This window comes from Camellia sinensis, chromosome 11, assembly GCF_055761805.1.
Source record: "Camellia sinensis isolate YWXY chromosome 11, ASM5576180v1, whole genome shotgun sequence".
NCBI classification, from domain to species: Eukaryota; Viridiplantae; Streptophyta; class Magnoliopsida; order Ericales; family Theaceae; genus Camellia; species Camellia sinensis.
This window is the reverse complement of record NC_138971.1, coordinates 36710817-37266516: the sequence shown is the minus strand read 5'-3', so window position 1 is coordinate 37266516 and position 555700 is coordinate 36710817. Positions and strand designations below refer to the sequence as shown.

Below are 555700 nucleotides of genomic sequence, written 5' to 3'. Positions count from 1 at the left end.
AAAGCCCTATGTCGGCAAAATAAGTGCAGATGTTGACTGGAAGGGCCGCAGCCTTGAACAGATTTACAAGCAGAAGTTCAAATAAGTGTAAACTATTTTTCAGTCTATTGAAAAAGACCACAGATTTCTTGTGGACAGAAGAATGCGTAGCCGCCTTAGTCGACTTGAAAAGATACCTGACCACAACTCCAGGTCTCTTAAATCCAGTACCTGGAGAGGAGCTATTCTTGTACTTGGCAGCTTCAGAGCATGCAGTGAGTGCAGTGATAATTAGAGAAGAGAAGGGAGAACAAAGGACAGTATACTATGTGAGTAAAACCCTAGCAGGCGCAGGGACCAGGTATTTATCCCTGGAGAAATTGACATTGGCCTTAATGATGGCCTCCAAGAAGTTGAACCATTATTTCCAAGCCCACAAGATTGTGGTATTGATTGAGCACCCCTTGAAGTCCCTGCTACAATAAGGAGATCTAACAGGCAGGGTGGCTAGATGGGCAGTGGTATTGGGCCAATACGATTTAGAGTTCAGACCCATAACAGCAATCAAAGGCCAGGTTCTGGCCGACTTCGTGGCCGAGTTCACACCAAGTGCCATCCCATGTCGGGCTCCGGTGAGCCGCGGCTTAGGATGTCCAGGGAAACAAGAAGAGACCCAGCTAGAAATGAAAAACCCCACAATAAATAAGAAGAAATAAGAAAAACTCAAGCCTTGCGATAGCTACATCGGCAACTCCTTCCACCTGTTTGTTGATGGGAGTTCAAACTGTCAGGGAGCGAGGGCAGGAGTGGTGTTGGTATCTCTAGATGGACGAATGTTAAAGCAGTCTATTCGTTTGGGGTTCAAAGCCTCAAACCATGAAGCAGAATATGAAGCACTGATCATAGGATTTAAATTGGCAGCATCAATGGAAGTCGACGAGGTGGTAATGTTTTGTGACTCCCAGCTCATTGTGAACCAGGCAATAGGTGAGTATGTATCCCGAGATGAAAGAATGATAGCGTCTGTCAAAGAGGTTGTTAGACTGTTAGCTTTATTTCAAGACTGTCGACTACAACAAGTTAGCTGAGATGACAACAGTCATGTCGATGCCTTGGCTAACTTGGCTAGTGCAATGTAATTAGGGGAGGCAAGAACAATAATGGTTGATTATTTGTCAGGTCCAAGTGTAGAACCACTGATCACAGAGTACGAAACAATGTGTGTGGAGATGGACCTAAGTTGGATAGATGCAATGGTAATGTTCCTTAGAGATGGGAAGCTGCCAAATGATCGCAAAGAAGCACACAAGACCAGACTGAAGTTGACTAGGTTTAGTTTGACAGCAGAAGGACATCTTTATAGAAGGTCTTTTACTGGTCCCCTTTTGAGATGTGTGCATCCCTTAGAAGTTGAAGACTTCTTGTATGAAATACATGAAGGAGTATGTGGAAGCTATACTAGGGCCAGATCACTTGCTTATAGGACCATTACTTAGGGGTACTGGTGGCCTTACATGCAGAAGGATACTGAAGTCTATGTCAGAATGTGTGAGAAGTGTTAAAGGTTCGTGCCTTTGATACATCAACCAGCAGCAGATTTGAACCCAGTGTCCAGCTCTTGGCCATTTGCCCAATGAGGCATGGATCTTGTGGGACAACTACCCCAAGCAACTGGACAAAGGAAGTTCCTGTTGGTAGCAACTGATTATTTCACAAAGTGGGTATAAGCTGAACCCCTTGCGAAGATTCGGGACACTGATGTGAAGAACTTCATATGGAAGAGCATCATCACTAGGTTTGGGATCGCAAGGGCAATAATAGCAGACAATGGTACACAATTTGACAGTAAGCTAATCAAAAGTTTTTGTGCAAAGTACAAAATCAGGAACTATTACTCCACTCCAAATTTTTCTCAGAGTAATGGTCAGACAGAAGCATCCAACAAGACTATCTTGGATGGGATCAAGAAGAGGCTCGAAGCAGCAAAAGGAAAATGGGTGGAAGAGTTTCCTAATCGAACTACGTCGAGAAGATCAACTGGGGAATTCCCATTTGCCTTGGCTTATGGCACAGAAGCAGTTATCCCACTGGAAGTTGGCATCCTAGGGAACAAAACCCAAGGAGTAAAGAATGGAACTAACGAGGCATTCCTAACCTGAGATCTAGATCTACTTGAAGAGAAAAGAGAGAGAGCAACAATTTGACTGGAGGCATACCGGCAACAACTTGCTAGGGCTTATAATAAAAAGGTCAACCCAAGAGAGTTCAAAGTTGGGGACCCGGTGCTAAGGAAAGTGGTCGGCAACAAGAAGGATCCTAAGGAGGGAAAGCTGGGCCCAAATTGGGAGGGGCCTTATAGAATCATCTCGATCGCCGGCAATGGGGCATATCAGCTTGAGGACAGTGAAGGCAAAGAGTTGCCAAGACCATAGAACACTTGCAACTTAAAGTTTTTCTATCATTAGACTTTTTTGTTTTTCGAAATTTATGTCATAATTTTCTTAGCCGAGGTAGTAATAAAATTTTAGCCTGATTTTTTAAGAATTTGAAATTTGTGTGATTGGATTGACTAATCCTATGGCGATGTTTCTAATTGAAACATAACGAATAACTTAGACTTATTATATGGCAGAGTTGAATTATACTTTCATATAATAGAGTTGAACTAAGTTGGCGATTTTCTAATTGAAACATGACGAATAACTCAGACTTATTATATGGCAGAGTTGAATTATACTTGCATATAATAGAGTTGAACTAAGTTGGCGATGTTTCTAATTGAAACATGACGAGTAACTTAGACTTATTATATGGAAGAGTTGAATTATACTTGCATATAATAGAGTTGAACTAAGTTGAATTGAAACTAGACTTGCCATGTCGGCAAAGTCAAGCTCAGAATGGAACTAAGTACATTAACAGAGAAACCCAGGTTTAACGCCTCGGATAGCCTTTGTTCAACAATGACTTAGGCAAAAGGCCACAAGTGCTTAATGTGAACATAAGTGAAACTTAGGTTCACATTAGGGGGCAAAGAGCTAGAGAATGATGAGTAAAAGTTTAAAGTGCTTGGGACTTGTTGAAATTTTACAGGAAAATTTACAAGTTGAAGTTAAGCCGAGGTAATATTGAAAGAAGTACCTGACATACGTACTTGCCGAGATGACTAGGTTGCCAAAACTTGGGAAGGATAGAAGACAGTAAGTGAGAGTTGAAGTGGCAAGTTTGAAGAAACAACACTTGTAAAAATATTTCAAAATATTTTTAAGTGTTAAGCCAAGGCCGAGATAAACAATCAGAAGATATATTTGAGGTACTTTACCCCGAGGAGATTGCACAGTTAAGATGCACTTTGAAGACATACAAAATTATTCTAAGCATGAAAGTGGTAAACATACATGAGAGAAAAAAAGGCATACAACACTTTGAAAGAGAAATCAGATTTGCATTCAAAAGGTAAACTTGTCCAAGCACAAAAAGGCACATCGGCCAGACTGAAATTAAAACATTGTTCAAAAAAAGTTGCAAAGACTACAGCGGAAACTATTACGAAGTAGAAATAAGGAAAAGCTTCTACGCAGACTATTCAACGTCATCGGCTGGCTGGGTTTCGAGCTCAGAAGACAACTGGGAGATCTTCTCAGCAGTCTTGTCAACCTCAATCTCGACATCAATCTCAAGAAGAGTTTGATCGAGGTTCTTCTCAGAGGTATGCACCTCGGACGTACTCTTCTTGGGGGAGGCACTTTTGGAGACCTCGTCCCTCATCCTAAGTCAAGTCTAGGACTTGCTCATTCAGAGTTGGGGACTTGGCCCCAGTAGCTACAACTCCACCAGACTTGTTGGCTTTGACATCCTCCTCTGTCTCAGCCTTATCCTCGGACTGGCTTAGAGTAGGGGGGAGTGGTAAAACAAGTCGGCTAGTATCGTACAGTGGCGAACCTTCAGGGACAACCAACTCCTTCAAGGTAGCCATCCAACCAAGGGTGTAACCCTTGTTGCATGCCTGCTGCACTTGCTTTTTGTACTCATCACGTACATCGTCTCCCCCTCGGCGTCGGCCTTTTTGTCGGCCGCCTTGATTTCGGCCTCTTTCGTAGCCAGTGCCGTTTGAAGCTCGATTTAGGCTTGGGCCTCTTTCTCTTTGGCCTCTTTTGCCTCGGCCTGAGCGACCTCGGCTACATTTTCTGCAGCTTCGGCGCGGTCCTCGACATTTTTTAGGGCCAGCTCAGTAACCATGGCCTAGTCAAGAAGGCCTCGGATACAGACCTCATCTTTGTTCAAAGAGGACAGTAACTTGGCTGCCTCCTTGGTTTTTTAGGTTAGTTCTTTTTTAAATTCATTGGTCTTGACTACAAGGGAGTGACCTTGCTGGATAGCCTGCAAGAGTGCAAAGGAAGTTAGTTAAATATGAAAACCAGAGTTAAAAGTTAAATAAAAAGTTACAAGTATTGAGACTTACCAAGACACAATGCTGCATCATCATCGCATAGTTTTTATACTCCGAGAGCTCGGCCATTTGATTGATGTCGGCTGGGAGAAGAACGATAATGGAGATGGCGGCTCCAACTTCCAAACTGTCGAGGGCACTATCCCTGGCAAGAAGAGGACGGTCTCTGACGTTGACAGACGGGGTCCTGGGAGTGTCGGCGCGAAACCCAGAAGGCTCAGAAAACCCACTGGACCTCAGCTTTTTTGGTTGGGGTTGGTCGGATGCCTCGGCTTCGATAGGCCTCTTCTCGGCCGACTTCTCTGCTTCGACCAATTTTTAGATTGGTATTGAGTCCTCTGACTCCACCTTAGTGGCGCTGGGCTTGGCCTTGGCCTTGGCCCTTTTAACCTTTTTTACCTTGGGTTTTGGCTGCGATTGGGAAGGACTGGAGGAGTGGACTGACACTATCCCTGGGCTGTCGGCTAAGAGGTCATTTGGAATGATCTTTGCGCGGCCCATTTCTTCAGCAGTGGCGGCAATAGTGACCTTGGTACCGAAGCGGATTACTAACAGTGCAATAGGTGGGTTTGTTGGATCATAAGCCAACGCCTCAGAGTATTGGCGTTTTCGGCTACGAGTTCTGCTGGTAGGAGCGAAAATGAGAGCTCGGCGTCGGCGTCGGCGTCGGCGTTGGCGCTGGGCTGGAGGAATCAGTTGGGGAGCAGACGTTGATGGCTGCTCTACTGGATCAGAAGTTGAGGCTTGGTCAGGCCATGATGATTAAGTAGCAGGGGGAGTTGTTGCTAAAGGTGGAGACTTACTCTTTCGAGGAACGTCGGGCAGCAGGCTCCGGTATATCGAGATGTTTTTGAGGAGGATGGGAGCCTTGCGAAGTTTGATTGGCAAGCCGAGAAGGTGAACCAAATCTTTTGCTCGGCGTGTAGTATTGTCGAAAGTCTTTTTCTGGCTGGGGAAGAGCTGCAAAAAAGAGATCATACATTAGAAATAGATTAACAGAGAGATGATTAAAAGTAGAGGGAGGGACTCTAGGGAGAGAAACTAATTCCTTACCCCTATCATCCCTAAAAACTTCACGGCGCAAAGGGAATAGGTAGAGTTCGTCATCTGGCGCGAACTCCCAATTGCCCGAGACAATCAGGTAGTCATCCGTCGTGCCTTTATTTGAGTCTGGAATATCATCTATCAGTTTGTATTGGGTAGATCTTGGCTTGAGGTAATATTTATAGCCAGTTTTGGTTTTAAGGCCACACATCATGCAGTAGTACTGGATATCAGACAGGGCGATCCTAGCGTTCTGCCGACGTTCGAGTTCGGCAATGCCGTTTATGATCCTAAAAGAGTTCATAGCTAATTGCATGGGGTTCAGTTTGTAATAGTGGAGGTCCTTCCTAAAGAGGATGTTGAGGGGGAATCTGACTCCTCTTTTAATAATGGAGACTACGGGAAAGGGCATGTAATCCTTCCGAAGCATGATTGAGTCATTCTCTCCAGCCATCTGGATTTGGACGTCGGTTGGAATGGAAAATTCCTGCTTAAAGTACTCTAGCTTAGAAGGGGTGTTAACTCTCCACCTGAACATACCCATTATCTCGGCCAAGGTAGGTCAAATTTCAGGTTTTTTGGCAAGAAGTTTGGAAAGTGGCAAATGATCTCGGCTAAATCCTAGAAAACACTGGAGTAGAGATTTCTGAGAATCTAAAGGGATTTCGGTTCAGTTTTTCCTGAGTATGTGATTTCTCTATCAAAACTGAAGCCTACATCTATATGGAAACACAAATCAATGGCAAGAATCTGGAAATAAGCAAGAAAGACAGAAAGATGAACATAATTTAGAACCAAAAAACGACAATCAAGACTCAAGTAAACAGAAAATCTAGAACACTAAGTAAAGCGTGTGCAAATGTGCAAAGGCCAAGAACAGTGGCAAAGTTGTTAAAAGTTTCAAATTTATGTACACTATGAATCACATACAATGTACAAAGAATAAAGGGGTATCCTGAACAGCATACAGCAACAAGATTCGTACAAATGGGCAACATAAACAGACATTCAAGAGGTATAATGACGAATTACGAAACAGAAAACAGATTCAAGAATTGATTCATGATCAAAGGAGAAACAAAGTACAACCATAAAAACAAATTCAACAGTAACGGAATAGGCATACAAGGAATATATACAGAGTAATGAAAGGCTGAAGACTAAAATCGAAAGAAATAAAGAACTTACCGGTTGGGGTCGAGATCGAGGACACCAATTTGAGTTTCGCCGGAATCAGACGATAACGACGGGTGAAGTAGGACAGTGAATGCTTTACTGGAGGAGCGAACGGAGTGATTGCAAAAGAGCTTCGAAGGTACGAAAATGGCGGTTTGAGAAATTTTCAGAGAGAAAGGCTCTAAGCAGAGAGAGAAATTGTTTTTGCAAAAATGAAGAGACGGAGAGAGAGAGAGAGAGAGAGAGAGAGAGACAAAAGTTTTGTTAAAATGCCAAAATGCAGCAAACCATAAATGGTATGCCTTGGACGACGTGTCTATCAAGCGGCGTGTGCAGAAGCGACGTGACCTGATGGCGCGTGTCAGGTACGAATCACTAAGAGAAAGACGCGTGGATGAAACAATTGAAAAAATTGTACGTGACAGTTCATGCGCAGATAGAACTCTTGGAGTTCTTGATTTAATGAAGCAAGAACCTCGGCTAGAGGAACGGTCCTGGTTAAGGAACTTGAAGAGCTCGGTTCTTAGTTCTTGACCGTTGATCAAGTGGACTGCAAAGTCTTGGTTCTATGAAGCCAACGAGTGATGATCTCGGTCGTGGAGAATAAAGTAAATCTTAGTCGACGTACTATGTGGACAAACGATTTAGGTTCCATCACCTCAGGATGCCGAGGTAATAGAACTTAGGGGGCAGTTGTAGGGACATATTTTGTGAATGACAACACGTGGCCAAGGTGACACCGAAGTGTCAGCCGAGGTGCCACGTGTCTTGGTCATGACGCCAAGGTGATCTCGGCTAGGCCGAGGTTATCTGTGGAGATACCGAAATCCGAGATGAGCGGATAAGGGACAGGAGTCCTAGAACTAGGGAGGACCTTAGCATGGATAAAGATAAAGCTCTTAGGGAGTTTATCTCTATCTGGTTGGGAGTCCAAGATGAGCATTAAGCTAGAGTCCATTGAAGCTAGGCTTCTACAGGGATCAGGGTAGTGCTGGCCATAAAAATAAGGCACCCTCGTGGGTCTAAAGGTACGCTTTTTGTATTCTGTCTAAGTGAGTTAAGCACTATTGGCTATTTTTGAGAAATAATTACTGACTTAATCGTCGAAGTGCCCCCAGGTGGACGAACCACCATCGGATTCTTATCTTTCGGTAGCAAGTTGTTCCGGCTTAATCTATTCTGCTCGTGCTCTCTTGCTGAGTTCCCCTGTTTGGTTGTGTGGTCGGAAATCAACACCCACAATTGGGTAACAAGCCAAGGATCAACATCTCTTCCCACTATTTCCTGATTTTGCTTAAGGTTAAGCTCTTAAACTCTCATTTCATAACATTTATGCTTATAATATTTTGTTTATGTTTACAAAAATTCTTAAAATGGAAACAATTTTAGGGTTTAAAAATTTAATGTTGTTTTCATGTCTCCGAAAATGGAAACAATTTTCAAATTTTACTGAATTATATGAAAAAGGCTATTGCCTTTAATGCAAATAGGCAACACAAAATTTTTGAAGGGTACTACTCATTTAAGATTCAATAAGTTCTTTAAATATCAACTTTGTTTTACCACAATTTTTCCAGCCCTATGCTCACTTGACATAAAACAGTATTTTCCAGACGTGTGCTCACTTGTACACTTAAAACAGTATTTTCCATCTTACTAGTTAAACCTAGTGCACACTGTGTGTATACATCTGGCTAGTCTGTGGTGTTAAGCTATTAAACTCCCATCTGGCAAAGTTTATGTTTACAAAAATTTTGAAAAGGGAAACAAAAACTTGTTTTGTATCTAATTTTTTATTTCTAAAACCTGGAAACAAATTTCAGAATTTATTAATCATCTTTCCTAATACTATATTTTGGTAGATGCATTAGAAGAAAAGATTCAGTAAGTTAATTAAAGATCAACTTTGTTTGATCACAGTTTCCTGGCCTTGTGCTTACTTGATATACTCAAAACAGTATCTCCATCATAGGAGGAAACATGTTGATTAGTTTTGAGGATGTTAGGTCATGACTTGACCCTGTGTGTGTGTACACCCGAGCTAGGCCAACTCAATTCGCAAAATTGGTGCGCAAGCCCAAACATGGGCTAAGCTCGGCAGAATTTTTCTAGTGGGCCAGGTCAACCTAGAGGAAAGATTCTTTGGGCCAAGCCTTGATAGGCTTGTGAGGTGGTCCATAGGTTAGGCCCAACAGTTTGAAATTAAAGCTTACTTTTTTTCCCCCTTTTCTATCCTTGTGGACCAAGATGGCAGACCAACGAGTCAGGCTACAACTACTAGGCCCAGTCCCAACCCAAGCCCTTTTCCAGCTTGCCCAGCCTAAGCAGGGTATGGGCCTAGTCCAGTGGTCAAATGATGAGTCTACAACACACTTTGATAGCATCTTAAAAGACACATACTTTTTCCATTTTTTTAATATGTTTTTCCACTTCTATTGCAACATGCTTATTATGCATTAAAATGAATATAGGCAGAACCAAAACAATGAAATTCAATTTGCATTTGCATTTGCATTTAAATCCTTATTCTTATTCTTGCCTGCTTTTGTTGCTTTCTTGGATTCATTTCCAATGATTTTTCTTTGAACTAATTCACCATAAAGTTATGGATAGATAGAGGAGAGAAAAAACTTCAACAAAAGATAAAATACAGGTTTAACTATAAATTGAACAAGGCATTGTTTACGAATTGGCATTGGATGAAGCCAAGCTAAGTGAATAGGCTTGGCTTGTATTGCCAAGTCATATATTGGAGAGGAAAACATGAAAAAATAGACAAAACCAAAGATGTAGAAGAACTGAACCAAAATAAGAAATATAATTTTGACATTTCAAATGCACAAAAAAAAAAAAAAAGGAAAAAGAATGAATGAAGAGCCAAAATATCATTGGTTTTCTACAATCCTTCCATTTTGTGGATGAATTTATTTGAATGGACCAAATACAAATTGGTTTGTTGATACGAATCATGTATTGCTTATTATTATTATTATTATTATTATTATTATTATTATTATTATTATTATTATTATTATTTGTTTGAATCGTGTATCATACAATTTTTTAATAGCTTTAAAAATAAGTAAAAAAATAAATATAGTTGTGGAAAAAAACAAATATTTTGTGAGAACGAAACACAAAATGTCATAACCCAAACCTGCCCCCTATAGGTTTGGCATCGTAACCAGCCAGTAATCCTGAGATTATCGAAGGCCTCTGATACAGATTAACAAAATAAGGAGCTAGCGGAAGCAAATATTAAAAATAAAATGTCCATAGAGATGTGCAAACGTATATGAGACTGAAAATTTCAAACTTATATTTACACATATATTATGACGTCATTCTAGCGTCATCACATTCACAGAAAGGACTTGCCTTATATATAAAGGGTACAAAAACTTGTTCAGACATAAACAAAAGAAAATGAAAGTTTTAAACTTAGTTCACAAATTTTGACCACTTGAAGCATTTTGAGAACCTCCTCGAGAGGAGCATAGGTTGGCTGACACAAAACATATCCAGGCAGCGGCTTAGGCCTGATCACGCGCCTGATCACCTACATACATAAATAATACAGTGAGCTGGAGTCCAGTGAATAACAACAGAGTAAAGGTTTTATGAATGATGTCCATAACAGATTCAGAAATCAGAGTTTATATCAGAAACAAATTCATATTCATATTCACAAATAGTCGTATGTGGTACATCAATTAGCGCTAACAGATCAGATTGGTCATAAAGAACCACGTGCAAATGACCCATGATCACATGAGACCTGTGCAAATGACCCATGATCACATGAGACGGTCATAAAAACATATATACAGAGCAGATACAGAGTAAATAAACGATTATGCATAACCAATTCCATAATTGGAACCCACGTGAAACCCTAGCACCAGGTAATAGATAACAGATATCGCATGATGCTAAGAATGCCACGAATACATTTTAGAAAAATGGGCAATCATTCATTTAATCACAAAATAGCATTTCAGAAAACAGATTATATCATATTATTTAGAAAATACTTATAGTCAGCATATCTTTACAGAGTTATTACTCACAGATAGCTTCAGAAGAGAATTAGACAAATCAAAAAGATCAACCGCTCTATGGCGCATGACTTACATAAACACGTGACAGATACACATTGAAACACAAGCTCGGTAATTACTTGATTTATTACATTTCATTCTTAGTGTGTTTCTAGTTCTTAACCTCATTGTTATGTCTTAATCATGGCTTATGAAATGTCTAGGATGCAATGAGGATGTCGAAATGTACTTTGAAAACACTTTACAAAATTTCTGAAACAGGACAATTCCCTCGAGTGCACTTTTGGTTGCTCAAGTGGATCCCTTAGTTTGCAAAACTTTTGGATGTTGTGTTTTTATGCTCGAGCCAACATCTTAGTCACTCGAGCCAAGATTGAGAAAAAATGGTGGTTGCTCGAGCGAAGCTTTTGTCACTCGAACCAAGTGCTTATGTCTGTAAAACTTCTGAGAGCTTGCAATGTTTGCTCGAGCGAACAGTGCGAATTCTAGAATTTCTAGATTTGCTCTCCAAGTTCAAAACACAATGCTAATGCATCAAAACATATTCTTTTGCGCTAAACTTAAGAAAACACTTGTAAACTCATAGAACTTCATGAATTGAAAGCCATTTTGCAAAATCAAACCACAAAAGAAAGTCAATTGTTCAAAACCAAACGTAAAACTTTATATATATAACATGCATGAATTGACATGGTTTTCTTCTCTTCCAAAACATGATCAATTGAGATGTTTAGCACAAAAACATATTGAATTCCTACAACAAAGTTAAGATAAGTATATACATGTGAGAATTCTTTAGAAATGACTTCAAAATGCCATGAAATATGCATGCATGTATGTATTTATTCTCAATTCTATCTTCTAAGCTCAATTCTCATTTTAAGACACTTAAACCTCTTGAATTCATACACTAATGTATTGAATACTAAGTTTAAGAGCATGATTCATACCTAGAGTTCCCAATTCTTTAAATTCTAGTAATTTCTTGCTTGATTCCTCCAATTCCCTTTCAATTGCCTAGCAATTTCCTCCTGTTCTCCTCTTTTGATCTCAATTTCTTCCTCTCCTTCTCACGTTTTTTAGTTCAAGTAGATGAAGAAGATGTGTGTATGTAAGTTGTGGAGGGATGAAAATTAACCCATGTGAGGTGGGCCCACCCAATACTTACATGGAAATAGAATTAAGGTAATAAAATAATACCTTGCAATGCAAATAGCCTAGTTGGTCTGACATACATGTATCAGATAAGTTTTAGGCCATACAAGTGACTTATTTGTATTGGACCAAATTGGTGGTTTAAGCTCATTGGACAAAATGAAAAGCAGGTTTGCCTATAAAAAGAGCTGTAGTCTTCATCTCCAATGAGGAGGTATGCCTAAATTATTCTATTTATTTATTCAGTTTGATTTAGATATACGCTATCTAACTTGATCATTAGAGTGCCCTCCGTCCGGCAACCACCGGTCGGGAGGTACTAACTGTTTATTCTTTTTATAGATTCGGAACGGTACGGCTCAATTCTTTGTTAATCTCTCGACTAATATATGAGGACAATTTATGCCTGCAAAATTGGCGCGTCTGTGAGAACAAAAGAGATTAATTAAGAAAATGACAAAACACCATTCTGAATTAATGGTTATAATCATTCATGGTTGCAAATATAATATATTTTCTTACTAACATATGATCTGCTTTTTCAAGCTTTAATAATAATAAATGAATATGTATACTTGAATAGTGGAAATATGGGCTTCATGTTTTGATCTGCTACATATATGAAGTTAAAAAAAATCTGTTTTGCACAAATACTAATATTTGTATGCCTTTCATAAATAGCTTTATGATTTGTTTGGCTCAAGAATAAAATATTGTGGTTAAACCAAGGCTGGGTATTCACTCTCTCTCTCTCTAGAAGTATTCTCAGCAAAGATAGGGCCATGAGTTATTATGTAAAAAAAAAAAAAAAAACCTAATAATTTGTGGTGATCGACTACATATGATGTATATATATATATATATATATATATATGTAGATATCCAAACAGTTTGATCTGGGGCCAACTTCAATTATCATGAATGGCTCATGATATTTTCTGAAGCTTCTAATTCTATTTCTCTATTATAATTTCATGAATTTATTGTTTATGTAAACTGTGGAACTCCATTAAAAATTTTGCATAATATAATTTAAAAATATCTTGGTACACCAACAGTTGAAAAAAGAGGTCGACCAAGCTCTTGGATAAGCTAAATACAAAGAAACGCTGACCAACTATTTCGACACGCCAAAAAATAAGAAAAGATGCCGATTAAGAGACTTCAGCAAGTCAAAAACCAAGGGGAATTGACAACCAATTGTTTTGACACGCCAAAAAATGATCAAGAGACTTCAGTAAGTCAAAAACCAAGAGGAATTGCCGACCAACTATTTCAACACGCTAAAAGATCAGAAGTTGTGACCATAGGGTTTCGGCAAGCGAAAAAGCCAAAGTAGAGATATCGATCAAGTAATTCGGCAAGCCAAAGTTGCTGACCAAGTATTGAAATCCAATTTATCGAATGTTGGTTGACGAAGTTCGAATAACCAGAACTCTCTAAAGAAAATTCAGGTCATGTTCACATCACATTACCTAACTTCCAACTCTATCTCTCTAGTTTATATTTTATTGAATCTATGAGCATGAACTTTGATATATATATATATATATATGTGTGTGTGTGTGTACGGGGTGAAATATCCTCTGTTTTCCGTACTCCTTGGTCGTCAAGCTTCTTGTGACGGCGTCTATCTCTGCAACACAAAAATGGTGAGCTGCCCGGCGGTGGTGTGCCGGAAAGACCCTCCGACGATCAAGTCAGACCACTAGCTAAAGAAGAAGGCTATCAGAGAGAGAGTTTTTGATAGGATGAATTCGTTTACCTCCAACGTCCCTCTTCCTCCATATTTCTAGGTTGGCCATGCAGCCTCAAGATTGTGCGCGCACTACCTCTGCTGTCCTTCCCTGGACAGGTGGCAGTGCTCGCCTCTCACCACCTTACGCGTGTAAAGGCTTAGTCCTCCCTCCAGTACACACAGAACTGCCCAACGGTATTGAGGCGTGTGTGGAGCGGATGTCCTCTCCTTCACGCCATTGGCCCAGGGGGCATACTTAACCGGAGTACCACGACCGGCCTGTCACTTGTGGAGAGTTGCTATTACATGCTCATAACCGAGCTATGTGTCGCCGACCTATAACTTGGAATCAGGCGAAAGCCTGCCCACCTCGGCTGAACTATCATTAGTCGGTTCATCATGACCATCCGGTTGTGAGGCATGCCGGCCTCCAACCGGTCTACCTTCAATCTTGGTCACACGAAGCCACTTTATATCGACTGACCGATCCAAGGTGCACCGGCCTTGATCGCGCCCACGGACTAGCTCGGGCTACCTTTTAGCCCGGTCAGCATCCGCTAACCCTAGCTCCATCCAACACGTTCAAGACGCAGCTCAGCTATGCCAGTTGGTGCCTGACCGGTCAATATTTCTGACCGTGCAAGGCAGGCCGCTAGCCATGTCAACAGAGATTAGCTCGGCGCTACGCGGTCCGTCACGTCTGACGTTATCTCAGCTTGGCCATACAGTCAGGTGCAAATCTCCCCTCTCAATTGCCCCTTAAACCCATCCGAGCTATCGTGATTGGGTTTACCTCTGTGACCGAGCTAATCGGTTGAATTGCGCCATTACCGAGCCGAGCATCATGGGGAAATATCTGGCGCCGAGCTATCCCGTTTGGCCGGCCATCGCGTCGATAGTCTTGTCAAGGGTCGTACAGCCGTACAGCCGTACTGACAGCCATGTTTCCAGTGCCAAGTGGCTTCACGCCATTGGGTCGTGCAGCCAGCTGTTCTGCACGCGCAGAATTCAAACGGCGACCAAGGGTCATTCGAACCCTTCACTCTCCATCTTCTTCCAGAGCTCCAAACCCCAGCCTCCCATCGCTCCAAGCTCCCAACCGTTGCTGCCCCTTGCTGTGTCTGCCATTCCTGACGTTGCAGTCGAGCTCTCGAGGCCTAACTCACTTCTCATTCATTTTCGGTAAGTCACACTACCCCTCCCTTGTATTTTCTGCTCCCGTTTTCCAGTTCTCCATGTTCTCTGCTTTTTTCTGCCACTGTGCTTCGTGTTCCCTGCCTGGGACCTTTAAGGTTCCTCCTTTTTAGTCCAATAGTGCCATACCTTAGGAAAACTGGAACTGGTGGAGTGGAGGGGGCTTTCGTGCCCCTGTTTCCCCTTAGTTTGAACGAATGAGCCTTGAGCATAGGATAAACGAGATGAACAGGATGAACACTATTCAAAATCGAGCTAAATGCTCATTTAAATCCATAGAGAGAGTTTAGATCGAGCAAAAATGGTTTGTAGATGCTCGCTGAGGCCGCAACCGAGCTAAATGCTTAATAAAATCGACAAACAGGTCTAACCGAGCTAAAACTTGCCTTGACTAAACCAAAGATAAAATCAGAGCCAAACCAGGAAGGCTAAATCAGCCGTGCCGTCCAGCCGAGATAGGGATAGACCGACCAAAAACCCAAAAACATTCACCGAGCTAAAAAATCCAGTGTGAGCCATGCAGTTTGTGCTGTGCTAACCCTTGAAATTCTTTCTTAATCAATGCAGAACAAACTAGGACCGACCAAGCCCTTCAGCGTTACCACTGGTGGAGCTCAAAGTCCGAGCAAATACACCAGCATTTTTGACCGGGATACACACTAAACCAAATAAAACCGAGATAATGGAGAAGTACCGATTTATGGTAAGCTCGCCTGGCGCGATGGCCAAATTTAGAAGGGAGTACAACGTTCCTGATGACGTCATTTTAGAATTCGCCAAAAAAGGAGACACACTATGGGGCGACTTAGACCAGTGCCCCTTTACGGTCGTTTCCATTGTTGAAGGAGGGCTTCGCTTCCCCGTGCAACCTTTGATCTGCGAATTTTTGAGGCAGACGAGGCTTTGCCCGACCCAAGTTTCAAATAACACATACAAAATAATAAACGGCGTCGCCGAGCTGAATCAGTGGCTCGGTTTAAATCTCGGTCTTGTAGAAATTTTCCACCAATATAGCCTAAGTAGAAATAAGAGTGGGCTTTGCTGGTACCTCAAAGTCAAGAAGGGCCGAGCAAAACTCATTGAAGGCAACCCAGACAAAGAAACTAACGACGACGACTTCCTCTGGGTGTCCGGTGCTTACGAGGACACCGAAGCGCCCATACCGGGCTGGTACATTAGGAAAGATTTTGGCAGTGCTGGTAAGTAGCCCGGCTGACCGCACTATCCTCTTTCTGTATTTCATTATTATAATTTTGCACCGGTCTAACACTTACCTCCTTTCTGCAGATAAGTACCTAGCAGCGGACTACCACCAGGCCAACCAAGAGGCCATCAGGGTCCTGCTTCGCCATCCAGCCGAGGAGAGGGAGGCATCAAAACTTCTCGGTTTCGAGCAAACCTACCATTACCAAGCGCCGCACAAGAGCAGAGTCACCGACTTCCTATGTGCGCCATCCCCTGAACCAGATCCCAACTTGCCACCAATCAGACTCGTCCCCCTTATAGCCGAGCAAGAAATGGCCAAGATAAGGGCGATCAAATCAATGATTACTGGAGAGGAAGGAGAGTCCCAACCTCCAGAGGCGACCGGGGGAACATCTTCCACCCCAGCCGGGCAAACAGAAGGAGCTGTGCTTGCTCTCGCCAGCGAACAACCGGCTGGCCGATCAAAGAAAAGGACGAGGAAGGAGATGACCGGGGAAAACCTCCTTGATGAAGATTCAACTGAGGTTGCCTCAACCGAACCAGGGGACCGGAGCGAGCAACCACTGGCCGGCAAATCCAAGGGCAAGGGCTCAGCCACCCCCCCGGTCTGGGTGCCCGAGTTCAAATACCAGGGCCGGGCAGTTTCTTCTGAGGACTCCGTCTGCGCGGACAAAGATTACTCGCTTGGTTTCAATTTGACCAAGGGGTTAATCTTGCTCGCCGATATGAAAAACATGACGAGCTTTCCGACCTCAAGGTCCTCCGCTCGGCGGCGAAATCCATAGTGCTGGTAAGTTCTCTATTTTTTTATGTCAAACTGTTTGCTCAGTTTTTGCGCGGTTTTTCGAGTACTAACGATCTCTCACTGGTTTTTAGGCCGCGCAAAAGAACTACTTGGCCCATGACCGGATGATCAAAGTGCGGCAGAGCCTGCCCGATGCCATCTCGGAGAACAAGGCCCAGAAAGGCGAGATAGCAAAACTCAAGGCCGCGCAAGAAGCAGTCGTGGCGGAGCGAGATACCTTTCTCCCAAAAGTTGACCGAGCTAGCGAGGAAAAACAACGAGCTGTGAAGTCGACGAAAGCTCGGTATCTCGCCGAGCTGCGGAAGCTGCGTGACGCCCATAAGGAAGAAAAGGATAAAGCGGTCGATGAGGCAGAGGACCGTGGATATAAGCAGGGGGAGAAAACCTATGAGCGCCAAGTCCAAGCGACCAAGGACATCTTTTTCCAGTGCGGCTGGAAGGCTGCCGTGGAAAAAGTTGGCCTTGGTCAGGATGCCGAAATGTTCGTGAACCCCCCTGCAGCATATATCCCGGTCTATATGCAGGCCTACGCCAATGCTACCCAAAACCGGCTCATTGCGGAGGCAAGGAAGGAGGCCGAGGAAGAAGCCGCCGCCGCGCAATAAGCCGAGCAAACTACTGCCGAAGTATCACAAGATGACGAAGTGGCTGATCGGGATGTTGCTGTGGGGAATGGAGCTAACGACGACGCCGAGGAAAACTTGCCCAAGCAGACAATTGTGATTGCTGAGCAGACGGTGCAGGCAGCCGGACAAACTGTCGATCTTGAAATGGATTGAAATTTCCTTTTTTTTTTTTTTTTGGGATGTAACCGGGCCAGGCCCCACCTTTGTACTGAATCTTCTTCAATCAATGAAACTTTTGAACCTTTTGTTCGTATATCGTCTATTTCTTTTCGGTTGGCTTGTGTATAAATGTCTCGATTTAAACGTTGATAATTCACAACTGGCAGGTCGGCTGAGCCGCGCAATATGCCAAGCTGAAATCATCCAGAATGTTTTCCAACATATCTGGCAGCTCAGCTCCTTGAAAATTTAAATGAACTGACATTGTAACTTGGCCGAGCAAAATCCGCTCGGTTTGAAATGTTTGCAGAATCATACATTTCCATTACATCAATGAGACCGAGCAAAAATCAGCTCACCTTATGAGTTGGTTAAGCTGCCAACATTTCCTTTCGGCCGAGCCAAGTCAGCTCGGCCTCTTATCGGTTGGACAAAACGCCAGCACCGAGAAATCCTGCCGAACAAAATCCGCTCATTTCCCATATTGGACAAGACACCAATATGCCGACTGGGCCGAGCAAAATCAGCTCGGCCCTTACATTGGGCAAAACACCAATGTTTCAGCTAGGTTGGTCATGACGCCAACATTTCGACCGGGCGAGGGAAACCAGCTCGGCCCTAGGCTAATGCGAACTTTTCCCTACGGAAACTTTTTGTGCGGTCTGTCTCCATTCCAGTGAGATGAAATCAGACCGGTCTCATTCAGGGCTGTCTCATTGCCCCTGGCATCCATGATTGCCTTGTGTCCTTGCGATTTCATTGTACAGAGATGTAATACCAAACAAGAGTGCTATTTTTATTATAAAAGCATTGCTATCTTTTACATCTAGTGCCAAGAGGCTAAGGGTCTGGAAAAGCTTAAACAACATAAGCAAATTACAATTCAAAAGTAAAAAACCTTAAGGTTGGCTGCATTCCATGGTCTGGGGACAGCCTTGCCATCCAAATCTTCCAGATGGTATGCCCCTTTGCCAGCTAGACCAATCACCTTGTATGGTCCTTCCCAATTCGCACCGAGCTTTCATTCGCCAGGGACCACCATGTTGCCAAGTACCTTTCTCAAAACCCAGTCTCCGACCTTGAATAGTCTGGGGTGCACCGCCTTGTTGTATTTCTTGGAGAGTTCTTGTTGATAAGCTGCGATGTGGATTAGTGCCCGCTCCCTTCTTTCCTCGGCAAGGTCTAATTCCAATGCCATGGCTTCATTATTCAGATCAGGCTGGAAACTTTCAGAGCGGATGGTTGGCATGCCAATTTCCAACGGGATGACTGCCTCCATGCCGTAGGCCAAAGCGAATGGTGTTTCCCTGGTCGACCTTCTTGGGGTAGTGCGGTATGCCCAAAGCACGTTGGGAAGTTCCTCAGCCCATTTCCCCTTGGCTTTTTCAAGCCGCTTCTTTAGCCCATCCAAGATGGTCTTGTTTGAGGCCTCTGCTTGACCGTTAGACTGAGGATAGGCCGGCGTCGAATTGTAGAACTCGATCTTCAACTCTTCGCAAAGTCCGCGAAAGAGCTTCCCATCGAATTGAGTGTTGTTATCTGAGACGAGGGCCCTGGGTATACCGAAGTGAGTAATGACGTTTTGCCAAACAAACTTCTTCACATCCTTTTCCTTTATGGTCGCCAGTGGCTCGGCCTCCACCCACTTGGTGAAGTAGTCGGTGGCGGCGATGAAGAACTTGCGATTGCCCGGCGCTGCTGGGAGTGGTCCAACAATATCCAATCCCCAAAGCGCGAACGGCCAAGGACTTGTGAGAGGGAGCAAATCTCTAGCCGGCTGGTGGATCTGGTGAGCGAACTTCTGACACTTCTCACACCTGCGAACATATTTCTGTGCGTCCGCCTGCATGCACGACCACCAGTAACCTTGGGAAATTGCTCGGTACACCAAGGACCTGCCTCCAGTATGGCTTCCACAGATGCCCTCATGTATTTCGTAGAGAAAAGTCTCCACTTTGGCGGGGTGGACACACTTCAAATACGGCCCGGTGAAGGACTTCTTATACAAGGCTCCAGATGGGGAGAGCCAAAACCGCTCTGACTTTGCTCAGATTTTGTGGGCTGCCTTCTTTTCTTCCGGTAGAACTCTGTCTTTTAAGAAGGCGATGATGGGATCCATCTAGGAAAGACCCAAGTCGGCGCAGAGCACCTCGGTTGCTTCCGGTTCCTCAATGCTTGGCCGGGGTAAAAACTCTATCATCAAGGGGTTAGGAAAAGCTGTCTGAGTGGAGGCGAGCCTAGCCAATTTGTCAGCCGAGTTGTTTTCTTCGCGGTTGATCTGTTCCACTCTTATCGCAGGGAATTTTTTGATTTCTTCTCGCACCAACGCTTGATACTTGGCCATTCTTTCATCCCTTGCCTCATACTCCCCTAATACCTGATTGACCACCAGCTTGGAGTCGCTAAAGACCATAAGGGCGGTGGCTTTCATTCTCAATGCGCTTCTCAAACCGGCGAGGAGGGCTTCATACTCTGCCTCGTTGTTGGACGCCGGGAATCCGAGCGTAATTGCTTGCTCAATAATCAGCCCATCTGGTGAGGTCAGCACAATTCCCAGCCCGGCCCCATGCCTGTTGGACGCTCCATCGACGAAGAGCTTCCACATCTCGCCAATGAATAGCTTCCAACAATCAGACGGGTTTTGGGAGCTTCTCAATTCAATATCTCTGGCTAGCTCGTTCTGGTCTTTTTTCTCGTCTCCATTGGGTTCATCTTCCAACAAGTTGTCAGACTTTGCTAGTTCGGTCAAACTTTGCCCTTTTCCCACGTGCGAGCCAACGCTCGTCTCCATTGCCAAAACCTTGGGTTGTGCTAAATCCGCACCAACCAAATCAATCGGGCAAACTGGATGCGTCCTAGGGGCAAATTCCGCCACAAAATCTGCAAGAGCTTGAGCTTTGACCGCGGTGCACGGGCGGAACCTGATGTCATACTGCCCCAATTCCACGGCCCACTTCAGAATCCTTCCGGTGAAGTCGGCCTTCTCAAAGAGCACCTTGAGAGGGAATTCGGTCAGCACAACTATTGTATGGGCATGAAAATAGTGTGCCAGCTTTCTCGACGCCATCATTAGGGCCAGCGCCAATTTCTCAAAGGGAAGATATCTTGTTTCGGCCAGGAGCAGGGTCTTGCTTACATAGAAGATTGGTAGGTGCTGGATGCCTTCAGCACGAATCAATACCGCGCTCACCGCGTGTTGAGAAACAGCCAAGTAGAGGTACAGCTCTTCGCCCGGCTGGGGCGTGACCAAAATTGGGGCTGAGGAGAGATACGCTTTTAAGTCCGCCAGTGCACGGTCGCACTCTTCATCCCAGAAGAACTTGGACTTCAGAGTTTTGAAGAAGGGCCTGCAACGATCCGAAGACCGGCTGATGAATCGGTTCAGCGCAGCTGCCATCTCGGCAAGATGTTGCACGTCCTTTGTAGAATTCGGGCGCTCCAGCTCTTGTATCGCTTTGATCTGGGATGGGTCGGCTTCAATCCCTCGGTTTGTAACCAGAAAACCCAGAAACTTTCCAGTGCCAACTCCGAAGGCGCATTTGGAGGCGTTCAGACGAAGCTTATGGTGCTTAAGTATGGCGAACATTTCTGCTAGGTCGGTGAGGTGTTCAGACTTCTCCTTACTCTTTACCACCATATCGTCGATGTAGGCCTCCATTGTTCGGCCCAAGAGAGGAGCGAACATTTTTGTAACCATCCGCTGAAAGGTTGCCCCGGCGTTCTTTAGTCCGAACGGCATGACTTTGTAACAATATAATCCTCTGGGGGTCGTGAACGATGTAATCTCTCTGTCCGGTTTATACATGGCTATCTGGTGGTAGCCGCGATAAGCGTCCAGGAAGCTAAACCTCTGATGGCCAGCGATCAAGTCCACCAGCTGGTCAATCCGAGGAAGGGGAAAGCTATCCTTAGGACAAGCCCGGTTGACAGTCTTGTAGTCAATGCAGACTCCCCACTTGCCATTTTTCTTGGGAACAACCACCGTGTTGGATATCCACCGAGGGTATTGCACTTCTTCTATAGCCCCGGCTTCCAACAAGTTCTTCACTTCTTCCGCCACCACTTCAGCATGGTGCAGGGCTGAACGGCGCGTCCTTTGAATGACTGGCCATGCGTTGGGGAAAACATTCAACTGATGACAGATGAAGCTCGGGTCGACGCCAGGCATGTCGTAAGGCGTCCAGGCAAAGGCCTCCAAATTGGAAACCAAGAAGTTGACATAATCTGCTTGCTCGGCACTAGACAAAGATGATCCCAAGAGGAAGAATTTAGTTGGATCATTTTCGTCAAAGCGCACTTCCACCAAATCTTCGACCGATTTTTCCTCGGCCTTCCTTCCCACGTCTTCAAGGACCTCTTTTTCCTCGGGCTCCTCGATCATTTGGACAAACCCTTTGGCTGCTCGGCTGCCATTTACCGCAATGAAGCATTGTTTTGCCATCACCTGGTCTCCCCAAACTTCCTCTATTTGCCCGCTCGACGCCGGAAAGCGCATGACTTGGTGGAAGGTCGAGGCAACCGCTTGCATGGCGTGCAGCCAGCCCCTACCTAAGATCAAGTTGTAGGTGGATGGAACTTTGAGCACCCAGAACTCCACTTGCTTTACTACTAAACCCGCTTTGACCGGCAAAATAATCTTTCCGATTGGCCACTCCGGCTGTGAGTTGAAGCCGACCAAAGGAGACGTCGCAAGGGCCAAGTCCTTGTTTTCTAACTTCATCTGTTTGAACGTGTCATAATACATGATTTCGACCGAACTCCCCTGGTCGATCAAGATTCTCTTCATATCAAAGTCGTTGACGCGAAGAGTGACTACTAAGGCATCATTGTGCGGCATCTGAACTCTTTCCAAGTCCTTGGTTGAGAATGAAAGGATGTCCCTTTCTTCGGTCTTTCCTTTCTTCACAGCGGGCTGAACAGAGAGCACTTCCCTCATGTGCTCGGCCTTCTTGATCATCCCCTTCAGCTCGCAAACCCTGGCCGGTTCAATGATTCTGTGGATGACGTTGATTACACCTTGCGGGGGCGCTTCTAGGGCGGCCATTCCGTTGGGCTCGGTTTGTCCAGTTGGCGCGGCCTTGATCCCCCCATCTATGTATTGGTCAAGATGCCCTGCCGCCACCAATTCCTCCAAGTGCTGCTTGAGCGGTAAGCAATCCTCTGTCCAGTGCCCTCGTTCTTCATGGAAGGTGCAGCGGTATTTTGGATTGAAGCCTCGCTGCGCACTTCCTAACTTGGCCGGCCAACGGACGAAAGGCTCGCCTCGGATCTCGCTCAAAATGCGGTAGATGGGAATTTTGAAGACCGTAGTAATTCCTGTCCGCGCCTTCAGTTTTCTCTTGGCATTTTCCGCGGCGTCGCGGGGTGCGTCAGTTCGGTCGTTTCTGCGACCCTTGTGTCGGTCATCGGGGTTTGATCTGCGGCGTTGATCTTTTGACCGGTTATCCTCCCGCCCGACTGAGTGAACTTTCCCAGCCACCTTTCTGTCCGCTACGACCGGATTACCCTTCTCGGTCGCAGAGGCAGCATCATCCTCCACGCGAATGTGCTCATTGATCCATTGTATTAGAGACTCCATGGTTGTAGGTTGATGCATCGTAAGTGAATCTCGCAGCCTATGGCCGACCGGAAGACCTCGCTTGTATTGAGTGATCGCTAGATTCGTAGGGCAGTCGAGGATCTCGTTGTATGTTTCCCAGTACTTTGCATTGTATGCCTTCAACGAACACCCAGACTCCATCTTGACGCCCAGGAGATGGTCGACCTCCTTCGGCGTTCGAGTGTTGGTCTTGAATCTGGTGACGAAGGCTTCTGCTAGCTGTTGCCACCCCTCTATACTCCCCTCCGGGAGCCTTTCAAACCACTTCAGACCCAGCTCTCCCAAGCTTGCTGGGAATATGAGACACATCAGAGCGTCGTTGCGCCGGTGGCCAGCCATCACCTGCCGATAATGACTCACGTGCATGTACGGATCCGTTTTGCCGTCGTACAAAGTGAACTTTGGCTGGTGGAATTCGGCGGGGAGTGGCGTACTCTCAATCTCTGGAGACAGCGGCGTGGCTGTAAGTCGCGCCAGCTCTTTGTCCTCCAACGCAGGGGCCATCACTTTGGGGGCTGGCATCGCCAGTTCCTCACTGTAACGCACTGGAGCGCTTAACCTCTGCAATGCCGGCACTCTTCGAGCTTCCCGATAGCGCGCCCTCTCTTCCAATACATCCCTCAAGTCCCTGAAACGTGTGGAGAAAGAGGATCCCGACGTCGGCGTCGGGCGTGAGGGGCGGTATGTGTTGTCGCGAGAGAGGGACCTGCCCTCCCCTTGGTTGGAGCCTCCAACCCCATAGTTCCTGGTGATGGAGAGAGAGTGGGTCCTCTCCTGGCGACGACTGCTCTAACGAGGGGACGGGGTGCTCTCACTGAGGTTGCCCTCTCCAGCAACACCCTTCCCTTTGATCTGGCGTTTCAGTAGCTCCATCTCCGCCGCCATCTTGCGAATGACGGCATCTTGGTCCTTGAGTTTGTGCTCCAGGTGCTGCGCATGGGACTCCCCTCGGCGTCTGCGGCCCCCAGGACTCTACGAGAGATCAGCACTCCTTCCGCGTTTGTCTTGCGCACTCCGCGAAGGAGTTTCTAGGCCTGCTATGGCTAGAATATTCAGAGGACCTTTTCTCAAGCGGACGTACTCAGGGGTGATGCCATCGACGACGGACAGTGGGGCTTCGCCGTTGTTGGCCATGGAAATGATCGAAGAAGCTCTGAGAACAAGGGTTGAGTATCAAAAAACTTCCCACAGACGACGCCAATTGTACGGGGGCGAAATATCCTCTGTTTTCCGTACTCCTTGGTCGTCAAGCTTCTTGCGACGGCGTCTATCTCTGCAACACAAAAATGGTGAGCTGCCCGGTAGTGGTGTGCCGAAAAGACCCTCCGACGATCAAGTCAGACCACTAGCTAAAGAAGAATGCTATAAGAGAGAGAGTTTTTGATAGGATGAATTCGCTTACCTCCAACGTCCCTCTTCCTCCATATTTCTAGGCTGGCCATGCAGCCTCAAGATTGTGCGCGCACTACCTCTACTGTCCTTCCCTAGACAGGTGGCAGTGCTCGCCTCTCACCACCTTACGCATGTAAAGGCTTAGTCCTCCCTCCAGTACACACAGAACTGCCCAACGGTATTGAGGCGTGCGTGGAGCGGATGTCCTCTCCTTCACGCCATTGGCCCAGGTGGCATACTTAACCGAAGTACCACGACCGGCCTGTCACTTGTGGAGAGTCGCTATTACATGCTCATAACCAAGCTATGTGTCACCGACCTATAACTTGGAATCAGGCGAAAGCCTGCCCACCTCGGCCGAACTATCATTGGTCGGTTCATCATGACCATTCGGTTGCGAGGCATGCCGACCTCCAACCGGTCTACCTTCAATCTTGGTCACACGAAGCCACTTTATATCAACTGACCGATCCAAGGTGCACCGGCCTTGATCGCACCCACGGACTAGCTCGGGCTACCTTTTAGGCCGGTCAACATCCGCTAACCCAAGCTCCGTCCAACACGTTCAAGACGCAGCTCAGCTATGCTAGTTGGTGCCTGACCGGTCAATATTTCCAACCGTGCAAGACAGGCCGCTGGCCATGTCAACAGAGATTAGCTCGGCGCTACGCGGTCTGTCACGTCTGACGTTATCTCAGCTTGGCTGTACAGTCAGGTGCAAATCTCCCCTCTCAATATGTATGCTTAGAACTGTGAACTTTATGAAAGTTTCTGCACTAGAGGAAGAAAAAGCACGTACTAGCTGCTATAGCATGAAGATTGATCGGTACCGAAGTGATTGCCAGCATTCAAACAAATAGCCAGATTGAGAGTTGCCGGACAAGTGTTCTCGACAAGACAAAGACCAAGAGGGCTTGCCAATCAAGTACTCAAAAGCCAAAAAGAAAGCGACAAGGAAGAACGAAGTGACCGAGTCCTATGGAAGCGACGAGCACCATTTTATGCTCACCGAACGATCATTTTGCCTAATAGAAATGATGTCGCCAAGTCGGCATAATTCCGCTAAAGACATTGGGACACATCCTTCGGCAAAACTACTCAAGTCCCTTGGCTTTACATAGCCATTTCATGGAATCTGGAATGATCAACCTTGCAATATATATATATATATATATATGTATATAAAACTGTCCAGCATATAAACGGGTATCATATAAAACTTCTATGAATTGATTTAGCTCTAAAAGTAGCTCTGGAACCGCATATTTTTTTACGAAAGTTGGGTTTATGCTCTTTCTCTCTAGAATAAGAATTTCTGAGCAAAACTATGTTTGGCAACCAAGTGGTTAATGCCACAAAGCTAACAACCCAGATCGGCAACTCAGCGACTCACACAATGTTGGTCGTTAGAGCCACAAGGCTGCTCAGTAGTGCTACAGCCTAGCTCGGTAGCTCTGCAACTCACACAACTGCTTCAAAATTTTGGTCGGCAAGAAATTTGACAAAAGTTATCCATCATGGTCCGAACGCAATGAAGTAATGAATATTATAGTCTGATTCACCATTTTCTGCCGACCAAGTGTTCTGAGATAAGAGTTCAGAGCTATTTTAGCTTTATGTAAGTTTGTCTATATGTGATAATTCAACCAGATGAAAAATGGTGAGGTTTTTCAGGGAACTCAATTCATTTTATTACATTTTAATATTTGTATACATAAAATTGTGAACCTTGTGAAAGTTTTTGCACGAGATAGCTTGAAAATGTCTTGGTACACTAATAACCCGAGTCAACTATCTCTTTCTCTCTCTAGATTATTGTTTAGCAGGTCCTCTAGCAAGAACAAAGCCGGTCACAGATAAGTGAAAGGCTGATAATATTGCTCGGCTTCAACCTTTTATTTATTAATTTAATTAATTTTTAATTTTTAATTTTTTAAATAGTTTTTTTGACAGAAGGAACAACTTCTTGTTTACAATCCATAAATGGGTCATTGGTTTCTCTCTCTAGAAAGTAGGTCCAAGAAAAGCAAATGGAGTTACTCAATAGTGAGACGCATGCCACTACATTTATCCAAAGAAAGAAATCACGGCCATGCCAAACAAATGTCGAAGATCGCCACCACTATAAGCATGGGAAAATGCCGCAATCTACACACTGCGGCTTGAAAGCAACTTGACAACTCCTTAGCAGCCTCCCTTGTCGACAAGATGAATTACCTTCCAAGTGTTTCGGCAAGCCGAAAACCAAGGCGACTACCGAACAAAGCTTTATACGCCCCGACGATCTAACTTCAGGGAGTGGTTAATTCAATGAAGAAGATGACATGATCAACATCATCGTTAATTCCGAAAAACTTCTGTAAAACAAATTTTGAACAAAGCTTTTGCTTGGACCAACCAACATGATGCATGCTGGATTTATACCATTTCCATGGAAGGAGCAACAACATATTCTCTCACTCAATAACACTGTCCATGCAAACCCAGTTGATTGCTTTGAGTATGCCATTCAGAGACTTAATAATTCTCTCTCAACTCTAAAGAATTGTTCGGCATTGGAGACCATGCACATGCATTCTGGCAACCAAAATGGCCTATGTCACTTCAATTGCTGGTCTTAATGGCTTGCCGAGCAATGATGCAGTAGCAGAAAATCCAACATTCACTGTAAGATTTAATAATACATGTAATCATAATAATAATGCGGAATTAAACTTTACAGGATCTTGAATTCAATACAACTCAAGAATAAAACGAATATACCTTTGTCAGCCATTGAATTAGAGAAGTTGAGAAAATACCCCTTAGAGTTGAACCTTTAATTTTGGCTACATTTCTTCTCTCTGTCTCTCTTAATTAAGATGACTATAAAACTTACAGTGATGGAAAAATACTCATGATATGAAAGGGGAGTCACCCATCCTTATATAGAGGAGAGAAGAGGGCCAGATAAACTCTATCAGAAGAATTCCTAATCCATCAAGGTTTCCTTCTTATCTTAGAAGAGTGATTATATTAAAATTCTATTTACTGAACTTGATCTCAAATATTGGCTTTATCTATTTGTGGAGTCTAAACAAATTAAAACATGTAGAAAATATGTAGGCTATTGGGCCACACTAGAAAAATAAATCTAACATTCTCCCACTTGGCCCATTAAGCCAATTATGATGCAATTATGAGTTTTTTCAAAAATATGCAACTTAAAAATTTTGACTCATTGGATTCCACACTAAAAACTTTGACATGTGATCACGAATTTTAAAAAATAGCCAATAAGTTCAGATATATTAGAAACTATAATACTGTGATTACTTCAGATCACCAATGTGAGTCATAGCGGTTATATAACATTTATGTCATATTTCCTTCTATGCACCACACCATTGATAACCTTCACCAACCCAGTCCTTTATTGGGATATATAATTATTTGCCTGAAAGGCCCCTGTAATTTGTCTTGTTAAGACAATTCCTGTTTATCAATATTCAAAATAATGTGTACACACACTTTTAGAAACAGGAAAAAAAGAAACAAAATTATTATTGCGCAAATAGTGTCAAAAAAAAAAAAAAAAGCACTCATGATTAACCATACACATCAAGGGTTGCTTAAAAGACCCATCCTGATAACATGCTCTTTGTATGTCTTTGGTGGCAATCCCTTTGTGAATGGATCAGCAATCATAAGAGAGGTGCTTAAGTTTTCAATTAACACTTGTTGTTTCTAGACTCTCTCTCTAACAACCAAGTACTTTACTTCCATGTGTTTGGAACCACTGGAGTACTTTCCATTCTTAGAGAAGAAAACTGCTGCGGTATTGTCACAATATATCTTCAGCGGCCTGGCAATTGAGTCAACAGCACCAAGTCCTGAGATGAAATTTCGCAACCATAAAGCATGATTTGTAGCCTCAAAGCATGCTACAAACTCAGCCTCCATAGTAGATGAAGCAATAGTGGACTGCTTCACACTCTTCCATGAAATTGCTCCACTAGCTAGTAGAAAAACAAAACCCGATGTAGATTTTCTACTATCAAGGCAACCAGCAAAATCTGAGTCTAAGTATCCAATAACTTCCAACTGTTCTGATCTCCTATAGGTGAGCATATAATCCTTTGTTCCCTGAAGATATCTCATAACTTTCTTTACTGCTTTCCAATGTTCTATTCCAGGATTACTTTGGAATCTTCCCAACATTCCAACTGCAAAACTAATATCTGGTCTGGTACATGTATGGGCATACATCAAGCTCTCTACAGCTGATGCATATGGAATGTCCTTCATTTGTTTTCTTTCCAAGTCATTCCTTGGACATTGTTTTTCACTTAATTTGTCACCCTTCATGATGGGTGCATCACCGACTGAACAAAACTACATATTGAATCTCTCCAAAACACGATCAATATATCCTTTTTGAGATAGTCCTAGCAATCCTCGAGATCGATCCCTAAAGATCTCTATGCCAATAACATAGTTTGCCTCACCCATATCGACCATTTTAAAGTTCTTGGAGAGATATTCCTTGGTTTCATGCAATAAGCCAAGGTCATTACTAGCTAACAAAATGTCATCCACATATAGCACCAACATAATGAACTTGCTCCCACTAACCTTCAGATATATGCACTGATCAACTGCATTTTCCTTAAATCCGAAAGAGGTAATGGTATCATTAAACCTTAAATACCATTGCCTAGAAGCTTGTTTAAGGCCATATATGGATTTTTTTAATTTGCAAGCTAAATGTTCTTTACGTTTCTTTGCAAATCCTTTGGGCTGCTCCATATAAATTTCTTCATCCAAATTCCCATTTAAAAAAGCAGTTTTCACATCCATTTGATGCAACTCTAAGTTATAATGGGCTATCAATGCTAGGATGATTCTAAGCGAGTCCTTCTTAGATACTGGAGAGAAGGTCTCTGTATAGTCTATGCCTTCTTTTTGAGTAAAACCTTTAGCAACAAGTCTGGCTTTAAATCGTTTGATATTGCCTTTTGCGTCACGCTTGGTCTTGAAGACCCATTTACACCCGACCTTTTTGCAGTTATTAGGCAATTTGACGAGATCCCAAACACTATTCTGTTCCATAGATTTTAACTCTTCATTTATAGCATTGACCCATTTAGAAGAATCATCACTATTCATGGCTTGTGAAAATGAGACTGAATCTTTGTTAATCCCAATATCAAAATCAGATTCTTGTAGATACACCATGTAATCATCTGGAATGGCAGGCTTTCTTTCCCTCTGAGATCTTCTCAGAACTGCCGGTTGTGGTGGTTCTACAATATTTTCAATGGTGGTATCTTCATGAAGTAGTGAAACATGAGGTGGTGAAGGATTTTCATCATGTTGTTCATTTTCCTCAGCCTGTGGAGTAGTCTGAGGAACAACAACTTTTCGATAAGGGTCAAATGTTGGCACATCTACCCTAATTTCCTCGAAATTCACCACTCGTGTTTTCTCACTCCCCTTGATTTCACCATTCTCTAGGAATCTAGCATTACTAGTCTCCACTATCCTCGTACTGTGATTAGGACAATAAAATTTATACCCTTTAGACTTGTCTGGATAACCAATGAAATATCCAGATATTGTTCTTGAGTCCAACTTTTTCTCTTGTGGGTTGAAGATTCTTACCTCTGCTGGACAACCCCAAATATGTAAGTGTCTCAAACTAGGTTTCCTACCAGTCCACAACTCAAAAGGAGTTGTTGGGACCGCCTTACTAGGAACCCTATTTAAGATATACATTGCAGTTTTTAAAGCTTCACCCCATATTGAAATAGGTACAATTGAGTAACTTAACATACTCCTAACCATATCTTTAAGTGTACGATTACGCCTTTCAGCAACTCCATTCTGCTGTGGCGTACCAGGCATTGTATATTGAGCACAAATGCCTTTCTTTTCTAAGAATTTGGCAAATGGGCCAGGATTTTGGCCTGACTCATCATATTTACCATAGTATTCACCACCCCTGTCTGATCTCACTATTTTAACCTTTCTATCTAATTGTCTCTCGACTTCAGTTATGTACACCTCAAGGATGTCAACAGCCTGAGACTTTTCATGAATTAGATACACATATCCATAACGTGAGAAGTCATCTATAAATGTGATAAAATATTTTTCACCACTAAGACATGGGATGTTGAGTGGCCCGCAAATATCTGTATGAATTATCTCAAGAAGCTCATTACTTCTTGTGGCACCTTTCTTGGTGTGTTTGGTTTGCTTTCCTTTAATGCAATCCACACATATCTGAAAATCAGTGAAGTCTAGGTTTTCCAAAATCCCATTCTTCACCAATTTTTCAATTCTATTTCTGGAGATATGCCCCAGCCGTCTATGCCACAAGATCGATGATTTTTCATTAATTAGACCACGTTTTAAACCAATATTCAAATGCAGAGTTACTAATGATTGTGCAAACTCATGATTTAAGGTAATTTTATATAAACCATCACATAAATTACCAGAACCAATCACTTTTGAATTAGACATTAAATTGAGTTTTCCACAATTAAATAAAACTGAATATCCAACACGATCCAATTTGGATAACGAAACTAAATTCCTAGAAATTGAAGGAACATAAAAAGTGTCTTCTAGATCCATCTGATGACCCGTCTCTAAGATCAGTCGATAGGTTCCTACAGCTACGACTTCAGCTTTGAGACGGTTTCCCATATAGACAAATCTTTCACTTTCCTTCAGTTTCCTGGTTGAGAGGTATCCCTGCATGTCATTTGTAATGTGGGTCGTGGCCCCAGAGTCAATCCACCACGTATTAGAAGGTACTTCAGCAAGATTTGATTCATAACAAATAAAAGAAAATTTCTTACCTTTCTTTTCGAACCAAGCCTTTCGCTTGCTGCAGTCTTTCTTCACATGTCCCTTCTTGCCACAAAAGTAGCACTTGACAGTGAAACCATTCTTAGCCTGATTTTCTTCCCCAGGTTCATTCTTTTTCTTTGGTGGATTTTTCTTTGATTTTACAAACTTACCCTTCTTTTTCTTTATAGCTCCATGAGTTACAGCCAATGCAGTTTGACGTCTTTCCTCCCTCAACCTCACTTCCACCTGAACACATATATTAGTCAGCTCATTCAAATTCCACTTATCTTTATTGGTGTTATAGTGAATTTTGAATGCGCTGTATTGTGATGGAAGTGAGTTGAGAATAAACTGCACGAGGAAAGTTTCATCAACTTGCATTCCTAAAGTTTTAAGCTTTGCAGCTTTGTCAGCCATATTGAGGATGTGATCCTGAACTCCTCGGTTGCCACCATATTTCATTGTTGTCAATTCAGCCATAATAGTGCCAGCAAGTGACTTGTCAGCAGATCTAAATCGATCTTCAACAACCTTTAAGTATTCCAATGCATTAACAGTTTGAGGTGAGGAGGTCTTGATGTTATTTGCAATGGTCATCTTCATGAACATCAAACTAAGTCTATTAGACTTTTTCTAGGATTCAGAAAGGGCAACTTGTTCTGCAATACTATATTCATTAATGTCTGCAGGTTTATCTTCAAGCAATGCCATATCGAGGTCCAACACACCCAGTGTAAACTGAACTTGTTCATACCATTCCGAAAAATTCGAGCCAATAAGTAGAGGGACGCTCGATGCAAGAGAGTGCAATGAGGTGGGAACTTTTACTGAAATAAGATAGAACAATATACATATTAAAGCTTTAAGAATTATGATGAACTATTGATATCACATAAGTTTTTCCTTTGGGCAAAACTTAGGTATATCTATTGTCCATTCGTCAAGAATCACTTATGTAGGTCTAAAGTAATTTATGCAATTTTTCAGCTAGTCATGTTACCTTTGGGTATTCAATTCTAATCTTTCAAATTACATAAGTTACATTATCCTACCCAGTTCATAATTATTTGAAAGTGACTCTCCTTTGGGCTAGTCTCAATCTCCTAATTATAACTGCAATTGAGAATATTATCGACCTTAATGTTACCTTTTTTAACAATTCTTTTATGTAGTTCTATATTCATAAGTTTTAAAAATCTAGGCCACTTTGGCAGCTACTAAATTAGTAAACCCTATGAATACGGAACTAACCAACAATATTCTCTATTCATTAATTTTGAGTTATTTAATTATCATTAATTCAATCAGAATTTTAATGAGATCACTATTTTTATGATTTCTAAAATTTCTTTTATGTGATTGCTATTACCAATATAATAATAATAACTCTGGATGAACAGGAATATTTATATATGTATTATAACAATCATGAATATCTAAAATAATGGTTAATAAGAATTACACCTAATATGAATTAACCACTTTAATATTTAATATTCAATGTCAAAAAATTATATCATGATATCAATTTTAAATCATGAAAATATATAAATATTTAACAATAATAGACAATAAGTGTGCATAATTAAACAAAGCAAAAACATAATCCTCTAATGTGATACAATCAAATAAATATATTTATTTAATAGTCCGAACGATTCAGCAAAATTTATGTACTTTATTATAACGGCAAGCAATACACTCAATTCAATAACATATTATGATGATTATAAAAAATATTATCACTAAAATTGATAATAAATCAAAACATGCATATGAACAGCATATAGAATTACATAAAAGTTTACACCTAACATATCACAAAACAAAGTGAGTGAGGGAGTCCATGATGTGCATACTTAGTTACGATTTAGAAATCAGGAATGAAATCTTCTTTTACACAACCTTTGACTTTTAACAACACAAAAAGAGTTTCTTTGATGCATAATGAATATGAAAGAGATTAGATGTACCATTCAGATATTGCCTAATAAATATGGCATGCAGCTTACAAGGTTGAACATACAGCGTATAACCAACACATGCTGAGAGTTCAAACCTTATGAACAAAAAATATGTTGTTATGAATAATTATAATTATAATATAATAACAATATTCATAAATATATTATTATTCCAAGGTGTATTGATTCACAAACTAAAGCTCTGATACCACATGTAAGATTTAATAATACATGTAACCATAATAATAATGCGGAATTAAACTTTACAGGATCATGAATTCAATACAACTCAAGAATAAAACGAATATACCTTTGTCAGCCATTGAATTAGAGAAGTTGAGAAAATACCCCTTAGAGTTGAACCTTTAATTTTGGCTCCCCTTCTCCTCTCTATCTCTCTTAATTAGGATGACTATAAAACTTAAAGTGATGGAAAAATACTCATGATATGAAAGGGGAGTCACCCATCCTTATATAGAGGAGAGAAGAGGGCCAGATAAACTCTATCAGAAGAATTCCTAATCCATCAAGGTTTCCTTCTTATCTTAGAAGAGTGATTATATTAAAATTCTATTTACTAAACTTGATCTCAAATATTGGCTTTATCTATTTGTGGAGTCCAAATAAATTAAAACATGTAGAAAATATGTAGGCTATTTGGCCACACTAGAAAAATAAATCTAACATTCACAGCATGCTATATATGAAGAAGAAGAAGAAGAAAGAAAGAACCAAATTTGGAGGTAATATTTAAAGTTGGTTTTCAGACAACTTTCGACATACCGAAACTATCCATTTCAAGGGAGAGCAAGAAGGCAAGGTGGCATAGCACGGAGTACAAAGTAAGATGAAGATATTGGCGAAAGAACGGAGTGAACCCGTTAAGAATTGAGAAAGTTATAGAATCTGAAAAATTGCTTGAAGCAAAGACGGAAAACTGGAAAAAATCTGGGTTGCCCGTTGGTTTTGATGAAGAAAAAGCTAGATTTTATCCAATGTTTCTCAGTCTTTGGTGCTATGGTGCATCCTAGTGCATTCAGGTTACTTGGGAGGTCCGATAACTTCAGGGATGACCACCCACGTTTTCCAATGTGTAGAATCCATTTTTGGGATCCGATTCTACAAATTCTGAGTCCCAGACAGTCATCAACAACCAACAAATTTGGAAGCATCAAGTATAAGATCAATAGTGAGATCGTATCCGATCAACATGAAATTTTAGCAGGATGATCATGGAGTTAGGACGGACTTATCTAACGGCCAAAATCATAAACCATAATTAAAAAACTAACCATCGCAAGCATGAGTTGCTCGAGAATACCGTCTAGCCACGACTTTGTTGATTTGACAGAATGTGGTCCATGCAACTTCATCACGAGAAGCTCAAAAGCTTTGTCGTAGGTGACCGTCTTCTACATGCCCCATCTCGGCAGAATGACTTGTAGATGAATGTGAAAATTACTTAACAAACTTTTTCAAATATAAGGATTGTTCAGAAATCCAGCAACTCGGTCGAATCTCATTCGAAGAGCCGAGCTAAGCATCAGTAATTGTGTAAGCCTTAGCCAAGCTAAGCATCAGAAATTGAGTAAGCCTTCGTCAAGCTAAGCATCGGAAAATGAGTAAGCCTTACTCTTATTAGGCATCAAAAATTAAATAAGTTCTAGTCTTACTAGGCATCAGAAATTGAATAAGCCTTAGCCGAGCTAAACATCAAAAATTGAGTAAGCCTTAGCCGAGCTAAGCATTGGAAAATGAGTAAGCCATAGTTTATTAGGCATCGGAAATTGAATGAGCCTTGGTCAAGCTAAGCATCAGAAAATTGAGTAAGTCCTAGTCTTACTAGGCATCAAAAAATGAATAAGCCCTAGTCTTACTAAGCATCAGAAATTGAGTAAGCCTTAGCCGAGCTAAGCATCGGAAAATGAGTAAGCCCTAGTCTTACTAGGTATCGCAGATTGAATAAGCCTTGGCCAAGCTAAGCATCAGAAAATTGAGTAAGCTCTAGTCTTACTAAGCATCGGAAATTGAATAAGCCTTGGCCAAGCTAAGCATCAGAAATTGAGAAAGTGTAGTCTTACTAAGCATCGGAAATTTAATAAGCCTTAGCCGAGTTAAGCATCAAAAATTGAGTAACTTTTAACCGAACTAAGCATTGGAAAATGAGTAAGCCCTGGTCCTACTAGGCATCAAACAATAAGATCATAACCAGGCTAAGCACATTGAGTAGTGTTATCAACACTAGGATTAAATGAGTGTGCTTGGTCTCATAGAAAGCCATCAACCCGTACAAAAATCAATCTTGTCGACACATTCCATGCTTTTACAATATCAAGGGTGATGGGAAACCAAACAGCACATCAAGGCCAACTGCCAAACAAAAGCGATCTTGCCAAAAGCAAGGAAAGGCCTACGAGGGTCTATTCTCTAAAGGTATAGTTCGACGACTAGGTCGTTAGCTTATCCTGCCTACGGCAAAAGAAAACCTATGAGGGTCAACTATTAAAGTTTACTTAAGGGTAACAGTTCGACGACTAGGTCATCATCTTATCTAATCAGGGGAAGGAAATATTTATGACGGTCTTAGCAACGTAATTGTCAAAAGTAGTAGATCGAAAAAACAAGAAAGATAACATATAGAAAATAAGTTACCATGTAAGAATGATTGCAAAATCGAAGTTATCACACGAAAAGATCGAAGGACACGTGAAAAATATTCACATTCTGCAAGATAAAGGCAAATAAAACTAGCTTATGACAAGTACAGAACAGAAAACTCCTTTGATTATAAAAGTAACAAAGGTACAAGAGTCTACCAGAGATAAGAAAAGTTTCCACTTCTTCTCACTTCGATCAACTGAAGCGAAAACTTGGGGGCAATTGTGGAAGGATAAAAATTAACCCATGTGAGGAGGGCCCATCCAATACCTACATGGAAATAAAATTACGGTAATAAAATAATACCTTGCAATGAATCTTGCCAAGTTGGTCTGACATACATGTATCAGACAAGTTTTGGGCCATACAAGTGGCTTATTGTCATTGGACCAAATTGGTGGTTTAATCTCATTGGATAAAATGAGTGGCAGGTTTGTCTATATAAAGAGATGTAATCTTCATCTCCGGGGAGGAGGTATGCCTAAACTATTCTATTTACTTATTCAGTTTGATTTAGATATGTGCTATCTAACTTGATCGTCGGAGTGCCCTTTAGCCGGCAATCGCCGATCGGGAGGAACTAACTATTTATTCTTTTTACAGATTCAGAACAGTACAACTCAATTCTTTGTTAATCTCTTGACTAACATATGGGTACAATTTTTGCCTCCACATAAGTATTTCTAGAATTGTCTTAGCTTATATAGGTGGAATTAGTGGGATTTAATTAAGTATAGTTTAAGTTGGTTAATCTAATTCAATTTATTCTAATTATTTGATTCTGAATCGAATTCAAATTAAACCTACCATAATAGTCCAAAAATTCTAAATCATGCGTTGACCTAGTCAATTTCGTGTTCGAATGCCGATAAGGCCTTCAATTCCTACGTAAAATGGAAATTCAAACATATACTCTTACTTCAGACAGATATAATCACAAATAACACATGTAACGCATAATTAACACATGATTTCATTCTAATTACTCATTAGGTGTTCTTAATCATGTTTTATTAGTTAATCATAAGTTGGGGTTGTCACACAAAACAATGTATAGTTTTTAACATTGCAAAATTAAGGTTCATTGAGTTAAACATATATGCACATATTAATACCTAATGCATATAAAACCTATAGCAGAGTTAAAATATATATAACAAAAGATATAGCACTTCAATACATTATTCTATCGTCAAAAGGAATTTATCCTCGAAATTGGTAAAGGAGTACTACTCATTTTTCCTAATATTATATTTTAGTAGATGCATTAGAAGAAAAGATTCACTAAGTTGTTTAAATATCAACTTTGTTTCACCACAGTTTCCCATCTATGTGCTCGTTTGATATACTCAAAACAATATTTCCATCATAGGAGGGAACTAGTTGATTAGTTCAGAAGATGGTAGGTCATGATTTGACACTCTGCCTACTGTACATTGTGTGTGTACAATCATGCCAGGTTGGCTCAACTCGCAAAATTGGTGCCCAAGCTTATAAGTAGGCTAACCTCGACAGGTTTTTTTCTAGTAGGACAGGCTAGCTAGAGCCAAAAATCTTAGGCCCAAGCCCTAAATGCCTAGCGGGTGGTCCATAGGCTAAGCCTAATAGTTTGAGACTTGGGATAATCTTTTTTTTTTCTTGTACTTTTTTCCTATTTTTTGCTCATGGATTGGGAGGCTGGCCGATTAACCATCTCTCAAGCGCCAACGGGCCAAGGTATAACACCTAGTCCTAGTCCCAACCCAAGTCATTTTTGGGCTTGTGCTACTATACACTTTGATATCATTTTTTGTAAACAACCTAACAATTTAACAAGAACTACAAACAACAAAAAACAAATCTGCCAAAAATCACATACGTCTACCATTTTTTCTGTTATGGATTTTCAACATCTTTCCAAAATACTTATTATGAATAAAATTAATATAGGGTAAAACCAAAACAATCAAATTCAAATTGCAATTGCATCCTCATTCTTATTCTCACCCATTTTTCTTGCTTTTTTGGATTCACTTCCTGTTTAAACTAATTCACCATAAAGTTATGGACAAATAGAGGAGAGCAAAAACTTCAACAAAAGATAAAATACAAATTCCACTATAGATTGAAGAAGGCATTATTTAACAATTGGCATTGGATGAGGCCAAGTTAACTGAATCGGCTTTGCTCATATTTCCAAGTCATACATTGGAGAGGAAAACATGAAATAGCAGAGAAAAATAAAAATGGATAAGAACTGAACCAAGATAAGAAATATAATTTTGACATTTCAATAGGAAAAAATGGAAAATGGATGATGGAGAGCCAAAATATTATGGGTTGTCTACAATCCTTCCATTTTCTAGAAGAATTTCTTTGAATGGGCCAAATATAGATTGGTATGTCCATACAAATCATGTTGTTTTTTTTTTTTTCAAAGCATGTATCATGTTATCATAAGATGTTTTTAATATCTTTAAAAAAACGTAGAAAAATAAACATAGTAATAAAAAAAATCAAATATTTTTTTGAGAACAAAACACTAAATAATGTATAATCCTTAAAACTGTTAAATTAATTTATTGAATTAAAGATATGCATATATCAATACTTAATGTATATAAAACCCATAACAAACATTAGAGCTCCAATAGAGCTCTAGTGAGTTGGTAAGTTAAAAGAAGATAAAAGGTACCAATAGAAAGTAATAATAATTACACATAGACTAGTGCCACATAATTAGAGCTCCTTTAGAGCTTTTACTTTAGAACTCTTATTTTAGAGAGCTACCAAACATTTCTGAATATATATAAAAATATATGTAGCACTTCAATGCATTATTACGTCCTCAAAACAAAATTATTTTCATTCTCAATAATTGTGTAATATGTGTCTTATATTGCTTTCACTCCCCATTTAAGTTTTAATATTTAATTTACAATTTTTAGGTTTTCTAGTAGTTTGAAAGTTTTAACCAGTGTAAGTTGGCAAAAATCAATAGCAAAATGGCTTTGATTAATTTATGTGCACCTCGATTAATTTTGGAGACCAATTCTATTGCCTGCTTACGAGGGCTCCCATTTAAAGTTAGAGTAAACGCCCTAAAAACAAATAAACAAAAATAAAAGAAAAAGTTATTCATGTATTGTATGCATCACATATATCATATCGTATTGAATATCGTAAGATACATTTAACTTTAGATACATATTAAAGATATGTATCGATTTATCTCTAAAATAGGGTCGCACTAGACTACACATCCTCAAAAAAGTGTGAACCATTCACAAGTTATGACATTTGTGATGTTAATTGTTACAAATGTTATAACTAAATCCTTTTCAATTATAACTAAAAAAAAAATGAGTCATAACCAAAAAAACCACATGAGTTATAATCAAATCACAATTAATATTATAATAGGTCATAATAAAATACCACAAACGTCATAATTGGAACATATAAAATAAGATGTGTATTATAAAATTTGTCTCAATAATATGAAACCATAAATTGTAAGATACAAATAACACTAGAAAGCAAGCATATATATATAGGAAAATTTTAATATACACACCCTTTAAAATGGTGTATTATATGTATTATTAATTATGTTATTTTTTTCTTTTATTATGACAATATTTTAATTATAACTACTGAGATTTTTAATTATGTTTATGTTATGTTTAGTTTAGAATTATTTTTTTTTAATTATAACTTAATATATATATATATATATATATAAACGTGTTCCCATAACAATAATAATAAATCAATGTAAAACTTTAATTTATTCACTTACATTCATAACTGAGGAGTCTGGCATTTCACAGGTTGATCTTCATCCAGCGGCTCAATCGAGGATGCTCGACCGACCAGAAGTCAGTGTTTGCATTCAACCCCATTTTGGCACAAATCCATACATCCCCTGTTTCTTCTCTCTGTTCTCATCTACTACCACTGGAATTAGGGTTTCCTTCTTATCCTACAAATTCAGAAACAAAGAAACAACAAAAAACCTCAAGGTTGATATGCCGAGTTTGAACTGCTGAACCATTTAATGCTGTTCATTTTTCTGATCTGTGTATTGTTGTGTATTTTTGGTGAGCATGGCTTCACTCATTTGCTTGATAATCTTGCCAATAATATTTAGTAAGTTGTTAAATTGTATACACTAACGTATTTTTGTGGACTTGAGCAGTTGTTTTTGCTGAATTCATTATTGTCTTGTATTGAAGATGCCTGTCTCTCTCCATATACTAATTTTAACTCTTCTGGTTTGTTTCAGTACAAGGAAAACCATCCAAGGCAGTTGTCGACTCATTGGCTTATTTGGGGTCTGATTCTTCATGCCTTAATTATTATTATTATTATTTTTTCATGTTCTTTGAGTTTATGGATTTGAATTGCTACTTTCTTGTTTCATCTGTTGAGTACATGGATTTTCTTATTTTTATTTTTTATTCAAGAAGCTGTTTGAATTGCTTGATTTTTTTTGTCACTTCAATAATTATGATGTTGGATTACTTTCTAACTTGTGACTACCACTTGGATTACTGCATGTGCTAAGTTTTGGATATTTAGTTTTCAATGTTGCAATAAAATTTGTCCATAGCTAATCCACAAAAGGTCGGATGACTTTGAGTTGATATCTTTGAGTTGATATGTTGTGACAAAATTTGTCCATTACCTTCTCTCTCTCGCAGATATCTTTGACGTGTTGATGTCCTTTACTTTTGGAACTAATGTAACCTTTATTTAGTTGCTAGTTGGTTGTTGAGCAAATGGGGGACTAATTCTTTGGGTGAAATGGCACATCTGTGGGATTTTGTTTCTTCAGTTTCTTTGTTATGAGGCTGCTTACCTTCTATGAATTCTTGCTATTTGTAGGTGGGAGCTATGCTAGGCAATGCTTTTCTTCATCAATTGCCACATGCTTTTGGTATGCAATGGGTCTGACGTCATTCTTTGGTACTTTAATGATGCTTAGTTTGTTTGTTTGTTTGTTTGTTTGTTTTTGTTTTTTTAATTAAATTTATTTATATTTTTTATTTATGTTTTATATGTACTGCTGCTACGTAAACTTCTATCTATCATTGCCACTAAAGAGCTTTGGCTATTCTTATTTCAGAAGAAAATTTTGAAATATGGTTTCAGTTGAAGTGTAAAAGTATGGAAAACTTAGATTAGGGTTAGAGAGAAAGAGAGAAGGAACAAGGAGAGGAAGATTTTTATTTAACATATGTTCTTAGGTTCTTAAAATAAACCTAAAACAAATAGCAAATATTTATATGAAATATAATATGACCATATGACCATAGTACCATCACTTAACACAAAAAATAACAGATGACTATGGGTGTGTTTGGTTTGGTTTTGGGAGATAAATTTTCAAAAAAAAAAAAATTGGGGAAATAGTTTAGAATTTTTTTTGATTTGTTTGGTTGTATATTTTGAAAATAGTTTTGGAGTATTGGAGTTTGGGATGATTGGATATTTTGTTGTAGTTGAGTAGATGTGTGTGAGAGAAAAAGTGATTGAGAAGGAGAGAGGAGAGATAAAAAGCGATTGATTGATGTGTAGAAGAGAGAGTAATTTTGGAAAAAAAATTTCCAAAATTACTAAACCAAACAAAATTTTAAAAAATTTTCTCCAAAATTTGTTTCTCAAAAACAAACCAAACAAGGCCTATATATTCTAACACTTCCCCTCAAGCTGGAACATAGAGATCGAACATGCCCAGCTTGGTAGATAGACGTTGAAATGAAGAGCGAGCAAGGGGTTTGGTGAGTATATCACCCAATTGATCATCAGAGTGTACAAACAGTTTCACAAGTTGCTTGCGCAACAACAAATTCCGAATAAAATGACAATCAACCTCAATATGCTTCGTGTGCTCATGAAACACGGGGTTATTAGCAATGAAAATAGCGGCTTGATTATCACAACACATAGTCATAGGAGCAGGAACATGAATACCAAAATCCTATAGAAGAAAACAAACCCATAACATCTTAAGGTGGTATGAGCCATGGCACGATACTCTGATACTTAGCCTCGGCATTTGAATGAGCAACAGCCAATTGTTTCTCGCTACGCCAAGTAACAAGATTACCCCCAACAAATGTGCAATATCCAGATGTAGAATGACGGTCAGTCTGACTACCAGCCCAGTCAGCATCACTAAAGGCAGTGACAGAGAAGGAAGGAGAGGAACGACAGAGCAAACCGCTATCTGGAGCTCATTTTAGGTAACACAAGATATGACAAACAACATCAAAATGGGATTGGCGAGGAGCATGCATAAACTGGCTAACAACACTCACAGTATAAGTAATATCTGGACGAGTGACAGTAAGATAACTTAACTTCCCAACCAAACGACAATACTGACCAATGTCAGGAAACAATGCTCTAGTCTCACCATTGAATTTAACCGAGGAGTCCATAGGAGTATTGCTAGGACGAGTGCCCAAGAGACCAGTCTCAGAAAGAAGATCAAGAATATACTTGCGTTGAGATAGAAATAGACCTCGAGATGAGGGAGCAATCTCAATCCCAAGAAAATACCAACGATGGCCCAAGTACTTATTCTGAAATTGCTTACCCAAATAAAGCTTCAAATCAACAATATCGGTGGAGTCACTGCCAGAAATGATGATGTTGTCCATATAGACAATGAGAACAATGACCCCAGTAGATGAGTTGTGAACAAAAATAGAGTGATCAAAAGTAGAACGACAAAACCTATATTTAAGCACAACAGTACTGAAGCAATCAAACCAAGCACGAAGAGACTGCTTGAGTCTCTACAAAGCCTTCCGTAGTCGACAAACCATATGTTCACTACTAGGAACAATATAGCTGGGGGGCTAATCCAAATAGACCTCCTCGTGCAAATCGCCATAAAGAAGGGCATTCTTTATATTAAGTTGATACAAAGGCCAAGACTGATTAACGACGACAGAAAGTAGAATCCAAATAGAATTAAGCCGAGCCACAACAAAGAAAGTCTCCAGATAATCAACACAATAGGTTTGAGTATAACCTTTGGGCACTAGGTGGGCTTTAACCCGCTCAACAGTACCATTAGGATAATACTTGAAAGTATAAATCCAACGACAACCAACAGTAGGTGTCCCAGAAGGAAGAGGTGTAAGTTCCCAAGTTTGATTTTGATGATGAACACTCATTTCCTCATCCATAGCATGTTTCCAGCTCGACATGGACAAAACTTCTTGATAAGAAGACGGAATACAAAGGCAAGACAAGCAATAAACAAAGGAGTGAAAACTAGAAGAAAAACGAGCATAAGAAACAAAATGAGCAATAGGATACTAAGTGCAAGTATGTTTACCTTGGCACAATGCAATAGATAAATCATCAGATGCCATTGGTAGAGGAGGGGCAGGAGCCTCTGACAAAGAAGATGAAGTAGCCGGGCCATAAGAAACAATGTGACGAGCTTGGGACCGTTGATAAACTTGTAGAGGAAATGGTGGAGAAGAATCTAAATTGATGGGGGAAGGGAGAGGACGGGAAGACAAAGGGCACCGGAAGAGTAGAAGTGGGAATAGATGACTCCCCCTTACGACAAGAGATAAGATCATTTGACAACCACTGACTAGAAGGGGAAAAAAAAAGATGACTCAAAAAAGGTAACATCGGCACTAACATAGGTCCGACGAGACTCTGGATGATAACACCGATAACCTTTCTGACTACGAGAATAACTTTAAAAAACACATTTGCGAGAACGGGGAGATTACTTATCCAGTCCTGAATCAAGGACATGGACAAAGGCCACACAACTAAAAACACGAGGAAGAGGAAACGGGGAACAAGTGGGGTATAACTAAGAGAATGGAGACCGGTTTTGTAAAACAACTGATGGAATGCGGTTAATAGGGGAACATGCAATAAGCACAACATCACCCCAAAATTGTCTGGGAACATGTATGTTGAACATCAAGGTCCGGGCAATATCTAACAAGTGATGGTGTTTTCGTTTAGCAACACTATTTTTCTAGGATGTATAAGCACAACTAGTTTGATGTATAATACCATGATCATCACAAAAAGTATTCACAACAGACTGCACATATTCTAAGGCATTATCAGATCGAAATATTTTAATACGTTTCCTAAGTTGAGTAAAAATTTCATTATAAAACTTAGAAATTATTTAAGGCAAGTTAAACCGTTGCCGTAGGAAAAAAAAAACCAAGTTATTCAAGAGTAATCATTCACAAAAACACAAAAACACAAAAAAAGGGGGGGGGGGTTAACAGTGGGAGTGCGAGAAGGACCCTATATGTTTGTATGGACTACATCAAAGGACACAAACACAGGACTAATGCTACGACTAGAAAAGGAACTACGGTGATGTTTGCCAAGCTGACATGCTTCACATTCAAGCTGAGACACATGATTTGAACTAGGTATAGCTAACTTAAGCTTGGCCAAGGATTGAGGACCCACATGAAATGCCATTGTAAGGGAGACATGGTAGCACTCAAAATAGCAGAAGTAGGAGAGCCATCAGTGTCTAGAAAATATAAGCCATCCTGCAAAACACATGAGGAGGGAGAAAAGGTTACAGAACAGTGAAGAACTTTAGTTAATTGACTAACAGAGCAAATTAAATGGAAATGAATTAACATAGAGAGTAGAGGGTAAGGAGAGAGATAGAGTGGGTTGAAGTGTACTCTAGCCACTGATAGGTCGGGAGGATCCATCAGCTAGTATAATATTTTGGGTAACCGGATGAAGAGTATGAAAAAGAGAGGAATTACCAGAGATATGAGAACTAGTGCCAGAGTCTAGAAGCCAAGGTTGGGATTGAGCCATACATGCAATGTTACTTGAACTAGCCAATGTAGCGGTAGAGGATGAAGGAAGAGTAGTGCAAAGAGAATTGACTAGCTCAATAAGCTCGCTAATCTGAGTGGTGAGTGCATCATGAGAATCAGCTGGGGAAGCACCAGGACCATAGGGAAAGGATGCAGATTGAGAGGATGGAATATCCATAACCTGGTTCAAAATGACCCAAGAAATCACAATGAGTACACTTTCGATCACCACGGGACACAGAGCTAGTACCACACCTACCACCACCACCATCACGATGAGAACCATGAGAATAATGACCACCACGAGAACCATGGGAACCAATATGGAATCCATGGTGACTAGAATTGCCATGAAAACTACCACAGTTAGTTCCACGGTCACCATTGCTCGAGATCAAGGCAGAAGATGAATGACTGAGAGGAACCAGATGTGGAAGAACTCTGTCCCAAAGAAGAGTGCAACAGCTGAGAATAGGCATTAGCACCCAAAAGTAAGGATGCCATCTTAAATTCCTCCAAATACTTCTTCTGTTGAGCCAAATCAGTAGTAAAAGGTCGGTGTTGCAATAATTGATCCCACAAGGTCTTAAGGCCATTGTACTATTCAAGAAGAGGACGGCCAGACTGTCGGGTAGCAAAGATCTGCTCATATAACTCATAAACACGAGAGACATTTATGTGATTGGAAAAAAAATCAGCAAGGGAGTCCCAAATCTCCTTAGAGGTGTCACAAAATTCCATTGTAGTGGCAACATGAGGTTCCAAAGTATGCCAAAGCCACCCCATAACAGATAAATCCTCACTCAACCAATCATCATAACCTGTAGCATCCTTAGCAGGTGGAAGTTCAGTAAGAAAATGCGACTTCTTGCCGCGCAAGAAAATCTTAATAGCATTAGCCCAAGCCAAATAATTCAAACCATTTAATTTCTTAGTGGTAATAGACATAGGCAACTCATCATCCTTAGCTATTGAAGATTTCACATCAGGTTTTGGCTCAGCCATGATAAGGAAAACAAAGACTAGCAGCAAACAGAAGATTCAAAGGGGGGAAAAATGCACAAGGGAAAGCAGCTCACAGGAATAGAGATTGGGAAAGAAATTACCCAATCACTAGCATCAGCAAGTAGCCAAAGATGAGCATAAATAAGCCAGAATGATCAAGCAATGCAGAACAGGGTTGCCGAACCAGGGAAAACACCAAAAACCATCAACAAATCAACCCAGCAGCAGCAGCGAACCAGGGAAACACAGAAAATTACCAGAAAATCAACCCAGCAGCAGCACTGAAGCAAAACAAAGTAAAAAAGAGCCTCCTAGGGCTATTTCGGATCCCAAGGAACGTATTTCAACAATCAAAAAATTTTGGGTAAGGAGTTTTAGCACATATCAGAATATTACCATCACGAACTCGAAAAAAACATTCAAAAATAGAAAACGCACACTAGAGGTTACCCAAAAGGCAATCCAAGAGGAGGGTGAATTATATTTCAAAATTAACAATTACCCAATAAAATTAAGAACTAGTACAACAAATAATTAACTGATGATAGATGGATGAATAACAGTTAATGATCAAGCACAATGATGAACTTAACAGTGAAGTAGCTATCTGTTAATGCAGTGAATGATTTTTGACTTAACAGATTATGATTTAGATAAATTAGTAATGGATTTAACTAAATCAGGTAAGTAAAGATATTTGTAGATTTAGCACAATAATAGCAAATACTATAACAGTTATAGCAGAGACAAAAATGTAAAGAAATTAGGGAAGAGGAGGCAAACAAATTTATAGTGGTTCAACTTCAACCAAGCCTACATCCACTCAAGCTTCACTTGAGATTTCCACTATCTTCTAGCTTTACAGGGGTGCTAGCAACCTCTTCACAAATAAAGCAATCCTCCATAGATTTTACACAGATTGTACCAGTCTTCAAAACCTTGCAAACCTTAGGTGATTCATAATCACTCTCAAGGAATCAAGAACACTGAGTGTACTACACTCTTACAAGATTGAAATGAAGGTGTTTTTGCTTTCAAAGAAAGCTACAAGGATAATCTCTCAAAGATAGATACGCAATATTGAAGCTCAGAAAAAATAGAAACTCTCAGAAGCAGATAATCATACAGCTTAAGCTTAGTTTATATGTTCTGAAGGAAAACGAAAACTCAGTTTAGGAATTCTTCAAAAACTCAGAGAGATGCAAAATATGTGATTGATGAAAGATGGAAAAATGTTTAGCACGTTGTATTTGTTGTTGTCTGTCTCTCTGCTGTGTCTGTGTTTTTGTATATAACAGAGATGGTGCTCTGTTATGTCTGACAGAGCCCATCCTCTTCTTCCCGTTGAAGAGATGGGATGGTGATGGGTTGGGAGGTTGTATAAATCATTGCTCAAATATTCCCTGACATCCATGTGTGTTTTGCCTGTTGAATGATGGGTCATTTGATACAAGAACATTTCTTTTCTCTTCTAAGCATTTGTCAGATTCAGTGAACATTGTACGTAGAGGACGTCCCTGGGAGGTCTTGAGTAAAACTTTGCACTTGGTGGTCGTCCACTTGGATGTCCCTCGAATGTCCCTGGTGAAGCTTTGCAATTGGTGGTCATCCACTCGATTGTCCACCCGGATGTCCCTTGGACCTTCCTTCAAGTCTCGGTCGAGAGGTATGATGACCGCGGTCGTTGAGCATACTCTCTGTGTGACGGCCGGAGCAAAGCTTGGTGGTCATCCACCCGGCCGTCCCTGCAGCTAGAATTCCTACTTTGCAGCTCTCTACTGCTGCTGCCTTGTGTTATACCTGTTTAATCTTCATCTTGACCTCCAAATAACATAATTAACGCAAAGAGAAGATATTTTATCAAATAATAAGTTTCCAATGATAATCTACTCTTCAAAATAAATCAAAACAAAGAATTAAAAATCATCAAAATATATTATTTCTAACACTAGATGATCCCAAAAAAAAATCCAGAAAAATCACCATTAACATTAGGAGAGAGAGATGACCTAGAGTGGCTAGACTCGTCCATGCAGACTATGATGTCATGCTGACGTCATCATACGGAAGATGACATCAGGCATCATCGTGACCTCAGTGGAATCTCAAGAGTCTAATGAACACTTGACAAAGTCGAATTGATGCTCTGATACCTTAGGGTTAGAGAGAAAGAAGGAGCAAGGAGAGGAAGATTTTTATTTAACAAATGTTCTTAGGTTCTTGAAATAAACCTAAAACAAACGAAAAATATTTATATGAAATATAATATGACCATAGTACCGGCACTTAAGTTAACACAAAAAATAACAGACGACTATATATTCTAACAGTTTCTATTGGGATAAGATGATTTCATTGATGAAGGAACCATGCTTTACCTCTTTTAGGAGTGGTGCTTTTGTTTTAACCCCTTCCCTAGTGTCAATTTTTGAGAGAGATGATTTACTTGGGGTTGGGGATAAACCTATTATACCTGATGAGAATCTTAAAGGCCATTACTCCTTATTTTTCAGAGTCTTGTCACTATGGTAGTATGTCATAAATTGAATGTTTATTGTTTGATCATGGGAGGGGGTTAAGTCTTCCAGGGGTAGGAAACTTAATGAAAATGTGAAATGATTGATTGAGTTAAAGAGGAATTCCCTTCTCCTCTTGATGAGGTGGGGGTGGGGGGTTAAGTCAGGTACTAGACATAAAGGGTTTGTCTTTGATAAAGTTAAGTGAAGAAGGTGAGAGGATGGATCAAAAGGGGATATGTGTTAGAAAAAGGGAGGGAATGGGAGGGGGAGAAATAGGAGTGGTAAGGGTAATTGTAGGAAGGGAATTCGGAATTGAGGAATTTGACTTCTTGAATTAATATGATGGTCCATCAAATGAGATCATAGGTAGAAGTGGTTCTAAAATGAAAATTATAAGTTGGAATGTGAGTGGAGAACTATCCAAGAAAAGTAGAAGGGTGGTAAAGGAGGTTTTGATTAGGAATAATATAGACATTGTAATTCTTCAAGAAATAGAAATAGAAAAATTCGATGGGAAGTTGATTAAGAGCATTTTTTTTTTTGGGGGGGGGGGGAGGTTAGGTATAGGCTATGAAGCACATACACCTCTTTGAGGGCTGCGTATCAGTGTCGGACACAGACACGTGTCGGACACGCGGTGGACACGTGTTCGACACATTGAAGAGTGTCCCTTTTTTTTTTTTTTTTTTTGCAGACAGACAAGTTAGGCACATGTCTGGACACGTTTGGGACACTGCGGGTCAAAAATATAATTTCTGAAACTTCAAGCGGGGGTCAATTTGTAAAAAAACAAAAATTAAAAATCAATTGCTAACCTAGTTTCAAACTAAGAGAAGAAAAGAGACTGAGAGAAAGGCTCGTCGGTGGTCGCTGGTGGCTCGTCGGTGGTCGGTCGTCATTGGTCTCTGCTTCTTGTTTGCTAGTCGTTGCTTTTGCTATTATTGAACGTATGTTGCTCGATTCCCTTCTTCTTTCGATCTTCTTTAATCATCTTCTTCTTCTTCTTCTTCTTCTTTGCTCTCCTCTCGGACTTTTCTTTTCTTTTATGCTGATTCTAACCCCTCTCTCGCTCTTCTATTTTATTTTTTATTTTTCTTCTTCAATTTTTTGTGGCTTTTCTCTTGGTCTGTTTGTCTTATTTATATATATATATATTTATATATATTTTGCTGATTAGTTTATAAGAACAATTTTTTTTTTAAATTTTAGTGATATGTATTTATTAATTTTATAATTTTATGACATATGATAAATAAATTTAATTATGTAGATTAAATGTATCCCTAGCGTGTCGTGTCGTGTCGCGTCCCCTATTGTATGAAAATTTGCATGTCCGTGTCCTGTCCCGTGTTTGTGTCCTTGCTTCATAGGGTATAGGAATTGGGCTTGCGGAAGATCTGCTTCCGGAGAGGACTTGATAATTTGGGATGAGATAGTGATTAGTGAATATGAAGTAGTTGTTGGGGAGTTTTTAGTGTCTAGTTGGTTTAGGATTTAGAATAATGATAATAGAGAGTGGTGGCGTACGGGAGTCTATGGATCCAATACCCAAAAGCTTAGAGGATCACTTTGGGAGTTGCCTGGTTTGTTTAGGCTGGTGTGTTGGTAGCGACTTTAATGTAATCAAAGCAATTTCTAGAATGCTAAAGGGGGATGAAGTCACTAGGACCATGAGGGACTTTGATGCATTTATGAGAGTATGAATTGGTTGATCCTCCATTGTCAAATGCTAGCTAGGTTCACTTGGTCAAACCTGTAGGCGAATTTTGTGCGTAATAGTCTGGATAGTTTTTTGTATTCTTTAGGTTGGGAAGAGAAATTCCTGAGTGTTAGACAAGAGGTGCTTCCTAGAGCAATGTTTGATCATTATGCAGGGGTCTTAGAAAGTCATTTATCAATTGGGGTCCCACTCCTTTTAGGTCTGAGAATATGTTAGAGCATCACTTGTTTAAGAAATGTTACCAGGAATGGTGGGAAAGTTGTAGACCTCACGAGAAGGGGAAGTTTCAAATTCATGAAAAACTAAAGTTTATTAAATAGTCGTTGAAAATTTGGAACAAAGGTTTTCGGAGACTTGAAAGAGACTACAAAGTAAAATTCTAATTAGGATCAATGAGTTGGATAGTCTTGAGATGAGTGGTGGTCTTGTTGAATCTCTTAGAAAGGAGAGAGAGGTTTTCAAAAGTAAATTTGAGAAGGTGGTCTTTAGGTGAAGAAATTTCTTTGTCTAAAAAATCTAAACCTTAATAAGTGGCTTGAGAAATGGGATAATTGTAACAACCCTCACCTTACTCTTGCCATACTCGCATACATTCTTGCATGGTCTTGCTTGTTATGTTAATTTGAAGGTTTTATCTTGCCTTGAATTGCTTGAGTTGCTTGCATGATTTTGTTCCTTGCTTAGTGTATGTGTGTGCGTAGCCGAGGTCATCTTGAGCTTAGTCCGCCTTTGACCCTTTGTACTTAGAACTATCTTGAGATCTTGTTCAACCCCATCTTCACCTCGGGCATTCATTGCCGAGATGTTTTGCACTTGAACCTTGTCCGCAGGCAGGTATGGCCTAGGCCGAGATGTGGCGCACCCCGGCCAAGGTGTGGCACAGCTTAGTCAAGTGTCGTCCTCCCTAGCCGATGTTTTTCTATCCCGTTGCTGGATCCTTGTTTTGAGCCGATGTCATCTCTTTGCCGACGTGTCTTACCCGAGCTTGCTGCATACGATTTGTCAGAGACTTGTCTTGTCTATCAATCACCTTTTTGGAGCTGAACCAACCCGATAACGCCACGTGTCAGAGCTGATTGTTAAGGCAGCCGGCAGACCTTGAACAAATCATTTTCTTGTCTCAATCTTTGTTTTGGAGAGAGAAGCTCTAGAGAAGAGTTCTTGAGTGAGAGTAGTCTTCCAAGCTTGATCTTCGTGGTTTGAACCGTTGGATCCGAGTTTTGAGGTTAGAATCTTGATCTCCTTTGGTTGTTCTTGCTGATCATCTAGCTGCATTGCATGATCGAATTTGTGTTGTATGTCATGCATCGTTTTGAAGTTGGTTTGGAAAGAGAAAATGGTTTTTCATGTGTTCTTGAAGAAAATCTCGTTTTGATCGAAACGTTTGGAACAAAAATCATGTTTTGTGTTTGTTCTTGCATGACTTTCTTGAATGGGTGCCCAGGTCCATATATTTTGAACTCTTGGCATGAAAACTCAGATTTTTGTAACAAGTTGTGAGCTTGCATCCATCTTTCAATAAGCATGTTCTTCATATTCTTCAAAGGAAAACCCAGGTTTTTCCTGACTTCGTTTAGCGGAACCTCGGCTTAGTCCTGGATGGTACCCAGTGTGTTTTCGAGAAACGGGAGCAGTGATTAAGCTCCCAGCTTGTTTTGTTTTGTCTTTGGCTTGGATCTGGCAGGAATGCCGAGATCATTTGCATGTATATATAGAGCTTGCTTTGAGAATGTGACTTGCCATGTGATTGTAGGTCCTTGATATTTGCTTTGAGTCTACACCTGAAGAACTAGGTGAGTGGTATTTCTAATAAAGCTATGTTACACTTGCTTTGATAAATCTTGTTTTGTTTGTTTTGACGTGGTATTTGCTAAGCATGAATAAATGGCCTTGTTTGATTGTTATCCTCGGAAAGTCCCTTGTGCTGGAGGACTCTAAACTTTTGCAGTACTAAGTATAAAAGGATACGGTCCTTGTTAAATCGGGCTACGGGCCTAAGTAACACAAGTCCCTTGTGCTGGAGGACTCTAAACTTTTGCAGTACTAAGTATAAAAGGATACGGTCCTTGTTAAATCGGGCTACGGGCCTAAGTAACACAAGTCCCTTGTGCTGGAGGACTCTAAACTTTTGCAGTACTAAGTATAAAAGGATACGGTCCTTGTTAAATCGGGCTACGGGCCTAAGTAACACAAGTCCCTTGTATTGGAGGACTTTAAACTTTCGCAATACTTTTGACCAAACGATTACGGATCGTACAGCCCTTGATACTTGAATGATGAATACGGTTCATCCCTTGCTTCGCCGATGTTATGATACTTGAATGATGAATACGGTTCATCCCTTGCTTCGCCGATGTTATGATACTTGAATGATGAATAAGGTTCATCCCTTGCTTCGCCGATGTTATGATACTTGAATGATGAATACGGTTCATCCCTTGCTTCGCCGATGTTATGATACTTGAATGATGAATACGGTTCATCCCTTGCTTCGCCGATGTTATGATACTTGAATGATGAATACGGTTCATCCCTTGCTTCGCCGATGTTATGATACTTGAATGATGAATACGGTTCATCCCTTGCTTCGCCAATGTTATGATACTTGATTGATGAATACGGTTCATCCTTTGTCTTGTTAAAGTTTGATGTGTTTCGTTGTGAAGGACCTCGGCTATATTCATGCTAAACCTTTATTTTTAGTACCATTCACTGAATTTTGTACTCACCCCTCTATATATATGTAGGTGATGAGCAGGACGGCGGCGACGCCTAGATCGTTTGGATGCTTGTTTTGGATTCGTGCTTATGTCGGCTTTACTTTTGTATTTACGTCGGCGATGTTCTGTTTTACATGTCGGCAAATCTTGAAAATCATGCTTCTTGACTTGTATTAGCTGTATTTTGTATATGTCGGCTCAAGAAGCCTTTTGATCAAGATGTAACATGTATTTTTACCTTGTTGTATTTAAGTTGTAAAGTTAATTGGAATGTTTGGCATTACTTTGATCTACGCACAGCTCTTATGGACCACTTGTATTTGATTTATTGCTTTCGCATTTGTGAGCCCCCTATATCCATACTCTGATTGTGTTAAGTTTTTGAAAAATTGGCCTTCGGTAATTACGGATTACTGGCCATCACGGCACCAAACTACTAGGGGCGGTTTGGGGTCGTGATAGAATGGTATCAGAGCACAAGTTCCTCGGTATACGTTATTCACACACTTTGAGTCCTGAAGAGCATAGGATTTCCCTTAGAAAGATGTTAGGGTTGCATCATGGTATTTGTTGTTTGAGTGAAGTGTGCATTGTCTTGATATGCTTATTTGTTATTGCCTATGTGGTTATTTGCTTAATTGTTTTAAAGTCATACCTTGCATACTCCTAGCGTCATGAGGAGAGGTAGACCACCGCTTGGCCGAGATCAACCCGAAGACAGAATGGACAGATTGGAAAGATTAGTTGAAGGTTTGGCCCGCGAGTTGAGGCAAACCAGACAGCAGTTCACGAGTGCTACGTCGACTCAGGCCGAGCAGACCAACGGCCGAAATGTAGTTCCACCCCCTCCAGTGCCGCAGGTTCCCCCGCAACCAGCCTTATATGGGGATGGCACGATAGCTTTGATCAGGGAGTTCAAGAAGATGAGACCAAGGTTCTCTGGGGGTATAGAGCCGATGAAGGCTGAGGCATGGGTTTTGGAGATGGAAAAGTTGTTCGAGATCTTCCCTAGCACCGACGCTCAGAAAGTGACGTTGGCAGCATTCACATTAGATGATGACGCCCGTAGGTGGTGGATGATGGTTAGAGGGAGCAATCCAGATTTGACCTGGACCCGATTCTTAGAGTTGTTCTACAAGAAACATTTTCCCCTAAGTGTTCGAAACCGCAAGGCTACCGAATTTCATACTCTGACGCAAGGCAACAGAACAGTGGCGGAATATGACCGCGCTTTTACTGAATTAGTGAGGTTTGTACCTCACATGACCAACGATGAATATATGAAGGCCAGGAAGTTCGAGTGTGGGCTTCGTGGACCGATTCAAGACCGGGTCAACTTGCTCGATATGCCGACTTATGCCGAAGTATTGGACAAAGCCATTCAGGCCGAAGCTAATTTGAACCGATACCAGAGCTCGGGAGAAAACCAGCGAAAGAGGCAGAACTATGACAATCGCCGAGGGCAGCTGGGCACCAAGAAGAGAACGAACATGGGCAGTACTAGTAACTTGAGGCAGGAAGGGAGTGCTAAACCGATGTGTTCGGATTGTGGGAAACAGCATTTCGGGATCTGTCGACGAACGTCTGGAGCCTGTTATGAATGTGGCGAGATGGGCCATTATGTGAGGGATTGCCCCAAAACGAAGGCTGATAACAATAAGAAAGGAGAGAATACCTCGGGTTCCGTTCAGAAGGGAAATGCTGGGAAAGGACAGATGAGACAGGGCAGAGTGTTTGCATTGATGCCAGGAGACACTCAGAATGCTGAGGCAGTGGTGTCAGGTATGTTACTAATTTGCTCTCAAGATGCCTATGCGTTGATTGACTCGGGTTCTACTCATTCGTTTATATCTACTAAGTTTGCCGAGAAAATTAATAGAGAACTAGAGCCCCTTGATTATGTGTTATCTGTGTCTACTCCATCTGGGAGATCTATGATTGTTGCATCCATTTACAGAGCATGTGTTCTTGTGATTGAGAATGTTGAATTGCTAGTAGATCTAATGCCTCTAGACCTAGCTCATTTTGATATTATACTGGGAATGGACTGGTTAGTTGCAAACGATGCGTCTATTAATTGTGTTTCGAAAAGTGTCACACTGAGACCCCCAAACCTAGCCGAGGTTATTTTCCAGGGTAAAGGGATAGTGCCCCCACCATACTTGATTTCGTCCATTAAGGCCTGTAAGTTAATTCAGAAGGGGTGTCGAGGTTACTTGTGTAGTATACTGAGTGATCAGAATGGAAATGTTAACTTAGCCGACATCCTGATTGTTAGTGATTTCCCCGACGTCTTTCCGGATGAATTGCCTGGCCACTTGACCGATAGAGAAATAGAGTTTACTGTCGATATTACATCGGGAACGCAGCCGATCTCCAAACCACCTTATAGAATGGCCCCTGCTGAACTTAGAGAATTGAAACTGCAATTGCAAGAGCTGTTAGATAAGGGATTTATTAGGCCGAGCACTTCACCCTGGGGAGCACCTGTTTTGTTTGTTAAGAAGAAGGATGGCACACTCCGTCTTTGTATTGACTATAGAGAACTCAATAAAGTCACCATTAAGAACAAGTACCCGTTACCTAGAATTGATGATTTGCTTGATCAGTTGCAAGGAGCACGAGTCTTTTCTAAGATCGACCTTCGGTCTGGTTACCATCAGCTTAAAGTTAAAGCCGAAGATGTTGAGAAGACTGCTTTTCGAACGAGATATGGCCACTACGAGTTTTTAGTAATGCCTTTTGGAGTGACCAATGCTCCTGCTGCATTCATGGATTTAATGAACCGAATCTTCAAACCATATTTAGATGAATTTGTAGTTGTTTTCATTGATGATATATTGATCTATTCCAAGAGTAATGTTGAACATGAAAACCATTTGAGACTCGCCTTACAGATTTTGAGAGAACGGAAATTGTATGCGAAGTTTAACAAGTGTGAGTTTTGGCTTTCTACCATCTCATTTTTGGGTCATGTGATTAATGAAGAGGGTATTTCAGTAGATCCTAGCAAAGTTGAAGCCGTAGTAAATTGGCCGAGGCCGACTAATGTGTCCGAGATTCGTAGTTTTCTGGGTTTGGCAGGTTATTACAGAAAGTTTGTGAAAGATTTCTCAAGGATTGCAATCCCATTGACGCAACTGACTAAGAAGGGAACACTGTATGAATGGACTAAAGATCGGGAGTCAGCCTTCCAGGAACTGAAGACGAGGTTAATCACAGCACCAGTACTTGTACTACCATCGGTAACGAAGAATTTCATGTCTATAGTGATGCATCGCATAAGGGTTTGGGTTGTGTATTAATGCAAAAGGGTATGGTTATAGCTTATGCATCTCGACAGTTGAAACCTCATGAGAAAAACTATCCTACCCATGACTTAGAATTGGCGGCCGTAGTATTTGCTTTAAAGATTTGGCGTCACTATTTGTATGGAGCTACTTGTTAGGTTTTTACAGATCATAAGAGCTTAAAGTATCTATTCACTCAGAAGGAATTGAATTTGAGACAGAGACGGTGGCTTGAGTTGTTGAAGGACTACGATATGCAGATTCAATATCACCCCGGGAAAGCTAACAGTGTAGCCGACGCTTTGAGCAGGAAGTCAGATGGAAATTTGGCGTGTTTAACCGTGATGTCGGTGGAGCCGACTATCGTTGATGAGGTAAAGACAAGACAGATGGAGGATAACTTCCTCAAGAAAATAGCTGAAGAGATTGACACAAGGCCGAGACCAGGGTATACCATCGAAAACCAAGTACTCAAGTTTGAAGGAAGGTTATGTGTGGCCGACATCCCAGAGCTGAAGAAAAAGATTTTGCAGGAAGCACATAGCTCTAAGTTTGCTGTCCATCCAGAGAACCCCAAAATGTATCAAGACGTGAAGCAGACCTTCTGGTGGCCAAATATGAAGAGAGAAATAGCCGAATTCGTGTCCCAGTGTTTACATTGTCAGCAAGTGAAAGCAGAACATCAAAGACCAGCAGGACTTCTTCAATCTTTGCCGATTCCTGAGTGGAAATGGGAGCACATCTCCATGGATTTTGTGATTGGTTTGCCGAAAACACCTAAGGGTATGGATTCAATTTGGGTTGTTGTGGATAGGTTAACTAAGTCAGCACACTTTCTACCCGTTAAGACTACCTTCAACGCCAATCAACTTGCCTTGCTATATGTGAATGAGATTGTCAGACTTCATGGAGTGCCGATGTCAATTGTTTCAGACCGAGATCCTAAATTTGTTTCTAGATTTTGGCAGAGTCTACAGAGGGCTTTTGGAGCTGAGCTGAGATTTAGTACAGCCTTTCATCCCCAGATAGATGGGCAGACTGAGAGGACAATTCAGACGCTTGAAGATATGCTTAGACTTTGTGTATTGGACTTCCAAGGAAGTTGGGGAACACATTTACCCTTAGTGGAATTCGCTTACAATAACAGTTATCAAGCTAGCATTGGCATGGCGCCGTATGAAGCCTTGTATGGAAGAAAATGTAGATCGCCGATATGTTGGACCGAAGTCGGAGATAGAGCTCTGCTTGGTCCCGAATTGATTCAAGTGACAACGGAGAAGATTAAACTTATCCAACAGAGGATTAAAACTGCCCAGAGCCGACAAAAGAGCTACGCCGATCGGAGAAGGAATGAGATTGAGTTCGAAGTTGGGAATCATGTGTTCCTGAAGGTCTCACCAATGAAAGGAGTTTCCATATTTTTAAGGAAAGGTAAGTTAGCACCTCGCTATATTGGGCCATTTGAAATTCTTGAGAGAATTAACCCCGTTGCCTACAGGCTTGCCTTACCGCCAGATTTGAGCCAAGTCCACAATGTGTTTCATGTTTCGATGTTGAGAAAATACATCCGAGATCCGCTGCATGTAATCGATCATTCCGAGATCACAGTTAATGAGGATCTGGGCTACGAGGAGAAGCCAATGAGGATTACTGACCGACAAGTGAGGCAATTGAGGAACAGATCGATACCGATGGTAAAGGTCGAATGGAAGGAGCATTATGGCACGGAAGCCACGTGGGAAAAAGAAGAGGATATGAGAATCCGTTATCCAAAGTTGTTCTGGGAACAAGGTAATTCAAGTTTGAGGACCAAACTTCTTTAAGGGGGGTAGGATGTAACAACCCTCACCTTACTCTTGCCATACTCGCATACATTCTTGCATGGTCTTGCTTGTTATGTTAATTTGAAGGTTTTATCTTGCCTTGAATTGCTTGAGTTGCTTGCATGATTTTGTTCCTTGCTTAGTGTATGTGTGTGCGTAGCCGAGGTCATCTTGAGCTTAGTCCGCCTTTGACCCTTTGTACTTAGAACTATCTTGAGATCTTGTTCAACCCCATCTTCACCTCGGGCATTCATTGCCGAGATGTTTTGCACTCGAACCTTGTCCACAGGCAGGTATGGCCTAGGCCGAGATGTGGCGCACCCCGGCCAAGGTGTGGCACAGCTTAGTCAAGTGTCGTCCTCCCTAGCCGATGTTTTTCTATCCCGTTGCTGGATCCTTGTTTTGAGCCGATGTCATCTCTTTGCCGACGTGTCTTACCCGAGCTTGCTGCATACGATTTGTCAGAGACTTGTCTTGTCTATCAATCACCTTTTTGGAGCTGAACCAACCCGATAACGCCACGTGTCCGAGCTGATTGTTAAGGCAGCCGGCAGACCTTGAACAAATCATTTTCTTGTCTCAATCTTTGTTTTGGAGAGAGAAGCTCTAGAGAAGAGTTCTTGAGTGAGAGTAGTCTTCCAAGCTTGATCTTCGTGGTTTGAACCGTTGGATCCGAGTTTTGAGGTTAGAATCTTGATCTCCTTTGGTTGTTCTTGCTGATCATCTAGCTGCATTGCATGATCGAATTTGTGTTGTATGTCATGCATCGTTTTGAAGTTGGTTTGGAAAGAGAAAATGGTTTTTCATGTGTTCTTGAAGAAAATCTCGTTTTGATCGAAAAGTTTGGAACAAAAATCATGTTTTGTGTTTGTTCTTGCATGACTTTCTTGAATGGGTGCCCAGGTCCATATATTTTGAACTCTTGGCATGAAAACTCAGATTTTTGTAACAAGTTGTGAGCTTGCATCCATCTTTCAATAAGCATGTTCTTCATATTCTTCAAAGGAAAACCCAGGTTTTTCCTGACTTCGTTTAGCGGAACCTCGGCTTAGTCCTGGATGGTACCTAGTGTGTTTTCGAGAAACGGGAGCAGTGATTAAGCTCCCAGCTTGTTTTGTTTTGTCTTTGGCTTGGATCTGGCAGGAATGCCGAGATCATTTGCATGTATATATAGAGCTTGCTTTGAGAATGTGACTTGCCATGTGATTGTAGGTCCTTGATATTTGCTTTGAGTCTACACCTGAAGAACTAGGTGAGTGGTATTTCTAATAAAGCTATGTTACACTTGCTTTGATAAATCTTGTTTTGTTTTTTTTGACGTGGTATTTGCTAAGCATGAATAAATGGCCTTGTTTGATTGTTATCCTCGGAAAGTCCCTTGTGCTGGAGGACTCTAAACGTTTGCAGTACTAAGTATAAAAGGATACGGTCCTTGTTAAATCGGGCTACGGGCCTAAGTAACATAAGTCCCTTGTGCTGGAGGACTCTAAACTTTTGCAGTACTAAGTATAAAAGGATACGGTCCTTGTTAAATCGGGCTACGGGCCTAAGTAACACAAGTCCCTTGTATTGGAGGACTTTAAACTTTCGCAATACTTTTGACCAAACGATTACGGATCGTACAGCCCTTGATACTTGAATGATGAATACGGTTCATCCCTTGCTTCGTCGATGTTATGATACTTGAATGATGAATACGGTTCATCCCTTGCTTCGCCGATGTTATGATACTTGAATGATGAATATGGTTCATCCCTTGCTTCGCCGATGTTATGATACTTGAATGATGAATACGGTTCATCCCTTGCTTCGCCGATGTTATGATACTTGAATGATGAATACGGTTCATCCCTTGCTTCGCCGATGTTATGATACTTGAATGATGAATACGGTTCATCCCTTGCTTCGCCGATGTTATGATACTTGAATGATGAATACGGTTCATCCCTTGCTTCGCCGATGTTATGATACTTGAATGATGAATACGGTTCATCCCTTGCTTCGCCGATGTTATGATACTTGATTGATGAATACGGTTCATCCTTTGTCTTGTTAAAGTTTGATGTGTTTCGTTGTGAAGGACCTCCGCTATATTCATGCAAAACCTTTATTTTTAGTACCATTCACTGAGTTTTGTACTCACCCCTCTATATATATGTAGGTGATGAGCAGGACGGCGGCGACGCCTAGATCGTTTGGATGCTTGTTTTGGATTCGTGCTTATGTCGGCTTTACTTTTGTATTTACGTCGGCGATGTTCTGTTTTACATGTCGGCAAATCTTGAAAATCATGCTTCTTGACTTGTATTAGCTGTATTTTGTATGTGTCGGCTCAAGAAGCCTTTTGATCAAGATGTAACATGTATTTTTACCTTGTTGTATTTAAGTTGTAAAGTTAATTGGAATGTTTGGCATTGCTTTGATCTACGCACAGCTCTTATGGACCACTTGTATTTGATTTATTGCTTCCACGTTTGTGAGCCCCCTATATCCATACTCTGATTGTGTTAAGTTTTTGAAAAATTGGCCTTCGGTAATTACGGATTACTGGCCATCACGGCACCAAACTACTAGGGGCGGTTTGGGGTCGTGACAATAATATTTTCAAATTATTTCTTAAGGTTACAAATGGAGATCAAATCATTAATGAGGTTTTTCCATTTATTCTAGATTGTATTCTTTTGAGGGAGGGGTGAGTAGGTTGAGATTAGAAGGGTTGGAATGGTCCCCCATTGATTCTGAGAAGGCTAGTTGGTTGAAAGGCTTCTTGATGGATTGGAAATAGGAAGGTGATTTTCAAGTGTAAAAAGGTATGGGTTCCTAGGGCTTAATGGCTTTCTTATGACCACTTTTTACGTTTGTTGGGATATTTTTAATTTTGATTTGTTGAAAGTTTTTAATGAATTTTTTGAGAAAGGAATTGTTGATACTTGCGCAAATGCTACATTTATATGTTTGATTCCAAATAAAGAGATTTCTTTAAGAATAGGTGACTTTTGACCTATCTGTTTAGTTACTTATTTGTATAAAAGTTCGGCAAAAGTGTTATCTATGTTGTTGAGATTTGGTTTTGGGGGATTTCATTTCTCTTCTCACGGTGCCTTTGTTAAGAGGTGTTAAATTTTAGATGTTATTTTGGTAGCTAATGAGGTGGTTGGGGAGTATAGATTACCTAATAAGCCCGAACACGTACACAAACACGGGACACATGATACGGTGATTTGAAAAAAATGGGGACACGGACACAAACACGGCGGAGACATGACAATAAAATATTTTTTCATATATTTTTGTTTCTTATGTAGATTAATATTACATCCACAAACAATCAAAACTAACAAAAACTAAAACTAATTTGATATTAAAAAAAAATCACTTTTATATTAACACTTATTGTTTATATCTTTTTTATGGATGATTTATTAAGTATTTAAATCTAAGCAAAAATGAATCAACATTCAACATCCATTAAATGCACTAAAGAATGAGGGGGGGGGGGGAACTATTTGGCGTGTCCCCTGAAAAAAAATAATTAAATGGTGTGTCCTTGCCATGTCGCCGTGTCCGATATGGGTATGGCACTTATTTTGAGCTGGCAGTGCTTCATAGTAGATTACAAACAAGGAGAGGGTTATCTGTAAGACTGATTTTGAAAAAGTATATGATCATGTGGATTGTTTTTTTTTAAATACTTTTTTGGATTTTGTCATGCAAAGGAAATGATTTGGTGAGAGATGAAGTGGATCAAGGGTTGTTTGTCCACTAGTAATTTTGTAGTAATATTAAATAGTAAAGCATGTGGTACTTTTTAAGACTACTAGGGGTCTGAGGCATAATTCTTTATCTCAATTTTTATTTACTGTAGAGAGTTGATGTTTTGGGGAGGTTGGTTATTGGTCTTAGGAGGTGGGTTTAATGGAGGGTTCTGTGATAGGTTGGGGTAGGATTTCAGTTTTCGCCTACAGTTCGCAGATGATACTATATTTTTCTCTTTTCAGATTTTCACCTACAGTTTGTAGCATTTTTTAATTGTTGGTGGTCATAATATGTTTTTCTATGATTATGTTATATTTCCAGGTGGTGAACACTCCCATTCACACGTTTATGATGTGGACCATGCTCATTCTCATGTTCATTTTGGACATGAACATTCATATCTTCTTAAACATGCACTTCCTTAAAAGATCTTTCTGTTGGTTTGTCCGTTTTGGGTAAGTTCAGAAACATGCAATGTGCATACGTTATTTGTTAATCTCAGTCACATGCTTTCTTGTTGTACAATATATATGTATGCATTATGCACATGCAACAATTATCTCTGTTTTATATATTCCTGTGATTTTGCCTCTAATAATGTATATAAAAAAAGTTACTTCTACTAATGTATAGAAAAAAGTTACTATCTGTCACATTTGAAAATTAATAATTCTGAATAATAAATAATTATTAATGGTTAGCAAAGTGACAAACATTATAAATGCACATTTATTGATAATCCAAATGTGTCACTGGAGTACATTGGACCACATGAATGGTTCAAAAGCCTTGAACACACTGTTGATGGTTAAAAGAGTACAATTTCATTGATTGAGGTAATCGTAGTCAATCTTTTGGAAGGAATATCACCTTAAGAATATGGAAAGGTTGACAGAGTAAATACACAAAGTGAAATTGAGAAAAAGTGGCCCTAGTTGATATACGGGACTCAAGAAAAGTGACACAGTCTGCATTACGGGGTAATGCTAGGGGACGAGGAAGACCAAACTAAACATGAGTTAATATAGTAAGTGTTAAGCATGCGTTTGTTTTATCATTAAGGGTAGTTTAGTCATTGTCAGCCTCTAGGGTTTTACTTAGTTTTCTTATATATATTTATCTTGTAATCTTTCATTCATTAATTCAATAATACCATGGTTTAGTTTAAACCTAGTTTTCATGGTATCAGAGCCAGGTTTCGATCCTGGGACACAAGTTAATAGCTTGTTGTTCAACTAAAATTATGGATCTTAATCAAATATGCAAACTAGGATTCATCTAGCCAATCCCAAGTAGTTGGTGACGATTTGTGTAGTTGAATTGTTTAATATATATTTTCAGTTTGTATGTTTCTTTAACCTTAAGGTAGTAATATACTTAGAAAGTGGCTGTGCGTAAACCACTTGTTGAAGTCGTCATGCATGAACCACTCGATGTTAAGGTGATTGCTTGTAAGCATCTTCTCAACTACTTGTCACTAATGTGGCTGTACTTGACACTTGTTTGTCATTAAATGATTGCATGTGAGGCAGTTGTCACTTGCTTGTTATTGAAAGGCTCTGTGTAGCCACTTTTCACGTACTTGTCATTGAGCCTGTTGGCTGTAAGTCACTTTAAACTAATTTCCAGTTGTAGCCTTCTCCTAAGAAGCACGGACACTTCTAAGAAGGTGACGTATATGTGTTGTGTCCGTGTCGGAGACCGACACTCTTTTGGACACTCTTAGGACACATGTCCGACACTTCTCAAAACGTGTCCTATTTTAATTTTTTTTTTAAAGACCCGGATACTCTTTGAGCACTTGGAGGACACATGTGTCAATCACATAAACACACATGTCTATCGATTAGACACATGCGAAACTAATTTTAAGTTTGAACAAAACAAGTTAAAATACAATAATAAAACAAAAGCCATATAAATTTATAGGAATTAGTGTCATATTGTGTTTTTTTATTATCTTTGAATAATATATTCATATATATAACATATAATAAATATATAAAATTATATATTTCATGCGTGTCCCCCACGTGTCGTGTCCTGCATTTTTTGAAAATTAACGTGTTGGCGTGTCCGTGTCCGTGCTTCGCGGGCCTTCTCTATCACCATCATAAGTGCAGTAAAAAGTTGAAGGATGACAATGACGATGATGACAAGATTCAGCAGCGGTCTCTCAATGAAAAGAATGAAAGTGTATCAGAAATGTCATGGGAAGGTTTTAGACAAAGGTTTTGAAAAGCAAAATCAGCCTGAATCTCTTTGGAAGGTAAGATGATTGTGATTTTTCCTGGCAGGTTATGATCAACTTTGAACTTGGTTGGTTTCTGGGCATTTCTTCATATGTGGACCTAGAATTATAGTCAGGCAGCTGCTGGGCAACACTAGAATTGTTGTTTTTTTTGAAAGAGTTGTCTCTAGCCACAAATGTATACAAACACATGCGACATATATCGATCTCTGATCTGTATCTGTTACATGCAAAAGAGATTGTTTCTTCTTCATTCAGAATAATTTTTCCACAGTTCCTAATATCCTTGTGATAGAATATTCTAATAGCATGAAATGAAATATGGTTTGTTGCTTTTCTTATTCTTAGTTTTAGTTTTCTGTTTGTTCAAGATCAAAAAGAATGATTCAGACCTCAATAAGTTACAAAGTTTTGTGGCAAAGAAAGTCAAAAACATAACACATTGGGAAACAAATATACATATCTAGTGGGATTGTTCCGCTAGTGCACAACAATTTCATATCAAATATGTTTTGCTGATTGAAATGTTATAACATTTGATGAAGTATCTTATTTCATGGAAACATAATCCATTGTCGAATCTTACCTTTCTGGTTTGAGGAACCTGAATGGGAACATGATGTCACATGGTTATGATGTGTTGGGTAATTCAAATAATGAGGGACGTTCTCTTTTGACCAGGATATAACAATGTATTGATATTATCAAAATGCAAACATTTGCCATTAGACTTGTGGACTTTTTACCCTTTCAAGTAGTCGGGAATGGTTAGGATTCCTTATATTTGAACAAATCTTTATCATGTAAATTGGCAGGGCATTCAAAATGCCCGCTAGCTTACTTGGTAAGAAAAGTGGTAATAATATCAAATGCTTGGATTCAAGGTTCCAATAAAGCTAGGACTGTCTTCACGCCCCATTGGTGCATGCCCCCTTTTATTTATTTGTTATTATTAAAATCATTACTGCAACTTGTTTGTTATTGAAACTTATGTTTGATCCTCACTTTTGCAGAGAAAAACTGGCAGTGGTGCTGGGAAAGATAACATTTCAGATGCTCCAAATGGCTCCACTCACCATAAAAAATCCGTGGTCGAAAAAGAACTTTCTCATTCTCCATCAAATCTTGTGTTTGGTTACCTAAACCTCTTCTCTGATGGTGTAGTATGTTTTTTTAATTTTTTTTATTTATATTATTATTTTTTAATTTAAATTTCAGTGGTAATGTTGTTTCTTTATTATTGGTGTTAACTGTCCATGAATATAATGGACACACACATGTTTCTATAGGGAATTTTTTTTCATTTTTAATTGATGTATTTGACTGAAAACTGAAGCATTTCAATGTGACGTGTAACATTTCAGCACAATTTTACCGGTGGGATGGCTTTGGGAAGTGCTTTCCTCCTTTATGGATCAGTTGGTGGGTAGTCAATAACTCTGTTTCTGCTTGCACATGAGCTTCCTCAAGAGGTTCGCTTCTTCCTCTTGTTCCTTCATTTTCTATGGAGATTTTGATAAAGAATAATGACTATTTAATTTTGTCATTATATTGATATCAATTTCAGTTAATAAGTTCTTTAGCTAGTTAATTCTAAAGATTCGGAATGGATCTTCATACAGTACATCATTGTATTTGCATATTATAAGTGTGTATATATCAGTAATTTTGTGTTGTCACTAAATTGTCTTCCCTGCTAAAATTCTTTTCACTCTTGGGCTGGTGCGAGGATGCAAGCATGCAAAGTGTCTTGTTTCCTATTAAAACATGTGAGTTGATGGGTTATTTTACTCCATAACTAACTGCATATATTCCACTACGCTTGATACTGACTCTTATGTATTGCAGCATCTTCTAAAATTATATACTATGGGTAGAAGTGCAAAATTAATTAGACTTATTAGATGAACGTTGTTTCTGGTTATTTTCTTACAATAAATACGATTGTTTACCCCTTGTCATTTTGGTCTCTGTAATTTCAATTAACTCGATTGTCTCTTAATTTTAAATTTTGTGTCAATTAAGTCCAATTGAAAACAATCGTTACAATTTTTTAGGGAAATTTCGCATGTGCCGCACACAACAAATTTCAGGGGCATAATGGTCCATTCAGCTGTCCCTCTCTCTACCCTCCACAATGATTGTTTCTTTCTCCCCAATAACCCAGCACAAACCATCCCCACCTTCCATCACTGCTGGCAATCACCACCATCTTCCACCCTCCCAAACCACCACTCCTGCCACCCAAACCCTCTTCCGCTGAAACCCCTCCACTGCCATTGCCACCAATTACCTCAGCTACCATCAACTACTCTGTCAACCATCACCAAAACCCCCTTTTTGCCACCCAAATCTTCTTCCACTAGCCTGAAACCCACCTCATCAACATCATCCAACAATCGCCTAGCAATAATAATAATAATAAAATAATTATTTAACAATCTCAACCCTCTCCACTGCCATCTCCATTAGTCACCATCAATAGCCATCCCAACCACCAGCAAAGTCCCCCTCTACTACCCCATTACTATGAAACACCTCATCTGCCAAATCACCCCCTTTCAACCACAGCAAACCCGCATTTCTGCAAACCACTCCATTTGTCAAATCAATTTTACCCTCCACAAATCAATGAAAAAGAAAAGAGGGAAGATAAAGTGAATGGGTCAGAGGAAGGGGGGAAAAAAGAGAGGAAGGAGATCGATTGAGATTGCCTTTGCCGTTGTCATTGAAGATCTTTGCCTCTCCTGGAAGGATAGATTGCTACCTTTCGTTGCCATTGTTGCACCGTGCTCCTCCTTTGTTGCATTCATCCTCAACACCCCTTCTCCATTGCTTAAAGCCCCCTTCCCCTTCGCCTTCCCTAACGCCCACCAACTGCCTCCTCTCTCGCTCTCTTTTTATATATATAATATTAGTTTTTCTCAAGTTAATTAAGTGTAACAGGTGATTCTAAATGCACCTCATTATACCCCTAAATGAAATTACCAAAAATCCTTAACCATACAACCATCTTCTACCTTGGCTAGCTGGTGGTGCTAGCAGCTTCGATAGCCACTCGAGCCCCCTCCCTTTCTGACTCCCCTCCCCACCCTCTCCAACTCCACCCTCCACCCCCTACTCGCTTCCCACACTCCATGCCCCCTTCCACCCACTCCGGCGATCGCCCCATCCCTTTTTCCTCACTTAGATACCGTTGTCGCCAGCCACTCCCACCCCAGAGCTCTCCCGTCCTTGCTTCCTTCCCCTTCATTTGAAATTGTAGAGCACCGTCACCAAAAAAAATGATGGTGGTTCAGACGGATACCACTAAACAAATAGTGGTGGTTAGGACACAGACCACCGAACCAAATTTATGGAGATCGCATCGGGCGGCGGCAGTCATGATGGCTGGTGGGGAAGGAAATTGAGAGGGGAGGTGGGGTTTAGTGGTGTAGTTTGATGGGTAAGGAAGCGAGCTAGCGTCGGGCTGCAGGGAGGGAAGGGGAGGCCGCTGCGGAAGGATGGGGAGATGTTGCCAGAGATGATGAGGCGGTGGTTGTGGAGGGGTTGGGATGGATGGGGGTAAAGTTGGTGTTAACTAGGGTGCTCAAAGAAAAAAACAAAATTTGAATTCAGGAATTAGGATGCTCAAGAAATGAGATGTCCAACCACAAATTTGAGGTGCATTTAGAGGCACCGAAGCGTAACTCACAAAGTTGGATGGGGTATGGGCGAATGGACTATTTGACCCTTGAAAACAAGATGTTTGTTGTTCACATGTGAAATTTTAGTGAAATTGTAATGGCCATTTTCAATTGGACTTCATTGACAAAAAACTTGAAAGTAAGGTGCAAAATCAAGCGAACTGAAATTATATGACCAAAATGACATACGGGGTAAAGTATAAGGACTATTGATGCAATTTTCCATTATTTTTATATATACATCAAAAGTCCAGAATGAATTGGACTTGGTACATGTGTGTAGTTCATGATCTTTACCCAGAAGGACATTCATAGTGTGATTAGCATGATAATAGACACTTCATATTATTAGTCCACATGTTAACATAATTTATCTTAAAGGAAATATTTGTTCTAAATTTTGTTGACATATTTTTGTTGTGCGTCATTAAGGATTTGCCATGTTGGCGTAGTTATATTTTTTCGTTATGAACACCACATTAGAATATAATCATACTTTGGGCAACACTAAATCTTGTATTTCATAAAATTTTCATTTTTTAATTATAAATGTAATTAAACTTTCCTTCGGTGCTATATCTTTTGTTAAACCCTCCTATGCAAATAGGTGATTTTGGAATCTTGGTAAGCTATGAAGCACCGAGACTGCAAAACAAGTGTTGTATCCATGTCGGACATATGGACATGTCGGGGTATGGGACACACCACATGGCGTGCTCCCTTATTTAATTAATTTATTTTCAAGGAACACGTTGAGGACAATTCGGCAACACACTAGGGACATGCCAATTTGTCTTTTTTTTTAATTTTATTTAGTACTTTTGATGAATGTTGAATGTTTATTATTTTTTTCTTAGATTTAAATACTTAATAGATCATCCATAAAAAAATATATAAACAAGTGTTAATTTAAAAGTACTTTTTAAGAAAATAAAAATAAAAATAGAATTAGAGTTAGTTTTTGTTAATATTGATTGTTTGTAGATGTAATATCAATCTAGATAGAATATATATATATATATATATATATATATATAAGCATATTTTATTGCCGTGTCCACGCCTTCTGTGTCTCCATTTTTTTGAACTCGTTTGTCCCATGCCCACATCCATGTCTGTGTTTACATTCGTATCCGTATTTGTGCTTCTTAGTTGGTAAGATCCAATTTTAGTGTCTCGAAAGCTCTCTTTTTCAATCTCCTCTCAGCACTGGTGGCACTAGCAAGAGCAACATTGGTTAGTACCGTTTTAGTATGGCAAGTTGAATTGTATTTATTTATTTATTTTTTAATACCAAAACAATTGAAGAATTAATACTCACGTTTTACTGTTATTATCGCACAGGCTTTAGTCATGGGCCAAGATCAAGGACAATCATCTTTGATTGAGGTAAAATATCTTCAAGAAATGATCCAAGCAAGCTCATCTTGACGTTGAGGGTATAATATGCATTAGCATTAGTAATAATCCCAATATGTTTTTGTTTTTATTTTTGTTTTTGTTTCCGAGATTGACAACAAGCAGGTTCATGTACATTGCAGTTGCTAAAGTGCTAACAGAAATGAACAATGGCAGCAGCTCAGCAATAAAAAGTACTGTACTCCAATTAACCTCACTGATATCTGGAATGGCCATCACACTTTGTATATCCCTTCTTGAATGAATATAAAGCACCTTATAATATGTGTTTAGTAATTTTTAAGATCAATGTAATCCAAATTGTATAGCATTACTCATTTGTAAATCAAGATCACAATGATGAAAATTTTGTTTTTAAATCGAGAGACCACAATATGCCACATCAAGTGGCGGAGGGACATTGGGGCCAAGGGTCACATGCCACCCCTGACTTTTCAAATTATTTTTATTTTTATTTTTTTTGTTTGTGGTAGGTCTTGCTCCTGCTTACAATTACACAGTGCCCTCCTTCCCCTCCCCCCCCCCCAAAAAAAAAAGAAAAAAAAGAAAGACACCACACTACACGCACGCATCACGTTTTTTTTTTTTTTTTGAATCTCAATCCCAACCAAGCAGTCACGCAATTTTTTTTTTTTGAGTGAGTGCACACAACTTCAATTACGGCTAGGGATGGCAATTCGAACCTGGCCTGACGGGAACCCGACTCCCCGTCCCTGATAAGAGTGGTTTTTTCCCGAAAAATACTCCCGACGGGTCGGGGATGGTATTCAAAAATAAATTTCCGGTGACATTCGGACTAGGGACGGTGATACATATTTCATCCCCGGCCCCGCCCCGGCCCCCTGCCCCGATTTATATTATATATATATATATATATATGTTGAACAGCTCCACTCTCTCTCTTCTCTTCTCTCACTCTCTCTTCTCTCTACACAAACGCAGTCGGCTCCTCAGGCCACCACCGCCTCCTCCTCCTCCAGGCCACTGCCGCCTCGTCCTCCGTCACCTCTCGCGGCCTCGTCCTCCGTCGACTCCTCCTCCGCCAGGCCTCGTCCTCCGTCGGCTCCTCCTCCATCGTTGCCTTTCGCCTCCTCCTCCTCCTCCTCCTCCTCCTCCCTCCGTCGTCGGCTCCTCCTCCTCCTCCCTCTGCCACGGCAGATCTGAGAAGATCCCGCCATGCCACCGCCAGATCTGTCTCTATTTATATATATATATATATATATATTTTTATGATGTTGCTGTTGATATTTTTGTTGATGAAAATGATGTTGTTTGATGATCGATGATGTTGTTGATGATGGTTTGTTATTGAGAGAGCTAAGCAGATCTGAGAAAATGATGTTGATGATCGATGATGTTACGGGGATTTTCCGGGGTCAGGGAAACCCGATCCCCGTTGGGGATGGAGTTGGGGGGGGGGGGTGAGGGGTTCCCCGTCGGGGATTGGGGCCGGGGACGGGGAAGTTTGTAGCTTCGGGGATTGGGGATGGGGAGGGTGATCCCCGGCCCCGCCCCACCCCATTGCCATTCCTAATTACGGCAAGGTTAAAACTGTAAAACCCTAAAAGTATATGAAATTCTTTATTTTTTTTTTATTTATTCCTTGTTAACTATCTTCATATTTTTTTGTCTCCCTCTGTTGCTTTGTAATTTATCAACTCGTGATTCACCAAATTAAAATCACACAACACAGATTTGGGATCATACTACAATCTTGGTATCTTCTCTTCATTGTTTACAGGTAATTTTATTTTTATTTTTAAATAAAAATTATGAGTATTAATTTATAGTTATTTATTAAGTTTTGATTTGTAAAATTTTTTTATTTGTTATTATTTATGTTAAAATAAGAGATTTTGACATGCTAAAATTATGAATCTTAATTGGTAGTGATTTATATTAAAATTAAGAATTTTGGTTTGTTGTTTGTGCTAAAATTAGGGATTTTATTTGTGTTAAAATTAAAAATGTTAATTTGCAGTGATTAATATTTAAATTAGGGATTTTGATTTGTTATAATTTGTGTTAAAATTAGAAATTTTGATTTGAAAAATCGTCGGGGATCAATTGTAAAAGTTTAAAATTAAAAACGTTTTGTAATGAATATTAATTTCTAATGTTCAATATTAACTCGAAAAATTATTATTATGTTATTGTTATTGATTGGAAAAGAAAAATTTTGATTTTATAATTAATAGGTGTCCCTCTATATTAAATTTTTGGCTCCGCCACTGGCCACATCACTTTATACAAAAAAATTTGTTCAATTTTTCTTTATGTATATCTCCACCACTCAAAACTATTAATGCATGGTGAATACGTGATGTATCATGCATGCAACCTATATGAAAAATAAAAGATATATTGTAAACTCAAATGCCACGTTCCTCCTAGTTGAAGTGGCTGGCCTCCCATACCAAACACGTAAATCTGCTTAAACCAGGTAAATTTAGAGCCACAAACTCTACCCCATTTTTATATTTTGACAGTAAACAAGACCGGATAATACTCCAACAATTTCCTCACAAATAGTAGTTATATATTTTTTGGGTGAATTCAGTAGTTATATATTACAAACAAGTACTCACAAACAGTTATATTACATAACAAGCACACTTAACTAGCAATTTCTAGCACAATCAAACAATCTCTAATTTGTACATTTTCTCTGATAGCACCTTTGAAAACACCAATTCTGTTTGATTCGAAACAAAGGAGGGAAGCCATAGCAATACAATCTTCATCCTGAAACATGTTGTCAAACTGGTTTTACATTTTAGGCCAAAGGATATACAAGTACTACCAAAAACAATGAAATTCTACTTGAGAAAATTAAAATTCACTATGAAGTTGCATTCCTCATTAATCTTCCTGTGTGAAATCTTAAAAGGAAAAAAAAGTTTAGAAAAGAAAAAGAAAATGAACATGACAACAAATACAAACATCACAATAGACATAACATTATAAGATGTTTCAATGCAGTAGCTCACAGCTTAGTCCAAAGTCTTCCACTAGTTAGATCAAGATCTTTGGCAAGTTGTTGCCCATGCGGAATACCTAATCAAGATGAGTAAGACACGAAAATAGAAAGAAACAAAATAGGAATTATAAAGTATACGTACACACAAGAACACAAGATTGAAAGTGGTTCATCCCAAAATCAAGCATACATCTCATTGCAATTGTGCAATGATTAGAAAAAATACAACCAATATACAGAGAACTATGTATTCATAGTTAGATCCACGGTCGAGTGGTAAATATTCAACATCCCCTCCCACTCTTTCTCGGTTTTTATCAAGGTTGAGCTCTTAAACTCCCATTTGGTAATGTTTATGTTTTAATCTTTTGTTTATGTTTTACAAGTATTTTGAAAACGAAAAACAAAAACTTGATTGGTGTCTTATTTTTGTTTTCCAAAAAATGAAAATAATTTTGAAAATTTACTAAATCATACGAGAAAAAAAAAAGAAAAAAAAGAAGAAGGTATTGTTCTTAATACAAATAGCCAACACAAAATTGATAAAGGGGTACTACTCATTTTTTCCGAATATTATATTTTAGCAGATGCATTAGAAGAAGAGGTTCAGTAAGTTGTTTAAACATCAACTTCGTTTGAGCACAGTTATCCCAACCCTATGCTCACTTGATATACTCAAATCAATATATCCATCATAGGAGGAAACTCGCTGATTAGTTCTGAAGATGGTAGGTCATGACCTGACAATTTGCATTGTGTGTACACTTAGGCAAGGCCGGCTCAACTCGTGAAATTGGTGCCCAAGTTCTTTTGTGGCTAAGCTCAGTAGGTTTTTTTCTAGTGGGCCACGCCATGCCAAACCAAAAATTTTAGGCCCAAGCCCTGACGAGCTAGCGAGGTGCCTAACCCTAACAATCCTTTTTTTTAAAAAAAAAAAACAAAAAACAAAAAACATTTTTCCTATTTTTTGCTTGTGGGTCGAGCCAGTGGGCTGATTGATCACCTCTCAAGGGCTAACTGGTCAGTCTACAACACCTAGACCTAGACCTAGTCCCAAGCTAAGCCCTTTTTGGGCTTTGCCAGCCTACCCAAGAATATGGACCTGGTCGGGTCACTAGTCGTCAAATGATAACCCTACGATACATTTCGATAGCATCTTAAAAACACAAACTTGTGTCTTTTCATATAGGTTTTTTAACATGTATACTTACTATGAATAAAAGGAATATAGGTAGAACCAAAACAGTGCAATTCAAATTGCAATTGCATCTTGGTAAGTAAAGAAACTGTTAGACACAAAGAAGAGGTAGGAGCAACATCTTTAGCTCTAGTTATATCATTGTATGAGAATTAAGAGGCCAACGAGGAGGTAAAATAGGAATAGTAAGACTAATACCAGGTGGAGAGAAAGAACAAGGAACAGAGGAAGAAGTAGGAGAGGAGACAAGACATGATCGTTGGCAAGAGAAGGACTAGGCTTAGGAGAAACAGAAATATGACTAGGAGAAGAAACGACAACATTATCTACTCCCTCCTTCAAATTCAAACTTAATAATGTGTGGCATGTTCCACAAATTTCATCTATTTTGCTTTATGTTCATCAACTCACATCTGATAATGCTTGCACCATTATATTTGTTGATAAATCATTTGTTATTTAGGACAAACACAACAACCAAGTTCTATGTAGAGGTCATCATCAGAATGGTCTCTATCAATTTCCTTCCCTCTCATTTTGATCACTGTTCAAAGGTTTTTTCTAGTATTAGTTCTCCAGTTGCTACTTGGCATAAGAGACTAGGGCATCCTTCTTTTTCAGATGTTTTTCATCATATAGCTAAAACTTGTGGTTTTTCCATTTCTCGTAAAGACTGTTCTTTTTGCAGTCATTGTTGTGTCTCAAAGAGTCACAAACATCCTTTTGTATTGACTAATACTAATTCCAATGTTCCTCTTGAGAGAGAGAGAGAGAGAGAACAAAAAGTTATAAGTTTGTTATAGAGGAGAGGATTGTGTACTGCTAAGCTACATCCTTATGATAGTTTTATAGGGTGTGTTATAGTTGTCATTGCAACTTTGCCTTCAGTAGCCTTAGCTGTGGTTATGGTTCCTGAGGTGATAGTATCTAGGAGACAGATGTGGGGACATAATTTTTGACATGTCCACGTGGCATGACCTTGGCCTAAAGTGCCACATGGCGGAATGTGATTGGCTGAGGTATTTGGTGAAAGACAAAAATCCTAGTGAATGAATGACTCCTAGGTTGGGTGTATTTAGGACTCTTTTGAGAGGTTAACCATAACCCAACTAGGAGAGATGAGTCATCTAGTATTATTCCTAAAAGGAATAAATGTTTGATTTGATCACTACTTTTAGGAGGACACCTTTATATAGGCACCCCCATCTGTGAGAGGTACGTGAGTTTATGTGTGTTAATTTGAGTTACCGTTAATTTGTCGAAATATCTTGAGATATTAGTTTACTGACTTTATCATCGGAGTGCCGTCACGGTTGATGAGCAACCGAGTTAGTTATTCTTCTAATTGTGCAAACGTGGATCTATATAGGCTGTGTGTTCTACAACTGTGTTCCCAGAATTCTAGGAGGAAGATCAAATATTGGTTGTGGTAAAATTTTAGCGCACACATACTCCATACACTTTATTTTTTGATAATTTTTTGAATTACTTCTCTATACTTATTAGACCACATGAATATTGTTACTCAATACATATATTTCACATATTCCAAAAAACTTTACAGAATTAAAAATGAAAATGAAAAAACATAAAATGCTATATGGTTAGTTAAATAAAAAAAATGAAAATGGAGTGAAAGAAACTATATTTTGTTCTGGTTAGGTTAAGAATATGAAAAAAAGTGAATTAGATAATAGTACAAAAATAACCATTTTTGTTTAATTAATTTAATTTTGTTTTCCCTATAATCATTATCCAAATGTAGCATAAATATTATTAAAAAATTTAATATCAATTTTTTAATGCAATTATCTTAAATATATGTAAATAAAATATATAACTTATACAGATAAGTTACAGTCACCTCCCTTGAGATTTCTGACAATTACACTGACCTCCCATTCTATTTCTAAAATTACACTGACTTTCCCTGTGATTAACGGCATTAATGGGAGGGTTAGTTTAGTAATTTTAACATTAGATTTATTGTTGTTAATAAACATTAAATGTGCGATTATTATTTTGGTTATACCTTACGTAGTGTTTGGTTATGAGTCATTTTTTTTATTTTATTTTAGTTATGACTAAAAAAAAATTAGTTATAATATTTTGTTGATAATTTTTTGAATTACTTCTCTATACTTATTAGACCACATGAATATTGTTACTCAATACATATATATCACATATTCCAAAAAACTTTACAGAATTAAAAATGAAAATGAAAAAAACATAAAATGCTATATGGTTAGTTAAATAAAAAAATGAAAATGGAGTGAAAGAAACTATATTTTGTTCTGGTTAGGTTAAGAATATGAAAAAAAGTGAATTAGATAATAGTACAAAAATAACCATTTTTGTTTAATTAATTTAATTTTGTTTTCCCTGTAATCATTATCCAAATGTAGCATAAATATTATTAAAAAATTTAATATCAATTTTTTAATGCAATTATCTTAAATATATGTAAATAAAATATATAACTTATACAGATAAGTTACAGTCACCTCCCTTGAGATTTCTGACAATTACACTGACCTCCCATTCTATTTCTAAAATTACACTGACTTTCCCTGTGATTAACGGCGTTAATGGGAGGGTTAGTTTAGTAATTTTAACATTAGAGATATTGTTGTTAATAAACATTAAATGTGCGATTATTATTTTGGTTATACCTTATGTAGTGTTTGGTTATGAGTCATTTTTTTTATTTTATTTTAGTTATGACTGAAAAAAAATTAGTTATAATATTTGTGGCAATCAACACCACAAATGTTATAACTTGTATATGTTACATATAAAATGGTGTGTATTTTAGAATAACCTATTGTTACGACAAAAGTGATGATGAAACAAATTAAAAAAAATTAATTATATAAATATAAGAGAAGTTATTTGGTAGTTTTTAATCAATACTTGACATCATACAGTTTAGTTGTCTTAAAAAAAATAAAAATAAAAAATAAAAAGAAGATAAAATTGATGAGTCTTACTAGCTTCTTCTTCTTCCTGTTTTTGTTTTTGTTTTTTTTTTTTGATGACATGAATCTTACTATCTAAATTAATAAAAATAAAATTGGGACACCATTTGTATTTATTTGAATAGTATTAAATAATATTTTTAAATACACACATGGGTTTGACTATAAATATATATATACTAGTTGAACCCCGCGGTTGCATTATCGTTGATAAAAATAATATAACAAGACAAATAGAGAATTTTTTTTCAAGAAAATCTCCAACACAAAATAACATTATTCCCCCCCCCCCCTACTCTATCAATCATGAACACATCTAATATGAAATTATGAACCAACAAACAATTTAAATCCTTACTGTCTTAAAATATAACTTCGTGGGTTAGCCAGTTCGAAGGGTTTTCGTTCTCTCTAGCACCAATGATAAAGCTAAAATTGAAAACAAATCCACCTCCGAGTTTTCCCCGTGAAGTTAATTGAAAAATAACATTAATAATTTGCATGGGTACAAATGATTTTATAAAAATGTGAATATCTTGACAAGTAGTTTGGGGGTGAGTATCTCAAAGAAAAAATAATAGGTGCACTGTTGTCCAAAAAACTAACAATGTATTCTCAATCACAAAAAAATAAAATAATAATAATAAAATTAAGTGTTTAAATCAATTTATTACTTAGGAGTAATATCGTAATAGTGGCTTAAATCCAAAGTATAAAGAACAATCATTTGTTAAACACTGAAAACACAAGATATACCACACATGCTTGCAACATGGGTCATGCATAAATTAATTCATCAAAATGTGTTGAGGCATCTCTAGGTATGAGACTAATTTTCTTTTAGGAAGTAGATTATCCTGAAACATAACATTGTTAAAATCTGTGTTACATGGACTCGGCAGTTGGAGGCGAAGTACTAGTGTCGACACGACACGGGTGCGGGAATGGGATCTGTGTCGGATTCGCCTCCTCTCTCTCGGACACGGCTAATCGAAAAGGAAGAAGAAGATTGAGAGACTTACATGGATGTGTTGGGTTGGAGATCTGGATTTGTTGGATCATAGCTTTATCGACGAGTAAATCTCGGCTACAATAACCACATCATCTAGAGTTAGAACCGAGAGAGAGAGTCATAATCACCAAGTAGGAAGGAGAAGAGAGCTTCGATCTGTGGTAGAGAGAGAGAGTCATAATCACCAAGTGGAAAGGAGAAGAGAGCTTCGATCTGTGAGAGAGTCATAATCACCAAGTGGGAAGGAGAAGGAGAAGAGAGAGCTTTGATCTGTGAGAGGGAGAGAGATCTGTGCATATTTCTTTTTTTTCTTTTTTTGAACTCTGCTATACGTATTTCAGAGAGAGGAAAGAGGAGAAAAAGGGTGAGAAGAGATAAATGATATACAGCTGGAGATCTGCTAGGTTTGGCTAATGGGCTACAGCCAAATAAATAAAATAAAAGATTGGGCCTTTTAGTGTTTTGTATTTGTCTTATTTCATCTGGGCCCAGATTGTTTTATTCTGGGTAATTTAATATTTTGGGCCTAAATAAAATAAGTTTGGGCCTATTTAATTTTTTAGTGTTTTGTATTTGGCCAACATCTTTATGAAAATAAAAATAACTTATTTTATTATATATAATATAATTTATTTTATATCTAAAATAATTTTTATTTGTTATTTATATTTTATTTGTTTTTTTTAACAGAATATGTTATTTATTCCTTATTTTTTTAACTCATCTTCATAAAATAAATATATTTTTTTTAAAAAAAAACTATTTAACGTATCCCCGTACCCGTATTCAAATTTGGATTCATATCCACGTATCCTCAATTTTTAATTTTGAAGTGTCCGACCCCTACCCGAGTCCGTGTAACATAGGTTAAAATGTGCAAGTTCACCATTTACACTTTTGAAATTTCTCATACTGGCTTTTATTGTCATAAAAAAATTGAGGTACGTCAAAATGTGAAAACCAAAGAGAATTTTTTTCACTCACCCTTGGACATAAACCACCAAGGCACTGCCATTTCATGCACCAGCAAGTGAAGTGATGTAATAATTCTTGTCCCACTGCTCCAAAATCCACTCCTGATGAAGAATTTAGAAATAATAGACTTAAAGAAGCAATGGATAATTTGATTAATGAATTTTTAGAACTCATGGTAAGGACTATAACACATACCTTGTGCAAGAAAACGGGTGAGAGTTCATGGACTTTGGATGTAAAACCTGTCCTTGCATCCATAATAACTACCCACAGATTTCCTAAAGAAGCTAGACAACTAATGTACAAACCATCTTCCTTTCCTTTCTTTGCATGTTGGTCGAGTCTCGAATACATTGCAACACATGTTTATTGACTCCTACTTGAGTATTCTTTCAGAAATAAATGACAATTCTAATCAAAGGTAGTTTAGCCTGGAAAATTAACCACACTTGCTGAGATAAAATTTCCAAGCCTATGAGAATCCATACATGACAAAGAAAGTACTACTTCAAATGGAGAGGAACATGGTTACCCATAATGACTCATGGTTTGATTATTAAAAGCTGCGTTAAATTCGTAAGAGATGAAGAAAATTTTCTATAGCAAAAAATTAAAGAAAAGAAATATGTTTTGCCAAGCTTTACCTCTATTTCATCGGTGACCTGGAACTACAGATTGAGATTGTGGGTGAGAGGTGTGGTTAGAGGTAGTCCGGGAAGATGGCGGGCACTTCAATGGCTTGGGATCACTGGAGGTGGAGAGGAGGAGGTCAAGGCAAGCTTGGAGAGGGAGAGGTTGGCAGTGATAGACCTTTGAATACTAATATAAAGTATGAGGGAGTGTTTTAGCATGAGACTTCGTTGTATTGTTGTTGTTGTGTCTTGCTGCATATACGATACGTTATATAGGCCGCAGGAGTATTGGAGCCCAAGCAAACTGTTGAACAGGTGGCTCGTTCTCCTCAACTCTGCCAGAAGTGATATAAGCCCTTCTGCCGTCTGTGGCTTGCCGGCAGGCGGAGAGCAATGTTTCGTGGCAGGCAGAAAGTAACGTTTCGTATATGCATCGGATGACATGAACATAAGGTCATTGTTGCCTCTTCTCCAAGCCTGGTCGAGATAGAGTTGTCTTAGCAAGAAGACAACTATCTCGATGATCCCATGACCTCAGCCGCCAGTCCAGTATCCTCTGATGATCCCGAGCAGAAGTGCCTGGGTCCTGCTCCCAACCCAGGCATCCAAGTAGATAAATGGGCCAGGGCCCACTTTAGTGTTTAAGAGAGCCAAGGGCTCGCTTCCAAGTGACCAAGTAGGAGAATGGGCCGCGGGCTTAGCTCAATGTTAAAGAGAGGGGCTCGCTTCTGAGCGATCAAGTAAGAGAATGGGCCGCAGGCCTATCTCAATGTTTAGGAGAGCCATTGTTTATCAATCTAAGTACAAGTGAGCCGAGGGCTGATTGTATTGTTGTTTGGCCTTGGAGCTAGGTATGAAGGACCATGGGCCCTGCGGGGCCATGGTGCTGCCTGTTGCAGGGCTCTTCATATCTAGATATATTTGGGCTTGTATATATGCTCCCGCTTAGGCCAAGCATATAGTTTTGGTTGCCTTGGCACATGACGCCCGTAGGGCTCGCCATGTAGTAAACATACGACATGCCCGACGTGGTGCCTTATTGGTCTGCCACGTGGGTGGGGTTTTGGTGATGTGGCACCTGTAGGGCTTGCCACGTATTGAGCTTGATACAAGTACCCACAATAATGTCCCCCTGTACAGATACTCTTATAGCTGATGAGAGTATTTGTACATGACTATGTTAAAAAGTTTTGAAAAATATTAACTCATGCAGACAAGTATTCAGATAAAGCCATCTAAAATTAAGCTTTTGATATAATGAGGGCATTTGGATTGCTCACGGAGAGTTTACATTTTAAATTTCATCCGGTGCGAGCCGGCTGGATAAAGATGTGGGCATGTTGGGCGATGGCTTGATTCCGGGGAATTTCCACTACTTCACAGGAGATTTTGGCTTCATTCCATAGGCACCAGATTCCGCCTCTCACCCTTTCCATACCGCTAGGAGGGGGGCCAATGGTCTTGGTGTTAGGAAAGCCCATGATTTGGCTCATGAACTGGGCCTCGCTTCCTTCTTTTTTTGTGTTTGTGATGATGATGAGGTAGAAGCGTCTACTCGAGTGTAGGTGCATGTAGTGTTGGAGGAAGTTGGGGCGAGCGACACCCTCAGTGTTGAAGAAGAGGATGTTAAGTGGAATGTTGAGTGGGATGTTTGGCTGGGCACTACGGAAAACGCTCTTTTCTCCTATGTCGAGATCTGCAAGGCTCTCTATGTCCCATCCAAGTCCCAAATCTTCATCTGGGTTTACCAATGGCGCTGACATGATGGAGATGTGGTGGTCTAAATCTCTCTCTGTCGGTCTTTGTGAGAGGATGTTGATATGGATCCTCTCGAAATGTGGGACTAAAACCTGATTTGCCTGGCAGGTGGATCCCTGGAGAGTGAGGTTGATTTCTTGGTTTAGCAAAAACCAAGTATGGGACATTGGTAATGTGTAAAGTTCTGGAATGGTTAGTGCCTTGTACCATCCTCTTATTTTACCCCGGAATTCTTCCGGCACCTCTACTACTGTATGAGCAGATATTGGGTGTTGGATCCAAGGGGATTCGAATAGTTGATCTTCGAATTGCCATGGAGGCATGGAGAGCATCTTTCGAAAAAACTCACACACAGGGCGGCGGTGAGTAGGAGTGGAGCTCGAAACTTTAGAGCTGGAGCTTGAAGCTCTATAGCTTGGGCCTCTTGGGTTTGGAGCCTTGTTCACCGGCCGCCAAACGGTGTTATCTCGGTGCCTCTGGCCGCCGGAAGCCATTTAGAGAGGATGGGTTGAAAGGAGAGTGTTAGCAATTAGATATGAATTTGCTCGCGTTTTTTTTTTTTTGTCTGTTGTTGTCCTGCATTTGTGCTCTCTTATAAAGACGGGGAAGAGGGGGTGAATTCATTGACTTTTGCAGCTTTTTGTTGGGAGAGAGCGATCTATGGAGACTCATTAATTGGACTATAGGTTTAGAGCAGACTACTAATAGTAGTTGATTTGGAGCTGCTTGGTAGCGTGCGATAGCTTGAGCGTTTTGTTTGAAAAGTCTAAGGTTGTTGCAGTCTGCTTTTAATATTTGTAACAGGCAAAGAGAATTTTTGATTGGTTTAAAGATTTTCCTTGGGAAGGTACATATGTATATAAAATCTTTTTTTATTTATTTATTTTATTATTATTTTTTTTTTGGAACTTCTCGCCCTACTTGAACGTTGCATTATTGCCACGTAAAAGATTGTGTATATTTTGGGTATAGCTTGAATTTGTTGGAACCATTCCCAAAAGTGAGCTTGTCGTTTTAGAAAGATATATATAGATATATATATATATACATTTTTATTTTTTTATTTTTTATTTATTATTATTATTATTATTATTATTATTATTATTATTATTATTATTATTATTATTTTTATTTTTTTGAATCAGGATCTCTGTTTGTTCCTTTTACCCATTGTACAGAAGGGTGTGTGATGGATTTGGTTACCCGTAGCTGGGTTTCTTATACCATTAAGGGAGGGGCTAGGAAAGTTTGTGTTTGGGTAGACTTTTCTGTTCTCTTTCTAAAAAACCTAGAATTCAACTTAGTGGGAAAGACTAGAGGATCCAGAATACAGTTGGGAGAGGAAGGTTGACAGCGACGAAGGAGGGAAAGGGTTGCCGCCGGCGAGCTCCAAAGTGAGACCCGACAGCGTCTGTGTGGTACGAAGGCATCATGGCTTTTCTCCCACCGTTGTTACGGGATCGAATGGTGAGGGGCTAGATTTTTGTGTAGTTGGTTGCAGGTTGGGGAACCAAACTTCGAAGTCGCGAAAGGGTAAAGGGACGAGTCGGGCAGGGAGATAGAGGAGGGAAAAAAAATGTTGTGTCGTGGATGGACTGCGAAGCAATTGGTTGGGCTATCGGAAGTTGAGTTCTAATGCTGCTAGGGCTGGATTCTGTTTGGGACTTGATTGAAGAACCTGTGTGTGAGCCATCGGCAGAAAAGGGGCTGGGTTCGATCTTGTGATTCGGTAAAGTTGGGTTTCTAAGGGAAATTGCTATGGGTGAATCCTGAGCAACGAACCAGGAAGGGGAAGAAGAAGATCCGCGAGCACTCGCGTAGCTCATCGCAATTGACGCTGCTGCGGGCTTGAGAGGTATGTGTATTTTTCAGTGGAATTTGATGTATGGTTTCATATATAGATTCATATATATATATAGTGTTGTTTTGTGGAAAAATAGGAGGCTTTTTGAAAAACAGAGGTGAGCCACGAAGTAAAAATATTGTTTTGTTATTTATTTATTTATTTATTTATTTTTGTATTTTTATTTATTTATTTATTTATTTAGCAAGAGGCAGATAAAAAAAAAGTTGTGTTTTGGAGAAATGGAGAGGTCTATAATAAAATGTTAATTAGGTAAAAAGAGAAAATGTTGGAAAGTAATTAACAACGAATAATGGAGAAGTGTATGCTGAATAAAAAAGAACTGTTAGAATAAATATCGGAGAGCTATTTGGCAAAATTTTAGTATTGTATTGCGAGTTATGGAGTTGTATTGTTTTATGATTTATAGGTTGTAAACAGAAAAGCTGAACCGAGGGAAGCTCTAAAAGAATTTGGAGAAATATAAAAATAAGGTAAATAAATGAAATAATGAAGGAGAGATTTAATTTAATTTAATTTTATTTAATTTTATTTTATTTTTTGTTTTTTATTTTTATTTTTTTAAATTGATGAGGTAATAGAGGACTGTAAATAAAAGGGAGCTATAAAGATGAAGCCCATGAAACAAATTCGGGAAGTATAAGAAAATGAGGCGAGGGAGGAAAAAAAGTAATTAAATAATTTTTTTAAAAAAAAAAAAAAAAAGAATTTCGTGAAAGAAAGATGAGGTGAGGGGGGATTTGGTTATGCGAGGGAAAGGGGCTATCCCAAAATATGGGTTTTGTTATGCGAGGGAGAGGCTATCTCAAAAATTTGATTTTTTTTTTTTTTTTTTTTTTTTTTTTTGGGGGATGGAAGAGGTATGCGAGGGGAAGGGGCTAACCAACATATGGGTTTGGTTATGCGAGGGAGAAGCTATCTCAAAAATTTGATTTTTTTTTTTTTTTTTTTTTGGATCGAAGAGTTATGCGAGGGAAAGGGGCTAACCAACATACGGGTTTGGTTATGCGAGGGAGAGAGGCTATCTCGAAAATTTGATTTTTTTTTTTTTTTTTTTTTTGGATGGAAGAGTTATGCGAGGGGAAGGGGCTAACCAACATATGGGTTTGGTTATGCGAAGGAGAGAGGCTATCTCAAAAATTTTATTTTATTATTATTATTTTTTTTGGATGGAAGAGTTATGCGAGGGGAAGGGGCTAACCAACATATGGGTTTGGTTATGCGAGGGAGAGAGGCTATCTCAAAATACGATTTTTTTTTTTTTTTTTTTTTTTTGTTTTTTTTTGGGATGGAAGAGGTATGCGAGGGGAAGGGGCTAACCAACATCTGGGTTTGTTATGCGAGGGAGAGAGGCTATCTCAAAAATTTGATTTTTTTTTTTTGGATGGAAGAGTTATGCGAGGGGAAGGGGATAACCAACATATGGGTTTGGTTATGCGAGGGAGAGAGGCTATCTCAAAATATGATTTATTTATTTATTTATTTATTTTTTGGTGGAAATAGTTAGAAAATTTGCAAGGGATAGAAACATATGTGGAAAGCGAGAGAAAGGGGAATTGGAACGAAAGTATACTTCATGCGAGGGATATAGGCCTAGCGAGGGGAAGATGGTTAACCCAAATTTTTTTTTTTTTGAAAATAAAATAATGAAGGAAAAGGGGGCTATCCCAAAATATGGGTTTTGCCTTAGCGAGGGAGAGAGGTATCTCAAAATGGGAGTTTCATTATGCGAGAGAAAGGAGTGATGCAAAATATGAGTTTTGTGATGCGAGGGGAGGGGATTATTTTCAAAATATGAGTTTTGTGTTTAACTCAATTTTTTTATTATTATTATTATTTTTTTTTTTTAAACAAAAGAATTTTTGGTGAAATAAAGAAAATTGAAGCGAGGGAGAAGTGGTGCGAGGGGAAGAGGCCGAACTTCTTTTTTTTTTTTTTTTTTTTTTTAAATGCACCTAAAAAATGAATGACATTTCGGATTTGTGAATCTTGTGTTGATGCAGGAAAGGCGAGCTTTTGTGATATGGCTAAAGTAAAAGGGGGAAGTGTTGTGTCCCATCGCAGCGCGCAACAATCACTAGTAGGTTCTTCTGGCATTTCCAAGTCAAAAGAGGGTAAATCCAAGAAGAATCTTTTTAAGGCCAAGAAGGACACGAATCCTCCAAACGTCCCTCCAGTGGAATATTGGTGTAGGGCACCTTTCTTTGGTGCCATGGATTTGTTTTGGGCGAGGGTGGATTTATTTGATGACAATGGCGGTGTCCCGACTGATTCGACTGATTTCCTTCTGGGTGGGGTTGAGCCAGAAAAAGGGGTTGAAGCTTTTGTTCCTCCAGAGTCTATCGTACGTTTTCATGTGGAGAGGGGCACTTATCCGTATTCTTTTCCAACTTTTGAGGATTATACGGGGCCTAAAGATGACTTTGATGTCTGGAGCGCAGCTATCTTTCGTCATCCCTCATATTGTAAGGTGCTTGCTGGAGCTAAGATTGCTACTGCTATTTCTCAGTGTATGCGAATTAGACGGGAGCCATCTTGGCTGGAGTTCGCATTGTCACGTTGGAGTTCAAGTTCTCATACTTTTATTGCACAGTGGGGCGAGACGACCCCTACTCTAGAGGATGTAGTTGTTTTGACGAGGTTAGAGCATCTTGGATCAGCGAACCCTAGCGCAGGAAGTTTGTCCCTTAGCCAGATGGCTATTGTTGGGAGATTGGAGGAGGCCGTGGCACCGGCAGGAAAGTTATTAAGTCGTTATCAAAATAAAGTGTTAGTAACATCTCGATCACGAAAACGCCCAAAAAACACTTTCGGGGGATGGCTTCAGTACTGGTTTCGAGATCTTAGCCATCAGGTGCAAGGAAATGCGGAGGATGGATTCATAGGTCCAGGGATGGAAGGGGACAGGTGGGGGAGTATTGAGCATTTGGCTGCTTTCATTACATATTGGTTGTCGCGGTATGTCTTGATGGGTAGACCCCAAGACGGTATTTGCCATGAGCTCTTTCCTCTTGCTGCCATTCTTGCTTCCGGCCGTCCGATTCCGTTGGCTCCTTTATTTCTGGGGGGCTGTATAGGAGGTTAGATATGTATCAGGAGGGTGTTGATCGTTCCAAAGGACGATACGATGTTACCAGCTTCCTCCCTACTACCTTTCTGCAGTTGTTTTTGTATGAGAGATTTCCTAGCTTGGCCCCTATGCCAAAGGTGTTTTCCATTGAAGAAAGTGAGCCGCGTTCTGCTAGGTGGGCTGAGGGATGTGTACAGGGGAGTTTGGCTAGCATTTTTGATTTTGAGGACAAGTTTGTTGCTCGTCCTTATGTTATGCCAGTTTGTGGAGTATCTTCCACCGTTGCCTACCGCCTAGATGATTGCGAGCTTGTTCTCGAGCCGGGTGTGTCTTATTTGGGGGATGCGGATTCAGCGATGGTTCTTAGCACCGTTTCTGGATATTTACCTTATTTTCTGGATGGCACATACGGTGTGGTGGCCTATCATCCTTTGAGGGTTGCTCGACAGTTTGGTTTGGACCAAGGGGTTCCTGAACATCTTCCTTCTCCTGCGCCTTCGGCCGCCGACTGTATGCAATTATATGTATACTCTTTTCTTTCAGAAGAATTAAGGCATCGGGGGCGAGTTGTGCTAGCAAGTAAGGGTAGAATTAGCGGAACCACCCCTAGTTGGAAGAAGTATTGGAGATGCAATCTTGCATTATTTCGGGCTTTTTTGAGTAGTGATCTTGATCCTGTCCATGTTGAGCTCATTCCGTCTGATGACCCTGAGTTATGTATGGCTCGCGGAGATCGGGGCTTGTCAGCTGCAGATAGGGGGGAACTCAGCCCATTGGCTCGTTTATCTAAGGTGACTATTGCTTTGGAACAATCCCAGATAGTTTCTCCTGACCGACCATCTAGTACCAAGCGTAAAAGGCCACCCCCTTCCTCCATTCTTGTTCTAGTGCCTGGGAGAGTACCTCCACAGATTAGAGGTATAGGTCCGCCTACTAAAACTAGGACTGCCCGCCAAGCGAGGGGTTGCTCGACTGACACCATTGATTCGTCACAGGTAAACTCATATCTTGTACTTTGGAATTATTTGTGAGTTTGTGGTGTTTCCAATACGTTTGTATTAAAATACTTGTGTTGTTTGCAGGGGTCGGCTGGCGCGTGTCAAATAAAATTGGCATGGCATAAAGTCTTGCCCATAGGTGCTGAGGACGATGTAGAAAATTCAGATGATGATGAAGAGGGTTCGGATCAGAGTCTTGAGGTTATGGGGGCAAGAGATGATGTTGAAGACGATGTTGGATGTGATATGGTTAGTGCTAGGCCTTCTTTGTTAGATACATCAAGTTCTAGGGATGCATTGGTTCCTTTGCGGGACAAGATTGGAGGTGGTGTCCCTATTGCTCGCTTGTTTGAAGGTGGTTGTAATTTTCCACATAGCGATGTGCTTAGCTCACGAATTGGAGGTGCCAGTACATCCGTGAGCTTGTCATGCGGCATAGGCTCTTCTGCGCCCATTTCTTTACATGCTTCTACGACCTCTGCGGGCCTAGAGAGTAATGTGCCCACCATTCCTTCGAGCTCCGAAGTTGGAATCAACTCGCCTATTGTTTCAGTTGGTGCAAACTTGGGTGGTGTGCTCGTACGTGAGTTGTTTGGCTTCATTCAGAAAGGTGCTAGTGATATTGGGGGTAGCCTTCAAAGACCATCACTGCCAGCTATTAATGGAGATTATTCCCTCATTCATGCTACTGATGGAGATTATTCTCCTATTCATCTTCCCCGTGACAGTGTGGTTCTTAAAGGGATCGATGGGAAGGAAAAGCTACTGGATCCAGCTGTGTTGTTTGCCGGGGTCAAAGCAGAGTTACTTCCTCGACTGCTCTTTGTTCTTCATTATAAACCGACCATTTTCATGCACTTGGGTAGCTCTTATCTCCGGACTTATTTTTTGGATGGTTTTGGAGAATTCCTTAAGGAGCTTTACAAGTTATCCCCAAAGACAGCTTCTTTTGATGAGGTGTTGGCCCAACGTGCTGTTTTGGGCGAATTTCGAGATGGCCGGATTAACAGATTGGAGGTGGGTTGGTTGGATGATTGGTTATCCCTTCTTGAATCCAAGGTCAGGAGGAGGATGATTGAGGCTGAGCTAGGCGAGGTAGACAAGGCTTTGGTTGTTGCTGTACGAGTGGAGGAGGAATGTAAGCTGTCTTTTGAACGAGCACAGAAAGCTTTGAATGAAGCAGAATTGGCGTCTTCTAACTTGAGAGAAAAGAAAGCGATTCTTGAAGCAAGATTGGCGGGTGAAGAAGAAGATCAAGCTCCCAGAGTCTTGACTTAGTTGGATCATATGATAACTTTATAGCATATGATAGCTTTATAGTCTTAAAACTTTCTTGTATGTTGGAGATTTGGGCCTCCCTCTTTCTTTTTTTTTTTTCTTTTTTTTTTTTTTTGTAATTGAAAATCTTCAACTACTTAATGGAGCTAACTTTCGAGTTAAAGCGTCATCTTTTATTATTTGTGATTATAGTTAGAATAAGTGTGAAAAAAGGACGATATTCATTGAAGAAGCCCAAATGATACATCTTGGTGTAGTACATCATACAGTAATGGGTAATTTCTAAGGATAGTAAGCCTTCAACCATTTCGCATTGATGGGGCGTAAGAGGGTTTGAGAATCAGGCTCAGAAATTCTGTAATAGCCATTTTCATTGACTTCCCTTACTACAAAAGGACCCTGCCACTTGGGTGTGAACTTGTGAGTTGATGTTCCCCTCATGACGTGAGGTGCAGCCCGCAACACTAAATCACCTTCTTGGAACTGTCTTGGACGTACCAGAGTATCATAAGCTTTAGCTATACGGCTCTGGTAAACTCTAAGATTAGTCTGTGCCTTGTCCCTTCTTTTATCAAGGACTTCCAGCTCTGACGGCCTGGAGTACGGGCTAGTTCCGCTTCGGAGGGCCATGCGAGCTGATGGTATGGCAATTTCCACTGGAAGGATGGCTTCCGTGCCATATACCAACTAAAATGGAGTCATTTGAGTTGGTCTTCTTTTGGATGTTCTGTATGCCCAGAGTGCCATTGGAAGCACATGTGCCCAGTCCCTTTGATAATCGTTGAGAGTCCTTGAAAGGATTCTAAGGAGTGTTTTGTTGGTTGCTTCAGCTTGTCCATTGCCCTGGGGGTAGTAAGGCGTTGATTTATGGTGTGTGATGTCGTAGGAGACTAAGAGTTTCCCCACTTGGCGGTTGACAAAAGGGGTCCCGTTATTTGACAGGATTACTCTAGGAATACCAAAACGACATATAATGAATTCTCGAATGAAATTGGAGATAGCGGCTCCTGTTGCCTTCTTCAGGGGGATGGCTTCTACCCACTTAGTGTAAGTCTCCGTGGCCGCTACGATCCATATGTGTCCCTTTGACGGTGGAGAGATGGGGCCAGTAAGATCCATAGCCCATGTATGGAAAGGCCATGGTGAGCTCGAACTATGCAGATCAGTGGCTGATGCGTGAATAAGGTTACCATGGACTTGACAAGGTTTGCAGCGTTTGGCATATATTTTGGCGTCCGCTTCCATGGTGGGCCAATAGTAACCTATATGCAAAAGATGTTGGAATAGCTTGGCTCCGCCTTGGTGCTCCGACCCATGAGCAAGTTCTAAAACTTTATGGATTTCTGCTCCCGATAAGTAGCGTAAAGGCTTCCCGTGAAAACCATGCCTGAAAAGTTGCCCTTCTTGCAAAAAGAATTTCGAGGCTCGCTTCTTGATTATTGCAGCTGCAGAGCGATCTGGCGGCAATGATGCTTCTTTGAGGTAATCTATATACACCTGACGCCAGTCGGAGGTGATTTCTGCGAAATTGTATTCAGCTTTTGGAGGGAATTCCTGGCATTTGGTGCATTTTCCCTGAAGGTCGTTTGCTTCTTTGGCCATGGTAGGCCAATAATATCCCTGTCGTTGTAGCCTCTTGTAGAGGCTCACGTCTCCTGTTCCGCAAGAACGATTGTGAACCCCTTCTAGCTTAGACTTGGCTTCGGCAAAGTCGATGCATCGTGCTAGCAGACCCCCAGGCCCTCTGTAGTAGAGGACTCCTTGGTAAATTGTGAAGTGTTTGATTTCGCACAAAGGTAGTTTACCTGAGGGGGCGCGGAGCTCATCGATGATTGGGGCTCTCCAGTCGGCGGGTTCTTTTTCAGGAAAAATAGTTGTTACCGAGCACGGCATGGAGCGCTTCAGTACTTCTATCTTAGTTGATTCTTCCGCAAATTCTACTTTAGAAGCCAAGGTAGCGAGGGCGTCTGGGTGTCGATTGTTGGAGCGAGGAGCGTGTTCTATCCTTACCATGTCGAATTTGTCTGTCAACCTTTGGACAATGGTTCTGTACGAGGCTAAAGGCGGCTCTTTGATAGCATAGTCTCCATTGGTCTGCTTGACCACCAAATTAGAGTCGCCTTTGATACATAGGAGACTTACTCCTAGGTCGAGTGCTGCCATAAGTCCTAATATCAAGGCTTCGTATTCTGCCTCGTTCTTAGAGCATTTAAAATCCAGTTTATATGACAAATTGACTTCGGTTTGATTTGGGGAAATAAGGACTATTCCAGCTCCTCCCCCTTTAGAGGTGGACGATCCATCGAAACTCAAACTCCATTCTCCTTCGGTGTTTACTTCAGCTGCTTGGAACTCATCACCTTGCAATTCGTCCGAAGGCGGTTCATGTTCTCCTCTAGGGAAGTGAGCTAAGAGGTCGGCAAGCGCTTGACTCTTGATGGCCTTGGAAGCTTTGCAAGTGATGTCATATTCTGCTAATGATAGGAGCCAGCGAGCTGGCCTGCCGGAGAGCGCTGGTCTAGTGAGGAGAAAACGGATAGGATCACTCCTGGTCATGAGATGGATGGGATAAGAAAGAAGGTAATGGCGGAGCTTTTTGGCTGCGAACACTAGGGCGAGACAGTGTCGTTCAATGGGGGAATATCGGACCTCAGCCCCTTGGATGACTCTACTTATGTAGTACACGGGCCGTTCAAGTCCATCAATTTCCTGGGCGAGCAGAGCGCCGACTGATTTCGGTGTGGAAGTGATGTAGAGGAGTAAGGGCCTCGCCGGCTGAGGAGGAGTCATGGAGAGAGGGGATGTTAAAGCTGATTTCACTCCTTCGAATGCTTGTTGGTGTTCCTCATTCCAAATGAACCTGACATCCTTCTTCAATAATGAATTGAAGGGTTGTGTTATTTCGGCCATAGCTGGGATAAACTGTCTCAAGTAGGATGCCCGACCAAGGAAGGTTCTCAACTCGTCTAGACTGGTTGGTCGTGGCATATTTTTGATGGCGGCGACCTTTGCTGGGTCGGGGTCTATCCCATGGCGATGAACAATACAGCCAAGGAACTTGCCGGCAGTGACTCCGAATGCGCACTTAAGCGGGTTCATTCTGAGTTTGTATTTCTTACAACGTTCAAAAACTCTTTGGAGGTCTTTGAGGTGACTAGTCTCCTCTTTGGATTTCACCACCAAATCATCAATGTAACATTCCAAGGACTTGTGCAACATATCATGAAAAATGGCTGTCATAGCTTTCTGGTATGTTGCTCCCGCATTTTTCAGCCCAAAAGGCATTACAGTATAGAAAAAGTTGCCTATAGGAGTGCGAAATGCTGTCTTTGGGGCATCCTCTGGAGCCATCTTGATCTGGTTGTAGCCGCTGAAGCCATCCATGAATGAGAACATATGATGACCCGCCGCTGAATCAATCAAGGTGTCTATGTTTTGGAATGGGAACTCATCTTTGGGGCAAGATTTGTTTAGATCTCTGAAATCGACGCACACTCGAATTTGACCATTCTTTTTGATAACTGGGACAATACTAGAAAGCCAGGTGGGATGTTGGATGGGTTTGATAAACCCTGCTCCAAGCAACTTCACCACTTCGTCCTTGATGTTGAGCTCCACCTCGGGCTTATAAAATCTTACTCCTTGCTTGACTGGGCGAGCCAGGGGGATGACGTTCAGACGGTGCATGGTAACATCTTTGTCTAATCCTGGCATTTCTTCATATGTCCATGCGAAAATGCCCGAATATTTTCTAATCAACTCGATAAGGGTCCCCCTCTGTTCTGCTGGGAGATCTTTGCAAATGAAGATGGGACGCCTGGGTTCTCCTTCAGAGGCTATGTTGATTTCTTCCAGTTCTTGTTTTTGGGGCCTAGGACTATCCTGTAAACACTCCGGAGCAGGTCGGACTTCTTGCAATCCATCTTGCTTGGCGGGGACTTGGTTAGGAGATGAAATGGCTGCCTTGAGGGGTTTAACTTTTGAGCCTTTGGCTCCATCCAAATGAGTTACCGCAGGACAATGGGATTTGTCAGAGCGTTTATCCGTTGCTGGGAAAGCCACAACTTTTTTTCTCTTTCTGCTCTTCTTGTCTCTACTTTTTTTCTTCTTTTCCATTGGCCAGCGTTGGGCCAGTGTAGACAAGGTGTAGCAACAGTGATCTTCTCCACTTAGTTCACGATGGATAATTGCTACGTCGTCTAGCTGGGGGTTGGCATTGGAAACATTTGCCAACTCCTCGCACCGCCATAAACGGTATATCACTCTACCATCTTTTGTTTGAATCCTGGTGACTCTAGGGAGCTTTCTTGAGGGCTCTGATTTGGTGAACGTCTTTCTACGAGGTGGTGATGAACCTTCTTCAGAGAAGTCATCCCAGTCAGGTACAGGAGTTCCTCGAAGTGGCAGGGGAGGTTCGTCTTCATCGACATGATTGTAAAATACTGCATCTGCCATGTGAGCTTCATCTACTCGAAAAGGCTTTTGAGAGCCAGCTACGGCTACTACTTCATTATTGTAGATTGCTTTGACACATTGATGGTAGGTGGACAGAATCACAGCATATCTGTGAAGCCAAGTTCTCCCTAGGAGAGCCTGATAGGTTGTCTCTGCTTCTATAACATGAAACTTAGTAGTAGAGCGAATTGGTCCCACTACTAAGTCTAACTGGACATGACCTATGGTTTTAATTTTTTGGCTTCCAAAACCGGTGATGGAGATGGGTTGTCTGACTAAGTGCTTTTGTGGGATCCCGGCCGCCTGGAAAGTAGAATAAGGCATCACATTGAGTGAAGCTCCTCCATCCATGAATCCTCTTTGAAACTCCATCCCATTGATGAATACTGGGACGTATAGGGGACGGTTATGTGGAAATGGTACTTGTTTGTCGGCCTCGGTAAAGGTTATTGCCAAGGAGTTATCCCGAAATACTTTTCTCACTGATCCGCTTACGCTCATGCACGTTTCACCATTCTGCTCTGCAAGTCTTAAAAAGGCCTTGGTGGCTTCAAAGCGTGTTGCTTCAGACAGGCCGAATTGGTTGAAGAACCATTTGAACTTTGTCGATTTCTTAAGTGCTATCACACGTCTAGTCTCAAAGTCCGGACAAGTGGGAGCTGGGAGTTCAGAGAGCTCACACACCATTGGCTCTTCCATCTCGTCATAATGCGAAAGCATCATGACCGTCTTGCCATTATCCTTATAGCGCGGGAGAGGATCTTTCAAGACATCTTCTGTTTGGCGAGGTAACTCCAAAGCGTCTTCAGACATCATCTTTCGAACTAAGGATCTGAGTGCCCAGCATTTCGTAGTAGGATGTTTAACAGAACGATGGTATATGCAATAGTCTGCCCGCGCTTGATCCTTTTTGTTAACAGGTTGCCTTGGCTCGGGAAGGTGAACTTTTCCATCTTCCACCCAGGCATTGAGGAGTGCCTGTGCCTCATTCACTGAGATAGGTAATGGTGGGGGAATTTGATTGAACTTTCTCTTTTTTGCCTGCGGGTCTTCTCTTCCCCAAGAGGAGCCCTTGGCTGCATACACAGCGTGGTTGCGTCGGTTAGGCCTCCATGAGGAAGGTTGAGGTGCTGTTGGTCGCCATGAGTGGGGTTGCGGTGCTGTCATTCGTGCCCCTGATCTTACTGTTTCACTTATGTTTCGGGCCGCAGCACATAAAACGGAAAAGTCCGGGAAGTGGTGGTTGACCAGCTGGAGTTTATAAGTCGTGATCATTCCTTCAATGCACAATGATACCAGTTGGTGTTCTTCCATTGGGTCTTGAATGTCTACTGCTTTTTCCCTGAAACGGCGGACGTAAACGAGGATGTCCTCCCCAAGTCGTTGTGTTTCCCTCATAAGATGAAGGGTGGTTAACCTCTCTTCAACATAGAAGAACTTGACGTAAAACTTTTTTACCAAGTCTTCCCATGAAGAAATAGAGCCAGCAGCGAGGTTAGCATACCACGAGAATGCTCGATCTGTGAGAGATTTGGAGAATTCTCTCATGCGGAGGTTTCGGTCTTCTCGGTGAGCTCCAAGGGCGTCAAGAAAGCGTGAAACATGCTCCCTGGCGTTCCCTTTTCGTCCGTCGAAGCGAATAAACTTGGGTACTGCATATCCCGCTGGATATGGAAGACTTGCGATGTGAATAGGGTAAGGAGGACGGAGATCCAATTCTGGGGAGGCAGGGATGTGACCTTTGTTTGTCTGAAGTAGGCTATGTATGTGCTCTTTTACGACCTCCAATATTAATGGCTGGGAAGGGTTCTGATTTGCCGGAAGAGCCGGAGAGCCAGTTGAAGCCACTGCGATGGGAGCTCCACTAATGGACCCAACTTGTGGTGGGGGTGTCTGGCTGGGAGCTAATGGAGGGAGCGGGGGGGCTGTTTGTCCTCCCGCTTGGGTTCGCGAGTCGTTTTGCGTAGTGAGGTTGGCTTCTGAGCCATTTTGGGGTAATGGCAGAACGCCATTTTGAGATGATGTGGGAGGGTTAGATGATGATGGAGCGTAGGTGCCCTTTGTAAGGCTAGCAGGGCGTCCATTAAGAGTCGTTGGTTCTGTTGAAGGGAGGTGACGCTCTCAGTCAATACACGTAGTTGATCTGTTATAACCGGTTGGGAGGATTGTTCTTCTGGAGAGCCGCCAGAGTTATGTTCCGAGGTCTCCGCCAGGGTCTCCCTACCGCCACCTTGGGATGTCGCTACTCTAGTTCCAGTGTTCTTTTTGGGTGCCATGCGAAGCGAGCACCACTCTTCCCCAGCAGAGTATAATGTGGGTGAGAGGTGTGGTTAGAGGTAGTCCGGGAAGATGGCGGGCACTTCAATGGCTTGGGATCACTGGAGGTGGAGAGGAGGAGGTCAAGGCAAGCTTGGAGAGGGAGAGGTTGGCAGTGATAAACCTTTGAATACTAATATAAAGTATGAGGGAGTGTTTTAGCATGAGACTTGGTTGTATTGTTGTTGTTGTGTCTCGCTGCATATACGATACGTTATATAGGCCGCAGGAGTATTAGAGCCCAAGCAAATTGTTGGACAGGTGGCTCGTTTTTCTCAACTCTGCCAGAAGTGATATAAGCCCTTCTGCCGTCTGTGGCTTGCCGGCAGGCGGAGAGCAACGTTTCGTGGCAGGCAGAAAGTAACGTTTCGTATATGCATTGGATGACATGAACGTAAGGTCATTGTTGCCTCTTCTCCAAGCCTGGTCGAGATAGAGTTGTCTTAGCAAGAAGACAACTATCTCGACGATCCCATGACCTCAGCCGCCAGTCCAGTATCCTCTGATGATCCCGAGCAGTAGTGCCTGGGTCCTGCTCCCAACCCAGGCATCCAAGTAGATAAATGGGCCAGGGCCCACTTTAGTGTTTAAGAGAGCCAAGGGCTCGCTTCCAAGTGACCAAGTAGGAGAATGGGCCGCGGGCTTAGCTCAATGTTAAAGAGAGGGGCTCGCTTCTAAGCGATCAAGTAAGAGAATGGGCCGCAGGCCTATCTCAATGTTTAGGAGAGCCATTGTTTATCAATCTAAGTACAAGTGAGCCGGGGGCTGATTGTATTGTTGTTTGGCCTTGGAGCTAGGTATGAAGGACCATGGGCCCTGCGGGGCCATGGTGCTGCCTGTTGCAGGGCTCTTCATATCTAGATATATTTGGGCTTGTATATACGCTCCCGCTTAGGCTAAGCATATAGTTTTGGTTGCCTTGGCACATGACGCCCGTAGGGCTCGCCATGTAGTAAACATACGACATGCCCGACGTGGTGCCTTATTGGTCTGCCACGTGGGTGGGGTTTTGGTGATGTGGCACCTGTAGGGCTTGCCACTTATTGAGCTTGATACAAGTACCCACAGAGATCGATCGAGTAGCAGGAGTACCTAATTGAACTTTTTTGCAAGTCTGCGCACCATCTTCCAAATCCACAAGTGAGCTCCCCTTTTTCTAACCCACCTATAATACATGGCATGTTTAACAACAAATATTTAGAAACAACAACACACAAACTGTAGACAATTGCTCAATTGACATAAATCTACAACCAACAACCTTCAAGGCTTCATCAAAATTCATATCGGTCAACATCTTGTCTTTTTCTTTTTTAAAAAGAGCAGGAACTGGTTTGTTTTTTGGTTCACAATTTTGTTAAATGTAGGGTGTGGTTAATATTATTGAATAGAAAATATTAAATATTTTGTGCATTTTGTGTTGCAGTTTTTTTTTAAAAAACAAATCATTGCAATTTTGCTATAGCGTATTATTTCTTGCAATGAAGCTCTGTTTGTAAATAGACAAAACAAAATAACTTCAAAGTTGGACTGTTAGAATAGTGTGAGTTTCATGTGGCAGCCATCAATTCCACATTATGAGAGAGAGAGAGAGAGAGGGAACTAATCACATTTAAAAGCAAATAGCACAAATTGATTCTCAATTCCCAATAATATTTGGGAATACACATTTAAAAACACATAATTTTAGCACAAAATCAACTCTAAAATCAACAGCAATTAGAAGACGTATTTTGTATTTGAGAATAAATCACATTAGTCGTGTTGTTCCTCCATGATATCTGTAACATTTATTAAAAACAGGTGTGTGTTGCAGCCATCAATTCCACATCATGAGAGAGAGAAAGAGAGAGAACGAGAGAGAGAGAGAGGGAACTAATCACATTTAAAAACAAATAGCACAAATTGATTCTGAATTCCCAATAATATTTGGGAATACACATTTAACAGCACATAATTTTAGCACAAAATCAACTCTAAAATCCCAAAAAAATCAACTCTAAAATCAACTCTAGATCAAATTAATTCATCCTCTACACGATTTGGTCTTAGATGAAACCTAATTTACTTCCGGAAGTTGCTTTTAGAATCCCAAAAAAATTTAATCCATTTACCCATAAAAACCTTACACGTTTTCAGTTTTTAATTGCATCTTCTTCACCCTTTGGGTTTTCAATTTTTTAATTCTATCATTAGAATGTTGGTTCTGTTTATAGGAAAATCAATGGAATTCTTTTTTTATGATTTAATCAATTTCTACAAATCTAGCCATAGATGGAGATGATTAATGAGAAATGATTTTGGTTGTCAACCCTTACCCACACAGTTTTGATTCTTGGGTACATGTTAAATAGATGCACACCAGATGTTTGTCAGTATGTCTCAATAAATAAAGAGTTTAACAACCTCAATTTGCCGAAACAGATTACATATTTGTTGTATGCATTTGACTTGGAACCTACCACAATTAATTGAACAAAAGTTAATCAAGAAAGCAAGAAACTTTCTCCAAAAAATATGGCAGGACAGCACCAGGGTCTGTGAAAACAAAACTGAAACATAAAAATATATATATATATATATCGGATTGTTAAGATTAATATAAAAAAAAAAACGAAAAAACAAACCCGATTTATGCTTGACAAAATGAGTACACCTCCAAAAAAAACTCCTCCAAACAAAAATAAGGCTTAATTTGGGAATTGGGCCAATGGTTGAATTCCAATTTTCTTTTAATCAATTAGTGTGTGTGTGATGATGTTACTATTGTTGTCGTTGGTAGTGCTGTTGTTTGGTCTATGGTTCACCATGTGTTTGACAAAATGTTGAAATGAAATTGGAATAGGCTCACTATTTATTTACTTAGTTGTTTGTTGTTATTCTTTATGTTTTGTTTTGTTAATCCCATGAGATCAAAACTGTGATTTCTTGCATTCTCTCTCCGTGTTATCCTATTCTCAGCTTTTTAATCATTTTGTTCGCATATAATCTTGAAAATTCATTTTCCTAATTGTCAACCTATCATGTGGACTTGCTTAGAGTTTCAGCTTTTTAGGTAATTTCCTTCTCCACTCATAATCAAGATGATTTTCACCAAAGAAATTGTTGTTGGTGCATTATCTATGATTTTCCTACAAATGATACAACACAAACATCTTGCCCAAGTGCTGGACTAATCTTAGGAGTCTTAGTACGCTACCTTGTGAACTTAAACCAAATAATCTAACATAATGATAATGATACAGATGAAATAAACAACCAGATATTCAAAAAGTATATGAGGTAAACGCCTAAGAGTCTAAGACAGACACAATTAGCCATATGGCAAGCACCATGTAGAACTCATAAAACTTTGGCTTTTACCAACCCATACCAAGAAAGATGAAACAAATTGGGATTTCTTAGAGAAGAAACCAAGGGAAAACAGAGAATAAAAAGATTCAGTCGCTAAAAAAAGACGAGAAGATATCAATGTACAAAACCAAATATTGCATGCAGAACCAAAAAAAAAATTGTCTATGGTTCCTTAATTTTTACTACATTACATGAAAGTTGTGTGCAAGTTCATAAAACAAAATCTCTTATGCTGTGTTTGGTTGGGGGATTTGGAAAGGAAAAGGAAAAGGAAAAAAGTGTGTGAAACTAGGTAAAATTTAGGCATGTTTTATTTATATTTCACTTATCTTTTCCATTTCCCTTTCCAAATCCCTTCTCAAATCCCCCACCCAAACACAGTATTAGAGTAACATTATTTTCAAGACCAACATAGAATTCACTAATGACATTCACACCATGTACTTGGGTGTCATAGAATTCATAGAATAACAATAACAACCCAACGAAGATTTCAGCAGGTGCACAAAGTTTGACATGCATTAGGATGCTTTTAATTCAAGTGGGAAAGCTTCTATTCACTATGTGGTCTTCAACTCTAAGAGTGAAAATTTTGTATTTCCATTGACAATAGCAACAGTCCATGGCTCGTTATCCCAAAATGTTTCTGTTTCAGTTTCTTTTCTTAGTACTTGATTTTTGAATTGTTTAAGTTGATCAAGAAATTAGTCAAATATTTAGAGCTTGACTGTACATCTAAGAAGTTTGAATAGTGTGCATGTTTGTTGTTTCCTTTTATATGTAGGACAAATTCGCATTCATCATTATGTGTAGGGAATGTTTATCCTTTATGAAGCACGGATACTTCAAATAGGGTGACGTATCCGTATCGGATACCGATACTCCTTGGATACTCGCGGATACGTATCGGATACTTATTAAAAGTATCGGATACTTCTTAATTATTTTTTCATTAATTTTGGAGTATCAGATACTTAATTTTGAAGTATCGGATACTCCAAGTCATGTTTACTTGTTTTATGAAATTAGAATTGTAACATTTCTTGCATAGTAATAAAATATAATATAATTGCAAGTATAAATATAATAATGTCTTTCTAATACTTTGTTAAGTTCTTCAATAAGAAGAGCATAGTGAGTTAAATAATAGAATTTATCAAATTGATGTATCCTAATTATTTCATGCATGTCCCTTATAACTACATAGAAAGTAAGAATTAACAAGAGAATATAACAATGCTAAAATTAAATATCAATAAATAAATAAGTAAGTAAACTTGAATACAATATTTTTCACTAGTGTCGAAGGAAAAAGTATAGGGACAAGTCGTGAATTGTTCTATTATTGTAATATAAATATATTAAACTTGATACTGAAATGAAATATTTGCAAAACCTATTAAAAATTTATAAAGTAAACAAGCTACTAGCTTAATTTAATACAAAATTCTTAAAAGATAATATTTTGTATTATAAAATTACATTGTGGTTTCTCAACGTTCTTTAAGTTATGTGTGACTCACTATTAACAATTTTAAAAAGTATATTTTTCACAAACGTATCCTAACCGTACCCGTATCCTATTTTTTAAGGTTTTGTCGTATCGTCATATCCGTATCTCGTATCCTAAATGGGCTATATTGATGCCTATGACACTTAGTATTCTTTGGCTGAATAAGAATTTATAATTCTATGCAGTGAAATGGGTACACTAAAGACACTCAATAAATTAATAATATAGCATGTACATGTAGTAATTTATAAGAAATAATGATGTTTGTGAGGCAGAAGTTTTTCTGAACACTGCATCTTACATGGTTTTAGTCACTCAATCAATCCTATTTACTTTATGTGCACCTGTAAAGAAACTAATTACAAATGTGGAATTACCAAAGTGCGAAGATTGAAAGGGAACTAATTACCAATGTAGGGTCCATGTTCTGTGGTTCACAACATGTATAATCAAATAGATAATATGATATAAAACACGATAGAAAATTTTTAAGGATAGAAAATTTTTAAGGTGAGGCACCACTTTCTATAGGAGTTCAATGTATTAACTTCCATGTCAAACAACTCCAACTCCAACTCAAGTGTAAAATAGTTTTGAGTTTTTAATATGTCTCTTGATTGGATTGGAATTTTCAACCTGGAAAATTGGATGGGTTTTCTTTTTTGTTCGGAGCATTCAGCAGCCGAATTCCTCAATGATTGAGACATATTAACAAACACATGCGGTGCGTACCAGGAAGAGGACCGACAGATACACAAAACAGTAACACCGTTTTAAATAGCAGCAATCACATTAGAAATGTACGAAATCACAGGTGTACGTACCAGGATTTGCAAGAGCAGAGCTTTGGATGCCAAATTTTCACAGCGTTACGGCACGAAGAGGACCGACAGTTATGCAAGAAGAGGACAACAAGCACTCCTTCGAGAAGATATTATATATATATACATATATCTCTTGTGAGAAAGCCCATCTTCGAAGGGGCAAATTTTGTTTTCTTCTTCCTTGTCGGTGAACCAAATTTTGTTTTGTTTGTTTCTGTGTGTGGCCCAGCCGAACAACACGTAGGCAACCCAAATCTGGACAAAACAAAGAAGCCCTAAGAAACAAAGAACCATAGACTTACAACAGAGGAGGCAGATGAACAAAACGTAACACCATGTGTTACACCACACTTAACTGCTTTTAATATGAATAATGCTTGGGACTCCCTTTTGGGGGTTACCCCTCACCCCCTTTTGTCACGTGGCAGGTGGTGATTGGAGGAGCAGGAAAAAAAAGAAAAAGAAAAAGAAAATGTAACCAATGAGAGAGAGAGGGGGTCAAAAGGGGTGGGAGGAAAAGGGGATGAATCATTGTTGTTTTAATATATGTTATATATATATATATATATAACATATATATATATATATATAATTTATTGCATTACATACATACAAGATCTTGTATTTTTCATTTGCCATTAATAATTCATATTAATTTGTTCGTCTAAAATTAATTGATTTATTTTATTTTTAATTTACAGATAATCACTTCAAATATTATACAAAATCAAACTAAAACCCCCTATGTGATAATCAAACAATTAATCACTAACTTTCGCAAAAAAAAGAAAAAAAAGTAAAACTAACAATCAACTTACGAAATGGGGAATTTGCAAATCAAAAATAAACCTCAAGGGAGGTCAATTTAATTTCTGGAAAAAATAGGAGAGCCCAATGTAATTGTCAAAAATCTCAAGGGAGGTGAGTGTAATTTACCCAGCTTATAATAGTTATTGTTTTTACTTATTTTTATAATAAAATTTTTATTTATGAACAATTAATTGAAAATACAAAATTCATAAATTTTTAAATAGATTACAAAATTAACCATTTAGGTAAAATTCTAAACACACATAATTTTCTAATACTAACTGTAAGTTGAATGGTTCAACAAGTCTAAGACCGGTCTAAGCAGTTCAATTCAGAGATATTAAAGTCAAATTAGAATTTTATCTATTTTTATCCACGATATAGACATTGGCTAACAAAATGATTTATATCAAAAAAATTCTTTATACGTTTAGACAATATTTGTAGATTTATATTTTTAATTATGTATAGACTAATTTCTCTTATATATATAATTAATTATAGCTAAAATATTTAAATCAATTAATTTTCAAACTAAAAGTAAAAAATGTTGGTTTATAGTGTTGGATAGGACAAAGAAAAGGTATTAAATGGAATACACTGCTGGAAATCAAGGTTTTAGAGGTGTTTGAAAAACGCCGCTATAAGTCCTAAAACGCCGTCAAATCTTTTTGTGACGTTTAGCACTAAACGTCGAAGATGCAGCCGTCGCTATAACTCTATGGCGCTTTAGAAACGTCACTATATTACTATAGGCGGCGTTAGTTCTACAAATTGTACCATGACGTCACCATGCTATTTAGCGACGTTTTTAAAACGCCACTACATCTCTTTTTCCCAACTATTTAGCGACGTTTTTAAAAACGCCGTGATAGCCCCTTTTTTTTAAAAAAAAATGTGCTAATGTTTTTTAAAAAATACCTATAATAAAACTAAAATAGTACTAATATAAAATAAAAACTCCCATTCATATAGTAAAATCTTATAAAATGATAGTCCACAATCATTGTGCAAAAACAAAACATTCACACAAATCAAACGGTGTATGTTACACAAAAATATTTCATATTTCTCACACTCTAGAAATCTTCATATGGTCATTGGAGAGTTACTGAGTTAAGAATAAGTCATCAATGCAAATAAACTCTCTATTTCAAATACAAGAACCAACAAAAAAAATTAAAAAATTAAAAAATGTCATAACAACTGATAGTAATATTAGTCCTTGGACTACCAGGTCACCAGCTAAAGTAGCAAACACCAGACTTTCTTGTCCATCAGCATTCTTCTTTAGATCTGCCAATCTGACGGCGCTAACAAAAGCAATCTTGCATACCACCACACATTCTGGATCAGGAGAACCACCAGGGACAAGCTGCATTACGCACAAAATGTTAGAATTGTAGAATACAAAATCAATAGGACTCAGCTTCTCAAACAAAATCAATAGGACACAGACACCATGCAAAAGAAATTTAGGGATTCAAACGACTATTTTGGCAAAAAATCATTACAAGATCTTGAACTTCCATCACAACATAAAAGCAGAATCATAGTACCTATGAATCTTGCTGAAATAAGAAGCTGGTTTGCTCCATCCCACTAATCTAGAGAACTGCAAGGAAATCAATATTTCAGCATGTATAGAAAACCGTTAGCAGTAATAAAACATATCGTACTAAATAATCCAACCCAACAGCATGTTTCTTGGCAGATTTAAATGCATAACCAAAACAAAAGTAAACCTTCTGTAGGCAGATTTGCATGCATATTGGTAGATTGAAAACCTATACTGGACCTAAGCCAGAAGCTGTTTGGATGTGTTCTTTAGCAGAAGGTTCATCCTGAGGTTTCATGGCCGGAAAGAGTAGAACTTCCTGTCCCCAAACCAAAAAACAAAACAATTGACACTTGAGTAAAAAAGCTCAGTCGAAAAAACTTTCTATTGTAGAATGTGAAACTTCCCACGTCCAGCCAAACACACCCAACCCCAACCCCAACCCCAACCCCAACCCCACCAAGCCAACACTACCAATAATTAAACAAATGAAAAATCACCAGCAAGGAAATCCAAAACCACAAACTGATAACACATGAACATTTCACACAAACCACACAAAGGTAAAACACAAACCTTGATGTTCTGCGAATCTGTCATCATCATTGTTAGTCGGTCAATACCCAGTCCCCAACCACCAGTTGGGGGCAAACCATACTCGAGAGCCGTGCAAAATGTTTCATCCAAAGCCATTGCTTCATCATCACCTGATTGTCGGTCCTGAAATTTAATCATACAAAAATCTTCAGTCAAGGCACCCCACACAACATGACTTTACATGCCACAATGATTCAATTCCTAATGATCATAATACCTTGAGTTGGTCAGCAAACCGTTGGCGTTGTACCACCGGATCATTCAACTCCGTGTATGCATTGCAAACCTACGTACAGAACATAGATGGCATGCAAGGAAAAAATATAAATATAAGTATATATATACATAATCCTTAGAAATCACTATTTTAAAAAAATAACAATAATAAAGAACTAAATAGAAATCCTTAGCTGGTATGACATACTTCACGCTTGTTAACAAATAATTCAAAACGTTCAGTCAAGCCTGGTTTTGACCTATGCCACTTTGCCAATGGACTCATAATCTCTGGATGGTTAATAATGAAAGTAGGGTTTACACATGTCTTCTCCAGAAAGTGCTCCACAAGCTGCATTCAGAAATCTAATCATTAATCATATATAACACAAAAATTTTGGTCTAATTTTAAGTTGCAACATCATCAGTCACAGAATCCATGCTATGTATTCCTATGATCGAAGTCAACTTAGATTTCATACTAATTTATTTCAATAGAGGACACAATATGAGTAGAAATGAAAAATAAATCAGCAAAACACTATACTACTTCTATACTGGCAGTGGCAGATGCATTTTGAAATGAAAGTGCTACTACAAATCGAAGTAAACATAGGAACAAACAAGACCTAAAAAATCACAAATATGCTGGCTAATTGAAAGAGAACAATGGCTGAGAAAGAAAAAATTATAGAAATATAAAAAAAAAACACACACACACACACACACCTTTAGAAGTTGTATCATTACACTTTGACTCAAAGGCCCCATGGTTGTTTCCTAATCAGCACTTTCAACCAATTATTTCCAATGCTCTCTTGCTCTTCCTTAATTTTCCTGACAGATTCCCTAACAGAGAAATGACAAAAGGTTACCTCAATTAGCTGCAGATGAGTATATCCCCCAAACTAGATGGTATTTCCTCGAGATTTTGACAATCTTCCAACGACAAGTGTTGAAGGCTTGGAAAGTGACTAAAGCAGGTGATCCATTGCTTGACATTGAGGCTCCTCAGTCTCAAGAATTTGAGTCGAGGAAACCCACCATCAGTTGTTGCCCATTGCGATCCCCAGGCAGCATTACATTCTAATTTGAGAAGCTCTAGGCTGGGTAACAGCATCCCAAGGACTGATATCTCCTCCCACTTGAGCCTTGTAGATTTCAAGGTTAGCCTTTTAATATTTGCAGGAAACTTGACCTCTCCGAGAGTACTTGGGTATCTGGGCAAAATATTGTTGTGTAGCTTCAAAGTCTCAAGGTGACTTAAAAATTGTAGATTAGGAAACATCAAATTCTCTGAATCTGATGACAACAGATGTCCACAAATTCCCAACTTCGTAAGATACGGAGTTCTTGCCAATAAATCCTGAATAGATCCACAAGGGTTGAAGTTTGCAATGGTTCGTAGGTTTTCTAATATAGAGGGTTGGCTGTGATCCACTACTGCTTCTTCAGAACATAATGACACATGATAGTTTGCTCTTCCCTAAGCATAAAGATGCCTCAACTTTGTAATCTTCCAAACATTACATGGAAAAATAAACTTGCACCATTGTGTAGAAATAATAGTAAGTGTTTCTAGGTTTGAGAGATTGGATATTGATGGCGGTAATTCACAGGAATATTTCAAATTAATTGTCAAATACCTCAAATTAACAAGTTGTGTTAATTCTCTTGGAAAGAAGGCATTGTTATAGCATATTTCCAACACTCTAAGAAGTTTGAAGGTCCAACAAATCAACGAGCACATATCACCAAACAGATTGTCGCCGCCACTAATTTTTTCCTGAAACTCATTTCTGAAGCACAACAATGATTGAACAACTGTTGGGGAATAAGGTTCTAAGAGCCAATCACCAAATCTTGGTGCGAAGTAAGAATGGATGCACAGGCGACGTTGGTTATTTGTTTCGTAATTACTTGAAGAAGAAGGAGAACCATCTTTATAATTGTGAATCCACCGCAGGAAATTGATTTCACTGGCTTTCTTCAAGCATAAATCACGCAACAAATCATGCATACGACATGCTTTAATTCGACCATCAAACCTTTTTTGAGCAACAATTACCAGACTTCTCTGAATTAGATCCATTAAGTAATCCTCTGCTACTTCCTCCAAGCTTTTCTGCCCAATTTTTTGTATAAACCCCTCAGCTATCCATAACCAAATTAACTCCTGCACCGGGATTTCTTGGTCTTCTTGAAATGCTCCTAAATAGAGAAAGCAAGGTTTCAAGTGACGAGGCAAGTGATTGTAACTCAGTGCTAGTGTGTCCAAGTACTGATTTGGACCACTAACAATGTATCAGCTTACACTTTGGGCAACTTGTTCCCACGACTCTTGTGCCTTGTTGTCCTTTGCAAGAAGTCCTGCCATTACAACAATTACAAGTGGAAGCCCTTCACATTTTTTCATTATTTGCTTCCCAATTTCAATCAGTACTGGAGGGCCACTTTCATTTTGAAACGCCTTCCATTGTAATAACTCCCAACTCTCTTCTTCTGTGAGAAAACGTAGACAATGAGGATGGCAATCAGGTGAGGCATGCATAGCCAACTCTTTGAGGCGACTAGTGAACATAACTCTACTTCCATTGTTGTCATTGGGGAAATACATTTTAAGATCGACCCAGACACCAATATCCCATAAATCATCAATGACAATGAGATATCTCTTGCCTTTTAATTGCTTGTACAACTTTTTGCCTAGCTTCTCATTGGTCATGTTTTCAATTTCATCGGTAAAGACGACATTAACAGAGCGTAAAATGTCCAACAACATATCTGTTTTTCTGGGTAATTGAGAAGCATAGGTCCATGCACGAATATGAAAGTAGTGTGTGATGTAAGGATCATTGTACAGTTTTGTGGCTAAAGTTGTCTTACCGAGTCCAGGCATCCCAACAATTGATATCATTTGTAGCTGCTTCTTCCCTCCAGCAAGTAGCTCTTTTATAGTCAACGCCTCATCATCAAAGCCCACTGTAATTTCTTCATTTACCATGGTTATGTTCTCTATCGACATTGACATTGACGAATGGACTCCATCATTGAAATCTTTATCATCTTGTAGGAGGAGTTGGATCTGATTTATCTGGTCATAAAACTGCAGCACTTTTGCCTCGATCGTCTTAATCTCTTCCATGATATTTATGCCAAATAAAATATCAAAAAAAACTGTCACCGTTGTTGTTGATGTCCCTCTGCCCTGGAAAATGAGCATCAAAAAAATGGATAAGTTGTCTTGTCTTGCAGATCACATAATAAATTTGCATCTGCAGGTTTTTAGCTTCATGGTTCCGCTCATGCTGCTGCTGCTGCTTCTCGTCCATATCCTTGAGAATGATTGCTAGGAATCTTGGCCTATTGTAAAAGGAGTCGATGTGATCAATCTGATCTGCGGTCCAACTGCACGCCTTACTGATCATTAGATGATTCAGTTTCTCCAAGACACAATAATTGTCACCCATCTCCCTCCCTAATCCCTCTCTCTGTTTCCATCTCTCTATCATTCTTTCTCTTTGTCTTTGTCTTTCTCTTTCTTTGGCTTCTTCTCTCGCATACTCATCCATTTTTTTGATCAGTTTCTCCAAGGCACAATTGTTTACTGCTTCCATAGCCCCGTTTCGGTGCTATCTCTCTCAAGTTTGTGTTCTGAAGATGGAGTTCGATCAGAAAAAACTTTGTGGCATCCAAAATGTTGACTCTGGCTAAAATTTAAACAAATTACATTTGCCCCCTCTAACAATTTGCTTAAATTGTAGCTGGCCTATTAGTTTGACAAAATATAACACCGGCTTCCACCGATGTCCTCAAAAGTCAACTCCGTTAACGAGAGTCATGAAATAACAAAAGAAAAATCTTGGTATCTTGTGAATGCATAAATCTTGGTATCGTGTGATCATTTTTGTCTTTTGGATTTGCATAATTTGTATGATTCTTCTACTTTATATTCGAAACTATCAACTATCTTGATATTGTTGAATTTTCCCTAGGCTCTCCACACAACATCTACATCGAGGTTGGTGATAATATACAATATATAATCTGAAAAAACTATAATTGCAAGAAGTTGCTATTGTATCTAGGATTGACTGGTTTTATAGCAACTTTGACCATGATAATTATTTATTTATTTTATTTTTATTTTTATGCTTAAAGATGGCAAATTGCCCATAGCAACACCCTACAAGAAATTTATGTTTCAATTAATACTAGAAAATCAATTGGTTAAAAAAAAAAAAAATTCCATGTAAATGTAATCACAATGATTCACCTTTCTCCTAGTATATTGTGTCATGATTCAAACTTGTCGAATTGCTCAAGCATTTGGAAGATTGTAATGTTTTGTGTTGGAAGAGGCTGGAGAGGCGGCATTCTCAATAAAGGAGTTTACGTGTGATCTTCTTGAGTGCTTGCGTGGTGCCTCTTACGCACTGCTCGAGCAGGAGGCGACTCTGTAGCCACCAGCACCAAAAGGTCTATTATCTTCCACAGGCTATAATAAAACCGCTCCTGTTGCATTTTCCCATCCTTTCATTTACAAGGTTAAAATATTGTAAGTTTTACATGGTTGGCTTTCATACTTGTTACCTAGCATAGACACTCCACAATGGGTGTTGTGTATGTGTTCGACAAAAATAGTAGAGCACTGACATGGTGGAACACATGTGTCTGCGTATCAATTTATAATCCTAGAAGAAATTATGCCTTCATAGATGCAAGCCTGGAGTTTCAAAATCCCAATACTTTGGCATAACTTAACTCAAGGTTAAGGTTTTTATTTAATTTTTTAAATGTGGGGTTTGGGGAGGAGAAATGGGGAAAATCTGTAATTCAACATGCCACATGTTTTGGCATTGTTTAACGGAATAAGTTGAGGGTTGCTTTCAGTAATATTTCGGTTGCTGAACACATTCAGATCAAAATTTGATGCTTCCAAATAATTTCTAGTTATGAAAGAACATGCTTTGAGGATAAGTTCTTTGGAAGTAGAAGACGATTCTTTGGATTGGAATCACTCGATCCTTAAAAGGCTTCCATTGATGCTTAAGAATCTTAAGTAACATAAAGGGATCGGAAGCAATGAATTTAAGTTTCAGCCTCCCCATGGTTCAAACTTTGTTGCTGCAACCATTGCCTTGTGTTTGACCTCCCATTTATGCTCCTAATGGAGATCACCATGATGATTTGAAAGATAAATTAGTTAAAATAGATATTGTAGATACAAAAACACACCAAAGCAACACCACGATCTTGATTTTGAAAACTAGGACGTTGGAGGATCAAAATCCAGATGAATTTTAAGCTTCCAAGAAGAATAAGGATGTTAACAAATTGCAAACTATCCCAACCATTGAAGTTTAGAGTTGCTTTTAGTAGCATTTCTGCTGCTAAACACATTCATTTTTGTTTCATTAGGTTCAAGGAGTCAAGGGTAGCTTCGTAATTTTCAGAATATTGGTTGTACCTCTGTTATATGGTCGTAATCTGGGTCATACTATTGTTTTCCATCTCATGAATGGTGAATATCCTAGTTAGTACGATACATAGAGTATATATGAATTGTGAGCATGCTTATATTTTCTTCTGTGAAATGCCAGTGCCTAAATATCTCGTGCGATATCTGTAAAATAACTTTAGTTATCATCTGATGGAAAATACTATTTATAATCCTACAAGGCAAGTCATTTTCATGATAAAATCCCGGATATAAAGTTTTATTTGTTTTCAAAACTCAAATGATTCTAATTATATGGGGGGTTTTGGTTGTTATATTTAGATATTTTGGTTTTTAACTTCCATTTTCAGAATATAGTTTAATATCTGGAAGTTGACGAGCAGAATTATATTGATGGGGCTTACTTTTGACTTACGGCGTTGGAGCTCTCATGGGGCCATGGTTTGCTTTGTCATGAATCATATGTTATTTGTGAATTAAGAATTTAAACATGATGCGTAGGATTGATTTACAAGGCTTTCTAAAATATCCCTTGCAGTTTTCTTGTCTATTAAAATGGTTACAGAAATGTTTATTCGTATTCATGATTAGCGGCCCTATTGAAGTATTATTGCATCTAAATGACTAACTATCGAAACAAAATTTTGATATCATGGGATCGTCAGAATATTTGCAGTGAAACAATGGATCAAGCTGGATTGAGAGCATAAACTTGTGTCTTTTGGACCTTTTTTTTTCCCTTTCTGTTCTCCAAAACTTGCACGAGCAATCTGTGTTATGAATGATTGAATTTCTGAATTGGTCTCTGCTAGTCTCAGCAGTGCTCTTTGCCAAAAGAAATAGATAAATAGATAAATAATAGAAAGTGTTGGCATCAGAAGTGCAATTTATTGTCTTATGGCCTATTTGGATGTCCATGGACTTGAAGGGCCCATTTCTTTTTCGCATATGGTCAGAATGTAGAAATTTATCTTCTTGAATAAGCCATTTGAGTCAATAGCAAGCATCTTTGAAATGTCGAATTTTGAAGTTGTCATGTCACCGGAACCAAACAATGATCTATTTTCCTTAATGGCTACATCTAAACTTCATAAATTTTTACATAAAAACTTACAAAATTAGTGAATGAAGGTTATTCAAATGCAAAAGGGCATTGAGACGGGCATTGAGACAACTGTTTAATGAATTATTGGATTTCAAATTTCATTGTATGGCTTCATAAATTTCATTGTACCAATGAGTGGTACCATATTATCGTAAGAATAGTAAAAAGTTGAAGGATGACAATGACGATCATGACAAGATTCAGCAGCGGTCTGTCAATGAAAATAATGATAGCATATCAGAAATGTCATCTCAAGAGAAGTTTTTGCACGAAGGGTCCAAAAAGCAAAGTCAGTCTGAATATCCTCTTTGGAAGGTAAGATGAGCTACAAAAGATAACGATTTGTTCTACATTTCCTGGCAAGTTAAGCTCAACTTTGAACTAGATTGGTTTTTGGGCATTTCTTCAAATGTGAACTTAGAATTTTGATCAGGTGGCAGCTAGGCTAGACTAGAATTTTCACAACAAAAAAAAAAAAAAAGAAAAAAAAGAAAAAAGAGTTGTCTCTAGACACATATGTGTACAAACACAAGAGAGATATGTAGATCTTAATTGCGTGAAATGAAATATGGAATGCTGCTTTTCCAGAACGTCGAACTCTGCAACTACAAAATGTTAAAATTAAATGACTAATTTGTAATAAATTTTTTGTTTTGGGTTAGTTTGTTAATAAGTTTTGTAAGTTGTCTACTTGACAACTTGCATACAATCTGCGAGGATCATGCAGATCGATAGAATATTTTGTTGCAACATGTGGGACACTTGGCTCATCCTCATTGGCTTAAGAAGTTGGCAGCCTTGCCGATATAAAGGCAAGAGCTCCTCACTTGTAAACACACCCGAAGCAAAGCAATACAAAGCATATGATCTCTCTCTATGCTCTCTCTAAATTTCTTTTTACTTCTCCGTTTTGAATTTTTGGGTCTCTCATTTTCTCTCTCTAGAATAATATTTGCCTTAATATCGAAACTTTTGATGGTTTTTACGATAGTTTAACCTGACATAAAAAAAGGAAAAAACTTCCATTTTGGCAACGATTTTGATTGCTGTCTCCAAAATTTTTTTTAGAGACGGTATTTGATGTCACGAAAAGTGTTATTAGTGACGGTCTGAAACATCGCCACAAAATTGGAATTAAATTAATATCGTATTTGCAATAATTTAAACCATCGCTAAGATTTGAACTAATATGTGTATGTGACAAGTTAACCCGTCACTAATAAAATGTAAAGAAATGATGATTACATTAATGACGATTTGTTATTGTCGCAATAAAATTATTTTCATAAATAAATATATATTTCATTACTTCATTCCCTATACAAATTACTAATATTTTCTAAAATAAAATATATCCACATCCACATTCACAATCACAAAAGCATACGAATAATAATATATATGTACCCTGTAACAATTGTCAACCAAACATTCTTTACAAAAAAACATAAAACATCCTCCAACAATACTAATAACTTTTGATAATTCAAGAACTTAAATTTTTGTATTTAAAACAAAACAAAAGTATCGACAACACAAATAAAAAAACATATATATTATAACTTGCTTTCACTACAAAAAAATTGCTTTTTTGCGACGGCAAAATGCCGTCTCAAAAGGTTTTTTGCGATGATAACTGGCCTTTTGCGACGACAAGTGGGGGGTCGCAACAAAAGAGGTTGCAAAAGGTTTTAGCGACGGTATAACACCGTCGCCTTTTTTTTGCGACGGCAAAAATGCCTTTTTGCGACGAAAAAATACTGTCGACATTAACGCGTGAAAATCTGAGTTTTTTTGAGACGGCACTGTGTTGTCGTCGTTAAAAGGGTTATTTGCGACGGCAAAAATACCGTCGCTAAAGGGTTATTCGAGATAGCACCTGATGCTGTCGATAAAGTACTATTGGCGACGGCAAATAACACCGTCGCTAAAGGTCTTCCTTTTCATCCAATTCCCCTATCTTTTGCTACAGCATTACTGCTGTCACAAAAAACCCTGGTTCTATTTTTCTTTTTGAGACTGTGTGTGGTGCCGTCTCAAAAAAAAAAAAAACTTATAATAAAATTATTAAAAATATAAAAATGACTTGTATTAAATGAAAAATAACTAAAAAAAAAATCGATAATTACATAATAGTATACAAAGTCCAGTATATAAATAAAAATTCATCCATAATTAAAATATTCTTCCATTCACAACAATACATCAGCAAAATAATCCCACTACATAATGTTGCATAATATATACATAATGTTGTTCACAAATCTAAATAACGTAAATCAAAAAAAAAAGTTTTCGTTATGATTCTTCCGTGGGTTACAAAAACAAAAGTTAGTAATAATCTTTACACGCCTGCATTCCACAAGAAACAAACTACTACTGCGAAAATATCTGAAAATAACAAAATAAAAATAATTAATGACAATATAATTGGGTCAATGCAGACAATAATGGAGAAGTTAGAGGGCGTTTTAATAGACCCAATAGAGACAATAATGGAGAAATTACATTTGATTTCACTTAGACCAGCGAGTACTGGATTCAGTATCAAGCAGTACATAGAAGGGTTGGTTTTCTCAAATAATTATTGTTAGGTTTTAGAATAATAAATGTCGATTTTGGCAAAAATAAGGGACACATAAATTCTCAGATCAGATAATGAGGAAGCATAAGCTCCAGCCAGAAGGGAACATCTGCATGCTGTTAAGGAATGTTTTTTAGCCCACTTGAGCTTCAAGGTGACCTGGATGTTTAATTGCATTTCCTTGTGTTTTCTCTGCTTTTTCCAAAAGAACACCTCATCCTAATTATAAGATATACTTTTTTGACTATTATCAAATCAATAATAAGATTAAGTGAAGAAAAATCGCAAAAATAGAAAGCATTTACCAGTTCTAGCTAAAGTTTGTCCTCGGTACGAAGCCCAAAACTGAAGTTCAAGGATATCACTGGGATTGTCAAAAAGTTCTGAGTCAATTGCATTTTCATCGCGGCCAATCCGAGCAAGAAAATTCTGCCACTCATCTGCAATGAAGAGCAATATCATTTTACCACATTAAGCAAAGAGTGTGAAGAGTAGAGTTCAGATTACACACATTAGTTTGAGGACCCTGAAAAGCCAGTAAATCATATAGGCAAGATTTACGGTACAAAAAATAATGTAGCAGTGCACAACGCAGAAAATACGCAAAATTTTCAAATAATCATAATAGCTAGCACCACATCCTAAGAAGCATGGACACGGATGCGGACACGGCGATTTCAAAAAAATAGGGGCACGGACACAGCGGAGACACGACAATAAAATATGTTTTCATATATTTTTATTTGCCATGTAGATTAATATTACATCCACAAACAATCGATATTAACAAAAACTAACTTTAATTCTTTTCTTTTTTTTTAAAAAAAAAAACGTTTTTAAATTAACACTTACAGTTTATATCTTTTTTAATGGATGGTCTATTATGTATTTAAATCTAAGAAAAATAATAATAAACATTCAACATTCATCAAAAGCACTAAATAAAATGGGGAAAAAGACAACTTGGCATATCCCTAATGTGTTCTCGAAGTGTCCCCAGTGTGTCCCCTAAAAATAAATTAATTAAATAAGGGGACACGCCATGTGGTGTGTCCCTAAAGTGTCTGTGTGTGCGACACGGATATTGCACTTGTTTTGAAGTGTCGGTGCTTCATAGACCACATCACACTAATAAAATGTTTTAAACCTTTGACTAGAGTTTATTATGTTTTTCTATGTGTGAGGAAATATATTAGTAGAGAAAATTTATTAAAAACAAAAAAAAACACGCAATCTTCTTTTTGATAACGTACCCAACATAAAAACATAACAATGGAAAAATAATAATATGAATCACCCATTCAAATCTTTCTTCCAATAACGATGCATATTAGTAATCCAAACCAGTTCAATTAACAATCACCATCAAAACTCTTAAGTGTACTACATATTGAAAAACCATGCCAAAACTTACTCTGGGCTCTGTAGGGAATTTATTCAAGCTAAAGGAAAGAAAACATCAACACATGCCAAGTTCAGGTTAAACATAAGCCTAACATGAGCCATCTCAATGCCGCAACCTCCCTCTCAAGAAAGAGAAAAAACATAGGACATGTTTGGTTGTATAGCGACCCCGGTCTTTTCCCATTTAATTATTGTATCCGGACTGTTCCGTAGATTCTGTCATTGTATAATGGTTGTTGTTGTTATTCCTTATTTTCTCATTTGGAATTATAGGATGTGTTGGGCAGGTTTGTTTCAGGTTGGTTTGGTTTAGAAACCAAGAGTTGCTGTCCAGGTTTTTGGTTCTTCGCTCGAGCGAGGAGTTGTTCGCTCGAGCGAGAGGTAGTGTTTGATTTGGACCTGTAGCTGTGCATTCTTGGCTCGAGCGAGCTTTTCTTCGCTCGAGCGAGTTAGTTCATCCTTCGCTCGAGCTATAGTTCCTTCGCTCGAGCGTGTGTCTGGGTTCAGACCTGAGGGTTTGAGTTCTTCGCTCGACCGAGCTTTCTTTCGCTCGAGCGAGCATTTGAGTTGTTGGCTCGAGCAAGGCTTCCTTGGCTCGAGCGTAGTTTCTCTGTGTCTGGTCGCTCGAGCGACCAAGTCTTCGCTCGAGCGAGCCTGTCCAGTTTATATACACAGCAGTGGGATTTGATCAGTCTTTTTCATTTTCTTTTGATTCCAAACCCTAGGTCCGACTTCTCTCTCTCCCTACTCACCTTCTTTCTTAGATTTGATCCACTTAGGGTGTGTTTCTACCCTAGATCCTTCATTAAAAAGATAGAGTGAGGCAAGGGCTACCATTTAATCTGAGCATTTGGCGATTTGGAGCACTTTGGTATTTGGGCACTCATCTCTTTCTTCACCTTTTGGGTTGTTTTCTTTGAGGTAGGGATTTCCTACTCCATTTTATAGGTTATGTTCTAAGTTTTGGTATTTTAATATGTTGGGAATACTTTGGTAAATTTTGGGAAAAACCTTAGTTGAATTATTGAATTGATTTGTATAAGTAATTCATGGAATTGGGAAAAGATGGTTAAATTCATGGAATTGGGGAATTCATTGATTAAATGGCATAATTGGATAATTTGAATCATTTGTCTATTGAATTGTGGACATAGTTATTTTCAGTTTAGAAATAACTGTTTTGGGCTATCGGTGGAGGATAGTCATGATTGTTGTAGACATTGCATGTGGATTAGGAATAACTGGAACTAATCACATTGGTTAAGTCATTAATTTTGACTGTGGCATTGATACAGAAAATACGTGTATTGATTGAGCATTGCATTTGCATACATTGTTTGTGTGTGGGAGGAGATAGGGGATGTACTCCACGGTTTAGGGGAAGATAGGGGATGGACCTCTAAACCGGATTTTGTTTGGGAGGAGATAGGGGATGGACTCCATTAGCATCACTTTTATGTGTGCTTATTTATATAGAAGTGTTTTATTGATACAGCACTAAAATGTGTATCAATCTGGAAGTATGAAGTGTTTGATTTGAGCTTGAGTCTCATTTGTTTGTTGATATTGGAAGGATGTGAATATGATATATGTGATTCACTGTTGTAAGTTTGGCCAGGTTCTGAGCCATGTTGATAAAATTGGAAAGTAAAACGTATCTTAGACAATAGTGTCATGAGACTGTAAAATAAAGTAATTGATTATCTTGGTTAACCATCTGTTGAATGCTATTGCTTTATTCATTGCTTATATGTGGTTTAGTATATTTCTACTGGGCTGTGGCTCACCCTTTATGGGAACATCATTTTCAGGTCCAGGTGATAAACTACCTCCAAGGAATTAGCTTGGGAGGGTTTGGCTTCTGGATTGAAGAAGACTACTTTTAGTTAACTGTCTTAAATTATTAGTACATGTAAACATTCAAGCCTAGGGCTTTTCTTGTATTGAGTTAGAACTCATATTTTTGTATCCAAGTGTTGGCTTGGGAAGATGTAAGCCTGTAGGGCATTTTATTCGATGATATTTGTAATGCTTTATTTTGTAATACTCTGATGAATGAATTAATAGATTGTCATCTTTAAATAATGAATGTCAATGATATATATAATGGGTTAATTTTGAGGGCGTTACAACTTGGTATCAGAGCGTACCGGGTTTGAATACTTTGGGTACGTGGGAAGTGATTAGTATCACATTGGGTTCGTCTCGTTTGATAGAGACTTAGTGTAATGTTATATGCTTATGTGATAACGTGTTTATGTGATTATGTGGGTATGGAATGTAGTTTCTAGGATGTTGATTGGACCCTTGAGTTTCTTGTAGTCTTGTTGGAAAGGCACTTGATCACTGCTGCTTCCAACCGGAACTATAGTAACGCATTGGGACTATCATTATCCGGGAATGAAATTCGTAGGTGCTTATGTGATTATGTGCTTACGTGGAATGAATTATTGTTGTCCATTGAATTAGGACGCGAGTGTTTAGCTTCGGCACATTTATTAATGTGCTAATGTCTTTGTTTCCTTTATTAGGATGTCAGGACAAGGACGAGGACGCGGTAGGCGTGGTAGGCCGGGTAGGCAGGAGGTGCCTGTGCCAGAGGAGATTCCGGCAGTTCAAGAGGGAATTGGCCAGGCCAATGTGGCCGAGCCAGTAGGCCAGCAGGCTATGGGCGCTCTAGCCCGAGAGATAGCAGGGGCATTCAGGGAGTCAGTGGGCATTCTTAGAGCTGAGAATCAAGCTCAGGCTGGTATTGCGGATGCAGGACCTTCCTTTCTGAAGAGGGAGTTTTTCCGGTCCAATCCGGATGAATTTGTGGGTGATCCTAAAGAGCCACTTAAGGCAGATGAATGGCTCGAACAGACAACGAAGACGTTTGAGATGCTTGGCATCGAAGACGAGGGGTTGAAAGTGACCTTGGCATCTTTCCAGTTGAAGGGGGATGCGGGTCAGTGGTGGAAGTTTACTAAGGGGCGTATAGGAGGTACGTGGGAGGCTTTTGTGAATGCATTCCAGGAGAAGTTTTTATCTCCGGCAGTCAGGGAGAAGCTGCGAGACCAGTTTTGTCAGCTTAAGCAGGCGAGTTCTTCAGTGGCCGAATTTGAGGCTGCATTTACTAGTTTGTCCAGGTTTGCACCTGAGTTGGTGGCGTCTGAGGAACGCCGTTGTATTGAGTTTGAGAAGAAGTTGAGGCGTGGCCTCAAGCTGAGAGTTGGGGGAACTATGATTCGGGATTATGGGCGTATGGTTGATGCTGCAGCCCATATGGAGATCATGATGCAGGAGGAGGAGGAAGGGCAGAAGGGCTCCAAGAGGAGTCAGGATAGTCAGAGTGATGGTAGGAGACAGAAGGGTTTTAATCCCCAGCAGTCTCAGGGTAGCTTTTCGAGATCGACTTTTCCTGTACCGAGTGCTAGTTCGGGGAAAGGCAGTCAGGGAGACATTACCTGTTTCAAGTGTGGCCAGCAGGGCCACAAGTCTCCAGTTTGTCCTCAAAGGGGAGGAGTTCAGAGAGCAGCATCTTCTTCGGCTCGATCTCAGAGCCAGAGTCAGGGTAGAGGTCAGCCACTCTCGTGTTATCAGTGTGGTCAGCCAGGGCACATGAAGAGGTATTGCCCACAGTTGGGTGGCACACCTGGTGCATCTGGTTTGAGGCCGATTCAGGGTCAGCAGCCAGCTCAGTCGGGTCAGGCCTCAAAGGCCAATCAGGGGGCTTCATCGTCTCAGTCGGTGCAGCAATGTTATGCTCCTAGGGTTGAGCAGGTTGATCAGAGGTCGTCTGGGCGCGTGTACGCTGTTACCGCGCAGGATCTTGTACCGACTCCATCAGTTGTGAGAGGTACCTTCTTGTTTTGCAACTCGGTTGCTAATGTTTTGATTGATACGGGTGCATCTCATTCCTTTGTGTCTGCTGCATTTGCATCTGTTTTGGAGTTGGAGTTAGCACAGTTAGCATCTCCTATATGTGTAGTATCACCTCTTGGGGGTGAATTGATTTTGAAACAAGGCGTTAGGGGTTGTGATATAGAGGTTGATTATCATAGAATCCCATTTTCCTTTGTAGTTATGCCTATGAGGGGTTTCGATGTTATTTTGGGTATGGACTGGTTATCGTCATACCAGGCAGTTATTGATTGCTACCGTCAGAGGGTCACTTGTTGTACTGTGAGCGGAGAGTATTTTCATTTTCTGGGGGACCGGGTTGGTGATGTGCTGCCACCGGGGTATGTTCCGCGAGGACGGAGTGAGCTTAGTGGTGTACTTGCTAACCTTTCGATTTATGAGGATGTTGAGACTCAGATTGAGTTGCCAAGGGTGGTTTGTGAGTACTCGGACGTCTTTCCCGAGGAACTTGTTGGTTTGCCACCGCATCGAGAGACTGAGTTCTCTATTGACCTGGTGCCCGGCACGGCGCCGATTTCTATGGCACCTTATCGTTTTGCCCCAGCCGAGTTAGTTAAGTTGAAGATCCAACTCCAGGAGTTACTAGACAAGGGTTTTATACGCCCTAGTGTTTCGCCGTGGGGAGCACCGGCCCTCTTTGTTAAAAAGAAAGATGGTGCTTTGAGACTTTGTATAGATTATCGGAAATTGAATCGGGCTACGGTTAAGAATAAGTATCCTATGCCTCGTATAGATGATCTGTTTGACCAGTTGAAGGGTTCCCGTTGTTTCTCTAAGATAGACTTGAGATCGGGTTACCACCAGTTGAGGGTCAGGGTAGAGGATATTCCGAAGACGACATTCCGTACGCGGTATGGCCATTATGAGTTTTTGGTGATGCCATTCGGGCTCACCAATGCACCGGCAGTTTTTATGGATTTGATGAACCGGATCTTCCGGGAATTCTTGGATCGGTTTGTAGTCGTTTTTGTAGACGACATCCTTATCTATTCGCCTTCTGAGGAGGAGCACGAGGCACACTTGAGGATGGTGCTTGAGTTACTTAGAGCCCATAGGCTGTATGCCAAGTTTGGGAAGTGTGAGTTCTGGCTGAGGGAAGTCAAATTCTTAGGCCATGTGGTATCCGGTGAAGAAGTGTCTGTTGATACATCCAAGGTAGAGGCAGTGCAGGATTGGGCACAGCCTAAGAGTGTATTTGAGATCCGCAGTTTTCTGGGATTAGCTGGGTATTACCGTCGGTTTGTGAAAGATTTCTCCAGGTTAGCATCACCGTTGACTAGACTGACTCGGAAGGGAGTCAAATTTGTATGGAGTGAGACTTGTGAAAAGTCGTTTCAGGAGTTGAAAGTCAGACTGACTACCGCTCCAGTATTGATTATTCCAGAGAGAGGGTTGGGTTATGCAGTCTATTGTGACGCCTCACGAGAGGGTCTGGGTTGTGTGTTAATGCAAGAAGGGAAAGTAGTTGCCTATGGCTCTCGTCAGTTGAAAATTCACGAGCAGAATTACCCTACACATGATCTAGAGTTAGCAGCTGTGATATTTGCCTTGAAGATTTGGAGGCATTATCTTTATGGTGAGAAATTCGAGGTGTTCTCGGATCATAAGAGTTTGAAGTATTTATTTACACAGAAAGACTTAAACTTGAGGCAGAGGAGGTGGATGGAGTTCATAGAGGATTATGACTTTGAGTTGCATTATCATCCGGGAAAGGCCAATGTGGTGGCCGATGCCCTTAGCAGGAAACCTGTTGGTGACATAGCTAGCATAGCCATCCGAGAGTGGGAGATGTTGGGTGCACTTGGAGAGTTTGATTTACTTATGGGCGAATCCGTTGAGGCTGCGGCCTTGTTTTCTGTTATTGCACAGCCTTCACTTGTGACTCGAGTGTTAGAGGCTCAGAGAGGTGACTTTGAGGTAGAATCTCTCCGTGAGAAGATTTCCGGTGGGAAGGTTGAGAAGGGTTTGATGGTATTTTCCGACCTGAGTGTGAGATACCGTGACCGTCTGTTTGTGCCGGAGTCTTGCCGAGAGGAGGTACTCCGAGAGTTTCATCATTCACGCCTTGCGGTGCATCCAGGAGGCACTAAGATGTATCGGGATTTGAGTCGCCAGTTTTGGTGGCGGGGTATGAAGAGAGATGTAGCAGCTTTCGTATCTAAGTGCCTTACTTGCCAGCAAGTGAAGGCCGAGCATCAGAGGCCAGCGGGTTTATTGCAACCCTTGCCTATTGCTGAGTGGAAGTGGGAACACGTCACTATGGACTTCGTTGTGGGTCTTCCGAGGACTCAGCGGGGTAGTGATGCTATTTGGGTGGTTGTAGATCGGTTGACTAAGTCGGCGCACTTTATTTCTATGCGTGTGAGAGATTCGGTAGATCATCTTGCCGACTTGTATATTCGGGACATAGTGAGATTGCACGGAGTCCCAGTGACGATCGTCTCAGATAGAGATCCTCGTTTTACTGCCAGGTCGTGGCAGAGTTTGCAGAGTGCCTTAGGCACTATGTTGACCTTTAGCACGGCTTATCATCCTCAGACTGATGGACAGTCCGAGCGTACTATTCAGATACTTGAGGATATGCTTCGGGGTTGTGTTCTTGACTTTAGTGGGTCGTGGGAGAGGCACTTACCGTTGGTGGAGTTTGCCTACAACAACAGTTTTCAGTCTAGTATCGGTATGGCACCATTTGAGGCCTTGTATGGCCGACCGTGTAGATCTCCTGTGTGTTGGGCCGAGGTGGGTGATGCACCTCTGTTGGGTCCAGAGTTGGTGAGGGAAACGACGGAGAAAGTTGAGCTTATCCGTAAAAGGCTTGTTACAGCACAGAGTCGTCAGAAATCGTACGCCGACCGTAGGAGGAGACCTTTGGTGTTTGAGGTGGGTGATCATGTCTTTCTGAAGATATCACCTAGACGGGGTTTGATGAGGTTTGGGAAGAGTGGGAAGTTGTCCCCTCGATTTATTGGTCCGTTTGAGATCCTTGAGAGGATTGGCGAGGCTGCTTATCGTTTAGCTTTGCCGCCGCAGTTGTCCGGAGTACATGACGTGTTTCATGTGAGTATGCTTCGGAAGTATGAGCCGGATCCATCACATGTGTTGGATTGGGCCGATTTAGTAGTTGATGAGGATGTTTCATATGAGGAGAGACCGATTCGAGTCTTGGATAGGCGGGATCAAGTTTTGCGAGGCAAGACCATCCCTTTGGTCAAAGTTTTGTGGAAACACCACGGAATGGAGGAAGCCACTTGGGAACGTGAATTGGAAGTCCGCGAGAAATATCCGGACATGTTTGTTGATTTGAAATCTTATAATTAGATTCTGTTATATTGTTGAACTTAAGAGCTTTACATATGTCTTAAGTTGTAAAACATTGAGTATGTTTTGGTAAATAGGTGTATCTTGAAACTTGTTTCATTATAGAAAGATTAGTGTAACATTGTATATGTTGATTACATTGTTGGATGTGGTATATATATCATGCAGTTGAATATGATATGGAAATTGTTAACATTGAAAGGAATAATGCATAACAGTGGTGCAGGTTGAAATATATGTTGTTTTATATATATTGTGGGATGCCTCTTGATAAAGAGATAAAGTGACCAGTATTGGGTCAAGTTGTTTATTATTGTTATATACTATCTTTGGGTATTGAGAAAAAAAAAAAAAAAAACCTGTTTTCAAATTTGTGCCTAATTTCGGGGACGAAATTCTTTGAAGGGGGGGAGGTTATAGCGACCCCGGTCTTTTCCCATTTAATTATTGTATCCGGACTGTTCCGTAGATTCTGTCATTGTATAATGGTTGTTGTTGTTATTCCTTATTTTCTCATTTGGAATTATAGGATGTGTTGGGCAGGTTTGTTTCAGGTTGGTTGGGTTTAGAAACCAAGAGTTGCTGTCCAGGTTTTTGGTTCTTCGCTCGAGCGAGGAGTTGTTCGCTCGAGCGAGAGGTAGTGTTTGATTTGGACCTGTAGCTGTGCATTCTTGGCTCGAGCGAGCTTTTCTTCGCTCGAGCGAGTTAGTTCATCCTTCGCTCGAGCTATAGTTCATTCGCTCGAGCGTGTGTCTGGGTTCAGACCTGAGGGTTTGAGTTCTTCGCTCGACCGAGCTTTCTTTCGCTCAAGCGAGCATTTGAGTTGTTGGCTCGAGCAAGGCTTCCTTGGCTCGAGCGTAGTTTCTCTGTGTCTGGTCGCTCGAGCGACCAAGTCTTCGCTCGAGCGAGCCTGTCCAGTTTATATACACAGCAGTGGGATTTGATCAGTCTTTTTCATTTTCTTTTGATTTCAAACCCTAGGTCCGACTTCTCTCTCTCCCTACTCACCTTCTTTCTTAGATTTGATCCACTTAGGGTGTGTTTCTACCCTAGATCCTTCATTAAAAAGATAGAGTGAGGCAAGGGCTACCATTTAATCTGAGCATTTGGCGATTTGGAGCACTTTGGTATTTGGGCACTCATCTCTTTCTTCACCTTTTGGGTTGTTTTCTTTGAGGTAGGGATTTCCTACTCCATTTTATAGGTTATGTTCTAAGTTTTGGTATTTTAATATGTTGGGAATACTTTGGTAAATTTTGGGAAAAACCTTAGTTGAATTATTGAATTGATTTGTATAAGTAATTCATGGAATTGGGAAAAGATGGTTAAATTCATGGAATTGGGGAATTCATTGATTAAATGGCATAATTGGATAATTTGAATCATTTGTCTATTGAATTGTGGACATAGTTATTTTCAGTTTAGAAATAACTGTTTTGGGCTATCGGTGGAGGATAGTCATGATTGTTGTAGACATTGCATGTGGATTAGGAATAACTGGAACTAATCACATTGGTTAAGTCATTAATTTTGACTGTGGCATTGATACAGAAAATACGTGTATTGATTGAGCATTGCATTTGCATACATTGTTTGTGTGTGGGAGGAGATAGGGGATGTACTCCACGGTTTAGGGGAAGATAGGGGATGGACCTCTAAATCGGATTTTGTTTGGGAGGAGATAGGGGATGGACTCCATTAGCATCACTTTTATGTGTGCTTATTTATATAGAAGTGTTTTATTGATACAGCACTAAAATGTGTATCAATCTGGAAGTATGAAGTGTTTGATTTGAGCTTGAGTCTCATTTGTTTGTTGATATTGGAAGGATGTGAATATGATATATGTGATTCACTGTTGTAAGTTTGGCCAGGTTCTGAGCCATGTTGATAAAATTGGAAAGTAAAACGTATCTTAGACAATAGTGTCATGAGACTGTAAAATAAAGTAATTGATTATCTTGGTTAACCATCTGTTGAATGCTATTGCTTTATTCATTGCTTATATGTGGTTTAGTATATTTCTACTGGGCTGTGGCTCACCCTTTATGGGAACATCATTTTCAGGTCCAGGTGATAAACTACCTCCAAGGAATTAGCTTGGGAGGGTTTGGCTTCTGGATTGAAGAAGACTACTTTTAGTTAACTGTCTTAAATTATTAGTACATGTAAACATTCAAGCCTAGGGCTTTTCTTGTATTGAGTTAGAACTCATATTTTTGTATCCAAGTGTTGGCTTGGGAAGATGTAAGCCTGTAGGGCATTTTATTCGATGATATTTGTAATGCTTTATTTTGTAATACTCTGATGAATGAATTAATAGATTGTCATCTTTAAATAATGAATGTCAATGATATATATAATGGGTTAATTTTGAGGGCGTTACAGGTTGTATTTCTATTTTTCATATTTCTGAAAACAAAAACAATGACAAGTTCAAAAACATCATTTTCTTTTTTGGATGAATTTTTTTGGTTTGAAAATTTGAGGAGAGAGAAATAGGATTATAGGAGCAATTCCAATGTCTAGTTAAAATTCAACGATGTATTGTTGAGAAGCTTCCAAAATATTTATATAAGAGAATTCCTTTTACCACGTAAAACAATCCACTCTAAATGCACCAAAAGGGACAAAACCCAAGTACATCCAATGTATGCAGGATGGAAGACCACCCCATACACTAACAACATCTACCAAAAACCAAAGTAGTACTAATATAAAAAATAAAATAAAAAATCAATAAAAACCATCAAAGCTGATCTATATATGAAAGTTGCACAACTCAGACTCAAGCCAATATTTGAGACAGATGGAAGTCTCTAAAAATAATTTCCGAGTGTAAGCCCAAGTGAAGGAATGTATTTATGCTTCTAACAGTCATCAACATAGATGCTAAGAATGACAAATAGATGATATGAACAAACATACTTCTCCCATTTGGTCACTAAAGTTCTACATGACAGAAAGCAGATACAACTTCCAACGAAGTGCAGTATAATTGAGTATACCTGGATATATCTTCTGGAGGTAAAATAAAATTGATATCCCATCTTCATTTTTCTTTAGAAGTTCATCCATGCTATACAGAACAGACTCAGAATAATATGGCGTGAACACACTACATAAAACAAAGAAATGGAAATAACAACAAACTTACTATCAAAGGGTGTTAAAAAAACAAAGCCAAAATAGTGCATCAAACAAAAGATATTACCTGAAGGACAACATCTCACGGACTGGTTTGGCAGGGGGCATATCCATGAAGAAGGAATTTGTGAAGAATTCCAACCTTCGCCTAGCCTCAAGATTCTTGGGAATATTTGCCGCTGAGTCTTTGATACTCAAAAAGGGAATACAATCATTTTACTTGTGCTCTCTGCAATTTTTTGAGAATTACTATACCTCAAAGTCAAAGTAATAAATGACTGAATGTGCATCAAGCATACCAATTCAGCATCTCGTGGCCAGTTTAAGTTGATAAATAGACGACCTTCATTCCTTGCTTTTGACAACATATTCCAAGTCTCATAGTGTTCTCTAACAAAAATGCATACATGGAAAGTTGTATAAAGAGAGCTGCAGAATAATTGCATAATATACTAGTGCAAGAAAGAGATTAGCCAGTTGAACCAACCTCATGTTGAGATTAAGGACATCAAGGCGCACGACATCATAGAGATCTTGAATAGCTTTGACTGCACCATTTTTCAGTTCTGGTGTTTCCACCTCTTTCTTTACAATAGAGATTGAGAATAGAGGATGAGGAACCTGTTGGGATCTGGGATCCCGCCCAAGACCTTATAGAAATCAAAACAAGCAGAAAAACACACCCACACACAAGGAGACACAATATTTTACGTGGTTCGGCCCAATGCCTACGTCCACGGGAGAGTAACCGGTTATCACTATACCAATGAGGAGATTACAGAAAGATTACAATAGAGGAGGAGCTCACACTCTCCTCACTCAGCCACTCACCCGTCTCCCTCGCTCACACCGAGGGAGACGGTCTCTCCGCCTCACATCTCTCACTCTCTTTGTTGTCTCACGGTTTGCTCACACTTTGCTCTCTCCTCTCAACCTCCATTTATAGGTGAGGGAGTAGGTGGGAGAGCCTTTGGGCAGCCTCCATTCTTGACTCTTCAAGATGGTTGGTGGCCGCCAAGGTGGACTTTGGTTGGTTGCCTTCCCATTGTTGCCAACCAAACTTGACTTGGATGATCACCACACATGGGTGAATTCAACAAATCACCCCCTCAACCCATGTGAGGTGATCCACTGCACACACTGCTGCTAATCTTGTCACGCCCAAATTCAACATAGTCTGCATCTCTTCACTGAGACGCTGCATCCCCTGAAGCTAGAGATAAAACACCAGAGATACAAGAGGAGGAGGGAATCCGACATCCTCAACTCAACTCACACCACTCTCTGATTTGGAGAGAGCCACTGCTCCTATCTCCCACAGATCTCTTCCATGCTTCCTGTCTCGGATGTCTATACCTGCTATCCTTGAACTTGCGCAACCAAAATATCCGACACCCCCTGATTGGATGTCCTGCACCCCCTGTTTGGATGCCCTTGACTATCATGCAACTCCTTGCATGATGAACACTGGAGCAACTAGAAAACTTCAGAGTTTGACACATCAACATCCTCAAGTTTCCTTGCTCGGAGCTTATTTCTGAACAACCAGCCTTTGCCCTTCTGCACTTCTGAACAACCTCCTGGCGTTTTCACATACGCTTGTTGTCTGTGCTGCAATCCCTGATGTTCGGTTCTGTCTCACTTGTCCGTACTGATGTTTGACAGTTAGCCCTTCTGTCAAGACAACTTCCACCGGTCTGTACAAGTTACCACTATGCAACTCCGTGCATAGTGCTCGCACCCATGGCTTCTGGTCTCCCTGCGTCAAGCTTGCTTGAGAGATCTGCATCAACTCTATCATCTGCTGCCATGGAACTAAAGAAACCACCATAGAGAAATAAGACTTGCCACTCCTTGGCACGCACTCTTGCGTTTTACCTGTCTCAATTTCTCTGTCTGGAAGTTCCTGTGAACTGTCAACAACCCGCTGCTGCACACTCTTCTCGCGCCTCTGTACGACACTCTAGCGTACCCTTGCACTGTTGCACGTCTGCAATTGTACATCTGCGCTTAGTATGCTCCTCTGCAACTATTGTTCTACATGTCCACATACCATTAGTACCTTCTCGTATACAGTAGCTCCAACAGCCACAGTATTTCCCTGAGCCTGTACTGGTTGCCAAATCATCTATCCGTCGATGAATGGTCTTCTCTTTTGATTGAACCAGATCCTCCGATCACCTCAACAACCAGGAAAGTTCCCAGGAAAGACTGGTGGGGTCACAACCGGTCCCACTTAAGAACCAGTCTCCTTAGACAGTGTCTTTTTGACAGAACTTTCCTAGACCTTTGATCTTGAGATAATCATGTCTGCAATCCTCTGATCGCCCCTGACCAATCCTGATCTCCCTCGATCTGCCATTTGATCAAGCCTGATCTCCTCTGGTCTTCAATGATCTATCTCAATCTGTATCTGGTTGTCCAATCGGGTCAGAATCTGTCCATTCTAACCTCTTCAGTGAATCCGCAGCGTTCCACAATATCCGGCAACCTTCCTTCGAGTATTGAAGATGGCAAACACCCATGTTTTGACAATCTTTCCAAACCGTTCAGAATTTCACTATTCTGACCTCGCGGTTGCGTCCGGAGCGGTCCGTTTAGCTAGGACCAACCTTCACTGCATTTCCAGGGACCTCACTGAAAACTATCCCCGAAAGCTGGGCCACACCACAATTTTCTGAAAATGTTGGGCCAAATTGCAATTTTCAGAAGTTCAGGGAATATTCCGTGTTCCAACAGAATATTCCGTCCACTGCCCCTGACGCCGTCTGCCACTTTAATCTGCCTTCTTTTTACGGAAACTCCATCTCCAAAATCTGACCGTACGGATGTGTCCGGAATACTCCAAATAGTCGGAAACCACTATTGGATCACCAAAAACGGACTCCAAATGGCTTCGATCTAGCCAAAACATTTTGTACGCCTCAGATCTGCGGCTGTACCTTCGCCGCGAAACACAGGATTCTTCCTCCTGCGGATGACGTGGCAGCTGACGTGGCTGCTGACGTGGCTGCTGACGTGGCACGCGCGTGCCATACACGCGCCTCCCCCCACTCGTCTTCTTCCTTCATCAGCGCGTGGGGCGCGTGCCTGCGACTGGGCCGACGCGCCGGCTGCCTTCACGGCGCGTGGAGGCGCGTGCCGAGACTGGGCCCCACGCGCCTTCTTCAGGAGGCGCGTGGGGGCGCGTGCCAACTCCTCTGGGTGTCTGCTTTATATGGTTGGACTCCTCTTCTCGAGCCCTTGCTCCTGGTATGCTCAAAATCGGATTTCGAGCAACTTGATTTCTGGGCAGTTTCGGACAACACGCTGTTTTTGTTCCGAAACGCCACCGACGAGGCTCTGATACCACTTGTTGGGATCTGGGATCCCGCCCAAGACCTTATAGAAATCAAAACAAGCAGAAAAACACACCCACACACAAGGAGACACAATATTTTACGTGGTTCGGCCCAATGCCTACGTCCACGGGAGAGTAACCGGTTATCACTATACCAATGAGGAGATTACAGAAAGATTACAATAGAGGAGGAGCTCACACTCTCCTCACTCAGCCACTCACCCGTCTCCCTCGCTCACACCGAGGGAGACGGTCTCTCCGCCTCACATCTCTCACTCTCTTTGTTGTCTCACGGTTTGCTCACACTTTGCTCTCTCCTCTCAACCTCCATTTATAGGTGAGGGAGTAGGTGGGAGAGCCTTTGGGCAGCCTCCATTCTTGACTCTTCAAGATGGTTGGTGGCCGCCAAGGTGGACTTTGGTTGGTTGCCTTCCCATTGTTGCCAACCAAACTTGACTTGGATGATCACCACACATGGGTGAATTCAACAGAACCTAAACAAATCTGATGTGTATGATCCCAAGCATGTCGAATCAAAAGACAGACACAATTGCCCATCCTTTGTTTGCAGCATGTCATTATGTTTGAGAGACTAATTTTAAAGAAAATTCACATTAATAAGACATTTCCAGATGCATATTTGACACGTACACATCCAATAATTGAAGCACACAGGCACAACAGCCTATGAGGTCTGTATGTGCTTACAAGTTAATCCATACACAATCCTAAGACTCAATATTTCCAATCGTTTGAGAATCAATTGTGAGAGCCACGAGGACATGAATAAACATGTTAGGAGCGTAGGTAATACGAGAGAACAGCCAAAGCTAAACAATGAATTATGATATCTAAACAGTTAAGCAACCACATATTAGAAAGCACACAGTCCAAAATGGATACATTGTCCATGTCCGACACATCGGATACCGACAAGCAGTGGACAAATGTCTACACGTCGGTATGCCATGTGGTGTGTCAATTATTTTAACTATTATTTTTTGCAAGTCATGTTGGGAACACTTCAAGGATACATGTGTCAAGTGACTAAAACACGCCTTACGACACCTTTGTGTTTTTTTGTATAATTTTATACAGTTGATTTGGGGTAAAATAAAATATATGAAAACAAAAGAAAAAAGTAGGGAAAAAAAGTATACACTCACATACACATTAATGCCACTTGTATCACTGTGCCCTAAATTTATATCCATATACATAGCAGATAAAATTTTACAAAAATATACCTTTTTCATGTGTCCCCACCATGTTTGTATCCTTCATTTTTTCCCCTTCAAAATTGCTTCCCCTGGTGTCAGTGTATGTGTTTCTTAGACCGCATATATTTGTTGGCCCCATTTGGAGAAACTTCTGGGGGTGCTTATGGTATTCCTTTTATTTTGGGAGTTTAGCCAGAGTGTTTGCCGCAACTTCTACTTACAACTTATGAGGCAAAAATGACTTAATTAATTTGATAAAAATAAGCTATGGGAAGCAGGAAGAGCATGGGAAGCAATTCCAAGTAAACGTGCTATAGCGTCACGGGTATCGAAATCCATGTGACCCAAAAATTGCTTTAACCATGAAATTTTCATGGCATAACGTGATGCTATCATCTAGATGAAAATGATCCATTAAAAAGGAAGACACAACTAGGAGATACAAACTAAACAAGAAAGCAAAAGAAATCCCTGAAATAACCTCTTGAAAATAAGTTCCAATTGTGATTAGTGCCTTGGAGGCATTTGAATGCAACTCAACAGAGCCTTCATATGCCATAGCATGTTCCAGTAGCAAACACATATTCTCCACTGAAGGCCAATACTCCAGAATTCTTTCTACTGTCCTGTATTGTTCTGCATCTGCCTCAAAGCATTTCAACAGAAATTTGATCATAGCCACATATGTTTTTGAAGGGAAAAGAAGCTTTGTCTCCCTCATTTCTGTGGCCTCTAGTAATGCTGGCTGCTGTTTAAGAATATAATCTAGCATATCTTCAAGTTTTGGGTATTTAAGATTGTTATAGTCACCAACAGCTCCCCTTTGACCTTCACCAGGAAATAAACCTTCAAGTGCCATTTCCCTACAAAATATCAGTCGGCAATCATGCACAAAACAATAAAACAATTTATAAGCATTGACCAAATTTAGGGTTCATCACTAATTAAATAAAAATTGAACTGTGTCAATTGCGATTTGAAGAAAAGAATGTCAATACTACTGACTTTATTTTATTACTGGGGTACTTAAACAGTATTATAAAAAAAACTAGTCAACATCACCATATATATATATATATGTAGACAGAGAGAGAGAGGGGAACAGAGAATAAAGTCTAACTCCTCATCTCTTGCATTGTAACAATTTTTGTTCTCTGTCGTTTCATTACTTGTTATCAAGGACAAGAATTAAACACACAAAACAAAACAAACACACAAACAAACAAACAAAAACTCCAGTCAAAAGTGGCCAGTTGACTCCTTTCTAGGTGCTATTCAGCACTGTCAATGGCATTTACACACAACCAATGTCAGTACCATTCAACAAATCACTTTAGCCATATGCTCTAGTGATGATTCAAATTTAATTAGTGCAAAGAATTATTGTACCAAGACCACCAGCAACATAAACGTAGATTATTCTGTCAATCTGACACATTGATAAAAAATGGAACTTTATGCTTCAGTTCTTTCTTTCTTTTTTTTTTTTTTGATAATTAAAGAGTAACCATTTTATTAGAAAAAGGGCATCAAGATGATGCTACAAATACAGCCACAACCAGCCCCACTCCAACCTACATTTAGACATGTAAAGAATCAATAAAATCCACAAAAGAAAATAAGTCCAAAACCACACTTCGTAAGACCCAACTATACAAAACCACCAGAAAAAAAAATCATCAAATGAAGCACGGAGACCTCTTTCCCTTGGAAAGTCCGCTGGTTATGCTCAAAATTTCTAACCCAAAATATAGAACAGAAAAATAAATATGGGTCAGTTACACTTTTCACCCTTATAGTTTGACTCAAAATTCACTTTCATCTCCATAGTTTTAATATGGAGATGAAATCAATTAGAATACAACAAAACCAACAGATTAAATCAATTAGAACTAACTGGTATCACCGATATCCATTATTTTCTAAATACACGTGATTTAGTATTATTTTACTCATAAAGATTTTCATTATGTAATTGACTAAGAACACACACTACATGCATAATATCACCTAATAGTCCATGACTATCGAAAAATTTAAAAAAAAAAAAAAAGTAAAAAATTAGTTTTCCTTATCAATTTCCGTCATATATAAAGATTCATGTTGGCTGAAATTAAAGCTAATTAGAACACATTTGAAGGTTGGATCTGTTTGGTCTGTGGCTTTTTGGCTCAAAAAATGACAAAAACGTTTAAAAATCAAAATGTCATGTTAGGTCCCTGTGTTGTCAAATCCGGAGACAAAATCTTGTGTTGATTCTAAACTATGTTTTTCTGTTTTTGTACTGTCCGCTCGAGCGGAGACTCTTGAGCTCGAGCGTAGATTAGCAGGTCACAGTAGTTTGACAGGGCAAGCACAGATACTGGTGGGTGTGATTTTACGCTCGAGCGAAAACTCCTACGCTCGAGCGCATCTCAGCTTATTCATATGCAGTTTTTGGTCAGTCCGCTCGAGCGGGCTGTTGTGAACTCGAGCGGAGATCGCGGATCCAGTTCTCTATTTAAAGCTGCTAAGGGTGTTTTTGTGAAGTATGTTTTCCTAGATCTGATCAAAACAAACTAGGGTTGTGTTTAAAGTCTTCTTGGGAGATTTTTGATCTTTTTCCTTGATGTTCTTAAGAGAGTTCTGAACTTATGCATTAAAATTCATACATCAAGGAGGTTGCTTCTTAAGTTTCAAGTGAGTTCTCTTCGGTGGATTCCGAAGATCAAAGCGTAGGATCCAAAAGGCGTTTGAGTCTACGCAGTCGTTAATTCGACGAGTGAAGTTGTGGTGTGGAATCAACTTCAGAATCAATTCCGTGACGAAGGTGTGGTGAAAAGAGTTACAGAAGATTCTGAGACAAATTGACTAGGGTTGGGTAATTTGTATGATTTATTTGTAATCTTGTCGTTCTTCAGTAGTGGATTGATAGTGGCGGTTCGCCCGTGGTTTTTGATTACAATTGAAGGTTCTTCAATTGTGGTTTTTTCCACGTAAAAAATCGTTTGTGTTGATTTATTGTTTATTCTCAAAAACAAACAAACTAAAATCACTCTCGTAAGTGTTTGATGATTTTAGGTTGAGTGTTTTGAATTTTTTGGGTTTTGGAATTAGTTAATCTTGATCTAATCACAAATCACGTAGGATTTTCAATTGGTATCAGAGCAGGTCACTCTTTTTTTATAAAACCTATAGGAGTGTGATCTTGTGTGATTAGTATCATGGATTCTATTCGTGAAGGTAACTCCACTCATAGACCCCCATTACTTGACGGTACAAACTATTCTTATTGGAAAGCTCGTATGAGAGCATTTTTAAAATCCATCGATGAGAAAGTTTGGCACTCCGTAATCTTTGGGTGGAGTGAACCTACAATCACCATTGATGGGATTGATATTCCTAAACCCCTTGATAAATGGGACACAATCGACTACCAGAATTCGAGTTGGAACAGCAAAGCTCTAAACTCCCTCTTCTGCTCTGTCACACCTGAAGAATTCCGTCGAATTTGCACGTGTGAAATAGCAAAAGAGGCGTGGGATATTCTTGAAACAATTCACGAAGGTACCACCTCTGTTAAAAGGGCAAAACTTCAACGTCTCACGTCCGCCTTTGAAACCCTTTTTATGCGCGACGATGAGACGTTCGATGAATTTTATGCAAAACTCAGTGATATCGTGAATTCCTGTTTCACTCTCGGTGAAAAAATCCCGGAAGCAAAAGTTGTTGGAAAAATTTTGAGGTCCCTTCCCGAGAGGTTCCAACCAAAGGTGACAGCCATTGAGGAGGCTCAGAATGTTGATACCCTCAAGCTCGATCAATTGGTTGGAAATTTGCAGACTTATGAAGCCCACCAAATTTCTAAAAAAAAGCAAAAAGAAAATATGGCTTTCACGAGTGCCCATGAGACTGCAAAACCTCCGGAGACTGAATTTGATTTAGAGTCTGAAATGACGGCTATGCTTACAAAACAGTTTAAAAAATTTTTGAAAAAGAAGCCGAATTTCAGAGCCCCTATTTCAAAAGATAAGAGTAGTGACAAACCCAAAACTGTTCCACCAAAATTTGCTCAAACTACTGAAAAAAAGATTGTAAGGGGACCAGGGGTCAAGTGTTATGAGTGTCAAGGGTTTGGTCACATTGCCCTTGAATGCCCTTCGAAAAAGAATCGAAAGAAAGTCTACACTGTAACTTGGGATGATGAAAGCGGGTCGGAGCAAGAACCCGAAGAACCTGAATCTGGAGAAGACGGGGATAGTGCTTTTATGGCTTTTTGGTCCACTTTCACTCAAACTCTTCCAAAGCCAGCGGAGTTAGCTCGTGGTCAGAACTTGCATCATGCTCCTACTTTTGATGGGAGTAACTACCTGTTTTGGAAAATCAGAATGAGGGCTTTTCTGAGAGCCTTTGATCCAGAAGGCTGGCAGGCCATTGAAGAAGATACAGAAAGTGTTGACAGTCCGAGCAATCTGAGAGCCCTTAGCACTATTCGTAGAGCAATTTCTGCTGAAGAACAGCAACGGGTTGTTCGTTGCACAAAGGCTAAAGAGGCATGGGAAATTTTGAGCCAATTCCATGAAAGAGGAAACTCACATTCACCACCATCCAGTGACTTTTCAGTCTTAGTTGCAAGATTGGAGGAGGCAAAGGAGAATGAAGAGCAAAAAGAGGATGATGAAACATCTGAGGATAATGAGGAGATCAATGGCGATGAACTACAACAAGCCTACGAAAAACTGTACGAGGAATCCTTGAATTTGTCCAAACTCAACGACAAACTCTCTCTCAAGCTCAAGACATGTGAGAGTGAGAATGTCAGGCTGAAAGGGGAACTTGTAGCAGCAAAGCAGAATATCGTCAAGATCTCGAGTGACAGGCAAGACTTATGTGGAAAATTACTATCCTCTGAAACTGAAAGGAATGAACTCCTGAAGGTGTATTCCACATATGAAGAAAAGCTTGAAAGTCTTGAGCTGTCACAAGCCAGATTGGAAGAGATAGTCTGTCAAAAGGATGAAGAGCTTCGGGTTGCTAGAGCTACTATTGCCATGTGGAACAAAGGTTCAAAATCTTTAGAAGACATCCTCGGGTCTCAACAAATGGGTTGCGACAAAAGCGGGTTAGGCTATGGTGCAATAGCACACAAGGGACAGGCCTCTACTTCATATGACAAGAAGACTCAAGCAAAGGGAAAATTGAAGGTAGACCAGGCTGATCTCTCTCTCCGTCTACCGAAAGCTGGTAAAATCAACAAAAAGGAGGTAAAACCGGTTTTTATTTGTCATCACTGTGGTAGGTATGGCCACATTCGTCCTTATTGTTTTGAACTGTTTGGTAAGGTGTCTCAAAAGGGTAGAAATTCTAATACTTTTTGGGTTAGGAGACAACCTTACATGTCTAGGCTGAACACCAAGTCTAAAAAGATTTGGATTAGAAAAGAGGATTTGACTTGTTTTGTTGCTCACACTGCTCTAAAAGCACGTGATTCGCACATGTGGTACCTTGATAGTGGGTGTTCTCGTCATATGTCCGGTAACAAATCCTACTTCACCTCCCTTGAAAAATATGAAGGAGGAATTGTTACCTTTGGAGATGGCGGCACTTCGAGAGTCATTGGTAAGGGCTCTATAAGTGTTGCTGGTCTTCCCAAGCTAGATAATGTTCTACTAGTTGATGGTCTGAAAGCAAATCTTTTAAGCATTAGTCAAATGTGTGATTCCCATCATGAAGTATTGTTTTCAAAAAATAAATGTGAAATTTTGGATAAAAAGGGAAATACTGTCTTACATGGGGTTCGCACATCTGATAACTGCTATGGGATTGTTACTACTAATGATCTCACTTGTCACTCTGCCATCATTAGTAACATTGACTTGTGGCATCAAAGATTAGGTCACATGAATTTCAATGACCTAACTAAGATAGCCAACAAAGAGCTTGTGAGGGGAATACCTAAACTAGGTAAGAATTTGAGCCATGTGTGTGGACCATGTCAGCTTGGTAAGCAAACCCGTGCTCCTCATAAAAAGGTGTACAGCTTTACAACCAAACGTCCTCTTGAATTAGTTCACATGGATTTAATGGGTCCTACTCGCACTGAAAGCATCGGAGGTAAAAGGTACATTTTTTTAACTGTTGATGATTTTACTCGATTTTCGTGGGTAAATTTTTTAAGGGAAAAATCTGATACGTTTGATGCTTTCCAGGCCTTAGTCCCTAAAATCCAAAATGAACAGGGTGTTTCCATTGGGCGTATCATAAGAATCTGAACCGATCATGGTCGTGAATTTGAAAATAGTTCGTTTTCGGATTTTTGTGATATGCATGGAATCAAGCATGAATTTTCTGCCCCTATTACTCCACAACAAAATGGAGTTGTTGAGAGGAAGAACAGGGTTGTTCAAGAAATGGCTAGGGTCATGCTCCTTAGTAAGAAACTTCCTCCTAAGTTTTGGGCTGAAGCCTTAAATACTGCTGTGTATGTCATAAATCGCGTATATTTAAGGCCCGGCACTTTACAAACTCCATATGAATTGTGGAAGGGTTTGAAACCTAATGTAAAATACTTCAAAACTTTTGGGAGTAAGTGTTACATTTTCAAAGATAGAGAGCCTTTGGGCAAATTTGACTCCCGAAGTGATGAAGGTATTTTTCTAGGGTATTCAACCACCAGTAGGGCATTTAGAGTCTATAACCTGCGAACTTCATCCTTAATGGAATCTATCAATGTGGTTATAGATGACACAGGTGCACCTACTCCAGCAACAAATGAGGATGATAATGATGAGTCGCCAATCTTGGATACGGAATCACAAAATCAAGGAAAAGGTGCGGACCCATCACAAGAAATGGTTACAGAACCATCTTCACAGGTAAGGTCAAGTCCAAAGAGTGCTCCAAGGGACATCACTCTTATTGCCCCTGTCACTGCGAGTCCTGAGCTTAAACCATCAGCTAGGGTGAAACTAAATCATCCAGCTCAACAGGTGATTGGAAGTGTCTCAGATCGAATGAAAACCCGAAGACAGATTCGGGATGAGGTATCACATATGTGTTATGTTTCTTTAATTGAACCTAAAAATTTTAAAGAGGCCTTGCTAGATGATAGTTGGGTCAATGCTATGCATGAAGAATTAGGTCAATTTGAACGTAACAAGGTTTGGACTCTAGTTCCCAGACCTAGAGACATGAATGTGATAGGTACCAAGTGGATCTTTAAAAATAAATCTGATGAGAATGGTACAATTGTTAGGAACAAAGCTAGGTTGGTTGCTCAAGGCTACACACAAGTAGAGGGTGTTGACTATGATGAGACGTTTGCCCCAGTTGCACGTCTCGAATCTATTCGTATTTTGCTTGGTGTTGCATGTTTTCTTGGCTTTAAATTGTTTCAAATGGATGTGAAAAGTGCCTTTTTGAATGGGTACTTGAGAGAAGAGGCATATGTTGAGCAACCAAAAGGGTTTGAGGACCCTAAATGTCCTAATCATGTCTACAAGTTAGACAAGGCTTTGTATGGGTTGAAACAAGCCCCTCGAGCTTGGTATGATAGACTTACTACATTTCTTCTTGACAATGATTTTCAAAGGGGTAGTGTGGATAAGACCTTGTTTGTGAAACATACTAAGTCTCATATTCTTGTTGCTCAGATTTATGTTGATGATATTGTGTTTGGATCCACTGCTGAACATCTTGTGAAATATTTTTCGGATTGTATGACACATGAGTTTGAGATGAGCATGATGGGAGAGTTGTCTTATTTTTTGGGTCTTCAGATTAAACAGTCTCCTTCAGGTATATTTGTGTCTCAGTCTAAGTATGCGAAAAATCTTGTGTCTAAGTTTGGTCTTGAGTCTTCCAAGCATGCACGCACTCCAATGAGCACCAGTCTTCACCTCTCCAAAGACTCCTCTGGTATTGATGTTGATCCTACCCTTTATAGGAGTATGATAGGGAGTCTTTTGTATCTCACAGCCAGTCGTCCTGATATTTCTTTCAGTGTCGGTGTTTGTGCTCGTTACCAAGCCAGTCCTAAAGAGTCTCACCTTCTTGCGGTAAAACGCATCATCAAGTATGTTAATGGGACTTTGGGGTATGGGGTTTGGTTTACCACTGACACTACAGCCGAAATTACTGGTTTTTCTGATGCCGACTGGGCAGGGTGTGCTGATGATAGGAAACGTACATCTGGGGGGTGTTTTTACCTTGGGAATAATCTGGTTTCTTGGCATAGTAAAAAGCAGAATGCCATCTCTCTTTCCACTGCTGAGGCTGAGTACATTGCTGCAGGGAGTTGCTGTGCTCAAATGTTGTGGATGAAGCAAATGCTTCATGATTATGGGATAGAACAGAACACTCTTACTCTTTTCTGTGATAACACAAGTGCCATAAACATTTCAAAAAATCCTGTCCAACACTCTCGCACCAAACACATTGACATTCGTCATCATTTTATTCGAGAGTTAGTGGAAGAGGGCCTTGTTGTTATTGAGCATATTCCCACTGAGCATCAAAAAGCTGATATTTTTACAAAACCCCTTGATCTTCTTCGGTTTGAGTTCCTTAGAAAGACCTTGGGTGTCATGCTCGATCACTAGAGTGTTACTTGTTTCTTGAGTAGGTGTAAATGTTTGTGCCTTATGAATGCTTGGATGTGATAATCTCATTATCATTGATATCTGTTTACTTGCATCCAATTTTTTTTTACCCTTCTCATGATGCTTACAAGATCTCATTGTTCATTGGTCATAGCTCATTTTGAATGCCCATGCTCATTAACCTCATGATCTCATTCTGTACACATCCTTGAGATTAATTGTTGCAGGGGTTTCCGCACATGTGATCAAAGTTCTCTATGGACCACTAACAGTGTTTCTTGTACTTTTACTGTGGAATTGACCGATACTAGTATATCATGGGTGATGTTGAGTCTCTTAACCATCTACCATCTGTTTTCACTTCCACAGTTTCTCCCTCAGTTCCTTGAAGTCCGGGCATTAGGAAACGGCTACCTCAGAGGCACCAACCAGGCCATCCTTTATGATTTCATTCTTCTCTGGTTTGGTTTCCATACTCTTGAGAGTGAAAGCCACCAGTGAGTGCCCACAAGAAAAAAAAAAAAAAAAGACTCTTTGACTGAGGGGGAGCCTCCGCTTTTACTCAACAAATACCCCGTGATTCCTAGTGGTTTGACTTTTCACTATATTGTTGAGTTACTCATGATGGAGGTCCAGCCATCCGATCACTATTAGGATTAACTCTAGCTCAGTGACCTCTCATGGATTGCACACACACACTTTTTCATATGAGCTCTCATATTGGATTTTGAGTTGTACATTCTCATGTAGCTTATGATCATTGATTATATTTTTTCTTCTATGCTCATGATTTCCAGTGTCGTTTTTTTTTAAAAAAAAAAAAAAAAAAAAAATAATGCAAGTTCACACGATTCATGAATTGTGGATTATTTCATCTTAGTATTCATTTGGCTCAGTCTGATCATCTATTTTTGTTTCAGGTCTCACCTCTTGATTTTGAGTATTGGGTTGTTTTTACAAAAAAAAAAAAAAAAAAAAAAAAAAAAAAAAAAAAACAAAACTTGTTTTTTTTTTTTTTTTGTTCCGCTCGAGCGGAATGTTTTACGCTCGAGCGTGTTTTTCACTCTTGCAGCAGTTTGTTCGTGTTTTGGCAGTTCTGAGAGATGGTTTTTTGAGCTCGAGCGGCCTTTTGCACGCTCGAGCGGGATTCTGCTTGCCGTTTTGTACGCTCGAGCGGTATTATGTACGCTCGAGCGTCCCTTTTTTCATACTTAACTCCCTCTCTCGACTCTTCGAGTTATTTTTTCTCTTCCTGGTTCTTTCTCTCGATCTAGGGTTGGTCGTGTGGCTGCATTGTGGTCGATTCTCCTCCCATTCATCATCCTTCCCACTGATTTGCTCTTTGGTAAGTTTTACCCTCTTTTATTTTCTCGTTTTTTTTGTTCTATTTGGTTCGATTGGTTGTTGGGTTTGTAGCTTTGTGGGGTGTTGTGTGTCGTGTCTGTGATTCTCTCTCTCACACACTTTTTCTTTGTCTGATTGTCTGTTATTTTTGTGTTTTTTTTTCTGTGCTGTGTCTGAGGTATTGGGCGTTATCTGTGTTCCTACTATAATGGGCTGTTGAGGTCTCCTTGCGTGGGTATCATTTTGGGCTTGGTTACATTGCTTTGATTTTCTCATGATTCATACTTATTCTGTGCACTTTCTCTCATATTTGGTGTATTAGTTATGAGTTCTTTAATACCATGCTTTCATGCCCTGTTTTTGTTATGCCCTGTTTTTAATTTGATTATTGCACTAATGTTTTGTTTTGGTTTGTTTTGGTGTGGGTTGGGTTTTGGGTTTGTTGATTTGTGGGGTGTCTTAGTGTCTTCTTCGGTATGTCTGCTCCTGCTCCAAAACGCCGAAAGGCCACCGTTTCTCGCCCTACCTATAACCCTGAGAGGTTTCAGTCGGCCTCTCAATCCAAGTCATTCCATAAATCTTTTGTGACTCGAACAGTTCATTTAGAACGTAATGTTCAACCCGATACATTTGAGTCCATCAAAATTCGTCCATTGTTCGACCCTCTAGGTGGTGACCATGTTTTATTATTTTCGGGGCGTCAGAATCTCGATTGGGTTCGAGAATTCTATTGTAATATGGAGGGTATTCGGGATTATGAGCCATCTTTCACCACTTGGGTTAGATCCAAATCCATTTCTGTCACCCCTGCTTTGATTCGCCAACTTCTACAGATTGAGCAAGTTTTTCCTCAATACTATCCATTTCCTGTACCTGATCGTCCTACTTGTGACTTTGATGATGTGTCTTTGGAACTTTGTGGGGTTGCCCGTCATTGGCCTAAAGGCGGTTTGATTAAACAGTTTGAACTTCTTCCGGAGTTCAGACTGCTTAATTTGATTGTCTGCGCCAACATCATTGTCACCACACACTCTTCCGAGGTCAAACAAGACCAAGGATTCATTTTGTCTTGTATTGCCAATCACCGTTGTATTGATCTCGCCTCTCTTATTATCACCAAGATGATCAGTGCTCATGGCCATACCAAGCTTGGCCTTCCTTACGGTTGCTTGATCAACCGACTTTTGTCTGACCTTGGGACTCCTATCCTCGATGATGATGAGTTTGCCTCTCCCTCTCGCCCTTTCACAAAGAAAACTGTCTCACAGAGTCGGGCTCATGTTAAGGGGGAGTCCTCTCGGGCTGATCCTTCTGCAGGTACCACTGCTGGCCTTGCTGAGGAGGCTGAATATGATGCTGCTGCCGCTGGGGGTGCGGAGGATCCTACTCCATCTGTTCCACCTAGCTCGTTTCCTGATCAGCTTCGGCATTTTGAGGCGGCTATGACCAGGCGGTTAGACTTTCTCGATGCGCGTTTTGATGCCTTTGATGGTCGTCTTGGTCAGCTGGAGCAGACTGCTGCACATACTACTTCGCAGCTAGATCACATCATTTCCTTACTGACGCTTCAGCCGCCCCCTCCTCCGTCTGGTGCTTGATTTGTTGCTTTCTTCATTCCCGGTCAAAAAGGGGGAGAGTTTGGTTCCTGATTCCTGCTGGATATTGATGACACATGGATATTGATGGTATATTTTGTTGATGGTACATGGATATAGTTGGTACATTTTGTTTTGTTGACACATGGATATTGATGGTATATTTTGTTGATGGTACATGGATATTGTTGGTACATTTTGTTTTGTTTTGTCTTTTGGTTATGACACATGGATATTTTGCTATTTTGTTCCGTTGGTTCTATTGAATGGATACATTTTGTTATATTCTTATATAGTTCCACAAGTTTTGGTTTTTCTGGTATGTTGCTAGTCTTTTCACAGGTGAATGGTGGATGATGAATTGGATTGATGGATTGATATATGGCAAGATTGGAAAGCTTGTTTGTTCATAGAGTTGTTTTGAGTGTTTTAGTATTGGTTTTTGAATTTTGTCTAGTGCTTGTGTTTAAGGACTTTTGTTTAGAATAGTTTTGTCCGGGAATTGACAAAGGGGGAGATTGTTAGGTCCCTGTGTTGTCAAATCCGGAGACAAAATCTTGTGTTGATTCTAAACTATGTTTTTCTGTTTTTGTACTGTCCGCTCGAGCGGAGACTCTTGAGCTCGAGCGTAGATTAGCAGGTCACAGTAGTTTGACAGGGCAAGCACAGATACTGGTGGGTGTGATTTTACGCTCGAGCGGAAACTCCTACGCTCGAGCGCATCTCAGCTTATTCATATGCAGTTTTTGGTCAGTCCGCTCGAGCGGGCTGTTGTGAGCTCGAGCGGAGATCGCGGATCCAGTTCTCTATTTAAAGCTGCTAAGGGTGTTTTTGTGAAGTATGTTTTCCTAGATCTGATCAAAACAAACTAGGGTTGTGTTTAAAGTCTTCTTGGGAGATTTTTGATCTTTTTCCTTGATGTTCTTAAGAGAGTTCTGAACTTATGCATTAAAATTCATACATCAAGGAGGTTGCTTCTTAAGTTTCAAGTGAGTTCTCTTCGGTGGATTCCGAAGATCAAAGCGTAGGATCCAAAAGGCGTTTGAGTCTACGCAGTCGTTAATTCGACGAGTGAAGTTGTGGTGTGGAATCAACTTCAGAATCAATTCCGTGACGAAGGTGTGGTGAAAAGAGTTACAGAAGATTCTAAGACAAATTGACTAGGGTTGGGTAATTTGTATGATTTATTTGTAATCTTGTCGTTCTTCAGTAGTGGATTGATAGTGGCGGTTCGCCCGTGGTTTTTGATTACAATTGAAGGTTCTTCAATTGTGGTTTTTTCCACGTAAAAAATCGTTTGTGTTGATTTATTGTTTATTCTCAAAAACAAACAAACTAAAATCACTCTCGTAAGTGTTTGATGATTTTAGGTTGAGTGTTTTGAATTTTTTGGGTTTTGGAATTAGTTAATCTTGATCTAATCACAAATCACGTAGGATTTTCATGTCATATTATGCATATTAATCATTTTTTTTTTCTCACAAATATATATTCAACTAAAAAAATATTCATAACTCATTAGTTTTTTTCACACCATAAAAAATCACCTAAAAAGTCAAGTTGCCAAACAGCGACCTAGTGAGTAAATTTGATCTATTTGTACAAGATGACACAGTCAGATCCTAGCTAGTGATCAATTTGTACAAGATGACACAGTCAGATCCTAGCTAGTATACCCATACAATCTTATATCCAGTGTTAGCATTTGAGGGAGACGAAACAAAAACTAACCAATGTCTTTCTATTGATGATGGTGTGATGAATACAACAAAACCAATAATGATGATGGAGTTGTAATTAGAGAGAGAGAGATAGAGGGCATACAGTTGTCACTCGCCGTCACCGTCGTCACTCGCTGTTGCTCGTCGTCGTCGTTGATGACCGTCGTCACTCGCTGCTCCCTCACTGCTAGCCGTCGTCGATCACCGTCGTTGAATTTTGGCTCAAGGGCTTTGGGGACTTTGCTTCAAAATGGTTTTGGGGATTTTGGTTTTAAAGATTTTAGGGATTTTGGGTTGGTTCAGAAAGGTTTGGGGATTTTGGGAAAACACATGACCGCGAATTGGCTAAAATGAGCGGGATAGAAAAAATTTCGTTACTTTTTTACGACGGCGTACTTAAACCGTCGTAAACGATAAATCCTAACAGTTAAAATGACGTTGTTTTAACAAGACTTTTGCGACGGTAAATGTTCCCGTCTCAAAAAAAAAAAAAAATTTGTGATGGTTCGTCAGGCATCGCAAATGTTTTATGTTTTTTTGTGATATATTCATTAGCGACGGGGTCACTACCGTCGCAAAAGACCATTTTTTGAGACGGTTTGAAAATGCCGTTGCAAAAAACCATTTTTTGAGACGGCTTGAAAATGTCGTTGCAAAAAATCATTTTTTGCGACAGTACCTATACCGTCGCAAAAAGTTCCGTGTTATTTGGGCTCTTTTCTTGTAGCGTTTAATATCAACAACAAACTCCAATAACGATTTGCAAAGATATCATCACATACTCAAAAGAGTTGAATCTGCAAAAAGAAACAAAAAAAAAAATAATCATTTACAATAATTAATTTCAAACTTACAAAAAATGTAAAACATTTTATATTTATTTCCAAAAAAAATAAATAAATAAGATTGTAAGCTCCAATATTGATATGTAAAGATATTATCATGTACTCAAAAGGGTTGCATCTGCAAAAAGAAACCAAAAAAAAAAAATTCATTTACAATAAAATTAATTTCAAGCTTACAGAAAATATAGAACATTTGATATTTATTTCAACAAATAAATAAATAAGATTGTAAGCTCCAATATCGATATACAAAGATATCATCACGTACTCAAAAAGGTTGCATCTGCAAAAGGAAACCAAAAAATAAAACATTTCCAATATGATTAATTTCAAGCTTACAGAAAATGTAAAACATTTGACATTTATTTCAATAAATAAATAAATAAATAAGATTGTAACATATACATGAATTGAGCGTCACACAATGTATCTTGCAACAGCTTCAACTATTCTTAGACCTCCGAATGATGTTTCCAAAAGAGCGTTCGGCTTTTTCGCTTTTAAGACAAAGACTCTGCAATATTCAGGGCCAATTGGAACTCCATCAATTTCACACAACGGATCGTTACTAATAAGAAGTCCCTCCGCCAATTGGACTATTGGTATACGTGAACTATCCAAGGAAACTTTAATTACATCCTACAATGATGATAATACTATTAAAATTAGGTAGTGATTGAACGCATTGCGCTATAATCTAACAATAATTGAATAAACACAAAAGATGAAAAGTAGAGTTTCTAAAGGACTTGTTTTCACAACCGGGAATTTGGCTCTAGATTTAAAACCGGAACCGGTTTTGAGTTCGTCTTTTCCTACAATTCATTTGTGCCTAGTTAGTCAAGTGTGTCAAGTTTCGTTGACATCCGATGTCGTTGAGCATTTTAGTGTCAACCGGTTTGCAAAAGAGTTTCAAAAGGACAAGTTTTCACAAACGGAAATTTGGCTCTAGATTCAAAACCGGGAATTGGTTTCGAGTTCCGTCTTTTCCTACAAGTCATTTGTGCCTAGTTAGTCATGTGTGTCAAGTTTCGTTAACATTCGACGCCATTTGAGCATTTTAATGTGTCAACCGGTTCGAAAAAGAGTTTTTAAAGGACAAATTTTCACAAACGGAAATCTGGCTCTAAATTCAAAACCGGGAATCGGTTTCGAGTTCCGTCTTTTCCTACAGGTCATTTGTGCCTAGTTAGTCAATTGTGTCAAGTTTCGTTGACATCCGATGCCATTTGAGCATTTTAGTGAGTCAATCGGTTCGAAAAAGAGTTTCTAAAGAATGAAGTTTTCGTAAATGGAAATTAGACTCTAGATTCAAAACCGGGAGAAGATTTTGAGTCTTGTCTTCTCCTACAAATCATTTGTGCCTAGTTCGGCGTATGTGTCAAATTTCGTTGACATCCGACGCTGTTTGTCCATTTTAGTGAGTCATCCGGTTTGGAAAAATAGTTTCTAAAGGACAAGTTTTCATAAACGGAAATTAGGCTCTATATTCAAAACCGGGAAACAATTTTGAGTCTCGTCTTCTCTTACAAGTCATTTGTACCTAGTTCGTCGTGTGTCAAGTTTCGTTGACATCTGACGCCGTTTGACCATTTTACTGAGTCAACAGATTCGAAAAAGAATTTCTAAAGAACAAGTTTTCACAAACAGAAATTAGGCTCTAGATTCAAAATCGGGAATCGCTTTCAAGTCCCCTTTTTTTTGTACAAATCATTTGTGACTAGTTAGTCTTGTCTGTCAAGTTTCGTTGACATCCGATGCCGTTTGACCATTTTAGTGAGTCAACCGACTCGGAAAAAGAATTTCGAAAGAACAAGTTTTCATAAACAGAGATTAGACTCTAGATTCAAAACCGAGAATCAGTTTCGAGTCCTGTTTTTTTCCTACAAGTCATTTGTACCTAGTTAGTCGTGTGTGCCAAGTTTCGTTAACATTCGACACCGTTTGACTATTTTAGTGAGTCAACTGTTTCGGAAAAAGAAAAAGTTAAGTTTTCACAAACGGCAAGTTTTGAAATTGTCTGAAAGTTTTACCTCATCATCTGCTGGTGATGTATGTGGGTTCTCATCGGCCTCATAATCCCTAGGTTCATAATGGCCACTCAATGCATCCGGTACTTATGATATTCATGGTATAATTTGTTAATCGTATTTATATTCAATGACAGAATTGTGATGAAATTGGAAATTTTTTTTTTCCAACTCACTGAAATTAGATATTTAATAAACATAATTTATATCAAAAAGTGCTATGAAGTTTGAATGGGAATTACTTTTTGTAGCAATAAAAAAGAGTATTCATGTTCTTATCTCTCAAAGAGGTCCCCATTCTAGGGATCAAAGCATCCCCCATGTAGGAAAAGCACTTACTAAAAGGATAGCTTCCCCACTTGGCTTTCAAGATAAGAAACTTAAAACTATTAAGAACGCAAAATTAAAATGCAGAAGAAATTACAAAAAATATATAATAATAAGTCTTAAATGTAAACGTTTTCATACTTACATATAATTTCACTCTTCCGTTATATTTTTTATGAATCATTATAAAATCTATTTTGTGTTTTTAACACTCAACACACTTATGACTACTCACCAAACCATCCATCTCTAATATTTGGGACATTGATGGATTTTGTCATCCATTCCCCTATCAAGTGGATGCGCGTCACACACATGGGTGCCATTGGCTTTTGTTACAAGAACATCTTTTTTTGTCAGTAGGGCTATAATAAACACCCTTTGCTAGAAGGGCCACACCAGTGTCCAATTTTTGGATGATAGACTAAATTTTGTTGTCTAGAGAGAGAGACAAATTAGAAATGGATTAAACTAACTGTTTAGAAAATTACAGAGCAAAATTGATGCAATTGAAATTATAGTTATCAAATTAAGAAGACAATTATAAAATTAATGATAATTATTTTGTTCAAACACACTAAAAGGTGAGAACAAAACACACATTGTGATTAGTTAAAACAGTATGATGCACTCTATTTAAAGTATGATAGACCCATATAAAATGAAAAACTCCACTATTTTAACCAATCATAGTCTATTCTATTCACATACATTATCAAGTGTAAACAAAATCGGACTCAAAATTAACTAGTATGAATGTAACCAATATGCCTCCCATTCTAGGGACTATTTACTAAGGCCTCACCATGTTCTGCCCAAGGATTATACCAAGGGTTGTAACTTGTACCCACCATCTCATGAATCAGACACCACATTTGTGTGACATTTTGTTTCAGGCGCCTGCTCGAGCAGAGAATTTCAAGTCTCAGAATCTCTCGAGTTTGCAGGTGGGTCGCTCGGGCACAGGAAGTTGCGCTTGAGCGGAGAATGTTGGCTCCCAGTTGTTTCACTGTGACTCTACAAAACTTCTGGGACTTGTCATTTTACGCTCGAGCGACGGATCTATCGCTTGTGCAAGCTTTCCGAGTTTGTCTTATGCTCGAGCATAAGAAGTTGCGCTCAAGCGGACTGCGCGAAATCAACAAATTAAAAAGGACATTCTAGATCATTTCTTTACCATTTTCTTTCCTATCTTCTTTCCTCTCTTCTCATTTTCGAAAACCCTAGATTCTCACTCTAAAATACCTTCCATTTCACTAAGATTTGTCCAAGATTACTTATCAAAAGGTGAAGAAGAGTTGTAGATATCACTTTTCTACCGATTGAAATTTAGAATTTGCGAATGATTCTCTCAGAAGCTTTGCTACCTTGCTTGATCATCGAGGTAGGGTTACTCTTAACCTAGTATTCGCTTGTTTTGAAGATGAAAAATCTAGAAATCCCCTAGATGTTGATTTGTGATTATGTATCAATTTTAAGCAGAATATAACAATCCCAATCAAACAATCAAACAAACAAGACAAAGAGACACAACGATTTTAACGTGGAAAAAACCACAATTAGACACCTCCAACTGTGATCAAAAAACCACGGGCAACAGCCACAAGACAATCCACTAAGAAGAATTAAAGGAATTACACAGGTATACTCTCAATTACCTAGCGAATCCACAACGCCTAATTGAACCAACCTTTAAGTGCCTCTTCCAACCCCATCTTCACCACGGAATTGTCTTTCTGATGAGCCACTCCGGATTCCACCAAAGCTTCAGGCTCGAATTCTTCAGAATCCACAACTGAAGAACAACTCTCTCTTTTGTAGAACAAAACACAACCTTTGATGTACTCTTTTTAAACCATGAGTTAAAGAACTCTTCTCAAAAAACATCAAAGAAAAACTCCCAAAGTATCCCCAGATATAAACCCTAGAACCCAAAAAGTAGATCTGGAGTAGTTCAATCCCTCACTTAGTTTTGGGAGAAAACCAAGTATTTATAGAGAACCAAAGCAATCCTAATTTCAGAAGAAAACCAACTCTTTAATCAAATCTGGAAATCTGGGATCGCGCGGTCCGTTCGAGCGTGGGTCTTCCCGCTCGAGCGGAGGCTTCAAATTCTGTGATTTCATACAGGCTCCACGCTCGAGCGTCGGTTTTGCCGCTCGAGCGGCGAATCACACCATCCAGTACTTTTTCAGGCATTGCAGAGATACTGTGAGCTCGCAAACCCCACTCGAGCGCCCGTTTCCCCGCTCGAGCGGACAGGCCAAAACTGGAAAACCTGGAAAAATATAACATGATCGAACAAGCAACTTTGAATGCATTTTTGCATTTTGCTTCGGGGGCGCTGCCCCTCGACCCCGCCGTGGCGCTGCACCGGACCCGCCAAGGGGCGCTGCCCCCTCGACCCCCGCGAGCTGACCGGGCAGCTCGATCCCCGTCATAATCAGCGAAGTGGCAATCTTTGGAGCTTTATCATCACAAACTTCTCTGAAAAGCACAATTCGGGTTGGATTCGCATCTAAACACTCATAGCCTCACTGACATAAAAGTGCGAAAATAAATACAACTGAAAGGAGTTTTGTCAAACGGGATTGCCAAGAAATAAAACCTAACAGAAGAGATATTTATGGTATTGTTGTAGATTATGACCTCATTTAATGATTTAATTGGAGTAAATTACTATTTCATCCCAATAAGTGTTTTACTCAACTTTTATTGTGAATTTCCTAAATTATTCTCACAAGTAGGCATATTAATGACAAGTAAACTCACACATGTGAAGAAGGGGAGAAAACCCCAAATTTGATTAAAACCCTAATTTCAAATCAAGTAGAGAATGGTATTTTTTTTTTTTTTTTTTTTGATAAATAAGTAGAGAATGGTATTTAGCTTGGGATTTTCTTAAAGGTGTGAAAAGTAAAGAGATGAAATACATGATGTTGTTGTGATGGGATTGTGGATTGGACATTGGTTGTTGTTGAATGCTATGTTGTGTATTAGCTCATGGAGTGTTGAATGCTTGTTGACTAAATGATGGTTGGTGAATTGGTGTTTGTTTTTGGCATGAGTCCTAGATAGGAGTCGGTTTTAAGGGTAAGTTGTGCTAGTACCCGCGTGGTGGAAAGTCAAGGTACCCTTTTGTCATGGGCTTATCGCCGGACAAAGGTGGGGAAAAATGGTTTTGGGTGTCCACTGGTCCTGCCGTATTGTAGTAAGTAAAAGTGGAAAAACATATGATTTTGAGTGCCCACGTCCTGCCGTATAATAGTCAGTAAATGTGGGGGTTGTTTTCAACTTAAAAATGTTTTTGGGTGCCCACGTCCTGTCGTATAATAGTCAGTAACTGCGTGGGACTGTTTTAAAGAAAATGATTTATGTTTTGACTCAGACTCTTGTAAAGGACTCATGGTGCTATCCTCTTTGTTTGATGGTGTTTAGATGCAATGTGGAGATGTGAATTATTTAACGATTGATTTGTTTGCCTATTTGACCTATCCATTACAAATGATTAAGTGTACTGTTTCTACAATAGTGCCATGAGCTTATTCAAATAATTAAATACTTGGTTAAATGTTTTCCTACTGGGCAATTGCTCAACCCTAATTAATTTTTCAGGAAATGACAACATTCCACCCCAGTGAGGATAAGAAGCAAACAAGTGCTCGTTTTGAGGAAAGTAGGCTGGAGAACATTCTGATTGCCTTGAATTGGGATTTTGTATAGGGACTTCTATATTTTTTTGTAGTTCTTATTTTGTATGCCCTTGAGGCTCATTTTGCTGTAAAATCATCTAATTTATTAAACTTGGGGATGAGATTACAAAGTTTTGAATATGTAAACCATAATGATTGTAAACTTTTGGATCTTAGTTCAATGAGAAAGATAACTGTTGATAGAAGGTTATGCTTGTTGTGATGTAAGCATGTATGTGGATTCAGGGTGTTACAATTTGAACATCAATTTGATGTTTCATGAAGACTATCAGTAGTTTTGGTTCATGAATCAAGTTTATCAAATTCATTTCATCATAATTCGTTCAATTCCTTTCATTCCACATAATGCTTCAACACCGTGTCGAGGATCATATAATGGCTTGTGCCTACCATTTCATGAATCTAGTGCTAAGGACTCCGATCCCTACTTTCCCAATAATCTCACATACCTATGTCTGAAGATATGACAAAAACTTGACTATATTCGTTTACAACCCTAATCACCCTTAAACATGTCATGTATAGCCTTTTGCACATGTTATAAACAAAAAATTACCAGACAATATTGGTTCATGAAAACTAATAATGATCTTCTATCATAAAATTACGTCCTCTCTATTCCTAATATATATTCAATCAAACAACGTGGAGAGAATCTAAAAATGCAAAAATTCCAAAACATGATATGCAACTCAAAAATGTATTGGAACATGGGACATGACTTTTGGAGGGATAGTATATATGTTGACAAACAATTTTAGTTATAGACTACCCATAGGATTTGATTATCCATGGGATTGAATGTTCTTACTTAGAAACATGTAATCATGCTTTGTTTATGGCTGCTCTAAAATGGGCCACCCATACCATGATGGCTGCACTATTCTATTTTCCTTATTCGTAAGAATGTAGACGAAATTTAGCATCAATACTTGGAATTTGATGCATCTTAAGAACTCTGCTTAATTTTTTATAATTTTGTTACCAACATAAAAACTAAACACATAAATAAAATAAAATACAAGTATGAACAAAAATTCTTAATGGGTCCACTTCTAAAAAATTTCTCCATCCATACTTTAGGTTCGTTTGGGAAGTGGGTTGGCTTTTTGACTTTTTTTGACTATTTTAGCCTTAGGCTAAAAAGCTTGGTTTGGGAAGGGCTTTAGGCTTTTTTGGCTTTTTTGTGAGAGAAAGAATGTAATGATTATAGATTGGATGTGATGTTTTGTCTTATTGGGCTAAAAAACCTATTTTGTTTTTTGTGGTTAAAAAAGCCAAAAAAGCCCCAACTTTTGCTTTCCAAACGAAGCCTATGTATCCGATTTCCTGATCAATTTATGTGATCTAGACTTATTACAAAATGTATTGTGATATCTCTCATGTTATAGGTTGATTGCCCTTAACCTGTTGCACAATGTCTACGATTAAAACTTCTAAAGTGGTTTTTTGTACTCAAAGTCACCAAGACAAAACATAGAATCAAATTTTTGGGGGTTTGTTGTTCTCAGAAACTGTTTTTAAAAAACCAAGTTAGAAAGAACCAGTTAGCATAACCAGTTTTTAGACCAGAACGTCTCTCTCTCTCTCCCCCTCTCTCTCTCTCTCTCTATATATATATATGATTGTCAACAATACTAAACTCATGTTCTCAAATATGTTAACGGTTTTCAGAAAACACATATTGAGAACTAATATCTGAAATCTATGCCAAAACTTCCCTATTACTTCTATTCACTTCATAAGTTTTCTCTATAATAATGCGCTATGGCAAGAGAATTTTTAAAAATATAGATAATTCATTTGTATATGTCTTAAACCTCAAGTGAATCTACTTGGAATCTGAACTTATTTGGTTTGGTTTTTCAAGTTTTGGTCTTTTATCTTTTACTCTTCTCTGCATTCGCCTCTATAGTTGTGGAATGCATGTATTATATGGGTCCTAAGGTTGTTAGTTCTTGATCTGATGTTCTCAAAATTTTCTTTCTTCAAATAGCTTGTGATTCGGTAAATGAATTACGTGTAGAACCATCTAAAATTGCGGGGAGTGGCAGCCCATCAAATTTGCAATGACTGCCCAAAGCATATAATGTTGCTTTCAATTCTTTGCCAACGATGCATATAAATTAACAAGAAGCACCACAGGAAGGTAGAAATATGCAAAACCAGCAAGTTTTTTCAGCTGATCTTGGTGGAAGAATGTTTTCAAAATCATGTCCTGAGACGTTTGTTTGAGACGAGTCAATGCGGTCATATGCAAATAAGGATCTGAGAAGATATTTTGCCCCACACTGGTCTGTCGAAGCTGTTAATGAGGCGTTAGAGGTCAGTTTGCTAATGACAAAATATTTTTTTATTGAGTTCATGGCCAAAGAAGAGCATTGTTTTATATCATAAAATAAATACTGTGTCGTGTTCTCATTTTTCCCTTCGTCATCTGAAAGCATTTATTTGTGCATCCAGAATCTAATGTATAAAGGGATCGGTATATAATAGATTACAGAGCAATAAATTACAGAAGGCAAAAGAAATTATAGAGCAACAAATTAAGATGGTTTGGTGTATAAATTACAGAGCAATATATTCAGGGTTACAGAGTAATACATTACACAGTATTTTTTGTAATATAATAGAGGTGATCGATAAAGCTTGTTCTGAGTTTTGTCTTTAGGGTTTGATCTAATCTATTTTTCTAGTTAAATCCAATGAAGAGGGTTTGTATCCAATGAAGGAAAAAAAAAGAGAAACAGAGGAGTGGACAGGCGAGGAGAGACATACCTGGATGTGGGAGGGAAGTCCCCGCCGTTGCTGCTGCTGCTGCTGCTACGAGCGACTTGACTAGGAGCGAGAGAGTGTTAGAGGTGAAGACGGACGAATAAACAAAAATAAATCATTTTGGGACGGATAAACAAAAGGCGTCTTAAAAAAAAAAAAATTATGGCGGGTAACAAACCGTCACGTATAATATTAGTTTTTGTCATGGTCTTAAATTTTTCATTGCAGAAAAATTAATTTCACAATCACTTTTCCTGCTGTGTTTTTTTATGCTTTTTGCAACGGTTTTCAAACCGTCCCAAAAAATTTCGTGTCTAAAGCCCCTTTTTTTAGTAGTGTTAATTATTTGAAATTCACTTTGCACCAAATACAAAAGCTTCTAATTTTGTATTTTAGTTTTCTATTTGTTAAAGATCATGAATAATGATTCAAAACTTGTGGGGGTGTTTGGGAACTTGATTTTTGGGTTTTTTTTCACTACAAGACAAATGTTTTACAAAACCAAAAAAAACAAATCCAAACAAAATATCACATCAAACCCCATAATCATTTCACTTTTTCTCTCACAAATATCACATCCAACCACAAAAAAATCCAACTATCTTCCCAAACACAAAAAAAAGTATTCTCCAATAATATCCTACAACTAAAAAAACTTACAAAAAAACTCACTTCCCAAACACCCACAAAGTAATGTGGCAAAGAAAATCAAGAACATAACACATTGAGAAACAAATGTAAATATCAGATGCGCTTGTCCCTTTTAAAAAATAAAAATTATTACTTCAACTTGTCTGTTATTAAAATTTATCTTTGATCCTTACTTTTGTAGAGAAACACTGGCAGTGGTGCTAGTGAAGATAACATTTTAGATGCTCGAAATGGCTCCACCGCTGACCATATAAATGTTGGAAAAATATGGTTTTTTGATGACTTTAATACAATATTGAAGTGGGTGCCAATCCTCAATTGAGGTGAAGTAAAATGGGTTTAGATTCTTTGTAGTGAGATCTTTACACCACAAAAATAATGACAAAAAACCATTAAGGTTTGAATAAGACATTGACTCATTAAGTTGGTCTCATGAAAGAGGGGTTGGAAAAGGTGCAAAAATCTCTATCCCACATTGATTATAGAGGAGAGCATTGATGGGTATTTAAAACCCATTTTTTGCATACCAAGTTGGTTATACAAAAAATGCCATATGCACACACACGCCACCTGCCCGCCCGCCCGAATCGGGCCGAGTCTGGGGATCTTGGGCTTAGGCTTGGGCTTGGGCTTGCTGGAACGGATTAAGTGTGGGGGTTGGGCTTGGCCCACCCATCTTAATCTTTTTGGGCCAAGCCAGATGTGTAGGCTGCAGGAATGTATACGTCGAATCTGGTTTAAGGACACTGTCTAGTGCAGACTTCGGTTTGCTTTCTTCTGCAAATTTATTGTTTATGAATTTTTGTTCTATCTATGTGTAATTTCCAACATGAAATTCAAATAGTTAAATATATGAATTTATTTGTTATATGTTATCACACATTTTATACAACAATAAAATCCTTGAACCAATTGGTGGGTGGTTTGTTCAAAAAAAAGTTGGTGGGTGATTGAGAACTCTATTTCTGCTCACGCATGATCTTCCTCGAGGTTCACTTTCTTGCTCTTGTTCCTTCATTTGCGGAGTAAGTGATGTTATCATGTATGCAACCTATATCAGAAATAAAGGATATATTGTCAAATCAAATGCTTTGTTCCTCTCAGTTGAAGTGGAAGGCCATACCAAACACCTTAATCTGCTAAAACCGTGTAAATTTGGAGTCACAAGCTCTACTCATATTTCATATTTTGACTATAAACAAGTCATAGAATACTCCAACAATTTGCTCACAAACAGTTAAATAACAAATAAGCACTCATAAACAGTTATATTACACAAACAAGCACACTAGCAAACAATTTCTAGCACAATAATTTGGCCAAGCACAATCAAACTCTCAATTTTTTAGCCTACTTTTGTGTATTGATACATTCTCCTTGATAGCACCTTTGAAAGCACCATTTTTGTTTGATTCATAACAAAGGATTGAAGCCAAAGCATGACAATCTTTATCCTAAAACATATTATCAAAGTGATTTTACATTTTTAGCCAAAGGATATACAAGTACACTACCAAAAACAATGAAATTAAACTTTTAAAAAAAAATACATTGAAGTAGCATTCCTCATTAATCTTCCAGTGTTAAACCTTTATTTAAAAAAAAGAAAAAAAAAAGAAAAAGAACGTGACAAAAAACATAAACAGCACAAAAGACACAACATTATTAGATGTTTCAATGCACTAGCTCATAGGTTAGTCCAAGGTGTTCCACTTGTTAGATCAAGATCTTTGGCTAGTTGTTGCCTATGCGGAATACCTAATCAGGATAGGAAAGACATGAAAATACAAAGGAACAAAATAGGAATTGTAAATCATATGTACACACAAGAACACAAGATTGAAGGTGGTTCATCCCAAAATTAGGCATATGTATGTCCACAGTCATTGCGGTTTGCAATGATTAGAAAAAAATACAACCAAGATACAAAGAAATAGTTCGATCTATGGTTGAGTGGTTAATATTCAATACTTATCAAGATCAACACTTCTCAACAAAGATTGGGTAACAAGCCAAGGATCAACATCTCCTCTCATTATTTCCTGGTTTTTCTTTTGGTTATGCTCTTAAACTCCGATTTGGTAATGTTTATCTTTATAATCTTTTGTTTATGTTTTACAAATATTTTGAAAATGGGAAACAAAAACTTGTTTAGTATCTCATTTTTGTTTCTGTAAAATGGAAATAATTTTGAAATTTTACTAAATTATACGAGAAAAAAATGTATTATTCTTAATACAAATAGCCAACACAAAATTGATAAAAGGGGTACTACTTATGAAGCACGTGTTAGGGAAAATATGTGATTCCCTACAAGTAAATCAATCAATGGGAATAAAAACTAATGCGGAAAAATTAAATCAAAGGCAACACAAGAATTTTTACGTTGTTTCCTTAATGTAAGGTACGTCCATGGGATCGAAATCCGATTCCACTATCAACCAAATAAATTCCAAACAATTACAAACGAGACACTAATGGTCTCACAAAACCACCCTTAGGTGAATTCCAAATAATCACAAATAAACAAGAGGAAAGACCTCACCAAATAGATGAACCAAAATCTTCAGAACCAGAGTTGAAGAAGACCCAAAATAACTTCACCAAATCAACTTCTTCAATGCCGAAGTTGTCAACCAAAACTTCAAACAGTGCTTAAGGAACAAAAGCCCACCGAACTTGAAAAACACTGCTATTAGTTCACCAATTCCGAAACTGTGTATGTTTTTCCAAAAACCACGCCACATATATATATATATAATTAAATCTTTGGTTTTGTAATCAAACCCTAGTTGTTTTTAAATTGGATTGGGTCTCCACAAATTAAATATAATATATAAAAATATATTATACCTAAACCAAACCAAATTAAAACTCTTTTACCAAAACCAATTGGGTCCCACACTCCAATAAGGAGGTATACCCAACAATTCTCCCCCTACCGACTTAGGTGGAGATATCAACCATACCCGCCAAAGTTTGACACTTTAAATGTTTGTCCCTCGACAAAGTCTTTGTCAACATATCTGAAATATTATCATCTGTGTGAATCTTTTCGAGTTGTAACAATTTCGAATCTAACACATCACGAATCCAATGGTATCTCACATCAATGTGTTTCGATCTCGAATGAAAAGTAGAATTTTTACTCAAGTGAATAGCACTTTGACTATCACAATAAAGCACATACTTTTCTTGCTTCAAACCCAACTCTTGCAAAAATTTCTTCAACCATAACTCTTCTTTGCAAGATTCCGTAATGGCAATAAATTCAGCTTCAGTAGTTGAGAGAGCAACACTTTTTTGTAATTTAGATTGCCATGCCACAGCTCCCCCTGCAAAAGTCATCAAATACCCCGAAGTAGATTTCCTAGAATCAACATCGCCGGCCATGTCAGAATCCGTGAACCCATCACGCATCGGCTTACCATCCCCAAAACACAAACACACCTTCGAAGTCCCTCGAAGATATCTTAGAATCCATTTTACCGCTGCCCAATGTTCTTTACCCGGATTAGAGAGAAACCGACTCACCACAACAACGGCGTGAGCAATATCCGGCCTTGTACAAACCATGGCGTACATCAAAGAACCAACTGCTGAAGCATAAGGAACTTTCAACATCTTTTCTTTGTCTTTCTCACTTGTAGGACATTGATTCGAACTAAGTTTGAAGTGACCCGCAAGTGGACAACCAACCGACTTTGCTTTATCCATGTTGAACCTCTCAAGAACTTTCTCAATGTAGCTTTCTTGAGACAACCAAATCAGCCCCTCTTTGCGATCATGAACAATTTTTATACCAAGTATTTGCTTTGCCGGTCCCAAATATTTCATAGCAAAAGACTTGCTCAACTCCAATTTCAACCTGTTTATCATGGTAAAATCTTGACCAACAATTAACATGTCATCAACATAAAGCAAAAGAATAATAAATTTACCATCCGGGAAATTTTTCACAAACACACAATGGTCCGAAGTGGTTTTAGAAAAACCATTATTCATCATGAAAGAGTCAAATTTTTTGTACCATTGCCGCGGGGCTTGCTTAAGACCATACAAACTTTTCTTCAATTTGCAAACAAATTTCTCTTTCCCTTTTTCCACAAAACCTTCCGGTTGCTCCATGTAAATTTCTTCTTCAAGGTCACCATGAAGAAATGCGGTCTTCATATCAAGTTGTTCAACTTCAAGGTTCATACTTGCAGCCATGCCAAGTACAACCCGAATAGAAGACATCTTTACAACTGGCGAGAAAATCTCATCAAAGTCAATACCTTTCTTTTGCCCAAAACCTTTCACAACAAGACGTGCCTTGTACCTCAGATTCTTGCCATCATTCTTCAATTTGAAAACTCACTTATTTTTCAGAATTTTCCTCCCTTTAGGCAACTTCACTAAATCATAAGTTTAGTTTTCAAGCAAGGAATTCATCTCCTCTTCCATAGCCTTTTTCCAATCACCTTTCTTTGCATGCTCAATTGCTTCTTGGTAGCTCTCAGGCTCCCCTTGATCGGAAATCAACACAAATTTATTGGGAGGATACTTTCTTGAAGGTTGTCGGTCCCTTGTAGATTTCCTCAACTCAAGCTATGGTGGCGGTTCTTGAGTTGGATGCTCTTCCTCAATTTCTGGCTCAACTTCATTAGGATTAGCATCATCCTCTGCATCTTCAATAGGTGGCTGCACATCTCCCCCGTTTTCATCATCAACTGAAGATGAAGGAGATGAATCCATGTCAATGAGATCACTAGTTTTTGGCTCCGGTTGATCACCTTTGCCAAAGTCTTCAATTGTTTGGTCTTCAAGAAACACAACATCACAGCTTCGAATGACTTTCTTGTCGACCGGATCCCACAATCTATACCCAAATTCATCACGCCCATAGCCAAGAAAAATACATTGCCTTGACTTACTATCAAGCTTGAACCTCTCATCCTTTGGAATGTGAACAAAAGCTCGGCAACCAAACACTCTCAAGTGCTCATAAGACACATCTTTACTGGTCCAAACTCTTTCTGGAACATCATAATTCAAAGGATAGGAAGGTGACAAATTGATCACGTCAACCGCTGTCTTCAATGCCTCACCCTAAAAGGATCTTGGCAGTTTAGCTTGTGAAAGAAAACACCTTGTTCTTTCCACAATGGTGCGGTTCATCCTCTCGGCAACTCCATTTTGTTGAAGAGCTTTCTTAACTGTCTTTTGATGCCGAATACCTTGGCTGCGACAATACTCATCAAATGGCCCAATGTATTCACCACCATTGTCTGATCGGATGCACTTCAATTTCTGCCCTGTTTCTCTTTCAACCATGGCCTGAAAATGCTTAAATACTTCTAGAACTTGATCTTTAGTTTTTAGTAGAAAAGCCCAAACTTTCCTTGAATAATCATCAATGAAAGTAACAAAATAAAGTGCACCACTATGTGTTCTAACTTTTAAAGGACCACAAACATCCGAATGAATCAACTTCAACACATTTTCTTTTCTAGAAGCAACATTTTTATGAAAAGAAACTCTATGTTGTTTACTCGCCAAACAATGAACACAAGTTTTGAGATGTGTACCTTTCAAACCGAGTAGACGGTCTTTCTTGAACAAAACTTGCAGCCCCTTTTCACTCATGTGGCCAAGCCGCTTGTGCCACAATTCGGTAGAAGTATCATCTTTAAGTGTATTGACAATACCTTTACAAATTTTTCCTTGCATCGAATAAAGTGTATGAGTCTTCTTGCACTTAGCCACCACCAAAGAACCCTTTGTGAGCTTCCATATTCCATCACCAAATTTGTTGTTGAAGCCTTCATCATCTAGCTTCCCAGTAGAGATCAAATTAAGGAGAATGTCGGGAACATGCCTCACATCTTTAAGCAACAACTTGCAGCCCAAATTTGTTTCCAAGCAAACATCACCCATGTCGATAATCTTGGACAAACCTTCATTACCCATTCGAACAGAACCATAATCTCCTTCGGTGTAGGTAGTGAAGAAATCAACTCGAGAAGTCACATGAAAAGAAGCACCGGAATCAATCACCCAATTGCTCTCTTGGCCCACAAAATTGATCCAATCATCTTCACAAACGACCATGAGATCACCATTGGTAGTAACTGCCGTTGTGTCTTCTTGCTTCTTGTCCACACTTTTGTCATGCCTTTTCTCCTTATTCTTGACCTTTTGGCATTCCCGCTTCTTGTGCCCTTTCTCATGGCACTAATGGCACTCAATGTCTTTCTTTGAAAAAGAACCATCTTTTGTTTTGTCACAGCTTTGATCACGACCATGAGGAGTCTTACTCCTCCCCCTGGTTTTGCTTCGGCCTCTCACAACGAATGCTTCCGAATGAGAGGAACCCGCTGATTTTCTTCTAGTTTCTTCATTCAACAAGCTACTAGTGACTTGGCCCATTGTGACAACTCCATCAGGTGCCGAATTACTGACGGTCACAACCAAAGTCTCCCAACTTTCGGGCAAAACTAAGTAGCATCAAAGCCTGCAACTCATCATCAAAAATAATTTTCATAGAAGCAAGTTGGTTAACAATACTCTTTATTTCATTCAGATGTTCCGGAATAGGGCTGCTCTCTTTATATTTTAAATTAATCAACTTACGAAACAGAAAGGCTTTATTCGTGGCTGATTTCCTATCATAAAGGCTCTCTAATTTTTTCCATAAATCATGTACTGAAGTTTCAGTAGCAACATGATGAAACACACTGTCATCAATCCATTGACGGATAACACCAACGGCTTTTCGATTAAGCCTATTACATTCATCATCTTTCATACCCTCGGGTTTGCCACTATCACCCTCAATGGGTCCATACAAATCTTTACAAAATAATAGGTCCTCCATTTTAGTTTTCCAAGTTACCCAATTACTTCCATTGAAGCTAGACATATGACCTACATTCCCCTCCATTGATTTACACAAATAAATAAACTCAAATAGACCGTAAGCTCTGATACCAGTTGTTAGGGAAAATATGTGATTCCCCACAAGTAAATCAATCAATGGGAATAAAAACTAATGCGGAAAAATTAAATCAAAGGCAACACAAGAATTTTTACGTGGGTCCCTCAATGTAAGGTACGTCCACGGGATCGAAATCCGATTCCACTATCAACCAAATAAGTTCCAAACGATTACAAACGAGACACTAATGGTCTCACAAAACCACCCTTAGGTGAATTCCAAATAATCACAAATAAACAAGAGGAAAGACCTCACCAAATAGATGAACCAAAATTTTCAGAACCAGAGTTGAAGAAGACCCAAAATAACTTCACCAAATCAACTTATTCAATGCTGAAGTTGTCAACCAAAACTTCAAACAGTGCTTAAGGAACAAAAGCCCACCGAACTTTAAAAACACTGCTATTAGTTCACCAATTCTGAAACTGTGTATGTTTTTCCAAAAACCATGCCACACATATATATATATATATATATAATTAAATCTTTGGTTTTGTAATCAAACCCTAGTTGTTTTTAAATTGGATCGGGTCTCCACAAATTAAATATAATATATAAAAGTATATTATACCTAAACCAAACCAAATTAAAACTCTTTTACCAAAACCAATTGGGTCCCACACTCCAATAAGGAGGTATACCCAACAGCACGGGTGCTGGTATAGATATGGGTACGAGTATGATTACGATACGGGTACGTTGATATGCTAAAAACTAAAAAAAGTAAGATACGGGTATGGCTAGGGTACGCCAAATATTTATTTATTTATTTATTTTTAAAATTTATAGTTAACATCCCACCTACAAGTCAAAGTTCAAAACAATAGCTGTAAAGAGAAATTACAAAACTCAAAATAAATCAATATTCAACAATACAAATACAATACTATACAAAAATAAGTGGAAGAGGGCAAAGTTACTCAATAACAAAGTAAAGAGTTGGTGGTTCCAATTTACTTAAATTTTTTGAAGATGATTAAAGAGAAATAAGGCTATAGATTTCCATCAAATTCCAATTTCTGAAAGAAAAAAAAAATCAACTGTTGTGGAGTACCTATTGAATACCCACCATGTATCCAACTTCCCCAGACTGTATACGGCGTACCCGGTACGTATACGGTGTACTTGGTAAGCGTGCAGTTGTACCGGTAAGCGTACCTGTACCCATACCCGGTAAGTATCCATGCTTCATAGGGTACTACTCATTTTTCCGAATATTATATTTTAGCAGATGCATTAGAAGAAGAGATTCAGTAAGTTGTTCAAACATCAACTTAATTTGAGCACAGTTATTCCAGCCCTCTGCTCACTTGTTATACTCAAATCAATATATCCATCATAAAAGGAAACTTACTAATTAGTTTTGAAGATGGTAGGTTATGACCTATCAATTTGCATTGCGTGTACACTCATGTAACGCCCTCAAAATTAACCCATTATATATCATTGACATGCATTATTTAAAGAAGACATTTTATTAATTCAGTCATCAGAGTACTACTAAATAATCGAATAAAATGCCCTACAGGCTTACATCTTTCCAAGCCAACACTTGGATACAAAAATACGAGTTCTAACTCAATACAAGAAAAGCCCTAGGCTTGAGTGTTTACATGTACTAACAAATAAAAGCAAACAACAGAAAAATAGTCTTCAGAATCCAAGTCCTTCCAAGCTAAGTCCTTGGAGGTAGCTTATCCCCTGAACCTGAAAATGATGTTCCCATAAAGGGTGAGCCACAGCCCAGTAGAAATATACTAAACCATATATAAGCAATGAATAAAGCAATAGCATTCAACAGATGGTTAACCAGGATAATCAATTACTTCATTTTACAGTCTCATGACACTATTGTCTAAGATACGTTTTACTTCCCAGTTTTATTAACATGGCTCAGAACCTGGCCAAACTTACAACAGTGAATTAAATATATCGTATTCACATCCTTCCAATATCAACAAACAAATGAGACTCAAGCTCAAATAAATCAAAACACTTCATACTTCCAGATTGATACACATTTTAGTGCTGTATCAATAAAACACTTCTATATAAATAAGCACACATAAAAGTGATGCTAATGGAGTCCATCCCCTATCTCCTCCCAAACAAAATCCGGTTTAGAGGTCCATCCCCTATCTTCCCCTAAACCGTGGAGTACATCCCTTATCTCCTCCCACACACAAAACAATGTATGCAAATGCAATGCTCAATCAATACACGTAATTTCTATCAATGCAATAGTCAAAATTTATGACTTAACCAATGTGATTAGTTTCAGTTAATCCTAATCCACATGCATTGTCTACAACAATCACAACTATCCTCCACCGATAGCCCAAAACAGTTATTTCTAAACTGAAAATAATTATGTCCACAATTCAATAGACAAATGATTTCAAATTATCCAATTACGCCATTTAATCAATGAATTCCCCAATTCCATGAATTTAACCATCTTTTCCCAATTCCATGAATTACTTATACAAATCAATTCAATAATTCAACTAGGGTTTTTCCCAAAATTTACCAAAGTATTCCCAACATATTAAAATACCAAAACTTAGAACATAACCTATAAATTGGAGTAGGAAATCCCTACCTCAGAGAAAACAACCCAAATGGTGAAGACAGAGATGAGTGCCCAAAGACCAAAATGCTCCAAATTGCCAAATGTTCAGATTAAATGAAAGCTCTTGACTCCCTCTATCTTTTTAATAAAGCAACTAGGGTTGAAACACTCTCTAAACAGATCAAACCTAAGAGAGAAGGTGAGTAGGGAGAGAGAGAGGTCGAACCTAGGGTTTGGAATCAAAAGAATATGAAAAAGACTGATCAAATCCCGCTGCTGTGTATTTAAACTGGACAGGCTCGCTCGAGCGAATACTTTGTCGCTCGAGCGACCAGACACAGAGAATCTACGCTCGAGCCAAGGAAGCCTTGCTCGAGCCAACAACCCAAAAGCTCGCTCGAGCGAAAGAAAGCTCGATCGAGCGAAGAACTCAAACCCTCAGGTCTGAAACCAGACTCACGCTCGAGCGAAGGAACTATTACTCGAGCGAAGAACAAACTAACTCGCTCGAGCGAAGAAAAGCTCGCTCGAGCCAAGAATGCAAAGCTTCAGGTCCAACCCAGACGCAAACTCTCGCTCGAGCTACCAAACCCCGGCTCGAGCGAAGAACCAAAACAACATCTCGCTCGAGCGACAAACTCCTCGCTCGAGCGAATAACCAAAATTCTGGACAACAACACTTGGTTTCTAAACCCAACCAACCTGAACAAACCTGCCCAACATATCCTATAATTCCAAATGAGAAAATAAGGAACAACAACAACAACAATTATACAATGACAGAATCTACGGAACAGACCAGATACAATAATCAAATGGGAAAAGACCGGGGTCGCTATAACCTCCCCCCCTTCAAAGAATTTCGTCCCCGAAATTAGGCACAAATTTGAAAACAGGTTTTTTTCTCAATACCCAAAGATAGTATATAACAATAATAAACAACTTGACCCAATACTGGTCACTTCATCTCTTTATCAAGAGGCATCCCACAATATATATAAAACAACATATATTTCAACCTGCACCACTATTATGCATTATTCCTTTCAATGTTAACAATTTCCATATCATATTCAATTGCATGATATATATAACACATCCAACAATGTAATCAACATATACAATGTTACACTAATCTTCTATAATGAAACAAGTTTCAAGATACACCCATTTACCAAAACATACTCAATGTTTTACAACTTAAGACATATGTAAAGCTCTTAAGTTCAACAATATAACAGAATCTAATTATAAGATTACAAATCAACAAACATGTCCGGATATTTCTCGCGGACTTCCAATTCACGTTCCCAAGTGGCTTCCTCCACTCCGTGGTGTTTCCACAGAACTTTGACCAAAGGGATGGTCTTGCCTCGCAAAACTTGATCCCGCCTATCCAAGACTCGAATCGGTCTCTCCTCATATGAAACATCCTCATCAACTACTAAATCGGTCCAATCCAACACATGTGATGGATCCGGTTCATACTTCTGAAGCATACTCACATGAAACACGTCATGTACTCCGGACAACTGCGGCGGCAAAGCTAAACGATAAGCAGCCTCGCCAATCCTCTCAAGGATCTCAAACGGACCAATGAATCGAGGGGACAACTTCCCACTCTTCCCAAACCTCATCAAACCCCGTCTAGGTGATATCTTCAGAAAGACATGATCACCCACCTCAAACACCAAAGGTCTCCTCCTACGGTCGGCATACGATTTCTGACGACTCTGTGCTGTAACAAGCCTCTTACGGATAAGCTCAACTTTCTCCGTCGTTTCCCTCACCAACTCTGGACCCAACAGAGGTGCATCACCCACCTCAGCCCAACACACAGGAGATCTACACGGTCGGCCATACAAGGCCTCAAATGGTGCCATACCGATACTAGACTGGAAACTGTTGTTGTAGGCAAACTCCACCAACGGCAAGTGCCTCTCCCACGACCCACTAAAGTCTAGAACACAACCCCGAAGCATATCCTCAAGTATCTGAATAGTACGCTCGGACTGTCCGTCAGTCTGAGGATGATAAGCCGTGCTAAAGGTCAACTTAGTGCCTAAGGCACTCTGCAAACTCTGCCACAACCTGGCAGTAAAACGAGGATCTCTATCTGAGACGATCGTCACTGGGACCCCGTGCAATCTCACTATGTCCCGAATATACAAGTCGGCAAGATGATCTACCGAATCACTCACGCGCATAGAAATAAAGTGCGCCGACTTAGTCAACCGGTCTACAACCACCCAAATAGCATCACTACCCCGCTGAGTCCTCGGAAGACCTACAACGAAGTCCATAGTGACATGCTCCCACTTCCACTCGGCAATAGGCAAGGGTTGCAATAAACCCGCTGGCCTCTGATGCTCGGCCTTCACTTGCTGGCAAGTAAGGCACTTAGATACGAAAGCTGCCACATCTCTCTTCATACCCCGCCACCAAAACTGGCGACCCAAATCCCGATACATCTTAGTGCCTCCCGGATGCACCGCAAGGCGTGAATGATGAAACTCTCGGAGTACCTCCTCTCGGAAAGACTCCGGCACAAACAGACGGTCTCGGTATCTCACACTCAGGTCGGAATACACCGTCAAACCCTTCTCAACCTTCCCACCGGAAATCTTCTCACGGAGAGATTCTACCTCAAAGTCACCTCTCTGAGCCTCTAACACTCGAATCACAAGTGAAGGCTGTGCAATAACAGAAAACAAGGCCGCAGCCTCAACGGATTCGCCCAGAAGTAAATCAAACTCCCCAAGTGCACCCAACATCTCCCATTCTCGGATGGCAATACTAGCTATGTCACCAACAGGTTTCCTACTAAGGGCATCGGCCACCACATTGGCCTTTCCCGGATGATAATGCAACTCAAAGTCATAATCCTCTATAAATTCCATCCACCTCCTCTGCCTCAAGTTCAAGTCTTTCTGTGTAAACAAATACTTCAGACTCTTATGATCCGAGAACACCTCGAACCTCTCACCATAAAGATAATGCCTCCAAATCTTCAAGGCAAATATCACAGCTGCTAACTCTAGATCATGCGTAGGGTAATTCTGCTCGTGAATTTTCAACTGACGTGAGCCATAGGCAACTACTTTCCCCTCTTGCATTAACACACAACCCAGACCCTCTCGTGAGGCGTCACAATAGACTGCATAACCCAACCCTCTCTCTGGAATAATCAATACTGGAGCGGTAGTCAGTCTAACTTTCAACTCCTGAAACGACTTTTCACAAGTCTCACTCCATACAAATTTGACTCCCTTCCGAGTCAGCCTAGTCAACGGTGATGCTAACCTGGAGAAATCTTTCACAAACCGACGGTAATACCCAGCTAATCCCAGAAAACTGCGGATCTCAAATACACTCTTAGGCTGTGCCCAATCCTGCACTGCCTCTACCTTGGATGTATCAACAGACACTCCTTCACCGGATACCACATGGCCTAAGAATTTGACTTCTCTCAGCCAGAACTCACACTTCCCAAACTTGGCATACAGCCTATGGGCTCTAAGTAACTCAAGCACCACCCTCAAGTGTGCCTCGTGCTCCTCCTCAGAAGGCGAATAGATAAGGATGTCGTCCACAAAAACGACTACAAACCGATCCAAGAATTTCCGGAAAATCCGGTTCATCAAGTCCATAAAGACTGCCGGTGCATTGGTGAGTCCGAATGGCATCACCAGAAACTCATAATGGCCATACCGCGTACGGAATGCCGTCTTCGAAATATCCTCTTCCCTGACCCTCAACTGGTGGTAACCCGATCTCAAGTCTATCTTAGAGAAACAACGGGAACCCTTCAACTGGTCAAACAGGTCATCTATACGGGGCATAGGGTACTTATTCTTGACCGTAGCCCGATTCAACTTCCGATAATCTATACAAAGTCTCAAAGCACCTCCTTTCTTTTTAACAAAGAGGGCCAGTGCTCCCCACGGCGAAACACTAGGACGTATAAAACCCTTGTCTAATAACTCCTGGAGCTGAATCTTCAACTCAACTAACTCGGCTGGGGCAAAACGATAAGGTGCCATAGAAATCGGTGCTGTGCCTGGCACTAGGTCAATGGAGAACTCAATCTCCCGATGCGGTGGCAAACCAACAAGATCCTCAGGAAAGACGTCCGAGTACTCACAAACCACCCTTGGCAACACAATCTGTGTCTCCTCATCCTCACTAATCGAAAGGTTAGCAAGTAAACTACTAAGCTCACTCCGTCTTCGTGGAACATACCCCGGTGGAAACACATCACCAACCCGGTCCCCCAGAAAATGAAAATACTCTCCGCTCAAGGTACAACAAGTGACCCTCTGGCGGTAGCAATCAATAACTGCCCGGTATGACGATAACCAGTCCATACCCAAAATAACATCGAAACCCCTCATAGGCATAACGACAAAGGAAAATGGGATTCTATGATAATCAACCTCTATATCACAACCCCTAACACCTTGTTTCAAAATCAATTCACCCCCAAGAGGTGACACTACACATATAGGAGATGCTAACTGTGCTAACTCCAATTCCAAAACAGATGCAAATGCAGCAGACACAAAGGAATGAGATGCACCCGTATCAATCAAAACATTAGCAACCGAGTTGCAAAACAAGAAGGTACCTCTCACAACTGATGGAGTCGGTACAAGATCCTGCGCGGTAACAGCGTACACGCGCCCAGACGACCTCTGATCAACCTGCTCACCCCTAGGAGCATAAGATTGCTGCACTGTCTGGGACGATGAAGCCCCCTGATTAGCCCTCGAGGCCTGACCCGACTGAGCTGGCTGCTGACCCTGAATCGGCCTCAAACCAGATGCACCAGGTGTGCCACCCAACTGTGGGCAATACCTCTTCATGTGCCCTGGCTGACCACACTGATAACACGAGAGTGGCTGACCTCTACCCTGACTCTTGTTCTGAGATCGAGCCGAAGATGATGCTGCTCTCTGCACTCCTCCCCTCTGAGGACAAACTGGAGACTTGTGGCCCAGCTGGCCACACTTGAAACAGGTAATGTCTCCCTGACTGCCTTTCCCCGAACTAGCACTCGATACAGGAAAAGTCGATCTAGAAAAGCTACCCTGAGACTGCTGGGGATTAAAACCCTTCTGTCTCCTACCATCACTCTGACTATCCTAACTCCTCTTGGAGCCCTTCTGCCCTTCCTCCTCCTCCTGCATCATGATCTCCATATGGGCTGCAGCATCAACCATACGCCCATAATCCCGAATCATAGTTCCCCCAACTCTCAGCTTGAGGCCACGCCTCAACTTCTTCTCAAACTCAATACAACGGCGTTCCTCAGACGCCACCAACTCAGGTGCAAACCTGGACAAACTAGTAAATGCAGCCTCAAACTCGGCCACTGAAGAACTCGCCTGCTTAAGCTGACAAAACTGGTCTCGCAGCTTCTTCCTGACTGCTGGAGATAAAAACTTCTCTTGGAATGCATTCACAAAAGCCTCCCACGTACCTCCTATACGCCCCTTAGTAAACTTCCACCACTGACCCGCATCCCCCTTCAACTGGAAAGATGCCAAGGTCACTTTCAACCCCTCGTCTTCGATGCCAAGCATCTCAAACGTCTTCGTTGTCTGTTCGAGCCATTCATCTGCCTTAAGTGGCTCTTTAGGATCACCCACAAATTCATCCGGATTAGACCGGAAGAACTCCCTCTTCAGAAAGGAAGGTCCTGCATCCGCAATAACAGCCTGAGCTTGATTCTCAGCTCTGAGAATGCCTACTGACTCCCTGAATGCCCCTGCTATCTCTCGGGCTAGAGCGCCCATAGCCTGCTGGCCTACTGGCTCGGCCACATTGGCCTGGCCAATTCCCTCTTGAACTGCCGGAATCTCTTCTGGCACAGGCAACTCCTGCCTACCCGGCCTACCACGCCTACCGCGTCCTCGTCCTCGTCCTGACATCCTAATAAAGGAAACAAAGACATTAGCACATTAATAAATGTGCCGAAGCTAAACACTCGCGTCCTAATACAATGGACAACAATAATTCATTCCACGTAAGCACATAATCACATAAGCACCTACGAATTTCATTCCCGGATAATGATAGTCCCAATGCGTTACTATAGTTCCGGTTGGAAGCAGCAGTGATCAAGTGCCTTTCCAACAAGACTACTAGAAACTCAAGGGTACAATCAACATCCTAGAAACTACATTCCATACCCACATAATCACATAAACATGTTATCACATAAGCATATAACATTACACTAAGTCTCTATCAAACGAGACGAACCCAATGTGATACTAATCACTTCCCACGTACCCAAAGTATTCAAACCCGGTACGCTCTGATACCAAGCTGTAACGCCCTCAAAATTAACCCATTATATATCATTGACATGCATTATTTAAAGAAGACATTTTATTAATTCATTCATCAGAGTACTACTAAATAATCGAATAAAATGCCCTACAGGCTTACATCTTTCCAAGCCAACACTTGGATACAAAAATACGAGTTCTAACTCAATACAAGAAAAGCCCTAGGCTTGAGTGTTTACATGTACTAACAAATAAAAGCAAACAACAGAAAAATAGTCTTCAGAATCCAAGTCCTTCCAAGCTAAGTCCTTGGAGGTAGCTTATCCCCTGAACCTGAAAATGATGTTCCCATAAAGGGTGAGCCACAGCCCAGTAGAAATATACTAAACCACATATAAGCAATGAATAAAGCAATAGCATTCAACAGATGGTTAACCAGGATAATCAATTACTTCATTTTACAGTCTCATGACACTATTGTCTAAGATACGTTTTACTTCCCAGTTTTATTAACATGGCTCAGAACCTGGCCAAACTTACAACAGTGAATTAAATATATCGTATTCACATCCTTCCAATATCAACAAACAAATGAGACTCAAGCTCAAATAAATCAAAACACTTCATACTTCCAGATTGATACACATTTTAGTGCTGTATCAATAAAACACTTCTATATAAATAAGCACACATAAAAGTGATGCTAATGGAGTCCATCCCCTATCTCCTCCCAAAAAAAATCCGGTTTAGAGGTCCATCCCCTATCTTCCCCTAAACCGTGGAGTACATCCCCTATCTCCTCCCACACACAAAACAATGTATGCAAATGCAATGCTCAATCAATACACGTAATTTCTATCAATGCAATAGTCAAAATTTATGACTTAACCAATGTGATTAGTTTCAAGTAATCCTAATCCACATGCATTGTCTACAACAATCACAACTATCCTCCACCGATAGCCCAAAACAGTTATTTCTAAACTGAAAATAACTATGTCCACAATTCAATAGACAAATGATTTCAAATTATCCAATTACGCCATTTAATCAATGAATTCCCCAATTCCATGAATTTAACCATCTTTTCCCAATTCCATGAATTACTTATACAAATCAATTCAATAATTCAACTAGGGTTTTTCCCAAAATTTACCAAAGTATTCCCAACATATTAAAATACCAAAACTTAGAACATAACCTATAAATTGGAGTAGGAAATCCCTACCTCAGAGAAAACAACCCAAATGGTGAGGACAGAGATGAGTGCCCAAAGACCAAAACGCTCCAAATTGCCAAATGTTCAGATTAAATGAAAGCTCTTGACTCCCTCTATCTTTTTAATAAAGCAACTAGGGTTGAAACACTCTCTAAACAGATCAAACCTAAGAGAGAAGGTGAGTAGGGAGAGAGAGAGGTCGAACCTAGGGTTTGGAATCAAAAGAATATGAAAAAGACTGATCAAATCCCGCTGCTGTGTATTTAAACTGGACAGGCTCGCTCGAGCGAATACTTTGTCGCTCGAGCGACCAGACACAGATAATCTACGCTCGAGCCAAGGAAGCCTTGCTCGAGCCAACAACCCAAAAGCTCGCTCGAGCGAAAGAAAGCTCGATCGAGCGAAGAACTCAAACCCTCAGGTCTGAAACCAGACTCACGCTCGAGTGAAGGAACTATTGCTCGAGCGAAGAACAAACTAACTCGCTCGAGCGAAGAAAAGCTCGCTCGAGCCAAGAATGCAAAGCTTCAGGTCCAACCCAGACGCAAACTCTCGCTCGAGCTACCAAACCCCGGCTCGAGCGAAGAACCAAAAACAACATCTCGCTCGAGCGACAAACTCCTCGCTCGAGCGAATAACCAAAATTCTGGACAACAACACTTGGTTTCTAAACCCAACCAACCTGAACAAACCTGCCCAACATATCCTATAATTCCAAATGAGAAAATAAGGAACAACAACAACAACAATTATACAATGACAGAATCTACGGAACAGACCGGATACAATAATCAAATGGGAAAAGACCGGGGTCGCTATAACTCAGGTCATGAATTCGCATATGATAATGCTTGCACCATTATATTTGATGATAAACCATTTCTTATTTAGGACAAACACAACAAACTAGTTCTATGTAGAGGTCATCATCAGAATGGTCTCTATCAGTTTCCTTCCCTCTCATATTGATCATCGTTCAAAAGCTTTTTCTATTTTACTAGTTCTCCAACTATTACTTGGCATAAGAGGCGGGCATACTTCTTCAAATGTTTTTCATCATATAGCTCATTATTGTGAAGGTTCATCTCTTGGGTTTTTATCTCTCATCTCATAACTCTTGAGGTAGGAATACTTTTACCTTTGTATATCTATATTTTGGTTTGAATATGTGTTAATTTCATGGTATAGATATGTGATTAGGAGGGGGCAATGATTTATATATCTATGGACATAAATGGTGATGGTGGGTTTGGCCTTGAGATTTATGGAAGGATTGATTAATTTTTAATGAAAACTAGTGAACACATCTTGAATTTAGGCAAATGAAAGAAGGAAATGAAAAGCCCTAATTGTCTTGTAAAACCCTAATTAATGTTCATGGGTCATGATTGGTCATAGAAGGGAAATCATGCATAATGTGAAATGTATTGAGATTCCTTGTTTTGGAATAAAATTTGAGTTTTGATGGCTTTGTTTATTGTATACTATGGTCTTACCCGCGAGGGGAAAATTGAGGTGCTCATTTGCCCGATCGTGTGAGGACAACAAATGTGGGAAATGTTTGACGTGTCCACGTGTGGAAGTTGGTTAAATAATGTGTATTTGATTATGAAAGTGGATAATTAAATGCTTTTGAGTAAGAGGTGTGATAACGTATATTTAAATCAAATGTTTATATATTTGGTTAAATGTATTCTTTACTGAACAATTGTTCATTCCTATCAAACAACATTTCAGGACTTTGCGAACTACAACCACATCAATAAAGAAGAAGCTGACCAACCCTTTTGTATTAAACTTAAAGATATTTTGAAATTATAATCTAATAGTCGAACTTTTATGTTGTTTTCTTTTGGGAAATTATGGGCCCTTTTGTTCTTTGATGGCCATATTTGAAACTTGTAAGCCCATGAGCCAATTGTTTTGTTTGCTCTAATTTAATGAACTGTGAACGATTAATATGTAATTTGTAACTCTAAAATAATAGTTTAATGTGAAAGAGAAACGTTGAGATTCATTGTGAATGTGAGTTTATTATTATACATACATCCTTACTGTGCTGGATAGTTTATAGTTTCAGATTTTGGAGTGTTATAAATTGGTATAAGAGCGAACCAGGTTTGAATACCTTGAGCTCATTGGAAGTGGCTAGCGCCATGTATAGCGATCCCGGATTTACCCTTGTTGTATAGTGATCCGGACATGTGTCCGTGGATGTTGGTAGTTGTTCATTATCTTGTTTACATCCTTTCTTACGTTGCATTTGAGTTATAGGATGTGTTGAGCGGGTTTGTTACAGGTTGGTTGAGTTTAGAAACCAAAACTAGTTGCCCAGATTTTTGGCCTGTACGCTCGAGCGGAGGTGTTGGCGCTCGAGCGTAGAATACATCCATCCAGTATCTTGTTGTGCAGTGTTGTGAGCTCGAGCGTAGGGTTGGGAGCTCGAGCGGAGGCCTGGTTCTGCAAAAGTGCTGGGCGAGTGCATTCTGCGCTCGAGCGGGAGGTTGGCCGCTCGAGCGGAAGTCTGTGAGTGGCCGCTCGAGCGGGGTGTTTTACGCTCGAGCGAAGACCTGGGTTAAAGTCCCGAAGTTGTGACTTTCCAAATCACTTTTTCACTTTCTCTTCTCTCTCTTACTTTTCCAAAATCACCATTGTTGAGCCTCTCACTCTAGATTCTACCTTCTCTCTAGGTTTTGATCTAGTAGGAGTGATTTACTCACCTTTGGCCTTTATAAAAAAGTTGTTGATCGTCGAGGGCTTCATTTTAATCTGAAAATCACGGGTTTTGGGGCACGTTGGGTTTTGTCGTCTTCTCCTTTGGGACTCCGAATTTGAGGTAGGGATATCCTACTCCTCTCTATGGGTTTTGTCTTTAAATTTTGGTATTTTGAGATGTTGGGCTTGGTTTGGTAATTTTGTGAAAGTTTGGGGCTTTTGTGCAATTATCCAAAAGTTGGGGTTTCATTCATAATAAACCTAGATGCATGTTTGGCATAGAAAAATGGAATGATTGTTGAATCATTGATGAAAATGGGACCTAAGGGTTGAAATAGTAATTATGGAAAATGGCCTAATTACATTGTTTAATTAATTGGGATAATTAATTGGTGAGAAATGAGGAAATGAAATGTTGATTGAATATCCATTTGTGCATTTATTTTCTGTTTTAGAAATAACTGCTTTGGGCTATCGGTGGAGGATAGTCGTGATTGTTGTAGACAATGTATGTTGATTAGGCAAACTGAAACTAATCAATGGAATGTGTTATGGAACTTGACAGTTGCTAGAATACATTAATTGTTTGTATTGTGTGATTGTATATAGAACCAATGTGTTTATATACGTTATGTGTAGAGGAGGAGATAGGGGATGTACTCCGCGGTTTAGGGGAAGATAGGGGATGGACCTCTAAACCGGATAGGTATTTGGAGGAGATAGGGGATGTACTCCGTAGACAGAGCTCATATGCTTGTCTAGAGAAGTGAAGATAGAGCTCATATGCTTATCTTTGTGAAGTGAAGTGTGGATACAGCTTGTATGCTTATCTGTGGATATTGTTGATATACATATCTGTTGTAGAGTGTGGATACAGCTTGTATGCTTATCTGTGGATATTGTTGATATACATATCTGTTGAGAATGTGGATATAGCTTTTATGCTTATCTGAATGTGAGATATAATTTTTATACATATCTGTGGAAATGATGATAGAGCTAGCATGCTTATCTGTTGAAAAAGGGAAAATGAAGAGTAATTGGGACTTGTAAGTCGTTGACATAAATATGTAATTTATGTGATTGTATCAGTGTTGACCAACTATCAATTGCTAATGTTTTAGTCATTGTCCATGGTTGGTTTAGTGTATTTCTTCTGGGCTGTGGCTCACCCTATATGGGAATATCATTTTCAGGTACAGGAAGCATGCCACCTCCAAGGACATAGCTGGGAGGCTAGTGGCGGGCATAGTTTTGTCGTTTTACTTTTGATGTATTATATGTAATTTCAAGCCAAGGGCTTAATGTGTAACGAGTTAGAACTCTTTGTTGTAACCAAGTGTTAACTTGGAAAGCTGTAAGCCCGTAGGGCATTTTGTTATGAGGTTAACATGTAATACTTATGTCTTGGAATTCTAATGAATGAAAGGAATGAGGTTAGTTTATATGTAGATGCGTGTCTTATCTGATGGGTTTAATGTTATTATTTTGAGGGCGTTACACCATGATAGGTTTGCCATGTTAGGAAAGGATGTTAATCGCTAAACATGATTATGTGTTTATGAGACTATATATGTATGGGGTCAAACTTCAAGGATACAACTTGCATTCATTAAAGTCCTCTTGGAAAAGCACTTGATCAATGCTTTTTTCACTTGGAAGTCTTTGAGCATTGTGAAACATGTTGATATCTTAGGTGGGTGACCCGTATGTGTTCCATGTGCTTATGTGGTTTACCTTATGTGAAATAGATGCATGAGTAGGGTTGAGACTATTTGGGTGTGATTCGTGGAATGATATGTGAGTACATGAATTGTGAGTTAATCCTACCTTATCTTTACTTTTATGTAGGATGTCTAGACGTGGTAGAGGCCATGGTAGGCCTTGCCGAGGTGGTCAAGGTATTCCGGCCCAACAAGACCTTCCTTCCCAAGAAGAAAGGGTAGGACAAAACAACGTGGCCACACCTCCAGCCCAGATGCAATGGGGGCACTAGCCCAAGAAATGGCTAGGGCTCTTAGAGAGTCCATGAATATATTGAGAGCGGAGCAAGCGGCTAGGACCGTAGAAGGAGAAACTAGAACTTCCTTCTTAAAGAAAGAATTTTTTTGTTCTAATCCTGCTGAGTTCACTGGCGGGTCAGATCCCATGAAGGGCGATGAGTGGCTAGAACAAATTATGAAATCCTTTGAAAAGTGAGAGAGAATATGACAACCCCACTTCGTAATTAGTTACTAATTAGTAATTAAGAATGCTAATTAAGTGTAAGGATTGAATTATGTGTTAATTGTGCATTTTGTATGTTATTTGTATTCCTATTTGTTTGTTGTAGGAATATCTGTCTGGAATTCTGTTTCAATATGGAAATTGAAAGCCTTATTGGCATCTGAATATGAAATTGACGAGGTTAACATATTATTTGAAATTTTTAGAATTTTATGATAAGTTTAATTAGAAATTGATTCGGAGCCAAATAATTAGAATAAATTAATTAGAGTCGATTAGAATTAACAAATCTAAGTTAGGTTAATTAGTCTAAGTTAAACAAGACTATAAATAGGTGTGTTGAACTTAAGAATTCATATTCCCTATCAACTTTGAACCTCAAAAACGTGTAGAAGAAGAGAGTAAGAGGGAGGGAGAGTAAGAGGGAGGGAGTTCAATTCAAGAAGAAAAGAGGAGATTGAAGAGAGAAATTAAGGAATTGACTCGGAAACTCAAGAAATTTGCTACATAGAGGTCAATTGAAGGCTTTAGGTAAGAATTCAACTCTTAAACTTTGCATTCAAGACATCAAATGTATGAATTCAAGAGGGTTAAATAAATTTCCATAAGAATTGAGCTGAGAGAATATAAATGAGGATCAATCCATACATGCATGCTTAATTCTTCATTCGAGAGTTGATTTTCATCAAATTCCTCACATGCATGAAGCTATGTTCACTAAGTTTTAAGAATTCAACATGATTTTGCACTTAACACCTCATTTGTTCATGTTTTGGAAGCCAAGAGCTGAATGTTCATGTTTTGGAAGCCAAGAGCTGAAATCATTACATGCATGTGTTTGATACAAAGTTTAAAGCTTGGTTTTGAAGAATGAAAAAGAGTTTGAGCTTTGATTTTTAGAATTGATCATGAATTCATGTTTTTGAAAGAGCCTTTAAGTATTTTCCCAAGTTTTGGCTCAAATGCACAAGTTTAAAGCTTGGAAGTTGTGTTTTGAACTTGAAATTCAAATCTGAAAATTCCAAAGTTTAGGAGCGACCAAACCATCGCTCAAGCGCACTTCGCAAGCTCTCAAAAGTTTTGCAGACATATGTAGTTAGCTCAAACGACCAAGTGTTTGCTCGGGCAAACTTACTGACCAAAAAGTTGGCTTAAGCCTAGATTCATAGCATCCAGCACTTTTGCAGACTTTACAGACTGCTCGATCGACCAAAGCTTCGCTCTAGCGAACTGCCCTGTTTTTTGAAATTTTGCAAAGTATTTCTCAGTGCATACACACATCCTTATTCCATCTTAAGAATTCTTAAGCCATGGTTTAGACCGCAATAATGAGGAAATGAATTAGAAACATACTAAGAAAGAATTGAATCAAGTTAAGCACTGTTTAGAATATATGTTTTAATCTATATCTGTTATGTGTTTGTTAAGCAACCACATCTAGTAGTTTTGCAAGCGGGGTAGGATCGCTCGAGCGAATTAGTGGTCGCTCTAGCAAACTTGCAGAGCTCCCAGTATCTTGTTTTGCAGACAAAAATACTAAGAAGCCTCATTCACCGCTTGAGCGATGAAAAGACCGCTTGAGTGATTTGTAGAGGTCAACAATTTAAAAAAGGCACTTTCTAGAACATTTCTTCACCTTTTTCTTTCTATCTTTTTTCTCCTCTCTCTCTCTCTCTCTAAAAACCCTAGGTTTGTTAACCCAAATATCTTTCATTTCTCTAAGATCTAAGCCCAAATCACTTGCAAGAAAAGGAGTACACATAAAGATCTTGTTCTTCACCCTAGGTTTCTTAACCCAAATATCTCTCATTTCTTTAAGATCTAAGCCCAAATCACTTCCAAAAAGAAGAGTACACATAAAGATCTTGTTCTTCTACTAATTGGATCTTGGTTTTGAAAAAGGATTCTCCTAAAAGTCTTGATTTCTTGCTCTGTTCTTAAGGTAGGGTTACTTTTATCTATTTGTTTTGAAGGTGATTATATGGTATTGTTGTGACTTTAAAGTTTGATTTGATGATTGAGCTAGATTAAACTTTGTATTTAACAAAAAGGGACACTTTATTCAACTTTTATCAAAATTTCACCTAATTTTACATGAAACATGAACATTGATGTTGAGAATCCATATATATATGAAGATGAGGAGAAAACGCCAAATTTGTTATAACCTTAATTTTGAATTTGAGTAGAGAATAACATTTGGTTGGAAATCCCCTTAAAATCTTGGAATTTTGTGAATAATCAAGGTGTGGACTATATGGTTGTTGTTGTTGAATTGAAATTGTGACTTGGAAGTTGGTATCTCTTGAACATTATTTTCTTCATTTATTTCATACAATGTTGAATTCTTGTTTGCTTGGAAGAAAGCTTAACTGAGAGGTGAAGAGAGTATGAACTTGGGTTAGGAGTCAGTTTTGTGAATATGGTGTTGTGTCAGTACTCATGTGGGGAGTTAAGGTACCCAATTGCCCTATCTTGAGCTTATCGTCGGACGAATGTGGGAAAATATTTTTGGGTTTCCACTAGTCCTACTGTATAATAGTCGGTAAAAGTGAAAAAAATGGATGTTTTTGGGTGTCCACTGGTCCTGCCGTATAATAGTCGGTAAAAGTGAAAAGGATGATTTTGGGTGCCTACGCCCTCTCGTATAATAGTTGGTAAATGTGGGGAAAGTTTCAATTGGATATGACAAGTATATGTGGTTTGGAATATTATAAGGGACTCACGATATATTTCTCTTTCCGTTATTGAAAATGTGCTTTGTTCGTTACTTATTTATTTTCTCAAAAATACTAAATTTTATTGTTGTTTTAGTTGTAATGGTGCCATGTGGTTGTTTAAATGATTAGATACTTTGTTAAATGTATCTCTATTGGGCAAATAACTCAACCTTAACTTTTTAGGAACCAGTGACGTGCCTCCACCGAAATGACTTGGAGCTTGCACTTTTGTTTTATTGGGAAACTATAGTTCAAGGACATCAAATTTTAGAAGCTTAGAACCTTGGTGTCAAAAATTGTAAACCTATTTTGTGTACAAGGCAATGCCTTGAAACTTTCTCTTTTGTTTAGTATGCTATCAAGGCTATCTTTGTTGTGTTACTTTCTAACTTGTTGAACTTGGTCATGGATTTGAATTGTAATGGAATTGTAGAAGTTGGAATTGTAATCCTATATCTTGGTTCTATGAGAAAGAAGATTCTATGGTATTTGGCTATGCTTGGTTGTTGTATATTTATTTGAAATATTTCAGGGCGTTACATATAGTTTGTCCGATTTGTCTCTAGAGTTATTTGTGAGTAACGACTTTGTAAAGATATGTTTGATTATAAATATTTTTTGAATTATATGATATACTCTGTTTTTGAAATGATATTTGTGAATAAATGAATGATTGTCCATTTTCTGAAATGTAATCGTGGCATCTTTCGCATCTGCATCTGTTATCTACTATCTACTACCTAGTACTAGGGATCTTTGTGGGTTCCAATTATGGAAATTTCTATTAAACCTATATGGTTATCTATTACGATTATGCATAATCATCTGCTCTGTATATGGGTCGTAAATGACCATTTGCTCTGTATATGTGTCATAAATGATCATTTGCTATGTTAGCTAATGGATGTACCACGTATGACTGAATGCAAATATGAACATGTATCTGAATCTGATATAATCTGAATTCTAATTTCTGAATCTCTTATGGGGCATCATTCATTAAAAACCTTTACTCTGTTGTTATTCACTAGGCTCCAGTTCACTATTAATATTATGTATGTAAGTGATTAGGCTCATAACCAAGCTTAAGACTACCAGTCTGGGATCTATTTTTGTCAGCCAACCCATGTGCCTCACGTGGAGGTTCCGAAATTGTGATGTGAACAAGTTTTGTGATCAAGATCCAAGTTTTATTTTCCATCCCTCGCGTGTAGATATCAAGCTTCTAGTATTTTCACTGTAGTTCTGCAAAAATTCTAAGACCTTGCGTTTATCGCTCGAACAGTGGATAATTCGCTTGAGTGGTCTGCTTGTATTGTGCGCATCGCTTGAGCGATGAAAAGTTTGCTCGAGCAGTCTGTTCAGGACAACTATTTTAAAATTCGATCTAAACACTTTTTTGGCTCACTTTTTAACACTCCTCTCTCTAAACCCCACTTCTGAAAACCCTAGCTCCTAAACAGTATATTTCATCTATTTTTAGTTAGAATCCATCCTTGCTCCTTCATCAAAGTTGTTTATCTCACCTAAGGCTACATTTTGAACCGATTAGATCTCGTTATTGTGAAGGTTCATTCTTGGGTTTTTATCTCTCCTCTCATAACTCTTGAGGTAGGAATACATTTACCCTTGTATATCTATATTTTGGTTTGAATATGTGTTAATTACATGGTATAGATATGTGATTGGGAGGGGACGATGATATATATATATATATATATATATGGACATAAATGGTGACGGTGGGTTTAGCCTTAAGATTTATGGAAGAATTGATTAATTTTTAATGAAAACTAGTGAGCACATCATGAATTTAGGCAAATGAAAGAAGGAAATGAAAAGCCCTAATTGTCTTGTAAAAACCCTAATTAATGTTCGTGGGTCTTGATTGGTCATAGAAGGAAAATCATTGGTAATATGAAATGTATTGAGGTTTCTTGTTTTGGAATAAAATTTTAGTTTTGATGGCTTGTTTATTGTATACTATGGTCTTACTCGCGCGGGAAAAATTGTGGTGCCCACTTGCCCGGCCATGTGATGACGAAAAATGTGGGGATGTTTAAGGTGTCCACTTGCCCAATCATGTGAGGACGATAAATGTGGAAAGTTAAGGTGCCCACTGGCCATCCGTGTGAGGACGGAGAAATGTGGAAGTTAGTTAAATAATGTGTATTGGATAATTAAATGCTTTTGAGTAAGAGGTGTGATAATATATATTTAAATCAAATGTTTATATATTTGGTTAAATGTATTCTCAACTGGGCAATTGCTTATTCCTATCTAACAACATTTTAGGACTTAGCGAATCGCAACCACATCAATGAAGAAGAAGCCGATCAACCCTTTCATATTAAACTTAAAGATATTCTGAAATTGTAAAATAATAGTAGAACTTTTATGTTGTTTTCTTTTGGGAAAATTATGGGCCCTTTTGTTTTTTGATGGCCACATTTGAAACCTGTAAGCCCATGAGGCAATTGTTTTGTTTTCTCTAACTTATTGAATTGTGAATGGTTAATATGTAATTTGTAATTTTGAAATTATAGTTTAATATGAAAGAGAAAAGTTGGGATTCGTTGTAAATGTGAGTTTATTATATATATATATATATATATATCCTTGTTGTGTTGGATAGTTTATAGTTTCAAATTTGGGGGCATTACATTTTCCGGATTGCCTTATGAATCAGTATATGATTATTTGGAATAGGTAGATTCGGGGACATATTTATCTGAAAGTGGATGTAAATTTTTGAAAAAATATCTGATGGAACAAGATCTAAAAGGATGGGATGAGATGTTTGAAGAATATGATGAAGACTATGATCTTAGTGATATCATGGGTGATGAGAAGGTATGGAATCTAGACAATGCAATGGATTGACAAAACCATAGGCTGAAGATTACACTTTCATTTGATTACACCACCAGGTGTCTCTTGTTCATAAGTAAATCAGTATGTGGCCACACCACTTGCTTGTTTGTCTTTTGTTTGTATTCTAATAACAATAAAATATAATATGTAAAATATTTTATGTTTATAGTTTTAGGTTGAAATCCAGACTTTGAAGTCTACAAGGTGCCTATATAAAGGCCTTGAGGGAGAGCAAAAGGGGATAAAGATTATTTAGTATACTTGAGACTAAGAAAGAAGTCTGGTTTTTAGGCCTTCTTAGAGCAAACAATACTTTAGCAATCTAACAATCTGCAGAAATTCATTTCTTTGTAAATTTTTGTTCAATAAATAAAAAAGTTTTTATTTTCATAAAAAGTGTGTTACTATTGTATGTCAAATTATTGATATTAGGTCTCCTACTTAATCAAAGAAGTAATTTCTAAACTGACTGTCTGAGGTACGAAACGAAATAGATCTATGCTGAGTCTGATCTAAGGAAGGAAAGGTTGAAGTTGGTCACCTCTGTAAACTGGAAACTTGCCAATGTCAGAGCCCTATGCCAACTACGTTTAGGTAACGATCATAATCCTTAGATACTGTTCTTATTTTGGAAACATAATAGGCCTAAAATCAAAACATCTTAAAATTACAAGTAATAAGTTTTTCCTTTTTATGAGTATTTATCATCATTTCTATATCCAAGATCTGTTAGTAGATCGTAATCAAGTACTAGTATTAATCGCAAACTGTCAACAATATCGTACTTTTTTACAAAATCTACTAATACTGGTGCTACGAAAGATATAGAATTTACTAGAAAAAGTGTTGATAAAATAAAATCGCATATTATCAAGAATAATTAGGGTTAGGATTAGTATCCTTAAAAATAAATAAATAATTAAAAATATAATAATAATAATAATTTAATAATTATTTTCTATATCATCGCTACATCATCAATCCAATTTGAATCACTAAAAGTTCGAGCTACTAAGCAACACCCATAAATAAGCACAACAATTAAAAAATAAATTAAAATGCAACTCGTAAAACATTGAGATATGCCAAATAGGTATGTAACAAAAATTCCAATTACACAAAACAAATTACTTGAACCAATAAGTGTAGCAAATCTTCACAAACATCATCAATATCAATTTCATAAAACTCACAAACCAATAATAATAATAAGAATAAGAAAATTTTAATATACACCTCTCTTAAAAAGGATGTACTACATGCACCATTAGTTATATGGGTGAATTACACTAACGGTTTCTATAGTCTGGGGCTTGTGTTACTTTAGTCCCTGACTTTTCAATTGTGACACATTTGACCTTGAATTTTGAATCTTGTTCCAAATAAGGACATTGAAGATACCATGGCTTAATTTCAAGGGTAAAATTGTCAATTTGATAAAATATAAACTAATTTGACAAAAATAAATGTCAAAAAAATATTTTTGAATTTTTAAAAATTATTTCTACTTACTAAAGATAAAATTATGTAAAATTGATAAATATTCTAGACATTTATTTATTTTACCAAATTAATTTTGGTTTGGATGATAATCATGTAATGCGTGGTTGTTTTTATTTTCAATAAATTTGTTTCTTTTTTTTCCAAAAGTAAAATATGGCAACAATTTTGATATCATTATTAAACCAATCCATTAAATCAAAAAATCCAAAACTAAAAATATTTTATATATTAAATATATCGATTATACATTAAAATCCTATCACCCATTACATGATCATCATCCAAACACATAATAAAAATTAATTTGGTAAAATAAATAAATAAATAAATGTCTAAAAGATTTATCAATTTTATATAAGTTTATCTTTAATAGGTAGAAACAATTTTTAATATTTTAAAAATATTTTTTTGACATTTATTTTGTCAAATTAGTGTATATTTTATCAAATTGATGATTTTGCCCTTGAAATTAAGTAATGATATCTTCAATTGTCTTTATTTGGAACAAGATTCAAAATTCAGGATCAAATGCGTCGCAATTGAAAAATTATGGACCAAAGTGACACGAGACTCAAATTATAAGGACTATTAGTGTAATTCGTCCTAATTATATTATTTTCTTTTTTAGATATAATATTATTTTAATCATGACTAATGAGATTTTTAATTATGTCTTATGTTCTATTTAGTTATAAATTTTGTTTTTTTACTTATGACACAAAAAATATGAAATTAGTGTATTTCCATAATAATAATAATAATAAATCAATGTCAATTTAATAAAACTTAAACTTATTCACTTACATTGGGTAAATTACACTTTGCCCCCCCTAAAGTTTCATATATTTCTCACTTTGGCCCCTTTTTTTTCCCACTTTGGTCCTTTATGTTTGCAATCTTTCCCACTTTGGCCTTTTTTGTTTGCAATCCTTCCATTTTGGCCCTTTAAGTTTAATTTTTCTCACTTTGGCCTTTCATATTTGTAATCCTTCCTACTTTAGCCCTTCATGTTTGCAATCATTCCTACTTACTTCTAGACTAACTTCCATCCAAAAAACTAACAGAATTTGTCACATCACCAACATATTAGCTCCACGTGTAAAACAAAATATTCACTAAAGATGCAAAAAAATGAAAAATAGAAAATAAAAAATTAATTTTTTTAGTCTTTAGTGAACTTTTTTTTCAAATTTATTCATAAACATTAAATATTCACTAAAGATGCAAAAAAATAAAAAATAGAAAACAAAAAATTAATTTTTTTTAGTCTTTAGTGAACTTTTTTTCAAATTTATTCATAAACATTATTACATTATATAAAAACAAATTTAACTAAAAAAAGGAAAAAAAATGATAATAAACTTTTTATTTCAAAATTGATAATACAGGTGTTGAGTCAGTATATTTTCATTTTTTCCTCTTTATTAAATTTTTTTCTTTTTTTAGTTAAATTTTTATTTATTTTTGTAGGTGCATCTAATCCAGATGCATCTATAATGTAATAATGTTTATGAATAAATTTGAAAAAAAAAGTTCATTAAAGACTAAAAAAAATTTCAAATTTCAATTTTTTTTCTATTTTTTATTTTTTGCATCTTTAGTGAATTTTTTACATCACATATGGAGCTGATGTGTTGGTAATGTGGCAGATTCTGTTAGTTTTTTTTTATGAAAGTTAGTGTTGGGGTAAAGAAGGAAGGATTGCAAATATGAAAGACCAAAGTGAAAAAAATTAAATTTAAAGGGCCAAAATGGAAAATAGGTAAAACGGTAGGGAGGCAAAGCCTAATTTAAGCGTAATTTACCCCATTTACATTCATAACTGAGGAGTCTGGCTTTGGGCATTTGACGGGTTGATCTTCATCCGGCGGCTCAATCGGATGCTCAACCGGCCAGAAATCAGTGTTGCATTCAACCCCATTTTGGCACAAATCCATACTTCCCCTGTTTTTTGTCTCTCTGCTCTCATCTACTACCACTAAAATTAGGGTTTCCTTCTCATCCTACCAATTCAGAAACAAAGAAACAACAAAAAACCCCTACCTAAGAACACAATTTTTTTGTGGTATTATTTGCACAAAGTGGCTGTCCTCAAGTTTGAACCGACAACCTCAAGATTGATATGCTGAGTTTGAACTGCTGAACCATTTAGGGTTGTTCATTTTGCTGAAATTAACTGGACAAATTCCAATTGATCTGTGTATTGTTGAGTAGATCTCAAAACAAGGTTACGTTTCTTTGTTTGATTGTTTTTAATACATTTCATTTTTGGTGAGCATGGCTTCCCTCATTTGCTTGATAATCTTGAGCAGTTGTTTTTGTTGAATTCATTATTGTCTTTTATTGAAGATGCCTGTCTCTCTCCATATACCAATTTTAACTTTTTTGGTTTGTTTCAGTACAAGGAAAACCATCCAAGGCAGTTCTCGACTCATTGGCTTTATTTGGGGTCTGATTCTTCCTGCCTTTTTTATTATTATTATTTTTTTTCATGTTCTTTGAGTTTATGAATTTGAATTGCTACTTTCTTCTATGTTTTTGGCTGTTACATCTGTTGAGTACATGGATTTTTATTTTATTTTATTCAAGAAGCTGTTTGAATTGCTTGATTTTTTTGTCGCTTCAATAATTATGATGATGGATTACTTTCTAATTTGTGACTACTACTTGGATTACTGCATGTGCTAAGCTTTGGATATTTAGTATTCAATGTTGCAATAAAATTTGTCCATAGCTAATCCACAAAAGGTTGGATGACTTTGAGTTGATATGTTGCAATAAAATTTGTTCATAACTTTCTCTCTCTCTCTCTTAGATATCTTTGAGTTGTTGATGTTCCTTAGTTTTCGAACTAATGTAATCTTTATTTAGTTACTAGTTGGTTGTTTAGCAAATGGGGGACTAATTCTTTGGGTGAAATGGCACATCTGTGGGATTTTGTTTCTTCAGTTTCTTTGTTATGAGGCTGCTTACGTTCTATGAATTTTTGCTATTTGCAGGCGGGAGCTATGCTAGGCGATGCTTTTCTTCATCAATTGCCACATGCTCTTGGTATGCAACGGGCCTGATGTCATTCTTTGGTAATTTAATGATGCTTAGCTTGTTTGTTTTTGTTTTTTTAATTAAATTTATTTATATTTTTTATTTACGTTTTATATGTACTACTGCTTCTTTGTCACGCCCCACTTTTTATTACTCGAAGTATTACCAATTTCATTTACTTAATTCCATTTCAGAGATAACATGCGGAAATAAATAACATTGCTCTCATTCGTATGCAAGTAAATACAACATGAGAACACTAAATAAATTGCCCTTGGGCTTACATCATTAAAATTCAAGAAGAAGGGTATAACCCTTTTACATAAATGGCATTTCGCCAACACAAAAGAGGCCCCGTGGCCAACAAATAAGAAGATCCAAAACCTTGTAGAACATCCTGGCAATCACCTGAAAAAGATTCAACAACGTGGGATGAACATATAGTCCAGTAGGGATCTCAACATGATCTCCAACAATAACAACTTACAGATAGCTATGATCATGAATGTTCATTCTCATACTAGAATAGTAATGTGGCAGTTTATACAAAATATACATAAGTATGAACTTTTCTTGAAAACAGCCATTTCATTCGACGCTATAAGCGGTTCACCTTTTTTCCTTTCCTTTTTATTACCCATTTTCCCAAACTTTCATGACTATAACAATTTTAGAAAAACAATTTCACCAAGCCCATTACTCTTCCCCCATTTTCCGTACTTACAACAAAATGACCTTTTTTTAAAACATGTTCACAAATACCCCATTTTCCTTCACACTTTCCAAAATCTCAAAATGGCATTTTGGTTTGTTCCCAATACATTCATATCAATACATGCATGCCTTAAATAAAAGGGAAATAACAAATCATCAACATGTATATAATCCACAAATGAGGCAGCTCGGCCTTTCAAAACTGTAACCACCGCAACCCATAACATACTTAGATACACTGACGATAACAATTAAAACTCTGCTTTACCGGCTATATGCACAGTAAGCTAAGGGTATGCCAAAGCGATAAGCGAGATAATAACTCATTTTAAACATTTCATACCTCATAATAGATACAGACAAAAAACACTTCCATACTTCACAAATAATACACATTTTGGTGTTGTATCAATATCAAACAAAAACACTTCTATACTTCACAAATGATACACATTGTAGTGCTGTATCAATGTCAAATAGTTTTCGGTTTAGAGGTCCATCCCCTATCTTCCCCTAAACCGTGGAGTACATCCCCTATCTCCTCCCACACAAAACAATGTATATAAACAATTATCATATACAAATTCCTCAATACAACAAAGCATCAATAACAAGTGTAATACATACACATAAACTATTCAATAATGTTTAACCAACACAAGTGTAACGCATACATCACAATTCAACACACCAATGTCATCCTCCACCGATGACCAAGGACAAAACCTCTAGATGCATGTATTCAGTACACCTAATAAAAGAGACTCAACTCTCAAGCAAACCTTAAACCCAACAACGACACTAGTACGATAGGTAAGGATAAAACCCCCAAATATGTGTATTCGACACTCATGATACAATAGTTTAATTCTCAAATTTACTCTCCGAGACTCACATAGAGTTAACATTTCATTTACCATTTTCAAGATCAACTACATAATTTTCTTAAGTCAACATGTTCCATCACTTATTCCAAAAACACTTTTCCCTTTTCACAAAACCAATTACATTTTCTTCATTTTACAAAATCAATTCCATGGATAATAAGCCATAACCCAACTTGATTCAATACGTTCATTTCAAAATAACCCCAATACCATAATTAATCCCTTAACTGTTAACACCTTCTACACAACTCATATTAACAATAGAAATTTACCAACATTGTTCAACCGTAAATCCTTTTTATTTTACCAAATCAAAATATAATTTAGTGCTTTCTCTTCTTTCAACAATAACATGCTAATTTTATTCTCTGATTAGTCCAAACCACAGTCAGTGATAACAAAACCATTCTCAAACAACCAACCCTAGGTTTCCCTCATGATTTTCAAACAAATCCAACACGGATATGATTTTCATGCAATACAAAATTACCACATGTCTATCTATAGATGGAGTATTGAAAAAGAACAAAGAAATCCCTACCTCAAATGGAGAAGATGAAGGCCAAAAACCAAAGTGCTCCAAATCGCCAAACTTTTAGATTAAAATGAAGCCCTCAACCCACTCTACCTTTCTTACAAAGGACTTAGTCTAGATTTACACTAGAGGGAGATGAAAACCTAGAGAGAAGGTGTGTAGAGAGAGAGAAGATGGTTCTAGGGTTTTGAAATCAAAAGGGAGATGAACAAGTGATATTGAAAGATTGTTATTAAAGCCCATTAATTGGAAAATGAAAGGACAAGTTAGAATTAAATGAACACTAACTAGCATTAAATGAACACTAACTAGAATTAAATGAACACAAGTTACAAATATGAATGGACAAGTTTGAATATGAATGGACCACTAATAAGGGTAGTAACTGAACTACTAATAAGGATATTGAATGAACAAGTTTGTAACCACTAATAGGGATATTAAATGAACCATTATGAAAATTTAATGGACACTAACCCTTGGTTTCCAAACACAACCAACGTGTTTTAAACCTACCCAACATGACCCAAGACTCATATACAAAGAGTAAAGAATGGAAACTAGAAAAAGACAACAACACATCCACGGAACCGAGTCTGAAATACCATTAAACAATGAAGGGAAAACTGGGATCGCTATATTCTTGAACTTCTATCTATCATTGCCACACTAAACAGCTTTGGCTATTATTATTTCAGAAGAAAATTTTGAAATGTGGTTTTAGTTGAAGTGTAAAAGTATGAAAAACTTAGATTAGGGTTAGAGAGAAAGAAAGAAGGAACAAGGAGAGGAAGATTTTTATTTAATGTACGTTCTTAGGTTATTAAAATAAACCTAAAACAAACAACAAATATTTATATGAAATATAATATGACCATATGACCATAGTACCCTCACTTAACACACAAAATAACAGATGACTATATATTCTAACACTTTCCCCCAAGCTGGAATGCAGAGATCGAACATGCCCAGTTTGGTAGATAGACGTTGAAACGACGAGTGAGCAAGGTGTTTGGTGAGTATATCACCTAATTATAGTGTACAAACGGTGTCACAAGTTGCTGCGCAACAACAAATTCCGAATAAAATGACAATCAATCTCAATATGCTTCGTGTGCTCATGAAACACGGGGTTATTAGCAATGAAAATAGCAGCTTGATTATCACAACACATGGTCATTGGAGTAGGAACACGAATACCAAAATCCTGCAGAAGACAACAAAAACCCATAACATCTTAAGGCGGTATGAGCCATGGCATGATACTCAATCTCAGCACTTGAATGAGCAACAACCAATTGTTTCTCGCTACGCCAAGCAACAAGATTATCCTCAACAAATGTGCAATATCTAGATGTAGAATGATGGTCAACTACTGGCCTAATCAGCATCACTAAAGGCAATGACAGACAAGGAAGATGAGGAATGGTAGAGTAGACCGCGATCTGGAGCTCATTTTAGGTAATGCAAGATATGACAAACAACATCAAAATGGGGTTGGCGAGGAGCATGCATAAACTGGCTAACAACGCTCACAGTATAAGTAGTATATGGACGATTGACAACAAGATAAATTAACTTTCCAACTAAACAACGATACTGACCAATGTCAAGAAACAATGCCATAGTCTCACCATTGAGTTTAACCGAGGAGTCCATAGGAGTATCGCTAGGATGAGTGCCCAAGAGACTAGTCTCAGAAAGAAAATCAAGAACATACTTGCATTGAGAAAGAAATAGATCCTGAGATGAGCGAGCAATCTCAATCCCAAGAAAATATCGATGATGGCCCATGTCCTTATTATGAAATTGCTTACCCAAATAAAGCTTCAAATCAGCAATACCAGTGGAGTCACTGCCAGAAATGATGTCTTCCACATAGACATTGAGAACAATGACCCCAATAGATGAGTTATGAACAAAAATAGAGTGATCGGAAGTAGAACGACAAAACCCATATGTAAGCACAACAGTACTGAAGCGATCAAATCAAGCATGAAGAGACTGCTTGAGTCTATACAAAGCCTTCCATAGTTGACAAACCATATTCACTACCAGAAACAATATAGCCAGGGGTCTGATCCATATAGACCTCCTCGTGTAAATCGCCATGAAGAAAGGCATTCTTTATACTAAGTTGATATAAAGGCCAACACTAATTGACAACACAACAGAAAGTAGAATCCGAATAGAATTAAGCCGAGCCACAACAAAGAAAGTCTCTAGATAATCAACATAATAGGTTTGAGTATAACCTTTGGGCACTAGACAGGCTTTGAGCCACTGAACAGTACCATTAGGATGACACTTGAAAGTATAAATCCAACGACAACCAATAATAGGTTTCCCAGAAGGAAGACGTATAAGTTCCCAAGTCTGATTTTGATGAAGAGCACTCATTTACTTATCCATAGCATGTTTCCAGCCTGACATGGACAAAGCCTGTTGATAAGAAGACAGAATAGAAAGGCAAGATAAGCAACAAACAAAGGAGTGAAAACTAGGAGAAAGACGAGTATAAGAAACAAAATGAGCAATAGGATGTTAAGTGCAAGTACGTTTACCTCGGCGCAATGCAATAGGTAAATCATTAGATGCCATAGGTAGAGGAGGGGCAGGAGCCTCTGACAAAGATGAAGTAGTTGGGCCATAAGAAACAATGCGATGAGCTTGGGACCGCTGATAAACTTGTAGAGGAGATGGTGGAGAAGAATCTAAATTGATGGAAGGGGAGGGAGAGGATGGGGAGACAAAGGGCACCGAAAGAGTAGCAGTGGGAAAAGATGACTCCCCCTCACGACAAGAGATAAGATCATCTGACAATCGCTGACCAGAAAAGGGAAAAAAAAGAGGACTCAAAAACAGTAACATCGGCACTAACAAAGGACCAACGAGACTCAGGATGATAACACTAATAACCTTTTTGAGTACGAGAATAACTTAAAAAAACACATTGCGAGCACGGGGAGATAACTTATCCAGTCCCGAATCAAGGACATGGACAAAGGCCATACAACTAAAAACACGAGGAAGAGGAAACGGGGAACAAGTGGGGTATAATTGAGAGAATGGAGACCGATTTTGTAAAATAGCTGATAGCCTGCAGTTAATAAGGGAACATGTAGTAAGCACAGCATCACCCCAAAATTGTTTGGGAACATGCATGTTGAACATCAATGTCCGGGCAATATCTAACAAGTGGCGGTGTTTTCACTTAGCGACACAATTTTGCTAGGATGTATGAGCACAACTAGTTTGATGTATAATACCATGATCATCACCAAAAGTATTCACAACAGACTACACATATTCTAAGGTATTATCAGACCGAAATATTTTAATACGTTTCCTAAGCTAAGTAAAACTTTCATTATAAAACTTAGAAATTATTTGAGGCAAGTTAAACCGTTGCTGTAGTAAAAAAAATCAAGTCATTCAAGCGTAATCATTTAGAAAAATAACAAAATAAAAAAATCGGTTTACAGTGGGAGTGCGAGAAGGACACTATATGTCTGTATGGACTACATCAAAGGACGCAAACACACGACTGATACTACGACTAGAAAAGGAACTGCGGTGATGTTTTCCAAGCTGACATGCTTCACATTCAAGCTGATACATATGACTTAAACTAGGAATAGCTTACTTAAGCTTGGCCAAGGATGGATGACCCAAACAAAAATGCCATTGTAAGGGAGACACGGTAGCACTCAAAATAGCAGAAGTAGGAGGAGGAGAGCCATTAGTGTCTAGAAAATATAAGCCATCCTTCTCATGCCCCGAACCAATCATCTTCTTGGTCTAGAGGTCCTGCAAAACACGAGGAGGGAGAAAAGGTTACAGAGCAGTGAAGAACTTTAGTTAATTGACTAACATAGAGCAAATTAAATGGGAAAGAGTTAACATAGAGACTAGAGGGTAAGGAGAGAGATGGAGTGGGCTGAAGTGTACCCTAGCCACTGATAGGTCGGGAGGATCGATTAGCTAGTATAATATTATGGGTAACCAGATAAAGAGTATGAAAAAGAGAGAAATTACCAGAGATATGAGAACTAGCTCCTCAGTCTAGAAACTAAGGTTGGGATTGAGCTATACATGCAGTATTACCTGAACTAGCCAATGTAGCCGTAGAGGATGAAGGAAGAGTAGTATAAAGAGAATTGACTAGCTCAATAAGCTCGCTAATTTGAGTGGTGAGTGCATCATCAGAATCAGCTGGGGCAGCACTAGGACTAGAAGGAAAGGATGTCGATTGAGAGGATGGAACATCCATATCTTGATTCACATGATCAGGTTTACCATACTTCTGCCAACACCAGGGTTCAGAATGACCCAAGGAAACACAATGAGTACACTTTTGATCACCACGGGATGAGGAGCCAGTATCACGCCCACCACCACCACCACCACTACGAGAACTAGTATGGGATCCACGGTGACTAGAATTACCACGGTTAGTCTCACGGTCACCACTGCTCGAGATCAAGGCAAAAGAGGACAATGATTGAGAGGAACCAGATGTGGAAGAACTCTGTCCCAAAGAAGAGCGCAATAGCTGAGAATAGGCATTAGCACCCAAAAATAAGGATGCCATCATAAATTCTTCCCAATATTTCTTCCGTTGAGCCAAATCATTAGTAAAAGGTCGGTGTTGCAATAATTGATCCCATAAGGTCTGAAGGCCATTGTAACATTCAGGAAGAGGACGGTTAGATTGTCGGGGTAGCAAAGATCTGCTCATATAACTCATAAACACGAGTGACGTTACTTTGATTGGAAAAAGAATCAGCAAGGGAGTCCCAAATGTCCTTAGAGGTGTCACAGAATTCCATTGTAGTAGCAACATACCAGGTGGAAGTTCAGTTCAAAAACGCGACTTCTTCCTACGCAAGAAAATCTTAACAACATGAGCCCAAGCCAAATAATTTAGACCATTTAATTTCTTAATAGACTTAGGTAACTCATCATCCTTAGCTACTGAAGATTTCACATCAGGTTTTGGCTCGGCCATGATAAGGAAAACAAAGACCAGCAGCAAACAGAAGACTCAAAGGGGGGTAAAAAAAATGCACAAGGGAAAGCAACCCACAGGAACAGAGTTTGGGAAAGAAATTACCCAATCACTAGAATCAGCAAGCAGCCAAAGATGAGCATCAATCAGCCAGAATGATCAAAGCAGGCAGAAGAGGGTTGCCGAACCAGGGAAAACACCAATAACCATCAACAAATCAACCGAGCAGCAGCAGTGAACCAGGAAAACACACAAAAATACCAGAAAATCAACCAAACAGCAGCACCGAAGCAAAAAAAAGTCAAAAAGAGCCTCCTAGGGCTATTTCGGATCCCAAGGAACGTATTTCAATAATCAAAAATTTTTGGGTAAAGAGCCTTGGCACATATCAGAATATTACCACCAAGAACTCCAAAAAAACATTCAAAAATAGAAAACGCACACTAGATGTTACCCAAAAGGCAATCCAAGAGAGGGGTGAATTAGATTTCTATAAATAAAAATTAACAATTACCCAATAAAATTAACAACTAGTACAACAAATAATTAACTGATGATAGATGAATGAATAACAGTTAATGATCAAGCACAATGATGAAGTTAATAGTGAAGTAGTTAACAGTTAATGCAGTGAATGATTTTTGACTTAAGAGATTATGATTTAGATAAATTAGCAATGGATTTAACTAAATTAGGTAAGTAAAGATATTTGTAGATTTAGCACAATAATAGCAAATATTATAACAGTTATAGTAGAGACAAAGATGTAAAGAGATTAGGGAAGATGATGCAAACAAATTTATAGTGGTTCAGCTTCAACGAAGCCTACATCCACTCAAGCTTCACTTAAGATTTTTCACTATCTTCTAGCTTCACAGGGGTGCTAGCATCCTCTTCACAAATGGAGCAATCCTCCACAGATTTTACACAGACTGTACCAGTCTTCAAAACTTTACAAACCTTAGGTGATTCACAATCACTCTCAAGGAATCAAGAACACTGAGTGTACTACACTCTTACAAGATTGAAATGAAGGTGCTTTTGCTTTCAAAGAAAGCTACAAGGATAATCTCTCAAAGATAGATACGCAATATTGAAGCTTAGAAAAAATAGAAACTCTCAGAAGTAGATAAGCATACAGCTTAAGTTTAGTGTATGTGTTCTGAAAGAAAATGAAAACTTAGTTTAGGAATTCTTCAGAAACTCAAAGAGATGGAGAATATGTGATTGATGAAAGATGGAAAAATGTTTAGCACGTTGTATATGTTGTTGTCTGTCTCTTTGTTGTGTCTGTGTCTGTGTATATAATAGAGATAGTGCTCTGTTATGTCTGACAAAGCCCATCATCTTCTTCGCATTGAAGAGATGGGATGGTGATGGGTCGAGAGGTTGTAAAAACCATTGCTTAGATATTCCCTGACATCCATGTATGTTTTGCCCGTCGAATGATGGGTCATTTGATGCAAAAACATTTCTTTTCACTTCTCAACATTTGTTAGATTCAATGCGCATTGCACAGAGAGGACGCCCCTGGGATGTCCTTAGTGAAACTTTGATCTTGGTGGTCGTCCACCCGGACGTCTCTGGTGAAGCTTTGCACTTGGCCGTCATCCACCCCGTCGTTGTAGACGCGCCCGCGTGGGCCCCGTGCTACAGTTCGGACTCGATTTGTGTCACGGTTCTTAATTTGAACCAAAGAGTCCAAATCTGGCAAATCGTTTTGAGAAATAGATTTTTTGAAAAAGTAGTGCCAAACATGGACTGCTTTGCCAGATACAGAGTCGCCACCTAAATATTTTTAAAATGGGGAAATTTAGGAAACCCTGACTCGGTGCCGAAGGCCACATGTCCGTCATCACCGGAGTTGTCTCGGCTCGGGAGCTTGGGTACGATCGGGGAAGGTCAGCTATGAGCACCCCCTTTCGCCCGGTCCGAAGACCGGCCTCTACTAACCGTGATATCCGTTTTTGAAAACTTTATGTGTTCTTAAACCAATTGTTAGCCTAGAATTACTATGTTATGCACGCAGCAAACAAGTATAGACTAGATTGCCTAATTTGGAAATAAACATTGCATATCCGTTCGGTTCGAAAATGCTTTGGAATTTGCTACTCGCAAGTAGGCTAAAATACGGATTTCAACGAGTTTTTCCAACTCAAGCAATCCGGCCTTCACCCACGGGCATTCAAAACAGTTTAACACATAAGCATCTAGCCACATGTTAAGCATGCTGTTATGGCAACATTCACACTCATGCGATACGCTAAAGCAGAAATACTTACATAGTACTCCGTGCCAAAACAAAGAACTTGTTAGCAAATATGCATGATCCAAGTCCATGTGAAGTGCCTAATGCATCGCATACAAAATGTTGCTAGAATAGGCTCGGCTATCCTAAACATGTCATGTGAAAATGCACAATTATCACATATTCAATTTGGAATTGAAGTACTGATGCAATTAGCATGATGTTCCGAGCCTAATGCATGTCAACAAATGCATGAATGCACGCATGCATAGCATAAGGTATGCTAAATTAGACGTGCCCTATTACTAGCCATCAAAGCAGGTAAATAAAAGGGAAGAAAGACGTGAGGTTGGAAGACATACACACACTCACGCACACTTATTACAGATTTGCCCTCGCTCGGAGGGACCAAATAAATATTACAAATTAATTAACTACACAAGCTAATTAATATTACAAATTAACTAATTAACAAATTAACTAATTAATTAAAGCAGAAAAATGCCTCGGGAAGCGTGCCACCATGCGCAAGCTGCCTCTGTTTTCCTTCCTTCCCTCATCTGGAGGCTGTCAAAGCCTCAGGACTGCATCCTTGGACAGAGGGGATCATCACCGGCTGAATGAAACTTCCACCGGCAGTGTAGTATGGCCATCGGCACAAATTAGGGCCTGTCGGCAGAGAAAATTGTGCCGGTCGGCACATTACACTGCCGGTCGGCAGAATATTCCTGCAGAACCTGCAACTCACAGCAACAGAGGGCAAACAAGGCATGGCAGCACAATTCAAGGTATGTATGCATCAACCATGTCTCTTATCATTGTGATGACTCAAAGGGACATGTGCCTCGGTTCTCGGACCACCAATCACGCATTTCCATGCATGATGGCCCAAGGAACCAAGTATGCAACTTTGGTTTCAAATGCATGCAAACCAATCAAACAAATTAGGCCCAATTCCTATCACCAATTCAAGGAACAAGGCATGCATGCAAAATGCAATGCAACCTAGGCATACAAGCTAGGAATGCGACATGACATGGCAATGCACTTATGCAATCATGCAAGCATACATAGGGCAATGCAAATGGATGGCAAGATGGACGTAAACATGAATTAGGCAACTCTAAAAAGGCCTAAAACAGTGGCCATTAATGCCCAAAATGGATGCTAAGCACACATGCGCACACACACATGTTAAGACCCAACACTTAGGCACAAAGCAAGAAACATTCAAGCACACTTGAAAGAGACATTCATGGACTAAAAGCATGCAACATAAACTCTGAAAGTCATGCTAATACATGGTGCCAAACCAAGCAACAAATCAAGCTAAACATGCAACAAATAGTCTAAGTGTTCAAAGCAAATCCAAGGAGCATTGAAATACACTTACAAGACTAAACATGGTATGAGCTTATCAACCAAAAACAGAATTTTGGGGCATCAATACAAGGCCTAAGGACCACTTAGATGGCATCTAAATGACCCAAAAACAAAGGCATGCATAGACACCAAAACATGGAGCATTGCTACACAAGCTTCCAAAGCATTAAAGAGGCATGCAAGGCAATCAAACAAGCATGGAAATGGGACTGAAATAACATGTGGAGGGACCCCAAATCACCAATTCGATGCAAAGATGTCATGTTACACATGCACATACTCAAGGCTAACAAGCCCAAATACAAAGGAGCTATATCAAGCATGCCAAAATCGACCCAAACACTTATGGACAGAGCTAAAACATGGCAAGATATGCACAAAATCTTCACAAGACTAAGCCTAAAACATGCTCCAACAAAGGCTAACAACCTAAGGCACATTAAGGCATAAACAAGGCATTACATGGCAACTATGCTAAGCATGCATGGAGTTCCAAAACCAACTTGAAATCATGTTATATCATGGATATATAAGCATGAAAAACAAACCAAACATGCTCAACACACACTCAAGCATAGGCTTCTTTAAGAGGCCAAAATGTGCCCTTTTCAAGGACAACAAGGAGAGGGGGTGGCCCTCTCCTTCTTGGGACTTCAAAGCATCATCTTCACCACTGAAATCCCTCAAGAGTTCAGTGGTGAAGAGACCTCAACACCAAAATCCCGGAGCTAGCACAAAATGGCTCAAAATGAGGCCTTTTGAGGCCTAAGGGTGGTCAACAACCCTCAAACAACAAAACACTCTTAATAAACAATAAAGAGGGATTAAAAATAGAACTTTTTTATGTTATACAATAATCACAAAAACAGCTCTAAGACTAGTAGAAAATCAATGCAAAAAAGGGGAAAAAAAGGACTAGTTTCTCACCCTTGATGCCTTCTTCAACAAAGATGCTCCAATGGCCTCCTTGAGCTTGAATCCAAGACAAAAACTCCAAAACACACTCTTTAGAACCTCAGCTCCTAGAGGAAGGTGAAACACTAGGTGTTTGTGTGCAATAATGAGGCACAAAACACCTAGTGTGCAAAATGAGAAGGAAAGAGAGATAGGTGAGTGTATCTAACCCTAACCCTAGAAAACCAGAGCTCTCCTCTGTCTTTTCTCTCTCAAAAATGTCTAAAGCCCTCCTCCTTTGCCTTAGAGAGAGCTCTCTCTATATGCCTCTTGTAAAGCTTACAAGACAAGCTTTGCAAGAGGGAGATCCCTCCATACACGTGTATGGAGGGGAGCAAAAGTTATACAGCTGTCCAAAAATATCTGCAAAAGCAGATGAACAGCAATCGGCCGGCAAAAAATGCCATCTTGGCCAAACAAAGTGCCGACCGGCACAAAAAAGTGCTGACCGGCAACAAATAGTGCCGACCGGCAAACTAAATTGCCGATGGCAGCAAAAACCAGCCGGTGGCATCTAGCCACTGCCGGTGAAGGGTGGGGATGGTCTACAAGCCCCACTCTGCCTCTCAAAGGCAAGATGCAAGTGTTTGGTGCAAAACCAGACACTAAACGGTCGAGTTCGGGGATCCTGAGGCGGGGCGCGCGAGCCGAGACCTCCGGGAACTCCAAACGAACACAAACATGGATAATCACCGAGTGTTCAAACGGTGACGTCCAAGTCTTGAGGACGATCAAAAATGGGGTGTCTACAGTCGTCCACCTGGATGTCTCTCGGACGTTTCGTCAAGTCCCGGTCGAGAGGTATGATGGCCGCGGTCGTCGAGCATACTCTCTGGAACAGTCGGAGCAAAGCTTGGTGGTCATCCACCCGGACATCCCTGCAGCTAGAATTCCTACTTTGCAGTTCTCTGCTACTGCTGCCTTGTGTTATACCTGTTTAATTTTCATTTTGACCTCCAAATAACATAATTAATGCAAAGAGAAGATACTTTATCAAATAATAAGTTTCCAGTGATAATCTACTCTTGAAAATAAATCAAAACAAAGAATTAAAAATCATCAAAATATATTATTTCGAACATTAGATGATCCAAAAGAATTCCAAAAAAATCACCATTAACGTCAGGGGAGAGAGAGAGAGAGAGAGAGAGAGAGAGAGGACCTAGAGTGGCTCGACTTGTCCGTACAGACTATGACGTCATGCTGACGTCATCGTACAGAAGGTGATGTCAGATGTCGTCACCTCAGCGGAATCTCAGGAGTCTGATGAACACTTGACAAAGTCGAATCAATGCTCTAATACCAAGTTGAAGTGTAGAAGTATGGAAAACTTAGATTAGGGTTAGAGAGAAAGAGAGAAGGAACAAGGAGAGGAAAATTTTTATTTAATGAATGTTCTTAGGTTCTTAAAATAAACCTAAAACAAACAGAAAATATTTGTATGAAATATAATATGACCATATGACCATAGTACCCTCACTTAAGTTAACACAAAAAATAACATATGACTATATATTCTAACAGTTTCTACTGGGATAAGTTTGATTTCATTGATGAAGGAACCATGCTTTCCTTCTTTTAGGAGTGGTGCTTTTGTTTTAAACCCTTGCCTAGTGTCAATTTCTGAGAGAGATGATTTACTTGGGGTTGGAGATAAACCTATTATACGTGGTGAGAATCTTAAAGGCCCTTACTCCTTGTTTTTCCGAGTCTTGTCACTATGGTAGTATGTCGTAAATTGAATGTTTATGCCTGATCATGGGAGGGGGTTAAGTCTTCCAGGGGTAGGAAACTTAATGAAAATGTGAAATGGTTGATTGAGTTAAAGAGGAATACACATTCTCTTGATGAAGTGGGACCGGGGGTGGGTTGTTAAGCCAGGGACTAGACATAAAGGGTTTGTCTTTGATCAAGTTAAGTGAAGAAGGTGAGAGGATGGATCAAGAGGGGATATGTGTTAGAAAGTGAGGCAGGGGGGGGGAGAGAGAGAGAGAGGTAAGGGTAATTGTAGGAAGGGAATTAGGAATTGAGGAATTTGACTTTTTGAATTAATATGATGGTCCAGAAAATGAGATCATGGGTAGAAGTGGTTCTAAAATGAAGATTATAAGTTGGAATGTGAGTGGAGAACTATCCAAGAAAAGCGTAAGTGTGGTAAAGGAGGTTTTGATTAGGAATAATATAGACACTGTAATTCTTCAAGAAATAGAAATAGAAAAATTCGATAGGAAGTTGATTAAGAGCATTTGGGGGGTTAGGTAAGCACGGACACCTCTCCGAGGGCCGCTTATCAGTGTCGGACACAGATACGCGTCAGACACGCAGTGGACAATTGTCTGGCACGTTGAAGAGAGTGTCCCTCTTTTCTTTTCTTTTCTTTTTTTTTTTTGATTTTTTTTGCAGATAGACACGTAAGGGACATGTTTGGGACACCGCGAGGTTAGAAATAAAATTCTTGAATCTTCAAGTGGGGGTCAATTTGTAAAAAACAAAAATTAAAAATCAATTGCTAACCTAGTTTCCAACTAAGAGAAGAGAAGAGACTGAGAGAAAGGCTCGTCGTTGGTCATTGGTGGCTCGTTAGTGGTCGATCGTCGCTGGTCAGTGCTCGCTGGTCTCTGCTTGCCGTTTGCTAGTCGTTGCTTTCACTGTTATCAAAGGTATGTTGCTCGATTCTCTTCTTCTTCTTCTTCTTTCCATTTTCTTCGATCTTCTTCTTCTTCATTCGATCTTCTTTGATCTTCTTCGTCTTCTTTGCTCTCTCTCTATCACTCTCTTTCTTCTGTTCTGTCCTTTCCTCTCTTTGACTTTTCTTTTCTTTTATGCTGATTCTAACCCCTCTCTCTCTCTTCTATTTTATTTTTTATTTTTCTTCTTCAATTTTTTTTTTTCTCTCAGTCAGTCTTATTTATATATATATATATATATATATATATTTTGCTGATTAGTTTTTAAGAACAATTTTTTTTTCATAATATGTATTTATTAATTTTAAAATTTTATGACATATAATAAATAAATTTAATTATGTATATTAAATGTGTTCCCAGCGTGTCGTGTCCCCTATTTTTTTTGAAAATTTGCGTGTTCGAGTGTCCATGTCGTGTCCCGTGTCCGTGTCCATGTCCATGCTTCACAGGGTATAAGAATTGGGTTTGTGGAAGATCTGCCTCGGGAGAGGACTTGATAATTTGGGATGAGAGAGTGATTAGTGAATATGAAGTAGTTGTTGGGGAGTTTTTAGTGTCTAGTTGGTTTAGGATTTAGGAATAATGATAATAGAGAGTGGTGGCGTACGGGAGTCTATGGATCCAATACCCCAAAGCTTAGGGGATCATTTTGGGAGTTGCCTAGTTTGTTTAGGCTTTGGTCTCCAAATTGGTGTGTTGGTAGCAACTTTAATGTAATCAAAGTAATTTCCAGAACGCTAAAGGGGGATGAAGTCACTAGGAGTACGAGGGGCTTTGATGCATTTATGAGAGTACGAATTGGTTGATCCTCTATTGTCAAATGCTAGGTTCACTTGGTCAAACCCGTGGGCGAATTTTGTGCATAATAGTCGGGATAGATTTTTGTATTCTTTAGGTTGGGAAGAGAGATTCCTGAATGTTAGAAAAGAGGTGCTTCCTAGAGCAATGTTTGATCATTATCCACGGGTCTTAGAAAGTCATTTATCAATTGGGGTCCCACTCCTTTTAGGTCTGAGAATATGTTAGAGCATCACTTGTTTAAGAAATGTTACTAGGAATGTTGGAAAAGTTGTAGACCTCACAAGAAGGGGAAGTTTCAAATTCATGAAGAAACTAAAGTTTATTAAATAGTTGTTGAAAATTTGGATCAAAGGTTTTCGGAGACTTGAAAGAGACTACAAAGTAAAATTCTAATTAGGATCAATGAGTTGGATAGTCTTGAGATGAGTGGTGGTCTTGTTGAATCTCTTAGAAAGGAGAGAGATGTTTTCAAAAGTAAATTTGAGAAGGTGGTCTTTAGGTGAAGAAATTTCTTTGTCTAAAAAATGTAAAGCTTAATAAGTGGCTTGAGGAATGGGATAATAATTTCAAATTATTTCCTAAGGTTGCAAATGGAGATCAAATCATTAATGGGGTTTTTCCGTGTATTCCAGATTGTATTCTTTTGAGGGAGGGGTGAGTAGGTTGAGATTCGAAGGGTTGGAATGGTCCCCCATTGATTCTGAGAAGGTTAGTTGGTTGAAAGGCTTCTTGATGGATTGGAAATAGGAAGGTGATTTTCAAGTGTAAAAAGGTATGGGTCCCTAGGGCTTAATGGCTTTCTTATGACCACTTTTTACATTTGTTGGGATATTGTTAATTTTGATTAATTTGTTGAAAGTTTTTAATGACTTTTTTGAGAAAGGAATTGTTGATACTTGCGCAAATGCTACATTTATATGTTTGATTCCAAATAAAGAGATTTTTTTTAAGAACATGTGACTTTTGACATATCTGTTTAGTTACTTATTTGTATAAAAGTTTGGCAAAAGTGTTATCTATGTCGTTGAGATTTGGTTTTGGGGGATTTCATTTCTCTTCTCAAGGTGCCTTCATTGAGGGGTGTTTAATTTTAGATGTTATTTTATTTATCAAAAATAAAATAATTTTAGATGTTATTTTGGTAGCTAATGAGGTGGTTGAGGAGTATAGATTACCTAAGAAGCACAAACACGTACATAGACACGGGACACATGATACGGTGATTTTAAACAAATGGGGATATAGACATGAACACGGCGGGGACACGACAATAAAATATTTTTTCATATATTTTTGTTTTTTATGTAGGTTAATATTACATCCACAAACAATCAAAACTAACAAAAACTAAAACTAAGTTTATATTAAAAATTAAAAAAAAAATGAATTTATATTGACACTTATTGTTTATATCTTTTTTATGGATGATTTATTTAGTATTTAAATCTAAGCAAAAATGAATAAACATCCAATATCCAACATCCATTAAATGCACTAAAGAAAGAGAGGGGGGGGGGAACTATTTGGCGTGTCCCTTGAAAAAAAAAAATCGTGTGTCCTTGCCATTTCGCCATGTCCCCATATCCAACATGGGTATGGCACTTATTTTGAACTGTCGGTGCTTCATAGCAGATTACAAACAAGGAGGGTTATCTTTAAGACTGATTTTGAAAAAGCATGTGGATTGTATTTTTTTTGGATTTTTGTTTTTGGATTTTGTCATGCAAAAGAAATGATTTGGTGAGAGATGGAGGAAGTGGATCAAGGGTTGTTTGTCCTCTAGTAGAAAGTTGATGTTTTGAGGAGGTTGGTTGATTGATCTTAGGAGGTGGGTTTAATGGAGGGTTTTGTGATAGGTTGGGGTAGGATTTCAGTTTTTTACCTACAGTTTGCAGATGATACTATATTTTTCTCTTTTTAGATTTTCACCTACGGTTTGTAGCATTTTTTAATTGTTGGTGGTCATAATATGTTTTTCTATGATTATGTTATATTTCCAGGTGGTGAACACTCCCATTCACATGATCATGATGTGGACCATGCTCATTCTCATGTTCATTTTGGACAAGAGCATTCACATCCCCTTAAACATGCACTTCCATAAAAGATCTTTCTGTTGGTTTGTCCGTTTTGGGTAAGTTGAGAAACATGCAACGTGCATATGTTATTTCTTAATCTCAGTCACATGCTTTCTTGTTTTGGAATATGTATGTATGCATTATGCACATTCAACAATTATCTTTGTTTTATATATTCCTGTAATTTTACCTCAAATAATGTATAGAAAAAAAGTTACCTCTAATAATGTATAGAAAAAAGTTACTTTCTATCTATCACATTTGAAAATTAATAATTCTGAATAATAAATAATTATTAATGGTTAGCATAGTGATAAACAAATTATAAATGCACATTTATTGATAATCCAAATGTGTCACTGAAGTACATTGGATCACATGAATGTTTCAAGGCTTGAACACACTGTTGCTGGTTAAAAGAGTACAATTTCATTGATTGAGGTAATGGTAGTCATTCTTTTGGAAGGAATATCACCTTAAGAATATGAAAGGGTTGACAGAGTAAATACACAAAGTGAAATTGAGAAAAAGTGGCCCTAGTTGATATACGGGACTCAAGAAAAGTGACACAGTCTGTATTACGGGTAATGCTAGGGGACGAGGAAGACCAAACTAAACATGATTTAAGATAGTAAGTGTTAAGCATGCATTTGTTTTATCGTTAAGGGTAGTTCAGTCATTGTTAGCCTCTAGGGTTTTACTTAGTTTTCTTATATATATTTCTCTTGTAATCGTTCATTAATTAATTCAATAATACCATGGTTTAGTTTAAACCTAGTTTTCATGGTTTCAGATCCCGGTTTCGATCTTGGGACACAAGTTAATAGCTTGTTGTTCAACTAAAATTATGGATCCTAATCAAATATGCAAACTAGGATTCATCTAGCCAACGCCAAGTAGTTGGTAAAGATTTGTTTAGTTGACTCAAAAAATATAAAATTAGTGTGTTTTCATAATAATAATAATAAAAAAATCAATGTCAATTTAATAAAACTTTAATTTATTCACTTAGGGCATGTTTGATTGACAGTATTAGAGTGTGGGATTGTGATTATTAATCCGTGGACCTAATAATTCTTTATTTGTTTTGAAATTTTATTTCAAGATTATTAATCTAATAGATAATTAATCCAACAAATTTGTAGGATTATTAATAATGGGATAGCGGTGGGATTATATATTCTGAGTTGGAAAAAAAATAAAAAAACTCTTTTATTTTTATATATTTTCTTATCCAATACAAATTAAATAATAGATAAAAAGATAATTTATTCTACTAATCTAATTAAATAATGAATACACACTAATTTAATGAAATTATTAATACTTAGGCCTTACATTCATAACTGAGGAGTCTGGCATTGGGCATTTGACATGTTGATCTTCAGCCGGCTGCTCAATCAGATTCTCAACCGTCCAGAAGTCAGTGTTGCATTCAACCCCATTTTGGCACAAATTCATACATCCCTTGTTTCTTGTCTCTCTGCTCTCATCTACTACCACTGAAATTAGGGTTTCCTTCTTATCCTACAAATTCAGAAACAAAGAAATTACAAAAAAACCCCTACCCAAGAACATAATTTTTTTTTGGCATTATTTGCACAAAGTGGCTGTCCTCAAGTTTGAACCGACAACCTCAAGGTTGATATGACGAGTTTGAACTGCTGAACCATTTAATGTCGTTCATTTTGCTGAAATTAACTAGACGAATTCCAATTGAAATGTATATTGTTGAGTAGATCTCAAAACAAGGTTATGTTTCTTTGTTTGATTGTTTTTAATACATTTCATTTTAGGTGAGCATGGCTTCCTTCATTTGTTTAGCTGTATACACTAACGTATTTTTGTGGACTTGAGCAGTTGTTTTTGCTGAATTCATTATTGTCTTGTATTGAAGATGCCTATCTCTCTCCATATACTAATTTTAACTTTTCTGGTTTGTTTCAGTACAAGGAAAACCATCCAAGGCAGTTGTCGACTCATTGGCTTTATTTGGGGTCTGATTTTTCCTGCCTTTTTTATTATTGTTTTTTTTCATGTTCTTTGAGTTTATGGATTTGAATTGCTACTTTCTTCTATGTTTTTGGCCGTTACATCTGTTGAGTACGTGGATTTTATTTTAAAATTTTTTGTTCGAGAAGATGTTTGAATTGCTTGATTTTTTTGTCACTTCAATAATTATGATGATGGATTACTTTCTAAATTGTGACTGCTACTTGGATTACTGCATGTGCTAAGCTTTGGATATTTAGTACTCAATGTTGCAATAAAATTTGTCCATTGCTAATCCACAAAGGGTTGCATGACTTTGAGTTGATATCTTTGAGTTGATATGTTGCAATAAAATTTGTCCATTACCTTCTCTCTCTCTCTCAGATATCTTTGAGTTATTGATGTCTGTAGACACCCCATTTTTGACCGACCTTAAGACTCAGACGCCACCGATTGAGCGCTCGGTGATGATGCATATTGTGCTCGTTCTGAGGTTTCAGAGTCTCGGCTGCGAGCCTTGCCTCCGGACTTCGGGGCTCTTTTGTGCTTTGCCTCGGTTTGCGAACCAGGTCCTGTTTTCTCTGTTTTCTCTTCCCGAAGGGAGGGAGGGGTCTCATAGACCATCTCTCAGTGGCCGTAGGCCATTTTTCCCGTTTGGAGCCCAGTTTTTGATTTTCGAAGCCATCGGCCGTGTGCCTCGGTTCGGGACCGCTTAACTACCTCCGTTTGCTCCGATTTTTGGCACACACCTTGTTTCCTCTCCCTATAGGGACACTATGGCCCGAGAGACAACCTTCGTGGTCGCACACCACTTTCGGTGCCTAACAGCCTGTTTTCGGGGCCCTAGACTGCGCGTTTTGGCCCCCGAACCTTCGTTTTGCATCCGTCTTGGTCCATTTTTGGTAAGGACCCTATTTTCATTGCTAGGGAGGTGGTAGTATGGTGGGAGGCCACCTTTTCCCCTTGGAAACCAGCTTTCTCTTTTTCTCTCTCCTCCAGCCGATTTTTCTGACAGAAAGCTGGTTTTTCTCAATTTTGAGCCACAATTTCTTGTTTTTCATACCACCATTGTGTTGTGCTCATCTAGGAGGCCACCTTTCTGGGGTGGCCGGCCAGCATTTCTCCTTGAACCTTTTGTCCCTTGGTCGGCCGACTAGGGGGAGTGGCCGGCCGACCACCTTAACTGGTCGGCCTGCTTCTTGCTTTTTGGTCTCTTTGAGTGTAAGCCAGCTGTGCCAGCTGGAAGCCTCAGAAGTGATCCTCCATACACGTGTATGGAGGATCTTTGAGCTTGGTTTGAAGCTTCTTAAGAAGCTTTAGAGCCTCTCCTCTATAAATGAGGGGCTGAGCTTCCATTGCAAGGGTTGAATCCTTTGGTTAAGGCATACATACACCCTCCTCCATAACTCTCCATTCCAAGCATCAAAACCCCATTATTCTTGGCCATTTTACACTACACCTCATAGCCTACCACCTCCACCATCCATTCAAGCATCTTGGAGGTCATTTGCAGAGCTTGAGGAGTCACATTCTTGGTCCAGAAGTTATTGAGGGGCGGCTCTACAAGGATAAGCCCCTATTTCCCCCATTTTTGCATTATTTTGCTCCATAGTTTAGCCTTATTTGCAAGCATTTTTGGACTTCAACATAAGCTAAAAAAAGTTTTCTTTTGAGCTTACAAACATGTTTTTTTAAGGTCACTTTTTTGTTTGGGGTCATTCTCCCCCTTGCATGCTTTATTTCCTTATGTTTAGGGCCATGCATTAGAGCATTTGCATTGGCCTTGGTTTGGCCTCTTAGCCATTGAAATCCAATGGATTTTCAGTGGCTTAGATGTGTTTTTGAGCCCTAAAATCAGAAAGGGGTGACCTTCTCACCCCTTGTCCTCTTTACTAGCATTGTTGGCCTTCCAAAGGGGCTCCATCTTGCATGTTGTGAAGTCATATTTCAGGCCCTATTTTGTGAGTTTTAAGGTCTGCCTTGACTCTATCCGGAGCCCCTTTGGCCATATTTTATGTCTATGATGCATGTGTAGAACAATCCCACTCAAGGCCTTTCAAAGGGTCTTTCATTTGCATGCTTCCTAGGTTGATTTCAGGGCCTTTTTGGTGAGTTTTAGGGCTGTCATAACCTATTTCCAGAGGTGGTTTTGCCATCATTGATGCATGTTTCGTACTCTTTAAATGCGTTTGAGCGTCAGGCTTGTATGCGTTGTTTTCGAACCATTGAATGAGCTCCATTTCGTTGCATTCCAAGCCATCATTTTAGGCCATTTCCCCACTACTTCAAACCTGTGTAGGGTCTGTTTGGGGTTGGTTTTGCCTTTGGTGCATTGCTTTGGGTACCACTAGTGTAACGCACTTCACTAGTGCCGGTACCCGGGCCCCCTAACTTGCATTGTGTGGCATATTTGCATGATTCGGGACCACTTTGCATGTTGTTTCAGAGCTGTATCATGTGCTATTCTATGCCATATTGCATCCCTTGCCATGCTTTGCTAGAGTTGCACTTTGTGCCTTAGATTCGGTCCCTTGCATTGGGCACTTTGCATGTTGTTTCAGAGCTGTATCATGTGCTATTCTATGCCATATTGCATCCCTTGCCATGCTTTGCTAGAGTTGCACTTTGTGCCTTAGATTCGGTCCCTTGCATTGGGCATGTTTACATGAGTGTTCTTGTTTTCTTTTCATCATTGTATGGCCACTGATGTGAGTGTGGCTGAGGTCCACTCATGTTGGTGTAAGTCCATCGTGCATTGTGTATGTCATTTCATAGCATTGTGTATGCTAGGTTGCATTTTAGAGCATTGCGTATGCCATGTTAAATCACATGCATTGTGTATGCCATATTAGTCCATAGCATTGCGTATGCTAGGTTACATGTTAGTCGCATTGTGTATGCCATTTCATTTGCATTGCATTTGTGATAGGAGTTAGCCCAAACGCGGGAAATGAGGCTCGTTTCGTACTCAAAGTGATGAGACGTGTCTCAATTCCCAGTTGCCGACACTCCGGATTATACATGATGGAGTCTAGGCCTTGTCGTGTTCATTTGTGCATTCATTCCATATCAAGTCGTGCAATTCAGTCCCTTGGCCATCATGCATCGAGATGCGTGATTGGTGGCCCGAGGATCGAGGGCTACGCTCCTTAGAGCTTACGCAAGGACGGGGAGTGTGGTCGTGCACACATTTGTTGAAAATACCTTGCCATGTCTCTCTCTTGCTTTGTGTTGCAGAAAACCAGGATCCAGGAGCAGAAAGTGGTCGGCCGACCAGGTTTTCTAGCAGACCGACCACCTTTTTTCTGTATCCACCACAAAGGGTGGTCGGCAGGTGTTTCCCAAGCCAATAGCTGGTCGGCAGTCCTCCCAGGGTGGAGTTTCAACCTTCTGGAGCCTTGTGCAACTTTCGGAAATCAATTGCAAACAGAGGCGAGACAAGGCATCGCGATGGAATTTCCCGACGAGGCGACTCAAGCATGCATGCATTCATCGTCACCCAAAATAGAGCCGAGGCAGTCACATTCATGTAGTTTACATTGCTTACTTAGTTAGTTTGTTAATTAGTTAATGTTGTGTAATAATTAGCTGTAGCTGTTATTTATTCGGACTGTTTTATTTATTCGGACCCTCCGAGCGAGGGCACAACTGTAATAAGTGTGTGTGCGTGTGATATATGTCTTCTAACCCCACGTCTTTCTCCCTTTTATTTACCAGCTTATGATGGTTAGATTAGGGCATGTTTCAATTAGCATATTTATGTTTGCATGTTTGCATCATTCATCTGTTTTGCAGGCATCGGGCTCGATGCATCATACTAATTGCATTTGTATCTCAATTCCAAGTTGAATACTTGTTAGCTGTAGCATTTCACATGTCATTTTAGAATAGCCGAGCCTATTGTAGTTGCATTTTTGCATGTGTTGTATTAGGCATTTCTGTATAGTTAGGATCATGCATGGATTTCTAACATAGCTTCTGTTTTGGCTTGGAGTACTCGATAAGTACTTATGCTTTAGCATCCTTGCATGCGTGTGAGTGACTGCTATGATAGCATGCTTGCCATGAGGCTAGCTGCTTATGTGATATAACTGCCTGAATGCCTGTGGGTGAAGGTTAGATTATCTGAATTGGAATAATGCATTGATTGTGAGTTTTAAGCCCACTAGATAGTGGCAAAATCATATTTTCTAAGCCCACCTGAGGGTGGCAAATCCACATTTTAGCCTCCTTGCGAGTAGCAAACCGTTTTCAAAACAAACATGAGATATTTCGTTCCAATTCAGGCGATCTAGTCTATACTTGTATGCTGTGCGCATCACATAGTAAATCTAGGCTAATAACCGGAATAAGAACGCATAATGTTTTCAAAACTAGATATCATAGTTAGTAGAGGCCGATCTTTGATCGGGCTAGCGGGGGTGCTCACGAAGTGACCTTTCCCAATCGTACCCAAGTTCTCGAGCCGAGGCAACTTTGGTGATGACGGACACGTGGCCTTAGGCAACGAGTCAGGGTTTCCTAAATTTTCCAAAATAAAATATTTAGGTGGCAACTCTGTATCTAGCAAAGCAGTCCATGTTTGGCATTTCTTTCAAAAAAATCTGTTTTCAAAAAACAATTTGCCGGATCTGGACTCTTTGATGATTCATTGGTCTTGCATTGCACTCTGCGAGATTAGATACAGGACCGTGACATTTGAGTCCTGAACTGTAATAAGCCCATATGAACAAAACGGGGGGGTTTCCCTCCCGGGACGTTCGGGGACGTCTACAGTTTCTGGCGACTCTGCTGGGGAGTTTGGAGAATTTGACTCGAACTCATGATATCTGGTTTTGACTACACTTACGTGTTTCTTTACATTGCATTTGCATTGCATTTGCATTGGTGCGCCTAGGACACCGTGTTTGCCGTATGCTATTCCTGAATGGTTTGCGGAGGCTCGCTTCGAGAAGCATGCCATAAGGCTGACCGATTATGGGCTCTGCCACGACGGGAACACAAACCCCGATTTTACCGGGGCACCCTTTTTTTGACCATTCAACCTAGTGTATATCGGAATCCATCGTGACTTCCAAACTAGGACAGGTTACTTACCCGATCATAGGTTGTTTGAAACCGCTGTGTGTGTAGTGAAACCCTAGCTCCTGACAAAATAGGACAGGGGAACCCTACCCCAACATATGGGTGTTTTGGCTCTCACTTGCTTGTTATGTGCTTTTAGAGTGCGTCCCTACAGGAATGCATGTAACAGTTTGCAAGTCTGGGTATCAAGCCTGCGGGCATCAGTATTTGGAAATCAGTTTTACCTGAGGGTATCAGTTTACAGGCAGACTTTTGGGTAGAATTTGGTAGAGAGCACGGTCATTCAGCTACGCTCATATCTGTTTTGGTGAAATCAAGTTGAGATGCTGCATGTTTTCTCTTTTACTAGGGTAGTCTTGGAAACGTAGCTTCAGAAGGCTCCAATATCCCCCGAGGTTCATCAGACTTGTGCTGATAGACTTTGTCAGGTCAGAGATTCAGTTCAAGGAAAATCAGTGTTCCTTTGCCAGAGGAAGGGTAAAAAGGCCAGTCAGGTACAGATCATCAGTGCAACAGTCTTCGGATCAGCAATCATTATCCATCTCACCTGTGCACAGTTGGGTTGAGATATCTATTTTTACAGAGATAGATACACCGACAGTTCAGATAAATCAGGGCAGTATGTCAGGGGGTAATATGTCAGGGATGGAAGAGATGGTGCGTCAGCTCCAGGAGAGCATGAAAGCCATGCAGGAGGACGCTGTTCGTCAAGCAGAATTTGCCAAACAGTAGGCCGTTGTCATGGCTCAACAGGTAGAGTTAATTACCCGGCTACAGCAACAAACCGAAGCATCTGCTTCGCACCAAGTCCCTCCCCCACCAGGAGTTCCAGCACCCGAGGAGGCACCAAATGTCCAGGGAGATACGGACATTCCGACAGGACCGGCTCCGCCACCAATCCTACCCCAATTATCCAAAACACCCACCAACCTGCCGGATTCTCCTTTTGAGTCCGAGGTGGACCCCATAGCATTGAAGGTGAGCAAGCTTGAAAAACTGTTCAAGAAATCTCAAGGCGTCAAGTCCATCCCGGACATTGAGGATGGGTATACCGATGCAGTCGTGACGCTGCCAGACCGCTTTAAAATGCCACATATTGACCACTTTGACGGGTCCGGGGATCCCATGGTGCACTTACGGCTGTTTTCAGACATATTAAGGCCGATGGGCCTCACCAAACTACAGAAACTTTCTTTATTCGGCCGGACCCTGTCCGGTGTGGCAACCATCTGGTACACAAAGCTGGAAGACGATGTTAAGAGGAATTGGGATGAGATGGCCGAGGCTTTTTCACTCAGTACTCCAATAATACGCAGATCGAGGTCACAACCCGTGATCTTGAGACAACAAGGCAAGAGCGTAAGGAGAGTTTTTCTGATTTCGTAGCCCGCTGGAGGGCCAAGGCCTCAATGATGACCCTTAGGCCCACTGACAAAGATCAAATTCAGATGGTTGTGCGCAACCTCCAACCTAAGCTCATGTAGAAAATGATCGTTCTCCCCTTCCCCACCTTTCCAGATTTACATGAGATGGGAGTACAGATCGAGGACGCTATGAAGCAGGGCCTTCTTGACCAGGAGAAAGAACAGCCCAGGAGGGCGTTTTCCCGCAGCTCGAATGCGACCACCAATGGTGACACAGCTGCAAGAACTTCTGAAGTGGGCATGGTCACCACCACCGCATCAAAAATAGCTACCCCATTCACCGGTGTGTCCGGAAGTAGCTCACAGAAAACCAAATATCCACCTCGAGTCAAGAGGGTTTTTACCCCACTTTATATGCCTTTGTCAAAGGCTCTAGAGGCCCTACTCCGGAAGGGATATCTGAAACCATTGGAACAACGGCCTCTACCTGATCCTATCCCTCCAAAGCATAACCAGACTAAGTACTGCGCCTACCATCAATAAACCGGTCATGACACTGACAGTTGCTTTCGTCTGCGCCATGATGTACAGGATCTGTTTGACAACAAGGTCATCGCCGCTGGATCAGTGAACTTGAGGGATAGTGCGAATATGTGATCAGGGGATGAACCACCTGCTGGCGGCACTTAGTGTATTCCAGATGTGGCGTGTGGCACGCACTGTTTTGAGCATTTGCGAATGCTGGTTTTTGTAGCTTCTGACTTGGGTGTTGAGTCAGTTCTGTGGTTTTGTTTTGAGTCTATCTCTTTATTTTGAGTCAGTCTTTTTGATTAAGGGTCTGTCTTATTGTATCGAGTCAGTCCTGTTGTACAGAAGTCGGGTGATTCCGGGGGTGTTACTTCAGATATCACTATTTTGTTTTGTGTTTGTCCTTTTGTTTTCTTTTAAGTCTGTTTCTGCCGGGGAGCCAGTTGTGCCAATAGATCTGAATGAAACAGCAGTGATTTTCACACCCTTGTGTTTGCTTCTGCTTTGCGCCAGTTGTGCCAAAAAATTTGAATGAAACGGCAGTACTTTTTGCCTGCTCTTCTGTGCCTTGAAATCATTGTATTGACCTAAGTTTTTCAAAACTTTTTTAACACTGTGGTGATGAAAACGAAGAGGAAGGAATTCCTCGGGATTTGCAGAACTTTGACCAATTGAGAGAGAGAGGCGTGCTAAGCCTTTAATTATTGAGATCATGCTTGTTAATGTGAGTACTGAGAAGGATCCTGGCTTGATCGAGATTGGTCCCACATTGTCTTCAACGCGAGTGACTAGTCGCTTTCTTAAAAGATTTCAAAAAAATGTTTTGTACAGTCTTGCGAAGACCTGTGTGGAATCGTTCTTGAAATTGTGCAGCCTAGGATCGCTCTCAGCCTCGAAACTTGATCCCTTGCTTTCAAACCTTGAACTCGGACTCAGAATGTTCAACGGTGAACCACAATGTGAAGCCTGTGTGGCCAGATTCGAAGCAGCCCTCGAACTAGAGGCAGGGAAGTCAGATCAAGAAGATCAAATGTCATCAATAAAAGCTTGTGAAGCTAGATCAGAAGCAACCTTTGAACTAGGGGCAAAAATGTCAGATGTGCTCGAAGAGTCAAAAAAATTGGGATGTTTCTCAAGCTAATGAAGATTGGCAAGAATGCCAAATCCCAGAAGGAAGGAAAAAAGAAAGTATTGCTGAAGGATAACTGAGTTCCTATCCACAACACTAGGGGCAAATTCACCCCCCAGATGGACGTCTACATCATCAGCGAACAACGGCCACTCTCTTGGATTCAGATGACTTCGAGATCTCAAAGTCGAGAGCTTCGTTTTAATCTGAGAGTTTGTAGTTTCGGAGCACTTTGGTTTTGGGTCATCATCTCCGTCTTCTCCATTCGGGTTATTTTCTTTGAGGTAGGGATTTCCTACTCCACCTTATAAGTTTTGTTCTAAGTTTTGGTATTTTGATATGTTGGGGGTACTTTGGTAATTTTGGGAAAAACCCTAGTTGTATTAATAAATTAATTTGTATAATTAATTTAAGGAAATTGGGGAATTTGGTTAAATTCATGAAATTGAGGAATTCATCGATTAAACGGTGTAGTTGGATAATTTAAATCACTCGCCTATTGAATTGTTAATATATTTATTTCCAGCATAGAAATAACTGTTTTGGGCTATCGGTGGAGGATAGTCGTGTTTGTTGTAGACATTGCATGTGGATTAGGGAAAATTGAAACTAACCAATTTGTTTAAGTCATAAATTTAGACAATTGAATTAATACAGAAAATACATGTATTGATTGAGCATTGCATATGCATATTGTTTGGGAGGAGATAGGGGATGTACTCCACAGTTTAGGGGAAGATAGGGGATGGACCTCTAAACCGGATTTTGTTTGGGAGGAGATAAGGGATGGACTCCATTAGCATCACTATTATGTGTGCTTATTATATTGAAGTGTTTTTTTTACATGTTATTGATACAGCACTAAAATGTGTATCAAACGGGAAGTATGAAGTGTTTTGATATGAGCCTGAGTCTCATCTGTGTTATTGATATTGGAAGAAATGTGAATATGATATATAGTTCACTGATGTAAGTTTGGCTAGGTTCTGAGCCTTATTGATAATAATGGGAATTGAAACATGTCATAGACGTTAGTGTCATGAGACTGTATTAAGTTATAATTGATTATCTTGGTTAACCATCTATTGAATGCTATAGCTTTATTCAATGCTTATATTTGGTTTAGTATTTTTCTACTGGGCTGTGGCTCACCCTTTATGGGAACATCATTTTCAGGTTCAGGTGATAAGCTACCTCCAAGGACTTAGCTTGGGAGGATTTGGCTTTTGGATTTGAAGAAGACTATCTTTAGTTAATTGTTTCTATTTGTTAGTACATGTAAACATTCAAGCCTAGGGCTTTACTTGTATTGAGTTAGAACTCATATTTTTGTGTCCAAGTGTTGGCTTGGAAAGATGTTAGCCCGTAGGGCATTTAATTTGATGTTACATGTAATGCTTTTATTTAGTAATACTCTGATGAATGAATTAATAAATTGTTTTCTTTAAATAATGCATGTCAATGATATATATACAATGGGTTTATTTTGAGGGCGTGACACAAACCTTAAGTGATTCACAATCACACTCAAGGAATCAAGAACACTGAGTATACTACACTCTTACAAGATTGAAATGAAGGTATTTTTTCTTTCAAAGAAAGCTACAAGGAAAATCTCTCAAATATAGATACACAATATTGAAGCTCAGAAAAAATTGAAACTCTTAGAAGTAGATAAGCATACAGCTTAAGCTTAGTGTATAGTTTTGAAGGAAAATGAAAACTCAGTTTAGGAATTCTTCAAAAACTCAGAGAGATGGAGAATATGTGATTGATGAAAGATGGAAAAATGTTTAGCACGTTGTATCTATTGTTGTCTGTCTCTCTGTTGTGTTTGTGTCTTTGTATATAACATAGATGGTACTCTATTATGTCTGATAGAGGCCATCCTCTTCTTCCTGTTAAAGAGATGGGATGGTGATGGGTTGGGAGGTTGTATAAATCATTGCTTAGATATTCCCTGACATCCATGTGTTTTTTGCTTGTTGAATGATGGGTCATTTGATGCAAAAACATTTCGGCTGCGTTTGGTAAGGCTTTGGAAAATTAATTCCACCAATTGGTTTGAGTGTAGCCTTTGGTTAGCGTTTTCCAAAATTGATTCCACACACACTTTTGAGAACACATCTACTTTGTCGTCCGACAGTTTGATAGGAAGAGGTTTTTTTTTTTTTTTTTTTGCACTAGTTATTTTTATATTATAAAAAAAATATTTTTGAATTTTTTTTTAAAATTTTTTATGAGCTTTGAATAGAATTTTGGGTTGTGTGTTTGGTTATGCGTTGTAAATTTTTGTATCAAATATCATATGTCACATCACTCAATTCAAACTCAATTTAAAACTCTTTTCCAAATTCATAACCAAACAAATTTTCTACACTCAAATCATAATTCCATAAGTCACAAACTTAAAATACAACTCTTTTCTCAAATCATAATTCCAAAAACTCTACCAAACACTACCTTATTTTCTCTTCTTAGCATTTGTCAGATTCAGTGAGCATTCCACAGACAGGATGTCCTTGGGAGGTCCTGAGTGAAACTTTGCTCTTGGTGGTCGTCCACCTGGATGTCCCTAGGACGTCCCTGGTGAAGCTTTGCACTTGGTGGTCATCCACCTGGATGTCCCTGGGACGTCCCGTCAAGTCCCGGTCGAGAGGTATGATGATCGCGGTCATCGGGCATATTGTCTGTGTGACAACCGGAGCAAAGCTTGGTGATCATCCACCCGAACGTCCCTCGGACGTCCCTGCAATTAGAATTCCTGCTTTGCTGCTGCTGCTTGCTGTTGCCTTGTATTATAACTGTTTAATCTTCATTTTGACCTCCAAATAACATAATTAACACAAAGAGAAGATATTTTATCAAATAATAAGTTTCCAATGATAATCTACTCTTCAAAATAAATCAATAGAAAGAATTAAAAATCATCAAAACATATTATTTCTGACACTAGATCATCATAAAAAATTTCAAAAAAATCACCATTAACATCAGGAGAGAGAGAGACGACCTAGAGTGGCTCGACTCATCTGTACAGACTGTGACGTGACGCTGATGTCATTGTACAGAAGATGACGTTAGACGTCGTCGCCACCTCAACGGAATCTCAAGAGTCTGATGAACACTTGACAAAGTCGAATCGATGCCCTGATACCAAGTTGAAGTGTAAAAGTATGGAAAACTTAGATTAGGGTTGGAGAGAGAGAGAGAAGGAATAAAGAGAGGAGGATTTTTATTTAATGTTTGTTCTTAGGTTCTTAAGATAAACCTAGAACAAACAACAAATATTTATATGAAATATAATGACTATATGACCATAGTACCCTCACTTAAGTTAACACAAAAAAAAAAAAACAGATGACAATATATTCTAACATTGATGAAGGAACTATGCTTTCCCCATTTTAACCCCTTGCCCAGTGTCAATTTCTGAGAGAGATGATTTACTTGGGGTTGGGGATAAACCTGGTGAGAATCTTAAAGGCCATTACTCCTTGTTTTTCAGAGTCTTGACACTCTGGTAGTATGTCGTAAATTGAAAGTTTTAGAAGGTAAATTGTCTGACTATGGGAGGGGGTTAAGCCTTCCAGGGGTAGGAAACTTAATGAAAATGTGAAATGGTTGATTGAGTTAAAGAGGAATACATCTTCTCCTGTTGATGAGGTGGGGTTGGGGGTTAAGTCAGGTACCAGACATAAAGGGTTTGTCTTTGATAAAGTTAAGTGAAGAAGGTGAGAGGATGGATCAAAAGGGGATATGTATTAGAAGGGGGGGGGGAGGGGAAGAAATAGGAGAGGTAAGGGTAATTGTAGGAAGGGAATTAGGAATTGAGGAATTTGACTTCTTGAATTAATATGATGGTCTAGCAAATGAGATCATGGGTAGAAGTGGTTCTAAAATGAAGATTGTAACTTGGAATGCGAGTGGAGAACTATCCGAGAAAAGTAGAAGTGTGGTAAAGGAGGTTTTGATTAGGAATAATATAGACATTTTAATTCTTCAAGAAAGAGAAATAGCAAACTTTGATGGGAAGTTGATTAAGAGGATTTGGTGGGGTTAGGTATAGGCTATGAAGCACGGACACCTCTTCGAGGGCCACGTATTAGTGTTAGACACGCGTCGGACACACGGTGGACACGTGTCTGACACGGTGAAGAGAGTGTCCCTTTTTTTTTTTTGATTTTTGTGCAGACAGATACGTAAGGGACACGTCTGGACACGTTTGGGAGACCGCGGGGTCAGAAATATAATTTTTGAAACTTCAAGTGGGGGTCAATTTGTAAAAACAAAAAATTAAAAATCAATTGCTGACCTAGTTTCGAACTGAGAGGAGAAGAAATTGAGAGAAAGGTTCGTTGGTGGTCGCTTGTGGCTTGTTGGCGGTCAGTCATTGCTAGTTAATGCTCGCTGGTCTCTGCTTGCTGTTCACTAGTCATTGCTTTCGCTGTTATCGAAGGCATGTTGCTCAATTCTCTTCTTCTTCATTCGATCTTCTTTGATCTTCTTTTTCTTTGCTCTCTCTCTCTCTCTCTCTTCTATTTTATTTTTTTATTTGTCTTCATTTTTTTTTATGGCTTTTCTCTCAGTCAGTCTATCTGTCTTGTATATATATATATATATATATATTGCTGATTTGTTTATAAGAGCAATTTTTTGTTTTAATTTTAATAATATGTATTTATTAATTTTATAATTTTATGACATATAATAAATAAATTTAATTATATATATTAAACGTGTCTTCAGCGTGTTGTGTCCCTTATTTTTTGAAAATTTACGTGTCCACGTGTCTGTGTCCGTACTTCATAAGGTATAGGAATTGGGCTTGTGGAAGATCTGCTTCAGGAGAGAGGACTTGATAATTTGGGATGAGAGAGTGATTAGTGAATATGACGTAGTTGTTGGGGAGTTTTTAGTGTCTACTTGGTTTAGGATTTAGTAATAATGATAATAGAGAGTGGTGGCTTACGGGAGTCTATGGATCCAATAGCCCAAAGCTTAGGGGATCATTTTGGGAGTTGCTTGGCTTGTTTGGGCTTTGGTCTCCAAATTGGTGTATTGGTAGCGACTTCAATGTAATCAAAGTAATTTCCAGAACGCTAAAGGGGGATGACGTCACTAGGAGCATAAGGGACTTTGATGCATTTAGGAGAGTATGAATTGGTTGATCCTCCATTGTCAAATGCTAGGTTAACTTGGTCAAACCAGTAGGCGAATTTTGTGCGTAATAGTCAGGATAGATTTTTGTATTCTTTAGGCTGGGAAGAGAGATTCCTGAGCGTTAGACAAGAGGTTCTTCCTAGAGCAATGTTTGATCATATTATCCAAGGGTCTTAGAAAGTCATCAATTGGGGTCCCACTCCTTTTAGGTCTGAAAATATGTTAGTGCATCACTTGTTTAAGAAATGTTACCAGGAATGGTGGGAAAGTTGTAGACCTCATGAGAAGGGGAAGTTTCAAATTCATGAAGAAACTAAAGTTTATTAAATAGTTGTTGAAAATTTGGAATGAAGGTTTTCGGAGACTTGAAAGAGACTACAAAGTAAAATTGTAATTTGGATCAATGAGTTGGATAGTCTTGAGATTAGTGGTAGCCTTGTTGAATCTCTTAGAAAGGAGAGAAAGGTTTTCAAAAGTAAATTTGAGAAGGTGGTCTTTAGGTGAAGAAATTTCTCTGTCTAAAAAATCTAAAGCTTAATAAGTGGCTTGAGGAATGGGATAATAATTTCCAATTATTTCCTAAGGTTGCAAATGGAGATCAAATCATTAATGAGGTTTTTCCGTTTATTCTAGATTGTAATCTTTTGAGGGAGGGGTGAGTAGGTTGAGATTAGAAGGGTTGAAATGGTCCCCCATTGATTCTGAGAAGGCTAGTTGGTTGAAAGGCTTCTTGATGGATTGGAAATAGGAAGGTGATTTTCAAGTTTAAAAAGGTCTGGGTCCCTAAGGCTTAATGGCTTTCTTATGACCATTATTTCCATTTGATGGGATATTGTTAATTTTGATTTGTTGAAAGTTTTTAATGAATTTTTTGAGAAAGGAATTGTTGATGAAGCTTGAGTAATCAGCTTAGGGTTTGATAGAATATCATCCCCTATTTATAAATGAAGATTAGGGTTTACAGGATGAGACAATTACAAGTCGAGCCCTAAGGGCATAGAATAATTACAAACCAAAAAAGCTCAGATAATAATATAATATGCTAACACTCCCCCTCAAGCTGGTGCGAAGATATCTCTCATGCCCAGCTTGCCTAATATGTCATGAAATGATTTATTCCCAACTCCCTTGGTGAGAATGTCAGCAAGTTGTTCACTAGACTGGACAAAATGAGTACAAATGGTACCACTAGTGACTTTCTCCTTAATGAAGTGGCGATCAATCTTAACATGTTTTGTCCTGTCACGTTGAACTGGATTGTGAGCGATGTTGATGGCGGCCTTATTATCACAGTATAGCCGCATGGAGTCCGTCTGATCAATACCTAGATCACTCAACAATAACTTGATCCATAAAATTTCACACACACCTTGTGCTATAGCTCTAAACTCAGCTTCTGCACTTGACCTAGCAACCACATTCTGTTTCTTACTCCTCCAAGTAACTAGGTTGCCTCTAACAAAGGTGCAATACCCTGAAGTCGATCTCCTATCAGTTACTGATCTAGCCCAGTTAGCATCTGTATAGGCTTCCACACGAAGATGATCATACTTTGAAAAATAAAGACCATTATCAGGAACAGACTTCAAGTACCTCAAGATTCTCATGACAGCCTCAAAGTGAATCTGATGAGGAGCATGCATAAAGTGACAAACCACACTGACGGCAACAACAATATCAGGACGGGAGTGAGATAGGTAAATGAGCTTACCCACTAATCGTTGATAGCTCCCCCTATCAACAGCTTCTCCTCCTTCATAATCCCCCAATTTCTGATTGGGTTCCAATGGAGTGGCACATGCCTTGCAGCCAAGCATCCCAATTTCCTTCAAAAGGTCAAGCACATATTTTCTCTATGAGATAAATATCTCATCCTTAGAGCGAGCAACTTCATTTCTCAGAAAATACTTCAAGCTTCCCAAGTCTTTGATTTCAAACTCATTAGCTAAATATTTCATCAACAGAGGTATTTCCCCACTATCATTGACTGTAAGAACTATGTCATCTACATAAACAAGAAGTGCTGTAGTCTTACCACGTGAGGAATGTTTCACAAACAAGGTGTGATCTGCCTGACTCTGTTTGAAGCCATATCTAAACATAGCCTGAGTGAATCTCTCAAACCAAGCCCTTGGAGACTGTTTGAGACCATATAATGACTTCTGAAGCTTGCTTACTTTGCCTTCTGTCTAATGATCCTCAAAACTAGGAGGAATGTCCATATATACCTCTTCTTTGAGGTCACCATGGAGAAAGGCATTCTTGACATCAAATTGATAAAGCGGCCAATCTAGATTAGCTGCTAGAGAGAGAAGTACTCTGACTGAATTCATCTTAGCCACGGGTGCGAAGGTCTCTTGATAATCAGTGTCATATGTCTGAGTAAACCCTTTTGCCACAAGTCTTGCCTTGTAATGCTCAATAGACCTATCTGCTTTGTGTTTCACAGTATATACCCATCTACATCCCACAAGTCGTTTGCCCGTAGGTAACTCAATCAATTCCCAAGTGCCATTCTTCTTAAGTGCTTTCATTTCCTCAATCATGGCTAGTTTCCACTCAGAGGTAGCAAGAGCATCCTGAAAATGGTTAGGAATGCTAACAGAGGAAATATTGGACACAAACGCTCTATATGAGGATGACAAATGAGAGTAGGACACAAACTGTGAGATAGGATGTTGAGTACAAGATCTCACATCATTCCTCTTGGCAATAGGAACATCAAGATCAATGGACTCAAGAGATTCAAAGTTACCTAGACTCTCATCAAAAGCAGGAGATGGCAGTGGAGGAGCAGAAGTGGTCCCTTGTATCCAGTTAACTTGTTGTCTGTCTATGTCCCGGACAAAAACATGCCCGTCCTTATCCTTGGTGACATTGGGTTCTATAGTCCCAGTAGAAGAGGGTGGTGCAAGAACAACTGGTTCTACCATAGGAAGCACAGTAGAAGAGGGTGGTGCAAGAATAGCTGGGTCCACCATAGGAAGCACATGACTCACTTCACACCAAGGCTCCCCTGGAAATGAGGACGGGGACACCGGAGAGGACAAGAAATAGGACTGGGACTCAAAGAAAGTAACATCCATGGACACAAACCACTTACGAGAAGAAGGGTGGTAACATTTATACCCCTTTTGAGTAGGAGAGTAACCAAGGAAAACACACTTGATGGAGCGAGGGTCCAACTTACCATGAGAAGGAGAGTGATTATGAACAAAACAGACACAACCAAAAATTTTGAGCAGAATAGAAAACAAGGACTGAGAACCGAGGAGGACGTGAAGAGGAGCTTGTTTTTGCAAGACCTGGGTAGGGAGACGATTAATAAGATGGGCAGCGGTGAGAACAGCGTCGCCCCAATAGGGCCGAGGCACACTCATAGAAAAACACATGCACCGAGCCATGTTAAGAAGATGCCGATTCTTGCGTTCCGCCACCCATTTTGTTGAGGGGTATTGGTGCAAAAGGTCTAATGGATAATGCCATGAGAAGAGAAATATTGTCCTAATCCAGAATCTATATATTTCCCGCCATTATCAGAATGAAATAGTTTGACAGTGGCCCCAAACTGAGTATAAATCATCTTATGAAAATTGCGAAACACAGAGAAAACCTCGCTCTTATCTTTCATGAGATACACCTAAGTAGCACGAGAACAATCATCAATAAATGTAACAAACCAACGATGACCTTTCACAGACATAATACGAGAGGGACCCCAAACATCAGAATGTATTAATGAAAAAGGAATTAAACTTTTATTCAAACTGGGAGCAAAAGAAGCTCTGTGTTGTTTTCCAAGTTGACAAGACTCACAAAGAAAGTCAGACACATGATGATTTGCGAAACCAGATGGAAATAAATGCTTAAGTAAATAAAAGGAAGAATGCCCAAGATGCCAATGCCACAACCATAAATCAGCGGGGGTAGTAGAAGACGTGGTGGAAGAATAAGCAAGTTTTTCCGGTTGATCCAGGAAGTGGAGACCATTTTCTGCACTACCACTGCCAATCGTCCTCCTTGTGACAAGGTCCTAAAAAAGACAATGATCAGAGAAAAACGTCATACTACAATTCAAATCCTGGATAAGACGACTCAAGGATAACAGATTAGCAGAAAAATTGGGAACATGGAGAACAGAAGATAGATGTATGGTAGAAGTGACTTGGACTAAACCTTTTCCAGAAATGGAAGAAACAGTAACATCTGCAATCCTAACTTTGTCCTAACCTGAAGAGGGCTTATAGACAGAGAAAAGATCAGAGGAGCCAGACATATGATCGGAGGCACCGGAATCAATAATCCAAGGCAAAGACTTTTGACACAGGAAAACACAAAGAGAAGAGGCTAAGTTACCTGAGCAGGCAAAGGACGAGGAGGCTGTACTAAGAGCAGTAGAAGACCGGCGGTTCAACAATTGGCACAAAGCATCCTCCAGCTCAGTATCAGAAGCTTGGCCAACAGAAGCAGAATTAGAATCAAGTGTATCAACGGCACTAGAATGATGAGCCCGGAAATAGGAACCATGTCCTCTAGACTAGCCTGACCGACCTCCTCGAGGACCAGACCGATCACCTCGACCCCCGGATAGAGTCCCATGAAGCTTCCAACACGTCTCACTAGTATGCCACGACTTCTTGCAATAATCACAGAATATAGACTCCTTAGCAGCAGACGGAGGGATGGGAGTCAGGCTGAGGCCATCTCGAGGAGTAGACAGTAATGCTGAGCGGTCAGTAAAGACAGGGGACATCATAGCAGACCGGCGACTCTCCTCATTCTGTACATAGGCAAATGCCTCCTGAAGTGAAGGAAGAGTGTCCATACCCAAAACTCGACCCCTAACTGGATCATACTCCACATTTAGGCCTGCCATAAATTTAAAGACCCGTTCTCGTGCGATGAACTTCTTGTACCCGACAGAATCAACAGGGAAAACGGGCTTATAGTCTTCCAGGTGGTCAAGGCATTTCCAGCTGTTGGTGAGGCAGTGAAATACTGAAGAACAGTCTGCTCCCCCTGAAGTGATCTCTCGATAGAGCGGCGCAACTCAAATGCCTGTGAGAAATTCTCTTTGCGGGAATAGGTGGTAGCCATAGCATCCCAAACATCCTGGGCAGTCTCCATGGACAAGTAGCCCTCACCAATTTCAGGAACCATAGAATGAATAAGCCAACCCATAATCAAAGAGTTGGAAATCTCCCATTGGTCATAACCCGAGTCAGTGGTACTAGGTGCCTGTATCCTGCCATCAACATACCCCATCTTCCCTCGGCTCTTCAAAAATATAGTCAAACTTTGAGGCCATGCTAGGTAGTTCTGACCATTAAATAGAGAGGTGGTGATTTTCAAACTATGGTTGGGGTTCTCAATCATGGTAGTAGGTATAATGAGACTCTCGCTCCTCGGTGTCTGAGAAGTAGGGGACACACTGGTGAAATCTGCCATGGATACGATATTACTGAACCCTCAACAAAACTAGTGGCAATCACAAACCCAGAAGGTGGTGGTGAAAGAATAGGCACAATGACCACTATAAAGGCATAACAAAATTAAGAAACCATAAAGTTTTCTTCCCTTTTCTTTTTTTTTTTTGAGTAATTATTTATTTATTTATATATGTATTGGTGTGGATACAGGCATATAGGTTATTTATTTATACATGTCTATACACGACATATATACCAAACAGAGATGAGGTATGTTGTATACCAGAGATGAGAGTATACCAGACGAACGAAGATGAAGGAGATCGATGATGTGAGGAAGACGAGCTGAGGAGATCGACTGAGGAAGGCGGCTGACAAGATCGACTGACGAGCTAACGAACAAAGATGAAGGAGATCGACTGAGGAAGGCGGCTGAGTGACGATCGACTGAGAGACGGCTGAGTGACGATCGACAGAGGAAGGCGACTGAATGACGACGGCGACTGAGTGATGAAGACGAAGCAAAGATCGACGAGCTGAAGATCAACGCAGCAGATGATCCACCCAGGTAAGCTTCGAACCCTAGACTATCGTTGGTGTAGAGGTCTACCAACGAGGGTGAGCCGAAACCGTAGAGGTTCTGCTCTGATACCATGAAGCTTGAGTAATCAGCTTAGGGTTTGATAAAATATCATCCCGTATTTATAAATGAAGTTTAGGGTTTACAGGATGAGACAATTACAAGTCGAGCCCTAAGGGCATAGAAAAATTGCAAACCAAAAAAGCTCAGATAATAATATAATATGCTAACAGTTGATACTTGCGCAAATGCTACATTTGTATGTTTGATTACAAATAAAGAGATTTCTTTGAGAATAGTTGACTTTTGACCTATCTATTTAGTTACTTATTTGTATAAAAGTTTGGCAAAAGTGTCATCTATGTCGTTGAGATTTGGTTTTAGGGGATTTCATTTCTCTTCTCAAGGTGCCTTTGTTGAGGGGTGTTAAATTTTAGATGTTGTTTTGGTAGCTAATGAGGTGGTTGAGGAGTATAGATTACCTAAAGAGTACGAACACGGACACAGACACGGGACACATGATACGATGATTTCAGAAAAATGGAGACAGAGACACGAACACGACGGGGACAGGACAAATAAAATGTTTTTTCATATATTTTTGTTTCTTATGTAGGTTAATATTACATCCACAAACAATCAAAACTAACAAAACTAAAACTAATTTGATATTAAAAAAAAAATTTAAAAAAATTCACTTTTTATTAACACTTATTTTTTATATTTTTTTTTATAGATGATTTATTAAGTATTTAAATCTAAGAAAAAATGAATAAACATTCAACATCCAACATCTATTAAGTGCACTAAACAAAGAGGGGGGAAAAACTAGGGAAAATTACCAAGAAGTCTTTTTTGAAAAACGTGTAGTCTATTTAGTCCCATAACCTTTTGTTTATACCCAAAAGTCCTATAACGTTATTCTTCTTCTCTGCCTCTCTTTTTCTCTGCCTCTTTTGCTCTTTGTGATTTCCAGCGATCATTGACGGGTAACCATATCTTGCTTCTTTTCTTTCTCTTTCCAATATATAGTCACCGGCAACTGACGACTACCATTGATTGGGATTCACCGGCAACCACCAACTGTCGACTCCTTACTTCACCCTTACCGACGGTAAAGAAGATATGCTTCCGACGAATAAGATGAGTAGATCTACTTAGATCTAATGTAGATCAACATCAGATTTGGCTAAATCTAAACAAAAAATAGTTGCCGGAGTATAATCCTCTCTCTATATCCGTCTTTCTCCTTTGATCTCTTATTTTTTTCTACATTTTATCTGCTATACACTTCCCTTTTTCTACTCTAATGGAGAAAATTTTCAAGTTCTGAACAAGTTGTTTTCGAGTTTTAGTTACAGGTGGCGAAAATTGTAAAATTTTGCAGTTTCAAATTTTTTTGGTGCTGGAATGAATCATGGTTTCAATTTTTTTTGATGCTAGAATGAATTATGGTATAAAACTGTAAAATTTTGCAGTTTAATAACATTTTTTAGAACTATAAAATTTTACAGTTTCATAACATGTTTTTCAGTTTGATTAATAAAGATAAATGCTTAATAGATTTTTGCTTTGAAACTGTAACATTTTACAGTTTCAAAACTTACTTTTCAGGTTGATCAATATTGGAGATTATTTGCTTATACTTTACAAAAATTGAAAAATGGCATATTTTTTTCCCCATTACTATTTTTTGTCGTTCTATTTTTTTTCTTTTAGTTTATCAATATTTAGCACATTTTTTCATTTTTTTCACTCTAATTTCTCCATTTATTTTATTTTATTTTTTTTCCCGGCAATATTCTAGACATTCCGGTGAGTCTCCAATGATGTTCTTAGCGTCCAGTGAACATTCTGAACATTCCGGTGACTTCCATTAACGTTCTTAACACTCCGATGAACTTCTGGCGATACTCCGGCCACTTCTCGGCGATACTCTGGTGACTTTCTGGTGATGTTGAACATTCCGATGAGTCTCCGGTGACCGTTTGATAGAAGTCGGACAATAGTAGGATGTAACAGTATCTGTAAATTTAAAAAAAAAAAAAAAAAAAAAGAATTTTTTGGTAATAATTAAAAATATATAGGAGTAATTGGTGCAAGTGTTTTGTTTGAGGATTAGATGGGTCTTGAACTTTGTATATGAGACTTATTGGTAAGTTCCCCAAAAAATTATTTGGTGTGTCCCCTGAAAAAAATTAATTAAATGGTGTGTCCTTGTTGTGTCGACATGTCCGACATGGGTATGGTACTTATTTTGAACTGTCGATGCTTCATAGCAGATTATAAACAAGAAGAGGGTTACCTTTAAGACTGATTTTGACAAAGTATATGATCCTGTGGATATTTTTTTTTTTAATTTTTTTTTTGGATTTTGTCATGCAAAAGAAATGATTTGATGAGAGATGGAGGAAATGGATCAAGGGTTGTTTGTCCACTAGTAATTTTGTAGTAATATTAAATAGTAGAGCATGTGATACTTTTTAAGACTACTAGGGGTCTGAGGCATAATTCTTCTTTATCTCTATTTTTATTTACTGTAGAGAGTTGATGTTTTGGGGAGGTTGGTTGATTGGTCTTAGGAGGTGGGTTTAATGGAGGGTTTTGTGATAGGTTGGGGTAGGATTTCAGTTTTTTACCTACAGTTTGCAGATGATACTATATTTTTCTCTTTTCAGATTTTCACCTACGGTTTTGTAGCATTTTTTAATTGTTGGTGGTCATAATATGTTTTTCTATGATTATGTTATATTTCCAGGTGGTGAACACTCCCATTCACACGATCATGATGTGGACCATGCTCATTCTCATGTTCATTTTGGACATGAGCATTCACATCCTCTTAAACATGCACTTCCTTAAAAGATCTTTTTGTTGGTTTGTCCGTTTTGGGTAAGTTGAGAAACATCCAATGTGCATATGTTATTTCTTAATCTCAGTCACATGCTTTCTTGTTTTGTAATATATATGTATGCATTATGCACATTCAACAATTATCTCTGTTTTATATATTCCTGTAATTTTACCTCTAATAATGTATAGAAAAAAGTTACTTTCTATCTGTCGCATTTGAAAATTAATAATTCTGAATAATAAATAATTATTAATGGTTAGCATAGTGATAAACAAATTATAAATGCACATTTATTGATAATCCAAATGTGTCACTGGAGTACATTGGATCACATGAATGTTTCAAGGCTTGAACACACTGTTGCTGGTTAAAAGAGTACAATTTCGTTGATTGAGGTAAGGTAGTCATTCTTTTGGAAGGAATATCACCTTAAGAATATGAAAGGGTTGACAGAGTAAATACACAAAGTGAAATTGAGAAAAAGTGGCCCTAGTTGATATACGGGACTCAAGAAAAGTGACACAGTTTGCATTACGGATAATGCTATGGGACGAGGAAGACCATACTAAACATGAGTTAAGATAGTAAGTGTTAAGCATGCGTTTGTTTTATCGTTAAGGGTAGTTCAATCATTGTTAGCCTCTAGGGTTTTACTTAGTTTTCTAATATATTTTTCTCTTGTAATCTTTCATTAATTAATTCAATAATACCATGGTTTAGTTTAAACCTAGTTTTCATGGTTTCAGAGCCCGGTTTCAATCCTGGGACACAAGTTAATAGCTTGTTTTTCAACTAAAATTATGGATCTTAATCAAATATGCAAACTAGGATTCATCTAGCCAACCCCAAGTAGTTGGTGAAGATTTGTGCAGTTGAATTGATTTAATATATATTTTCAGTTTGTATGTTTCTTTAACCTTAAGGTAGTAATACACTCAGAAATCAAATATGCAAATTAGGATTCATCTAGCCAACCCCAAGTAGTTGGTGAAGATTTGTGTAGTTGAATTGATTTAAGATATATATTTTCAGTTTGTATGTTTCTTTAACCTTAAGGTAGTAATATACTTAGAAAGTGGTTGTGCATAAACCACTTGTTGAAGTCATTGTGCATGAAGCACTTGATGTCAAGGTGATTGCTTGTAAGCATCTTCTCAACTACTTGTCTCTAAAGTGGCTGTACTTGTCACTTGTTTGTCATTAAATGATTGCATGTAAGGCAGTTGTCACTTGCTTGTTATTGAGAGGCTCTGTGTAGCCACTTTTCACGTACTTGTCATTGAGCATGTTGGCTGTAAGCCAATTTTAAACTAATTTCCAGTTGTAGCCTTCTCCTAAGAAGCACGGACACTTTTAAGAAGGTGACGTATCTGTGTTGTGTCCGTGTCGAACACTGACACTCTTTTGGACACTGTTAAGTCACGTATCTGACACTCTTCAAAACTTGTCCTATTTTTAAAATTTTTTTAAAGATCCGGACACTCTTTGAACACTTGGAGGACACACGTGTCAATTACTTAAATACACATATCTATTGATTAGACACATGTGAAACTAATTTTAAGTTTGAGCAAAACAACTTAAGATATAATAATAAAACAAAAACCATATAAATTTATAGGAATTAGTGTCATATTGGGTTTTTTTTTATTATCTTTGAATGATATATTCATATATAGAACATATAGTAAATATATAAAATCATGTATTTCATGCATGTTCCCCACGTGTCGTGTTCTGCATTTTTTGAAAATTAACGTGTCGGCGTGTCCGTGTCCGTGCTTCTTAGGCCTTCTCTATCATCATCATAAGAACAGTAAAAAGTTGAAGGATGACAATGACGATGATGACAAGATTCAGCAGCAGTCTCTCAATGAAAAGAATGAAAGTGTATCAGAAATGTCATCTCAAGGGAAGGTTTAGACAAAGGGTCTGAAAAGAAAAATCAGCCTGAATCTCTTCGGAAGGTAAGATGATTGTGATTTTTCCTGGCAGGTTATGATCAACTTTGAACTAGGTTGGTTTCGGGGCATTTCTTCATATGTGGACCTAGAATTATAGTCAGGCAGCAGCTGGGCTAGACTAGAATTGTTGTTGTTTTTTTGGAAAGAGTTGTCTCTAGCCATAAATGTATACAAACAAATGCGACATATATCGATCTCTGATCTGTATCTTTTACATGCAAAAGAGATTGTTTCTTATTCATTCAGAAAAATTTTTCAACAGTTCCTAATATCCTTGCGATAGAATATTCTAATAGCATGAAATGAAATATGGTTTGTTGCTTTTCTTATTCTTAATTTTAGTTTTCTATTTGTTCAAGATCAAAAATAATGATTCAGACCTCGATAAGTTACAAAGTTTTGTGGCAAAGAAAATCAAAAACATAACACATTGAGAAACAAATGTATATATCTAGTGGGATTGTTCTGCTAGTGCACAACAATTTCATATCTAATATGTTTTGTTGACTGAAATGCTATAACATTTGATGAAGTATCTTATTTCATGGAAACATGATCCATTATCGAATCTTACCTTTTTGGTTTGAGGAACCTGAATGGGAACATGATGTCATATCGTTCTGATGTGTTGGGTAATTCAAATCACGAGGGTGGTTCTCTTTTGACCAGGATATAACAATGTATCAATATTATCAAAATGCAAACATTTTCCATTAGACTTGTGGATTTTTTACCCTTTCAAGTATTCGGGAATAGTTGGGATTCCTTATATTCGAACAAAGCTTTATCATGAAAATTGGCAGGGCCTTCAAAATGCCCACTAGCTTACTTGGTAAGAAAAGTGGTAATAATATCAAATGCTTGGATTCAAGGTTCCAATAAAGCTAGGACTGTCTTCACACCCCATTGGCGCATGCCCTCTTTTATTTATTTATTATTATTAAAATCATTACTGCAACTTGTTTGTTATTGAAACTTACGTTTGATCCTCACTTTTGCAGAGGAAAACTAGCTGTGGTGCTGGAAAAGATAACATTTCAGATGCTCCAAATGGCTCCACTCACCATATAAAATCCGTGGTTGAAAAAGAACTTTCTCATTCTCCATCAAATCTTGTGTTTGGTTACCTTAACCTCTTCTCCGATGGTGTAGTATGTTTTTTTAATTTTTTTATTTATATTATTATTTTTTTAATTTAAATTTCAATGGTAATGTTGTTTCTTTATGATTGGTGTTACTGTCCATGAATATAGATTTAATGGACACACACATGCAAGGGTTTTACAATGCTATAGGGATTTTTTTTCGTTTTTAATTGATGTATTTGACTGAAAACTGAAGCATTTCAATGTGACGTGTAACATTTCAGCACAATTTTACTGATGGGATGGCTTTGGGAAGTGCTTTCCTCCTTTATGGATCAGTTGGTGGGTAGTCAAGAACTCTGTTTCTGCTTGCACATGAGCTTCCTCAAGAGGTTTTTTTCTTCCTCTTGTTCCTTCATTTTCTATGGAAATTTTACTAAAGAATAATGACTATTTAATTTTTTTTCATTATATTGATATCTATTTCAAATAATAAGTTCTTTAGCTAGTTAATTCTGAAGATTCGGAATGGATCTTCATGCAGTACATCGTTGTATTTGCATATTATAAGTGCATATATATCGGTAATTTTGTGTTGTCACTAGATTGTCTTCCCTGCTAAAATTTTTTCCCTCTTGTCCTGGCTTAAGGATGCAAGCATGCAAAGTGTCTTGTTTCCTATAAAAAAATGTGAGTTGATGGGTTATTTTACTCAATAACTAACTGCATATATTCTACTAGGCTTGATATTGACTCTTATGTATCGCAGCATCTTCTATAATTATATACTATGGGTAGAAGTGCAAAATTAATTAGACTTATTAGATGAACGTTGTTTTTGGTTCTTTTCTTATGTTAAATATGATTGTTTACCCTTGGTTATTTTGGTCTTTGTAATTTCAATTAACTCGATTTTGTCCCTTAATTTTAAATATTGTGTCAATTAAGTCCAATTAAAAACAATCGTTACAATTTTTTATGAAAATTTTGCATGTGCCGCACACGACCAATTTTCAGGGACATAATGGTCCATTCAGCTATCTCTCTCTCTACCCTCCACAATGATTGTTTCTTTCTTCCCAATAACCCAGCACAAACCATCCCCACCTTCCATCGTCAACACCGGCTATCTACACCATGCACAGGCAATCACCACCATCTTCCACCCTGCCAAACCACCACTTCTGCCATCCAAACCCTCTTTCGCTGAAACACCTCCACTGCCATTGCCACCAACTACCATCAGCTACAATCAATCACTCTGTCAACCATCACCAAAACCCCCTTTTTGCCACCCAAACCTTCTTCACCAGCCTGAAACCCACCTCATCAACATCATCCAACAATGGCCTAGCAATAATAATAATAATAAAATAATCATTTAACAATCTCAACCCTCTCCACTGCCATCTCCATTAGTCACCATCAACAACCTTCCCAACCACCAGCAAAGTCCCCCTCTACTACCCCATTACTGTGAAACACCTCATCTGCCAAATCACCCCCTTTCAACCACAGCAAACCCACCTTTCTGCAAACCACTCCGTTTGTCAATTCAATTTTACTCTCCACCGCAAATCAATGAAAAAGAAAAGAGGGAAGATAAAGTGAATGGTTCAGAGGAAAAGAGGGGGGGGGGGAGGAGAGGAAGGAGATCGACTGAGATTTCCTTTGCCATTGTCATTGAAGACCTTTGCCTCTGCTAGAAGGATAGATTGCTACCTCTTCGTTGCCATTGTTGCGCCATGCTCCTCCTTTGTTGCATTCATCCTTAACACCCCTTCTCCATTGCTTAAAGCCCCCTTCCCCTTCGCCTTCCCTAACGCCCACCAACTGCGTCCTCTCTCACTCTCTTTTTATATATATAATATTAGTTTTGCTCAAGTTAATTAAGTGTAACAATGCACGTCATTATACCTAAATGAAATTACTAAAAATCCTTAAACCATACAACCATCTTTTACCCTGGCTAGCTGGTGCCACTACCAACTCCGATAGCCACCTGAGCCCCCTCCCTTTCCAGCTCCCCTCCCCACCCTCTCCAACTCCACCTACCACCCCCCAGTTGCTCCCCATGCTCCATGCCCCCTCTCCACCCCACTCGGCGATCGCCCCATCCCTTTTTCCTCACCTAGATGCCGTTGCCGCCAGCCACAACCACCCCAGAGCTCTTCCCTATCCTTGCTTCCTTTCCATTCATTTGAAATTGTAGAGCACCGTCACCAAAATTTTTTTGGTGGTTTAGACATATACCACTAAACAAATAGTGGTGGTTAGGACAGACCACCGAACCAAATTTATGGAGATTGCATCTGGCGGCGGTGGTCATAATGGCTGGTGGGGAAGGAAATTGAGAAGGGAGGTGGGGTTTAGGGGTATAGTTTGACGGGTAAGGAAGGGAGCTAGTATCGGGCTGCAGGGAGGGAAGGGGAGGCCGCTGCACAATGTGGGGAGGGACAGGGAGATGTTGCCGGAGATGATGGGGCGGTGGTGGTGGTGGTGTGGAGGGGTTGGGATGGATAGGGGTAAAGTTCGTGTTAACTAGGGTGCTCAAAGAAAAAGAACAAAATTTGAATTCAAGAATTAGGATGCTCAAAGAAATGAGATGTCCAACCACAAATTTTAGGTGCATTTAGAGGCACCTCACAAAGTCGGATGGGGTATGGGCGAATAGACTATTTTACCCTTGAAAACATGATGTGTGTTGTTCACATGTGAAATTTCAGTGAAATTGTACGGGCCATTTTCAATTGGACTTAACTGACAAAAAACTTGAAAGTAAGGTACAAAATCAAGCGAATTGAAATTACATGACCAAAATGACACAAGGGGTAAAGTATAAGGACTATTGGTGCAATTTTCCATTATTTTTATGTATACATCAAAAGTGCAAAATGAATTGGACTTGGTACACGTGTGTAGTTCATGATCTTTACCCAGAAGGACATTCATAGTGTGATTAGCATGATATTAGACACTTCATATTATTAGTCCACATGTTAACATAATTTATCTTAAAGGAAATATTTTATCTAAATTTTGTTGACATATTTTTGTTGTGCGTCATTAAGGATTTGCCATGTTGGCGTAGTTATATTTTGTCGTTATGAACGCCACATTAGAATATAATCGTACTTTGGGCAACACTAAATCTTGTATTTCATCCTTAAAAACTTTTCATTTTTTAATTATAAATGTAATCAAACTTTCCTTTAGTGCTATATCTTTTGTTAAACCCTCCTGTGCAAATAGGTGATTTAGGAATCTTGGTAAGCTATGAAGCACCAACACCGCAAAACAAGTGCCGTATCCGTGTCGAACACACGGACATGTCGGGGTATGGGACATACCACATGGCGTGTTCCCTTAATAAATTTATTTCAGAGGACACGCTGAGGACACTTTGGAAACACATAAGGGACATGTCAATTTGTCTTTTTTCCCATTTTATTTAGTGTTTTTTATGAATGTTGAATATTTATTATTTTTTTCTTAGATTTAAATACTTAATAGATCATCCATAAAAAAAGATATAAACTGTAAGTGTTAATTTAAAAGTACTTTTAAAAAAAATAAAAATAAAAATAAAATTAGAGTTAGTTTTTGTTAATATTGATTATTTGTGGATGTAATATAAATCTAGATAGAAAATATCTATATATATATATGAAAACAAATTTTATTTTCGTGTCCCTGCCTTCCGTGTTCTCATTTTTTTTAACTCATTTTGTCCCATGTCCGCATCCATGTCTGTGTCTGTATTTGTATCCGTATTTGTGCTTCTTAGTTGGTAAGATCCGGTTTCAGTGTCTCGGAAGCTCTCTTTTTCAATTTCTTGTCAGCATTGGTGGCACTAGCAAGAACAACATTGTCTAGTATCGTTTCAGTATGGCAAGTTGAATCATATTTTGTTTATTTTATTTTTTAATTCCAAAATAATTGAAGAATTAATAATCATGTTTTACTACTATTGTCGCACAGGCTTTTGTCATGGGCCAAGATCAAGGACAATCATCTTTGATTGAGGTAAAAAAATCTTCAAGAAATGATCTGAGCAAGCTCATTTTGACGTGGAGGGAATCATATGCATTAGTAATAATCCCAATATGTTTCTGTTGTTTTTATTTTTGTTTTTGTTTCTAGGGATTCACGACAGGGGGGTTCGTGTACATTACAGTTGCCAAAGTGCTAGCAGAAATGAATAACGGCAATAGCTTAGCAATAAAAAGTACTGTACTCCAATTAACCTCACTGATATCTGGAATGGCCGTCACACTTTATATATCCCATGTTGAATGAATATAAAGAACCTTCTAATATGTGTTTAGTAGTTTTTAAGATCAATGTAATCCAAGTTGTATAACATTATTCATTTGTAAATCAAGATCACAATGATGAAAATTCTGTTTTTAAATCAAGAGACCACAATATGCCACATCACTTTATACAAAAAAATTGTACGATTTTTCTTCTGTATATCTCCACCACTCAAAACTATTAATGCATGGTGAATAAGTGATGTATCATGCATGCAACCTCTATGAAAAATAAAAGATATATTGTTAACTCAAATGCTCTGTTCCTCCCAGTTGAAGTGGCTGGCCGGCCATACCAAACACCTAAATCTGCTTAAACCAGGTAAATTTAGAGTCACAAACTCTACTCCATTTGTATATTTTGACAGTAAACAAGACAGAATAATACTCCAACAATTTCCTCACAAACAGTAGTTATGTATTTTTTTGGGTGAATTCAGTAGTTATATATTACATAACAGCACTCAAAAATAGTTATATTACATAACAAGCACACTTAACTAACAATTTCTAGCACAATCAAACACTCAGTCTCTAATTGGTACATTTTCTCTAGCAATTTCTGGCACAATCAAACATTCAATCTCTATTTGGTACATTTTCTCTGATAGCACCTTTGGAAACACCAGTTCTGTTTGATTTAGAACAAGGGAGGGAAGCCATAGCAAGACAATCTTCATCCTGAAACATGTTATCAAACTGGTTTTACATTTTCAGCCAAAGGATATACAAGTACTACCAAAAACAATGAAATTCCACTTGAAGAAATTAAAATTCACTGCGAAGTTGCATTCCTCATTAATCTTCCTGTGTGAAATCTTAAAAGAAAAAAAAAAGGTTCAGAAAAGAAAAAGAAAAAGAACATGACAAAAAATAGAAACATCACAATAGACGTAGCATTATAAGATGTTTCAATGCAGTAGCTCACAGGTTAGTCCAAAGTTTTCCACTAGTTAGATCAAGATCTTTGGCATGTTGTTGCCCATGCGGAATACCTAATTAGGATGAGTGAGACGCAAAAATAGAAAGGAACAAAATAGGAATTATAAATTATACGTACACACAAGAACACAAGATTGAAAGTGGTTCATCCCAAAATTAGGCATATGTCCATAGTCATTGCCGTTGTGCAATGATTAGAAAAAATACAACCAATATACAGAGAACTATGTATCAATAGTTGGATCTACGGTCGAGTGGTAAATATTCAATACTTATCCGATGAACACTTCTCAACAAAGATTGGGTAACAAGCCAAGGATCAACATACCCTCCCACTCTTTCTCAGTTTTTCTCAAGGTCGAGCTCTTAAACTCCCATTTGGTAATGTTTATGTTTTAAAAATATTTTGAAAAAGGGAAACAAAAACTTGTTTGGTGTCTCATTTTTGTTTCCAAAAAATGGAAATAATTTTGAAATTTTACTAAATTATAGGAGAAAATAAAAAAGGTATTGTTCTTAATACAAATAGCCAACACAAAATTGATAATGGGGTACTACTCATTTTTTTCCGAATATTATATTTTAGCAAATGCATTAGAAGAAGAGATTCAATAAGTTGTTTAAACATCAACTTCGTTTGAGCACAGTTATCCCAGCCCTATGCTCACTTGATATACTCAAATCAGTATATCCATCATAGGAGGAAAATTACTGATTAGTTCTGAAGATGGTAGGTCATTTCTTGACAATTTGCATTGTGTACACTCAGGCAAGGCTAGCTCAACTCGTGAAATTGGTGCCCAAGCTCTTTTGTGGCTAAGCTCAACAGGTTTTTTTCTAGTGGGCCACACCATGCCAAAGCCAAAAATTTTAGGCCCAAGCCCTAAAGAGCTAGTGAGGTGCCTAACCCTAACAATCTTTTTTTTTTTAAAAAAAATAAAAAAAAATTTCCTAGTCGAGCCAATGGGTTGATTGATCACCTCTCAAGGGCTAACTAGTTAATCTACAACACCTAGACCTAGACCTGGTCCCAAGCCAAGCCCTTTTTGGGCTTTGCCAGCCTACCCAACAATATGGACCTGGCCGCGTCATTGATCAAATGATGACCCTATGGTACATTTCGATAGCATCTTAAAAATTCAAACTTCTGTTTTTTCTTATATGTTTTTTAACATGTATCAAAACATACTTATTCTGAATAAAAGGAATACAGGTAGAACCAAAACAGTGCAATTCAAATTGCAATTGCATCTTGGGAAGTAAAGAAGCTGTTAGACACAAAGAAGAGGTAGGAGCAACTTCTTTAGCTCTAGTTATATCATTGTATGAGAATTAAGAGGCAAAGGAGGAGGTAAAATAGGAATAGTAAGACTGATACCAGGTGGAGAGAAAGAAAAAGGAACAGAGGAAGAAGAGGACATGATTGTTAGCAAGAGGACTAGGATTAGGAGAAGCAGAAACATGACTAGGAGAAGAAACAACAATATTATCTACTCCCTCCTTCAAATTCAAACTTAATAATGTGTGGCATGCTCCACAAATGACATCTATTTTGCTTTATGTTCATCAACTCACATCAGATAATGCTTGCACCATTACATTTGTTTATAAATCATTTGTTATTTAGGACAAACCCATCAACCAAGGTCTATGTAGTGGTCATCATCAGAATGGTCTCTATCAGTTTCCTTCCCTCTCATTTTGATCATTGTTTAAAGGTTTTTTCCTAGTATTAGATCTCCAGCTGCCACTTGGCGTAAGAGACTAGGGCATTCTTCTTCAGGTGTTTTTCATCATATAGCTAAAACTTGTGGTTTTTCCATTTTTCATAAAGACTGTTCTTCTTTCTGCAGTCATTGTTGTGTCTCAAAGAGTCACAAACATCCTTTTGTATTGACTAATACTAATTCCAATGTTCCTCTTGCTTTAATTCACGCTGATACCATGAAGAAAATAGGGAGAGAGAGAGAGAGAGAGAGAGAGAACAAAAAGATATTTTCTATTATTTCATTATGAACTCAACTACACATAGAAGTCTTTGATCAATGTATACATGGAAACAAAACAAAGTATCTCTAGATTAGTTCTAGATTCTAAGTAAGTTTGTTATAGAGGAGAGGATTGTGTACTGCTATCCTACATCCTTATAATAGTTTTATAGGTGTGTTATAGTTGTCATTGCAGCTTTGTCTTCAATAGCCTTAGTTGTGGTTATGGTTCTTGAGGTGATAGTATCTAGGAGCCAGGTGTGGGGACATAATTTTTGACATGTCCATATGGCATGGCCTTGGCCTGAAGTGCCACATGGCGGAATGTGATTGGATGAGGTATGAAAATGATCTATGTCTAGGCTGAGGTATTTGGTGAAACACAAAAATCCTAGTGAATGAATGACTCCTAGGTTGGGTGTATTTAGGACTCTTTTGAGAGGTTAACCGTAACCCAACTAGAAGAGATGAATCATCTAGTATTATTTCTTTAAGGAATAAGTGTTTGACTTGATCACTACTTCTAGGAGGAGGACACCTTTATACAGGCACCCCCATGTGTGAGAGGTACGTGAGTTTATGTGTGTTAATTTGAGTTACCGTTAATTTGTCGAAATATCTTGGGATATTAATTTACTGACTTTATCATCGGAGTGCCCTCTCGGTTAACAAGTAATCAAGTGAGTTATTCTTCTAATTGTGTAGACGTGGATCTATATAGGCTGCGTGTTCTACAACTGTGTTCCCAGAATTCTAGGAGGAAGATCAGATATTGGCTGTGTCGTAAAATTTTAGCACACATATACTCCATACACTTTATTTTTTGATAATTTTTTGAATTACTTTTTTGTACTTACTAGACCACATGAATATTGTTACTCGATACATATATGTCACATATTCCAAAAAATTTACAAAAATTAAAAATGAAAATGAAATATGAAAAAACATAAAATGCTATATGCTTAGTTAAATTAAAAAATGAAAATGGAGTGAAAGAAACTATATTTTGTTCTGGTTAGGTTAAGAATATGAAAAAAATGAATTAGATAATAGTACAAAAATAACCATTTAGTTTAATTAATTTAATTTTGTTTTCCTTGTAATCATTATCCAAATGTAGCATAAATATTATTAAAAAATTTAATATCAATTGTTTTACGTAATTATCTTAAATATACGTAAATAAAATATATAACTTATAAGGATAAATTATAGTCACCTCCATTGAGGTTCTTGACAATTACACTGATCTCTCCTTTTTCAAAAATTACACAGACTTTCCCTGTGATTAACAATGTTAATGGGAGGGTTAGTTTAGTAATTTTAACATTAGAGATATTTTTGTTAATAAACATTAAACGTACGATTATTATTTTGATTATACCTTATGTTGTGTTTGGTTATGAGTCTTTTTTTTTTTTTTGTTATGACTGAAAAAAAATTAGTTATAATATTTGCGGTAATCAACACCACATATAGCGACCCCGGTCTTTTCCCACTTGATTATTGTATCCGGACTTAGGTTCCGTAGATTCTGTCATTGTATAATTGTTGTTGTTGTTCCTTATTTTCTCATTTGGAATTATAGGATGTGTTGAGAAGGTTTGTTTCAGGTTGGTTGGCTTTAGAAACCAAGTGTTGCTGTCCAGGTTTTTGGTTCTTCGCTCGAGCGAGGAGTTGTTCGCTCGAGCGAATGGTTGCGTTTGATTTGGACCTGTAGCTGTTCATTCTTGGCTCGAGCGAGATTTTCTTCGCTCGAGCGAGTGAGTTCGTCCTTCGCTCGAGCAATAGTTCCTTCGCTCGAGCGTGTGTCTTGTTGCAGACCTGAGGGTTTGAGTTCTTCGCTCGATCGAGCTTTCTTTCGCTCGAGCGAGCTTTTGAGTTGTTGGCTCGAGCAAGGCTTCCTTGGCTCGAGCGTAGTTTCTCTGTGTCTGGTAGCTCGAGCGACCAAGTCTTCGCTCGAGCGAGCCTGTCCAGTTTATATACCCAGCAGCGGGTTTTGATCAGTCTTTTCTTATTTCTTTTGATTCCAAACCCTAGGTCCGACCTCTCTCTCTCCTTACTCACCTTCTCTCTTAGATTTGATCCACTTAGGGAGTGTTTCTACCCTAGATCCTTCATTAAAAAGATAGAGTGAGGCAAGGGCTTCCATTTAATCTGAGCATTTGGCGATTTGGAGCACTTTGGTATTTGGGCACTCATCTCTTTCTTCACCATTTGAGTTGTTTTCTTTGAGGTAGGGATTTCCTACTCCATTTTATAGGTTTTGTTCTAAGCTTTGGTAATTTGATATGTTGGGGATACTTTGGTAAATTTTGGGAAAAACCCTAGTTGTGTTATTGAATTAATTTGTATAAGTAATTCATGGAATTGGGAAACGATGGTTAAATTCATGGAATTGGGGAATTCATTGATTAAATAGCGTAATTGGGTAATTGGAATCATTTGTCTATTTAATTGTTGATATAGTTATTTTCAGTTTAGAAATAACTGTTTTGGGCTATCGGTGGAGGATAGTCGTGATTGTTGTAGACTTTGCATGTAGATTAGGAATAACTGAAACTAATCATATTGGTTAAGTCATTAATTTTGACTATGGCATTGATACAGAAAATATGTGTATTGATTGAGCATTGCATTTGCATACATTGTTTTGTGTGTGGGAGGAGATAGGGGATGTACTCCACGGTTTAGGGGAAGATAGGGGATGGACCTCTAAACCGGATTTTGTTTGGGAGGAGATAGGGGATGGACTCCATTAGCATCACTTTTGTGTATGCTTATTTATATAGAAGTGTTTTATTGATACAGCACTAAAATGTGTATCAATCTGGAAGTATGAAGTGTTTGATTTGAGCTTGAGTCTCATTTGTTGTTGATATTGGAAGAATGTGAATATGATATATGTGATTCACTGTTGTAAGTTTGGCCAGGTTCTGAGCCATGTTGATAAAATTGGAAAGTAAAACGTATCTTTGACAATAGTGTCATGAGACTGTAAAATGAAGTAATTGATTATTTTGGTTGACCATCTGTTGAATGCTATTGCTTTATTCATTGCTTATATGTGGTTTAGTATATTTCTACTGGGCTGTGGCTCACCCTTTATGGGAACATCATTTTCAGGTTCAGGTGATAAACTACCTCCAAGGACTTAGCTTGGGAGGGTTTGGCTTCTGGATTGAAGAAGACTACCTTTAGTTAATAGTTGTTATTTATTAGTACATGTAAACATTCAAGCCTAGGGCTTTTCTTGTATTGAGATTAGAACTTATATTTTTGAATCCAAGTGTTGGCTTGGAAAGATGTAAGCCTGTAGGGCATTTTATTCGATGTTACATGTAATGCTTTATTTAGTAATACTCTGATGAATGAATTAATAAATTGTCTTCTTTAAATAATGCATGTCAATGATATATAATGGGCTAATTTTGAGGGCGTTACAACTTGGTATCAGAGCGTACCGGGTTTGAATACTTTGGGTACGTGGGAAGTGATTAGTATCACATTGGGTTCGTCTCGTTTGATAGAGACTTAGTGTAATGTTATATGCTTATGTGATAACATGTTTATGTGATTATGTGGGTATGGAATGTAGTTTCTAGGATGTTGATTGGACCCTTGAGTTTCTAGTAGTCTTGTTGGAAAGGCACTTGATCACTGCTGTTTCCAACCGGAACTATAGTAACGCATTGGGACTATCATTATCCGGGAATAAAATTCGTAGGTGCTTATGTGATTATGTGCTTACGTGGAATGAATTATTGTTGTCCATTGCATTAGGACGCGAGTGTTTAGTTTCGGCACATTTATTAATGTGCTAATGTCTTTGTTTCCTTTATTAGGATGTCAGGACGAGGACGAGGTCGCGGTAGGCGTGGTAGGCCGGGTAGGCAGGAGGTGCCTGTGCCAGAAGAGATTCCGGCAGTTCAAGAGGGAATTGGCCAGGCCAATGTGGCCGAGCCAGTAGGCCAGCAGGCTATGGGCGCTCTAGCCCGAGAGATAGCAGGGGCATTCAGGGAGTCGGTAGGCATTCTCAGAGCTGAGAATCAAGCTCAGGTTGTTGCTGCTGATGCAGGACCTTCCTTTCTGAAGAGGGAGTTCTTCCGGTCTAATCCGGATGAATTTGTGGGTGATCCTAAAGAGCCGCTTAAGGCAGATGAATGGCTCGAACAGACAACGAAGACGTTTGTGATGCTTGGCATCGAAGACGAGGGGTTGAGAGTGACCTTGGCATCTTTCCAGTTGAAGGGGGATGCAGGTCAGTGGTGGAAGTTTACTAAGGGGCGTATAGGAGGTACGTGGGAGGCTTTTGTGAATGCTTTCCAGGAGAAGTTCTTATCTTCAGCAGTCAGGGAGAAGCTGCGAGACCAGTTTTGTCAGCTTAAGCAGGCGAGTTCTTCAGTGGCCGAATTTGAGGCTGCATTCACTAGTTTGTCCAGGTTTGCACCTGAGTTGGTGGCGTCTGAGGAACGCCGTTGTATTGAGTTTGAGAAGAAGTTGAGGCGTGGCCTCAAGCTGAGAGTTGGGGGAACTATGATTCGGGATTATGGGCGTATGGTTGATGCTGCAGCCCACATGGAAATCATGATGCAGGAGGAGGAGGAAGGGCAGAAGGGCTCCAAGAGGAGTCAGGATAGTCAGAATGATGGTAGGAGACAGAAGGGTTTTAATCCCCAGCAGTCTCAGGGTAGCTTTTCTAGATCGACTTTTCCTGTACCGAGTGCTAGTTCGGGGAAAGGCAGTCAAGGAGATATTACCTGTTTCAAGTGTGGCCAGCTGGGCCACAAGTCTCCAGTTTGTCCTTAGAGGGGAGGAGTTCAGAGAGCAGCATCTTCTTCGGCTCGATCTCAGAGCCAGAGTCAGGGTAGAGGTCAGCCACTCTCGTGTTATCAGTGTGGTCAGCCAGGGCATATGAAGAGGTATTGCCCGCAGTTGGGTGGCACATCTGGTGCATCTGGTTTGAGGCCGATTCAGGGTCAGCAGCCAGCTCAGTCGGGTCAGGCCTCGAGGGCCAATCAGGGGGGGCTTCATCGTCTCAGTCGGTGCAGCAATCTTATGCTCCTAGGGTTGAGCAAGTTGATCAGAGGTCGTCTGGGCGTGTGTATGCTGTTACTGCGCAGGATCTTGTGCCAGCACCATCAGTTGTGAGAGGTACCTTTTTGTTTTGCAACTCGGTTGCTAATGTTTTGATTGATACGGGTGCATCTCATTCCTTTGTGTCTGCTGCATTTGCATCTGTTTTGGAGTTGGAGTTAGCACAGTTAGCATCTCCTATTTGTGTAGTGTCACCTCTTGGGGGTGAATTGATTTTGAAACAAGGCGTTAGGGGTTGTGATATAGAGGTTGATTATCATAGAATCCCATTTTCCTTTGAAGTTATGCCTATGAGGGGTTTCGATGTTATTTTAGGTATGGACTGGTTATCGTCATACCGGGCAGTTATTGATTGCTACCGCCAGAGGGTCACTTGTTGTACTGTGAGCGGAGAGTATTTTCATTTTCTGGGGGACCGGGTTGGTGATGTGTTGCCACCGGGGTATGTTCCACGAGGACGGAGTGAGCTTAGTGGTCTACTTGCTAACCTTTCGATTAGTGAGGATGTTGAGACTCAGATTGTGTTGCCAAGGGTGGTTTGTGAGTACTCGGACGTCTTTCCCGAGGATCTTGTTGGGTTGCCACCGCATCGAGAGATTGAGTTCTCTATTGACCTGGTGCCCGGCACGGCGCCGATTTCTATGGCACCTTATCGTTTTGCCCCAGCCGAGTTAGTTGAGTTGAAGATTCAGCTCCAGGAGTTGCTAGACAAGGGTTTTATTCGTCCTAGTGTTTCGCCGTGGGGAGCACCAGCCCTCTTTGTTAAAAAGAAAGGTGGTGCTTTGAGACTGTGTATAGATTATCGAAAATTGAATCGGGCTACGGTTAAGAATAAGTACCCTATGCCTCGTATAGATGATCTGTTTGACCAGTTGAAGGGTTCCCGTTGTTTTTCTAAGATAGACTTGAGATCAGGTTACCACCAGTTGAAGGGTTCCCGTTGTTTTTCTAAGATAGACTTGAGATCAGGTTACCACCAGTTGAGGGTCAGAGAGGAGGATATTCCGAAGACGGCATTCCGTACGTGGTATGGCCACTATGAGTTTCTGGTGATGCCATTTGGGCTCACCAATGCACCGGCAGTTTTTATGGATTTGATGAACCGGATATTCCGGGAATTTTTAGATCGTTTTGTAGTCGTATTTGTGGACGACATCCTTATCTATTCACCTTCTGAGGAGAAGCACAAGGAACACTTGAGAGTGGTGCTTGAGTTACTTAGAGTCCATAAGCTTTATGCTAAGTTTGGGAAGTGTGAGTTCTGGCTGGAAGAGGTCAAGTTCTTAGGCCATGTAGTGTCTGGTGAAGGAGTGTCTGTTGATACATCCAAGACTGAGGCAGTGCAAGATTGGGCACAGCCTAAGAGTGTGTTTGAGATCCGCAGTTTTCTGGGGTTAGCTGGGTATTACCGTCGGTTTGTGAAAGATTTCTCTAGGTTAGCATCACCGTTGACTAGACTGACTCGGAAGGGAGTCAAATTTGTATGGAGTGAGACTTGTGAAAAGTCATTCCAGGAGTTGAAAGTTAGACTGACCACCGCTCCAGTATTGATTATTCCAGAGAGAGGGTTGGGTTTTGCAGTCTATTGTGATGCCTCACAAGAGGGTCTGGGTTGTGTGTTAATGCAAGAGGGGAAAGTAGTTGCCTATGGCTCACGTCAGTTGAAAATTCACGAGCAGAATTACCCTACACATGATCTAGAGTTAGCAGCTGTGATATTTGCCTTGAAGATTTGGAGGCATTATCTTTATGGTGAGAGGTTCGAGGTGTTCTCAGATCATAAGAGTTTAAAATATTTGTTTACACAGAAAGACTTGAACTTGAGACAGAGGAGGTGGATGGAGTTTATAGAGGATTATGACTTTGAATTGCATTATCATCCGGGAAAGGCCAATGTGGTGGCCGATGCCCTTAGCAGGAAACCTGTTGGTGACATAGCTAGTATAGCCATCCGAGAATGGGAGATGTTGGGTGCACTTGGGGAGTTCGATTTACTTATGGGCGAATTCGTTGAGGCTGCGGCCTTGTTTTCTGTTGTTGTTCAGCCTACACTTGTGACTCAAGTGTTAGAGGCTCAGAGAGGTGACCTTGAGGTAGAATCTCTCCGTGAGAAGATTTCCGGTGGAAAGGTTGAGAAAGGTTTGACGGTGTATCCCGACCTCAGTGTGAGATACCGAGACCGTCTGTTTGTGCCGGAGTCTTGCCGAGAGGAAGTACTCCGAGAGTTCCACCATTCACGCCTTGCGGTGCATCCGGGAGGCACTAAGATGTATCGGGATTTGGGTCGCCAGTTCTGGTGGCGGGGTATGAAGAGAGATGTGGCAGCTTTCGTATCTAAGTGCCTTACTTGCCAGCAAGTGAAGGCCGAGCATCAGAGGCCAGCGGGTTTGTTGCAACCCTTGCCTATTGCCGAGTGGAAGTGGGAGCATGTCACTATGGACTTCGTTGTAGGTCTTCCGAGGACTCAGCGGGGTAGTGATGCTATTTGGGTGGTTGTAGACCGGTTGACTAAGTCGGCGCACTTTATTCCTATGCGTGTGAGAGATACGGTGGATTATCTTGCCGACTTGTATATTCAAGACATAGTGAGATTGCACGGGGTCCCAGTGACGATCGTCTCAGATAGAGATCCTCATTTTACGGCCAGGTTGTGGCAGAGTTTGCAGAGTGCCTTAGGCACTAAGTTGACCTTTAGCACGGCTTATCATCCTCAGACTGACGGACAGTCCGAGCGTACTATTCAGATACTTGAGGATATGCTTCGGGGTTGTGTTCTAGACTTTAGTGGATCGTGGGAGAGGCACTTGCCGTTGGTAGAGTTTGCCTACAACAACAGTTTCCAGTCTAGTATCGGTATGGCACCATTTGAGGCCTTGTATGGCCGACCGTGTAGATCTCCTGTTTGTTGGGCTGAGGTGGGTGATGCACCTCTGTTGGGTCCGGAGTTGGTGAGGGAAACGACGGAGAAAGTTGAGCTTATCCGTAAAAGGCTTGTTACAGCACAGAGTCGTCAGAAATCTTATGCCGACCGTAGGAGGAGACCCTTGGTGTTTGCGGTGGGTGATCATGTCTTTCTGAAGATATCACCTAGACGGCGTTTGATGAGGTTTGGGAAGAGTGGGAAGTTGTCCCCTCGGTTCATTGGTCCGTTTGAGATCCTTGAGAGGATTGGCGAGGCTGCTTATCGTTTAGCTTTGCCGCCGTAGTTGTTCGGAGTACATGATGTGTTTCATGTGAGTATGCTTCGGAAGTATGAGCCGGATCCATCACATGTGTTGGATTGGACCGATTTAGTGGTTGATGAGGATGTCTCGTATGAGGAGAGACCGGTTCGGGTATTGGATAGGCGGGATCAAGTTTTGCGAGGCAAGACCATCCCTTTGGTAAAAGTTTTGTGGAAACATCATGGAGTGGAGGAAGCCACTTGGGAGCGTAAATTGGAAGTCCGCGAAAAATACCCGGACATGTTTATTCATTTGTAATCTTATATTTAGATTTTGTAATATTGTTGAACTTAAGAGCTTTACATATGTCTTAAGTTGTAAAACGTTGACTATGTTTTGGTAAAGGGGTGTATCTTGAAACTTGCTTCATTATAGAAGTTTAGTATGGCATTGCATATGTCGATTACATTGCTGAGTGTGTTATATATATCATGTAATTAAATATGATATGGGGATTGTTAACATTGAAAGAAATAATGCATTTGTATACAGGTTGAGATATATGTTGTGTTATATATTTAATATGAGATGCCTCTTGATAAAGGGATGAAATGACCAGTTTTGGGTCAAGATGTTTACTAATGCGTTGTAAACAAAAATTTGTTTTCAAAAACTTATGCTTAATTTCGGGGACGAAATTCTTTGAAGGGGGGGAGGTTATAGCGACCCCGGTCTTTTCCCACTTGATTATTGTATCCGGACTTAGGTTCCGTAGATTCTGTCATTGTATAATTGTTGTTGTTGTTCCTTATTTTCTCATTTGGAATTATAGGATGTGTTGAGAAGGTTTGTTTCAGGTTGGTTGGCTTTAGAAACCAAGTGTTGCTGTCCAGGTTTTTGGTTCTTCGCTCGAGCGAGGAGTTGTTCGCTCGAGCGAATGGTTGCGTTTGATTTGGACCTGTAGCTGTTCATTCTTGGCTCGAGCGAGATTTTCTTCGCTCGAGCGAGTGAGTTCGTCCTTCGCTCGAGCAATAGTTCCTTCGCTTGAGCGTGTGTCTTGTTGCAGACCTGAGGGTTTGAGTTCTTCGCTCGATCGAGCTTTCTTTCGCTCGAGCGAGCTTTTGAGTTGTTGGCTCGAGCAAGGCTTCCTTGGCTCGAGCGTAGTTTCTCTGTGTCTGGTAGCTCGAGCGACCAAGTCTTCGCTCGAGCGAGCCTGTCCAGTTTATATACCCAGCAGCGGGTTTTGATCAGTCTTTTCTTATTTCTTTTGATTCCAAACCCTAGGTCCGACCTCTCTCTCTCCTTACTCACCTTCTCTCTTAGATTTGATCCACTTAGGGAGTGTTTCTACCCTAGATCCTTCATTAAAAAGATAGAGTGAGGCAAGGGCTTCCATTTAATCTGAGCATTTGGCGATTTGGAGCACTTTGGTATTTGGGCACTCATCTCTTTCTTCACCATTTGAGTTGTTTTCTTTGAGGTAGGGATTTCCTACTCCATTTTATAGGTTTTGTTCTAAGCTTTGGTAATTTGATATGTTGGGGATACTTTGGTAAATTTTGGGAAAAACCCTAGTTGTGTTATTGAATTAATTTGTATAAGTAATTCATGGAATTGGGAAACGATGGTTAAATTCATGGAATTGGGGAATTCATTGATTAAATAGCGTAATTGGGTAATTGGAATCATTTGTCTATTTAATTGTTGATATAGTTATTTTCAGTTTAGAAATAACTGTTTTGGGCTATCGGTGGAGGATAGTCGTGATTGTTGTAGACTTTGCATGTGGATTAGGAATAACTGAAACTAATCATATTGGTTAAGTCATTAATTTTGACTATGGCATTGATACAGAAAATATGTGTATTGATTGAGCATTGCATTTGCATACATTGTTTTGTGTGTGGGAGGAGATAGGGGATGTACTCCACGGTTTAGGGGAAGATAGGGGATGGACCTCTAAACCGGATTTTGTTTGGGAGGAGATAGGGGATGGACTCCATTAGCATCACTTTTGTGTATGCTTATTTATATAGAAGTGTTTTATTGATACAGCACTAAAATGTGTATCAATCTGGAAGTATGAAGTGTTTGATTTGAGCTTGAGTCTCATTTGTTATTGATATTGGAAGAATGTGAATATGATATATGTGATTCACTGTTGTAAGTTTGGCCAGGTTCTGAGCCATGTTGATAAAATTGGAAAGTAAAACGTATCTTTGACAATAGTGTCATGAGACTGTAAAATGAAGTAATTGATTATTTTGGTTGACCATCTGTTGAATGCTATTGCTTTATTCATTGCTTATATGTGGTTTAGTATATTTCTACTGGGCTGTGGCTCACCCTTTATGGGAACATCATTTTCAGGTTCAGGTGATAAACTACCTCCAAGGACTTAGCTTGGGAGGGTTTGGCTTCTGGATTGAAGAAGACTACCTTTAGTTAATAGTTGTTATTTATTAGTACATGTAAACATTCAAGCCTAGGGCTTTTCTTGTATTGAGATTAGAACTTATATTTTTGAATCCAAGTGTTGGCTTGGAAAGATGTAAGCCTGTAGGGCATTTTATTCGATGTTACATGTAATGCTTTATTTAGTAATACTCTGATGAATGAATTAATAAATTGTCTTCTTTAAATAATGCATGTCAATGATATATAATGGGCTAATTTTGAGGGCGTTACACCACAAATATTATAACTTGCACATGTTACATAAAAAATGGTATGTATTTTAGAATAACCTATTGTTACGACAAAAGTGACGATGAAACAAATTAAAAAATTAATTATATAAATATAAGAGAAGTTATTTGGTAGTTTTTAATTAATACTTGACATTATACAGGTTAGTTGTCTTAAAAAAAAGAAGATAAAATTGATGAGTCTTACTATCTTCTTCTTCATTTATTTATTTATTTTGATGACATGAGTCTTACTATCTAAATTAATAAAAATAAAATTGGGACACCACTTGTATTTATTTGAATAGTATTAAATAATATTTTTAAATACTCACATGGTTTAACTATATATATATATAATTTATTGCATTACATACATACAAGTTCTTGTATTTTTCATTTGGCTTCAATAATTCATATTAATTTGTTTGCCTAAAAAATAATTAATTGATTTATTTTATTTTTAATTTATAGATAATCACTTCAAATGTTATAGAAAATAAAACTAAAACCCCCCATGTGATAATCTAACAATTAATCACTGACTTTCACAAAAAAAAAAAAAAAAAAAATAGGGAACAATTAGTCAAACTAACAGTCAACTAACGGAAAGGGGGAATCTGCAAATCAAAAATAAACCTCAAGGGAGGTCAGTGTAATTTTTGGAAAAAATAGGAGAGGCCAATGTAATTGTCAAAAACCTTAAGGGAGGTGAGTGTAATTTACCCAGCTTATAATAGTTATTGTTTTCACTTATTTTTCAAATAAAATTTTTATTTATGAACAATTAATTGGAAATAGAAAATTCAAAATTTTTTAAGTAGATTACAAAATTACCATTTACGTAAATTCTAAATTCACGTAATTTTCTAATACCAACTATAAGTTGAATGGTTCAACAAGCCTAAGATCGGTCTAAGCAGTTCAATTCAAAGATATTAAGGTCAAATTAGAATTTTTATCTATTTTTATCCATGATACAAACATTGGCTAACAAAATAATTTATATATATATAAAATAAAAAAAAAAAGATCTCTATACGTTTAGACAATATTTATAGATTTATATTTTTAATTATGTTTAGATTGATTTCTCTTATATATATAATTAATTATAGCTAGAATATTTAAATTAATTAATTTTCAAACTAAAAAGTAAAAAATGTTGGTTTATAGTGTTGGATAGGACAAAGAAAAGGTATTAAATGGAATTGGATCAAGAAAAGTTGGTACAAATGTTGTAATATTCAGTTTGTGAATAACTAAACTTGCGTCTGACCTTAGGTTTATATTTTAAGAGAATTATGTATCAGTGAGGCAAATTAAAATTTTTTGCACTATATATTCATATCGTTTGGATGAAAGTCTGACACATAAAAGACTTGCATCAAACACAAGAAATAACTTGCACCAAACATAAAACATACTTGACCCTAATGAAAATGACATTTTTTTTTTATCCATTTTCTAATCGATTTGATATTTTTCCTCATTTTTTAATAGTTGACCTAATTTTAATGTTGCACCACATGTCTAACCATTCCATGTTTTTATAATCACATGAAATATAATCCATTCGATGAGATTATTTACAACGGGTTAGTTTAGTTAATGAGGATAAAAATCATAGAATATGGTCGGTATAGATTCTAACAAAGTTCACTTATGCTGTGTTTGGTTGGGGGATTTGGGGAGGTATTTGGAAAGGGAAAGGGAAAAGGTGTGTGAAACTAGGTGAAATGTATGTACATTTTATTCACATTTCACCTAACTTTCCCTTTTCCTTTCCAAATCCCTCCTCAAATCCTCCAACCAAACACAACGTTAGAGGTTGATTGTAGGATTGAAAATTGTAATAGTAATTGGGGGAAGGGGAATAAAAAAGTGTGTATAGGATGGGAACTAAAACACAAGTTGAAAGTGGTTAACAAGAGGAGTGAAATGATTTAGAGGTGGAGCTTGATGCGGGTTAGAGAAGACTTCATTTTGGATGGCTTGGCAAAAGGGGTTAATGCTTACTCTTTCTATAAAATAAAAAAATTATTTTATTCTCCAATTTATTTTCGATTTTAACAAATTTTAAATGAATTTTATTATGTAATTGTAAATTAAAAATTTTAGTTGTTAGAAAATCTAATATGAAAGTACATATTATTTATCTTGTATGCTAAATGTAATTTTTATAATTCATTCAATGTTTTTGCTCTAAAATATTACTAATCCATGTAATGATATATATATATATATATATATCTATCTATTAGTTAATACTTAAAATAAAATATTAATAACAACACAATTGAAACACGACTTTAGTCAATTTAAACGAAAACAACTCATTCACATAATTTTTACTATTTTTTCCTTTCAAATTTTAAAATTATTACTTTAATTTTTAAGATAAAATTTTAATTATTTATTTAAGACCGTGCATAGAGTTTTATGTCAGTTTATATATACACAATTTACTTTTATTTTATGTAGAGTCGAATCCAAAATGAGAAGAAAAAATTAAACATAAATATAAAAAAGAACATACCTTTAGAAGTTGTATCATTACACTGACTAAACGTTCCACAGTTGTTCCCTAATCAGCACTTTCAACCAATTATTTCCAATGCTCTCTTGCTCTTCCTTAATTTTCCTGACAGATTCATCAACAGTGGAACAACAATAGTTTACCTCAATCAGCTGCAGAGAAAGTATATCCCCCAAACTAGATGGTATTTCCTTGAGATCTCGACACCATTCCAATGATAAGTGTTGAAGGCTCGGAAAGTGACTAGAGCAGGTGATCCATTGCCGAACATTGAGGCCCTTCATTTTCAAGAATTTGAGTTGAGGAAACCGACCATCAGTTGTTGCCCATTGCAATCCGAAGACAGCATTATCTTCTAATTTGAGAAGCTCAAGGCTGGGTAACAGCATCCCAAGGACTGATATCTCCTCCCACTCTAGCATTGTGGATTTCAAGGTTAGCCTTTTAATATTTGCAGGAAACTTGACCTCTCCGAGAGGAATTGGGTGTCTGGGAAAAAAATCGATGTCTAGCTTCAAAGTCTCAAGGTGTCTTAAAAATTCTAGATTAGGAAACATCAAATTCCCCGAATTTGACACCCGAGATTCAAAAATTCCCAACTTTGTAAGATAAGGAGTTCCTGCCAATAAATACTGAATAGATCCGCAAAGGTTGAAGTTTGTGATGGTTCGTAGGTTTTCTAATATAGAGGGATGGTTGTGATCCATTACTGCTTCTTCAGAACATAAAGACACATCATATTTTGCTCCTCCTTTAGCATAAAGATGCCTCAACTTTGGAATCTTCCAAACATTACATGGCAAAATAACCTTCATCCATTGTGTAGAAATAATAACAAGTGTTTCTAGGTTTGAGAGATTGGATATCGACGGCGGTAATTCACAGGAATATTTCAAATTAATTGACAAATACCTCAAATTAACAAGTTGGATTAATTCTTTTGAAAAGAAGGCACTGATGTAACACGTGTCCAACACTCTAAGAAGTTTGAAGGTCCGACAAATAAACGAGCACAGATCACCAAAAGGTTTGCCGGCATAACTAAATTTTTTGTCAAACTCATTTTTGAAGCACAATAATGATTGAACTGCTGGGGAATAAGACCTGGGAACATGATAAAATTCTAGTAAGGAGTAAGGATGGCCGCACAGGCGGGGTTGGTTATGTATTTTGTAATTACTTGAAGAAGAAGGAGAAGTGTCTTTATCATTGTGAATCCACTGCAGGAAATTAATTTCCCTGGCTTTCTTCAAGCATAAATCATGCAACAAATCATGCATACGACATGCTTTAATTCGACCATCAAACCTTCGTTGAGCAACAATTACCAGACTTCTTTGAATTAGATCCATTAAGTAATCCTCTACTACTTCCTCCAAGCTTCTCTGCCCAATTTTTTGTATAAACCCCTCAGCTACCCACAGACAAATTAACTTCTGCACCGGGATTTTTTGGTCTTCTGGAAATGCTCCTAAATAGAGAAAGCATGGTTTCAAGTGGCGAGGCAAGTGATTGTAACTCAATGCTAGTGTGTCCAAGTACTCGTTTGGATCACTAACAATGTATGAGCTTACACTTCGGACAACTTGTTTCCACGACGTTTGTGTCTTGTTCTTTGCAAGAAGTCCTGCTATTACAACAATTGCAAGTGGAAGGCCTTTACATTTTTTCATTATTTGCTTCCCAATTAAAATCAGTTCTAGAGGGCAACTTCCATTTTGAAACAACTTCCGTTGTAATAACTCCCAACTCTCTTCTTCAGTGAGAAAACGCAGACAATGAGGATGGCAATCAAGTGACGCATGCATAGACAACTCTTTGAGGCGACTAGTGAACATAACTCTACTTCCATTATTGTCATTGGGGAAATACATTTTAAGATTGACCCAGGCACCAATATCCCATAAATCATCAATGACAATGAGATATCTCTTGCCTTTTAATTGCTTGTACAACTTTTCGCCTAGCTTCTCATTGGTCATGTTTTTAATTTCATCAGTAAAGACGACATTAACAGAACGTAAAATGTCCAACAACATATCTGTTATTCTGGGTAATTGAGAAGCATAGGTCCATCCACGAATATGAAAGTAGTGTGTGATGTAAGGATCATTGTACAGTTTTGTGGCTAAAGTTGTCTTACCGAGGCCAGGCATCCCAACAATTGATATCATTTGTAGCTGCTTCTTCCCTCCAGCAAGTAGCTCTTTTATGGTCAACGCCTCATCATCAAAGCCCACTGTAATTTCTTCCTCTACCATGGTTCTGTTCTCCATTGACGTTGATACTGACGAATGGACTCCATCATTGAAATCTTGTAGGAGTTGAATCTGATTTATCTGGTCATAAAACTGCGCCACTTTTGCCTCGATCGGCTTAATCTCTTCCATGATACCAATTAAACTATCAAAAAAATTGTCACCGTCGTTGTTGCTGTCCCTCTTCCCTGGAACTTCAACATCAAAAGAATGGATGGGTTGTATTGTCTTGCAGATCACATTATAAATTTGCGTCGGCAGGATTTTAGCTTCGTGGTTCAGCTCATGCTGCTGCTGCTTCTCTTCCAAATCCTTGAGAATGATTGCTAGGAATCTTAGCCGATGGTAAAAAGAGTCGATATGATCTATCTGATCTGCGGTCAAATTGCACGCCATACTGATCATTAGATGATTCAATTTCTCCAAGACCCAATAATAATTTTCACCATTCTTTCTCCCGAATCTCTCTCTCTGTTTCCATCTCTCTATCTTTCTTTCTCTTTCTCTTTCTCTTCCTCTTCCTCTTTCTGTTTTTCTGACTTCCTCTCTCACATACTCATCCATTTTTTGATCAGCAAATAGTCAATTGTTTACTGCTTCCATAGCCCCATTTCGGTGGTCTGCTATCTCTCTCAAGTTGTGTTCGGAAGACGGAGTTCAATCACAGAAAAGACTTTGCGGCATCCAAAATGTTGACTCCAGCTAAACTTTAAACAAATTACATTTACCTCCCCTAACAATTTGCTTAAATTGCAGCTGGCCTACTAGTTTGACAAAATATAACACTGGCTTCCACCGCTGTCCTCAAAAGTTAACTCCGTTAACGAGAGGGGAGCTTCTATATACACACACCCTTTCCTCTCTATACAAATCCTTCTCAATACATACACTAAAAAAATAAATCCTAATATATTTGACTCACTACACACACCTATCATTCCACATATACCCCTAAATGTAAATCATACACACACCCGTGACAGACCCCTCTCACACACACACCCATCTGAGAACCCCTCTCACACACACACCCATCTCTCACACTCTCCACCGTTCCTCCCCAAAAGCTTCATCCATCCATTTGTGTCATTGAAGTATTGGCATTGAAGGGCATTGAAGAGCATTGAAATTTTCACATTTTAGGTTAGTTTACACAGATTAGAATCTTCTCATTCCTATTTTATTTGTAATGTAGGGTTAATTTTTACCATTTTCGAAATTTTCAGTCCACCCAAATGTAAGTGATTGCCGTGTTTCATTCGGAACTGGTTATTCGAAATTTTTGTTTTTGTTCGGCATTAGAGTTCCAAAATTTCTGCTTTTATTCGGCACTATAGTTCCGAAAATATTTACTTGGTTTGGCTTTCAAGTGCCGAAAATAATTTTTTTTTTTAGTTTTCAACTTCCGAATAGTAGCTATAATTTCGGACAACAACTTCCGAACAGAACAGGTATTTTCGGACAACAACTTCCCAACAGAATAGGTGTTTTCGGACAACAACTTCCGAACACAATTTTTTTTTTTTTCCCTTCTAACACTTAATTAGAACACTTAATTATAACACTCACTACACACACTCTCATTAATTTTACACACACTCTCATTATAATTTAAAACACTTATTATTTACACGCACACTTATAATTTAAAACACTCTCATTAATTTTTCACACACTATGTTTATTTACACACACACTCATTACACACACTTAGTATTTTTTGCAGATAATATGGATTCTGAATATCAACAACGTGTCCCACCTACTGCTTCAAATAGACGACGTCTTGAATTGGATGTAGACCATCAACGGGGACGAGGGCGTGGGCGAGGACGAGGTCAAGGTCGTGGTCGAGGTCGTGATCCAGTTTCGGTAGAATATGATATTCCCAGTGCCAGTTAAAGTGGGAGTCGAAGCCAAAGACGAGTTGAAGGTTATGATATGCCTGACATTGCTGTAGAGGATACCTCTTTACCTGATTCTCCTCCTGTCCAGGAAGAGTACCTTACTCATGCTTTTCCAGGTGGACCGACTGATCCGTCAATACTGCGGAGTTTCAATAGTCATGTGGCTGCAGCTATTTGGCACGGGGAGGTAAACATTCCTCAGTAAAACTGAAATTCATTTGTATATGAGTTTTTTTTTTTTTTTGTGTGTTGTATCGTAGTTTGTAATGAGATATCATTTGTGTTGTAGGAACGAGGGCCCCTAAAGTGTCATAATCACTCTTCCAAGATCCTTGCATGGTCATGGTGGTTAGTAGAGAACAACACCAGATTCAAAGCCATTATTAAGCAGTCTGGACTGTCACAGTTAGCTCGTTGCACTTATCGGTTCGTCAACAAGCTTCTAGTCTCATGTTTTGTTGAGAGATGGCAACCTGAGACGAACACATTTCACATGACAGTTGGTGAGATGACCTTGACCCTGGATGATGTTGGCACTATTCTTGGCCTTCCCATTGTAGGCAAATCAGTCAACATACCAGATGTGACAGATCATCATGGAGTTACATTACTCGTTTATGGCTTGGGGATTACTGAACGTGCAACACATGAAGAGATTTCTTATGCTGGTGGCAATTCAGTCAGGCTTGAATGGTTGCGAAGTCAGTTTGCTGGTGTCACAGATTCAGGCCCCGAGGAGGCTATACAGTGCGCTGCAAGAGCTTATTTATTGTTTCTGTTGGGATGTACACTCTTCAGTGACAAGAGTGGCGGTAGGGTTCCCGTTGTTTACCTCGGCTTGTTGATGGATTTGGGATCCATACATACTTATGCCTGGGGTGCTGCTGCATTAGCATTTTTATATCGACAGTTGGGGTTTGCTAGCCGGTCTGGGGTTAAGCAGATGGGTGGTTATATGACTCTTTTGGAGGCGTGGATTTATGAGCACTTCCGAGCATTCCGACCTCATCAGAACATAGGCTACAATGAAGACATGCCACACATGTACCATTGGGCATCTAGGAGAGAGGCCGGTTCCTCCATTGACCATTTGAAATCTTTTCGAGCCGAGCTTGACAGTTTAGTAGCTACTGATGTAAGTTTACTCATCCTGCGATAATTTTAAGACTTCCATTTATCTTACCCTTTAGGTACTTTAATGCAAAAACACTTTACGTTTACAGGTTATTTGGGATCCATACTACAGCTGCAGAGACCGGCATCCATGTAACCCGGTTACGTTCTACCATGGATGCTTAAAGTGCTTAGACGTTGTCGAACCCTATCATCCAGATAGAGTTTTGAGGCAGTTTAGCAGGGTGCAAACCATCCCAGATGCACCGCTAGCTCCCAGTCGTGGTGCACGAGACAACATATCTGCACGATATACCGTCATGTACAGATACTTGGATAGGATGTGGGAGGCTTGGGATAATCACGTGTTGTCTGCGCAACGGAGGAGCACGCCAGTTCGCCAGCCTTGGCAATGTGTATCGGGTTACATAGATTGGTATAAGAATATCACGCACCTATATGTCGAGCACACTAATGAATCGCGTGTCCATGACCATCAGGATTTCAGCGAACATGCGGATGTAATCTATTATCCTCTCTGATGCATATGTAACTTACTTTTTTTTTTCTGATATGTTCCCTAAAATGTGATATTCTTTTCAAATGCAGCGTATTGCACATACACTGCAGATTTCACATCCTATTATTGACGCTGGTTATCAGGAGGGGATTCGCCATCCTTATCAACTTTACCAGGCTATCGAGAGTATGACACATGTTCTTGAAGGTCAGCACATTGACGAAGCTGGACCTAGTTCTGCTGGAGGTCGCTTTCCATCCTTGACATTGACATACAGTCGAAGGCCTAGACGTAGGCATACAGCTGATTCGTGACATGTTATGTTGTTACATGTTATTTTGTTAGTTGATGAATATTGTTTGGTGTTTTCTGTAAGATGACATTGTTGTAATGGTAACAGTGGTTAATATTTTCTTATTAGAATGGAATGACAACAATAGTATTGTAATGACATTTTATTATTAGAATGGAATGGTAACAATGGTCGTTGATTTTGTAAATGATATTTTCTTATTACAATGGAATGGTAACAATGGTCGATAACATTCAATCCACATTGCAAAACGTAACACATCAATATCAAAAACACATCCATTAATTTCTTCCATAATTGTAACATTGTCAAATGCATACATGTGTCATGCGACATCAACAACATCAAAAGTCTCTCGAGTAGCTACATTATCATGAATAATGTTCTTGAAATGTTGAATGCGACGCACATATGCATCATCCCAGTCCACAGCGCAAGGGTTACGGTATTTTCTCCAATTAGTGGCAATAGGAGGAACTGGATGGCCTGGCTGCAACAAAACCTGCACCAAATATCAATTGACTTAGTGGTCATACCTCATAACTTCTTGTACATGCATAAACGCAATTGATAAGTTTCTGTTATACCTGGACGAAATGATTTTCGTTGACAAACCCAATGGCAATCTCACGTCTATCAAGTTGAGGTACTGGCACGGTTCTAAGAGGTAAAAAGGTGAGACATTGCTGTAAAGACAAGTGGTATAACACAAGATTGTAGCACGATGCAACAAGATGCCCCATGTCTGGCACAGTCATCCAATGTGAGTATCCAAGACTGTCTTCAAAGTATGACAATATGCTTGTCAATTCTTCAAACCTTTCATAGGACCCATAAAGTGTAATGTATTCCTCTTTGTGTGTGTGCAGCTCACCCAATAGGTCACGCCTAACCTGAGCCCAATCATCTTCTGTATGACCAATTGAAGCAGCTATAGCCCTGAAACCACAATTCCCATCTGCAGCTACATCCTTGACAAACTTAATGTATGGTTTTAACCTAGTAGGGACAACATCAACATATGCACCAGGTTTCACTGTTCTAGTAATGTATGCCTTCCCTTTCGGGTTCACCTTCTCCTTTCCCTTAACAGGTCGCTTCTTCTTGGTTTGCAGAGTAGAAGCTAATGTAGTGATTTGAGTGTCCCTAGGTGAGAAGGAATCATGTCCAGATTGCACTAACTCAAATGCACACGGGTCACGACGGGTAGAAACATTGATCTTCTTATGATCCCGAGGACGTGTTTTGGGCTTCACCTCCGGCTCAACAAGAAAAGTGCTTTCCGGATATACAATCTCTTTCAACTTCTTCAAAAGCTCCAATCGCATGGTTCTATCACTTTCATTAAACTTGTTGACAAACAACTCTACTTCTGCATGACAAGTCACCTCTGTTTCCTCTTCTTTCTTGCATATGGAGATATGAAGTTGCCTCCACTGTGAGTGTATGGTAGCAAGTGGTATAGGACGATCTTGTCTGATGTAGTCAGCAATCTCATGGGCGCAAGGTAAACCATGAGTGTGGCGAAGGACGCATCCACAAGCTTCAATATCAATACCAATGGAATTGGCTCTCTTACTCTCGACAAGCAAATACTCCAATGCAGAGATAGACACATTCCCCCGTAGCTCCCTGAATTGAGAAGGTTTAAATTGATGTTGCACAACAGTTAGACTTTTCTCAAATGAAGCCTTGATATCAGTGTGTTGCAACTCAAGCAGACTGTGTATTTTCTCAAATGATGCCTGAAATGAGACTTGACATGAACCCAATTGTCTTTTAAGTTTTGCATGTGCACTCTCAGCCCTGTTCAATTCAATGTAAGTCAAGTTAAAATCAAGTACATGGCACTTATTAATAACATATTGAAGAAAAGTAATCTTACCGGTTCGTTGTAACATTGCCACAATGCATACACGTGTCTGTCCATGCCGCCACAAATTTGTCCTTGTAAGGAACCAACCAAGTATCCATGACATATTTGACTGCATTAGGATAACTACTGAATTCCTTAAGTAATGATTTAAGACGCTCCTCGTATTGAATTTCAGAAAATGAATACACTACAAAGTTCCACTCATGGTTGAACTTCTCCCATTTTTACTGTGTCTCAAACATTTTCTTGCATTTGGTCAACACATTCTTACTGATATGCCAACGACATAATAAATGTCTGGCACTCGGGAATATCTTTTGTATGACATTCATCAAGGCTAGCTCTCTGTCAGTAACAATAACTGTTGGCACAACAAACCCATCCATGACATCACGTAATGTGGCTAACACCCACGTATAGTTATCGACCCTCTCATACTGTAAGTATGCAAAAGCTACAGAGAATGTCATTTCAGTTGATGTCACTCCCACAATTTCAAGAAGAGGAAGCCGATATCTGTTGGTTTTATATGTGCAATCCATAATTAATATACGTGGGAAAGACCGAAATAAGTCCAAACTGGTAGGATGTGCCCAAAACAAGTCTGTCACAGTCATCGTGGACTCTTCAGACCGATGGCGCTCAATGTAATTATACTTGGCCAATTCACCCAATAAGTGTTGCATCTGTGATCTTCCAGCTCTCTGTACCACCCTGTTTCGATGGCGTACATTGTAAATGGCTTTAAGTGTGCTTACATTGAGGGCATCTCGTTGTTTCAAGGTTACTAGGATTTCTTTTGGCCGAACCATGCTCTTTGACATATCCATTAACAATGCTTTCTCATCATTTGATAGCCTCTCCGCATATGAATGTCCCTCGAGGTGCTCCGCAGGTGGATGATTATGCAATCCGCATATTACGGTCAATGTCCATTCATCATATGTGGTAAACCTGTGAGCCCTCATATCAAAAGGACAACCACACTTCTTCATACCGGTTATTCTTGATGTATTGTTGCCATCATGTTTTAACTTCTTTGTTGCTCTATATTGGCCACTCCTCTCACAAGCAAGATACATCCTGGGTCTTTTTTTCCCTCCACCATAGTCTGATGTTTTGATTACAATGACCAAACCATTTCTCTTTCCAACTTCACGTACCCAGTTAAGCAATTCATCCTTACTTTTGAATACCTACAAAGTTAAATAAATATTATCAAACATTTACATTTGGTGAGCAATTCGAAACATAATCGTTATAATTTTGTAGACTGAACCTGTTCAGTTGTGAATTGAGTGGTGTAATCTAACACAAAATTCGCGCAAACCTGACTTCCTTGAGTTGACACATATTCCTGCATGTTTTGTATAACATTACAAATTTTTAATGGCATTATAAAGATTAATTTGCAATTTGAAACTGTAAATTTGGTATGCAGTTTGCAAATTTGGAATATAAAACGGAAAAAAAAAAAATTACATCATTCGGAAGTAGTTGTTCGAATTTTTTTTCAAATTTTGGAAGTTGAATGTTGTATAAGTTAACTTTGTTCGGACAACTTCTGAATTTGAACACATTTTTCGAACAACAACTTCCGAAATTTATCACTTTGTTCGGACATCAACTTCCGAAAATACATAATTATTTTGGTAGTTCATTTCCGAACAAAATAACAAAATTCGGCTCTGGTTATCCGAACGACGCTGCGAAAAAAAATAAAATTAAACTCACATTTCCTTCGCTCTACTTCATATGAATACTTATTTGCTGATTTTCAGAAGGCAAATCCTCCATCACAATGATGTTTTCCCTACAGAAATGCCAAAGCCCTTTGTAAAAAATGAAAACCCTACAGAAATGCCAAAGCCATTTTCAAAGAAGCATGCCAAACCAGTGGCTTACACACACGATGCAACAATGTGAACTCTGAGGTGTGCATTGAGATGTTTTCAATTAACAATGGTGTCTAAAATGATAATTTCACTTAGGAATAAAATTGTAATAAAACTAAATATCATTAAATGTGTGTATTGAGGGGATTAGGTGTATGTATATAGAAGCTCCCTAACGAGAGTCATGAAATAACAAAATTACTTTTACCCCATCACACTTCCACACTTCATCTCCCTATCTTTATGCACCACCACTTTTACAACTATCACTGCTCTTCACTTCATCTCATCTTATCTCATCTCATTTCTATTGGTACCCCTCTTCCCAGTGTTACCAGAGATCCAACTGAAAAAAAGTAAACAAAAAAATCAAGAAAATACCAAGAATCAACAGCTTGGTTGCGGTGGTAGAAATTGGTTGCGACAATTCAATAAAGTCCTATTTGATTATCATAATTAATGTATTTTTTTTATTTTAAAATATTAATTTTTTATTTTATTTTTTATTGTCTTAAAATATTGGTCTCCGTTCAAAAATTAAGAAATAAAATAATATGAATTTACTATTTTGTCTTTCTTTCAAATTCATCAATAACACAAAAACTACAATTATGACAATTAATATTGTTAAAAAAAATATACTATCAAAGAGTAATTTTGGAAAATTAATATTTTTAAAATGTAGTAATTGCACTATAAAAAAAGGTTAGATTTCCCAGAAATGGGCTATTAGGGGTTGTTTGGGATGACTTAAATAAGTGTATTTTTTGTCTTTTTACGAAAAGATGTGTAGAAAAGTAGAGAGGTAATGTGATGAAAAAAAGATAAAAAGATAGATTATTTGGGACTTTCCAAACTTGGCCTTATTTTGAAACGGAGTGAGAAAAGATTAAAAATTCATGTTATTTGTGTAACATTAGTCATTCCGTTAGATTAGTGAGATAAATAATTATTTTTTGGCTACTTTATTTTGTTGTAGATATGAAAATATATAATTTCTTTGTATATTAGTTGTAGGATTAGGAATGTTTAATGGTAAAATCTTAACCTAATAATCTTAAGGTTATGAGTTCAAAGTCACGGGACAATCGATTTGTGTACTATGCCAAATGTTAGGTGTATATTTAATATTTTTTTTTTCTAAACACACATTAATGTACTAATTGGGTTTTTATATATATATGTATATATATATTAGTTGGAGGATTAAAAAATTTGTAAATTTTGTTGAATAGAAAATCAATCAAAATAACAAAAATTGCAATCAAATAATAGAATGCGAGTCCCGTGAATTAATAATGTAAAAGACAGTCAAAAATATTTTACTTTCTAAATCCCTGAGCAACAAGTACTCCTTCCATGAAGGTCATACTATTATTTTTTCTTTTTTTTCTAAACAATTTTGCCCCTATGTATATATATCTCACAAGAAAAAAGATTGGGAGCTCCAAAATAAGAGCTCTAATTGGTGTGTAGGTTCCATATGATGTGATGTTTTGGCCTTTTTTTTTTTTTTTTTTCTTTTTGATTTTTCACACCATTAATATTCTTTTAGAGCTCCCAAATTATAGGAATGTATCATTTATGTATTTCACAGGGTGTGAGAGAACGCAACAATATATACTATAACACCTTAAATATTTAATTAATTTTTATCTCCCGTTAGTATCAATTAATTATGATTAGAGAAAATATATATTGAATATACTTAAAATGTAATTTATTTAAGTTAAGGGTCATTATGATTGTATTTTATTTTTTTAAAAGAGACAGATTATGACACAGGGAGTGTTTGGCAAGAAAAATTTTAGCCTCTTTTAGGCTAAAATTTACAAAAAGATAAAATAAATTAAAATAGTTAATAAGATAAAATGTCACATCAAATCTATAATTATTTCACTTTTTCTCTCGTAAACATCACATCCAACTATAAAAAAATCTAATTATCTTCCCAAACATAAAAATTTTAACCTATTAAAATAACCAAAACTTAATATAACCTACTAAAATAATAACTTCCCAAACACCCTTATAATTAATTTAGTATTCGGACCATAAAGTAATTAATTATTTGTTTGGATAAACTTTGCCTTTAGTTGGATAAACTTTGCCTAGTGATAAGAATGAGGACATTAAGGGGTGGCAAATAAAAGCCACGTCTTGAGTGAATCACCTATATAAATAGGCGAATTCCCAAGGTTGAAGTGACTAAAGAGAAAGGAGTCAGCATAGTGAAAGAGGCATAGAAAAGGGAGAGTAAAATTGAGAACAATCCCGCTACAGAATCCGAATTTCCCATAGCTCGACTGTCTTGAATTTTAAAATAACGCCGTTTTGGAATTTTTTTTTTTTTTCATTTTTTCTTCTTTTTCCTCTCCCTGCCTTCTTCCTTCCCTTCTCTTCTTCCGACTCAACACAGCATCATCATAGAAGTGAAGAAAGAAGAAAGAAGAATAAAAAATCATCAACACAGCAAACCCAGCACCATCAACAGAAGAGAGAAGAGAAGAAATCAAACCCAGCACCATCAACACAGCATCAATAGCATCAATAACCAACAAATCATCACCATCATCATCACAATTTTTATTTTTTTCCCCCTCATCTTCAGATTTAGATCCAGTAGAAAAAAAAAATAAAAAAATCAACATCTTCATCAACATCTTCATCAACACAGCCAACAGCCAACAAAATTTCCCCCCCCCTTTCATTTTCAGCTCCATATCTAGAAAAAAAACAAAAAAAAATAGAGTGGCGAGTGGTGATCGCTATCACCGTCGAAGCCATCACCGTCTTTTCCCTTTCTTCTCTCTTCCTCTTCTCTCCTCTCTCTCTTTCCCGCCTCTCTTCCCCTGTATTCACAAGCAAAAACAGAAAGTAAGAAAAACAAAGAAAAGAAAAAAACACATAAAACCCAAAACGACGTGGTTTTGAGTTTCGAGCTTATTCGAGCCAATAAAATTTCGGCCCCCAAACATTTTTGAACTGATAATTTCAATCATATACTTCAATACGTCCAATCAAACTGGTCCTAACGGGTGTTTGAGAACACTAAAAAAAAAAAAAAAAAAATCACATTTTTTCAATTCTTTTATCTTGAGTGATTTTTTCTAAAAATTATGCTAATTTTTACTTTTTCGATCCATCTTGAGTAGATGACTTTAAAAAGTAATTTTTTTAAAAAAAAATTTAAAAAAAAAATAAAAAGCCAAAAGGGTTCAATATTTTTTGCTTATTTTTATTTTTTCTGAATTTTTGAAATTTTTTTAGAATTTATTAATTTTATGATTTGGCTCATCAAGTTAAATTTAGAAGTTTAAAATTATTTGAATTTTTTAATTTTATGATTTGTCTCATCAAGTTAAATTTAAAAGTTTAAAATTATTTGAAAATTTAAAAATTAAAATTTATTGAAGACGAAAATAAAGAAAAAAAAATTACCAAATAAATAATAGTTCTGCTAAGTAGTTCGAATGATTTCTAGCCCGAATGGTTCGAGGTATCAAAATAACGTCGTTTTGGCACTTTTTTTTTTTTTTTCTTCCTCCGGTTTGTCTCATAAAATCAGCCGGCCGAACAAAAAAAACAACCAGCCCGCATTACTCTTTTTTCTCATTTTTACCCACAAAAAGTATAGAAAGAAGAAGATCTATGAAATATGCAAACAACTGGGTCTGTCTAGGCAACAACAAGAAGCAGCCATGGTAGTAAGACGAACAACAATGGTGAAAAAAATTCCCAACTAGGATATGGGATTTGGGTCCTTGGTGCTGAATTAAACAAAAAATACAAAAAACAATAAGGATTCAAATCAGAACATGACATTGATGAATGAAAATTGAACTTTTAATTGAGATTGAGAAAGAGAGATGTAGAACTTGTTTTTCTATGGATCATGATCATGATACATACATAGAACTCAACAAATAAAAAAATAAAAAATTGCACTGAGCTCTAACCATTTACCCAACAAACAACCCAAACAGATCACATATTGAAGCACCTAATTGAAGAGAAAAGTTAAGAGCTTGGTTTTTTCAATATGAGATTTCCCACTGAAAAAATTAAGGAAAAGATGACCAATTGGAGCAACCAAACAAAACAAACTCATCATAAACATCACAAACCTATCATTATCATCATCATTGTGATTTGATCAAATTCACAGCAAGTCAAGCCCCAGAAGCACAACCCATAACCATACATATGGACACTCATCATTCCACTCTGTAAAATATCCAATCCATGGTTCCCTTGATGCTTGACACCAGAGCTCTTTCAATCATTTTCAACACTCGGGTTGAGTCATACAACAAAGTGATAAAAAGAAATAGAGGTTTCATTGAACTCTTGGACTCAGAGAGGGGGAACAGATGTATATATATAAATACAGATCTGTGTATACACAGGTGGCGCCCGTGGGTGGAGGGGTTTGCGACCGACGGTGATTGAGGCGCCGGTGGTTTGTGACGGTGATTCCGGATCTCTCTCTGTAGGAACCCACATTTTATGTTCTCATCATGTTCATGAGCATCTGTGTGATTATGATTCGTTAAGGTTGCATGTGTGTGTTGTGATTTGTTTCGCTTGAGTTAATGTGATCCATGCCTTGTTTTGAAGCCTTGCGATTTGTCTAAGTGTAGTATGCTTGTCTTGTTCCTTCCTTGATGTGAAACTTAGGTCACGCCTTGCCTGAGTTATACTAGCCGATGTTATTCCAAGCCGAGGTCATCCTTAGTCTAGTAGTAGTATCTTGGAACCCCTTGTCGACCTCCGTCCTTGCCTTGACCACATTAGCCGAGATGTTACCTTGCACCCAAGTGATCTCGTCCTGGAGTGGTATGACCTAGGCCGAGGTGTGGCGCATCTAGGCCAAGATGTGGCACAGCTTAGTCAAGTGTTGTCCTTCCTAGCCGAGGTCATTGTCACTTTAGTTGCCGAAGTCCTTTGCTAGCCGATGTCATTCCTTTGCCGGAGTGCCATTCCGTGTAGCGTGTTAGATACGCCCTGTTGTCAGCCGATGTCATTGCCTCGTCAGAGAGCCCATACCGCTTTGCTTGTTGAACACCCTTTCCACCATGCCTTGTCTGGTTTGTCAGCCACCTTTTCAGGTAGAACCCAACCAGTCGCCGCCACGTGTCTCAGCAGAGGGTTAACCCCAGAACCGGGTATAGAAAACTATCATTTGGTGTCATAACCTTGTCTTGTAGAGAGAGAAGCTCTAGGAAGGAGAAAGAGTTTTAGAGTGAGGAAGTAGATCCTCAAGCTTGATTCCTAGAGATCCGACCGTTAGATCCGCGTTCTAAGGTTAGATTCTTGATCTACTCATGATGTTCTTTATGTTTATGTTATTGCATTGCATGATTGAAAATGATTTGTAAGCCATGCATCGTTTTGAAGCTCGATTTTAGAAAGAGAAAATGACATTCATGTGTTCTTCAAGAAAAGTCTTGTTTTGATCCGAAAGCTTGCATAAAGAATCATGTTTTTGTGTTTGTTTCCGCAAGAATTCCAAGTACGGGTACCCAGGTCCATGTTTTCAAACTCATAGCACGAAAACCCCAGATTTTGATGACAAATTATGATTGAACATCCATATTTTTCATATTTTCACACTCATGTTCTTCACGTTCATCAGCAGAGGGATACCCAGAGTTTCCCGACCTCTTTTCCTTGCATGAGGCCCTTGGGAACACACCTCGGCGAGGAGGTGTGGAACCTCGGCCTAGACCTGGTTGGTGCCCAGCATGTTTTCCGAAACCATTTGTGTACATACGAAACTTGTTGAAGGTGCATTCAATAGGCTTTGCCCTGTGTTTGTAGGACTTGGGCTTGTCTCGACCCCGACGTGTGAAGAAACTATGTGAGTGGTATTTTTAATAAAGCTATGTTACACTTGTTTTCATAAATCTCGTCTTGCCTTGTTTTGAAAAGTACTTGATTTAGCATGAATGACTATCCCTACTTGCTTATTAAACGCTATCTTGTTTTGATGACATGTCTTGAAAGTCCTTAGCTGCAGGGGACTATAATGCAACTGCACTCTTGTCTTGAAAGTCCTTAGCTGCAGGGGACTATAATGCAACTGCACTCTTGTCTTGAAAGTCCTTAGCTGCAGGGGACTATAATGCAACTGCACTCTTGTCTTGAAAGTCCTTAGCTGCAGGGGACTATAATGCAACTGCACTCTTGTCTTGAAAATCCTTAGCTGCAGGGGACTATAATGCAACTGCACTCTTGTCTTGATATGTCATCGCACTTGTAATATGTAGATGTAATAACATCCAAGAACTTGACAGGCCGGCAATGAACTTGATTTCCCTCTTGATTGTAAAGTATGCTATGTATTGTTTGAAAGAAATCTTGGATATCAATCATGCAAAACCTTTATTTCTAATATCATTCACTGAGTATCCAAGCTCACCCTCTCTATATATATGTAGGTGACGAACAAGAAGGCATTGAGGCCTAGACGCGATGCCGATGTGTTTTTGGGTGCATTGCCGACATGTTTTGGATTATCATTTTGTACCGTCTTGAAGATCATGCTTCTCGGCTTGTTTTCATTTGTACTTGTATACGTCGGCTTGAGAAGCCTTTTGGTCAAGATGTGTTTTGTATCTCATTTCCCTATTGTATTTAAGTTGTAAGACTTTGTAAGGATGTATGTCATTTCATTGGACTTAAGCACGGCTCTCATGGACTATTTAGATTCTGTATATGTATATATATTGCTTCCGCACTCGTAAGCCCCATATTTTATACTCTGATTGTGTGTGATTTTGTAAGTCGGCTTTCGGTAATCTCGGATTACTGGCCATCGCGGCACCCAAACTACTAGGGGCGGTTTGGGGGCGTGACAGAATGGTATCAGAGCACAAGATCCTTATAGTACGTTATTCACACACTTTGAGTCCTGAAAAGCATAGGATGTCCCTTAGAAGAATGTTAGGATTGCATCATGTTGCTTGCTACTTGAAAAGGTGTGCATCGTCTTGGCATGAACAATTTGTTACATCAACATGATCATACTCTCTTGCATACACGTTCACCTGTTCTTTTGTTCTAAGTGTCACATCCTCCACACCCAGCGCCATGAGGAGAGGTAGACCTCCAGTTGGCCGAGATCATTCCGAGGATAGGTTGGAGAGACTGGAAAGGTTAGTCGAAGGCTTGGTTCGTGAACTGAGACAACCGAGGCCACAGGATACTGGTACCACCTCTACCCAGGCCGAGCAGACCAATGGCCGATATGCAGCTCCGCCTCCACCTCCTCCAGTGCCACAAGTGCCTTTACAACAGGCTTTGTATGGGAACGACACGATAACCCTGATCAGAGAGTTCAAGAAAATGAAACCGCCAAGATTCCAGGGGGGCATAGAACCAATGAAAGTCGAGGTGTGGGTTTTAGAAATGGAGAAGCTGTTTCAAAATTTTCCCCAGTACAGACGCTCAGAAGGTATCTCTGGCAGCGTTCACGTTAGACGACGACGCCCGCAGGTGGTGGATGATGGTTCGAGAAAGTAATCCGGGTTTGACTTGGGCCAGATTCCTGGAGTTATTCTACAACAAACATTTTCCCCTTAGCGTCCGAGAACGAAAGACCACGGAGTTCCAGAACCTGACACAGGGGAACAAGACCGTGGCAAAGTATGATCGTGCCTTTACCGAATTAGCGAGATATGCGCCCCATATGGTTGACGACGAATACCGAAAAGCGAGAAATTTCGAAAGTGGGTTACGTGGACCGATACAAGACAGGGTCAACATGCTCAATATGCCGACATACGCTGGAGTACTGGACAAGGCCATCCTGGCTGAAGCTAATTTAAACCGATACCAGGGTTCAAGTGAGGGTCAGAGGAAGAGACAGAATTATGATAATCGCCGAGTTCCGTTCAATGCCAAGAAGAGAATGAGCACAGACAGTTCCAGCAACTCAAATCAGGAAGGTAATGCCAAGCCGATGTGCACGAGTTGTGGAAAGCTACATTTCGGGGTTTGTCGTTGGGCAACAGGAGCTTGCTATGAGTGTGGCGAGATAGGTCATCGCGTGAAGGACTGCCCGAAAACAAGGACCGATGATGGGAAGAGGAATGGAAGCACCTCGGGCTCTGCACAGAAGAATAACATCGGGGGAGTACAGGCGAGACAGGGCCGAGTTTTCGCATTGGTGCCAGGAGACGCCCAGAATGCTGAAGCAGTGGTATCAGGTACCATTTCAATTTGTTCTCAAGATGCATACGTATTGATTGATTCGGGTTCTACGCATTCATTTGTATCCACCTTATTCGCCGAGAAGTTGGATAGGGAATTAGAACCCCTTGATTATGTATTATCTGTGTCTATTCCATCTGGGAGAAACATGATTGTTGCATCCATTTATAGGGCGTGTGTTGTTATGATTGAGGGTGTAGAGTTGTTAGTCGATTTGATGCCTTTGAACATGACCCATTTCGATGTCATATTGGGGATGGATTGGTTAGTAGCGAATCACGCATCCATTAATTGTGTTACTAAGAGCGTCACGCTGAAGACCCCAGATCTAGCCGAGGTCATTTTCCAGGGTAAAGGAGTAGTACCCCCACCTTACTTAATTTCATCCATGAAGGCCTACAAGTTGATCCAAAAAGGATGTAAGGGTTATTTATGCAGTATACTAAGTGATTTGAATGGAAATGTTGAGTTAGCCGACATACCCGTTGTTGAGGAATTTCCCGATGTCTTTCCGAGTGAGTTGCCTGGCCGCCTTGTTGATAGGGAAATAGAGTTTACCGTGGACATCCTGTCAGGAACACAACCCATCTCCAAAACACCCTACAGAATGGCCCCAGCCGAACTTAGAGAACTGAAATCGCAGTTACAAGAATTGTTGGACAAAGGATTTGTTAGGCCGAGCACTTCACCGTGGGGAGCACCCGTGTTATTTGTTAAGAAAAAGGATGGCACGCTTCGTCTATGCCTTGACTACAGAGAACTTAATAAGGTGACCATCAAGAACAAGTACCCATTGCCTAGAATTGACGATTTGCTTGATCAACTACGAGGAGCACGAGTCTTTTCCAAGATTGACCTTAGGTCAGGCTACCACCAGTTGAAGGTTAAAGCCGAGGACATCGAGAAAACTGCTTTTCGGACAAGATATGGCCACTACGAATTTTTGGTAATGCCCTTCGGAGTAACCAATGCCCCAGCAGCATTTATGGACTTGATGAACAGAGTCTTTAAGCCGTACCTAGATGAGTTTGTCATTATTTTTATCGACGACATATTGATCTATTCCGGGAGTGCGAGCGAGCACGAGAATCATCTGAGACTTGCCCTACAGACCTTGAGAGATAAGAAGTTGTACGCCAAGTTAAGTAAATGCGAATTTTGGCTTTCCAGCATTTCATTTCTAGGACATGTGATTAATGAGGGCGGTATATCCGTTGACCCCAGTAAGATTGAAGCCATTGTGAATTGGCCGACGCCGACCAACGTGTCCGAGGTTCGTAGTTTTCTGGGTTTGGCAGGTTATTACAGAAAGTTTGTGAAGGATTTCTCGAGGATTGCAGTGCCATTGACACAACTAACCAAGAAGGGAGCAGCTTATGAATGGGCCAATGAAAGAGAATCGGCTTTTCAGGAGCTGAAGACGAGGTTGGTCACAGCACCAGTTCTGGTACTACCATCGGCTAATGAGGAATTTCAGATTTACAGTGATGCTTCACATAAAGGTTTGGGTTGCGTGTTAATGCAAGAAGGTAAAGTCATAGCGTATGCGTCTCGTCAGTTGAAGCCCAATGAAAAGAATTATCCCACCCATGATCTGGAGCTAGCTGCCGTGGTTTTTGCTTTGAAGATATGGCGCCATTACTTGTATGGAACATCTTGCCAAGTTTTCACCGACCACAAGAGTCTGAAGTACCTGTTCACTTAGAAAGAGTTAAATATGAGGCAGAGAAGATGGCTCGAGCTACTGAAGGATTATGACATACAGATTCAGTATCACCCAGGTAAGGCAAATTCCGTAGCTGACGCATTGAGCAGGAAGTTAGTTGGAAGTTTGGCGTGCCTGACAGCGATTTCGGTGGAACCGACCATCATTGAGGAAGTGAAGACCAGACAGAGGGAGGATAAATTCCTCAAGAAGGTAATTGATGAATTCGTCACCAAGCCGAGGCCGGGATACACTATAGAGAATCAAGTGCTTAAGTTTGAAGGAAGATTGTGCGTGGCCGACGTACCGGAGTTGAAAAGGAAGATTTTGCAAGAGGCCCATAGTTCCAAGTTTGCCATTCATCCAGGGAGCACCAAGATGTATCAGGACGTAAAGCGGACCTTTTGGTGGCCAAACATGAAAAGAGAGATAGCCGAGTTCGTATTTCAGTGTCTGTGTTGTCAACAAGTGAAGGCAGAACACCAGAGACCGGCAGGACTTCTTCAACCCTTGTCAATTCCTGAGTGGAAATGGGAGCACATCTCCATGGATTTCGTAGTGGGTTTGCCGAGGACGCAGAGAGGTATGGATTCCATTTGGGTTATAGTCGACAGGTTTACTAAGTCAGCTCACTTTCTGCCTGTCAAGACTACATTCAATGCCGACCGACTTGCCGAATTGTACATGAATGAGATCGTTAGGCTTCATGGTGTGCCGATGTCCATTGTGTCAGACCGAGATCCGAAGTTCGTTTCTAGATTTTGGCAGAGTCTACAAGGAGCCTTGGGAACAGAGTTGAGATTTAGCACAGCCTTTCACCCCCAGACCGACGGACAGACAGAAAGGACGATTCAGACACTCGAAGACATGCTCAGACTGTGCGTGTTGGATTTCCGGGGAAGTTGGGAATCGCATTTGCCATTAGTAGAGTTCGCGTACAACAACAGTTACCAAGCCAGCATTGGCATGGCGCCGTATGAAGCTTTGTATGGAAGGGAGTGCAGATCGCCGATATGTTGGACTGAAGTAGGAGACAAAGCTCTAATTGGCGCCGAGTTGGTTCAGGTGACAACTGAAAAGATCAAACTCATTCAACAGAGGATTAAAACTGCACAGAGTCGACAGAAGTGTTATGCTGACCAAAGAAGGAGGGAGTTAGAATTTGAAGTTGGGGATCATGTGTTTTTGAAGGTCTCGCCGACGACAGGAGTTTCGAGATTTGGGAAGAAGGGTAAACTTGCACCCCGATATATTGGGCCGTTAGAAATTCTTGAGAGAGTTAACACCGTGGCTTACAGACTCGCTTTGCCGCCAGATTTGAGCCAAGTCCACAGTGTGTTCCATGTCTCAATGCTGAGAAAATACATCCGAGACCCACTGCATGCAATAGATTACTCCGGAGTTGTAGTTAATGAGGACTTGGGCTACGAAGAGAAGCCGATGAGAATTATCGGCAGACAAGTGAGGCAGTTGAGAAACAAGTCGATATCAATGGTGAAAATCGAATGGGAGAAGCATTATGGCGAGGAGGCCACATGGGAAAAGGAAGAGGAGATGAAATTCCGTTACCCGGAGTTATTCGTAGGGCAAGGTAACTTAAGTTTGGGGACCAAACTTCCTTAAGGAGGGTAGACTGTAGGAACCCACATTTTATGTTCTCATCATGTTCATGAGCATCTGTGTGATTATGATTCGTTAAGGTTGCATGTGTGTGTTGTGATTTGTTTCGCTTGAGTTAATGTGATCCATGCCTTGTTTTGAAGCCTTGCGATTTGTCTAAGTGTAGTATGCTTGTCTTGTTCCTTCCTTGATGTGAAACTTAGGTCACGCCTTGCCTGAGTTATACTAGCCGATGTTATTCCAAGCCGAGGTCATCCTTAGTCTAGTAGTAGTATCTTGGAACCCCTTGTCGACCTCCGTCCTTGCCTTGACCACATTAGCCGAGATGTTACCTTGCACCCAAGTGATCTCGTCCTGGAGTGGTATGACCTAGGCCGAGGTGTGGCGCATCTAGGCCAAGATGTGGCACAGCTTAGTCAAGTGTTGTCCTTCCTAGCCGAGGTCATTGTCACTTTAGTTGCCGAAGTCCTTTGCTAGCCGATGTCATTCCTTTGCCGGAGTGCCATTCCGTGTAGCGTGTTAGATACGCCCTGTTGTCAGCCGATGTCATTGCCTCGTCAGAGAGCCCATACCGCTTTGCTTGTTGAACACCCTTTCCACCATGCCTTGTCTGGTTTGTCAGCCACCTTTTCAGGTAGAACCCAACCAGTCGCCGCCACGTGTCTCAGCAGAGGGTTAACCCCAGAACCGGGTATAGAAAACTATCATTTGGTGTCATAACCTTGTCTTGTAGAGAGAGAAGCTCTAGGAAGGAGAAAGAGTTTTAGAGTGAGGAAGTAGATCCTCAAGCTTGATTCCTAGAGATCCGACCGTTAGATCCGCGTTCTAAGGTTAGATTCTTGATCTACTCATGATGTTCTTTATGTTTATGTTATTGCATTGCATGATTGAAAATGATTTGTAAGCCATGCATCGTTTTGAAGCTCGATTTTAGAAAGAGAAAATGACATTCATGTGTTCTTCAAGAAAAGTCTTGTTTTGATCCGAAAGCTTGCATAAAGAATCATGTTTTTGTGTTTGTTTCCGCAAGAATTCCAAGTACGGGTACCCAGGTCCATGTTTTCAAACTCATAGCACGAAAACCCCAGATTTTGATGACAAATTATGATTGAACATCCATATTTTTCATATTTTCACACTCATGTTCTTCACGTTCATCAGCAGAGGGATACCCAGAGTTTCCCGACCTCTTTTCCTTGCATGAGGCCCTTGGGAACACACCTCGGCGAGGAGGTGTGGAACCTCGGCCTAGACCTGGTTGGTGCCCAGCATGTTTTCCGAAACCATTTGTGTACATACGAAACTTGTTGAAGGTGCATTCAATAGGCTTTGCCCTGTGTTTGTAGGACTTGGGCTTGTCTCGACCCCGACGTGTGAAGAAACTATGTGAGTGGTATTTTTAATAAAGCTATGTTACACTTGTTTTCATAAATCTCGTCTTGCCTTGTTTTGAAAAGTACTTGATTTAGCATGAATGACTATCCCTACTTGCTTATTAAACGCTATCTTGTTTTGATGACATGTCTTGAAAGTCCTTAGCTGCAGGGGACTATAATGCAACTGCACTCTTGTCTTGAAAGTCCTTAGCTGCAGGGGACTATAATGCAACTGCACTCTTGTCTTGAAAGTCCTTAGCTGCAGGGGACTATAATGCAACTGCACTCTTGTCTTGAAAGTCCTTAGCTGCAGGGGACTATAATGCAACTGCACTCTTGTCTTGATATGTCATCGCACTTGTAATATGTAGATGTAATAACATCCAAGAACTTGACAGGCCGGCAATGAACTTGATTTCCCTCTTGATTGTAAAGTATGCTATGTATTGTTTGAAAGAAATCTTGGATATCAATCATGCAAAACCTTTATTTCTAATATCATTCACTGAGTATCCAAGCTCACCCTCTCTATATATATGTAGGTGACGAACAAGAAGGCATTGAGGCCTAGACGCGATGCCGATGTGTTTTTGGGTGCATTGCCGACATGTTTTGGATTATCATTTTGTACCGTCTTGAAGATCATGCTTCTCGGCTTGTTTTCATTTGTACTTGTATACGTCGGCTTGAGAAGCCTTTTGGTCAAGATGTGTTTTGTATCTCATTTCCCTATTGTATTTAAGTTGTAAGACTTTGTAAGGATGTATGTCATTTCATTGGACTTAAGCACGGCTCTCATGGACTATTTAGATTCTGTATATGTATATATATTGCTTCCGCACTCGTAAGCCCCATATTTTATACTCTGATTGTGTGTGATTTTGTAAGTCGGCTTTCGGTAATCTCGGATTACTGGCCATCGCGGCACCCAAACTACTAGGGGCGGTTTGGGGGCGTGACAGAATGGTATCAGAGCACAAGATCCTTATAGTACGTTATTCACACACTTTGAGTCCTGAAAAGCATAGGATGTCCCTTAGAAGAATGTTAGGATTGCATCATGTTGCTTGCTACTTGAAAAGGTGTGCATCGTCTTGGCATGAACAATTTGTTACATCAACATGATCATACTCTCTTGCATACACGTTCACCTGTTCTTTTGTTCTAAGTGTCACATCCTCCACACCCAGCGCCATGAGGAGAGGTAGACCTCCAGTTGGCCGAGATCATTCCGAGGATAGGTTGGAGAGACTGGAAAGGTTAGTCGAAGGCTTGGTTCGTGAACTGAGACAACCGAGGCCACAGGATACTGGTACCACCTCTACCCAGGCCGAGCAGACCAATGGCCGATATGCAGCTCCGCCTCCACCTCCTCCAGTGCCACAAGTGCCTTTACAACAGGCTTTGTATGGGAACGACACGATAACCCTGATCAGAGAGTTCAAGAAAATGAAACCGCCAAGATTCCAGGGGGGCATAGAACCAATGAAAGTCGAGGTGTGGGTTTTAGAAATGGAGAAGCTGTTTCAAAATTTTCCCCAGTACAGACGCTCAGAAGGTATCTCTGGCAGCGTTCACGTTAGACGACGACGCCCGCAGGTGGTGGATGATGGTTCTAGAAAGTAATCCGGGTTTGACTTGGGCCAGATTCCTGGAGTTATTCTACAACAAACATTTTCCCCTTAGCGTCCGAGAACGAAAGACCACGGAGTTCCAGAACCTGACACAGGGGAACAAGACCGTGGCAAAGTATGATCGTGCCTTTACCGAATTAGCGAGATATGCGCCCCATATGGTTGACGACGAATACCGAAAAGCGAGAAATTTCGAAAGTGGGTTACGTGGACCGATACAAGACAGGGTCAACATGCTCAATATGCCGACATACGCTGGAGTACTGGACAAGGCCATCCTGGCTGAAGCTAATTTAAACCGATACCAGGGTTCAAGTGAGGGTCAGAGGAAGAGACAGAATTATGATAATCGCCGAGTTCCGTTCAATGCCAAGAAGAGAATGAGCACAGACAGTTCCAGCAACTCAAATCAGGAAGGTAATGCCAAGCCGATGTGCACGAGTTGTGGAAAGCTACATTTCGGGGTTTGTCGTTGGGCAACAGGAGCTTGCTATGAGTGTGGCGAGATAGGTCATCGCGTGAAGGACTGCCCGAAAACAAGGACCGATGATGGGAAGAGGAATGGAAGCACCTCGGGCTCTGCACAGAAGAATAACATCGGGGGAGTACAGGCGAGACAGGGCCGAGTTTTCGCATTGGTGCCAGGAGACGCCCAGAATGCTGAAGCAGTGGTATCAGGTACCATTTCAATTTGTTCTCAAGATGCATACGTATTGATTGATTCGGGTTCTACGCATTCATTTGTATCCACCTTATTCGCCGAGAAGTTGGATAGGGAATTAGAACCCCTTGATTATGTATTATCTGTGTCTATTCCATCTGGGAGAAACATGATTGTTGCATCCATTTATAGGGCGTGTGTTGTTATGATTGAGGGTGTAGAGTTGTTAGTCGATTTGATGCCTTTGAACATGACCCATTTCGATGTCATATTGGGGATGGATTGGTTAGTAGCGAATCACGCATCCATTAATTGTGTTACTAAGAGCGTCACGCTGAAGACCCCAGATCTAGCCGAGGTCATTTTCCAGGGTAAAGGAGTAGTACCCCCACCTTACTTAATTTCATCCATGAAGGCCTACAAGTTGATCCAAAAAGGATGTAAGGGTTATTTATGCAGTATACTAAGTGATTTGAATGGAAATGTTGAGTTAGCCGACATACCCGTTGTTGAGGAATTTCCCGATGTCTTTCCGAGTGAGTTGCCTGGCCGCCTTGTTGATAGGGAAATAGAGTTTACCGTGGACATCCTGTCAGGAACACAACCCATCTCCAAAACACCCTACAGAATGGCCCCAGCCGAACTTAGAGAACTGAAATCGCAGTTACAAGAATTGTTGGACAAAGGATTTGTTAGGCCGAGCACTTCACCGTGGGGAGCACCCGTGTTATTTGTTAAGAAAAAGGATGGCACGCTTCGTCTATGCCTTGACTACAGAGAACTTAATAAGGTGACCATCAAGAACAAGTACCCATTGCCTAGAATTGACGATTTGCTTGATCAACTACGAGGAGCACGAGTCTTTTCCAAGATTGACCTTAGGTCAGGCTACCACCAGTTGAAGGTTAAAGCCGAGGACATCGAGAAAACTGCTTTTCGAACAAGATATGGCCACTACGAATTTTTGGTAATGCCCTTCGGAGTAACCAATGCCCCAGCAGCATTTATGGACTTGATGAACAGAGTCTTTAAGCCGTACCTAGATGAGTTTGTCATTATTTTTATCGACGACATATTGATCTATTCCGGGAGTGCGAGCGAGCACGAGAATCATCTGAGACTTGCCCTACAGACCTTGAGAGATAAGAAGTTGTACGCCAAGTTAAGTAAATGCGAATTTTGGCTTTCCAGCATTTCATTTCTAGGACATGTGATTAATGAGGGCGGTATATCCGTTGACCCCAGTAAGATTGAAGCCATTGTGAATTGGCCGACGCCGACCAACGTGTCCGAGGTTCGTAGTTTTCTGGGTTTGGCAGGTTATTACAGAAAGTTTGTGAAGGATTTCTCGAGGATTGCAGTGCCATTGACACAACTAACCAAGAAGGGAGCAACTTATGAATGGGCCAATGAAAGAGAATCGGCTTTTCAGGAGCTGAAGACGAGGTTGGTCACAGCACCAGTTCTGGTACTACCATCGGCTAATGAGGAATTTCAGATTTACAGTGATGCTTCACATAAAGGTTTGGGTTGCGTGTTAATGCAAGAAGGTAAAGTCATAGCGTATGCGTCTCGTCAGTTGAAGCCCAATGAAAAGAATTATCCCACCCATGATCTGGAGCTAGCTGCCGTGGTTTTTGCTTTGAAGATATGGCGCCATTACTTGTATGGAACATCTTGCCAAGTTTTCACCGACCACAAGAGTCTGAAGTACCTGTTCACTTAGAAAGAGTTAAATATGAGGCAGAGAAGATGGCTCGAGCTACTGAAGGATTATGACATACAGATTCAGTATCACCCAGGTAAGGCAAATTCCGTAGCTGACGCATTGAGCAGGAAGTTAGTTGGAAGTTTGGCGTGCCTGACAGCGATTTCGGTGGAACCGACCATCATTGAGGAAGTGAAGACCAGACAGAGGGAGGATAAATTCCTCAAGAAGGTAATTGATGAATTCGTCACCAAGCCGAGGCCGGGATACACTATAGAGAATCAAGTGCTTAAGTTTGAAGGAAGATTGTGCGTGGCCGACGTACCGGAGTTGAAAAGGAAGATTTTGCAAGAGGCCCATAGTTCCAAGTTTGCCATTCATCCAGGGAGCACCAAGATGTATCAGGACGTAAAGCGGACCTTTTGGTGGCCAAACATGAAAAGAGAGATAGCCGAGTTCGTATTTCAGTGTCTGTGTTGTCAACAAGTGAAGGCAGAACACCAGAGACCGGCAGGACTTCTTCAACCCTTGTCAATTCCTGAGTGGAAATGGGAGCACATCTCCATGGATTTCGTAGTGGGTTTGCCGAGGACGCAGAGAGGTATGGATTCCATTTGGGTTATAGTCGACAGGTTTACTAAGTCAGCTCACTTTCTGCCTGTCAAGACTACATTCAATGCCGACCGACTTGCCGAATTGTACATGAATGAGATCGTTAGGCTTCATGGTGTGCCGATGTCCATTGTGTCAGACCGAGATCCGAAGTTCGTTTCTAGATTTTGGCAGAGTCTACAAGGAGCCTTGGGAACAGAGTTGAGATTTAGCACAGCCTTTCACCCCCAGACCGACGGACAGACAGAAAGGACGATTCAGACACTCGAAGACATGCTCAGACTGTGCGTGTTGGATTTCCGGGGAAGTTGGGAATCGCATTTGCCATTAGTAGAGTTCGCGTACAACAACAGTTACCAAGCCAGCATTGGCATGGCGCCGTATGAAGCTTTGTATGGAAGGGAGTGCAGATCGCCGATATGTTGGACTGAAGTAGGAGACAAAGCTCTAATTGGCGCCGAGTTGGTTCAGGTGACAACTGAAAAGATCAAACTCATTCAACAGAGGATTAAAACTGCACAGAGTCGACAGAAGTGTTATGCTGACCAAAGAAGGAGGGAGTTAGAATTTGAAGTTGGGGATCATGTGTTTTTGAAGGTCTCGCCGACGACAGGAGTTTCGAGATTTGGGAAGAAGGGTAAACTTGCACCCCGATATATTGGGCCGTTAGAAATTCTTGAGAGAGTTAACACCGTGGCTTACAGACTCGCTTTGCCGCCAGATTTGAGCCAAGTCCACAGTGTGTTCCATGTCTCAATGCTGAGAAAATACATCCGAGACCCACTGCATGCAATAGATTACTCCGGAGTTGTAGTTAATGAGGACTTGGGCTACGAAGAGAAGCCGATGAGAATTATCGGCAGACAAGTGAGGCAGTTGAGAAACAAGTCGATATCAATGGTGAAAATCGAATGGGAGAAGCATTATGGCGAGGAGGCCACATGGGAAAAGGAAGAGGAGATGAAATTCCGTTACCCGGAGTTATTCGTAGGGCAAGGTAACTTAAGTTTGGGGACCAAACTTCCTTAAGGAGGGTAGACTGTAGGAACCCACATTTTATGTTCTCATCATGTTCATGAGCATCTGTGTGATTATGATTCGTTAAGGTTGCATGTGTGTGTTGTGATTTGTTTCGCTTGAGTTAATGTGATCCATGCCTTGTTTTGAAGCCTTGCGATTTGTCTAAGTGTAGTATGCTTGTCTTGTTCCTTCCTTGATGTGAAACTTAGGTCACGCCTTGCCTGAGTTATACTAGCCGATGTTATTCCAAGCCGAGGTCATCCTTAGTCTAGTAGTAGTATCTTGGAACCCCTTGTCGACCTCCGTCCTTGCCTTGACCACATTAGCCGAGATGTTACCTTTCACCCAAGTGATCTCGTCCTGGAGTGGTATGACCTAGGCCGAGGTGTGGCGCATCTAGGCCAAGATGTGGCACAGCTTAGTCAAGTGTTGTCCTTCCTAGCCGAGGTCATTGTCACTTTAGTTGCCGAAGTCCTTTGCTAGCCGATGTCATTCCTTTGCCGGAGTGCCATTCCGTGTAGCGTGTTAGATACGCCCTGTTGTCAGCCGATGTCATTGCCTCGTCAGAGAGCCCATACCGCTTTGCTTGTTGAACACCCTTTCCACCATGCCTTGTCTGGTTTGTCAGCCACCTTTTCAGGTAGAACCCAACCAGTCGCCGCCACGTGTCTCAGCAGAGGGTTAACCCCAGAACCGGGTATAGAAAACTATCATTTGGTGTCATAACCTTGTCTTGTAGAGAGAGAAGCTCTAGGAAGGAGAAAGAGTTTTAGAGTGAGGAAGTAGATCCTCAAGCTTGATTCCTAGAGATCCGACCGTTAGATCCGCGTTCTAAGGTTAGATTCTTGATCTACTCATGATGTTCTTTATGTTTATGTTATTGCATTGCATGATTGAAAATGATTTGTAAGCCATGCATCGTTTTGAAGCTCGATTTTAGAAAGAGAAAATGACATTCATGTGTTCTTCAAGAAAAGTCTTGTTTTGATCCGAAAGCTTGCATAAAGAATCATGTTTTTGTGTTTGTTTCCGCAAGAATTCCAAGTACGGGTACCCAGGTCCATGTTTTCAAACTCATAGCACGAAAACCCCAGATTTTGATGACAAATTATGATTGAACATCCATATTTTTCATATTTTCACACTCATGTTCTTCACGTTCATCAGCAGAGGGATACCCAGAGTTTCCCGACCTCTTTTCCTTGCATGAGGCCCTTGGGAACACACCTCGGCGAGGAGGTGTGGAACCTCGGCCTAGACCTGGTTGGTGCCCAGCATGTTTTCCGAAACCATTTGTGTACATACGAAACTTGTTGAAGGTGCATTCAATAGGCTTTGCCCTGTGTTTGTAGGACTTGGGCTTGTCTCGACCCCGACGTGTGAAGAAACTATGTGAGTGGTATTTTTAATAAAGCTATGTTACACTTGTTTTCATAAATCTCGTCTTGCCTTGTTTTGAAAAGTACTTGATTTAGCATGAATGACTATCCCTACTTGCTTATTAAACGCTATCTTGTTTTGATGACATGTCTTGAAAGTCCTTAGCTGCAGGGGACTATAATGCAACTGCACTCTTGTCTTGAAAGTCCTTAGCTGCAAGGGACTATAATGCAACTGCACTCTTGTCTTGAAAGTCCTTAGCTGCAGGGGACTATAATGCAACTGCACTCTTGTCTTGAAAGTCCTTAGCTGCAGGGGACTATAATGCAACTGCACTCTTGTCTTGAAAGTCCTTAGCTGCAGGGGACTATAATGCAACTGCACTCTTGTCTTGATATGTCATCGCACTTGTAATATGTAGATGTAATAACATCCAAGAACTTGACAGGCCGGCAATGAACTTGATTTCCCTCTTGATTGTAAAGTATGCTATGTATTGTTTGAAAGAAATCTTGGATATCAATCATGCAAAACCTTTATTTCTAATATCATTCACTGAGTATCCAAGCTCACCCTCTCTATATATATGTAGGTGACGAACAAGAAGGCATTGAGGCCTAGACGCGATGCCGATGTGTTTTTGGGTGCATTGCCGACATGTTTTGGATTATCATTTTGTACCGTCTTGAAGATCATGCTTCTCGGCTTGTTTTCATTTGTACTTGTATACGTCGGCTTGAGAAGCCTTTTGGTCAAGATGTGTTTTGTATCTCATTTCCCTATTGTATTTAAGTTGTAAGACTTTGTAAGGATGTATGTCATTTCATTGGACTTAAGCACGGCTCTCATGGACTATTTAGATTCTGTATATGTATATATATTGCTTCCGCACTCGTAAGCCCCATATTTTATACTCTGATTGTGTGTGATTTTGTAAGTCGGCTTTCGGTAATCTCGGATTACTGGCCATTGCGGCACCCAAACTACTAGGGGCGGTTTGGGGGCGTGACACTCTCTGTCTCTGTTCCCCCTCTATCTTCTCTCTTTCTTCTCTTTTCCTCTTTCTTCTATTCCACCCCTCCACCCACCGGCGTCGCGACCCTCCTCTGTCTTCTCCTTCTCTTCTTCTCTCTTCCTTCTTCTTTTGTCTCCTTCTGCTGTTTGTTTCGTGGAGAGTACAGACAGACGGGGAAGAAAAAAAAGAAAAAATCCAAAACAACGTTGCTTTGATTTGAATAGTCGAGCTATTGAGGCCAACGTATTTCAAGTTACAAAGCATTATTCAATAAATAAATCCTAAACACTAACACGCAAAAAAAAAAAAAAAAAAAAGAAGAAAAATATTAGATAGCTAGGTGGGAATCTATAGAAGGTATCTATAGAAGGTAGGCGACAAAGAATTTTGGTGAGAGCAAGTAGCAGCACTCTAACCTTTGACATACACCTAATTTTGGATCGTATCTGTATTTGGTGCTACTTTTGTTTGAAGTCTATAAAATCGACAGTGCTACGGGCCTCGACAAATGGAGGCTCGAATGCCTCGAATTGTTGTTGTTGTTTTTTTTTTTTTTTTTTTTTTTTTTTTTTGGAAAGGTGATTATGTGTAGGGGTGTATCAAAAAATTAGTCATTTCGTACCAATTCAGCCTGTGTGGTTTAATAAGGTGAGTAAGTTGGAATGGACTGATTGGGTAATAAAATTGACTGATCAGTTAGGCTGCTGATTAAAATTTGTTAATTCTATTTAGTAGAGACTCGTACAAAATTATATAGAATTAACAAATTAACAAATTTTAACCAGCAACTTAATTGATCAGTCAATTTTATCACCCAACCAGTTCAATTCAACTCACTCACCTTATCAAACCACATAAGCTGAGTTGGTACGGAATGACTAATTTTTTGACACATTCCTATACATAACTAGAAAAAAAAAAAAAAACAACCAACACAACCCTACAAATAAAAAATAAATAAATAAATACAATTCGAGACATTCGAGCCTGGATTGTCAGGGCCTCAATTATTTTTCAAAATCAAAATAAGTTTAAAAAAAAAATATTTTGACTATTGAAAAGTTGGGCAAGGATTTCTTAATACAAAAAGCTGCTGATCCAATGCATTGTGCAGAGCAGTGTTTTTTTACACAAAATGAACAGCTATGATTGAGGATGAATGTATATTGGACAAACTATTTGATATAATTCCTGTTTATAATTTTTGACAGAAAAATGCTTTAAATAACACAAAGAAAAACTAATTATTGGGATGCTAGGATAGAGATACTTTTAACTTTTGCTATTTTGTTATTAACTTTTAATTTGTAAGAAGGTACACCAAATAGTAGGGGTGTAACTTAGGCGGGCTCAACCTGAGCAACCCGAATCTAGTCCGAATTTTTTTAGGGCTTGAACAAGATATTTTCAAATTCGGTACGAGTTTGGGCAAAAATTTGAAAGCCTGAATTAAATTTGGACGGGCTTGGGTAAAGACAACAAACAACCCAAGCAACCCGAAACCCGAATTATACATATATAGATATATAAAAATATTACATATATATATATATATATATATAAATTATTAACCATTACATGATATTAAAGTAATTTAGATTATTAAATCATATTGAATATATATTATATATACAAATAATATGAAATCTTACTTTTTTTTTATAATTTTATTCACTCATAAATTGTAAAAAACTACTATAGCGACATCTTTCTTACATATTATAAATTATTTGTTTTGTTGGTATTAATGATTTTCTATATATATAAAAAAAATGTAAAGAGAGTCAAATTTTAATAATTTAATAATGTAGCTGCAAAAAAAAAAAAAAAAAAAATACAATTCGGGCAATTCGGGTTTAACTCGAGTCGGGCTTAAGCAGGCAACCTCGGGTTACAATTCTGACTTGGGCGGACCTGGGCAGATCTCAGCACAACTTGGGTTGGGCTTGGACAACCTCTCAACCCGACTGAACCCGCTTGAATTGCACCTCTACCAAATAGGGGCCTTTAACCTATTTGGGTTTCTTTTTTTTTTTTTTTTTTTGAATTCAAAATAAAAAAATTAGGTTGTTTTGAAAATTAATTCCCCAAATGAGTCAAAACGTATAAATACATTTTTTGATAAAAAAAATAATAATTTATTTAGAAAGTGTATTTTGTAAATACATTTTCTTAATCAGAAAGCGTATTTACAAAATACGTTTTCAACATTAATTTCTTTAAATCATTAAAAAAACTAAAATAATAATTTTTTTTTAAATAAAAAGCTGAAAGCATATTTTATAAACAAGTTTTCATAATTATTTTTGAAAACTCATCATAATTTTTAAAATAATTAATAAAAAAATTGAATTCATAATTTTTTTTTTTTGAAAAACGAAAATCTAAAACACACGTTTTTTAAAACAAAGATTCATAAATACATTTTATATTTTAAATAAAAAATTTGTGTTGAAAACGACGGTAATAAAATGATAAAAGTGTTTTGTGAACAGAAAAATGCTTTGGAGCACTAATTAGTGCTCCCACTAATTAGGTGGCAGTGGGTCCCGCCATTAATGATGTGATGTTTTGGTCTTGGAGTTATATTTTTTGTTTTTTTTTTTTACTTTTTTAATGCATTAGTGCTATTAGTGGTGATGTTTTTAGTGGGATAAATCATTGTTGTTGTAAACATGTTTTTAATATAAAAAACTTGTATTTTTTTTTAAATGCAAAGCGTTAAAAAAAATTTATGTTGAAAACGTGTTTTTAATATAAAAAAAATTATGTTGAAAGAGAGATGAACAACGGCAAGTGAGAGCCCGGGACAAAAAAAAAAAAGTGTATAATAGTAATAATATGCAACGCCGAAAAAGAGAAGAAGAAGAAGAAAAAGAATGAACGCGTGTTTTTAATAGAAATGAAAAAACTTATGTACAAAGAAAACAAGCTTTTTATTTTTTTTAAAAAAATTATATTGATTTGTATGCCGTAAATAAATAAATAAATATTTACACGATAAACTTTCATTAATTATTTAAAAATAATAAAAGCATATTTATGAAATATGTTTTCTGTTTCGACTACTTTCTATTAATTGTTTAAAAAATATGATAAAAATGTATTTACAAAAATACAACAATATTAAATATTTAAAAATTAAATAAAAGTGTATTTAAGAAATGTGTTTTCTCTTTCAACACGTGTTATTATTTATTTTTTAAAAAATTATGATGTTTTTTCTATTAATTATTTAAAAAAATGTAAAATACTTTTTTAGTTTCAATAGTCTTTCAATTGATTATTTTTTTTAAAAAAAAAAAACTATGCTGAAATATGTTTTCAAATATTATGTGATTTTTTCTATTTTCAAAAAAAAAAAAAATTATGATTTTAGTTTTTTTATTAATTATTTAAATAAAAAAATATGATGAAAATATGTTTTCAGAAATTATTATTTAAACGTATTTACAAAATACGTTTTCAGATTTTTATTTAAAAAATTATGATATCAATCGTTTTATTAATTATTTTTCTTAAGAAAATTATGTTGAAAACATATTTTGTAAATACGCTTTTTGATTGAGAAAACATATTTACAAAATACGCTTTGTAAATGAATTTTTTTTTTTTCAATAGAAAAAGTACTTTTTACAAAATATGTTATGACCTATTTTGAGAATTAATTTTCAAAGAAAACTAGTTTTTTAATTTTGAATTAAAAAAAAAAAAAAAACCCAAATAGGTTAAAGTCCCCACCAAACAGGCCCATAGTTTCAGTAAGCTCAATTTCTTTTTGGGTAAACTCTCAAATTGGTTATGTGGGATTTTAAGAACAATTACTTAATAATTCTACATTATCACTTTTGCAAGTTGAGGTAGTGCTCTTGAACAAATAAGACATTAATAATGGGATGAGTGGAGTTGACCTGACCCAATTTAGTCAGTTGGAAGTGAGTTAAGTTCCCCATCATTCTTTTCTGGTTTCGATAGTTGGAAGTACTATGGTCAGTATAGCATATTTAGGGCATTATAAGTAAAGTACTGTTAAAACCTATCACTACCACCTACTACCTACTCCACCTACTACACACCTACCACTACCACCTACTACCACCTACTCCACCTACTCCACACCTACCACTACTACCTACTACCACCTACTACACACCTACCTACTCTACTCTTCTATATATAGGAATCATTGTAAACATATTCAATATTACAATCAATAATACATCAATTTTAACATGGTATCAGAGCAAGGTTAAGAAGCTAGTAATTCTGCTTCACCGGCGGGCGGCAGCCTCGCCTTGGCCGCTCGCCGGACCTCTACACATGCCTTCACACCAAGTTCAACCAACCTCCATGGCTCTTCTAGCTCGAAACTCACATCGAATAGCCCTAGTCGCATCACAGAGATCAGCAACGATCCACACAACCCTCCCATCACTGGCTCCGCCATCGCCGTCGCCGTCGCAGCCCACGCCCTCTCGTGATCTCGATCCAAGACTTCAACCTAGGGACAATAGCATTCTTGCAAAGTACAGCTGTTCCGGCACCAGAAAGAGCAAGTAAGCCTACAGCAAAAACAAAAAAAAAAACAAAAAAAACAGCATGGAACCAGTGAAATCGGGACTGTGTCAAGTTCCCCACTTTAGAAATGACACCAGCAGGAACAGCTGCTGAAGGCTGCAGAGTTTGAGTTGAAACTTGTGGCTGAACATTTGACAAAGGCTTCATTTGGCCATCTTGATTAGTACCAGCAGGCTGCACACTTGAAACATTCGGGGGTGGATCAGGCACACGCCGGAAAGCTTCATCTATCTCCTTCTTTGTGAGGCCCTTCTTCTCAAGAAATGATCGCCTGTAGATGACTGGGGATCCCCTCACTTTTGGGTGTGAAAGGAACTTTACAGCATTTTGCACTTGTTCCTCTCGCATTGGTTCTGAGTTCACAAACACAGATGTGGAAGAAATACCTCTCCTAGCCGTTGATTCTTCTAAAATCAATGATCAGTCTTCATCAACCACCCTCCATTTACCCATTGCTCTCTCTATCCTATCACTTGTTTTGTTTTCTATGTGCCTCTGTTTTTTTTAGAGAGAGAGAGGAGCCTAGGAATGTCTAGAGAGAGAAGAGAGCTGGGTTTGGTGTTGCTGCCATGGTGGTCTACCGTGTTTGCATTCCTCCGTTGTCTCTCCCAATCCTTGTGCGTGTCTCTTCTCCACCCACTCTCACCTCCTATATTCACTTTACTTTTTCCACCACCCACAAAACATTATCATCACATTCTTTATTGCATTATGCTGTCTCCACTACTTTTGGTATTGCTGAGACCCATCCTCTACTCCACTATTTTTTTACATTTTCAGTGATAATCATCTACTCCATTATTCACCCAAAAAAAAAAAAAACAAAAAAAAAAAACACAAAAAAAAAAAAACAAAATCTACTCCACTCACCTTTGAATTTTCATTCTCACGACCTGCACGTGGGCCTGTCCCGCATGTACCCCCCACCTTTCTTTTACAACATCCATCTTCCCCACATTATTTCCTTTGTCTTTCCACATCATTTCCTTTTGCTGGGCATTACCCCCCCCTTTATTTTGATGCATAGTTTATTCATTGACAAAAAAAAAAAAAAAAAAAACAAACCTTCACCATTCACAACCACCTTGTTTTATTCATATTGGGGATCAACCCCGATCACACTTTTACAGCAAAAAAAAAAAAAAAAAAAAAACAACCAAACAAACAAAACCCAAACAACCACATCCACAGGCGGAATTTTTTCTTCTCTACTCTGCTGCCGGTCTCTTCTTCTTGCCTCCGTCCTGGACGGCCCTTGACGGTGTTGCCTTCGTGTTTCCCACGCCGCCGAGCACGTTCACTCCCCTCTGCTCCTCCACTGCAGCATATGGCGGACCTCCAAATCGGAACATCACGGTGGCCTTCCGCTTCAGTTCCTTATTTTCCGCTTTTAGCACACATATCTCTGCTCGCGCATCCTTATACATGCGTTGGAGCAGAGCCAGTTGGGCGTTTAACTGTTGCACCTCATTTGTCCTACTCTGAAGATGGTGCGACAAGTTTGTGACCGCAGTCATGGTCTCCACGTATGACTTCAATGTATACTGATTGGCCTCAACATCCGATTGCACTGCCATTCTTTGCTCCACAGACCACATCGGAAAGTTCAACGGAGCAAAACCAGAGGCGCTTGGTTGAGGTTCCAGGGCAACCGCACTAGTTATCTCTCTTGTGGACTCATTAAGGTCTGGAGAGAGCGTGAGCAGACCACGGGAAGAAGAGGCCATTTTCTAGGCAACAGAGTGTTACAGAGTATCTCTCTCAGAAAACGAAGAGTTTTTCAGAGGTTTTTAGCAGGTTTTTGTCTCAGCCTCTGCCTCAGCCTCAGCCTCAGCCTCCGTCTTGGTTAAATAGCCAAGGCAGACACGCACATCGTGCGCCGCTCGGCGCTAGACGACAACATGGGCACGCCAGCCAAGGTAGTCACGCGCATCGCCATAATGTCTGGCACACCTTTTTATGGATTGGGCACGCCTTTTGACAGATTTGGCACGCCTTTTGAGGGTGCGTCTTTTCCAACGGTCTGGCATGACCCCCTAAACTGTCCCGACATTGATTCTGGTTAGCTTTTCCAACGGTCCGGCATGACCCCCTAAACTGTCCCGACATTGATTCCGATTAGCTTTTCCAACGGTCCGGCATGACCCCATAAACTGTCCCGACATTGATTCCGGTTAGCTTCTACATCGGTCCAGTGTGACCTCGTCAACTGTCCAGACATTATCTTCAACAACGGTCTGACACGACCATACAATGTCTCCTATCCTATTTTATTTTATTTATCAGTTTATTTTCCTGTTTTGTTACTCTTTTCAAACTCAAGTTGATTTGTGTCTCTCCTCCTTGAGTTTGCGGGGGGCTGTTAAAACCTACCACTACCACCTACTACCTACTCCACCTACTACACACCTACCACTACCACCTACTACCACCTACTCCACCTACTACACACCTACCACTACTACCTACTACCACCTACTACACACCTACCTACTCTACTCTTCTATATATAGGAATCATTGTAAACATATTCAATACTACAATCAATAATACATCAATTTTAACAAGTACAATGGTTCTAGTCATTGCTTTGAGAAAATTGGAGAACTCTATAAAGATTTTTCTTCTCTGTCTTAGATTTTTTTTTTAATTTATTTATCTATTCACTAGTGCATTTAAGGTATAATACATGCTAAAATGTCGTCTTCTAAACAAAGTTGCTAGGGAGACAAGGAAAGAATGAATGGGCATTCTCCTTATTAGGACAAATTTTGTTTTTGACTGTCACGTTAATTAACACAACCATTCTCTTTATTTGGGCTTAAAACCAACTGTAAAAAGCAAAACATTAAGCATGGCACATTTGAGTTATTTTCTAGCTGAACATATAGTCATTGCAGAGTGAAATGTTGAAAAAAGATTCATGTAATTAACCTTACTTGATTGACGCAAAAGATTTAGTTTAGTTTGATTTGATTTGGTATAGTTATTTTTAGTTGAAGCACTTTTGTTTTTACCTCCCCATCAAACCTGATTACACAAGAAGAAATATCAACCATGTCAAAATTTCATACCCCTCTAGTGTAGCCCAGTGAAAAAAGAAGAGAGCGAGAGAGAGTCAAATGAACAATCATAAGATATAACCATAAAGTTAATATAAGTGAGCTATTGTTGAATTTGGCTCATTTTTGGTTTGTGTCCGTGTACTTAGGCGCAAGTTTGGTCCACTCGGCACTCCCAGAGTGTGCTTGGCCACACGTGCATCGAGGCATAGTTTGCTTCCTTGGAAAAATTTTGGACGCATAAAACAAAGTATTTTACTTGGTGTGGGTAACTAGAGTCCTATTCTTTGTATGTTTGAGTTTGGAATTTGTTGGAAGGGTTGAGTTTCTCTCATGTTGAGATCTCAACATGAGAGAATTTGAGGGGCTCATAGTCTTTACGACTAATGTCGTTTTGATAATTTGTACTTTTTTTTCATAGAGCTCTCAATGTATATTATCTTTGAAAAACATTAGGTCAATCCAATAATAGTAACATTTTCATTTTATTGCATTTGCCTTTTAAAAAAATGAATGGTCTATTTCAAAAATATATTTATTGTCTATTTTTTCAGAGACAAATGCGATAAAATAAAAAAGTCGCGGTTATTGGATTGAACTAATTTTTTTCTTAGATAATATACATTAAGGGTCCTATAAAATAAACGGTTTGAATCATTGAAACGGGATCCATGATGGGCCCTATAGATCCCTCAAGTTCTCTCATGTTGAGATTTCAACACGAGAGAAGCCCAACCCATGTTAGAAAACTTATTTGACTTGGATTGTACTTCCCAAAAGTTCTGCTTTGGTGTTTCCTAATTAGTTTTAGATTAGATTAGAAGAAAATCTATTTTGTTTTGGATTAGCTTTAGGAAGAGGATTATTTTGTATATAAAAATGTTGAGACTTTCACGTCTTTAGTTTGACTTTTCAATTCTTTGGGAGCCCCTATGGGGGGTTTTGTTGGTAGGCCTTTGGGTCTTTGGTTTGGCCTTTGGTCCCCTGGTGGTTCTCTTTGATGGATCTGTATTCGTTGGTTTTGGAAGATTTTCGTGAATCTTTGCTTGGCATTCTACTTCATATCGGGGGTGTTTGTTTGGGCTTTTTTAAGCCAACTTATAATTTCTAGCTTTTGAAAAGCTATTTTAGATTGTTTGGTTAAACTTATTTCAAACATCATCTGATTCTAACGACTTATTTTAACTTAAAAAAGCTAATTCTGAGAAGTTGTTCACCCCTTGCTTCTAATTATCAACTTCTGCTGTGGATATGTTAATTTACGGTTGTACTTCTAGATTTTTTTTTTATTTTTTATTTTAAAAAAAAGAAAGAAAAAGACCCAAATGGATTGTAGATTATTATTATTATTTTTTATGAGAAATGTAGACCAGTAATGAATAACAAAAAATAAAAATTAATTGAAAAAGCTACTTCATAGCTTATTTAACAAACACTACTCAGCAACTTAAATCTATAATCCAACAGCTTCACCAAACGGGGCCATCTTGGTGCAGCTTTGGCATTCTCGAGGCCTCTTGCAGTCTTGTTTTGACGGTATTCCACAGATTCTTAGAGACTTCTTCGAAATCTTGATTTGGTGAGATCTTATCTCTCATTCTTTGTGAGTTAGAGAGTTTGGGTTTTGTTTTTGTCTCTCATTCTTCTTTACTTGGGATCTATGGTTAAGTTTAACTAGATCTATTGGTGTCTCCTTGTGAGACTTGTTCTTGATGTCTCTTGGGTGGAACTTTGTTTATGCGAGACTTCAGTAGATATAATTTTGGATTTGGTGAGAGAACTTGGATTTAAGTGGTGAGTATTGTGAGAGATTTCTTTGTCACCATTGTAGCTCTTCAGAGCATTGTTCTTTATCAATAGTGGATTATTCCTTTTGCTTCTGGATGCATAAATCTTGGTATCATGTGATCGTTTATGTCTCTTGGATTTGCATAATTTATATGATTCTTCTACTCCATATTCGAAACTATCAACTATCTTGATATTATTGAATTTTCCCTGGCTCTCCACCCAACATCTACAATATGAATCTGAAAAAACTAACATAACCACAAGAAGTTTCTATTGTATCTAGGATTGACTAGTTTTATTGAAACTTTGACCATGACAATTATTTATTTATTTTATTTTTATTTTTATGCTTCAAGGTGGCAAATTGCCCATAACAACGCCCTACAAGAAATTTATGTTTCAATCAATACTAGAAAATCAATTGGTTAAAAAACAAATTCCATGTAAATGTAATCACAATGATTCACCTTTTGCTTGGTATATCGGGTCATAATTCAAACTTGTCGAATTGCTCAAGCATTTGGAAGATTGTAATGTTTTGTGTTAGAAGAGGTTGGAGAGGCGGCATTCTCAATAAAGGAGTTTAGGTGTGATCTCTTTGAGTGCTTGTGTGGTGCCTCTTACACACTGCTCGAGCAAGAGGCGACTCCATAGCCACTACTGCTAAAAGGTCTATTATCTTCCATAGGCTATCACAAAACCACTCTTCTTGCATTTTCCCATCCTTTCATTTACGAGGTTAAAATATTGTATGTTTTACAAGGTTGGCTTTCATATTTGTTACCTAGCATAGACACTCCAAAACAGGTGTTGCGTATGTGTTCAACACAAATAGTAGAACATTGACATGGTGGGACACGTGTTCGCGTATCAATTTATAATCCTAGAAGGAATTATGCCTTCATAGATGCAAGGCCGGAGTTCCAAAATCACAATACTTCGGCATAACTTAACTCAAGGTTAAGGTTATTTTATTTATTTATTGAAATGTGAGGGTGAATTATACAAAGCATGGGAGGGGAAAATGGGGAAAATCTGAAATTTAATAGACTACATGTTTTGGCATTGTCTAACAAAAGAAGTTGAGGGTCGCTTTTAGTCATATTTATGTTACTGAACACATTTAGATTAAAATTTGATGCTTCCAAATAATTTCAAGTTATGAAAGAACATGCTTTGAGGATAAGTTCTTTGGAAGTAGAAGACCATTCTTAGGAGTGGAATCGCTCGGATTCTTAAAAGGCTTCCATTGATACTTAAGAATCTTAAATAACATAAAGGGATTGGAAGCAATAAATTTAAGTTTCGGCCTCCATGGCTCAAACTCAATTATTGCAACCATTGCCTCATGTTTGACCTCCCATTTATGCTCCTAATAGAGGTCACCATGATGATTTGAATGACACATTATTGCAGATACAAAAACACAACAAAGCAACACAATGATCTTGATGAAACTAGGACATTAGAGGATCAAAATGCAGATGAATTTTATACTTCTAACAAGAATAAAATTTTAACAAATTGCAAACTGTCCCAACCATTGATTTTGTGATTCCAAATGGATTTGATGGTTGATGGAAAAGCATGGCTCCTTTGTCTAGTGAAGTTTAGGGTTTCTTTTAGTCTCATTTCTGCAGTTGAACACATTCCTTTATGTTTTATTAGGTTCAAGGGGTCAAGGGTTGGCTTGGTAATTTTCAGAATTACTTGATACTGGTTCTAGCTTTGTTCTATGGTCGTAATATGGGTCATACTATTGTTTTCAGTCTCATGAATGGGGTATATCCTAGTTAGTATGGTACATAGAGTCCATATATGAATTGTGAGCATGCTTGTATTTTCTTCTATAAAATGTAGTGCCTAATTATCCCATGTGGTATTTGTAAAATAACTTATAGTTTGCATTTGATGAAAATACTATTCATAATCCTAGGAGGCAAGTTATTTTCCTGATTAAATCCCCGATGTCAAGTTTTATTTGTTTTCGAAACTCAAATGATTCTAATTATATGGGGTTTGGGTGGTTAAATATAGCTATTTTGGTTTTTAACTTCCATTTTCAAAATATAGTTTATTATATTGAAGAGGCTTAGTTTTGATGTATGATATGTTAGAGATCTCATGGGACCATGGGTTGCTTTGTCATGAATCATATGTTATTTAATGAATCATAGATGATCTCATTCACCAATAAATAGACATTGTTTTCTAGCTTTACCGCCATAAACAATCACGGTAAAATGAAACATATAGCAAATCCAATACTTGCTCATTTGTTTTTAGAATGTATGAGACTCTGATGTGGTTCAAGAATAAGCAATCTTCTGAGATTACGAATTTTGAACATGATGTGCATTATTGATTTACTGGTTCTCAATGTTTTCTGAAAGATGAATATCTCTTGCAGTTTTCATGTTTATAAAAATGGTGATTGAAATGTATACTCGCATTCATGATTGGGGGCCCTAAATGCCTAAATATTTAAACATAATTTTGATATCATGTGATTGTTAGAATATTTGCAGTGAAACAATGGATCAAGTTGGATTTTTTGTTTTGATTGACAAAAAAACTTTATTGATAATCACCAAAGGAACATAACATAACAAAGGCCAACAACAATAAAGGAAAGGGAAGTGGAGGACGCTTCAAAGCTAAATCCTTCCATCCTAACTAGGTTGGCATAGAAAAAAGAGCCCAACCATTTGCGTACACAACCCAAAACAAAAATGGTTTGAGAGGACAACCAAAGGCGAGAAACAAAACAAACAGAACAGAGAAAGGCAAAAACAAATTCAAGACAACAAAAAAAAGCACAATAGCAACAATAGAGCCACCATTGCTACATCAAGAAAAACAGTATTGGAAAACCCAAAACACATCAAACTAGGTGGCAACACAAAAGCTTCAAAACCAAGCAGAAGCAGAGCATCTCGCAGCACCCATCAACCAATCTTCATTGAAATCTCCATACTCCACGGCCAGCTATTTGATTTGCGCACAGGTCGAACATAAGTAGTACTCCAAAATGATAGCTGCATCCAATCCAAAAACCAACAATATCATAGCAAAATCAACATCAATCAAAGAAAATCTGTTCTCAAGCAACACCTCTGATCTGTTTAAAATTGTGAACAGAATCATTAAGAGGCATATACTTCTGTCTTTTGGGCCCTTATTCCCCTTTTGTTCTCCTAAACTTGCACAAGCAATCTGTATTATGAATGATTGAATTTCTGAATTGGTCTATGCTAATCTCAGCAGCGGTTTTTGCCAAAAGAATAGATAGACAATAGTGGTTGTCTCCTAACCCATGAAGTATTAGAATTTCTACCTTTTTTGGGAGACTCTACCAAATAACTCAAAACAATAAGGGCGAATGTGGCCATACCTACCACAATGATGACAAATAAAAACAGGTTTTACCTCCATTTCTTTGGTCTTACCATCTTTAGGTTGATGAAGAGGCTTGTCATCTTGTTGAATCTTCAGCTTTCCCTTGGTTTGAGTTGTAGGAGCCTTTCTTTTTTGCTATGTTGCATCACCATAGCCTATCTCACTTTTGTCACCGCCCATTTGTTGAGACCCAATGATGTCTTCAAGTGTCTTTGATCCTTTGTTCCACATATCAATTGTGGCTCTAGCATTTTTGAGTTCTTTCTCTTTCTGACTGAGCAGCTCTTCCAAGGCAACTTGAGACATCTCGAGAGATTCAATTTTCTCTTCATATGTGGCATAGATTTTTAGAAGTTCATTCCTCTTGGTCTCACAAGTTAGAAGCTTTGCACAGAGAGCTTGTCTATCATTTGAAATCTTGATGACATCCTTTTCAACTGCAGAAATCTCCTCCTTTAAGTTGACATTCTCACATTCACATGCTTTGAGTTTGATAGTGAGTTTGTTATTCAACTTGGATAAGTTTAGAGATTCGCTGTATAGCTTTTCATACGCTTGTTGAAGTTCTTCACCATCTATCTCATCATTATCCTCTAAGGTTTCATCATCTTCTTTTTGTTCTTCTTTCTCCTCGAGAGCATCCAGTCAAGCAACTAAGGCACTGATGTGGGTATCATTGGATAGCTGTGAAGTTGACTTTGTTCTTTCATGAAATTGCATAAGAACAACTGATGCATCTTTGGCCTTCTTGCTATGAGAGATCCGATCTTGTTCTCCTTCAGAGAGTGCTTCTCGGATGGTGTCCAAGACTCTTTCATTGCTCTCCATGTCAGCCCTTTCAACATCACTCCATTCCTCAGTCGGCTTGGCAATCTTTTGATTGGTGTCTAGATCGATCACAAACGGTGCCTTAACATTCTCCTCAATTGTGTGCCAATCTTCAAGATCCCAAGCTTTGAGATAAACTCTCATTCGGCATTTGTAGCACAGATAATTACTCCCATCAAAGGTAGTAGCACGATACAGATTAGGCCCACGAGCAAACTCAACCAGCTTGAGAGTTGATAGAGTGAAGCTAGAGTAGAATGCCATATAGGTACTATCTCCGTCTTCACCAGATTTGGTTTCCTCAGCTTCTTGCTCTGTCCCGCTTTCGTCATCCCAAGTCACTATGTAGACTTTCTTCCGGTTGTTTTTTAAAAGACATTCGAGAGCAATATGCCCAAACCCTTGGCATTCATAACACTTGACTCCTTGTCCTCTCATAGTCTTCTTTTTAGTCTTCAGAGCAACTTTGGGTTGAACAACTTTGGGTTTATCAACCCCCTTATCTTTAGAGCTAGAGTCCTTGAAATTAGGCTTCTTTTTCTTTAATTTTTTTTAAAAAAAAATTGTTTAGTAAACATAGCCGTCATTTCGAACTCTAGATCAGTTTCTATCTCGAGGTTCTTAGCAGTCTTATGAGCACTAGTAAACGCCACACTATCTTTTTGTTTTTTCTTCGAAATCAAATGGGCTTCATAAGTCTGTAGGTTTCCAAACAACTGATCAAGCTTGAGGTTCTCAACATCCTGAGCCTCCTCTATCACTGTCACTTTTGATTGGAACCTATCGAGTAAGGATCTCAATATTTTTCCAACCACTTTAGATTCAGGGATTTTTTCACCAAGTATGAAACAAGAATTCATGATGTCACTAAGTTTAGCATAAAAATCATCAAACGTCTCATCCTCGCACATAAAAAGGGTTTCAAAATAGGAGGTGAGACGTTGAAGTTTTGACCTTTTAACAGTAGTAGTACCCTTGTGAATAGTTTCAAGAATGTCCCAAGCCTCTTTTGCTACCTCACACGTACAAATACGACGAAACTCTTCAGGTGTGACGGAGCAAAAAAGAGAATTGAATGCTTTACTATTCCAACTCGAATTCTGATAATCAATTGTATCCCATTTATCAATTGGTTTGGGAATATCAACAAAATTGATGGTAACCATAGGTTCACTCCACCCATAGATAACAGAGTGCCAAACTTTCTCATCAATTGATTTTAAAAATGCCCTCATACGAGCTGTCCAATAAGAATAGTTTGTCCCATCAAGTAAAGGAGGTCTATGGGTCGAGTTACCTTCACGAATCGAATCCATTAACACGAATCACACTAAATCACACTCCTATAGTTTTTTATTTTGTTTTAAAAATGAGTGACTTGTTCTAATACCAATTGAAAAACCTAAATGATTCGTGATTCGAAACAGATTTAATTACAACAATCCCTAAACAAACAAAATTAACAATCTAAATCATCTAGCACGTACGAAAGTGATTTAGATTGTTACTTCACAATTAATAAATTGACATAAACGATTTTTTATGTGGAAAAAACCATAGTTGGAGCACCTCTAATTGTGATAAAAAAACCACGGGTGAAATGCCACTAATCAATCCACTATGAAGAATGAAAATACACAAGATTACCAAACAATTTACCTAACACTCTGTAAAATTGTCTTCAACAACTTGTGCCTCTTTAACCAACGCCTTCGTCACGAAATTGATTAGTCTAATGTTGAATCCATAACATCCACGACAACGAGCCGCTTCAAACTCCTTCAAAGCCTTCATGGTCAAATCTTCGGAATCCACTGAACAAGAACTCTTTGATATAAATGATCAACCAACCCTTTGATGTAAACAATTTTGATCATGAGACAAACTCAGCAAGACATCAAAGAAAATAAGCAAAAAACCTCCAGAGAGAAATCATAGCCTTCAAGAATATGCTCTGGAAGATCTAACCCTAAATTCTGCCCTTCGCGCAGCTTTATAGAGAACAGGGCTACGAAGACTGCTCGAGCCATAGAATGGTCGCTCAAGCGGTGTGCTTCATATGCGCGAACTCCACTAGTCACTTCGCTTGAGCCACCAATAAGTTCGCTTGAGTGAACATTGAAACATGTCAAAACTTTTGCAAGCTGACTCAATTTCTGGGAGATAGAATTCTTCGCTCGAGCAACCAGTCCATTGCTCAAGCGGTCCAAGAAAAAACTAAACACTGATTACAAATAGAGAAAGTGTTTGTTCGTGGAATTGACAACATAAAAGACCAAACAATCAGAAAAAATTACAACCAAGATACATAGATAGCCACCCAGCAATTACATATACTTCATTGGATTTGCAGTTGAATGGTTCATATTCAATAGTTATCAGGATCAACACTTCCCAACAAGGATTGGGTAGCAAGCCGAGGATCAACATCCCCTCCTCCATTTTCGTGATTTTTCTTAACGTCAAGTTCTTAAACTCCCATTTGGTAATATTTACGTTTATAATTTTTTTTTATGTTTACAAAAATTTAAAAAACAAAAAGGGGAAACCGGTTTGATGTTTAATTTTTTTCTCCAAAAAATGGAGATTACTAAATTTTGATTTTTGTTTTGTTTTGTTTTGTTTTGTTTTGTTTTTGTAAATATTTTTGGAATGTGTGATATAAAAGTATTAAATAACAATATCCATGTGGATTAATACATACAGAACATTTGTGATATTTGGCAATGACCTATTGTGGTGTTGGTTATGATTTGGTTATACATATTGTGGTGTTAGTTATGACTCGTTATAACGTTGGCTATGACATTATTTTGGTTAAGATCCAAAAGATCTTTGGCTATACCTTATGACTCATTTTTTATTTATTTAAATTATGACTGAAACGGATTCATTTATGATATTTACAGTAATTAACCCTCATAACTTACATATAGTACACATCCTGCATCGTAGCATAACCCGTCTACAAATCATACTATGCAAATATATACATATATATATATATATATATATATATTATAATAAAGTAGAATGGTTTTTGAAAATGTCTCTTTTATATTTAGTTAGAATGGTTGAGATCAATCCATCTATAAGATTAACGGTTGGATTTGCTTGACCAAAAATAAACTTCTTGCCCATAGAAACTTCAACACTTTCCTAGCATATCCATGTCTTTTTTTTCCTATTCTTTTTCTCTATTTTTTCTTCCTAACCATTTGCAATTCACTCACCATCTCTTTCCTTCTCTCTCTCTCTCTTTTTTTTTTTTTTTTGTAGAAAAAGGTAGGATTCCCTGTTTGTGTAAATTTGAATGAGTTGACTATAATAATTGATTGCCCTATATTTGTTTTTATGTTGTATTTTTACTCCTAATGGAAATTGCTTATTTTTCTCCTAGAATGTGTTCATGAGTTTGTAAATTTCTGACTATTTTCTTGTTGGACCTTCAGCTTTCGTGCACTTTTTCATTTTGCATAGTGGTGATGGTGTGGGAACCCATTCCTATCCCTTCCCTACCATCACATAAACCCTTGACTCCCTTGCCATTGTTCGTAGCTTGGCCAAAAGCAGAAGTGATAGTGGATGAGAGAGTTCTTATATATATATATATATATAATATTGTTTTTAACTCTTTTCTTTTCTATTATTTTTTAAGCCTTTTGTTTAATTTTTTTTCCTAATTATTTTTTTTTCATTTTAGCATGGCGATGATGGTTGTAGATTTAACAAGTGGATTCGATGACTATGGCAATGGGATATCTATGTTATTGACTAAGCGTTAGTTTGACTATATACTTTTTAAAATAAGTTTTGAGTTCTCCTCTCTACCATTTTTTTGTTAGACCATTTGTTTTTTTTTTTTTTTTTTTTTTTTGAGCTCAATTCAAGAATTAAGGTGAGGTTATTTTTTTTAATCAGTCCTAAAACTCAGTTTTGATCATTTGGTTGTGTACAATATTTTTTAACTCATCTAAATTAAATTGCGATTACATATAAATTGGGAATGAAATAGGAAGAGATAGGTCAATTGTACGAGAGTAATTGATTTTAAGTGGTGTCAAATTATGTTATGAGTGCCTTCAGACATAAGTAATTCGCTAGTATATATAAGAAGAAGAAGTTGTTATATAGGGTTATTCTCTAATTAATGGAAAAAATTTGAATGGTATTCCCAAATTGATCATTAAAATTATAAAAATGAAAATGAAAATAGATGAGAACCAATAATGTGATGACACATATATTTTTACATTATAAAAATTCATAAATTTGAGAAAAATAGATTGAGGTTTTCGTCAACAAGGACTTCAAAACATGTTTATGTATATAATAGTATAGACATATATATATAGATATAGAATTCCTCATATATATAGGGAAATTCTATAATGTACAACCCTTTTTGGGATGTGCACCATATACCCAGTTAGACATTTATGATTTTTGGGTATGACTCATTGTATTGCAGGTTATGACTCATTGTAATGTTAGTTATGACTTAGTTATAACTTCTCATGGTTTTATTTTGGTTATGACAGGAGAAGTCTTTGGTTATGCCTTAAGTGGTGTTTGGTTATAACCCTTAATTATGACTTGTTGACTCATTGTTATGACTTATTATGATTATGATTTTAGTTATGACAGAAAAGGTTTTTGGTTAGGATTTACGTGGTGTTTGCTTTATAACCCATTTTATTTATTTTTAATTATGACTAGAAAATGATTTAGTTGCGACACGTGTGATATCAACACCACAAATATCATAATTTACATATGTGCACACCCTAAAAAAGGGTCTCTATTATAGCATGACCCATATAAGATAGAGAAAAGAATATGATAAAGAAAAGAAAAGATTAACATAAATATAAAAAGAGTAATGTTAGGCTTCATGAAAAGTTTCATGAAGATTTTCCACCCTCGGATATGTGATTGCATAACACATAATAAAATATCACAAACTAATCTAAGGATGGAGGATTTTCATGAAGCTTTTCATGGTATTCTAGCCTTCATACCATGAAAAATTTCATGAAAATTCTCTGTCATTGAATATGTGATTGCATAACACAATCTAACATAGAGAAAAGAATATGATAGAGAAAAGAAAAGATTAAACATAAATATAAAAAAAACATACCTTTTGAAGTTGTATCATTACACTTTGACTAAAAGGTCACACCATGCGTTCCTAATCAACATTTTTAGCAAACAATGCTCTCGTACTCTTTTTTAATAATGATTAAGGTAGCCTTTTGTCGTCCCTCTATCGTGGAATCTGCTGAGAAAATTAAAGAAGAGCAAGAGAGCAATGGAAACAATTGGCTGGAAGTGCTGATTAGGAATGTTTCGAGTGATGCAGCAATATTAAAAAGGACCCAGATGCGACGTTGGAAGTGCTTCTGGTGGTGTCATTTTTAATTTTCCTATGTCACTCAAAGCATTCCTAATTAGCACTTCCAGCCAATTGTTTCCATTGCTCTCTTGCTCTTCTTTAATTTTCCTAGCAAATTCCACGATAGAGAGACGACAAAAAGCTACCTTAATCATTTGTAGAGTGAGTATATCCCCCAAACTAGATGGTATTTCCTTGAGATTGTCACATGATTCCAATAATAAGTGATGAGGACTTGGAAAGTGACTGGAGCAGGTGATCCATCGCCCAACATTGAGGTACTTCAGTTTTAAGAATTTGAGTTGAGGAAAACCCATCAGTTGTTGCCCATTGCGGTCCCCAGCAAGCCTCACTTTCTAATTTGAGAAGCTCAAGGTTGGGTAATAGTATCCCAAGGATTGTTATCTCTTTCCACATTGTACTTGTATTTCTGAAGGTTAGCCTCTTGACATTTGCAGGAAACTTAACCCCTCAGAAAGTGGTTGGTTGACTGCAAAAATTGTTGTATAGCTTCAAAGTCTCAAGGTGTCTTAGAAAGTCTAGATTAGGAAACATCCAATGCCCTAAATATGATATCATAGGCCCATAAAACCCTAGCTTTGTTAGATAAGGAGTCCTTGCCAATAAATCCTGAATAGCTCCACAAGGATTTAAGTTTGTAATGGTTCGTAAGTTTTCTAATATAGAGGGATAGCTATGATCCATTGCTGAACTTAAAGACACATAATATTTCTCTCCTTTAGTATAAAGATGCCTCAACTTCGGAATCTTCCACACATTACGTGACAGAGTAACCTCAGACACAGATGCAAAAAGAATAAGGGTTTCTAGGTTTGAGAGATTGGATATTGACAGCGGTAATTGAACTGAACCCCTCACCGTAACTGCCAAATACCTCAAATTAACAAGTTCTATTAATTTTCTTGAAAATAAGCCATAGACACACCATAAGTCCAATACTCTAAGAAGTTTGAAGGTCTCACAAATAAATAGCAAACCATTTAACACATTGTTCGAATATTTAGACCCATCTGAAGCATTAAAGAAGAAGATTGACTGAACAAGTACATGGGAATAAGAGCCAAAGAAAACATGGTCAAATTCTTCAAAGTCATAATTGATGCAAAGGTGACATTGAATATTTGTTCTGTAATCGCATGAAGAAGGATAAACGACTTTATTATTGTGAGTCTACTGTAGGAAATTAGTTTCCCTCGCGTTCTTCAAGCATATATCACACAAAAGATCATGCATACGACATGCTTTAATTCGACCATCAAACCTTTTTTTGAGCAACAATTACCAGATTTCTCTGAATTAGATCCATTAAGTAATCCTTTGCTACTTCCTCCAAGCTTATCTGCCCAATTTTTTGTATAAACCCCTCAACTATTCATAACCAGATTAATCTCTACACCAAGATTTTTTGATCTTCTGGAAATACTCCTAAATAAAGGAAGCATGGTTTCAAGTGACAAGGCAAGTGATTGTAACTAAGTGCTAGTGTGTCCAAGCACTGGTTTGGATCACTAACAATGTACGAGCTAACACTTTGGGAAACTTGTTTCCACGACTCTTCTGTCTTCTTGTTTGCAAGAAGTCCCGCTAGTATGACAATTGCAAGTGGAAGCCCTTCACATTTTTTCATTATTTGCTTCCCAAATCCAATTAGTTCTGCAGGGCAACTTCCATTCTGAAACACATTTCGTTAGAAAATGCTGACAATGAGGGTGGCAATTAGGTGACGCATGCATAGCCACCGCTTTGAGTTGACTAGTGAACATAACTCTATTTCCATTGTTTTCATTAGGTAAATGCATTTTAAGATCAAACCAGGCACTAATATCCCATATATCATCAATGACGATGAGATATCTCTTTCCCTTTAATTTCTTGTACAATTTTCACCTAACTCTTTATTGCTCATGTTTTTAACTTCCTCGGTAAGGACATTACCAAAATGCAAAATGTCCAGTAACATTTCTCTTTTTCTGGGTACTTGAGAAACATAAGTCCATGCACGAATATGAAAGTGGTGTGTGATATAAGAATCAGTGTACAGTTTTGTGGCTAAAGTTGTCTTATCGAGTCCAAGCATCCCAACAATTGGTATAATGTCTAGCTGCTTCTTCCCTCCAGCAAGTCGCTTTTTTATAGTCAATGCCTCCTCGTCAAAGCCCACCATAATTTCTTCCTCTACCATGGTTCTTGTGTGGGTGATTTTCTGACCACATTGCCAACTTAGTACTCAATTGGAGAACACCGGCAGAATAGATTAAGCCCGAACGACCTATAACAGAAAGAAGAGTTTTCGGTGGTAGCTCATCCACCCGGGGTCACTCCGACGATCAAGTCAGTACTCAATATCTCTCAAAGATAACCAATAGTGCTTAACTCATTAGACAGAATATCAAAAGCACCAAAGACATACCTTAGACCCATGGGGGTGCCACCCTTTTATAGCCAACATAATCCTAGTCCCAATAGGAGCCTAGCTCTAATGGACTTAGGATTACTGCTCATCTTGGACTCCCAGTAGGATTAGGATAAACTCTCTAAGAGTCTTATCTTTACCCAAACTAAAGTCTTCTCCCATTCTAGGACTCTTGTCCCTTATCTGCTTATCTCGGATTTCGACAGCTTCACAGATAACCTCAGCTTAGCCGAGATCATCTCGGCATCATGACCATGACACGTGGCACCTCGACTGGCACTCCGGTGACACCTCGGCCACGTGTCGTCATTCAAAAATTATGTCCCCACAGTTCTATTCCCCATAAATAGGCGGTCTCCATCAGAAGACTTTCCAGCTTCTAGGACTTGGATCTGATATATCTTGTCATAAAACTGCATCACTTCTGCCTTGATGAGCCTAATCTGTTCCATGATATCACTGAGATTGAAGCAAAAACCAATTTTATTATCGTTGTTGCTCTCCCTCAGCCTTAGAAAGTTAGCAAGAGCAGGGTGGATGATTTCTCCTATCTCATAGGCCACGCCACTAATTTTTATCGCCAGGTTTTCAGCTTCGCTGTTCTCATGGTGCTTCTCCTCCACATCCCTGAGAATGGCTCCAATGAATCTTAGCTGATTGTAAAGAGACTGAATTTGATACCTCTCATTTACAATCAAATTGTCCTTAAAGTTAATTAGTTGCTCCAGTTTCTTCAAGACAGAATCCATAGCAGTTCCATCCATCACTCTTCTCTCCCACACATACGCACACAGTTTCTTTACAGCTTTTCGAGCCCAATTTCGGTGTTACTATCTCAATTTTTGTGGTCTAAAAAAGGATTAGATATTGGGGACTTGAATCAGAAAGACTTGTAGAAGCCCAAGTTGAATTTGTCCACAGGCTGTCGGAGAGACATGAATCTCAAACATCAAGAACCAGGTATTGGGCATTAAGAAGAAAACAAAAGTAATGAAAGAAACAAATGGTTTCTAAGGAAGAGATGGTAAGTTTTTTGAGATGACAAAAGGCCAACAAATTGGGATTTTTGCAGGAAAACTTATAGCGATCCCGGATTTACCCTTGTTGTATAGTGATCCGGACATGTGTCCGTGGATGTTGGTAGTTGTTTATTATCTTGTTTGCATCCTTTCTTACTTTGTATTTGAGTTATAGGATGTGTTGAGCGGGTTTGTTACAGGTTGGTTGAGTTTAGAAACCAAAACTAGTTGCCCAGATTTTTGGCCTGTACGCTCGAGCGGAGGTGTTGGCGCTCGAGCGTAGATTACACCCATTCAGTATTTTCCTGTGCAGCGTTGTACGCTCGAGCGTGGTATTGGCCGCTCGAGCGGGGTTGTCTGAGTGCCGCTCGAGCGTAGGGTTGGGAGCTCGAGCAGAGGCCTGGTTCTGCAAAAGTGCTGGGTGAGTGCATTCTGCGCTCGAGCAGGAGGTTGGCCGCTCGAGCGGAAGTCTGTGAGTGGCCGCTCGAGCAGGGTGTTTTACGCTCGAGCGGAGACCTGGGTTAAAGTCCCGAATTTGTGACTCTTTAAATCACTTTTTCACTTTCTCTTCTCTCTCTTACTTTTCCAAAATCACCATTGTTGAGCCTCTCACTCTAGACTCTACCTTCTCTCTAGGTTTTGATCTAGTAGGAGTGATTTACTCACCTTTGGCCTTTACAAAAAAGTTGTTGATCGTCGAGGGCTTCATTTTAATCTGAAAATCTCAGGTTTTGGAGCACGTTGGGTTTTGTCGTCTTCTCCTTTGGGACTCCGAATTTGAGGTAGGGATAACCTACTCCTCTCTAATGGTTTTGTCTTTAAATTTTGGTATTTTGAGATGTTGGGCTTGGTTTGGTAATTTTGTGAAAGTTTGGGGCTTTTGTGTAATTTTACAAAAGTTGGGGTTTTAATTCATAATAAACCTAGATGCATGTTTGGCATAGAAAATGGAATGATTGTTGAATCATTGATGAAAATGGGACCTAAGGGTTGAAATGGTAATTATGGAAAATGGCCTAATTACATTGTTTAATTAATTGGGATAATTAATTGGTGAGAAATGAGGAAATGAAATGTTGATTGAATATCCATTTGTGCATTTATTTTCTGTTTTAGAAATAACTGCTTTGGGCTATCGGTGGAGGATAGTCGAGATTGTTGTAGACAATGCATGATGATTAGGTAAACGGAAACTAATCAATGGAATGTGTCATGGAACTTGACGGTTGATAGAATACATTAATTGTGTGTATTGTGTGATTGTATATAGAACCAATGTGTTTATATACGTTATGTGTAGAGGAGGAGATAGGGGATGTACTCCGCGGTTTAGGGGAAGATAGGGGATGTACCTCTAAACCGGATAGGTATTGGGAGGAGATAGGGGATGAACTCCGTAGACAGAGCTCATATGCTTGTCTAGAGAAGTGAAGATAGAGCTCATATGCTTATCTTTGTGAAGTGTGGATACAGCTTGTATGCTTATCTGTGGATATTGTTGATATACATATCTGTTGTAGAGTGTGGATACAGCTTGTATGCTTATCTGTGGATATTGTTGATATACATATCTGTTGAGAATGTGGATATAGCTTTTATGCTTATCTGAATGTGAGATATAGTTTTTATACATATCTGTGGAAATGATGATAGAGCTAGCATGCTTATCTGTTGAAAAAGGGAAAATGAAAAGTAATTGGGACTTGTAAGTCGTTGACATAAATATGTAATTTATGTGATTGTATCAGTGTTGACCAACTATCAATTGCTAATGTTTTAGTCATTGTCCATGGTTGGTTTAGTGTATTTCTACTGGGCTGTGGCTCACCGTATATGGGAATATCATTTTCAGGTACAGGAAGCATGCCACCTCCAAGGACATAGCTTGGGAGGCTAGAGGCGGACATAGTGTAGTTGTTTTACTTTTGATGTATTACATGTAACTTCAAGCCAAGGGCTTAATGTGTAAACGAGTTAGTACTCTTTTGTTGAAACCAAGTGTTAACTTGGAAAGCTGTAAGCCCGTAGGGCATTTTGTTTTGATGTTAACATGTAATACTTATGTAATGAAACTCAATGAAATAAAGGAATGTGGTTAGTTTATATGTAAATGCTTGTATTATCTGATGGGTTTAATGTTATTATTTTGAGGGCGTTACAACTTGGTATCAGAGCGTACCGGGTTCGAATACTTTGGGTACGTGGGAAGTGATTAGGATCACAATGGGTTTGTCTCGCTTGATAGAGACGTAGATGTAGTACCATATGCTATGTGTTTATTTGATAACATGCTTATGTGACTATGTGGGTATGGGATTTAATTTCTAGGATGTTGATTGGATCCTTGAGTTTCTGGGAGTCTTGTTGGAAAAGCACTTGATCAACGCTGTTTCTAACCGGAACTCTAGTAACGCCTCGGGACTATCATTATCCGGAAATGAAGTTCGTAAGTGCTTATGTGTTTATGTGCTTATGTGGAGTGAATTACAGTTGTCCATGCATTAGGACGTGAGTGTTTAGTTTCGGCACACTTATGAATGTGCTAACGTTCTGTGTTGCCTTTATTAGGATGTCAGGACGAGGAAGAGGTGCTAGGCGTGGTAGACCTGCGAGGCAGGAAGTACCGTTACAGGGTGAGATTCCGGCAGTGCAGGGGGGAGTTGGGCAGGCCAATGTGGCCGAGCCAGTAGGTCAGCAGGCTATGGGTGCCTTGGCCAGAGAGATAGCAGGAGCTTTGGGTATTCTTAGAGCTGGGAATCAGGCAGCTGAGACAGGGCCTTCCTTCTTGAAGAGGGAGTTCTTCCGGTGTAATCCGGACGAGTTTATCGGGGATCCTAAAGAGCCGCTTAAGGCAGATGAATGGCTCGAACAGACAACGAAGACGTTTGAGATGCTTGGCATCGAGGACGGAGCATTGAAAGTGACCTTGGCATCCTTCCAACTGAAGGGAGATGCGGGTCAATGGTGGAAGTACGAGAAAGCTCGTGTTGGTGGTACTTGGGAGGCGTTTGTGAATGCTTTTCAGGAGAGGTTTTTATCAGCAGCAGCTAGGGAAAAGCTGAGGGATCAGTTTAGCCGGCTTAATCAGCAGGGCTTGTCAGTGGCCGAGTTTGAGGCTACTTTTACCAGTCTGTCTAGGTTTGCACCTGAACTGGTGGCGTCTGAGGAACGCCGTTGCTATGAGTTTGAGCGGAAGTTGAGGCGGGGCCTCAAGTTGAGAATTGGTGGGTCTTATATTCGAGAGTATAGACACCTAGTGGACGCTGCAGCTCATATGGAGCTTATGATGCAGGAGGAGGATGAGGGCCAGAGAGGCTCCAAGAGGAGCCAGGATAGTCAGGGTGATGGCAGGAGGCAGAGGGGTTCTAACCCTCAGCAGTCGCAGGGTGGTGTTGCTAGATCGACCTTCCCAGTGCCGAGTGCAGGCTCCGGGAGAGGTGGTCAGGGGGATTTCACCTGTTACAAGTGTGGCCAGCTGGGTCACAAGGTATCTGTTTGCCCGCAGAAGGGTGGGGGTCAGAAAGCTGCTTCTTCTTCAGCTAGACCGCAGAGTCAGAGTTTGGGCAGGGGGCAGCTCTTGACTTGTTATCAGTGTGGACAACCTGGGCACATGAAGAGGTTTTGCCCACAGTTGAGTGCCACTTCGGGAGCGTCTGGTTCTAGGCAGACGCAGGGTTTTCAGCCAGCTCAGTCTGTGCAGGCCTCGAGGGCCAATCTGGGAGCTTCGTCATCCCAGTCTGTGCAGCAGTCTTTTGCTCCGAGAGGTGAGCAGGTAGACCAGGGGCCTACGGGGCGCGTGTATGCTGTTACCGCGCAGGATTTAGTACCGGCTCCATCAGTAGTGAGAGGTACTTTTCTGTTTTGCAACTCAGTTGCTAATGTGTTGATAGACACGGGTGCATCTCATTCTTTTGTATCTGCTGCATTTGCATCTGTTTTGGAATTGGAGTTAGCACAGTTAGCATCTCCTATTTGTGTGGTATCGCCTTTGGGTGGTGAGTTGATTCTGAAACAGGGTGTTAGAGGATGTGATATAGAGGTCGCCGACTATAGGCTTCCTTTTCCGTTTGTTGTCATGCCCATGAAGGGTTTTGATGTTATTTTGGGTATGGACTGGTTATCGTCATACCGGGCTGTTATTGATTGCTACCGCCAGAGGGTTACATTGTGTACCTTGAGCGGGGAGTGGTTCCATTTCTTGGGAGACCGGGTTGGTAGTGTTTTGCCACCGGGGTATGATTCGCGAGGGCGAAGTGAACTTAGTAGTCTACTTGCTAGCTTTGAGAGTGGTGAGAGTGGTGAGACCCAGCATGTATTGCCGAGGGTGGTTTGTGAGTATTCGGATGTCTTTCCCGAAGATCTTGTTAGTTTGCCACCTCACCGAGAGATAGAGTTCTCTATTGATTTAGTGCCTGGTACGGCGCCGATTTCTATGGCACCTTACCGTTTTGCTCCAGCAGAGTTGGTTGAGTTGAAAGTTCAGCTCCAGGAATTGCTAGATAAGGGCTTTGTTCGCCCTAGTGTTTCACCGTGGGGAGCACCGGCCCTCTTTGTTAAAAAGAAAGATGGTGCCTTGAGATTGTGTATAGACTACCGGAAGTTGAATCGGGCTATGGTTAAAAATAAGTACCCTATGCCCCGTATAGATGATTTGTTTGACCAGTTGAAGGGTTCCTGTTGTTTCTCTAAGATAGACTTGAGATCGGGTTACCATCAGTTGAGGGTCAGGGAGGAAGATATTCCTAAGACGGCATTCCGTACGCGGTATGGCCATTATGAGTTTTTGGTGATGCCATTCGGACTTACCAATGCACCGGCAGTCTTTATGGACTTGATGAACCGGATTTTCCGGGAGTTTTTAGACCGATTTGTGGTTGTTTTCGTGGACGATATCCTTATCTATTCGTCTTCTGAGGAGGAGCACGAGGCACACTTGAGAGTGGTGCTTGAGTTACTTAGAGCCCATAGGCTGTATGCCAAGTTTGGGAAGTGTGAGTTCTGGCTGAGGGAAGTCAAATTCTTAGGCCACGTGGTATCCGGGGAAGGGGTGTCTGTTGATACATCCAAGGTTGAGGCAGTGCAAGATTGGGCACAGCCTAAAAGTGTGTTTGAGATCCGCAGTTTTCTGGGATTGGCTGGGTATTACCGTCGGTTTGTGAAAGATTTCTCCAGGTTAGCGTCACCGTTGACTAGACTGACTCGGAAGGGAGTCAAGTTTGTGTGGAGTGAGACTTGTGAAAAGTCGTTCCAAGAGCTGAAAGTTAGATTGACCACCGCTCCGGTATTGATTATTCCGGAGAGAGGGTTGGGTTATGCGGTTTATTGTGATGCCTCACGAGAGGGTTTGGGTTGTGTGTTGATGCAAGAGGGGAAAGTGGTAGCTTATGGCTCACGTCAGTTGAAAATACACGAGAAGAATTACCCTACTCACGACCTAGAGTTAGCAGCAGTGATCTTTGCCTTGAAAGTCTGGAGGCACTACCTTTATGGTGAGAAGTTCGAGGTATTCTCGGATCATAAGAGTTTGAAGTATCTGTTTACACAGAGAGACTTGAATTTGAGGCAGAGGAGATGGATGGAGTTCATCGAGGATTATGATTTTGAGTTGCATTATCATCCGGGAAAGGCCAATGTTGTGGCCGATGCCCTTAGTAGGAAAACCATTAGTGATGTAGCTTGTATAGCCATCCGGGAATGGGAGATGTTGGGAGCACTAGGCGAGTTTGATTTGCTATTGGGCGAATCTGTCGAGGCTGCGGCCTTGTTTTCTGTTGTTGCGCAGCCTACACTTGTGATTAGAGTGTTAGAGGCACAGAGAGGTGACCTTGAGGTAGAATCCCTCCGAGAGAAGATCTCCAGTGGGAAAGTTGAGAAGGGTTTGACGGTGTATCCCGACCTGAGTGTGAGATACCGAGACCGTTTGTTTGTACCGGAGGCTTGCCGAGAGGAGGTACTCCGAGAGTTTCACCATTCGCGCCTTGCGGTGCATCCGGGAGGTACTAAGATGTATCAGGATTTGGGTCGTCAGTTTTGGTGGCGGGGTATGAAAAGAGATGTGGCTGTTTTCGTATCGAAGTGCCTTACTTGCCAGCAAGTGAAGGCCGAGCATTAGAGGCCAGCGGGTTTGTTGCAACCCTTGCCTATTGCCGAGTGGAAGTGGGAGCATGTCACTATGGACTTCGTTGTAGGTCTTCCGAGGACTCAGCGGGGTAGTGATGCTATTTGGGTGGTTGTAGACCGGTTGACTAAGTCGGCGCACTTTATTCCTATGCGCGTGAGAGATTCGGTAGATCATCTTGCCGATTTGTATATTCGGGATGTAGTGAGATTGCACGGGGTCCCAGTGACGATCGTCTCAGATAGAGATCCTCGTTTTACTGCTAGGTTGTGGCAGAGTTTGCAGAGTGCACTGGGCACTGAGTTGACCTTTAGTACGGCTTATCATCCTCAAACTGATGGACAGTCCGAGCGTACTATTCAGATCCTCGAGGATATGCTTCGGGGTTGTGTCCTGGACTTCAGTGGGACGTGGGAGAGGCACTTGCCATTGGTAGAGTTTGCCTACAACAATAGTTTTCAGTCTAGCATCGGTATGGCACCGTTTGAGGCCTTGTATGGCCGACCGTGTAGGTCTCCAGTTTGTTGGGCCGAGGTGGGTGATGCACCTTTGTTGGGTCCGGAGTTGGTTAGGGAGACGACGGAGAAAGTTGAGCTTATCCGTAGGAGGCTTGTTACAGCCCAGAGTCGACAAAAGAGTTATGCCGACCGTAGGAGGAGGCCTTTGGCGTTTGAGGTAGGTGATCATGTCTTTCTGAAAATATCACCTAGGCGAGGCCTGATGAGGTTTGGGAAGAGTGGGAAGTTATCCCCTCGGTTTATTGGTCCTTTTGAGATCCTTGAGAAGATAGGCGAGGTTGCTTATCGGTTAGCCTTACCGCCGCAGTTGTCCGGAGTGCATGACGTGTTTCATGTGAGTATGCTTCGGAAGTATGAGCCAGATCCATCACATGTGCTGGATTGGAGCGATTTAGAGGTAGATGAGGATGCCTCGTATGAGGAGAGACCGGTTCGGGTCTTGGATAGGCGGGATCAGGTCCTGCGTGGTAAGACCATTCCTTTGGTGAAAGTCGTGTGGAAACATCACGGAGTGGAGGAAGCCACTTGGGAACGTGAGTTGGAAGTCCGTGAGAAATATCCGGACTTGTTTGTTGATGTGTGATCTTGTATTTAAATTTTACATTATGTTGAACTTAAGAGCTTTTATATATGTCTTAAGTTGTAAAACATTGAGAATGTTTTGATTATTGGAAGCATGTTTTGGAACTTGCCTCATATGGTAGTTGGATGTAACACTATATATGTTGAATATATTGTTGACATTGGAAAGTTAGTGCATAATGTTGGTGCATGTTAATAATACATATGTTGTTTACATATTGTGATATGTCTCTTGTTAAAGGGATGGGATGACCGGTAATGGGTCGAATTGTTGAATGTTAAAATGTAACATTGTTTAAAATGGAGGAAAACTTGTTTTTGAAAACTTGTGTTTAATTTCGGGGACGAAATTCTTTAAGGGGGGGAGGTTATAGCGATCCCGGATTTACCCTTGTTGTATAGTGATCCGGACATGTGTCCGTGGATGTTGGTAGTTGTTTATTATCTTGTTTGCATCCTTTCTTACTTTGTATTTGAGTTATAGGATGTGTTGAGCGGGTTTGTTACAGGTTGGTTGAGTTTAGAAACCAAAACTAGTTGCCCAGATTTTTGGCCTGTACGCTCGAGCGGAGGTGTTGGCGCTCGAGCGTAGATTACACCCATTCAGTATTTTCCTGTGCAGCGTTGTACGCTCGAGCGTGGTATTGGCCGCTCGAGCGGGGTTGTCTGAGTGCCGCTCGAGCGTAGGGTTGGGAGCTCGAGCAGAGGCCTGGTTCTGCAAAAGTGCTGGGCGAGTGCATTCTGCGCTCGAGCGGGAGGTTGGCCGCTCGAGCGGAAGTCTGTGAGTGGCCGCTCGAGCGGGGTGTTTTACGCTCGAGCGGAGACCTGGGTTAAAGTCCTGAATTTGTGACTCTTTAAATCACTTTTTCACTTTCTCTTCTCTCTCTTACTTTTCCAAAATCACCATTGTTGAGCCTCTCACTCTAGACTCTACCTTCTCTCTAGGTTTTGATCTAGTAGGAGTGATTTACTCACCTTTGGCCTTTACAAAAAAGTTGTTGATCGTCGAGGGCTTCATTTTAATCTGAAAATCTCGGGTTTTGGAGCACGTTGGGTTTTGTCGTCTTCTCCTTTGGGACTCCGAATTTGAGGTAGGGATAACCTACTCCTCTCTATGGGTTTTGTCTTTAAATTTTGGTATTTTGAGATGTTGGGCTTGGTTTGGTAATTTTGTGAAAGTTTGGGGCTTTTGTGTAATTTTACAAAAGTTGGGGTTTTAATTCATAATAAACCTAGATGCATGTTTGGCATAGAAAATGGAATGATTGTTGAATCATTGATGAAAATGGGACAGAGCTCATATGCTTGTCTAGAGAAGTGAAGATAGAGCTCATATGCTTATCTTTGTGAAGTGTGGATACAGCTTGTATGCTTATCTGTGGATATTGTTGATATACATATCTGTTGTAGAGTGTGGATATAGCTTGTATGCTTATCTGTGGATATTGTTGATATACATATCTGTTGAGAATGTGGATATAGCTTTTAGGCTTATCTGAATGTGAGATATAGTTTTTATACATATCTGTGGAAATGATGATAGAGCTAGCATGCTTATCTGTTGAAAAAGGGAAAATGAAAAGTAATTGGGACTTGTAAGTCGTTGACATAAATATGTAATTTATGTGATTGTATCAGTGTTGACCAACTATCAATTGCTAATGTTTTAGTCATTGTCCATGGTTGGTTTAGTGTATTTCTACTGGGCTGTGGCTCACCCTATATGGGAATATCATTTTCAGGTACAGGAAGCATGCCACCTCCAAGGACATAGCTTGGGAGGCTAGAGGCGGACATAGTGTAGTTGTTTTACTTTTGATGTATTACATGTAACTTCAAGCCAAGGGCTTAATGTGTAAACGAGTTAGTACTCTTTTGTTGAAACCAAGTGTTAACTTGGAAAGCTGTAAGCCCGTAGGGCATTTTGTTTTGATGTTAACATGTAATACTTATGTAATGAAACTCAATGAAATAAAGGAATGTGGTTAGTTTATATGTAAATGCTTGTATTATCTGATGGGTTTAATGTTATTATTTTGAGGGCGTTACAAAACTGGTGATGACCAGAAAATCTTGAAATAGGTTTGGATCCAAAATCAAACAATGAAAGCAGAATTGCAAGGCCAAAAGTAAAGAGGAAACAAAAGCAAAGAGCTATGCTACCACCCAATTTCTATCAGTGTCACGCCCCACTTTTTATTACTCGGAGTCATTACCAAATTCTTTAACTTAATTCAATTTCAGAGATAACATGCGGAAATAAACTCATACATTCAATCCGTAGAAGTGATTAACAATACTCTCATTCGTATGCAAAGTAAATATTACATGAACTAACTTAATAAATTGCCCTTGGGCTTACATCATTAAAAGTACAAGAAGAAGGGTGTAACCCTTTACAATAATGGCATTTCGCCAACATAACTGAGGCCCCGTGGCCAACAAATAAGAAGATCCAAATCTTGTAGCACACCCTGCTAAACACCTGAAAAAAAGATTCAACAACGTGGGATGAACATATAGTCCAGTAGGGAACTCAACATGCTCCTTAACAATAACAACATTACAGATAGCTATGATCATGAACACCCATTCTCATACTAGAATAATAATGTGACAGTTTATACAAAATATATATATGAATATATATATGAACTTTTCTTGAAAACAATCATTTAATTCACCGCTATAAGCGATTTATCCTTCCTTTTTCCTTTCATTAACCCCCGTTCCCAATATTTTATAACATTAACAACTACTTAGAAAAATAGATTCACTAAGCCCATTACTCTTCCATTTGCCACACATACAACAGATGTGCCTTTTCAAAACATATTTGGCATTTCAATGCAATTCCAATTATATCATAACTATCCATGCACACCTCTATAAAAAAGATAACAACTCAACTACATACATAAAATCAATCAATGAGTCAACTCGTCCCTCCAACACTGTAACAGATACAATCCACAATGTTTCCAGATACACTGAAACAATAACAAAACAACACTGCACTATTAGCTATATGCGTAGTAAGCCAAAGATACACTTCTCACCACAATCTACCAGTTTACCAGGCGCTAGCTGGAAGGGTATGGTACCTTAGATTATCAGCGCGTCAGTTCTCCAGGCGCTAGCTGGAAGGGTATGATACCTCTGATTATAAGCGCAGAGTATATATATATGAACACATAGGTGTGTGGAGTCCATCCCCTATCTTCTCACACACACTGGAGTACAACCCCTCTCTTCTCCCCAACCAGTATACAAATATAATGTAATTCAGCATTTCATCACACACGATGTTCAATCAACAATGGTGTAATACATACACAACAATTCAACGCAACCGTATCATCCTCCACCGATGACCAAAACAAAATCTCTAGATGCATGCATATTGTACATCTATTAACAGACCCAACTAACATGAGATTACAAAACTCAACAACAACATGAACAAGGTAGTTAAAGCTATACCCCACACAAGTGTGTTCAACACTCAAGATACAACATTCCAATTTTCTTATACTTGTTTCAAAATACCTTTCCCATTTCACAAAATGAATTCCACTTCCTTTGTTTTCACAAAATCATTCCCATGGACAAAAGCCATACCTCATTTAAATTCACTACATTCTTTTCAAAGCCATTTCAAACTAATTATGCAAATTAAGTCATAAACAATAAATTAGGGTCTTTCCTTCCTCTTTCTCAATATTGACCAAAAAGGCCCAATTAACATCAACAAACAACAATAACCACAATTAAGACTCAAAATACCTAAGTATTTGCCCAAAGATCAAAACCCCTCAATTAATTTATTAAATCAAATAAGAAAATTTAGGGTTTCCTCTCCTTTCAACAACCACATGCTAATTAACACTCCAATTAGCCCAAACCACAACTAATGATAATAAACCCAAATTCAACAACCAACCCAAGGTTCAGTTCCATGATTTTCACAAATCCGACATGATACAATTTTTATGCAATACAAAAACTACCACATGTCTATCTATGGATGAAGTATTGAAAAGAAACAAGGAGAATCCCTACCTCAAAGGAGAACTCAAAAAGAGATGATGACCCGAAATCCAAGTGCTCCAAATCCACTATTTTTCAAATTAGAACGAAGCCTAAGCCGCCCTCTATCTTTCTTACAAAGAACTTAAGATGGATTCACACTAGAAGTAGTTGAAAACCTAGAGAGAAGATGAGTTTAGAGAGAGAGAAGTCGGACCTAGGGTTTGGAAACTAGAAGAGGATGAAAAACTGATCAAAAACCCGCTGCTGGCTATATAAACTGGACAGGCTCGCTCGAGCGAAGACTTGGTCGCTCGAGCGACCAGACACAGGAAAGCCTCGCTCGAGCGAAGAAACGCTCGCTCGAGCTAAGAAACACTGCTCTCAGGTCTATACTAGACGCAAACGCTCGCTCGAGCTAAGAAACCCTGGCCCGAGCCACCAGACACAAAACTCAACCCTCGCTCGAGCGACCAAACTCTCGCTCGAGCGACCAATCCAAATTCTGGACAGTAACACCTGGTTTCCAAACCCAACCAATCAAAAACAAACCTGCCCAACACATCCGATGACTCAAAAGAGAAAATAAAGGATGACAACCACAATTATACATTGAGAGAATCCAGGGAACCTAAGTTCGGATACAACAACCAAAAGGAAAAAGACCGGGGTCGCTATAATCAGCATAAAAAGTAAAAAATAAAATATAATATAAATATAAATAAGCATATTATCATGTATCTATATTGAGCTAAAAAAATAGTAATATCAGCATAAAAATAAAAAATAAAATAAAATATAAATATAAATAAGCATATTATCATGTATCTATATTGAGCTAAAAAAATAGTAATGGTAAAATAATCTATTTACTATTGTGAGATCTTTTAAATTGTGCTCGATGTTTCTTCGTGTCATTAAATACATCTATGATAGAATTGGCACTAATTTCTTGAGCAAGGTCTTTCTCAATGAAGGTGATCAAATAACTTGATAGGAAATCATCCTCTATCCTATTACGCAATCTAGTCTTCACAATTTTCATAATGGAAAACGAGTGTTCTATTGTAGTTATTAAAATTGGTAAAGTCAACACAAGGCGAATAAATCTATTGATACTGAGTACTAACTTTCCTATTTTCACTAATGCTAGACACAACTCCGAAATTATTGACAAATTTTGGAACTCAAATATGTTTATGAACATCAAGCTTATAGTTTTGACCCTCATATTTCATAGATATAAAGAATGGCTACTTATTTTTAAAAAACCTAGGAGGCAAATTTGTATAATTTAAAAATAAATAATAGAAATAGTAGTATAACAAGAGATTTTTTCGAAATTGTAACGGGCAATTGGCCCCCTTGCCCCCCTAGGTCCATCCCTGAGTTTGGTGGTTTCTTTGTAGTTATTGGTTAGGCTAAGTGTGATTTCTTTGGGTTGATTGTTGGATTTATAGATATATAATTGTGTAATTTAGGCCTCGTTTGGGAATAGGCTTTTTTAGTAATTTTTTGGCTTTTTGGCTAAAACGTGATGTAAAAAAAACTAGTATGTTTGGAATGACTTTAGGCTTTTTACGAAAACATGTGCAAAAAGTAGAGAGAAAAATGAATCTTTAACTTTTTGGTATGAGTTGTTGGCTTTTTAGTTTTTTTAAGTAACTTTTTGACTTTTTGGCTAAAAAAGCCACTTGCCAAACGAGGCCTTAATATAATTATTTTTATATTTATAATTAATCTCACATTGATTGGGTAAAAAAAAATACAAAGGCTGGACATGTCTGAAGCTTTTCAATCATCAAAACCATTTATTTTGTAGGTTTGTTTATATCATTTATGAGAAAAATTAAATCGATCTAATAATTGTAATTTTTATTTTATTTTATCACTTCATATTTTTAAAAATAAATTAAATAAAATAAAAATAATACAATTATCAAATTCACCTCACTTTTTTTATACATGTCATAGTGACCATGAGCCCAAACAATTGTCTCAAGTTGAAATTTGTACTTGTGAAATCTTATCCTAATTAAAATACTCGGTGGGTGTTTGGGGTTAGCTTGTTTTAGTGCTTTTTTTTTTTTTTTTTTGGTTTTTTTGAATTTTGTTTTAAAAATCTTTTGTGAACTTTTTATAAAAATAAAAATTAAAAAAAAAATTACACTTTGAGCTCTACTTGATACGACAAACAGAAACAACTAAAAAAAATTGACTATTTTTTGACCATTTTTGTTTGAGAAAATTGTTGAAAAATCCAATTTAGTAGTTATCTAAGGCATTAAGTTCAGTGGATATTTTTTTGGAAATTTTTTTTTAAGGTCCCTAATAATAGTAATTTAGAGGATAAAGGACACCAAAAAAAAGAGTGATGCATCAGGTCCCTAAATAACATGATGCGCATTTTTAATTATTTTGGTGGACCAAAATACCCTTCACAAAATCAACACAGAAACGAAAGTGATTCTGACAACTGAGTTCCATTCCAAGCATCCAACCATCTTCACGAACAAGAGAACAACAGAACTAGGGTTTCAATATCATCTTCACCATCGACATTATAGCTTCATTATCTTCTGCAAAAATCATTCGCATTCCTTCCTCACAAATTTCTTTGACCCCGTTTTCACTGTTGATTGTCATCTCAGTTCATCTTTGTCACGTCGCATCTTCGTCTCAGGGCATATCAGCTCGTCATTAAAGTTTCATCCTAACTCTGGTAAGTTTTTCTACAATACAACTAGATTTTCTCTGGAAACACAGTTAATTGCATTTTATATTAACCTTCCATAAATTAGGGTTTCAATTTCGTAATAAAAAGCTACATGAATTTGAAAAAAGTTATTTCTGTGTGTTTTGAACTTATTCTTGAACATGTTTGTGTGATTTTATCTATAAATTTCTCTGGCATTTGAATTTCTCTGGTTTTTGCTTGATATATGTTTCTTCTTTCAATTTTCTCTGGCATGTTTATTTTGAAAAAAGCTATTTCTCAGTGTTTTCATCTTATTCTTGAACATGTTTCTGTGATTTTGTCTATAAATTTCTCTGCTCTATAAATTTCTCTGTAATATGTATTTTTAATTGGAATATCTATCTTTCTCTGGAATGTCTATTACTCTCTTGTCTCTGTCTAAGTTTCTCTAGTATTTATAATTTTCTCTGACCACATTACTTTCCTCCCTTGTGTGTCTCTATCATGTTTAATTTTCTCTGGTTGTGTATGTAAATTTCTCTGGCATTTTAATATTATGGACTGGAATGTATGCTTCTGCTTTGAATTTTCTCTGGCACATTTATTTTGAAAAAAAGTTATTTCTCTGTGTTTTGATCTTATTCTTGAACATGTTTCTGTGATTTTGTCTATAAATTTCTCTGTTTTGTGAATTTCTCTAGAATGTGTATTTTTCTCTGGAATGTCTATTACTCTCTTGTCTGTGTCTAAGTTTCTCTGGCATTTATAATTTTCTTTGGCCACATCACTTTTCTCCCTTGTGTGTCTTTATCATGTTTAATTTTCTCTGGTTGTGTATGTAAATTTCTCTGTCATTTTAATATTGTGGACTTGAAATTTTCTCTGGAATAGAAATTTTCTCAAGAATGTGTAATTTTCTCCGGAATGTGTAATTTTCTCTAGTATGTTTATTTTGTTCAATTCTTGGTTTCAATGTGGTATTATTTTCAGTGGCATGTTTACGTTACATTGTTTATTTTATCTTGCTAATTGTGGAATGGAAATTTTCTTTGGCTTGCCATGTTTACTTTTCTCTGTCATTCATTTTCTGTGCTTGCTAGATATATGTTTCTTTTTTCAATTTTCTCTGGCTATATTTTACTTCTATATGTAATTTTAACAATTATTGAAAATTTCTCTGCCATGTTTATGATGCTTTGTTGATTTTCTCTGGCAATGGAAATTTTCTGTGGCTAGATGTATTCCACAGGAAAACAATTAGTACTCTAACATTTAATTTTTAGTGTTTGATTTTGTATGACATTTATAATTTTCCCTAGCCACCTTAGTTTTCTCCCTTATGTGTAATTTTCTCTGACATGTCCAATTTTCTCTGTCATGTTCAATTTTCTTTGGGATTTAATGTTAACATCTTTATGTTTCCATGATTGTCTAGAAATGGCAAAACGTAAAAGCAGCAAAACACTAGAAACACCAAGCAAAAAACAAAAATTGTCACAGTCTTCTTATGATCTAAGATAAAAAACTAACAGCAAAACACCAAAAACACCAAGCAAGAAACAGAAACTCTCTCAGTCTTCTTATGATTTAAGATAAAAAACCAGCAGCAAAACACCACAAACTCCTTGCCAAAACACACAAGTCCAAGGTGATGAAGCAACTAGCATCAAGATGAGTACCCCAACTTCAAAAGACTCAAGCTCAAGGGGCAAAAAACCTGTTAAAACTCCAAAGAAAGAGAGCTCACTACAGCATTCAATACCGACCCAACCTCTCATCTGTTGTCTCTTTTTTTCAAACACTTAAATTCAATTCAAACCAACTTGTAGAGCTTCAAAAGACCCCATTCTGTTATTTGATCCAAGCTCTAACCACTGGAAGGATGGATCCAAGGAAATCTAGGAAATCTGATGATGATGTAGTTGCAATAATCCAATGTTACGATGAAAAAACAAAAGCATTCACAGTTGGTAAAAAGAACTTGACCTTTACAACCAATGACATGACCTTGATTTTTGGTTTGCAAGGAGGTAAAGGAGCCATGTCATTAAGATACTCTAAAAAGCCAAAATCTACATTCCTAAGGAGAAGATTCCAAAAGGACACAAGGCTCACTGGTCTTGTTCTTAAAAATGCCTTGGTCAAAGCAATGAAAGGAAAGCAACCAACTGACTTCAAAGATGTAGCAATCATCGTTACATTGTATTTGTGTCTCACCCTATTTTTTGCAACAAGTGGGAATTCAATAGGATGGGTTTTTATAAAGTATGTGGAACCTCTTGAATCAATGAAACAGTATGATTGGCCAGAAGTAATCACATCAACATTGATTGATTCTATCATAGCATTTCACAAAACTCCAGAAAAAGTTACGGGGTGTGTCATTGCATTGCTGGTAAGTATAATAGCCATTCAAATTTGCAAATATCATACTTACAAATTTGTGTGTTTAGAAAAATTTAATTACTTTAATTTTCATCACAGTATTGGCTATGTGAACATGCAAATATCATTGACTCGGAAGACAGTAACACAACTGACTTCCCATGATGTGCAAAGTGGAACCTGCAAAACTTGACCAAACAGCTGCAGAAGACACCAGTCCACTCTCTTGCACCTCGACAGGTTAGATTTCTATTGCTACTGAAATCTCAGTGAAATTCCAAAATTTCTCTGACCACTTGTTTGTTTCCCTCCTTGTGCCTTGATTGATTGAGATCAATTTTCTCTGAACTATCAATTTATGTTTCTTCTTTGATTACCACTGGTTTATTTCTGGCATTATAATCAATTTTCTTTGCAATCCAAATTTCTCTGACCACAATTGTAACACATTAACTTATATGCCCTGATTGATTTTCTCTGATATCTGAATTATGTTGGTTGTTTCATAATTTTCTTTGGCCCTTAAAATTGTTTCTCCTTGTGTGTAATTTTCTCTGGACCATAACTTATGTGCCTTGCTTATTTGATTAACACTCTTTATTTCTTCCCTTGTAATGATTTTTCTATTGAATCCAAATTTCTCTAACACAAGTATAGTAACATTAACTTATATGCCCTGATTGATTTTCTCTAAAATCTAAACTATGTTTCTTGTTTCATAATTTTCTCTGTCTCATAAATTATCTCCTTGTCTGTAATTTTCTCTGGCTCATACAATTTTCTCCGAAGTTTGTTTCGCATTAGTATCATTTAGATGAATTTTAGCTGCCTTATTTGAATTTTTTCTCTCAATGAATTTTGTAACATTTCTCTAATAAAAGAGCCTCTTGTTATAGATAGATAACAAGGAGCTAGTTAAAAACCCATCAGAGGAGTTTTGTCTTGGTCAAAAGAAGAAGAAAGAATCAAAAAAGGCAATTGTCAAATTCAAGGAGACATTAGAAGATTCATCTGAAGAAGGAGAAGCCAACATAGAAGAACAAGAAGCCAGAATGGACAAGAAGATCAAGCAAGCAGTGGAGAAGTTGAAGCCAGAGAAGAAAGTGAAGAAATAGAAGTAGAAGACAAAGAAGAAAATGAATAGAAAGAAGAAGACAATGAAGAAGAATATGAAGGCACTCAATCTGAAGAGCAAGAAGAAAACAATGAGGAAAGTGATGAAGAAGAACATAATGAGTCGATGGACCAACATCATGATAGCATTTGTGGCTCAACAATGCATCAGCCTCAAGAATCTGAGGAACCAAAGGATGCTCAAATTGCTGATCTACATCAAAGACTAAAGGCACTTTCTAAATCCAAAATAGAAGAAGAAAGAAATTGGAATGAATTACTTGCAGAAAAGGAGATTGCAATAAGGACCTTGACATCACATAACTCAGAACTTCAAGAAAGAGACAGCACAAACCAAATGCAACTAAGGATGTTGGAGGTTCAAAAAGAAGATGATACAAAAACAATTCAATAGTTGAGGTATTTAATTTCAGAGCTTGAAACTGAAAATGTTAGATTGCATGAACAAATTCAAGAACTATCCGTCCAACTAGCAACACAACCTTACCGAACACCAACACAAGTTCAACCACAAGGTCAGTGAAAATCTTGAGCCACAAAAGTTATGTCCTTGTGTCAACATAACTCAGAGAAATTTCTATTTATTTTATTTTTCTCTGTCAACGATAATTTTCTCTGGAAGTTAAATTTCTTTGAACACATTAGTTTCTGCTGCTTATTTTTATTGATTTCTACTGCTCATTTGATTTTCTTTCTCTATTTTCTTATTCAATTTTTGGGGCTTGTTTGATTTTCACTGTGTATAGTTGGAATGCAAGTGGAACAACAACCAACAACCCAACAAGAACAAATGGCACACAAAGAACAACCAAAACAATAGACAAAAGTCTATGGTAATTGGAAAATATTGAATCAAATAAATTTACATATTGAAATATCCTCTGTTACTTCAGAGAAATTTCACTTTTATTGATATTTTCACCGTCTACAATAAAAAAAGATCCGACATCAATGATAAAAAATATAAAGGCAAAAGAAAAGAAAGAAAATTAGCACGATCCAAATTTTCAATATCCCAAAGTTGCGAAAGTGCCTAGAGGTTCAAAACAGGCAGCAAAGCAAACCGAGCAAACCACGAAAGACAAAGAAGTACTTGATGCTGATGCATACATCTTGCCTTAACCAATAAGCATAAAAAAATCTTGGATTTTTCCACAAACTCTACCGGTTTCAAGATTGATAAAAGATCATGTAAAAGACATCTTGCAGCACATATCAAATGTGTCTCGAATTGAGTAAGACAACAAATAAAATAGAAGATAACAAACAACAATTTACTAACTTATATTGCATTAACAACTATTAAATCGCTTCTTTGTCATCTTGTAGGGCTTTAATCTGGACAAGTGAGTTGAATCTCATTACCTTCGAAGACATTAGAAACCTAATAAAGCAAAAAGAAATTGCCAACAATGTAAGTCTTTCATCAAAATTTTTCTACAATGTTCCATCAGCCTTTATAAACCAATATTACAATTATAAATGATATTTTTCAGGTCATTGATGGCTATGGAAAGATCCTTTTTACTGACTAAAGGAGAGAAAGACAACAACCAACTTTATTTTTTTTTCACATCCATGAGCTTAGTATGTTACTACTCTTTTATTTGATTTTCTCTAGAATTTACTTACTACTTTCTCTTGTTAAGATATTTCTTGAAGCCAGTTGTGTCACTAGTCTAATTTTCTTTGGCTAGTTGTGTGCATTTGAAATTTGTCTGTGTGTATATTTCTTAAATTCCTATCATTTCTACTTTCTCATAACATAACAATTTTTTGATTTTCTCTGACCACAGAATTTCATCAAGATGATGGAAAATCAAACTTTCCGAGTCTCATTATTTGACAAGCATATTGAAACAGCATGGATGAACTACAGATTCCTCCATTTCCCAATAAATACTGGGGGTAATGAGAAGTCAATAGATGGAAATCACTAGACCTTGCTTGTCCTGGACAAACAAGATAATTTATGGAGGTTCTACAACTCCCTAAGGCCAAGGAGGGATGATGCACAAGACAAATATCTCAAAGATGCAAAACAATTGGTAACGAGTGCAAATTTCTCTGATCCATCATAATGTTTATGTGATGATAATTTTCATAGAATCCCATTGATTTGTCTGTAAATTTCTCTGTTATTTAAAAATTAATTTTTTGCAGCAAGATTAAGTGGAGAATTTTTTGAAAGCTTGCCTTGAAAGAGAGGCACAATCACAACCCTCTTTCAAATTGATAAACTCACAAAACACAAATTACGACTTTGAGTATGTCAACAATGCACCACAACAAGACAGTGATTCGTAAGTTTCATACAACATCTATAAATAAGATAATCTGATTTGAATGTTTCTTAAAACTAACTATACCTATAATTTGTATGCAGTCTGGATTGTGGCCTCTTTGTATGCTGTATAATGAGACAATATAGCAAGCATGAACCTATCAGCTCGAAACTGTCCACACAAGACATAAGGTTGATGAGGGTAGAAATCATAGAGAGATTTGTGACCGAAGTTGGCCGGTCATGGACAGAACCTATTCAAATACCTCCAGAAGAAGAACCAAAAGTGTAATAGTGAAACTAGTGAAAGGAAGACAATGTACACAATATAATTAGGATTAACCATTCAATTTGTTTTCTCATAAATTGAAGGAATGATGATGCTTGACATGTATGTATATATCCTTTTTTGACTAATGTAAATTTCATACCTATCAATGGTTAAATATATATATATTTTTATTGTGATTGTCAATACAATCCACACAGAGAAAATTGTTCGTAGAAATTTCTCTGGTATGATGTTACCAAAAATTCGCAGAGAAATTTAACTCGTATTGTCCCAAGGGGATGCCTATATGATCATGTAATCTGTAATGCTTTGTGTTGGTACAAAACAATCATCAAATTCAAAAAATACAAAGCGCACAATAATTTTCTCTGCTGTTGGCAAATTTCACTGGATGAATTTAAAGCTTCAAAACACAATGCCCAGATAATTTTCTCTGCTAGTGGAAAATTTTTCTGGATGAAATTGACTGGTATTATACACAGACTGCCCATAGTATGTTTCAACAAACACAATGCACACTGTAATTTTCAATTCTATTGGCAAATTTCTCTAGATGAATTGGACCTCACAAAACACAATGCACATTTCAACAAACGCAATGCCCATAATAAATTTCTCTTCTATTGGCAAACTTCTACGGATGACTTTGACTAGTATGAAGTCACCAGAAATTCACAGAAAAATTTAACTCGTATCGTGCCAAAGAGGGTGCCTATGTGATCATGCAATCTGTAATGCACTTTGTTAGTACAAAACAATTATCAAATTCAAAAAACACAATGCACACAGTATTTTTCTCTACTATTGGAAAATTTCTCTAGATGAATTTGAAACTTCAAAACACAATGCACAGAGAATTTTCTCTGCCATAGGCAAATTTCTCTAGATGAATTTGACTGGCATTACAAACCCATTGCCTATAGTGTGTATCAACAAACACAATGCACACTTTCACTGCTATTAGAAAATTTCTCTGGATGAATTTGATTGGTATTATTATATACAATGTCTAAAAAATAAATTTCACAAAACAAAATACACAACGTAATCATCAAATATATTATTCAATCAATAAAATGTATTATCCTCAACTATTTAACAAAGGTTCCTTGCATGTCCTCTTATTATGGCGACTAATACTCTCACAACGACTACACTTAATTACCCTTTTAAACTCTCCAGTAGAAGCAATTATGTTCTTCTTTAGTCTCCCAGCTAGTCTCTTACTCAATGGAGGTAAAATCATAGCATCATCAATGCTACACACAGGTTTTTCAACAGTTGGAACTGGGCCAATCAAAAACGAGTATGCTTGACGATACATAACAGCATGAAAAAATGGTTCAACAAATGAATTCAAATTCTTTCCACTCCTAAAAATTGCAGCAACAACATGTTGACATGGATACCCATTTATTTCCCATTTTCGACATGAACAAGTTCTCAACCGAAGATCAACCATAACCGAAGGAAAACAATACACTTCAAAGACATTATCAGATGATAAACTCACATTCCATGTCCTCCCATCCAAGAAAGACTTCTCCAATACATTATCCATACGAGGACAGAGAACTTTATTCCATTTACAAGAGAGCAGCCTCCTATCAGACCTCATATTCATGATTTGCAACTGTATCATGTCCACCAAATTTGTTATTGGCAAGTGCCGAGCTTCTCGTATCCATGAATTGAATGACTCAGTAACATTTGAATACATTTCACCATAACGTTTCCCCTCAAAATATGCATCACTCTAATTTTCATATGGTAAACTTCTTAAGAAAACACTCACAACGTCTCCTCCCTCACTTTTTAATTCATTTAACTTGAAATGAAATTATGCCTTTGTTGGCGCATATGCAGATTCTGAAAACTTGGACACAATCGTCTCCCTAACAAAATTTGTGTTTCCACATGAAAACTTATCCCTCAAATTTCTCTTTAGATGTTCAAGACAAAATCCATGAAAGCAGTTAGGGAAAAACCTAGCAATTCCTTTCACAATACCGCAATGCTGATCTGATATGAAACTTATCACCCTCTTTGATCCCAATACTTCACATAAATGTTCAAGGAACCAACACCAATTGTCTTTATTCTTAGTATCAACAACAGCAAAAGCTATAGGAAAAAAATCTACAAAACAAATAGGAGCAAGCATATTAGATATACACATGCAGAGAAAATTAGAACAATAAACAGCCAGAGAAATTTGACACTGCCAACATCCAGAGAAAATTCACACAATGGCAACCTCTAGAAAAAATTCACTTAGTGCCCAACTCCAGAGAAAATTCACACATTGGCAACATCTAGAGAAAATTCACTTAGTGACCAACTACAGATAAAATTCACACAATCAGAATATCCAGAGAAAATTCACTTAGTGACCAACTATAGATAAAATTCACATAATCAGAATATCCAGAGAAAATTCACTTTGTGACCAACTACAGTTAAAATTCACACATTGGCAACATCCAGACAAAATTCACTTATTGACAATATTCAAAGAAAATTCACTTAGTGACCAACTACAGATAAAATTTGCACAATGACAACATCCAGAGAAAATTCACACACTGACCAAAATCCAGAGAAAATTCTCACAGTGGCCACAACCAGATAAAATCCACATAGTGCCCAAAACCAGAGAAAATTCAAAGTGTCAGAGAAAAATCACATTCACTCAATTCCTACATGTATAGAAAATTCACATACTTAGATAAAATTAGATATATTTACAATTACCTTCATTCTTATATTTCCTGTCGCAGCAAGCATAACTCCTTTGTATCGTCCTTTCAAAAATGTTCCATCAAGAAAAAACAATGACTGACAACATTTGAAACCAGCAATGCATGCATGAAAAGCCACAAACACTCTTTTGAAATGCTTGTTATCTTCAAAATCTAACTCAAAACGACTACCTGGATTGTTCTTCAATGCCTCATCAAAATACCACCGTAATTGATCGAATGACAAACAAGAATCCCCATATGTACTACATTTTGCTTTTTCAACCCCCAACTAACCACAGTTATAACTGATTGAGACCCCATACTTGTCTTTCGTTTCTTTCACAACATCCATTGGACGAGTTAAAGGTTTTGCGCTTACCTCTTCAAGTATCAGCTCAGAAACTAAGCTGGAAGTCATCCTAGCATGTTTACTAGTACGAACCACCACACCACACATATGTTCATTGTTCAAAGTTCTTATGTAAAAGATCCCATTTGTTTTTTCAACTGAAGCATGTACATGCCACATACATCCCCTTGATTCCTTATATACACATTCTGCCGTAACCCTCAACCTGTCATTTTTAACATATGTAAACTGAAAACCAACCTCAATAGCATATTTGTATAAAAAAGTACGGAACTCAACCACACCACCCTCAAACTTTTGTCCAACACTCGTAATATTATTTCGCCAACCAGCTGACAATAACACATTTTCTTGATGAGAACAAAACTTAGAGAGTGAATTCCTTTCAATATCCACCAGCCTATCACATTCACCATCCACAACATATACCCAATTAGACCCCACTTCATCCTCTTCATCAGAAGTACTACACCTAGTAACTGAAACATCAACTATATCAACACCACGTGCACAAACAACCCTCAACATATTCAGAAAATCAATATTATTTTGAATCATACAATTAGGATGGCCCATAATAGAATATGAAATACACATAGTCTCAGGTTTTAAATTCTCCCATGTTTTACACAAAATGCCAACCAAATCCTCAAAATTCAATTCGCATGAAACATTAATGACAATAGTATCATTCCCATATTTGCACAGCAACAACACTGCACTGTCCATCTAAACTGAAAGAAAAAACAAGAAAAATAATTTGTTCAACATAAAAACACTTCACAAGAACAACATAAAAGTCCAGAGAAATTTGAAAAATTATAATTTTCTCAGGATTATAATAACAAGCTTATAATTTTCTCTGGACTCAAATAAAAGTCTATAGACAATTACAAACTTATATTCACCTTCAAGATAACAAAAACAAAATCACAGAAACTTAATGAATCCAGAGAGAATCACAGAGAAATTTACTGCTAACTATTAAACACAATCATAGAAAAAAAATCACACAGAATATCTGTTATGAAATTATAGGCTTCTCTGTGATTTTCACTGAACTACAAGCTAACAATTTTCTATGTGTCATTCTGCAATATTGCACTCATAGAAAAATCCAGAGAAATTTACAAACTTATATACACCTTCAAGATAACAAAAAACACTGCATTGTCCATCTAAACTGAAAGAAAAAACACAAAAAAAAAAAAAAAACTTTTGCTCAGAGAAACAAAAACTTATATTCACTTTCTACAAACATATAATTTTCTCTGAACTACAAACTGAAAGTGAGTAACAAACTTATAATTTTCTCTAAACTACAAATAAAAGTCTAGAGAAATTTATGAACTTACATTCACTTTCTCAGATTCTATCTGCATTAGAAACTTCTAATAATATATCCATATGAACTTATAATTTTCTCTGTGATTTTCGTTGGATTATAATAACAAACTTACAATTTTCTCTAGACTATACCAACAAAAGTGTAGAGAATGAAATTTCTCTGGTTCGAAAAAAGATAGAACAAAACTTATCATTGATCAGCATGTTGATGAAAAATAGAGCACGAAAAATGAAATCTAAACATCAAAATCAACTACACTTTCAACACTCTTTGAAATTGATCAAAAAACAGAGAATGAAAAATTAATTCCAAAAATAAAAATCAACTCTATCAAGCTGGCCTCTCTCTAAACAAAAATTCAAAACAAAAATCAAAATCCATGTGAAATCTCCATCGAAAACATACCTGATTCAACTCCACTGAAAAACCTACGCGATCAAAACACTGTAACACCTATACAATCGTAGCAATCTTTCTCGTCAACTCCACTGAAATCTCCGACGAAATCTCCACCACGAAGTCAGTTTCCAAAATCTCCACCGTGAAGTCAACAATAGAATATTCGAACAATTTTCTCGTCAACACCACTGCGATATCTGACGAAATCTCCAGTCTGTTTCCAAAATCTCCACCGTGAAGTCAACAATATAATATTCAAACAAATTTATGTTATAAAAGAAGGGTAAATTAGGTACTTTATAACCTAAAATAAACTTGAGGGACCTTAGCCATCAAAATATATTATTTTGGACCTCTCCTCCTATCAAAAGTAGAGGAGGGATCTTAGACCAATTTTCCCTATTTTTTTTTTGTTGGTGAGAGGTCCACCATTTGTGAAATAATTTGGTGAGAAGTCCATTTATCAAGTGTGCTACTATTAGCACCCCTTCAATTATTTTGGACCCCTCATTTTTTAGCCTTTTTTTTAAATTTTTTTTATTACAATAATAACCCCAAATGAAATTACTAAAAAAGATATCAATAATTTTGGGACACCCCGTCTCATAATTAAGTTCACACACCCACTAAATCATGAGTTAGGGTTTATAAGAGTACCCACCTCCATCACCACCCATCCATCTTTTCCAAATCCCACCTTCAAAACCTATCTACCCTTAAAACTTTAAAAACCCTTTGGGGGCAATATTTCGGTGGTAACGGTGACAACCATTTGATTACCTACACTTCTCCGACAATGACAATGAATAGAAGTTTTTCCGTCAACCACAACTTCATGTGACGAAAGGAATACAACAACGAAAGTTCAAAGGAGATTCATAACTTTGATGGTGTTCTTAGCTTAAATGAGATTATCCTTACAAGGATAAGTTTTTTGAAAAAAATGACAAAAATATAAAAAAAACTATTCGTCATTTTTTTGGGACTAAACTCCCGAACATATGGCCGAAATTCGGAAACACAGGTCCGAACATTGCTTATTTATTCAAGAATAAATAACCTAATATTTATTTTCTCAGGTTATAAACAAGTATATGGAGATGAAGCAGTAATCACCCTTGTGAATTTTGTTAGGGTTTTTGAGAGAGAGGCTTTTTGGGGTGTGGTGGTGTGCATTCAATTGAACGGGTGAAATGTTTTCGTAAGGATAATTTTGGTATTATTTGAGGGGAAAAAAGAAATTTTAAAGGTTTTAGAATTTATAAATAAGGGTCCAAAAAAATAGAGGGTCCAAAATAATTGATGGGGTGCTAATAGCAGCACTCTTTATTATTTTGTAAGACGTTTTGTTTCTAATTTTACCCCTTAATCTAACTGTTTAATTTTTCTAACTATCTATTTAAATATTTATTTGTTTAATTTTTTTGACTATCTGTTCAGTTTTTTTTTGTTCAATTTTTTTTTTTGGGCTATTTGTTCAATTTTTCTTATCTATTGAAATAATATTTTCTTATTTGTTAAAATAAGAATTCATTTTTCTTATCTATTAAACCTATTTGTTAAAATAAGAATTTTTATCTGTTAAAATTTTAAGAATTCATTTTTAAGATAAGAATTTCTTAAAAATTTTAATGGATTTGACAATTTTTAACAGATAAGTTTAAATTGTTAATAGATAAAAAATAGGTTTAAGAATTCATTCTTATCCGTTACAATTTTTAACGAATAGGTTTAAACAAATCTATTAGCCTATCCAAAGAATTCATTTTTCTTATTTGTTAAACAATTTTACTCTTAAACAATTTTTCAACAGATAAGTTTAACATATTTGAAACAATTCCACTCTAAAACAAATCTGTTAAGAATTCTTATCCATTTTACAAATTTGTTTCATCATCAACATCATTCATCATCTTCATCAACAACAGCAATCAAAAACTACAAATAATAATAATAATAATAATAATAATAATAATAATAATAGAGAGAGAGAGGACGAATTTGCTTATTTGTTCAAAAAAAAAAAAAAAAAACTCAGATTGGGGATCTTCCAGCAAGTTATGTTGATTCACTACACACACACACACATACATATATATATACCTAAATATAGACCTGTTTGAGGATATTATCATCAAAACCTTAGATCAACTCAGATCCAGGCTTTTATCTTGCAGATATCTCGTCGTGATTGGCACGATCTGGACAATAGTGGTGGTTTTGAGTTGATCTATTTTTGATTTTGCCTTAGCATTTTTTAAGCTTTAAATTTTCAAGATCTCAGGAGAGAGAGAGAGAGGGAGAGAGAGAGAGAGAGATAGAGAGAGAGATAAAAAATAAATGGATTTGAGCCATGGTTTTTGCCTCTGACAGATCTGTCGGTGGCAAAGCATAAATGCGGAGGAAGAGGAGGTCGATGCTGAAGAAAGAAGGCAGAGACGATAGATCTGAGGGAACCAAAAGGATGAAGAGAAAAAGAGAGGCAGAGGTGGTCAGTCGACGAGATGACAGTGGTGGTGGTGGTGGTTAGTCAGTGGCAACGACAACGACAAAAGTGAAGAGAGAGAGAGAGAGAGAGAGAGAGAGAGAGAGAGAGAGAGGTGTCTGGGCTCCCAAACTGTGGTTACAAAATATACATATATACAGAGGGCTATTTGGGTCATTTCGTTTGAGTATGTCTTTATGGACCAATTATTTTAGAATGTAAACTTTTGACCAAACAAAATTTAAATTTAAATTTATATTTATAGACCAACTGTCCTTCTTTATTTAGTATTTTTTTTAAAAATTATTATTGTTTAGAGTTATTTGTACGAGATTGACATAAAAAGTAAATATATATATATATGTATATAATTTTGAAAAACAATACCAAATATTAAAATAAAATAAAAATCTAGCTACTATATATCAGACAACTCAGGTCATCCATGCTATCATATCTCATGATGTTAGGATTCGTTGAGTATATTATCCATATAAAAAATAAAATTAATCAAACAAGTATAACCCCATGATCAAGATGAGTAGTAACCCTAAAAATTATTAAAATCATGCTAACCGTTTTTTTTTAAACATAAACATGGTTTTGTTGTGGATAACAGATGTTTAATTAATTTGAATTTTTTTCATAGATAATTTACTCAACGAACCCAACACTATCATTAAAATAAATTCAAGACATGCCTTTATGGACGCACAACATGGTGCTATGCCTATAAGGAATAGCACTAACCTCATTATTGTCTTTAGAAAACTAGTTGGTATCTTATAGCATATTATTGAAAGGCAGCTGGTTATCTCTAATTCACAAATTGGATTGAATATACTATTCGTGCTTGTGTGGTTCATCACGGACCTCATGTCAATGATTTGAATTATTTATTTTTTAGAGAATAACATGTATATTATTCATGAAAAAAATCAAATCGATTCGATAACCATAGTCATGTTATTTTATTACATTTATCTCTCAAAAAATAAATAGTCCAGTTTTCAAATAATAGTTGTCATTTATTTTTGTACAAATAAATGCCATAAGCTAATATAGCTGTAAGCATGGAAAATTTGTGTCAATTACAAATTGGCCGTACTTTTTTTTTGTTTCCAAAGATAACAAAGTCTTTATTAGGTGGGGCACTTACCAATAAGTCTCATACACAAAGTTCAAAGTCCATCTAATCCCAAAACAAAAGTCACCGGAGTATCACTGGAAGTTCGTCGGAGTGTTTTGAGCATTGCCGGAAGTTCGCCGCAGTGTTTTGAACGTCACTGGAAAATGTCAAGAACATCATCGTAGACTCACCGGAATATTCAGAATATTGCCAAAAAAAAAAGAATAAATGGAGAAATTATAGTTAAAAAAACATAACAACAACAAACAACTAAGCAAATAATCTGTAATATTGATCAAACTGAAAAGTAAGCTTTGAAACTGTAAAATGTTACAGTTTCAAAACATTATTCTATTAAGCTGGAAAACATGTTATGAAACTGCAAAATTTTGCAGTTCTAAAGCATGATTCATTTCAGTACCAAAAAAGATGAAACTGTAAAATTTTACAGTTTTCACCGCCTGCAACTAAAACTTAAAAACAACTTATTTAGAACTTGAAATTTTTCTCTATTAAAATAGAAAAATAGACGTGTGTAATAGAGAAAGGTGGAAAAATTGAGAAATCGAAGGAAAGAATAGATATGGAATAAATATTGTACTCCGGCAATTATTTTTGGTTTAGATCTAATCGGATCTTATGTATATATACTCAGATCTAGATCTACATTAGATCTGAGTAGATCTACTCATTTTCTTCGCCGTCGGTGAGGATGAAGTAACGAGTTGATATCGGTGGTTAGTGGTTGCCAGTGAACTCCAATCAATGGTGGTCGTCGGTCATCGGTGACTATATATTAGAAAGAGAAAGAGAATAAGGAAGGTGTGATCACCGGTCGTCGGATATGACAAAGAGAAGGAGAGGAAAATGCAAAAAAAAGAGAGAGGAAAACGTAAAGAATGAGGGAAAACGCAAAGAATGAGAGAGAGAGAGAGAGAGAGAGAGAGAGAGAGGAAAACGTGTATGACTTTTGTGTCTACTCAAAAAGTTGTTGGATTAAATAGTGTACACATATTTCAAACAGGACCTACGGGTAATTTTCCATTATTAGATAGCAAATCAAACACCAAAACCATTACCTATTAAAGGGAACATAAACCACACAGGGGGGCTGCCTCCCAAGTACAACATCCAACCCCAGAACAAGCAAACCGAGCTAAGGCATTTGCACTTCATTTGCGCTTCATTTGCCTCCATCGCACAAAGCACACCTAGCACTTCCCCAGCAAAACCAAATCTCGAACCACCATCACAATTTCTTGGTGCACCTCAATTTTACCATTAACCATATCAACCACCATCTGCGAGTCACCTTCCACAACAACTGTTGATAAGCTAAATTCGCAGGCCAATCACATAGTATCCTGAGCAGCCATAGCTTCTGCCAATAATGTCGAACCCACGTGTGTAGATGAAATCCTACTATTGACCGTTCAAGGGTATAAATCAGAAAGAATTTTTTTTTATGGAATTTGAAAATGTTGGATTCATTTCCTTTTCTCATTTTGTTCACTCTTGTTCTTCATTTAAAAGAATAAAAATAAATAAATAAATACTATGCCACAGCGCCAATTATATCTCTAAAGAATGATACGAAAATCAAAACATGCAAGGTAGAAAAGATTGTGTAAATTCCAATATTAATTTCTGATATGTAAACAAATGCATATATATAAATGAGGAGTAATTTTGATTTATTATCATAGTTTCCTTCAGGGCTGGCTCTGGCCTAAGGCGAATAAGGCTTGTGCCTTAGGCCCCATATTTTTGGCCCGAAAAAAGGGCCTCCAAATTTAATAAATTGTTATAGGCCCAACCTTTTTTTTTGTTTTGTTTTAGGATCAATTTAAAGGGCCCAAAATGTTTTATTGGGCCCATGTTTGGTTTAGTCCATATTTATGTGGTTTGGCCCATATTTATTAAAATGAAAATATATAAAAAACAAAAAAAACAAACAAATAAAGTGTTTGGGCCCAACCCAAACCATACATACAATACACGACATTGTTCACTTAATATATGAAAGTAAATTTTAATTTATAATTTTAATAATTATATGTGCAAGTATACTTAAATAAAAAATTTGTGAATACTTATCATTTTAATCATAAATTTTTTATTAAAAAAAATATATTAGAGGGGCCCCATTTTCATAGTCTGCCTTAGGCCCCTCAAATCTCAAGGTCGGCCCTGGTTTCCTTTTGCATATACATAAGCAATCTATGTTACAACATTTTTGTGTTCTATTCTAGTTTCCCTAAACACACTTCTACACCATATTGTGCAATGGAAGGTGAGAGAACAATAAAGTAACAAATTTGAAGACAAATAATGCTATGTGTACCAATTGGTATATCAATTATTATACTAACAGATGATGTAGTACAACTTTAGAGACTTTGAGTCTTTGTAATTTGTATAATGGGTGAGGTTGTAGTTTTAAAATGATAATGTCATAACTATGTTGGTATACTAATTAATATACCAATTGATGCATGTATCACCACCATTTGAAGACCACTAAAAAAATTCCTGTCTGATTCCAATTTTCTAAAAAAATAGTTTTTTATTTTTCGTGTTTTTTTTTGTTTTTAGTGGAATTTTTTAATAACCAAAATTTTTAATTTTTAAATACACTTAATATAAATTAATTATAAAGTATAACATTTGTGAACAAATCTTTAAAAAATTCACTAAATACCAAAAATTAATATATATATATATGAAAATTCAGTGCATTTTCATATTATTGTTTATTTATTGATTTTTTAAATATTTTTTTTCTAATATTTACTTTTTAAGTACGTCTATGTTAGGAGCATCTGAAAAGTAAAAAAAAATCTTAAAATATTAAAAAAATTCACTAAAAAAAAACCTCAATTTTCAAAAAATTGAATTGAGAAACTTGGAACCAAACAATGAAGTTCACGTGGGCACATGTTCATTGTTAAGCATGATCCACATTTGAAAATTAGATTTTACTCACCATAAACAGTGTGACATTGCAACTAACGTTTACCAAATTTGAAATTACACTACAAGAATCTACACTTTTAACAACCACTTTTTGCGACCAATATAAAAGTTGGTAGCTAAAGTTACCTTTTGGTGACCAAATATTAATTAGACGCGAATGATCATTATTTTTGGTGACCAAATATGAGTTGGTCGCAGAAGGTCATATTTTGGCAACTATAAAATGAGTTGGTCGCAGAACGTGGTATGCTTTTGGCGACAAACTACAAATTTGGTCGCGGAAGGTCACATTTTGGCGACCAAAAAATAAGTTGGTCGCGGAAGATCAAAAATAAGTTGGTTGTGGAATTGGCGACCAAAATTTTAGTCGCCAAAAACTTTTTTTCCACGACCAAAAATATTTTAGTTGTCGTATATTGAGTTTTGGCTACTAAAACAATTTAGTCGCCGAATGGAAAATAATTTTTTTTTTCTTTGGTGACCAAAAATTTGGTTGCCAAAAACTTATTTTCAGCAACCAAAGAAAAATTAGTCGCCAAATTAGTACTTTTAGCGACTAATGTTTTAGTCGTCGTTGATTGAGATTTGGCGACTAAAAAAGTTTGTCGGCGAAGGTACCTTTTCTGCGACTAATCTGGTCTTTTGGCCGCCAAAAGTTTGGAAGAGAAATTTGAAACGTGGAGGCGGGAATTGAATTTTTTTTGCGACAAAAAAATTTGGTCGCCGATTATAAAACGACGTCGTTTTGTACCAGGAAAACAGAAAAAAAAAACAAAAAAAAACCTTAATCTCCCCTCTATCTCTAGCTCGCTCTCTATATCTCTCTGTGTTGGTCCGCCTCTCCCTCTCACTACAACAAAACTAACTATTTACGATATCATGTTTACGGCATGCATTAAATGCATGTCGTAGTTAGTACATTCTACGACATTTTTTTTTTTTACAAGCTGTTAATGTTTTGTCAATAACAGCATACATACTATGTAAGTCGTTAATTCATATATTTATGGCATGCAAAAGTATGCTGTAAAAAATGTATGCTTTTGCGACTTACAAAAATATGTCGTAAAATATTTGCATTGAAGACGACATATATTTCATGTTGTAAAATATTATAATTTTACACGACATGCTAATAAATGTCGTGAAAATTTGTACAAAAAAAAAATGCAATCTATTTTTTGATGACATGCAAAAGTATGCCATAAAAAATTTATATTTTCACGGCATACAAAAATATGCTATAAAATATTTTCACTTAAGACAACATACATTTCATGTCGTAAAATATTAATTTTTTTTTGAATTTAGTGATTTTTTTAAAAGATGAAAAAATATTTTCCTTCTAAGTATATTTAAATTATTTGAATCTAAAAAGTAAAAAAAATTATTTAAAAACTTACGCCACTATAGCGACCCCGGTCTTTTCCCATTTGATTATTGTATCCGGACTGTTCCGTAGATTCTGTCATTGTATAATGGTTGTTGTTGTTGTTCCTTATTTTCTCTTTTGGAATTATAGGATGTGTTGGGCAGGTTTGTTCAGGTTGGTTGGGTTTAGAAACCAAGTGTTGCTGTCCAGAATTTTGGTTATTTGCTCGAGCGAGGAGTTTGTCGCTCGAGCGAGATGTTGTTTTGGTTCTTCGCTCGAGCTGGGGTTTGGTAGCTCGAGCGAGAGTTTGCGTCTGGGTTGGACCTGTAGCTTTGCATTCTTGGCTCGAGCGAGCTTTTCTTCGCTCGAGCGAGTTAGTTTGTTCTTCGCTCGAGCAATAGTTCCTTCGCTCGAGCGTGAGTCTGGTTTCAGACCTGAGGGTTTGAGTTCTTCGCTCGATCGAGCTTTCTTTCGCTCGAGCGAGCTTTTGGGTTGTTGGCTCGAGCAAGGCTTCCTTGGCTCGAGCGTAGATTCTCTGTGTCTGGTCGCTCGAGCGACCAAGTCTTCGCTCGAGCGAGCCTGTCCAGTTTAAATACACAGCAACGGGATTTGATCAGTCTTTTTCATATTCTTTTGATTCCAAACCCTAGGTTCGACCTCTCTCTCTTCCTACTCACCTTCTCTCTTAGGTTTGATCTGTTTAGAGAGTGTTTCAACCCTAGTTGCTTTATTAAAAAGATAGAGGGAGTCGAGAGCTTTCATTTAATCTGAACATTTGGCAATTTGGAGCATTTTGGTCTTTGGGCACTCATCTCTGTCTTCACCATTTGGGTTGTTTTCTCTGAGGTAGGGATTTCCTACTCCAATTTATAGGTTACGTTCTAAGTTTTGGTATTTTAATATGTTGGGAATACTTTGGTAAATTTTGGGAAAAACCCTAGTTGAATTATTGAATTGATTTGTATAAGTAATTCATGGAATTGGGAAAAGATGGTTAAATTCATGGAATTGGGGAATTCATTGATTAAATGGCATAATTGGATAATTTGTATCATTTGTCTATTGAATTGTGGACATAGTTATTTTCAGTTTAGAAATAACTGTTTTGGGCTATCGGTGGAGGATAGTCGTGATTGTTGTAGACATTGCATGTGGATTAGGATTAACTGAAACTAATCACATTGGTTAAGTCATAAATTTTGACTATTGCATTGATAGAGAATATGTGTATTGATTGAGCATTGCATTTGCATACATTGTTTTGTGTGTGGGAGGAGATAGGGGATGTACTCCACGGTTTAGGGGAAGATAGGGGATGGACCTCTAAACCGGATTTTGTTTGGGAGGAGATAGGGGATGGACTCCATTAGCATCACTTTTATGTGTGCTTATTTATATAGAAGTGTTTTATTGATACAGCACTAAAATGTGTATCAATCTGGAAGTATGAAGTGTTTTGATTTATTTGAGCTTGAGTCTCATTTGTTTGTTGATATTGGAAGGATGTGAATACGATATATGTAATTCACTGTTGTAAGTTTGGCCAGGTTCTGAGCCATGTTGATAAAACTGGGAAGTAAAACGTATCTTAGACAATAGTGTCATGAGACTGTAAAATGAAGTAATTGATTATCCTGGTTAACCATCTGTTGAATGCTATTGCTTTATTCGTTACTTATATGTGGCTTAGTATATTTCTACTGGGCTGTGGCTCACCCTTTATGGGAACATCATTTTCAGGTTCAGGGGATAAGCTACCTCCAAGGACTTAGCTTGGAAGGACTTGGATTCTGAAGACTATTTTTCTGTTGTTTGCTTTTATTTGTTAGTATATGTAAACACTCAAGCCTAGGGCTTTTCTTGTATTGAGTTAGAACTCGTATTTTTTTGTATCCAAGTGTTGGCTTGGAAAGATGTAAGCCTGTAGGGCATTTTATTCGATTATTTAGTAATACTCTGATGAATGAATTAATAAAATGTCTTCTTTAAATAATGCATGTCAATGATATATAATGGGTTAATTTTTAGGGCGTTACAACTTGGTATCAAAGCGTACCGGGTTTGAATACTTTGGGTACGTGGGAAGTGATTAGTATCACATTGGGTTCGTCTCGTTTGATAGAGACTTAGTGTAATGTTATATGCTTACGTGATAACATGTTTATGTGATTATGTGAGTATGGAATGTAGTTTCTTGGATGTTGATTGGACCCTTGAGTTTCTAGTAGTCTTGTTGGAAAGGCACTTGATCACTGCTGCTTCCAACCGGAACTATAGTAACGCATTGGGACTATCATTATCCAGGAATGAAATTCGTAGGTGCTTATGTGATTATGTGCTTACGTGGAATGAATTATTGTTGTCCATTGTATTAGGACGCGAGTGTTTAGCTTCGGCACATTTATTAATGTGCTAATGTCTTTGTTTCCTTTATTAGGATGTCAGGACGAGGACGAGGACGCGGTAGGCATGGTAGGCCGGGTAGGCAGGAGTTGCCTGTGCCAGAAGAGATTCCGGCAGTTCAAGAGGGAATTGGCCAGGCCAATGTGGCCGAGCCAGTAGGCCAGCAGGCTATGGGCGCTCTAGCCCGAGAGATAGCAGGGGCATTCAGGGAGTCAGTAGGCATTCTCAGAGCTGAGAATCAAGCTCAGGCTGTTATTGCGGATGCAGGACCTTCCTTTCTGAAGAGGGAGTTCTTCCGGTCTAATCCGGATGAATTTGTGGGTGATCCTAAAGAGCCACTTAAGGCAGATGAATGGCTCGAACAGACAACGAAGACGTTTGAGATGCTTGGCATCGAAGACGAGGGGTTGAAAGTGACCTTGGCATCTTTCCAGTTGAAGGGGGATGCGGGTCAGTGGTGGAAGTTTACTAAGGGGCGTATAGGAGGTACGTGGGAGGCTTTTGTGAATGCTTTCCAGGAGAAGTTTTTATCTCCGGCAGTCAGGGAGAAACTGCGAGACCAGTTTTGTCAGCTTAAGCAGGCGAGTTCTTCAGTGGCCGAGTTTGAGGCTGCGTTTACTAGTTTGTCCAGGTTTGCACCTGAGTTGGTGGCGTCTGAGGAACGCCGTTGTATTGAGTTTGAGAAGAAGTTGAGGCGTGGCCTCAAGCTCAGAGTTGGGGGAACTATGATTCGGGATTATGGGCGTATGGTTGATGCTGCAGTCCATATGGAGATCATGATGCAGGAGGAGGAGGAAGGGCAGAAGGGCTCCAAGAGGAGTCAGGATAGTCAGAGTGATGGTAGGAGATAGAAGGGTTTTAATCCCCAGCAGTCTCAGGGTAGCTTTTCGAGATCGACTTTTCCTGTACCGAGTGCTAGTTCGGGAAAAGGCAGTCAGGGAGACATTACCTGTTTCAAGTGTGGCCAGCTGGGCCACAAGTCTCCAGTTTGTCCTCAGAGGGGAGGAGTGCAGAGAGCAGCATCATCTTCGGCTCGATCTCAGAGCCAGAGTCAGGGTAGAGGTCAGCCACTCTCGTGTTATCAGTGTGGTCAGCCAGGGCACATGAAGAGGTATTGCCCACAGTTGGGTGGCACACCTGGTGCATCTGGTTTGAGGCCGATTCAGGGTCAGCAGCCAGCTCAGTCGGGTCAGGCCTCGAGGGCTAATCAGGGGGCTTCATCGTCCCAGACAGTGCAGCAATCTTATGCTCCTAGGGGTGAGCAGGTTGATCAGAGGTCGTCTGGGCGCGTGTACGCTGTTACCGCGCAGGATCTTGTACCGACTCCATCAGTTGTGAGAGGTACCTTCTTATTTTGCAACTCGGTTGCTAATGTTTTGATTGATACGGGTGCATCTCATTCCTTTGTGTCTGCTGCATTTGCATCTGTTTTGGAATTGGAGTTAGCACAGTTAGCATCTCCTATATGTGTAGTGTCACCTCTTGGGGGTGAATTGATTTTGAAACAAGGTGTTAGGGGTTGTGATATAGAGGTTGATTATCATAGAATCCCATTTTCCTTTGTCGTTATGCCTATGAGGGGTTTCGATGTTATTTTGGGTATGGACTGGTTATCGTCATACCGGGCAGTTATTGATTGCTACCGCCAGAGGGTCACTTGTTGTACCTTGAGCGGAGAGTATTTTCATTTTCTGGGGGACCGGGTTGGTGATGTGTTGCCACCGGGGTATGTTCCACGAGGACCGAGTGAGCTTAGTAGTTTACTTGCTAACCTTTCGATTAGTGAGGATGAGGAGACACTGATTGTGTTGCCAAGGGTGGTTTGTGAGTACTCGGACGTCTTTCCTAAGGATCTTGTTGGTTTGCCACCGCATCGGGAGATTGAGTTCTCCATTGACCTAGTGCCAGGCACAGCACCGATTTCTATGGCACCTTATCGTTTTGCCCCAGCCGAGTTAGTTGACTTGAAGATCCAGCTCCAGGAGTTATTAGACAAGGGTTTTATACGTCCTAGTGTTTCGCCGGGGGGAGCACCGGCCCTCTTTGTTAAAAAGAAATGAGGTGCTTTGAGACTTTGTATAGATTACCGGAAGTTGAATCGGGCTACGGTCAAGAATAAGTACCCTATGCCCCGTATAGATGACCTATTTGACCAGTTGAAGGGTTCCCATTGTTTCTCTAAGATAGACTTGAGATCGGGTTACCACCAATTGAGGGTCAGGGAAGAGGATATTTCGAAGACGGCATTCCGTACGCGGTATGGCCATTATGAGTTTCTGGTGATGCCATTCGGACTCACCAATGCACCGGCAGTCTTTATGGACTTGATGAACCGGATTTTCCGGGAATTCTTGGATCGGTTTGTAGTCGTTTTTGTGGACGACATCCTTATCTATTCGCCTTCTGAGGAGGAGCACGAGGCACACTTGAGGGTGGTGCTTGAGTTACTTAGAGCCCATAGGCTGTATGCCAAGTTTGGGAAGTGTGAGTTCTGGCTGAGAGAAGTCAAATTCTTAGGCCATGTGGTATCCGGTGAAGGAGTGTCTGTTGATACATCCAAGGTAGAGGCAGTGCAGGATTGGGCACAACCTAAGAGTGTATTTGAGATCCGCAGTTTTCTGGGATTAGCTGGGTATTACCGTCGGTTTGTGAAAGATTTCTCCAGGTTAGCATCACCGTTGACTAGGCTGACTCGGAAGGGAGTCAAATTTGTATGGAGTGAGACTTGTGAAAAGTCGTTTCAGGAGTTGAAAGTTAGACTGACTACCGCTCCAGTATTGATTATTCCAGAGAGAGGGTTGGGTTATGCAGTCTATTGTGACGCCTCACGAGAGGGTCTGGGTTGTGTGTTAATGCAAGAGGGGAAAGTAGTTGCCTATGGCTCACGTTAGTTGAAAATTCACGAGCAGAATTACCCTACGCATGATCTAGAGTTAGCAGCTGTGATATTTGCCTTGAAGATTTGGAGGCATTATCTTTATGGTGAGAGGTTCGAGGTGTTCTCGGATCATAAGAGTCTGAAGTATTTGTTTACACAGAAAGACTTGAATTTGAGGCAGAGGAGGTGGATGGAATTTATAGAGGATTATGACTTTGAGTTGCATTATCATCCGGGAAAGGCCAATGTGGTGGCCGATGCCCTTAGCAGGAAACCTGTTGGTGACATAGCTAGTATTGCCATCCGAGAATGGGAGATGTTGGGTGCACTTGGGGAGTTTGATTTACTTCTGGGCGAATCCGTTGAGGCTGCGGCCTTGTTTTCTGTTATTGCACAGCCTTCACTTGTGATTCGAGTGTTAGAGGCTCAGAGAGGTGACTTTGAGGTAGAATCTCTCCGTGAGAAGATTTCCGGTGGGAAGGTTGAGAAGGGTTTGACGGTATATTCCGACCTGAGTGTGAGATACCGAGACCGTCTGTTTGTGCCGGAGTCTTGCCGAGAGGAGGTACTCCGAGAGTTTCATCATTCACGCCTTGCGGTGCATCCGGGAGGCACTAAGATGTATCGGGATTTGGGTCGCCAGTTTTGGTGGCGGGGTATGAAGAGAGATGTGGCAGCTTTCGTATCTAAGTGCCTTACTTGCCAGCGAGTGAAGGCCGAGCATCAGAGGCCAGCGGGTTTGTTGCAACCCTTGCCTATTGCCGAGTGGAAGTGGGAGCATGTCACTATGGACTTCGTTGTAGGTCTTCCGAGGACTCAGCGGGGTAGTGATGCTATTTGGGTGGTTATAGACCGGTTGACTAAGTCAGCGCACTTTATTTCTATGCGCGTGAGAGATTCGGTAGATCATCTTGCCGACTTGTATATTCGGGACATAGTGAGATTGCACGGGGTCCCAGTGACGATCGTCTCAGATAGAGATCCTCGTTTTACTGCCAGGTTGTGGCAGAGTTTGCAGAGTGCCTTAGGCACTAAGTTGACCTTTAGCACGGCTTATCATCCTCAGACTGACGGACAGTCCGAGCGTACTATTCAGATACTTGAGGATATGCTTCGGGGTTGTGTTCTAGACTTTAGTGGGTCGTGGGAGAGGCACTTGCCGTTGGTGGAGTTTGCCTACAACAACAGTTTCCCGTCTAGTATCGGTATGGCACCATTTAAGGCCTTGTATGGCCGACCGTGTAGATCTCCTGTGTGTTGGGCCGAGGTGGGTGATGCACCTCTGTTGGGTCCAGAGTTGGTGAGGGAAACGACGGAGAAAGTTGAGCTTATCCGTAAGAGGCTTGTTACAGCACAGAGTCGTCAGAAATCGTATGCCGACCGTAGGAGGAGACCTTTGGTGTTTGAGGTGGGTGATCATGTCTTTCTGAAGATATCACCTAGACGGGGTTTGATGAGGTTTGGGAAGAGTGGGAAGTTGTCCCCTCGGTTCATTGGTCCGTTTGAGATCCTTGAGAGGATTGGCGAGGCTGCTTATCGTTTAGCTTTGCCGCCGCAGTTGTCCGGAGTACATGACGTGTTTCATGTGAGTATGCTTCGGAAGTATGAGCCGGATCCATCACATGTGTTGGATTGGACCGATTTAGTAGTTGATGAGGATGTCTCGTATGAGGAGAGACCGATTCGAGTCTTGGATAGGCGGGATCAAGTTTTGCGAGGCAAGACCATCCCTTTGGTCAAAGTTTTGTGGAAACACCACGGAGTGGAGGAAGCCACTTGGGAACGTGAATTGGAAGTTCGCGAGAAATATCCGGACATGTTTGTTGATTTGTAATCTTATAATTAGATTCTGTTATATTATTGAACATAAGAGCTTTACATATGTCTTAAGTTGTAAAACATTGAGTATGTTTTGGTAAATGGGTGTATCTTGAAACTTGTTTCATTATAGAAGATTAGTGTAACATTGTATATGTTGGTTACATTGTTGGATGTGTTATATATATCATGCAATTGAATATGATATGGAAATTGTTAACATTGAAAGGAATAATGCATAATAGTGGTGCAGGTATGTTGTTTTATATATATTGTGGGATGCCTCTTGATAAAGAGATGAAGTGACCATTATTGGGTCAAGTTGTTTATTATTGTTATATACTATCTTTGGGTATTGAGAAAAACCTGTTTTCAAATTTGTGCCTAATTTCGGGGACGAAATTCTTTGAAGGGGGGAGGTTATAGCGACCCCGGTCTTTTCGCATTTGATTATTGTATCCGGACTGTTCCATAGATTCTGTCATCGTATAATGGTTGTTGTTGTTGTTCCTTATTTTCTCTTTTGGAATTATAGGATGTGTTGGGCAGGTTTGTTCAGGTTGGTTGGGTTTAGAAACCAAGTGTTGCTGTCCAGAATTTTGGTTATTCGCTCCAGCGAGGAGTTTGTCGCTCGGGCGAGATGTTGTTTTGGTTCTTCGCTCGAGCCGGGGTTTGGTAGCTCGAGCGAGAGTTTGCGTCTGGGTTGGACCTGTAGCTTTGCATTCTTAGCTCGAGCGAGCTTTTCTTCGCTCGAGCGAGTTAGTTTGTTCTTCGCTCGAGCAATAGTTCCTTCGCTCGAGCGTGAGTCTGGTTTCAGACCTGAGGGTTTGAGTTCTTCGCTCGATCGAGCTTTCTTTCGCTCGAGCGAGCTTTTGGGTTGTTGGCTCGAGCAAGGCTTCCTTGGCTCGAGCGTAGATTCTCTGTGTCTGGTCGCTCGAGCGACCAAGTCTTCGCTCGAGCGAGCCTGTCCAGTTTAAATACACAGCAACGGGATTTGATCAGTCTTTTTCATATTCTTTTGATTCCAAACCCTAGGTTCGACTTCTCTCTCTCCCTACTCACCTTCTCTCTTAGGTTTGATCTGTTTAGAGAGTGTTTCAACCCTAGTTGCTTTATTAAAAAGATAGAGGGAGTCGAGAGCTTTCATTTAATCTGAACATTTGGCAATTTGGAGCATTTTGGTCTTTGGGCACTCATCTCTGTCTTCACCATTTGGGTTGTTTTCTCTGAGGTAGGGATTTCCTACTCCAATTTATAGGTTACGTTCTAAGTTTTGGTATTTTAATATGTTGGGAATACTTTGGTAAATTTTGGGAAAAACCCTAGTTGAATTATTGAATTGATTTGTATAAGTAATTCATGGAATTGGGAAAAGATGGTTAAATTCATGGAATTGGGGAATTCATTGATTAAATGGCATAATTGGATAATTTGTATCATTTGTCTATTGAATTGTGGACATAGTTATTTTCAGTTTAGAAATAACTGTTTTGGGCTATCGGTGGAGGATAGTCGTGATTGTTGTAGACATTGCATGTGGATTAGGATTAACTGAAACTAATCACATTGGTTAAGTCATAAATTTTGACTATTGCATTGATAGAGAATATGTGTATTGATTGAGCATTGCATTTGCATACATTGTTTTGTGTGTGGGAGGAGATAGGGGATGTACTCCACGGTTTAGGGGAAGATAGGGGATGGACCTCTAAACCGGATTTTGTTTGGGAGGAGATAGGGGATGGACTCCATTAGCATCACTTTTATGTGTGCTTATTTATATAGAAGTGTTTTATTGATACAACACTAAAATGTGTATCAATCTGGAAGTATGAAGTGTTTTGATTTATTTGAGCTTGAGTCTCATTTGTTTGTTGATATTGGAAGGATGTGAATACGATATATGTAATTCACTGTTGTAAGTTTGGCCAGGTTCTGAGCCATGTTGATAAAACTGGGAAGGAAAACGTATCTTAGACAATAGTGTCATGAGACTATAAAATGAAGTAATTGATTATCCTGGTTAACCATCTGTTGAATGCTATTGCTTTATTCGTTACTTATATGTGGTTTAGTATATTTCTACTGGGCTGTGGCTCACCCTTTATGGGAACATCATTTTCAGGTTCAGGGGATAAGCTACCTCCAAGGACTTAGCTTGGAAGGACTTGGATTCTGAAGACTATTTTTCTGTTGTTTGCTTTTATTTGTTAGTATATGTAAACACTCAAGCCTAGGGCTTTTCTTGTATTGAGTTAGAACTCGTATTTTTTTGTATCCAAGTGTTGGCTTGGAAAGATGTAAGTCTGTAGGGCATTTTATTCGATTATTTAGTAATACTCTGATGAATGAATTAATAAAATGTCTTCTTTAAATAATGCATGTCAATGATATATAATGGGTTAATTTTTAGGGCGTTACAGCCACACTCCCTCTCATTCTAGATCCATACCTGTTTTTGTCCCAAACAGTCTCATTCTCTAGAGAACTTATATTTTAATTATAAATAATAATAATAAAATTATAAACGTTCTTAAATATTTATAAATTTCTAGTAGATATGACAAATTTTTATTTTTGTTTTTTTCCAATAAACTAGATATTCTAGTTATAATCTAGATTTTTTTAATACAAAAATAATTTCTAAACTTATACTGAGATCTTTTTTTTTTTAAAAAAAAATTTCTACTCTAATTTTATTTATTTATTAATATTGTTAAAATTACACATTCTGCATTCCAGATTTTTTTTATTAATATTGTCATTTGTTTTTTTTAACAGATTTATTAGCAATCTGTTTTAAAATAACACTTTTTTTTGTTAACAGATTTATTAGCAATTTGTAAGCTCACACATTTTCAGTTTCTCCTCTCTGATCTCACTTTGAAATAGGTGCGAAATAGGGGTGAGCAGCGGATATACCGATCCACCCAAACTGACCGAACCGAACCGATCCGCCGCATTTTGGACAGATGCGTGATGACGAGCGGACCGTTGCGGATTGATTTTCTCCAATCCGCCAATCTAGTGGACGGATGGCAGATTTGAGATTCCTTTGGCCGCAACCGAACCGCCAAACTGCGAACACGCCTAGTAATTTATAAGGCTTTGTGTTTTCAATTTGTTTAAATATTCTATTTGCATTTTCAATTAAAAAAGAGTTTAAATATTCTGTTGAAAATAAGTTTTCAACTTGAATATCTTTTTTGAATTGAAAAAAATAAACGTATTATTTATCTATAATTTTTGGTTTTTAAATCTATCTCTAAAAATAATAAATAGAAAATATAATATATGCTAGTTGGTTTTTGTTTTCAAAAACAGATATAGATGTAATAATACAGAGACATACAATCTCTACTACTGCTCTGTTCATGGTTTTGGTGGTTTGAATTATTTTTATATTTTAAGAACCATAGATTGTAATACTTTATGTGGATGAGGCATGAAGTGATTGTGATATTCTAAAGTTTCAAACTTTCCTTCTTTGGATGAGGCATGCAGTGATTATAATATTTTTTCAAGTCATTAACTATAATACTTTTTTTTTTTTTGAAGAAGAAGAAGTGCACAAGTTGAATTATGTTGAAAATTTATAGAATTTTAAACCGCAAAACTGCCAATCTGCTCAATCCACATCCGCCGGATTGGTGGACGGATGCGGATTGATTTTCTCCAATCCGCCAATCTGGCGGACGGATGGTAGATTGGAGGCTCCGTGGCCGCAACCGACCCGCGCCCACCCCTAGTGCGAAACAAGTAAACAAACAACACCAAACCACTCCCTCGCTCTCTCTCTCTCTCTCTCTCTCTCTCGTCTTTGCATTCGATTCGAACCCTAGGCACATTGAATCAATCATTCGGAGTCTCTGTCGGATCTTCAACCAATGGCATCTTGATTTGGTAATCAATATCGTGCTCTTTATTTCTTTCTTGATTTTTCACATGTTTGGTTGTTGAGAAATAATCATTCGGAGTCTCTCTTGGATCTTCAGTCAATGGCGTCTTTATTTCTTTCTATATCATGTTTGATTTGTCATGATTTGAGATAATCTGAGTGTGCGCTTATGAGTTTTTATCATCGCTTTGAATCAGAGAGATGCTAGGGAAATTTGAATTCGAGCTCTCATTCGCCAAATTCGCTCAAGACTTTGTGTTCTGTTCGCTCTTGCTTGCATTGCATTGCTTCGCTCCCCTCCGCCGGCGATTTTGAAGCTCTGTCGCCTAATGCCATAATTCTCAATGTCGAAGTAATCACTCTCTCTCTGTTGCTCTCTTCTTCTTTTTTTGTTTCTGAAATGAAATGTTATGCTCTATGTGTTTGGTTATTGTAAATTTGTAATGAATTCTTCAATATCTAATCTCTCTGGGTCTCTCTCATCTCAAGGTATGATGTGAGGAGGATGTGTAGTGAGCGTGAAGAGAATTTTGGAAAGCCAAGTCAGTAGGATATATAAATATATATTGTCATCCTTCTTGTTCTTCATATTTTCTAATTTCTCTATTTGGTTTCCTGCAAAATTTTCCCTATATTTATAAAAGGGGAAATCAGTGTTCAGTGTAAATTTAGAAAGAAAAAATAAAATTACATAATAATGGTAAATTTTACATCCTTCGGGGTTAAATTAGTTGACGCTTTAGGGTTTTTATGCTTTTGAAACCAAATAAATGGTGCCTGCTTTCTTCATTTTAATTTACTTGCCTTTCCATATCATATAAAAAAAAAAATTGATGTGATGACTATGTTTCGACACCTATTTGAATTTCTTTTGTATTGACAAATATATTAATCTATTCAGATATGGATAAACTCTCTGTAGTTAACTGTAGATTGCATCTTTTGAATACTTGGTTGTGATTTATGGAAGAACCTTTTTTTTTCCTTTTAGATAAAATCTGGAGGTCACTAGTGTATTATATTTTTTTGACAGCCACAAGTGTTGTGTGCCAGTGTCAATCTTGAAACAAAAATGTGTTTTCATTTGTTTTGAAAATTAGTTTTCATTCCCTTTCTTCCCTACTACTATTGCTCACCACCTACTATCGGCCACCCATGTTTCCTTGTTTTTGTGTTTATACATTTTGAAAATGTGTGCGAAACATGTCTTTTATTTTTATTTTTTTTACAAATAAATTTTATTTATTTATTTTATAATAATAATAATAAAAAAGAAACTAACATAAGAATTTAAGTGCATGCTTTTTTCCCCCAAATATATTTAGTAAATAATGTATAGAATTTTTTTTTTCTTTTTTAGATTGGGTATAGAATTTAAATGCATAGAATAAGTAGCAATAAACTTTGATTGAAATCATATCACTATTCTGATTTAAGTTAGTGTTCATTTTGGTTTGTGAAAAATCTAGAAATCCCCCATAGATATTGATTTGTGATTATGTTACAATTTTAAGTAGTATATAACAATCCCAATCAAACAATCAAGACAAATCAACACAATGATTTTAACGTGGAAAAACCACAATTGGACACCTCCAACTGTGATTAAAAAAACCACGGGCAACAGCCACCAAACAATCCACTAAGAAGATTTAAAGGAATTACACAGGTATACTCTCAATTACCTAGCGAATCCACGCCTAATTGAACCAACCTTTATGTGCCTCTTCCAACCCCGTCTTCACCTCGGAATTGTCTTTACAATGAGCCACTCCACAATCTACCAAAGCTTCAGGCCCGAATTCTTCAGAATCCACCGAAGAACAACTCTCTCTCTCTTGTGTATAACAAACAAAACCTTTGATGTACTCTTTTTAAACCATGAGTTGAATACTCAATAAAACATCAAAGAAAACTAACAAAATATCCCCAGATATAAACCTTAAGAACCAAAAAGAAGATCTGGAGGAATTCAATAGTTTTGGGAGAAAACCAACTATTTATAGAAAATCCAAAAGTAATCCTAATTTTGGAAGAAATCCAATTACTTATAGAAATCCAAAAGTAATCCTAGTTTTGGAAGAAAATCAACTTCTTAAAGAAATCCTTGTCAAACGGGATTGTCAATAATAAAACCTAACAATCTCCCCCTTTGGCAATGCCGTGACAAAACACACCTAACAAATAAAATCCTAAACACCCCAACCCATTACAGCCAGCAAAAGCCAACTTCTTTCTCAAGGTCATGATCTGCAAAACAGTTATTAGTGCCACAATCTCCAAAACAACTATTAGTCCCACAAAAGTATATGAAAAAGCAATAGACATATGACACAATTATCTTGAAACATGAGATGGAAAACATGAATAGATGAAAACTAAGACTCATGAAAAATAACTCTCAAACAACAAAACCAAGATCATAAACCACACAAGCAATGATATGACGACGTAAAAATCAGGGGTATGCAAAAAGGAAATAATTTGCAAATAGTGCAAAGAAACATGCAAAACAACTATCGCCAATTTCCCTTACCAAACAAATCAAAGTGTTCATGCTAACAAACTCTTGCAATGAAAAACCAAACTCCCCCTCACTAAAAACAAAAAACAAGAAGAAAAACGACAAAAATAATATGGTGGAGCAAGCAAGGAATTCCAGATTTGTACCTTAAAAACACACAAGATTATCCAAGAAGCACCATTACAAGAAAACACAATGTGCACAGTCTGTAGAAGATTCCTCATGAAAGAAAATGATGCATTATGTGAAAAGCATAGATCCCATGATAAAAGTGTGTGTGTGACTCTTGGAGTTCGACAAACACTAGATTCAATCCTAGTAGTGATATGAAAGCTGGACCTCCGACAAGAGAATCTTAAGCACGACAAAGGAAAGTCAAACCACTAGAAATCAAGGGGTATTTGGTGAGTGTAAAGGCGAAGGCTCCCCCTCAATCAATGAATCTTTTCTTTTATTTTTTTCTTTCTTTTGCACATTTTTTTCTTTCTTTTGCATATTTTGTCTTTTTCTTTTTCTTTTGCACAATCATTGGTGGCTGACACGCTCAAGAGTATGGAAACCGAACCAGAAAAGCATGGATATAATAAGGATGGCCTGGTTGGTAACTCTGAGGTGGCCTTTTCCTTATGGCTAAACTGCAAAGAATTAAGGGGAAAGCCATGGAGATGCAAAAAGATGGTAGGTGGTTAAGAGACTCAGCATCACCCATGATATGCTAGTATAGGTCAATTCCTCTAGAAAAGCAAAAGATACAATGCTAGAAGTCCATAAAAAAAATAATAATCACTAAGGCGAATGACTCCAAAATTTGCTAATCCAAGAGTGTGTACAGAATGAAACGTACTAATCAAAAAACACACACACTCCAAAACGAGTAATGACCACAGAAAGCACACATATATTAACAAGTAATGGATATTCTCATCAAATCCAATATGCACCAAGGACCACTCAAAAATTTCAAGCTTGCAAAACCATACTAAGAAAATCTTTTTGGGATTTTTTTTTTTCAAAAATAAAGCAAGACAAAAAAAATGAACAAGCACACATTTTTTTTTTTCATTAAAAACAACACACAAAAACCCAAAAGCTAAAACAAATAAACAAATTAACACAAGTCAAGTTTTCTCACCCAAACTGCTTTAGTACGAACAAAGTTGTGAGAATTGCAGTTCTTGGGTGGTGTCTTGACGTTGTGGTTCCTTTCCCCTGCAATAGGAACCCGTCTCGACATGGTTTCCAACTTCCTATTCCTAGGTCTAGGCAAATACACTCTCCCATGCAACTTATAACAATAAGGGCGAATATGACCATGCATACCACAATGATGACAAATAAAAATAGGGTCTACCTTCTTTTCTTTTACCTTACCAACTCTAGGAAGTTTGAGAAGTCCATCCTTTTGTTGAATTTTTTGTTCTGCCTTTCCTTGAGTTCTTGTATCATGAGATGTTGAAGCACTCTGTTTTTGCTCTTTCTTACCACCAAAGCCAATGCCACTCTTGCCACAACTCATTTGTTGAGACCCAATGATATCCTCCAAAGTCTTTGATCCTTTGTTCTAAAGACCAATGGTAGCCATAGCACACTTGAGCTCTTCCTCTTTCTTGATCATTAGTTCTTCCAAAGCAACTTGTGACATTTCGAGAGATTCAATCTTTTCTTCATACATGGCATGGGTTTACAATAGCTCATTCCTCTCTATCTCACAAGTCAACAGTTTTGCACAAAGAACTTGTCGATCATCAGCTACCTTGATGGCATTAATCCTAGCCTCGGAAATCTCCTCCTTAAGTTTGACATTCTCACTTTCACATGCTTTGAGTTTCTTTGTGAGTTTGTCATTCAATTTGAATAAGTTAAGAGATTCCTTATACAACTTTTCATAAGCTTGCTCAAGCTCTTCATGATCACTCTCCGAGGATTCATTATCAGTGATATTCTCAACTGACATCTTCGGAGAATCTGTTTGTCCTTCAGTTTCGGAAGCCGCCATGAAAACAAGGAATTGTTTATGTCCCTCTTCGCCTTGATCTTCATTGTCACTTTCATCATTATCAAATTCAGATTCATCATCCCAAGTGATGGCGAGGGCTTTCTTCTTCCTCAAACGAGTAGGGCATTCTGAAGCAAAGTGGCCAAATCCTTGCCATTCATAGCATTGGTGTCTTTCAGAGTTCCCTTGTATCTTTCTTTTCTCCTTCTTGGCTATAGAATTAATTTTGAGTTTATCTTTGCCTTTAGATTTATGAGTATGAGTAGATTCCAAAAGATTAGGATTCTTTTTCAAAAAAGATTTTTTAAATTGTTTAACAAAAGCAGCCGTAATCTTGGAATCTATATCACACTCCTCATCAGAATCCTCTCTAACTTAATGAGCACTACTAAAAGCAATATCTTTTTGTTTCTTTTTGAAATTCCTGTGTGCCTCATAAGTTTGAAGATTTCCAACCAACTGATCTAGCTTGAGGTTGTCAACATATTGAGCCTCCTCAATAGCTGTAACTTTTGGTTGGAACCGATCGGGCAAGGATCTCAAAATTTTTCCCACAACTTTGGATTCTGGAATTTTTTCACCTAAATTGAAGCTGGAATTTACAATGTCACTCAACTTCGCATAAAATTCATCAAAGGTCTCACTATCTTTCATTGAAAGGTTTTCGAAACTAGACGTGAGCCTTTAAAGTTTTGAGCGTTTAACAGAAGGAGTTTCCTCATGAATAGTTTGTAAGATATCCCAAGCCTCTTTTGCGACTTCACAATTACAAATACGACTAAATTCTTCAGGTGTGACAGCGCAAAAGAGAGAATTGATGGCTTTACTATTCCAGCTACTATTTTGGTAATCAATTGTGTCCCACTTATCAATTGGTTTGGGGATTGTAACTCCATCAACGGTAATTATTGGTTCGGTCCACCCATTCATGACAGATTGCCAAACTTTTTCATCAATAGATTTTAAAAACGATCTCATCTGAGCTTTCTAAAAAGAATAATTGGATCCGTCAAGTAGGGGTGGTCAAACCATAGAATTTTCCTCACGAATTGAATCCATTATCACAAATCAAACAAGATCTCGTTCTAAAAGAATATTTTTTTAAAAAAAATAGAACGACCCGCTCTGATACCAATTGAAAAATCTAGAAATCCCCCCTAGATATTGATTTGTGATTATGTTACAATTTTAAGTAGTATATAACAATCCCAATCAAACAATCAAGACAAATCAACACAACGATTTTAACGCGGAAGAACCACAATTGGACATCTCCAACTGTGACTAAAAAAACCACGGGCAACAGCCACAAAACAATCCACTAAGAAGATTTAAAGGAATTACACAGGTATACTCTCAATTACCTAGCGAATCCACGCCTAATTGAACCAACCTCTATGTGCCTCTTCCAACCCCGTCTTCACCTCGGAATTGTCTTTACGATGAGCCACTCCAGAATCTACCGAAGCTTCAGGCTCGAATTCTTCAGAATCCACCGAAGAACAACCCTCTCTCTCTTGTGTATAACAAACAAAACCTTTGATGTACTCTCTTTAAACCATGAGTTGAATACTCAATAAAACATCAAAGAAAACTAACAAAATATCCCCAGATATAAACCTTAAGAACCAAAAAGAAGATCTGGAGGAATTCAATAGTTTTGGGAGAAAACCAACTATTTATAGAAAATCCAAAAGTAATCCTAATTTTGGAAGAAATCCAATTACTTATAGAAATCCAAAAGTAATCCTAGTTTTGGAAGAAAATCAACTTCTTAAAGAAATCCTTGTCAAACGGGATTGCCAATAATAAAACCTAACAGTTTGAAATGGCAATTGTTTTCTTGAACTGTTTGAAATGGCAATTTGTGACCAGCTTTGCAACGATGCTAGAGTTCCTTGGTCTGAATACCACTACTATGATCCAAAAACAGTTGGTTTGGATTTTGATGGGATGATATCTGATATAAAGGTATTTTTGACACCATCATTTATTTCTTTCAATTGGTAACATAAAACTTGAATTAGTTCTCCAATTATTTAATCGTTTAATGCTATCATGTATTAAGAACATTCTTACATGGATAATTAGTACTTCTCAAGTCCACCGCATCTTTCTTCTTGAAGAGGTCGCCATCAACATGTCAATGCTTGTAGAATTAATTGATTTTGTATGGGCTGACAAATTTCTTGCTTTTTTTTTCTTTTCATAAAAATTGTAACTACTTTTCAACTTCACGAATCAGAGTGCATCATCTCTTTTTGGTGCTCATACCTCTGAAATTGTGATCTCTTTACGTTCCTTAAATGTAATGTTGTATTGTGGGAAAATATATATAAGCAATTTGTTTATCTTTCCAGTAAACTAGATAACTAGATTTCATTCTTTTATGGTTCCACGATCTATATATTTGGTAGGGTGTTTTGCTCCTTAGTTGTTTCGTAGCTGCTCATATATGCTCAGGCTACTCAGGCTATATTCTTGTTGGTCTGCTCTACTCAGCTGTGGACTGCTGTGTGTCAAGTTCTATTTTGCTGGTCTGCCTTAGTCAAGTGTTTGTGAACTCAGGATTGAGTGGTATGTTAAAGAGGAAAAGCCAGATTCTATAGAATTGACTGAGTTGGTGAAGGCATGCTAGTGTGTGTAGTTAAGAGTTAATTTAGTTGGTGCTTCTGCTGTGAAGGTATGCTACTGTTGTGAGAGGATGGGCTGTTATGCAATGCTGCTGTTTTTGCTCTGCTTTGTTTTTCAGTGTTGCTTCAGATTCTGCTACTTTGGCTCAGGCTCTATTCTTCTGCTGCAATCTGTCAGTTTGCTTTGCTTTGGTTTGTTTCAGGCTTTATTTTGTTGGTCTGGTCTACTCAACTGTGGACTGCTATGTGTTAAATTATTTTTTGCAATGCTACTGGTCTGTTCTGTTTTGTTTCTTAGTGTCAATTTGCAATGCTGGTGAAGGCAGACTAGTGTGTGTATGCTGCTACTATTGAGAGTTAATTTAGTTGGTGAAGATGATCAAATGAATGGCAAATCAGTTGAAGTGCTTTGGGAACTGCAGCGCGACATCTCTTCTCATACTCAATTATTATAATAATTATTGTAATTTAGTTGGTTACATATTTTCATCTTTATTTTAAATGGAATTCAATTGTTGTTTGATGATTTAGTGAAGTTACAAGAAAGGAAATTTGTTAAATATTGTTCCTAAGCTTTTTCTTTTTTAAATGTTATTGTTCCTTAATTGTTGTTGGGTTGAATGAATTTTGTTCAATATTGGATTGAATGTTTATAAACAAAAATTGATTGTTCTCAAAACAAAAAAAAAAAAGAAAGAGATTTGGCGACTAAAAAATTGGTCAGCAAATTCTACACTTTTGTGACTAAAATCATTGGTCGGCAATTCCTTACCTTTTGGCGACTAGTCTGTTTGGTCGAGGAATGTGACAATTGGCGACTAAGATATTTGGTCGGGAAAATATCACTTTTCGCGACCAAAGTGTTTTACCGACAAAATGGATTAGTCGCAGTAATGATATATTTAGCGACAAAAAATTTAGTCGGCAAATCCAACTTTTCCCGACCAACAAAAATTTTGGTCGCGAACTACTTTTGCCAACCCTCAATTGGCGACCAAAGTAACGACCAAAAAAATCGCAGATAGCTTTCGCCGACTAAAAATGGGCTTTTAGCGACCAATTTTTTGGCCGGCAAATGTGTTATTTCTTGGCCGGCAAAGGTTTACACAATTAACAAACAAAAAAAAAAATTAACATTTAATTTTCACAATAAATTGACAATGCGCAACCCGTGTTAATAAATCCACATTTTATAAAACCACATAGTTTTTAACCACCATGTACAATGCAACATTGCAACAAATGTAGATTTGTTGGAAAAATACACAGCAACATGTCCAAAAAAATCACTTTCACAATGTCAATTAACAAGGAGTTGGCTCCTCACTAGTCCGTTATTGGACTAGAGGATACCGTTAGACCATTTGGGGCTTTAATCCGGGCTCATCTCGATAATCCAACCCATTGAATGTGTGGAGCCCATTGAGTACATCATCCCTACAAAAAATCACGGTGATCGGATATCGATAACCACTTGATCAGATCACATTTCTATCATAATTTATTTTGAAAATTATGCATGTCATTGACGAAAATGTAATCTAATGAAATGTCCATCAATATCTGATCAATGTGATTTTTTATTGAAAAAATGTACTTGACAAACTTTACAGATTGAATAATTTGAATTATCGAGATGGACCCAGATCAAAGCCCACAACAACTGAACAGCACTCTCCAATTTGATAACCGACTAGAGAAGGGTTAATTCCAATTAACAATGACTACACATGCACATCACTATCTCCAAAACATAGTCCTCATTTCCAAAAAAACAAAACTCAAACGCTGCACAATTTATAAATCCACGCCATCAATCTCGCATTTCCATATTCGGCGAAATCAGTGATCATGGATATTCAAATTTATTAGGAGTAGATTCTGATATGGGGATCTTTTTGTTTGGGAATAGTTTGATATGTGGGATTATTCAAACATTCCATCTAGGAGTGCAAAAACTCCTTAGTAAGTAATGTTTTGAAAACTGGAGATCGACCGGTTTGACCGGTTGCATTGCCGACTGGTCCATGGTCCGGTCCGGATATACCCTCTAACCCAGTCCCTCTTGAAAACCGATCATTTTAAGCAAAACCGGTGGGAACCGCGGTTAAACCGCTAAACCGGTCGACCCAGTCTGGGTTGAAGCGAACTAGACCGATTTGCTATATTTGGTCCAATATTGAAAAAGTTGATACTGAAGGGACTTGAACAACAACACCTCAAGCTCCAAATAACATGAATTTCTACTCTACCACCATAGTTCCTTGTTAATATGTAGGAAATGTATAATATTATTTGTATTCAAATCAATTTCCCTCAAACACATGTATAATTAATAATTTACAAATAATATTAATATAAAAAAATATATAAATATATATGTTTGATGAATATATATATATATTAAATTATACAAATATTTTTAATGAATGTATTTTATTTATTTTTAAATCATAAAAATGTTTATAAAATAATTATGACCTCATGGTTCAATTCCGGTTCAACTCGACGGTTGAACCAGTGATTCATCCACGCGATCTCTTTTTCGGTCCATTCACCGGTCCGGTTAAAATAAAAGCCTTAATCACACATGGGTTAGAACCTAGGTCCATTTAACTTGTTATATTAAATTGGTAACTTTGGACAGAAACCGCTTCTCATGCTCTACCTACACATTTGTCCTAAGTGTCATGACCCAAACCCATCCCTATAGGTTTAGCATCATAACCGGCCAGTAATCCTTGGATTACAGAAGGCCTCAGAACTAATTAGCAAAATTGAGGGGCTAGTGGAAACAAATACATAAATATAATTGTCCAATGAGCTGTGCTGACTTATATGAAACAGAATATTTAAAACTTTATATATGTGTTCAATAGTCATTCATACATTATACCCACACACATTAAAGTATCTCAAGTACAGCCAACAAAACAAACAAGTTTCATATACGGAAACAACCGGAACTTTAACACATGAGACACTTCGGGAACCTCCACGTGAGGCACAATGGTTGGCTGACAACAGAACACAGATCCAGACAAAAGCCTTCAGGCTCGATCTCCAGAATGCCCACCTATACATATATATACACACAGTGAGCTAAGGCCCAGTGAATAACATCAATGCAAAGAGGTTAGTGAACGAAATCCGAACATGTCATAAGCATAAAACAGATCATAGCATCAACATTCTTGTATCTGAACATAATAATGGTACATCCCATAGAACACATCACATATCGTCTTCCGACTAGAGTAATCGGTTCCGGATACCGATTAAACACATATCACCACAATGAAATGGCTAACGAGATCTCGTAATCACATGTATGTCATGGACCCGCATTTACATGCCATCCCCCATAACTTGGGACTATCTATGGATGCCATAATAGATTCCAAACATAGGACATTTGTTCACGTAAACAATATCATTTCAGAAATTATAACTTATTGCATAACAGTTGAAACATAGTTCATATCAACATATCTTTACAGAGATGTTACTCACAATGGTTCTCGCAAATGGTCAATCAATCCCCAGACGTTGACCTACAAGCAGAAAAGTACATAACACCAACATATCTTATCATTACGCATTCGTGTGGCCATCACGGCTTAGCTTTCATTACATTGGTTCTCATTCTTTCTTATCACAATGCTTAAACACACACAAACACACTTGCAATTTCTTAACTTAGTACATACCTTTCTTAGTGTGTTTCTATACCAAAACCTCATCACTATGGCTTAATTAAGGCTTAGGAATGCCTAAGATGCAATGAGGATGCCATAACGTGAATTGAAACACTTAGTCAAATTTTTGAAAACAGGGTCCCTGCTCGAGCGTAGCTTTCCTCACTCGAGCGGACATGCAAAATGTGAGTGGTCGCTCGAGCTCGGCTTCCTTCGCTCGAGCGATCTGCAAAGATATGAAACTTCTGGGAGCTTGCATTTCACGCTCGAGTGGACTTATGGTCGCGCGAGCGGAAGTGCGCGCACTCAGAGTGGTCCCTCGAGCGTGAACTCCTACGCTCGAGCGTAGATGCAAATTCTGAAATTTTCAAATTTGATCACCAACCTCAAAACTTGAATTCAACTCTTCAAAACACATCTCTTGGGCCCCAAAACTTGAGATAACATAGTAAACTTGTAAAATATGAAGAATTAAGGATCATTTCATAAAATCATGGCCCAAGAGTTTGCCAAAAGTTCACAATTCATCTTGAAATTCAAGAAGCAAAACATGCATGTGAAATCTTTCAAACTCTTTTCTTTAAAACTCATGAAACTAGCAAATTGAGCTCATAAGCTCCATGCATGTAAGAAATTCCTTCTCAAAACATGAATTCAAGTGATTAACATGGTAATTCTAACATGCATGTACCAAATAACTTATGGTAACAACTTAGATGCTCAAATTAACTCAACATGACAAAACTCTTCTTGTTTATGCATGCATGTAAAAATTATGAGCAAATTCTTCATCTCCTAGACTAACTCATGTGGAATACATGTAAATGATCACAACAATTCCATGAATTCATCTTTACAACACATAACTTCTTGAATTAATAGTCAAAAGCTTACCTAGAGTCTTGAATTACTCTTGTTCTAGCACAATCTTGATGAGTTCAAGCCAAAGCCCTCAATTTCTACACTTCCTCTCTCTAAAAGTGAACTCACTCTCTCTAGAATGAAATCTCAGATTTTTCCACTCACTAGGAGTAATTGAGCTCAAGAATGAGCTTAAGAGCTCATATATATGGCTATGATGCCATAATACATTAATTAGAACATTGGTCCATCCAAACACAACTTAATTAATCGTTTTGAGTCAATTTTTTAATAAAACTTGCCAAATGATTCTAAAAATTCCACATAACATATTGATGTAATCAATTATGGTTTCGGATGCCGATAAGGCTTTCAATGCTCATATTAAAGCAGAATTCCAGACAGATATTTTTGCAAGTAACAGATAAAAAGCCAAAGATCATGCAAAATACATAATAAACCCATAATTTATTTTATCCACTTAATTAACATCCTTGATTATGAATTAGTAGCTAATTGTGGATCGGGGTTGTTACACTAAGTTTCTCTTTTACTTCTGTTACACCTATCCGCAGCTCTTTGCCCTTCTACTCACTTTCTTCTTTCAATTCCTTGTTAATGGCTTTTTCTTCCAAAATGCCAGTTGTCGAGCGTGTGAGCTCATCTGTGGCTTTGAGGAGAATCATTAACGAAGAATGTGACAAATACAAGGCCGGTGAACGGTGTGCTATCAATGGGCGCATTTTTATTCCCTGACACCATGCTCAAGGGAAGTTTCTTCTTGGTCCCATTTTCAGAGAAGCTCCCACCCAACTCCATGCTTTGTATCCGCGCTTAGAGAATCAATGCCTCCTTTATGAGGGTGGCCTTGATTGGGGAAGCTGGAAGATGAACCGTCCCCATCGCTGTTGGCCCACATTGAGACTGGAATGGGAGCAATGGTACGACCAAGTTGTTCTTGCCAGGATGTTGGACCTCCAAGAACTTTGTCTCCTCGACGCCCTTCGACTAGCCAGGTTTTCTATTCCTGAAGACCCTTTTCTCATACCTGCTGCTCTTTGTTTTTGGAACCCAGCTTTCAATTTCTTCCAATTTCGGTGTGGCATGATGACCCCCACTATCCTTGACATGTGCCATCTTCTAGGGTTATCACCTGCTAGTACTCCATTCAGTCCTGATTATCCTGATCTTAATATTCCTTTCTCTATTCCCCTTCTGACTTCTTCCTTTAGTAATTTTGTGAAGTTTGAGAATAAAGAGGAAGGTCCTGTGACCGATCGGGAGTTCTTTTATTTTATCTTATATTGGCTCTGTAAATTTTTATTCTATGCCTCCTCACAAAGGATTATGCCTGAATTTGCCCCTTTTGCTAAGGCTCTCGCTTCGGCTAAGAAGATATCCTTAGTTCTTTATATACTGGGTCATGTATATAGAGCTTGCTCTCAGTTTTGTAAGAAATCTCTCGATGCTAACCAAGGAGGACCATTCTGGGTGTTGCAACTCTGGCCTTTTGCTTACTTCACTGACTTACATGCCAAGTGCTTAAGATTCTTGGTGCAAGGCCCTACCACTTATAGAATGAAGTATGCCAGAGTTTCACTCTACCCTTCTAGCTTTGCTTATTACCTTACTTTCTTCGATCAATTTCTAGCTTCTCCCCCTTTCACATTCTTCTGCCCCTTGGCGGCTAACACAGGGCCAACATGGCTGAGGACTTTCCTGGCAAACATCACCTACTTCAACCCTATAAACAGGGATATGTGGGCCTTGATTTTGATTCCAATGGAGCTCTACATTGGTACCTTGAACTTTCGTGCTTATAAGTGCATTGCTGAACCCTATTGTCGTGCCTAATATGCTAGGCAATTTGGGCTTACTTAAGGAATTTTTGTCCCTCTCTGTAGCCAAACTAACACCAATCTTGCAACCAGAGAGCTGAAGGTGCCAAGAACCAGGCTGGATAAGGCAACTTCCAAGTTGATACATGACTTGGTTGAATTTAAGTTCACTTCTTTCATCCCATACAGCACTGCATTGAGGAGGTACCAGAATTGGTGGATAGCTAATATGGAGGTGCTCCTGCCTATCTCTCCTCGGGATCTATTGGTAGGGCTAGATGTGCCCTTTCAAGCTAAGTCCAAAGAGATTGGGACCACTACTATTGCCTTCACTGTCCCTGTCATTCCAACTCTTACTCCTGCTGTCTCTGTGTCTGCTTCTGCTGCCTCACCTCCTCCTCTAAGAGTCACCAAGGCTACTTCGAAGAAAGGTATGCATTTCTATTTTCCCTTTCTCTTTCTTTTATGATGCTTTGCTTATTTACTTATAGCTTCTATTCTTGGTGCAGGAGTTCCATAGGAAGACTCCCTTTAGAAAGCTCAAGCTTTGAGCATTCTTAAGGGCAAACAACAACAACAGAGGAAAAGGAAATTCTTGTTTGATTCTGAAGAAGAGGTACCTGAAACTCCTGCAGAAGAGGAGGAAGCAGCAAAGGAAAAAGAAACTCCACTTAAGAGAAGAAAGAAAATGACAATTTCTCCTTCTGATTTTTCCCAGGACCCTACTCATAAGGTAGCTGCCAGGGCAGTGGAGCAAGAGAATTCCAAAGAAATTATTGTTTTCCAGAGATCTGAGAAAAGGAGGCAGCAACAAATGCAAAGAGAAGAGGCTGCTGTTGCTGAAGCAATACAAAAGGAGGTTGCAAGGAAGAAACAAACTACTGAGCTCTATGCCCTTTGCAGCTCTTTAATCACCATTTTAACCTCTGAAGCTGGTAATTTTTTCTTAATTCCTTTTGATCCCCTTCCAGGACTTAACAAAAAGTTAACATTTTCTTTCTATTTTTTGCTATGCAGTAGCAGTCATTTCCCCTTTGACATTGGCTTCTTTAGCCTCAAAAGGAACAAGGAAGGCTCATACTGAAGAGCCAATGAGTATAGAGCCCATTCAGATGATGCTTCCACTTCCCAGTTCTATACTCTACATGCCTTCTTTTTTGACGCAAAGCATCCCACCTTCTTTATGCCCAGGCTTAACTCCATATCTACCCAATCTATCTTTCATCTTTTCTTATCTTACTCCTCCTATAGTCCTAGCTGCCCCTTTATTACCTGAGAGAATCCCATATGTCACTTCATCTTTAGTGGTAACTGGTCCTTGCAAGAAAGACACTAGCAGCTCACCCATCCCTTCTTTACCATCCAGCTCCAGTCCCTCTTCTCTGGACTTGTTGGTGGCTAGGACCATTGATACTACTAGGGAAACTTCCACTCCTTCTCCTATCCTTATGCTTCCATCTCCTCCTTCATCCGGTGACCTCTCTGTATTGCTAATGTCAGAGGAAGAGGTAGACATTTTTGAGGCTCAGCTAGCCAGCTTATTTGACATATCTTCACCAGTTTGAATGTTAAGCAGTGAGATTGAGCCATTGATCCTTGTTGACTCCCTTTTGGAGATTGTTAAGAGCTCTTCCATTGGCACTGAAGCTTCCTTGCCTCGGGTGGACTTAGACACTTGCTTGGAGCTGATGCGATCATTCTCAAGGATTCCATTTGAAGCCTTACAGAAGCCTATCATTAAAAATGGTTTCCTCAAATGCTGCAAAGTTTTTAAGCAATACGACATGGCCTTCTCAAGCCACTTAACCCAGGTAGCAGCCACCATAGATTTTTATATCAATATCTACCATATGGTCAAGGCTGCAGAAGAGAAATTATAGAAGGACAAGGAGTTTGTCTCCCATATACATGTTGAAGCGTTCGAATTGAAGGGACAACATTCCTATGCCTCTCAGTTTCGAACCCAACTCTCGGAGAAGAAAACCCGACTAGAAGAAGAGCTAGCAGCAGTCAATCTAGCCTTGGATTAGAATGCCCAAAAGCTACAAATTACTAACCAGGGACTGGCTGACAGAAGGCAAGACATGGCTACAGCCATTTAGTTGTTCCCATCCCTTAGGAGTAAAGAATTAATTGTAAGGGAACAACTGAAACATTGTACTGATTTTTGGGCTAACTTGTGGCTAAATGTACTTAGTTCGTTATGAAATAAAATCCTTATTTATTATTTGAGTGTTTCATACTCTTTCATTTACTCTTACTTAGCATTTCTCACACTTCTTGTGTTTTCCACACAGTTAGAAAATAAGGCTTCAAGTATCTGCCATTAATTTTCTTGGGATGCACATAACTGTAGACGTCCCCGAACGTCCCGGGAGGAAAATCCCCCCCCCCCCCGGTTTTGTTCATTGGGCTCACTACAGTTCAGGACTTAAAGTCACGGTCCTGTATCTAATCTCGCAAAGTGCAATGCAAGACCGATGAATCATCAAAGAGTCCAAATCTGGCAAATCGTTTTTGAAAACAGATTTTTTGAAAGAAGTGTCAAACATGGATTGCTTTGCCAGATACAGAGTTGCCACCTAAATATTTTATTTTGGGAAATTTAGGAAACCCTGACTCATTGCCTAAGGCCACGTGTCCGTCATCACCAAAGTTGCCTAGGCTCGGGAACTTGGGTACGATTGGGGAAGGTTTCGTGAGCACCCCCGCTCGCCCGATCAAAGATCAGCCTCTACTAACCATGATATCTAGTTTTGAAAACATTATGCATTCTTATTCCGATTATTAGCCGAGATTTACTATGTGATGCGCACAACATATAAGTATAGACTGGATTGCCTGAATTGGAACAACACATCTCATGTTTGTCTTGAAAATGGTTTGCTACTCGCAAGTAGGCTTAAAATGCAGATTTTGCCACCCTCGGGTGGGCTTAGAAAACATGATGATTTACTACTCTCAAGTGGGCTTAAAACTCACAGCCAATGTATTATTCCAATTCAAATAACCCAACGTTCACCCACAGGCATTTAGGCAGGTATATCACATAAGCAAATAACCTCATGGTAAGCATGCTATCATGGCAGTTACTCATACGCATGCAAGGATGCTAAAGCATAAAACTTACTGAGTACTCCAAGCCAAAAAAGAAAATAGTTAGTAATCACATGCATGATCTTAGTTCATGTTAAGATGGCTAATGCAACATATGCAAAATGCAACTATAGTAGGCTCGGCTATTCTAAGGATGGCATGTGAAATGCTACAACTAACAAGTATTCAACTCGGAATTGAAATACAATGCAATTAGTATGATGCACCGAGCCCGGTGTATGCAATACAGATGAATGATGCAAACATGCAAGCATAAGTATGCTAATTGAAACATGCCCTAATCTAACCATCATAAGCGGGTAAATAAAAGGGAGAAAGACGTGGGGTTGGAAGACATACATCGCACGCACGCACACTTATTACAATTGTGCCCTTGCTCGGAGGGTTCGAATAAATAATACAAGCCGCCTAATTAACTAGCTAACAAGCTACTTAATTATTACAAAACGCTATGAATAACTAGTTACAACTAATTATTACACAACTTAATTAAGTAACAAATTAATTATTACAAATAACAAATGCTAACTAACTAGTAAACAGTAAAAGAGAATTGTTCCAGCTCTGTTTGAAGAAGAGGAGGGTATGCATGCTCGCTTCGGTTCCTTGCCTCGAAACGCCTTCCGGTTGCTCTTTAGAGGCTCTGTTTGCAGGGTGTCTTCCAGTGTTTGTTGCTGCAACTTACCAAAACACTGCTGGGGAACTCACCAGTGGCCTGCCGGCCATGAAAGGAGAGATGCCGGCCAACAACAGGGCACTGCCGGCCAAGGGTGTGACACTGCCGGCCATCAGTGGTGCACTGCCGGCTACTGGTGTGCTGTGACACCAAACTGCAACAAAGCACAAAATAGAGGAATGGGAGGGTCTCCCAAGGGTACATACGCACTATGCCACCCCAAATCACCTCAAAACATAAAGGGAGAGGCCTAGTCGGATCCACGACCATCAATCACGCATCCCGATGCATGATGGCCAACGATCCAACTTGTGCAAATCAATATGAAAATGAATGCACAAATAAAGCAAGTAAAGCCTAGAACTCTATCATGGATCATCAAGAGCTTCGGCGACCGAGAATTGAGACACGTTCCATCACTCAGAGTATGAAACGCCCCTCGTTCCTTGTGTTCGGATTAACACTTAATCCAAACAATGCAACGCGTAAGGATGGCAAACATGCAATGTGAATAACCTAACAAGGCTAATGACATGCAACAAGCACATAGGCATGATGTGAGGTGACAACCTTGAACAACATGGCAAAATGCAACATGGATATGCAAACATGCAAGGCACGCAAAGGTGGACAAGTATGCAACAACATACAAGATGAAACAAGCATGCGACAACTTGGTAAGATGGGCTTACACCAAAGATGGACAGCTCTCAAATAGGTCCAAATCAGTAGCCATAAGTGATGAATTGATGGCATGAAAAGCATGAAATGGCAAGGCAAACATGTATGCCAAGTAGCTCAAGCATTAAGGAACAAAGAGGACAACTCTTAAGCACACTTAAGGAGCAACAAACACGGATGTATGACAATGAGGTAAGCTCTGAAATTTCATGTAAAGTGATGCCAAATCAAATCAACCATGCAAGCATAGCATGTCATGATGCTCAAAGCTCAAGGTAAGCAAAGGGACTTAAGCCACGGCCATACAAGGCAAGCCCCAAGGGGCTGAGGGGACCTAAAATAGTCCTAGGGTAGGTCCAAACAAGACCAAAACTAAGCTCAAAGCTAGCCAGCAAAGGCTAGAACACAAAGCCAAAAACATGGAGCATGCAAGGCTTTAAAGAGGCAATGCACTACACCTATTGAAACCAAACATGGAAGGACTTGGGCGACATAAAACAGAGTTACATCATGGTATAATAGGACCCAAAATGCACTGAAATGATGAGCCAAAGGCTTAGGCTTAATGGCATGCACAAAAGCTCATTCTTGAGGCATAAAGAACAAGCTCTATAAAGCATTCAAGGCATGTCAAATGCAAGTGTATGACAACATTTCATGGACCGAAATAGCATATGGAATGAGGGCAAAGCATGCAAACATCACATGTATGGCATGGTAGGGGCCTCAAAACCCAAGACTAGCCTAAGCATTTACACTATAGCTATACAAAGCACGAGTGATATGGCCATGGCAGCCCAAAAAAGTCCTAGAACACTTCAAAATAAGCATACAATCAAGTTTGAGTAAAGCCAAAATATGCTAGTATGTTGAGTCAAAACATCATGCACAAATGGCTAGTAAACAAGATTTGTTCTACACCTATATGGAGCATGCAAAGGATGATCAAACCAACTATGGATAGGGTCATAACATGCCAAATGATGAGCAAATATATGCTGAAATGTAAACCAAACAAGCTAAAATGACATGGCATGGCATGAATCATATGAAGCTAGTTTAGGAGATTTACACTACAAGTGCATCATGCAAGCATGGAGTAACAAAACCAACCCAAAATAGGTTCATGGCATGGTAAAACATCACCAAAAACCCACTGAAATGGACTCAACACAAGCTAAGCACACATGCTACTTTGATGAGCTATAGATGGAGTTACACTACACATACTATATGCATGCAAAATATGACCAAACCAGCCATGGACAGGGCCAAGGCAGGTCCTAAAAGTCACAAAAATAGGCCTGAACCAAGCCTCAAAAATACATAGAAGGATGGTCCTTTGGAAGGCCAAAAATGCAAGCAAAGAGGAACCAAAAGAGAGGGGGCCACCCCCTCTGATTAAGGACCTCAAAACCATACCTTCACCACTGAAAATCTGCTGGATTTCAGTGGTAGGAAGGCCAAACCAAGGCTAGCTCGGAGGTTCCAAGATATGGCTTAAAACAAAGCCAAACAAAGCATGCAAGAGGGCTACACACCCCTAACAGCAAAATGACCTTAAACAAACTTAAAAAGGACTTAAATAAAAGACTTTTTTCAGTTATAAGAAAATCCTAAATCAATATGCAAAGAGGGCTAAAGCAAGGTGCAAGAAAGTGCAAAAATGGGGAAAATACTTACCCTTGAAGACCCTCTTCGAAACCAGCAACTTCAGGGGGTAGAAACTCACTTTCAGACCTCAAGAAGACCTCCCAAGAAGCTTTGTCCAGTGGTGGTGGTGTATCTCTATGTGTTGTAGTGTAAAAGTGCAAGGAAATCCAATTTCTAAGCACAAGACACAAACAATATAGAGAGAAAGAGAGGTTTTTTCTTCCAAAGTTGAAGAACCCCTGGTAAAGAGGGAGGTCTCTTGCTTATATAGAGGAATGCAAAGCCAAAGCTTCTTCAAGAAGCTTTACAAGGGCTTCATCCCTCCATACACGTGTATGGAGGGGAGCAAACAAAAAACCAGCTGGCTCAAAAGATCTGGAGGAAAACAAGCTGAGACAGGGGGGGTGCCGACCATCATCAATGGCCGGCAGTGGCTCGCTGATGGCCGGCAGGGAATCACCAATGGCCAGTAGGAACAAGGCAATGGTCGGCAGTTCCATGCCATGGCCGGCAGTGCGCCAAGAAGGTCACTTTGAAAAGACCTAGTCAAGGTCCAAAAAAAAGGCAGAAAGGATACAGGGTCCGGGAAGCTCGAACCGGTGACGTTCCGCCGCGATAGTCGAGTACTTAGTGAGCAATCGAACTAGTTGTTAGGTGTACCTGCAAGCACAACCAAATCTCGAGGACGGTCAAAAATGGGGTGTCTACAGTTGCCCCTCTTTGACAGAACTCGACAGTCACAAAGTGACGAGAGTGAGTGTTAAAGCCCAGACACGACCCATTTTTGACAAGGTCGAAGACTCAGACAATCAATCAAAATAGGCATGCAGAGATGTGCCCGAAGGTTGGGGCATAACGCAAATGGTATGCAAGATGCAATAGCATGACTTATAGTTATGCCAAGAATGCTGTAATGAAGCAAATCATGCAACAATTTTAAGCATGTGAACAACAGTCCTACATATTTCGACAGGAAGGATGTAAGAAAATTATGCAAGTCTTACCACGTTTCACGCGGAGTGCATATAATACCTGTGCGGCTCGTCTGGTCGTGCCAGCTTCAAATGAACCGTACAATATTGCGCCTGAAAGAGAAACAAAACTTAACCGGTACAATTTTGTTAGAAGTGTGCATAAAAATGCAATGGAAAGTGCGTGACAACGCAACTGAGGAGATGCATGACAATGCGGGTGGAAGGGGGTTCATAATAATGCGACGCAGGTGCGTGCATAACAATGCGATTCAAAACAAGCATAACAATGCGGGAGGTTGCCTAAACACATGTAAGTAAAGCATACGTGAAAACGCATGCAATGTGTAAGCAAGCAAGGTATGAACACATGTAAGTAAAGCATGCGGGATTAACGTAGGCAATGTGTATGGCAGGAATGAACACATGTAAGTAAAGTATGCAGTAACGCATACAATGTGTAAACTCCTGTGAGATGCATAAACACATGTAAGTAAAGCATACGTGGAAACGCATGCAATGTGTAAGCAAGCAAGGTATGAACACATGTAAGTAAAGCACACGTCGAAATGTATACAATGTGTAACCACCTAAGAATACATATACATATGTAAGTAAAGTATGCAGTAACGCATACAATGTGTAACCTCCTGTGAGATGCATAAACACATGTAAGTAAAGCATACGTGGAAACGCATGCAATGTGTAAGCAAGCAAGGTATGAACACATGAAAGTAAAGCACATGTTGAAACGTATACAATGTGTAACCATCTAAGAATACATATACACATGTAAGTAAACCATGCAGTAACACAAGCAATGCGTATGGCAGGAATGAACAAATGTAAGTAAAGTATGCAGTAACGCATACAATGTGTAACCTCCTGTGAGATGCATAAACACATGTAAGTAAAGCATACGTGGAAACGTATGCAATGTCTAAGCAAGCAAGGTATGAACACATGAAAGTAAAGCACACGTTGAAACGTATACAACGTGTAACCACCTAAGAATACATATACACATGTAAGTAAAGCATACAGTAACACAAGCAATGTGTATGGCAGGAATGAACACATGTAAGTAAAGCATGCAGTAATGCATACAATGTGTAACCTCCTGTGAGATGCATAAACACATGTAAGTAAAGCATACGTGGAAACGCATGCAATGTGTAAGCAAGCAAGGTATGAACACATGTAAGTAAAGCACACGTCGAAACATATACAATTTGTAACCATCTAAGAATACATATACACATGTAAGTAAAGCATGCAGTAACACAAGCAATGTGTATGGCAGGAATGAACACATGTAAGTAAATTATGCAGTAACGCATACAATGTGTAACCTTCTGTGAGATGCATAAACACATGTAAGTAAAGCATACGTGGAAATGCATGCAATGTGTAAGCAAGCAAGGTATGAACACATGTAAGTAAAGCACACGTCGAAACGTATACAATGTGTAACCATCGAAGAATACATATACACATGTAAGTAAAGCATGCAGTAATGCAAGCAATGTGTATGGCAGGAATAAACACAAATAAGTAAAGTAGGCAGTAACGCATACAATGTGTAACCTCCTGTGAGATGCATAAACACATGTAAGTAAAGCATACGTGGAAACGCATGCAATGTGTAACCAAGTAAGGTATGAACACATGTTAGTAAAGCAGTCGAAACGTATACAATGTGTAACCACCTAAGAATACATATACACATGTAAGTAAAGCATGCAGTAACACAAGCAATGTGTATGGCAGGAATGAACACATGTAAGTAAAGTATGCAGTAACGCATACAATGTGTAACCTCCTGTGAGATGCATAAACACATGTAAGTAAAGCATACGTGGAAACGCGTGCAATGTGTAAACAAGCAAGGTATGAACACATGTAAGTAAAGCACACGTCAAAACGTATACAATGTGTAGCCACCTAAGAATACATATACACAATAAATGCAACAATTTAAGCAAGCGAATAAAAACCAAACTACATTACATGCAGAAAGGATATAAAAAGATTATGCAATCTTAGCGAGTATGTGCGATAGATACACAAAAGTGGACGAGGTGTGATAGATACACAAAGTGAGTAAGCATGTGCGATACACACACAAAGCGAGTGTAGTGATAGATACACTAAAGTGAACATGTGATGGATACACAAGGCGTGCGTGTGATGGATACACAAAGCGAACGTGTGATGGATACACAAAGTAAACGTGTGATGGATACACAAAGCGAGCATGTGCTAGATACACTAAGTAAACGTGTGATGGATACACAAAAGGTGAACATGAAGTGTAATAGATACACTTAGTGAATAAGTATGATAGATACACAAAAGGTGAACACAAAGTGTGATAGATGCACTTAGTGAAAAAGTATGATAGATACATAAAAGGTGAACACAAAGTGTGATAAATGCACTAAGTAAACAAGTGTGATGGATACACAAAAGGTGAACACAAAGTGTGATAGATGCAGTAAGTGAACAAGTATGATAGATATACTAAAGGTGAACACAAAGTGTGAAAGATGCACTATGTGAACCAATGTGATGGATACACTAAGGGTGAACACAAAGTGTGATAGATGCACTATGTGAACCAGTGTGATGGATACACTAAAGGTGAACACAAAGTGCGATAGATTCACTATGTGAACAGAGTATGATAGATGTACTAAAAATGAACACGAAGTGTGATAGATGAACTTAGTGAACAAGTATGATTGATATACTAAATGTGAACACGAAGTGTGATAGATGCACTTAGTGAACAAGTATGATGGATATACTAAAGGTAAACACGAAGTGTGATAGATACACATAGTGAACAAGTATGATAGATATACTAAAGGTGAACACGAAGTGTGATAGATGCACTAAGTGAACAGGTATGATGGATATACTAAGGGTGAACACGAAGTGTGATAGATGCACTAAGTGAACAGGTGTGATGGATACACAAAAGATAATGACGTGGATATGTGCATGATAGATACGCAAAATGAGGATGTGTGTGATAGATACAGAAAATGAGAATATGTGTGATAGATACACAAAATGAGAATGTGTGTGATAGATATAGAAAATAAGAATGTGTGATTGATACACTAAGTGAAGAGAGTGTGATTGATACACTAAGTGAATGATTTTAAACGAAACTTCTTTGAATGAACCGTACATACAATATCGTGCATGAATGAGAAAGAAACTTGATAGGTACAATGCAATACAATGCATGATGTTTAAGGAATGCAATAAACAAGCATAGCGGTGCTTTAGAAAGCACCTCATGGCGTGAGTGGCGATGAACCGCTCTACTCTGATAGGGATCTCCCCTCATGCTCTTTGAACACTTACCTTTCTTACAGTACAAAGGCTCTGAAATACTGACAAGGGTTCTTCACGTAGAACACTTTGGATACTGCCTTTCTTCTTGATCATATTCACAACTTTCCCTATTCTCCAATGGGGTGACAGACTAGGTTGGTTCAGTATCCAAGATTGAGGTGGATACACATGCTATCTCAACCTATGGGGCTTCCATACAGATTTCAAGTCGGGGATACATCCCTGGGTATTTAAACCAGACTTTAGTTCCGGAAATCCCGAACCTTTACGTTCTAGGCATCAGCCATTCGAACTTTAGTTTCCACCGTCGCAGTTAGTCTCCTAGGAACTCATTGCAAACACGACCAAGATGTCCCTGGCAGGGAATGGTACTCAGGGAGAGCACTTTTGATCGCCATTCCGGCTTGAAGCAGACTTGATCTTGAGCTTGAGGTAGAGGCACACTCATACTTCGGAGCATTGGCAAGACCTGAAGAGGTACACACAGAATGTAGTCTCGGAACTTACTGAAGTTGAAACAAACTCAGATACCAGACATTTTCCCTCTTTTCTTTTGCTTTGTAGTCTGGAACCCATATAGCTTCAAATAGGTCTTGGTTGTACTGTTCTGACATGACCTGGGTTGAACCCTACGGTTTTATGAAAGAACGAATCTTGTTTTGTACAGATGTGGAGAACGGCACGGCACCGGAGCGCAAAACGATTTTATTTTTGTAATTGAGAGATAAGTTCTTGACCGGGGTATTGAGCCTACGATTGAACACAATGCACTACGACTCAACAACGGAAAACAAAAGGTAAACAACCTAAACACATCGAGTAACACTCGAAATGACTCCAAACAAGAATCAAGATAAAACAAAAAGACACGACGGCGCTCAAACGTGCACAGGGAGCCTGTTTTTCTGGGTATTGTTTCCCACCTTTTCTCATTTGTGATTCTCACATCACTCGGCCTTCAAGCTCAGTTTTTCTCTCAAAACCCTTTCCTTGCTTTTCCTCTCAGCGCACATCTCTCTATTCGTTAATCTCTCATTTTTCATCCCTCCCCAGGGTGGTTGATGGATAAACAAAAAGTTGTGGGCTCTTGCCCCTAGCACTCAACTAGATTCTTCTTTTTCTGCACGCAGTTAGTGAATTCCTCCCACAGAGGGGTTGCGCTGCAACTAAGCGTGTAGCAAATCTGCAGTTGACATCGGCTGTCGATGCTCTGTTGGGGAGTTTGGACGTGGTTAGATCTGTCCAGATGAGGGAGTGGGATATCTTGATCCATTCCAGTTCGTGTTTCGCACTTGGCTTGATATCTCGTTGCTTGGAGGATGAGAGAGCTTTCGGCTCCTCTGTTGACAGTTTCAGCTGTGCCCTTTTTTGGCAGGGAGAGTGCCCTTCTTGGCAAGTATGGTGCCCTTTCTGGCAAATGCATTGGCAACGGGGAAAAGACAGGAAGCCTGACTCAATTGTGCCCCTAGTTCATCATTTTGACCAATTTTTTTTGTTTTGGTTTTCTACTAAAACAATTTTGACCGACATGAGGGTTAGATTAACATGCTTGTTCGATTTTTTGATTTGAAATCATGCAAGTTAGGTTATGAGCACTGAAAATTGTCCTTTTTGATTCCAAGAAACAGTCCAGTTTTGGAAAATGGAATACTTTTCGAGAAAAATAGTCAACCTCAGTAAAAATTCTCAAAAATTATTTTTGCAAATGGCCAATGCTCAACGAGCACGGAACCTACCCTTGAGATGCACAACCTCGGATCTGAAGACAAATTGCCCTTTGTCTGAAGGACATTGCATGGCAACGGAAAGTTGCCCCTTGTTTGAATGGCACCGCAGCGCGCTGTATGGCAACGGAAAGTTGCCCCTTGTTTGAATAGCACCGCAGCACACTGTAACCAGTTTTCAAGGTGACGATCACAACCGAACTCTCGGATACAGAGAAGGCAAAGATGATCAAAACCACTACATGGACACAGTCGAATTTGAAGTGTTTTACGGCTGGACTTCGGAATGAAGTTGCATACGTATCCCAAAGATGGGAATCAAGCCTTACGTAGTTCGGGGTTAAGGTACACTCGGGTATTAACCTCTTCTTTTGCGCTCTAACTTTTGCCAAGGTCACCCTTTCTGGGTTTTCAACCTTGCGAGCTTTGTTCTTCTTTTCTTTTCATTTCTTTTCTTCTCTTTTCCTTTTTCATCTTTTTTCTTGCTCTAACTTTTGCCTGGGTCGCCCTTCCGGGTTTTCGGCCCAGCGAGCCTCTCAAGGGTAAAAGTGTAGCTTTGTCCATGTCAAATAGTTTTGAGATCTTGAAGTCATCTGAATCCAGGAGAATGGCTGATGTTCACTGATGATGTAGGAGTCCATCCAATGGGGGCTGAATTTGCCCGTAGTGTTGTGGATAGGAACTCAGTTGTCTTTCAGCACAAACTTTCTTCTTTCCTCCCTTCTGGGATTTGACATTCTTGCCAGTCTTCATTGATTTGCAGATTGATCCATCTTCGGCTCTTCGAGCACGTCTGATATTTTTTGGCCCTAGTTCGAGGGGTGCTTGTGATCTAGCTTTGCAAGCTTCTTTTGACAACATCTGACCTTCTTGATCTGACTTCCATGCCTCTTGTTCGAGGGCTGCTTCAAATCTGGCCACATGGGCTTCCTTTGATGGTTGACCATTGAACACTCTGAATTTAAGTCCAAGGTTTGAAAATGAGGGCTTGAGTCTCGAGGCTAAGAGCGATCCTAGGCTGCACAATCTCAAGAGCGATTCCACACAAGTCTTCGCAGGATGGCGCAAAACATTTTTTGAAATCTTTTAAGAAAGCAACCAATCGCTCGCGCTGAAGACAATGTAGAACTAATCTGGATCAAGCCAGGATCCTTCTTAGTATTCACATTAACAAACATGATCTCATTCATTAAGGGCTTAGCATGCCTCTCTTTCTCTCAATTGATCAAATTTTTACAAATCCCGAGGAATTCCTCCCTCTTCGTTTTCATCATAGTGTTCGAAAAACTTAGGTCAATGCAATGACTTCAAGGCACAGAAAAAGCAGGTGAAAAGCATTGTCGTTCCATTCAAACTTCTGTCACAACTGGCGCAAGGCAAAAGCAAACACAAGAGTGTGAAAATTACTGCTGTTTTATTCAAATTTGTTGGCATAACTGGCTCAAAGGTAGCAATAAGTACAAAACATGACAGCCACAGCTGTTTCATTCCGATTTCCCGGTTGTAACTGGCTCCACGGCAGAAACAGACTCAAAAGAAAGCAAAAAGACAAACACAAAACAAAATAGTGATGCCTAAGGTAACACCCCTAGAATCACCTGACTCTAACACAACAAGACTGACTCGATACAACAAGACAGACCCAAAACAAAAAGACTGACTCAAAACAAAGAGACAGACTCAAAATAACACAACAAAACTGACCTAAATACCCAAGTCAGAAACTAGTATTCGCAAATGCTCAAAACAATGCGTGCCATACGCCACATCTGGAGTAAATCGAGCGCCACCCGCAGCTGGTTCATCCCCCGATCACATCACATTATCCCCCACAAGTTCACTGATCAAGTGCTGATAGACTTTGCAGGACCTGGTGCGGCAATGACCCCGTTGTCAAACAGATCTTGTACATCATGGCGCAGACGAAAGCAACTGTCAGTGTCATGACCGGTTTGTTGATGGTAGGCACAGTATTTAGTTTGGTCATGCTTTGCAGGGATAAGATCGGGTAGGGGCCATTGTTCCAACGGTTTCAAATGTCCTTTCCGGAGTAAGACCTCTAGAGCCTTTGACAAAGGCATATGAAGTGGGGTGAAAACCCTCTTGACTCGAGGTGGATATTTGATTTTTTGTGAGCTACTTCCAGATGCACCGATGAATGGGGTAGCTGTTTTTGATGCGGTGGTGGTAACCATGCCCACTTCAGAAGATCTTGCAGCTGCATCACCACTGGTGATCGCATTCGAACTGCGGGAAAACGCCCTCCTGGGCCGCTCTTTCTTCTGGTCAAGAAGGCCCTGCTTCATAGCATCCTCGATCTGTACTCCCATCTCATGTAAATCTGAAAAGGTGGGGAATGGGAGAACAATCATTTTTTGCATAAGCTTGGGCGGGAGATTGCGCACAATCATCCGAATTTGATCTTTTTTAGTGGGGCTAGTGGTCATCATTGAGGCCTTGGCCCTCCACCAGGTTACGAAGTCAGAAAAACTCTCCTTAGGCTCCTGCCTAGTTGTCTCGAGATCACGGGTTGTGACCTCGATCTGCGTATTATAGGAGTACTGCGTGACAAAAGCCTTAGCCATCTCATCCCAATTCCTCTTAACATCGTCTTCCAGTTTTGCGTACCAGATAGCGGCCACACCCGACAGGGTCCGGCCGAATAATGAAAGCTTCTGCGGTCTAGTGAGGTCCATTGGCCATAGTATATCTGAGAACAATGGAAGATGCACCATGGGATCACCAGATCCGTCAAAGCGATCGATTTGTGGCATTTTGAACCTATCTGGCAGCGTCACAACCACGTCAGTACCCGTCCTCAATGTTTGGGATGGCCTTTACCCCTTGGGATTTCTTGAACAACTTCTCAAGCTTGCTCAATTTCAACGCTGTAGGGCCAACCTCGAATTCGAAGGGAGAGTCCGGTAGGTTGATAGGTGTTTTGGACAGCTGGGGTAAGATTGGGGGCGGAGCCGGCCCTATCGGAATGTCCGTACCCTCCTGGACATTTGGTGTTTCCCTGGGTGTCTGAACCCCTGGTGGTGGAGGAGCTTGATGTGAAGCAGATGCTCCGTTTTGCTGTTGCAACCTGGTGATTAGTTCGGCCTGCTGGGCCATGATCGCAGCCTGCTGCTTGGCAAATTCTTCTCGGCGAACAGCGTCCTCCTGCATGGCTTTCATGCTCTCCTAGAGCTGACGCACCATGTCTTTCATCCTTGACATATTGCCCCCTGACATACTGCCCTGATTTATCTGAACTACCGGTGTATCTATCTCTGTAAAAATAGATATCTCAACCCAACTGCGCACAGGTGAGATGACTGCTGATCCGAAGACTGTTGCACTGATGATCTGTGCCTGACTGGCCTTTTTACTCTGCCTCTGGCAAAGGAACACCGATTTCACTTGAACTGAAACTCTGACCTGTCAAAGTCTATCAGCACAAGTCTGATGAACCTTGGGGATATTGGAGCCTTCTGAAGCTACGGTTCCAAGACTGCCCTAGCAAAAGAGAAAACGTGCAGCATCTCAGCCTGATTTCACCAAAACAGATATGAGCAGCCGAATAACTGTGCTCTCTACTGAATTCTGTCCAAGATTCTGCCTGTAAACTGATACCCTCAGGTAAAATTGATTCCCAAATACTGATGCCCGCAGGCCTGATACCCAGACTTGTAAACTGTTACATGCATTCCTGTAGGGACACACCCTAAAAGCACATAGCAAGCAAATGAGAGCCAAAACACCCCTATGTTGGGGTAGGGTTTCCCTGTCCTATTTTGTCAGGAGCTAGGGTTTCACTACGCACGCAGCGGTTTCAAACAACCTATAATCGGGTAAGCAACCTGTCCTAGCTTTGGAGTGGTCACTATGGATTCCGAATATGCACTAGGTCGAATGGTCAAAAAGGGCACCCCGGTGAAAGCCGGGGTTTGTGTTCCCGTCGTGGCAAAGCCCGCAACCGGTCAGCCTTGTGGCACGCTTCGCAAAACGAGCCTCTGGCAAACCGTTCAGGAATAGCATACGGCAAACATGGTGTCCTAGGCGCACCAATGCAAATGCAATGCAAAGAAACACATAAGTGTGATTAAAACAAGATATCATGCGTTCGAGTCAAGCTCTCCAAATCCCCAGCAGAGTCGCCAGAAACTGTAGACGTCCCCGAACGTCCCGGGAGTGAAATCCCTCCCCCCCCCCCCCCCCCGGTTTTGTTCATTGGGCTCACTACAGTTCAGGACTCAAAGTCACGGCCCTATATCTAATCTCGCAGAGTGCAATGCAAGATTGATGAATCATCAAAGAGTCCAAATCCGGCAAATCATTTTTGAAAACAGATTTTTTGAAAGAAGTGCCAAACATGGACTGCTTTGCCAGATACAGAGTCGCCACCTAAATATTTTATTTTGGGAAATTTAGGAAACCTTGACTCGTTGCCTAAGGCCACGTGTTCGTCATCACTAAAGTTGTCTCGGCTCGGGAGCTTGGGTACGATTGGGGAAGGTCACTTCGTGAGCACCCCCGCTCGCTCGATTAAAGATCGGCCTCTACTAACCATGATATCTAGTTTTGAAAACATTATGCATTCTTATTCCGGTTATTAGCCTAGATTTACTATGTGATGCGCACAGCATATAAGTGTAGACTGGATTGCCTGAATTGGAACAACACATCTCATGTTTGTCTTGAAAATGGTTTGCTACTCGCAAGTAGGCTTAAAATGCAGATTTTGCCACCCTCGGGTGGGCTTAGAAAACAAGATGATTTGCTACTCTCAAGTGGGCTTAAAACTCACAGCCAATGTATTATTCCAATTCAAATAACCCAACCTTCACCCACAGGCATTCAATAAGGTATATCACATAAGCAAATAACCTCATGGTAAGCATGCTATCATGGCAATCACTCACACGCATGTAAGGATGCTAAAGCATAAAACCTACCGAGTACTCCGAGCCAAAATAGAAACTAGTTAGTAATCACATGCATGATCCTAGTTCATGTTAAGATGGCTAATGCAACACATGCAAAATGCAACTATAGTAGGCTCGGCTATTCTAAGGATGGCATGTGAAATGCTACAACTAACAAGTATTCAACTCGGAATTGAAATACAGTGCAGTTAGTATGATGCGCCGAGCCCGGTGCATGCAATACAGATGAATGATGCAAACATGCAAGCATAAGTATGCTAATTGAAACATGCCCTAATCTAACCATCATAAGCGGGTAAATAAAAGGAAGAAAGACGTGGGGTTGGAAGACATACATCGCACGCACGCATACTTATTACAATTGTGCCCTCGCTCTGAGGGTCTGAATAAATAATACAAGCCGCCTAATTAACTAGCTAACAAGCTACTTAATTGTTACAAAACCCTATGAATAACTAGTTATAACTAATTATTACACAACTTAATTAATTAACAAATTAATTATTACAAATAACAAATGCTAACTACCTAGTAAGCAGTAAAAGAGAATTGCTCCAGCTCTGTTTGAAGAAGAGGAGGGTATGCATGCTCGCTTCGGTTCTTTGCCTCGAAACGCTTTCCGGTTGCTCTTTAGAGGCTTTGTTTGCAGGGTGTCTTCCAGTGTTTGTTGCTGCAACTTACCAAAACACTGCTGGGGAATTCACCAGTGGCCTGTCGGCCATGAAAGGAGAGATGCCGGCCAACAATAGGGCACTGCCGGCTAAGGGTGTGACACTGCTGGCCATCAGTGGTGCACTGTCGGCCACTGGTGTGCTGTGACACCAAACTGCAACAAAGCACAAAATAGAGGAATGGGAGGGTCTCCCAAGGGAATATACGCACTATGCCACCCCAAATCACCTCAAAACATCAAGGGAGAGGCCTAGTCGGATCCACGACCATCAATCACGCATCCCGATGCATGATGGCTAAAGATCCAACTTGTGCAAATCAATATGAAAATGAATGCACAAATAAAGCAAGTAAAGCCTAGAACTCTATCATGAATCATCAAGAGCTTCGGCGACCGAGAATTGAGACACGTTCCATCACTCAGAGTATGAAACGCCCCTCGTTCCTCGTGTTCGGATTAACACTTAATCCAAACAATGCAACGCGTAAGGATGGCAAACATGCAATGTGAATAACCTAACAAGGCTAATGACATGCAACAAGCACATAGGAATGATGTGAGGTGACAACCTTGAACAACATGGCAAAATGCAACATGGATATGCAAACATGCAAGGCACACAAAGGTGGACAAGTATGCAACAACATACAAGATGAAACAAGCATGCGACAACTTGGTAAGATGGGCTTACACCAAAGATGGAAGGCTCTCAAATAGGTCCAAATCAGTAGCCATAAGTGATGAATTGATGGCATGAAAAGCATGAAATGGCAAGGCAAACATGTATGCCAAGTGGCTCAAGTATTAAGGCACAAAGAGGACAACTCTTAAGCACACTTAAGGAGCAACAAACACGGATGTATGACAATGAGGTAAGCTCTGAAATTTCAAGTAAAGTGATGCCAAATCAAATCAACCATGCAAGCATAGCATGTCATGATGCTCAAAGCTCAAGGTAAGCAAAGGGACTTAAGCCACGGCCATACAAGGCAAGCCCCAAGGGGCCGAGGGGACCTAAAATAGTCCTAGGGTAGGTCCAAACAAGACCAAAACTAAGCTCAAAGCTACCCAACAAAGGCTAGAACATAAAGCCAAAAACATGGAGCATGCAAGGCTTTAAAGAGGCAATGCACTACACCTATTGAAACCAAACATGGCATGACTTGGGTGACATAAAATAGAGTTACACCATGGTATAATAGGACCCAAAATGCACTGAAATGATGAGCCAAAGGCTTAGGCTTAATGGCATGCACAAAAGCTCATTCTTGAGGCATAAAGCGCAAGTTCTATGAAGCATTCAAGGCATGTCAAATGCAAGTGTATGACAACATTTCATGGACCGAAATAGCATATGGAATGAGGGCAAAGCATGCAAACATCACATGTATGGCATGGTAGGGGCCTCAAAACCCAAGACTAGCCTAAGCATTTACACTATAGCTATACAAAGCACGAGTGATATGGCCATGGCAGCCCAGAAAAGTCCTAGAACACTTCAAAATAAGCATACAATCAAGTTTGAGTAAAGCCAAAATATGCTAGTATGTTGAGTCAAAACATCACGCACAAATGGCTAGTAAACAAGATTTGTTCTACACCTATATGGAGGATGCAAAGGATGATCAAACCAACAATGGATAGGGTCATAACATGCCAAATGATGACCAAATATATGCTGAAATGTAAACCAAACAAGCTAAAATGACATGGTATGGCATGGATCATATGAAGCTAGTTTAGGAGATTTACACTACAAGTGCAGCATGCAAGCATGGAGTAACAAAATCAACCCAAAACAGGTTCATGGCATGGTAAAAAATCACCAAAAACCCACTGAAATGGACTCAACACAAGCTAAGCACACATGCTACTTTGATGAGCTATGGATGGAGTTACACTACACATACTACATGCATGCAAAATATGACCAAATCAGCCATGGTCAGGGCCGAGGAAGGTCCTAAAAGTCACAACAATAGGCCTGAACCAAGCCTCAAAAATACATAGAAGGATGGTCCTTTGGAAGGCCAAAAATGCAAGCAAAGAGGAACCAAACGAGAGGGGGCCACCCCCTCTGATTAAGGACCTCAAAACCACACCTATACCACTGAAAATCCGCTGGATTTCAGTGGTAGGAAGGCCACACCAAGGCTAGCTCGGTGGTTCCAAGATATGGCTTAAAACAAAGCCAAACAAAGCATGCAAGAGGGCTACACACCCCTAACAGCAAAATAACCTTAAACAAACTTAAAAAGGACTTATATACAAGACTTTTTTCAGTTATAAGCAAAGCCTAAATCAATATGCAAAGAGGGCTAAAGCAAGGTGCAAGAAAGTGCAAAAATGGGGAAAATACTTACCCTTGAAGACCCTCTTCGAAACCAGCAACTTCAGGGGGTAGAAACTCACTTTCAGACCTCAAGAAGACCTCCCAAGAAGCTTTGTCCAGTGGTGGTGGTGTATCTCTATGTGTTGTAGTGTAAAAGTGCAAGGAAATCCAACTTCTAAGCACAAGACACAAACAACATAGAGAGAAAGATAGGTTTTTTCTTCCAAAGTTGCAGAACCCCTGGCAAAGAGGGAGGTCTCTTGCTTATATAGAGGAATGCAAAGCCAAAGCTTCTTCAAGAAGCTTTACAAGGGCTTCATCCCTCCATACACGTGCATGGAGGGGAGCAAACAAAAAACCAGCTGGCTCAAAAGATCTGGAGGAAAACTAGCTGAGACAGGGGGGCGCCGACCATCATCAATGGCCGGCAGTGGCTCACTGATGGCCGGAAAGGCACCACCAATGGCCGGCAGGAACAAGGCAATGGCCGGCAGTGCACCAAGAAGGTCACTTTAAAAGGACCTAGTCAAGGTCCGAAAAAAAGGCAGAAAGGATACAGGGTTTGGGAAGCTCAAATCGGTGACGTTCCGCCGCGACAGTTGAGTACTCAGCAAGCAATCGAACTAGTTGTTGGGTGTACCTGCAAGCACAACCAAGTCTCGAGGACGGTCAAAAATGGGGTGTCTACAATAACCATTTAAATTTCTCAGATGGTAGGCTCCCCTAGGCAAGACTCTACGAACTTGATATGGCCCTTCCCAATTAGGTAATCATTTGCCAAATTTATGGTTCTTAATGCCTACTGGAAGTATTGTCTTCCATACCAAGTCACCTTCATCAAAGCTAATGTGCTTGACTTTTTTATTATAACTCTTGGCTGCCTTCTTCTTTTGGAAGAGGATACTATTTAATGTCAAAATTCTAGCTTCATCTACATTCTCTAATTCCAAGAACATGCTTTGATGATATTGCTCAGTACTTAACTGGCCTTGGCATTTTACCCTTAAGGACTTAATGTTAATCTTTGCAGGCAGTACTGCATCATCATGCCTATATACTAAGGCATAAGGACTGATCCTTGTACTTGATCTTGGAGAAGTCTTGTAAGCCCACAATACATCTAACAACAAGTTGTGCCAATTCCTAGGATTATCATCCATAACCCTTTGTATTCCTTTTTTCAAGGACTTGTTAGATGATTTTGCGTACCATTTGCTTGTGCATAATAGGGGGTGGAATTGATAAGACTAATTCCAAATTCTACTGCAAAAGACTTCACCACTTTCCATCAAACACAGTCCCATTATCTACAGCTATGGTCTAAGACATGCCAAACCTATGGATTAATTCTCTGATAAATCCAATAACCTCAATCTGATCCACAGCCTTATAAGGCTTAGCTTCAACCTATTTAGTAAAGTAATCTGTGGCCACTAGAATGAAACAGTGATGCTTCGAAAAGGTGGATATATGTTTCCTATCATATCCATTGCCCATCCTCCAAATGGCCATGGCTTCACTATCGCATGCAAATTAGCTATTGGCACATGTCTTATCATGCCATGCTTTTGGCATGCTTGACATCCTTTTGCATACTCTATGTAATCCTTTAGGATGGTTGGCCAATAGTAAGAATGCCTTCGAAGTAACCATCTCATCTTCATACCAGGCTGATGGGCACCACAAATACTTTCATGCACCTCAGCCATAGCAGTCAGTGCTTCTTTTGCCCTTAAACATTCCAACAACAATCCATCTGCTTCCTTTTCGTAAAGAGCATTGTCATACACTATATAATGCATGGACTGTAATTAATCTTTCTATTGGCCTTAGAAGAAGGGCCAGTTAAATATTGAATAATTGGATGTCTCCAATCATGCTCTTCTAAATTACTCTGGTTAACTTCTACCATGATTCCCCTTTTAACCAAAAGTGGTATTAACTTCTGATATGTTGCTTGACTTATGCCCACTTGGGTGTCACCATTTCTTCTGAAATTCGAGGCCTTCTGGGCTACATCATTGGCCTTGTGATTCATGAATTTTGGGATATAAGTCACATTGGCTATCTGAAAATGAGGAAGCAAATGCAATGTAGCAACATAATATGGCAATATGCTTGCAGTTTGACATTTGAAAATTCTCTTTACTTGGTTGATTACTAATTGAGAATCCCCAAATATATTAACTACATGAGCCCGTAATCTAATAAGTATCTCAAGTCCCATTATTAAAGCTTCATACTCAGCTTGGTTATTGGAACAAGAAGTTTCATAAACTTTGAAACCAGTGTGGTTTTTACCCCCTGTGGTGATTTAATTACAACACCAATTCCAACTCAACCATTGGCTTTTGATCCATCGAACCACATTTGTCATGGTTCAATGTTGACCATACCAAGGTCTATTATCTCTAGGCTTTTTGTTTGACATGGATGATCTGCCAAAAAGTTAGCCAAAACATGTCCTTTTACTGCCTTTAAGGGATATATTCTAGATGGAACTCTGATAGAGCTAATATCCATTTGCTAATTCTTCCTCTTAGCATAGGTCTAGATAACATGTATTTAACCAAGTATGTGGTTGCAATTACCAAGACAATAGTAGACAAAATATAATATCTTAATTTCATTGTTGCAAAGTATAATGCTAGGCATATCTTTTCTACAGCTGAGTATTTACATTCACAAGAATTTAAAAACTTACTAAGGTAATAAACTGTTTGTTCCTTGCCTTGTTCATTGTCCTGAGCCAGAAAAACTCCTAATGAATTGTCTGCTGCAGTAATGTATAACTTCAAGGGTTTATTCCTCCTTGGTGGCATCAACATTGGAGGCTTGGCCAAGTAGGCTTTGATTCCTTCAAAAGCAGCTTGATGCTCAGCTGTCCATACAAACTCTGCTTCATTTTTTAGCTTTAACAAAGAAGAAAATACTTTAGTTTTCCGTGCAGTATTAGCAATAAATCTTCGAAGGAAATTGACCTGGCGAAGGAATTTTTGTAATTCTTTCTTACTTGATGGAGGTTTGGCCTTAATGATGGCTTTGGCTTTATTCTGATCAATCTGTATTCCCTTCTTGTGCACTACATACCCCAAAAAGTTTCCAACCGATACACTAAAAGCACATTTGAGAGGATTAAGCTTCAACTTGAACTTTTTCATTCTTTTGAAAGCTACTGTCAAGTGAACTAGGTGTTCCTCCATAGACTGGGACTTTACAACAATATTATCATGAAAGATAGTGTTCATTGCTCTTTGATACGTTGCTCTAGTATTCTTTGAACCAAATGGCATTTTAACCCATTCGAAGGTGCCAATATTCCCAAGACACCTAAATGCTGTCTTGTGGACATCCTTCTCTACAATGCAAATCTGGTTGTAACCAGAATGCCCATCCATCATAGACAAAATCCTGTGCCATGCTGAATTGTCCACCAATAGATCCACTATAGGCATGGGGTATTCATCTTTTGGAGTTGCCAAATTCAGATTTCTAAAATCAATACATACCCTCATCTTGCTATTCTTTTTAACCACAGGCACAATATTAGACAACCATTCAATATACCTGCCTGTTCTAATGAAGCCTGCCTTAAGGAGCCTAAGAATCTCCTCTTTCACTTTTTGAACCACTTCAGGGCTCATTCGTCTTAGTTTATGCTTGTGTGGCTTGAAATTAGGCTTCATGGGGAGCCTATATTCCACTAATGACCTATCCAGTCCAGGTAGTTCATTATAAGACCACGCGAAAAAATCCTTATATTGCTTTAGGACTACCAACAATTGGTTCCTATCACTGGGACTTAGCTAAGCATTGATGTAGGTAGGCTATCGTGAAGAACCTTCTCATACGTTGACTTCTTTCAAAGGGTCTTGTATTTGAGCACTTACTAATGCTTCCCCTTTGACTTCTTCTATCTTTGAAGCAGTTTCTTCATTTTGTTCTGCTTTCACCTCCTCTGGTTCAACATCTTTGCCTTCTTCCTCATAAACAAAATTTGTCTATAAGGCTTATTCTTCCTATATTTTCTGGACTTTTGTATCAATGTCTAATGCATAGTACTTATCAAGGGCCAAAGGCCTGGCCTTTTTTTGTTCCTGATTACAGCTAATCACCATGGCTTCCCTCTTGTTCCTGCATCCTCTGGCCTATTGACTTTACGTCCAATGCTGAAAACTTGATTAAGGCCAAGGGTCTGGCTTCTTGGTCTTGATCTTCTTGCCTACAACCAGGTATCATTGTCATCTTTGGTGACAAACTCTTCATCAACACTCTCCTGCACCAAGTGCTTCAAGTGTGCTACTTTCTCATCAGTTGTCACTTCAGCTGTTCCATCAGGCTTCCTCAGCACACTAAGCAATACAACCCCTTTAGTGTAGAGTTTGGCCTCAACAAAATCATCACAAGCAATAAAAGGCTGCGGATCTACATTGATTTCCTCTGTTTCCCCATTGCATAGAGCTATCATCATCTTCTGATGTGAAGAGGAAGGCACACACTTGTTGGTGTGTATCCAATCCCTGCCAAGCAAAGCATTATACTTGGCATTACTGTCTATAACATAGAATGCTATCATGCAATCTCTGGTTCCCACACTCAGGTTGATGGGCAAAATGCCCTGAGCCATTTGCTTATCCCCAACAAAACCAGCAATGGTTATGCTGGTTGGGATCAACCTAGGGTTTCTCTTCCCCAACTTCGTCAATGAGGACCTTGGAAGCAAGTTTACTGATGCACTATTGTCCACTAACACCCTATTCATTTGCATTTCATTGAAGTAAGCCTTGATGTACATGGGCTTAACATGTTGGGTCATAGATATTATGGGGTACTCGAAGGGGTATGAGAGGTTGATGCTCACCTCCTTACTTTCTTCATCAGTTTTCATTGGCATGGCCACTTCTGACTCATCCTGAACCATGCTATCCTGTGAATCTTCACTAGAAACTGGAATGGGGTCATCTTCCTGGCCTTCTCAGTCAGCCTGGAGCTCCAATGGTAGCACATATACCATATTCACTCGTACTAGAGGGAATGAGCCAAACTGAACTACTAGCTGTACTTGTTCCCCTTCCAAAGTAACTTTTTTCGTTGTTTCAGAAGCATCTTCCATGCTGCATTCTGGTACCTCTATGCTAATAGATTCCTTCGAAGTAGCCTGTTGGTGATCTATTCCTATTGGCTTATCAACCAGAAAGGTCTGTTTAAACATGAAGGCCTCAAACATTTCATCTTCAGCCAATGTTCCCTCTTGGCCTAACTCAATCCCTTCATCCATCACTTTCCATTAAGGCCTTCTCGAGGCCTACTAAACTGGATTTTTGTTTGGCTCTCAGTTCAGTATGAACTTTAGCCAATTGCTCCATGTTGGCACTCCTCTTGACCTTAGAAATAGGCTTCGAACCTATCCCTTCGTCTGTCTGGTCTTTTTCTTGTGCCATGGAAATGCTCTCTCCACTCTCTTTTAGATCCCTCTGATACTAGGTGTATCTTTATTGGATCTTCCTCCTTTGAGACTTGGAAATCATAGGAACCACCTCTGGCTCCCTTGTTTTGGGGTTCTTTAATAATACCCAATTGTTTGGAGCCACCAAAGGAGGTTTGATCATTCTTCCCTGGTCTCTAAAAACCTTTCTTTGGGTAGGCATTTCCTTATGTTTATTCTGCATGACAAACCAATTTGGAACGCCTGGGACCCATGAACCCACTGGTCTGGCTGTTGGATCTGTTGTCCCATTCTTTGAAGCAATCTTCAAAGCAGTCCTTGGGCGCTAATCATCAATCTTGGTCCCATGCCTTGCACTGAATCCATGCTTCCTTTCAAGCTGGTTGTCTACCTGTAATAATTGGGTGGCCTTGTTTCATACAGAGGCCTCTTACCCTTTGATTGTATCCTGGTGTCTGGTGGACCAACCAAAGATAAATGCTGGCTAGGGCCAGTTGGATATGGCCTTCTGTTATAAGTGCTAGCTGATTTTCAATCCTTCTGTACATCTTTATAATACTGCTTCCCATCAACTGGGAGCCCCTTCAGCCATTTGTGACTCATCCTGCATCTAGGACATATCCTTTGCACAATAGCTACCTCAAGGGAGTCATCATCCAGTATCTCTTCACTAGAGCCATCCCTTTGGCCTGTAGAGTTTTGTCCACTTGCTGGTGAACTTTTGGAGTCCTTTTTGAAGGCAGCCTGGCTAGCCACATGCATTTCCACAGTGGCTTCCTTCAATTCTTTCAAGGATAAGTTTTGGAAATCTGGCATGCCAACATTGGCTGTAGCCTCCCCAATCTCTGGAAACAGGTTGGTGTCAATTCCCATAGCTTTCTTAGTCTTGGTTGGAAACTTCAACCTTCCTTTCCGAATCAGTTCTTGGATCCTGTCTCGAAAAACAATATAGTTTTTAGTTGAATGAGATCAACAATTATGCCATTTACAGTACAGTTTTTCTTTAAGTTCTTCAGGGGTAGGGATCTCAACTCCCTTTGGTAACTTTAGAAAATTTTCTACAAGCAAATGATAAAAAATGGCATCTGCTTTTATTCAATCAAAAGAATACTTCCTATGAAGGTCTTTCTTTTTAAACTGCTGGTCCATTATACCGTCTTTCTGAATTAATGCTTCACAGGTCATAGGTTCTTTTCCTACGATCTCTACTGCATCAATTTCATAGTTAGGGTCCCTCTAATAGGTCTTATATGATGCGTTACTTCGATCTTGTTCCTTATCAAGTAAAGTTTCATATCTAGACACCTTATAGGTTAATTCTACTAAGTCTCAAAATTCAGTTGAATCAAAGTTCTTTCGAAGCCCTAACTCTAACTCATTTTGAGCTAATCTCACAAATTCAGGATTGGGTAGTATGACCCTACATTTGTTTCGTGCCATTTTAAATCTGGCAATAAATCGAGTAGCCTTCTCATCAGACCTTTGGCTCAATTTTGCCATGGAAACCTCAAGTTATGTTTGGAAAAATTAGGCATGAAAAACCTCCTCCATTTGTTGCCAAGTTTGGATAGAGCCAAGTGTAAGGTTTATATACCATACGGAGGTTGTTCCAGTTAAAGAGTTTGGATCAGTTTCATGTAGTCATTATTAGTGAACTCACCACACTGGCATGTAAACCTAGCAATGTGTTCCATCATTGACTCGGTTTCATTCCCATAAAAGAGGGCAAAATTTGGATTTCTAAACCCCTCTTGGATACTCATGTACCCTATCTACTCACTATGGGTAAGGTTTTTTGTACACTGGTGTCTGGACCCTCGAGCCATAGGTCCATACATTTCTCTAACTATATCAACAATTTGGTCCCTTGGAACCATATTTTGTGCTAGTTGAACCATCACTAGAGGAACAAACATAGGGTTTGGAGCAACTCCATGCGGTTAAGGGTCTCTTGGTCTATATATAGGTGCATTCAAGGTTGGTTGCCATTGTTGTACTGGTTACTGTTGGAGGTATAGCTGACCTCTTGGAATCTATCCTGGGAAAGGCCCTACGAAAGGTGCTGCAGGAGGAGGAACATGTGTTGTTTCTCTTCCAACCGTAGGAAATCCTTCCAACCCCCTAGGTGCAATTTCAAACATAGGAGGCATGGCTTCGAACATAGGATTTGGAAACATCCTCATACCATTCCCTTGTGCTGGTCCAGATCTACCAATTTTTATGGTTTCGTTGGTGGGGAATGGTACATTTTGGTTTGCTAGTGGTCTCAAAGGAGCTTCGTACCATGACTGAGGCACATGTGACATTCTCTCATGGTTTTGATTACTAGTCTGACCATTAGTTTGTCCATTATTTTGCATAGTCTGTTTGTCTCGAGCCAATCTATGTTGAAGAGAATTCTTGTTCTCTTCAGCCTGTCTTACAACAGTTGGTCGATGAGAGTTCATTCGATCCAAAAAGCATGTTGTCCATCTTTCCATTGCATACATTAGTTGTTGTTCCATAACATCTACGAAACCTCCCCATGGATTTATTAGTTGGGTAGAAGGGATAGTTGAAGGTCCAGTTTCATGGCCCTGTCTAGTATGTTGGACATGCGTTGTATATTTTGAAGTGCTGGTCTGTTCGACAATTTGCGGAGGATCTAGTGGAATAGGTGCATCCATTACATTATCCTCTAGGTTAGGTATTTCTACCTCTCTTTCCACACCCTCTTCCAAGCGTTCATTTTCTCTTCTTGCTCTACGTCTAGCCATTTTTAAAGTCCCACTGGGCGTGCCAAAAATATATGTTGGCTTTTTTGGCTTTCAAGGTTAATAGTGTAAATTTAAGCGTAGCAGCAAGGATCAATCAGTTCTTACAGAATTTTAATTGTCAAACCAATTATCAGACGATTGTGTTGAAGTTCTTTCAGCCTCAATGAAGATGACTTTCACTGGTGGCTTGTTTTAGGAAAAATTTATAAGAAATAACAAGTACAGAACAATTCAAAAACTGAATTTCATTAAGTAAATAGGAACTTACAATGAAATGACCCAGCCTTGAGAAGGTTTACAAAAACAACTACTTGAAACTACTCCTAGGAAATGAAGTGCAGAACAAGAATTAAAGTGTTGAAAATGTAAAGAACTTGAAATGTAAAAACTAGAAGGAAATAAGAAATAAATAAACTGGTTTCTGGATCTGAGTCTAGGTCCTGCATTCTGGGGTTTTCTCCTCTATTTATACTTCCTAAAGTTAACCGTCGAAATGGGCTTCCAACCGTCGAAGTGTACTTCCACGATTTCTAGTCATGGCTTTGCATAATCAGCTTCCACTATGTTGTTCCTTCAGTTAGGCTTCCCTCCTGAATTCAAATTTGAATTTGTGAGTAAACCGTTAGGCCACGTCATCTTGCACCTTCTAGCTATTTCAATGCTATGTAGATTCATTATTACCAATATGAACTGCCACATGCCTGTTTTTAACTGGAGACCTGTATTAACTCTTCAAATTTAAAAAAATATACGACAATCATAATACAAGCATTTATTAGCATTATATTTTCTCCCCCTTTGTAACAAATTCTTTGTAAAAAATTCATATGTAAATTATAGCGATCTCAGGTTTACCCTTGTTGTACAGTGATCCGGACATGTGTCCGTGGATGTTGGTAGTTGTTTATTTCCTAGTTTGCATCCTCTTTACTTTGTATTTTGAGTTATGGGATGTGTTGGGCAGGTTTGTTACAGGTTTGTTGTGCTTGGGAGCCTAGTGTTGCTGCCCAGATTTTTGGTCCTTCGCTCGAGCGAGGAGTTTGTCGCTCGAGCGAGAGTAGTGTTGCCCCGGTTCTGGACCTGAGAGTTGTAGTTTCTGGCTCGAGCGAGCTTTTCGTGGCTCGAGCGGTCTGGGTTTTTCTTCGCTCGATCGAGAACTTCTTGGCTCGAGCGAGAGTTTTCTGTGTCTGGTCGCTCGAGCGACCAATCCTTCGCTCGAGCGAGGGTGTTTTATATCAGCGGACAGCAGCGTCTAAAACATCACTTTTTCATTTCTTTTCTTTGAGCAAACCCTTAATCCGACACTCTCTCTCTCTAAACTTGCACTCTCTCTAAGATTTGATCTCCCTAGGGTGTGAATCTAGCCTAGGGCCTTTGTTAAAAAGATAGAGGGCGTTGAGAGCTTCGACTTAATCTGAAAAAGTTTGGATTTGGAGCAAGTTGATCTTGGAGTCTTCATCTCCTTTTGGGCTAAAACTTCAAGGTAGGGATAACCTACTCCTCTCTATGGGTTTTGTCTTTGAATTTTGGTATTTTGAGATGTTGGGCTTGGTTTGGTAATTTTGTGAAAGTTTGGGGCTTTTGTGTAATTTTACAAAAGTTGGGGTTTTATTCATAATAAACCTAGATGCATGTTTAGCATGAAAAAAAATGGAATGATTGCTGAATCATTGAAGAAAATGGGACCTAAGGGTTGAAATGGTAATTATGGAAAATGGTCTAATTGCATTGTTTAATTAATTGGGATAATTAATTGATGAGAAATGAGGAAATGAAATGTTGATTGAATATCCATTTGTGCATTTATTTTCTGTTTTAGAAATAACTGCTTTGGGCTATCGGTGGAGGATAGTCGTGATTGTTGTAGACAATGTATGTTGATTAGGCAAACTGAAACTAATCAATGGAATGTGTTATGGAACTTGACAGTTGCTAGAATACATTAATTGTTTGTATTGTGTGATTGTATATAGAACCAATGTGTTTATATACGTTATGTGTAGAGGAGGAGATAGGGGATGTACTCCGCGGTTTAGGGAAAGATAGGGGATGGACCTCTAAACCGGATAGGTATTTGGAGGAGATAGGGGATGTACTCCGTAGACAGAGCTCATATGCTTGTCTAGAGAAGTGAAGATAGAGCTCATATGCTTATCTTTGTGAAGTGAAGTGTGGATACAGCTTGTATGCTTATCTGTGGATATTGTTGTATACATATCTGTTGTAGAGTGTGGATACAGCTTGTATGCTTATCTGTGGATATTGTTGGTATACATATCTGTTGTAGAGTGTGGATACGGCTTGTATGCTTATCTGTGGATATTGTTGATATACATATCTGTTGAGAATGTGGATATAGCTTTTATGCTTATCTGAATGTGAGATATAGTTTTTATACATATCTGTGGAAATGATGATAGAGCTAGCATGCTTATCTGTTGAAAAAGGGAAAATGAAAAGAAATTGGGACTTGTAAGTCGTTGACATAAATATGTAATTTATGTGATTGAATCAGTGTTGACCAACTATCAATTGCTAATGTTTTAGTCATTGTCCATGGTTGGTTTAGTGTATTTCTACTGGGCTGTGGCTCACCCTATATGGGAATATCATTTTCAGGTGCAGGAAGCATGCCACCTCCAAGGACATAGCTGGGAGGCTAGTGGCGGACATAGTTTTGTCGTTTTACTGTTGATGTATTACATGTAATTTCAAGCCAAGGGCTTAATGTGTAAACGAGTTAGAACTCTTTGTTGTAACCAAGTGTTAACTTGGAAAGCTGTAAGCCCGTAGGGCATTTTGTTATGAGGTTAACATGTAATACTTATGTAATGGAACTCTAATAAATGAAAGAATGTGGTTAGTTTATATGTAAATGTATGACTTATTAGATGGGTTTATTGTTGTTATTTTGAGGGCGTTACAACTTGGTATCAGAGCGTACCGGGTTTGAATACTTTGGGTACGTGGGAAGTGATTAGGATCACAATGGGTTTGTCTCGCTTGGTAGAGACTTAGATGTAGTACCATATGCTATGTGCTTATTTGATGACATGCTTATGTGACTATGTGGGTATGGGATTTAATTTCTAGGATGTTGATTGGATCCTTGAGTTTCTGGGAGTCTTGTTGGAAAGGCACTTGATCAATGCTATTTCTAACCGGAACTCTAGTAACGCCTTGGGACTATCATTATCCGGAAATGAAATTCGTAAGTGCTTATGTGTTTATGTGCTTATGTGGAGTGAATTACAGTTGTCCATGCATTAGGACGTGAGTGATTAGTTTCGGCACACCTATGAATCTGCTAACATTCTGTGTTACCTTTATTAGGATGTCAGGACGAGGAAGAGGTGCTAGGCGTGGTAGACCTGTGAGGCAGGAAGTACCGTTACAGGGTGAGATTCCGGCAGTGCAGGAGGGAGTTGGGCAGGCCAATGTGGTCGAGCCAGTGGGTCAGCAGGCTATGGGTGCCTTGGCCAGAGAGATAGCAGGAGCTTTGGGTATTCTTAGAGCTGGGAATCAGGCAGCTGAGACAGGGCCTTCCTTCTTGAAGAGGGAGTTCTTTCGGTGTAATCCGGACGAGTTTATCGGGGATCCTAAAGAGCCGCTTAAGGCAGATGAATGGCTCGAACAGACAACGAAGACGTTTGAGATGCTTGGCATCGAGGACGGAGCACTGAAAGTGACCTTGGCATCCTTCCAGCTGAAGGGAGATGCGGGTCAATGGTGGAAGTACGAGAAAGCTCGTGTTGGTGGTACTTGGGAGGCGTTTATAAATGCTTTTCAGGAGAGGTTTTTGTCTGCAGTAGCAAGGGAGAAGCTGAGAGATCAGTTTAGTCGGCTTAATCAGCAGGGCTTGTCAGTGGCCGAGTTTGAGGCTACTTTTACCAGTCTGTCTAGGTTTGCACCTGAACTGGTGGCGTCTGAGGAACGCCGATGCTATGAGTTTGAGCGGAAGTTGAGGCGGGGCCTCAAGTTGAGAATTGGTGGGTCTTATATTCGAGAGTATAGACACCTAGTGGACGCTGCAGCTCATATGGAGCTTATGATGCAGGAGGAGGATGAGGGTCAGAGAGGCTCCAAGAGGAGCCAGGATAGTCAGAGTGATGGCAGGAGGCAGAGGGGTTCTAACCCTCAGCAGTCTCAGGGTGCAGTCTCTAGATCGACCTTTCCAGTGCCTAGTGTAGGCTCGGGGAGAGGCAGTCAGGGAGAATTCACTTGTTACAAGTGTGGCCAGCTGGGTCACAAGGTTTCTGTTTGCCCGCAGAAGGGTGGGGGTCAGAAAGCTGCTTCTTCTTCAGCTAGACCGCCGAGTCAGAGTTTGGGCAGGGGGCAGCTCTTGATTTGTTATCAGTGTGGACAACCTGGGCACATGAAGAGGTTTTGCCCACAGTTGAGTGCCACTTCGGGAGCGTCTGGTTCTAGGCAGACGCAGGGTTTTCAGCCAGCTCAGTCTGTGCAGGCCTCGAGGGCCAATCCGGGAGCTTCGTTATCCCAGTCTGTGCAGCAGTCTTTTGCTCCGAGAGGTGAGCAGGTAGACCAGGGGCCTACGGGGCGCGTGTATGCTGTTACCGCGCAGGATTTAGTACCGGCTCCATCAGTAGTGAGAGGTACTTTTCTGTTTTGCAACTCAGTTGCTAGTGTGTTGATAGACACGGGTGCATCTCATTCTTTTGTATCTGCTGCATTTGCATCTGTTTTGGAATTGGAGTTAGCACAGTTAGCATCTCCTATTTGTGTGGTATCGCCTTTAGGTGGTGAGTTGATCCTGAAACAGGGTGTTAGAGGATGTGATATTGAGGTCGCCGATTATAGGCTTCCTTTTCCGTTTGTTGTCATGCCCATGAAGGGTTTTGATGTTATTTTGGGTATGGACTGGTTATCGTCATACCGGGCTGTTATTGATTGCTACCGCCAGAGGGTTACATTGTGTACCTTGAGTGGGGAGTGGTTCCATTTCTTGGGGGACCGGGTTGGTAGTGTTTTGCCACCGGGGTATGACTCGCGAGGGCGAAGTGAGCTTAGTAGTCTACTTGTCAGCTTTGAGAGTGGTGAGAGTGGTGAGACCCAGGCTGTGTTACCGAGGGTGGTTTGTGAGTATTCGGATGTCTTTCCCGAAGATCTTGTTAGTTTGCCACCTCACCGAGAGATAGAGTTCTCTATTGATTTAGTGCCCGGCACGGCGCCGATTTCTATGGCACCTTACCGTTTTGCTCCAGCAGAGTTGGTTGAGTTGAAAGTTCAGCTCCAGGAATTGCTCGATAAGGGCTTTGTTCGCCCTAGTGTTTCACCGTGGGGAGCACCGGCCCTCTTTGTTAAAAAGAAAGATGGTGCCTTGAGATTGTGTATAGACTACCGGAAGTTGAATCGGGCTACGGTTAAGAATAAGTATCCTATGCCCCGTATAGATGATTTGTTTGACCAGTTGAAGGGTTCCCGTTGTTTCTCTAAGATAGACTTGAGATCGGGTTACCACCAGTTGAGGGTCAGGGATGAGGATATTCCGAAAACGGCATTCCGTACGCGGTATGGCCATTATGAGTTTCTGGTGATGCCATTTGGGCTTATCAATGCACCGGCAGTCTTTATGGACTTGATGAACCGGGTTTTCCGGGAGTTCTTAGATCGATTTGTGGTTGTCTTTGTGGATGACATCCTTATCTATTCGTCTTCTGAGGAGGAGCACGAGGCACACTTGAGAGTGGTGCTTGAGTTACTTAGAGCCCATAGGCTGTATGCCAAGTTTGGGAAGTGTGAGTTCTGGCTGGGGGAAGTCAAATTCTTAGGCCACGTGGTATCCGGGGAAGGAGTGTCTGTTGATACATCCAAGGTTGAGGCAGTGCAAGATTGGGCACAGCCTAAGAGTGTATTTGAGATCCGCAGTTTTCTGGGATTAGCTGGGTATTACCGTCGGTTTGTGAAAGATTTCTCCAGGTTAGCGTCACCGTTGACTAGACTGACTCGGAAGGGAGTCAAGTTTGTGTGGAGTGAGACTTGTGAAAAGTCGTTCCAAGAGCTGAAAGTTAGATTGACCACCGCTCCGGTATTGATTATTCCGGAGAGAGGGTTGGGTTATGCGGTTTATTGTGATGCCTCACGAGAGGGTTTGGGCTGTGTGTTGATGCAAGAGGGGAAAGTGGTAGCTTATGGCTCACGTCAGTTGAAAATACACGAGAAAAATTACCCTACACACGACCTAGAGTTAGCAGCTGTGATCTTTGCCTTGAAAATCTGGAGGCACTACCTTTATGGTGAGAAGTTCGAGGTATTCTCGGATCATAAGAGTTTGAAGTATCTGTTTACACAGAGAGACTTGAATCTGAGGCAGAGGAGATGGATGGAGTTCATCGAGGATTATGATTTTGAGTTACATTATCATCCGGGAAAGGCCAATGTTGTGGCCGATGCCCTTAGTAGGAAGACCATTAGTGATGTAGCTTGTATGGCCATCCGGGAATGGGAGATGTTGGGAGCACTGGGCGAGTTTGATTTGCTACTGGGCGAATCTGTCGAGGCTGTGGCCTTGTTTTCTGTTGTTGCGCAGCCTACACTTATGATTAGAGTGTTAGAGGCACAGAGAGGTGACCTTGAGGTAGAATCCCTCCGAGAGAAGATCTCCAGTGGGAAAGTTGAGAAGGGTTTGACGGTGTATCCCGACCTGAGTGTGAGATACCGAGACCGTTTGTTTGTACCGGAGGCTTGCCGAGAGGAGGTACTCCGAGAGTTTCACCATTCGCGCCTTGCGGTGCATCCGGGAGGTACTAAGATGTATCAAGATTTGGGTCGCCAGTTTTGGTGGCGGGGTATGAAAAAGAGATGTGGCTGTTTTCGTATCGAAATGCCTTACTTGCCAGCAAGTGAAGGCCGAGCATCAGAGGCCAGCGGGTTTGTTGCAACCCTTGCCTATTGCCGAGTGGAAGTGGGAGCATGTCACTATGGACTTCGTTGTAGGTCTTCCGAGGACTCAGCGGGGTAGTGATGCTATTTGGGTGGTTGTAGACCGGTTGACTAAGTCGGCGCACTTTATTCCTATGCGCGTGAGAGATTCAGTAGATCATCTTGCCGACTTGTATATTCGGGACGTAGTGAGATTGCACGGGGTCCCAGTGACGATTGTCTCAGATAGAGATCCTCGTTTTACTGCTAGGTTGTGGCAGAGTTTGCAGAGTGCACTGGGCACTAAGTTGACCTTTAGTACGGCTTATCATCCTCAGACTGACGGGCAGTCCGAGCGTACTATTCAGATCCTCGAGGATATGCTTCGGGGTTGTGTCCTGGACTTCAGTGGGACGTGGGAGAGGCACTTGCCATTGGTAGAGTTTGCCTACAACAATAGTTTTCAGTCTAGCATCGGTATGGCACCGTTTGAGGCCTTGTATGGCCGACCGTGTAGGTCTCCAGTTTGTTGGGCCGAGGTGGGTGATGCACCTTTGTTGGGTCCGGAGTTGGTTAGGGAGACGACGGAGAAAGTTGAGCTTATCCGTAGGAGGCTTGTTACAGCCCAGAGTCGACAAAAGAGTTATGCCGACCGTAGGAGGAGGCCTTTGGCGTTTGAGGTAGGTGACCATGTCTTTCTGAAAATATCACCTAGGCGAGGCCTGATGAGGTTTGGGAAGAGTGGGAAGTTATCCCCTCGGTTTATTGGTCCTTTTGAGATCCTTGAGAGGATTTGTGAGGTTGCTTATCGATTAGCCTTACCACCGCAGTTGTCCGGAGTGCATGACGTGTTTCATGTGAGTATGCTTCGGAAGTATGAGCCAGATCCATCACATGTGTTGGATTGGACTGATTTAGAGGTAGATGAGGATGCCTCGTATGAGGAGAGACCGGTTCGGGTCTTGGATAGGCGGGATCAGGTCTTGCGTGGCAAGACCATTCCTTTGGTGAAAGTCTTGTGGAAACATCACGGAGTGGAGGAAGCCACTTGGGAACGTGAGTTAGAAGTCCGAGAGAAATATCCGGACTTGTTTGTTGATATGTAATCTTGTATTTAAAACTTTACATTTTGTTGAACTTAAGAGCTTTTATATATATGTCTTAAGTTGTGAAACATTGAAAATGTTTTGGTTATTGGAAGTATGTTTTGGAACTTGCCTCATATGGAAGTTGAATGTAACATTATATGTGTTAAGTATATTGTTGACATTGGAAAGTTAGTGCATAATGTTAGTGCATGTTAATAATACATATGTTTGTGTTATGTCTCTTGTTTAAGGGATGGGATGACCAGTAATGGGTCGAATTGTTGAATGTTAAATTGTAACATTGTTTAAAATGGAGGAAAATCTGTTTTTGAAAACTTGTGCTTAATTTCGGGGCCGAAATTCTTTAAGGGGGGGAGGTTATAGCGATCTCAGGTTTACCCTTGTTGTACAGTGATCCGGACATGTGTCCGTGGATGTTGGTAGTTGTTTATTTCCTAGTTTGCATCCTCTTTACTTTGTATTTTGAGTTATGGGATGTGTTGGGCAGGTTTGTTACAGGTTTGTTGTGCTTGGGAGCCTAGTGTTGCTGCCCAGATTTTTGGTCCTTCGCTCGAGCGAGGAGTTTGTCGCTCGAGCGAGAGTAGTGTTGCCCCGGTTCTGGACCTGAGAGTTGTAGTTTCTGGCTCGAGCGAGCTTTTCGTGGCTCGAGCGGTCTGGGTTTTTCTTCGCTCGATCGAGAACTTCTTGGCTCGAGCGAGAGTTTTCTGTGTCTGGTCGCTCGAGCGACCAATCCTTCGCTCGAGCGAGGGTGTTTTATATCAGCGGACAGCAGCGTCTAAAACATCACTTTTTCATTTCTTTTCTTTGAGCAAACCCTTAATCCGACACTCTCTCTCTCTAAACTTGCACTCTCTCTAAGATTTGATCTCCCTAGGGTGTGAATCTAGCCTAGGGCCTTTGTTAAAAAGATAGAGGGCGTTGAGAGCTTCGACTTAATCTGAAAAAGTTTGGATTTGGAGCAAGTTGATCTTGGAGTCTTCATCTCCTTTTGGGCTAAAACTTCAAGGTAGGGATAACCTACTCCTCTCTATGGGTTTTGTCTTTGAATTTTGGTATTTTGAGATGTTGGGCTTGGTTTGGTAATTTTGTGAAAGTTTGGGGCTTTTGTGTAATTTTACAAAAGTTGGGGTTTTATTCATAATAAACCTAGATGCATGTTTAGCATGAAAAAAAATGGAATGATTGCTGAATCATTGAAGAAAATGGGACCTAAGGGTTGAAATGGTAATTATGGAAAATGGTCTAATTGCATTGTTTAATTAATTGGGATAATTAATTGATGAGAAATGAGGAAATGAAATGTTGATTGAATATCCATTTGTGCATTTATTTTCTGTTTTAGAAATAACTGCTTTGGGCTAGCGGTGGAGGATAGTCGTGATTGTTGTAGACAATGTATGTTGATTAGGCAAACTGAAACTAATCAATGGAATGTGTTATGGAACTTGACAGTTGCTAGAATACATTAATTGTTTGTATTGTGTGATTGTATATAGAACCAATGTGTTTATATACGTTATGTGTAGAGGAGGAGATAGGGGATGTACTCCGCGGTTTAGGGGAAGATAGGGGATGGACCTCTAAACCGGATAGGTATTTGGAGGAGATAGGGGATGTACTCCGTAGACAGAGCTCATATGCTTGTCTAGAGAAGTGAAGATAGAGCTCATATGCTTATCTTTGTGAAGTGAAGTGTGGATACAGCTTGTATGCTTATCTGTGGATATTGTTGTATACATATCTGTTGTAGAGTGTGGATACAGCTTGTATGCTTATCTGTGGATATTGTTGGTATACATATCTGTTGTAGAGTGTGGATACGGCTTGTATGCTTATCTGTGGATATTGTTGATATACATATCTGTTGAGAATGTGGATATAGCTTTTATGCTTATCTGAATGTGAGATATAGTTTTTATACATATCTGTGGAAATGATGATAGAGCTAGCATGCTTATCTGTTGAAAAATGGAAAATGAAAAGAAATTGGGACTTGTAAGTCGTTGACATAAATATGTAATTTATGTGATTGAATCAGTGTTGACCAACTATCAATTGCTAATGTTTTAGTCATTGTCCATGGTTGGTTTAGTGTATTTCTACTGGGCTGTGGCTCACCCTATATGGGAATATCATTTTCAGGTGCAGGAAGCATGCCACCTCCAAGGACATAGCTGGGAGGCTAGTGGCGGACATAGTTTTGTCGTTTTACTGTTGATGTATTACATGTAATTTCAAGCCAAGGGCTTAATGTGTAAACGAGTTAGAACTCTTTGTTGTAACCAAGTGTTAACTTGGAAAGCTGTAAGCCCGTAGGGCATTTTGTTATGAGGTTAACATGTAATACTTATGTAATGGAACTCTAATAAATGAAAGAATGTGGTTAGTTTATATGTAAATGTATGTCTTATTAGATGGGTTTATTGTTGTTATTTTGAGGGCGTTACATAAATCATATTTCTTCTCCCCTTTGATATCATCAAAATTAATATACGAATTATTTTTTCAATTCCTAAAATAAAAATCATATAAACACGTTTGATCAATTTTTCAGAGATATAACAAATAATTTGATTTGACAACAAAATATAATAATTTTTTTATTTTATTTTTCCTATGATCATGTTCCTATGAAATGTGACAACACAAGTACCATTAACCTTTCTAAAAATCCTATTCAACACTTATGCACTAAACACATTAAAATAATGCATCATTTTCTAAGAGATCATGTACTCAAAGGTGACATTGAACTCGAATTTGTGCTTACACATCATTAATTCGCTGACATATTTATCAAAACTCTCAATGAAGAACAATTTTATTATATTATAATTGAACTTGGTATGATGAGTACTCCTATGTGATATTTATACTATCTTGAAAATTTGCTATATCTTGAAAATTTTGAAAATTTGATTGTATACTTCTTGTCAAATGCGTGACTTGATATGATTACATCTTTTAAAATGCATTTTCCATGATGACTTGTATTATGATTGGATATTTTCTTAAAGTAACAATAGAAATAGAGTAGTAGTAATCTTAATGAAAAATAAACTACAACATTTTTATGGGATCATTTTCTTTATAAATTCTCTCTCTCTCTCTCTCTCTCTCTCTCTCTCTCTCTCTCTGTGTCGCCCACTCTAGCTTCCTCTCATTCTCTGACACCACCTCCATCACCACCACCATCCACCAAAATCCATCTCTGATTCACACAAATCCACACAAAATTCATTACTGATCTTCACCATCATTTTCGATTCTCACCATCATCGCAGATCTACACCATCATCACCAATCTTCATCGTCGTCATTGATCCTCAGATCCACCAGCATCGTTTCCCTATCAAAATGCTAAATTTGTTTTTGCAATGTGTAATTTTCTTTTATGGGTATATTTGCTACAAACTCTTTTTTCTTTTATACCAACTACTTCTACCTAGTATGAAGAAATTGGTTTTATTTGTCCTATCTTATTCTTGTTGTTGTTGTTGTTGTTGTTGTTCTTCTTCTTCTTCTTCTTCTTCTTCTTCTTCTTCTTCTTTTTTATACTAACTAGCAAGTTGTTATTTTAAATAGATCACCTCCTCTTTTAATCGTTGATTCTGTTGGATTCTTATTTGTAGTTATCAAGCTATATTGGAAACCACAGTCATTGCTTGAGTACTAAGTGCCATAGGTTTATTAATAGTCTTTGTACCATTACGATTAACAAATACACTAGGACTCTTAGTTACTAAGAACACTTGAAGGATTCATATCTCTGTGCATTATCTATGTCACTTTTTATATACACCATAGATACAATAATCGATGCATATCCACTCAAATATTTTGTTAGTCAACATCTTCAGCGCCACTGCATCATTTTTTTACTGCCGACAATGACAAATCTCGATGATGATCATGGAAAAATAAGAATTTTTTTTTTGTCAAATCAGATTATTTGCTATATCACTGAAAAATTGATCAAATGTGTTTATATGATTTTTGTTTTGGAAACTGAAAATCTTCATTCTCTATAAATAATTTGTATATCAATTTTGATGATGTCAAAGGGGGAGAAGAAATATGATTTATATAGGAATTTTTTACAAAGAATTTGTTGCAAAAGGGGAAAAAATATGATATACATAAATGCATGTGTTACGATTGTTGTATGTTTTAATGTTGCATTTATTAATGTGAAATTTTGAGTCAAATTCATGCATATATTGCCATCATCAAAAAGGGGGAGATTGTTAATTATGTTGTTTGATTTTGATGATATCTAAAATACATTAGATATATTATGATTTTATATGATACACACTTCATATTATTTAACACAAAAATATTATCTGATGTGCTATATGCTTGTATATATATGAAGCATTCCAATTTGAATATTATTTAAATAGATTTTACTATGCATCATCTTTTATTTTAATAGAAAGATTACTATGCAAATAATATTTAAATAGATTTCAATGTTCATCTTTCAAATAGATTTGAAAATAATATCTAAAAGTTCACTAGCACCTGCGAAACTAGCGGTGTATTACTATTTGAAGAATAGTGGAGAAATTTCAGAGGAGAATACTTGGAGAGTGGATGGAGGCTTGGGGTTAAGCCAAACTAGTAGAAATCACTGAGTTTTCTTTCTCTTCCCTTTACTCATTCATTACTTTATTTTATATTGTTGAGTATTTTTATTTATTTTTTATTTGGGTTAAATTTTAATTTAACAATTTATTTAGAAACCTAATTCACTCCGTCTCATGGGTTGCCTTCTGGGTAACATGATTGGTTCATAAGACATGAAAATGAGATTTATTGTTGTTTGCATTTTTTTTTTCTCCATTCATATGACTCATGTACTATTGATAACGAATGAACTAACTGTTATGTGAATTAAAACTTTAAGAAAAATTGTGTAATTATGTCCAGGGCCAACTTAAGCCTTCACAAGGCCTATAGCGATTTTGGTCTAGACCCGATCCATGGATGTTTTGGATCCGGGTTTCATTGTCTCAAATAGTTGTTCTTGTCTGGTTTCACTTTTTCCACATTGAGTTTAGTTGTTGGAGTGTTTTGGTTGTGTTTGGAAGAGGTTGGTAGCTTGTTGGTCCAAATAGTTGTTGCCCAGATTTTTACTTCTTTGCTTGAGCGTCACTTCTTGCGCTCGAGCAGTAAGTGTAAACTCTCAGTACTTTTACAGGCCTGTAGAGACACTGGGAGTTGGCATTCTTCGCTCGAGCGACACTTCTTGCGCTCGAGTGGTTTTGGCTCGAGCAGCCATTTGTTGAGTTCGAGCGGTGGTCTTCTGTTTACAAAACTTCTAGGAGTTTGTATTCTTCGCTCGAGCATTAATTACTATGCTCAAGCGGTCCCATGTTTTGTGTCTAGACTGTCACTCGAGTGATCTGTGCATATATCTGTTCGTAGAGGGCCATTTTTGAGTCACTTTCTCATGTCTCTCTCTTTCTAAACATCCTAAGAACCCTAGATCTACACTCCCTCTCTCTAAAAATCTACTTCTTTCCACAAATACACCTAGATTAGTTGAGTTCTTCACTTGTGTCACTTTGTTTAAAAGGTAGAGCATGCCGTGGGCTTCCTTTTGATCCGAACAAAGTTGTGTTTGAGCATTGTTGAAGTTTCTTCACTCTTTCTCTCATCTTCTAAGCTTGAGGCAGGGATTCTTCGCACCTTCTATGAGTTTTAACTTAGTTATTTGCGATTTCTAAACAATATTGTGATATTAGGGATTTTTGAAACAAACCTAGGGTTTTGGGTTAAAGATCAAAAGAGGGGCTTTTACAATGGATCCTTCGAAAAGTTTGTGACGTTGGAAATAAAGTTGAGTTGTGATGAAATGATTGATCACGATACTTGGGATTGATTTTGGAAGAAAATGAGATTTTGCCCTAAATGCCTCTAATGTGGATTTTAGGCAAATTAAGGAATTGGTATTGGGAATATGAAATTGGATTGGTTTTTGATGAGGATGGTGAAGTTGGATATGTATTATCACTCATATCTTGAAAATTTAAAAAATGTATCTTTAATGAGATTTAAATATCTGTTTAGAAATATCTGTTTTGGGCTATCAATAGAGGATAGCTACGATTGTTGTAGAAATTGCATGAGAATTAGGGGAATTGAAACTATTTTCTCATTCATTTGCATTGAGCATTATCTCACATTTATACATTAAAAATGTTTATCGTTTTGAGAAAAATTGGTGAATCTAGGAAACATATATTGTCTCGTTGAAATAAGTTAGCCTGAGTATCCATGGTGAAAGTCCTAAAAACTGTGCGTATATGGGTGCCGATCCCGCGGATCAAATATCCGTAAGACGGCAATAGTAGTACTTGTATAGACTACGTTTTCATAGGTGCCGGTTCACAGTTTCTTGTGGATAAAATTTCCGTGAAAGGTTGTATTGCTTTGTGATTCCCAGAGTGTGATTCACTGTCCTATCTTTCTATTGTGAAGGAAATGATTTATGATATTATCATGGCATTGCATAGTTTTGGAAAGAGATATAAAATGTTTTGGTACAAGCATTGCATATGCATTCACCTTATATATTTGTTAAGATTCATATACTGTGTTGGATTATTTTTTCTAGGCTTTGCCTCACCCAATGTGGGAAAACATTTCAGGTGTTGATGATATGCCTCCGCAAAGGCAATAGCTTGAGAGGATTTGGAGCAAGAGCTTCATTTTGCATATTTGTTATATTTATTTTGTACAAGCCAAGGGCTTTAACTATATTGGATCTAAATCCACTTTTGTTGTAACCACGTATTGACTTGGAGAGAGCTGTAAAGCCCTTATGACATTTCTTATCTGTTTAACTTCTATTCTATTTCCTTATTTTGCAACATATACTATAGATTCATGGCCAAACTTGTGAATGTATAACCGCATATGTTTCTCTTTTGTAAACTCAATTGGACTTAATGGAAGATAATTACTTTATCATTGTTGTCACTTATTGATATGGTGGTTGGGTTATTGTATTTATCTTGGAGCGTCACAAGGCCTAAAGCAAAATTTTATTGTGAGACTTTTTATAGGGGCATTTATTCATAAATCTCTCTTTACATACTTATGTTCCACTTAATACAAATTATTTTCTTATGTTCTAATAAGTCATGTGCATGACATAGTTATCAAAATACCTTTGATAATAATATTCACATTAATAGTGTGAATGTTACGTGATGTGAATATTTACACTGCTAGTATTAACATTCACACTGTAAAATATGAATGTTCACATTACTAAGTTCCTAAGTGTTCAAAAAATAACTTAAATATGAGAATTGGGATTTGGTAGATCAAATGTCCAAATAATAGGACTAACTGGAATATAAGAATATGTTATGGACTAATTTGGATACAAATACTTTAAAAAAAAAAATCCTAATAAATCCCCCTTTTTATATTTTATACTTAAATGTAAATAATATTTATTATTTTTAGTAAATTATCATGTAAAATTCATATCTCATCGATTCTCATGGCTAAAATTTTAGAGTTATTTAAAATATTTAGCCATGAAAAAAAAAAAAAAAAATTAAAAGTGCCAAAAGTTATCAAATAAATGAAATTTATAAATTCAAAGGGAAGACTAAGAAAGGTTTGTAGAGCCTATTTCAAATTGATAGGATCCTCTTTTAAAGTGAGCTTTTTAAAATGGTGAAGTATCAATAAATCCCAAAATGTGATCTTGTGAACAGTTTAGTCTTTCCTTTTTTCTTATAAACCCAAACGTCCCATTAAAGTGGAAATTACATAAAAGGGTAGTCGCTTACATGTTTGGGTTTTATTTTTTTGGGATAAAAATGATTTTCTCAAAAGGTAAAATTACAGATTTGGACAGTTGAAACTATAGAAATTTTGGATTTTCCCTCATTCTAGAAAAAATCCCACATTACGAACAAAAACCTAACACTCTAATGTAGCACTCCAATAACGTAACACTTCAATCTAACACACTAAAAAACTCATTGGCGTACTTTTTCCAAACGTAACAACGTAACATTTTAAAAAAATTATTTGGTATATTTTTCCCAAACATAACTCTCCAATGTAAAATATATATATATATATATATATAATTCCTATTATACTTTTCCCAAACATAACACTTCAATCAGTGTAATCCCAAACGTAACACTCCAATGTAACACACAAAAACAGTTAAAAAAACTCCTTAGTGTACCTTTTTTTTTTCAAATGTAACACTCACAGTTTGAAATTATATATTTGTTCAAAACTTACTAAGGAATACTTGTACTCCTTTTGGAATAGTTTGAAAAATCTCACATTTTTTTTAGTGTTATATTGGAGTGTTATGTATAGGAAAAGTACACTAAGGAGGTGTTTTTTTTTTCTTTTTTTTTTTTTTTTACATTGGTGCGTTACATTTGAGAAAAGTATATTAAATAATTTTTTTTTTGTTACATTAAAGTGTTACACCAAGGAAGTGTTATGTTTAGAAAAAGTACACTAATGAGTTGTTTTGTGTGTTACATTAGAATGTTATACTAAGGATTTTTTGTGTGTTACATTAGAGTGTTATATTAAGGATTTTTGTAGAGCATTATATTAGAGTGTTACATTTAGAAAAAATACATCAAGAAGTTTTTTTATATGTTACATTAGAGTGTTACACTAAGGAGTTTTTGTGTGTTATATTAGAGTGTTATATTAAGAAGTTTTGTTGTGTGTTATATTAGAGTGTTACGTTTGAAAAAAATACACTAAGGAATTTTTTGTGTGTTACATTAAAGTGTTATAATAAGAAATTTTTTTGTATTACTTTAGAGTGTTACACTAAGGAGTTTTTTTGGAATTTTATATTGGAGTGTTATGTTTGAGAAAACTGTAGTAAGGAGTTTTTTTTTTTTTTTTTTGTGTGTGTTGCAGTAGTGTTACGTTTGAATGAAAATTAATGTCAATGTTACAATAGGGATGAACACCACAAAGAGGAACGAAAACCACACCAATAACACCACAAACGGGGTAACATCATCCACCTATAAATCACTCCACTAAATCCCCACAAAAAAAAATATATATATATAAACGTAAAACCTACCTTACCTACGCACACCCAACATTAGGAAAAAATTCAAACAAAATCCCCACAAAGGTAAACAAGTAAATTTTCAAGCCTCAAAACAAGGAAATACAACATACTTAAAATAAGAAGAACTAATTGGTTTGAAAGAAAACTTCTAGAACTAAATGGAATAACTTTTCTCCAAATGGGATTTATGAATAATTTTTCCTAAATTACATATTATAAACTTTTTAAAATTTATGAAACCATTTCCGATGTGAACCTTTATTTATTATTAAAAAAAAAGAAGAAGGTGTGCATATGACAAATATAGCCCAAACTGGTGGACTTTTTAGCAAAATTTTAAACTTTGAATTATGCTCATGAGATTATATCTTTTATTTCTTTTTTATTGTGTTGGTTTTATGAAATCATCAGAGTGGACCTTCTAAAAAATAATTAAATTGTATTGTGACATCCAATTATATATGAAAATTTTGGAGCCTTTCTTGCAAATGAGGCATAAAGCCATTCTTCTTTAGGCTTTAACCGACCTTGATTATGCCCAAAGCGTGACATTTACTGGTGGCAATGCTGACCTAAACCCATTAGTCCACCCGTAATTTATGATTTCGAAAACCCGCCTACTTATGCGGGTTAAAACGGGTTGTCAATGGGTGGCAAAAATAATTCATAAACCTACAGAGCCCAAGACTCTAACTCAGCCAATCTCTTAGTAGGAGTGTAAAAATGGCCCCCAGCCTTGGGGTGGGCCCAGCCCGATTAGGCCTGGTTAAGCTCAGTCCGGGACCCTAGGCCTGAGCCTGAGCTGTCATTCTGAAGCCCAGCCCATCGGCCCATTCAAAACCTGGCCCTAGGCCTAGCCCGCTCGACGCCCAATTTCATTTTTTGTGGAAGAAAATAAAATTTTGGTGAAAAAATAGAAAAAAAAAATTAAAAAAATGTTCAAGCTTTGCCCAAGCCCGGCCCAAATTCGAGCTTAGGCCCACCAGCTCACCCCGACGGCCCGAATACCTCCTGGGCCTGTGCCTTGGCCTAATTTTTTGGCCCGTGAGTTGGGCCGGGCAGGCTCGAATTTTGGGAGGAACCCACGAGGTTCGACATGAGCCGACTCGAGCCCAGGTCCAAGTCGATCAAGCCGAGCTGGACTAGGCCAAATGTACAGCCCAATCTCTCGAGTGTGAATGAAGCACAAACCACTCCACCACTACAGCGATCCCAGTTTTGCCCTCATTGTTTATCGTATTCCAGACTCGGTTCCGTGGATGTTTGTTGTTGTCTGTATCGTATTCCTGTCTTTTAACTCCTTGTATTTGAGTTTTGGGTTGTGTTGGGCAGGTTTGAAATAGGTTGGTTGTGCTTAGGAACAAAAAGTTAATGCCTAGATTTTGGCCTTCACACTCGAGCAGGGCTTTTGATGCTCAATTTGGTCCTTTTGTATTCGCTCCTCCGCTCGAGCAGGCAGTTTGACGCTCGAGCGGGATTATTCAACCTTCAGACTTTTCATGCAGGTCATCAGACGCTCGAGCGTCCACTTTCACGCTCGAGCGAGGACCTTTGTCTGTAGAACTTCTGGAAGTGTGCATTCGACGCTCGAGCGGCGCTATTGACGCTCGAGCGGGAGTCTGTGTCTGATGCTTGAGCGGGGAGTTCCACGCTCGAGCGGACTGTGTTTTATATCAGTCCGAGTTGTAGCATTTTGAATCACTTTTTCGGGCCATTCTCTCTCTCTTGCTTTCCAAAACCCTATTTTGAGATCTCCTCTCTCTAGAATTCTCTCTCTCTACATTTTGATCTTGGTTTAGTGAGACCCAACCCTTGTGCCTTCATTAAAGTGTTAGAACTTTGCAAGACCTCCCTTTTGATCCGAAAAGTTATGGGTTTGGAGCACTTTCGAGTTTGTTCATCATCTCCTTTGGATCTCTTCATTTGAGGTATGGATAACTACTCATATTTATGGTCTTTGACATAAACATGTAGTCTTTTTGATTTAATGTTGAAGTTGGGAATTTTGGGTGTTAGGGTTTCAAAGTTTGAAATGTGTAAAGAGGGGTTTTCGTTCCCTTGAGCTATACATGTGTATTTGGGTCTTAAAATGAGGTTATTGATGTTTATTGATGATATTTGGACCCTTGGGTCAATATTGAGAAAAGGGAGAAAATGCCTTTGTTGGGTTAAATCGGGTCATTGAAGTGATTAATGAAATTAATTATGGAAATGTGAAATTGGTTTGGAAATAATGAAATTGGGCAATTATGGGATGGAATGGTGGAGTTGGATTGATAAATCACTCACCTTTGAAATTGTAAATAATTTATCTGTTTGATAATTTATTATATGTTTAGAAATAACTGCTTTGGGCTATCGGTGGAGGATAGTCTTGATTGTTGTGACACTGCAAGATGATTAGGTGAATTAAAACTAATCAATTGAGTATGTCATTGATTATGACGGATGGAATAACACATTGAATATGTGCTTTGCTTGATCATTGTATATGATAAGTGTTTAAATACATTGTATATGTATGTTGTTTGGGAGGAGATAGGGGGTGTACTCCATGGTTTGGGAGGAGATAGGGGATGCACTCTTAAACCTGTTTTGGAGGAGATAGGAGATGGACTCCATTGATAACTAAGTTGGTTGGAGTGTCCAGGGTGAAAGTCCCAAAATCTTGATTACGTTTGCATAACGTAGATGAATGAAAGTAATGAAGTGTTAATGATATGAGTTGTAGTCTCATTTGAAATTAGAGTATTGAAATGTTAATGATATGAGTTGTAGTCTCATTATAAATTGTCTGGATGAATAGAGGACCATATCTATGAAGTGATTTGGATAATGAAACGGAAATGGATTGATATTGATATATCTGTGATTATGGATTGGATAAGAAAGGGATGTACGTTTTTTTATATGAGTTAAACATTTATCAAATACTAATGTTTTAGTTATTGCTCATATTATGTTTAGCATATCCCTACTGGGCGTTGGCTCACCCTATATGGGACATCATTTTCAGGTTCTGGTGTTATGCCACCTCCAAGAACGTAGCTTGGAAGGTCTTGGGAGTTGAAGACACTTTTGATTATTTTTGTTGTTCTCTTTTGGTATTACCTGTAAATTCAAGCCAAGGGCTTAATGTGTATTTGAGTTAGTACTCTCTTTTGTGACCAAGTGTTGGCTTGGAAAGTTGTAAGCCCGTAAGGCATTTATTTTTGTTGTCAACATGTAATATTTTTGTAATGAATACTCTGATAAATAGAAATGTGCTTTATTTTCTCATGTCAAGAATGTTGGGTTTATATGTATTATTTTGAGGGCGTTACAACCACCTGCTGCTTGCACCAATATTTAAGCATATTTAATATTTGTCATAAACTCTAAAAACATGTTTGGTTTGGTTTTTAAATTTTTTTTCTTTTAAAAAACTATAAATTAATTTGGCTCATTTTTATATAATTTTATCTTTTTTTGAATGACATAAATAATTTCAAAAACATTTTTTCAATAAATTTTTTTATCAAATTAATTTTTATTTTTAAAAATTATATTCAAAAAATAATTTTAAAAAATAAGCCAAACGTGGCCAATGTTTCACCTTTCTCCCTCTCCTTATTTTTATGTGTTTGGGTTGCATTTTTATTGATGTTTTTTTCTTTTACTTTTTCTTCCTTTTAAATTTTAAGACTTGAAGGAAAAAAAAGTTTTTGTTGGTGATTTTTATAGCGATCCCGGGTTTACCCTTGTTGTACAGTGATCCGGACATGTGTCCGTGGATGTTGGTAGTTGATTATTATCTTGTTTACATCCCTTTTTACTTCGTAATTGAGTTATAGGATGTGTTGGGCGGGTTTGTTTCAGGTTGGTTGAGTTTAGAAACCAAAACTAGTTGCCCAGATTTTGGCCTGTACGCACGAGCGGGGGTTTTGGCGCTCGAGCGGAGAATACACCCATCCAGTATTTTCCTGTGCAGTGTTGTACGCTCGAGCGTGGTATTGGCCGCTCGAGCGGGGTTGTGTGAGTTCCGCTCGAGCGGGGAGTTGAAAGCTCGAGCGGAGGCCTGGTTCTGTATAAGTGCTGGGAGAGTGCATCCGACGCTCGAGCGGAAGTTTGGCCGCTCGAGCGGGAGTCTGTGAGTGGCGCTCGAGCGGGGTGTTTTACGCTCGAGCGGGAGACTGGGTTTAAGTCCCGAAATTGTGACTTTTCAAATCACTTTTTACTTTCTCTTCTCTCTCTTACTTTTCCAAAATCACCATTGTTGAGCCTCTCACTCAAGACTCTACCTTCTCTCTAGGTTTTGATCTAGTATGAGTGATTTGCTCACCTTTGGCCTTTACAAAAAAGTTGTTGATCGTCAAGGGCTTCTTTTTAATCTGAAAATTTCGGGATTTGGAGTACGTTGGTGTAACGCCCTCAAAATTAGCCCATTATATATCATTGACATGCATTATTTAAAGAAGACAATTTATTAATTCATTCATCAGAGTATTACTAAATAAAGCATTACATGTAACATCGAATAAAATGCCCTACAGGCTTACATCTTTCCAAGCCAACACTTGGATTCAAAAATATAAGTTCTAATCTCAATACAAGAAAAGCCCTAGGCTTGAATGTTTACATGTACTAATAAATAACAACTATTAACTAAAGGTAGTCTTCTTCAATCCAGAAGCCAAACCCTCCCAAGCTAAGTCCTTGGAGGTAGTTTATCACCTGAACCTGAAAATGATGTTCCCATAAAGGGTGAGCCACAGCCCAGTAGAAATATACTAAACCACATATAAGCAATGAATAAAGCAATAGCATTCAACAGATGGTCAACCAAAATAATCAATTACTTCATTTTACAGTCTCATGACACTATTGCCAAAGATACGTTTTACTTTCCAATTTTATCAACATGGCTCAGAACCTGGCCAAACTTACAACAGTGAATCACATATATCATATTCACATTCTTCCAATATCAACAACAAATGAGACTCAAGCTCAAATCAAACACTTCATACTTCCAGATTGATACACATTTTAGTGTTGTATCAATAAAACACTTCTATATAAATAAGCATACACAAAAGTGATGCTAATGGAGTCCATCCCCTATCTCCTCCCAAACAAAATCCGGTTTAGAGGTCCATCCCCTATCTTCCCCTAAATCGTGGAGTACATCCCCTATCTCCTCCCACACACAAAACAATGTATGCAAATGCAATGCTCAATCAATACACATATTTTCTGTATCAATGCCATAGTCAAAATTAATGACTTAACCAATATGATTAGTTTCAGTTATTCCTAATCCACATGCAAAGTCTACAACAATCACGACTATCCTCCACCGATAGCCCAAAACAGTTATTTCTAAACTGAAAATAACTATATCAACAATTAAATAGATAAATGATTCCAATTACCCAATTACGCTATTTAATCAATGAATTCCCCAATTCCATGAATTTAACCATCTTTTCCCAATTCCATGAATTACTTATACAAATTAATTCAATAACACAACTAGGGTTTTTCCCAAAATTTACCAAAGTATCCCCAACATATCAAATTACCAAAGCTTAGAACAAAACCTATAAAATGGAGTAGGAAATCCCTACCTCAAAGAAAACAACTCAAATGGTGAAGAAAGAGATGAGTGCCCAAATACCAAAGTGCTCCAAATCGCCAAATGCTCAGATTAAATGGAAGCCCTTTCCTCACTCTATCTTTTTAATGAAGGATCTAGGGTAGAAACACTCCCTAAGTGGATCAAATCTAAGAGAGAAGGTGAGTAAGGAGAGAGAGAGGTCGGACCTAGGGTTTGGAATCAAAAGAAATAAGAAAAGACTGATCAAAACCCGCTGCTGGGTATATAAACTGGACAGGCTCGCTCGAGCGAAGACTTGGTCGCTCGAGCTACCAGACACAGAGAAACTACGCTCGAGCCAAGGAAGCCTTGCTCGAGCCAACAACTCAAAAGCTCGCTCGAGTGAAAGAAAGCTCGATCGAGCGAAGAACTCAAACCCTCAGGTCTGCAACAAGACACACGCTCGAGTGAAGGAACTATTGCTCGAGCGAAGGACGAACTCACTCGCTCGAGCGAAGAAAATCTCGCTCGAGCCAAGAATGAACAGCTACAAGTCCAAATCAAACGCAACCATTCGCTCGAGCGAACAACTCCTCGCTCGAGCGAAGAACCAAAAACCTGGACAGCAACACTTGGTTTCTAAAGCCAACCAACCTGAAACAAACCTTCTCAACACATCCTATAATTCCAAATGAGAAAATAAGGAACAACAACAACAATTATACAATGACAGAATCTACGGAACCTAAGTCCGGATACAATAATCAAGTGGGAAAAGACCGGGGTCGCTATAACCTTCCCCCCTTCAAAGAATTTCGTCCCCGAAATTAAGCATAAGTTTTTGAAAACAAATTTTTGTTTACAACGCATTAGTAAACATCTTGACCCAAAACTGGTCATTTCATCCCTTTATCAAGAGGCATCTCATATTAAATATATAACACAACATATATCTCAACCTGTATACAAATGCATTATTCCTTTCAATGTTAACAATCCCCATATCATATTTAATTACATGATATATATAACACACTCAGCAATGTAATCGACATATGCAATGCCATACTAAACTTCTATAATGAAGCAAGTTTCAAGATACACCCCTTTACCAAAACATAGTCAACGTTTTACAACTTAAGACATATGTAAAGTGTAGGAACCCACACTTTATGTCCTCATCATGTTCATGAGCATCGGTATGATTATGACTTGTTTAGCTTGCATGTGTATGTTGTGATTTGTTTCGCTTGAGCTAATGCGATCCATGTCTTGATTTGAAGCCTTGTGATTTGTCTAAGTGTAGTATGCTTGTCTTGTTCCTCCCTTGATGTGAAACCTAGGTTACGCCTTGCCTGAGTTATGCTAGCCGATGTTATTCCAAGCCGAGGTCATCCTTAGTCTAGTAGTAGTATCTTGGAACCCCTTGTTGACCTCCGTTCTTGCCTTGACCACATTAGCCGAGATGTTACCTTGCACCCAAGTGATCTCGTCCTGGAAGTGGTATGACCTAGGCCGAGGTGTGGCGCATCTAGGCCAAGATGTGGCACAGCTTAGTCAAGTGTTGTCCTTCCTAGCCGAGGTCATTGTCACCTTAGTTGCCGAAGTCTTTTGTTAGCCGATGTCACCCCTTGCCGGAGTGCCATTCCGTGTAGCTTGTTAGATACGCCTTGTTGCTAGCCGATGTCATAGCCTGTCAGAGAGCCCATACCGCTTTGCTTGTTGAACATCCTTCCACCATGCTTTGTCTGGCCTGTCAGCCGCCTTTTTAGGATGAACCCAACCAGTCGCCGCCACGTGTCTCAGCAGAGGGTTAACCCCAGAACCGGGTATAGAAAACTATCATTTTAGTATCATAAACTTGCCTTGTAGAGAGAGAAGCTCTAGGAGGAAGAAGGAGTTTTAGAGTGAGGAAGTAGATCTTCGAGCTTGATTCCTAGAGATCGGACCGTTGGATCCGTGTTCTAAGGTTAGATTCTTGATCTGCTCACGATGTTCTCTATATTCATGTTGTTGCATTGCATGATCGAATATGATTTGTAAGCCATGCATCGTTTTGAAGCTCGATTTTAGAAAGAGAAAATGACATTCATGTGTTCTTCAAGAAAGTCTTGTTTTGATCCGAAGGCTTGCATAAAGAATCATGATTTTGTGTTTATTTCCGCAAGGATTCCAAGTATGGGTACCCAGGTCCATGTTTTCAAACTCATAGCACGAAAATCCCAGATTTGTGATGACAGATTATGATCAAACATTCGTATTTTTCATGTTTTCACACTCATGTTCTTCATGTTCATCAGCAGAGGGAAACCCAGAGTTTCCCGACCTCTTTTCCTTGCATGTGGCCCTCGGGGACACACCTCGGCGAGGAGGTGTGGAACCTCGGCCTAGACCTAGTTAGTGCCCAGCATGCTTTTCCGAGATCATTTGCATACATGAGAGACTTGTTTGAAAGTGCATTCAATAGGCTTTGCCCTGTGTTTGTAGGACTTGGGCTTGTCTCAACCCCGACGTGTGAAGAAACTATGTGAGTGGTATTTCTAATAAAGCTATGTTACACTTGTTTTGATAAATCTTGTTTTGCCTTGTCTTGAAAAGTATTTGATTTAGCATGAATGACTATCCCTAATTGCATATCAAGCACTATCTCGTTTTGATGACTTGTCTTGACAGTCCTTAGTGCTAGAGGACTATAAACTTTCGCAGCACAGCTTGTCTTGAAAGTCCTTAGTTGCAGGGGACTATAATGCAACTGCACTCTTGTCTTGGGAATGTCATCACCCTCTTGTATTAAGTAGATGTAATAACATCCAAAGAACTTGAAAGGCCGGCAATGAACTTGATTTCCCTCTTGATTGTAAAGTATGCTATGTATTGTTTTGAAAGAAATCTTGGGTATCAATCATGCAAAACCTTTATTTCTAATATCATTCACTGAGTATCCAAGCTCACCCTCTCTATATATATGTAGGTGATGAACAAGAAGGCATTGAGGCCTAGACGTGATGCCGATGTATTTTGGGTGCATTGCCGACATGTTTTGGAATAGCATTTTTGTACCATCTTGAAGATCATGCTTCTCGGCTTATTTTTTATTTGTACTTGTATATGTCGGCTTGAGAAGCCTTTTGGTCAAGATGTGTTTTGTATTTCATTTCCTTCTTGTATGTAAGTTGCGAGACTTTATAAAGATGTATGTCATTTCGGTGGACTTATGCACTGCTCTCATGGACTATTTAGATTCTGTATGTATATGTATTGCTTCCGCACTTGTAAGCCCCATATTTTATACTCTGATTGTGTGTGATTCTTGTAAGTCGGCCTTCGGTAATCTCGGATTACTGGCCATCACGGCACCAAACTACTAGGGGCGGTTTGGGGGCGTGACAGAATGGTATCAGAGCCAAGTTCCCTATAGTACGTTAATCACACACCTTGAGTCCTGAAGAGCATAGGATTCCCCTTAGAATAATGTTAGGATTGCATCATATTGCTTGCTACTTGACTACGTGTGCATCATCTCGGCATGAACATTTTATTACATCAGCGTGATCATACTCTCTTGCATACATGTTCCTTTGTTCATTTTGTTTAAGTGTCACATCCTGCATACCCCAGCATCATGAGGAGAGGTAGACCTCCAGCTGGCCGAGATCGTTCCGAAGATAGGTTGGAGAGACTGGAAAGGTTAGTCGAAGGCTTAGTCCGTGAGCTGAGACAGCCGAGGCCACAGGATACTGGTACCACCTCTACCCAGGCCGAGCAGACCAATGGCCGATATGCAGCTCCGCCTCCACCTCCTCCAGTACCACAAGTGCCTCCGCAGCAAGCTTTGTATGGGAACGACACGATAACCCTGATCAGAGAGTTCAAGAAAATGAAACCGCCGAGATTTCAAGGAGGTATAGAACCAATGAAAGCCGAGGCGTGGGTTTTAGAAATGGAGAAGCTGTTTGAAATTTTCCCCAGTACAGACGCTCAGAAGGTATCTCTGGCAGCGTTCACGTTGGACGACGACGCCCGCAGGTGGTGGATGATGGTTCGAGAAAGTAATCCGGGTTTGACTTGGACCAGATTCCTGGAGTTATTCTACAACAAACATTTTCCCCTTAGCGTCCGAGACTAAAAGACCACGGAGTTCCAGAATCTGACACAGGGGAACAAGACAGTGGCAGAGTATGATCGTGCCTTTACCGAATTGGCGAGGTACGCGCCTCACATGGTTGATGACGACTACCGGAAGGCGAGAAAGTTTGAAAGTGGGTTGCGTGGACCGATACAAGACCGGGTCAACATGCTCAATATGCCGACATACGCTGGAGTACTAGACAAGGCTATCTTAGCTGAAGCTAACTTGAACCGGTACCAGAGTTCGAGTGAGGGCCAGAGGAAGAGACAGAATTATGACAATCGCCGAGTTTCGTTCAATGCCAAGAAGAAGGTGAATGTGGACAGTTCCAGTAACTCAAATCAGGATGGGAATGCTAAGCCGTTGTGTACGAGTTGTGGGAAGCTACATTTTGGGGTCTGCCGTTGGGCGACAGGGGCTTGCTATGAGTGTGGCGAGATAGGCCATCGCGTGAAGGACTGCCCGAAAGCAAGGACTGACAATGGAAAGAGGAATGGAAGCACCTCGGGCTCTGCACAGAAGAATAACATCGGGGGAGTACAGGCGAGGCAGGGCAGAGTTTTTGCATTAGTACCAGGAGACGCCCAGAATGCCGAGGCGGTAGTGTCAGGTACCCTCTCAATTTGTTCTCGAGATGCATACGTATTGATTGATTCGGGTTCTACGCATTCATTTGTGTCCACTATATTCGCCGAGAAGTTGGATAGAGAATTAGAACCCCTTGATTATGTATTATCTGTGTCTACTCCATCTGGGAGAAATATGATTGTTGCATCCATTTATAGGGCGTGTGTTGTCATGATTGAGGCTGTAGAGTTGTTAGTCGATTTGATGCCTTTGGGCATGACTCATTTCGATGTTATATTGGGAATGGATTGGTTAGTGGCAAATCATGCATCCATTAATTGTGTTACTAAGAGCGTCACATTGAAGACCCCAAGTCAAGCTGAGGTCATTTTCCAAGGTAAAGGTGTAGTATCCCCACCTTACTTAATCTCATCCATGAAGGCTTACAAGTTGATCCAAAAAGGATGTAAGGGTTATTTATGCAGTATACTAAGTGATTTGAATGGAAATGTTGAGTTAGCCGACATACCCGTTGTTGAGGAATTCCCCGACGTCTTTCCGAATGAGTTGCCTGGCCACCTTGTTGATAGGGAAATAGAGTTTACCGTGGACATCATGTCAGGAACACAACCCATCTCCAAAACACCCTACAGAATGGCCCCAGCCGAACTTAGAGAACTGAAATCGCAATTACAAGAATTGTTGGACAAAGGATTTGTTAGGCCGAGCACTTCACCGTGGGGAGCACCCGTTCTGTTTGTTAAGAAAAAGGATGGCACACTTCGTCTTTGCATTGACTACAGGGAACTTAATAAGGTGACCATTAAGAACAAGTACCCATTGCCTAGAATCGATGATTTACTTGATCAACTACGAGGAGCACGAGTCTTTTCCAAGATTGACCTTAGGTCGGGCTACCACCAGTTGAAGGTTAAAGCCGAGGACATTGAGAAAACTGCTTTTCGGACAAGATATGGCCACTACGAATTTTTGGTAATGCCCTTCGGAGTAACCAATGCCCCAGCAGCATTCATGGACTTGATGAACAGAGTCTTTAAGCCGTACCTAGATGAGTTTGTCATTATTTTTATCGACGACATATTGATCTATTCCGGGAGTGCGAGCGAGCACGAGAATCATCTGAGACTTGCCCTGCAGACCTTGAGAGATAAGAAGTTGTACGCCAAGTTAAGTAAATGCGAGTTTTGGCTTTCCAGCATTTCATTTCTAGGACATGTGATTAATGAAGACGGTATATCAGTTGACCCCAGTAAGATTGAAGCCATTGTGAATTGGCCAACGCCGACCAACGTGTCCGAGGTTCGTAGTTTTCTGGGCTTGGCAGGTTATTACAGAAAGTTTGTGAAGGATTTCTCGAGGATTGCAGTGCCATTCACACAACTAACTAAGAAGGGAACAGCTTATGAATGGACCAATGAAAGAGAATCGGCCTTCCAGGAACTGAAGACGAGGTTAGTCACAGCACCAGTTCTAGTACTACCATCAGCTAATGAGGAATTTCAGATTTACAGTGATGCTTCACATAAAGGTTTGGGTTGCGTGTTAATGCAAGAAGGTAAAGTCATAGTGTACGCGTCTCGTCAGTTGAAGCCCAATGAAAAGAATTATCCTACCCATGATTTGGAGCTAGCTGCCGTGGTTTTTGCCTTGAAGATATGGCGTCATTACCTGTATGGAACATCTTGCCAAGTTTTCACCGACCACAAGAGTCTGAAGTACTTGTTCACCCAGAAGGAGCTAAATATGAGACAGAGAAGATGGCTCGAGCTACTGAAGGATTATGACATACAGATTCAGTATCACCCAGGTAAGGCAAATTCCGTAGCCGACGCATTGAGCAGGAAGTTAGTTGGAAGTATGGCGTGCCTGACAGCGGTTTCGGTGGAACCAACCATTATTGAGGAAGTGAAGACCAGACAGAGGGAGGATAAATTCCTCAACAAGGTAATTGATGAATTCGTCACCAAGCCGAGGCCGGGATACACTATGGAGGATCAAGTGCTTAAGTTTGAAGGAAGATTGTGCGTGGCCGACGTACCAGAGTTAAAAAGGAAGATTTTGCAAGAGGCTCATAGTTCCAAGTTTGCCATTCATCCAGGGAGCACCAAGATGTATCAGGACGTAAAGCGGACCTTTTGGTGGCCAAACATGAAAAGAGAAATAGCCGAGTTTGTATTTCAGTGTCTGTGTTGTCAGCAAGTGAAGGCAGAACACCAGAGACCAGCAGGACTCCTTCAACCCTTGTCAATTCCTGAGTGGAAATGGGAGCACATCTCCATGGATTTCGTAGTGGGTTTACCAAGGACGCAAGGAGGTATGGATTCCATTTGGGTTATAGTCGACAGGTTTACTAAGTCAGCTCACTTTTTACCAGTCAAGACTACATTCAATGCCAACCGACTTGCCGAATTGTACATGAATGAGATCGTTAGGCTTCATGGTGTGCCGATGTCCATTGTGTCAGACCGAGACCCGAAGTTCGTTTCTAGATTTTGGCAGAGTCTACAAGGAGCCTTGGGAACAGAGTTGAGATTTAGCACAGCCTTTCACCCCCAGACCGACGGACAGACAGAAAGAACGATTCAGACCCTCGAAGACATGCTCAGACTGTGCGTGTTGGATTTCCAGGGAAGTTGGGAATCGCATTTGCCATTAGTAGAGTTCGCATACAACAACAGTTATCAAGCCAGCATAGGCATGGCGCCGTATGAAGCTTTGTATGGAAGGGAGTGCAGATCGCCGATATGTTGGACTGAAGTAGGAGACAAAGCTCTAATTGGCCCTGAGTTGGTTCAGATGACAACTGAAAAGATCAAACTCATTCAGCAGAGGATTAAAACTACACAGAGTCGACAGAAGTGTTATGCCGACCAAAGAAGGAGGGAGTTAGAATTCGAAATTGGGGATCATGTGTTTTTGAAGGTCTCGCCGATGACAGGAGTTTCGAGATTTGGGAAGAATGGTAAACTTGCACCCCGATATATTGGGCCGTTTGAAATTCTTGAGAAAGTTAACACCGTTGCTTACAAACTCGCTTTGCCGCCAGATTTGAGCCAAGTCCACAGTGTGTTCCATGTTTCAATGCTGAGAAAATATATCCGAGACCCACTGCATGTAATAGATTACTCCGGGGTTGTTGTTAATGAAGACTTGGGCTACGAAGAGAAGCCGATGAGAATTATCGACAGACAAGTGAGGCAGTTGAGAAACAAGTCGATATCAATGGTGAAAATCGAATGGGAGAAGCATTATGGCGAGGAGGCCACATGGGAAAAAGAAGAGGAGATGAAAATCCGTTACCCGGAGTTATTCGTAGGACAAGGTAACTTAAGTTTGGGGACCAAACTTCTTTAAGGAGGGTAGACTGTAGGAACCCACACTTTATGTCCTCATCATGTTCATGAGCATCGGTATGATTATGACTTGTTTAGCTTGCATGTGTATGTTGTGATTTGTTTCGCTTGAGCTAATGCGATCCATGTCTTGATTTGAAGCCTTGTGATTTGTCTAAGTGTAGTATGCTTGTCTTGTTCCTCCCTTGATGTGAAACCTAGGTTACGCCTTGCCTGAGTTATGCTAGCCGATGTTATTCCAAGCCGAGGTCATCCTTAGTCTAGTAGTAGTATCTTGGAACCCCTTGTTGACCTCCGTTCTTGCCTTGACCACATTAGCCGAGATGTTACCTTGCACCCAAGTGATCTCGTCCTGGAAGTGGTATGACCTAGGCCGAGGTGTGGCGCATCTAGGCCAAGATGTGGCACAGCTTAGTCAAGTGTTGTCCTTCCTAGCCGAGGTCATTGTCACCTTAGTTGCCGAAGTCTTTTGTTAGCCGATGTCACCCCTTGCCGGAGTGCCATTCCGTGTAGCTTGTTAGATACGCCTTGTCGCTAGCCGATGTCATAGCCTGTCAGAGAGCCCATACCGCTTTGCTTGTTGAACATCCTTCCACCATGCTTTGTCTGGCCTGTCAGCCGCCTTTTCAGGATGAACCCAACCAGCTGCCGCCACGTGTCTCAGCAGAGGGTTAACCCCAGAACCGGGTATAGAAAACTATCATTTTAGTATCATAAACTTGCCTTGTAGAGAGAGAAGCTCTAGGAGGAAGAAGGAGTTTTAGAGTGAGGAAGTGGATCTTCGAGCTTGATTCCTAGAGATCCGACCGTTGGATCCGTGTTCTAAGGTTAGATTCTTGATCTGCTCACGATGTTCTCTATATTCATGTTGTTGCATTGCATGATCGAATATGATTTGTAAGCCATGCATCGTTTTGAAGCTCGATTTTAGAAAGAGAAAATGACATTCATGTGTTCTTCAAGAAAGTCTTGTTTTGATCCGAAGGCTTGCATAAAGAATCATGATTTTGTGTTTATTTCCGCAAGGATTCCAAGTATGGGTACCCAGGTCCATGTTTTCAAACTCATAGCACGAAAATCCCAGATTTGTGATGACAGATTATGATCAAACATTCGTATTTTTCATGTTTTCACACTCATGTTCTTCATGTTCATCAGCAGAGGGAAACCCAGAGTTTCCCGACCTCTTTTCCTTGCATGTGGCCCTCGGGGACACACCTCGGCGAGGAGGTGTGGAACCTCGGCCTAGACCTGGTTAGTGCCCAGCATGCTTTTCCGAGATCATTTGCATACATGAGAGACTTGTTTGAAAGTGCATTCAATAGGCTTTGCCCTGTGTTTGTAGGACTTGGGCTTGTCTCAACCCCGACGTGTGAAGAAACTATGTGAGTGGTATTTCTAATAAAGCTATGTTACACTTGTTTTGATAAATCTTGTTTTGCCTTGTCTTGAAAAGTATTTGATTTAGCATGAATGACTATCCCTAATTGCATATCAAGCACTATCTCGTTTTGATGACTTGTCTTGACAGTCCTTAGTGCTAGAGGACTATAAACTTTCGCAGCACAGCTTGTCTTGAAAGTCCTTAGTTGCAGGGGACTATAATGCAACTGCACTCTTGTCTTGGGAATGTCATCACCCTCTTGTATTAAGTAGATGTAATAACATCTAAAGAACTTGAAAGGCCGGCAATGAACTTGATTTCCCTCTTGATTGTAAAGTATGCTATGTATTGTTTTGAAAGAAATCTTGGGTATCAATCATGCAAAACCTTTATTTCTAATATCATTCACTGAGTATCCAAGCTAACCCTCTCTATATATATGTAGGTGATGAACAAGAAGGCATTGAGGCCTAGACGTGATGCCGATGTATTTTGGGTGCATTGCCGACATGTTTTGGAATAGCATTTTTGTACCATCTTGAAGATCATGCTTCTCGGCTTATTTTTCATTTGTACTTGTATATGTCGGCTTGAGAAGCCTTTTGGTCAAGATGTGTTTTGTATTTCATTTCCTTCTTGTATGTAAGTTGTGAGACTTTATAAAGATGTATGTCATTTCGGTGGACTTATGCACTGCTCTCATGGACTATTTAGATTCTGTATGTATATGTATTGCTTCCGCACTTGTAAGCCCCATATTTTATACTCTGATTGTGTGTGATTCTTGTAAGTCGGCCTTCGGTAATCTCGGATTACTGGCCATCACGGCACCAAACTACTAGGGGCGGTTTGGGGGCGTGACATAAAGCTCTTAAGTTCAACAATATTACAAAATCTAAATATAAGATTACAAATGAATAAACATGTCCGGGTATTTTTCGCGGACTTCCAATTCACGCTCCCAAGTGGCTTCCTCCACTCCATGATGTTTCCACAAAACTTTTACCAAAGGGATGGTCTTGCCTCGCAAAACTTGATCCCGCCTATCCAATACCCGAACCGGTCTCTCCTCATACGAGACATCCTCATCAACCACTAAATCGGTCCAATCCAACACATGTGATGGATCCGGCTCATACTTCCGAAGCATACTCACATGAAACACATCATGTACTCCGGACAACTGCGGCGGCAAAGCTAAACGATAAGCAGCCTCGCCAATCCTCTCAAGGATCTCAAACGGACCAATGAACCGAGGGGACAACTTCCCACTCTTCCCAAACCTCATCAAACCCCATCTAGGTGATATCTTCAGAAAGACATGATCACCCACCGCAAACACCAAGGGTCTCCTCCTACGGTCGGCATAAGATTTCTGACGACTCTGTGCTGTAACAAGCCTCTTACGGATAAGCTCAACTTTCTCCATCGTTTCCCTCACCAACTCCGGACCCAACAGAGGTGCATCACCCACCTCAGCCCAACAAACAGGAGATCTACACGGTCGGCCATACAAGGCCTCAAATGGTGCCATACCGATACTAGACTGGAAACTGTTGTTGTAGGCAAACTCTACCAACGGCAAGTGCCTCTCCCACGATCCACTAAAGTCTAGAACACAACCCCGAAGCATATCCTCAAGTATCTGAATAGTACGCTCGGACTGTCCGTCAGTCTGAGGATGATAAGCCGTGCTAAAGGTCAACTTAGTGCCTAAGGCACTCTGCAAACTCTGCCACAACCTGGCCGTAAAACGAGGATCTCTATCTGAGACGATCGTCACTGGGACCCCGTGCAATCTCACTATGTCTCGAATATACAAGTCGGCAAGATAATCCACCGTATCTCTCACACGCATAGGAATAAAGTGCGCCGACTTAGTCAACCGGTCTACAACCACCCAAATAGCATCACTACCCCGCTGAGTCCTCGGAAGACCTACAACGAAGTCCATAGTGACATGCTCCCACTTCCACTCGGCAATAGGCAAGGGTTGCAACAAACCCGCTGGCCTCTGATGCTCGGCCTTCACTTGCTGGCAAGTAAGGCACTTAGATACGAAAGCTGCCACATCTCTCTTCATACCCCGCCACCAGAACTGGCGACCCAAATCCCGATACATCTTAGTGCCTCCCGGATGAACCGCAAGGCGTGAATGGTGGAACTCTCGGAGTACTTCCTCTCGGCAAGACTCCGGCACAAACAGACGGTCTCGGTATCTCACACTGAGGTCGGGATACACCGTCAAACCTTTCTCAACCTTTCCACCGGAAATCTTCTCACGGAGAGATTCTACCTCAAGGTCACCTCTCTGAGCCTCTAACACTTGAGTCACAAGTGTAGGCTGAACAACAACAGAAAACAAGGCCGCAGCCTCAACGGACTCCCCAAGTGCACCCAACATCTCCCATTCTCGGATGGCTATACTAGCTATGTCACCAACAGGTTTCCTGCTAAGGGCATCGGCCACCACATTGGCCTTTCCCGGATGATAATGCAATTCAAAGTCATAATCCTCTATAAACTCCATCCACCTCCTCTGTCTCAAGTTCAAGTCTTTCTGTGTAAACAAATATTTTAAACTCTTATGATCTGAGAACACCTCGAACCTCTCACCATAAAGACAATGCCTCCAAATCTTCAAGGCAAATATCACAGCTGCTAACTCTAGATCATGTGTAGGGTAATTCTGCTCGTGAATTTTCAACTGACGTGAGCCATAGGCAACTACTTTCCCCTCTTGCATTAACACACAACCCAGACCCTCTCGTGAGGCATCACAATAGACTGCAAAACCCAACCCTCTCTCTGGAATAATCAATACTGGAGCGGTGGTCAGTCTAACTTTCAACTCCTGGAATGACTTTTCACAAGTCTCACTCCATACAAATTTGACTCCCTTCCGAGTCAGTCTAGTCAACGGTGATGCTAACCTAGAGAAATCTTTCACAAACCGACGGTAACACCCAGCTAACCCCAGAAAACTGCGGATCTCAAACACACTCTTAGGCTGTGCCCAATCTTGCACTGCCTCAGTCTTGGATGTATCAACAGACACTCCTTCACCAGACACTACATGGCCTAAGAACTTGACCTCTTCCAGCCAGAACTCACACTTCCCAAACTTAGCATAAAGCTTATGGACTCTAAGTAACTCAAGCACCACTCTCAAGTGTTCCTTGTGCTTCTCCTCAGAAGGTGAATAGATAAGGATGTCGTCCACAAATACGACTACAAAACGATCTAAAAATTCCCGGAATATCCGGTTCATCAAATCCATAAAAACTGCCGGTGCATTGGTGAGCCCAAATGGCATCACCAGAAACTCATAGTGGCCATACCGCATACGGAATGCCGTCTTCGGAATATCCTCCTCTCTGACCCTCAACTGGTGGTAACCTGATCTCAAGTCTATCTTAGAAAAACAACGGGAACCCTTCAACTGGTCAAACAGATCATCTATACGAGGCATAGGGTACTTATTCTTAACCGTAGCCCGATTCAATTTTCGATAATCTATACACAGTCTCAAAGCACCACCTTTCTTTTTAACAAAGAGGGCTGGTGCTCCCCACGGCGAAACACTAGGACGAATAAAACCCTTGTCTAGCAACTCCTGAAGCTGAATCTTCAACTCAATTAACTCGGCTGGGGCAAAACGATAAGGTGCCAAAGAAATCGGTGCCGTGCCGGGCACCGGGTCAATAGAGAACTCAATCTCTCGATGCGGTGGCAACCCAACAAGATCCTCGGGAAAGACGTCCGAGTACTCACAAACCACCCTTGGCAACACAATCTGAGTCTCAACATCCTCACTAATCGAAAGGTTAGCAAGTAGACCACTAAGCTCACTCCGTCCTCGTGGAACATACCCCGATGGCAACACATCACCAACCCGGTCCCCCAGAAAATGAAAATACTCTCCGCTCACAGTACAACAAGTGACCCTCTGGCGGTAGCAATCAATAACTGCCCGGTATGACGATAACCAGTCCATACCTAAAATAACATCGAAACCCCTCATAGGCATAACTACAAAGGAAAATGGGATTCTATGATAATCAACCTCTATATCACAACCCCTAACGCCTTGTTTCAAAATCAATTCACCCCCAAGAGGTGACACTACACAAATAGGAGATGCTAACTGTGCTAACTCCAACTCCAAAACAGATGCAAATGCAGCAGACACAAAGGAATGAGATGCACCCGTATCAATCAAAACATTAGCAACCGAGTTGCAAAACAAAAAGGTACCTCTCACAACTGATGGTGCTGGCACAAGATCCTGCGCAGTAACAGCATACACACGCCCAGACGACCTCTGATCAACTTGCTCAACCCTAGGAGCATAAGATTGCTGCACCGACTGAGACGATGAAGCCCCCCCCCCTGATTGGCCCTCGAGGCCTGACCCGACTGAGCTGGCTGCTGACCCTGAATCGGCCTCAAACCAGATGCACCAGATATGCCACCCAACTGCGGGCAATACCTCTTCATATGCCCTGGCTGACCACACTGATAACACGAGAGTGGCTGACCTCTACCCTGACTCTGGCTCTGAGATCGAGCCGAAGAAGATGCGGCTCTCTGAACTCCTCCCCTCTGAGGACAAACTGGAGACTTGTGGCCCAGCTGGCCACACTTGAAACAGGTAATATCTCCCTGACTGCCTTTCCCCGAACTAGCACTCGGTACAGGAAAAGTCGATCTAGAAAAGCTACCCTGAGACTGCTGGGGATTAAAACCCTTCTGTCTCCTACCATCATTCTGACTATCCTGACTCCTCTTGGAGCCCTTCTGCCCTTCTTCCTCCTCCTGCATCATGATTTCCATGTGGCTGCAGCATCAACCATACGCCCATAATCCCGAATCATAGTTCCCCCAACTCTCAGCTTGAGGCCACGCCTCAACTTCTTCTCAAACTCAATACAACGGCGTTCCTCAGACGCCACCAACTCAGGTGCAAACCTGGACAAACTAGTGAATGCAGCCTCAAATTCGGCCACTGAAGAACTCGCCTGCTTAAGCTGACAAAACTGGTCTCCCAGCTTCTCCCTGACTGCTGAAGATAAGAACTTCTCTTGGAAAGCATTCACAAAAGCCTCCCACGTACCTCCTATACGCCCCTTAGTAAACTTCCACCACTGACCTGCATCCCCCTTCAACTGGAAAGATGCCAAGGTCACTCTCAACCCCTCGTCTTCGATGCCAAGCATCTCAAACGTGTTCGTTGTCTGTTCGAGCCATTCATCTGCCTTAAGCGGCTCTTTAGGATCACCCACAAATTCATCCGGATTAGACTGGAAGAACTCCCTCTTCAGAAAGGAAGGTCCTGCATCAGCAGCAACAACCTGAGCTTGATTCTCAGCTCTGAGAATGCCTACCGACTCCCTGAATGCCCCTGCTATCTCTCGGGCTAGAGCGCCCATAGCCTGCTGGCCTACTGGCTCGGCCACATTGGCCTGGCCAATTCCCTCTTGAACTGCCGGAATCTCTTCTGGCACAGGCACCTCCTGCCTACCCAGCCTACCACGCCTACCGCGACCTCGTCCTCGTCCTGACATCCTAATAAAGGAAACAAAGACATTAGCACATTAATAAATGTGCCGAAACTAAACACTCGCGTCCTAATGCAATGGACAACAATAATTCATTCCACGTAAGCACATAATCACATAAGCACCTACGAATTTCATTCCCGGATAATGATAGTCCCAATGCGTTACTATAGTTCCGGTTGGAAACAGCAGTGATCAAGTGCCTTTCCAACAAGACTACTAGAAACTCAAGGGTCCAATCAACATCCTAGAAACTACATTCCATACCCACATAATCACATAAACATGTTATCACATAAGCATATAACATTACACTAAGTCTCTATCAAACGAGACGAACCCAATGTGATACTAATCACTTCCCACGTACCCAAAGTATTCAAACCCGGTACGCTCTGATACCAAGTTGTAACGCCCTCAAAATTAGCCCATTATATATCATTGACATGCATTATTTAAAGAAGACAATTTATTAATTCATTCATCAGAGTATTACTAAATAAAGCATTACATGTAACATCGAATAAAATGCCCTACAGGCTTACATCTTTCCAAGCCAACACTTGGATTCAAAAATATAAGTTCTAATCTCAATACAAGAAAAGCCCTAGGCTTGAATGTTTACATGTACTAATAAATAACAACTATTAACTAAAGGTAGTCTTCTTCAATCTAGAAGCCAAACCCTCCCAAGCTAAGTCCTTGGAGGTAGTTTATCACCTGAACCTGAAAATGATGTTCCCATAAAGGGTGAGCCACAGCCCAGTAGAAATATACTAAACCACATATAAGCAATGAATAAAGCAATAGCATTCAACAGATGGTCAACCAAAATAATCAATTACTTCATTTTACAGTCTCATGACACTATTGCCAAAGATACGTTTTACTTTCCAATTTTATCAACATGGCTCAGAACCTGGCCAAACTTACAACAGTGAATCACATATATCATATTCACATTCTTCCAATATCAACAACAAATGAGACTCAAGCTCAAATCAAACACTTCATACTTCCAGATTGATACACATTTTAGTGCTGTATCAATAAAACACTTCTATATAAATAAGCATACACAAAAGTGATGCTAATGAAGTCCATTCCCTATCTCCTCCCAAACAAAATCCGATTTAGAGGTCCATCCCCTATCTTCCCCTAAACCGTGGAGTACATCCCCTATCTCCTCCCACACACAAAACAATGTATGCAAATGCAATGCTCAATCAATACACATATTTTCTGTATCAATGCCATAGTCAAAATTAATGACTTAACCAATATGATTAGTTTCATTTATTCCTCATCCACATGCAAAGTCTACAACAATCACGACTATCCTCCACCGATAGCCCAAAACAGTTATTTCTAAACTGAAAATAACTATATCAACAATTAAATAGACAAATGATTCCAATTACCCAATTACGCTATTTAATCAATGAATTCCCCAATTCCATGAATTTAACCATCGTTTCCCAATTCCATGAATTACTTATACAAATTAATTCAATAACACAACTATGGTTTTTCCCAAAATTTACCAAAGTATCCCCAACATATCAAATTACCAAAGCTTAGAACAAAACCTATAAAATGGAGTAGGAAATCCCTACCTCAAAGAAAACAACTCAAATGGTGAAGAAAGAGATGAGTGCCCAAATACCAAAGTGCTCCAAATCGCCAAATGCTCAGATTAAATGGAAGCCATTGCCTCACTCTATCTTTTTAATGAAGGATCTAGGGTAGAAACACTCCCTAAGTGGATCAAATCTAAGAGAGAAGGTGAGTAAGGAGAGAGAGAGGTCGGACCTAGGGTTTGGAATCAAAAGAAATAAGAAAAGACTGATCAAAACCCGCTGCTGGGTATATAAACTGGACAGGCTCGCTCGAGCGAAGACTTGGTCGCTCGAGCTACCAGACACAGAGAAACTACGCTCGAGCCAAGGAAGCCTTTCTCGAGCCAACAACTCAAAAGCTCGCTCGAGCGAAAGAAAGCTCGATCGAGCGAAGAACTCAAACCCTTAGGTCTGCAACAAGACACACGCTCGAGCGAAGGAACTATTGCTCGAGCGAAGGACAAACTCACTCGCTCGAGCAAAGAAAATCTCGCTCGAGCCAAGAATGAACAGCTACAGGTCCAAATCAAACGCAACCATTCGCTCGAGCGAACAACTCCTCGCTCGAGCGAAGAACCAAAAACCTGGACAGCAACACTTGGTTTCTAAAGCCAACCAACCTGAAACAAACCTTCTCAACACATCCTATAATTCCAAATGAGAAAATAAGGAACAACAACAACAATTATACAATGACAGAATCTACGGAACCTAAGTCCGGATACAATAATCAAGTGGGAAAAGACTAGGGTCGCTATAGTTGGGTTTTGTCTTCTTCTCCCTTGGAGCTCCGAATTTGAGGTAGGGATATCCTACTCCTCTCTATGGATTTTGTCTTTAAATTTTAGTATTTTGAGATGTTGGGTTTGGTTGGGTAATTTCGTGAAAGTTTGGGGCTTTTGTGTAATTTTACTAAAGTTGGGGTTTTATTTATAATAAACCTAAATGCATGTTTGGCATAGAGAAATGGAATAAATGTTGAATCATTGATGAAAATGGGACCTAAGGGTTGTAATGTTAATTATGAGAATTAACCTAATTACATTGTTTGATTAATTGGGATAATTAATTGTGAGAAATGAGGAAATGAAATGTTGATTGAATATCCATTGTGCATTTATTTTCTGTCTAGAAATAATTGCTTTGGGCTATCGATGGAGGATAGTCGTGATTGTTGTAGACAATGCATGATGATTAGGCAAACGGAAACTAATCAATGGATTGTGTCATGGAATTTGACGGGTGATAGAATACATTAATTATATGTATTGAATGATTGTATATAGAACCAATGTGTTTGTATACGTTATGTGTAGAGGAGGAGATGGGGGATGTACTCCGCGGTTTAGGGGAAGATAGGGGATGCACCTCTAAACCGGATAGTGTTGGGAGAAGATAGGGGATGAACTCCATAGATACAGCTCATATGCTTGTCTAGAGAAGTGAAGATAGAGCTCATATGCTTATCTTTGTGAAGTGTGGATATAGCTTCTATGCTTATCTGTGTATATGGGATATTGTTGTTATACATATCTGTTGAGAATGTGGATACAGCTTATATGCTTATTTGTGAATGTGGGATATAGTTTTTATACTTATCTGTTGAAATGATGATAGAGCTAATATGCTTGTCTGTTGAAAAAGGGAAAATGAAAGGTAACTTGGACTCATAAGTCGTATGACACAAATATGTGATTTATGTGAATGTATCAGTGTTGGCCATCTATCAATTGCTAATATTTTAGTCATTGTTCATGGTTGGTTTAGTGTATTTCTACTGGGCTGTGGCTCACCCTATATGGGAATATCATTTTCAGGTGCAGGTAGCATGCCACCTCCAAGGACATAGCTTGGGAGGCTAGAGGCGGACATACTTTTGTCGTTTTACTTTTTGATGTATTACATGTAAATTCAAGGCAAGGGCTTAACGTGTATGAGTTAGTACTCTTTTGTTGTAACCAAGTGTTAACTTGGAAAGCTGTAAGCCCATAGGGCATTTGCTTTTGTTGTTAACATGTAATACTTCTTGTAATCAAACTCTGGTAAATGAAAGAATGTAGAACTTTTACTTATCAATGCATGTCTTATTCGATGGGTTTAATGTTATTATTTTGAGGGCGTTACAATTTTTTTTTCTTTTGGAATGTGTGTGTGTGTGTGTGTTTTTTTTCCCATTAAATCCAAATTTTCTACTCAACCTTGGATAAATATGGGTGATGTCGACTTGGATAAGATTCGGTTTTTTCTTTTTTCTTTTTTTTTCAAGAATTATACTAACGTCCCCGTAGTTTGAGACTTATGTCATTTTAGTCCCTAACATTTCAATTGTAATATATTTGACTCTGAATTTTGAATCTTGTTTCAAAGTAAAGACAATTGCATACACCGTTTCTTTTTTCAAACAGAAAATGCTCCATTTCAAAGGCAAAGTCGTCAATTTAATAAAATATAAATTAGTTTGACAAAAATAAATGTCAAAAAGTTATTTTTGAATTTAAAAAAATTATTTTTACCCACAAAGGATAAAATTACATAAAAATGATAAATCTTTTATATTTTTATTTTTTTATTTTTTTTTCAAATTAATTTTTAATATATGTTTAGATGATGATCATGTAATGAATGGTTGCTCTTGTTGATATTTTTTTTTTATGGTTATCATGTAATAGATAGTTGTTTTTGTTGTTAACAAATATTTTTGAATGATTATCATCTATGGATGGTTATTAGACTTTTGTGTAATCGATATGTTTAATATATGGAATGCTTTTAGTTTTAATTTTTTTGATTTAATGGATGGTATCAAAGTTGTCACCAAGTTTGACTTTTAAAAAAAAAAATAGAAACTAATTTAACAAAAAAAAATATTTCTACCCTCCCAAAAGATAGAATTATATAAAAATGATATGTTTTTTAATTTTTTTCATCAATTTAATTTTTAGTTTCTTAGAATTTTTTTTTTCTAAAAATAGATTTTGAAAACAAACCAAACAAAACTTTATAACTAAGAAAGTGTCATTATTATTTATTATAAAAAAAAAAGGCATTATATTTCAAACAACATACAAGTTAACCAACACAAAATAAGTTGTATGATGACTTTGCCTTTGAAATGGATCATTTTCAAAGGAAACATCTTCAAATGTCTTTATTTTGAACAAAATACAAAATTCAAAATTCATGGTCAAATGTATCACAATTGAAAAGTTAGGAATTAAAATAATACAAGTCCCAAGTTACAGGGACTGTCAGTGTAAATTATTATTATTTTTTTTGGGCATATGCATAAACTTATGCAATTCTGTAATTAAAAACTGCCACCACCACTGCCACTCATCCACCACCACCATTACCATAACCGCTTCCTCTCCCATCACCACTCCCCTACCACCACCCACTATCGGCGCTCCACTACCACCTCCTCCACCACCATCACCACTGTAATGCCCTCAAAATAATAACACCAAAACCTATCAACTTAGACATGCATTGGTATAAAAGATAAACATTCTTCTATTCATCAGAGTAGTTTCTTACAAAAGTATTACATGTTAACAACAAAAGCAAATGCCCTACGGGCTTACAGCTTTTCAAGTTAACACTTGGTTACAAAAAGAAGAGTGCTAACTCAATACATATTAAGCCCTTGGCTTGAATTTACATGTAATACATCAAAAGAAAGTAAACAAGACAATCTGTCTACCTCTAGCCTCCCAAGCTACGTCATTGGAGGTGGCATGCTACCGGTACTTGAAAATGATGTCCCATAAAGGGTGAGCCACAGCCCAGTAGAAATACACTAAACCAGCCATGAACAATGACAAAAAGATTAGCAGTTGATAGATGGTCAACACAGATACATCCACTTATATCACATTTTGATTTCATGACATTAAGTACATGTTACATTTCATTTCCATGTCTTTTCCAACTTTGAGTTTGAAAACAAGGCTCAACATCTAGCCAAATAACTTAATGAGATTTAGACTCATCTTTAAAACACTTTCAAAATTCATGAAGGATACACATTTTAATGCTTTATCAACATTACATAGATTCACTTCTATACTTTACAATTGATAACGATATACATTTTAGTGCTATATCAAATCAATTCAGACACTTCCATAAGTCTCAAATAATACACATTGTAGTGCTGTATTAATGAAACAAAAACACTTCTAATTCGCAGCCTGATACACATTGTAGTGCTGTATCACTGTCACACAAAATCCGGTTTAGAGGTCCATCCCCTATCTTCCCCTAAACCGTGGAGTACATCCCCCATCTCCTCCCACACAACACATGTATATAAACATAGATCATATACAATCAATCAATACATAGAATTTACGTATTATTCCACTTGCTATATTCAATAGCATACTCAATCGATTAGTTTTAGTTTGCCTAATCATCATGCAGTGTCTACAACAATCAAGACTATCCTGCACCGATAGCCCAAAGCAGTTATTTCTATACTGAAAATAAATGCACCAAATGGATATATAATCAACATTTAAACTAGGTGAGCGATAAACGAATCTAACTACACCCTTTAATCCCATACACCTCTAATTCCAACATTCTCAACTTAATTCCTCTTTTCTTCAAATTAATTATACCAATTAATTCATCAATGTAATTAGAGCATTTCCCATAATTAACATCACAACCCTAAGGTTCCATTTTTTTACCAATAGACCAATATTGATCTCATTCCTCTATGCCAAACATGCATATACGTTTATATAAACAAAACCCCAACTTTTGTAAAATTACACAAAGGCCCAAACTTTCTCAAAATTACCCAACAACCCCCAACTCATCAAAATGCTAAAATTTAAAGACAAAACTCATGAGAAGGAGTAGGATATCCCTACCTCGAAGTTAGAGCTCAAACGGAGAAGGAGAAGAAAGTGAAAATGCTCCAAACACCACGATTCTCGAATCAAAACGAAACCCTTGACGATCAACACACTTTTTACAAAGACCAGAGAATAGAGAGACACTCTAACTAGATCAAACCCTAGAGAGAAGAGAGTTTCTAGAGAGAGAAGCTCTCAAAATTGCCTTTTACAAAGTAAGAGAGAGAGAGAGAGAGAGAATGTAAAAAGTGATTTTAAAATGCCCAGTTGCCAACTGATATACGATATTCCCGCTCGAGCGGAGAACACAACGCTCGAGCGTCAAGAACAAAAAACTCGGTACGCTCGAGCGCCAAGACACAAGAATAAAGTACATCCGCTCGAGCACAAAAACCAGTCCGCTCGAGCGTAGATTTCCCCCTCCCAGAACTTACACCAAAAAGTACTACCCGCTCGAGCGCCACCGCTCAAGCGTAAAGAAACCCGCTCGAGTGTAAAAATCACACCTGCAGAAGTTTTGCAGGGACACGAAAAACTGGGAGTGTGGAATCTCCGCTCGAGCGCAACAAGGCCCGCTCGAGCGGAACGACCAAAAACCTGGCAACAAGATTTTTAGACCAAGGTTCAACCCACCTGTTCGAAACAAGCCCAACACCCTAAAACTCAAACGAATGGAATTAAAGGACGACAACGAGATAGATATAACTACCCACTCCACGGAACCGAGTCCGGAATACATCAAAACAGTAAAGGGACAACCGGGATCGCTATAACACCATTGCCACTTTGCCGCCACCATCACCACCTCCACTCTGCCACCGTTATTATTGTCATAAAAAATTAAAAATACTAAATATATTTTAAAAATAAAAATAAAACCAATTTTAAAAAAATTAAAAATTATTTTTGTAAAAAAAATAAAAAAATAAAATAAAATATTTTTAAAATATATATTAAAAAAAGAAGTAAATGGTTTGGTTGGGTTCATTTGTTCAACCCACATTCAATTAAGCCTAATCAACCTTTTTATTAAATGAAAAACCATTTTTTTCACATCCCACATGCTCCGAGAGAGTCCTTTCCTCTCTTTTTTCTTTGAGGGTGTAAAGGTTGGTGTTTCTTTTCCTGGTGTGCTAGGGTTTATCTTTCTCTTTGTAGGAGGTTAGTTTGGGTGGCTTTGGGTACTGTTAGGATTAAAGACACCCAGAGAATTATCTCACACACACAGAGAACACAATATTTACGTGGTTCGGCCCAATGCCTACATCCACGGACAGAAATGAGAATTATCACTAAAATGGAGCAAAAATACAAATACAGAGGAGGAGATAAAACTCACTCAACTCACAGCTCTCACACTCAATTTCTGATAATTTCAACTCTCCCCTCAACCTCTATTTATACACCAAAGAGGGAGAGCCTCATTGGTCACCACCTACCCTCTTCCACTCTCTAGTGGGGTTGGTAGAGTGGGAGAGCCACTTCCATTGGGTGGAGAAAGTGGGTTCTCCAATGGGAGCTCACATGGGATGATCCAACAAATCACCCCCTCAACTCATGTGAGGTGATCCAGTCCACACACTGCTGCTAATCTTGTCACGCCCAAAAGACCAACAGAATCTTCATCTCCTCACTGAGACATTGCATTCCCTGAAAGCTAGAGATAATACACCAGAGATACAAGAGGACGAGGGAATCCTACATCCTCAACTCAACTCACACCACTCTCTGATTTGGAGAGAGCCTCTGCTCCTATCTCCCACAAATCTCTTCCACGCTTCCTGTCTCGGATATCTTCACTTGCTATGCTTGAACTTGCGCAACCAAGATATCTTGACACCCCCTGATTGGATGTCCTGCACCCCCTGCTCGGGATACCCTTGCATTACCGTGCAACTCCTTGCATGATGAACACGGGAGCAACTAGAAAACTTCAGAGTGTGACACATCAACATCCTCAATTTTCCTTGCTCGGAGCTTATTTCTGAACAACCAGCCTTTGCTTTCTGCACTTTAGAACAACTTCCCAGCGATCTCATACGCCCGTTGTCTGTGCTGCAATCCCTGATGTTCGGTTTAGTCTCACTTGTACGTCCGTACTGATGTTTGACAGTTAGCCCTTCTGCCAAGACAACTTCCATCGGTCTGTACAAGGTATCACTATGCAACTCCGTGCATAGTGCTCGCACCCCCTTATTGGAGTGCATTGCAAAGCCCACTTTGCGACTTGAGATTGCATCCCTCCCTTCCATGCATCTTTTGAGAGGTTGCAAAATGTCTCTAACACGGAAGCAAAAGAAACTCTCTTCTTCACTGGCATAGTCTCTACAGACTTGGTTTCTTTGCTCTGAACTTTCTTCAAGATTGGCTTCACTGGCTCAGATCTGTGCACCTTTGAACTGCCTCCTTGCGTTCCCGTGCACCGTTTTCGCCATTCCTGATGAAAGCCTTGCTCAATCATACGCTTTGGTTGCGTATGTTCTCTCTTTGTACCCTTCGACTGGCATTTGACAACACTCATCTTTGTCAAAATTTCTCCTTCCAGTCTGTACAGTTTGTTGCACAATTTGCCTTGCAACATTTCTCTATCACCTCTGCGTACATGAAGAACCCCGCCACTAGATGAGAAACAATTTCCTTTTAGATCTAGCATACTCAGGGAGATTAGATTCCTCCGTACTCCTGGCACATGTCGGACCTCAGATAAAATTACTTTTCTTCCATCCTTAGTAAGGAATCGCACTGTCCCTATGCCGACAACTCTGTTCACTGTGTTGTTGGCCATCCGGATAATGCTACCGCTGACTCTTCGGTAAGTGGAGAAAAGCTTCCTATCCGCACATATGTGGAACGTACACCCTGAATCCAAAATCCAGCCGGGTGTTTTCAACTCTGACGAGACTGTAAGCATCACCTCTTCATCGTCAGAGGAATGCACTGCAACTGCTGTAGTTGAGGGACCTCCGTGTCCCTTAGCCTTCTCTTTGGCTTGTCTGTCCGCCTTCTTCTCCGGGCAATCTCTTATTACGTGATCCTCTTGATCACAGTAAAAACACCTCCTCGTGTTGTCCTGTCTGGACTGTGAACGCCCTCTGCTTTTACTTCTTCCTCTACCTCTGCCCCTTTCTCTATCTCTGCCTCTACTTTCTGTGACAAGGGCATGGGACTGCTCTCCTTCCATCTCTTTCTTCCTTGCCTCCTCGTTGAATAAGGCGTCTGTGACCATCCCCATGGTCAGCTTCCCTTCGGGTGCAGAATTACTGAGAGAAACCACCAACGTCTCCCAGCTGTCTGGTAAGGAACTGAGTAATAATAATGCTTGCATCTCATCCTCCAACTCCATTTTGATTGATGCAAGCTGGTTCACAAGGCTGTGGAATTCACTGGTGTGTTCAGCAACAGACACACCATTCTTCAGCTTCAGGTTTATAAGCCTTCTCATTATCAAGGCTTTGTTCCGTGCGGTCTTGGACTGGTACATGCCCTCCAATTTCATCCATAGGGCATAGGCGTCTGTCTCTTGGGCAACATGGTGGAACACACTGTGGTCAATCCACTGTCTGATTTGACCGACAGTCTTCCGGTTATTTTTTATCCAGTCCACATCCTTGTCTCCATCTGGTTTGACCCCCTTTAGCGCTATAGGATCAAACAAATCTCTACAATAAAGGTTGTCCTCCATCCGCGGCTTCCATATCGCATAATTAGAAGCGTTCAACCGAATCATCGGCCCTGAAACTGATGTGGATTCCCCCATCATCCAGAAATTAATCTCTGTTTGAAAAAACAAGCTTTGCTGTGAAGTCCGGACTGCTCAAATTAGCCGGAAAATCACTTCGGATTGCCAAAATAAAAACTGCAAATTTTTGAAAACCTTCTTTGCAAAATCTGACCGTACGGATGTGTCCGAAATATTCCAAATAGTTTGAAAACACTATTGGCTTACCCGAATCGGACCTCAAATGGCTTAGATCAAGCCAAAACAATTTTAACGGTTCAGATCGGCAGAATCTGGTGCGCCTGAGAAGCACCAGATTATTTCTCCGGATCGGCTGGCGTCGGGCTGACGTCAGCGGCTCAGTCAGCGGCTCGGTCAGCGGCTGAAGACTCGGCTCGGCTGAAGACTCGGCTGGCGCGCGCGTGTTGATGGCGCGTGTATAGCACGCGCTTCTCCCTCAGTCGTCTTCCTCCTTGAACCGCGCGTGGTGCGCGTGTCTGCGAGTGGTATCACGCGCCGGGTGCCTGAACGGCGCGTGTGGGCGCGTGATGAGAGTGGGATTAACGCGCCAAATTCCAGGGGCGCGTGGGAGCGCGTGCGGCCTCCGTTTGGTGTCTGTTTTATGTTTCTGGACTCCTCTCGTCGAGTCCTTGCTCCTGGTATGCTCAAAATCGGATTTCGAGCAATACGATTTCTGGGCAGTTTCGAAACAATACTCTGTTTTTCCGAAAAACGTACAACTTGGCTCTGATACCACTTTGTTAGGATTAAAGACACCCAGAGAATTATCTCACACACACAGAGAGCACAATATTTACGTGGTTCGGCCCAATGCCTACATCCACGGACAGAAATGAGAATTATCACTAAAATGGAGCAAAAATACAAATACAGAGGAGGAGATAAAACTCACTCAACTCACAGCTCTCACACTCAATTTCTGATAATTTCAACTCTCCCCTCAACCTCTATTTATACACCAAAGAGGGAGAGCCTCATTGGTCACCACCTACCCTCTTCCACTCTCTAGTGGGGTTGGTAGAGTGGGAGAGCCACTTCCATTGGGTGGAGAAAGTGGGTTCTCCAATGGGAGCTCACATGGGATGATCCAACAGGTACTTGGCTTGTATCTCATTCCTTGTGTTGTGCTTGGTTTTTTCTCTGTTTCTGTTTCTTGGCTTTTTACTCTCTCCTTATGGAGGCTACGGTGGAGGCCCTCTCCAGGGGGTTGTGCCTTATTGAGGCTGAAGAGGATTTGGTGGCCTTGGATGTTGATCATACAAAGGCCACTGAGTTGGTTGCAAATCTTTGTTTGATCGGCAAGATTTTGTCATTGCGTACTGTCAACCTTGAAGCGATACGGGCTACTTTGGTTCGTATTTGGCGACTGTTTTAGGGTGTTAAGTTCAGTGTTGTAGGAGAGAATTTATTTCTTCTCCAGCTTGATCATCTGGTTGATAAGATGAAAGTGCTTACAACTGGACCCTAGAGTTTCGATAAACATCTCCTTCTCCTTGGTAATTTTGATGGTTCTCTCTAACCTTCTGAAGTTCGTTTGACTTATGCAGATTTTTGGATCCATGTTTACGATCTACCTTTGGTGTGTATGACTCGTGAGGTTGGATCACTCATTGGTATGCATCTTGGGGAATTTCTTGATATGGACTATGGTGCTGCGGGAACGGCTTGGGGTCGGTTCCTGCGAATCCGTGTCAGGATCAATGTCTCTCATGCACTGCGTCGTGGTATAAAGATTTCCCTACATGGACGTAATGTTGTATGGGTGTCTTTCACATATGAACGATTACCAAACTTTTGTTATTTTTGTGGTAAGATTGGTCATGGTGACAAGGAGTGTGAATCTAGATTGGTGGCTTTGGTCCCGAGACCACTCCAATATGGGCGTTCTCTTCGCGTTGATATGTCTCGATTAAAGGGTTTCTCTGGTGAGTCTCGTGCTAGAGTTGGTGGTTGTCTTGCTCCAGCGTTTGTGGCCCCTGAGGGTGCACGGTTGGCGACTCCATCATGGGCGGTATCACGTATATCTCCATTGCCAAACCTTCCAACGCCAATTGCTTTGGTTCCGTCTGGTCGCGAGGGTGGGATTACGGTTTCGATCCCAACGGATTTTGTGGCGACTATTTCGGCGGATCATGGGGGTGTGGTGCCAAAATCTTCGCTTATTTCAAATTCCCACATACCGCCTGCGCGGGAGTTCCTTCCCTATCAAGATTTGGTGCTTAGTGGGCTGGGCTATTTTTTTAGAATAATATGGTAGTGGATGTAAGTTTCCATAATGCTAATGGCCCTACTATTTCTATACCTAGTGTGGCTCAGTTAGATAGTTGGCTGGTGGAGCCTAGCCTGGGTGGGGTTTTCACTCGGTCAAATGTGTTCAATGAAAATGTGTGCTCTTCATCTGTTCCATTGGCTGACGAAACGGGGTTAGAGCTGGAGGCTGATCCTGCTCGATGTGGTAGCAGGCGATGGAAAAAACAAGCTTATCACTGGGCTTCCGGTTCATTGGATACTCCTCCTCCTGTTGAATGTGTGAAATGAGCGCAGGATTATGAGGGTGCAAGGATTTCTAATGTGGTTGTGGAATCTGGTAAACGGGTTTGCATGTCTTCGACGACTATGACTCTGGTTGCCTCTTCTGACTCAACGATGGTGGGTGTTTTTCAGCCCCGGCGATCTCCATAAGTCTCCTATGCTGGAACTATCGGGGGCTTGGGAACCCTCGAACAGTTCGCTATCTTCAGTTTCTTCTAAAGGTTGAAGGTCCTTATTTGGTTTTTCTTATGGAAACTAAGCTTCAAGTTTGGGATTTGGAAAGGATTCGTGTTAAATTGGGTTTTAGTGGTTGTCTTGCAGTAAACCGTTGCTGTTTATCGGGGAGTTTGGACCTTTTATGGTCTGCTGATGTTAAGGTTTCAATGAAAAGTGACTCTGTCGGCCATATTGATGCTTTGGTGGTTGAGGGTTTGGGGGTACGGGCATGGCGTTTAACGGGTTTTACGAACATCCTGAGGTAGTCAAACGCAGGGATTCTTGGGAACTCTTACGCCGACTTCATGCTGGTAGTAATCATCCGTGGTTATGTGCTAGCGATTTTAATGAAATTCTTTTTGATTTGGAGAAGTGCGGCATGGCTGTTTGAAATAGGTCACAGATTGAGGCTTTTCGTTGGGTTTTGAGTGATTGTCACCTCTCTAATATGGGCTTTATTGGAGGGAAGTTTACATGGTGTAATACTCTTGTGAGTTCGGTGTCTGACCATTCTCCTATTCTTGTGGATTGTTTTGGATTGCGTCGGGTTAGGCCTCAGCCTGGTCCGAGATGGGGAAGAGTTTGTCGTTTTGAAGCGATGTGGTTGCGGGAGGAAGAGTGTGAACAGGTGGTTGCCAATTGTTGGAATGGTGATGTTTCTACCGCCAATGTAGATGGTTTATAGAGGAACATTGTTTGAACCAGTGCAAAATTGAAAGGTTGGAGTCGTAACCAGTTTGCACATCTTCAACATCAGTTAAGGGTAAAGACCAAACGTCTCGAATGGTTGCGTTCGCAGCCAGTTGTGTCTGAAGATATGTCCTCAGAAATTTTGCTGTTATGTAAGAACATTGATGAAGTCTTGGAGTGTGAGTCTGTCATGTGGTCTCAACGGTCTAGGGCCAATTGGCTGCGGCACGGGGATCGCAATACTCCTTTTTTTCATGCAACAGCATCTCAGAGACATCAAAAATAACATATTCGAGGTATTAATGATAGTTCTAGGAGGTGGGTTTCTGAACCTTTGGCGATTGAACCAACTGCTTTGGATTATTTTGGTGACCTTTTCAAGACCTCTAGATCAAGTTCTGGAGTGGATTTTCTAGAGGTTGTGCCTTTCATTGTCACTGAGGCCATGAATTCAACCATACTTGCTTCGTTTACGGAGGATGAAGTGAGGGTTGCTTTGTTCCAAATGCATCCCACAAAAGCTCCTGGGCCTAATGGTAAGCCGGCTTTATTTTTTCAAAAATTTTGGCATATCACCAGTAAGACTGTTTGTGGTGCGATTTTGGGATTTCTTAATGGGGGGCAAGATGTTTCTTTGTTGAATGAAACCTTTATTGTGTTAATTCCGAAGGTGAAGGAGCCTAAAACTTTTTCGCAATTTCGGCCTGTTAGTTTATGCAATGTGGTCTACAAAATAATTTCAAAGGTACTTGCAAACTGCCTCAAATTGGTGCTTCCCTTAGTGATTTCGGAATCTCAGTGTGCTTTTGTGCCTGGCCGTCTCCTCACTGATAATGTTCTAATTGCTTTTGAAATTTTTCACTGGCTCAAAAATCATCGCAATGGGTCTGATGGTTATATGGATTTAAAGCTTGATATGAGTAAGGCCTATGACCGTGTAATGGGCTTTTTTGGAGAGTATTTTGGTTCATTTGGGTTTCGCTCCAGGGTTTGTCGCTTTAATTATGCAGTGTGTGTCCTCTGTCTCATATTCGATGCTTATTAATGGTGTGCCTTCGCCGCGTTTCTTTCCCTCGCGGGGATTGCGTCAAGGGGACCCCATTTATCCATATTTATTTATCCTTATGCTTCAAGCCCTTTCATGTATGATAAATAATGCTGTTTAGGCGGCAATTGTTATCTGGTGTGAAGTTGAGTCATTCGGGGCCACGGGTGTCCCATCTCTTTTTTGCTGATGATAGTTTGGTTTTCGCAAAGGCGTCTTTTGATGAAGCTCAAGTTTTGATGCGGATTTTGAGTGATTTTGAGAAGGCATCGGGCTAGAAAGTCAATTTGGCTAAGCCATCGGTATTTTTTAGCAGGAATGTTGGTGACCAATCCAAATAAGCCATTTCTCACCTGCTGGGAATGGAGGCTATGGAAACAAATGGGAAGTATTTGGGTATGCCCACCTTTGTTGGTATATCAAAAAGGGAGGTTTTTGGGTATATCAAGACAAATATTTGGACATGTTTGAATGGTTAGAAAGAAAAGTTTTTGTCGACTGCGGGACGTGATATTTTGATTAAGGCCGTTGCACAAGCTATTCCAGTTTTCATCATGTCCTGTTTTATGCTTCCGGTGGGTCTTTGTTATGAAATTGACTCAATGATAAGTCATTTTTGGTGGGGACAACGTGAGGAAGAAAGGAAGATTCATTGGCTTAGGTGGAGCAAACTGTGCTTGCCGAAATAGAAGGGAGGTTTGGGGTTTCGTAGTTTGATGGCTTTTAATAGGGCGATGCTTGCAAAACAAGCTTGGCGACTTCTCAAGTATTCTGAATCCTTGGTGGCGTAGTTGCTCAAAACACGGTATTTTCCTACTTCCTCTGTTTTGGATGCTTCATTGGGTTGTAATCCATCTTTAACTTGGAGAAGTATTCATGGTTCGAGATCTCCCTTACAATATGGGTTGCGATATCGAATTGGTGATGGTTGAAGAGCCAAGATTTGGGGAGATCAATGGATTCCACGTCCTTTGTCCTTCCGAATTATTTTTTCGCCTATGGACTTGCTGTTGGACACAATTGTTTCGGTTCTAATTGATAGGGATAGGGGATGCTGGAATGAGGAGATCATCACTTCTATGCTCTCTCCGATTGATGCTTCTACAATTCTTGCCATTCCTCTATGTCGAAATTGGCCCAAGGATACTCTTGTTGGCATTACTCGAAGAATGGGATTTTTTCTGTCAAGTCGGCATATCTCTTGGAGTTGGCTACATCTAATATTGACATGAGTGCTAGTTCTTCAGAGGATGGGATGACTTCTACTGTTTTTTGGAAAATGGTTTGGAAGTTAAAAATTCCGCCAAAAATTCGTGTGTTTGCTTGGAAAGCTTGTGTCCGCCAAGAAATGTATCCCTCTTACTGATTGCTGTGAAGTTTGTTGTGAGGGGGTGGAAATTGTGCGCCATTGTTTGTTTCAATGTGAGTTTGTTGAACGGGTTTGGTTGGCTGCGGGCTTAGATCACTTATGGCAACTGGGGAAGACATGTGATTGCTTTGCTTGGATTTGGCAAATTTCTTCATCCCATGGATCTGCAGTTTTGGGCCTTGTGCTTTCGCCGTGCTGGGGAATTTGGTTACATCGTAATCAAGTGGTTTTTGAAAAAACCAATAGTTGTGCTAGGGAGGTGGCGTTCATCATGCTTAATAGTTTTTCAACTTTTATTGATGCACAGGTTAATCTTCCCCAGATGCCCTCTTCGACATCTTTGTCTGTTTGGTTGCCTCCAGCTGGGGGGGTTTTTAAGCTAAATTTTGATGGCGCAATTGGTAAAGAGCAACATGTATCGGGTCTAGGCGTCATTGTTCGTAATAATTTGGGCCAAGTAATGGCCTCTCTTTCTGAACAGGTAGGGCTAATTTTGGATATAGATTTCGTGGAAGCGGAGGCAACCTTACGCGCTGTTAGGTTTGCTCGCGATCTTGGTCTAGCAAATGTACACCTGGAGGGGGACTCATTGACTGTGGTTAATGCACTGATGGCTGCCAATTGTGCTGATTTTGAGCTCGCTGGTTTTGGTCCCCTTATTGTGGAAGCTCGTCAAGTTTCGTCATCCTTTCATTCCTTTCATGGTAAGCCATGTTCGCCGAACAGGCAATGTGGTAGCTCACCGGTTGGCCTGATTGGCTATCTTCTCTCCGGGGTTGCGTGTTTGGATGCAAGAGGTTCCGACTTCGGTTGCTTCGGCTGCTCGTCTTGATGTTGCTGGTTCATGATTTCTCAGTTTTTTATTTCGGTTTGTTCTGCTGTAGTCTATGTTTTTCAAAACACTATCTAAAAAAGAAAAAAAAAAAACCTTTTTATTAAATGGGCGCATTTGGATTTATTTGCTTTAAATGCATAATCCATTTTGACCCGCCTAAATCCGCACATACCCATCCATTTTCCACCTCATGAGTGTAATTTATCCTTATTTTTTAATAAACTCAAACAATTGCACAATTAATAAACACTTTAGTCATGGATCAGAATCCAGTACAATCATCCTTGATTGAGGTGAAAAGAGTCTTTAATGAATGATCTCACTAAGATCATTTTGGCACTGAGGGCGTCATATGCATTAGTATTAATCCCCATATGTTTTTTATGTTTTTTTATTTTTTTGTTGTTTTTGTTTTTGTTTTTTTATTTTTGTTTTAAAGATCAATATAATTTAAATTCACCTATCAATGTTTGTTATTTTTCCGAAGTTTAAACAGTTTCAGATTCTTTTAGTAATTAATAGAAAGATAGAAATTAAAATATTAATTTGCTCATGGCACCCATCTATGCGTGCACCTAAATTTGGAGTAAACTTGGGCCACATAAACAAGGGGGAATTACAATTCAATGAGTAGGAATAAAATAAATAAATAAAATTCACAAAACGTGCTCGGTGTAACTCATTTTGTGATGGGCTGCAATTTAAACACCGTGACGGTGCAACTCTGAGTTGCATATTGATGTAAATTATTTTTGTCTATTGTACAAAACTATAATTCCCCCTATAAACAATGTATACTGAAAAAAAAAAAAAATTTACAAAATGAGTATGGGTACAAAGTATGATGTTACGCTGTATTTGTTATAGCCAAAATGTTGTTTAAATTTTTTTTTTTTTTTTTGTTTTGGTATTTGGTTGCTACTTTAAAATTAATGTGTTCACGATTATATTGGTGGAGGTGGTGTAGTGAGGGTAAGTAGTAGCGTGGTAATATGTGTAAGATTTTTAAAAATATATATTAAAAAAATAAAATAAATAGGTTAGTTTGATTCATTTATCTAACCCGTTTAAGCTCATTTATTAAATGGTTGAGTTTGGGTTAATTTATTTTAAATGCATAACCCGTTTTGACCCACCCAAACCCGGCCATTAGCCACTTCTACATCTACTAATGAGTTTTCAAACTTGATTAGCTCTGATACTAAGTTATAATGTCACAAAATTTTATTACTCGATTCTATTACCAAAACCATTTAATTAAGTCCATTTCCAAGATATAAAGTTAGATAAAACAAATGAAACAATGAAATTTTTCTCTCACACAAATATACAATGATGAGGTGACCAACACAAATAATTATAAGTGCCCTTAAGTTACATTTAACAATTTGACATTGTCACGACCCCATTCCGCCCCTAGTAGAATGGTGTCGTGATGGCCAGTAATCCGAGATTACCAATGGCCAACTTACAAAAATTCACACAATCAGAGTATACATATGGAGCTTACATGTACAGAAGCAAATTTAAATCTAAGTAGTCCATAAGAGCTGTGCATAGATCAAATGAAATGACATACATCTTAACATAGTTTTACAACTTAAATACAAAATAACATAAGGTATATATTGCATCTTGATCAAAAGGCTTCTCAAGCCGACATATACAAAAGACATGAATCAAAACTAAGAAGAATAATCTTCAAAATGCTAGCAAAACATGAATCCAAACAACTTCCAAACAATGCTTAGGCAACAACGCCTTCTTGCTCGTCACCTACATATATATAAAGGGGAGGGTGAGCTTGGATACTCAGTGAATGGTATAAGTAATAAAGGTTTGAATGAATGATATCCGAGATCTTTATCAAAACAATACATATCATAGCTTATAACAAAACATGGGATGAATCAAGTTCATCAATCAAATTCTTTCAAAGCTTCTTGGGATGTTTTATAGCGACCCCGGTCTTTTCCCATTTGATTATTGTATCCGGACTTAGGTTTCGTAGATTCTGTCATTGTATAATTGTTGTTGTTGTCTCTTATTTTCTCATTTGGAATTAGAGGATGTGTTGGGCAGGTTTGTTTCAGGTTGGTTGGGTTTAGAAACCAAGTGTTGCTGTCCAGGTTTTTGGTTCTTCGCTCGAGCGAGGAGTTGTTCGCTCGAGCGAGTGGTTGCATTTGATTTGGACCTGTAGCTGTGCATTCTTGGCTCGAGCGAGATTTTCTTCGCTCGAGCGAGTTAGTTCGTCCTTCGCTCGAGCAATAGTTCCTTCGCTCGAGCGTGTGTCTTGTTGCAGACCTGAGGGTTTGAGTTCTTCGCTCGATCGAGCTTTCTTTCGCTCGAGCGAGCTTTTGAGTTGTTGGCTCGAGCAAGGCTTCCTTGGCTCGAGCGTAGTTTCTCTGTGTCTGGTCGCTCGAGCGACAAAGTCTTCGCTCGAGCGAGCCTGTCCAGTTTATATACACAGCAGCGGGTTTTGATCAGTCTTTTCTTATTCTTTTTGGTTCTAAACCCTAGGTCCGACTTCTCTCCCTCAAAACTCATCTTCTCTTTGGGTGTTCATCTACTTCTAGTGTGAATCCATCCTAAGTTCTTTGTAAGAAAGATAGAGGGCGGCTTGGGCTTCATTCTAATCTGAACATTTGGTGATTTGGAGCACATTGGAATTTGGGCATTTATCTCTATCTTCTCCATTCGAGTTATTTTCTTCAAGGTAGGGATTTCCTACTCCATTTTATAGGTTTTGTTCTAAGTTTTGGTATTTTAACATGTTGGGGATACTTTGGTAATTTTGGGAAAAACCCTGGTTGTGATATTGAATTAATTTGTATAAGTAATTCATGGAATTGGGAAAAGAGGGTTAAATTCATGGAATTCATTGATTAAATGGCGTAATTGGGTAATTGGTATCATTTGTCTATTGAATTGTTTACATAGTTATTTTCAGTTTAGAAATAACTATTTTGGGCTATCGGTGGAGGATAGTCGTGATTGTTGTAGACATTGCATGTGGATTAGGAATAACTGAAACTAATCACATTGGTTAAGTCATTAATTTTGACTATGGCATTGATACAGAAAATACGTGTATTGATTGAGCATTGCATTTGCATACATTGTTTTGTGTGTGGGAGGAGATAGGGGATGTACTCCACGGTTTAGGGGAAGATAGGGGATGGACCTCTAAACCGGATTTTGTTTGGGAGGAGATAGGGGATGGACTCCATTAGCATCACTTTTATGTGTGCTTATTTATATAGAAGTGTTTTATTGATACAGCACTAAAATGTGTATCAATCTGGAAGTATGAAGTGTTTGATTTGAGCTTGAGTCTCATTTGTTTGTTGGTATCGGAAGGATGTGAATATGATATATGTGATTCACTGTTGTAAGTTTGGCCAGGTTCTGAGCCATGTTGATAAAATTGGAAAGTAAAACGTATCTTTGGCAATAGTGTCATGATACTGTAAAATGAAGTAATTGATTATTTTGGTTAACCATCTGTTGAATGCTATTGCTTTATTCATTGCTTATATGTGGTTTAGAATATTTCTACTGGGCTGTGGCTCACCCTTTATGGGAACATCATTTTCAGGTTCAGGTGATAAACTACCTCCAAGGACTTAGCTTGGGAGGGTTTGGCTTCTGGTTTGAAGAAGACTACCTTTAGTTAATTGTCTTTATTTATTAGTACATGTAAACATTCAAGCCTAGGGCTTTTCTTGTTTTGAGTTAGAACTCATATTTTTGTATCCAAGTGTTGGCTTGGAAAGATGTAAGCCTATAAGGCATTTTATTCAATGTTACATGTAATGCTTTATTTAGTAATACTCTGATGAATGAATTAATATATTGTCTTCTTTAAGTAATGCATGTCAATGATATATAATGGGTTAATTTTGAGGGCGTTACAACTTGGTATCAGAGCGTACCGGGTTTGAATACTTTGGGTACGTGGGAAGTGATTAGTATCACATTGGGTTCGTCTCGTTTGATAGAGACTTAGTGTAATGTTATATGCTTATGTGATAACATGTTTATGTGATTATGTGGGTATGGAATGTAGTTTCTAGGTTGTTGATTGGACCCTTGAGTTTCTACTAGTCTTGTTGGAAAGGCACTTGATCACTGCTGCTTCCAACCGGAACTATAGTAACGCATTGGGACTATCATTATCCGGGAATGAAATTCGTAGGTGCTTATGTGATTATGTGCTTACGTGGAATGAATTATTGTTGTCCATTGCATTAGGACGCGAGTGTTTAGCTTCGGCACATTTATTAATGTGCTAATGTCTTTGTTTCTCTTTATTAGGATGTCAAGACGAGGACGAGGACGCGGTAGGCGTGGTAGGCCGGGTAGGCAGGAGGTGCCTGTGCCAGAAGAGATTCCGGCAGTTCAAGAGGGAATTGGCCAGGCCAATGTGGCCGAGCCAGTAGGCCAGCAGGCTATGGGCGCTCTAGCCCGAGAGATAGCAGGGGCATTCAGGGAGTCAGTAGGCATTCTCAGAGCTGAGAATCAAGCTCAGGCTGTTATTGCGGATGCAGGACCTTCCTTTCTGAAGAGGGAGTTCTTCCGGTCTAATCCGGATGAATTTGTGGGTGATCCTAAAGAGCCGCTTAAGGCAGATGAATGGCTCGAACAAACAACGAAGACGTTTGAGATGCTTGGCATCGAAGACGAGGGGTTGAAAGTAACCTTGGCATCTTTCCAGTTGAAGGGGGATGCGGGTCAGTGGTGGAAGTTTACTAAGGGGCGTATAGGAGGTACGTGGGAGGCTTTTATGAATGCTTTCCAGGAGAAGTTTTTATCTCCAGCTGTCAGGGAGAAGCGGCGAGATCAGTTTTGTCAGCTTAAGCAGTCGAGTTCTTCAGTGGCCGAGTTTGAGGCTGCATTTACTAGTTTGTCCAGGTTTGCACCTGAGTTGGTGGCGTCTGAGGAACGCCGTTGTATTGAATTTGAGAAGAAGTTGAGGCGTGGCCTCAAGCTGAGAGTTGGGGGAACTATGATTCGGGATTATGGGCGTATGGTTGATGCTGCAGCCCACATGGAAATTATGATGCAGGAGGAGGAGGAAGGACAGAAGTGCTCCAAGAGGAGTCAGGATGGTCAGAGTGATGGTAGGAGACAGAAGGGTTTTAATCCTCAGCAGTCTCAGGGTAGCTTTTCTAGATCGACTTTTCCTGTGCCGAGTGCTAGTTCGGGGAAAGGCAGTCAGGGAGACATTACCTGTTTCAAGTGTGGCCAGCTGGGCCACAAGTCTCCAGTTTGTCCCCAGAGGGGAGGAGTGCAGAGAACAGCATCATCTTCAGCTCGATCTCAGAGCCAGAGTCAGGGTAGAGGCCAGCCACTCTCGTGTTATCAGTGTGGTCAGCCAGGGCATATGAAGAGGTATTGCCCGCAGTTGGGTGGCACACCTGGTGCATCGGGTTTGAGGCCGATTCAGGGTCAGCAGCCAGCTCAGTCAGGTCAGGCCTCGAGGGCCAATCAGGGGGCTTCATCGTCCCAGTCACTGCAGCAACCTTATGCTCCTAGGGGTGAGCAGGTTGATCAGAGGTCGTCTGGGCGCGTGTATGCTGTTACCGCGCAGGATCTTGTGCCGGCACCATCAGTTGTGAGAGGTACCTTTTTGTTTTGCAACTCGGTTGCTAATGTTTTGATTGATACGGGTGCATCTCATTCCTTTGTGTCTACTGCATTTGCATCTGTTTTAGAGTTGGAGTTAGCACAGTTAGCATCTCCTATTTGTGTAGTGTCACCTCTTGGGGGTGAATTGATCTTGAAACAAGGTGTTAGGGGTTGTGATATAGAGGTTGATTATCATAGAATCCCATTTTCCTTTGTAGTTATGCCTATGAGGGGTTTCGATGTTATTTTGGGTATGGACTGGTTATCGTCATACCGGGCAGTTATTGATTGCTACCGCCAGAGGGTCACTTGTTGTACCGTGAGCGGAGAGTATTTTCATTTTCTGGGGGACCGGGTTGGTGATGTGTTGCCACCGGGGTATGTTCCGCGAGGACGGAGTGAGCTTAGTGGTCTACTTGCTAACCTTTCGATTAGTGAAGATGTTGAGACTCAGATTGTGTGGCCAAGGTTGGTTTGTGAGTACTCGGACGTCTTTCCCGAGGATCTTGTTGGTTTGCCACCGCATCGAGAGATTGAGTTCTCTATTGACCTGGTGCCCGGCACGGCGCCGATTTCTATGGCACCTTATCGTTTTGCCCCAGCCGAGTTAGTTGAGTTGAAGATTCAGCTCCAGGAGTTGCTAGACAAGGGTTTTATACGTCCTAGTATTTCGCCGTGGGGAGCACCAGCCCTCTTTGTTAAAAAGAAAGGTGGTGCTTTGAGACTGTGTATAGATTACCGAAAATTGAATCGGGCTATGGTTAAGAATAAGTACCCTATGCCTCGTATAGATGATCTGTTTGACCAGTTGAAGGGTTCCCGTTGTTTCTCTAAGATAGACTTGAGATCGGGTTACCACCAGTTGAGGGTCAGAGAGGAGGATATTCCGAAGACGGCATTCCGTACGCGGTATGGCCATTATGAGTTTCTGGTGATGCCATTTGGACTCACCAATGCACCGGCAGTCTTTATGGACTTGATGAACCGGATCTTCCGGAAATTCTTGGATCGGTTTGTAGTCGTTTTTGTGGACGACATCCTTATCTATTCGCCTTCTGAGGAGGAGCATGAGTCACACTTGAGGGTGGTGCTTGAATTACTTAGAGCCCATAGGCTGTATGCCAAGTTTGGGAAGTGTGAGTTCTGGCTGAGGGAAGTCAAATTCTTAGGCCACGTGGTATCCGGGGAAGGAGTGTCTGTTGATACATCTAAGGTGGAGGCAGTGCAGGATTGGGCACAGCCTAAGAGTGTATTTGAGATCCGCAGTTTTCTGGGATTTGCTGGGTATTACCGTCGGTTTGTGAGATTTCTCCAGGTTGGCATCACCGTTGACTAGACTGACTCGGAAGGGAGTCAAATTTGTATGGAGTGAGACTTGTGAAAAGTCGTTTCAGGAGTTGAAAGTTAGACTGACCACCGCTCCAGTATTGATTATTCTAGAGAGAGGGTTGGGTTATGCAGTCTATTGTGACGCCTCACGAGAGGGTCTGGGTTGTGTGCTAATGCAAGAGGGGAAAGTAGTTGCCTATGGCTCACGTCAGTTGAAAATTCATGAGCAGAATTACCCTACACATGATCTAGAGTTAGCAGCTGTGATATTTGCCTTGAAGATTTGGAGGCATTATCTTTACGGTGAGAGGTTCGAGGTGTTCTCGGATCATAAGAGTTTGAAGTATTTGTTTACACAGAAAGACTTGAACTTGAGGCAGAGGAGATGGATGGAGTTCATAGAGGATTATGACTTTGAGTTGCATTATCATCCGGGAAAGGCCAATGTGGTGGCCGATGCCCTTAGCAGGAAACCTGTTGGTGACATAGCTAGTATAGCCATTCGAGAATGGGAGATGTTGGGTGCACTTGGGGAGTTTGATTTATTTCTGGGTGAATCCGTTGAGGCTGCGACCTTGTTTTCTGTTGTTGTTCAGCCTACGCTTGTGACTCGAGTGTTAGAGGCTCAGAGAGGTGACCTTGAGGTAAAATCTCTCTGTGAGAAGATTTCCGGTGGAAAGGTTGAGAAAGGTTTGACGGTGTATCCCGACCTCAGTGTGAGATACCGAGACCGTCTGTTTGTGCCAGAGTCTTGCCGAGAGGAAGTACTTCGAGAGTTCCACCATTCACGCCTTGCGGTGCATCCGGGAGGCACTAAGATGTATCGGGATTTGGGTCGCCAGTTTTGGTGGTGGGGTATGAAGAGAGATGTGGCAGCTTTCGTATCTAAGTGCCTTACTTGCCAGCAAGTGAAGGCCGAGCATCAGAGGCCAGTGGGTTTGTTGCAACCCTTGCCTATTGCCGAGTGGAAGTGGGAGCATGTCACTATGGACTTCGTTGTAGGTCTTCCGAGGACTCAGCGGGGTAGTGATGCTATTTGGGTGGTTGTAGATCGGTTGACCAAGTCGGCGCACTTTATTCCTATGCGCGTGAGAGATTCGGTAGATCATCTTGCCGACTTGTATATTCGGGACATAGTGAGATTGCACGGGGTCCCAGTGACGATCGTCTCAGATAGAGATCCTCGTTTTATTGCCAGGTTGTGGCAGAGTTTACAGAGTGCCTTAGGCACTAAGTTGACCTTTAGCACGGCTTATCATCCTCAGACTGATGGACAGTCCGAGCGTACTATTCAGATACTTGAGGATATGCTTCGGGGTTGTGTTCTAGACTTTAGTGGGTCGTGGGAGAGGCACTTGCCGTTGGTGGAGTTTGCCTACAACAACAGTTTCCAATCTAGTATCGGTATGGCACCATTTGAGGCCTTGTATGGCCGACCGTGTAGATCTCCTGTGTGTTGGGCTGAGGTGGGTGATGCACCTCTGTTGGGTCCAGAGTTGGTGAGAGAAACGACGGAGAAAGTTGAGCTTATCCGTAAGAGGCTTGTTACAGCACAGAGTCGTCAGAAATCGTATGCCGACCGTAGGAGGAGATCTTTGGTGTTTGAGGCAGGTGATCATGTCTTTCTGAAGATATCACCTAGACGAGGTTTGATGAGGTTTGGGAAGAGTGGGAAGTTGTCCCCTCGGTTCATTGGTCCGTTCGAGATCCTTGAGAGGATTGGCGAGGCTACTTATCGTTTAGCTTTGCCACCGCAGTTGTCCGGAGTACATGATGTGTTTCATGTGAGTATGCTTCGGAAGTATGAGCCGGACCCATCACATGTGTTGGATTGGACCGATTTAGTGGTTGATGAGGATGTCTCGTATGAGGAGAGACCGGTTCGGGTCTTGGATAGGCGGGATCAAGTTTTGCGAGGCAAGACCATCCCTTTGGTAAAAGTTTTGTGGAAACATCATGGAGTGGAGGAAGCCACTTGGGAGCGTGAATTGGAAGTCCGCGAAAAATACCCGGACATGTTTATTCATTTGTAATCTTGTATTTAGATTTTGTAATATTGTTGAACTTAAGAGCTTTACATATGTCTTAAGTTGTAAAATGTTGAGTATGTTTTGGTAAATGGGTGTATCTTGAAACTTGCTTCATTATAGAAGTTTAGTATAGCATTGCATATGTTGATTACATTGCTGAGTGTGTTATATATATCATGTAATTGAATATGATATGGGGATTGTTAACATTGAAGGGAATAATGTATAATAATGATACAGCTTGAGATATATGTGGTGTTATATATTTAATATGAGATGCCTCTTGATAAAGAGATGAAATGACCAGTTTTGGGTCAAGATGTTTACTAATAAATTGTAAAAAAATCTGTTTTCAAAAACTTATGCTTAATTTCGGGGACGAAATTCTTTGAAGGGGGGGAGGTTATAGCGACCCCGGTCTTTTCCCATTTGATTATTGTATCCGGACTTAGGTTTCGTAGATTCTGTCATTGTATAATTGTTGTTGTTGTCTCTTATTTTCTCATTTGGAATTAGAGGATGTGTTGGGCAGGTTTGTTTCAGGTTGGTTGGGTTTAGAAACCAAGTGTTGCTGTCCAGGTTTTTGGTTCTTCGCTCGAGCGAGGAGTTGTTCGCTCGAGCGAGTGGTTGCGTTTGATTTGGACCTGTAGCTGTACATTCTTGGCTCGAGCGAGATTTTCTTCGCTCGAGCGAGTTAGTTCGTCCTTCGCTCGAGCAATAGTTCCTTCGCTCGAGCGTGTGTCTTGTTGCAGACCTGAGGGTTTGAGTTCTTCGCTCGATCGAGCTTTCTTTCGCTCGAGCGAGCTTTTGAGTTGTTGGCTTGAGCAAGGCTTCCTTGGCTCGAGCGTAGTTTCTCTGTGCCTGGTCGCTCGAGCGACAAAGACTTCGCTCGAGCGAGCCTGTCCAGTTTATATACACAGCAGCGGGTTTTGATCAGTCTTTTCTTATTCTTTTTGGTTCTAAACCCTAGGTCCGACTTCTCTCCCTCAAAACTCATCTTCTCTTTGGGTGTTCATCTACTTCTAGTGTGAATCCATCCTAAGTTCTTTGTAAGAAAGATAGAGGGCGGCTTGGGCTTCATTCTAATCTGAACATTTGGTGATTTGGAGCACATTGGAATTTGGGCATTTATCTCTATCTTCTCCATTCGAGTTATTTTCTTCAAGGTAGGGATTTCCTACTCCATTTTATAGGTTTTGTTCTAAGTTTTGGTATTTTAACATGTTGGGGATACTTTGGTAATTTTGGGAAAAACCCTAGTTGTGATATTGAATTAATTTGTATAAGTAATTCATGGAATTGGGAAAAGAGGGTTAAATTCATGGAATTCATTGATTAAATGGCGTAATTGGGTAATTGGTATCATTTGTCTATTGAATTGTTTACATAGTTAATTTCAGTTTAGAAATAACTGTTTTGGGCTATCGGTGGAGGATAGTCGTGATTGTTGTAGACATTGCATGTGGATTAGGAATAACTGAAACTAATCACATTGGTTAAGTCATTAATTTTGACTATGGCATTGATACAGAAAATACGTGTATTGATTGAGCATTGCATTTGCATACATTGTTTTGTGTGTGGGAGGAGATAGGGGATGTACTCCACGGTTTAGGGGAAGATAGGGGATGGACCTCTAAACCGGATTTTGTTTGGGAGGAGATAGGGGATGGACTCCATTAGCATCACTTTTATGTGTGCTTATTTATATAGAAGTGTTTTATTGATACAGCACTAAAATGTGTATCAATCTGGAAGTATGAAGTGTTTGATTTGAGCTTGAGTCTCATTTGTTTGTTGGTATCGGAAGGATGTGAATATGATATATGTGATTCACTGTTGTAAGTTTGGCCAGGTTCTGAGCCATGTTGATAAAATTGGAAAGTAAAACGTATCTTTGGCAATAGTGTCATGATACTGTAAAATGAAGTAATTGATTATTTTGGTTAACCATCTGTTGAATGCTATTGCTTTATTCATTGCTTATATGTGGTTTAGAATATTTCTACTGGGCTGTGGCTCACCCTTTATGGGAACATCATTTTCAGGTTCAGGTGATAAACTACCTCCAAGGACTTAGCTTGGGAGGGTTTGGCTTCTGGTTTGAAGAAGACTACCTTTAGTTAATTGTCTTTATTTATTAGTACATGTAAACATTCAGGCCTAGGGCTTTTCTTGTTTTGAGTTAGAACTCATATTTTTGCATGCAAGTGTTGGCTTGGAAAGATGTAAGCCTGTAAGGCATTTTATTCAATGTTACATGTAATGCTTTATTTAGTAATACTCTGATGAATGAATTAATATATTGTCTTCTTTAAGTAATGCATGTCAATGATATATAATGGGTTAATTTTGAGGGCATTACATGTTTACTGACATCTACATAATACAAAGGATGACATTACTAACAAAACAAAGGAATAACCGACCCGGAATCGAAGCACACCCGTTCACGACCGTCGGTGGCCGATCCGGAATCGGTTAGACAACCCAACCGGAAAACCATCGGTGGAAAAACGTAACCCACCCGTACAAGACCGTCGGTGGTACCATCCGTACATGACCGTCGATGGCAAAGACATATCTCAAACATAGGTGCTACATAGGTTTAACGTCCCTTAGCACGAAAGGACCTTTCAAGAATGTCATCAAAACAAACATAATAGTTGATACGAAGACTATTGGATAATCATTCATACTTGATCAAATACTTTTCCAATGCGAAACAAAGCAAAGCTTTATCAAAACATTATAACATAGCTTTATTAAAAATACCACTCACTTAGCTCTTCAGATGTAGGGATTAAGGCGAGAATCCAAGACCTACAATCATATAGCAAAGTCTACTGAATGCATTTCAAGAAGACAAGAAAGAATGCTCAAAGATGGTTATGCAATGCATTTTTAAAACAAGCTTTACATGAATGAAAATGATCCCGGCATTTCTTTCCAAAACCAAGTCAAGACAAAGCAAAATCTGTGCTGGGAGTCAAAACACTGCTTTTTTTCTAGGGAAAACATGTTGGGTACCAACCAAGTCTCAAAATGGATGCACAAAGATGATCTAGGCTAAAATGACCTAGTTGGGTGAACTCAGGAGGTCTTGGCTGAGGTACCAGACCTCTTGGCCGAGGTGTGGTGGTTGGCCTAGGTGTGCATGCAAGATACGCTAAGGTGCAAGTGATCATGCAAGGTAGGCCAAGGTGAAGTACGATGCTTGGCCTAGGTGTGAGATATAGGCAAGAGTGGTCTCAGTGACCACACTCAGGCAAATGATGTCTAGAAATCTGGGTTTCATCTTTAAGGACATGAAAAACATGAATGCTAAAATCATAACTCCTTACTCAAAATATGAGATTTCATGATATGAGTTCAAAAACATAGACCTGGGTACCCATACTTGAAAATTTCATGAAAACAAACACAAAAACATGGGACTTGTTACAAACTTTCAGATCAAAACAAGGCTTTTCTTGAAGAACACAAGAACATCATTTTCTCTTTCTAAAACCAAACTTTAAATCAATGCATGGCTCATGAATCATGCTAGATCATGCAATGTGATTAGATCAACATAAAGAACAACAAGAGTGGATCAAGAATCTAACCTCAAAACACGAATCTAACGGTTCAAGGTGTGAAAATCAAGCTTGGAGATCTAGTTCTCTCTCTAAGAACTTCTCTTCCTCTTCCTAGAGCTTCTCTCTTTACAATGCAAAGATATGGAAAGTGATATGGGTTTCTCAGCTACAATCTGACTTAACCCTCTACTGGGATACGTGGCATCACCGGATTGGATCTCCTCAAAAAGGTGCCAGAATGAAAAGACAAGAGTATGACAAAGTGTGTATAACAAGTAAGGTGGCATGGCACTCTGACAAGGCAATGATCTCGGATTAGAACATAGGCTTCGGCAAGTAAGGTCTCACTGATCATCGGCCAGGAAGGATAACACTTGGCCTAGCTATGCCACACCTTGGCCTAGATGTGCCACACCTCGGTCTAGGCCATGCCAGTCTACGAACAAGATCACTAGGTGCAAGGATCAAAGATCTAGGACGCCTAGATGATGACATCTCGGCCAATATGCCAGGGTGGAGGTGGAGGTCAACCAAAGTGGTTCCAAAATGGTCCTAGGTGTTGGCGTGCAATGGCCTAGGTGTAAAAGCTCAAAGGTATGACCTAGGCTTAAGATAGCAAAGGTAGATGACCTAGGCTTGAGACACCAAGCAAGAAACAAAGCATGCAAGCAACACTTAGGCAAATCACGTAAGCACAAAACAAGACAGAGACCTTTACTTAGACAAAACAAGTCAAAGTCTACAAATGCAAGCTTAACAAGACAAGATCATGCAAATGCAAAATGAGGGTAATTACAGAAATGAAACAAATGAAATTAAAATGGTTTAACCCTCTCTAGAACGAATTGGCATTCCACCTAAGGTAATAGGCCCTGGCCAACAATTAGAGAGACCTTAAGTTTGGCACCTGAAAAATAATCAACAACGTGAGATGAATACTAATGTCCAGTAGATAATTCTAAACAATAGCAATACATGGATAGATATGATCATGACTGCTACAAGTTATAATTATATATGTATTGTGACTTTTATATCTAAAATATATGTATATAAGTATATATTTTCTCAAAAGAATCATTCTTTAGCATCTCAAGAGAACCCATTTTTTTTTTATATTCTTTGCAATTCACCATTTTTAATTCAAAAAGTTTCCAAAACTAAATCAAATCTCAAAAACCGTACACACATTAATCGTTTCGACCACTTTGCAACTCATCCTTCATAATTCAAACAATTTTCATCACTTTATTTATTTCCAAAGCCAATTCAAAATTAATCCTTTATACCCTCGTTCTACTCATTTACCGCAAATAATAATCACATTATTATCAAGCTCGATATCCATCTCATAACACAACCTCAATTATATTCTTAATACATATATTCATAAACAAATATCTCTACGGATATATACACACAAATGATAAAATCTCAATTTCGTAAACATTCTTGTGGTCTGGCCAAGCCCCACATAACAACTATTAGCCTATTTTATTGAATGCTATCCAGAAATAACACATTATCTCTATATAGCAAATTAGCATAAGCCTATTTTACGGGGTGCTAACTGGAAGGAACGCATTACCTCTATATAACACATCCGCCTGCTTTACTGTGTGTTAACCGGAAGGAACGCATTACCTCAATATAGCACATCATCATCTCATCTCATGACACATCATACTAGATTACACATTTCCAAACATTGCACAAAACACGTGCACTCTATTCAACAACAAGCAATACCATCTTTTACCGATGGTTAAGGATAAAACTCTAAACCATAATTACACAACTGTCATGATCACCAATTCCATTATTTCAATCATCAATTACTTCTCTTTACATTTCACAACTTCAAGTTCCATTAGTTTAGCTTAGATTCCATCAACAATCGTACAATACATAGCTTCTATAATTAAATTCCATTAATTCAAACTTTTGATAATTCCGATAAAATTTCCAGTTCATGACTGTTCGAAATTCACATCCAACCTTTTTTCTTTCTTCCCCTTTCCATCTTCATAATTTGGTTTACAATGATTAAAATGGCTCAACAAGTATTAAATTCATCGTTTGTCTCATTCTCAAAATTATTAAACAAATAAATAAAATTAGGCCTTTTTACTTAAATCACCACAATCATGTTCTAATTTCATAGTAGTCTCAATAATTATGTAATCATCACCCCTTTTCTAGCTTCATGAATATTCCATTAAAAGTTAGGGTTTTTATACTCAAGCACCATAAATATGTTTTATCATCCCCAAATTTCATAATCAACAATAAAACATTAGGTTAATCCCCAAAATGCAAAACCCTAACTCAAATCTACATGCATTTTAGAAATCTCTACAAAAAATCAAGTTTTTCATGCAATAGAAGGTACCACATATATATCTATAGCAAAGTATTGAAAAGAAGTAAAGACATCCCTACCTCTTGAAGATAATTCAAGAGAAGAAAAGCCCCAAAATCGACTTCACTAGAATTCGATCTCCATCGGTCAAAATGTAGCCATTGACATGCTTGTCCTTTTAGCCTTAAGAACTAGTATCAAAAAGTTGATAGATTTTGTTGGATCGAAGAAAGTGTGAAGGTTTATGGATTTGAGTAGAGATAGATCAGAGAAAAGAGAGTAAGAGAAAAGTAAGAGAGAGAGAGAGAGAGAGAGAGAGAGAGATAGGTCAGTCTTTTATTCAAACAGCTCAAAATTCGAAGTTGGTACAGATCCTGGCCGCACGAGCGATAGTGCTCTTCTGCACATGCGGTGCCCTAGGCTGCACATGGGGCACCGCACGTGTGGTTACACTCAGTGAAAAAATCTTCGTTGGCTCATCTACCGCACATGTAAGCCCATTGGATGCATGTACGGGACCTCCTCCTAGAAATCTCAAATTGCTCAACACTAAACCACACGTGTGGGCCCTCCAAGCCGCACGTACCTAACCACCTATTTGGCCAAAAATTTACCCGAGACACTATTGCACTATCCAGGGTCGTCCTTACAATCGAAATTCGAAATTTTTTAAAAGATGGGAAAGTTTAAAAATAGTTAGACAAGGTAGGAGAGAAATATTAACAATGCAACACACTACTCAGGACTCCGAAAGTCAAACTGACAAGTTTAAAAATCATCTATCAAATCAGGTCCAAGACTCTGGACTTAACAACACTTCTCAACAAAGATTGGGTAACAAGCGAAGGATCAACATTCCCTCCCACTCTTTCTTGATTTTTCTCAAGGTTAACCTCTCAATTGCCTATTTGGTAATGTTCATGTTTATAATTAATCGTTTATACTTACAAAAATTTTGAAAATAGGAAACACAAATTTGTCCGGTGTCTACGTTTTGTTTAAAAAAAAATGGAGACAATTTTAAAAATTTACTAATTATATGAAACCAAAAAAAAAAAAAGGTATTGTGTTTAATACAAATAGCCAACACAAAATTGAAAAGTGTACTACTTATTTAAGATTCAGCAAGTTCTTCAAATATCAAATTTGTTTGATCACATTTTCCCAACCGTGTGCTCACTTGATATACTTAAACAGTATTTCCATCATAATAGGAAACCTAGTGCACATTGTGTGTATACACTCGGGCCAAGCCGGCTCAACTTGTCAAATTGGTACCCAATCCCATCTGTGGGCTAAGTTTGGTAGTTTTCTTTTTAGTTAGCCAAGCTAGCACACTGCCAAAAATCTTGGGCTGAAGCCCTGATATGTTTTTCAACTTCTTGCCCCTTTTTCTTTTCTTGGGTTCACATTTTGTGATTTCTGTTTAAACTATTTCACCATAAAGTTGGTGCAATAACTTCAACAAAAGGTAAAATACAAATTCAACTATAAATTGAAGAAGACATTGTTTAACAATTGACATTGGATGAAGCCAAGCTAAGTGAATCACTTTGTTTGTATTGCCAAGTCATAAATTGGAAAGGAAAATAAAATATAGATGAAAACAAGGGTAAATTATATTTTTAACCCTTGTTATTTGATTCAAATTTTACTTTAACTCCTATTGACTTAATTTAAACAATTTGGTCCTTATATTTTAAATTCAGTTTGAATTTAGTCCTTCTATTCAAATTGCACATTCAATTTAATGGTTTTGTAGAACGTGTCAATCTTCAAAGGTTCATGATAATGAAATTGTAGTTGCAAGAAAATTTAAACACTCGAGAAGAAGTTATACAAGAACATCATGACAATATTAAAGAAGAAATGCAGCCCTATACCATAAAGAAAATCAAAACAAATCAAAGTTTCAAGAATGCAACCAATTATAAGAAAATGTTTGTTATGGAAAACATTTTTTAGAATTTTTTTGATTTGTAGAAAATATTTTTCACTGAAACAAACAAAGCATTCATTTATATTAAATAAATTCAATTAAATTTTTTAAAATTGCTAAAGAAAATTAAGTATTCATGTATAATATGTATGGCATGTCGTATTATATCATACTTTGTATCATAAAATGCATTTAACTTAAGATAAATATCTCTAAAAATATCAAACTGTAAAATATATATTGTGAATCGTAAGATGCAAACAACACGAGAAAACAAGTATATATAAGATAGATCTCATTTATTTTATGTTGGGTTGAATCCAAAATGAGAAAAGAATATGATAGAGAAAAGAAAAGATTAAACATAAAATGAAAAAGAATATACCTTCACTCACGCTCTTCAAAGTATTCTAGTTAGCACTTTCAGCCAATTGTTTCTGATGCTCTCTTGCTCTTCCTTAATTTTCCTGACAGATTCCTCAAGAGAGGAAGGACAAAAGGCTACCTCAATCATTTGTAAAGTGAGTATATCCCCCAAACCAGATGGCATTTCCTCGAGATTTTTACACCATCCCAACGATAAGTGTTGAAGCCTTGGAAAGTGACTAGAGCAAGTGATCCATTGCTCAACGTCGAGTTCCATTAGTTTCAAGAATTTGAGCCGAGGAAATCCACCATTAGTTGTTTCCATTGCTCTCCCCAAGCAGCATGATTTTCTAATTTGAGAAGCTCAAGGTTGGGTAACAACATCCCAAGGACTGATCTCACCTCTCATTATATCCTTGTAGATTTCATGGTTAGCCTCTTAATATTTGGAGCAAACTTGAACACTTTGAGATTGATTGAGTAATAGACGTACTTATTGTGTAGCGTCAAAGTCTCATGGTGTCTTAAAAATTCTAGATTAGGAAACAGTGAATTCTAGATTAGCAAACTTGAACACTTTGAGATTGATTGAGTAATAAACGTACTTATTGTGTAGCGTCAAATTCTCATGGTGTCTTAAAAATTCTAGATTAGGAAACATTGAATTCTCCGAATCTGACATCAGGCTTCCACAAATTCCCGGCTTTGTAAGATAAGGAGTCCTTGCTAATAAATCCAAAACAGATTCATAATTGTTTAAGTTTGTGATGGTTCGTAGGTTTTCTAATACAGAGGGATATTGGGTGTGATTCAATACTGCATCTTTAGAACTTAAAGGCACAGAAAATTTCGATTCTCCTTTTGCATAAAGATGCGTCAGCGTCGGAATCTTCCAAATTTTATGTGGCATTATAACATTAGGCCGACATGAAAAAATAATAAGTGTTTCTAGGTTTCAGAGATTGGATATTGATGGTGGTAATCCACAGTGACCTCTCAAATTAATTGCCAAATACCTCAAATTAACAAGTCGTGGTATGTTGCTTGAAAAGATGGAAATCATGTACCCTAGCTCCAACACTCTAAGAAGTTTAAAGGCCCAACAAATAAACGAGGTCATATCACCAAAATAATTGTTGAAATAACTAATTGGTTTCTGCCACTTATTTCCGAACCACAAGGACAACTGAACAACTGCTGGGGAATAAGACTCAAAAGGAATTTGATCAATTTTTTCTAAGAAGTTAGAATCAATGCACAGGCGGCATTGCTTATTTGCTTTGTAATTACTTGAAGAAGAAGGACAAGCATCTTCATAATTGTGAATCCAATGTAGGAAATTAATTTCCCTAGCTTTCTTCAAGCGTAAATCACCTAAAAGATCATGCATACGACATGCTTTAATTCGACCATCAAACCTTTTTCTAGTAACAATTACCAGACTTCTTTGAATTAGATCCATTAAGTAATCATCTGCTACTTGTTCCAAGCTTCTCTCCCCAGTGTTTTGCATAAATCCCTCTACTACCCATAACCAAATTAACTTCTGCACTGAAATTTCTTGGTCTTCTGGAAATGCTCCTAAATAGAAAAAGCGTGGTTTCAAGTGACAAGGCAAGTAATTGTAACTCAATATGCTATTGTGTCCAAGTATTGGTTTGGATCACTAACAATGAAGGAACTTACGCTATGTTTGGGAACCTATGAGAGAAAAGAAAAGAAAGGATTACTTAAGTTATAAGAGAAAAGAAATGATTGTAATTTCTCTCCTTTTTGTTTGGATAAGGAAGAAATAAAAGAAAAGAAATGATTGTGATTTCTCTCATTCTTGTTTCGTTAGATTTCATTAAGAGAAAATAAAATAAAATAAAAGAAATTATTTTATGTTATATTACCAAAATAACCTTTTTATATTTTCAATCATTTTATTTCTTTTATTTTTATAGGGACAAAATTGGTATTATGAAAATAGTGGTTTCTTTTCTCCCCCAATCTCTCCATTGTTGGGAAGATTGAAAATGAGGCTTATAAGAGAAATGAGTTTCTCTTCATTTCTCTCCATTTTTTCCCATTTCTCTCCACCTAAGGTATCCAAACAAGTAAGAGAAATACATATCTCTCCATTTCTTCTCTTTTCTCTCCAAATCACTCAATCCAAACATAGCGTTACTCTTTGGGCAACTTGTTTCCACCACTCTTCTATTTTCTTGTTCTTTGCAAGAAGTCCTGCTATTACAATAATTGCAAGTGGAAGCCCTTCACATTTTTTTATTATTTGCTTCCCAATTTCAACCAGTTGTAAAGGGCAACTTTCATTCTGAAACACCTTCCATTGAAATAATTCCCAACTTTCTTCTTTAGTTAGGAAAGGCAAACTATGAATATGGCTATCAGGTGAGGCATGCATAACCACCATTTTGAGCCGACTAATAAACTATGTTACATGAACTCGGGTGCGGGTGCTGGTGTGGGTGTCGGGTGTGGGTGCGTATCTAAGGGTCGGACATTTCAAAATTAAAAATTGGGGATACGTGGATATGGATTCAAATTTGGGTACGAGTACGGGGATACGTTAAATGGTTATTTTTTTAAATATATTTATTGTCACACCCCAAATCCGGGCATAATCGGCTGTGGCCCACAGGGACTCAACCCAAGGCACATGTAAGCCAAAACATGAACCCAAAATCACGAAGAATAAATGTGATGATAGCCCATAAATAAATAAATCAAAACTCAATCCAGTGACAAGTCACAAGTATAAAGGGTAAAACCAGCCATAACCAACTTCCAAAAATATATCCTAAATGGAGCACAAATCGCCCACAAAATAAAAAGAAATTATAAATATGCACAAACTTGATATAATAGTCTAAAACAAAATAAATGAATGTCCTAGAGGCCCATGCAATTGAGTCCCCGCTACGCCATGAGTCCACTCTAAGTCCTTCTAACACCTGAAAATGGTAAACAACTAAGTCAGCTGATAGCTCAATGAGTAGCAACATGGATAGTATATACAGTTTTGAAAACATGGATCAATTCCAAAATAAGATATATATCACAGAAACTAGATTGACATATAGTTTGGTAAAGAGAATCTGTTTCAAAAAGAAGGTTCCACAGTTCAACAGTTAAAATACTCATGTCTCTCGAGAACATGATAAATAATATTTTTCACTTAAGACAGATTACGACATGAACACCAATAATTTTCTGGGTACCAAGAAATAACAAGTAATATGCCACATAGTTCTCAAGGCTATAAGCCCCGTTGGATCCAATACCGAACTAAGAGTCATCCTCAGGGTGGCAACCTGGGCCTTTTCTCTAAGACGATCCGATTGAAGGTCACCTAGCTTAACCTAGGTCTTTTCCTTACAATCATTGAGCACTATAGTTATCACGGCCCAACCCAGATCTGTTCCCTAGTGGCCAAAGTCACCACACACAGTGGAATAATTTCCTTGGACTAAATACACAGATGGTCCCAATAATCAATACACATCAGTTTCACAAAACATAGTAGTTCGCCATTATAAACATGAGACTAAAACAAACAGTTTATAGTATGCCAAGTTCACACATGTTTCAGAAATAATTTGATTCCATTGATAATATAATAATTTATCAAAACAGTTTAGTCCTGAAACAACAATTTAATTTTCCAACAGTTCAGGGTAGGGGAACATTCATAAAAATATGTAGCATGAAACTACTCACCTAGAAACGAAATAATGTAATCCTCAAATAGAGTATAAAAGTCTGACTAGTGCCCTGAACCAAGTATAAAAACTACATGTCACTACTAATTTAAAAATACTAATGAATAGGAACTAAGTAACCTCAACTAAAGCGCAGTAACACGGCTCAACCCAACTCACCATTACTCTTAAATATTACCTAAATTCATGTTCTTCAAAGTCTAAAATCACCTAAGACATGGGTTCCGGTTGAAACTTAATTAAATGTGACTTTGAGATAAAATAGAATTTTTGATAGGTTTTCCCGAACTGTTCACTAACTCTGAAAATTAAAAGCCCACTCTACACCATTCGAAAAATTCCAAAACCCCCCCAGATATCAACTAATATATCCTAAGTTTCAAACCCAATTGGTTTTACTTGATTTGCTTATCAAAATAATTATTTACAATTAATTATGCCCAAACAGGTTGTTTTCTACAGCACTTTAAATAAATTAATGGTTCTCTTAGTATGCAGGAACAATCAACCTAAGGCCAAAAATTTAAGAAACTAGACTCGTAACCGGTTCTAATGACGGTGATTTGATAATTTTTGGATTTATACCCAAAGAGAACAACACTCCCGTATTTATTGTTTAAACCAGTTTTTTGGACAGATTTGAACGCATCAGTTTATATGGATTTTGACTCCCAAAAATTATGAAATAATTCAGATATGCAATTCAATATGTAATTGATCTACTGTAAAAATTTAGGTTCAAAATTCATTCATTTGATATGGTTTCATGATTTTTGAAGTTTGTTGGCAGATTAATATTCTTAGGAGCAACATTACGAATTCAATTAAAATTTCTAGAATACTATCCCAGTCAGCCAATCCATTCCTTTTTCTTCCACCAACTCACAACACCCACAAGCACCATAACTATGTAAAAAACATATTATAATAGAACAAGAATAGATTGATTAATACCTTAGAGAGTTGTTGAGACACAAGGGTGCTTTCTCTCCCTCTCTCTTTTCTATCTCTTGCTCTCTCTTCCTCTCTCACATTTCTACTGATGTTGCTGCTATGGTGTTGATTAGGAACCCTAGGGTTCTTATATATATATATATATATATAAACAAAACTCTAAATAATTATCCTTCGTTTTATATTTTTTTTTCTCCATTAATTTAAATAAAATGCAAATATTATTAGATCAACACATGCTTACTAATTTGATACTTATTTATTTATTTATTTATAAATAATAAATTTTTCTTCTAAATTAAATACTTTCACCATAAATTTATTTTAGGTTTTAAAATTAGTTAAATGACCCTCCCATAATATTTAATTTGCACTTAAAGATTCATAATAAAATATTTGAGATTGTAATATTATTATTATTTAATTATTTACTAAATCTTTATATTCGGGTTCTTACATTTATTATATGAAGATGAGTTAAAAAAAAGTTAAAGAATAACAAATTTTGTTAAAAAAATAACAAATAAAAAATAATAAATAAATAAAAATTATTTTAGACAAATCACCATGTGCCCTGTCACGTGTACGACCACGATCCACTGCCCTCTTCCCTGACCCTGTCTTTTCCACTTCAAATCACCATGTGCCCTGTCACTCCTCGAGCTCCGCGCACCACTACTTCTCCCTCCACTCTGTCACCTTTCACGGTCGACCCTCATCACGGTCGGTCCCTCCACTCGGTCACCCCTCGTGGTCGGCCCTCCTCACAGTCGGTCCCTTCACTCGGTCACCCTTCGCGGTTGGCCCTCCTCACAGTCGGTTCCCCTGCTCAGTCACCCCTCGTCGTCGGCCCACCTCTCGGTCGGTCTTTGCCTTGCCAGTTCTCACAGCCCTCGTTTTCTTCATTATTCCTTTCATTGGACTAAAGCTGCACTTGGGAATGGGGGACTACTGACATGGGTAAGCCCATAAAGGATATAGCCCACCACTTAGGGCCCAATACATAACTCAAATACTAAAGCCCAACGTTGCTGGAGCTCAACGTGACATTAAGAACCAATGACATCTAAACACGTGGCAAGAGAAGGACAAGCCACATAAGCAGACAAAGACCCTGCAAAGTTATTGCATTGTACATCAACCATTAATGGAGTTCCTTACAGCATTTATAGCGATAACCCCTTCCCGTCGGGACAGAACGGCTTCACCATGAACAAGGTAAGCTAGAGCATAGACTTTCGGCCAAGGTGACAGGTTGGAAGGGACAAAGAAATGATTAGCAGAGGATATAAGCAGGCATCGAAGACAAAGAAAAGGTTAAACTTTCTATCTCTAATCTATCTCTACATTCCATCTCTTTTTCTAACTTGCTTGTTGGAGGGTTCGCTGGGGGACTCCCTGTTCCCCGTTGAACTCTTGTGCAGGACTCTCTGTGGGTTTGGTACTTCGGACACCAGTTTGGAAAGCATGGATTAATCCGACCCGTTCCATCTGGAACACGCTGTATTATCAAGTTCAAATCTTAATTTATTTCTTTTTTTAATTTTTCCAAAAGAGAAACTATTCCTATAAATTTGATTATGGCACCAACCTCTACCATATGCCCCAGTTCAAAACAACCTTTACCGTATGCCTGAACTTTTTTTTTTTGGACCTTTACTGGACCCTATGAATGACTTTTTTTTTGTTGTAATCCACTGGGAGTGTTCATTCAATTTTTTTTTTAGAAGCACTATTTGTGCTATTTGTTTATTTGGTATAATTTTATTTACATCACATCAACTTACTAAATTAATAACCGAGGCCGGTAATTGCGCTTATAATTTTCGGTGCAATTTGTATAATATTCATTCCACTTCAAATTATTTGTCTAACATAGAAAATGTGAATTTAAAAATAATATATTCTCGTACCGATTTTTTTAAAATTTTTTCACCAATTAAAAAAGCTCTTTAATTATTTTTAATTTATGAAAAAAAAAATTAAATTTTAACACAAAAATGCATTATTTTTAAATTTTCATTTTTCATGCTAGAGGTAATTCACAACATATATTTTCGACATAATGAAGGCCTACAGTTGTAGAAATTGTAACGCCCTCAGAAATAAACCCATTAATTATATATAACATCAACACGCAATGTTAAAAAGGAAACATTTCATTATAATATTCATCAGAGTCTTACTAAACAAAAGCATTACATGTAATCTCAAATAAAATGCCCTACAGGCTTACATCTTTCCAAGCCAACACTTGGACACAAAAGTATGAGTTCTAACTCAAATCCAAATAAAGCCCTAGGCTTGAGTGTTTACATGTACTAACAAATAAAAGCAAACAACTGAAAATAGTCTTCAAAATCCAAGTCCTTCCAAGCTAAGTCCTTGGAGGTAGCTTATCACCTGAACCTGAAAATGATGTTCCCATATAGGGTGAGCCACAGCCCAGTAGAAATATACTAAACCAAATATAAGCATTGAATAAAGCAATAGCATTCAATAGATGGTTAACCATGATAATCAATTACATCAATAAACAGTTTCATGACATTAATGTCGAAGACACGTTTTACTTTCCAACATTATCAATATGGCTCAGAACCTGGACAAACTTACAACAGTGAACTATATATATCAAATTCACATTCTTCCAATGTCAACAAACAAATGAGACTCAAGCTCAAATCAAAACACTTCATACTTCCAGTTTGATACACATTTTAGTGCTGTATCAATAAAAACACTTCAATATAGATAAGCACACATAAAAGTGATGCTAATGGAGTCCATCCCCTATCTCCTCCCAAACAAAATCCGGTTTAGAGGTCCATCCCCTATCTTCCCCTAAACCGTGGAGTACATCCCCTATCTCCTCCCACACAAAACAATGTATGTAAACACATAACATATAACACACAATCAATACACATAATGTCTGTATTAATTCAGCAGTCAAAATGAATGACTCAACCAATGTGATTAGTTTCAGTTATCCCTAATCCACATGCAATGTCTACAACAATCACGACTATCCTCCACCGATAGCCCAAAACAGTTATTTCTAGATTTGGAAATAAATATAACAACAACTCAATAGGCGAGTAATTTAAATTATTCAACTACACCATTTACTCAATGAATTCCTCAATTTCATGAATTTAACCAAATTCTCCAAATCCCGTAAATTAATTATACAAATTAATTAATTAATACAACTAGGGTTTTTCCCAAAATTATCAAAGTAACCCCAACATATCAATATACCAAAACTCAGAACAAAACCTATAAATTGGAGTAGGAAATCCCTACCTTAAAGAAAACAACCCAAATGGAGAAGACAGAGATGAATACCCAAATACCAATGTGCTCCAAATCGCCAAATGTTCAGATTAAATGAAAGCCCTCGACTCCCTCTATCTTTTTAATAAAACAACTAGGGTAGAAACACACTCTAAATAGATCAAACCTAAGAGAAAAGGTGAGTAGGGAGAGAGAGAAGTCGGACCTAGGGTTTGGAATAAAAAAGAAGATGAAAAAGACTGATCAAAACCCGCTGCTACGTATATAAACTGGACAGGCTCGCTCGAGCGAAGACATGGTCGCTCGAGCGACAAGACACAAGAAAACCTCGCTCGAGCGAATAAAAGCTCGCTCGAGCCAAGAATGCAATGCTTCAGGTCTGCAACCCTGGAGCACGCTAGAGCGACAGAATGCTCGCTCGAGCAAGGAACTCGAAAACAAACACCTCTCTCGCTCGAGCGAAGAAAATCTCGCTCGAGCGAACATGCACTGCCCTCAGGTCTATACCAGACGCAATCGCTCGCTCAAGCGAAGCAAATCTGGATCGAGCCAGAAGACACAAAATACAACCCTCGCTCGAGCGACCAAGACCTGGCTCGAGCGACCAACCCAAAAACTGGACAGCAACACTTGGTTTACGAACCCAACCAACCTGAAACAAACCTGCCCAACACATCCTATAACTCCAAAAGAGAAAATAGAGGACGACAACAACAATTATTCAATGACAGAATAAACGGAACCTAAGTCCGGATACTATAATCAAATGGGAAAAGACCGGGGTCGCTATAGAAATTATCATATGTGTTAGGAAGACTACGTGGCTATGTGTGCATCCAATCCGCTATTTTTCTTGTTTTTAGCGCTATGTAATTTTTATCTGCTATTGGTTGGGCATTGTCACAACCCAAACCCGACCCTATAGATTTAGCATCGTAATCGGCTAGTAATCCTCAGATTATCGAAGGCCTCTGGTCTGAAATACAAAAATATAATGGGCTAGCGGAAGCAAATATAGAAACATACATAATCCATTGAGCTGTGTAGACATATATGGGACAAAAATTTCAAACTTTATATATGTATATGTGATGCCATAAATACAGTAGTCTTACATCACATTCGTTACAAACATAGCCAAAAGGGGACTTAGCCCGTAATACAAATAAACAAAAAAGTTGTTCATATTCCAGAAAGAAAACAAAGTCTTATACGTTCACAAAACAGAGCTACATAACATTAGGAACCTCCTCGGGAGGCACAAAGACTGGCTGACGAACAAAACTCCAGGTTATCAGTTCTGAGCCTGGTCATGTGCCTAGTCACCTATATACATAAATAATGAAGTGGGCAGAAGCCCAGTGAATAATAACAAAGTAAAGGGTTAGATGAATGATGTCCATCACAGATTTGGAAACAAAGTTTATATTAGAAACAGATTCTTATCAGAACAAAGTCTTATGCATTTTCAAATTTCAAATCAGAAACAGGTTCATATACATATCCTTGTTCGAATCATATACATAAATCAAAGTTCATGCTTAATCATACATGGTATATCCAATAGCACTACCAGATCAAATACAGAGCATTACGGATCATACTTGTCAATTCTAGAAAGGAACCTCCAGTATCAGGAACATATAACATACTTGAGCCACGATATTATTACCCCTGGGCAAGGGCCATGTACTAAGGATGCCACAAATACATTTCGAAATTTGGACAATCATTCATTTCTATGAAGCATAGCATTTTAGAAAAACTGATCATTTCATATCATTAGAAAATAATTAAATTTAAACATAACTTTATAGAGTTATTACTCATAGAAGGCTGCGAAAGCAGATAGACTGAGCAGACAAATCAGATATCTTGTGGCGCGTGACCTATACAAACATAACAATATATTCTTGAACCACACACCGAGATAATACTTAACTCATTCCATTCATAGTGTGTTTCTAAGTCTTATCCTCCTTATTGTGTCTTACTTATGGCATAGGAATGCCTAGGATGAAATGAGGATGCCAAAAAATGTTGTTCAACACTTAATGAAATTTGCTGAAAACAGGGTTCTCGCTCGAGCACAACTTTCTTCGCTCGAGCGGACGTTCAAAAATGTGAGTGGTCGCTCGAGCGCAACTTCCTTCGCTCAAGCGGTCTGTAAACTCTGCAAAAGTACTGGTTGTGTGAATTCTTCGCTCGATGGTCACTCGACGATCGCTTGAGCGTGAGACTAAGGTCCTCGCTCGAGCGCAACTCTTGTCACTTGAGCGGTCTGCAAAAATGGTAAACTTTTGGGAGCATGCATTTTACGCTCGAGCCAACTTTTGGTCTCTCAAGCGGAAGTGCAAAAACACAAAGTGGTCGCTCGGGCGGAGAGCAAAATTCTGGAATTTCCATATTTGCTTCCAAGCTTCAAAACTCGAATTCAAACCAATAAATCATGATCTTTTGGGCTAAAATCTTGAGAAAACATGTGTAAACTTAGAAAACATTATGAATTCAAAATCATTTCGCAAAATCAAGGCCCAAAAGCATGCCGATTAGTCAAAATTCAACTTGAAACTTCCAAAACATAACATGCATGCAATGTCTTGAACTTAAACCTTTCAACACATGATCAATTAAGGTCAATTGATAGGAAATGTGCTAAATTCTTAAAAGCAAACTAGAATTATGACATGCATGAGAATTTTTTTTTGAAAATAACATCAAAAACCATGAAATGCACATGTATGCATGATACACTCCCATAATCATCTATCTAAGCTCAATTCTAGCATTACACAACTTAATTCTTTGGATTCATGTGTTAAGTGACTTAATTCCAAAGTTACAAGGTTGAATGCTTATCTTAGATGATTAATTATGCCCTAAATAGTTAATTGTGTGAGGTTCTAAGCCAAAACATCCAAATTATCTAGCAATGTCCTTCTCTACCTCAAGTTTGATCTCAAGCTTCTTAGTCTCTCACTCCCTCTCACGTTTTGGTCTCAAGAGTGCAAATGAAGTGATGAGGAAGAGAATTCAAGAGTTATATTGGCCTTATACAGGCTACTTAGATAGTCTGAATTAACTGGCTTAAGAGAAATCAAGTATCCTTATTTTATTCTAATTAATTCGTTCCAAATCAAATTTCAATTAAACCAACCATAAAATTCTAAAAATTCCAACTAACACAATAATCAAGTCAATTTCGTGATCGGATGCCGACAAGGCCTTCAATTCGCAAAATGAAACAAAACATTAACAGATCTTTATTCAATAGATAGATATAAGTACAAATAATGCAACACACATGCAATTAATTTAGAATTTCATCTTAATTACTCATTAAGCATCTTTAATCACGGTTTAGCAATTAATCATAGGTCAAGGTTATTACAGGCATACTGCTAACGTGAAATTCCCGGAAGACTGTATAATTACTCAGTTACGCTAGGATGAATAGAGGACGCAGTTTCTCAAAACTCCCAAATTTATTATGCGAAAATTCACAAGTAATTATTTCATATTTTTGTATTATCAATTTAGTATCTATGTTAATGTGATGTTTTTAAGTAATAACAATACTAGTAATGAAGAGGAAAGATTGGTGAAATATCCTTCATATAGTTTTGATAGTAGGAGAGGTTCAACCCTTACTACTTAAGATCATTTAGTGTTATTATTTTAGTAGTTTAGGTCCTTTATAAGTGTAAAATACCTAATTTACGCTCGATAGTTTGAAATTGGTGTGAAAATTTTGTATCTTGTTTCAACAAAGATCGCGTTAGGATTTTGATTTGAGATTCCGATTTCATTTCTGTTTCCGATTCGGATTTCGATTTCAATTATGATTTTGTTGAGCCTTTTGTTTTGGAAGCTTTATTCGAGTTGATTTTGTAGAATTCTCCCCGATTCTGATTTCATTTTTGTTTTGAGATCAGGATTCTGATTTGAGGGATAACATTATTCATGATTTTGATCGCTCGTTTCTAGTGGAGGTGTTCATTGTTTTCGATTTCATTGTTAGAGATTTTTGTCTGGAAGGTATTCTTTTTGTAATTAATTCTCTGTAATTGAAGGTTTTTTTTTTTATTTGTATTGATGGGAAAAAAAATTAGTGATTGAATTTGATAGAGAAAAAAATTTAGTGTGCAGTATATTTATGATTTGCAAATTTCTCTGAATTAGATTTTGTGTTTTGGAGCAATGATACAGTTGTAGTTTAGTGTGTAACATGTTTATAACTCCCTTTTTTCAATTTCCTCTGAGCACTGGTGGCACTAGCTGCACTAGTATTACAAGTTAAATACTCTTTTACTTTTATATTTTGGATAAATTACACTCATCTCCCTTGAAGTTAAAAAAAATACAATTAGTCTCTATATTTTTGACATAATTACAATGTTTTATTTTTAGTATCGCTAAAGCTACTAAAACTAAAGCAAATGATGGATAGACACTCAAACAAATAAAGATAAATAAATATATATATATATATATATATTTTAGTTGAAAATAGATTATACTATTATTTTTTTTCTCTATTTATATGACTACCAAATTACTAATGAAAAATTATCTAATTGTTACGTGAATTAAAATTTCAAAGGAAGTTGTATAATTATGTCAAAAGCGTAAAAAGACTCACTGAGAATTGTAATGTATCCTTATTTTTTTAATACATTCGAAAAATAAAAAAACTCAAAGAAATGAAATAAGCACTTTTGTCATGGGATCAAAATCAAGACAATCATCTTTTATTTTGAGGTAAAAGAGTCTTCAATGAATGATCTTACTAAGCTCATTTTGGCATTGATGGCGTCATATGCATTAGTATTAATCCAATGGAGAATTTACGTGTAAATTCTAACAGGAAGACTTATTGTTCAGTAGGTCTCGTAAGAATTAGTGATATTTTTCATTTTATACTATTAAAAAATCTCACTAATTATTAATTTTCAACAATAATTTGAAATATTATCACAAAAAATGTCACTAATTATAAGTTTTAGCGACAGTTTAAAAAAATCGTCACAAAAAAGTCAGTAATTTTTAACTTTCAGCGACAGTTTAAAAAATTCGTTACAGAAAAACGTCAATAATTGTAAGTTTTAGCGACAATTTATAAAAACTATGAAAAAAAGTTGCTAATTGTCAATTTTTAGCAACATATGTAAAAAAGTGTCACAAAAAATTATTTTTTACGACGATTTTATTAAGACTTATTTTCAATAAGATTTGATAGGAATTAAATCCAATTATTAAGACCTATTAATAGTTTACCCTAATCGAAATATATATATATATATATATAGATTTTAAGATCAATTTAATTTAAATTCACATATCAATGTTTGTTATTTTCCTAATTTTAAACTGTGTCATGTAATTTAGTAATAGAAAGATGGAAATTAAAATATTAATTTGCTCATAGGCCAACCTATGTAATATACTTGCTTTTGAGTAAACTTGGGCCATAATATAGTTTGTTTCCAAATGTTATTTCTATATTTTCTTATATTTGGTTGTAATTTTAAAATTAATGTGCTAGTGGTTGCATTGGTGGAGGTGGTGTGGTGGTAGTAGCATAGTAACATTGGTATGATTTTTGTCAAAAACATCAACCAAAAATATTTTTCATCTTTTAAAAGGAAAAATTGTTTGCCATCTAAATTAGTTAAACCGAAATGTTTTTCAATTGCAAAATAAATATGACCTTTTATGAAGTGTTTGAATTTAAGCTCTAATAAAAAATGTATGTATATATACTGCTCTTTATCTTTTATTATTTTTATAGTTTATTTTGTAGCTAAGTAAAATAAAAATAAAAATTAATATTTTATAAATGGGTGATCCGGGTTGAGTTGGTCTAAAATTTTTTATCCCAAACCCAGTCCAGAAATTAAATGAGCTGGAAATTTTAGTCCAGTCTGATCTTATGAACTCAATATTTTTTTTCAATTCTTAAAAATATTGGGCTAGGCTAGAGGGGTTGAGTGGGACCATTAGGGCATGACCACCCTTACATCTATAATGACCTTTTATTATTATTATTATTATTATAATGAAAAGATCACATTAAATCATATTATTTTGTATAAAAATTATATATAATTTCTTTTGTGTGTGTGTGTGTGTGTGTAAACTAGCACTCACTAATAGTTATATTACAACCTCTACTCCTATTGAAATTTTGACACTAAACATGTCATGAAATAATACGTCAAAAAATTAATAACAAAAAGCACTTACAAATAGATATATTACATACAAGCATACTTTTTTAATCTATTTTTTTTTTTTTTTTTTTTATCGGTAAATGTTAGTTGTTAATTGTTAGATTAGCATCTATGAGAGAAAATCTCTTCACCCTTGGTAAAGTACCAAAGTGCTTGCACACTCTTAATTCAACTCTCTTAAAAGGAATTGAACCCATGACCTCCTTAGAATTAAGTCCTAAAGAAGACATGGTGGCCAACTACATACAAGCACACTTAACTAACAATTTCTAGCATAATAGTGCACAATCAAACTCTCAATCTCTATGCCTAATTTCTAATAAATTTTCTCTAATAACACTTTGAAAACACCATTTCTGTTTGATTTAGAGCAAGGGAGGGAAGCCCCTACTAATAATAATAATAATCCCTTAATAATAATAATAACATTCTAATATACCCATCTTTTAAAAGGTATATTATATGCATTTTTAACTATATCATTTTCTTTTTTAATTATGACATTATTTTAATTATGACTAATGAAATTTTTAGTTATGTAGGTTCTATTTAGTTATGAATTAATTTTTTTAATTATGACTTAAAAAATATAAAATTAGTATATTCTCATAATAAGAATAATAATAAATCAATGTCAATTTCATAAAACTTTAATTTATTCACTTACATTCATAACTCAAGCGTCTGGCATTAGGCATTTCACAGGTTGATCTTCGTCCGGCAGCTCAACCGGATGTTCTACCGGCCAGAACTCAGTGTTGCGTTCAACCCCATTTTGGCACAAATCCATACATCGCCTGTTTCTTGTGTCTCTGCTCTCATCTACTACCGTTGGAATTAGGGTTTCCTTCTTAAGAAACAAAGAAACAGCAAAAAATTTTGGGTATTATTTGCACAAAGTGGCTGTCCTCAAGGTTGATATGCTGAGTTTGAACTGCTGAACCATTTAATATTGTTCATTTTGGTGAAATTAACTGGACGAATTCCAATTGATCTGTGTATTGTTGAGTAGATCTCAAAACAAGTTTACGTTTCTTTGTTTGCTTGTTTTTAATGCATTTCAATTTTGGTGAGCATGGCTTCCCTCATTTGCTTGATAATCTTGCTGATAATATTTAGTAAGTTGTATACACTAATGTATTTTTGTGGACTTGAGCAGTTGTTTTTGCTGAATTAATTATTGTCCTGTATTGAAGATGCATGTCTCTCTCCATATACTAATTTTAACTTTTCTGGTTTGTTTCAGTACAAGGAAAACCATCCAAGGCAGTTGTTGACTCATTGGCTTTATTTGGGGTCTGATTCTTCCTGCCTTTTTTATTATTAGTTTTATTTCATGGTCTCTGAGTTTATGGATTTGAATTCCTACTTTCTTCTATGTTTTTGGCTGTTACATCTGTTGAGTACATGGATTTTTTTAAAAAAAATTTTTATTCAAGAAGCTGCTTGAATGGCTTGATTTTTTTGTCACTTCAATAATTATGATGATTGATTACTTTCTAATTTGTGACTACTACTTGGATTACTGCATGTGCTAAGCTTTGGATATTTAGTATTCAATGTTGCATTAAAATTTGTCCATAGCTAATCCACAAAAGGTTGCATGACTTTGAGTTGATATGTTGCAATAAAATTTGTCCATTACCTTCTCTCTCTCAGATATCTTTGAGTTGTTGATTTCCTTTACTTTTCGAACTAATGTAATCTTTATTTAGTTACTAGTTGGTTGTTGAGCAAATGGGGGACTATTTCTTTGGGTGAAATGGCACATCTGTGGGATTTTGCTTCTTCACTTTCTTTGTTATAAGGCTGCTTACCTTCTATGAATTTTTGCTATTTGCAAGCGGGAGCTATGCTAGGTGATGCTTTTCTTCATCAATTGCCATGTGCTTTTTTTGGTATGCAACGGGTCTGATTGCATTCTTTGGTACTTTAATGATGCTTAGTTTGTTTGTTTGTTTTTGTTTTTGTTTTTTTTAAATTAAATTTATTTATATTTTTTTATTTACATTTTATATGTAGTACTGCTTCTTGAACTTCTATCTATCATTGCCACTAAACAACTTTGGCTATTATTATTTCAAAAGAAAATTTTGAAGTATGGTTTCAGTTGAAGTGTAAAAGTATGGAAAACTTAGATTAGGGTTAGAGAGAAAGAGAGAAGGAACAAGGAGAGGAAGATTTTTATTTAACATATGTTAGGTTCTTAAAATAAACCTAAAACAAACAGCAAATATTTATATAAAATATAATATGACCATAGTACCCTTACTTAACACAAAAAATAACATATGACTATATAGTCTAACACTTCCCCTCAAGCTAGAACATGGAGATCGAACATGCCCAGCCTGGTAGATAGACGTTGAAATGAAGAGTGAGCAAGGGGTTTGGTGAGTATATCACCTAATTGATCATCAGAGTGTACAAACGATGTCACAAGTTGCTTGCGCAACAACAAATTCCGAATAAAATGACAATCAACCTCAATATGCTTCGTGCACTCATGAAACACGGGGTTATTAGCAATGAAAATAGCGGCTTGATTATCATAACACGTTGTTAAAGGAGTAGGAACACGAATACCAAAATCCCGCAGAAGAAAACAAACCCATAACATCTTAAGGTGGTATGAGCCATGGCACGATACTCAGTCTCAACACTTGAATGAGCAACAACCAATTATTTCTTGCTACACCAAGTAACAAGATTACCCCCAACAAATGTGCAATATCCAGATGTAGAATGATGGTCAGTCCGACTATCGGTCCAATCAACATCACTAAAGGCAGTGACAGACAAAGAAGGAGAGGAATGACAGAGTAGACCGCGATCTGGAGCTCATTTTAGGTAATACAAGATATGACAAACAACATCAAAATGGGGTTGGCGAGGAGCATGCATAAACTGGCTAACAACGCTCACAATATAAGTAATATCTGGACGAGTGACAGTAAGATGAATTAACTTCCCAACCAAACAATAATACTGACCAATGTCAAGAAACAATGCCCTAGTCTCACCATCGAGTTTAACCGAGGAGTCCATAGGAGTATCGTTAGGACAAGTGCCTAAGAGACCAGTCTTCGAAGAAGATCAAGAACATAATTGCGTTTAGAAAGAAATAGACCCCGAGATGAGTAAGCAATCTCAATCCCAAGAAAATACGACGATGGCCCATGTCCTTATTTTGAAATTGCTTACCCAAATAAAGCTTCAAATCAACAATACCGGTGGAGTCGCTGCCAAAAATGATGATGTCGTCCACATAGACAATGAGAACAATGACCCCAATAGATGAGTTGTGAACAAAAATAAAGTGATCAGAAGTAGAATGACAAAACCTATATGTTAGCACAACGGTACTAAAGCAATCAAACCAAGCATGAAGAGACTGCTTGAGTCTATACAAAGCCTTCTGTAGTCGACAAACCATATGCTCACTACTAGGAATAATATAGCGACCCCGGTCTTTTCCCATTTAATTATTGTATCCGGACTGTTCCGTAGATTCTGTCATTGTATAATGGTTGTTGTTGTTATTCCTTATTTTCTCATTTGGAATTATAGGATGTGTTGGGCAGGTTTGTTTCAGGTTGGTTGGGTTTAGAAACCAAGAGTTGCTGTCCAGGTTTTTGGTTCTTCGCTCGAGCGAGGAGTTGTTCGCTCGAGCGAGAGGTAGTGTTTGATTTGGACCTGTAGCTGTGCATTCTTGGCTCGAGCGAGCTTTTCTTCGCTCGAGCGAGTTAGTTCATCCTTCGCTCGAGCTATAGTTCCTTCGCTCGAGCGTGTGTCTGGGTTCAGACCTGAGGGTTTGAGTTCTTCGCTCGACCAAGCTTTCTTTCGCTCGAGCGAGCATTTGAGTTGTTGGCTCGAGCAAGGCTTCCTTGGCTCGAGCGTAGTTTCTCTGTGTCTGGTCGCTCGAGCGACCAAGTCTTCGCTCGAGCGAGCCTGTCCAGTTTATATACACAGCAGTGGGATTTGATCAGTCTTTTTCATTTTCTTTTGATTCCAAACCCTAGGTCCGACTTCTCTCTCTCCCTACTCACCTTCTTTCTTAGATTTGATCCACTTAGGGTGTGTTTCTACCCTAGATCCTTCATTAAAAAGATAGAGTGAGGCAAGGGCTACCATTTAATCTGAGCATTTGGCGATTTGGAGCACTTTGGTATTTGGGCACTCATCTCTTTCTTCACCTTTTGGGTTGTTTTCTTTGAGGTAGGGATTTCCTACTCCATTTTATAGGTTATGTTCTAAGTTTTGGTATTTTAATATGTTGGGAATACTTTGGTAAATTTTGGGAAAAACCTTAGTTGAATTATTGAATTGATTTGTATAAGTAATTCATGGAATTGGGAAAAGATGGTTAAATTCATGGAATTGGGGAATTCATTGATTAAATGGCATAATTGGATAATTTGAATCATTTGTCTATTGAATTGTGGACATAGTTATTTTCAGTTTAGAAATAACTGTTTTGGGCTATCGGTGGAGGATAGTCATGATTGTTGTAGACATTGCATGTGGATTAGGAATAACTGGAACTAATCACATTGGTTAAGTCATTAATTTTGACTGTGGCATTGATACAGAAAATACGTGTATTGATTGAGCATTGCATTTGCATACATTGTTTGTGTGTGGGAGGAGATAGGGGATGTACTCCACGGTTTAGGGGAAGATAGGGGATGGACCTCTAAACCGGATTTTGTTTGGGAGGAGATAGGGGATGGACTCCATTAGCATCACTTTTATGTGTGCTTATTTATATAGAAGTGTTTTATTGATACAGCACTAAAATGTGTATCAATCTGGAAGTATGAAGTGTTTGATTTGAGCTTGAGTCTCATTTGTTTGTTGATATTGGAAGGATGTGAATATGATATATGTGATTCACTGTTGTAAGTTTGGCCAGGTTCTGAGCCATGTTGATAAAATTGGAAAGTAAAACGTATCTTAGACAATAGTGTCATGAGACTGTAAAATAAAGTAATTGATTATCTTGGTTAACCATCTGTTGAATTCTATTGCTTTATTCATTGCTTATATGTGGTTTAGTATATTTCTACTGGGTTGTGGCTCACCCTTTATGGGAACATCATTTTCAGGTCCAGGTGATAAACTACCTCCAAGGAATTAGCTTGGGAGGGTTTGGCTTCTGGATTAAAGAAGACTACTTTTAGTTAACTGTCTTAAATTATTAGTACATGTAAACATTCAAGCCTAGGGCTTTTCTTGTATTGAGTTAGAACTCATATTTTTGTATCCAAGTGTTGGCTTGGGAAGATGTAAGCCTGTAGGGCATTTTATTCGATGATACTTGTAATGCTTTATTTTGTAATACTCTGATGAATGAATTAATAGATTGTCATCTTTAAATAATGAATGTCAATGATATATATAATGGGTTAATTTTGAGGGCGTTACAACTTGGTATCAGAGCGTACCGGGTTTGAATACTTTGGGTACGTGGGAAGTGATTAGTATCACATTGGGTTCGTCTCGTTTGATAGAGACTTAGTGTAATGTTATATGCTTGTGTGATAACGTGTTTATGTGATTATGTGGGTATGGAATGTAGTTTCTAGGATGTTGATTGGACCCTTGAGTTTCTTGTAGTCTTGTTGGAAAGGCACTTGATCACTGCTGCTTCCAACCGGAACTATAGTAACGCATTGGGACTATCATTATCCGGGAATGAAATTCGTAGGTGCTTATGTGATTATGTGCTTACGTGGAATGAATTATTGTTGTCCATTGAATTAGGACGCGAGTGTTTAGCTTCGGCACATTTATTAATGTGCTAATGTCTTTGTTTCCTTTATTAGGATGTCAGGACGAGGACGAGGACGCGGTAGGCGTGGTAGGCCGGGTAGGCAGGAGGTGCCTGTGCCAGAGGAGATTCCGGCAGTTCAAGAGGGAATTGGCCAGGCCAATGTGGCCGAGCCAGTAGGCCAGCAGGCTATGGGCGCTCTAGCCCGAGAGATAGCAGGGGCATTCAGGGAGTCAGTGGGCATTCTTAGAGCTGAGAATCAAGCTCAGGCTGGTATTGCGGATGCAGGACCTTCCTTTCTGAAGAGGGAGTTTTTCCGGTCCAATCCGGATGAATTTGTGGGTGATCCTAAAGAGCCACTTAAGGCAGATAAATGGCTCGAACAGACAACGAAGACGTTTGAGATGCTTGGCATCGAAGACGAGGGGTTGAAAGTGACCTTGGCATCTTTCCAGTTGAAGGGGGATGCGGGTCAGTGGTGGAAGTTTACTAAGGGGCGTATAGGAGGTACGTGGGAGGCTTTTGTGAATGCATTCCAGGAGAAGTTTTTATCTCCGGCAGTCAGGGAGAAGCTGCGAGACCAGTTTTGTCAGCTTAAGCAGGCGAGTTCTTCAGTGGCCGAATTTGAGGCTGCATTTACTAGTTTGTCCAGGTTTGCACCTGAGTTGGTGGCGTCTGAGGAATGCGGTTGTATTGAGTTTGAGAAGAAGTTGAGGCGTGGCCTCAAGCTGAGAGTTGGGGGAACTATGATTCGGGATTATGGGCGTATGGTTGATGCTGCAGCCCATATGGAGATCATGATGCAGGAGGAGGAGGAAGGGCAGAAGGGCTCCAAGAGGAGTCAGGATAGTCAGAGTGATGGTAGGAGACAGAAGGGTTTTAATCCCCAGCAGTCTCAGGGTAGCTTTTCGAGATCGACTTTTCCTGTACCGAGTGCTAGTTCGGGGAGAGGTAGTCAGGGAGACATTACCTGTTTCAAGTGTGGCCAGCAGGGCCACAAGTCTCCAGTTTGTCCTCAAAGGGGAGGAGTTCAGAGAGCAGCATCTTCTTCGGCTCGATCTCAGAGCCAGAGTCAGGGTAGAGGTCAGCTACTCTCGTGTTATCAGTGTGGTCAGCCAGGGCACATGAAGAGGTATTGCCCACAGTTGGGTGGCACACCTGGTGCATCTGGTTTGAGGCCGATTCAGGGTCAGCAGCCAGCTCAGTCGGGTCAGGCCTCAAAGGCCAATCAGGGGGCTTCATCGTCTCAGTCGGTGCAGCAATCTTATGCTCCTAGGGTTGAGCAGGTTGATCAGAGGTCGTCTGGGCGCGTGTACGCTGTTACCGCGCAGGATCTTGTACCGACTCCATCAGTTGTGAGAGGTACCTTCTTGTTTTGCAACTCGGTTGCTAATGTTTTGATTGATACGGGTGCATCTCATTCCTTTGTGTCTGCTGCATTTGCATCTGTTTTGGAGTTGGAGTTAGCACAGTTAGCATCTCCTATATGTGTAGTATCACCTCTTGGGGGTGAATTGATTTTGAAACAAGGCGTTAGGGGTTGTGATATAGAGGTTGATTATCATAGAATCCCATTTTCCTTTGTAGTTATGCCTATGAGGGGTTTCGATGTTATTTTGGGTATGGACTGGTTATCGTCATACCGGGCAGTTATTGATTGCTACCGTCAGAGGGTCACTTGTTGTACTGTGAGCGGAGAGTATTTTCATTTTCTGGGGGACCGGGTTGGTGATGTGCTGCCACCGGGGTATGTTCCGCGAGGACGGAGTGAGCTTAGTGGTCTACTTGCTAACCTTTCGATTTATGAGGATGTTGAGACTCAGATTGAGTTGCCAAGGGTGGTTTGTGAGTACTCGGACGTCTTTCCCGAGGAACTTGTTGGTTTGCCACCGCATCGAGAGACTGAGTTCCCTATTGACCTGGTGCCCGGCACGGCGCCGATTTCTATGGCACCTTATCGTTTTGCCCCAGCCGAGTTAGTTGAGTTGAAGATCCAACTCCAGGAGTTACTAGACAAGGGTTTTATACGCCCTAGTGTTTCGCCGTGGGGAGCACCGGCCCTCTTTGTTAAAAAGAAAGATGGTGCTTTGAGACTTTGTATAGATTATCGGAAATTGAATCGGGCTACGGTTAAGAATAAGTATCCTGTGCCTCGTATAGATGATCTGTTTGACCAGTTGAAGGGTTCCCGTTGTTTCTCTAAGATAGACTTGAGATCGGGTTACCACCAGTTGAGGGTCAGGGTAGAGGATATTCCGAAGACGGCATTCCGTACGCGGTATGTCCATTATGAGTTTTTGGTGAAGCCATTCGGGCTCACCAATGCACCGGCAGTTTTTATGGATTTGATGAACCGGATCTTCCGGGAATTCTTGGATCGGTTTGTAGTCGTTTTTGTAGACGACATCCTTATCTATTCGCCTTCTGAGGAGGAGCACGAGGCACACTTGAGGATGGTGCTTGAGTTACTTAGAGCCCATAGGCTGTATGCCAAGTTTGGGAAGTGTGAGTTCTGGCTGAGGGAAGTCAAATTCTTAGGCCATGTGGTATCCGGTGAAGGAGTGTCTGTTGATACATCCAAGGTAGAGGCAGTGCAGGATTGGGCACAGCCTAAGAGTGTATTTGAGATCCGCAGTTTTCTGGGATTAGCTGGGTATTACCGTCGGTTTGTGAAAGATTTCTCCAGGTTAGCATCACCGTTGACTAGACTGACTCGGAAGGGAGTCAAATTTGTATGGAGTGAGACTTGTGAAAAGTCGTTTCAGGAGTTGAAAGTCAGACTGACTACCGCTCCAGTATTGATTATTCCAGAGAGAGGGTTGGGTTATGCAGTCTATTGTGACGCCTCACGAGAGGGTCTGGGTTGTGTGTTAATGCAAGAAGGGAAAGTAGTTGCCTATGGCTCTCGTCAGTTGAAAATTCACGAGCAGAATTACCCTACACATGATCTAGAGTTAGCAGCTGTGATATTTGCCTTGAAGATTTGGAGGCATTATCTTTATGGTGAGAAATTCGAGGTGTTCTCGGATCATAAGAGTTTGAAGTATTTATTTACACAGAAAGACTTAAACTTGAGGCAGAGGAGGTGGATGGAGTTCATAGAGGATTATGACTTTGAGTTGCATTATCATCCGGGAAAGGCCAATGTGGTGGCCGATGCCCTTAGCAGGAAACCTGTTGGTGACATAGCTAGCATAGCCATCCGAGAGTGGGAGATGTTGGGTGCACTTGGAGAGTTTGATTTACTTATGGGCGAATCCGTTGAGGCTGCGGCCTTGTTTTCTGTTATTGCACAGCCTTCACTTGTGACTCGAGTGTTAGAGGCTCAGAGAGGTGACTTTGAGGTAGAATCTCTCCGTGAGAAGATTTCCGGTGGGAAGGTTGAGAAGGGTTTGATGGTATTTTCCGACCTGAGTGTGAGATACCGTGACCGTCTGTTTGTGCCGGAGTCTTGCCGAGAGGAGGTACTCCGAGAGTTTCATCATTCACGCCTTGCGGTGCATCCGGGAGGCACTAAGATGTATCGGGATTTGAGTCGCCAGTTTTGGTGGCGGGGTATGAAGAGAGATGTAGCAGCTTTCGTATCTAAGTGCCTTACTTGCCAGCAAGTGAAGGCCGAGCATCAGAGGCCAGCGGGTTTATTGCAACCCTTGCCTATTGCTGAGTGGAAGTGGGAACACGTCACTATGGACTTCGTTGTGGGTCTTCCGAGGACTCAGCGGGGTAGTGATGCTATTTGGGTGGTTGTAGATCGGTTGACTAAGTCGGCGCACTTTATTTCTATGCGTGTGAGAGATTCGGTAGATCATCTTGCCGACTTGTATATTCGGGACATAGTGAGATTGCACGGAGTCCCAGTGACGATCGTCTCAGATAGAGATCCTCGTTTTACTGTCAGGTTGTGGCAGAGTTTGCAGAGTGCCTTAGGCACTAAGTTGACCTTTAGCACGGCTTATCATCCTCAGACTGATGGACAGTCCGAGCGTACTATTCAGATACTTGAGGATATGCTTCGGGGTTGTGTTCTTGACTTTAGTGGGTCGTGGGAGAGGCACTTACCGTTGGTGGAGTTTGCCTACAACAACAGTTTTCAGTCTAGTATCGGTATGGCACCATTTGAGGCCTTGTATGGCCGACCGTGTAGATCTCCTGTGTGTTGGGCCGAGGTGGGTGATGCACCTCTGTTGGGTCCAGAGTTGGTGAGGGAAACGATGGAGAAAGTTGAGCTTATCCGTAAAAGGCTTGTTACAGCACAGAGTCGTCAGAAATCGTACGCCGACCGTAGGAGGAGACCTTTGGTGTTTGAGGTGGGTGATCATGTCTTTCTGAAGATATCACCTAGACGGGGTTTGATGAGGTTTGGGAAGAGTGGGAAGTTGTCCCCTCGATTCATTGGTCCGTTTGAGATCCTTGAGAGGATTGGCGAGGCTGCTTATCGTTTAGCTTTGCCGCCGCAGTTGTCCGGAGTACATGACGTGTTTCATGTGAGTATGCTTCGGAAGTATGAGCCGGATCCATCACATGTGTTGGATTGGGCCGATTTAGTAGTTGATGAGGATGTTTCATATGAGGAGAGACCGATTCGAGTCTTGGATAGGCGGGATCATGTTTTGCGAGGCAAGACCATCCCTTTGGTCAAAGTTTTGTGGAAACACCACGGAATGGAGGAAGCCACTTGGGAACGTGAATTGGAAGTCCGCGAGAAATATCCGGACATGTTTGTTGATTTGAAATCTTATAATTAGATTCTGTTATATTGTTGAACTTAAGAGCTTTACATATGTCTTAAGTTGTAAAACATTGAGTATGTTTTGGTAAATAGGTGTATCTTGAAACTTGTTTCATTATAGAAAGATTAGTGTAACATTGTATATGTTGATTACATTGTTGGATGTGGTATATATATCATGCAGTTGAATATGATATGGAAATTGTTAACATTGAAAGGAATAATGCATAACAGTGGTGCAGGTTGAAATATATGTTGTTTTATATATATTGTGGGATGCCTCCTGATAAAGAGATAAAGTGACCAGTATTGGGTCAAGTTGTTTATTATTGTTATATACTATCTTTGGGTATTGAGAAAAAAAAAAAAAAAAAAAAAAACCTGTTTTCAAATTTGTGCCTAATTTCGGGGACGAAATTCTTTGAAGGGGGGAGGTTATAGCGACCCCGGTCTTTTCCCATTTAATTATTGTATCCGGACTGTTCCGTAGATTCTGTCATTGTATAATGGTTGTTGTTGTTATTCCTTATTTTCTCATTTGGAATTATAGGATGTGTTGGGCAGGTTTGTTTCAGGTTGGTTGGGTTTAGAAACCAAGAGTTGCTGTCCAGGTTTTTGGTTCTTCGCTCGAGCGAGGAGTTGTTCGCTCGAGCGAGAGGTAGTGTTTGATTTGGACCTGTTGCTGTGCATTCTTGGCTCGAGCGAGCTTTTCTTCGCTCGAGCGAGTTAGTTCATCCTTCGCTCGAGCTATAGTTCCTTCGCTCGAGCGTGTGTCTGGGTTCAGACCTGAGGGTTTGAGTTCTTCGCTCGACCGAGCTTTCTTTCGCTCGAGCGAGCATTTGAGTTGTTGGCTCGAGCAAGGCTTCCTTGGCTCGAGCGTAGTTTCTCTGTGTCTGGTCGCTCGAGCGACCAAGTCTTCGCTCGAGCGAGCCTGTCCAGTTTATATACACAACAGTGGGAGTTGATCAGTCTTTTTCATTTTCTTTTGATTCCAAACCCTAGGTCCGACTTCTTTCTCTCCCTACTCACCTTCTTTCTTAGATTTGATCCACTTAGGGTGTGTTTCTACCCTAGATCCTTCATTAAAAAGATAGAGTGAGGCAAGGGCTACCATTTAATCTGAGCATTTGGCGATTTGGAGCACTTTGGTATTTGGGCACTCATCTCTTTCTTCACCTTTTGGGTTGTTTTCTTTGAGGTAGGGATTTCCTACTCCATTTTATAGGTTATGTTCTAAGTTTTGGTATTTTAATATGTTGGGAATACTTTGGTAAATTTTGGGAAAAACCTTAGTTGAATTATTGAATTGATTTGTGTAAGTAATTCATGGAATTGGGAAAAGATGGTTAAATTCATGGAATTGGGGAATTCATTGATTAAATGGCATAATTGGATAATTTGAATCATTTGTCTATTGAATTGTGGACATAGTTATTTTCAGTTTAGAAATAACTGTTTGGGCTATCGGTGGAAGATAGTCATGATTGTTGTAGACATTGCATGTGGATTAGGAATAACTGGAACTAATCACATTGGTTAAGTCATTAATTTTGACTGTGGCATTGATACAGAAAATACGTGTATTGATTGAGCATTGCATTTGCATACATTGTTTGTGTGTGGGAGGAGATAGGGGATGTACTCCACGGTTTAGGGGAAGATAGGGGATGGACCTCTAAACCGGATTTTGTTTGGGAGGAGATAGGGGATGGACTCCATTAGCATCACTTTTATGTGTGCTTATTTATATAGAAGTGTTTTATTGATACAGCACTAAAATGTGTATCAATCTGGAAGTATGAAGTGTTTGATTTGAGCTTGAGTCTCATTTGTTTGTTGATATTGGAAGGATGTGAATATGATATATGTGATTCACTGTTGTAAGTTTGGCCAGGTTCTGAGCCATGTTGATAAAATTGGAAAGTAAAACGTATCTTAGACAATAGTGTCATGAGACTGTAAAATAAAGTAATTGATTATCTTGGTTAACCATCTGTTGAATGCTATTGCTTTATTCATTGCTTATATGTGGTTTAGTATATTTCTACTGGGCTGTGGCTCACCCTTTATGGGAACATCATTTTCAGGTCCAGGTGATAAACTACCTCCAAGGAATTAGCTTGGGAAGGTTTGGCTTCTGGATTGAAGAAGACTACTTTTAGTTAACTGTCTTAAATTATTAGTACATGTAAACATTCAAGCCTAGGGCTTTTCTTGTATTGAGTTAGAACTCATATTTTTGTATCCAAGTGTTGGCTTGGGAAGATGTAAGCCTGTAGGGCATTTTATTCGATGATACTTGTAATGCTTTATTTTGTAATACTCTGATGAATGAATTAATAGATTGTCATCTTTAAATAATGAATGTCAATGATATATATAATGGGTTAATTTTGAGGGCGTTACAAATAATATAGCAAGGGGACTAATACATATAGACCTTCTTGTGCAAATCTCTATGAAGAAAGGCATTCTTTATGTTAAGTTGATATAAAGGCTAAGACTGATTAATGACAACAGAAAGTAGAATCCGAATAGAATTAAGCCCAGCCACAACAAAGAAAGTCTCCAGATAATCAACACAATAGATTTGAGTATAACCTTTGGGCACTAGATGGGCTTTAAGCCGCTCAACAGTACCATTAGGATGATATGTGAAAGTATAAATCCAACGACAACCAACAGTAGGTTTCCTAGAAGGGAGAGGCGTAAGTTTCCAAGTCTGATTTTGATGAAAAGCACTCATTTCCTCATCCATGGCATGTTTCTAGCCCGACATGGACAGAGCTTGTTGATAAGAAGACGGAGTAGAAAGGCAAGACGAGCAACAAACGAAGGAGTGAAAACTAGGAGATGGACGAGCATAAGAAACACAATAAGCAATAGGATGCCGAGTGCAAGTACATTTATCTCAGCACAATGCAATAGATAAATCATCAGATGCCATAGGTAGAGGAGGGGCAGGAGCCTTTGACAAAGAAAATGAAGTAGCCGAGCCATAAGAAACAATGCAACGAGCTTGGGACTGCTGATAAACCTGTAGAGGAGATGTTGGAGAAGAATCTAAAATGATCGGGGCAAGGAGAGGACGGGGAGACAAAGGGCACTGGAAGAGTAGGAGTGGGAAAAGATGACTCCCCCTTACGGCAAGAGATAAGATCATTTGACAACCGCTGACTAGAAGGGGAAAAAAAAGAGGACTCAAAAAAGGTAACATCGGCACTAGCAAAGGACCGACGAGACTCTGGATGATAACACCTATAACCTTTCTGACTATGAGAATAACTTAAAGAAATACATTTGCAAGCACGGGGAGATAACTTATCCAATTCCGAATCAAGGACATGGACAAAGGCCACACAACTAAAAACACGAGGAAGAGGAAACGGGGAACAAGTGGGGTATAACTGAGAGAATGGAGACCGGTTTTGTAAAGCAGCTGATGGAATGCAGTTAATAAGGGAACATGCAGTAAGCACAACATCACCCCAAAATTGTTTGGGAACATGTATGTTGAACATCAAGGTCTGGACAATATCTAACAAGTGGCGGTGTTTTCACTTAGCAACACCAGTTTGCTAGGATGTATGAGTGTATAATACCATGATCATCACAAAAAGTATTCACAACAAACTGTACATATTCTAAGGCATTATCAGACCGAAATATTTTAATATGTTTCCTAAGCTGAGTAAAAATTTCATTATAAAACTTAGAAATTATTTGAGGCAAGTTAGACCGTTGCCATAGTAAAAAAAACCAAGTCATTTGAGAGTAATCATTCACAAAAATAACAAAATAATAATAATAAAAAAAACGGTTAACAGTGGGAGTGCGAGGACCCTATATGTCTGTATGGACTACATCAAAGGGCGTAGACACACGACTAATACTACGACTAGAAAAGGAACTACGATGATGTTTGCCAAGCTGACATGCTTCACATTCAAGTTAAGACACATGACTTGAACTAGGAATAGCTAACTTAAGCTTGGTCAAGGATGGATGACCCAAATGAAAATGCCATTGTAAGGAAGACACGGTAGCACTCAAAACAATAGAAGTAGGAGGAGAGCCATCAGCATCTAGAAAATATAAGCGATCCTTCTCATGCCCTGAACCAATCATCTTCTTAGTCTGGAGGTCCTGCAAAACACATGAGGAGGAAGAAAAGGTTACAGAACAGTGAAGAACTTTAGTTACTTGACTAACATAGAGAAAATTAAATGGAATGCGTTAACATAGAGAGTAGAGGGTAAGGAGAGAGATGGACTGGGTTGAAGTGTACCCTAGCCATTGATGGGTCGGGAGGATCCATCAGCTAGTATAATATTATGGGTAACCAGATGAAGATTATGAAAAAGAGAGGAATTACCAGATAGATATGAGAGCTAGCGCTAGAGTCTAGAAGCCTAGGTTGGGATTGAGCCATGCATGCAATATTACCTGAACTAGCCAATGTAGCTGTAGAGGATGAAGGAAGAGCAGTACGAAGAGAATTGACTAGCTCAATAAGCTTGCTAATCTGAGTGGTGAGTGCATCATGAGAATCAACTGGGAAAGCACCAGGACCAGAGGGAAAGGATGCCGATTGAGAGGATAGAACATCCATAACCTGATTCAGATGATCAGGTTTACTATACTTCTGCCAACACCAGGGTTCAGAATGACCCAAGAAATCACAATGAGAACACTTTCGATCACCACGGGACACAGAGCTAGTACCACGCCCACCACGCCTACCACCACCATGATGAGAACCATGAGAATAACGACCACCACGAGAACCACGGGAACCAGTATGGGATCCATGGTGACTAGAATTGCCATGAAAAATACCACAGTTAGTTCCACGGTCACCACTACGCGAGATCAAGGCAGAAGAGAACAATGACTAAGAGTAATCAGATGTGGAAGAACTCTATCCCAAAGAAGAGCGCAACAACTAAGAATAGGCATTAGCACCCAAAAGTAAGGATGCCATCATAAATTCCTCCCAATATTTCTTCTGTTGAGCCAAATCAGTAGTAAAAGGTCGATGTTGCAATAATTGATCCCAGAAGGTCTTAAGGCCATTGTAATATTCAAGTAGAGGACAGCTAGACTGTCGGGTAGCAAAGATTTGCTCATATAACTCATCAACACGAGAGACATTACTGTGATTGGAAAAAGAATCAGCAAGGGAGTCCCAAATGTCCTTGGAGGTGTCACAAAATTCCATTGTAGTAGCAACATGAGATTCCAAACTATGCCAAAGCCACCCCATAACACATGAATCCTCACTCAACCAATCATCATAACCCGTAGCATCCTTAATAGGTGGAAGTTCAGTAAGAAAACGCGACTTCTTGCCATGCAAGAAAATCTTAGCAACATTAGCCCCAGCCAAATAATTCAGACCATTTAATTTCTTCGTGGTAATAGACTTAGGTAACTCATCATCCTTAGCTACTGAAGATTTCACAACAGGTTTTGGCTCAGCCATGATAAAGAAAACAAAGACCAGCAGCAAACAGGAGATTCAAAGGGGAAAAAAAATGCACAAGGGAACGCAGCCCGCAGGAACAGGGTTTGGGAAAGAAATTACCCAATCACTAGCATCAGCAAACAGCCAAAGATGAGCATAAATTAGCCAGAATGATCAAACCAGGAAGAACAGGGTTGCCGAACCAGGGAATACACCAAAAACCATCAACAAATCAACCCAGCAGCAGCAGGGAACCAGGAAAACACGAAAAATACCAGAAAATCAGCCCAGCAGCATCACCGAAGCAAAACAAAGTCAAAAAGAGCCTCCTAGGGCTATTTCGGATCCCAAGGAACATATTTGAACAATCAAAAATTTTTGGGTAAGGAGCTTTAGCACATATTAGAATATTACCATCAAGAACTCGAAAAAAAATTCAAAAACAGAAATCACACACTAGATGTTACCCAAAAGGCAATCCAAGAGGGAGGTGAATTAGATTTCTATAAATAAAAATTAACAATTACCCAATAAAATTAACAACTAGTACAACAAATAGTTAATTGATGATAGATGGATGAATAATAGTTAATGATCAAGCACAATGATGAACTTAACAATGAAGTAGCTAACAGTTAATGCAGTGAATGATTTTTGGCTTAACAGATTATGATTTAGATAAATTTGTAATGGATTTAACTAAATCAGATACGTAAAGATATTTGTAGATTTATCACAATAATAGCAAATACTATAACAGTTATAGGAGAGACAAAAATGTAAAGAGATTAGGGAAGAGGAGGCAAACAACTTTATAGTGGTTCAGCTTCAACCAAGCCTACATCCACTCAAGCTTCACTTGAGATTTTTCACTATTTTCTAGCTTCACAGGGGTGCTAGCAACCTCTTCACAAATGGAGCAATCCTCTATAGATTTTACACAGATTGTACTAGTCTTCAAAACCTTACAAACCTTAGCTGATTCACAATCACTCTCAAGGAATCAAGAACACTGAGTGTATTGCACTCTTACAAGATTGAAATGAAGGTGTTTCTACTTTCAAAGAAAGCTACAAGTATAATCTCTCAAAGATAGATACGCAATATTGAAGCTTAGAAAAAATAGAAACTGTCAGAAGCAGATAATCATACAGCTTAAGCTTAGTGTATATGTTATAAAGGAAAATGAAAACCCAGTTTAGGAATTCTTCAGAAACTCAAAGAGATGCAGAATATGTGATTGATGAAAGATGGAAAAATGTTTGGCACGTTGTATCTGTCGTTGTCTGTCTCTCTGCTGTTTCTGTGTCTGTGTCTTTGTATGTAATAGAGATGGTGCTCTGTTATGTCTGACAAAGCCCATCATCTTCTTCCCATTGAAGAGATAAGATGGTGATGGGTTGGGAGGTTGTATAAATCATTGCTCAGATATTCCCTGATATCTATGTGTGTTTTGCCCGTTGAATGATGGGTCATTTGATGCAAAAACATTTCTTTTCTCTTCTCGGCATTTGTCAAATTTAGTGAGCATTGCACAGAGAGGACGTCCCTGGGAGGTCCTGAGTGAAACTTTTCTCTTGGTGGTCGTCACCCAGATGTCCCTCGGACGTTCCTTCAAGTCTCGGTTGAGAGGTATGATGATCGCGGTCTGTTAGGATACCCTCTGTGTGACAGCCGGAGCAAAGCTTAGTGGTCATCCACCCGGACATCCTTGCATCTGCAGCTCTCTGTTACTGCTGCTTGTTGCTACCTTGTGTTATACCTGTTTAATCTTCATTTTGACCTCCAAATAACATAATTAACGCAAAGATAAGATATTTTATCAAATAATAAGTTTCCGATGATAATGTACTCTCTAAAATAAATCAAAACAAAGAATTAAAAATCATCAAAATATATAAATCACCATTAACACAGGAGAGAGAGATGACCTAGAGTGGCTTGACACGTCCATATGGACTATGACGTCATGCTGACATCATCATACGGAAGATGACATTAGGCGTCGTTGTCACCTCAGCGGAATCTCAAGAGTCTAATGAACACTTGACAAAGTCGAATCGATGCTCTGATACCTTAGGGTTAGAGAGAAAGAGAGAAGGAACAAGGAGAAGAAGATTTTTATTTAACAAATGTTCTTAGGTTCTTGAAATAAACCTAAAACAAACGGCAAATATTTATATGAAATATAATATGACCATATGACCATAGTACCCTCACTTAAGTTAACACAAAAGATAACAGATGACTATATATTCTAACAGTTTCTATTGGGATAAGATTGATTTCATTGATGAGGGAACCATGTTTTCCCTCTTTTAGGAGTGGTGCTTTTGTTTTAACCCCTTGCCTAGTATCAATTTTTGAGAGAGATGATTTACTTGGGGTTGGGGATAAACCTATTATACCTAGTGAGAATCTTAAAGGCCATTACTCTTTGTTTTTCAGAGTCTTGTCACTATGGTAGTATGTCATAAATGGAATGTTTATTGTCTGATCATGAGAGGGGGTTAAGTTTTCCAGGGGTAAGAAACTTAATGAAAGTGTGAAATGGTTGATTGAGTTAAATAGGAATACACCTTCTCTGGATAAGGTGGGGGTGGGGGGTTAAGTTAGGTACTAGACATGAAGGGTTTGTCTTTGATAAAGTTAAGTGAAGAATGTGTGAGAATGGATCAAAAGGGGATATGTGTTAGAAAAAAAAGAAAAGGGGGGGGGGGAAATAGGAGTGGTAAGGGTTATTGTAGGAAGGGAATTAGTAATTGAGGAATTTGATTTCTTGAATTAATATGATGGTCCAGCAAATGAGATCATGGTTAGAAGTGGTTCTAAAATGAAAATTATAAGTTGGAATGTGAGTGGAGAACTATCCAAGAAAAGTAGAATGGTGGTAAAGGAGGTTTTGATTAGGAATAATATAGACATTGTAATTCTTCAAGAAATAGAAATAGAAAAATTCGATGGGAAGTTGATTAAGAGCATTTTTTTTGGGGGGGGCGGATTAGGTATAGGCTATGACGCACGGACATCTCTCTGAGGGCCGCGTATCAGTGTCGGACACAAACACGCGGTGGACATGTGTCCGACACGTTGAAGAGAGTGTCCCTTTGTTTTTTTTTTTTTTGTTTTTTTGCACACAAACACGTAAAGGACATGTCTGGACACGTTCAGGACACCGCGGGGTCAGAAATATAATTTCTGAAACTTCAAGTGGGGGTCAATTTGTAAAAAAATAAAAATAAAAATCAATTGCTTACCTAGTTTCGAACTGAGAGAAGAGAAGAGATAGAGAGACTCGTCGGTGGTCGTTGGTGGCTCGTCGGTGGTCGGTCGTCACTCGTCAGTGCTCCCTGGTCTCTCCTGGTTGTTCGTTGGTCATTGCTTTCGCTGTTATCGAAGGTTTGCTGCTCGATTCTCTTCTTCTTCTTTTGATCTTCTTCATTTGATCTTCTTCTTCTTCTTCTTCTTCTTCTTCTTCTTCTTTGCTCTCTCTTAGTCACTATCTCTTTCTTCTGTTTTGTCCTCTCCTCTCTTTGACTTTTCTTTTCTTTTCTTTTATGCTGATTCTAACCCCTCTCTCTCTCTCTCTCTTCTATTTTATTTTTTATTTTTCTTCTTCAATTTTTTTTTGGTGGCTTTTCTCTCAGTTTGTCTTATATATATATATATATATATATTTTGCTGATCAGTTTATAAGAACAAATTTTTTTAAAAAAAATTTTAATGATATGTATTTATTAATTCTATAATTTTATGACATATAATAAATAAATTTTATGACATAATTTTATGAGATTTTAATCGAGTTAAGTGCATCAAGAGTGAGGATTCTAAAGTATTGGTGAAGGATGAAGAGATTAAGGAAAGATGGAAGAGCTATTTTGAGAAACAATTAAATGAGGAACATGGAGGTACGGTAATAGAGGAAAAAATGGCCAGTAATACGATAAACCAAGACTATAGGTTTTATCGCAAGATCAGGAACTTTGAAGTGAAGATTGCACTTAAGAAGATGAAATCAAATAAGACTTTAGGACCCGATGATATCCCTATTGAAGCTTGGAAGTGCTTGGGTAAAAAGGAGGTTGCTTAGTTGACGAGGTTATTTAGCAAAATTTTGTTGACTAGGAACATGCCAGATGGGTAGAGGAAGAGTATTTTAGTGCCAATATATAAGAATAAAGGAGATGTCCAGAATTGCAACAACAATAGAGTAATCAAGCTAATGTGTCATATAATGAAAGTGTGGGAGAGCGTGATGGAACGCCGATTACGAGATATAACAAAGGTGTCAAAGAATCAATTTGGGTTTATTCCCAACAGGTCAACAATGGTAGCGATTTATCTTTTGAGGAGAGTAATAGAAAAGTATAGAGAAAAGAAAATAGACATTCATATGGTGTTTATCGACCTTGAGAAAGCATATGATAGAGTGCCCCGAGATATAATATGGTGGGTGTTAGAGTAGAAAGGGGTGACATTGATGTGATTAGGGACATGTATGAAGGGGTGGTGACCACTATTAGATCGCCTACTAGAGAGACAAATGAATTTCCTATCACTGTTGGGTTACACCAAGGATCTACCTTAAGCCCTTATCTTTTTGTTTTAGTTATCGATGAGTTGACAAGAAATATTCAGGATGACGTGCCATGGTGTATGCTTTTTGCAGACAATATCGTGCTAGTGGATGAGACTATAGAAGGAGTTAACACAAAGTTGGAGATTCGGAGAAAAGCTCTTGAATCTAAAGGATTTCGGATAAGCAGAACTAAGACAGAGTACATGGAGTGTAAATTTAGTAACAGTAACAATAAAAGCAAAGGAGAAGTGAAGATTGAGAACCAACAACTGCCTAAGAGTGAACATTTTTGTTATTTAGGGTCGATTATCACAACAGCGGGGGAGATTGATGCGGTTGTGGCCCATAGGATTAAGGCGAGATGGTGTAAGTAGAGAAGTGCATCTAGAGTACTGTGTAATAAATGAATACCCACTAGGCTAAAAGGTAAGTTCTATAGAATAGCTATTAGATCAGCGATGTTATATGGGATGGAGTGTTGGACAACCAAGAAACATGTAGATAAGATGAGTGTGGCTGAGATGAGGATGCTAAGGTGGATGTGTGCCAAGTCTAAACCTTAGTTGCAGGATTTGTGCAACCAGGTGACGAATCTTCGTAAGAAGCGCGATTCCGCATTTCTTAGAAAGAAACGTGTAAGAATCGTGTTTCTGTAGAGAGAGAAACGCGATCCTATCCAAGATGGGATCGTTGGTGGAAAAGAAAAGCAAAACAGAGAGATACAACCTAACTCGCTGAATACGCAGAGAGAAACTCTAACTCGAATACAGAGAGATAAAAACCCTAACTAATTGAATATATATATATAGAGAGAGAGAGATAGACAGAGAGAGAGAAATAGAAAGAGAAAGGGTGAAGAAGAACCTATTGAAGCCCTAATCTGTTATTCTTCTTCGTTCTTTATTTTTCTTCTTCTTCTGTTCATCTCTCTCTATGAGTCTGCGCGATCATCTCTCTTGCTTTCGACTTTGTCTCTTGCTTGTGTTGAACTCATCGACTCTGCGCGATGGTCTCTCTCTCTCTTCTTCCTGAGCAATCGTCTCTCTCTCTCTCTCTCTTTCTCTCATCTTCTCTCCTCTGCTCTATTCGTTTGATGTCCCTAATTCCGTATTATATATATATATATATATACATATTAACAAAAAAAAACCTTTTTTTTTCCTTTCCTCTTTCTTTTTTTTTTCTATTTTTTTGAATATTCTTATTTTCTCAACTTAAACATACATAAAATAATTTTTTTTTTTGTAAGAAAAAATTAATTTGTAAATAAAATTTGATATTAAAGTAAATAAATAAAATTCAAAAATAAATAAATAAATAATATATATTTTTTAATTTTACGTATAATAAATAAAGTTATATATTGTCAAGTCTTTTTATTTGATTAGATGATTAAGAATTAATGATATTTTGTATTAGTGATGAATTTTCTAATGGGATTCTATTATATTTTTGTGTAGCAATGTAAGTCATCAAATTTAATATATTTACATAAAGCCACTCCAAAAATTTTGAATTAATTTTATTTATATATGCATAATATACATATATATATATATATATATCTAAGCGCTCCCCGAGGCGCTCCCAACCTAAGAAACTTCTATCGGCTTATGCTCCCCCACTCCCGCCCCCGCCTCCGCCCCCGCTTCGTGCAACTAAGGTCTAGACAAGATAGAATTAGGAATGAGTGTATTCGGGAATGGGTAGGAGTAGCACCGATAGAAGATAAGTTGAGAGAGAATTAATTGAGATGGCTTGGTCACATTCAACGGAGACCAACAGAGGCTGTAGTGAAGAGATGCGATGCTGTAACGGTAGAGGGGAGTGTTAGGAGACGGGATAGGCCTAGATTAATGTTGGCTAACATTGTAAATAGAGATATGGATGTATTTAATTTGACTAACAAAATGGCCTTCGATAGGGCCGCGTGGAGAAAAAAGATTCATGTAGCCGACTCCATTTGATGGAACTTAAGGCTTGGTTTGGTTTGGTTTGGTTTGGTTTTATAATAAATAAATTTAATTATGTATATTAAACGTGTCCCTAACGTGTCGTGTCCCCTATTTTTTGAAAATTTACATATCCGTGTCGTGTCCCGTGTCTGTGTCCGTGCTTCATAAAGTATAGGAATTGGGCTTGTGAAAGATCTGCTTCGGGAGAGGACTTGATAATTTGGGATGAGAGAGTGATTAGTGAATATGAAGTAGTTGTTGGGGAGTTTTTAGTGTCTAGTTGGTTTAGGATTTAGGAATAATGATAATAGAGAGTGGTGGCGTACGGGAGTCTATGGATCCAATACCCCAAAGCTTAGGGGATCATTTTGGGAGTTGCCTAGCTTGTTTGGGCATTGGTCTCCAAATTGGTGTGTTGGTAGCGACTTTAATGTAATCAAAGTAATTTCCAGAATGCTAAAAGGGGGATGAAGTCACTAGGAGCATGAGGGACTTTGATGCATTTATGAGAGTACGAATTGGTTGATCCTCTATTGTCAAATGCTAGCTAGGTTCACTTGGTCAAACCTATAGGCAAATTTTGTGCGTAATAGTCTGGATAGATTTTTGTATTCTTTTGGTTGGGAAGAGAGATTCCTGAGTGTTGACAAGAGGTGCTTCCTAGAGCAATGTTTGATCATTATCCAGGGGTCTTAGATGGTCATTTATCAATTGGGGTCCCACTTCTTTTAGGTCTGAGAATATGTTAGAGCATCACTTGTTTAAGAAATGTTACCAGGAATGTTGGGAGAGTTGTAGACCTCACGAGAAGGGGAAGTTTCAAATTCATGAAGAAACTAAAGTTTATTAAATAGTCGTTGAAAATTTGGAACAAAGGTTTTCGGAGACTTGAAAGAGACTACAAAGTAAAATTCTAATTAGGATCAATGAGTTGGAGAGTCTTGAGATGAGTGGTGGTCTTGTTGAATCTCTTAGAAAGGAGAGAGGTTTTCAAAAGTAAATTTGAGAAGGTGGTCTTTAGGTGAAGAAATTTCTTTGTCTAAAAAATCTAAAGCTTAATAAGTGGCTTGAGGAATGGGATAATAATTTCAAATTATTTCCTAAGGTTGCAAATGGAGATCAAATCATTAATGAGGTTTTTCCGTTTATTCCAGATTGTATTCTTTTGAGGGAGGGGTGAGTAGGTCGAGATTAGTAGGGTTAGAATGGTTCTTCATTGATTCTGTGAAGGCTAGTTTGTTGAAAGGCTTCTTGATGGATTGGAAATAGGAAGATGATTTTCAAGTGTAAAAAAGGATGGGTCCCTAGGGCTTAATGGCTTTCTTATGACCACTTTTTTATATGTTTGATTCCAAATAAAGAGATTTCTTCAAGAATAGGTGACTTTTGACCTATCTATTTAGTTACTTATTTGTATAAAAGTTTGGCAAAAGTGTTATTTATGTCGTTGAGATTTGGTTTTGGGGGATTTCATTTCTCTTCTCAAGGTGCCTTTGTTGAGGCGTGTTAAATTTTAGATGTTATTTTTGGTAGGTAATGAACTGGTTGAGGAGTATAGATTACCTAAGAAACACGAACACGTACACAGACATGGAACACATGATACGGTGATTTCAAAAAAATGGGGACACGGATACGAACACGGCAGAGGCACGACAATAAAATATTTTTTCATATATTTTTGTTTCTTATGTAGGTTAATATTACATCCACAAACAATCAAAACTAACAAAAACTAAAACTAATTTGATATTAAAAAAAATAATAATAATAACTTTTATATTGACACTTATTGTTTATATCTTTTTTATGGATGATTTATTAAGCATTTAAATCTAAGCAAAAAACATTCAACATCCAACATCCATTAAATGCCCTAAAGAAAGAGGGGGGAAAAAACTATTTGGCGTGTCCCTTGAAAAAAATTAGTTAAATGGTGTGTCCTTGTCGTGTCGCCATGTCCCCATGTCCGACACGGGTATGGCACTTATTTTGAACTATCTGTGCTTCATAGCAGATTACAAACAAAGAGAGGGTTATCTTTAAAAATGATTTTGAAAAAGTATTTGATTATGTGGATTGTTTTTTTAAATTTTTTTTTTTTTTTGGATTTTGTCATGCAAAAGAAATGATTTGGTGAGAGATGAAGTGGATCAAGGGTTGTTTGTCCACTAGTAATTTTGTAATAATATTAAATATTAAAGCATGTGATACTTTTTAAGACTACTAGGGGACTGAGGCATAATTCTTCTTTTTCTCTATTTTTATTTACTATAGAGAGTTGATGTTTTGGGGAGGTTGGTTGATTGGTCTTAGGAGGTGGATTTAATGGAGGGTTTTGTGATAGGTTGGGGTAGATTTCAGTTTTTCACCTACAGTTTGCAGATGATACTATATTTTTCTCTTTTCAGATTTTCACCTACACTTTGTAGCATTTTTTAATTGTTGGTGGTCATAATATGTTTTTCTATGATCATGTTATATTTCCAGGTGGTGAACACTCCCATTCACACGATCATGATGTGGACCGTGCTCATTCTCATGTTCATTTTGGACATAAGCATTCACATCCTCTTAAACATGCACTTCCTTAAAAGATCTTTCTATTGGTTTGTCCGTTTTGTGTAAGTTGAGAAACATGCAATGTGCATACGTTATTTGTTAATCTCAGTCACATGCTTTCTTGTTTTACAATAGATATATGCACATGCAACAATTATCTCAATTTTATATATTCCTGTAATTTTGCCGCTAATAATGTATAGAAAAAAAAGTTACTTCTAATAATGTATAGAAAAAAGTTACTTTCTATCTCACATTTGAAAACTAATAATTTTGAATAATAAATAATTATTAATGGTTAGCAAAGTAATAAATAAATTATAAATGCACATTTATTCATAATCCAAATGTGTCACTGGAGTATATTGGACCACGTGAATGGTTCAAAAGCCTTGAACACACTGTTGATGGTCAAAAGAGCACAATTTCATTGATTGAGGTAATGGTAGTATCACCTTAAGAATATGAAAAGGTTGACAGAGTAAATACACAAAGTGAAATTGAGAAAAAGTGACCCTAGTTGATATACGGGACTCAAGAAAAGTGACACAGTCTGCATTACGGGTGATGCTAGGGGACGAGGAAGACCAAACTAAACATGAGTTAAGATAGTAAGTGTTGAGCATGCGTTTGTTTAGCATTAAGGGTAGTTTAGTCATTTTCAACCTCTAGGGTTTTACTTAGTTTTCTTATATATATTTCTCTTGTAATCTTTCATTAATTAATTCAATAATACCATGGTTTAGTTTAAACCTAGTTTTCATGGTATCAGAGCCAGGTTTTGATCCTGGGACACAAGTTAATAGCTTGTTGTTCAACTAAAATTATGGATGTTAATCAAACATGCAAACTAGGATTCATCTAGCCAACCCCAAGTAGTTGGTGAAGATTTGTGTAGTTGAATTGATTTTTTTTTTTCCAATTTTTATGTTTCTTTAACCTTAAGGTAGTAATATACTTAAAAGTGGCTATGCATAAACTGCTTGTTGATGTTGTCGTGCATAAACCACTTGATGTTAAGGTGATTGCTTGTAAGTATCTTCTCAACTACTTGTCACAAAAGTGGCTGTACTTGGCACTTGTTTGTCATTAAATGATTTCATGTAAGGCAGTTGTCACTTGCTTGTTATTGAGAGGCTATGTGTAGCCACTTTTCACGTACTTGTCATTGAGCTTGTTGGCTGTAAACCACTTTTAAACTAATTTCCAGTCGTAGCCTTCTTCTTTATCATCATCATAAGAATAATAAGAAGTTGAAGGACGGCAATGGCGATGATGACAAGATTCAGCAGCAGTCTCTCAATGAAAAGAATGGAAGTGTATCAGAAATGTCATCTCAAGGGAAGGTTTTAGAAGGAGAGTTTGAAAAGCAAAATCTGCCTGAATCTCTTCGAAAAGTATGATGATTGTGATTTGTCCTGGCAGGTTATGATCAACTTTGAACTAGGTTGGTTTCTGGACATTTCTTCATATGTGGACCTAGAATTATAGTCAGGCAGCAGCGGGGCTAGAGTAGAATTGTTGTTGTTTTTTTAAAGAGTTGTCTCTAGCCACAAATGTATACAAACACATGTGACATATATCGATCTCTGATCTATATCTGTTACATGCAAAAGAGATTGTTTCTTCTTTATTCAGAATAATTTCTCCACAGTTCCTAATATCCTTGTGATAGAATATTCTAATAGCATGAAATGAAATATGGTTTGTTGCTTTTCTTATTCTTAATTTTAGTTTTCTGTTTGTTCAAGATAAAAAATAATGATTCAGACCTCTATAAGTCACAAAGTTTTGTGGCAAAGAAAGTAAAAAACATAACGCATTGAGAAACAATATATATATCTAGTGGGATTGTTCTGCTAGTGCACAACAATTTCATATCAAATATGTTTTGTTGACTGAAATGTTATAACATTTGATGAAGTATCTTATCTCATGGAAACATAATCCATTATGAAAACTTACCTTTTTGGTTTGAGGAACCTGAATGGGAACATGATGTCACATGGTTCTGATGTGTTGGGTAATTCAAATCACGAGGGTGGTTCTCTTTTGACCAGGATATAACAATGTATCGATATTATCAAAATGCAAACATTTTCCATTAGACTTGTGGATTTTTTACCCTTTGAAGTATTCGGGAATGGTTAGGATTCCTTATATTTGAACAAAGCTGTATCATGTAAATTGGCAGGGCCTTCAAGACGCCTGCTAGCTTACTTGGTAAGAAAAGTGGTAATAATATCAAATGCTTGGATTCAAGGTTCCAATAAAGCTAGGACTGTCTTCATGCCCCATTGGCACATGCCCCTTTTTATTTATTCATTTATTTATTATTATTAAAATCATTAATGCAACTTGTTTGTTATTGAAACTTACGTTTGATCCTCACTTTTGTGGAGAAAAACTGGCAGTGGTCCTGAAAAAGATAACATTTCAGATGCTCCAAATGGCTTCACTCACCATATAAAATCCGTGGTCGAAAAAGAACTTTCTCAGTCTCCATCAAATCATATGTTTGGTTACCTTAAACTCTTCTACGATGGTGTAGTATGTTTTCTAAAATTTTTTATTTATATTATTATTTTTAAATTTGAATTTCAATGGTAATGTTGTTTCTTTATTGTAACGCCCTCAAAATTAACCCATCATATATATATCATTTACATGCATTATTCAAAGAAAACAATTTATTAATTCATTCATCAGGGTATTACTAAATAAAAGCATTACATGTAACATCAAATAAAATGCCCTACAGGCTTACATCTTTCCAAGCCAACACTTGGATACAAAAATATGAGTTCTAACTCAATACAAGAAAAGCCCTAGGCTTGAATGTTTACATGTACTAATAAATAAAGACATTTAACTAAAGAAAGTCTTCTTCAAAATCCAGAAACCAAACCCTCCCAAGCTAAGTCCTTGGAGGTAGCTTATCACCTGAACCTGAAAATGATGTTCCCATAAAGGGTGAGCCACAGCCCAGTAGAAATATACTAAACCAAATATAAGCATTGAATAAAGCAATAGCATTCAATAATTGGTTAACCGAGATAATCAGTTATATCTTTAAACAGTTTCATGACATTAATGTCTAAGACACGTTTTACTTTCCAATATATTAATTCAATATGGCTCAGAACCTGGCCAAACTTACAACAGTGAACTATATACATCAAATTCACATTCTTCCAATGTCAACAAACAAATGAGACTCAGGCTCAAATCAAAACACTTCATACTTCCAATTTGATACACATTTTGGTGCTGTATCAATAAAACACTTCAATATAAATAAGCACACATAATAGTGATGCTAATGGAGTCCATCCCCTATCTCCTCCCAAACAAAATCCGGTTTAGAGGTCCATCCCCTATCTTCCCCTAAACCGTGGAGTACATCCCCTATCTCCTCCCACACAAAACAATGTATGTAAACACATAACAAATAACACACAATCAATACACATAATGTCTGTATTAATTCAGCAGTCAAGATGAATGACTCAACCAATGTGATTAGTTTCAGTTATACTTAATCCACATGCATTGTCTACAACAATCACGACTATCCTCCACCGATAGCCCAAAACAATTATTTCTAGACTTGGAAATAAATATATCAACAATTCAACAGGCGTGTGATTTAAATTATCCAACTACACCATTTAATCAATAAAATTTCCAATTTCATGAATTTAACCAAATTCCCCAATTCCCTTAAATTAATTATACAAATTAATTAATTAATACAACAAGGGTTTTTCCCAAAATTATCAAAGTAACCCCAACTTATCAATATACCAAAACTTAGAACAAAACTTATAAAATGGAGTAGGAAATCCCTACCTCGAAGAAATAGCCCCAAAAGAGAAGATGGAGATGAAGACCCAAACTTCAAAGTGATCCAAACTACCAACAATTCAAATTAAAACGAAGCCCTCGACTCACACACTCTTTTTAATGAAGGATCTAGGGTAGAAACACACCCTAAGTGGATCAAATCTAAGAGAGAAGGTGTGTAGAGGGAGAGAAAACTCGTAACTAGGGTTATTGGAATATGAAAGTGTATGAAAAACAGATCTGAAACACGCTGCTGCCTATTTAAACCTGACAGGCTCGCTCGAGCGAAGACTTGGTCGCTCGAGCGACCAGACACAGAAAAGATATGCTCGAGCCAAGAAATCCTTGCTCGAGCCAACAACCCAGAAGCTCGCTCTAGCGAAGGAAACCTCGCTCGATCGAAGAACTCAAACCCTCAGGTCTGTAACCAGACACACGCTCGAGCGAAGGAACTCTCGCTCGAGCGAAGAACGAACTAGCTCGCTCGAGCGAAGAAAATCTCGCTCGAGCCAAAAACCACTGCTCTCAGGTCTAACCCAGACGCAGTCGCTCGCTCGAGCGAAGAAAAGCTGGATCGAGCCAGAAGACACAAAATACAACCCTCGCTTGAGCGACCAATCCCTGGCTCGAGCGAACAACCCAAAAACTGGACAGCAACACTTGGTTCACAAATCCAACCAACCTGAAACAAACCTGCCCAACTCATCCTATAACTCCAAATGAGAAAATAAAAGACGACAACAACAATTATACAATGGTAGAATATACGGAACCTAAGTCCGAATTCAATAATCAAATGGAAAAAGACCGGGGTCGCTATAACCTCTCCCCCTTAAAAGAATTTCGTCCCCGAAATTAAGCATAAATTTTTGAAAACAGGTTTTTCTCAATTCCCACAGATATTATATAACAATAGTAACAACTTGACCCAAACTGGTCACTTCATCACTTTATCAAGAGGCATCTCATAATATATATAAAACAACATATATTTCAGCCTGCATCACTATTATGCATTATTCCTTTCAATGTTAGCAATTCCCATATCATATTCAATTGCATGATATATACAACACATTTAACAATGTAATCAACATATGCAATGTTACACTAAACTCCTATAATGAAGCAAGTTTCAAGATACACCCATTTACCAAAACATACTCAATGTTTTACAACTTAAGACATATGTAAAGCTCTTAAGTTCAATAATATAACAGAATCTAATTATAAGATTACAAATTAACAAACATGTCCGGATATTTCTCGCGGACTTCCAATTCACGTTCCCAAGTGGCTTCCTCCACTCCGTGATGTTTCCACAAAACTTTGACCAAAGGGATGGTTTTGCCTCGCAAAACTTGATCCCGCCTATCCAAAACCTGAACCGGTCTCTCCTCATACGAAACATTCTCGTCAACCACTAAATCGGTCCAATCCAACACATGTGATGGATCCGGCTCATACTTCCGAAGCATGCTCACATGAAACACGTCATGTACTCCGGACAACTGCGGCGGCAAAGCTAAACGATAAGCAGCCTCGCCAATCCTCTCAAGGATCTCAAACGGACCAATGAACCGAGGGGACAACTTCCCGCTCTTCCCAAATCTCATCAAACCCCGTCTAGGTGATATCTTCAGAAAGACATGATCACCCACCTCAAACACCAAAGGTCTCCTCCTACGGTCGGCATAAGATTTCTGACGACTCTGTGCTGTAACAAGTCTCTTACGGATAAGCTCAACTTTCTCCGTCGTTTCCCTCACCAACTCCGGACTCAACAGAGGTGCATCACCCACCTCGGCCCAACAAACAGGAGATCTACACGGTCGGCCATACAAGGCCTCAAATGGTGCCATACCGATACTAGACTGGAAACTGTTGTTGTAAGCAAACTCTACCAATGGCAAGTGCCTCTCCCACGACCCACTAAAGTCCAGAACACACCCTCGAAGCATATCCTCAAGGATCTGAATGGTACGCTCAGACTGCCCGTCAGTCTGAGGATGATAAGCCGTGCTAAAGGTCAACTTAGTGCCTAAGGCACTCTGCAAACTCTGCCACAACCTGGCAGTAAAACGAGGATCTCTATCTGAGACGATCGTCACTAGGACCCCGTGCAATCTCACTATGTCCCGAATGTACAGGTCGGCAAGATAATCTACCGAATCTCTCACGCGCATCGGAATGTAGTGCGCCGACTTAGTCAACCGGTCTACAACCACCCAAATAGCATCACTACCCCGCTGAGTCCTCGGAAGACCCACAACGAAGTCCATAGTGACGTGTTCCCACTTCCACTCGGCAATAGGCAAGGGTTGCAACAAACCCGCTGGCCTCTAATGTTCGGCCTTCACTTGCTGACAAGTAAGGCACTTAGATACGAAAGCTGCCACATCTCTCTTCATACCCCGCCACCAAAACTGGCGACCCAAATCCCGATACATCTTAGTGCTTCCCGGATGCACCGCAAGGCGTGAATGATGAAACTCCCGGAGTACCTCCTCTCAGCAAGACTCCGGCACAAACAGACGGTCTCGGTATCTCACACTCAGGTCGGAATACACCGTCAAACCCTTCTCAACCTTCCCACCGGAAATCCTCTCACGGAGAGATTCTACCTCAAGATCACCTCTCTGAGCCTCTAACACTCGAGTCACAAGTGTAGGCTGAACAACAACAAAAAACAAGGCCGCAGCCTCAACGGATTCGCCCAGAAGTAAATCAAACTCCCCAAGTGCACCCAACATCTCCCATTCTCGGATAGCTATACTAGCTATGTCACCAACAGGTTTCCTGCTAAGGGCATCGGCCACCACATTGGCCTTTCCCGGATGATAATGCAACTCAAAGTCATAATCCTCTATAAATTCCATCCACCTCCTCTGCCTCAAGTTCAAGTCTTTCTGTGTAAACAAATATTTCAGACTCTTATGATCCGAGAATACCTCAAATTTCTCACCATAAAGATAATGCCTCCAAATCTTCAAGGCAAATATCACAGCTGCTAACTCTAGATCATGCGTAGGGTAATTTTGCTCGTGAATTTTCAACTGACGTGAGCCATAGGCAACTACTTTCCCTTCTTGCATTAACACACAACCCAGACCCTCTCGTGAGGCGTCACAATAGACTGCATAACCCAACCCTCTCTCTGGAATAATCAATACTGGGGCGGTGGTTAGTTTAACTTTCAACTCCTGAAACGACTTTTCACAAGTCTCACTCCATACAAATTTGACTCCATTCCGAGTCAATCTAGTCAAAGGCAAAGCTAATCTGGAGAAATCTTTCACAAACCGACGATAATACCCAGCTAACCCCAGAAAACTGCGGATCTCAAACACACTCTTAGGCCGTGCCCAATCTTGCACCGCCTCAGTCTTGGATGTATCAACAGACACTCCTTTCCCCGAAACTACATGGCCTAAGAACTTGACCTCTTCTAGCCAGAACTCACACTTCGCAAACTTAGCATAAAGCTTATGGGCTCTAAGTAACTCAAGCACCACTCTCAAGTGTTCCTTGTGCTTCTCCTCAGAAGGTGAATAGATAAGGATGTCGTCCACGAAGACAACTACAAAACGATCTAAAAATTCCCAGAATATCCGGTTCATCAAATCCATAAACACTGATGGTGCATTGGTGAGCCCAAATGGCATCACCAGAAATTCATAGTGGCCATACCGCGTATGGAATGCCGTCTTCGGAATATCCTCCTCCCTGACTCTCAACTGATGATAACCCGATCTCAAGTCTATTTTCGAGAAACAACGGGAACCCTTCAACTGATCGAACAAATCATCTATACGAGGCATAGGGTACTTATTCTTAACCGTAGCCCGATTCAATTTCCGGTAATCTATACAAAGTCTCAAAGCACCACCTTTCTTTTTAACAATGAGGGCCGGTGCTCCCCATGGCGAAACACTAGGACGAATAAAGCCCTTGTCTAGTAACTCCTGGAGCTGAATCTTCAACTCAACTAACTCGGCTGGGGCAAAACGATAAGGTGCCATAGAAATCGGCGCCGTGCCGGGCACTAGGTCAATAGAGAATTCAATCTCCCGATGCGGTGGCAAACCAACAAGATCCTCGGGAAAGACGTCCGAGTACTCACAAACCACCCTTGGCAACACAATCTGAGTCTCATCATCCTCACTAATCGAAAGGTTAGCAAGTAGACCACTAAGCTCACTCCGTCCTCGTGGAACATACCCCGGTGGCAACACATCACCAACCCGGTCCCCCAGAAAATGAAAATACTCTCCGCTCACGGTACAACAAGTGACCCTCTGGCGGTAGCAATCAATAACTGCCCAGTAAGACGATAACCAGTCCATACCCAAAATAACATCGAAGCCCTTCATAGGCATAACTACAAAGGAAAATGGGATTCTATGATAATCAACCTCTATATCACAACCCCTAACACCTTGTTTGAAAATCAATTCACCCCCAAGAGGTGACACTACACAAATAGGAGATACTAACTGTGCTAACTCCAACTCCAAAACAGATGCAAATGCAGTAGACACAAAGGAATGAGATGCACCCATATCAATCAAAACATTAGCAACCGAGTTGCAAAACAAGAAGGTACCTTTCACAACTGATGGTGCTGGCACAAGATCCTGCGCGGTAACAGCGTACACGCGCCCAGACGACCTCTGATCAACCTGCTCACCCCTAGGAGCATAAGATTGCTGTACCGACTGGGACGATGAAGCCCCCTGATTGGCCCTCGAGGCCTGACCTGACTGAGCTGGCTGCTGACCCTGAATCGACCTCAAACCAGATGCACCAGGTGTGCCACCCAACTGCGGGCAATACCTCTTCATATGCCCTGGCTGACCACACTAATAACACGAGAGTGGCTGGCCTCTACCCTGACTCTGGCTCTGAGATCGAGCCGAAGATGATGCTGCTCTCTGCACTCCTCCCCTCTGAGGACAAACTGGAGACTTGTGGCCCAGCTGGCCACACTTGAAACAGGTAATGTCTCCCTGACTGCCTTTCCCCGAACTAGCACTCGGCACAGGAAAAGTCGATCTAGAAAAGCTACCCTGAGACTGCTGAGGATTAAAACCCTTCTGTCTCCTACCATCACTTTGACCATCCTGACTCCTCTTGGAGCCCTTCTGTCCTTCCTCCTCCTCCTGCATCATGATTTCCATGTGGGCTGCAGCATCAACCATACGCCCATAATCCCGAATCATAGTTCCCCCAACTCTCAGCTTGAGGCCACGCCTCAACTTCTTCTCAAACTCAATACAGCGGCGTTCCTCAGACGCCACCAACTCAGGTGCAAACCTGGACAAGCTAGTAAATGCAGCCTCAAACTCGGCCACTGAAGAGCTCGACTGCCTAAGCTGACAAAACTGGTCCCTCAGCTTCTCTCTAACTGCAGGAGATAAGAACTTTTCCTGGAAAGCATTCACAAAAGCCTCCCATGTACCTCCTATACGACCCTTAGTAAACTTCCACCACTGACCCGCATCCCCTTTCAACTAGAAAGATGCCAAGGTCACTTTCAACCCTTCGTCTTCGATGCCAAGCATCTCAAACGTCTTCGTTGTCTGTTCGAGCCATTCATCTGCCTTAAGCGGCTCTTTAGGATCACCCACAAATTCATCCGGATTAGACCGGAAGAACTCCCTCTTCAGAAAGGAAGGTCCTGCATCTACAGCAACATCCCGAGCTTGATTCTCAGCTCTGAGAATGCCTACTGACTCCCTGAATGCCCCTGCTATCTCTCGGGCTAGAGTGCCCATAGCCTGCTGGCCTACTGGCTCGGCCACATTGGCCTGGCCAATTCCCTCCTGAACTACCGGAATCTCCTCTGGCACAGGCACCTCCTGCCTACCCGGCCTACCACGCCTACCGCGTCCTTGTCCTCGTCCTGACATCCTAATAAAGGAAACAAAGACATTAGCACATTAATAAATGTGCCGAAGCTAAACACTCGCGTCTTAATGCATTGGACAACAATAATTCATTCCACGTAAGCACATAATCACATAAGCACCAATGAATTTCATTCCCGGATAATGATAGTCCCAATGCGTTACTATAGTTCCGGTTGGAAGCAGCAGTGATCAAGTGCCTTTCCAACAAGACTACTAGAAACTCAAGGGTCCAATCAACATCCTAGGAACTACATTCCATACCCACATAATCACATAAACATGTTATCACATAAGCATACAACATTACACTAAGTCTCTATCAAACGAGACGAACCCAATGTGATACTAATCACTTCCCACGTACCCAAAGTATTCAAACCCGGTACGCTCTGATACCAAGTTGTAACGCCCTCAAAATTAACCCATTATATATATATATATATATATATCATTGACATGCATTATTCAAAGAAAACAATTTATTAATTCATTCATCAGAGTATTACTAAATAAAAGCATTACATGTAACATCAAATAAAATGCCCTACAAGCTTACATCTTTCCAAGCCAACACTTGGATACAAAAATATGAGTTCTAACTCAATACAAGAAAAGCCCTAGGCTTGAATGTTTACATGTACTAATAAATAAAGACATTTAACTAAAGAAAGTCTTCTTCAAAATCCAGAAACCAAACCCTCCCAAGCTAAGTCCTTGGAGGTAGCTTATCACCTGAACCTGAAAATGATGTTCCCATAAAGGGTGAGCCACAGCCCAGTAGAAATATACTAAACCAAATATAAGCATTGAATAAAGCAATAGCATTCAATAATTGGTTAACCGAGATAATCAGTTATATCTTTAAACAGTTTCATGGCATTAATGTCTAAGACACGTTTTACTTTCCAATATATTAATTCAATATGGCTCAGAACCTGGCCAAACTTACAACAGTGAACTATATACATCAAATTCACATTCTTCCAATGTCAACAAACAAATGAGACTCAGGCTCAAATCAAAACACTTCATACTTCCAATTTGATACACATTTTGGTGCTGTATCAATAAAACACTTCAATATAAATAAGCACACATAATAGTGATGCTAATGGAGTCCATCCCCTATCTCCTCCCAAACAAAATCCGGTTTAGAGGTCCATCCCCTATCTTCCCCTAAACCGTGGAGTACATCCCCTATCTCCTCCCACACAAAACAATGTATGTAAACACATAACAAATAACACACAATCAATACACATAATGTCTGTATTAATTCAGCAGTCAAGATGAATGACTCAACCAATGTGATTAGTTTCAGTTATACTTAATCCACATGCATTGTCTACAACAATCACGACTATCCTCCACCGATAGCCCAAAACAATTATTTCTAGACTTGGAAATAAATATATCAACAATTCAACAGGCGTGTGATTTAAATTATCCAACTACACCATTTAATCAATAAAATTTCCAATTTCATGAATTTAACCAAATTCCCCAATTCCCTTAAATTAATTATACAAATTAATTAATTAATACAACAAGGGTTTTTCCCAAAATTATCAAAGTAACCCCAACTTATCAATATACCAAAACTTAGAACAAAACTTATAAAATGGAGTAGGAAATCCCTACCTCGAAGAAATAGCCCCAAAAGAGAAGATGGAGATGAAGACCCAAACTTCAAAGTGATCCAAACTACCAACAATTCAAATTAAAACGAAGCCCTCGACTCACACACTCTTTTTAATGAAGGATCTAGGGTAGAAACACACCCTAAGTGGATCAAATCTAAGAGAGAAGGTGTGTAGAGGGAGAGAAAACTCGTAACTAGGGTTATTGGAATATGAAAGTGTATGAAAAACAGATCTGAAACACGCTGCTGCCTATTTAAACCTGACAGGCTCGCTCGAGCGAAGACTTGGTCGCTCGAGCGACCAGACACAGAAAAGATACGCTCGAGCCAAGAAATCCTTGCTCGAGCCAACAACCCAGAAGCTCGCTCTAGCGAAGGAAACCTCGCTCGATCGAAGAACTCAAACCCTCAGGTCTGTAACCAGACACACGCTCGAGCGAAGGAACTCTCGCTCGAGCGAAGAACGAACTAGCTCGCTCGAGCGAAGAAAATCTCGCTCGAGCCAAAAACCACTGCTCTCAGGTCTAACCCAGACGCAGTCGCTCACTCGAGCGAAGAAAAGCCGGATCGAGCTAGAAGACACAAAATACAACCCTCGCTCGAGCGACCAATCCCTGGCTCGAGCGAACAACTCAAAAACTGGACAGCAACACTTGGTTCACAAATCCAACCAACCTGAAACAAACCTGCCCAACTCATCCTATAACTCCAAATGAGAAAATAAAAGACGACAACAACAATTATACAATGGTAGAATATACGGAACCTAAGTCCGGATTCAATAATCAAATGGAAAAAGACCGGGGTCGCTATATTTATGATTGGTGTTACTGTCCATGAATATAGATTTAATGTACCCACACATGTAAGTGTTTTACAATTCTATAGGGGATTTTTTTTCATTTTTAATTGATCTATTTAACTAAAAACTGAAGCATTTCAATGTGACGTTAACATTTCAGCACAATTTTACTGATGGGATGGCTTTGGGAAGTGCTTTCCTCCTTTTTATGGATCAGTTGGTGGGGTGGTCAAGAACTCTATTTCTGCTTGCACATGAGCTTCCTCAAGAGGTTCGCTTCTTCCTCTTGCTCCTTCATTTTCTATGGAGATTTTAATAAAGAATAATGACTATTTAATTTTATGTCATTATATTGATATCAATTTCAGATAATAAGTTCTTTAGCTAGTTAATTCTAAAGATTCGGAATGGATCTTCATACAGTACATCGTTGTATTTGCATATTATAAGTGCATATATATTAGTAATTTTGTGTTGTCACGAAATTGTCTTCCTTGCTAAAATTCTTCACTCTTTTGCCTAGCTTAAGGATGCAAGCATGTGAAGTGTCCTGTTTCCTACAAAAACATGTGAGTTGATGGGTTATTTTACTCCATAACTAACTGCGTATATTCTACTAGGCTTGATACTGGCTCTTATCTATTGCAGCATCTTCTAAAATTATATATTGTGGGTAGAAGTGCAATATTAATTAGACTTATTAGATGAACGTTGTTTCTGGTTCTTTTCTTATGATAAATATGATTGTTTACCCTTTGTCATTTTGGTCTCTGTAATTTCAATTAACTCGATTTTGTCCCTTAATTTTAAATTGTGTCAATTAAGTCCAATTGTAAACAATCGTTACAATTTTTTATGAAAATTTCGCATGTGCCTCACCCAACCAATTTTCAGGTGCATAATGGTCCATTCAGCTGTCTCTCTCTCTACTCTCCACAATGATTGTTTCTTTCTCCCCAATAACCCAGCACAAACCATCCCCAGTTTCCATCATCAACACCACCTATCTACACCATGCACACCACCTTATTCCATCACTGCTGGCAATCACCACCATCTTCCACCCTCCCAAACCACCGCTTCTGCCAACCAAACCCTCTTCTGCTGAAACCCCTCCACTGCCATTGCCACTAACTACCATCAGCTACCATCAACCACTCTGTCAACCATCACCAAAACCCCCTTTTTGCCACCCAAACCTTCTTCCGCCAGCTTGAAACCCACCTCATCAACATCATCCAACAATCGCCTAGCAATAATAATAATAATAAAATAATCATTTAACAACCTCAACCCTCTCCACTGCCACTTCCATTAGTCACCATCAACAACCATCCCAACCACCAGCAAAGTCTCCCTCTACTACCCCATTACTGTGAAACTCCTCATCTGCCAAATTACCCCCTTTCAGCCACAACAAACCCGCCTTTCTGCAAACCACTCTGTTTGTCAAATCAATTTTACCCTCCACCGCAAATCAATGGGAAAAAAAAGAGGGAAGATAAAGTGAATGAGTTAGAGGAAGAGGGGGAAAAGGAGAGGAAGAAGATCGACTGAGATTGACTTTGCCATTGTCATTGAAGATCTTTGCCTCTGCTAGAAAGATAGGTTGCTACCTCCTCGTCGCCATTGTTGCGTCGTGCTCCTCCTTTGTTGCGTTCATCCTCAACACCCCTTCTCCATTACCTAAATCCCTCTTCCGCTTCACCTTCCCTACCGCCCACCAACTGTCTCCTCTCTCTCTCTTTTTATATATATAATATTAGTTTTGAGCAAGTTAATTAAGTGTAACAGGTGATTCTAAATGCACCTCATTATACCCCTAAATGAAATTACCACAAATCCTCAACTATCTTCTACCCTGGCTAACTGGTGCCACTAGCAGCTCCGATAGCCACCTGAGTCCCCTCCCTTTCCAACTCCTCTCCCACCCTCTCCAACTCCACCCGCCATCCCCCAGTCGCTCCCCACGCTCCATGCCCCCTCGCCACCCCACTTGGGCGATCACCCCATCCCTTTTTCCTCACCTAGATGCCGTTGCTGCCAGCCACACCCACCCTAGAATTCTCCTCCGTCCTTGCTTCCTTCCCCTTCATTTGAAATTTTAGAGCACCGTCACCAAAAAGATGCTAGTGCGGACGTATACCACTAAACAAATAGTGGTGGTTAGGACATAGACCACCGAACCAAATTTATGGAGATCGCATTGGGCGGCAGTGGTCATAACGGCTGGTGCGGAAGGAAATTGAGAGAGGAGGCGGGGTTTAGGGGTATAGTTTGACGGGTAAGGAAGGGAGCTAGTGTCGGGCTGCAGGGAGGGAATGGGAGGTCGCTGCGCATTGTGGGGAGGGACGGGGAGATGTTGCCGGAGATGATGAAGCGGCGGTGGTCGTGGTAGTGGTGGTGTGGAGGGTTTGGGATGGATGAGGGTAAAGTTGGTGTTAACTAGGGTGCTCAAAGAAAAAGAACAAAATTTGAATTCAAGAATTAGGATGCTCAAAGAAATGAGATGTCCAACCACAAGTTTGAGGTGCATTTAGACGCACCGAAGTGTAGCTTACAAAGTTGGATGGGGTATGGGCGAATGGACTATCTTACCCTTGAAAACATGGCGTATGTTGTTCACGTGTGAAATTTCAGTGAAATTGTAACCACCATTTTCAATTGGACTAAATTGACAAAAAACTTGAAAGTAAGGTGCAAAATTAGGGTGCCTCTATTTACACACCATAATTTATCTCAAGGCAAACTACTTCTAAGAGCACACGTTTAATAATTTGGTAAATATATATTTTGCTCATCACACACCACAAATTTACATATTTATCCTTACTCACGCACCCATCCACAACAATATACACATAAACTCCCATATTTACCCTCACTCACTCACACACCCTCACACACCTACCTTCTTCCGTCTCCCCCCCTCCATTCTCAGTTTCAGCCAGTGAACACTGTGTTGGTACTTAACACAGAGTTAAGCAGTGGTGAAGACGTTGTGCTCAAGTAAAGCAGTAGGTGAGTTCTCATTCCACGGACGCATAGTTCTGAAAAAAGGAAAAAAAAAATTATAACTATTCAGCGGTACGAACAAATGTAAGTTGTTCGATTATAGTTTGTTGAAGAAATGTAAGTTGTTCAATTGTAGTTTGTTGAACAGATGTAAGTTGTTCGATTGTAGTTTGTCGAACAGATGTATGTTGTTCGATTGTAGTTTCTCGAACAATGACATATTTTTCACCTCTGGTTAACCGAACAACGGTTTACCACTCATAAACGAAAACGAAGACAGAAACAACAAAAAATAACCTTTTCATTGCTCCATTGTTCCGAATGAGAATTGTCAGATGCATCCTTCATTGAATCCAATCAAAATCTTCAATGATACTATATTTTTGATTATTTATTGAAGGGTTTTTTACTTTGGTTTTAGGATTTTTGGATTCTTAACAGAGAAGATACGTAAGGAATAAGTTTGAAATTGATGATTTATATTATATTTATTCTTGTCCTTTATGGTAAATACACAAATGGTGTGTATCATAACTTGTCCTTTATAGTTATTTCACTTAAGGTTAAAATTGTAATAAAAAATAAATTAATTATTGGTTTGCCTTGAGAGAGAAGGTGGTGTGTAAATAGAATGACCCGCAAAATCAAGCGAGTTGAAATTACATGACCAAAATGACACAAGGGGTAAAGTATAAGGACTATTGGTGCAATTTTCTATTATTTTTATGTATACATCAGAAGTGCAGAATGAATTGGATATTCATAGTGTGATTAGCATGATATTAGACACTTCATATTATTAGTCCGCATGTTAACATAATTTGTCTTAAAGGAAATATTTGATCTAAATTTTGTTAACATATTTTTGTCGTGTGTCATTAAGGATTTGCCATGTTGGCATAGTTATATTTTGTTGTTATGAACGCCACATTAGAATATAATCATACTTTGGGCAACAATAATCTTGTATTTCATCCTTAAAAACTTTTCATTTTTTAATTATAAATGTAATTAAACTTTCCTTTGATGCTATTTCTTTTGTTAAACCATCGTGTGCAGATAGGTGATTTTGGAATCTTGGTAAGCTATGAAGCACTAACACTGCAAAACAAGTGCCGTATCCATGTTGGACACATAGACATGTCGAGGTATGGGACACACCACTACTACAAAAACAGATAAAGATCACACTTTTTTTGTGTGATGTATGTTATTTAATCACACCTTTTAAGTTTTATTAAAGTGTGATCTTTCGGAGTGTGATTAAAAGGGGTCATTTTTAATCACACCTTTTAAGAGTGATTAATAACATTTAGATCACATATTTTAAGTGTAATTAAAAATATTTAGATCACACTTTTTAAATGTGATTAATAATATTTAGATTAATCACACATTTTAAGTGTAATTAAAAATATTTAGATCACACCTTTTAAGTGTGATTAATAACATTTAGATCAAACCTTTTAGTCGCCCAAAGCTCATTCGTGAAAAAATAAATAAATTACACTCACTAGCTTCTCATTTGCTCTTGTAGAGATTCGAACCATCAACCCCTCTCACACCATAAACCTTATACAACACACTATTTCCACCACGCCTCTATAATACCATATGATTATATATGCAACATATATTTTTTATGTAGTACATAGACCCGTATTAATATAAAAGTATATATATAAAGATAATTATTTTTTATTGAACATAATTTATGTAAAAATAAATTATTTACTAGAAAAAAAGAGACCACTTTTAGCGACTAAACATAATTTTAGTCGCCAATTCTATACTTTTGGCTACTAATTATTTTTTAGTCGTTAAAAAATTTAATTCCCGGGTTAAAATTACCACTTTTGGTGACTAAACTTCTTTTTAGTCGCCAAAAAGTCACATTTTTGGCTACTAAACATCTTTTTAGTCGCCCAATGCCTTAGTTTTGGCTATTAAATTTTTTTTAGTCGCCAAAAAGCCTCACAAAAAGGGGAAAACAAAGGAAAAAATACTCACCAACACCATCGATTTGGTGGCCGAGCGGATGGCTTTCAGCTCGGTGAGATGATCGTGGTGTTCCATGTCAGGGGGCCAGCACACGCTCTTAGCTAGGTTGAAGGCGAGCGTGTGGTCTTTGTCTGCCACCATTGAATCAGTGTCTCGAATGGCTCGGTTCCGGTGTGATAACTTCGGGGCCCACTCAGAGGAGCTAGCTCGGTCAGAACGCTCAGGCTGTGGGCTCGGTGGTGTGGTTTGGGGAAGCACGGTTTCATCCTCGTCAACAAGGCATGGCTCGGTGGTGGAAGTCCGAGCACGCTTGCTTGGCCGAGATGAGGACGGCTGAGCGGTTAGAAGGGCTACCACGGCCTCTTGTGTCTGGTCGGCTTGTGGTACCTCGGCCTGAATTGTTTCGGTGATGAGGGCTCTTACTGCTCTCTTTTTGGCCATTTCTTGTTCTGCAATTAATGGTATCAGGTTGATTTGAGGTAGTGTTGGATCTGGTTCAGGTGAGGGTTCCAAGAGGAAGTCTATCACCTTGGTCTTCCTCCTGCTGCTGTATCTGTATGTCGGTTCGAAGTTGAGTAGCTGGGCCCAACCTCGTTTGCGATATCGAAGCGCGGTGCAGAGTGCGTCTAGGTTGGGATAACTATACTGCGACTTTAGATGGTCCAAATCTGCATAATGGAAAAAGCCAACGGTTAGCGCGGTGCCAAACTTATAAACAGAGCAAAGAAGGCACAAAACTAAGCCGAGGTAATTATACCGGCTACTCCTTTATTCCAGTTGATGCGGTCTCCTGGTATTTGGGCTTCCTGGTCCTCAAAGTTACCAGAAACCCAAAAAAAATTGTCGTCATTTACATCTTTGTTTGGGGTGTTCTTTATTGTCTTTTCTTGGCGGCGTCGTATTCTTAGGTAATATACCCAGCCATCTTCATTCTAGCCAAGGGAGTATTGGTGGAATAGTTTGGCTAAACCGAGCTTAAGGCCAAGCCGGCGATTTAGCTCGACGATGCCGGTTATTATTCTATATGAATTGGTGCTAAGTTGGGTTGGGCATATCCTAGTTTGCCTAAGGAATTCACAAAGAAAAGGTTGAACAGGGAATCAGAGTCCGGCTCCAACAATGGAAAGGACAGTGAAGGGAACGAAGCCCAATTTTCCCCATGGAGTCATGTCTAGCTCGGCTAGTGAGAGGTGGATGTCACCAGGGATGTTGTAGTCCCTTCGAAACTTAGCTATAGCCCCTGGAGAGTTTACTAAAAATCTATATTTACCCATGTGGATTTAAATTAGGTAAATTAGCTCGGTGTTGAGAAGGAGTGGAGTATCTCCGTTGAAGCGTTCAAAGAAGTGCCTGGGCAACCTAAGTCAGTCTGCAAAGTGAAAAGGAAAAGTGTTAAGCACAGATCGTTGGACCGTGCTAAGTATAAAGGCAAAATAGGTATAAACCTAGCTCGGCTATGAGGGATACTATCTATTTTTAGTTCGGTTGGTGCAAAGGACTTCAGCTCTGCTAAATGAAACTAAAGGTTTGGCACGTAATTCTAGTTCGGTCATTTGAAGAAATTATCTAGTTTGGCATGAAGTTTCAGTTCGGTTGTTGAAGAAGTTATCCAGTTGGGCTGGATGCACACCTAAAGAGTTCCCTAGTTCGGTTGTACCTAAGCCTAGAGTTGCCCAAACAAGTTTTTTGCCTGGTCACACCACGATTCTAGATTCAAACTTCATGCTTTTTGAATCCAGAAGGTGTGTTCTTAGGTACGAACCTGTGATTTGGGGGTTTGGTTTTTGCGTACTAATTGTTCTTACCCATTTCATCAAAGCTACAGAGTATGTTTTGTATAATATATGAGTATATGTATCTATACTATACGCATTCGCAAAAATAAAACAAAGGGCAGTGATTCAGTTACTTATCACCTCGAAATGGAAGATTAGAGATGGGAATAGCAAGGGTGTTGGCCAAGAATGCAAAGCTCTACAGATGCAGTGAAGACGTGAGAAAAAACTCAGAGGGCCAACAGAGAGAAGACGAACAGGAGTATTTTCATTTGAAAATGTAAGGTCTTTTGTATAAAACGTGTGACAAATGCGAGACTGTTCAAATTTTCCAGAGTACGAGGACGGCGCAAATAGTTGTACTTGACCAATGGGAGACTGCCACGTGTCCATACGAATAGGAAACGATTCAGATGTACAGACTGAAAGGACATTATGAGCCGGACTAGTCAGCAAACCGGTAGGAAGTGACCTCGGTTGGCTTGACAGCTTTAGCTCGGCTAGAGAAGAATAATCCCAAGTCATGCGGAGCAAATGGAATTAAGGGGCAACTGAGAGGGTAATTTGTGAACAAATTAGGCCGAGCTAAGGAAGGGCCTTCTTTGTAAGTTGGGTCGTACAAATGGGCCGGGGTAAGGGTTGACGTAGCTCGGTCTTAGAGCTAACGAGGTGGACCTAGGTGAAGCTGGACCGAGCTAAGCATCGTGCATAGTAGCGCCGAGCTAAGGTCGCCATTAGGCATAGTTGGATCAGTCTTAAGTAAGTAGCTCGGTTAGAGTATGCCAAACCGAGGTACAAGTAGTGAAGGGAAGATCCGAGCTAGGTAGAGCTCGGTCAAGCCTGCCACTTAAGCATGGCAATACTAGCTCGGTCGTTTGGTCATACCACCAAGCTAGAACCATCTCACTTGGTTTAAGCAGTGAGGGGGGTGTTGAAGGATAAGCATTATCTTTGAGGAGTGTGATTCCTAGGAGGACTCTACATGGAGGAACAAGAGTCCTACTAGGATTGCGCCATGCGAAACCTATAAAAGCTCACAACATAACCTATGTACAGGTAACACAACTTTGATTCTCGAATACACAGAGCTTTTGTCTATTTTGCTGACTTAGGCATCAGAGAGGTATCCGGCACACACCCGCCGGCTAGCTCACGTTTGTGTTTTCAGGGAGTAAAGCGACGACGTTTGGAGGAGCGCAGACTTGATCAGCAGGATTATACGAGAAGATAATTTCGTGCTCATATAGTCGAAACGATCAACGAAAATGTTTTCATCTTCTAAAAGAAAAAATGTTCGCCACCTAAATTAGTTAAACCGAAAACGTTTTTTGTTTGACCTTATTTAATTGTTGTACCAAATGCTTTTTGATTTTTGGTGGGTGGCTTAAATTTTACTAAATAATACTAATTTATTAGATAAATTATATCGTTAGTCCCTATAATTTGCTCTTTGTGTCATTTTGCTCTCTGTCATTTCAATTAGTTCAATTTTGACATTTAATTTTAAATTTTGTATCAATTTAATCTAATTGATAATGTTAATTATGATTTTTGAAAGAATTTGGCCACTGAGTTTGTTGAGGTAAACTCACTAAATTGAATGAGTTTATAATCTTGTCTATAAAAGTATGACACGTGACGCTTAAGTGCGCATTTTATTTATATATATATATACACTAAGGCCGTGATGTTTAAGTTTTATATTTTGATAATTTTTTAAAAATTGGAATATTGTTCTATGAAATTGAATAGAATAAATCATTAGATATATGATAGAATTATGTGGTATGATATGTATTATTTTTTGATTTGTTATACACCTAATGATGCATTCCTTCCGAATTTAAAAAAAAAAATCATGATGTATAGTTTTTCTCAACAGCTAAATATAAAACAAATACTAAGAGAATTCTTCCATCTAAAAAAAACTACTACGATAATTCACTGAACTAATAAATAAGCAAATATATATATAAAAATGACTAATTTTATTAACATATAAATCATACTCGCATAACAAATGAACAATTTCATTAATAAGTAAATCATTAGGTAAATTAACAATTTTTAATGATATGAAAAATATTTTTCAGTTAACCATTTTGCTAATAAATAAATTATTAAGTCAATCAACGGTTTTTAATGATATGAGAAATATTTTTTAATAAAAAATTTTGATAATTTATTATTGCATAGGAATTTTTTTTTCCCTGAGTATTGTGTTAAATTAAAATTTTTAACAAATGATAGTTATAATTTCTAGTATTATAGGACTAATTCATATTTTAAACAAATCATATGGGTGTATTTGTAATTTGTTAAAAAATAAAAGATTTATGTTTCATAATTGACCATGAATGTTTACGTAATTATGGAAAAACCTATTTCATAATTGACCAAAAATGTTAGGTATATTTAAAATATGAATCGGTCCCATAATACTTGAAATTACAACTATCGTTTGTTATAAATTTTAATTTAACACAGAAAAAAATATTCTCCTATGCAATAATAAATTATCAAAATTATTTATTGAAAAATATTTCTCATATCATTATAAAATGTTAACTGACTTAATGATTTATTTATTAATAAAATGATTAACTAAAAAATATTTTTCATATCATTAAAAATTATTAATTTACTTAATGATTTACTTATTAATAAAATTGGTCATTTGTTATGCGAGTATGATTTATGTACTAATAAAATTAGTTATATATATATATATATATTCTTCTGCTTCTTTATTAATTCAATGAATTGTCTTAGTTGTTTTTTCTAGATGAGAGAATTATCATAATATTTGTTTTATATTTATCTGTCGAGAATAGCTACACACCATATACATATATATATATTTATAAATTCGGAAGAAATGTTAAAGACTCAAAAATTCGCCCAAAATGATATGGTAATAGAATTGAAGTCTACATCATTAGGTGTATAACAAATCAAAAAATGATATTTATCATACCGCATAATTCTATCATATATGTAATGATTTATTCTATTCAATTTCATAGAACAATATTCTAATTTTTAAAAAATTATTTAAATATAAAATTTAAATATACTGTAATCATAGTTCGTGCCTTGCACGGGCCTTTTCAACTAGTATATATATATATCTTAATCGACTGGACCGTCCAATGTCCAATTTCCATTTTGTGGGTATAGTGATCTCGGTTTTGACCTGACACTTGTGGTAGTCCGGACTCAGGTTTATGATTTCTGAATGTTGTTCATTGTCGTTTTCCCTTTTTTCCTCTTTAAATTTGGTTATTTGGACATGTTGAGCGTGTTCGGAATGGGTCGGTTGCTTGGTTTTCAAACCTTATGCTGCCCAGATTTTTGGTCTTCCGCTCGAGCGGCTCTTCTTGCGCTCAAGCGGGATTTGCAAACTCTCAGTACTTTGCGTGTCTGCAAAAGTACAGGAAGAGTGTTTTCTACGCTTGAGCGACATTTCCTACGCTCGAGCGGTTTGTCTGTTACCTACAAAAGTACTGGATATGTGTATTATGTGCTCGAGCGGGTCACTTCTTGCGTTCGAATGGAACAACTTATTGTGTCTGACGTTCGAGTGGATTGTGCGTATATCAGTTTGCGAAAATGACTTTTTACATTATTTTTTTTGGATCTTTTCTTCCAAAAATCCTAAAGTGAGACACTCTCTCTCTAAAATACTCTCTGTCTCTCTACATTTTCTCCTAGATCTGTTGATCTCTCTACCCTATTGTCTTTGGGAAAAGGGTAGAGCATCTTGAGAGCTCCACTTTGATCCGATTGGAGTTTGATTTCGGTGTCGTTGAAGTTTCGTCCATGCTCCATTGTCTTCTAAACTTGAGGTAGGGACTCTCTACACTTTAATATGAGTTTTAACTTAGTTATAGGTTATTGTGTGAAAATGGTGAGATTTGGGGGGTGTTTTGAGCAAACCTAGGGTTTGGGTTCAAGTTTGGAAAGAGGGGTTTCTATGTGGGTGTTATAAAAATGATTATGGGGTTTGGATATGAGGTCTTCTTGGGTTAAAATGGTTGATTTTGCCCTTTGGGTTAATATTTGGAAAATGAGGAGTTTTGCCCTAAAATATCTTGGATAATTATTTTGTATAAATAATGAAATTGGTATGAAAAATGTAATATTGGGAGGATGTATACATGAATGGTGTTATTGGATTTGTTTAATCACTCACCTATGGAAATTTGATGACTTGTCTATTATAGAGATTGTATATCTGTTTTGAATTATCTGCTTTGGGCTATCGGTGAAGGATAGTCATGATTGTTGTAGACATTGCATGTGGATTAGGCGAATTGAAACTAATCCCTTAACCATTATCATTGAATATGATTATGAATGATATACATTGTATATGTATGATATTTGGGAGGAGAAATGGGATGGACTCCATTGAACTAAGTTGGCTTGTGTGTCTAGGGTGAAAATCCTGAAAACCATTTGTATACATGGTACCAATTCCCGCGGACGAAATTTTCGTAAAATAGCAAATAGAAGTTAATGTATTTGTATGATGATTTTATCTGTTGGAAACTTCTGAGGTGTAACCTCTGTTGATGGGTTAAATGCAGTGGATGTATCTATTGAACCAAAATGAATGAATTGAGATACGAGTTTGGCATAACATGGGTTTTGGAAAGAGTTATAAAGATTTTGTCGTAGGATAATGAACATATGCATCATACTTATATCTTGTTGATTCTTATATATTGTGTTAGTATGTTTTTACTGGGCTTTGGCTCATGCCTCCGTCGAGACAGTAGTTTGGGGAGATTTAGAGCAAGAGCTTCCTTTTAGTTTATTTATTTTGTATAGCCAAGGACTAAGTTGTATTGAGTTAGACTCTTCCTTTTGTTGTAACCAAGTAATGTCTTGGAAAGATGTAAGCCCGTAGAGCATTTATTTTGTTGATTATTAACTGATATTACATGTTATAGATTTAGGATGGACATTTATGAATGTATATTGCATGTGTTATCTTTTGTAATACGAACTCTGATGAATGAAAGCATATCAATTCTGTCATATTCACTTCTCTTATTAGTTGGATTAGTTGCATTTATTTTAGCGGCATTACAATGGGTTAGTCCAAGCTAGCCTTACTAATGTAAATAGTTCATATTGTAGATTCTAACAAGATGATCATTTAGGTTTAAAAAAAAAATTGTATTAATCAAATGGTAGTCACGTGATCGGATCATGTTTATTCTAAAAATAAATCAAAAAATTAATTGCATTATTAACCGTTGATGTGTTATATTAGGATATTTGTAAGATGATGGGTCATACAAATATCTTCATATCCCTTTTCTAGCTAACCCAAAATATATATATATATATATAGCGATCCCGGTTGTCCCTTTACTGTTCTGTTGTATTCCGGACTCGGTTACGTGATGTTGGTAGTGGTACACCTTGTTGTCATCCTTTAATTCCACTTGATTGAGTTCTAGAATGTATTGGGCAGAGTTGTTACAAGTTGGTTAGGCTTTGGTTTCAATTCTTTGTTGCCCAGATTTTAGGAGGTCCGCTCGAGCGGGTCCTTTTGCACTCAAGCGGAGATTGCACGCTCCCAGTTTTTCGTGTCCCTGCAAAACTTCTGCAGGTGTGGTTTTTACGCTCGAGCGGGTTTCTTTACGCTCGAGCGGTGGCGCTTGAGCGGGTACTTTGGCGCTCGAGTGGGTAGTACCTTTGAGTGTAAGTTCTGGGAGGGGGAAATCTACGCTCGAGCGGACTGGTTTTCGCGCTCGAGCGGATGTGCTTTATTCTTGTGTCTTGGCGCTCGAGCGGGTCTTATTGCGCTCGAGCGGACCTAGTTTTTGTTCTTGACGCTTGAGCGTTGTGTTCTCCGCTCGAGCGGGAATGTCGTATATCAGTTAACAGCTGGGCATTTTAAAATCACTTTTTACATTCACACTCTCTCTCTTTCTTCTCCAAAGCGCCATTTGAGAGCTTCTCTCTCTAAAACCTTGCCTTCTCTCTAGGTATTGATCTAGTAGGAGTTGTTTCCTCACCTTTGGCCTTTACAAAAAAAGTTGTTGATTGTCGAGGGCTATCTTTTGATCCGAGAAACTTGTGATTTGGAGCAACTTCGTTTTTATCATCTTCTTCGTTGGGTGTCAACTTTTGAGGTAGGGATTCCTACTCACTCTTATGGTCTTTGACCTGGATTTTTGGTTGTTTTGATAAAGTGTTGAAGTTGGAAAAATTTTGGGACTTAGGGTTTCAAAATGGTGTTATTGATGTTGGTTGTTGCAATATAGACCATTGGGTCAATATTGGCAAATGGGTTAGAAAACACTAATTGGTTGTATAAATTAATTGATATGATTAATTCGAGAAAATGATGGTTATATGGAATTGAGTTGGAAATAATGAAATTGCCTCATTATATGGTTGAATAGTGGAGTTAGATTTGTTAATCGCTCACTTTTGAAAACGTTGATATTTTATCTGTTGGAGCTTTTATTATCTTTTTAGAAATAATTGCTTGGGCTACCGGTGAAGGTTAGTTTGATTGTTGTAGACAATGCATGACGATTAGGCAAACTAAAACTAATCAATTTGATATGTCATAGAGTATGACGGTTGATAGAATACATTAACGTTATGTATTGATTGATTGTGTATATGACCTTTGTGTATATACATTGTGTGTGTGGGAGAAGATAGGGGATGTACTCCATGGTTTAGGGGAAGATAGGCGATGGACCTCTAAACCGGATGTTGTTTGGGAGGAGATAGGGGATGGACTCCACTGATACAGCTCATATGCTTGTCAGATAATGTATTGATATAGCTCATATGCTTATCTTTGGAAGTGTTGATACAGCTCATATGCTTATCGTTAGAAGTGTTGATATAGCTAATATGCATATCTGTTGAAATGTGGATACAACTTGTATGCTTATCTGTTGAGATGTTGATACAACTAATATGTTTATCTATTGAAAAATGGGAAATGTCTAATATGAGTCACTGTCTCATAGAAATGGTTGGCCAGGTTCTGAGCCGTTGATGTAAATTGTGAAATTGATAAGAAATGGAAATTGAAATGAAATATGAACATGGTGGTCATGAAATGGAAATGGATTATGAATTGATTTATGGAAATTGAACATTTATCAATTGCTAATGTCTTAGTCATTGCTCATACTGTGTTTAGCATATCTCTACTGGGCGTTGGCTCACCCTTTATGGGACATTATTTTCAGGTACAAGTAGTTGCTACCTCCAAGGACTTAGCTTGGATGATGATGAGAGTTGAAGACTTTTTTTTTGTTTATTTTGATGTATTACATGTAAATTCAAGCCAAGGGCTTAATATGTATTGAGTTAGTACTCTTTCTTTTTGTAACCAAGTGTTAACTTGGAAAGTTGTAAGCCCATAGGGCATTTGCTTTTATTGTTAACATGTAATATAGTTGTATGGATTACTCTGATGAATAGAAATAGTTGGTTTCTTTTATATCGATGCATGTCTAACGCGATGGGTTTTATGTATTATTTTGAGGGCGTCACAACTTGGTATCAGAGCTTGCCGGGTTCGAATACTTTGGGTACGTGGGAAGTGATTAGGATCACAATGGGTTTGTCTCGCTTGGTAGAGACTTAGATGTAGTATCATATGCTATGTGTTTAATTGATAACATGCTTATGTGACTATGTGGGTATCGAATTTAGTTTCTAGGATGTTGATTGGATCCTTGGGTTTCTGGGAGTCTTGTTGGAAAAGCACTTGATCATTGCTGTTTCTAACCGGAACTCTAGTAACGCCTCGGGACTATCATTATCCGGAAATGAAATTCGTAAGTGCTTATGTGTTTATGTGCTTACGTGGAGTGAATTACAGTTATCCATGTATTAGGACGCGAGTGTTTAGTTTCGGCACATTTATGAATGTGCTAATGTTCTTCGTTACCTTTATTAGGATGTTAGGACGCGGACGTGGTAGACGTGGCAGGCGTGGTAGGCAGGAGATGCCTTTACCGGATGATATTCCGGCACAGCAGGAGGGGGTTGGCCAGGCCAATGTGGCCGAGCCAGCAGGTCAGGAGGCTATGGGCGCTGTAGCCCGAGGGATAGCTGATGCTTTGAGGGAGTCTGTGGGTATTTTCCGAGCTGAGAATCCAGTTCAGGCCCAGGTTGTTGAGGCAGGGCCTTCCTTCTTGAAAAGGGAATTTTTCCGGTCCAATCCGGACGAGTTTGTTGGGGATCCGAAGAAGCCACTTAAGGTTGAGTGGTTGGAACAAATGGAGAAGACGTTCGAGATGCTTGGCATCGAGGACGGGGCTTTAAAGGTGACCTTGGCATCCTTCCAGCTAAAGGGAGATGCGGGTCAATGGTGGAAGTACGAGAAGGGCAGTGTTGGTAGTGCATGGGAGGCGTTTGTGAATGCCTTCCAGGAGAAGTTTTTATCTTCAGCTGCTAGAGAGAAGTTGAGAGAGCAGTTTTGCCAGCTTAGACAGCAGGGCTTGTCAGTGGCCGAGTTTGAGGCTACTTTTACTAGTCTGTCCAGGTTTGCACCTAAACTGGTGGCGTCCGAGGAACGCCGTTGCTTCGAGTTTGAGCGGAAGTTGAGGCGTGGGCTCAAGCTGAGGGTTGAAGGGTCCTTTATCCGAGAGTACAGACGTTTGGTTGATGCTGCTGCTCATATGGAGATTATGATGCAGGAGGAAGACGAGGGGCAGAGAGGCTCCAAGAGGAGCCAAGAGGGTCAGGGTGACGGTAGGAGACAGAGGGGTTCTAACCCTCAACAGTCTCAGGGTGGTTTGGCCAGATCGACCTTTCCAGTGTCAGGTGCGGGATCTGGGAGAGGTAGTCAAGGAGGCTTGACTTGTTTTGCGTGTGGCCAGCTGGTTCACAAGTCTTCGGTTTGCCCGCAGAAGGGAGGGGGTCAGCGAGCTGCTTCTTCTTCAGCTAGACCTCAGGGCCAGAGTCAAGGCAGGGTCCAGCCTTTGTCTTGCTATCAGTGTGGTCAACCTGGGCACCTGAAGAGGTATTGCCCATAGTTGAGTGCTACTTCAGGAGCGTCTGGTTCTAGGCAGACGCAGACTTATCATCCAGCTCAATCTGTGTAGGCCTCGAGGGCCAATCCGGGAGCTTCGTCATCCCAATCAGTGCAGCAGTCTTTTGCTCCTAGAGGTGAGCAAGTAGATCAGGGGCCTACAGGGCGCGTGTATGCTGTTACCGCGTAGGATCTAGTACCGGCTCCATCAGTTGTGAGAGGTACCTTCTTGTTTTGCAACTCGGTTGCTAATGTATTGATTGATACGGGTGCATCTCATTCTTTTGTATCTGCTGCATTTGCATCTGTTTTGGAATTGGAGTTGGCACAGTTAGCATCTCCTATATGTGTGGTATCGCCTATTGGTGGTGAGTTGATCTTGAAACAAGGTGTTAGAGGTTGTGATATAGAGGTCGCCAACCATAGGCTTCCTTTTCCTTTTGTTGTCATGCCCATGAGAGGTTTTGATGTTATTTTGGGTATGGACTAGCTATCTTCATACCGGGCTGTTATTGATTGCTACCGCCAGAGGGTCACAGTTTGTACCTTGAGCGGGGAGTGTTTCCATTTCTTGGGGGATCGGGTTGGTAGTGTGCTGCCACCGATGTATGATCCGCGAGGGCAGAGTGAGCTTAGTGGTCTACTTGCTAGCTTTTTGAGTGGTGAGTGTGATGAGACCCAGATTGTATTGCCAATGGTGGTTTGTGAGTATTCGGATGTTTTTCCCGAGGATCTCGTTAGTTTGCCACCTCACCGAGAGATAGAGTTCTCCATTGATTTAGTGCCCGGCACAGCACCGATTTCTATGGCACCTTATCGTTTTGCCCCAGCCGAGTTGAGTGAGTTGAAGGTTCAGCTCCAGGAATTACTAGATAAGGGTTTTGTTCGCCCTAGTGTTTTGCCGTGGGGAGCACCGGCCCTCTTTGCTAAAAAGAAAGATGGTGCCTTGAGATTGTGTATAGACTACCGGAAGTTGAATCAGGCTACGGTCAAGAATAAGTACCCTATGCCCCATATTGATGATCTGTTTGACCAGTTGAAGGGTTCCCGTTGTTTCTCTAAGATAGACTTGAGATCGGGTTACCACCAGTTGAGGGTCAAGGAGGAGGATATTCCGAAGACGGCATTCCGTACGCAGTATGGCCACTATGAGTTTCTGGTGATGCCGTTTGGGCTCACCAATGCGTCGGCAGTCTTTATGGATTTGATGAACCAGATCTTCCGTGAATTAATAGACCGTTTTGTGGTCATTTTCGTGGACGACATTCTTATCTATTCGCCTTCTGAGGAAGAGCACAAGGAACACTTGAGAGTGGTGCTTGAGTTGCTTAGAGCCCATAGGCTGTATGCCAAGTTTGGGAAATGTGAGTTCTAGCTAGGAGAGGTCAAATTCTTAGGCCATGTGGTATCCAGGGAAGGGGTGTCTGTTGATACATCCAAGGTAGAGGCAGTGCAAGATTGGGCACAGCCTAAGAGTGTGTTTGAGATCCGCAATTTTCTGGGAATAGCTGGGTATTACCGTTGGTTTGTGAAAGATTTCTCCAGGCTAGCTTCGCCGTTGACTAGGTTGATGCGAAAATGGGTCAAGTTTGTATGGAGTGAGACTTGCGAAAAGTCGTTCCAAGAGTTGAAGGTTAGATTGACCACCGCTCCGGTTTTGATTATTCCGGAGAGAGGGTTGGGTTATGCGGTTTACTGTGATGCCTCACGAGAGGGTTTAGGTTGTGTGTTGATGTAGGAGGGGAAAGTGGTAGCTTATGGCTCACGTCAGTTGAAAATACATGAGAATAATTACCCTACACACGACCTAGAGTTAGCAGCAGTGATCTTTGCCTTGAAGATTTGGAGGCATTACCTTTATGGTGAGAGGTTCGAGGTGTTCTCAGACCACAAGAGTTTGAAGTATCTGTTTACACAGAGAGACTTGAATTTAAGACAGAGAAGGTGGATGGAGTTCATTGAGGACTATGATTTTGAGTTGCACTATCACCCGGGAAAGGCCAATGTTGTGGCCGATGCCCTTAGTAGGAAATCTATTAGTGATGTAGCTTGTATAGCCATCCGGGAATGGGAGATGTTGGGTGCACTTGGCGAGTTCAATTTGCTACTGGGCGAATCTGTGGAGGCTGCGGCCTTATTTTTTGTTGTTGCACAGTCTACACTTGTGACCCGAGTATTAGAGGCACAAAGAGGTGACCTTGAGGTAGAATCCCTCCGAGAGAAGATCTCAAATGGGAAAGTTGAGAAGGGTTTAACGGTGTATCCCGACCTGAGTGTGAGATACCGAGACCGTTTGTTTGTGCCGGAGTCTTGCCGAGAGGAAGTACTTCGAGAGTTCCATCATTCACGTCTAGCGGTGCATCCGGGAGGCACTAAGATGTATCGGGATTTGGGTCGCCAGTTTTGGTGGCGGGGTATGAAGAGAGGTGTGGCTGTTTTCGTATCGAAGTGCCTTACTTGCCAGCAAGTGAAGGCCGAGCATCAGAGGCCAGCAGGTTTGTTGCAACACTTGCCTATTGCCGAGTGGAAGTGGGAGCATGTCACTATGGACTTCGTTGTAGGTCTTCTGAGGACTCAGTGGGGTAGTGATGCCATTTGAGTGGTTGTAGACCGGTTGACTAAGTCGGCACACTTCATTCCTATGCGCATGAGAGATTCGGTAGATCATCTCGCCGGCTTGTATATTCGGGACATAGTGACATTGCACGGGGTCCCAGTGACGATCGTCTCAGATAGAGATCCTCGTTTTACTGCTAGGTTGTGGCAGAGCTTGCAGAGTGCCTTGGGCACTAGGTTGACATTTAGTACGGCTTATCACCCTCAGACTGACGGGCAGTCCGAGCGTACTATTCAGATCCTTGAGGATATGCTTCAAGGTTGTGTCATTGACTTTAGTGGGACATGGGAGAGGCACTTGCCTTTGGTGGAGTTTGCCTACAACAACAGTTTTCAGTCTAGCATCGGTATGGCACCGTTTGAGGCCTTGTATGGCCGACCGTGTAGGTCTCCAGTGTGTTGGGCCGAGGTGAGTGATGCACCTTTGTTGGGTCTGGAGTTGGTTAGGGAGACGACGGAGAAAGTTGAGCTTATCCGTAGGAGGCTTGTTACAGCCCAGAGTCGCCAAGAGAGTTATGCCGACCGTAGGAGGAGGCCTTTGGCGTTTGAGGTAGGTGATCATGTCTTCCTGAAAATATCACCTAGGCGAGGTTTGATGAGGTTTGGGAAGAGTGGAAAGTTGTCCCTTCGGTTTATTGGTCCCTTTGAGATCCTTGAGAGGATTGGCGAGGTTGCTTATCGTTTAGCTTTACTGCCACAGTTGTCCGGAGTGCATGACGTGTTTCATGTGAGTATGCTTCGGAAGTATGAACAGGACCCGTCCCATGTGTTAGATTGGACCGACATGGAGGTAGATGAGGATGCCTCGTATGAGGAGAGACCGGTTCTGGTCTTGGATATGCAGGATCAGGTCCTGAGTGGCAAGACCATTCCTTTGGTGAAGGTTTTGTGGAAACATCACGGAGTGGAGGAAGCCACTTGGGAACGTGAGTTGGAAGTCCGCGAGAAATATCCGGACTTGTTTGTTGATGTGTAACCATGTATTGGTAATTTTGTAATATCGTTGAACTTTAAGAACATTGCATGTGTCTTAAGTTGTAAAACATTGTGAATGTTTTGGTTATTGGAAGTTTGCTTTAACATTGCGTATGCTAAGTATATTGTGGAAATGCAAGCATGATGATAATGTTTCATGTACTATGAAATTGTGCAAAATGAGTTGAAATTGGTAAATTTCAAAAGAATGCATGTTGATAATGCAGGTTGCTATGAATAATGTGTTATGCCTCTTGAAAAGAGATGGGATTGACCGGTAATGGGTCGGGTTGTTTAATATTATGTCGTAATATTGTTGAGAATTGAGAAAATCTTGTTTTTGAAAAACTTCTATTTAATTTCAGGGACGAAATTCTTTAAGGGGGGAGGTTATAGCAATCCCGATTGTCCCTTTACTGTTCTGTTGTATTCCGGACTCGATTCCGTGATGTTGGTAGTGGTACACCTTGTTGTCATCCTTTAATTCCACTTGATTGAGTTCTAGGATGTATTGGACAGAGTTGTTACAGGTTGGTTAGGCTTTGGTTTCAATTCTTTGTTGCCCAGATTTTAGGAGGTCCGCTCGAGCAGGTCCTTTTGCGCTCGAGCGGAGATTGCACGCTCCCAGTTTTTCGTGTCCCTGCAAAACTTCTACAGGTGTGATTTTTACGCTCGAGCGGGTTTCTTTACGCTCGAGCGGTGGCGCTCGAGCGAGTACTTTAGCGCTCGAGCGGGTAGTACCTTTGGATGTAAGTTCTGGGAGGGGGAAATCTACGCTCGAGCGGACTGGTTTTCGCGCTCGCGCGGATGTGCTTTATTCTTGTGTCTTGGCGCTCGAGCGGGTCTTATTGCGCTCGAGCGGACCTAGTTTTTGTTCTTGACGCTTGAACGTTGTGTTCTCCGCTCGAGCGGGAATGTCGTATATCAGTTAACAGCTGGGCATTTTAAAATCACTTTTTACATTCACACTCTCTCTCTTTTTCTTCTCCAAAGCGCCATTTGAGAGCTTCTCTCTCTAGAACCTTGCCTTCTCTCTAGGTATTGATCTAGTAGGAGTTGTTTCCTCACCTTTGGCCTTTACAAAAAAGTTGTTGATTGTCGAGGGCTATCTTTTGCTCCGAGAAACTTGTGATTTGGAGCAACTTCATTTTTATCATCTTCTTCGTTGGGTGTCAACTTTTGAGATAGGGATTCCTACTCACTCTTATGGTCTTTGACCTGGATTTTTGGTTGTTTTGATAAAGTGTTGAAGTTGGAAAAATTTTGGGACTTAGGGTTTCAAAATGGTGTTATTGATGTTGGTTGTTGAAATATAGACCATTGGGTCAATATTGGGAAATGGGTTAGAAAACACTAATTGGTTGTATAAATTAATTGATATGATTAATTCGAGAAAATGATGGTTATATGGAATTGAGTTGGAAATAATGAAATTGCCTCATTATATGGTTGAATAGTGGAGTTAGATTTGTTAATCGCTCACTTTTGAAAATGTTGATATTTTATCTGTTGGAGCTTTTATTATCTGTTTAGAAATCATTGCTTGGGCTACCGGTGGAGGGTAGTTTGATTGTTGTAGACAATGCATGACGATTAGGCAAACTAAAACTAATCAATTTGATATGTCATAGAGTATGACGGTTGATAGAATACATTAACGTTATGTATTGATTGATTGTGTATATGACCTTTGTGTATATACATTGTGTGTGTGGGAGGAGATAGAGGATGTACTCCACGGTTTAGGGGAAGATAGGGGATGGACCTCTAAACCGGATGTTGTTTGGGAGGAGATAGGGGATGGACTCCACTGATACAGCTCATATGCTTGTCAGATAATGTATTGATATAGCTCATATGCTTATCTTTGGAAGTGTTGATACAACTCATATGCTTATCGTTGGAAGTGTTGATATAGCTAATATGCATATCTGTTGAAATGTGGATACAGCTTGTATGCTTATCTGTTGAGATGTTGATACAACTAATATGTTTATCTATTGAAAAATGGGAAATGTCTAATATGAGTCACTGTCTCATAGAAATGGTTGGCCAGGTTCTGAGCCGTTGATGTAAATTGTAAAATTGATAAGAAATGGAAATTGAAATGAAATATGAACATGGTTGTCATGAAATGGAAATGGGTTATGAATTGATTTATGGAAATTGAACATTTATCAATTGCTAATGTCTTAGTCATTGCTCGTACTGTGTTTAGCATATCTCTACTGGGCGTTGGCTCACCCTTTATGGGACATTATTTTCAGGTACAAGTAGTATGCTACCTCCAAGAACTTAGCTTGGATGATGATGAGAGTTGAAGACTCTTTTTTTTGTTTATTTTGATGTATTACATGTAAATTCAAGCCAAGGGCTTAATATGTATTGAGTTAGTACTCTTTCTTTTTGTAACCAAGTGTTAACTTGGAACGCTTTAAGCCCATAGGGCATTTGCTTTTGTTGTTAACATGTAATACAGTTGTAAGGATTACTCTGATGAATAGAAATAGTTGGTTTCTTTTATATCGATACATGTCTAACGTGATGGGTTTTATGTATTATTTTGAGGGCGTCACAATATATGTATATATCTTCAGATCATGTGATATCCTTAGAACATGTGGTCTAGAAAATTAGGTTAGACTTCGAAAATTAGGTTCATCTTACTAACAGTTTTTGAGTATGAAAAGAAATCCGATATAAAGTTTTAGTGTGCAAGCAATTGAACAATTATGGTTGGTCCAGAACCATTTTGGCAACAAAAAAAAAATTAAAAAATAAAAAATACTCAGAGTTTGACATTTGTAACAATTTTTAATTGTACCAATTTAAATATAATATTTTGATTTTTTTTTTGTTAATTTAAATCATTCGTCTAGTTTCATTAGTAAAACTGATGAGAAAAGAATATTTTAATTGCATGTTTATATTTTTGGTTGTCATCTAATTTTTTAAGTTTTAGATAAGTTTGTACTTACACTACAGGAAATATATGATATAACGGCGTTTATTTAACGGCGTTTTTTTAAACGCCACTATTTTTAATATTTAACGACGTTTTATAAACGTCACATTTTGTTTTTATTAAAACGGTACCGTTTAAGTAATGAAGTCGTTTGAAAAGCGCCTTCAAATGTGTTACAGTGTTTCTCTCTCTCTCTCTCTCTTCAAACCCTCAAATCTCTCACAACTTATTTGAATCTGAGAAAAACCCTAGAGTCTCAAAGAAACCGATCCCTCAAATCTCTCTCACTCTCTCTCTCTCTCTCTAAACCCTTCAGTTCCTTCAACTTGATTCAACCTTCTTCAGCTCGGTGATCCATCATTCGGTCGATCCAATCTCAGAATGATTTCGATTTCAAAGCTCCACTGCCACCGCCATCACCATTTGCATCTGCATCTGCATCGTCTACTAACCATATGCACGATTTCGATTTCGATTTCAATCCGATCTCAGTTTCGTCGATTCTTCTCTCTCTCAATCTCTGTCTCGATCTCTGTCTGTCTCCTTCTCTCTCGATCCCTCAATCTCTCTGGATCTCTGTCTCTCTCGCACAATCTCATTCTTTACGTACACATGATCTGTACTTTTTTTTGGATAATTTTTTTCTCCTAAAAATCTCTCTATACAAGTATATATATGAATTTATATATGTATCTCTATGTATTGATTGAATAATCATCTTTATTTTGTTTTCAGGCTCTCGAATGATCCAATCATTGATCGGCAGTGACGGAAAAAATCAACTCCTGTGAGAAAAGAAACCCTAACTTTCTCATTGGAGGTAAGTTCGAATATATTTGTTTACATGTTTGTTCTGGTTTTGATCTTGTTTAGATCTGTATTGAACAACTCTGTGTTAGCTTTTTGTTCATTGTTTGGGAATTGATAGTTTGAATGCCATGTTTATTGATAAATGTGTTCATTGAAAATACAGTTAATTTGAGGTCATTTTATTATTATTATTATTATTATTATTATTATTATTATTATTATTATTATTATTATTATTATTATTTTGCTTCACTCGTTAATTTTCTCTCATCCCTGTTAATTTGAAATTTATACACCCTATTTTCATCTCATGTGCATACCCCTTTAAATTTGCTTCTGTTTCTATTGTTGAGTTTCAATTGCATTGATAGAATATTTGTCATTTCCACTTGCATGATATCCAATTGTTGTAAGGCTCTTCCTGGCTCACATTACTCTTTAACCTTTCTTTTTGCAAATGATTTTGCAAACTTAGTATTGCTGCTAGATTTCTTGTGCTAGTAATACATGTAAGAAGTTATAATTTTTTTGTTGCAGCTCTCTATGCCTTTTTTGGCATGCACTTACTTTATATTGCATAGAGATTAGACTCAAAAGCATCTCAGAAAAAAGAAATAGAGGAAGGATGTTTTTCTTACTCAATATAGTATATACTGATGAGAATCTAATTGAATTTGGTTTCTCTTTCTTTTCTGGAGCTATATTCTTTTGTTTGTAATGCTTCTAAATATGAGGATACATTCACCATTACGTCAATTTCTATGTATCAAAATATGTTATGGTTTATTTGGATGATAAACATTAATTGGAGAACTCAGTAGTGATTAGCAGTTTGTCTATTGGTTAATTTGGGTATTGACTTCAATTTGATTTTTTTTTTTTTTTTTTTTCTATCACTCATCTATCTTTGTAACTTAGTTTCTGTTGTATGTTTGCCTGTCAAATATGTGATATCAATTGCAACAAATTCTCCATTTTTCATTACATCGTTTGGGTTTCAATTTTGATATTGATTTGATTTATTTTTCTGGTGTAGTGGGTCCCTAAATTACCTAATTTTGTGGCTATTGCTAGTGGTAATGCCTCTAATCTAAAGCCTTTGCACAAGCATTACAAGGGAAGGTTTTTGTCGATATTCTCATCTCATTAGAAGCAATATTGAAAATGTAGCTCTTTAATCTTTAAATAAATAAATGAAAGAAAAGAATGAGGGTAAGTTCGCCCCTACTACCTCTCCCAACCTTGCTGTAAGCAGAAGCTTTGTGCACTAAGCGCGACCTCTTTATCTTTTTTATTTTTATAAATATGATGTGTAAAGGGAATGTTCAAATCTTTGGGAGCATGCGATACTGTTTTTGCTAAGAACATGGTTGTGCCCCTGTTTTTTCTGAGAACTTGATGCTGCATGCATTTTGTTGGATTGAACTGCATATGTCTATTGTTACATTGGGGTGTGCGCTTTTTCTTTCTTTTGCATTTTTAGTTGGGACAAGGCTGAGCTTAGTTTACATTTTTTTTTTCTTTTTCTTTTCTTTTCCTTTTGTGGTTGACCTGAAGTTGTAGTTCAATTGCTTTCATTACATAACAAGGAGTGATGAAGATAGAAAGGGAGCAAGCATTGTCATTGTTCCGGAAAATTATGACAAAAATCAACAAGTATTTATATGATGTTCTAACCAAAGATTTTGACTCAAGTTTCCCTCAAGAAAGGGAGGTAAGCAAGTATTAATTTATGATCTTATGAAATCCCAATGCTTTGATTAAAACCTCCTCTGGCATGCCTAACATAGTTTGTGAGATGTGACTTACTTTAAATAAAATGTTTTTTACATTGTTTCCTTCTGTCTTACGGGAGCTTCATGTAATTTTTAGACACTTCTAGAAGTTTCTTTCTGCGAGGTTGGTTCATCACTATTTCACATACTCTTTCTTTGGATTTTACAATTAGGTTTCATTGATGCCTCATAGCATATCAGTGGATGATGATCTTAATGATGGCGCGAAGCAAGTAATGGTGAGTCATGTTTTGTAAAACAAACTTGGTGGTGGCATATGCTCGGACTAATCATGTAATATACACTTGACATTCAGGAAAAGATGAAAATTGAGAATGTGGGGCTGTTAGATTTGGAGTCGCTGCAACAATATTCTATTGCAGATCGGGAAGCAGGATTTGAACAAGCTCTTCGAAGTTGCACAACAATATCTCGCAGCGGCCTTGTAAGCGTGAAGTCCAACAGTAGGAAAAAGGAGAAAGTTGGTAAAAACAGCAAAACTGCTGAAAGTAGAAAGAGGAAAAGGAAAAGCAATCTATGAATTGCATCCAATCAAGAAGTTACTGTTTGAGTACTTCCATATTTAATAGATTATTACTGAATATACTATTTATACTATTATATAAAGTGTATACGTGATTTGGTATGAACACATTTTGTCTCATTTTTTACTATTCCTATATTATTAAAATTTTGTAATTTCTTTCATTTTAACAGCACAACAATTATGGGGTGTGCATACCTAGTTAGTGTTATTTATGTGTAAATGCACATGATATTTAATTTAGTGAAGTTTTCATTCCTGCTCACACAAGTGGTAGCATTTGCTTCAATTGAAGAAGAGACATTTGGGGCATACGTTTAGTTCTTTTGGCTGAACTTAATGATCGAGACTTGAGCCAGTGTTTGGTTTGCTAGAATTTTAGGCAGGAATGGAATGAATATTCTTTGGCTTCCTAATGGAATGGTCACTACTTAGATTGGTGAATGATATTTTTAATATAGATTTCATTTTTACTCGACCAAACATAAAAATGGAGTGCAAAATTGCCCCAAGGTTGCCCCAAGGAGGTTGGCAACCTCACTTTAGTTTAAATCAAGCTCGAACACCCTACATCTTCAACACCTGGCTTAATTGTTTAAGTTGCAGTCATTGTTGTCATGATTATAGGGATTGTATTATGTTGTTATTATGTTGATCAGGAAGTAGTACTGAAATCCGAGCTGCTCAGTGTCAATTTGGTTGTTTATCTCTCTTTATTGTGTTGTTCACTCTGCTCTGCATGCATAATATTTTCCTGTAGCTACAGTTACATTGATCTGGCCCACTTTATGGAAATGGTGATGGTTCTCTGAATTGATAGAATTTACAGGAGATATCTCCGCTTTCTACTTTGAATTTTATCAATCATTAGATGTCCTAACTGCTTCATTCTTCAGGAAATGTATAAAAATAATCACCGCAGAAAGATTGTGGTGGCTTGATGCAGGCTGTTCTTCCCTTAAGGGGTAAAATTTTGAACATTGAAAGAAGGGATGAAGTAGCAATGTACAAGAATGAAGAGATTCAAAATCTTATTCTAGCTCTGGGACTTGGAGTAAAGGTTGACTTATTTTATGCTATTTTATTTCTTGTCAACTGTTTCACCTATTTCATTGACTGAAATTTCCTGGTTTCAGGGAGAAGATTGGTGTAACAGCAAAATTGGTGTAACAAAGGGTTTGGTTTTGGAGTTATGCAGCAAGGTTTAATTGGTTAGAAGAGGCAAGGAAAGGGTGTTTTAAATTTATTCAAAGTAAAACCTGCCCTTCTTTGTTTCATCTAGCCCTCGTCTTTTATCATTATGCTATGTATATCGTCCTTAATATTCTCTTGCACTTGTCAGAGATATGGCGAAGTAACCAAGCAAAGACTTGATCTTGCTGTTCTGGTCTTCTTTCAACATTTTAGGAAGTCTTATGTGGGAGTTCAAGCAATGCATTCTTCTAAGGTAAACCAATTTAAAGTTTGACCTTCCATTTGGAAAGTGGGAGAAGAAGCAAGCATCACAAGCTCCATAGTTGGTAAGTTTAAGAATACCCCTGTTAATCGTTACTTCTTACATTTCTTGCAGCAGATGACCTGCAACATTGCACACTCTGCCATCCTCAGACAGGGACACAATGATTCAATCACTTGGCTATCAACATTGCACACCAGCAGAATTTTTGTTTGATTTCACTCTAATGTTTTGTTTTATGTGTCTTTTATTTGCAGGAGACAAAAAAGAACAATGGGGTTCCTACTTTAGCTTGGTGATTCATCTTAGAGCGATTGCGATGTCGAAGTTCTCTCTCTCTACCGATTTCGAAGCTCCACCGCCGCTAGCATCGTCTACTAAGGTGAGTACACCACTGTCTACAATCTCAGAATCATCATTATTGTAGACTTGTAGTGATATTCATTAATAATGAAACTTGTAAATCTAAATATAGTTTATTTTATTTTTTGGGAGTGAATTCCAGTGTTTGTTGATTATAATATTTTTATTTTTATAGTTGAATTTCGGTGAACTGAAATTCGTGTTAATTGCGTATAGGTATTGCTTGTTTTAATTTCTTTGATATTTGGAATTGAACTTAACTAAAGTGCACTGCTGTATATATCTGCTGAATCATGGATTTCGAATTAAATCTTTTGATTTGATTTAAATATCTTGAATTTTCTGAGATTTTGGTTTTTTTTTTTTTTTTTTTTTTTTTTTTTTTTTGAACTTTCTCAAGTCAGCTGATGTTGATTTTGTCTGGTAATAGTGGCTAGAAGGTATGAAACTGTTATATACGGGATGATATAGTATATCACAGCAAGAGGGGGGGTGTTATTCAACAGAATTGCTGGTTTGTTAGATTTCTTTTGTTTGTCTCGTTGTGTAGATCATACTGGCATTGTGCCATGTTAAGCTTCGTTCTTAGTCTATTGACATATTTGTGGAAGAAAAAGGGTAAACCACAAAAAAATAAAAATGCACTTGGTTTATGAATTATGATTGTTTGTCTTAGGTTTCTTCACCAATTCTCATTGTCAAGAGAGCAGGGTCTTATGCTTGGACACAAAAGCTGGAGAGTTCGAGAAGAGTTTGCACGTACAGTCACATTAGCAATTGGTCTTTTTGCATCTACTGAGCTCCCTCTTCAGCGTGGTATTCTTCCTCATGTATGGTCATTTATTATGTTTTGAGTGTAGAATACATACCTTTGGTATGTAGTTATTTCACTTATTCTACATTAAAAAGAGTGGGTCAGCTGTTAAAATAAGATTTTTAAAAAACAGTGGTCAACCGTTAAAACTGAAAATTCTTCTATTCTGATTGAACGGAGGTGTGACTTTAGGATAACTTTCCATTTTAAGTAATTTGTGCATTAATTGAAGTAGAATATTTTATGCATTTTTTTGTACTAGAATATTTTAGCTTATTTTTCTTTTTTCAGAGAAATATTACGTTGAGTATGACATGGGATTGTGTACTTTCTAGTAGTTTGAAATACCCAAGGTTAATTTGACCAAATGTGACTATTTAAAATAACATTCAATAGCTTGAACTTCTTATATTTATTTTTGTTATCTATTCACTGCACATCTTTTATTGGCTTTGTTTTTTTTATTATTATGTTTTATGATTGGCACAGACCGAGAGGATTGAAGGCCATGGGAAGCAACATGGAGAGCGATTCAGAATGACGGTGAAGGATGGATGGGGCTTTCCTTTAGATTTTTATTTCTCTTCTTTTTTCCTTCTTTTTTTATTTCTTTCTTTTTTCCCTCTAATTTGATTGGGGGTTGGGTGTTTTGGTTCGCTTTCTTATTTTTTGTGTTAAATGGGGGAGTGGTAAGAGAGAAAAAAGGGTAATGTTATTTTGTGACTTTGTATATAAAGTAGTAATTTTTTGATTGAAAATTGTGAATTTAATTTTTGTATATGTTATTTTGTGGGTAATGGTGATTTGTTATTAAATTGAATGGGAAAGTAAATTAATGTTGCATTTGCTATTTGAATGGGAGTTATTATTTGATATTAGTGCTATTTAGTTTTATTATAGGTATTCTTTTAGTTCAATCACATAAAATTAGCATAATTTTCCCAAAAAAAAAGAAAAGATAACACAGCGTTTTTAAAAATGCCACTATTATATTAACGGTTGGAATTTTTTAAAATTAAAAAAATCTATGACGGCGTTTTAAAAGCGTCACTAAAACCATAGTGATAGCGCAATACTGTTAGGATAGGACATTTGGCGGCGTTTTTAAAAACGCCGCCTCTACTAATATAGCGACGTTTTTCAAACGTCATAAAGTTATAGCGACGGCAGCGTCTTCGACGTTTGGTATTAAACGTCGCAAAAACAATTAGAGGCGTTTATGTCACTTATAGCGGCGTTTTTAAAACGCCGCTAAATATGTATTTTCCAGCAGTGTTAATATTTGCAACATTGATATTACTTGGTTTGTATTAATTAAATTCACATTTTAAATACTTTTGAATGTGAATGAATGGATGGACGTGTATTTTTGTTAATATTTTGCTTGGATGTGAATGAATGTGTATTGATGTAATTATTTTTTAATTATTATTGGAATGCAAATGAATGGAATCAAAATTAATGATTTACGGATTGTGAAGATACATAAAAATATATATATATAAATTATTGTAAGAAACAAAAATTAGTTATTTTTTTATTTTAACGATTGTAATATACTGACGTAATAAGAATTTTAGCAACAATGATAAATTTGTCGTTAAAAATCTGAACATGTTTGTATCATTTTTTGCATCCACAATTTGCTATCTTAAAAAGTATAGTTTGCCATCTCTAATAATTGGCCACGACATTCATGCTGACTAAAAATTTTGCAACCCCATTAGTCTCATCTCTTATTTGGATGCTGCCATGTCGTCTCAAAAATTTTTGTGACAACAAATATATTTATTCTTATGGTACTCAGCTGACTCAAAAATTCTCTTTTTTAATAGTGTATAAATGTCTAAAATATCATTTTATATTAAATTTAATCATTAAAATATTATTTTTTATCAATTTTTTTATCAAAAATAAATAGATAGTTTAGATGGAAAACAATACATTTTGCCCCTATCCAATACGGTCAAATTTTTATTGAGTTTAATGACTAACATATCATCTTTTCCACCTTTTTTTTTTTGTATTTTTTTCTTTAATGAACTTTTTTTAAAAAATTTCACATATATTTTACTTTTTAAAAGTAAAAAAAAAAAATGAAAAAAGTTCAATAAAGATAAAAAAAAATACAAAAAACAAGAAGCCAAAAAATAAAATTTACAACTAAACTCATACACAAATGATACATGTATGTGTATATATATAATTAGCTTTCTATTTTTTACAAAAAAAATAAAAATTCAAAAATTCCCATATATGTAATTTGAAGGGGAATTTTTTCATAGAATTCATAATATGGTTTTATAGCAGATTGTCACCCGAATCGGAAAAATTATTATTGTATTAAAGGTTTTTTTTTTTTTACCAGCCCACGTATTGTGGGAAATCCATGGACTTTAAAAAAGTGGTAAAGATCTCTGGTAAATTACACTAAATTATTAGGTGCTTTTATCATTGTATATATTAGAGGCTGGGCACACATGATGCATGTGTCACTTGGAAAAAGTCATCAAAATAATGTTGTGAGAAAGATATAGGAAATAAAATTAGAATTAGAGAACAACATTAACAATAATTTCAATCAAACTGAAAATATTTACAAATATTTTAAAAAGCAGTCTAATATTTTACAAAATATATGACCATATTAAAAAAATGATATATGATGAATCCATAGAAAATGTAACTTTGGTGGCATGAGCTTGAGAATGTAATTGCAAATCCTGCAATAAAATATATAACAATTTGAACAAATTAGTATTATTTAATTTATTGAACAAAGATTTGAATAAGAATTTACGCCATTCAAATGAAAAAGCTATAAAGAGACTAACTTTAGTTTTTTGTTACTATAATTGACATGATTGATTGTGTTATATACGAAGACAATGAATGTAGATATACATTGAATTTTTTTTTTAATGAAGATTAAAAATTAATAACTTACATTTTGATATGGAGTCATGTGGTCCAAAATTAGATGTCCGGTTCAATAATTTATTCAAATTATTTTGATGCAACTTTTGACATAGATCTGTGAGAATATTAAGCTACATATAATAAGTTGGAGTTGACAAAAATTCAAGTACGGAATTTTTTTGTGTGTGTGAAATTGTAATTAGGTTATCTTGTAACAGTCTTACACATATCTTCGTAAGTTTTCAACATTTGTACCTTTTGTTACATGTAAAACTGTGAAATTTTAATTATCTTCACCATTATCTTATTTAACAGCGATCAAAATTAATTGACAATTACTATTGAAAACCAAAAATTAGACCCAATTTCCAAACCAAGTGATGTGGCAATTAATTAGGATATTAAAGATAACACTCTCTCTATAGCGACTCCGATTTAGACCTGATCCATTTGTTATTTTGGACTCGGGTTTCATAGTTTCGTATTGTTGTTCATGTCTTATTTCCCTTAATACCTCCTTGAGTTTGGCTCGTGGGTTGTATTGTTGCATTTGGAATAGGTTGGTAGCTTGGTTTTCAAACTTTTGTTGCTCAAAATTTTACTTCTCCGCTCGAGCGTCACTTCTTGTGCTTGAGCGAGCTTTCTGAATTTTTAGTACTTTTGCAGGTCTGCAAAACTACTGGAAAGTGTTATTCTACGCTCGAGCGAAACTTCTTGCGCTCGAGCGGTCTTGGCTCGAGTGGCCTTTATGGCGATCGAGCGTTGGCCTTCTATCTGTAAAACTACTGAGAGTGTGTATTCTATGCTCGAGCGTCACTTCCTGCACTCGAGCGGTGACCCCTTTTTCATTGTGTCTTGATGCTCGAGCGTCACTTTCTGCGCTCGAGCAGTAATGATTTTTGTGTCTAGATGCTCAAGCATCACTTCTAGCGCTCAAGCGGATTGTGCGTATATCAGTCCATAAAAGTCACTTTTTATATCACTTTTTTGTCACTCTGTCTAAACATTTCAAAAACCTAAATCTAGAGCTTCTCTCTCTAGAACTTATTCTCTCTCTACAAATACACCAAGATCTACCCATTTCTCCACCCTACTCCCTTTGTAAAAAGAGGTAAAGCTCACCTAGAGCTTCGTTTTCATCCAAATAGAGTTGGATTTGGCTTCCTTGAGGTTCCTCCACTCTCTCATTGGTCTTCTAGCTTTGAGGTAGGGATTCTCTACACTCTTGTATGCTTTTAACTTAAATATTTGTTTTTATAAAACAATATTATGATTTTGGAGGATTTTGAACAAATCTAGGGCTTTGGTTTAAAATTAAAAGAGGGATTTTCAAATGGATGTATGGAAAATGGTTTCAAGAGTGGAAATGAGCGTGAGTTGTGACTAAAGTATTGATTTCATACTTGAAATGGATTTTGGAAGAAAAAAGGATTTTGCCCTAAACGCCTTAAGTAATTGTTTTGTATAAATAAATGGAATTGATGTTGGAAATATAAAATTGGATGGATACTGATATGGATGGTGGAGTTAGATATGCATTATTGCTCACATCTTAAATTTTGGAAAGTTTATCTGTACTAGAGATTGTATATCTGTTTAGAAATATCTGTTTTGGGCTATCAGTGGAGGATAACTATGATTGTTGTGAAAATTGCATGAGGATTAGGTGAATTGAAATTAATTTCTCATCCATGTGCATTGAACATTGTTGCTTATTTGATACATTATAAATGTATATGATTTTGAGAAAAATGGGTGAACGTTGGAAAATGTGTGTATTACCAAATTAAATTGGCCTGTGTGTTCAGGGTGAAAGTCCCGAAAAACAAACGTATACATGGATGCCGATTCCCGCGGACGAAATATCTGTAAAATGGTAATAGTAGTGCTTGTATAGGCCATGTAACAACCCTGACCCTTAATAAACGTTAATTCATGCTTAAGTATGCCTAACAAGTGATTAAGAAGAAATCATGAGTTAATGTCATGTGTATTGCATTATTGATGTGTCTCTATTTGTCTAGCATAGAAAGATCTGTTCGGTTTTGATTTATGTTTTGCGAATTGAAAGCCCTATCGGTGACCGATTCAGAAAATTGACTTGTGTTATGTGTTAATTAGGATTTATGGAATTTTGTGGTAGGTTTAATTAAAATTTGATTTGGAACAATTAAATTAGAATAAATGATATTGAATTACTTTAGCTAGAGTTATTTACACTCTTGCCATTGAGTGGGCTCTCTCAAGTCCATATCTCTTATGCCTATTGCATGTCGGTCACCATTATGTTCTTTTCCTTGGTCATAAACGTGGGGAGAGAGAGAGAGAGAGAGAGAGAGAGAGTTGGAAGAAACTTTGTTCAACAAGAGAATTTGCTCGAGACTTAGGGGAAATTGAAGGAGAATTTCGTGATTGAGCTACCACACTTGGAATTCAAGATTTAAGGTAGGAAAATCACCCTCTTGGTTGTGAATTTAAGTTGTTCATTGCATGGTTCATGGAAAATGAGAGGCTAAGTCAAGAAATAGCCTAAAAGAGTAGATTTGAGAGTTAACCCACCCATGCATGTACATATATTTGAACCTTGAGGTTGTTTTCATGAAATTCTTACATGCATGGTCATATCATGGTTATACTTTAGAACCTCATCATGATTTTAAGTTGAATCTTGCATTTGATCAAGCTTTGGAAATTGGAGTTCATGAGAACTCATGCATGTTATGTTTTTAAATTGTTCATAAAACTTACATTGCAATTGTGTTCAATTGGCATACTTTTGGGCTTTGATTTTATGAAATGACCTTCAAAACATGTTATATTATGAGTTTCTAAGTGTTTTTCGGGGTTTCGGCCCAGAAAAATCAAGTTTGAAGCTTTTAAGGTTGAGTTTTGTACTTGAAGATCAATCTGGAAATTCCAGAAATTTGATCCACGCTCGAGCGGGAAAATTCACGCTCGAGCGTCCACTCTGAGTACATGCACTTCCGCTCGAGCGACGAGAGTCATGCTCGAGCGTGAAATGCATATACCCAGAAGTTCTTGTGTTTTACAGTCCGCTCGAGCGCGAGAATTCATGCTCGAGCGTAGGTCAGAGTCTCACACTTGAGTGCGGATCAAGCGTCCGTCGAGCGTGAAATTCATGCATCCAGTACTTTTGTCAAGTTTGCAGTCCGCTCAAGCGAGGAAACTTCCGCTCGAGCGAGCCTTCATGTCTTGCATGTCCGCTCGAGCCGGGAAGGCCACGCTCGAGCGGGGACCCCATTTTTAGCAAAATTTGAGAAATGTTTTCAAGTGCATGACTGTATCCTCTTTCCACCCCAGGCATTCCTAGGCCATGATTAAAACTCTGTAATGAGGTTATTGGCTAAACACACACACTAAGAGCGAACGAAGTAAGTTATGTATAACTCGAGCGTGTGTTTTAAGTGGGTAATTGTATGTGTGCTCGTGTAGGTCACACGCCTCAGGATAAGTGAAGTGCCATTTTGTCATCTAGTGGGGACGACCAATTATTGTGAGTAATAACTCTATAAAGTTATGTTTAACTTTAATTATTTTCTGATGATATGAAATGGCAAGTTCCCTGAAATGCTATGTTTTGCATGAATGTATGATTGTCCAATTTTCTTTGAACGTAATTGTGGTATCCTTAGCAGAGGCCTTCGCCCAGGGGACATAATACTGCGGCACATGGTCATGAGGCCCTCGCTCGGGGGTTGATACCATGGCACAGGCCCTCGCCCAGGGAAAACAATACCGTGGCCTAATACTGTGGCACATGGTCTGAAATCCAACCGTAAAACACTTTAAATTCAACTGTGTCCATGTGACGGTTCTGGTCTTTGTCTTCTCTATATTCGAGAATTTGGTTGTAATTGTCACTGTGAGGACTGGTTGCCATGTGCTGCGGTACTATTCAGACTAGGGGCAACTTTCTGTTGCCGTGCAGTGCTGCGGTGCTATTCAGACTAGGGGCAACTTTCAGTTGCCATGTAGTGCTGTGCAGACAAAGGGCAATTTTTCATTATTTTGGATCTGAGGTTGTGCATCTCAAGAGTAAATTCGGCATTCGTTGAGCAGTGGCCATTTGTAAAAGCAATTTTGAGAATTTTTAATGAAGTTAACTAATTTTCTCGAAAATTATTCCATTTTTCCAAAACTGGACCATTTCTTGGACCCAAAAAGGAAAATTTTCAGTGCTCATAACCTAACCTGCATGATTTCAAATCAAAAAATCGAACAAGCATGTTAATCTAACTCTTATGTCAGTCAAAATTGTTTTAGTAGAAAACCAAAACAAAAAAAAAAATTGGTCAAAATGATGAACTAGGGGCACAGTTGAGTCAGGCTTCCTGTCTTTCCCCCGTTGTCAATGCATTTGCCAGAAAGGGCACCATACTTTCCAGAAAAGGGCACCCTATTCGCAGAAAAGGGCACCCTATTCGCAGAAAAGGGCACCCTATTCGCCGAAAAGGGCACCCTATTCGCCAAGAAGGGCACAGCGGAAGCTAACAGAAAAGGGCTGAAAGCTCTCATATCCTTCGAGCAGCAAGGTATCAAGCCAAGTGCGATGCACGAACTGGAATGGAGCAAGGTATTCCACTCCCTCATCCGGACAGATCTGATCACGTCCAAACTCCCCAGCGGAGCATCGTCAACCGATGTCAATGGCAGATCTGCTGCGCGTCTGGTCGCATTGCAACCCCTCTGTGGAAAAAACTCACTGTTGTGAACAAGAAAGAGAATCTAGTAGAATGCTAGGGGCAAGAGCCCGCAACTTATTGTTTATCCATCAACCACCCAGGGAAGGGATAAAAAAATGAGAGATTGAAGAATAGAGAGATGTACGCTGAGAGAAAAAGTGAGGAAAAGGGCTTTTTCAAAAAAAAAAAAAAAAAAGAGCCTGAGGGCCGAGTCATGTGAGAATCACAAATGAGAGAGGGTGGGAAACAATACCCATAGAAACAGGCTCCCTGTGCACGTCTGAGTGTCGTGTCTTTTTGTTTTATCTCGATTCTTGTCTTAAGTCGTTTTTGAGTGTCTGTGTTTGTGTTTAGATTGTTTTGCCTTTGTTTTCATTTGTTGAGTTGTGGTGCACTGTGTTCAGTCGTAGGCTCAATACCCGGTTAAGAACTCATTTCTCAATTTCAAAATGATTTGTTTTGTGCTCAGAGTGTTGTGCCATTCTCTACATTTGTGTAAAACATGATTCGTTCTTTCATAAAACCGCAGGGTTCAACCTAGGTCTTGTCTGAACAGTAAAGCCAGGACCTATCTGAAACTATATGGGTTACAGACTGCAAAGCAAGAGAAAAGAGGAAATGTCAAGCATCTGAGTTTGTTTTACCTTCAGTAAGTTCCGAGATTGCATTCCGTGTGTACCTCTTCAAGTCTTGCTAATGCTCCGAAGTATGAGTGTGCCTCTACCTCAAGCTCAAGATCAAGTCTACTTCAAGCCAAAATGGCGATCAGAAGTGCTCTCCCTGAGTATCATTCCCTGCCAGAGGCATCTTGGCTGTGTTCGCAATGAGTTCCTAAGAGACCAACTGCGACGGTGGAAACTAGAGTTTGAATGGCTGTTGCCTAGAACACAAAGGTTCGGGATTTTCGAGACTAAAGTCTGGTTTAAATACCCAGAGGCGTGTCCTCGGCTTGAAATCTATATGGAAGCCCCATAGGTTGAGATAGCGTGTATGCACCTCAATTCTAGATACCGAACCAACCTAGTCTTGTCACCCCATTGGAGAATAGGAAAAGTTGTGAATATGATCAGGAAGAAAGGCAGCATCCAAAGTGTTCTACGTGAAGAACCCTTGTCAGTATTTCAGAGCCTTTGTACTGTGAGTTGAAGGTAAGTGTTCGAAGAGCACGAAGGGAGATCCCTGTCAGAGTAGAGCAGTTCATCACCACTCACCCCATGAGGTGTTTTCTAAAGCACCGCTAGGTTTGTTTATTACATTCCTTAAACATCATGCATTGTATTGCATTGTACCTATCAAGTTTCTTTCTCATTCATGCACAATATTATATGTACAGTTCATTTGAAACTGGCGCAACCAGGCGATATTGTATGTATGGTTCATTCAAAGAAGTTTCGTTTAAGATCATTCACTTAGTGTATCAATCACACTTCATTCACTTAGTGTATCAATCACACTTCACTCGCTTAGTGTATCAATCACACTTCACTCACTTAGTGTATCAATTACACTCTCTTCACTTAGTGTATCAATCACACTTCATTCATTTTGTGTATCTATCACACACATTCTCATTTTGTGTATCTATCACGCACATATTCACTTTTGTGTATCTATCATACTTTGTTCACTAAGTGCATCTATCACACTTTGTGTTCACCTTTTGTGTATCCACCACACTTTGTTCACTAAGTGCATCTATCACACTTTGTGTTCACCTTTAGTGTATCTATCATACTTTGTCCACTAAGTGCATCTATCACACTTCGTGTTCACCTTTAGTGTATCTATCATACTTTGTTCACTAAGTGCATCTATCACACTTTCTGTTCACCTTTAGTGTATCTATCATACTAAGTGCATCTATCACACTTCGTGTTCACCTTTACTGTATCTATCATACTTTGTTCACTAATTGCATCTATCACACTTTGTGTTTACCTTTAGTATATCTATCATACTTTGTTCACTAAGTACATCTATCACCCTTCGTGTTCACCTTTAGTGTATCTATCATACTTGTTCACTTAGTGCATCTATCACACTTCGTGTTCACTTTTAGTGTATTTATCATACTTGGTTTACTTAGTGCATCTATCACACTTTGTGTTCACCTTTAGTGTATCTATCATACTCTGTTCACTTAGTGCATCTATCACACCTTGTGTTCACCTTTAGTGTACCTATCATACTTGTTCACTTAGTGCATCTATCACACTTCGTGTTCACTTTTAGTGTATCTATCATACTTGTTCACTTAGTGCATCTATCACACTTCATGTTCACTTTTAGTGTATCTATCATACTTGTTCACTAAGTGTATCTATCACACTTTGTGTTCACCTTTTGTGTATCCATCACATTTTGTTCACTAAGTGCATCTATCACACTTTGTGATCACCTTTTGTGTATCCATCGCACTTTGTTCACTCAGTGCATCTATCACACTTTGTGTTCGCCTTTAGTGTATCTATCATACCTTGTTCACTTAATGCATCTATCACACTTTGTGTTCACCTTTAGTGTATCCATCACACTTGTTCACTTAGTGCATCTATCACACTTCGTGTTCACCTTTTGTGTATCCATCACACTGTTCACTTAGTGCATCTATCACACTTCGTGTTCACCTTTAGTGTATCCATCATACTTGTTCACTTAGTGCATCTATCGTACTTCGTGTTCACCTTTTGTATATCCATCACACTTGTTCACTTAGTGCATCTATCACACTTCGTGTTCACCTTTAGTGTATCCATCACACTTGTTCACTTAGTGCATCTATCACACTTCGTGTTCACCTTTTGTGTATCCATCACACTGATTCACTTAGTGCATCTATCATACTTTGTGTTCACCTTTTGTGTATCCATCACACTTTGTTCACTAAGTGCATCTATCACACTTTGTGTTCACCCTTTGTGTATCTATCACACGCTTGCTTTGTGTATCCATCACACGTTTACTTTGTGTATCCATCACACGCACGCTTTGTGTATCCATCACATGTTCATTTTAGTGTATCTATCACTACACTCGCTTTGTGTATCTATCGCACATGCTTACTCACTCTGCATGTAATGTAGTTTGGTTTTTATTTGTGTAGACACCCCATTTTTGACCGTCCTCAAGACTTGGACGTCACCGTTTGAATACTCGGTGATCATCCATGTTTGTGTTCGTTTGGAGTTCCCGGAGGTCTCGGCTACGCACCTTGCCTCAGGATCTCCGAATTCGACCGTTGAGTGTCTGGTTTTGCACCAAACACTTGCATTTTGCCTTGCAAGGGCAGGGAATGCCTTGTGAGGCATCCCCACACACCACCGGCAGTGGCTAGAGGCCACCAGCTGGTTTTTGCTGCCACCGGCAATGTATATTGCCGGTCGGCACTATTTAGTGCCGGTCGGCACTCAATTTTGCCAAAATGGCATCTTTGGCCGGCCGACTACTGTGCATCTGCTTTTGCAGATATTTTAAGACAGCTGTCTTGCTTTTTGCTCCCCTCCATACACGTGTATGGAGGGATCTCCCTCTTGTGAAGCTGGTCTTGTAAGCTTTACAAGACAATAAGCTCTATAAGAGAGGGTCTTCTCTCTTGTTGCAAGGGTTAGACACTTGAGATATTTTCGAGAGCTTAGACAGCCATTTTTAGGGTTCTTGAGTTCTAGGGTTAGAAACCATACACTTTCTATCTCTATATCATCCTCTTGTGTGTGTTTTAGTGTGTTTGTGTCTTACTATTGCACACAAACACATAGTGTTTCACCTTCACTTAGCTACTGAGGTTCTAAGAGGTTGGTTTTGAGGATTTGTAGCTGTTTTCAACCTAGAAGGTGCTGTTGGAGCACCATTGTTGAAGGGGTCTTCAAGGGTAAGAAACTAGCCTCTTTATTCCCCAATCTTACATTGTATTTCAACCTATCTTAAAATCGTTTTTGAGCTTAGTGTATAATACAAAAAGTTCTATTTTTTAGCCCTATTGGTTGTTTATTAAGAGTGTTTTGTGGTTTGAGGGTGTTTGACCCCTCTTAGGCCTTGAAAGGCCCCATTTTGTGCTATTTTGAGTGAGTTTCGAGACTTTGGTGTTTGGGCCTCTTCACCACTGAAATCTTAAGGGATTTCAGTGGTGAAGATGGTGCCTTGAAGTCTCCAAAAGGGGAGGGGCACCCCCTCTCCTTGTTGTCCTTGAAATGGACCATTTTTGGCCTCTTGAAGGAGCATCTAGCTAAGCTTCATGTTGACCATGCCTTGGCTGTTTTTTGAGCCTATTATATCATAATATGCCTCTGTTTATTGTTGGTTTTGGTACACCATGCATGCTTAGCATACCCACCATGTAATGCCCTGTTATTGCCTTAATATGCCTTAGGTTGTTAGCCCTTGTTCAAGCATGTTTTAGGCTTAGTCTTGTGAAGCTTTTGTGCATATTTTGCCATGTTTTAGGTCTGTCCATAGTTGTTTGGGTTAGATTTGGCATGCTTAGTATAGCCCCTTTGCATTCCGGCTTGTTGGCCTTTAGTGTGTGAATGTATAGCATGACATTTTTGCATTGATTTGGTGATTTGGAACCATCCACCATGACATTTCAGTCCCATTTACATGCCTATATGTTTACCTTGGACGCCTCTTTAATGCTTTGAAAGCTTGTGTAGTATGCTCCATGTTTTGGCCAGTGTGCATGCTTTGAAATTGAGCCACTTAGATGCCATCTAGGGGGGCCCCTTTGCATAGTCTAGGTCTGTCTTGAACCTATCTTAAGCCCTCTTAGCCTTGTGAGGCTTGGTTGGCTTAGCCATGGTTCAAGTCCCCTTGACTTGCTTCAAGTACTTGGACCATTTGCATGCTAATGTTTAGCCTATCTTGTTGCTTGGTTTGACACCATCTTAACATGATTTTCAATGCTTACTTTGCATGCCATTAGTCCACATTATGCCTCTTTCAATTGTGTTTGAGAGTTGCCTCATTTGTGCCTAAGTGTTGGCCCTTTAACATGTGCATGTGTGTATGTGTTTTGGTCCTTTATTTTGGTCACTTTGGCCACTGTTTTGGGCCTATTTAGAGCTGCCCAAATCATGTTTAAGTCCATCTTTTCATCCATTTGCATTGCCTCATGTTTGCTTGTATGCTTGCATAAGTGTCTTGCCATGCCATGTTGCATCCTTAGCTTGCATGCCTAGGTTGCATCGCATCTTGCATGCATGCCTTGTTCCTTGAATTGGTGATAGGAATTGGGCCTTGGATTGTTTGTTTTGGTTTGCATTTCATTTGACATGAAAATTGCACACTTGACTCTTCGGGCCATCATGCATGGAAATGCGTGATTGGTGGTCCGAGAATCGAGACACATGTCCTTTTGAGTCATTACCATGATAAGGGACATGATTGGTGCATATATGCCTTGAATTATGCTGCCATGCTTTGCCTTGCCCTCTGTTGCTGTCAATTGCAGATTCTGCAGGAACACTCTGCCGACCGGCAGTGTCAAGTGCCGGCCGGCAACCCTTTCTCTGCCGATAGCTTCACCAATGGCCGGTGGCCACATCCCACTACCGGTGGCAATTCCATTCAGCCGGTGGTGTTCCCCAATGTCCAAGGAAGCAGTCCTGAGGTTTTGGCAGCCTCTAGAGGAGTAAAGGAAGGAAAACAGAGGCAGCCTATGCATGGCGGTGCATTTCCGAACAGGACCGAGCACGCATTGCATCGAGCTCTCCTCCCGAGGCGGTTTACTGCTTTTCTTAGTCTTAGTTAATTTGCTTAGCTGATTAGGCAATTTGTAATATTTAATTAGCTTGCGTAGTTAATTAATTTGTATTATTTATTTGGTCCCTCCGAGTGAGGGAAAATCTGTAATAAGTGTGCGTGAGTGGTGTGTATGTCTTCCAACCTCACGTCTTTCTTCCCTTTTACTTATCCGCTTTGATGGTTAGTACTAGGGCACGTTTAAATTAGCATACCTTATGCAATGCATGCGTGCATTCATGCATTCGTATTGCATGCATCAGGCTCGGTACATCACGCTAACTGCATTTGTATTTCGATTCCGAATTGAATACGTGCATCAATTGATCGCATTTCATATGCCATGTTTAGGTTAGCCGAGCCTACTTCGATTGCATCCGGTGTGTGTTGCATCAGGCAATTTAACACGAACTAGGACATGCATGTTTGCTAACTAGTTTATTGTTTTGGCACGGAGTACGATGTAAGTATTTATGCTTTAGCATCCCGCATGCGTGTGAGTATTGCCATGACAGTATGCTTGCCATGCGGCTAAATGCTTATGTGATAAACTGTTTGAATGCCTGTGGGTGAAGGTTGGATTGTTTGAGTTGGAAAAACTCGTCGAAATCCGTGTTTTAGCCTACTTGCGAGTAGCAAAATCCAAAACATTTTCCAAAACAAACGGATATGCAATGCTTATTTCCAAATTAGGCAATCTAGTCTATACTTGTATGTTGTGCGCATCACATAGTAAATCTAGGCTAATAACCGGAATAAGAACACATAACGTTTTCAAAATCGGATATCATGGTTAGTAGAGGCCGGTCTTCGGACCGGGCGAAAGGGGGTGCTCATAGCTGACCTTCCCCGATCGTACCCAAGCTCCCTAGCCGAGACAACTCCGGTGATGACGGACATGTGGCCTTCGGCACCGAGTCAGGGTTTCCTAAATTCTCCCATTTTAAAATATTTAGGTGGCGACTCTGTATCTGGCAAAGCAGTCCATGTTTGGCACTACTTTTCAAAAATCTGTTTCTCAAAACGATTTGCCGGATTTGGACTCTTTGGTTCAAGATTAAGAACCGTGACACAAATCGAGTCCGAACTGTAATAGCGAGGGCCCCTTCGCGGGCGCGTCTACAGTTTCTGGCGACTCCGCTGGGGACTTTAGAGAGCTTGACTCGAACTCGTGATGTCCTGTTTTGATTTCGCTTATGTGTTTCTTTGCATTGCATGTGCATTGGTGCGCCTAAGAACACAGTGTTTGCCATCGGCCATTCCTGAACGGTTTGCTGGAGGCTTGTCTTGTCAAGGCATGACCATAAGGCTGACCGGCTATGGGCTCTGACAGTATGGGAACACAAACCCCAGTTTTACCGGGGCACCCTTTTCGACCATTCGACCTAGTGCATATTCAGATCCATAGTGACCATTCCAAGTTAGGACAGGTTGCCTACCCGATGTTAGGTTGTTTGAAAACCGCTGTGTGCGTAGTGAAACCCTAGCTCCTGACAAAATAGGACAGGGAAACCCTACCCCAACATAGGGGTGTTTTGGTTCTCCTTACTTGCTATGTGCTTTTAGAGTATATCTCTACAGGAACACACATATCAGTTTGCAAGGTTGAGTATTAGACCCGAGGGCACCAGTATCAGTGTTGTTGAGAATCAGTTATCTGTGGGTATCAGGTTCAGTTTTGGGAACAGTGATTCTGGGGAACAGTGATCAGCAGTAGAGTGCAGTTATTCGGCTACACCTGTGGATGGTTAGTTTGGGCTGAAATGTTGTTTGTTTTTCCTTTTAGTTCAGAGAGTCGGAGAGTTGATACAGAATAGCCAGTGTTCCCCCTTGCTGAGGCAGGACTTATGACGACGCAAAATTCAGAAGAGTTCATGGTTATGACGACTGCATTAGATCAAGGGATCACTCTGCAAAGTGAGGCCAACATGGATATG

The 555700-nt window shown here is 39.1% G+C and overlaps 7 protein-coding genes and 4 long non-coding RNA genes across 16 annotated transcripts; 3 read left to right on the top strand and 8 right to left on the bottom strand.

The window, feature by feature from the left end:
• Window positions 1-19712: 19712 nt before the first annotated feature.
• Window positions 19713-23531, bottom strand: LOC145802270 (uncharacterized). Its single transcript, XM_082894950.1, has 2 exons — window positions 21468-23531; window positions 19713-21314 (listed from the first exon to the last, which is right to left on the bottom strand). Exons 1-2 carry the CDS (start codon window positions 23529-23531, stop codon window positions 19713-19715), a joined length of 3666 nt encoding a protein of 1221 aa, XP_082751076.1.
• A 16324-nt stretch (window positions 23532-39855) lies between these two features.
• On the top strand, window positions 39856-41363 carry LOC145801908 (uncharacterized). Its single transcript, XR_014343755.1, has 3 exons — window positions 39856-40180; window positions 40317-40365; window positions 40919-41363. It is a non-coding gene; the product is annotated as an uncharacterized LOC145801908 (long non-coding RNA).
• A 36820-nt stretch (window positions 41364-78183) lies between these two features.
• LOC145803103 (uncharacterized) lies at window positions 78184-78903 on the bottom strand. Its single transcript, XR_014345211.1, has 3 exons — window positions 78860-78903; window positions 78411-78646; window positions 78184-78316 (listed from the first exon to the last, which is right to left on the bottom strand). It is a non-coding gene; the product is annotated as an uncharacterized LOC145803103 (long non-coding RNA).
• Window positions 78904-88502: 9599 nt separating this feature from the next.
• On the bottom strand, window positions 88503-94976 carry LOC145802269 (uncharacterized). Its single transcript, XM_082894949.1, has 2 exons — window positions 94910-94976; window positions 88503-94369 (listed from the first exon to the last, which is right to left on the bottom strand). The coding sequence occupies exons 1-2, from the start codon at window positions 94974-94976 to the stop codon at window positions 88503-88505; spliced, it is 5934 nt and encodes a 1977-aa protein (XP_082751075.1).
• A 7821-nt stretch (window positions 94977-102797) lies between these two features.
• Window positions 102798-104229, bottom strand: LOC145802268 (lysine--tRNA ligase-like). The gene is made up of 5 exons (XM_082894948.1): window positions 104188-104229; window positions 103667-103810; window positions 103460-103528; window positions 103222-103365; window positions 102798-102964 (listed from the first exon to the last, which is right to left on the bottom strand). The coding sequence occupies exons 1-5, from the start codon at window positions 104227-104229 to the stop codon at window positions 102875-102877; spliced, it is 489 nt and encodes a 162-aa protein (XP_082751074.1). The 3' UTR covers window positions 102798-102874.
• Window positions 104230-104338: 109 nt separating this feature from the next.
• On the bottom strand, window positions 104339-106603 carry LOC114300936 (putative late blight resistance protein homolog R1B-23). Its single transcript, XM_028245813.2, has 3 exons — window positions 105773-106603; window positions 105527-105583; window positions 104339-104944 (listed from the first exon to the last, which is right to left on the bottom strand). Exons 1-3 carry the CDS (start codon window positions 106601-106603, stop codon window positions 104339-104341), a joined length of 1494 nt encoding a protein of 497 aa, XP_028101614.2.
• Window positions 106604-112858: 6255 nt separating this feature from the next.
• LOC114300937 (callose synthase 9-like) lies at window positions 112859-129991 on the bottom strand. The gene is given in 7 exon segments (XM_082893731.1): window positions 112859-113048; window positions 124242-124351; window positions 124448-124578; window positions 124580-124609; window positions 124680-124770; window positions 124868-124965; window positions 129422-129991. Coding segments are annotated over 7 exon segments (1011 nt in total). The 5' UTR covers window positions 129800-129991; the 3' UTR covers window positions 112859-112875.
• A 53452-nt stretch (window positions 129992-183443) lies between these two features.
• Window positions 183444-516429, top strand: LOC114300930 (uncharacterized). 4 transcript variants are annotated; one of them, XR_014343751.1, is made up of 9 exons: window positions 183444-183851; window positions 184024-184073; window positions 184624-184675; window positions 225999-226132; window positions 227884-228061; window positions 229060-229209; window positions 229428-229535; window positions 233125-233169; window positions 233287-233573. It is a non-coding gene; the product is annotated as an uncharacterized LOC114300930 (long non-coding RNA). The 4 variants fall into 4 exon arrangements; XR_014343749.1 differs by having other exon boundaries at window positions 183444-184073; XR_014343752.1 differs by lacking the exons at window positions 233125-233169; window positions 233287-233573 and adding an exon at window positions 516343-516429 and having other exon boundaries at window positions 183444-184073.
• LOC114284231 (putative late blight resistance protein homolog R1A-3) lies at window positions 233856-252814 on the bottom strand. 3 transcript variants are annotated; one of them, XM_082893730.1, is made up of 2 exons: window positions 249880-252814; window positions 233856-234277 (listed from the first exon to the last, which is right to left on the bottom strand). In XM_082893730.1, exon 1 carries the CDS (start codon window positions 252699-252701, stop codon window positions 249906-249908), a length of 2796 nt encoding a protein of 931 aa, XP_082749856.1. In that variant the 5' UTR covers window positions 252702-252814; the 3' UTR covers window positions 233856-234277; window positions 249880-249905. The 3 variants fall into 3 exon arrangements, with proteins under 3 accessions (XP_082749856.1, XP_082749855.1, XP_082749854.1); XM_082893729.1 differs by having other exon boundaries at window positions 233856-234140; XM_082893728.1 differs by having other exon boundaries at window positions 233856-234266; window positions 249880-252811.
• Window positions 262262-264249, bottom strand: LOC145801907 (uncharacterized). The gene is made up of 2 exons (XR_014343753.1): window positions 263889-264249; window positions 262262-262613 (listed from the first exon to the last, which is right to left on the bottom strand). It is a non-coding gene; the product is annotated as an uncharacterized LOC145801907 (long non-coding RNA).
• Window positions 516430-536489: 20060 nt separating the features above from the next.
• Window positions 536490-537936, top strand: LOC114303199 (RNA cytidine acetyltransferase 1). The gene is made up of 3 exons (XM_028248336.2): window positions 536490-537167; window positions 537402-537467; window positions 537545-537936. The coding sequence occupies exons 1-3, from the start codon at window positions 537048-537050 to the stop codon at window positions 537767-537769; spliced, it is 411 nt and encodes a 136-aa protein (XP_028104137.2). The 5' UTR covers window positions 536490-537047; the 3' UTR covers window positions 537770-537936.
• Window positions 537937-555700: the final 17764 nt, after the last annotated feature.

Coding starts and splice junctions, on each gene's coding strand:
- LOC114300936 (XM_028245813.2), bottom strand. CDS start 106,603: ATGGAAGAGATTAAGACGATCGAGGCAAAAGTGCTGCAGTTTTATGAC. Junction 105,584..105,772: donor GGGAACAAGTTGCCCAAAGT/GTAAGCTGATAC, acceptor AAAATTGGGCAG/AAAAGCTTGGAGGAAGTAGC. Junction 104,945..105,526: donor ATCTAATTCAGAGAAGTCTG/GTAATTGTTGCT, acceptor CTTTATGCTTAG/GGAAGAGCAAACTATCATGT.
- LOC145802270 (XM_082894950.1), bottom strand. CDS start 23,531: ATGGCTGGCCACCGGCGCAACGACGCTCTGATGTGTCTCATATTCCCA. Junction 21,315..21,467: donor TTCCTCGGATTGACCAGCTG/GTGGACTTGATC, acceptor TTCGGACTAAAG/AACGCCGGGGCAACCTTTCA.
- LOC145802268 (XM_082894948.1), bottom strand. CDS start 104,229: ATGGGGCCTTTGAGTCAAAGTGTAATGATACAACTTCTAAAG. Junction 103,811..104,187: donor TAATGATACAACTTCTAAAG/GTGTGTGTGTGT, acceptor TTCTGAATGCAG/CTTGTGGAGCACTTTCTGGA. Junction 103,529..103,666: donor TATTTGTTAACAAGCGTGAA/GTATGTCATACC, acceptor TTCTGTACGTAG/GTTTGCAATGCATACACGGA.
- LOC114303199 (XM_028248336.2), top strand. CDS start 537,048: ATGAAGATAGAAAGGGAGCAAGCATTGTCATTGTTCCGGAAAATTATG. Junction 537,168..537,401: donor GTTTCCCTCAAGAAAGGGAG/GTAAGCAAGTAT, acceptor TTTTACAATTAG/GTTTCATTGATGCCTCATAG. Junction 537,468..537,544: donor ATGGCGCGAAGCAAGTAATG/GTGAGTCATGTT, acceptor CTTGACATTCAG/GAAAAGATGAAAATTGAGAA.
- LOC114284231 (XM_082893730.1), bottom strand. CDS start 252,701: ATGGATGAGTATGTGAGAGAGGAAGTCAGAAAAACAGAAAGAGGAAGA.
- LOC145802269 (XM_082894949.1), bottom strand. CDS start 94,976: ATGTCATCCAATGCATATACGAAACGTTACTTTCTGCCTGCCACGAAA. Junction 94,370..94,909: donor ACGTTGCTCTCCGCCTGCCG/GCAAGCCACAGA, acceptor TCCCTTCAACAG/AACCAACGACTCTTAATGGA.